At 43.3% G+C, this 576,716-nt stretch overlaps 1 protein-coding gene and 8 long non-coding RNA genes across 15 annotated transcripts in view; 6 read left to right on the top strand and 3 right to left on the bottom strand.

The window, feature by feature from the left end:
- Positions 1-106,929: 106,929 nt before the first annotated feature.
- Positions 106,930-109,458, top strand: LOC307221823. Its single transcript, XR_013841554.1, has 2 exons — positions 106,930-107,009; positions 109,389-109,458. It is a non-coding gene; the product is annotated as an uncharacterized lncRNA (long non-coding RNA).
- Positions 109,459-111,393: 1,935 nt separating this feature from the next.
- Positions 111,394-363,196, top strand: LOC307221758. Its single transcript, XR_013841479.1, has 3 exons — positions 111,394-111,539; positions 362,261-362,613; positions 362,738-363,196. It is a non-coding gene; the product is annotated as an uncharacterized lncRNA (long non-coding RNA).
- On the top strand, positions 188,489-212,763 carry LOC307221768. Of its 2 annotated transcripts, none has more exons than XR_013841491.1 (6): positions 188,489-188,587; positions 205,546-205,733; positions 207,481-207,606; positions 209,180-209,329; positions 210,437-211,003; positions 212,333-212,763. It is a non-coding gene; the product is annotated as an uncharacterized lncRNA (long non-coding RNA). The 2 variants fall into 2 exon arrangements; XR_013841492.1 differs by having other exon boundaries at positions 207,412-207,606.
- On the bottom strand, positions 192,492-207,512 carry LOC307221818. The gene is made up of 3 exons (XR_013841550.1): positions 207,425-207,512; positions 205,486-205,749; positions 192,492-192,506 (listed from the first exon to the last, which is right to left on the bottom strand). It is a non-coding gene; the product is annotated as an uncharacterized lncRNA (long non-coding RNA).
- LOC307221811 lies at positions 305,000-309,743 on the top strand. Its single transcript, XR_013841542.1, has 3 exons — positions 305,000-305,235; positions 307,967-308,092; positions 309,548-309,743. It is a non-coding gene; the product is annotated as an uncharacterized lncRNA (long non-coding RNA).
- On the top strand, positions 351,960-358,346 carry LOC307221791. Of its 2 annotated transcripts, XR_013841519.1 has the most exons (4): positions 351,960-352,030; positions 353,715-353,798; positions 356,159-356,326; positions 358,265-358,346. It is a non-coding gene; the product is annotated as an uncharacterized lncRNA (long non-coding RNA). The 2 variants fall into 2 exon arrangements; XR_013841520.1 differs by lacking the exon at positions 358,265-358,346 and having other exon boundaries at positions 356,159-356,417.
- Positions 363,197-401,671: 38,475 nt separating the features above from the next.
- On the bottom strand, positions 401,672-427,918 carry LOC307221631 (phospholipase A2 inhibitor gamma subunit B-like). Of its 5 annotated transcripts, none has more exons than XM_079986340.1 (8): positions 427,215-427,918; positions 426,441-426,593; positions 424,951-425,085; positions 412,898-413,099; positions 411,326-411,563; positions 406,295-406,448; positions 405,509-405,664; positions 401,672-401,983 (listed from the first exon to the last, which is right to left on the bottom strand). In XM_079986340.1, the coding sequence occupies exons 5-8, from the start codon at positions 411,410-411,412 to the stop codon at positions 401,820-401,822; spliced, it is 561 nt and encodes a 186-aa protein (XP_079842466.1). In that variant the 5' UTR covers positions 411,413-411,563; positions 412,898-413,099; positions 424,951-425,085; positions 426,441-426,593; positions 427,215-427,918; the 3' UTR covers positions 401,672-401,819. The 5 variants fall into 5 exon arrangements, 3 of the variants coding, with proteins under 3 accessions (XP_079842466.1, XP_079842465.1, XP_079842464.1); XM_079986339.1 differs by having other exon boundaries at positions 411,326-411,454; positions 427,215-427,917; XR_013841434.1 differs by lacking the exon at positions 405,509-405,664 and having other exon boundaries at positions 411,326-411,454.
- A 22,003-nt stretch (positions 427,919-449,921) lies between these two features.
- The window catches only part of LOC307221812, a 680,975-nt gene continuing 554,180 nt past the window's right edge, over positions 449,922-576,716 (top strand). The window contains exon 1 of the long non-coding RNA XR_013841543.1: positions 449,922-450,113. This is a non-coding gene — a long non-coding RNA (uncharacterized lncRNA). The remainder of the gene's footprint in view (positions 450,114-576,716) is intronic.
- LOC307221794 lies at positions 565,586-575,751 on the bottom strand. The gene is made up of 4 exons (XR_013841524.1): positions 575,633-575,751; positions 572,046-572,198; positions 567,362-567,517; positions 565,586-565,827 (listed from the first exon to the last, which is right to left on the bottom strand). It is a non-coding gene; the product is annotated as an uncharacterized lncRNA (long non-coding RNA).

Genomic DNA, 576,716 nt, shown 5'->3' with positions numbered 1-576,716 from the left:
AACACGCACGTCGTTTTTAGAGGAGGAAAACAAGAAAAAAAATATTCTAAACGAAATAGTGGATATATGATTTTTGTGGTTCATGCAGTGGCTACAGACATGTGATCTGACAGTGAGTTTGGAGTAGCCCAATGCAAAAATCCTGAGGATCCATGTGGATCCATGCTTTGTAACCATGGAGGAGGGAAGGAAGGGGAACCATGGATCCTCTGTTCACGACTGCAGCAGATCCCCCCCCCCGCCACCCACAGGCATTCGGTCCATAACACGCACAGACATTTCCCCTTACTTTCTAGAAGGAAAAAGTGAGTGTTATGGTGCAAAAAATACGGTAATTCACTCTCACCTCCTTCTCTGTGTCAAATGAAGGAAACCACAAAACCAAATAATAATAACGTTAATGATAATAATAATAATCCATGAAGTAATCTTTTGTTCCTATCCTCAGCATTACCTCTGTACTGCAGACATGAGTTTAACAGTACTGGACTGACATATGTTCGCAGTGTAAAAAAACCTTGTAACTTGCAAGAAGATTCCTGTGTTGCCAGTGTTCTGCGTACAAATATAGGTAAGATTTATCCGATTTTTGTCTTTTGTTTTTGAAATTAATAAGTTAGTGGTAAGGAAGCTGTGTCACATTTGCTGTAGATGAATGAGAACTCCGATCTGCCTCCTCTATCCTGCCACCAGTCAGAGATGATGGGAGATGAAGTCCAGAAACATCTGGAGGATCACAACTTCCCAATCCTGCAGTAAGGAATCGCTAACATTTGAAAATGGGGAATCTAAAATCACCTGATCACAAGCATCAGACTTCCAGCTTGATGTACATGTTCACCCATCCTCCTTCCCTAGAGTGTGTGGTTGCCATTTTGTGGTTCGCCTCAAATGCCAAAATACCTTGGGACTATTCTGGGTGCAATGGTGGTGCTCACTTGACCATCTGTTCCTACATCATTGCTACATACTTGGAGAGAGAGGGGAAATGGGACAGTGAGGTTGGTGCAGTTGAAGTGCCCTGCCAAGTCTTCTTCCTTGGCGATCACTTGTAGCTGAGTAAATTTATCTTCCATAAACATGGTTTTAACAATGAGTCCGTAAGTGACTGTGGAGGCCAATTCTGGATCCACACGTCCTTCCACGGTTTTGGTTTCCAGGCAGGAATTGATCATGGTGTGGATTTGCCAAGCACGCCTTCCTCCTAGCATGTTTTCCATTGCATCCTGAGTTCATGTGTCTTCAAAGCCTATGACACCTTTGGTTAAAGGCTTTTCTCCAACTGGAGTGCTCACAGGCCAGTGTTTCCCAGTTGTCAGTGTTGATACTACATTTTTTTAGATTTGCCATGAGACAGTCTTTAAACCTCTGCCAAGTATCTTGGGTTGGGCAACAGGAGTTCAGAAAAGTATTTTCCCACCCTGTAAACGGTTATGATCAACTAGCAGAGAGAATGCAGAAGTATAGAAGAAGCCATGATTCTTCATGCTGCAGATTGGACCTGAAATGAAGTTCTACATTCATTCCAAATTTAATGCCTTTTACTCTGGTCTATGATCGTAATAAAGCTTTGAAAGCTTCGGTTATATTTTACAAACTACAGTTGCAATCAAAATTATTCACGCCCCATTGCAAATTGGGTTGATTATCAAATTTTACAGACTTCTAGCTGTTTGCATTGAGCAAAGCAAACAATGGACAATGGCTGCTTCAAGTGTTTCCCCGAAATTCAGCTGAGAATGCAACTGATACTGCCAAGAAGAACAACATTATTTATTTCAGTCGAAAGACCTACAAAATCATTTTCAAAAACAAGATAAAAGAGAAATACAATGAAGATTAAAAGGCGGTCACTTTGTTTTATCCACAGTATGTAGGTTTCTATTTCTTATTACTTCTGAGAGAAACTTAGCCAAGGCCAGGGTAGTATCATCTGACTTATATTGGCTTCTCTAGTCTCACTATTATTCAACCCATCCTTGGCAATCATCTTTTAAATACCTGCAGAAAAATTGTGTATTCCACCAGGTTCATACAAGCCATTCAGAATACATCTTTCCATTGGATAATTGATATCTGTTTCTTTACTTTTAATAGCTTTTATTGAATGCTTTAAGTATTATGGCTGGAAGACATTTTGATATTTTTTTCTTTCTATGACATGGTGGTATGTACATATTTTAATTCATAAAACCCATCACTTTATATTGCCAAATTTAATAATACTTTCCATGTTATTTGTTTGAAAAGGTTCTCATTCAGACATTACAGAAAATTGGAACCATTACAATGAACGTGCCTTAGGAGCAATAAAGCTCCATATCTAGTTAATTCTTTCAAATTCTTTTTCATAGTGAAATTCCAAGAGCAACTTTGGAATCAATGCTCGTCATCCAGATACTGTTCCTCAGGCTATTACAGCTTCACTGCAGGGGATGGTAAATTCTTTCAGATGAAGAAGCACTGCTGCAGGACTAAAATGTGTAACAATGCAACTCTCAGCCGTACGTATCTGCATCAATTTAGAATCATTAACATGTTAGGGTTTTGCACTGAATGTGGCCATGGCTTGGATCCTTAGTCAATCAGCAGTACTTAGAGAAACCTGTGCCTCATTCAAATGGGGTGAGACAGCCCCAGCTGGCTACAGGTTGGGTTGAGCAGCTCAGGACTCTTAGGGGCTTTGAAGGGATGGAGAGTCAGGCAGGATGGGGAGGCAGTCATGAGGAGAAACTGTGAAAAAGAGGGACCTAGCTGGAGACACGGGTGGCACTGTGGGTTAAACGACAGAGCCTAGGGTTTGCCAATCAGAAGTTTGGCGGTTCAAATCCCCGCAATGGGGTGAGCTTCCATTGCTCGATCCCTGCTCCTGCCAACCTAGCAGTTCAAAAGCACGAAGTGCAAGTAGATAACTAAGTACTGCTCCAATGGGAAGGTAAACGGCATTTCCGAGCGCTCATCTAGTTCGCCAGAAGTGGCTTAGTCATGCTGCCAGATGACCCAGAAGCTGGTTGCAGACAAACGACAGCTCCCTTGGGCAATAAAGTGAGATGAGCACCACAACCCCAGAGTTGTCCGCGACTGGATCTAATGGTCAGGGGTCCCTTTACCTTTTACTTGGCATATACGTCTGCCAGAGAAGGGATGGGTTGCCTTTCCAACCAGGCCTCTCCTTCTTCCTTCCCCTCAAAGCAGCACCATGCAGAATCAGATCATCCTTCTGATAGGTGGGAGGATCTGATCCTGCACAGTGCCAGTGCCCCTTGTCCCAGCCATATTTTTACTGTATGTTAAGATATGGTTACACATCGCCCCTATATCCAAGTGATGTGAGATTCCATGGGTACTAGGCATGCTGTAACCCAGGCTCTGTTTCCTGTGGGACCATAATGCACTGTGATGTCTTTATGATATATGGTTATGCATAAATATATACAACCTGAGGCCTACAATGAAGACATCCACCAGAATATGTCCTCTCCCTCTCATAGGCACAGCAGCAGCCTTGCCTTGGCAGTTTGTCTTTTTCTGAGAACAGTCACATCCCTCATATTCTAATAAAACCTAATCCTTTTTCTATTACTACACAGGGAGCAGCCTCCATTCCTTTGATGTGCTGCAGTGCTAATCTGCTATTTTAATGACCCACTTCCCCAAAATGGTTACCTCGGAAGTACCGTATTTTTCGCAGTATAGGACACACTTTTCCCCCTCCAAAAATGAAGGGGAAATGTGTGTGCGTCCTATGGGGTGAATGCAGGCTTTCGCTGAAGCCTGGAGAGTGAGAAGGGTCGGTGCACACCAACCCGTCTCGCTCTCCAGGCTTCGCGGACCTCTCCGCAAGCAGCGGGAGCGCTCCCGCTGCTTGCGGAGAGTTGCCTGCATGCCAAAGCCTGCGCGCGCTGAGCTCAACGCGTCCAGGCTTCGCAGACCTCTCCGCAAGCAGCAGGAGCCAGCACTGGGCTCCCACGGCTTGCAGAGAGCTGCCTGTTTGGGGACTGGGGTCGGGGGAAGCACGGGCCTGGGGGAAAATATATAGGGCATCCTATAGGGCAAAAAATACGGTAGATTGCTTCTGACATGAGTCATGTTTATTTCCTACTGTTAGGTCCTGCCTTAGTTCCTTGTAATTCTCAGAGCATCAGAAACGCTTCAAAGAGTCAATTTGACAGCAGTAAAATCAGTTATTTATTTGTCATGAGAAAAAGGTACAGACAGGCTAATGCTCATTGCCTGTCCTGCCAAAAAGAAGAGCCCCCTCTCTGGGCTTGCCAGCCTTTTTATACCCCCTGTGACGGTCTATCATCTGATTTCCCAGAAAACATGTGATTTACAAGAAATGGTATAGAATTAAAACTTTCGTTTTTCCATAAAAGGGGCTAACTTCCTAATTTCACGTATTCTAGTTCCTCCGTCCTCCTGGGCTGCTGGAGTTGGTATAGCAACCCATTATCTTTTGGCTGAGCAATCAGTCATTCCTCATGCTTCTATGGGAAGGGGGGGTCTGTAGGGAGAGGAAGCCCAAAGGGATTCTTGCTTTTATTATTATTATGTAAATAAGATAATATAATTAGCTATATACCTAGGAAAGTTTTTCCATATATAATATGTGTGTATATATATATATAAGTGTATATATATATATATATATATATATATATATATATATATATATGAATATATATATATATATATATATATATATATATATATATATATATCTGTCAGAGCTGCCTCCAGGTCCCAGCTCACAGAGGACCAACGCTAGGCTGTAGTTATGTACAAAAGTCTTTATTGAGATTCAGTTTCCATTTTAAAGCCGCAGCGTGCAGCTCTACGTCCCAACCTTAGACCGGCGAAGTCCCGTCTGCGTCTCCTCCCCTTCCACACCAGTTTAAGACCCTCGCCTTGCTCCACCTCTTCCTAAGTTCCTTTCTCCTCTGGGCCCTCCTGCCCGCTAGGGTCTCATCTTTCCTGGACTCCTCTGACGCTGACCCTGACGATTCTTGCCCCTCCTTCCGGCGGGCTTTAGGACCTGGTTCCCTATCCGGGCTACCTTCTGTGCCGCTCGCCTGTACCTTTGAACTTGGCGCGCGCGCCCAGCCTGCAACTTTCCTCTTGACCGTTAACTCGCTCTCCGATGGAGGCGTGGTCAACCCTGACTCATCTTCTCTCGCTGGTGGTGCATATGTGGGCTCTGACACCTGGAACTCCTCCCCCCCACTGCGCTCTGGTGGGGAAGCTGGTCCTGATTTCCAACTGCTGCTCTGGGAGTCCCCGCTGGCCCCTTGCTTCTGGGGTGTCCCCCTTGGCTCGCCCCTTGCCCTGCCCATCGGCGCCCCCTTCTGTGAATCTTCCGATTCGCTGGAGAGGCTCATGGAATCTCTCGGGCTGCTGTCATATTCTCCTACGCTGCCCTCTGATTGCTCCCCCTCGCTCTCCATCTCTTCTCCTCCCTGCGCTCCCGCTGAGTCCCTGACATCCATCCCCCCTCGAAGCCCCCCCTTCCCCCCTCCCTCTCTTCTGGCGTGGGTTCCGGGTGCTCCAATGCTGTGGGGGTGCATGCCGGATACCGGTCTTTCCCCCTGGCATGCTGCCAGTCCGTGACGGGTACATCGACATCGCTCTCCTCCGCTTCCATCTCGTTGCCGGCGTGCTCGAACCCAGGATCCTCCCCCAACCCGTCCATGCCCCCTTGTTCCCCCATTTCCTCTGGGGAGTCTGCGTGCCAGGGCCCTCTGATCAGTCCCCTGCGCCACTCCTCCTCGGGTTGAGTGTCCCACCAATAAGAGCGTTCCGCACCCAAGTCTGAGACCGACCCCTCCGGCGAGGTAGTCTCTGGAACCGTCTCCTCAGCCGAGGAGAACCCCTGAAACGTACTGGCTGAGAGTGTGGGGGTGAAAAGATATTCGTCAAAATAATCCTCCGGCATGGGCCTGTGTGGGAAGAGTGCGTGGAACTCGTCTTTGAGGTAGTGCTCCTCCACCGCATAGTACGGCACCCAGCTGTTGGCGCTGGCCGGGGCACCTTCCCTTGCGATGAGATATTCGACCCCCTCTTCCCCCCATCTCGAGTCCAAAATCTCCGTCACCTCGTTGAGTGGCCCCGCCCTCGGCGACCCCCCTGTCCTGGGTGCGTCACTAAGCGGACTGGGAGCCATCCCTGGCTCCTGAAACCTGTGAGGTGCCTTGTAGGGCGTTAGCACCGATCTATGAAAGACCGGGTGCATTCTGGAACCCTCCGGTAGTGTCAAACGGAAAGCCACTGGGTTGATCTGTGCCTCGACTAGGTAAGGGCCCAGCTGCTTGTGTCCTAGCTTCTTCTTAGCTAAGGATCTGGCCGGCACTGCCTGGGCCGCTAACCAGACCCAGTCCCCTACCTCTGATTGCTCCCCCTCGCTCTCCATCTCTTCTCCTCCCTGCGCTCCCGCTGAGTCCCTGACATTATCTGAATCCAATAGAGATTTTAGTGTAAGAGATAATATAGGAATATAACATCCATCAAAGAGAGACTACCCCCAGCCCAGCCCTCCCTCTGCTAGAAGAACAGTTCATTGTTTTATGGCTAGGTTTTATGACCTTGGCACATTCCTGCAAGGGGCCCAGGATATTTCAGTCTGTTAAAGAAAGAAGGTTTGTTCTGCCACAGGCAGAAGGAAGAAGAGCAGTGTTGGATATAAAAAAGAAAATAATATACTATAAAATAATAGCCTTATGGCCCTTCAGTAGGATTTAGAAGTGTCTAAAGAAGGGTAAGTTATGTCAGTTTAGGAATTTTGCCTACATTAATTAACCAAGTGGATAAGTAAAAAAATAAAAATGAAAATCGGGGTCAAGAATACAATCTTCAAGATGCCTTTATAACATTCCCTATGCATAATTAGCCGTGAATGATATTTAAAGCAACATAATTGGATACCTAGGTGCATGAACAGCTCATAAACAGGTTATGGTCCCTTTAAGATAACATTCAATTAGATGGTCCAAATATGGGCGTTACAACCCACCCATCTTATCCAGGTGTCCTCCTAAATAACCCTTGAACTGCTTCTGGTCCGTCTTTTAATTGACAAAATAAGCACTGTCTAAGCTGGCAGTTATTATTAATTATTATTATTTATTGAATTTATATACTGCCCTGTACCTGCAGGTCTCAGGGAATTCACAGAAAGTGATGGTTAGTTCATTGCTGAAGTGCATCTTGGAACTTTGAAGTGTCAGGCATAGCTCTAATGGCTTTAGCCCAAACGTAGCAGAGTTTTCCTGCACAGCGAAGAAGCTAGTTGAGGTGGAAATGACTAGTCAGCTAGACTCAGAATAACTATTTACAGGATTTATTAAAAGGAAAAAGAAACCAGCAGAGTTTCTGCATACAAAACAAAGTAAAATAAATCCTTTCTTTCTCTCTCTCTTAACCTTACACAGCACTCCTACTCCTAACACGCCACACCCCAAACGTACTAGCATTCCTAGATAACAGAGTTGAGGACTGGTCATTAACCAATCGGAGTGAGTAGTTTCTAGGTCAAGCAGACCTTGGCTTTCTGCCAAGAGTAAATTGACACTGCCTTGAGTTAATTGTGTGAAGCCAGAATCTGTAAGTTTTCATGAGAATCAATTAACAGAAACTGAACACCCCCTCACAGATTCTGCTGGACAATTAACATCAAATAACACCTATGTAGGAGATTGTTTTTCCAGCAAACCTAAACCCTTGCACATTTGCTTGTTCTTTATCTTTGCCAATGGTTTAGTTAATACATCTGCTACATTTTCTTCACTTGGTACATAAGTACATGTGATTATATTGTCTTATACACAGCAACGTACATTTTGGTATTTTACAGAGATATGTTTGGAACGTGATTTGAAACCCTCTGTTTTACTTAAGGTTATACAAGCCTGATTATCAATGTAAACTCGTACTGGTTCTCCACAATTTACATTTAAATCTGTTAACAAATGCTTGAAATAAATCACCTCGTTGCACAATTCACTCAATGCGGTGTACTCGGATTCCTTTGATGACACACTTACAACGTCTTGCTTGCGTGACCGCCAGCTGATTAAAGCTCCACCGACCATTATGACTAGTCCTGTGACAGATTTTTCTATCTGGCAAATTTCCCCAGTCACTATCACAGTAGCAACTCAACATTTTATCCTCTGAAGAATTTAATTGTAACATATAGCCAATTGTCTGTTTGAGGTATCTCAGAACTTGTTTTACCCCTTTCCAGGCATTTAGTGTGGGTTTTGAGACCAATCTACTCAATATGCCTACTGCATAGCTAATATCAGGTCTGGACCATTGTGCTAGATACAATAAACTTCCAATTGCAGAATTATATATATCAGGATGTTCAAATTCAGGACTCTCATCTATATGAAGTGTTTTTATGAAACCTGGATCCATAGGCACCACTGCCCCTTTTGCAATCCTGCATCCTGTATGTAGTCAGTAGTTGTTTAACTTTGTTCTGCTGACTAATTAGGCAGCTGCCATCTTGGGCCCAGCACACTTCCAACCCTAGATATGTCCTAACCGGGCCTAAGTCCTTCATTTTGAACTTACTGGACAATTGCTTGGCAAACCTTTTAGTTTGTTCATCTGTTTTGCAAGCATACAATACATCATCTACATAAATCAGACAAAACTCTTGATCACTGCCTGTACCACGTACATAAACACAATTGTCAGCTGTACTCTGCTTGAAACCAAATGACACTAAGGCCTCATGGAAACATTTGTTCCAAGATCTTGCCGCCTGTTTGAGACCATATAGAGCTTTGTTTAATTTCAACACTCTATTGGAACCTGTCTCATAACCAGGCGGTTCGGCTAGATACAGGTCTTCTGATATTGATGCATGTAAATATGCAGTCTGGATATCAAAATGGTTTATTTTTTTTTTTCTTGTTACAAAGGAAATGTATTTATTTATTTTTTTATAAATATTTATTAAGATTTTTTAGAATACAAAATGCAAAAATAATAAACAATATAACATAAATCATAACACATTTTTCAGAACTTCTTTGGACTCCCTCACGTCTCCCACTCCCACTTACATCGTTAAAAATTTTTCCTAGCAATTTATCATCTTGTTTATATTCTTAAATTTTGTTCAGTTAATTTAATCTATTCTCCACAAATTTTATATTTCCCTCAATCTCACTTATCATCAATTTCAAATCTAATTCAGTGGTAGGCAATTATTTATGATCTAGCATCCTTCTTAGCCTTCAACCAAATTACAATACTTTTGTAGATAAATCTTGAATTTCTTCCAGTCTTCTTCAACCCTCTCTTCTCCCAGGTCTCGAATTCTGCCAGTCATCTCGGCCAGTTGCATATAGTCCATCAGCTGCATCTGCCACTCTTCCAGTGTGGGTAGATCTTGAGTTTTCCAACTCTTGGCAATGAGTATCCTTGCTGCCGTTGTTGCATACATAAAAAATGTTCGGTCCTTCTTTAACACCTTCTGGCCGACAATGCCCAGAAGGAAGGCCTCTGGTTTCTTGGTAAAGGTATACTTAAATACCTTTTTCAGCTCATTATAAATCATTTCCCAGAAGGCCTTCACTCTAGGGCAAGTCCACCAGAGGTGAAAGAATGTTCCTTCGTGTTCTTTACATTTCCAACATTTATTATCAGACAAATGGTATATTTTGGCAAGTTTAACTGGGGTCATGTACCATCTATATATCATTTTCATTACATTTTCCTTCAAAGCACTACATGCAGTGAAGTTCAGCCCGGTGGTCCACAACCTTTCCCAGTCCTCGAACATAATATTATGCCCAATATCCTGAGCCCACTTTATCATAACCGATTTAACCATTTCGTCTTGTGTATTCCATTTCAGCAGCAAGTTATACATTCTTGATAATACCTTAGTTTTTGGTTCTAGCAATTCTGTTTCCAACTTCGATTTCTCCACCTGGAACCCTACCTTTTTATCATTTTTAAAAACTTCTTTAATCTGAGCGTAATGTAACCAGTCTCGCACTTTATCCTTCATTTTCTCCAAACTCTGCAATTTCCAATTGTCTCCGTCTTTTTCTAATATTTCCCAATATTTTGGCCAGTTGGCCTCCATATTGGGTCTTTTTCGGGCCTTAGCTTCCAGAGGTGAAAGCCACCTCGGAGTTTTATTTTCCAGTAAGTCTTTGTATTTTGTCCAGACTTTAAAAACTGCTTTCCTGACAATATGGTTCTTAAAGACCTTATTAGTCTTAACCTTATCGTACCATAGATATGCATGCCAACCAAAGGCATTGTTAAACCCTTCCAAATCCAATACGTCAGTGTCTTCGAGAAGTAGCCAGTCTTTTAGCCAGCAAAAGGCTGCGGCTTCATAATACAACTTTAGGTCTGGCAGGGCAAAGCCCCCTCTTTCTTTCGCATCAGTTAGTATCTTAAACTTAATTCTGGGCTTTTTGCCCTGCCAGACAAATCTAGATATATCTCTCTGCCACTTCCGGAAGCACTCTGTCTTGTCCACAATCTGCAATGTTTGAAACAAAAACAACATCCTTGGCAATACATTCATCTTAACAGCAGCGATTCGGCCTAACAGAGAAAGCTTCAATTTTGTCCAACTATCCAAATCTCTCTTAATTTCAGACCAACATTTTTCGTAATTATCCTTAAATAGACTCAGATTTTTTGCTGTTATGTTTACCCCTAGGTACTTTACTTTTTTAACCACAGTTAGTTCCGTTTCTCTCTGAAACTGTTCCGACTCTGCATCTGTCAGATTTTTCCCCAACACCTTAGTTTTCTGTTTATTTAGTTTAAATCCTGCCACCCGACCAAAATCTTGGATCAGTTGTAATACTCTTTTTGTACTAGATTCTGGCTCCTGCAGGGTCAAAACTAGGTCATCTGCAAAAGCTTTAAGTTTATATTGTTTCGCTCCGACCTGAATCCCTTCCACCAACCGGTCCCCTCTAATCATATTCAAGAGCACCTCCAGAACTGATATAAATAACAAAGGGGAAATCGGGCAGCCTTGTCGTGTTCCTTTTTCAATTTTAAACTCTTCAGTAACCACATTGTTTACTATCAATTTAGCCTTTTGTTCTGAATATATTGCATCAATCCCATTCTCAAAACCCCGACCCACTCCCATTTCTTTTAAATTTCCCTTCATAAATTTCCAAGAGATATTATCAAAGGCCTTCTCCGCATCTATAAAGATTAACACTGCTTTTGTATTTATATCAGTTTGCAAAAGTTCCAAAATGTCAATAATGTTCCTTGTATTAGCAAACATGTGTCTACCTGGGAGAAAGCCTGCCTGGTCTTTATGAATTACTTCATTTAGAACTTTTTTTAATCTACTTGCCAAAACATCTGCAAAAATTTTGTAATCCACATTTAAAAGGGAGATGGGACGGTAGTTCTTAAGTTGCGTCTTTTCAGCTTCCGATTTTGGTATCAATGTGATAAAAGCTTCCTTCCACGATTCCGGCGCCCTCTTCCCCTCCATAATTTCATTGCTAACCTCCATCAGTGGTTGAATCAAGTGGTCTTTTAATATCTTATAATATTTGGAGGTTAGCCCGTCTGGCCCTGGAGATTTGCCCGGTTTCATATTTTGAATGGCTTGTTCAATTTCTTGACATGTTATTTTACTGTTCAGGAGAGATCTATTTTCTTGTGACAACCTTTTAAGTCTATTTTTCTCCAAAAATTGTTTTATCTCGTCCTCATTCTGCGGCCCTTGGGTATATAATTTTTTGAAATATTTCTGGAAACACTTTCTAATCTCCGTGGGGTTCTGAATATTTCTTCCTTCAATTTCCAAATTTGTAAATGTATTCAATTTTTGTCTCTTCTTCAACTGCCAAGCTAGCAGTTTCCCACATTTGTTTGCCGATTCAAAAGTTTTTTGTTTCATTAATTTAATCTTCCACTCTATTTCCTGGTTTATCAGTTTAGAATACTGTGCTTGATAGAGTTTGATTTCTCTCAAGATCGGCAGGGACTTCGGGTTTGATCTTAACTTCTTCTCTAATTCTTTTATTTTCTCCAAAATCTTATCTTTTCTGTCATTTTGTATCCTCTTCCTTGCCGCATTCTGTTGTATCAAGAACCCCCTCATCACAGCTTTACTTGCATCCCAAATAATTCTTTTTTCCACCGTAGTGTTCATATTTATCTCAAAGTAATCCTTCAATGCTTTCTGGGCCTTCTTAGTAATCTCCTGATCTCTAAACAGATTGTCATTCATCTTCCATCTAAAGGAACCAGTTGGTAATAGTATCATATCCATTTTCAGTGCATTATGGTCGGAGCAGGTTTTTGGGCAGATTTCCACCTTTCTGACCTTCGGTGCCAGACCTCTAGTTATCCATATTTGGTCGATTCTTGTCCAGGTCAGCTGAGCTTCAGAGAAGAATGTTCCTTCTTTTCCCAAGGGATTCTTCGTTCTCCAAATGTCAATCCAGTCCATATTGTCAGTCAGTTCAAAAAAGGTCTTTGGTAGTCTGCCATCTTTAGTGACATTCTGGCTTTGTGACTTATCCATGTTAGTTGATACGACCCCATTCATGTCTCCCATCATGATGATGTTGTCATAATCCAGATATTCCAGCATAGTCTCATGCAACTTCTTGAAAAATTCCGACTTCCCTTCATTTGGTGCATGGATATCAAAATGGTTTAACAGGAGTTTTCTCTTTGCTCCAAGCGTTAGAATCAGCCTTACACTGTCCCCCTTAGCAGTAGGGGAAAAAGTCTCGTCATAATCTTTTCCAGGCCTCTGAGAGTATCCCTGAGCCACTAAATGAGCTTTGTATTTGTACTTTCCTGTCACCAGAGGTTTAAGTTTGTACACCCACCTGCAGCCTACAATCTTTGCCCCCTCAGGCACTGCTACTGGTGTAAAAACCTTGTGCTCATTCAGAGAGGACATCTCTTCTTCCATTGCCTGTTTCCAGAGCTCTGCCTCCTCTTTTGGTAACTTTAACACCTCCTGAAAACTCTTGGGCTCTGCAACACGTCACCCTTATTCTTCATGGGAAAAATCCAAGAGTAACGCGTGGCGTCGTCCACAATTGTTAATGAAAAACGCGATCCACCCCTGCTTACAGCAAATGGACCAATTACGTCCATGTGAACCAGCTGTAGCGGTGACTCACTAACTCTGTCACTTCTGGGGTAAGACACTCTGTGGGTTTTAACCTTTTTACAGACATTACAATCAAGGTACTTGTTACAACTCTTTAAATTACCCCCATCAGCCAATTCAGACATTTTTAGTACACTTTTCCAGCAAGCATGCCCCATTTTCCTATGCAATAAGTGCACACAGTTGTCATGTATAGCTTTGTTATTCACTGCAGGCTGAGATTTACTGACTACTGCTGCAACTTGAGATCCTGCTTTAAGCCAAAACAAGCCTCCCTCTGACTTAGCAGTGCCTAAAATTTCACCAGCCTTCTTAATAATGCAACTGTCTCCTTCAAAATACACTTTAAACCCAGCTTTTAGCAAACAATCTACAGACATCAGATTGCTCCTTAATGAAGGCACACAAAGTACATTTTGCAGGCATTCATGAAAACAAGGAACAAAAACTGCACCCCCCAAAATCACTTCGGAAGTACTTCCGTCTGCTAGGGCCACCTGGCTGCGCTGTGCTGAGTTCTTGGAAACAAACAATTCATCTGAATTTACGATGTGCCGAGACGCTCCCGAATCAACCACCCAGACAGTTTGTTTCTCATCAGCAATCTTGACCTCGGCGGTCACCAGCTGAGCCGACTGTTTTCGTTTGAAGAATTTCTTTTTATGCTGCTGCTGCTGCTGCTGCTGCTGATCTCGTCTCTGCTCTTGCACCGGCCACTGAGACTTGACCAACTCCGGACATTGTCGTTTTAGATGCGCTGAAGACCCACATCGGAAACAACGCCTAACAGCAAACGCTGACTCCTCATCGGTACGCTGCTTTTGCTTCACCTCTGGCACGGCATGAGAACTCCTTCCAAACCGCCCGCCTGTAGAAGCCTCTGCAGCAAATGACCTTTCTTGCCTCTTCTGCCATTCTTCAATCAAACGCCCAGTGATGTAACTGACTGATAAATCACGCTCCTGTATGCCTTCTAGAGACAAAACTAAATTATCCCAGCTTTCCGGGAGAGAACTCAAAATAATGGCCACCTTCTCCTGCTGGTCTAACACACAGTCTCTTTCCTGTAGCGCAGCAAACTTTAACTGTAAACTGTGTAGGTGTTCCTGCATTGTAACCCCAGGCTGTAACATTGCCTTGTACAATGCCTTGCGAATGAACAGCTTGGAAACCGCTGTCTCACGCACATGAAGTTCTTTAAGTGCTAGCCACACACCTCTAGCTGTCTTGATTCCCCTCACATACGGCAACTGGGAATCTTCCAGCCCCAAAACAATTGTGGCCCTTGCTCTTTGGTCTTTATCGAGGTCTTCATCATCAGGCTTCGCAGGAAACTTACTCACCACTTGCCAGAGACGATCCCTCTGCAGCACTGCCTGCATGCGTTCCGACCACAGCAAGTAATTGGAGTCATTCAGATGCTCAAAAGCCATCTGAACTGGTTGTGAGGCCATCTTGAGAGCGATGTCCCTGGAACCCGGAACCAGCTACTCACGACCACCAAGAGAGAGAACAGGAACCACAGCACCCAGCACTCACACACTGCAGCTGTTGTCCTTGTGTCCACTGCATCACCAGCTCACAACAGTCAGGAACCAGCCAGTGTCCATCTGCTGCACCAACAGGAACAACAGCTTCCGGAACTACTGGAACCAACACCGTTGATGCTGACACCACCACAACTCAGGCTGGCAGCACAATACCCATAACCTCTTGGAACTTTGAAGTGTCAGGCATAGCTCTAATGGCTTTAGCCCAAACGTAGCAGAGTTTTCCTGCACAGCGAAGAAGCTAGTTGAGGTGGAAATGACTAGTCAGCTAGACTCAGAATAACTATTTACAGGATTTATTAAAAGGAAAAAGAAACCAGCAGAGTTTCTGCATACAAAACAAAGTAAAATAAATCCTTTCTTTCTCTCTCTCTTAACCTTACACAGCACTCCTACTCCTAACACGCCACACCCCAAACGTACTAGCATTACTAGATAACAGAGTTGAGGGCTGGTCGTTAACCAATCGGAGTGAGTAGTTTCTAGGTCAAGCAGACCTTGGCTTTCTGCCAAGAGTAAATTGACACTGCCTTGAGTTAATTGTGTGAAGCCAGAATCTGTAAGTTTTCATGAGAATCAATTAACAGAAACTGAACAGTGCAAAAGACAGCCAGAAACTCTGTACAAAGATAAGGGACTAAGAGCATATGCTTTCATACAGGCTACACCATAATCAATGGCAGGAAAACCTTCTGAGAGATTGAGAAGGGAAGAAAGTTCACACTCCCCCAGCTCCCTCTATGTAAAGGTCATTCATCTCAGAGAACAATGGTGACTTTGTCCCATGCTCAGTCCTGAACCCAGATTGTGTCTAGATTATATTTTATCCAAGAGTACTTGTAGCTGCCCCACCAAAACTGGAAGGCCCTAGGGTGGATTGCATTAATATAACACAGAGATACAAAAACAGAGAAAAACATCAGCATGCTCACTATACTTTTGATTTTGGCAGTTCCTGATCGCAACATGCTGGCTGAAAATGGTTTGCATTGCCCATCCTGCTTCTCCAAAGGGAAGGAAATGTGTAAAAGTGAGAAGACCATCCACTGCCTAGAGAATGAGACCCAATGTGTTGTTTTTAAAGGAATTATTTTTATAGGTAAGATTGCTACTCAGACAAGGAAAAAAGGCCTAGTAATTCTTGGTCATGCAGACTCTCTCCGTGTCTCCTTCTCTCCCTTCCTCCCTTTCCCTTGCATGTTGCTGGAACAATGAGAGGGATCATATATCTCACTGGCCCCACTCTGCACCCTACTGTATTGTTTTGCCTGCCTGGTCTGTGTCCTTTAACTCTCATAATGCCACTTGATTGTCTGGAAGGAGGATTCAGATTGAGATGTGTATATAAAATACCCTTCTGAACAAAAGTAAAAAAAGTGCATTGATTGCTTCACCCCAGTTGAATCGGGATCTCTCCACAACTAGGATGCAGTCCAGGACAAAATGTGTCCATCTTGCTCAGAAAAATATTTATTATGTAAAAGGAATGTATTACATTTCCTTAAATTCTGTGACAATGAGCAGTATCTGGTTAACTCAGACCATTAGTGCAAGGATTTACAGTTGTGCCAGAGAATTTATTCTCTCTTCTGCATGTATGTGCTCTGTATCCTCCCAAAATCTCCTCCACAGAATTGGGAAAACGCTCAGAATTCATTTAGGGGATACACAGAAAGAGGAAGAGAGGGGGGATATGTTCCCTTCTACAACCTTACATTATTTTGTTGATGTCATGATTTAGCTACATCCGTAAAGATAAAGTGCTTTATATGCATTATAACAATTTGACACCAGATGGCACTTGGGAGTCCCGTCTTTCATTAACAGGATTTCCTATTACCTCTGGTTAATAACTTAATTAATTCCGGAGGTCCGTTCTTAACCTGAAACCATTCTTTCAGCATATTTTTCAGGAATAAGGCTACATTGAGAGGGAATTTGGAATGAATGGGGGAGGGGCATATGGCTGATTTGCCTCAGGAGGACAGAGGCAGATTCCAGGCCCTTTGTGATGCTTCTGCCCTACATTCTTTCTTCTCTTATTTATGCTGCCCTTTACAGCCTTGGCTTTGCTAGTTTCTCTTTTAAGGGTTGAGTAACAATTCTGAGGTGAGTACCTGATTGGCTCTTGGGAGTCGCCTTTTTCACCTGCTTTATGTTTGATGCGTTTAACATGAAAATAGATATGGTAAAATAAAAGGATGATTCTCTGGATACTTAGATCACAGTGGGGCAATGAGGGAGCCTCAGTTGGCACCCAACCATCCTGAGAGACAATGAAGTGCATCTCCAGCTTTTTTTGCTGCTGCATCACCCTGTTGACTTATGGCAGGTTCACACACTCAAGGTTCAGACACCAAGGTGGGAGTGTTGTTTTCAGATATTGCTGTGTGGTTAGCATGTGACTTTTAACATGCCCAGGAGATGGCAGGGATAGAATTCCTCCCATTTTATTGCAAATCACCTGCCCACCAGAATTTGATTTGGTTAATCTTATCAATTAGGCCTGTTTTCAAATTCTCTGATTTCATTATATCTTATACCGTATTTTTCATCCTATAGGGCGCACCGGCCCATAGGACGCACATCGTTTTTTTTTGGGGGGGGGGAATGAATACAAAAAAAATTTCCCCCGCCCCAAGCCTCGCACGCCCGGCGGGAGCTCCTGCCGGGCGCACGAGGCTTGCAGGCACTCGCCCGAAGCACGGGGAGCCCTCCGGAGGACTCCCTGTGCTTCGGGCAACAGGCTGCCACCCCAAGCCTTGCCCGCTCGGCGGGAGCTCCTGCCGGGCGCGCAAGGCTTGCAGGCACTCGCCCAAAGCACGGGAGCCCTCCGGAGGGCTCCGCGTGCTTCGGGCGGAAGGCTGCCTGCAAGCCTCGCGCGCCCGGTGGGACCTCGCTTGCAGGCACTCGCCCGAAGCACCGTGCTTCGGGCAACAGGCTGCCACCCCAAGCTTTGCGCGCTCGGCGGGAGCTCCTGCCGGGCGCGCAAGGCTTGCGGACACTTGCCGGGGCTGCAGGCTGCTGCCCGCAAGCCTTGTGAGCCTGCGGGAACTCCCGCCGGGCTTGCAAGGCTTGCGCACAGCTTCCTGAAGCCTGGAGAGCGAGAGGGGTTGGTGCGCACTGATACCTCTTGCTCTCCAGGCTTCAGCGAAAGCCTGCATTTGCCTCATAGGACGCACACACATTTCCCCTTCATTTTTGGAGGGGAAAAAGTGCGCCCTATGGGGCGAAAAATACGGTAAGTATAACCTGTTTATTAATATTCTTTGTGTCTTGAGAGTCCTTTGGGTATGATACCAATTTTAAATTATATCTTCTAATGCTGAAACTTTTGTATATTCCTGTTCTGAGGAAATTATGATATTTCTCAGATTTCTTAAATATACTCTTTTAAAAACTTATTAAAATTATCATTCACCGTCACAGTCCCTGAGTAAAGGACTAATGTCAACATTTCTCCCCCCCCCCCCCAGATGTAATTCAGCTCCACAATTTCACTTTCCAAGGTTGTGGAACAACAGATTTTTGTGCCATCGGGAAAAATCAAAGACACATAAATGGAGCTGGGGGCTTTGTCCTTTCTGTTACCCAAGAAAGTTGTTACAATGCTTCACGAATCTCACACCAGTCTGAACATGAAGAGTGAATGGGACAGTGTCGACCTCTAAAATCTATGGCAATGAGGGGGAATTGGAGGCCTAGTGTTGAAATTCAGGACTCAGGATCTCTGTTTCTTTCTTTTTTGCTTTTGGTTGAAGTAAAGGGAAGCAAGGGGCAGAGAAAAAGAGGTCAGAATACGGGAATTGTGGATTCTTACTTCACAGAATCCTGTTGTGTATCATTAAAAAACAGTTAAGTTTTCATTATAACGATTACAATGCAAAATAAATGGTTATGGAGAATCAAATGCTGGTTCTCAGATCTGTTTCTTTCAGATACAAATACAATTATGATTTATTGATTAGCCACACAGATTACGAAAGGCGCAATACATAAAACAGAATAAAAACAAAATGAACACATTGCACAACTAAAATTATTATTAGAATCAATGATTCCTTAGATAAGAGGTTTCTCCTTTGAAAGATTTAAATTAGGGCATATTTTAAGGCAGAGTTCATTGGAGCTCAGCTCAGGCACCTCTCAGGTTAGTGCCATTGTCATTCTAAGAGAACAAGGAACAAGTTCGTGGTGAACTCTGGCACTGGCAAATCTAGAAAAATAGCGCTGATCCCTACAAACCTTTCTCCTTATAATCGTAACTGTAAAGGCAAAACAGATCAATTTTTCAGAGGGGTAAGGGGATTTGTCCCTTAATAAATAGTTCAGCATATAACCAATCCATCTCTCAATTGGGAGATTTAAATATTTGAACAAAGCTTCTCTTAAGTCCTCATAGATGGAACAAACCAGTAAGTAGTTGGGTGAATATTCAGGCCGCTTACCTTTACATAGGCAAACGACATAGGGGATCTGGCGAGAGCAGCCTTCAACTATGACAGAGTTGTAAAAGCTTTTTCCCGTTTGGTATTTGTGATGTGCTTACATAGTGAGGGAGCTGAATGGGTAGTTTGGCATACGAAGGTGCAGGACTGTCTCCCCCTCTCCCCCCCCCATGAGGCAAGGTGAGGCAACCATCTTAGGTGGCTGGATCCATAGGGGCAGTGGTAGGGGATGCGTTATCCCATGTTGATGGCCTTTCAGCCGATTCCCTGGTGGCCCGCTGGAATGTGGAGTTAACCAGGGCTATTGACTGTTTGGCTCCGAAGCGCCCTCTCCGATTGCATGGAGCCCGGAGAGCCCCGTGGTTTTCCACGGATCTGAGGGCAATGAAACAATCGTTGAGACGGCTAGAGCGCCGGTGGCGGATAACCCATTCTGAATCTGACCGGACACAGGTTAGAGCTCAACGTCGAGCCTACCAAGTGGCGATAGCGACGGCGAAGAAGACTTTCTTCACCGCCTCTATTGCATCTGCAGAAAACAGCAGCAGGAGACTCTTTCAGGTGGTTCACAATTTAGCGGAACCACCTGTAACATCGGGGCCCAGTACGGGCCACATGTTCTCCTGCAATGATTTTGCAAATTTTTTTGCAGATAAAATCGCTCAGATTCGGGAAGAAGTAGACTCCACCGTGGGAGCAGGGCCGGGGCGGGAGAGTGCTAGAGTCCTGTCTGGTCAAGTTGTGTGGGATCAATTCCAATCTGTTACCTCCAAGGATGTGGACAGGCTGCTTGGACGAGTGAAGCCAACCACCTGTCTCCTGGATCCTTGCCCATCCTGGCTTATAAAAGCTAGCCGGGAAGGACTGGGCGATGGGCTTCGTGGGGTGGTGAATGCTTCCCTCTGTAAGGGAGCCTTCCCAGACCCGCTGAAAGAGGCAGTTATTAAACCGCTTCTTAAAAAAACATCTCTAGATGCGGCCACGATGGCCAATTATCGCCCAGTCTCAAACCTTCCATTCTTGGGCAAGGTGATTGAGCGAGTGGTTGCTGAACAACTCCAGGCACACCTGGAAGAAGCGGACCATTTGGATCCCTTCCAGTCGGGATTCAGGCCTCATCATGGGACTGAAACTGCCTTGGTCGCACTGGTTGATGATCTCCGGCGGGCTAGGGACAAAGGTGAGAGCTGTTTCCTAGTTCTGCTGGATCTCTCAGCTGCGTTTGATACCATCGACCATGACATCCTTCTGGACCGTCTTGAGGGGCTGGGAGCTGGGGGCACTGTCATACAGTGGTTCCGATCCTTCCTCCTGGGCCGTGTTCAGAAAGTGGTGGAGGGGGATGAGTGTTCAGACCCCTGGGCTCTCACTTGTGGGGTGCCTCAGGGTTCTGTCCTCTCCCCCATGCTTTTCAACATCTACATGCAGCCGCTGGGAGGGATCATCAGGAGGTTTGGGCTGGGTGCTCATCAGTATGCAGATGATACCCAGCTCTACCTCTCTTTTAAATCAGAACCAGTGAAGGCGGTAAAGGTCCTGTGTGAGTGTCTGGAAGCGGTTGGAGGATGGATGGCGGCTAACAGATTGAGGTTGAATCCTGACAAGACAGAAGTACTGTTTCTGGGGGACAGGAGGCGGGCAGGTGTGGAGGATTCCCTGGTCCTGAATGGGGTAACTGTGCCCCTGAAGGACCAGGTGCGCAGCCTGGGAGTCATTTTGGACTCACAGCTGTCCATGGAGGCACAGGTCAAATCTGTATCCAGGGCAGCTGTTTACCAGCTCCATCTGGTACGTAGGCTGAGACCCTATCTGCCTGCAGACTATCTCGCCAGAGTGGTACATGCTCTGGTTATCTCCCGCTTGGACTACTGCAATGCGCTCTACATGGGGCTACCTTTGAAGGTGACCCGGAAACTACAACTAATCCAGAATGCGGCAGCTAGACTGGTGACTGGGAGCGGCCGCCGAGACCATATAACACCGGTCTTGAAAGACCTACATTGGCTCCCAGTACGTTTCCAAGCACAATTCAAAGTGTTGGTGCTGACCTTTAAAGCCCTAAATGGCCTCAGTCCAGTATATCTGAAGGAGCGTCTCCTCCCCCATCGGTCTGCCCGGACACTGAGGTCCAGCTCCGAGGGCCTTCTGGTGGTTCCCTCACTGTGAGAGGCCAAGTTGCAGGGAACCAGGCAGAGGGCCTTCTCGGTGGTGGCGCCCGCCCTGTGGAATGCCCTCCCATCGGATGTCAAGGCGATGGACAACTACCTGACATTCAGAAAACATCTGAAGGCAGCCCTGTTCAGGGAAGTTTTTAATATGTGACATTTTAGTGTATTTTTCATCTCTGTTGGAAGCCGCCCAGAGTGGCTGGGGAAACCCAGCCAGATGGGCGGGGTACAAATAATAAATTATTATTATTATTATTATTATTATTATTATTATTATTATCTGGTCTCCAAGGAATTCCTTGCCCCTGCTGCTGGCACAGTGGCAACAGCAGCCGCACTGCGCTTCTTAAAGACCAGATTTGCCCCTCCCTCACAATCAGGTTGCCTCTTCAGTGGCCTCTTTGCCAATAGGAGGCGCTGCTGGTCTCCTCCTATGCTTGTTTCCTGTGAGGATCTTTATTCCTCACCCTTCACATTCTTCCGGATGTCGATCTACACTCATCTCTTCTTCCCTGGAATGGCGAGGCACTATTTTGTGGTTTGCCTCAGCTGCCAACATGCCTTGGGAAAGACTTGCCAAGGAGCACATTTGACCATGCAATTATGCTTCTAAATATGAAATTTCATATGACAAGGTGTCACCTCAATATCTAACACACTCAGAATATCTCAAGGAAGATCATAATCATCAATAATTTGTAGTATTATTTTATTCCAAGATGGAGGCTCTCTATTGTTAAAAATCTGAATCTCCTTGAAACCTCCATCCCATTTTTAAATTTTATCAATACATACCTAAGGGAAAGAATATACACTCTGACCTTCACTGAACAAACACCAGTTTACATAGGAGGCAACTCCAAGGTGGCAAGGGGTATTCACTCCCCCCCCCCCATCCCATAAAATGCCTGACTGAGCCGGTCCCTCCCAAAGTTGATGGGCATGGCAGCTGGTCTGTCTGTCTCTCCTAGTTGCCTTCAGACAGGGTGCTATAGACACTGCCCCCCCCCACAATTCCTCTGATTGAGCATCCTGGCAGGATACTTTGGTCATGCATACAACAGGCATCAGTAGTATTAGTATACTACCTCCTGTCTATTGGTTATGCCCCACCCCTCTAGAGTTTGACTGAAGATGTCATATAACACTGCACGCCAAAAGTCCCATCTCAGATGTCCCACCTCCAAGGGCCATTATAAAATAATTTGGGGGAGATCCACGTAACTGAATCTGTGATGATGGCACACCACTGCCTTCTTCAAGTAGATAGGGACCACCCCCTCTTTCAAGGAGGCATTAATCACTTCCCTGACCCAGTCAGCTGTCCCCTCCCTGCTACTTTTCCTCAGACAAGAGGGGCAAGGGGCAATGTCCCTGAATCTTACTAATTGAAACTCATCCAACACATCAGGGCTAGACAGTGCTCTGGACACCCCTTGAGTTTCATCTGCGGTAACAGCTGAGTCAGGTTCCCAGTGGATGCAAGCAATTTCATCCTCAAAATGCTTTGCAAACAAGTCACAGCACTGACAAGTCACAAGCACATTCCCCGGCTCCCAATGACAGGCCCTCCCCATTTTCACCTTGGATCTTTCCTTTTTCTCACCCAGCCTCTCACCCTGGGAGATGCCCACTTCTCCACCTCTCCACCTGGTTACTGGCACCAGGTTCAGATTTCCCACCACCACCATTTGCAGCACATTAAGCATTTTATTTTGTTTTATTTTTTAAGCCCAGACCATTGTTTCATATCATCATGTGATTGAGATATTTTAGCAGTGCCTTATCTTTGTGTCCCCCCTTTTTTTTAGTCCAAGGGGGTTTCCTAATTAATGAAACATTGAAAATAAATGGAGAGGGAAATTGCCACATTTTCTTAGATGTGATTACACACATATAACTTTACTCCATCCTTTAGAAATTCTGTTAGTATAAGCAAATACAAAAGGCACACCCATAGAAAGGAAACTAGTAGAAGGAGGTTGTGGCGATCACACAGGGTCCCCGGACGTTTCACGGTCTATTGACTCTGTGCCACCACTGCGGTTAGCTTTCTTTGCTGCCACCACCCCACTTCTCACGGGGACACACGGAGTCCAGACAGTTGTTAACATAAACAAATAATCAAGTTTATTTTTAAATGCAGGAACAAGCGCATGGTTACAGTTTATTTCTCTCTTGTCAGTTTCCTAATCTTAGTTCCTAACAACTTCAAACTGAATTGTTCCCAACAATCTAACTCCCTAACAATTCCTCTCACTCTCCCACAATACCACTCGACCAACCCACACCTAAGCCACCTCGAGCTTCTCCAACACCCGAGCCTCAACTCCCAACTCCCAAACCTCAACTCCCAATTCCCAAACCTCAACTGACTTTTCAAAACCTCCCACTCTATCTTTTACTCCCCCCTCGCATTTTCACTGGCCAATCACATCACACCCATATTAACCCTTTCCTTGACGCATCCTAATTAATGAAACATTGAAAATGAATGGAGAGGGGAAATGCCACATTTTCTTAGATGTGATTACACACATATGACTTTACTTCATCCTTTAGAAATTCTGTTAGTATAACCAAATAGAAAAGACACACCCATAGAAAGGAAATGAGTAGAAGGAGGTATATTTAAAATAAAATTAACAGCAATAATGATGGCAATGTTGATGCTGCTAGGATGTATAAAAGCTAGAACATCATAAAAGTAGGAAAGGAAGTAAAAGAAAGAGGGAAATATGAGAAACAGTAAAAAGAGAAAGATTGAAGGAAGGGAGGGAAGAGAAAGAAAAGAGAAAAAAGAGAGGAATGTGTGTGTGTGTGTTTAAAATGGGCATAATAGCTGTTCAGAAGTCAGATCACTGAAAATAGGTTAGAAGAGGAGATGTTATCTACAACCCTTTCAGTCATGTAGCTCCACTATGTCCAACCTGTAGATCGCGATTGACTTTGATCATGAAAAGAATTCTGCTGGATCGCTGTTGCCGAGGCCTCACCCTCCCTATCGTGCTCCCTCTGCCAGAAACAAACCAAGCAGCCTCATCCCAAGCTCCTCTCATGGGAGGGGATGTTCTGATGCTGCACGCGCCCACCCCTGTCCCATCAGGGAAGCAGCCGGTGAGCTCCTCTCACAAGATGGGTTTTTTAAAAACCTGCCCCTGCCCCTTACCGGAGGAAACCTCACTTGTTGGATGCAGCCCCTGCAAAGGACGTGCCTGCCCCACCCTGAGGGAGGACAAGCCCCCACCCCAGCAAGGTTCGGTGTGCAGGGGCCGCAGCAAAAGCAAGTTTCTCTTTGGATGCCATGCTTGCGTTGCTTGCATCATCATCATCATCATCACCACTGATCAATTAATTAAAATTATTACTTGCTATCTTGCCCAGGGCAGCTCAAAGTGACTAACAAACAACACCCCACAAAGAGGGAGGGGGTATTGGTTTGTGAGAAGGAGTCAACCTGGTTTTCATTATGTGCTTTGTGTTTTTCTCTCGTAAACTGCCCTGAAATCAACAGCTGAAGGGCAGTATTCAAATGTTTTAAAAATAAAAATTAAGCAAAGTGTGGGCGGGGGGTGGGAATTACATTAGAAACACCCCACCCACTCCCAGAATATTAGGATGTCAACGCTCTTGCTAACAATTCTTCCCTTCAGGTCCAGGAGACACCTGTGGGTACAAAGGATGTCTGGGCGATTCCAGAAAGCAGGAACTAAATGACCCCTCTCTGTTGCCCAATGTCTCCAGCAAAATATATCACCCAGGATGCCCAAAGAGATCTGAATTATTGGTTTGGATCAAGACTGTATCCAAATATCCACCAAAAGTACAAAATACATATTTATTTCAGAAAAATACAATAACAGTATTTTTTAAAATACTGATAAGCTACAAAACTAACAGTGTAAACTCGAATGGATGCAAGCAGGTTCCAGGTTCACCTGATGTCTTGGAAGAGCATTTGTGTGACATGCTAATTGTTGATTACTTTGTGCCTCATTAGGATTAGTTTGTTTCCAGCTCAGTTTTACCAAAAAGCCTGAGGGAGCAACACATTTATTTAAAGTACCCATTTACTGACAGTGTTGGTGTGGTTGGACTGGAAGAGGCACCTGGCTGAATCCCACAGAGTTCCTTAAAAAGATTGCATCCAATATGAAAAAAGAGATTTGTGTTACAATATAAAAATATAGGATGCACTTCCTATTTCCATCATTTTCTGCTCCTCACTGGACCAGTCCTTCCCAGTTGGAATCCTTGGACACCTATCCTTGGCCCATAATTCCCTCAAGTCAGCTTCTTCTTTCATAGGTTACCTACTTGGCTTTTGATCACTCTGGCATTATGAGGGCCTCCCTGAGGATATATGAGGATTTTCACAGTTGGTTTCAACTAGTGCCGCCCAGGCTTAACAAGACAGAGGTGTGGGAGCAGTGCAATGGTTGGGCAAGCCCCTGATTTCTGGTCTGAAAGGTGCTTCCAGCAGAAGGCGTGAGGACTCTGACAGGGTCCTAGAGTCCAACTGTCTTCTTCCCAAAGCCTTTTAAGGACTAACTAGGCTTTGGGAAAGGAGCCCTCACGTCTCCTTCCCAATGCCGCTTCCACCCCAGGAGGTGCTTCTGTGATCCTTCTCTGCTGGTAGGGAGAAATCAGGACACCCTGGAATCAAGGTACAACCCATGGCAGCTTATTAATGAATACTCTAGCCATTCTGACCAAATCGGGACTGTTGAGGGGTATAAATTCAAATCAGCTTTAAAATAACTTTGTCTCCAAGGTGAATGGACTCTTGAACTGTAAGGAGAATATGAGAACATTTACAAAGCAAAATGGTCAGAGCTGGAGGCCCATAGGATTGGTGTAAAAGGCCAATGCCTTTTGAATATGACTTTTTGTATGTTGTTTTTTAACAAGACTAAGGTACCTGAAGAAACAAAGATCATTAGGCCCAGCCAGTCTCTTTCACCACCTGTTCTAACTCTTTTATCATTTCACTTATTTGAGAGATGTGTCGTCTTGTATTGAGGTTAGATGATATAACCTTGCATTGAAAAACCGTCAAATCTCTGCTTGCCTGCAGATTTACATTTAAAAAAAGGCTTTGATGCTTTATATCAGGAAATACCATACTTCCCCATTCCAAACTATTGATTAGAAGGATACACATCATAGAAGCAAATTTTTATTTTCCGCAATCATTAATATTTATCACAATAGAAATAATGATACACAATACAGCACTCTTTTCTCTGTGTGCTGCATCCCATTTCCCTCCACCAAGAGCAAAAAAGAAAGAGACAGAATTCTTGATTCCAAGCATTGCCATTAGGCATCCAACCCAATCACACAACTGCTGTGAATTCACAAGGAGAAGGTTTATGATGAACCAAAATTACCCATCAGCGTGCGGCTGGTGTGAGATACCGTATATTTCACCCCATAGGATGCACTTTTTCCCCTCCAAAAATGAAGGGGAAATGTGTGTGCGTCCTATGTGGCGAATGCAGGCTTTCGCTGAAGCCTGGAGAGTGAGAGGCATCGGTGCGCACCGACCCCTCTCGCTCTCCAGGCTTCAGGAAGCTATCCGCAAGCCTTGCCAGCTGGGCAGGAGTTCCCGCGGGCTCACAAGGCTTGCGGGCAGCAGCCTGCAGCCCCCGCGAGTGTCCGCAAGCCTTGCGCACCTGGCAGGAGCTCCCGCCGAGCGCGCAAGGCTTGGGGCGGCAGCCTGCTGCCCGAAGCACGCGGAGCCCTCCGGAGGGTTCCCCATGCTTCGGGCGAGTGTCTGCAAGCCTTGCGCGCCCAGTGGGAGGTCCCGCTGGGCACGCGAGGCTTGGGGTGGCTGCCTGCCACCTGAAGCATGGGGAGCCCTCCGGAGGGTGCCCCGTGCTTCGGGCAGGCGTGTGCAAGGCTTGGGGCAGCAGCCGCGGCTGGGGGGGGGAAATAATTTTTTTTATTCATCCCCCCCCAAAAAAGATGTGCATCCTATGGGCCGGTGCGCCCTATAGGACAAAAAAGACGGTATGTGAAGCTATATAATAGTTATTTCAACTGGAAAAGAGTTTGAGGTAGGGGAGATAAAGGGAAGTGCCAGAGAAATCAAAACTCCAAAGTATATTTTGAAGAAGTTGCAATAAAAACTATACAGACTTATCTGGAAGTAAGACCCATTGAAATCAGTGGCACTTACATCTAGGTAGACAGATATAGAATTGCATTGTAATCCCTTTGAAATAAATGGTTACTACTTCCATAAACAGTGCATAGGAGTGTGCTGAAATCCCTACGAGTTTGCTACAGTCCTTCCAGCCAAATATATTTATTGGTGAGGGATGGGGTGGAAAATTGAGAAACATCTTTCGCTATCAAGGAAAGAAGCAAACCTCCTTTGAAACTGGAGGTGGAACATAGATATTGTGGGTTATTTTGCCCCGCTGTGCTCCGGAGTCTTTGAGTGAATGAACCTTGAACGCACCTTGTTTTAGAGGCGGAGAACAAGATTTTTTTGTTTTGTTTTGTTTTCCTGTTCTCCCCCTCCAATGGTTTTGTGCGTCCTATAGAGCGATTACGGTATTATACAGCATGTAGCTTCTGAACTGCACTAATCGTGCTTTATCCCTCCTTTCAACTATCTCAGCTAAAAATATTTGTGATATTATTGGGTTAATCATTAAATAGAATAATTTTCTTTCTTCTTTAACTTACTAAACAGAAGGAAAATAATTAAGAAACATTAGGTTACCTTCTCCAGGACATCAGAAATTCTGCTGAAGCAAAGCATAATATGCATCAGCAAAATTCTAGCATAATTGCCACCGATAGCCTCTTCCATAAATGTGACTAGTCCAATGTTAGGTCTATCCAACTGTGGGTTTCACTGCTGATGTGGGTTTTCTATAGCTCAGCCAGTAGAGCATGAAACTCTCAATCTCATGGTTGAGTCCCATGGGGGGAATTGCAGTAGTTGGACTAGATCACTCTTGAGGTTAATTCGTTCCGGAGGTCCGTACTTAACCTGAAACTGTTCTTAACCTGAACCACCACTTGAGCTAATAGGGCCTCCTGCTGCTGCCACGCCGTGGAAGCCCGATTTCTGTTCTCATCCTGAAACAAAGTTCTTAACCTGAAGCACTATTTCTGGGTTGGTGGAGTCTGTAACCTGAAGCATATGTAACCTGAAGTGTATGTAACCTGAGGTACCACTGGATATCCATCAAACTACCGTAATTAGTTCGATGGATATACTATTTCCAGTTGCTGCAGGAGAACAGGGGGAGTGGGCTACTGCCCTCCTGTTATGATAGTCCTGTACCCATGGATATCTGATCAGCCACTCCAAGAAGGATGCTGCTACACTGCAGGGTTCTTCTTGTCTTCTGAAAATGGAGGGTGGGATTTGAAGCAGGGATAAACAACTAGCTGGATTCACTTCAAGACAATGTGGCTAAGGACAGTCATCACTAAACAGATCAGCTGACTTAAAGTATCCTCTGCCTTTCACAACAATCTGACACAATTAGAACAAGGAGGGGCAAAGTTCAGTAAAATGATTTAATCAGCTCTCAGGAATGATCTTTGAGCCATTGTACTCTATTCAGTGTCTACCAGTGTGTCCCTGGCACCTTTCAACCTTCCTGAGCTATTTCCAGCTTTGCCAGCTGAGCAGTCACCTGAGCAGTACCTTGAGGCTTTCACTGCACTTTGATTAGTGGACTGGAAAAAGAGTAAAAGTATATTACTCCTTCTAGCTCAGTAAGACCCCAAATCTTTTTTTTTTTTTTAATAAATTTTTATTAAGATTTTAAAGGTTACAGAAAAAAAAAAATAAAAAAAATAAAGTATATATATACATAACAATCAAAAAATAGAAAAAAGAAACAATACCTATAAAAGAACATCATCAAAAAACAGAAAAAGGAAAAAAAAATAAGAAACATGTCAAACCTTTAAATCACTTACTTACATTCACTTATTTCCTTGACTTCCTCACGCCTCCCATTTTTGTATTCTAATTCAGTTAAATATTCCAGCAAATCCTTCCAACTTTGTTTTTATCCTAGTAATTTATCTTAACATACTATAATTTTACATTCTCTCTTTCACCAATTCATTTTTACTTAATCCTTTATACCCTTTCTGCTAAGACCACATAATTTTTTCCCCAACATCTTTCTAACATTCCTTAATTTTACAATATTTCTGAAGATAAACTTCAAATTTTTTCCACTCTTCTTCTGCCGACTCTTCTCCATTCTTCACCTTTCAACCTTCCTGAGCTATTTCCAGCTTTGCCAGCTGAGCAGTCACCTGAGCAGTACCTTGAGGCTTTCACTGCACTTTGATCAGTGGACTGGAAAAAGAGAAAAAGTATATTACTCCTTCCAACTCAGTAAGACCCCAAATCAAGTAAAGGCAAAAACAGAGACATTGGCTCGGAATTATTTTTTCTACTTTTAATGATGAGCATAGTCAGATGGCCTCAATTGCCTCTACAGCCTTCTTGGAACAAGTTGCTCATTTGGAGTTGTTTGTGGTCCTGTGGTAACATTACCTTACTTTCTACGTCAGCCTTACTTGCCTGCACCTGAACGGATTGCTTCACTGCCACTGAGTCACCTTCCTTTTTTCTGTGTGGATGCACTAACAGCTTTTGGGGGTAATTTGCAGCTGAACCAACAATGTGTCTTCCTCAAGTGGCCTTTGCACATGGCTTGTTGCCTTCCACTTGACTGGTTGAGAGAATGGCCAAGTTTGTGTAGCTTCTGAATGGAGGAAGCTCCATGGCCATTGTTGGCTCCAGTAGAGACCTTCCCCATAGTTGTTTGTGTGGCTGATTCATACTTGGCACTCTCTCAGTCATTGGATGAGGTGAGAATCTTCAGGTCTAATTTCATCCTTTTGAGCCTCTAGGAAGGATAATCATCTGTAAAACAGGAGGATCAGTTTTACTGGTTGAAGCCTCCATTAAATCCATGTGCGCTGCAATATGAAGTCAACATTTTACCCACAGCTCATTCCATACTTCCCAGCCTTGCTGGATTTTTTTCTCCTTTAGAAGAGGAATTCTTTGATAGAGACTGTATTGAGGTGATTTCTTGTAGGTGGCTTCTGGGCTTAGCCTTTACCTTTTTGCTCTCAGTTCCTTTATTGGGTGCTGTCAGTATTTTAATTGTGAATTAACTGTATAGAGAAAGAAATCTGAAAAGTGCCTATTGACTACTAATGAGACTGTGGAGAAATAATTCAGACAAGTTCAACAGTGAGCTTTTAATTTCATCATTTTCTCTCTGTCTTTATGCCAAAGGGGGAGGGGACTCCTCTTCCTAGAACTCACTGAACATTTGCCCCCAAGTGTTGCCTGCAGCACAAACACGTAGCCTGTAGATCCCTCCAAGTAAGCCTCTATGGGCATCAGTTCTCTTTCTAGAATGATGAAGGCACTTCTGAGCACATGCTTCCTCTTGCCCCTGCTTTCTTCAGGTAAGTGGGAACCAGTAGGATGGGCAACTTTTAATTATATTTAGAGGACAGAGGAATCTGGAGAGCTGAATTTCAGAGAGCTAGTGTGTTGTAGTCATTAGACGGTCAGATAAGGATCCAGGAGACCAGGGTTCAAATCCCCACTCAGCCATGAAGCTCGCTGGGGGATCCTGGACCAGTCACTAAAGCTCAGCTTAACCTACATCACAGGGTTCTTGTGAGGATAAAATGGGGAGCAGAGAACCATGTACACAGCACTGAGCTTCTTGGAGAAAAGTGCAGAAAACATAGAAATCAAAAAATTAGAAACTAAGAGCAACTGAAATGGATAGAATAGTTCATCCCTAGTCCATGATCCTGTTCTCACACCAAAAACCTGAGGACTATGGTATGCATAGGATCAGGACCTCACTGCATCATCATCAGCACTTTCCTCTCTTGTACTTCCAGCAACTGATATTTGAAATATGATAGTAACTGAAGGTACAATGTTTAGTATCCACTGGTAGCCTAATTCTGCATCATTTGTCAAAGCCTTTTGTGAAGTCATTCAATTGGTAGCTTTGTCAGTCTTAAAGGTTCCAACATTTAGCTTCATTGGATAGTCTAAACTCTAGCATTATGAGAGAGGCATCAAAATGTTTGTACTTCCACTTTGTCCATATCATGCAGAACAGTATGTGCTTCCAGCTAGTCCCCTCTTTGTCCCCTCTTAACTGTACTAAAAAAACCAAAAAGTTGTCAACTTTTTTCTTAGGTGAGTTGCCTCAGCATAGCTAGTTGTTGTTGTTGTTGTTTAGTCGTTTAGTCGTGTCCGACTCTTCGTGACCCCATGGACCAGAGCACGCCAGGCACTCCTGTCTTCCACTGCCTCCCGCAGTTTGGTCAGACTCATGTTTGTAGCTTCGAGAACACTGTCCAACCATCTTGTCCTCTGTCGTCCCCTTCTCCTTGTGCCCTCCATCTTTCCCAACATCAGGGTCTTTTCCAGGGAGTCTTCTCTTCTCATGAGGTGGCCAAAGTATTGAAGCCTCAGCTTCACGATCTGTCCTTCCAGTGAGCACTCAGGGCTGATTTCCTTAAGAATGGATACGTTTGATCTTCTTGCGGTCCATGGGACTCTCAAGAGTCTCCTCCAGCACCATAATTCAAAAGCATCAATTCTTCGGCGATCAGCCTTCTTGATGGTCCAGCTCTCACTTCCATACATCACTACTGGGAAAATCATGGCTTTAACTATACGGACCTTTGTTGGCAAGGTGATGTCTCTGCTTTTTAAGACGCTGTCTAGGTTTGCCATCGCCTTTCTCCCAAGGAGCAGGCGTCTTTTAATTTCGTGACTGCTGTCACCATCTGCAGTGATCATGGAGCCCAAGAAAGTAAAATCTCTCACTGCCTCCATTTCTTCCCCTTCTATTTGCCAGGAGGTGATGGGACCAGTGGCCATGATCTTCGTTTTTTTGATGTTGAGCTTCAGACCATATTTTGCGCTCTCCTCTTTCACCCTCATTAAAAGGTTCTTTAATTCCTCCTCACTTTCTGCCATCAAGGTTGTGTCATCTGCATATCTGAGGTTGTTGATATTTCTTCCGGCAATCTTAATTCCGGCTTGGGATTCATCCAGCCCTGCCTTTCGCATGATGAATTCTGCATATAAGTTAAATAAGCAGGGAGACAATATGCAGCCTTGCCGTACTCCTTTCCCAATTTTGAACCAATCAGTTGTTCCATATCCAGTTCTAACTGTAGCTTCTTGTCCCACATAGAGATTTCTCAGGAGACAGATGAGGTGATCAGGCACTCCCATTTCTTTAAGAACTTGCCATAGTTTGCTGTGGTCGATACAGTCAAAGGCTTTTGCATAGTCAATGAAGCAGAAGTAGATGTGTTTCTGGAACTCTCTAGCTTTCTCCATAATCCAGCGCATGTTTGCAATTTGGTCTCTGGTTCCTCTGCCCCTTCGAAATCCAGCTTGCACTTCTGGGAGTTCTCGGTCCGCATACTGCTTAAGCCTGCCTTGTAGAATTTTAAGCATAACCTTGCTAGCGTGTGAAATGAGTGCAATTGTGTGGTAGTTGGAGCATTCTTTGGCACTGCCCTTCTTTGGGATTGGGATGTAGACTGATCTTCTCCAATCTTCTGGCCACTGCTGAGTTTTCCAAACTTGCTGGCATATTGAGTGTAGCACCTTAACAGCATCATCTTTTAAAATTTTAAATAGTTCAGCTGGAATATCATCACTTCCACTGGCCTTGTTATTTGCAGTGCTTTCTAAGGCCCATTTAACTTCACTCTCCAGGATGTCTGGCTCAAGGTCAGCAACCACACTACCTGGGGTGTACGAGCCATCCATATCTTTCTGGTATAATTCCTCTGTGTATTCTTGCCACCTCTTCTTGATGTCTTCTGCTTCTGTTAGGTCCTTACCACTTTTGTCCTTTATTATGGTAATCTTTGTACGAAATGTTCCTTTCATATCTCCAATTTTCTTGAACAGATCTCTGGTTCTTCCCATTCTGTTGTTTTCCTCTATTTCTTTGCATTGCTCGTTTAAGAAGGCCTTCTTGTCTCTCCTTGCTATTTTTTGGAAATCTGCATTCAATTTCCTGTATCTTTCACTATCTCCCTCGCATTTTGCTTGCCTTCTCTCCCCTGCTATTTGTAAGGCCTCGTTGGACAGCCACTTTGCTTTCTTGCATTTCCTTTTCATTGGGATGGTTTTTGTTGCTGCCTCCTGTATAATGTTGTGAGCCTCCACCCATAGTTCTTCAGGCACTCTGTCCAACAAATCTAAATCCTTAAACCTGTTCCTCACTTCCACTGTGTATTCATAAGGGATTTGATTCAGATTGTATCTTACCGGCCCAGTGGTTTTTCCTACTTTCTTCAGTTTAAGCTTGAATTTTGCTATAAGAAGCTGATGATCTGAGCCACAGTCAGCTCCAGGTCTTGTTTTTGCTGACTGTATAGAGCTTCTCCATCTTTGGCTGCAGAGAATATAATCAATCTGATTACGATGCTGCCCATCTGGTGATGTCCACGTGTAGAGTCGTCTCTTGTGTTGTTGGAAAAGCGTGTTTGTGATGACCAGTTTGTTCTCTTGACAGAACTCTATTAGCCTTTGCCCTGCTTCGTTTTGATCTCCAAGGCCAAACTTACCAGTTGTTCCTTTTATCTCTTGATTCCCTACTTTAGCATTCCAATCCCCTATAATGAGAAGAACATCCTTCTTTGGAGTCACTTCTATAAGGTCTTGTAAGTCTTCATAGAATTTGTCAATTTCAGTTTCTTCAGCAGCAGTAGTTGGTGCATAAACTTGGATTACTGTGATGTTAAAAGGTCTGCCTTGGATTCGTATCGAGATCATTCTATCATTTTTGGGATTGCATCCCAGTACAGCTTTCGCCACTCTTTTGTTGACTATGAGGGCCACTCCATTTCTTTTACGGGTTTCTTGCCCACAGTAGTAGATATGATGGTCATCCGAACTGAATTCGCCCATTCCCGTCCATTTTAGTTCACTGATGCCCAGGATGTCAATATTTATTCTTGCCATCTCATTTTTGACCACATCCAACTTACCCAGGTTCATGGTTCTTACATTCCAGGTTCCTATGCAATATTTTTCTTTACAGCATTGGACTTTCCTTTCGCTTCCATGCATATCCGCAACTGAGCGTCCTTTCGGCTTTGGCCCAGCCGCTTCATCAGCTCTGGATCTACTTGTACTTGTCCTCCGCTCTTCCCCAGTAGCATGTTGGACACCTTCCGACCTGAGGGGCTCATCTTCCAGTGTCATAACTTTTATATGCCTGTTGTCTTTGTCCATGGAGTTTTCTTGGCAGGGATACTGGAGTGGCTTGCCGGTTCCTCCTCCAGGTGGATCACGTTTGGTCAAAACTCTCCACTATGACCTGTTCATCTTGGGTGCCCTGCTCGGCATAGTTCATCGCTTCTCTGAGTTATTCAAGCCCCTTCGCCATGGCAAGGCAGTGATCCATGAAGGGGAGCATAGCTAGTAGAACCCTTAAAGTTCAACTCTCTTGAACTGGATCTAACTCTGTTCATTTAACTGTGCTTAAAACTGGTTTAAATGCAAAATCTTCTCCCCAAGAGGTCTAATAAGAGATGGTACAGATTATTCCTGCCTAGGGTTCCCAGTTTCCCCGATGCTTTTTTTATGCCTAAATGATGGGATAAGACCAATTTAGATTTAAAAGTGGACCTGCAGGTGAGGGGGAAAGGATTTGCACACTGTCATAGTTTGCCTTCCTGCTGCTCATCATCTGGCCATTGCTCCTTTGTCTTAGCTCACATCTACGATTGTAATCGAACTGTAGAAGAAAAAAAAGGCATTGAAGTTGATGGGAGGGAAAATGGGCCATGGTAAAGGCAGGGTTTACCTTCAAACCTCTTGGAAAGAATTAAACCAGTGTTCTGGCCAATGGCTTTTACTCATTTAATTTTTTAAAAATATATTATCAACTCGAACCCCATTTTATTTAAAAGATTTAATTCTCTCTCACCTCCTTCTCTGTGTCAAATCAAGCAAACCACAAAACCAAATAATAATAATCCATGAAGTAATCTTTTGTTCCTGTCCTCAGCATTACCTCTGCACTGCAGATATGTGTCTAACAGGACTGGACTGACATATGATGGCTATGTAGAAAACACTTGTAACTTGGAAGACGATTCCTGTGCTTCCAGTGTTCTGCGTACAAATCTAGGTAAGATTTATCTGGCTTTTTGTCTTTTGTTGTTGGAATTACTAAATTAGTGGTAAGGAAGCTGTGGCACATAAGCTGTAGATGAATGAGAACTCCCATCTGCCTCATCTATCCTGGCCACCAGTCAAAGATGATGGGAAATGTAGCCCAGCAACATTTGGAGTATCACAGCTTCCCAATTCTGCAATATCGTCATGAATGAGCCAGCTTCCAGTGAAGGAAGGCGCCAAGATGAGAGAGGGTTAACTAAAAGACAGGAGGATTATAGCGGAGATCCAACTCCCCTGCCCTTAGGAATGCCGACTGATAGCAGGTTTTGGGGAAGTCAGCCGGCAGCCTCCCATTGTGCTAGTGAAGGACAAAATGCAGGGCCTAGAAAAGAAAGCAGCTTAGAGAGCAGGAAAGAACACGGAAGTGCACTCTCAGAGAAAGAGGAAGGGGTTGGAGCTGACTCCCTTAGCTCACGTTTTAGGCGTATGGGGGTGGTCTTCAAGACAGAATACGTCACAAGAGGAATCCAGCTGTTTCTGGTCTAGCCGGAAACGCCCTCCTTAGAAGGGACATCTTTGATTTATGGATGGATGGCTGTGATCGCCACTCTGATGATCTCTGTTTCTTTTGGCAATAAATATTCCTTTTTATTATCTACACTCATTTGTTATCGACTCCCTGACAAGTAAGGAATGGCTTACATTTGAAAATGGGGAATCTAAAATAACCTGATCACAAGCATCAGGTTTCCAGCTTGGCTTGGAGAACCTGTTTTGCATTAACCAGAAATCTCCATTGACCCAAACCAATGACCTCTTATTATTGGTTATCAAACCACGGCAATAATCCCGCAAAGTAAGTTGATAATTCCCCTTGCCATAAATGACATTAAAGTGGAGAGTCCTTTCACAAACTCCATAAAGTCTATTCAAAAGCCAAGCAATCAATGGATGGGAGATGAAGGTACTTCACACTTTCATGGCTCCTTATCACATCACAAGTAATTTTGAAAAAAATATCATAAATTATTTCATAATTCTCTGATGAAATGATGAGGAAGGAACCAACATAAAGGATATATTGCTCTTCCTTGTTCTTGATGTACATATTCACCCACCCTTTTTTCCCCGGAGTGTGTGGTTGCCATTTTGTGGTTTGCCTCAGGTGCCAAAATACCTTGGGGCAATTCTGGGTGGGATGGTGGTGCTCCCTTGACCATCTGTTCCTACATCATTGTTGCATTCTTGGAGGAAGAAGGGAAATTGGACAGTGAGGTTGGTGCAGTTGAAGTGCAATGCCAAGTATCTTGGGTTAGGGAACAGGAGTTTTCAGGGAAATATTTCCTCACTCTGTAAACGGTTATGATCGACTAGCAGAGAGAATGCAGTGTATGTCAGATGTATTGTCAGAAGTACAGAGGGAGCTATGATTCTTCATGCTGCAGATTGGACCTGAAATGAAGTTCTACGTACATTCCAAATTTGATGCATTTTACTCTGGTCTATGATCAAAATATAGCTTTGAAAGCTTCTGGTATATTTTACAAACTACTGTTGCAATCAAAATTATTCAAGCCCCATTGGAAATTGGGTTGATTATCAAAATTTACAAATGGTTTCCCCAAATTCAGCTGAAAATGCTACTTATACTGCCCAGAACAACAACATTATTTATTTCAGTTGAAAGACCACAAAATCATTTTCAAAAGCAAAATATAATGATGATAATGATAATGATGATGATGATGATGATGATGATAATAATAATAATAATAATAATAATAATAATAATAATAATTTATTTGTACTCCGCCACACTGGGTGGCTTCCAACAAAAATTTAAAATACATTAAAATGTCACACATTAAAAACTTTCCTGAACAGGGCTCTCTTCAGATAATAATAATAATAATTTATTATTTGTACCCCGCCCATCTGGCTGGGTTTCCCCAGCCACTCTGGGCGGCTTCCATAAAAACCAAAAATACACTAAAATATCAAAGATTAAAAACTTCCCTGAACAGATGTCTTCAGATGTCTTCTAAATGTCAGGTAGTTGTTTATCTCTTTGACATCTGATGGGAAGGCATACCACAGGGTGGGCGCCACTACCGAGAAGCCCCTCTGCCTGGTTCCCTGTAGCTTTGCTTCTCACAGTGAGGGAACCACCAGAAGGCCCTCGGCGCTGGACCTCAGTGTCCGGGCAGAACGATGGGGGCGGAGATGCTCCTTCAGGTATACTAGGCCAAGGCCGTTCAGGGCTTTAAAGGTCAACACCAACACTTTCAATTGTGCTCGGAAACGTACTGGGAGCCAATGTAGGTCTTTCAGGACAGGTGTTATATGGTTTCAGCGGCCTCCCCCAGTCACCTGTCTAGCTGCCGCATTCTGGATGAGTTGTAGTTTCTGGGTCACCTTCAAAGGTAGCCCCACTGCAATGCGTTGCAGTAGACCGAGCAGGAGATTACCAGAGCATGCAATACTCTGGCGAGACAGTCCGCGGGCAAGTAGGGTCTCAGCCTGCATACCAGATGGAGCTGGTAGACAGCTGCCCTAGTTACAGAATTGACCTGCACCTCCATTGACATCTGTGAGTCCAAGATGACTCCCAGGCTGCACACCTGGTCCTTCAGGGGACCCATTCAGGACCAAGGAGTCCTCCACACCAGCACATCCCCTGTTCCCCAAGAACAGTATTTCTATCTTGTCAGGATTCAACCTCAATCCATTAGCTGCCATCCATCCTCCAATCGCCTCCAGGCACTCACACAGGACCTTCACTGCCTTCACTGGTTCCAATTTAAAAGAGAGGTAGAGCTGGGCATCATCCGCTTATTGATGAACACTCAGCCCAAACCTCCTGATGATCTTTCCCAGCAGCTTCGTGTAGATGTTAAAAAGCATGAGGGAGAGGACAGAACCCTGAGGCACCCCACAAGTGAGGGCACAGGGGTCTGAACACTCATTCCCCCCCCCCCATTTTCTGAACACTGCCTAGGAGGAAGGAGCGGAACCACTGTATAACACTGCCCCCAGCTTCCAGCTCCCCTAGACGGTCCAGAAGGATGTTATGGTTGATTGTATCAAAGGCCGCAGAAAGATCCAGCAGAACTAGGAAACAACTCTCATCTTTGTCCCTAGCCCGCCGGAGATCGTCAACCAGAGCAACCAAGGCAGTTTCCGTCCCATGATGAGGCCTGAATCCCGATTGGAAGGGATCCAACTGGTCCGCATCCTCCAGGCATGCCTGGAGTTGTTCAGCAACCACCTACTCAATCATCTTGCCCAAGAATGGAAGATTTGAGACTGGGCAATAGTTGGCCATACAGGCCAGGTCTAAAGATTTTTTTTTTAAGAAGTAGTTTAATGACCACCTCTTTCAGTGCGTCTGGGAATGCTCGTTTCACAGAGGGAAGCATTCACCACCCCGCAGAGCCCATCGCCCAGCCCTTCCCAGCTTGCTTTTATTAGCCAGGATGGGCAAGGATCAAGGAGACATGTGGTTGGTTTCACACATCCAAGCAGCCTGTCCACATCCTCGGGGGTAATGGATTGAAATTGTTTTCACGCAACTTGACCAGACAGGGGTCTAGCACTCTCCCGCCCCGCCCCTGCTCCCACGGTGGTGTCCACCTCCTTCTGAATATGAGCGACTTCATCTGCAAAAAACTTTGTGAAATCATTGCAGGAGATCTTGGGGTTTTTACAAGGCCCCGATGGTAAAACAGAAATACAGGGAAAGGATTAGGAGGCGGTCGTTTTTTAATTCTAGAGTAGGGTTACTATTTCTTATTAATTCCGAGAGGAAATTAGCCAAGGCTATCTGGCTTATATTGGCTTCTCTAGTCTCACTATTATTCAACTCATACTTGGCAAGCATCTTTTAAATGCCTGCAGAAAAATTGTGTATTGCACCAGGCTCATACAAGCCATTCAGAATACATCTTTCTATTGGTTAATTGATGTCTGTTTCTTTACTTTTAATACAGTTTTTATTGTATGCTTTATGTATTATGGCTGGAATCATTTGATATTTTTCTTTCTATGATATAGTGGTATTAATATATTTTAATTAATAAAGCCCATCACTTTAAATTGCCGAATGTAATAATACTTTTAATTTTGTTTGTTTGAAAAGGTCCTCATTCAGATAATACAGAAAATTGGAACCATTACAATGAATGTGCCTTAGGAGCAATAGAACTCCAGATCTAGATATTTCTTTCAAATTCTTTTTCATAGTGAAATTCCAAGGGCAGCTTTTGAATCAATGCTCGCGATCCAGCATTTGTTATCCAGGCCATTACAGCTTCACTGCAGCGAATGGTGAATTCTTTGAGATGAAGATGCAATGCTGCAACACTGAACTGTGTAATAATGAAACTCTCAGCCGTAAGTTTCTGCATCATTTTAGAATCATTAACATGTTAGGGCTGTGCACTAGATTTGGCCATGGCCTGGATCCTTAGTCAATCAGCAGTATTCAGAGGACCTGTGCCTCATTCAAATGGGTTGAGACAGCCCCAGATGGCTACTGGTTGGGTTGAGCAGCTCAGGACTATTAGGGACTCTAAAGGGGTGGAGAGTCAGGCAAGACAGGGAGCCAGTCATGAGGAGAAACTGTGAAAAAGAGGGACCTACTGGGCAGCTGCGTCTCTGCCAGAGAAGGAATGGGTTGCCTTCCCAACCAGGCCTCTTCTTCTTCTTGCCCCTCAAAGCAGCACCAGGCTCCTTCTGACAGGTGGGAGGATCTGATCCTGCACAGTGCCACTGCCCAGCCATATTTTTATTGTATGTTAAGATATTGTTAGGGACGCGGGTGGCGCTGTAGTCTAAACCACAGAGCCTAGGGCTTGCTGATCAGAAGGTCGGCAGTTTGAATCCCCGCAACAGGGTGAGTTCCCATTGTTCGGTCCAAACTCCTGCCAACCTAGCATTTCGAAAGCATGTCAAAAGTGCAAGTAGATAAACAGGTACCGCTCGGGCGGGAAGGTAAATGGCATTTCCGTGAGCTGCTCTGGTTCACCAGAAGTGGCTTAGTCATGCTGGCCACATGACCCGGAAGCTGTCTGCAGACAAACGCTGGCTGCCTCGGCCTATAGAGCGAGATGAGCGCACAACCTCAGAGTCCGCGACTGGACCTAACAGTCAGGAGTACCTTTACCTTTACCTTTAAGATATTGTTACACATTGTCCCTTTATCCAAGTGATATGAGATTCCAGGGGTACCAGCCGTGGTTTAACCTTTGGGACCATAATACACAGCAGACACTGTAGAGTCTATATGATATATCAGTTATGTATAAATATATACAACCTGAAACCTATGATGAAGGCTTCCACAACAAGAGGTTCTGTCCCTCTCATGGCTGCTTGTCTTTTCCTGAGAATGGTCACATCCCACATATTCTAATAAACCCTAATCCTGGTTTTATTAATAATAATAATAATTTACAACACAGGTAGCAGCCTCCATACCTTTGATGTGCTGCTGTGCTAATCTGCTATTTTAATGACCCACTTCCCCAAAATGGTCACTTCAAAAGTAGATTGCTTTTGAAATAAGTCATGTTAATTTCCTAGGATTTAGAGACACACCATTTAGGAATTTGGCCTAAGTTAATTAACACAGCGGATAAGTAAAAAAATAAAAATCTGGGCCAAGAATACAAACTTCAAGATGCCTATATCACATTCCCTATGCATGATTAGCCTGTGAATGATCTATTTCAAGCAATATAATTGTATACCTAAGGTCATGAACAGTTAACTTTCTTTAAAAATAAAAAATATTGGTTTTTCCATTAACAAAATTTTCCTAACAATTTTCCATATTTCCCCCTACCCTTCCCTCATATTCCCATTTTGTTTTATTTCCATATAACTCACCCTGCGTGTTGTTTCCCAAAATTTCCCCATTCATATAATCTTACTTTTTGTTATATACAATTGTGTTTGTTTATTCAAACCCTGCCAGTGAGTCCAATTCTTTATGTTGCTTCTTCATATATGCTGTAAATGGTTCCCATTCTCTTTTAAAGTCTTTGCTATCCTTTTCATGTAATTTATCTGTTAATTTTGCCAGTTCTGCATATTCCATAAGTTTCCCTTGCCATTGTTCTTTCGTTGGTATTTCTTCTGTCTTCCAAGCTTTTGCTAATATAATTCTTGCCGCTGTTGATGCATACATAAATAATTTCCAATTTCCTTTTTTTAAATCATGATCTAAAATTCCTAAGAGGAATGCTTCTGGTTTCTTAACAAAAGATTTTTAAAGCATTTCCCCCCAATTCATTATATATCATTTCCCAAAAATTTCAAACCCTTTTGCACTCCCACTACATACGATAAAATGTACCATCTTTTTCTTTACATTTCCAACAGGTTTTATATCCCTTTTTATACATTTTTGTCACTTTCTCTGGCATAATATACCATCTATACATCATTTTCATATAATTCTCTTTCAATAAGATACAGTCTGTAAATTTTAAATTCAGCTTCCACATCTTTTCCCAATCTTCCAGTTGTATATTACTACCTAAATCCTGAGCCCACTTTATTCGTGCTGACTTTACCATTTCATCCAGCGTTTCCCCATATAACAGGAGATTATACATTTTTAAAGTAATTTCGTATCACTCTCCATTATATCTTTTTGAAAGTTTGGTACTGTGTAGCTGAAACTTTTATTGTCTTCCTTAAACTGTTCATTCAATTGTCTATGATGCAGCCAACTTTGCAATGCGGTCTTTAGTTCCTCATATTCTTTCAGCTTTAACCCTTTTTCAGTCCCTATTAATAATTCTCTATATGTAAGCCAATTTCCTCTCTTACTAAGAGATTTTAATGCTAATGCTTCCACCAGCGAGAGCCACCGTGGAGTTTTTGGTTCTAAAAAATCTTTATGTTTATTCCATACTTTTATAAGTTTTTCTTATTATATGGTTATGAAAACCTTTGTGTTTTTTATCTTTCCCATACCATAAATATGAAGGCCAAATAAATCTATTATTATGTCCTTCCAAATCTAAAATTTCATCTCTCTCTAATTTAATCCAGTCCTGAATGCACGTGATGCAAGCTGCTTCATAATACAGTTTTAGGTCTGGAAGGGAGAGGCCTCCTCTATCTTAAGTATCTATAAGTATTTTGTATTTTATTCTAGGCTTTCCCCCATTCCAGACAAACTTAGAAATATCTTTTTGCCAGTTTTTCAAGCAGACAAAGTTACTTATTATCGGTACTGACTGAAATAAAAATAACATTCATCTTTATTGCTGCTATCCTTCCCATCAGAGAAAGATTCATTCTGTTCCAGATTTCCAAATCTTTCTTAATCTCATTCCAAACTTTCTCATAATTACCCTTATTTAAATTTAAATTTTTGTTGGTAAGCCAGATTCCTAAATATTTGACTTTTTAAAATAAATTTCTATCTTTGTAATCTTTTGCAATTCCTTTTTCTCTGATTACTTTTTTTGTGTTAATATTTTTGTCTTTTCTTTATTTAATTTAAATCCTGCTACTCGCCCAAACTTGTATTTTTTCTAAAACTTCAGGGAGACATAATTTTGGTTCCTCAACTGTAATTACCAAGTCATCTGCAAATGCTTTCAACTTAAATTCATTTTCCCCCTCCCCCATTCTTATTCCCACAATCTGTTTATCTGCTCTTATATTTCTGTTTAAAACCTGTGGGACCAGGATGAATAGTAAAGGTGACAGTGGACATCCTTGTCTCGTACCTTTTTCTATTTTAAATTGATTCGTTAGCACCTGATTGATAATTAATGTTGCATTCTGTTCTGTATATACAGCTTGTATCCCTTTTACAAACTTTTCTCCATATACCATTTCTTCCATCACTTTCTTAATAAAATCCCAAGATATATTATCAAATGCTTTTTCCGCATCTATAAACATCACTGCTGCTTTTTTCTCACTTCTTACTTCTAGATATTCTATTACATTTAAGATATTTCTTATATTATCTTTCATCTGTCTACCCGGATGGAATCCCACTTGATCTGGATGTGTATAAACATTTAAGACCTTTTTCAATCTATTAGCTAAAATATTAACAAATATCTTGTAATCGTTATTCAAAAATGAAATGGGTCTATAGTTTTTGATCAGAGTCAAATCTGTATCTTGTTTTGGAATTAAAGTAATATAGGCTTCCTTTCATGTCTCTGGAATTTCCCCTTTTGTTAATATTTCCTTAGAATCATAGAATTGTAGAGTTGGAAGGGACCCTGAGGATCATCTAGTCCAACCTCCTGCAATGCAGGAATATGCAGCTGTCCCGCATGGGGATTGAACCTGCAACCTTGGTATGAGTTCTCAGCACCACGCTCTAACCAGCTGAGCTTCATTATGTCTTTCATTGGGTTTGCAAGCTGTTCTTTAAAAGTTCTTCTAATACTTTGCTGATAATCCATCTAGTCCTGGTGATTTACCCACCTTTATTTGACTTACTGCATCGGGAATTTCTTGGTCTGTTATTTGTGTATTTAAGAATACTGTCTCCTCTTGTTTTATCTTTGTCAGATGACTCTTTTTTATATATTTTTGTATGTTGATTATATTTTCATTTCCTCTTTTATACAAATTCTGAAAATATTTATAAAAAGCTTCCCCTATTTCTTTTGTTTCATCCAAAACTTTCCCATTGGAATTAATTTTACCTATGTAGTTCATCTGTTAATTTTTCCTTAGTTGCCATGCTAGCAACTTTCCTGGTTTATTTGTATGCTCAAAAAAATTCTGTTTCTTTTTTTAAATTTTTCCATGCTATTTCATCATTAATTGTAATGGGATGAGGGGGCTGCTTGTGCGTAAACGCTTAAACCCTCAAAGCTTTGCAATCAGTTTCTAAACTCTCCCAGTCCGCGGAGCCATGGGTGCATGACTACCTCAATCGCTGGCAGAATCCGTCAGTGGGCGCTTCCGGAATTTACGCCAACATAAGAGTTCCTTGACGGAAACTCTCCTCCTGGATTCTCTGTGTGACAGTTTCCTGCGCGGAGTAGGCGTCCCCAGCGGAGGTCCTGAGTCCTCCGCGCTGTTCTCACTGGAAGTATCTAGGAGCCATTCCTCCGACTGTGTTTCTGCAGGAACTCTCCCTCTCCCCCTGCTGGTTCCTTCCTCAGCATCCGAGGGTCTCCTAGCCTCCTTGAGCCCTTCCACCACCTGACTCTCCGATGGCAGTTCTCTGACATCCACCTCCCCTCCAGGACCCCCCTCACCCCCCGTTTCCCCCTCTTCTCTGGGTGGCGAGGCTGGGAACCCCCTGAAAGAATCCTCCTCATCTTCGGATGACTCGAAAACTGCTCTCCACCTACTACTGTCCCTTCTTCCCAAATACTCTTCCCCATCTGATTCTTCTTCCTCTTCCTGTCCTGATTCTGGGAACCCCTCGAACTCCTCTCCCTCGTCACTGGTGCCGAAGTGTTTCTCCCAGAACATAGCCAAGGGCTGAGGTTTCCTTGGGAACCGGCGATGAAACGTTCCCACTAAAACCTCATCCTTGACCATCTCTGCCGGTACCCAGGTATTTTCGGACTCCGGTTCCCCTTCCCATGCCACTAAGTACTCCACCTGCTTGCCCTTCCACCGGGAGTTGAGTATTTCTGCCACATGACTGCTGCGCTCCCTCTCTTCTACTTGCGGTGCCGCGGGAACCTCACCTTCACGTCCCCAAAATTCCCGCCCCTCCCGGTATGGTGATAGTAATGGCCTATGGAATACTGGATGCAGTTTCATGTTGTCTGGCAGCCTGAGTCTAAAGGCCACCGGATTAACCTGTTGTATAACCTCGAAGGGTCCCAGTCATTTCAGCCTCAATTTCTTGCATCTGCCCTTGAAGGGTAACCCTTGTGTCGACAACCACACCCGGTCCCCTACCCTTATGGTCTCTCCTTCCCTTCTGCTCCTATCTGCCTGCTTCTTGTATTCTTCCTTGGCCCTATCCAAATTCATTTTGAGCTGTTGATGTATAGCTTCCATTTCTTCCACGAAATGTTCCGCTGCCGGCACGCTCCATCTTTCCCCTCCTTCCCCTGGAAAAGCCCTGGGGTGACACCCATAATTGGCCAAAAATGGACTCATGCTCATGGACACATTTTCCACGTTATAGTAGGCGAATTCGGCCAGGGCTAATTTCTCTGCCCAATCATTCTCTCTGTCATTTACATAACACCTCAAATATTGTTGCAGAATACTGTTTGCCCTTTCCGCCTGCCCATTTGTTTCTGGGTGTCTGGCAGTCGAGAAATTGACCTCCACGTGCAGTAAGCTCATGAGCTTCCTCCAGAACCTGGACGTAAATTGTTTCCCTCTGTCTGAGACCACCCTCAAGGGGGCGCCATGCAACCTAAAAATGTGTTTTACAAACAGCCTGGCGGTTTCTTCTGCCGTTACCGCATGTGAGCAAGCTATAAAGTGGCACATCTTGGTTAACAGGTCTACCACTACCATAACCGCAGTTTTCCCCTTGGATTTTGGTAAATCCGTCATAAAATCTATGGAAACCGCCTCCCATGGCCGTTCGGGTGTGGGTAATGGTTCCAGCAACCCTGCCGGTGCCGCTCTCTCCCCCTTTGTTCGCTGGCAGCGGTCGCAACCCCTTACATACTCTCGTACATCTTCCCTCACCTTTGGCCACCAGAACTGCCTGGTAACTAACCACATGGTCTTGTGCTGCCCAAAGTGCCCCGCGGTGGGGCTGTCGTGCAGTTGTTTAAGTACTCTACCCCTCAATTCCCCTTCTGGTATGTACAAGGCCCCCTTGTAATACAACGCCCCGTTCCTTTCTTCAACCCCCCCGGTGTTCTTCCCAGCTCTCCTGAGCCCCCTGAGCTTATCTTGGGCATATTCATCGTTCTCTGTCCCTTCTACCAGTTCTCTTTGCCCCACCACTGCTGCCCCACACACCCAGTGGTCCTCTGGGATGACATGTCTTTCTTCGGGCACTCCCTCCCCCTCCATATACTCTGGCTTTCGAGAGAGAGCGTCCGCTCTTACGTTCTCTGGCCCCGGTACGTAGCGAATCTCAAAATGGAACTTGGAAAATTCCTGTGCCCATCGCACTTGTCTCTGGTTCAGGACTCGGGCCGTTCTCCAATATTCCAGGTTCTTGTGGTCCGTGCACACTTGGACCTTGTGCTGTGCTCCTATTAGCAGGTGCCGCCATCGTCGAAACGCTTCATAAATGGCGAGCAGTTCCCTGTCGTACACGGTGTAGTTGCTTTCAGATTTATTCAACTTCCGTGAGAAGAAGGCACACGGTCTCCAGTCCGACACAATGTTGAATTTGCAGTGTCCCAAGCACAGCGGAATGATGAGGAGTACGTGCCACATACTCTATATTACTTTATTTACACTTCAAAGCTGGTAGATTACAGAAAAACATCTTGCCTCTGCCGGAGCAGAGAAAGCAACCTCTCTCCTCTGAAGCACGGAGAGAAAACAGAACTGAGAAAAACAGGAAACCAGTGTACGTCACATCCAGTCTTCCTTTTCCGTGGGAAAACCCAACAGCAACTGACTGAGTGTGGAATGTAAACATTGTCTTGTGACAAGCATTTCGCTGCACAGTGAAGAGAGCAGAAACCAACAGTGCTGCGCTCCTATTAGCAGGTGCCGCCATCGTCAAAACGCTTCATAAATGGCGAGCAGTTCCCTGTCGTACACGGTGTAGTTGCTTTCAGATTTATTCAACTTCCGCGAGAAGAAGGCACACGGTCTCCAGTCCGACACATCCTTCCCCGGTTGGAGCAGAACCGCCCCTACCGCTCGATCTGATGCATCCGTCTCCACCCTCATCGGTTTCTGCAGATCCACGTGCAAGAGCTGTTCTTCCGAAGCGAACACTTTCTTTAGCTTTTCAAACGCTCGCTGCGCCTCTTCCGTCCATGCGAATTTCTTCTTACTACTGAGACAATCGGTGATGGGCGCCGTTAAGTGGGAAAAGTTTTTGATGAACTTCCGATAGAAGTTTCCAAACCCCAGGAACCTCTGCACGTCCTTCCTGGTTCTGGGTGTCTTCCATTCCAGTACCGCTTGGACTTTACTTGGATCCATGGACAATCCCTTGTCTGACAAACGGTACCCCAGGAATTCCACCTCTCTGGTATGGAACTGGCACTTCTCCAGTTTTACCCACAGCTGGTTTGCTTGCAGCCTGCTTAGGACCTCCCGGACATCTCAGACATGCTGCTCCTCGTCCTCTGAGTAGACCAGCACATCGTCTAAGAAGGCCACACAGTTCTTATAGAGCAAGGGTCCCAGGACGTGATGCATGAAGGATTGGAAGCATGCTGAGCCCCCCTGTAATCCAAAGGGCATAACGAGATACTCAAAGGCCCCCAAGGGGGTGAACATGGTGGTCTTCCATTCATCCCCCTTCCTCACCCGTATCAGGTTATACGCCCCCCTCAGGTCCAGCTTGGTAAAGATCTTTCCCTTCCTCACCCTGGTCAGAATGTCGTCAATCCTGGGCATGGGAAAGGCTACTGGTTCTGACACCGAATTCACGGCCCGGAAGTCCACGACCAGCCTGGGCTTATTAGAGTCTTTTTTGTCCACAAAAAACACTGGGCTGCCCCCACCGCTCTTGACTCCCTGATGAAACCTCGTTTCAGGTTCTTGTCTATGAACTCCCTTAACTCCTGCATCTTCCTGTCCGACATGGCGTACAGTTTGCCCACTGGTAGCTGGGCTCCCGGGAGAAGGTTAATTTGACAGTCAAAGGGTCTATGCGGGGGCAGTCTATCTGCTTCCTTCTCGCTGAAGACGTCACTCAGGTCGGCGTATTGTCGTGGTATTTCTCCCTCTTTCCCCACCGCCAACCCTGCGAGACTTGCCCTAGCCAACCCCTGAATTTCTCTTCCCTTGCAGTGTTCTAGGCAATGAGCTGACCCAAAAGAGACTGTCCGCTGGTGCCATCCCACTAGCGGGTCATGTAGCGCCAGCCAGCTCATTCCAAATATGATGGGAGGCCCTGCCAGGGTAGCTACATGAAATGCAATGACTTCTGTGTGCCTTCCCACCCTCATTGTCATGGGGACCATCTGTTGGTTTACTTCCCCTCCCAGAAGTTCCCTCCCATCAATCGTTGTCACCTGCAAGGAACGACTTAAGGGCAGTGTCTGTATCTGGTGCTCTGACGCAAATTCCTTACTCATGAAATTGCAGGAGCTGCCTGAGTCTAATAGGGCTTTTATCGTGAGTGGATGTCCGTTGGGTAGCTCTAGCAGCACCTCTACCACAAGAGCCACTCTAGGGGGTTCCGGCTTGGGCACGTTCACTGATCCTTGGCCTGGCTGCTGTGCCCTGTCGCTGGCAGCCAGGCGTTGGCTTTTACCTGCTCCTTAACCCCCTCCTCCTCACTCCCAACAGCCCCCACCATTCCTTGCCATCCCTTCCTTTGCAGGCAGACCCTGGCAAAATGTCCTGGCTGTTGACAGAGGAAACATTTTTTGGCGCTCTTTCCCTCCTTCTTCCACCCTTCGTTGACATTTGAAGTTCTGCGCGCGCGCGCACCCCCAATCTCCATCGGTTCCACTGGCGGGGAAGGTTGCTCCGGCATCTCAGGAATGCGGAAATCATTCCAACGCTCTCCTCTCCCTCCCCGCTTCTCCAGAGCCCTCGCCTCCTGGCGCGCTCCAATCGCAAGCGCCGATTTGGTCAGCTGATCCATGGACTCCAGACGGGGCGCGCGGGAAAGTTCATCTTTCACCGCTGGGGATAGGCCTTCTTCAAACAACATTTGTATCGGGTCCGAAGACAGGTCCCACCCCAATTTATGTATAAGCATGGTAAACTGTGTCCAATACTCTCGGACGGAATGATTTCCCTGTTTGCATGCCATTAACTGTCTGCGTACCACGCCCTGTTCGATCTGGCTGGAAAACATCAAGTCCATCGTGATAAAGAATTTCCTCAAGTCTTTTAAGGCATCATTATTCAATGCCATCAGGGGGCTCACCCATTCTCTAGCCCCCCCCCCCTCGAGGTGCCCAATCACAAAAGCCACTCTCGATTCCTCATCGGCAAAGTCATCAAACTGCAGGTTCAGTGCATACTGCATCTCTGTCTTAAAGGCTTGGTAGTTCCTTGGGTCACCCCCAAATTTCTGTACCAACCCCGGTACCTTCCCTGCGATGGGGGTGGGTTTCCCCTGTGCATCCTGAGCCCTCCTTTCCTCGAGCCTCGCCGTTAGCAGTGCCAGCTGGTGCTCCAACGCTCTATTTCTCTCCTCCAGAGTTGGTCCCGCTCCAGCTCCTCCCGCTCCTCTGGCTCCGTTTGGGTTGCTCATGATGCCTCTCCTTCGCACAAGCAGCGTCAATGACTGACGGATTGCTGTAATGGGATGAGGGGGCTGCTCGTGCATAAACGCTTAAACCCTCAAAGCTTTGCAATCAGTTTCTAAACTCTCCCAGTCCGCGGAACCATGGGTACATGACTACCTCAATCGCTGGCAGAATCCGTCAGTGGGCGCTTCCGGAATTTACGCCAACATAAGAGTTCCTTGACGGAAACTCTCCTCCTGGATTCTCTGTGTGACAGTTTCCTGCGCGGAGTAGGTGTCCCCAGCAGAGGTCCTGAGCCCTCCGCGGTGTTCTCACTGGAAGTATCTGGGAGCCATTCCTCCGACTGTGTTTCTGCAGGAACTCTCCCTCTCCCCCTGCTGGTTCTTTCCTCAGCATCCGAGGGTCTCCTAGCCTCCTTGAGCCCTTCCACGACCTGACTCTCCGATGGCAGTTCCCTGACATTAATTATCACTGAATACTGTGATTGTAATAATAATAATAATAATAATAATAATAATAATAATAATAATAATTTATTATTTGTACCCCGCCCATCTGGCAGGGTTTCCCCAGCCACTCTGGGCGGCTTCCATAGAAACCAAAAATACACTAAAATATCACAGATTAAAAACCTCCCTGAACAGGGCTGCCTTAAGATGTCTTCTGAATCTCAGGTAGTTATTTATCGCTTTGACATCTGATGGGAGGGCATTCCACAGGGCAGATGGTTTTTTAAGAAGCGGTTTAATGACCGCCTCTTTCAGTGGATCTGGGAATGTTCCCTCACAGAGGGAAGCATTCACCACCCCGCAGAGCCCATCGCCCAGCCCTTTCCGGCTTGCTTTTATTAGCCAGGATGGGCAAGGATCAAGGAGACAGGTGGTTGGTTTCATGCGTCCAAGCAGCCTGTCCACATCCTTGGAGGTAACGGATTGAAATTGATTCCATGCAACTTGACCAGACAGAGCTCTAGCACTCTCCTGCCCCAGCCCTGCTCCCACGGTGGTGTCTAGCTCCTTCCGAATATGAGTGATTTTATCTGCAAAAAACTTTGCAAAATCGTTGCAGGAGATCTTGGGGTCTTTACATGCCCCGGTGGTAAAGGTGGTTCCGTTAAATTGCGAACCACCTCAAAGAGTCTCCTGCTACTATTTTCTGCAGATGCAATAGAGGCGGTGAAGAAAGTCTTCTTCGCCGTCGCTATTGCCACTTGGTAGGCTCGACGTTGAGCTCTAACCTGTGTCCAGTCAGATTCGGAGTGAGTTTTTTGCTACCGACGCTCTAGCTGTCTCAGCGATTGTTTCATCGCCCTCAGCTCTGAAGAAAACCACGGGGCTGTCCAGGCTCCATGCAATTGGAGAGGGCGCTTCGGAGCCAGACAGTCAATAACCCTGGTTAACTTCGCATTCCAGCGGGCCACCAGGGAATCAGCTGAAAGGCCATCAACATGGGATAAAGCAACCTCTACCACTCTCTGGAAACCATTTGGATCCATTAAGTGGCGGGGGCGGACCATCCGAATTGGTCCCACCTCCTTGCAGAGGGGAAGGGTTGCGGAGAAGTCCAGTTGCACCAGGAAGTGATCTGACCATGGCACTTCTTTTTTTTCACTTTTACTTAGTGTCAGATCACCCACGTCACTAGAGGTGAACACCAGGTCTAAGGCATGTCCATGACTATGAGTTGGGCCAAACTTATTCAGGGACAGCCCCATGGAGGCCATGCTTTCCACGAAGTCCCGAGCAGCCCTTTGTAAGGTCGTGTCGGCATGGATGTTAAAATCCCCTAGGACAACCTAACTAGGTGTCTCCAGGAGAAAATCCGCCATGACCTGAAGCAGCTCAGACAGGGAATCCTTGGTGCAGCGGGGAGGTTGGTACACCAAAAGGAATCCTGTACTGCCCCTATTGCCCAACTTCCAGAACATGCACTCAGAAAACTGGATCTTCCCAGTAGGACGCCTGGTGCAAGCTAGTGACTTCCTAAAAATCACTGCAACCCCCCCTCCCCGCCCACATGACCTGGGTTGCTGTGCGTAAGAGAAACCTGGTGGACAAGCAGTGGCAAGGACAGGCGCATCTGCTTCCTCCAACCAGGTCTCTGTCACACATGCCAGGTCAAATCCTCCATCCACAATCAGGTCGTGGATGGCAGTGGTTTTATTCATCATTGACCTGGCATTACACAGCAACACCTTCAGGTCATGTAGGTTTCCCCTGTTGATTCCAGTATCCATCCGGTCAAGGCCAGACCCGGAGGCAGGGATAGTCTTCAAACAACGACTAAACCTGCCTCCTCGGTAATGACATGGTCTGGTCTTAGCGTAACTCCGCCTCCTGCACATGATCACCGAGATCGGATGTCCCAGTGCTTCCCCCCCTGTGGAACTTGTCCCAGCCATCGTGTTGGCTGGGGCCCCACTCCCAGGCAGCCCTGATCCCACCCCTTAAAAACAAAACACAAACTATACAGAACCAATAAAACAACAATAACAAAAAAAAGGAACAGAACAATTATACTAAAATTAATACCCAACCAAATATCCATCCCACCCACCCGCAACAAAGGAAAAAAGGGAAAAAAGAAACAAAAATTTAAATTGCCACTAACTGCTTGAGGACATTTTAAAGCACATTAACCACCTGGAACAGGGAAGCAATGGCAGAACACTTCCCACACTTCCCCAAGAGTTTGTTCCAAAAGTTTGTTCCTGGGCCACGCCCCCTGGGCCAGTTGGAAAAGGCCCTGGAAGGGAGCAGGCCCCGCAGTCCTCACCCAGCCGATGGTCCGAGGCCTCACTACAGCAGGAGTCCCTTTATAGCTGGGAGAGAGGGCCTGGGCCACGCCCCCTGGGCCAGTTGGAAAAGGCCCTGGAAGGGAGCAGGCCCTGCAGTCCTCACCCAGCCAATGCTCCGAGGCTTCCCCGCAGCAGGAGTCCCTTTATAATTTTATTGCCTGTTTTATTGATAGTTTCTTTGGATTTTTTCCTAATTCGTTTTCCTTCTTTGATACGGCATCCAAAATTTCCTTTTTCTTTGTTTCCCTGGCTCTTTTTAACAGCATTTTGTTGTATAAAAAACCTCTCATGACCGCTTTACTAGCGTTCCATACAGTTTGGATTTTTGTTTCTTCATTTAAATTCAATTTGAAATATTCTTCTAATCTTTCTTGTGTGTTGTCTACTAGTTCTTGGTCATCCAATAAGTCATCATTAAGTCTCCCACCTATTTTATCCAGGTGTCCTCCTAAATGACCCTTGAGCTGCTTCTGGTCAGTCTTTTAATTGACATAATAAGCACTGTCTAAGCTGGCAGTTATTATTTATTATTATTATTTATTGAATTTATATACCGCACTATAACCAGAGGCCAAAGGGCGGTTCGCAGAAAGTGACAGATGGCTCATTGCTGAAGAGCAGAAAACAGAGAGATTCTCTGTACAAAAATAGGACACTAAGAACGTATAATTTCAGAGAGGCTACACCATAATTGATGGCATGAAAACCTTCAGAGAGAGTGAGAAGGAAAAGAAAGTTCACACTTGCCCATCCCACTTTTGGTAAAGGTCATTCATCTCAGAGACCAATGGTGACTTTGTCACAAGATCAGTCCTGAAGCCAGATTGTGTCTATGTCATATTATATTCAAGATTATTTGCAGTTGCCCCACCAAAACTGTTAAGTTACAGGGTGGATTCCATTAGAGTCATAACCTTGTGTTGCGTTATGTTCATGTTGCGTCTTTTCAGCTTGTGAGCGCGGCAAACCAGGAAGTGTATACTTCCAGGTTTTGTTGTGCGCACATATGCAGAAATGTCCTGTGTACTTTGTGCATGCACGGAAGCGATCTGCGCGCTTCACACATACACAGAAGCGCTCTGTCACGCTCTGCGCTTGCACAGAAGTGTTGCTCTAGTTGCAGACTTTTCGGGGTGCAAATGGCACCGCAGAATGGATCATGTCTGCAACTAGAGGTGCCACTGTAATATAACACACAGATACAAAAACAGACAACTAACAAGCTCACTATACTTTTGATATTGGCAGTTCCTGATCGCAACATGATGGCTGAAAATGGTCTGCAGTGCCCATCCTGCTTCCCCAATGGAACCACAAAGTGTGAAAGTGGGAAGACCATCAACTGCCTTGAGAATGAGACCCAGTGTGTTGATTTCCAAGGATCTCTTAATGGTAACACTGCTACTCAGACAGGAAAAAAAGCCTAGTCATTGGCTGGGTCACACAGACTTCCTCCTGCTCTCCCTCCCTCCCTTTCCCTTAAATGTTGCTGGATAAGAGAGAGGGATCATATCTCTCACTGACCCCAATCTGCACCCTTTCTTTGTGTTTTGCCTTCCTGGGCTGTGTCATTTAACTCTCATAATGCTACTTGCTTGTCCAGAATGAGAGTCAGAGCCCTTCTGTAAAAGTAAAGTGCATTCATTGCTTCACCCCAGTTGCAGTTGGATCTCTCCACCACTGGGATTCAGTCCAGGGCAAAATCTGTCCTTCTTGCTCAAAAAGCATATTTATTATGTAAAAATAATGTAATATTTTTTCTTAAATTCTGTGACAGTGAACAGTATCTGGCTAACTCAGACCATTGGTGCACGGATTTACAGTGTACATCAGAATTTCTGTTCTCTTTCACCTGTTTGTGCTCTGTATCCTCCCAATATATGCTCCACAGAACTGGGAAAACCCCCAGAATGGATTTAGGGGATAGACAGGAGGAGGGAGAAAGGGACGAGATGCTCTTTTTCCACAAGCATACATCATTTGGCTGATGTCAGGATTTAGCTATATGTATATGTATATACACACACTGTGAAACCAGATGGCGTTGCGGAGTCCTGTGTTTCGCCAATGGGTTTTACAACACATTTTTTAATGAATCACTTTTTTGATGTGTCTAAATCTTGCCTTTGAGGAATAATGCTGTTGATTTGGAATGAAGAGGGGAGGGGCATGTGGCTGATCTGCCCCAGGAGGGAAGAGGCAGAGTCCAGGCCATTTGAGCTGCCACTGCTCTCATTTCTTCCTGATCATCCATCTCCTGCCCTTTACAGCTTGGGATTTGCTAGTGTCTCTCTTGAGGGCTGAATAAGAATTCTGATGGGAGTTCCTGATTGGCTCTTGGGATTCCCCCTTTTCACCTACTTCATGTTAGATGTAGTTAACATGAAAATAGAAATGGTAAAATAAAAAGAGGATTCTCTGGATGCTTAGATCACAGTGTGGGGCAATGAGGGAGCCTGAGTTAGCATCCAACTGTTTGAGAGACAATGGAAAAATGAAAGACAACTCCAGCTGTTGGGATCTGCTAATCAGACCTTAATTGTCCCAGGCACTGGTTTTAAAACAGTATCTCTCCCCCCCCCCATCTCCCCCTTTGTCCCGCCTCTAATTCCTATTGGTTTCTTTTGACACCCAGTTCATACCTTACTCCTTGGCATGTTAATATGGGTGTGCCCAGGGTATGCTTTGATATCGATGAGGATCTTTAATGAAGCTCCAGAACATGCCCAGAGCTTTTTTATAACTATCCTAGTCCTTTTAAGTTACCCAGCCCCTGTACCGCAGTGCAAGTAGATAAATAGGTACCACTCTGGCGGGAAGGTAAATGGCATTTCTGTGCACTCCTCTGGTATGCCAGAAGCGGCTTAGTCATGCTGGTCACATGACCTGGAAGCTATCTGCAGACAGACGCCGGCTCCCTCGGCCTATAGAGTGAGATGAGCGCCGCAACTCCAGAGTCGTCCACGACTGGAACTAATGGTCAGGGGTACCTTTAACTTTATAAAACTCTCACCTTTAGGGTCACTCTAAATCCTTATCAGACACAAAATATCTTGTTTACACTATCCTAACAGAAAACACTTCCCTTTGTTTATTGATCCTTTCATATGCAGGACCTGGGCCATTTATCTCTCAGCAGGCAAAGCAATAGTAAATTCAAAGACAGCACTTAATTGGATTACAAGGAGTTTACACTCCTCTACATGATACAAAGCAGGGACAAACTTTCAAAGATACTACAGTGTTAATACACAGCTATTTCAGAAGCACATTGCAAGTATTAAGTTAAAGGAAACGAGGCATTTATAAACATAATTAAATTAACATAATATAATAAAAAGGACACTTTTGCATTACTTTTTGGAACCTCACACAGCTTTTTTAGCTGCTGCATCACACTGTTGACACATGCTAGGTTCACACACTCAAGGCTCACATACCAGAGAGGGAGTGTTGTTTTCAAATTTTGCTGTGTGGCCACAGCATGTGGCTTTTAACATGTCCAGGAGATGGCAGGGATAGAATTCCTCCCATTTTATTGCAACTCACTTGCCCACAAGAATTTGATTTGGTTAATCTAGTTAATTAAGCCTGCTTTCAGATCCTCTAATCTCATTATATTTTATAACTATAACCCGTTTATTAATAATCTTGATGTCTTGAGAGCCCTTTGGGTATGATAGTGATTTTAAATTACATTTGAGTTACTTTTTTATCTGAACTTCTAATGTTCAAAATTTTGTATATTCATGTTCTGATGAAATTATGATATTTTTCAAATTTCTTAAATATACACATTTTAAAACTAACTTATTAAAATTCTCATTCACCATCACAGACACAATCTCCTAGTTCCTGGGCAAAGGACTAATGTCAACATTTCTTTCCTTTTATCCAGTTATCAACAAGCTCTACAATGTCACTTTCCAAGTTTTCCAAGGTTGTGCAACAACAGATTTTTGTGCCATTAAGGGAAAAAGATCTTTTATCGGAACTGGGATATATTTCCTTAAGGTTGTCAAAGAAAGATGCTATAATGCTTCACGAATCTCACACCAGCTTGAAAATGAAGGGTGAATGGGACAGTGTAGACCTCCTCCTTGTGTATTCCAAAATCCATGGCAATGAGGAGGATTGGAGGCCTAGTGGTGAAATCCAGGACTGAGGATCTCTGTTTCTTTCTTTTTTTGCATTTGGAGGAATAAAGGGAAGCAAGGGGCAGAGAAAAAGGGGTCGTGATGTGGGGATTGTGGATTCTACCTGCAAAGAACCTCATAGTGTATCATTAAAAAACAGTTAAGTTTTCATTATGATCATTACAATGGAAAATAAAATGCTGGTTCTCAGATGTTGTAAATAAAATAAGTCTTTTTTTTCCTTATGTGGTATCCAAGAGCCCATATAGAGTCGTTACATAGGTTCCCTACTGGTAGGAGAAAATAACAGAGGCCAACCAGCGAATAATGAGAAGCAAAGCAGCTAGTAAGCCTGATTTTTATTGTTCTGTTGCAGCAGGGTGCTCCCTCACACGCAGGAAAGGAGGAAGACCCAGAACGGAGGTGTGTCCGTCCTTAGATAGACATTTTAAATTGCCCGCCCTGGAGTTCAAGACCACTCCCAGAAACGTCATACATACATCACAGAAGGGGTGTAGCTCAAGACCACCCCCCAGACACATCATACCTACATTACAGAAAGGGCAGTCTACAGCAGAAATCTGAGTGCGTTGTGATTTCAGTGGGTCTCCACCTTCGCCGTGGCGGTCAGACCCTGATTTCCACAGAGCAAATTCCTCCCGATCGGAAAAACTCTGCCATTGCCTGGAGGCGCCAACCCGGAAGTCGCCCCAGAAACGTCATACAAACATCACAGAAGGGGTGTAGCTCAAGACCACCCCCCCCCCAGACACATCATACTTACATTACAGAAAGGGCAGTCAACAGCAGAAATCTGAGTGTGTTGTTTATCTCCTGTCATTGTTTATCTCCTGTCTGGCAGGTTACCTGTTTAATGGTCACTTGATTGGATTGCCTGGGGAGCCTGGCCACTCTTTTGTAATGATAAATACTTAATTCCTGAGCCAGAACACAGGCTCACACCCTATTCATATCTTAAATGTGCCCTCAAGACAGGATTTGTGAGGAAAGAGACAATGGGGAGGTTTCCCAATTTGACTTTGCAGAGAAAGGTCAATTTGTTCAGGACTTTTTTCTGTGGGGTTTCAGACATGTGATTTATATATTTATGTACGTGTTTGCTTGGTACATTTATGAACATATCTAAGATCTTAAAATTCTGATCACACAGATCAGTTTCTTTCAGATACAAATGCAACTATTATTTATTGGTTTAGCTGAAGAGATCACAAAAGATAAAATACCTTTCAGACATGTTACGGGAAAAATCTGGGTGCGAGGCTGCTCAGCCACCCAGCTCGTCAGGCAGAGCCCGTGGATCCCTGTGGAACAAAGAAGGAGTCCAGCCACCAACCGGAGAAAATAGCTGTAGGTCAAAGTTTATTGCGCAACAGGTTCAAAGAGGAATTGAACCCCGAGAATGGGGTGACAAGGACTTTTAAAAGTTCCTATCTTATCCCAGCATACAGTTCACTAAACATCATCATTACATCATTGCTACATCATCACTACATCACCAAAGGGAAGGGTTATATATGATTAGCATAGGAGGAATGTTGGGGTAACATGCAAATACAGGATATGTATTGGGAAGTACATTCTAAGCACAAGAGGACAATAGAACTTTAGTTTGCATAGTCTGGCACCTGGGCAAGTCCGGAGGAGAGCTTTTGGCCTGCGATTGTCACCTAAGAGTATCTTCCTGTGAGTACGTGACCTCCCGCTTGAGGGATTATGGTGGGGACTGAGTGGTTTCCAAGCCCTTGGCCAATGATACAAAACGGCAGTGGAATGAAGAGAATTGGTGAAACCAGTGATTTTCTGTGAATTTTTAAGTGTTTAGGCTATTCTGAATACAGACAGTGTTTTTCGGAAGTGACCTGAATTAGCTTTGTTACATTGTATCCAGTTTTATGATTGGATTACAAGGTAACAAGGTTTTGATGAGCTCAGTCCATTGTTCTCTCAGCAGGAGCTTGTCAGCGCTCATTGAAGTGTGCAAGATAGCTCTCACTGAACTGCTCTTCCAGAGCTAGAGCATTGCCTGGATTGGCTGAAGGGCTACATTCGATGTGATTTGATTGGTTAAGGCACAAATACATTGTTCATTCATAAAATACATCATTCATTCATACTGCTTGTCTGTATATAGCTCCGGAATACGAGGTCAGAAATGACGCTTTATACTTGGGGTTTTGTGTGGTTCTTGGTGCAATGTTGTGATGGGGTGAGGGGAGCCCTAGTATGGCAGGGTTCCCTTAAGGTCATTGCCTCGAGCTCAATGTTGTTTACTTGGGAGTAAGACTCCATTCATATCCCCCCCCCCCCATTCTGTAACAGACATTTTGTTAGATAACAGATTTTTCCTCTGAATAATTAACTTAGGGCATTTTTTCCAGCCAGAATTAACTGGAGCTCGGCTCTGGCACCTCTCAGGTGGGTGCCATTTCCATTTTAAGAGAAGAAAGAAGTTGTTCATGGTGAGCTCTGGCACCTGTGAATTTAGAAAGATAGCACTGATCTCTACAAACTATTCCTCTTATAAAGGTCCTGTCTTTTTATAATTAAGTTTTAGTTTTTCTTCCATTACCGATTGATTAAAATAAAACAAGTCTTTCAGATGAATACTTCAGAGTGGAGAAGCATATATAGCAGACAGGAAGGCTGAAAGTAACAGGACCCTTGGGGCAATCATGGTGGAGATTCAGTATCAGTATCCAGGTTTTCCAGTCCATGGTGTAGCATTCCTGGACTCAACCAGCTCATCTCTCTGGAGTCCTGACATTGATCTACAGGCCAATACATTAGTAATATAAGGATAGTACCTCCTATCAATGTCTTATGCCCCACTGCCCCACCACCAATGGCAACAATGAAATAACCGGGGGAGGGGCATCCACATAACCCTTCTATGATGATAATACACTACTGCCTCCTTCAAGTAGGCAGGGACCACCCTGTATTGCAAGGAGGCATTAATCACCTCCTTGACCCAGTCAGCTGTCCCCTCCCTGCGTGCTTTCCGCAGACAAGAGGGGCAAGGGGCAATGTCCTTGAATCTTACCAACTGATACTCATCCAACACAACAGGGCTAGACAGTGCTCTGGACAACCCTTGAGATTCAACCTCAAAATGCTTTGCAAACAAGTCACAGCACTGAAAAGTAACAAGCACCCTCCCTGGCTCCCAAAGACAGGCCCTCCCCATTTTCACCTTGGAGCTTTCCTTTTCTCATCCTGCCTCTCACCCTGGGAGATGCCCACTTCTCCATCTTTCCACGTGGTTAAAGGCACCAGGTTGAGATTTTCCCACCACCACACCACTTGACAGCACATTAAGCCTTTTATTTAATTTTATTTTTAAAGCTCAGACCAATACTTTAATATCATCATGTGGTTGAGATATCTTAGCATTGCCTCATGGTGAATGGACATGTTCTGCATACTCCCATGATCTTTCTTCCGGTCAATACCCTTCCCACGCAATCAGGTATTGCAACTTCTTTCTTTGCATCCTGGAGTCCAGAATTTGTTCTACTTCATACTCTTCCTCTCATTCTACCAGGTCTAGGTGCCTGGTAAGGGTGTGCAGGCACGACAGGGGACAAGACTGATCTGTGCAAGATGGGGTGAATCTTCATAGACACAGGCAATCAGAGCCAGAAAGTCAGAGAGTTGATCTGGTCCACAACTTCAAACGGGCCCACTCTCTGTGGGTCCAGTTTCCTGCACCTGCCTTTCTGTGGCAAATCAGGTTTTGACAGCCACAACTGACCTTCCACATTAATCTCGGTGCCAGGTTGTCGGTGCGCATTGGCCAATATCTTATAGGCCTCTTTAGCACAGTCCAAACGCTCTTTTAGCAAAGTCTGCATTGTTGGCAGTTCTTCTACAAAGTCTTTTGCTGCCAGAACCGACAGGTTGTCAGTCGGGGTTGGGAAGGTTGCAAGGATGGTATCCATAACTGACAACACCACTTTGTGACCCACAACGAGGATGTGGTAAGCATCAATGCATGTGTATCCCTTTATAGATCTCATTTTCTGCTGTGATCTGCAACAACAGATATTCAGAGGCTTACTAGTTCTCATACTGTAGGGAAAATAGCTATCATAACTATATTAAAAACAAAATACTGATAAGTTACAAAACTGACAGTGCAAACTTGAATGACCCCATGGATACAAGCAGGTTCCAGGTTCATCTGATTTCTGGGAAGAGCATGTGTGTGACATGCTAATTGTTGATTACTTTGTGCCTCATTAGGATTAGTTTGTTTCCAGCTCAGTTTTACCATAAAGCCTGAGGGAAGAACACATTTATTTAAAATACCCATTTACTGACAGTGTAGGTGTGGTTGGACTGGAAGAGGCACCTGGCTGCATCCAAAATGAAAAAAGAGATTTGTGTTACAATATAAAAATATAGGATTTCTGGGAAAGCATGCATTCTCCATTTCCATAATTTCCTGCTCCTCACTGGACCAGTCCTTCCCAGTTGGAATCCTTGGTCACCTTTCCTTGGCCCATGAATCCCTCCAAGTCAACTTCTTCTTCCAGAGGTCACCTGTTGGTTCATTCCTCATTGGCTTCTAATCACTCAGGCATTATGAGGGTCTTCTTGAGTATATGCTTCTTCCATGAAGCGTTGGTTTCGACTACTTCAGGCTAAACAATACAGAGGTGTGGGAGCAGTGCAATGGTTGGGTAAGCCTCTTCCTTCTGGTCTGAAAGAAGCAGCAAAAGGAGGCGCTCCTGGCAGGAGGTGTGAGGACTCTGACAGGATCCTAGAGTCAAATAGCCTTTCCCCCAAAGCCTTTTAAGCACTAACTAGGCTTTGGGAAGCAGCCCTCCTGTATCTTTCCCAATGCCGCTGCCACCCCAGGAGCTACTTCTGTGGCCCTTCTCTGCTGGCAGGGAGAAATCAGGACACCCTGGAATCAAGGCACAACCCAGGACAGCTTAAGGAATTCCGTAGCCATTCCAGCCAAATCAGGACTGCTGAGGCATATGCATTTAAATCAGCTTTAAGATAAATATGCCTCCAAGGTGAATGGACTTTTGAAGTGTAAGGAGAATATGAGAACATTTACAAAGCAAAATGGTCAGAACTGGAGGCCCATAGGATTGGCGTAGGATTCAATGTCTTATGAATATGACTTTTTTGTATGTTGTGTTTTAAAAAGGCTAAGGTACCTGAACATACAAAGATTGTTAGGCCCAGCCAGTCTCTTTCACCACCTGTTCTAATTCATTTGACTTATTTGAGAGATCTGTCCTTTTGCATTGGGGCTAGATGACATAACCACGCATTCAAAAACTGTCAAATCTCTGCTTGCCTGCAGTTTTACATTAAAAACAAAACTTTGATGCTTTATATCAGGAAATACCATACTTCTCCATTCCAAACTATTGATTTGAAGGATACACATTTTAGAACCAACTTTTTATTTCCACAATCATTTATATTTATCACAGTAAGAATAATGATACACAATACAATATTTTTTTTCCTGTGTGCTGCATCCCATTTCCCTCCACCAACAGCAAAAAAAAAAAGGGGGGGGAAGGAAGAGACACGGATCCGGATGCCTGGCTCTCACCACTAGGAATCACCCCCACATTGCTATGAATTATTGAATTCACAAGGAGGAGATTTATGCTGAACCATAATTACCCATCAATGTGAGGCTGGGGTGAGATATGTGAAGCATTATAATAGTTATTTCAACTGGAAAAGTGTTTGAGGCAGGGGAGATAAAGGGAATTGCCAGAGAAACCAAAACTCCAAAGTATATTTTGAAGAAGTTGCAATACAAAACTATACAGATTTATCTGGAAGTAAGACCCATTGAAATCAGTGGCATTTACATCTAGGTAGACAGATATAGAATTGCATTGTAATCCCTTTGAAATAAATGGTTACTACTTCTATAAACAGTGCATAGGAGTGTGCTGAAAACCCTACGAGTTTGCTCCAGTCCTTCCAGTCAAATATATTTATTGGTGAGGGATGGGGTGGAAAATTGAGAAACATCTTTCGCTATCAAGGAAAGAAGCAAACTCCCTTTGAAACTGCAGGTGGAACATAGACATTGTGGATTATTTTGCCCTGCCTGAATTTCTCTAATCCTCTTTTTAAGTCATCTAAGCTGGTGGCCATTACTGCTTCCTATGGAAGTGAGTTCCATGATTGAACTATGAACTGCATAAAATATCATACAGCACATAGCTTCCGAACTGCACTAATCGTGCTTTACCCCTCCTTTCAACTATCTCAGCTAAAATATTTGTGATATTATGTGGTTAATCATTAAATAAAATACTTTTCTTTCTTCTTTAACTTACTAAACACAAGCAAAATAATTAAGAAACATTAGGTTACCTTCTCCAGGACATCATAAATTCTGCTGAAGCGAAGCATAATCTGCATCAGCAAAATTCTTCAGTTTAATCATAGAATTGTAGAGTTGGAAGGGACCTCAAGATTGATCTAGTCCAGCCACTGCAATTCCATGAGATTGAGAGTTTCATGCTCTACTGGCTGAGCTATAGAAAACCCACATCAGCAGTGAAAGCCACAGTTGGATAGACCTAACAGTGGACTAGTCACATTTATGGAAGAGGCTATCAGTGGCAATTAGTTTGATGGATATACAGTGGTACCTCAGGTTACATATGCTTCAGGTTACATACGCTTCAGGTTACAGACTCTGCGAACCCAGAAATAGTGCTTCAGGTTAAGAACTGTGCTTCAGGATGAGAACAGAAATCGGGCTCCAGCGGCGCGGCAGCAGCAGGAGGCCCCATTAGCTAAAGTGGTGCTTCAGGTTAAGAACAGTTTCAGGTTAAGTACGGACCTCCGGAACGAATTTAGTACTTAACCTGAGGTACCACTGTACTATTTCCAATTGCTGGGGGAGAACAGGGAGAGTGGGTTACTGCCCTCCTGTTGTGATAGTCCTGTACCAATGGACATCTGATCAGCCACTCCAAGAAGGATGCTGCTACACTGCAGGGTTCTTCTTGTCTTCTGAAAATGGAGGGTGGGATTTGAAGCAGGGATAAACAACTAGCTGGATTCACTTCAAGACAATGTGGCTAAGGACAGTCATCACTAAACAGATCAGCTGGCTCAAAGTATCCTCTGCCTTTCACAACAATCTGACACAATTAGAACAGGGAGGGGCAAAGTTCAGTAAAATGATTTAATCAGCTCTCAGGAATGATCTTAGAGTCACTGTATTCTATTAAGTGCCTACCAGTGTGTCCCTGGCACCTTTCAACAGCCCTGAGCTATGTCTAGCTTTGCCAGCTGAGCAGTCACCTGAGCAGTACCTTGAGGCTTTCATTGCACTTTGATTAGCATCCTGGAAGAAGAGAAAAAGTATATTGAACAGTTATGGACCACAGGTATGAAGTTTACGGCATGTAATGCCTTAAGAGAGAATCTAATGAAAATGATCTACAGGTGGTATATGACACCAGTCAAGCTTGCAAAAATTTATCATTTGCCAGATAATAAATGTTGGAAATGTAATGAGATTGAAGGTACATTCTTTCACCTTCGGTGGACATGCCCAAGGATTAAGACATTCTGGGAGATGATTTATAACGAATTGAAAAGGTATTTAAATATACCTTCCTGAAGAAACCAGAGGCCTTTCTCCTGGGCATGGTCGGCCAATTGGTGCCAAAGAAGGATAGAACTTTCTTTATGTATGCTACAAGAGCAGCAAAAATACTTATAGCAAAGCACTGGAAGACATAAGATTTACCCACCCAGGAAGAATGGCAGATGAAGTTGATGGACTACATGGAACTGGCGGAAATGACTGGCAGAATCCGAGACCAGGGAGAAGAGTCAGTGGAAGAAGATTGGAAAAAATTTAAAGACTATTTACAGAAACACTGTAAAATTAATGAATGTTAGAAGGATGCTGGAAAGAAGTCATATGGCTTTAGCAGAAATGTTATAAAGAATTAAGTAAAAATATTTTGTTAATGGGCCAAAGGGGGAAAAAGTAAGGTCAGATTGTGTTAAGATAAATTATAGGACAAAAATTGAGAAAGATGGAAAAGATTTGCTGAAATAGCTAACTGAACTAGAACACAAAAAGGGAGGTGTGAGGAGGTCGTTGAAACAAGTAAATGAAAGATAAGATATGGAAATATTGGATGTGTTTTTAATTGTTTCTGTTTTTTGTTTCTGTATTTTTAAGATAAGTAATGTTTTTCTTTGTTTTTTATGTATTGTATTGTATTGCATTGTATTGTATTGCTTTGTTTAACTTTTTTTCTTCTTTTTGTAATCTTTAAACTTTTAATAAATATTACTTTTTAAAAAAGAGAGAAAAAGTATATTGCTCCTTCCAACTCAGTAAGCAAAGGCATAAACAGAGGCATTGTTCTTATCCTGAGGCATGCTTTCACTAATGGGGCCTCCTGCTGTGCACGATTTCCATTCGCATCCTGGGGCAAAGTTCACAACCAGGAGCAGCTACTTCCAGGTACTTCTTTTTTCTGTGTGGATCAGTTTTACTGGTTGAAACCTCCATTGCAGCCACATGCTCTGCAATATGATGTCAACATTTTAACCACAGCTCATCCCATCCTTCGCAGCCTTACTGGGATGGATCTAGTATCCAGGCTTTTCTCTTCTTTAGAAGAGGAATCCTTAGATGGAGACTGTATTGAGGAGGTTTCTTGTAGGTGGCTTCCGGGCTTTGCCATTGCCTTTTATTGTTCTCAGCTCCTTTCTTGGGTGCCGTCAGAATTTAAATTTTAAATTAACTGTATAGAGGAAGAAATTTGAAAAGTGCCTGTTGACAACTAATGAGATTGTGGTGAAATAATTCAGACAGTTTCAACAGTGAGCTTTGAATTTCATTTTCTCTAGGTCTTAATTCTAAAGGTGGTAAAAAACTCCTCTTCCCAGAACTCACTGAATATTTGTCCCCAAGTGTTGCCTGCAGCACAAACACGTAGCCTATAAATCCCTCCAAGTAAGCCTCTACGGGCATCAGTTCTCTTTCTAGAATGATGAAGGCACTTCTGAGCACATGCCTCCTCTTGGCCCTGCTTTCTCCAGGTAAGTAGGAACCAGTAGGATGGGGAACTTTTACAGTAATAATATTTAGAGTACAGAGGAATCCAGAGAGCTGAATTTAAGAGAGCTAGTGTGTTGTAGTCATTAGAGGGTCAGACAAGGATCCAGGAGACCAGGGTTCAAATCCCCACTCAGCCACAAAGCTCACTGGGAGATCCTGGACCAGTTACTATACCTCAGGTTAACCTACCTCATAGGGTCCTTGTGAGAATAAAATGGGGAGCAGAGAACCATGTACACAGCCTTGAGCTGCTTGGAGGCAAGTTTAGAAAACAAAAAAATCAAAAAAATTAGAAGCCAAGAGCAACTTGAAAAATGCTAGTAACTGAAGGTACTATGTTTAGTAGCCACTGGTAGAATAATTCTGCATCATTTGCCTAAACCTTTTGTGAAGCCATTCAGGTTGGTAGCTTTGTCAGTCTTACGAGAGAGGGATCAAAATCTTTGTATTTCCACTTTGTCCATGTCATGCAGAACAGTATGTGATTCCAGGAAGTCCCCTCTTTCTCCCTTCTTAAGTGTCCTAACCCCCCCCCCAACATTGTCAACACTTTTCATATGCGAGTTGCCCTAGCATAGCTAGTAGAACCCTTAAAGACCAACTCTCTTAACCTGGATCTAACCCTATTCATTTATCTCTACTTAAAACTGGTTGAAATGTAAAATCTTCTCCCCAACAGGTCTAGTAAGTGATGGTACAGAGTATTTCTGCAGAGGGTACCCAGTTTCCACAATCCTTTTTTTCATGCCTAAATGATGGGATAAGCCTTCCTGCTGCTCATCTGGCCATTGCTCCTTTATCTAAAGCTCACATCTAAATTTGTGATTGAACAGTAGAAGAAAAAAAGGCATTGAAGTGAAAAATGGGCCATGGGACAGGGAGGGTTTACCTCTTGGAAATAATTAAACCAGTGTTCTGGCCAATGGCTTTTACTCATTTTATTTTATTGAAAGATCTTATTAACTTGAACCCCATTTCATTTAAAGATTTAATTCACTCTCACCTCCTTCTCTGTGTCAAATGAAGGAAACCACAAAACCAAATAATAATAATGTTAATGACAATAACAATCCATGAACTAATCTTTTGCTCCTGTCCTCAGCATTGCCTCTGAGCTGCAGATCCGCGTTTAACAGGACTGGACTGACATATGATGGCTATTTAAGAGAAAATTGTAAATCTGGTCGAGATGACTGTGTTGCCAGTGTTCTGTGAACAAATATAAGTAAGAATTATCAGGTTTTTTGTCTTTTGTTTTTGGAATTGCTAAATTAGTGCTAAGGAAGCTGTGGCACATAAGCTGTAGATGAAAGAGAACTCCCATCTACCTCATCTATCCTGGCCACCAGTCAGAGATGATGGGAGATGTAGTCCAGCAGCATCTGGAGGATCACAGCTTCCCAGTCCTGCAGTAAGGAATCACTAACATTTGAAAATGGGGAAACTAAAATCACCTGATCACAAGCATCAGATTTCCATCTTGATGTACATATTCAACCACCATTTTGCCTCAGGTGCCAAAATACCTTGGGGCTATTCTGGGTGGGATGGTGGTGCTCACTTGGCCATCTGTTCCTACATCATTGCTACATACTTGGAGGGAGAGGGGAAATGGGACAGTGAGGTTGGTGTACATGAAGTGCCCTGCCAAGTCTTCTTCCTTGGCGATCACTTGTAGCTGAGTAAGTTTGTCTTCCATAAACATGGTTTTAACAATGAGTCCGTAAGTGACTGTGGAGGCCAATTCTGGATCCACACGTCCTTCCACCGTGGGGGCATTGTTTTCCAGACACGAGTTGATCAAGGTGTGGATTTGCCAAGCGTGTCTTCCTCCAAGCACGTTTCTCCCTTGCGTCCTGAGTTCAAGTTTTTTCTTTTTTTTAATATAATTTTTTATTAATTTTCCAGCACAATTATACAATTTTATCCAAATTCTAACAAATTACTCTTTTTGGACTTCCTTCAGTTTCTCTGGTAATCATCCATAATTACTCCTCAATACGCATTCCCTTCATTGTATTGCCATTTAACTTTCCCTCCCTTTTCTCTTTCTTTTTAACAATACTTCTTAAACTTTTACAGTGCTTCTTGAAACCCCACTAGCGTTGTTTGCACATCACATACATTTTTCAGATAATCTACAAACTTTCCCCAATCTTCGATGAACTTTTGGTTTCGAACGTATCTTATTTTCCCAGTCAATTTGTCCAGTTCCGCATAGTCCGTCAATTTCATTCTCCATTCTTGAATCATCTGTATTTCCTCTTGTTTCCATTTCTGGGCCAATAAAATTCTTGCTGCCGTAACTGCATACTGAAGTAATTTACAGTCTTTTCTTCTTATTTCTTTTCCTGTAATCCCTAAGAGAAAGACTTCTGGTTTCTTAATAAAGGTATATTTTAACATCTTTTTCAATTCATTATATATCGCTTCCCAGAAACTTTTCACTTTCTTACATTCCCACAACATATGAGTTCAAGTGTTTTCAAAGCCTATGACACCTTTGGTAAAGGCTGTTCTCCAACTGGAGTGCTCGAAGTCCAGTGTTTCCCAGTTGTCAGTGTTGATACTACATTTTTTTAGATTTGCCTTGAGACACCCTTTAAACCTCTGCCAAGTATTTTGGGTTGGGCAACAGGAGTTCAAGGAAGTATTTTCCCACCCTCTAAACGGTTATGTTTTATCCACAGTATGTAGGTTTCTATTTCTTATTACTTCTGAGAGGAACTTAGCCAAGGCCAGGGTCGTATCATCGGACTTATATTGGCTTCTCTAGTCTCACTATTATTCAACCCATCCTTGGCAATCATCTTTTAAATACCTGCAGAAAAATTTGTATTCCACCAGGCTCATACAAGCCATTTAGAATACATCTTTCCACTGGTTAATTGATATCTGTTTCTTTACTTTTAATATAGTTTTTATTGCATGCTTTATGTATTATGAGTGGAATCATTTTGATATTTTTCTTTCAATGATATAGTGGTGTGTGGGTGTGGGTGTGGGTGTGGGTGTATATATATATATATATATATATATATATATATATATATATATATATATATATTAAAGCCCATCACCTTAGATTGCAGAATTTAATAATATTTTGCATGTTGTTTGTATGAAAAGGTTCTCATTCAGACATTACAGAAAATTGGAACCTTTACAATGAATGTGTCGTATCAGCAATAAACCTCCATATCTAGATATTTCTTTCAAATTCTCTTTCATAGTGAAATTCCAAGTGCAACTTTTGAATCAATGCTCGCGATCCAGCTATTGTTCCTCAGGCCATTACAGCTTCACTGCAGGGGATGGTAAATTCTTTGAGATGAAGAAGAACTGCTGCAACACTGATCTGTGTAACAGTGAGATTCTCAGCCGTAAGTTTCTGCATCATTTTAGAATCCTTTTCTTAAAAGAAATAATGTTTTTATTGGGTTTTCTGCAAGTGTAACAAGCATCACATATAAACAAAAGAGAACAAACACTAACAAACACTACATCAAAAAATTAAAGAAGAAAAAGAGAAAAGAAAATCTTTTTAAACTGCATATCCTTTCTACTCCAAATTTGTATTTTAACCTCAAGTTTCCTGTACCGTCTCTAAAATTACAAGTGTTTTTAAAAACCTGCCAATGTATTAAGATGTTTACAATGCTGCAACACTGAACTGTGTAACAATGCAATTCTCAGCCGTAAGTTTCTGCATCAGTTTCGAATCATTAACATGTTAGGGTTTTGCACTGATTTGGCCATGGCCTGGATCCTTAGTCAATCAGCAGTACTTAGAGAATCTGTGCCTCATTCAAATGGGGTGAGACAGCCCCAGGTGGCTACAGGTTGGGTTGAGCAGCTCAGGACTATTAGGGGCTCTCAAGGGATGGAGAGTCAGGCAGGGCAGGGAGGCAGTCATGAGGAGAAACTGTGAAAAAGAGGGACCTAGCTGGAGACACGGGTGGCACTGTGGGTTAAACAACAGAGCCTAGGGCTTGCCAATCAGAAGTTTGGCAGTTCAAATCCCGGCAATGGGGTGAGCTCCCATTGCTCGGTCCCTGCTCCTGCCAACCTAGCAGTTCAAAAGCACGAAGTGCAAGTAGATAAATATGTACTGGTCTGATGGGAAGGTAAACAGCATTTCCGTGTGCTGATGAACACCACAACCCCAGAGTCGTCTGCAACTGGACCTAATGGTCATGGGTCCCTTTACCTTTTACTTGGCAGATACATCTGCCAGAGAAGGGATGGGTTGCATTTCCAACCAGGCCTCTTCTTCTTCCTTCCCCTCAAAGCAGCACTATGCAGGATCAGATCATCCTTCTGTTACGTGGGAGGATCTGATCCTGCACAGTGCCAATGCTCCTTGTCCCAGTCATGTTTTTACTGTATGTTAAGATATGGTTACACATTGCCCCTATATCCAAGTGATGTGAGATTCCATGGGTACCAGGCATGCTGTAACCCAGGCTCTGTGTTTCCTGTGGGGCCATAATGCACTGTGGTGTCTTTATCATATATGGTTATGCATAAATATATACAACCTGAGGCCTACAATGAAGACATCTACCAGAATATGTCCTCTCCCTCTCATAGGCACAGCAGCATCCTTGCCTTGGCAGTTTGTCTTTTTCTGAGAACAGTCACATCCCTCATATTCTAATAAAACCTAATCCTGGTTTTCTTACTACACAGGGAGCAGCCTCCATTCCACTGATGTGCTGCTGTGCTAATCTGCTGTTTTAATGACCCACTTACCCAAAATGGTTACCTCAGAAGTAGATTGCTTCTGACATGAGTCATGTTGATTTCCTAGGATTTAGAAGTGTCTAAAGAAGTGTCAGTTATGTCAGTTTATGAACTTTGCCCACATTGATTAACGAAGAGGATAAGTTTAAAAAAAAAAATGGGGCCAAGAATATAATCTTCAAGATGCCTTTATAACATTCCCTATCCATAATTAGCCATGAATGATATTTCAAGCAATATAATTGGATACCTAGGTGCATGAACAGCTCATAAAAAGGTTATGGTTCCTTTGAGTTAACATTCAATTATATGGTCCTAATATGGGCCTTGGGACGCAGGTGGCGCTGTGGGTTAAAGCCTCAGCACCTAGGACTTGCCGATCGAAAGGTCGGCGGTTCAAATCCCTGCGGCGGGGTGCGCTCCCGCTGCTCGGTCCCAGCGCCTGCCAACCTAGCAGTTCGAAAGCACCTCCGGGTGCAAGTAGATAAATAGGGACCGCTTACCAGCGGGAAGGTAAACGGCGTTTCCATGTGCGGCTCTGGCTCGCCAGAGCAGCGATGTCACGCTGGCCACGTGACCTGGAAGTGTCTCCGGACAGCGCTGGCCCCTGGCCTCTTAAGTGAGATGGGCGCACAACCCCAGAGTCTGTCAAGACTGGCCCGTACGGGCAGGGGTACCTTTACCTTTACCTTTAATATGGGCCTTACAACCCACCTATCTTATCCAGGTGTCCTCCTAAATGACCCTTGAACTGCTTCTGGTCAGTCTTTTAATTGACAAAATAAGTACTGACTAAGCTGGCAGATATTATTAATTATTATTATTTATTGAATTAATATACTGCCCTGTACCTGCAGGTCTCAGGGAATTCACAGAAAGTGACGGTTAGTTCATTGCTGAAGTGCAGAAGACAGACAGAATCTCTGTACAAAGATAAGGGACTAAAAGCGTACGTTTTCATACAGGCTACACCATAATCCATGGCAGGAAAACCTTCTGAGAGATTGAGAAGGGAAGAATGTTCACACTCCCCCAGTTCCCTTTATGTAAAGGTCATTAATCTCAGAGAATAATGGTGACTTTGTCCCATGCTCAGTCCCGAACCCAGATACAATCTAGACACAATTATATTTTATCCAAGAGTACTTGCAGCTGCCCCACCAAAACTGGAAGGCCCTAGGGTGGATTCCATTAATATAACACAGAGATACAAAAACAGAGAAAAACATTAATATGCTCACTATACTTTTGATTTTGGCAGTTCCTGATCGCAACATGCTGGCTGAAAATGGTTTGCAGTGCCCATCCTGCTTTTCCAAAGGAACAATAATGTGTAAAAGTGAGAAGACCATCAACTGCCTTGAGAATGAGACCCAGTGTATTCAATTTAAAGCAGATTTTACCAGTACTCAGACAAGGGGAAAAGGCCTAGTAATTCTTGGTAATGCAGACTCTCTCCTTGTCTCCTTCTCTCCCTTCCTCCTTTTCCCTTGCATGCTGCACGAACAATGAGAGGGATCATATCTCTCACTGACCCGACTCTGCACCCTTCCGTATTGTTTTGCCTGCCTGGTCTGTGTCCTTTAACTCTCATAATGCCACTTGCTTGTCCAGAAGGAGGATTCAGAGTGAGATGTGTATATAAAATACCCTTCTGAACAAAAGTAAAAAAAGGGCATTGATTGCTTCACCCCAGTTGAATCCAGATCTCTCCACCACTGGGATGCAGTCCAGGACAAAATGTGTCCATCTTGCTCAAAACAAATATTTATTATTGTCAGGGGTTCAGGAGCAGAGGCACAGGGAAGAGAGGAGATGGAGAGCGAAGGGGAAGAATCCGAGGGGAGCGTAGGAGAAGAGGACAGTGGACCGAGGGATTCCATGAGCCTCTCCAGCGAATCGGAAGATTCACAGAAGGGGGCGCCAGTGGCCAGGGGTAGGGGGTTCCCAAGGGGAACCCCCCAGGAGCAAGGGGGCAGCGGGGACTCCCAGAGCAGTAGCTGGGAATCAGGACCAGCTTCCCCATGAGAGCAGAGTGGGGGGGAAGAGTCCCAAGGATCGGGGCCAGTACATTCCCCACCAGGGAGAGAAGATAAGGCAGGGCTGACCACACCTCCATCGGAGAGTCAGACAACGGAGGGGAGGTCAGATCCGGTCAGTATCCCGGAAGAGGGAAGCAGTGACAGAAGTAGTGTAACGGTCAGGAGGAAGGTCACTGGGTTGGCGCGAGAGGCAAGTTCAAATGTACAGGAGCGCGGGACAGCAGAGAATGAGGATTGGGAACCGGGTCCTAAAGCCCGCCGGAGGGAGGGGGAGGAGCTAAGCGACTCAGCGTCGGAAGAGTCCAGAAAGGGCAATGCCCCAGCGGGCAGGAGGACCCAGAGGAGGAGAGAGCAGCGTAAAAGGTGGAGCAGGGCTAGGATCTTAAACTGGTGTCATAGGGGAGGAGACTCAGACGGTACTTCGCCGGTCTAGGGTTAAGACGTAGAGCTGCGCGCTGCGGCTTGGAAATGGAAACTGAACATCAATAAAGACTTTTGTACATAACGACAGCCTGGCATTGGTCCTCTGTGAGCTGGGACCTAGGGGCAGCTCTGACAATTATGTAAAAGGAATGTATTACATTTCCTTAAATTCTGCAACAATGAGCAGTATCTGATTAACTCAGACCATTAGTGCAAGGATTTACAGTTGTGCAAGAGAATTTCCTCTCTCTTTTGCAGCTTTGTGCTCTGTATCCTCCCAAAATCTGCTATACAGAATTGGGAAAACCCCCAGAATTCATTTAGGGGATACACAGAAGGAGGAAGAGAGGGGGGATATGTTCCTTTCTACAACCATACATTATTTTGTTGCTGTCATGATTTAGCTACATCCGTAAAGATAAAGCGCTTTATGTGCATTATAACAATTTGACACCAGATGGCGATTTGGAGTCCTGTCTTTCATCAACAGGACTTCCTAGTACCTTTGGTTAAGAACTTAATTCGTTCTGGAGGTCCATTCTTAACCTAAAACCATTCTTAACCTGAGATATCACTTTAGCTAATGGGGCCTCCCACTGCTGCCATACTGTTTTTGTTCTTATTCTGAGGTAAAGTTCTTAACCCGAGGTACTACTTCCAGGTTAGCGGAATACCCAAAGTATTTGTAACCCAAGGTACCACCTCCCTATCAGCATATTTTTCAGGAAAAGGGCTACATTGAGAGGGAATTTGGAATGAATGGGAACTCTGGCACCGGCAAATCTAGAAAAATAGCGCTGATCCCTACAAACCTTTCTCCTTATAATCGTAACTGTAAAGGCAAAACAGATCATTTTTTCAGAGGGGTAAGGGGATTTGTCCCTTAATAAATAGTTCAGCATATAACCAATCCATCTCTCAATTGGGAGATTTAAATATTTGAACAAAGCTTCTCTTAAGTCCTCATAGATGGAACAAACCAGTAAGTAGTTGGGTGAATATTCAGGCCCCTTACCTTTACATAGGCAAACAACATAGGGGATCTGGCGAGAGCAGCCTTCAACTATGACAGAGTTGTAAAAGCTTTTCCCCGTTTGGTATTTGTGATGTGCTTACATAGTGAGGGAGCTGAATGGGTGGTTTGGCATACGAAGGTGCAGGACTGTCTCCTACCCCCCCCCCCCATGAGGCAAGGTGAGGCAACCATCTTAGGTGGCTGGATCCATAGGGGCAGCAGATCTGGCCTAGAAGGAATTCCTTGCCCCTGCTGCTGGCACAGTGGCAACAACAGCCGCACTGCGCTTCTTAAAGACCAGATTTGCCCCTCCCCCACAATCAGGTTGCCTCTTCAGTGGCCTCTTGGCCAATAGGAGGCACTTCTGGTCTCCTATGCTTGTTTCCTGTGGTGATCTTTATTCTTCACCCTTCGCATTGTTCCAGATGTCGATCTGCACTTATCTCTTCTTCCCTGGAATTGCTTCAGCTGCCAACATGTCTTGGAACAGACTTGCCAAGGAGCACATTTGACCATGAAATTATGCTTCTAAATATGATATTTCATATGACAAGGTGTCACCTCAATATCTAACACACTCAGAATATCTCATGGAAGATCATAATCATCAAAAATTTGTAGTATTATCTTATTCCAAGACTGAGGCTCTCTATTGTTAAAAATCTGAATCTCCTTGAAACCTCCATCCCATTTTAACATTTTATCAATAAATACCTAAGGGAAAGTATATGCACTCTGACCTTCACTGAACAAACACCAGTTTACATAGGAGTTAACTCTAAGGTGGCAAGGGGTCTTCACCCCCCCCCCGCCTTATAAAATGCCTGACTGAGCCGGTCCCTCCCAAAGTTGATGGGCATGGCAGCTGATCTGTCTGTCTCTCCTAGTTGCCTTCAGACAGGGTGCCATAGACACTGCCCCCCCCATTCCTCTGATTGAGCATCCTGGCAGGATACTTTGGTCATGCATACAGCAGGCATCAGTAGTATTAGTATACTACCTCCTGTCTATTGGTTATGCCCCACCCCTCTAGAGTTTCATTGAACATGTCATATGACACTGCACCTCAAAAGTCCCATCTCAGATGTCCCACCTCCAAGGGCCACTATGAAATAACTTGGGGGAGATCCACGTAACCCATCTGTGATGATGGCACACCACTGCCTACTTCAAGTAGATAGGGACCACCGCCTCTTTCAAGGAGGCATCAATCACCTCCCTGACCCAGTCAGCTGTCCCCTCCCTGCTACTTTTCCTCAGACAAGAGGGGCAAGGGGCAATGTCCTTGAATCTTACCAATTGAAACTCATCCAACACTTCAGGGCTAGACAGTGCTCTGGACACCGCTTAAGATTCAACCTCAAAATGCTTTGCAAACAAGTCACAGCACTGACAAGTCACAACCACCCTCCCTGGCTCCCAATGACAGGCCCTCCCCATTTTCACCTTGGAGCTTTCCTTTTCTCATCCTGCCTCTCACCCCAGGAGATGCCCACTTTTCCACCTCTCCACCTGGTTATGTGGGATGTGAAACACAGGAGCAGTCAAGTACAACATTCCTAGAGGAACATGTTTACAGATGGGGACGGATGTTTGTCCAGTCAGCAGGTAAACTTCCTGTTTCCTTCTGGGCTGGGACAGACTTCCTCTGCATGTGACTAGAGGTGGGTGTGGCCTCACCTGTGCAGGTAATGACAAAAGCACAGAGCAGGGCCAAGAGAGGACAAAGGAACTATCTTCTTATGAGATAGATTCCAAGTGTATATTATTTCATTAAGCTAAGTCTGCCTTCTGGGATCTGATTGTGAACAGAATGTGAGTAAACTCTTTTTATACTTTTGTAAAATACTGTGTGGTCTCTTATATTTTATGAGGGAATAAGGGGAAATTACCAGAATAGTTAATAAGCATTAGCGAGCCTGAGCAATCACATCCATTGCAAGTTTAAAATTAAGGGGAATGTTACTCTGCTGAAATTGTGGAACTTGTTAACACAAGTTGGATAAGGATATAATCAGACAATATATCCTCTCCTGCATCCCTGAACATTCCCACAGGTTAAAGGCACCAGGTTGAGATTCCCCACCACCACCACTTGACAGCACATTAAGCCTTCTATTTTAGTTTATTTTAAAAGCTCAAACCAATACTTTAATATCATCATGTGGTTGAGATATCTTAGCATTGCCTCATATTTGTGTGCCCCCCTTTTTTTAGTGTGAGGGGGTTTCCTAATTAATGAAACATTGAAAATAAATGGGGAGGGGAAATGCCACATTTTCTTAGATGTGATTACACACATATTACTTTACACCATCCTTTAGAAATTCTGTTAGCATAAGCAAATACAAAAGACACACCGATAGAAAGGAAATGAGTAGAAGGAGGTATATTTAAAATAAAATAAAGAGCAACAACCATGGCAGGTTGCCAAGAAGAGATAACACAATAAAAATTCCTTCTCATCTGTTTTTTATTCAATGTTTACAGGGAGATGCTTGGGAATGCAGCCTCTTGGAATAATGGCATAGTCCTGAGTAAATCTCCACTCCCCTTCTCCCCCACTTCCTCATTCGTCAACAGCACCATCCCCTCTATGGTTGCCTCTTAGGGCCATCTGTCTTTGAGCTCTTTGCTCGCAGGGTTCAGGGAGATGGTGGGTCTGAAATGCTTTCTAGTGATAATGTCTCAGCCAGCTGCTCTGGATCTGCCTCCTCCTACTCTCCCATTATTTCCCAACTTCTCCCCTCATCTTCCTATGAGCTGTGATCTCCCTCAAACCTCTGTTGTAATTCTGAACTGTCTTCTTCTCTGGAAGGGTCAGGTTGGGGAGGCGGTCTCCACCATTCCTTCTCTGCCCAGTCCCTGACATCACTCCCCTCTCCAGAGCCCTCCTCCACCCATCCCAGTAGTTTTGGTCAGTTGGGGTGGCATGTATGCAACACCCTTTGCAAGTATGGTGAATGGACATGTTCTGCATACCCCCATGATCTTTCTTCCGGTCAATACCCCCCCCCCCAACAATCAGGTATTGCAACTTCTTTCTTTGCATCCTGGAGTCTAGAATTTGTTCTACTTCGTACTCTTCCTCTCCTTCTACCATGTGTAGCTGCCTGGTAAGGGTGTGCAGGCACGACGGGTGACAAGACTGATCTGTGCAAGATGGGGTGAATCTTCATAGACACAGGCAATCGGAGCGAGAAAGTCAGAGAGTTGATCTGGTCCACAAGTTCAAACGGGCCCACTCTCTGTGGGTCCAGTTTCCTGCACCTGCCCTTCTGTGGCAATTCAGGTTTTGACAGCCACAACTGACCTTCCACATTAATCTCGGTGCCAGGTTGTCAGTGCACATCAGACAATATCTTATAGGCTTCTTTAGCACAGTCCAAACACTCTTTTAGCGAAGTCTCCATTGCTGACAGTTCTTCTACAATGTCTTTTGCTGCCAGAACCGACAGGGTGTCAGTCGGGGTTGGGAAGGTTGTGAGGATGGTATCCATAATGGACAACACCACTTTGTGACCCACAAAGAGGATGTGGTAACCATCAATGCATGTGTATCCCTTTATAGATCACATTTTCTGCAGTGATCTGCAACAACATATATTCAGAGGCTTACTGGTTCTCATACTGGAGGGAAGATAGCTATTATAAATATATTAAAAACAAAATACTGATAAGTTACAAAACTGACAGTGCAAACTTGAATGACCCCATGGATACAAGCAGGTTCCTTGTTCACCTGATTTCTGGGAAGAGCATGTGTGTGAGATGCTAACTGTTAATTACTTTGTGCCTTATTAGGAATAGGTTGTTTCCAGCTCAGCTGTCATAAAGCCAGAGGGAAGAACACATTTATTAAAAGTACCTACTTATTGAGAGTGTAAATGTGGTTGAACTGGAAGAGGCACCTAGCTGACTCCCACAGAGTTCCTTAAAAAGATTGCATCCAATATGAAAAAAGAGATTTGTGTTACAATATAAAAATATAGGATGCACTCCCTATTTCCATAATTTCCTGCTCCTCACTGGACCAGTGTAGGGATCAGATGGGATTACCATGAGGAATTATAAAATATACATGAAGCCATTGTGTCCACGATGAAGACATTGTGTTGACTGGGTTTGATATATTGATGATAGTTTCTGATTAAATCCCATAAGATTCTGCATTCATGTCCTTTTCATGCCCTTTTGACTCTATTGTCCATTTCTCTCTCTTAATATGTCACGTACATAGCAATACACAGCAGTTGCTTCGCCAGGCAGGCATCACCTGGGCCATAAAGATAGTGGGCAAGTTTCTCTGATGTAGTTTTCTTATATATAATCTTAAGATGTTTATCTTGGAGCCAGGAAACAGATCTCAAATGAAGGTGGTAGTGATCTGGTCTTTCTGGCCATCCTTCTTATCATATTTATTTCTCACCGCTGGGGTTGCCAGATGCACCCCTTTGTAGTTCTCAACTTATTTACCAACCCTTTGTAGTTCTCAAGTTATTTACTATCCCTTTGTAGTTCTCAACATATTTACCCCAAAATATATGCATGCTAATTAGTGTTGTAGTGTAACTTTTTCCCCACCTGGGGTTTGATGAAATGCTCAGAGGAAATATGATTGTTCTTACGAGCACTGTGTAAAAGATTCTTTTGCTAATAAAATGGCCTGGCGAGGGGTGTGGTTTATGCACTTTCTCTGAGAGCCTTGCTGGTCAAAGCCTCGTGTCTTGATTTTTAATCAGGGTCCAATCCTTCCTTTACTTTGAGAATGCAACAGACCAGTCCTTCCCAGTTGGAATCCTTGGACACCTATCCTTGGCCCATAATTCCCTCAAGTCAGCTTCTTCTTTCATAGGTTACCTACTTGGCTTTTGATCACTCTGGCATTATGAGGGCCTCCCTGAGGATATATGAGGATTTTCACAGTTGGTTTTGATTAGCACCCAGGCTGAACAAGACAGAGGTCTGGGAGCAGTGCAATGGTTGGGGAAACCCCTGATTTCTGGTCTGAAAGGTGCTTCCAGCAGGAGGCATAAGGACTCTGACAGGGTCCTGGAGTCCAACTGTCTTCTTCCCAAAGCCTTTTAAGGACTAACTAGGCTTTGGGAAAGGAGCCCTCACGTCTCCTTCCCAGTGCCACTGCCACCCCAGGAGTTGCTTCTGTGACCCTTCTCTGCTGGCAGGTAGAAATCAGGACACCATGCAATCAAGGCACAACCCATGACAGCTTAATGAATTCTCTAGACAGTCCGGCCAAATCGGGACTGTTCAGGGGTATACATTCAAATCAGCTTTAAAATAATTTTATCTCCAAGGTGAATGGACTCTTGAACTGTAAGGAGAATATGAGAACATTTACAAAGCAAAATGGTCAGAGCTGGAGGCCCATAGGATTGGTGTAAAAGCCCAATGCCTTTGAATATGACTTTTTGTATGTTGTTTTTTAACAAAACTAAGGTACCTGAAGTAGAGACATCACCTTGCCAACAAAGGTCCGTATAGTTAAAGCTATGGTTTTCCCAGTAGTGATGTATGGAAGTGAGAGCTGGACCATAAAGAAGGCTGATCGCCGAAGAATTGATGCTTTTGAATTATGGTGCTGGAGGAGACTCTTGAGAGTCCCATGGACTGCAAGAAGATCAAACCTCTCCATTCTGAAGGAAATCAGCCCTGAGTGCTCACTGGAAGGACAGATTGTGAAGCTGAGGCTCCAGTACTTTGGCCACCTCATGAGAAGAGAAGACTCCCTGGAGAAGACCCTGATGTTGGGAAAGATGGAGGGCACAAGGAGAAGGGGGCGACAGAGGACGAGATGGTTGGATAGTGTTTTCGAGGTTACCAGCATGAGTCTGACCAAGCTGCGGGGGGCAGTGGAGGACAGGAGTGCCTGGCGTTCTCTGGTCCATGGGGTCACGAAGAGTCGGACACGACTAAACGACTAAACAACAACAACAACAAGGTACCTGAAGAAACAAAGATCATTAGGCCCAGCCAGTCTCTTTCACCACCTGTTCTAACACTTTTATCATTTCACTTATTTGAGAGATGTGTCATCTATATTGAGGTTAGATGATATAACCATGCATTGAAAAACTGTCAAATCTCTGCTTGCCTGCAGTTTTACATTAAAAACAAAACTTTGATGCTTTATATCAGGAAATACCATACTTCCCCATTCCAAACAATCGATTTGAATGATACACATTTTAGAAGCAACTTTTTTCTTTTCCGCAATCATTAATATTTATCACAATAAGTATAATGATACACAATACAGCACTTTAGCAGTTTGCTCCAATCCTTCCAGCCAAATATATTTATTGGTGAGGGATGGGGTAGAAAACTTTCGCTTTCAAGGAAGGAAGCAAGCTTCCTTTGAATGTGGAGGTGGAACATAGACATTGTGGGTTATTTTGCCCTGCTTGAGTTTGTCTAATCCTCTTTTCAAGTAATCTAAGCTGGTGGCCATCACTGCCTCCTATGGAAGTGAGTTCCATGATTGAACTATGAACTGCATAAAATATTATACAGCACATAGCTTCTGAACTGCACTAATCATGCTTTACCCCTCCTTTCAACTATTTCAGCTAAAATATTTGTGATATTATGGGGTTAATCGTTAAATAGAATACTTTTCTTTCTTCTTTAACTTACTAAACACAAGCAAAATAATTAAGAAACATTAGATTACCTTCTCCTGGACATCAGAAATTCTGCTGAAGTGAAGCATAATCTTATAAATTGATTTTCCTTAGGTCTAATTGGAGATGATTTTTTTTTTTTAAAGTTGTGAATGCATTTATGTATGCCACAATGGCCACAAGGATACTCCTGGCTCAGAAATGAAAATCACAGGAGATTCCAACATTGGAAGAATGGTGGAGTAAGATGGTGGAATACGTTGAGTTAGCAAAGCTGATGAGGAAGATCCGGAATCAGCGCGACAAACTGTTTCAAAAGGACTGGAGCAAATTTATATTGTATATGAAAGAACTAATTTACATTTAATAAGGGGAAATAGAAAAATAAGAGAGAAGGTAAATAAAAGTGGTTATAGAAATGCTAAGAATAAAGTAAATACGTATGGCAATCAGAAGAAGGGGCTGGAGGAGGTCGATGCTCGGATAGAGCAATGTTTCAGCTTATTGAATAATGTATGGATATTGTGATTACAAAAAACTGAAAATGTAATAAAATTATTTTTAAAAAAGAAAAGAAGCGAAGCATAATCTGCATCAGAAAATTATTCAGTTTAATCATAGAATTGTAGAGTCCAACCACTGTAATTCCCCCCATGGGACTCGACCATGAGATTGAGAGTTTCATGCTCTACTGACTGCGCTATAGAAAACCCACATCAGCAGTGAAAGCCACAGTTGGATAGACCTAACAGCAGACTAGTCACATTTACAGAAGAGGCTATCAGTAGCAATTAATTTGATGGATATACCATTTCCAGAAGCTGGGGGAGAACAGGGGGAGTGGGCGACTGCCCTTCTGTTGTGATAGTCCTGTACCCATGGACATCTGATCAGCCACTCCATGAAGGATGCTGCTACACTGCAGGGTTCTTCGTGTCTTCTGGAAATGGAGGGTGGGATTTGAAGCAGGGATAAACAACTAGCTGGATTCAGTTCAAGACAACGTGACCAAAGACAGTCATCACTAAACAAATCAGCTGGCTCAAAGTATCCTCAGCCTTTCACAACAATCTGACACAATTAGAACAAGGAGGGGCAAAGTTCAGTAAAATGATTTAATCAGCTCTCAGTAATGATCTTGGTGTCATTGTATTCTATTCAGTGCCTACCAGTGTGTCCCTGGCACCTTTCAACAGACCTGAGCTATGTCTAGCTTTGCCAGCTGAGCAGTCACCTGAGCAGCACCTTGAGGCTTTCATTGCACTTTGATTAGTGGCCTGGAAGAAGAGAAAAAGTATATTGCTCCTTCCAACTCAGTAAGCAAAGGCAAAAAGCAGAGGCATTGGCTCGGAATTATTTTTTCTACTTTTAAAGATGAGCATAGTCACATGGCCTCAATTGACTTTGCAGCCTTCTTGGAACAAGTTGCTCATTTGGAGCTGTTTGTGGTCCTGCAGTAACATTACCTTACAGTGGTACCTCTGGTTAAGAACTTAATTTGTCCTGGAGTTCCATTCTTAAGCTGAAACCTTTCTTATTCTGAGACGTGCTTTCACTAATGGGGCCTCCTGCTGCGCGCGATTTCCATTCGCATCCTGGGGCAAAGTTTGCAACTAGGAGCAGCTACTTCCAGGTTTGTGGAGTTCGTAACCCGAAGCATTCATAGCCAGAAGCGTTCGTATCCAGAGGTATCACTCTGCTTTCTACCTCAGCCTTACTTGCCTGCACCTGAAGTGATTGCTTCACTGCCACTGAGTCACCCTCCTTTTTTCTGTGTGAATCAGTTCTACTGGTTGAAACCTCCATTGCCGCCACGTGCGCTGCAATATGAAGTCAACATTTTAACCATAGCTCATCCCATCCTTCGCAGTCTTGCTAGGATGGATATAGTACCCAGTCTTTTCTCTTCTTTAGAAGAGGAATCCTCAGATGGAGACTGTATTGAGGAGGTTTCTTGTAGGTGGCTTCTGGACTTTGCCATTGCCTTTTTTTGTTCTCAGCTCCTTCATTGGGTGCTGTCAGAATTTAAATTTTAAATTAATTGTATAGAAGAAGAAATTTGAAAAGTGCCTGTTGACAACTAATTAGATTGTGGTGAAATAATTCAGACAATTTCAACAGTGAGCTTTGAATTTCATCATTTTCTCTCTGTCTTTATGCCAAAGGGAAAAGAAACCCTCCTCTTCCCATAATTCACTGAACATTTGTCCCCAAGTGTTGCCTGCAGCACAAACACGTAGCCTATAAATCCCTCCAAGTAAGCCTCTACGGGCATCAGTTCTCTTTCTAGAATGATGAAGGCACTCCTGAGCACATGCCTCCTCTTGCCCCTGCTTTCTTCAGGTAAGTAGGAACCAGTAGGATGGGCAACTTTTAATTATATTTATTTTTATTTTTTTTAAATTCTTTTTATTAAGTTTCATTTGCAACATACACAAAACGGAGATAAATTAAAAGAAAAATATAGCTACACATAAAACAAGATAAAGGTAAAAAAAAGAAAAAAAAGACTAATACACATAACAAATTTAAATATATAACTTTGATACACAAACTGACTTCCTTCCCTGCTGATTTCGGGTTTCTTAGTTTAAAAACTTCATTTTCTACAGCTGGTATTGATTACTGGTTTATACATCGTAAGTTTTATAACAGACCTGCTATAGTTGGTAAGTTTCTATAGTTTCCTTCAATATAGACCATAAATTTATTCCAATCACCAATTAACTTTGTATTTTTTTTATTTCTAATTTTTTGCGTCATTTTTGCCAATTCAACAGATTCAAATAATTTTGTTTGCCAATCCCTCACCATTGGTATGTTTGTGCTTTTCCAATTTTGTGCGATTAGTATTCTGGCCGCTTCTGTCGAGTATTGAAATAGAATTTTGTCTTCTTTCCTAATTTCTTCTCCAATAATTCCTAATAGGAAGGCCTCTGGTTTTTTAGGGAATGTGTATTTAAATATTTTTTTTAACTCATTATAGATCAAATTCCAGAATTTCTTCACCTCCTCGCATGTCCACCACATATGTATAAAATTACCTTCTTTTATTTTGCATTTCCAGCAGGCCTTATTTCCAGTCTTATACATCTTGCTTAGTTTTACTGGTGTTATATACCACCTATATATCATCTTCTCTAGGTTTTCTCTAATTGCAACACTTGCCGTAAATTTTATTCCGTCGTTCCATAATTTTGACCATTTTTCATATTCTGTGTTGTGCCCCAGATCCATCGCCCATTTTATCATAACCTCCTTGATTTCTTTGTCTTTTGTATCCCATTCTAATAATATATCATACATTTTAGATAGTAACTTGGTTTTGCTTTCAATTATTTCAATCTGGAATTTGGATTTCTTTTCATTCATTCCTACTTTTTTATCTTCCGTCCATATTGCGTTTATTTGATGGTATTGTAACCAGCCTGTTAATTTTCCTTTCAAATCTTCGTATGGTCTTAATTTCCAGCTGCCTTCAGATCTTGTCAGTAAATCTTCATATGTCAGTCTTTGCTCTTCCATATTTACTTTTTTAATTGTTAGGATATCTGTTGGGGACAACCACCAAGGTGTTTTCCATTCTAAAAGTTTTTTATTTTTCTCCCAAACTTCATATAATGGTCCTCTAATGATATGACTTGAAAACCCTTTGTGAACCTTCTCTTTGTTTGACCACAAGTAGGCATGCCAACCGAACCTGTTGTTAGACCCTTCTAAATCTAATAAATCGGTATTTTCTAGGGTTATCCAGCCTTTAACCCAGCATAGGCAGGCGGCCTCGTAATATAATTTTAGGTTTGGGACTGAAAAACCCCCTCTTTCTTTTCGGTCTGTAAGTAGTTTAAATCTGATCCTCGGCCTTCTCCCCTGCCATATGAATTTCGAAAGGGTTTTCTGCCAATCTTTAAATATTTTAGGACCTCTGATCACTGGAATATTTTGGAACAGGAACAACATTCTTGGGAGTACATTCATTTTTATTGCCTCCATCCTACCCATCCACGAGAGTTTAACTCTGTTCCAAGTGTCTAGATCTTTTTTAATTTCCTTCCACGTTGTCGAGTAATTGTCTTGGATTAAATTTATATTTTTTGGTGTGAGCCATATTCCCAAATATTTTATTTTTTTTGCCACCTTGATTCCGTATTGTCTCTCTAATTTTTCTCTTTCATTTTTTCCCAGATTCTTAGTCATCATTTTTGTCTTTGATTTATTCAATTTGAAACCGGATAGCTTGCCATATTCCTCTAATATCTCCAGCGCTTTGCTAATACTTTCTTGCGGCTCTTCCAAGGATAACATCAGGTCGTCTGCATGGGCTTTTAGTTTGTATTCCTTTATTCCTACTTTAATCCCTTGGATCTCTGGTATTGTTCTTATTTTGTTCGCTAACACTTCTAATACCGTGATGAATAAAAGCGGGGAGAGAGGGCATCCCTGTCTTGTTCCTTTTTCGATTTTAAATGTATTCGTAAGGTTATTGTTTATAATCAATTTGGCAGATTGGGTTGAATATATTGCCTCTATTCCTTTCATAAACTCGCCCTCTATCCCTGCTTTCTCCATGGATTTTAGTAGGAACAACCAAGAAACGTTATCAAACTCCTTTTCCGCATCTATAAAGATCAACGCCGCCGGTACTTCATTATTAATTTCCAAATATTCAATTATATTTATAATATGTCTTACGTTATCCTTCAAAAACCTATTTGGGAGGAATCCTGCCTGGTCTTTGTGGATTAAATTTACTAAACACTTTTTCAATCTGTTAACCATAATATCTGCGTAGATTTCATAATCATTATTTAGTAAAGATATCGGCCTATAATTCTTGATATTCAATTTATCCGTGTCCGGTTTAGGGATTATCGTAATATGAGCCTCTCTCCAAGACTCTGGTATTCTTCCTCCTCCTAAGATGTTGTTCATAGTATCACGCAGCGCTGGTATCAATTGGTTTTCTAAAACTTTATAGTATTTGGCAGATAAACCATCCGGTCCCGGGGCCTTTCCCAATTTCATTTTTTTTATCGCATTCTGGATTTCTTCTATTTTTATAGGTTTATTTAGCTGAGCTCTTTCTTCTTCTGCTACGGTCTTCCCTCTGCAGTTCTCTAGATATTTTTCTATTTGGGTTAAATCTTCCTCTTCTTTCTTATATAACTTCTCATAAAATTTGAGAAAAGTTTTTTGTATTCTTTTTGGGTCTTCTATCAATTCTTCCTCTATCTTTATTTTATTTATCACATTTTGTTTTTTTCTTCTTCTCAGTTGCCAGGCTAATAATTTTCCCGTTTTATTCGCTGATTCAAAATATTTTTGCTTCATTAACTTAATTTTCCATTCAATTTCTTGGTTTGTTAACATTGAGTATTGTGTTTGTAGTATTTTTGTTGTTTGTATGTTTTGTTCATCTTTCGGGTTTTCTGTTAATTTTTTCTCGCACTCTCTTAGCTGTCTAAGAATTTCTTCTTTCTTTTGCTGTCTTGTTTTCCTCTTATAGTTGTTTTGTTGAATGAAGAAACCTCTTAGGACAGCCTTACTGGCGTCCCAAACTACTTCTATATTTGTTTCTGCATTGAGGTTCAGATCAAAGTAATCTTTTAGGGTTACTTTAGCTTTTTCAATAACTTCTTTGCTATCTAATAAGTATTCGTTCAACCTCCATCTAAAACCCCCCTGTGATACGCCTTTTATTTCCAATGTTATCGGATTATGGTCGGAGAGGGTTCTCGGTTGAATTTCACATTTTGTAGATCTTAAGGTAAGTTCCCTCGAAATCCAGATTTGGTCTATTCTGTCCCAGCTTTTCTGTACTTCTGAGAAAAAGGTAAACTGCTTTTCTGTTGGATGCTTGTGTCTCCAGATGTCTATTAAATCCATGTTTTCTTCCAAGTCCTCAAATGATTTTGGTAGCTTCCCTTGGTTTCATTTTTTCTTTTCTGTTTGTCTATCAATTTCTGGTGTCGGCACTGCATTGAAGTCTCCCAGTAATATCGTCCTGTTGCTTTCTAATTCTAATAAGACTTGTTCTAATTTCTTAAAAAATTCTAATTTGTTTGAGTTTGGGGCATATATATTTATCACGTTTAGTTTTTCCCCCTGGAAGCTGATTTGCACCCCCAATATCCTTCCTTCCTCATCTTTGTAGATCAGTTTAGGTTCCCATTTTTCATTGACATATGTTACTACTCTTTTTTTCTCTACCGTGGAGTTTATAAATTCTGCTCCTAATTTCTTATTTATCAAGATATGTTTATGCTTTTTGGTCACGTGAGTCTCTTGTATACAAATTACATCCAGTTTTTTCTTTTTCAAGACACTTACAATTTTATTCCTTTTAGTTTTTTCATTCATACCATTTACATTCCATGTTAGAATTTTTAGGTTCATTATTACGTTTGTCTACTAATAGACCAATAAATTACCAATTTAAATTCGGGTAGTTTTGCTTTCTGTTTCTTCTTCTTCCTCTTCCGCTTCTTCTTCCCCTGCTTCCCCTTCTCCTTCCTCCTCCTCCTCTTCTCCCTCCGCTCCCCTCTCCCTCTCCCCTCCCCCCTTCTCTCCTGTGCCTCCTCTCTCCTCTATATCACCGCTTTCCCCTCCATATCTCTCCTCCATCTTCCCGAGATCTTTTTCATATCTACGCAAAAATTTACCCACTTCCTGGCTTTCAGTAATCTTGAATCTTTTTTCCTTGTAGAAAAAGGAGATCCCTTCGGGGAATTCCCATCTATGTTGTATGCCGTTCTTTTTCAGAATATTTACTAACTGTTTGTAACCCTCTCTTTTACGTAGAAGCCTGGTTGGTATTTCTTTGAAGATAATAATTGGTCTACCTTCAATTACTAATTTCTTTTGGTAGCTTTCTCTTAAAATTATATTTCTCATCTCTATCGATTTGAAAATCACTAAACAGTCTCCTGGAACCTTTTTCAGTTTAGTTTGTTTGGACCTTATTTTTATTCTAAAGACATTTTCTGTTGTTTGTGCAACTTCCTCTTCCTTCAAAGCTAACCACTTCGCCAATTCTTTAGTCATTTTTCCTTTAATGTCCTCATTAATTTCTTCCCCTACTCCTCTGAATTTCAAGTTTAGCTGTTTTTGTTTCATTTCCATCATTGCTAAATTGTCCAAAACCTGGTCCTGGCTCCTACTCAGTTCTCCAAAATTCTCTTTTAATTTTTCTGCCTCCTTTCTCTGTTCTTTCATCTCTCTTTGTATTTTTTTGTTTGAGTCTTCTAAGGTCTTTGATCGAGTCGTTAGTTCTTTTATCTTGTTTGACAATTCCCCTACCACACCCTCTATCTTCTTATCAATCGATTCATGCATCTCTCCTAATTTTCTCTCCATATGGATTTCGTTCTGTTTAAATTCCTTCTTTATTTTCAACCATAATATATCTAGATCTTTAATTTCCGCTTGTCGCGATGCTTTCCTATCTGATGGTGTTCCTACTGACTTTTTCCCATTCTTTCCCAACATTTTCCCGGCTTTCACTCTCCCTCACCCTTTATCCTTAATTTTTACACTTGTGTCTCTCCCCTAAGGGGCGCACAATCTTGACCAACTTTAATTTTCTCAAGAGGAATGCACTGACCTTCCCTTAATCAAGTTAAGACGATACTGTCAAATTCAACCATCAGATGTCCCCACCTTTCAAATATTATCCTAGTATATCAAACTATTTTTACACTTTATCTTTAAATCAACCTTACTCAAGTTGAGTCAATATAGTCAAATTCAACAATCAGGTGTCCCCCACCTCTCAAATATTATCCTAATATGTCAAACTATTTTTGCACTTTATCTTTATAAATTTTCCGAGTCTGGAATTTTACCTTCAGATCTCAATTAAGTTCATTAGATTTCATTTACCACCCATATATTTCAAATACATAATCAAACGAAATCAAAACTTGTTAGCAATATAGAGATATGGTGATATAATAAAGCCAGATTAAGGGGTTATTAGTCTTATACGATGAGGAAGGTATAAGAAGAAGAGATGGAGTGATAAAGACGGGGGTAGGGGGTTGTGAGTATGTTGAGGCAATTTATTTCTCCTTCTTTTAATCACTCTTCAGCCACTTGTTTGACTTAATCCATATCAGCGGGGTGTAGGCAGTATTTGGTAATCTATCTGGGTAATACTCCTTCAAAAAATAACTGGCTGGAAAGGGGAGGGAGGAGAAAGGGGGAAAATGGGAAAATGGGGGAAAGGGAGGGGGAAAGGAGGAGCAGGAAATTCCAAAGTTTTCAGAGTTCCAATGTAGTCCAGAGATGGTCCGTAGAGGAAAAAGAATTCCAATAAGGTTCCAGCTTCTTAACTTTCCAGCCTCTCTACTGGAACATTCCAGTTGGGAAGCTATACTGGAAGGAGAGTTCAGGAATCCAGAATTATCTATTGTTCATTCAATGGGGGGGGTGGAAGCTTCTATTCCCACCCCTTTTTAAACTCAGTTCATAGGTAGATCAAATCCAAAAAGTTTTAAATCCAAAAAGTTTAAATCCTTCGGCACGCGGGGTATTTCCAAAAACATAGTTTAATCCTTTATAACAGGGCAAAATAAATAAGGTCCAGCTGGTTGCTATGTTAGAGAAAAGATAGATAGTAATGGGCCATATAAACTCGAGTCCTGCACAATCTCCCTCCAACTATTAGTAAAGGGTAGGGAAGGGCAAAGTCCGAAATAAAAAGAGGAAGCCAAAAAATCCAAATTCTTCTAGCTTATTCTGAGTGGTATAAATTAGAGTCTGTAATCAGCGCTGGTGAGGAGGGGAGATAATTACTTATTCACGCTGTAGCGAGATTTAAACTGGAGAAAATGAAGGGAGAAAATTCCCCTTCAGCGCCATTACAGTCTGTGTATGTTCCGTCTTTCCTTCTCTCCCCTCTCTCTCCCTTGCCCTTCCACTTCTAATTGAAGCTTCCGCTAAGTCCTTTCTTTGTGCCCAGTCACTTTAAATCCTCCTCTTATTCTTTCGTGCTCACCCAATGCGATACAAAGTCTCTAAAGTTTTCTTTCTTTTGGCCACTTTTCTTTTCTTTTGTTTCCTTTGCCTCGCTTAACTACCAGCAAGGACTTTCACTTCTCCGTTTCTACAGCGGGTAAGTGGTAGTTTCTTTGTTTCGCTCTTACGATTTTAGTTCCAGCACCATCTTAGATCCGAAATACAGGTCGGGCTCCTTATTTTAATCCGTTTACATCCAGCGCTTCCTTAGTTTATATCTTTTAATTTTTAGTTCCAGATAAATCTCTCAACACCAAGGGCGTCTGTTCTTAAAGCCATTCCAACGCTGCTGGTTAGCGTTTCCCTCAAGGGCCCCCCCCTTGAGATTTTGGGGTCGCAGTGCCTTTGCATTGCCCCACAAAACCCCGTGCAGTTCGGAGAAGCCCTTCAGCGGCTTCACCGCGCTCCCTTGCTGCTTGCGATCCAAACCGGAAGTCCTGTTGCCAACTTTTAATTATATTTAGAGGACAGAGGAATCCGGAGAGCTGAATTTAAGAAAGCTAGTGTGCTGTAGTCATTAGATGGTCAAGCAAGGATCCAGGAGACCAGGGTTCAAATCTCCACTCAGCCATGGAGCTCACTGTGGGATCCTGGACAAATCACTATACTTCAGGTTAAACTTACCTCACAGGGTTCTTATGAGGATAAAATGGGGAGCGGAGAACCATGTACACAGCCTTGAGCTGCTTGGAGGCAAGTGCAGAAATCAAATAAATAAATAAATAAAAATAGAAACCAAGAGCAACTGAAATGGATAGAGTTTTAAAATGATATTTGAAATATGCTAGTAACTGAAGGTACTATGTTTAGTAGCCACTGGTAGCCTAATTCTGCATCATTTGTGTAAACCTTTTCTGTAGCCATTCAAATTGGTAGCTTTGTCAGTCTTACGAGAAAGGAATCAAAATGTTTGTATTTCCACTTTGTCCATATCATGCAGAACAGTATGTGCTTCCAGGAAGTCCCCTCTTTCTCCCCTCTTAACTGTCCTACCCCCCCTTCAAGTCCAACTCTCTTCACCTACATTTAACAATGTTCATTTAACTCTGCTTAAAACTGGTTGAAATGCAAAATCTTCTCCCCAAGAGGTCTAGTAAGTGATGGTACAGAGTATTCCTACAGAGGGTTCCCAGTTCCCCCAATGCTTTTTTTCATGCCTAAATGATGGGATAAGACCAATTTAGATTTAAAACTGGACCTTCAGGTAAGGGGGAAAGGATCTGTCACAATTTGCCTTCCTCTTGCTCATCGTCTGGCCATTGCTCCTTTAGCTAAGCTCACATCTAAGATTGTAATCAAACTGTAGAAGAACTAAAGGCATTGAAGTGGATGGGAGGAAAAATGGGCCGTGATAAAGGGAGGGTTTACCTTCAAACCGCTTGGAAATAATTAAACCAGTGTTCTGGCCAATGGCTTTTACTCATTTATTTATTTTTTAAAAAAGAACTAATTAACTTTAACTCCATTTCATTTAAAAGATTTACCGTATTTTTCGCTCTATAACACGCACCAGACCATAACACGCACGTCGTTTTTAGAGGAGGAAAACAAGAAAAAAAATATTCTAAACGAAATAGTGGATATATGATTTTTGTGGTTCATGCAGTGGCTACAGACATGTGATCTGACAGTGAGTTTGGAGTAGCCCAATGCAAAAATCCTGAGGATCCATGTGGATCCATGCTTTGTAACCATGGAGGAGGGAAGGAAGGGGAACCATGGATCCTCTGCTCACGACTGCAGCAGATCCCCCCCCCCGCCACCCACAGGCATTCGGTCCATAACACGCACAGACATTTCCCCTTACTTTCTAGGAGGAAAAAGTGAGTGTTATGGTGCAAAAAATACGGTAATTCACTCTCACCTCCTTCTCTGTGTCAAATGAAGGAAACCACAAAACCAAATAATAATAACGTTAATGATAATAATAATAATCCATGAAGTAATCTTTTGTTCCTATCCTCAGCATTACCTCTGTACTGCAGACATGAGTTTAACAGTACTGGACTGACATATGTTCGCAGTGTAAAAAAACCTTGTAACTTGCAAGAAGATTCCTGTGTTGCCAGTGTTCTGCGTACAAATATAGGTAAGATTTATCCGATTTTTGTCTTTTGTTTTTGAAATTAATAAGTTAGTGGTAAGGAAGCTGTGTCACATTTGCTGTAGATGAATGAGAACTCCGATCTGCCTCCTCTATCCTGCCACCAGTCAGAGATGATGGGAGATGAAGTCCAGAAACATCTGGAGGATCACAACTTCCCAATCCTGCAGTAAGGAATCGCTAACATTTGAAAATGGGGAATCTAAAATCACCTGATCACAAGCATCAGACTTCCAGCTTGATGTACATGTTCACCCATCCTCCTTCCCTAGAGTGTGTGGTTGCCATTTTGTGGTTCGCCTCAAATGCCAAAATACCTTGGGACTATTCTGGGTGCAATGGTGGTGCTCACTTGACCATCTGTTCCTACATCATTGCTACATACTTGGAGAGAGAGGGGAAATGGGACAGTGAGGTTGGTGCAGTTGAAGTGCCCTGCCAAGTCTTCTTCCTTGGCGATCACTTGTAGCTGAGTAAATTTATCTTCCATAAACATGGTTTTAACAATGAGTCCGTAAGTGACTGTGGAGGCCAATTCTGGATCCACACGTCCTTCCACGGTTTTGGTTTCCAGGCAGGAATTGATCATGGTGTGGATTTGCCAAGCACGCCTTCCTCCTAGCATGTTTTCCATTGCATCCTGAGTTCATGTGTCTTCAAAGCCTATGACACCTTTGGTTAAAGGCTTTTCTCCAACTGGAGTGCTCACAGGCCAGTGTTTCCCAGTTGTCAGTGTTGATACTACATTTTTTTAGATTTGCCATGAGACAGTCTTTAAACCTCTGCCAAGTATCTTGGGTTGGGCAACAGGAGTTCAGAAAAGTATTTTCCCACCCTGTAAACGGTTATGATCAACTAGCAGAGAGAATGCAGAAGTATAGAAGAAGCCATGATTCTTCATGCTGCAGATTGGACCTGAAATGAAGTTCTACATTCATTCCAAATTTAATGCCTTTTACTCTGGTCTATGATCGTAATAAAGCTTTGAAAGCTTCGGTTATATTTTACAAACTACAGTTGCAATCAAAATTATTCACGCCCCATTGCAAATTGGGTTGATTATCAAATTTTACAGACTTCTAGCTGTTTGCATTGAGCAAATCAAACAATAGACAATGGCTGAGAATGCAACTGATACTGCCAAGAAGAACAACATTATTTATTTCAGTCGAAAGACCTACAAAATCATTTTCAAAAACAAGATAAAAGAGAAATACAATGAAGATTAAAAGGCAGTCATTTTGTTTTATCCGGAGTATGTAGGTTTCTATTTCTTATTACTTCTGAGAGGAACTTAGCCAAGGCCAGGGTAGTATCATCTGACTTATATTGGCTTCTCTAGTCTCACTATTATTCAACCCATCCTTGGCAATCATCTTTTAAATACCTGCAGAAAAATTTGTATTCCACCAGGTTCATACAAGCCATTCAGAATACATCTTTCCATTGGATAATTGATATCTGTTTCTTTACTTTTAATAGCTTTTATTGAATGCTTTAAGTATTATGGCTGGAAGACATTTTGATATTTTTTTCTTTCTATGACATGGTGGTATGTACATATTTTAATTCATAAAACCCATCACTTTATATTGCCAAATTTAATAATACTTTCCATGTTATTTGTTTGAAAAGGTTCTCATTCAGACATTACAGAAAATTGGAACCATTACAATGAACGTGCCTTAGGAGCAATAAAGCTCCATATCTAGTTAATTCTTTCAAATTCTTTTTCATAGTGAAATTCCAAGAGCAACTTTGGAATCAATGCTCGTCATCCAGATACTGTTCCTCAGGCTATTACAGCTTCACTGCAGGGGATGGTAAATTCTTTCAGATGAAGAAGCACTGCTGCAGGACTAAAATGTGTAACAATGCAACTCTCAGCCGTACGTATCTGCATCAATTTAGAATCATTAACATGTTAGGGTTTTGCACTGAATGTGGCCATGGCTTGGATCCTTAGTCAATCAGCAGTACTTAGAGAATCTGTGCCTCATTCAAATGGGGTGAGACAGCCCCAGCTGGCTACAGGTTGGGTTGAGCAGCTCAGGACTCTTAGGGGCTTTGAAGGGATGGAGAGTCAGGCAGGATGGGGAGGCAGTCATGAGGAGAAACTGTGAAAAAGAGGGACCTAGCTGGAGACACGGGTGGCACTGTGGGTTAAACGACAGAGCCTAGGGTTTGCCAATCAGAAGTTTGGCGGTTCAAATCCCCGCAATGGGGTGAGCTTCCATTGCTCGATCCCTGCTCCTGCCAACCTAGCAGTTCAAAAGCACGAAGTGCAAGTAGATAACTAAGTACTGCTCCAATGGGAAGGTAAACGGCATTTCCGAGCGCTCATCTAGTTCGCCAGAAGTGGCTTAGTCATGCTGCCAGATGACCCAGAAGCTGGTTGCAGACAAACGACAGCTCCCTTGGGCAATAAAGTGAGATGAGCACCACAACCCCAGAGTTGTCCGCGACTGGATCTAATGGTCAGGGGTCCCTTTACCTTTTACTTGGCATATACGTCTGCCAGAGAAGGGATGGGTTGCCTTTCCAACCAGGCCTCTCCTTCTTCCTTCCCCTCAAAGCAGCACCATGCAGAATCAGATCATCCTTCTGATAGGTGGGAGGATCTGATCCTGCACAGTGCCAGTGCCCCTTGTCCCAGCCATATTTTTACTGTATGTTAAGATATGGTTACACATCGCCCCTATATCCAAGTGATGTGAGATTCCATGGGTACCAGGCATGCTGTAACCCAGGCTCTGTTTCCTGTGGGACCATAATGCACTGTGATGTCTTTATGATATATGGTTATGCATAAATATATACAACCTGAGGCCTACAATGAAGACATCCACCACAATATGTCCTCTCCCTCTCATAGGCACAGCAGCATCCTTGCCTTGGCAGTTTGTCTTTTTCTGAGAACAGTCACATCCCTCATATTCTAATAAAACCTAATCCTTTTTCTATTACTACACAGGGAGCAGCCTCCATTCCTTTGATGTGCTGCAGTGCTAATCTGCTATTTTAATGACCCACTTCCCCAAAATGGTTACCTCGGAAGTACCGTATTTTTCGCAGTATAGGACGCACTTTTCCCCCTCCAAAAATGAAGGGGAAATGTGTGTGCATCCTATGGGGTGAATGCAGGCTTTCGCTGAAGCCTGGAGAGTGAGAAGGGTCGGTGCACACCAACCCGTCTCGCTCTCCAGGCTTCGCGGACCTCTCCGCAAGCAGCGGGAGCGCTCCCGCTGCTTGCGGAGAGTTGCCTGCATGCCAAAGCCTGCGCGCGCTGAGCTCAACGCGTCCAGGCTTCGCAGACCTCTCCGCAAGCAGCAGGAGCCAGCACTGGGCTCCCACGGCTTGCAGAGAGCTGCCTGTTTGGGGACTGGGGTCGGGGGAAGCACGGGCCTGGGGGAAAATATATAGGGCATCCTATAGGGCAAAAAATACGGTAGATTGCTTCTGACATGAGTCATGTTTATTTCCTACTGTTAGGTCCTGCCTTAGTTCCTTGTAATTCTCAGAGCATCAGAAACGCTTCAAAGAGTCAATTTGACAGCAGTAAAATCAGTTATTTATTTGTCATGAGAAAAAGGTACAGACAGGCTAATGCTCATTGCCTGTCCTGCCAAAAAGAAGAGCCCCCTCTCTGGGCTTGCCAGCCTTTTTATACCCCCTGTGACGGTCTATCATCTGATTTCCCAGAAAACATGTGATTTACAAGAAATGGTATAGAATTAAAACTTTCGTTTATCCATAAAAGGGGCTAACTTCCTAATTTCATGTATTCTAGTTCCTCCGTCCTCCTGGGCTGCTGGAGTTGGTATAGCAACCCATTATCTTTTGGCTGAGCAATCAGTCATTCCTCATGCTTCTATGGGAAGGGGGGGTCTGTAGGGAGAGGAAGCCCAAAGGGATTCTTGCTTTTATTATTATTATGTAAATAAGATAATATAATTAGCTATATACCTAGGAAAGTTTTTCCATATATAATATGTGTGTATATATATATATAAGTGTATATATATATATATATATATATATATGAATATATATATATATATATATATATATATATATATATATATCTGTCAGAGCTGCCTCCAGGTCCCAGCTCACAGAGGACCAACGCTAGGCTGTAGTTATGTACAAAAGTCTTTATTGAGATTCAGTTTCCATTTTAAAGCCGCAGCGTGCAGCTCTACGTCCCAACCTTAGACCGGCGAAGTCCCGTCTGCGTCTCCTCCCCTTCCACACCAGTTTAAGACCCTCGCCTTGCTCCACCTCTTCCTAAGTTCCTTTCTCCTCTGGGCCCTCCTGCCCGCTAGGGTCTCATCTTTCCTGGACTCCTCTGACGCTGACCCTGACGATTCTTGCCCCTCCTTCCGGCGGGCTTTAGGACCTGGTTCCCTATCCGGGCTACCTTCTGTGCCGCTCGCCTGTACCTTTGAACTTGGCGCGCGCGCCCAGCCTGCAACTTTCCTCTTGACCGTTAACTCGCTCTCCGATGGAGGCGTGGTCAACCCTGACTCATCTTCTCTCGCTGGTGGTGCATATGTGGGCTCTGACACCTGGAACTCCTCCCCCCCACTGCGCTCTGGTGGGGAAGCTGGTCCTGATTTCCAACTGCTGCTCTGGGAGTCCCCGCTGGCCCCTTGCTTCTGGGGTGTCCCCCTTGGCTCGCCCCTTGCCCTGCCCATCGGCGCCCCCTTCTGTGAATCTTCCGATTCGCTGGAGAGGCTCATGGAATCTCTCGGGCTGCTGTCATATTCTCCTACGCTGCCCTCTGATTGCTCCCCCTCGCTCTCCATCTCTTCTCCTCCCTGCGCTCCCGCTGAGTCCCTGACATCCATCCCCCCCTCGAAGCCCCCCCTTCCCCCCTCCCTCTCTTCTGGCGTGGGTTCCGGGTGCTCCAATGCTGTGGGGGTGCATGCCGGATACCGGTCTTTCCCCCTGGCATGCTGCCAGTCCGTGACGGGTACATCGACATCGCTCTCCTCCGCTTCCATCTCGTTGCCGGCGTGCTCGAACCCAGGATCCTCCCCCAACCCGTCCATGCCCCCTTGTTCCCCCATTTCCTCTGGGGAGTCTGCGTGCCAGGGCCCTCTGATCAGTCCCCTGCGCCACTCCTCCTCGGGTTGAGTGTCCCACCAATAAGAGCGTTCCGCACCCAAGTCTGAGACCGACCCCTCCGGCGAGGTAGTCTCTGGAACCGTCTCCTCAGCCGAGGAGAACCCCTGAAACGTACTGGCTGAGAGTGTGGGGGTGAAAAGATATTCGTCAAAATAATCCTCCGGCATGGGCCTGTGTGGGAAGAGTGCGTGGAACTCGTCTTTGAGGTAGTGCTCCTCCACCGCATAGTACGGCACCCAGCTGTTGGCGCTGGCCGGGGCACCTTCCCTTGCGATGAGATATTCGACCCCCTCTTCCCCCCATCTCGAGTCCAAAATCTCCGTCACCTCGTTGAGTGGCCCCGCCCTCGGCGACCCCCCTGTCCTGGGTGCGTCACTAAGCGGACTGGGAGCCATCCCTGGCTCCTGAAACCTGTGAGGTGCCTTGTAGGGCGTTAGCACCGATCTATGAAAGACCGGGTGCATTCTGGAACCCTCCGGTAGTGTCAAACGGAAAGCCACTGGGTTGATCTGTGCCTCGACTAGGTAAGGGCCCAGCTGCTTGTGTCCTAGCTTCTTCTTAGCTAAGGATCTGGCCGGCACTGCCTGGGCCGCTAACCAGACCCAGTCCCCTACCTCTGATTGCTCCCCCTCGCTCTCCATCTCTTCTCCTCCCTGCGCTCCCGCTGAGTCCCTGACATTATCTGAATCCAATAGAGATTTTAGTGTAAGAGATAATATAGGAATATAACATCCATCAAAGAGAGACTACCCCCAGCCCAGCCCTCCCTCTGCTAGAAGAACAGTTCATTGTTTTATGGCTAGGTTTTATGACCTTGGCACATTCCTGCAAGGGGCCCAGGATATTTCAGTCTGTTAAAGAAAGAAGGTTTGTTCTGCCACAGGCAGAAGGAAGAAGAGCAGTGTTGGATATAAAAAAGAAAATAATATACTATAAAATAATAGCCTTATGGCCCTTCAGTAGGATTTAGAAGTGTCTAAAGAAGGGTCAGTTATGTCAGTTTAGGAATTTTGCCTACATTAATTAATCAAGTGGATAAGTAAAAAAATAAAAATGAAAATCGGGGTCAAGAATACAATCTTCAAGATGCCTTTATAACATTCCCTATGCATAATTAGCCGTGAATGATATTTAAAGCAACATAATTGGATACCTAGGTGCATGAACAGCTCATAAACAGGTTATGGTCCCTTTAAGATAACATTCAATTAGATGGTCCAAATATGGGCGTTACAACCCACCCATCTTATCCAGGTGTCCTCCTAAATAACCCTTGAACTGCTTCTGGTCCGTCTTTTAATTGACAAAATAAGCACTGTCTAAGCTGGCAGTTATTATTAATTATTATTATTTATTGAATTTATATACTGCCCTGTACCTGCAGGTCTCAGGGAATTCACAGAAAGTGATGGTTAGTTCATTGCTGAAGTGCATCTTGGAACTTTGAAGTGTCAGGCATAGCTCTAATGGCTTTAGCCCAAACGTAGCAGAGTTTTCCTGCACAGCGAAGAAGCTAGTTGAGGTGGAAATGACTAGTCAGCTAGACTCAGAATAACTATTTACAGGATTTATTAAAAGGAAAAAGAAACCAGCAGAGTTTCTGCATACAAAACAAAGTAAAATAAATCCTTTCTTTCTCTCTCTCTTAACCTTACACAGCACTCCTACTCCTAACACGCCACACCCCAAACGTACTAGCATTCCTAGATAACAGAGTTGAGGACTGGTCATTAACCAATCGGAGTGAGTAGTTTCTAGGTCAAGCAGACCTTGGCTTTCTGCCAAGAGTAAATTGACACTGCCTTGAGTTAATTGTGTGAAGCCAGAATCTGTAAGTTTTCATGAGAATCAATTAACAGAAACTGAACACCCCCTCACAGATTCTGCTGGACAATTAACATCAAATAACACCTATGTAGGAGATTGTTTTTCCAGCAAACCTAAACCCTTGCACATTTGCTTGTTCTTTATCTTTGCCAATGGTTTAGTTAATACATCTGCTACATTTTCTTCACTTGGTACATAAGTACATGTGATTATATTGTCTTGTACACAGCAACGTACATTTTGGTATTTTACAGAGATATGTTTGGAACGTGATTTGAAACCCTCTGTTTTACTTAAGGTTATACAAGCCTGATTATCAATGTAAACTCGTACTGGTTCTCCACAATTTACATTTAAATCTGTTAACAAATGCTTGAAATAAATCACCTCGTTGCACAATTCACTCAATGCGGCGTACTCGGATTCCTTTGATGACACACTTACAACGTCTTGCTTGCGTGACCGCCAGCTGATTAAAGCTCCACCGACCATTATGACTAGTCCTGTGACAGATTTTTCTATCTGGCAAATTTCCCCAGTCACTATCACAGTAGCAACTCAACATTTTATCCTCTGAAGAATTTAATTGTAACATATAGCCAATTGTCTGTTTGAGGTATCTCAGAACTTGTTTTACCCCTTTCCAGGCATTTAGTGTGGGTTTTGAGACCAATCTACTCAATATGCCTACTGCATAGCTAATATCAGGTCTGGACCATTGTGCTAGATACAATAAACTTCCAATTGCAGAATTATATATATCAGGATGTTCAAATTCAGGACTCTCATCTATATGAAGTGTTTTTATGAAACCTGGATCCATAGGCACCACTGCCCCTTTTGCAATCCTGCATCCTGTATGTAGTCAGTAGTTGTTTAACTTTGTTCTGCTGACTAATTAGGCAGCTGCCATCTTGGGCCCAGCACACTTCCAACCCTAGATATGTCCTAACCGGGCCTAAGTCCTTCATTTTGAACTTACTGGACAATTGCTTGGCAAACCTTTTAGTTTGTTCATCTGTTTTGCAAGCATACAATACATCATCTACATAAATCAGACAAAACTCTTGATCACTGCCTGTACCACGTACATAAACACAATTGTCAGCTGTACTCTGCTTGAAACCAAATGACACTAAGGCCTCATGGAAACATTTGTTCCAAGATCTTGCCGCCTGTTTGAGACCATATAGAGCTTTGTTTAATTTCAACACTCTATTGGAACCTGTCTCATAACCAGGCGGTTCGGCTAGATACAGGTCTTCTGATATTGATGCATGTAAATATGCAGTCTGGATATCAAAATGGTTTATTTTATTTTTTTTTCTTGTTACAAAGGAAATGTATTTATTTATTTTTTTTATAAATATTTATTAAGATTTTTTAGAATACAAAATGCAAAAATAATAAACAATATAACATAAATCATAACACATTTTTCAGAACTTCTTTGGACTCCCTCACGTCTCCCACTCCCACTTACATCGTTAAAAATTTTTCCTAGCAATTTATCATCTTGTTTATATTCTTAAATTTTGTTCAGTTAATTTAATCTATTCTCCACAAATTTTATATTTCCCTCAATCTCACTTATCATCAATTTCAAATCTAATTCAGTGGTAGGCAATTATTTATGATCTAGCATCCTTCTTAGCCTTCAACCAAATTACAATACTTTTGTAGATAAATCTTGAATTTCTTCCAGTCTTCTTCAACCCTCTCTTCTCCCAGGTCTCGAATTCTGCCAGTCATCTCGGCCAGTTGCATATAGTCCATCAGCTGCATCTGCCACTCTTCCAGTGTGGGTAGATCTTGAGTTTTCCAACTCTTGGCAATGAGTATCCTTGCTGCCGTTGTTGCATACATAAAAAATGTTCGGTCCTTCTTTAACACCTTCTGGCCGACAATGCCCAGAAGGAAGGCCTCTGGTTTCTTGGTAAAGGTATACTTAAATACCTTTTTCAGCTCATTATAAATCATTTCCCAGAAGGCCTTCACTCTAGGGCAAGTCCACCAGAGGTGAAAGAATGTTCCTTCGTGTTCTTTACATTTCCAACATTTATTATCAGACAAATGGTATATTTTGGCAAGTTTAACTGGGGTCATGTACCATCTATATATCATTTTCATTACATTTTCCTTCAAAGCACTACATGCAGTGAAGTTCAGCCCGGTGGTCCACAACCTTTCCCAGTCCTCGAACATAATATTATGCCCAATATCCTGAGCCCACTTTATCATAACCGATTTAACCATTTCGTCTTGTGTATTCCATTTCAGCAGCAAGTTATACATTCTTGATAATACCTTAGTTTTTGGTTCTAGCAATTCTGTTTCCAACTTCGATTTCTCCACCTGGAACCCTACCTTTTTATCATTTTTAAAAACTTCTTTAATCTGAGCGTAATGTAACCAGTCTCGCACTTTATCCTTCATTTTCTCCAAACTCTGCAATTTCCAATTGTCTCCGTCTTTTTCTAATATTTCCCAATATTTTGGCCAGTTGGCCTCCATATTGGGTCTTTTTCGGGCCTTAGCTTCCAGAGGTGAAAGCCACCTCGGAGTTTTATTTTCCAGTAAGTCTTTGTATTTTGTCCAGACTTTAAAAACTGCTTTCCTGACAATATGGTTCTTAAAGACCTTATTAGTCTTAACCTTATCGTACCATAGATATGCATGCCAACCAAAGGCATTGTTAAACCCTTCCAAATCCAATACGTCAGTGTCTTCGAGAAGTAGCCAGTCTTTTAGCCAGCAAAAGGCTGCGGCTTCATAATACAACTTTAGGTCTGGCAGGGCAAAGCCCCCTCTTTCTTTCGCATCAGTTAGTATCTTAAACTTAATTCTGGGCTTTTTGCCCTGCCAGACAAATCTAGATATATCTCTCTGCCACTTCCGGAAGCACTCTGTCTTGTCCACAATCTGCAATGTTTGAAACAAAAACAACATCCTTGGCAATACATTCATCTTAACAGCAGCGATTCGGCCTAACAGAGAAAGCTTCAATTTTGTCCAACTATCCAAATCTCTCTTAATTTCAGACCAACATTTTTCGTAATTATCCTTAAATAGACTCAGATTTTTTGCTGTTATGTTTACCCCTAGGTACTTTACTTTTTTAACCACAGTTAGTTCCGTTTCTCTCTGAAACTGTTCCGACTCTGCATCTGTCAGATTTTTCCCCAACACCTTAGTTTTCTGTTTATTTAGTTTAAATCCTGCCACCCGACCAAAATCTTGGATCAGTTGTAATACTCTTTTTGTACTAGATTCTGGCTCCTGCAGGGTCAAAACTAGGTCATCTGCAAAAGCTTTAAGTTTATATTGTTTCGCTCCGACCTGAATCCCTTCCACCAACCGGTCCCCTCTAATCATATTCAAGAGCACCTCCAGAACTGATATAAATAACAAAGGGGAAATCGGGCAGCCTTGTCGTGTTCCTTTTTCAATTTTAAACTCTTCAGTAACCACATTGTTTACTATCAATTTAGCCTTTTGTTCTGAATATATTGCATCAATCCCATTCTCAAAACCCCGACCCACTCCCATTTCTTTTAAATTTCCCTTCATAAATTTCCAAGAGATATTATCAAAGGCCTTCTCCGCATCTATAAAGATTAACACTGCTTTTGTATTTATATCAGTTTGCAAAAGTTCCAAAATGTCAATAATGTTCCTTGTATTAGCAAACATGTGTCTACCTGGGAGAAAGCCTGCCTGGTCTTTATGAATTACTTCATTTAGAACTTTTTTTAATCTACTTGCCAAAACATCTGCAAAAATTTTGTAATCCACATTTAAAAGGGAGATGGGACGGTAGTTCTTAAGTTGCGTCTTTTCAGCTTCCGATTTTGGTATCAATGTGATAAAAGCTTCCTTCCACGATTCCGGCGCCCTCTTCCCCTCCATAATTTCATTGCTAACCTCCATCAGTGGTTGAATCAAGTGGTCTTTTAATATCTTATAATATTTGGAGGTTAGCCCGTCTGGCCCTGGAGATTTGCCCGGTTTCATATTTTGAATGGCTTGTTCAATTTCTTGACATGTTATTTTACTGTTCAGGAGAGATCTATTTTCTTGTGACAACCTTTTAAGTCTATTTTTCTCCAAAAATTGTTTTATCTCGTCCTCATTCTGCGGCCCTTGGGTATATAATTTTTTGAAATATTTCTGGAAACACTTTCTAATCTCCGTGGGGTTCTGAATATTTCTTCCTTCAATTTCCAAATTTGTAACTGTATTCAATTTTTGTCTCTTCTTCAACTGCCAAGCTAGCAGTTTCCCACATTTGTTTGCCGATTCAAAAGTTTTTTGTTTCATTAATTTAATCTTCCACTCTATTTCCTGGTTTATCAGTTTAGAATACTGTGCTTGATAGAGTTTGATTTCTCTCAAGATCGGCAGGGACTTCGGGTTTGATCTTAACTTCTTCTCTAATTCTTTTATTTTCTCCAAAATCTTATCTTTTCTGTCATTTTGTATCCTCTTCCTTGCCGCATTCTGTTGTATCAAGAACCCCCTCATCACAGCTTTACTTGCATCCCAAATAATTCTTTTTTCCACCGTAGTGTTCATATTTATCTCAAAGTAATCCTTCAATGCTTTCTGGGCCTTCTTAGTAATCTCCTGATCTCTAAACAGATTGTCATTCATCTTCCATCTAAAGGAACCAGTTGGTAATAGTATCATATCCATTTTCAGTGCGTTATGGTCGGAGCAGGTTTTTGGGCAGATTTCCACCTTTCTGACCTTCGGTGCCAGACCTCTAGTTATCCATATTTGGTCGATTCTTGTCCAGGTCAGCTGAGCTTCAGAGAAGAATGTTCCTTCTTTTCCCAAGGGATTCTTCGTTCTCCAAATGTCAATCCAGTCCATATTGTCAGTCAGTTCAAAAAAGGTCTTTGGTAGTCTGCCATCTTTAGTGACATTCTGGCTTTGTGACTTATCCATGTTAGTTGATACGACCCCATTCATGTCTCCCATCATGATGATGTTGTCATAATCTAGATATTCCAGCATAGTCTCATGCAACTTCTTGAAAAATTCCGACTTCCCTTCATTTGGTGCATGGATATCAAAATGGTTTAACAGGAGTTTTCTCTTTGCTCCAAGCGTTAGAATCAGCCTTACACTGTCCCCCTTAGCAGTAGGGGAAAAAGTCTCGTCATAATCTTTTCCAGGCCTCTGAGAGTATCCCTGAGCCACTAAATGAGCTTTGTATTTGTACTTTCCTGTCACCAGAGGTTTAAGTTTGTACACCCACCTGCAGCCTACAATCTTTGCCCCCTCAGGCACTGCTACTGGTGTAAAAACCTTGTGCTCATTCAGAGAGGACATCTCTTCTTCCATTGCCTGTTTCCAGAGCTCTGCCTCCTCTTTTGGTAACTTTAACACCTCCTGAAAACTCTTGGGCTCTGCAACACGTCACCCTTATTCTTCATGGGAAAAATCCAAGAGTAACGCGTGGCGTCGTCCACAATTGTTAATGAAAAACGCGATCCACCCCTGCTTACAGCAAATGGACCAATTACGTCCATGTGAACCAGCTGTAGCGGTGACTCACTAACTCTGTCACTTCTGGGGTAAGAGACTCTGTGGGTTTTAACCTTTTTACAGACATTACAATCAAGGTACTTGTTACAACTCTTTAAATTACCCCCATCAGCCAATTCAGACATTTTTAGTACACTTTTCCAGCAAGCATGCCCCATTTTCCTATGCAATAAGTGCACACAGTTGTCATGTATAGCTTTGTTATTCACTGCAGGCTGAGATTTACTGACTACTGCTGCAACTTGAGATCCTGCTTTAAGCCAAAACAAGCCTCCCTCTGACTTAGCAGTGCCTAAAATTTCACCAGCCTTCTTAATAATGCAACTGTCTCCTTCAAAATACACTTTAAACCCAGCTTTTAGCAAACAATCTACAGACATCAGATTGCTCCTTAATGAAGGCACACAAAGTACATTTTGCAGGCATTCATGAAAACAAGGAACAAAAACTGCACCCCCCGAAATCACTTCGGAAGTACTTCCGTCTGCTAGGGCCACCTGGCTGCGCTGTGCTGAGTTCTTGGAAACAAACAATTCATCTGAATTTACGATGTGCCGAGACGCTCCCGAATCAACCACCCAGACAGTTTGTTTCTCATCAGCAATCTTGACCTCGGCGGTCACCAGCTGAGCCGACTGTTTTCGTTTGAAGAATTTCTTTTTATGCTGCTGCTGCTGCTGCTGCTGCTGATCTCGTCTCTGCTCTTGCACCGGCCACTGAGACTTGACCAACTCCGGACATTGTCGTTTTAGATGCGCTGAAGACCCACATCGGAAACAACGCCTAACAGCAAACGCTGACTCCTCATCGGTACGCTGCTTTTGCTTCACCTCTGGCACGGCATGAGAACTCCTTCCAAACCGCCCGCCTGTAGAAGCCTCTGCAGCAAATGACCTTTCTTGCCTCTTCTGCCATTCTTCAATCAAACGCCCAGTGATGTAACTGACTGATAAATCACGCTCCTGTATGCCTTCTAGAGACAAAACTAAATTATCCCAGCTTTCCGGGAGAGAACTCAAAATAATGGCCACCTTCTCCTGCTGGTCTAACACACAGTCTCTTTCCTGTAGCGCAGCAAACTTTAACTGTAAACTGTGTAGGTGTTCCTGCATTGTAACCCCAGGCTGTAACATTGCCTTGTACAATGCCTTGCGAATGAACAGCTTGGAAACCGCTGTCTCACGCACATGAAGTTCTTTAAGTGCTAGCCACACACCTCTAGCTGTCTTGATTCCCCTCACATACGGCAACTGGGAATCTTCCAGCCCCAAAACAATTGTGGCCCTTGCTCTTTGGTCTTTATCGAGGTCTTCATCATCAGGCTTCGCAGGAAACTTACTCACCACTTGCCAGAGACGATCCCTCTGCAGCACTGCCTGCATGCGTTCCGACCACAGCAAGTAATTGGAGTCATTCAGACGCTCAAAAGCCATCTGAACTGGTTGTGAGGCCATCTTGAGAGCGATGTCCCTGGAACCCGGAACCAGCTACTCACGACCACCAAGAGAGAGAACAGGAACCACAGCACCCAGCACTCACACACTGCAGCTGTTGTCCTTGTGTCCACTGCATCACCAGCTCACAACAGTCAGGAACCAGCCAGTGTCCATCTGCTGCACCAACAGGAACAACAGCTTCCGGAACTACTGGAACCAACACCGTTGATGCTGACACCACCACAACTCAGGCTGGCAGCACAATACCCATAACCTCTTGGAACTTTGAAGTGTCAGGCATAGCTCTAATGGCTTTAGCCCAAACGTAGCAGAGTTTTCCTGCACAGCGAAGAAGCTAGTTGAGGTGGAAATGACTAGTCAGCTAGACTCAGAATAACTATTTACAGGATTTATTAAAAGGAAAAAGAAACCAGCAGAGTTTCTGCATACAAAACAAAGTAAAATAAATCCTTTCTTTCTCTCTCTCTTAACCTTACACAGCACTCCTACTCCTAACACGCCACACCCCAAACGTACTAGCATTACTAGATAACAGAGTTGAGGGCTGGTCGTTAACCAATCGGAGTGAGTAGTTTCTAGGTCAAGCAGACCTTGGCTTTCTGCCAAGAGTAAATTGACACTGCCTTGAGTTAATTGTGTGAAGCCAGAATCTGTAGGTTTTCATGAGAATCAATTAACAGAAACTGAACAGTGCAAAAGACAGCCAGAAACTCTGTACAAAGATAAGGGACTAAGAGCATATGCTTTCATACAGGCTACACCATAATCAATGGCAGGAAAACCTTCTGAGAGATTGAGAAGGGAAGAAAGTTCACACTCCCCCAGCTCCCTCTATGTAAAGGTCATTCATCTCAGAGAACAATGGTGACTTTGTCCCATGCTCAGTCCTGAACCCAGATTGTGTCTAGATTATATTTTATCCAAGAGTACTTGTAGCTGCCCCACCAAAACTGGAAGGCCCTAGGGTGGATTGCATTAATATAACACAGAGATACAAAAACAGAGAAAAACATCAGCATGCTCACTATACTTTTGATTTTGGCAGTTCCTGATCGCAACATGCTGGCTGAAAATGGTTTGCATTGCCCATCCTGCTTCTCCAAAGGGAAGGAAATGTGTAAAAGTGAGAAGACCATCCACTGCCTAGAGAATGAGACCCAATGTGTTGTTTTTAAAGGAATTATTTTTATAGGTAAGATTGCTACTCAGACAAGGAAAAAAGGCCTAGTAATTCTTGGTCATGCAGACTCTCTCCGTGTCCCCTTCTCTCCCTTCCTCCCTTTCCCTTGCATGTTGCTGGAACAATGAGAGGGATCATATATCTCACTGGCCCCACTCTGCACCCTACTGTATTGTTTTGCCTGCCTGGTCTGTGTCCTTTAACTCTCATAATGCCACTTGATTGTCTGGAAGGAGGATTCAGATTGAGATGTGTATATAAAATACCCTTCTGAACAAAAGTAAAAAAAGTGCATTGATTGCTTCACCCCAGTTGAATCGGGATCTCTCCACAACTAGGATGCAGTCCAGGACAAAATGTGTCCATCTTGCTCAGAAAAATATTTATTATGTAAAAGGAATGTATTACATTTCCTTAAATTCTGTGACAATGAGCAGTATCTGGTTAACTCAGACCATTAGTGCAAGGATTTACAGTTGTGCCAGAGAATTTATTCTCTCTTCTGCATGTATGTGCTCTGTATCCTCCCAAAATCTCCTCCACAGAATTGGGAAAACGCTCAGAAATCATTTAGGGGATACACAGAAAGAGGAAGAGAGGGGGGATATGTTCCCTTCTACAACCTTACATTATTTTGTTGATGTCATGATTTAGCTACATCCGTAAAGATAAAGTGCTTTATATGCATTATAACAATTTGACACCAGATGGCACTTGGGAGTCCCGTCTTTCATTAACAGGATTTCCTATTACCTCTGGTTAATAACTTAATTAATTCCGGAGGTCCGTTCTTAACCTGAAACCATTCTTTCAGCATATTTTTCAGGAATAAGGCTACATTGAGAGGGAATTTGGAATGAATGGGGGAGGGGCATATGGCTGATTTGCCTCAGGAGGACAGAGGCAGATTCCAGGCCCTTTGTGATGCTTCTGCCCTACATTCTTTCTTCTCTTATTTATGCTGCCCTTTACAGCCTTGGCTTTGCTAGTTTCTCTTTTAAGGGTTGAGTAACAATTCTGAGGTGAGTACCTGATTGGCTCTTGGGAGTCGCCTTTTTCACCTGCTTTATGTTTGATGCGTTTAACATGAAAATAGATATGGTAAAATAAAAGGATGATTCTCTGGATACTTAGATCACAGTGGGGCAATGAGGGAGCCTCAGTTGGCACCCAACCATCCTGAGAGACAATGAAGTGCATCTCCAGCTTTTTTTGCTGCTGCATCACCCTGTTGACTTATGGCAGGTTCACACACTCAAGGTTCAGACACCAAGGTGGGAGTGTTGTTTTCAGATATTGCTGTGTGGTTAGCATGTGACTTTTAACATGCCCAGGAGATGGCAGGGATAGAATTCCTCCCATTTTATTGCAAATCACCTGCCCACCAGAATTTGATTTGGTTAATCTTATCAATTAGGCCTGTTTTCAAATTCTCTGATTTCATTATATCTTATACCATATTTTTCATCCTATAGGGCGCACCGGCCCATAGGACGCACATCGTTTTTTTTTTTTGGGGGGGGAAATGAATACAAAAAAAATTTCCCCCGCCCCAAGCCTCGCACGCCCGGCGGGAGCTCCTGCCGGGCGCACGAGGCTTGCAGGCACTCGCCCGAAGCACGGGGAGCCCTCCGGAGGGCTCCCTGTGCTTCGGGCAACAGGCTGCCACCCCAAGCCTTGCCCGCTCGGCGGGAGCTCCTGCCGGGCGCGCAAGGCTTGCAGGCACTCGCCCAAAGCACGGGAGCCCTCCGGAGGGCTCCGCGTGCTTCGGGCGGAAGGCTGCCTGCAAGCCTCGCGCGCCCGGTGGGACCTCGCTTGCAGGCACTCGCCCGAAGCACCGTGCTTCGGGCAACAGGCTGCCACCCCAAGCTTTGCACGCTCGGCGGGAGCTCCTGCCGGGCGCGCAAGGCTTGCGGACACTTGCCGGGGCTGCAGGCTGCTGCCCGCAAGCCTTGTGAGCCTGCGGGAACTCCCGCCGGGCTTGCAAGGCTTGCGCACAGCTTCCTGAAGCCTGGAGAGCGAGAGGGGTTGGTGCGCACTGATACCTCTTGCTCTCCAGGCTTCAGCGAAAGCTTGCATTTGCCTCATAGGACGCACACACATTTCCCCTTCATTTTTGGAGGGGAAAAAGTGCGCCCTATGGGGCGAAAAATACGGTAAGTATAACCTGTTTATTAATATTCTTTGTGTCTTGAGAGTCCTTTGGGTATGATACCAATTTTAAATTATATCTTCTAATGCTGAAACTTTTGTATATTCCTGTTCTGAGGAAATTATGATATTTCTCAGATTTCTTAAATATACTCTTTTAAAAACTTATTAAAATTATCATTCACCGTCACAGTCCCTGAGTAAAGGACTAATGTCAACATTTCTCCCCCCCCCCCCCAGATGTAATTCAGCTCCACAATTTCACTTTCCAAGGTTGTGGAACAACAGATTTTTGTGCCATCGGGAAAAATCAAAGACACATAAATGGAGCTGGGGGCTTTGTCCTTTCTGTTACCCAAGAAAGTTGTTACAATGCTTCACGAATCTCACACCAGCCTGAACATGAAGAGTGAATGGGACAGTGTCGACCTCTAAAATCTATGGCAATGAGGGGGAATTGGAGGCCTAGTGTTGAAATTCAGGACTCAGGATCTCTGTTTCTTTCTTTTTTGCTTTTGGTTGAAGTAAAGGGAAGCAAGGGGCAGAGAAAAAGAGGTCAGAATACGGGAATTGTGGATTCTTACTTCACAGAATCCTGTTGTGTATCATTAAAAAACAGTTAAGTTTTCATTATAACGATTACAATGCAAAATAAATGGTTATGGAGAATCAAATGCTGGTTCTCAGATCTGTTTCTTTCAGATACAAATGCAATTATGATTTATTGATTAGCCACACAGATTACGAAAGGCGCAATACATAAAACAGAATAAAAACAAAATGAACACATTGCACAACTAAAATTATTATTAGAATCAATGATTCCTTAGATAAGAGGTTTCTCCTTTGAAAGATTTAAATTAGGGCATATTTTAAGGCAGAGTTCATTGGAGCTCAGCTCAGGCACCTCTCAGGTTAGTGCCATTGTCATTCTAAGAGAACAAGGAACAAGTTCGTGGTGAACTCTGGCACTGGCAAATCTAGAAAAATAGCGCTGATCCCTACAAACCTTTCTCCTTATAATCGTAACTGTAAAGGCAAAACAGATCAATTTTTCAGAGGGGTAAGGGGATTTGTCCCTTAATAAATAGTTCAGCATATAACCAATCCATCTCTCAATTGGGAGATTTAAATATTTGAACAAAGCTTCTCTTAAGTCCTCATAGATGGAACAAACCAGTAAGTAGTTGGGTGAATATTCAGGCCGCTTACCTTTACATAGGCAAACGACATAGGGGATCTGGCGAGAGCAGCCTTTAAGTATGACAGAGTTGTAAAAGCTTTTTCCCGTTTGGTATTTGTGATGTGCTTACATAGTGAGGGAGCTGAATGGGTAGTTTGGCATACGAAGGTGCAGGACTGTCTCCCCCTCTCCCCCCCCCATGAGGCAAGGTGAGGCAACCATCTTAGGTGGCTGGATCCATAGGGGCAGTGGTAGGGGATGCGTTATCCCATGTTGATGGCCTTTCAGCCGATTCCCTGGTGGCCCGCTGGAATGTGGAGTTAACCAGGGCTATTGACTGTTTGGCTCCGAAGCGCCCTCTCCGATTGCATGGAGCCCGGAGAGCCCCGTGGTTTTCCACGGATCTGAGGGCAATGAAACAATCGTTGAGACGGCTAGAGCGCCGGTGGCGGATAACCCATTCTGAATCTGACCGGACACAGGTTAGAGCTCAACGTCGAGCCTACCAAGTGGCGATAGCGACGGCGAAGAAGACTTTCTTCACCGCCTCTATTGCATCTGCAGAAAACAGCAGCAGGAGACTCTTTCAGGTGGTTCACAATTTAGCGGAACCACCTGTAACATCGGGGCCCAGTACGGGCCACATGTTCTCCTGCAATGATTTTGCAAATTTTTTTGCAGATAAAATCGCTCAGATTCGGGAAGAAGTAGACTCCACCGTGGGAGCAGGGCCGGGGCGGGAGAGTGCTAGAGTCCTGTCTGGTCAAGTTGTGTGGGATCAATTCCAATCTGTTACCTCCAAGGATGTGGACAGGCTGCTTGGACGAGTGAAGCCAACCACCTGTCTCCTGGATCCTTGCCCATCCTGGCTTATAAAAGCTAGCCGGGAAGGACTGGGCGATGGGCTTCGTGGGGTGGTGAATGCTTCCCTCTGTAAGGGAGCCTTCCCAGACCCGCTGAAAGAGGCAGTTATTAAACCGCTTCTTAAAAAAAATCTCTAGATGCGGCCACGATGGCCAATTATCGCCCAGTCTCAAACCTTCCATTCTTGGGCAAGGTGATTGAGCGAGTGGTTGCTGAACAACTCCAGGCACGCCTGGAAGAAGCGGACCATTTGGATCCCTTCCAGTCGGGATTCAGGCCTCATCATGGGACTGAAACTGCCTTGGTCGCACTGGTTGATGATCTCCGGCGGGCTAGGGACAAAGGTGAGAGCTGTTTCCTAGTTCTGCTGGATCTCTCAGCTGCGTTTGATACCATCGACCATGACATCCTTCTGGACCGTCTTGAGGGGCTGGGAGCTGGGGGCACTGTCATACAGTGGTTCCGATCCTTCCTCCTGGGCCGTGTTCAGAAAGTGGTGGAGGGGGATGAGTGTTCAGACCCCTGGGCTCTCACTTGTGGGGTGCCTCAGGGTTCTGTCCTCTCCCCCATGCTTTTCAACATCTACATGCAGCCGCTGGGAGGGATCATCAGGAGGTTTGGGCTGGGTGCTCATCAGTATGCAGATGATACCCAGCTCTACCTCTCTTTTAAATCAGAACCAGTGAAGGCGGTAAAGGTCCTGTGTGAGTGTCTGGAAGCGGTTGGAGGATGGATGGCGGCTAACAGATTGAGGTTGAATCCTGACAAGACAGAAGTACTGTTTCTGGGGGACAGGAGGCGGGCAGGTGTGGAGGATTCCCTGGTCCTGAATGGGGTAACTGTGCCCCTGAAGGACCAGGTGCGCAGCCTGGGAGTCATTTTGGACTCACAGCTGTCCATGGAGGCACAGGTCAAATCTGTATCCAGGGCAGCTGTTTACCAGCTCCATCTGGTACGTAGGCTGAGACCCTATCTGCCTGCAGACTATCTCGCCAGAGTGGTACATGCTCTGGTTATCTCCCGCTTGGACTACTGCAATGCGCTCTACATGGGGCTACCTTTGAAGGTGACCCGGAAACTACAACTAATCCAGAATGCGGCAGCTAGACTGGTGACTGGGAGCGGCCGCCAAGACCATATAACACCGGTCTTGAAAGACCTACATTGGCTCCCAGTACGTTTCCAAGCACAATTCAAAGTGTTGGTGCTGACCTTTAAAGACCTAAATGGCCTCAGTCCAGTATATCTGAAGGAGCGTCTCCTCCCCCATCGGTCTGCCCGGACACTGAGGTCCAGCTCCGAGGGCCTTCTGGTGGTTCCCTCACTGTGAGAGGCCAAGTTGCAGGGAACCAGGCAGAGGGCCTTCTCGGTGGTGGCGCCCGCCCTGTGGAATGCCCTCCCATCGGATGTCAAGGCGATGGACAACTACCTGACATTCAGAAAACATCTGAAGGCAGCCCTGTTCAGGGAAGTTTTTAATATGTGACATTTTAGTGTATTTTTCATCTCTGTTGGAAGCCGCCCAGAGTGGCTGGGGAAACCCAGCCAGATGGGCGGGGTACAAATAATAAATTATTATTATTATTATTATTATTATTATTATTATTATTATTATTATTATTTGGTCTCCAAGGAATTCCTTGCCCCTGCTGCTGGCACAGTGGCAACAGCAGCCGCACTGCGCTTCTTAAAGACCAGATTTTCCCCTCCCTCACAATCAGGTTGCCTCTTCAGTGGCCTCTTTGCCAATAGGAGGCGCTGCTGGTCTCCTCCTATGCTTGTTTCCTGTGAGGATCTTTATTCCTCACCCTTCACATTCTTCCGGATGTCGATCTACACTCATCTCTTCTTCCCTGGAATGGCGAGGCACTATTTTGTGGTTTGCCTTAGCTGCCAACATGCCTTGGGAAAGACTTGCCAAGGAGCACATTTGACCATGCAATTATGCTTCTAAATATGAAATTTCATATGACAAGGTGTCACCTCAATATCTAACACACTCAGAATATCTCAAGGAAGATCATAATCATCAATAATTTGTAGTATTATCTTATTCCAAGATGGAGGCTCTCTATTGTTAAAAATCTGAATCTCCTTGAAACCTCCATCCCATTTTTAAATTTTATCAATACATACCTAAGGGAAAGAATATACACTCTGACCTTCACTGAACAAACACCAGTTTACATAGGAGGCAACTCCAAGGTGGCAAGGGGTATTCACTCCCCCCCCCATCCCATAAAATGCCTGACTGAGCCGGTCCCTCCCAAAGTTGATGGGCATGGCAGCTGGTCTGTCTGTCTCTCCTAGTTGCCTTCAGACAGGGTGCTATAGACACTGCCCCCCCCCCACAATTCCTCTGATTGAGCATCCTGGCAGGATACTTTGGTCATGCATACAACAGGCATCAGTAGTATTAGTATACTACCTCCTGTCTATTGGTTATGCCCCACCCCTCTAGAGTTTGACTGAAGATGTCATATAACACTGCACGCCAAAAGTCCCATCTCAGATGTCCCACCTCCAAGGGCCATTATAAAATAATTTGGGGGAGATCCATGTAACTGAATCTGTGATGATGGCACACCACTGCCTTCTTCAAGTAGATAGGGACCACCCCCTCTTTCAAGGAGGCATTAATCACTTCCCTGACCCAGTCAGCTGTCCCCTCCCTGCTACTTTTCCTCAGACAAGAGGGGCAAGGGGCAATGTCCCTGAATCTTACTAATTGAAACTCATCCAACACATCAGGGCTAGACAGTGCTCTGGACACCCCTTGAGTTTCATCTGCGGTAACAGCTGAGTCAGGTTCCCAGTGGATGCAAGCAATTTCATCCTCAAAATGCTTTGCAAACAAGTCACAGCACTGACAAGTCACAAGCACATTCCCCGGCTCCCAATGACAGGCCCTCCCCATTTTCACCTTGGATCTTTCCTTTTTCTCACCCAGCCTCTCACCCTGGGAGATGCCCACTTCTCCACCTCTCCACCTGGTTACTGGCACCAGGTTCAGATTTCCCACCACCACCATTTGCAGCACATTAAGCATTTTATTTTGTTTTATTTTTTAAGCCCAGACCATTGTTTCATATCATCATGTGATTGAGATATTTTAGCAGTGCCTTATCTTTGTGTCCCCCCTTTTTTTTAGTCCAAGGGGGTTTCCTAATTAATGAAACATTGAAAATAAATGGAGAGGGAAATTGCCACATTTTCTTAGATGTGATTACACACATATAACTTTACTCCATCCTTTAGAAATTCTGTTAGTATAAGCAAATACAAAAGGCACACCCATAGAAAGGAAACTAGTAGAAGGAGGTTGTGGCGATCACACAGGGTCCCCGGACGTTTCACGGTCTATTGACTCTGTGCCACCACTGCGGTTAGCTTTCTTTGCTGCCACCACCCCACTTCTCACGGGGACACACGGAGTCCAGACAGTTGTTAACATAAACAAATAATCAAGTTTATTTTTAAATGCAGGAACAAGCGCATGGTTACAGTTTATTTCTCTCTTGTCAGTTTCCTAATCTTAGTTCCTAACAACTTCAAACTGAATTGTTCCCAACAATCTAACTCCCTAACAATTCCTCTCACTCTCCCACAATACCACTCGACCAACCCACACCTAAGCCACCTCGAGCTTCTCCAACACCCGAGCCTCAGCTCCCAACTCCCAAACCTCAACTCCCAATTCCCAAACCTCAACTGACTTTTCAAAACCTCCCACTCTATCTTTTACTCCCCCCTCGCATTTTCACTGGCCAATCACATCACACCCATATTAACCCTTTCCTTGACGCATCCTAATTAATGAAACATTGAAAATGAATGGAGAGGGGAAATGCCACATTTTCTTAGATGTGATTACACACATATGACTTTACTTCATCCTTTAGAAATTCTGTTAGTATAACCAAATAGAAAAGACACACCCATAGAAAGGAAATGAGTAGAAGGAGGTATATTTAAAATAAAATTAACAGCAATAATGATGGCAATGTTGATGCTGCTAGGATGTATAAAAGCTAGAACATCATAAAAGTAGGAAAGGAAGTAAAAGAAAGAGGGAAATATGAGAAACAGTAAAAAGAGAAAGATTGAAGGAGGGGAGGGAAGAGAAAGAAAAGAGAAAAAAGAGAGGAATGTGTGTGTGTGTGTGTGTGTTTAAAATGGGCATAATAGCTGTTCAGAAGTCAGATCACTGAAAACAGGTTAGAAGAGGAGATGTTATCTACAACCCTTTCAGTCATGTAGCTCCACTATGTCCAACCTGTAGATTGCGATTGACTTTGATCATGAAAAGAATTCTGCTGGATCGCTGTTGCCGAGGCCTCACCCTCCCTATCGTGCTCCCTCTGCCAGAAACAAACCAAGCAGCCTCATCCCAAGCTCCTCTCATGGGAGGGGATGTTCTGATGCTGCACGCGCCCACCCCTGTCCCATCAGGGAAGCAGCCGGTGAGCTCCTCTCACAAGATGGGTTTTTTAAAAACCTGCCCCTGCCCCTTACCGGAGGAAACCTCACTTGTTGGATGCAGCCCCTGCAAAGGACGTGCCTGCCCCACCCTGAGGGAGGACAAGCCCCCACCCCAGCAATGTTCGGTGTGCAGGGGCCGCAGCAAAAGCAAGTTTCTCTTTGGATGCCATGCTTGCGTTGCTTGCATCATCATCATCATCATCACTGATCAATTAATTAAAATTATTACTTGCTATCTTGCCCAGGGCAGCTCAAAGTGACTAACAAACAACACCCCACAAAGAGGGAGGGGGTATTGGTTTGTGAGAAGGAGTCAACCTGGTTTTCATTATGTGCTTTGTGTTTTTCTCTCGTAAACTGCCCTGAAATCAACAGCTGAAGGGCAGTATTCAAATGTTTTAAAAATAAAAATAAACCAAAGTGTGGGCGGGGGGTGGGAATTACATTAGAAACACCCCACCCACTCCCAGAATATTAGGATGTCAACGCTCTTGCTAACAATTCTTCCCTTCAGGTCCAGGAGACACCTGTGGGTACAAAGGATGTCTGGGCGATTCCAGAAAGCAGGAGCTAAATGGACCACTCTCTGTTGCCCAATGTCTCCAGCAAAATATATCACCCAGGATGCCCAAAGAGATCTGAATTATTGGTTTGGATCAAGGCTGTATCCAAATATCCACCAAAGGTACAAAATACATATTTATTTCAGAAAAATACAATAACAGTATTTTTTAAAATACTGATAAGCTACAAAACTAACAGTGTAAACTCGAATGGATGCAAGCAGGTTCCAGGTTCACCTGATGTCTTGGAAGAGCATTTGTGTGACATGCTAATTGTTGATTACTTTGTGCCTCATTAGGATTAGTTTGTTTCCAGCTCAGTTTTACCAAAAAGCCTGAGGGAGCAACACATTTATTTAAAGTACCCATTTACTGACAGTGTTGGTGTGGTTGGACTGGAAGAGGCACCTGGCTGAATCCCACAGAGTTCCTTAAAAAGATTGCATCCAATATGAAAAAAGAGATTTGTGTTACAATATAAAAATATAGGATGCACTTCCTATTTCCATCATTTTCTGCTCCTCACTGGACCAGTCCTTCCCAGTTGGAATCCTTGGACACCTATCCTTGGCCCATAATTCCCTCAAGTCAGCTTCTTCTTTCATAGGTTACCTACTTGGCTTTTGATCACTCTGGCATTATGAGGGCCTCCCTGAGGATATATGAGGATTTTCACAGTTGGTTTCAACTAGTGCCGCCCAGGCTTAACAAGACAGAGGTGTGGGAGCAGTGCAATGGTTGGGCAAGCCCCTGATTTCTGGTCTGAAAGGTGCTTCCAGCAGAAGGCGTGAGGACTCTGACAGGGTCCTAGAGTCCAACTGTCTTCTTCCCAAAGCCTTTTAAGGACTAACTAGGCTTTGGGAAAGGAGCCCTCACGTCTCCTTCCCAATGCCGCTTCCACCCCAGGAGGTGCTTCTGTGATCCTTCTCTGCTGGTAGGGAGAAATCAGGACACCCTGGAATCAAGGTACAACCCATGGCAGCTTATTAATGAATACTCTAGCCATTCTGACCAAATCGGGACTGTTGAGGGGTATAAATTCAAATCAGCTTTAAAATAACTTTGTCTCCAAGGTGAATGGACTCTTGAACTGTAAGGAGAATATGAGAACATTTACAAAGCAAAATGGTCAGAGCTGGAGGCCCATAGGATTGGTGTAAAAGGCCAATGCCTTTTGAATATGACTTTTTGTATGTTGTTTTTTAACAAGACTAAGGTACCTGAAGAAACAAAGATCATTAGGCCCAGCCAGTCTCTTTCACCACCTGTTCTAACTCTTTTATCATTTCACTTATTTGAGAGATGTGTCGTCTTGTATTGAGGTTAGATGATATAACCTTGCATTGAAAAACCGTCAAATCTCTGCTTGCCTGCAGATTTACATTTAAAAAAAGGCTTTGATGCTTTATATCAGGAAATACCATACTTCCCCATTCCAAACTATTGATTAGAAGGATACACATCATAGAAGCAAATTTTTATTTTCCGCAATCATTAATATTTATCACAATAGAAATAATGATACACAATACAGCACTCTTTTCTCTGTGTGCTGCATCCCATTTCCCTCCACCAAGAGCAAAAAAGAAAGAGACAGAATTCTTGATTCCAAGCATTGCCATTAGGCATCCAACCCAATCACACAACTGCTGTGAATTCACAAGGAGAAGGTTTATGATGAACCAAAATTACCCATCAGTGTGCGGCTGGTGTGAGATACCGTATATTTCACCCCATAGGATGCACTTTTTCCCCTCCAAAAATGAAGGGGAAATGTGTGTGCGTCCTATGTGGCGAATGCAGGCTTTCGCTGAAGCCTGGAGAGTGAGAGGCATCGGTGCGCACCGACCCCTCTCGCTCTCCAGGCTTCAGGAAGCTATTCGCAAGCCTTGCCAGCCGGGCAGGAGTTCCCGCGGGCTCACAAGGCTTGCGGGCAGCAGCCTGCAGCCCCGGCGAGTGTCCGCAAGCCTTGCGCACCTGGCAGGAGCTCCCGCCGAGTGCGCAAGGCTTGGGGCGGCAGCCTGCTGCCCGAAGCACGCGGAGCCCTCCGGAGGGTTCCCCATGCTTCGGGCGAGTGTCTGCAAGCCTTGCGCGCCCAGTGGGAGGTCCCGCTGGGCACGCGAGGCTTGGGGTGGCAGCCTGCCGCCCAAAGCACGCGGAGCCCTCCGGAGGGTGCCCCGTGCTTCGGGCAGGCGTGTGCAAGGCTTGGGGCAGCAGCCGCGGCTGGGGGGGGAAAATATTTTTTTTTATTCATCCCCCCCCAAAAAAAAGATGTGCATCCTATGGGCCGGTGCGCCCTATAGGACAAAAAAGACGGTTCTTGAAGCTATATAATAGTTATTTCAACTGGAAAAGAGTTTGAGGTAGGGGAGATAAAGGGAAGTGCCAGAGAAATCAAAACTCCAAAGTATATTTTGAAGAAGTTGCAATAAAAACTATACAGACTTATCTGGAAGTAAGACCCATTGAAATCAGTGGCACTTACATCTAGGTAGACAGATATAGAATTGCATTGTAATCCCTTTGAAATAAATGGTTACTACTTCCATAAACAGTGCATAGGAGTGTGCTGAAATCCCTACGAGTTTGCTACAGTCCTTCCAGCCAAATATATTTATTGGTGAGGGATGGGGTGGAAAATTGAGAAACATCTTTCGCTATCAAGGAAAGAAGCAAACCTCCTTTGAAACTGGAGGTGGAACATAGATATTGTGGGTTATTTTGCCCCGCTGTGCTCCGGAGTCTTTGAGTGAATGAACCTTGAACGCACCTTGTTTTAGAGGCGGAGAACAAGATTTTTTTGTTTTGTTTTGTTTTCCTGTTCTCCCCCTCCAATGGTTTTGTGCGTCCTATAGAGCGATTACGGTATTATACAGCACGTAGCTTCTGAACTGCACTAATCGTGCTTTATCCCTCCTTTCAACTATCTCAGCTAAAAATATTTGTGATATTATTGGGTTAATCATTAAATAGAATAATTTTCTTTCTTCTTTAACTTACTAAACAGAAGGAAAATAATTAAGAAACATTAGTGAGGCATCTAGTCATAAGCTTGCATTTTTATTAAAGCTTATATGTTTAATCAGGGCTTGTATTTTAAAAATGAGCTTAAAGATCTTCAAATGTTTTATGCCAGGCAGAAGACCAGTTGCCTAAGAACCTTGGCAAAATGTTTTTACTCCTAGACAAGGGGGCCCCCTGATTTATAGCAGAAAACAATTCTCAAAGTCGTAAAAAGGGAATTACAGGCTGACAGCCAAGGTTACACTGACCCTACAAATTAAGGGTGGATAAATAGTAAAATGAGCCATATCTTCTTCCTAAGGTTAAAAAGGTCAAGAGCAGTGGAAAAGCAACTGGTCTGGCTGGCAGAAACAGAGCATTTTTGGGAAGTCTTTTCTAAAGCTGTTTCTTTCTTAAACTAAGATCCTTTTAAGATTTCTTTTCCTTTTAAAAGGTTATTTATGTATTAAATATATTAGTTTAAATATAATTATGCAAAGGATTTAAGAAATGCTAGATTCTTATTTCATATAGTTGTAAGAGTTGTAACTATCCTGAAATTAAGTCAGCCACCAGCCCCCCTTGTCAGACAGGAGACGCCATTGAGCACTCCTGATATATGGTTGTCAGGCCTTTTGTTTAGAAACCTTCAAATGAAGGAGATCTCTCAATGTTGATGTGAACTCAAAATCCTTGACATATGTTTAAGATAAAAATTCAAGATTAATCATCTGTTTTGGAAGGCAATAGGGCAAGGAGGGCAAGAGGTGAGCTGGTAATTAAGATTCCTTGTTGAGACACATGTAAGATATATTATTACTTATTTGTCATTTATAGGTAGAAGAATATATAGCTTTTTGATTCCCATAAAAGGGCAAGAAGGAAATGGGTGTATCTTTTGTGATTGGTTCTAGCAAACAGCCAATAGGAATTTCAACCAGGCTGATTGGACAGAGGCAGCCACAGGAGGAGCAAGGGGGCTGGATTAAGGAAATATAAGTGCTGGCCAGAATGGCAAGAGGCCAGGCCAGAGCTTGGTAACCATATACCACTGTGCCTCATATTTATTTGTCTGACAAATAAATTACTATTTTAATTTCTCTATTGCTGCGTTGAATATTTCATTCCAGCTAAGCGTTAACCACAAGCAGGGTGCTACATTAGGTTACCTTCTCTAGGACACCAGAAATTCTGCTGAAGCAAAGCATAATATGCATCAGCAAAATTCTAGCATAATTGCCACCGATAGCCTCTTCCATAAATGTGACTAGTCCAATGTTAGGTCTATCCAACTGTGGCTTTCACTGCTGATGTGGGTTTTCTATAGCTCAGCCAGTAGAGCATGAAACTCTCAATCTCATGGTTGAGTCCCATGGGGGGAATTGCAGTAGTTGGACTAGATCACTCTTGAGGTTAATTCGTTCCGGAGGTCCGTACTTAACCTGAAACTGTTCTTAACCTGAACCACCACTTTAGCTAATAGGGCCTCCTGCTGCTGCTGCGCCGTGGAAGCCTGATTTCTGTTCTCATCCTGAAACAAAGTTCTTAACCTGAAGCACTATTTCTGGGTTGGTGGAGTCTGTAACCTGAAGCATATGTAACCTGAAGTGTATGTAACCTGAGGTACCACTGGATATCCATCAAACTACCGTAATTAGTTCGATGGATATACTATTTCCAGTTGCTGCAGGAGAACAGGGGGAGTGGGCTACTGCCCTCCTGTTATGATAGTCCTGTACCCATGGATATCTGATCAGCCACTCCAAGAAGGATGCTGCTACACTGCAGGGTTCTTCTTGTCTTCTGAAAATGGAAGGTGGGATTTGAAGCAGGGATAAACAACTAGCTGGATTCACTTCAAGACAATGTGGCTAAGGACAGTCATCACTAAACAGATCAGCTGACTTAAAGTATCCTCTGCCTTTCACAACAATCTGACACAATTAGAACAAGGAGGGGCAAAGTTCAGTAAAATGATTTAATCAGCTCTCAGGAATGATCTTTGAGCCATTGTACTCTATTCAGTGTCTACCAGTGTGTCCCTGGCACCTTTCAACCTTCCTGAGCTATTTCCAGCTTTGCCAGCTGAGCAGTCACCTGAGCAGTACCTTGAGGCTTTCACTGCACTTTGATTAGTGGACTGGAAAAAGAGTAAAAGTATATTACTCCTTCTAACTCAGTAAGACCCCAAATCTTTTTTTTTTTAATAAATTTTTATTAAGATTTTAAAGGTTACAGAAAAAAAATAAAAAGAAAAAAATTAAAGTATATATATACATAACAATCAAAAAATAGAAAAAAGAAACAATACCTATAAAAGAACATCATCAAAAAACAGAAAAAGGAAAAAAAAAAAGAAACATGTCAAACCTTTAAATCACTTACTTACATTCACTTATTTCCTTGACTTCCTCACGCCTCCCATTTTTGTATTCTAATTCAGTTAAATATTCCAGCAAATCCTTCCAACTTTGTTTTTATCCTAGTAATTTATCTTAACATACTATAATTTTACATTCTCTCTTTCACCAATTCATTTTTACTTAATCCTTTATACCCTTTCTGCTAAGACCACATAATTTTTTCCCCAACATCTTTCTAACATTCCTTAATTTTACAATATTTCTGAAGATAAACTTCAAATTTTTTCCACCCTTCTTCTGCCGACTCTTCTCCATTCTTCACCTTTCAACCTTCCTGAGCTATTTCCAGCTTTTCCAGCTGAGCAGTCACCGGAGCAGTACCTTGAGGCTTTCACTGCACTTTGATCAGTGGACTGGAAAAAGAGAAAAAGTATATTACTCCTTCCAACTCAGTAAGACCCCAAATCAAGTAAAGGCAAAAACAGAGACATTGGCTCGGAATTATTTTTTCTACTTTTAATGATGAGCATAGTCAGATGGCCTCAATTGCCTCTACAGCCTTCTTGGAACAAGTTGCTCATTTGGAGTTGTTTGTGGTCCTGTGGTAACATTACCTTACTTTCTACGTCAGCCTTACTTGCCTGCACCTGAACGGATTGCTTCACTGCCACTGAGTCACCTTCCTTTTTTCTGTGTGGATGCACTAACAGCTTTTGGGGGTAATTTGCAGCTGAACCAACAATGTGTCTTCCTCAAGTGGCCTTTGCACATGGCTTGTTGCCTTCCACTTGACTGGTTGAGAGAATGGCCAAGTTTGTGTAGCTTCTGAATGGAGGAAGCTCCATGGCCATTGTTGGCTCCAGTAGAGACCTTCCCCATAGTTGTTTGTGTGGCTGATTCATACTTGGCACTCTCTCAGTCATTGGATGAGGTGAGAATCTTCAGGTCTAATTTCATCCTTTTGAGCCTCTAGGAAGGATAATCATCTGTAAAACAGGAGGATCAGTTTTACTGGTTGAAGCCTCCATTAAATCCATGTGCGCTGCAATATGAAGTCAACATTTTACCCACAGCTCATTCCATACTTCCCAGCCTTGCTGGATTTTTTTCTCCTTTAGAAGAGGAATTCTTTGATAGAGACTGTATTGAGGTGATTTCTTGTAGGTGGCTTCTGGGCTTAGCCTTTACCTTTTTGCTCTCAGTTCCTTTATTGGGTGCTGTCAGTATTTTAATTGTGAATTAACTGTATAGAGAAAGAAATCTGAAAAGTGCCTATTGACTACTAATGAGACTGTGGAGAAATAATTCAGACAATTTCAACAGTGAGCTTTGAATTTCATCATTTTCTCTCTGTCTTTATGCCAAAGGGGGAGGGGACTCCTCTTCCTAGAACTCACTGAACATTTGCCCCCAAGTGTTGCCTGCAGCACAAACACGTAGCCTGTAGATCCCTCCAAGTAAGCCTCTATGGGCATCAGTTCTCTTTCTAGAATGATGAAGGCACTTCTGAGCACATGCTTCCTCTTGCCCCTGCTTTCTTCAGGTAAGTGGGAACCAGTAGGATGGGCAACTTTTAATTATATTTAGAGGACAGAGGAATCTGGAGAGCTGAATTTCAGAGAGCTAGTGTGTTGTAGTCATTAGACGGTCAGATAAGGATCCAGGAGACCAGGGTTCAAATCCCCACTCAGCCATGAAGCTCGCTGGGGGATCCTGGACCAGTCACTAAAGCTCAGCTTAACCTACATCACAGGGTTCTTGTGAGGATAAAATGGGGAGCAGAGAACCATGTACACAGCACTGAGCTTCTTGGAGAAAAGTGCAGAAAACATAGAAATCAAAAAATTAGAAACTAAGAGCAACTGAAATGGATAGAATAGTTCATCCCTAGTCCATGATCCTGTTCTCACACCAAAAACCTGAGGACTATGGTATGCATAGGATCAGGACCTCACTGCATCATCATCAGCACTTTCCTCTCTTGTACTTCCAGCAACTGATATTTGAAATATGATAGTAACTGAAGGTACAATGTTTAGTATCCACTGGTAGCCTAATTCTGCATCATTTGTCAAAGCCTTTTGTGAAGTCATTCAATTGGTAGCTTTGTCAGTCTTAAAGGTTCCAACATTTAGCTTCATTGGATAGTCTAAACTCTAGCATTATGAGAGAGGCATCAAAATGTTTGTACTTCCACTTTGTCCATATCATGCAGAACAGTATGTGCTTCCAGCTAGTCCCCTCTTTGTCCCCTCTTAACTGTACTAAAAAAACCAAAAAGTTGTCAACTTTTTTCTTAGGTGAGTTGCCTCAGCATAGCTAGTTGTTGTTGTTGTTGTTGTTTAGTCGTTTAGTCGTGTCCGACTCTTCGTGACCCCATGGACCAGAGCACGCCAGGCACTCCTGTCTTCCACTGCCTCCCGCAGTTTGGTCAGACTCATGTTTGTAGCTTCGAGAACACTGTCCAACCATCTTGTCCTCTGTCGTCCCCTTCTCCTTGTGCCCTCCATCTTTCCCAACATCAGGGTCTTTTCCAGGGAGTCTTCTCTTCTCATGAGGTGGCCAAAGTATTGAAGCCTCAGCTTCATGATCTGTCCTTCCAGTGAGCACTCAGGGCTGATTTCCTTAAGAATGGATACGTTTGATCTTCTTGCGGTCCATGGGACTCTCAAGAGTCTCCTCCAGCACCATAATTCAAAAGCATCAATTCTTCGGCGATCAGCCTTCTTGATGGTCCAGCTCTCACTTCCATACATCACTACTGGGAAAATCATGGCTTTAACTATACGGACCTTTGTTGGCAAGGTGATGTCTCTGCTTTTTAAGACGCTGTCTAGGTTTGCCATCGCCTTTCTCCCAAGGAGCAGGCGTCTTTTAATTTCGTGACTGCTGTCACCATCTGCAGTGATCATGGAGCCCAAGAAAGTAAAATCTCTCACTGCCTCCATTTCTTCCCCTTCTATTTGCCAGGAGGTGATGGGACCAGTGGCCATGATCTTCGTTTTTTTGATGTTGAGCTTCAGACCATATTTTGCACTCTCCTCTTTCACCCTCATTAAAAGGTTCTTTAATTCCTCCTCACTTTCTGCCATCAAGGTTGTGTCATCTGCATATCTGAGGTTGTTGATATTTCTTCCGGCAATCTTAATTCCGGCTTGGGATTCATCCAGCCCTGCCTTTCGCATGATGAATTCTGCATATAAGTTAAATAAGCAGGGAGACAATATGCAGCCTTGCCGTACTCCTTTCCCAATTTTGAACCAATCAGTTGTTCCATATCCAGTTCTAACTGTAGCTTCTTGTCCCACATAGAGATTTCTCAGGAGACAGATGAGGTGATCAGGCACTCCCATTTCTTTAAGAACTTGCCATAGTTTGCTGTGGTCGACACAGTCAAAGGCTTTTGCATAGTCAATGAAGCAGAAGTAGATGTGTTTCTGGAACTCTCTAGCTTTCTCCATAATCCAGCGCATGTTTGCAATTTGGTCTCTGGTTCCTCTGCCCCTTCGAAATCCAGCTTGCACTTCTGGGAGTTCTCGGTCCGCATACTGCTTAAGCCTGCCTTGTAGAATTTTAAGCATAACCTTGCTAGCGTGTGAAATGAGTGCAATTGTGCGATAGTTGGAGCATTCTTTGGCACTGCCCTTCTTTGGGATTGGGATGTAGACTGATCTTCTCCAATCTTCTGGCCACTGCTGAGTTTTCCAAACTTGCTGGCATATTGAGTGTAGCACCTTAACAGCATCATCTTTTAAAATTTTAAATAGTTCAGCTGGAATATCATCACTTCCACTGGCCTTGTTATTTGCAGTGCTTTCTAAGGCCCATTTGACTTCACTCTCCAGGATGTCTGGCTCAAGGTCAGCAACCACACTACCTGGGGTGTACGAGCCATCCATATCTTTCTGGTATAATTCCTCTGTGTATTCTTGCCACCTCTTCTTGATGTCTTCTGCTTCTGTTAGGTCCTTACCACTTTTGTCCTTTATTATGGTAATCTTTGTACGAAATGTTCCTTTCATATCTCCAATTTTCTTGAACAGATCTCTGGTTCTTCCCATTCTGTTGTTTTCCTCTATTTCTTTGCATTGCTCGTTTAAGAAGGCCTTCTTGTCTCTCCTTGCTATTTTTTGGAAATCTGCATTCAATTTCCTGTATCTTTCACTATCTCCCTCGCATTTTGCTTGCCTTCTCTCCCCTGCTATTTGTAAGTCCTCGTTGGACAGCCACTTTGCTTTCTTGCATTTCCTTTTCATTGGGATGGTTTTTGTTGCTGCCTCCTGTATAATGTTGCGAGCCTCCACCCATAGTTCTTCAGGCACTCTGTCCAACAAATCTAAATCCTTAAACCTGTTCCTCACTTCCACTGTGTATTCATAAGGGATTTGATTCAGATTGTATCTTACCGGCCCAGTGGTTTTTCCTACTTTCTTCAGTTTAAGCTTGAATTTTGCTATAAGAAGCTGATGATCTGAGCCACAGTCAGCTCCAGGTCTTGTTTTTGCTGACTGTATAGAGCTTCTCCATCTTTGGCTGCAGAGAATATAATCAATCTGATTACGATGCTGCCCATCTGGTGATGTCCACGTGTAGAGTCGTCTCTTGTGTTGTTGGAAAAGCGTGTTTGTGATGACCAGTTTGTTCTCTTGACAGAACTCTATTAGTCTTTGCCCTGCTTCGTTTTGATCTCCAAGGCCAAACTTGCCAGTTGTTCCTTTTATCTCTTGATTCCCTACTTTAGCATTCCAATCCCCTATAATGAGAAGAACATCCTTCTTTGGAGTCACTTCTGTAAGGTCTTGTAAGTCTTCATAGAATTTGTCAATTTCAGTTTCTTCAGCAGCAGTAGTTGGTGCATAAACTTGGATTACTGTGATGTTAAAAGGTCTGCCTTGGATTCGTATCGAGATCATTCTATCATTTTTGGGATTGCATCCCAGTACAGCTTTCGCCACTCTTTTGTTGACTATGAGGGCCACTCCATTTCTTTTACGGGTTTCTTGCCCACAGTAGTAGATATGATGGTCATCCGAACTGAATTCGCCCATTCCCGTCCATTTTAGTTCACTGATGCCCAGAATGTCAATATTTATTCTTGCCATCTCATTTTTGACCACATCCAACTTACCCAGGTTCATGGTTCTTACATTCCAGGTTCCTATGCAATATTTTTCTTTACAGCATTGGACTTTCCTTTCGCTTCCATGCATATCCGCAACTGAGCGTCCTTTCGGCTTTGGCCCAGCCGCTTCATCAGCTCTGGATCTACTTGTACTTGTCCTCTGCTCTTCCCCAGTAGCATGTTGGACACCTTCCGACCTGAGGGGCTCATCTTCCAGCGTCATAACTTTTATATGCCTGTTGTCTTTGTCCATGGAGTTTTCTTGGCAGGGATACTGGAGTGGCTTGCCGGTTCCTCCTCCAGGTGGATCACGTTTGGTCAAAACTCTCCACTATGACCTGTTCATCTTGGGTGCCCTGCTCGGCATAGTTCATAGCTTCTCTGAGTTATTCAAGCCCCTTCGCCACGGCAAGGCAGTGATCCATGAAGGGGAGCATAGCTAGTAGAACCCTTAAAGTTCAACTCTCTTGAACTGGATCTAACTCTGTTCATTTAACTGTGCTTAAAACTGGTTTAAATGCAAAATCTTCTCCCCAAGAGGTCTAATAAGAGATGGTACAGATTATTCCTGCCTAGGGTTCCCAGTTTCCCCGATGCTTTTTTTATGCCTAAATGATGGGATAAGACCAATTTAGATTTAAAAGTGGACCTGCAGGTGAGGGGGAAAGGATTTGCACACTGTCATAGTTTGCCTTCCTGCTGCTCATCATCTGGCCATTGCTCCTTTGTCTTAGCTCACATCTACGATTGTAATCGAACTGTAGAAGAAAAAAAGGCATTGAAGTTGATGGGAGGGAAAATGGGCCATGGTAAAGGCAGGGTTTACCTTCAAACCTCTTGGAAAGAATTAAACCAGTGTTCTGGCCAATGGCTTTTACTCATTTAATTTTTAAAAAATATATTATCAACTCGAACCCCATTTTATTTAAAAGATTTAATTCTCTCTCACCTCCTTCTCTGTGTCAAATCAAGCAAACCACAAAACCAAATAATAATAATCCATGAAGTAATCTTTTGTTCCTGTCCTCAGCATTACCTCTGCACTGCAGATATGTGTCTAACAGGACTGGACTGACATATGATGGCTATGTAGAAAACACTTGTAACTTGGAAGACGATTCCTGTGCTTCCAGTGTTCTGCGTACAAATCTAGGTAAGATTTATCTGGCTTTTTGTCTTTTGTTGCAGGAATTACTAAATTAGTGGTAAGGAAGCTGTGGCACATAAGCTGTAGATGAATGAGAACTCCCATCTGCCTCATCTATCCTGGCCACCAGTCAAAGATGATGGGAAATGTAGCCCAGCAACATTTGGAGTATCACAGCTTCCCAATTCTGCAATATCATCATGAATGAGCCAGCTTCCAGTGAAGGAAGGCGCCAAGATGAGAGAGGGTTAACTAAAAGACAGGAGGATTATAGCGGAGATCCAACTCCCCTGCCCTTAGGAATGCCGACTGATAGCAGGTTTTGGGGAAGTCAGCCGGCAGCCTCCCATTGTGCTAGTGAAGGACAAAATGCAGGGCCTAGAAACGAAAGCAGCTTAGAGAGCAGGAAAGAACACGGAAGTGCACTCTCAGAGAAAGAGGAAGGGGTTGGAGCTGACTCCCTTAGCTCACGTTTTAGGCGTATGGGGGTGGTCTTCAAGACAGAATACGTCACAAGAGGAATCCAGCTGTTTCTGGTCTAGCCGGAAACACCCTCCTTAGAAGGGACATCTTTGATTTATGGATGGATGGCTGTGATCGCCACTCTGATTATCTCTGTTTCTTTTGTTAATAAATATTCCTTTTTATTATCTACACTCATTTGTTATCGACTCCCTGACAAGTAAGGAATGGCTTACATTTGAAAATGGGGAATCTAAAATAACCTGATCACAAGCATCAGGTTTCCAGCTTGGCTTGGAGAACCTGTTTTGCATTAACCAGAAATCTCCATTGACCCAAACCAATGACCTCTTATTATTGGTTATCAAACCACGGCAATAATCCCGCAAAGTAAGTTGATAATTCCCCTTGCCATAAATGACATTAAAGTGGAGAGTCCTTTCACAAACTCCATAAAGTCTATTCAAAAGCCAAGCAATCAATGGATGGGAGATGAAGGTACTTCACACTTTCATGGCTCCTTATCACATCACAAGTAATTTTGAAAAAAATATCATGAATTATTTCATAATTCTCTGATGAAATGATGAGGAAGGAACCAACATAAAGGATATATTGCTCTTCCTTGTTCTTGATGTACATATTCACCCACCCTTTTTTCCCCGGAGTGTGTGGTTGCCATTTTGTGGTTTGCCTCAAGTGCCAAAATACCTTGGGGCAATTCTGGGTGGGATGGTGGTGCTCCCTTGACCATCTGTTCCTACATCATTGTTACATTCTTGGAGGAAGAAGGGAAATTGGACAGTGAGGTTGGTGCAGTTGAAGTGCAATGCCAAGTATCTTGGGTTAGGGAACAGGAGTTTTCAGGGAAATATTTCCTCACTCTGTAAACGGTTATGATCGACTAGCAGAGAGAATGCAGTGTATGTCAGATGTATTGTCAGAAGTACAGAGGGAGCCATGATTCTTCATGCTGCAGATTGGACCTGAAATGAAGTTCTACGTACATTCCAAATTTGATGCATTTTACTCTGGTCTATGATCAAAATATAGCTTTGAAAGCTTCTGGTATATTTTACAAACTACTGTTGCAATCAAAATTATTCAAGCCCCATTGGAAATTGGGTTGATTATCAAAATTTACAAATGGTTTCCCCAAATTCAGCTGAAAATGCTACTTATACTGCCCAGAACAACATTATTTATTTCAGTTGAAAGACCACAAAATCATTTTCAAAAGCAAAATATAATGATGATAATGATAATGATGATGATGATGATGATGATGATGATGATAATAATAATAATAATAATAATAATAATAATAATTTATTTGTACTCCACCACACTGGGTGGCTTCCAACAAAAATTTAAAATACATTAAAATGTCACACATTAAAAACTTCCCTGAACAGGGCTCTCTTCAGATAATAATAATAATAATTTATTATTTGTACCCCGCCCATCTGGCTGGGTTTCCCCAGCCACTCTGGGCGGCTTCCATAAAAACCAAAAATACACTAAAATATCAAAGATTAAAAACTTCCCTGAACAGATGTCTTCAGATGTCTTCTAAATGTCAGGTAGTTGTTTATCTCTTTGACATCTGATGGGAAGGCATACCACAGGGTGGGCGCCACTACCGAGAAGCCCCTCTGCCTGGTTCCCTGTAGCTTTGCTTCTCACAGTGAGGGAACCACCAGAAGGCCCTCGGCGCTGGACCTCAGTGTCCGGGCAGAACGATGGGGGCGGAGATGCTCCTTCAGGTATACTAGGCCAAGGCCGTTCAGGGCTTTAAAGGTCAACACCAACACTTTCAGTTGTGCTCGGAAACGTACTGGGAGCCAATGTAGGTCTTTCAGGTCAGGTGTTATATGGTTTCAGCGGCCTCCCCCAGTCACCTGTCTAGCTGCCGCATTCTGGATGAGTTGTAGTTTCTGGGTCACCTTCAAAGGTAGCCCCACTGCAATGTGTTGCAGTAGACCGAGCAGGAGATTACCAGAGCATGCAATACTGTGGCGAGACAGTCCGCGGGCAAGTAGGGTCTCAGCCTGCATACCAGATGGAGCTGCTAGACAGCTGCCCTAGTTACAGAATTGACCTGCGCCTCCATTGACATCTGTGAGTCCAAGATGACTCCCAGGCTGCGCACCTGGTCCTTCAGGGGACCCATTCAGGACCAAGGAGTCCTCCACACCAGCACATCCCCTGTTCCCCAAGAACAGTATTTCTATCTTGTCAGGATTCAACCTCAATCTGTTAGCCGCCATCCATCCTCCAATCGCCTCCAGGCACTCACACAGGACCTTCACTGCCTTCACTGGTTCCAATTTAAAAGAGAGGTAGAGCTGGGCATCATCCGCTTATTGATGAACACTCAGCCCAAACCTCCTGATGATATTTCCCAGCAGCTTCGTGTAGATGTTAAAAAGCATGAGGGAGAGGACGGAACCCTGAGGCACCCCACAAGTGAGGGCACAGGGGTCTGAACACTCATTCCCCCCCCCATTTTCTGAACACTGCCTAGGAGGAAGGAGCGGAACCACTGTATAACACTGCCCCCAGCTTCCAGCTCCCCTAGACGGTCCAGAAGGATGTTATGGTTGATTGTATCAAAGGCCGCAGAAAGATCCAGCAGAACTAGGAAACAACTCTCACCTTTGTCCCTAGCCCGCCGGAGATCGTCAACCAGAGCAACCAAGGCAGTTTCCGTCCCATGATGAGGCCTGAATCCCGATTGGAAGGGATCCAACTGGTCCGCATCCTCCAGGCATGCCTGGAGTTGTTCAGCAACCACCTACTCAATCATCTTGCCCAAGAATGGAAGATTTGAGACTGGGCAATAGTTGGCCATACAGGCCAGGTCTAAAGATTTTTTTTTAAAGAAGTAGTTTAATGACCACCTCTTTCAGTGCGTCTGGGAATGCTCGTTTCACAGAGGGAAGCATTCACCACCCCACAGAGCCCATCGCCCAGCCCTTCCCGGCTTGCTTTTATTAGCCAGGATGGGCAAGGATCAAGGAGATATGTGGTTGGTTTCACAAATCCAAGCAGCCTGTCCACATCCTCGGGGGTAATGGATTGAAATTGTTTTCACGCAACTTGACCAGACAGGGGTCTAGCACTCTCCCGCCCCGCCCCTGCTCCCACCGTGGTGTCCACCTCCTTCTGAATATGAGCGACTTCATCTGCAAAAAACTTTGCGAAATCATTGCAGGAGATCTTGGGGTTTTTACAAGGCCCCGATGGTAAAACAGAAATACAGGGAAAGGATTAGGAGGCGGTCATTTTTTTAATTCTAGAGTAGGGTTACTATTTCTTATTAATTCCGAGAGGAAATTAGCCAAGGCTATCTGGCTTATATTGGCTTCTCTAGTCTCACTATTATTCAACCCATACTTGGCAAGCATCTTTTAAATGCCTGCAAAAAAAATGTGTATTGCACCAGGCTCATACAAGCCATTCAGAATACATCTTTCTATTGGTTAATTGATGTCTGTTTCTTTACTTTTAATACAGTTTTTATTGTATGCTTTATGTATTATGGCTGGAATCATTTGATATTTTTCTTTCTATGATATAGTGGTATTAATATATTTTAATTAATAAAGCCCATCACTTTAAATTGCCGAATGTAATAATACTTTTAATTTTGTTTGTTTGAAAAGGTCCTCATTCAGATAATACAGAAAATTGGAACCATTACAATGAATGTGCCTTAGGAGCAATAGAACTCCATATCTAGATATTTCTTTCAAATTCTTTTTTATAGTGAAATTCCAAGGGCAGCTTTTGAATCAATGCTCGCGATCCAGCATTTGTTATCCAGGCCATTACAGCTTCACTGCAGCGAATGGTGAATTCTTTGAGATGAAGATGCAATGCTGCAACACTGAACTGTGTAATAATGAAACTCTCAGCCGTAAGTTTCTGCATCATTTTAGAATCATTAACATGTTAGGGCTGTGCACTAGATTTGGCCATGGCCTGGATCCTTAGTCAATCAGCAGTATTCAGAGGACCTGTGCCTCATTCAAATGGGTTGAGACAGCCCCAGATGGCTACTGGTTGGGTTGAGCAGCTCAGGACTATTAGGGACTCTAAAGGGGTGGAGAGTCAGGCAAGACAGGGAGCCAGTCATGAGGAGAAACTGTGAAAAAGAGGGACCTACTGGGCAGCTGCGTCTCTGCCAGAGAAGGAATGGGTTGCCTTCCCAACCAGGCCTCTTCTTCTTCTTGCCCCTCAAAGCAGCACCAGGCTCCTTCTGACAGGTGGGAGGATCTGATCCTGCACAGTGCCACTGCCCAGCCATATTTTTATTGTATGTTAAGATATTGTTAGGGACGCGGGTGGCGCTGTAGTCTAAACCACAGAGCCTAGGGCTTGCTGATCAGAAGGTCGGCAGTTTGAATCCCCACAACAGGGTGAGCTCCCATTGTTCGGTCCAAACTCCTGCCAACCTAGCATTTCGAAAGCATGTCAAAAGTGCAAGTAGATAAACAGGTACCGCTCGGGCGGGAAGGTAAATGGCATTTCCGTGAGCTGCTCTGGTTCACCAGAAGTGGCTTAGTCATGCTGGCCACATGACCCGGAAGCTGTCTGCAGACAAACGCTGGCTGCCTCGGCCTATAGAGCGAGATGAGCGCACAACCTCAGAGTCCACGACTGGACCTAACAGTCAGGAGTACCTTTACCTTTACCTTTAAGATATTGTCCCTTTATCCAAGTGATATGAGATTCCAGGGGTACCAGCCGTGGTTTAACCTTTGGGACCATAATACACAGCAGACACTGTAGAGTCTATATGATATATCAGTTATGTATAAATATATACAACCTGAAACCTATGATGAAGGCTTCCACAACAAGAGGTTCTGTCCCTCTCATGGCTGCTTGTCTTTTCCTGAGAATGGTCACATCCCACATATTCTAATAAACCCTAATCCTGGTTTTATTACAACACAGGTAGCAGCCTCCATACCTTTGATGTGCTGCTGTGCTAATCTGCTATTTTAATGACCCACTTCCCCAAAATGGTCACTTCAAAAGTAGATTGCTTTTGAAATAAGTCATGTTAATTTCCTAGGATTTAGAGACACACCATTTAGGAATTTGGCCTAAGTTAATTAACACAGCGGATAAGTAAAAAAATAAAAATCTGGGCCAAGAATACAAACGTCAAGATGCCTATATCACATTCCCTATGCATGATTAGCCTGTGAATGATCTATTTCAAGCAATATAATTGTATACCTAAGGTCATGAACAGTTAACTTTCTTTAAAAATAAAAAATATTGGTTTTTCCATTAACAAAATTTTCCTAACAATTTTCCATATTTCCATATTTCCCCCTACCCTTCCCTCATATTCCCATTTTGTTTTATTTCCATATAACTCACCCTGCGTGTTGTTTCCCAAAATTTCCCCATTCATATAATCTTACTTTTTGTTATATACAATTGTGTTTGTTTATTCAAACCCTGCCAGTGAGTCCAATTCTTTATGTTGCTTCTTCATATATGCTGTAAATGGTTCCCATTCTCTTTTAAAGTCTTTGCTATCCTTTTCATGTAATTTATCTGTTAATTTTGCCAGTTCTGCATATTCCATAAGTTTCCCTTGCCATTGTTCTTTCGTTGGTATTTCTTCTGTCTTCCCAGCTTTTGCTAATATAATTCTTGCCGCTGTTGATGCATACATAAATAATTTCCAATTTCCTTTTTTTTTAATCATGATCTAAAATTCCTAAGAGGAATGCTTCTGGTTTCTTAACAAAAGATTTTTAAAGCATTTCCCCCCAATTCATTATATATCATTTCCCAAAAATTTCAAACCCTTTTGCACTCCCACTACATACGATAAAATGTACCATCTTTTTCTTTACATTTCCAACAGGTTTTATATCCCTTTTTATACATTTTTGTCACTTTCTCTGGCATAATATACCATCTATACATCATTTTCATATAATTCTCTTTCAATAAGATACAGTCTGTAAATTTTAAATTCAGCTTCCACATCTTTTCCCAATCTTCCAGTTGTATATTACTACCTAAATCCTGAGCCCACTTTATTTGTGCTGACTTTACCATTTCATCCAGCGTTTCCCCATATAACAGGAGATTATACATTTTTAAAGTAATTTCGTATCACTCTCCATTATATCTTTTTGAAAGTTTGGTACTGTGTAGCTGAAACTTTTATTGTCTTCCTTAAACTGTTCATTCAATTGTCTATGATGCAGCCAACTTTGCAATGCGGTCTTTAGTTCCTCATATTCTTTCAGCTTTAACCCTTTTTCAGTCCCTATTAATAATTCTCTATATGTAAGCCAATTTCCTCTCTTACTAAGAGATTTTAAAGCTAATGCTTCCACCAGCGAGAGCCACCGTGGAGTTTTTGGTTCTAAAAAATCTTTATGTTTATTCCATACTTTTATAAGTTTTTCTTATTATATGGTTATGAAAACCTTTGTGTTTTTTATCTTTCCCATACCATAAATATGAAGGCCAAATAAATCTATTATCATGTCCTTCCAAATCTAAAATTTCATCTCTCTCTAATTTAATCCAGTCCTGAATGCACGTGATGCAAGCTGCTTCATAATACAGTTTTAGGTCTGGAAGGGAGAGGCCTCCTCTATCTTAAGTATCTATAAGTATTTTGTATTTTATTCTAGGCTTTCCCCCATTCCAGACAAACTTAGAAATATCTTTTTGCCAGTTTTTCAAGCAGACAAAGTTACTTATTATCGGTACTGACTGAAATAAAAATAACATTCATCTTTATTGCTGCTATCCTTCCCATCAGAGAAAGATTCATTCTGTTCCAGATTTCCAAATCTTTCTTAATCTCATTCCAAACTTTCTCATAATTGTTGTTGTTGTTTAGTCGTTTAGTCGTGTCCGACTCTTCGTGACCCCATGGACCAGAGAACGCCAGGCACTCCTGTCCTCCACTGCCCCCCGCAGCTTGGTCAGACTCATGCTGGTAACCTCGAAAACACTATCCAACCATCTCATCCTCTGTCGCCCCCTTCTCCTTGTGCCCTCCATCTTTCCCAACATCAGGGTCTTCTCCAGGGAGTCTTCTCTTCTCATGAGGTGGCCAAAGTATTGGAGCCTCAGCTTCACAATCTGTCCTTCCAGTGAGCACTCAGGGCTGATTTCCTTCAGAATGGAGAGGTTTGATCTTCTTGCAGTCCATGGGACTCTCAAGAGTCTCCTCCAGCACCATAATTCAAAAGCATCAATTCTTCGGCGATCAGCCTTCTTTATGGTCCAGCTCTCACTTCCATACATCACTACTGGGAAAACCATAGCTTTAACTATACGGACCTTTGTTGGCAAGGTGATGTCTCTACTTCTCAAGATGCTGTCTAGGCCTGTCATTGCCCTTCTCCCAAGAAGCAGGCGTCTTTTAATTTCGTGGCTGCTGTCACCATCTGCAGTGATCATGGAGCCCAAGAAAGTAAAATCTCTCACTGCCTCCATTTCTTCCCCTTCTATTTGCCAGGAGGTGATGGGACCAGTAGCCATGATCTTCGTTTTTTTGATGTTGAGCTTCAGACCATATTTTGCACTCTCCTCTTTCACCCTCAATAAAAGGTTCTTTAATTCCTCCTCACTTTCTGCCATCAAGGTTGTGTCATCTGCATATCTGAGGTTGTTGATATTTCTTCCGGCAATCTTAATTCCGGCTAGGGATTCATCCAGCCCAGCCTTTCGCATGATGAATTCTGCATATAAGTTAAATAAGCAGGGAGACAAAATGCAGCCTTGTCGTACTCCTTTCCCAATTTGGAACCAGTCAGTTGTTCCATATCCAGTTCTAACTGTAGCTTCTTGTCCCACATAGAGATTTCTCAGGAGACAGATGAGGTGATCAGGCACTCCCATTTCTTTAAGAACTTGCCATAGTTTGCCATGGTCGACACAGTCAAAGGCTTTTGCATAGTCAATGAAGCAGAAGTAAATGTCTTTCTGGAACTCTCTAGCTTTCTCCATAATCCAGCGCATGTTTGCAATTTGGTCTCTGGTTCCTCTGCCTCTTCTAAATCCAGCTTGCACTTCTGGGAGTTCTCGGTCCACATACTGCTTGAGCCTTCCTTGTAGAATTTTAAGCATAACCTTGCTAGCGTGAGAAATTAGTGCAATTGTGCGATAGTTGGAGCATTCTTTGGCACTGCCCTTCTTTGGGATTGGGATGTAGACTGATCTTCTCCAATCTTCTGGCCACTGCTGAGTTTTCCAAACTTGCTGGCATATTGAGTGTAGCACCTTAACAGCATCATCTTTTAAAATTTTAAATAGTTCAGCTGGAATACCATCACTTCCACTGGCCTTGTTATTTGCAGTGCTTTCTAAGGCCCATTTGACTTCACTCTCCAGGATGTCTGGCTCAAGGTCAGCAACCACACTACCTGGGGTATATGAGACATCCGTTTCTTTCTGGTATAATTCCTCTGTGTATTCTTGCCACCTCTTCTTGATGTCTTCTGCTTCTGTTAGGTCCTTTCCACTTTTGTCCTTTATTATGGAAATCTTTGTGCGAAATGTTCCTTTCATATCTCCAATTTTCTTGAACAGATCTCTGGTTCTTCCCATTCTATTGCTTTCCTCTATTTCTTTGCATTGCTTGTTTAAGAAGGTCTTCTTGTCTCTCCTTGCTATTCTTTGGAAATCTGCATTCAATTTCCTGTATGTTTCACGATCTCCCTTGCATTTTGCTTGCCTTCTCTCCCCCGCTATTTGTAAGGCCTCATTGGACAGCCACTTTGCTTTCTTGCATTTCCTTTTCATTGGGATGGTTTTCGTTGCTGCCTCCTGTATAATGTTACGAGCCTCCATCCATAGTTCTTCAGGCACTCTGTCCACCAAATCTAAATCCTTAAACCTGTTCCTCACTTCCACTGCGTATTCATAAGGGATTTGACTTAGATTGTATCTTACCGGCCCAGTGGTTTTTCCTACTTTCTTCAGTTTAAGCTTGAATTTTGCTATAAGAAGCTGATGATCTGAGCCACAGTCAGCTCCAGGTCTTGTTTTTGCTGACTGTATAGAGCTTCTCCATCTTTGGCTGCAGAGAATATAATCAATCTGATTTCTATGCTGCCCATCTGGTGATGTCCATGTGTAGAGTCGTCTCTTGTGTTGTTGGAAAAGCGTGTTTGTGATGACCAGCTTGTTCTCTTGACAGAACTCTATTAGCCTTTGCCCTGCTTCGTTTTGATCTCCAAGGCCAAACTTGCCAGTTGTTCCTTTTATCTCTTGACTCCCTACTTTAGCATTCCAATCCCCTATAATGAGAAGAACATCCTTCTTTGGTGTCACTTCTATAAGGTGTTGTAAGTCTTCATAGAATTGGTCAATTTCAGTTTCTTCAGCACCAGTAGTTGGTGCATAAACTTGGATTACTGTGATGTTAAAAGGTCTGCCTTGGATTCGTATCGAGATCATTCTATCATTTTTGAGATTGCAACCCAGTACAGCTTTTGCCACTCTTTTGTTGACTATGAGGGCCACTCCATTTCTTTTACGGGTTTCTTGCCCACAGTAGTAGATATGATGGTCATCCGAACTGAATTCACCCATTCCCGTCCATTTTAGTTCACTGATGCCCAGGATGTCAATATTTATTCTTGCCATCTCATTTTTGACCACCTCCAACTTACCCATGTTCATGGTTCTTACATTCCAGGTTCCTATGCAATATTTTTCTTTACAGCATTGGACTTTCCTTTCGCTTCCAGGCATATCCGCAACTGAGCGTCCTTTCGGCTTTGGCCCAGCCGCTTCATCAGCTCTGGATCTACTTGTACTTGCCCTCCGCTCTTCCCCAGTAGCATGTTGGACGCCTTCCGACCTGAGGGGCTCATCTTCCAGCGTCATAACTTTTATATGCCTGTTGTCTTTGTCCATGGAGTTTTCTTGGCAGGGATACTGGAGTGGCTTGCCGATTCCTCCTCCAGGTGGATCACGTTTGGTCAAAACTCTCCACTATGACCTGTTCATCTTGGGTGCCCTGCTCGGCATAGTTCATAGCTTCTCTGAGTTCTTCAAGCCCCTTCGCCACGGCAAGGCAGTGATCCATGAAGGGGTTCTCATAATTACCCTTATTTAAATTTAAATTTTTGTTGGTAAGCCAGATTCCTAAATATTTGACTTTTTAAAATAAATTTCTATCTTTGTAATCTTTTGCAATTCCTTTTTCTCTGATTACTTTTTTTGTGTTAATATTTTTGTCTTTTCTTTATTTAATTTAAATCCTGCTACTCGCCCAAACTTGTATTTTTTCTAAAACTTCAGGGAGACATAATTTTGGTTCCTCAACTGTAATTACCAAGTCATCTGCAAATGCTTTCAACTTAAATTCATTTTCCCCCTCCCCCATTCTTATTCCCACAATCTGTTTATCTGCTCTTATATTTCTGTTTAAAACCTGTGGGACCAGGATGAATAGTAAAGGTGACAGTGGACATCCTTGTCTCGTACCTTTTTCTATTTTAAATTGATTCGTTAGCACCTGATTGATAATTAATGTTGCATTCTGTTCTGTATATACAGCTTGTATCCCTTTTACAAACTTTTCTCCATATACCATTTCTTCCATCACTTTCTTAATAAAATCCCAAGATATATTATCAAATGCTTTTTCCGCATCTATAAACATCACTGCTGCTTTTTTCTCACTTCTTACTTCTAGATATTCTATTACATTTAAGATATTTCTTATATTATCTTTCATCTGTCTACCCGGATGGAATCCCACTTGATCTGGATGTGTATAAACATTTAAGACCTTTTTCAATCTATTAGCTAAAATATTAACAAATATCTTGTAATCGTTATTCAAAAATGAAATGGGTCTATAGTTTTTGATCAGAGTCAAATCTGTATCTTGTTTTGGAATTAAAGTAATATAGGCTTCCTTTCATGTCTCTGGAATTTCCCCTTTTGTTAATATTTCCTTAGAATCATAGAATTGTAGAGTTGGAAGGGACCCTGAGGATCATCTAGTCCAACCTCCTGCAATGCAGGAATATGCAGCTGTCCCGCATGGGGATTGAACCTGCAACCTTGGTATGAGTTCTCAGCACCACGCTCTAACCAGCTGAGCTTCATTATGTCTTTCATTGGGTTTGCAAGCTGTTCTTTAAAAGTTCTTCTAATACTTTGCTGATAATCCATCTAGTCCTGGTGATTTACCCACCTTTATTTGACTTACTGCATCGGGAATTTCTTGGTCTGTTATTTGTGTATTTAAGAATACTGTCTCCTCTTGTTTTATCTTTGTCAGATGACTCTTTTTTATATATTTTTGTATGTTGATTATATTTTCATTTCCTCTTTTATACAAATTCTGAAAATATTTATAAAAAGCTTCCCCTATTTCTTTTGTTTCATCCAAAACTTTCCCATTGGAATTAATTTTACCTATGTAGTTCATCTGTTAATTTTTCCTTAGTTGCCATGCTAGCAACTTTCCTGGTTTATTTGTATGCTCAAAAAAATTCTGTTTCTTTTTTTAAATTTTTCCATGCTATTTCATCATTAATTGTAATGGGATGAGGGGGCTGCTTGTGCGTAAACGCTTAAACCCTCAAAGCTTTGCAATCAGTTTCTAAACTCTCCCAGTCCGCGGAGCCATGGGTGCATGACTACCTCAATCGCTGGCAGAATCCGTCAGTGGGCGCTTCCGGAATTTACGCCAACATAAGAGTTCCTTGACGGAAACTCTCCTCCTGGATTCTCTGTGTGACAGTTTCCTGCGCGGAGTAGGCGTCCCCAGCGGAGGTCCTGAGTCCTCCGCGCTGTTCTCACTGGAAGTATCTAGGAGCCATTCCTCCGACTGTGTTTCTGCAGGAACTCTCCCTCTCCCCCTGCTGGTTCCTTCCTCAGCATCCGAGGGTCTCCTAGCCTCCTTGAGCCCTTCCACCACCTGACTCTCCGATGGCAGTTCCCTGACATCCACCTCCCCTCCAGGACCCCCCTCACCCCCCGTTTCCCCCTCTTCTCTGGGTGGCGAGGCTGGGAACCCCCTGAAAGAATCCTCCTCATCTTCGGATGACTCGAAAACTGCTCTCCACCTACTACTGTCCCTTCTTCCCAAATACTCTTCCCCATCTGATTCTTCTTCCTCTTCCTGTCCTGATTCTGGGAACCCCTCGAACTCCTCTCCCTCGTCACTGGTGCCGAAGTGTTTCTCCCAGAACATAGCCAAGGGCTGGGGTTTCCTTGGGAACCGGCGATGAAACGTTCCCACTAAAACCTCATCCTTGACCGTCTCTGCCGGTACCCAGGTATTTTCGGACTCCGGTTCCCCTTCCCATGCCACTAAGTACTCCACCTGCTTGCCCTTCCACCGGGAGTTGAGTATTTCTGCCACATGACTGCTGCGCTCCCTCTCTTCTACTTGCGGTGCCGCGGGAACCTCACCTTCACGTCCCCAAAATTCCCGCCCCTCCCGGTATGGTGATAGTAATGGCCTATGGAATACTGGATGCAGTTTCATGTTGTCTGGCAGCCTGAGTCTAAAGGCCACCGGATTAACCTGTTGTATAACCTCGAAGGGTCCCAGTCATTTCAGCCTCAATTTCTTGCATCTGCCCTTGAAGGGTAACCCTTGTGTCGACAACCACACCCGGTCCCCTACCCTTATGGTCTCTCCTTCCCTTCTGCTCCTATCTGCCTGCTTCTTGTATTCTTCCTTGGCCCTATCCAAATTCATTTTGAGCTGTTGATGTATAGCTTCCATTTCTTCCACGAAATGTTCCGCTGCCGGCACGCTCCATCTTTCCCCTCCTTCCCCTGGAAAAGCCCTGGGGTGACACCCATAATTGGCCAAAAATGGACTCATGCTCATGGACACATTTTCCACGTTATTGTAGGCGAATTCGGCCAGGGCTAATTTCTCTACCCAATCATTCTCTCTGTCATTTACATAACACCTCAAATATTGTTGCAGAATACTGTTTGCCCTTTCCGCCTGCCCATTTGTTTCTGGGTGTCTGGCAGTCGAGAAATTGACCTCCACGTGCAGTAAGCTCATGAGCTTCCTCCAGAACCTGGACGTAAATTGTTTCCCTCTGTCTGAGACCACCCTCAAGGGGGCGCCATGCAACCTAAAAATGTGTTTTACAAACAGCCTGGCGGTTTCTTCTGCCGTTACCGCATGTGAGCAAGCTATAAAGTGGCACATCTTGGTTAACAGGTCTACCACTACCATAACCGCAGTTTTCCCCTTGGATTTTGGTAAATCCGTCATAAAATCTATGGAAACCGCCTCCCATGGCCGTTCGGGTGTGGGTAATGGTTCCAGCAACCCTGCCGGTGCCGCTCTCTCCCCCTTTGTTCGCTGGCAGCGGTCGCAACCCCTTACATACTCTCGTACATCTTCCCTCACCTTTGGCCACCAGAACTGCCTGGTAACTAACCACATGGTCTTGTGCTGCCCAAAGTGCCCCGCGGTGGGGCTGTCGCGCAGTTGTTTAAGTACTCTACCCCTCAATTCCCCTTCTGGTATGTACAAGGCCCCCTTGTAATACAACGCCCCGTTCCTTTCTTCAACCCCCCCGGTGTTCTTCCCAGCTCTCCTGAGCCCCCTGAGCTTATCTTGGGCATATTCATCGTTCTCTGTCCCTTCTACCAGTTCTCTTTGCCCCACCACTGCTGCCCCACACACCCAGTGGTCCTCTGGGATGACATGTCTTTCTTCGGGCACTCCCTCCCCCTCCATATACTCTGGCTTTCGAGAGAGAGCGTCCGCTCTTACGTTCTCTGGCCCCGGTACGTAGCGAATCTCAAAATGGAACTTGGAAAATTCCTGTGCCCATCGCACTTGTCTCTGGTTCAGGACTCGGGCCGTTCTCCAATATTCCAGGTTCTTGTGGTCCGTGCACACCTGGACCTTGTGCTGCGCTCCTATTAGCAGGTGCCGCCATCGTCGAAACGCTTCATAAATGGCGAGCAGTTCCCTGTCGTACACGGTGTAGTTGCTTTCAGATTTATTCAACTTCCGTGAGAAGAAGGCACACGGTCTCCAGTCCGACACAATGTTGAATTTGCAGTGTCCCAAGCACAGCGGAATGATGAGGAGTACGTGCCACATACTCTATATTACTTTATTTACACTTCAAAGCTGGTAGATTACAGAAAAACATCTTGCCTCTGCCGGAGCAGAGAAAGCAACCTCTCTCCTCTGAAGCACGGAGAGAAAACAGAACTGAGAAAAACAGGAAACCAGTGTACGTCACATCCAGTCTTCCTTTTCCGTGGGAAAACCCAACAGCAACTGACTGAGTGTGGAATGTAAACATTGTCTTGTGACAAGCATTTCGCTGCACAGTGAAGAGAGCAGAAACCAACAGTGCTGCGCTCCTATTAGCAGGTGCCGCCATCGTCAAAACGCTTCATAAATGGCGAGCAGTTCCCTGTCGTACACGGTGTAGTTGCTTTCAGATTTATTCAACTTCCGCGAGAAGAAGGCACACGGTTTCCAGTCCGACACATCCTTCCCCGGTTGGAGCAGAACCGCCCCTACCGCTCGATCTGATGCATCCGTCTCCACCCTCATCGGTTTCTGCAGATCCACGTGCAAGAGCTGTTCTTCCGAAGTGAACGCTTTCTTTAGCTTTTCAAACGCTCGCTGCGCCTCTTCCGTCCATGCGAATTTCTTCTTACTACTGAGACAATCGGTGATGGGCGCCGTTAAGTGGGAAAAGTTTTTGATGAACTTCCGATAGAAGTTTCCAAACCCCAGGAACCTCTGCACGTCCTTCCTGGTTCTGGGTGTCTTCCATTCCAGTACCGCTTGGACTTTACTTGGATCCATGGACAATCCCTTGTCTGACAAACGGTACCCCAGGAATTCCACCTCTCTGGTATGGAACTGGCACTTCTCCAGTTTTACCCACAGCTGGTTTGCTTGCAGCCTGCTTAGGACCTCCCGGACATCTCAGACATGCTGCTCCTCGTCCTCTGAGTAGACCAGCACATCGTCTAAGAAGGCCACACAGTTCTTATAGAGCAAGGGTCCCAGGACGTGATGCATGAAGGATTGGAAGCATGCTGAGCCCCCCTGTAATCCAAAGGGCATAACGAGATACTCAAAGGCCCCCAAGGGGGTGAACATGGTGGTCTTCCATTCATCCCCCTTCCTCACCCGTATCAGGTTATACGCCCCCCTCAGGTCCAGCTTGGTAAAGATCTTTCCCTTCCTCACCCTGGTCAGAATGTCGTCAATCCTGGGCATGGGAAAGGCTACTGGTTCTGACACCGAATTCACGGCCCGGAAGTCCACGACCAGCCTGGGCTTATTAGAGTCTTTTTTGTCCACAAAAAACACTGGGCTGCCCCCACCGCTCTTGACTCCCTGATGAAACCTCGTTTCAGGTTCTTGTCTATGAACTCCCTTAACTCCTGCATCTTCCTGTCCGACATGGCGTACAGTTTGCCCACTGGTAGCTGGGCTCCCGGGAGTAGGTTAATTTGACAGTCAAAGGGTCTATGCGGGGGCAGTCTATCTGCTTCCTTCTCGCTGAAGACGTCACTCAGGTCGGCGTATTGTCGTGGTATTTCTCCCTCTTTCCCCACCGCCAACCCTGCGAGACTTGCCCTAGCCAACCCCTGAATTTCTCTTCCCTTGCAGTGTTCTAGGCAATGAGCTGACCCAAAAGAGACTGTCCGCTGGTGCCATCCCACTAGCGGGTCATGTAGCGCCAGCCAGCTCATTCCAAATATGATGGGAGGCCCTGCCAGGGTAGCTACATGAAATGCAATGACTTCTGTGTGCCTTCCCACCCTCATTGTCATGGGGACCGTCTGTTGGTTTACTTCCCCTCCCAGAAGTTCCCTCCCATCAATCGTTGTCACCTGCAAGGAACGACTTAAGGGCAGTGTCTGTATCTGGTGCTCTGACGCAAATTCCTTACTCATGAAATTGCAGGAGCTGCCTGAGTCTAATAGGGCTTTTATCGTGAGTGGATGTCCGTTGGGTAGCTCTAGCAGCACCTCTACCACAAGAGCCACTCTAGGGGGTTCCGGCTTGGGCACGTTCACTGATCCTTGGCGTGGCTGCTGTGCCCTGTCGCTGGCAGCCAGGCGTTGGCTTTTACCTGCTCCTTAACCCCCTCCTCCTCACTCCCAACAGCCCCCACCATTCCTTGCCATCCCTTCCTTTGCAGGCAGACCCTGGCAAAATGTCCTGGCTGTTGACAGAGGAAACATTTTTTGGCGCTCTTTCCCTCCTTCTTCCACCCTTCGTTGACATTTGAAGTTCTGTGCGCGCGCGCACCCCCAATCTCCATCGGTTCCACTGGCGGGGAAGGTTGCTCCGGCATCTCAGGAATGCGGAAATCATTCCAATGCTCTCCTCTCCCTTCCCGCTTCTCCAGAGCCCTCGCCTCCTGGCGCGCTCCAATCGCAAGCGCCGATTTGGTCAGCTGATCCATGGACTCCAGACGGGGCACGCGGGAAAGTTCATCTTTCACCGCTGGGGATAGGCCTTCTTCAAACAACATTTGTATCGGGTCCGAAGACAGGTCCCACCCCAATTTATGTATAAGCATGGTAAACTGTGTCCAATACTCTCGGACGGAATGATTTCCCTGTTTGCACGCCATTAACTGTCTGCGTACCACGCCCTGTTCGATCTGGCTGGAAAACATCAAGTCCATCGTGATAAAGAATTTCCTCAAGTCTTTTAAGGCATCATTATTCAATGCCATCAGGGGGCTCACCCATTCTCTAGCCCCCCCCCCTCGAGGTGCCCAATCACAAAAGCCACTCTCGATTCCTCATCGGCAAAGTCATCAAACTGCAGGTTCAGTGCATACTGCATCTCTGTCTTAAAGGCTTGGTAGTTCCTTGGGTCACCCCCAAATTTCTGTACCAACCCCGGTACCTTCCCTGCGATGGGGGTGGGTTTCCCCTGTGCATCCTGAGCCCTCCTTTCCTCGAGCCTCGCCGTTAGCAGTGCCAGCTGGTGCTCCAACGCTCTATTTCTCTCCTCCAGAGTTGGTCCCGCTCCAGCTCCTCCCGCTCCTCTGGCTCCGTTTGGGTTGCTCATGATGCCTCTCCTTCGCACAAGCAGCGTCAATGACTGACGGATTGCTGTAATGGGATGAGGGGGCTGCTCGTGCGTAAACGCTTAAACCCTCAAAGCTTTGCAATCAGTTTCTAAACTCTCCCAGTCCGCGGAACCATGGGTACATGACTACCTCAATCGCTGGCAGAATCCGTCAGTGGGCGCTTCCGGAATATACGCCAACATAAGAGTTCCTTGACGGAAACTCTCCTCCTGGATTCTCTGTGTGACAGTTTCCTGCGCGGAGTAGGTGTCCCCAGCAGAGGTCCTGAGCCCTCCGCGGTGTTCTCACTGGAAGTATCTGGGAGCCATTCCTCCGACTGTGTTTCTGCAGGAACTCTCCCTCTCCCCCTGCTGGTTCTTTCCTCAGCATCCGAGGGTCTCCTAGCCTCCTTGAGCCCTTCCACGACCTGACTCTCCGATGGCAGTTCCCTGACATTAATTATCACTGAATACTGTGATTGTAATAATAATAATAATAATAATAATAATAATAATTTATTATTTGTACCCCGCCCATCTGGCAGGGTTTCCCCAGCCACTCTGGGCGGCTTCCATAGAAACCAAAAATACACTAAAATATCACAGATTAAAAACCTCCCTGAACAGGGCTGCCTTAAGATGTCTTCTGAATCTCAGGTAGTTATTTATCGCTTTGACATCTGATGGGAGGGCATTCCACAGGGCAGATGGTTTTTTAAGAAGCGGTTTAATGACCGCCTCTTTCAGTGGATCTGGGAATGTTCCCTCACAGAGGGAAGCATTCACCACCCCGCAGAGCCCATCGCCCAGCCCTTTCCGGTTTGCTTTTATTAGCCAGGATGGGCAAGGATCAAGGAGACAGGTGGTTGGTTTCATGCGTCCAAGCAGCCTGTCCACATCCTTGGAGGTAACGGATTGAAATTGATTCCATGCAACTTGACCAGACAGAGCTCTAGCACTCTCCTGCCCCAGCCCTGCTCCCACGGTGGTGTCTAGCTCCTTCCGAATATGAGTGATTTTATCTGCAAAAAACTTTGCAAAATCGTTGCAGGAGATCTTGGGGTCTTTACAAGGCCCCGGTGGTAAAGGTGGTTCCGTTAAATTGCGAACCACCTCAAAGAGTCTCCTGCTACTATTTTCTGCAGATGCAATAGAGGCGGTGAAGAAAGTCTTCTTCGCCGTCGCTATTGCCACTTGGTAGGCTCGACATTGAGCTCTAACCTGTGTCCAGTCAGATTCGGAGTGAGTTTTTTGCTACCGATGCTCTAGCTGTCTCAGCAATTGTTTCATCGCCCTCAGCTCTGAAGAAAACCACGGGGCTGTCCAGGCTCCATGCAATCGGAGAGGGCGCTTCGGAGCCAGACAGTCAATAACCCTGGTTAACTTCGCATTCCAACGGGCCACCAGGGAATCAGCTGAAAGGCCATCAACATGGGATAAAGCATCCTCTACCACTCTCTGGAAACCATTTGGATCCATTAAGTGGCGGGGGCGGACCATCCGAATTGGTCCCACCTCCCTGCAGAGGGGAAGGGTTGCGGAGAAGTCCAGTTGCACCAGGAAGTGATCTGACCATGGCACTTCTTTTTTTTCACTTTTACTTAGTGTCAGATCACCCACGTCACTAGAGGTGAACACCAGGTCTAAGGCATGTCCATGACTATGAGTTGGGCCAAACTTATTCAGGGACAGCCCCATGGAGGCCATGCTTTCCACGAAGTCCCGAGCAGCCCCTTGTAAGGTCGTGTCGGCATGGATGTTAAAATCCCCTAGGACAACCTAACTAGGTGTCTCCAGGAGAAAATCCGCCATGACCTGAAGCAGCTCAGACAGGGAATCCTTGGTGCAGCGGGGAGGTTGGTACACCAAAAGGAATCCTGTACTGCCCCTATTGCCCAACTTCCAGAACATGCACTCAGAAAACTGGATCTTCCCAGTAGGACGCCTGGTGCAAGCTAGTGACTTCCTAAAAATCACTGCAACCCCCCCTCCCCGCCCACATGACCTGGGTTGCTGTGCGTAAGAGAAACCTGGTGGACAAGCAGTGGCAAGGACAGGCGCATCTGCTTCCTCCAACCAGGTCTCTGTCACACATGCCAGGTCATATCCTCCATCCACAATCAGGTCGTGGATGGCAGTGGTTTTATTCATCATTGACCTGGCATTACACAGCAACACCTTCAGGTCATGTAGGTTTCCCCTGTTGATTCCAGTATCCATCCGGTCAAGGCCATGCAGCTGCTGGGTGACCTTGGGCCAGTCACACTTCTTTGAAGTCTCTCAGCCTCACTCACCTCACAGAGTGTTTGTTGTGGGGGAGGAAGGGAAAGGAGAATGTTAGCCGCTTTGAGACTCCTTAGGGTAGTGATAAAGCGGGATATCAAATCCAAAATCCAAGGCCAGACCCGGAGGCAGGGATAGTCTTCAAACAACGACTAAACCTGCCTCCTCGGTAATGACATGGTCTGGTCTTAGCGTAACTCCGCCTCCTGCACATGATCACCGAGATCGGATGTCCCAGTGCTTCCCCCCCTGTGGAACTTGTCCCAGCCATCGTGTTGGCTGGGGCCCCACTCCCAGGCAGCCCTGATCCCACCCCTTAAAAACAAAACACAAACTATACAGAACCAATAAAACAACAATAACAAAAAAAAGGAACAGAACAATTATACTAAAATTAATACCCAACCAAATATCCATCCCACCCACCCGCAACAAAGGAAAAAAGGGAAAAAAGAAACAAAAATTTAAATTGCCACTAACTGCTTGAGGACATTTTAAAGCACATTAACCACCTGGAACAGGGAAGCAATGGCAGAACACTTCCCACACTTCCCCAAGAGTTTGTTCCAAAAGTTTGTTCCTGGGCCACGCCCCCTGGGCCAGTTGGAAAAGGCCCTGGAAGGGAGCAGGCCCCGCAGTCCTCACCCAGCCGATGGTCCGAGGCCTCACTACAGCAGGAGTCCCTTTATAGCTGGGAGAGAGGGCCTGGGCCACGCCCCCTGGGCCAGTTGGAAAAGGCCCTGGAAGGGAGCAGGCCCTGCAGTCCTCACCCAGCCAATGCTCCGAGGCTTCCCCGCAGCAGGAGTCCCTTTATAATTTTATTGCCTGTTTTATTGATAGTTTCTTTGGATTTTTTCCTAATTCGTTTTCCTTCTTTGATACGGCATCCAAAATTTCCTTTTTCTTTGTTTCCCTGGCTCTTTTTAACAGCATTTTGTTGTATAAAAAACCTCTCATGACCGCTTTACTAGCGTTCCATACAGTTTGGATTTTTGTTTCTTCATTTAAATTCAATTTGAAATATTCTTCTAATCTTTCTTGTGTGTTGTCTACTAGTTCTTGGTCATCCAATAAGTCATCATTAAGTCTCCCACCTATTTTATCCAGGTGTCCTCCTAAATGACCCTTGAGCTGCTTCTGGTCAGTCTTTTAATTGACATAATAAGCACTGTCTAAGCTGGCAGTTATTATTTATTATTATTATTTATTGAATTTATATACCGCACTATAACCAGAGGCCAAAGGGCGGTTCGCAGAAAGTGACAGATGGCTCATTGCTGAAGAGCAGAAAACAGAGAGATTCTCTGTACAAAAATAGGACACTAAGAACGTATAATTTCAGAGAGGCTACACCATAATTGATGGCATGAAAACCTTCAGAGAGAGTGAGAAGGAAAAGAAAGTTCACACTTGCCCATCCCACTTTTGGTAAAGGTCATTCATCTCAGAGACCAATGGTGACTTTGTCACAAGATCAGTCCTGAAGCCAGATTGTGTCTATGTCATATTATATTCAAGATTATTTGCAGTTGCCCCACCAAAACTGTTAAGTTACAGGGTGGATTCCATTAGAGTCATAACCTTGTGTTGCGTTATGTTCATGTTGCGTCTTTTCAGCTTGTGAGCGCGGCAAACCAGGAAGTGTATACTTCCAGGTTTTGTTGTGCGCACATATGCAGAAATGTCCTGTGTACTTTGTGCATGCACGGAAGCGATCTGCGCGCTTCACACATACACAGAAGCGCTCTGTCACGCTCTGCGCTTGCACAGAAGTGTTGCTCTAGTTGCAGACTTTTCGGGGTGCAAATGGCACCGCAGAATGGATCATGTCTGCAACTAGAGGTGCCACTGTAATATAACACACAGATACAAAAACAGACAACTAACAAGCTCACTATACTTTTGATATTGGCAGTTCCTGATCGCAACATGATGGCTGAAAATGGTCTGCAGTGCCCATCCTGCTTCCCCAATGGAACCACAAAGTGTGAAAGTGGGAAGACCATCAACTGCCTTGAGAATGAGACCCAGTGTGTTGATTTCCAAGGATCTCTTAATGGTAACACTGCTACTCAGACAGGAAAAAAAGCCTAGTCATTGGCTGGGTCACACAGACTTCCTCCTGCTCTCCCTCCCTCCCTTTCCCTTAAATGTTGCTGGATAAGAGAGAGGGATCATATCTCTCACTGACCCCAATCTGCACCCTTTCTTTGTGTTTTGCCTTCCTGGGCTGTGTCATTTAACTCTCATAATGCTACTTGCTTGTCCAGAATGAGAGTCAGAGCCCTTCTGTAAAAGTAAAGTGCTTTCATTGCTTCACCCCAGTTGCAGTTGGATCTCTCCACCACTGGGATTCAGTCCAGGGCAAAATCTGTCCTTCTTGCTCAAAAAGCATATTTATTATGTAAAAATAATGTAATATTTTTTCTTAAATTCTGTGACAGTGAACAGTATCTGGCTAACTCAGACCATTGGTGCACGGATTTACAGTGTACATCAGAATTTCTGTTCTCTTTCACCTGTTTGTGCTCTGTATCCTCCCAATATATGCTCCACAGAACTGGGAAAACCCCCAGAATGGATTTAGGGGATAGACAGGAGGAGGGAGAAAGGGACGAGATGCTCTTTTTCCACAAGCATACATCATTTGGCTGATGTCAGGATTTAGCTATATGTATATGTATATACACACACTGTGAAACCAGATGGCGTTGCGGAGTCCTGTGTTTCGCCAATGGGTTTTACAACACATTTTTTAATGAATCACTTTTTTGATGTGTCTAAATCTTGCCTTTGAGGAATAATGCTGTTGATTTGGAATGAAGAGGGGAGGGGCATGTGGCTGATCTGCCCCAGGAGGGAAGAGGCAGAGTCCAGGCCATTTGAGCTGCCACTGCTCTCATTTCTTCCTGATCATCCATCTCCTGCCCTTTACAGCTTGGGATTTGCTAGTGTCTCTCTTGAGGGCTGAATAAGAATTCTGATGGGAGTTCCTGATTGGCTCTTGGGATTCCCCCTTTTCACCTACTTCATGTTAGATGTAGTTAACATGAAAATAGAAATGGTAAAATAAAAAGAGGATTCTCTGGATGCTTAGATCACAGTGTGGGGCAATGAGGGAGCCTGAGTTAGCATCCAACTGTTTGAGAGACAATGGAAAAATGAAAGACAACTCCAGCTGTTGGGATCTGCTAATCAGACCTTAATTGTCCCAGGCACTGGTTTTAAAACAGTATCTCTCCCCCCCCCATCTCCCCCTTTGTCCCGCCTCTAATTCCTATTGGTTTCTTTTGACACCCAGTTCATACCTTACTCCTTGGCATGTTAATATGGGTGTGCCCAGGGTATGCTTTGATATCGATGAGGATCTTTAATGAAGCTCCAGAACATGCCCAGAGCTTTTTTATAACTATCCTAGTCCTTTTAAGTTACCCAGCCCCTGTACCGCAGTGCAAGTAGATAAATAGGTACCACTCTGGCGGGAAGGTAAATGGCATTTCTGTGCACTCCTCTGGTATGCCAGAAGCGGCTTAGTCATGCTGGTCACATGACCTGGAAGCTATCTGCAGACAGACGCCGGCTCCCTCGGCCTATAGAGTGAGATGAGCGCCGCAACTCCAGAGTCGTCCACGACTGGAACTAATGGTCAGGGGTACCTTTAACTTTATAAAACTCTCACCTTTAGGGTCACTCTAAATCCTTATCAGACACAAAATATCTTGTTTACACTATCCTAACAGAAAACACTTCCCTTTGTTTATTGATCCTTTCATATGCAGGACCTGGGCCATTTATCTCTCAGCAGGCAAAGCAATAGTAAATTCAAAGACAGCACTTAATTGGATTACAAGGAGTTTACACTCCTCTACATGATACAAAGCAGGGACAAACTTTCAAAGATACTACAGTGTTAATACACAGCTATTTCAGAAGCACATTGCAAGTATTAAGTTAAAGGAAACGAGGCATTTATAAACATAATTAAATTAACATAATATAATAAAAAGGACACTTTTGCATTACTTTTTGGAACCTCACACAGCTTTTTTAGCTGCTGCATCACACTGTTGACACATGCTAGGTTCACACACTCAAGGCTCACATACCAGAGAGGGAGTGTTGTTTTCAAATTTTGCTGTGTGGCCACAGCATGTGGCTTTTAACATGTCCAGGAGATGGCAGGGATAGAATTCCTCCCATTTTATTGCAACTCACTTGCCCACAAGAATTTGATTTGGTTAATCTAGTTAATTAAGCCTGCTTTCAGATCCTCTAATCTCATTATATTTTATAACTATAACCCGTTTATTAATAATCTTGATGTCTTGAGAGCCCTTTGGGTATGATAGTGATTTTAAATTACATTTGAGTTACTTTTTTACCTGAACTTCTAATGTTCAAAATTTTGTATATTCATGTTCTGATGAAATTATGATATTTTTCAAATTTCTTAAATATACACATTTTAAAACTAACTTATTAAAATTCTCATTCACCATCACAGACACAATCTCCTAGTTCCTGGGCAAAGGACTAATGTCAACATTTCTTTCCTTTTATCCAGTTATCAACAAGCTCTACAATGTCACTTTCCAAGTTTTCCAAGGTTGTGCAACAACAGATTTTTGTGCCATTAAGGGAAAAAGATCTTTTATCGGAACTGGGATATATTTCCTTAAGGTTGTCAAAGAAAGATGCTATAATGCTTCACGAATCTCACACCAGCTTGAAAATGAAGGGTGAATGGGACAGTGTAGACCTCCTCCTTGTGTATTCCAAAATCCATGGCAATGAGGAGGATTGGAGGCCTAGTGGTGAAATCCAGGACTGAGGATCTCTGTTTCTTTCTTTTTTTGCATTTGGAGGAATAAAGGGAAGCAAGGGGCAGAGAAAAAGGGGTCGTGATGTGGGGATTGTGGATTCTACCTGCAAAGAACCTCATAGTGTATCATTAAAAAACAGTTAAGTTTTCATTATGATCATTACAATGGAAAATAAAATGCTGGTTCTCAGATGTTGTAAATAAAATAAGTCTTTTTTTTCCTTATGTGGTATCCAAGAGCCCATATAGAGTCGTTACATAGGTTCCCTACTGGTAGGAGAAAATAACAGAGGCCAACCAGCGAATAATGAGAAGCAAAGCAGCTAGTAAGCCTGATTTTTATTGTTCTGTTGCAACAGGGTGCTCCCTCACACGCAGGAAAGGAGGAAGACCCAGAACGGAGGTGTGTCCGTCCTTAGATAGACATTTTAAATTGCCCGCCCTGGAGTTCAAGACCACTCCCAGAAACGTCATACATACATCACAGAAGCGGTGTAGCTCAAGACCACCCCCCAGACACATCATACCTACATTACAGAAAGGGCAGTCTACAGCAGAAATCTGAGTGCGTTGTGATTTCAGTGGGTCTCCACCTTCGCCGTGGCGGTCAGACCCTGATTTCCACAGAGCAAATTCCTCCCGATCGGAAAAACTCTGCCATTGCCTGGAGGCGCCAACCCGGAAGTCGCCCCAGAAACGTCATACAAACATCACAGAAGGGGTGTAGCTCAAGACCACCCCCCCAGACACATCATACCTACATTACAGAAAGGGCAGTCAACAGCAGAAATCTGAGTGTGTTGTTTATCTCCTGTCATTGTTTATCTCCTGTCTGGCAGGTTACCTGTTTAATGGTCACTTGATTGGATTGCCTGGGGAGCCTGGCCACTCTTTTGTAATGATAAATACTTAATTCCTGAGCCAGAACACAGGCTCACACCCTATTCATATCTTAAATGTGCCCTCAAGACAGGATTTGTGAGGAAAGAGACAATGGGGAGGTTTCCCAATTTGACTTTGCAGAGAAAGGTCAATTTGTTCAGGACTTTTTTCTGTGGGGTTTCAGACATGTGATTTATATATTTATGTACGTGTTTGCTTGGTACATTTATGAACATATCTAAGATCTTAAAATTCTTATCACACAGATCAGTTTCTTTCAGATACAAATGCAACTATTATTTATTGGTTTAGCTGAAGAGATCACAAAAGATAAAATACCTTTCAGACATGTTACGGGAAAAATCTGGGTGCGAGGCTGCTCAGCCACCCAGCTCGTCAGGCAGAGCCCGTGGATCCCTGTGGAACAAAGAAGGAGTCCAGCCACCAACCGGAGAAAATAGCTGTAGGTCAAAGTTTATTGCGCAACAGGTTCAAAGAGGAATTGAACCCCGAGAATGGGGTGACAAGGACTTTTAAAAGTTCCTATCTTATCCCAGCATACAGTTCACTAAACATCATCATTACATCATTGCTACATCATCACTACATCACCAAAGGGAAGGGTTATATATGATTAGCATAGGAGGAATGTTGGGGTAACATGCAAATACAGGATATGTATTGGGAAGTACATTCTAAGCACAAGAGGACAATAGAACTTTAGTTTGCATAGTCTGGCACCTGGGCAAGTCCGGAGGAGAGCTTTTGGCCAGCGATTGTCACCTAAGAGTATATTCCTGTGAGTACGTGACCTCCCGCTTGAGGGATTATGGTGGGGACTGAGTGGTTTCCAAGCCCTTGGCCAATGATACAAAACAGCAGTGGAATGAAGAGAATTGGTGAAACCAGTGATTTTCTGTGAATTTTTAAGTGTTTAGGCTATTCTGAATACAGACAGTGTTTTTCGGAAGTGACCTGAATTAGCTTTGTTACATTGTATCCAGTTTTATGATTGGATTACAAGGTAACAAGGTTTTGATGAGCTCAGTCCATTGTTCTCTCAGCAGGAGCTTGTCAGCGCTCATTGAAGTGTGCAAGATAGCTCTCACTGAACTGCTCTTCCAGAGCTAGAGCATTGCCTGGATTGGCTGAAGGGCTACATTCGATGTGATTTGATTGGTTAAGGCACAAATACATTGTTCATTCATAAAATACATCATTCATTCATACTGCTTGTCTGTATATAGCTCCGGAATACGAGGTCAGAAATGACGCTTTATACTTGGGGTTTTGTGTGGTTCTTGGTGCAATGTTGTGATGGGGTGAGGGGAGCCCTAGTATGGCAGGGTTCCCTTAAGGTCATTGCCTCGAGCTCAATGTTGTTTACTTGGGAGTAAGACTCCATTCATATCCCCCCCCCCTTTCTGTAACAGACATTTTGTTAGATAACAGATTTTTCCTCTGAATAATTAACTTAGGGCATTTTTTCCAGCCAGAATTAACTGGAGCTCGGCTCTGGCACCTCTCAGGTGGGTGCCATTTCCATTTTAAGAGAAGAAAGAAGTTGTTCATGGTGAGCTCTGGCACCTGTGAATTTAGAAAGATAGCACTGATCTCTACAAACTATTCCTCTTATAAAGGTCCTGTCTTTTTATAATTAAGTTTTAGTTTTTCTTCCATTACCGATTGATTAAAATAAAACAAGTCTTTCAGATGAATACTTCAGAGTGGAGAAGCATATATAGCAGACAGGAAGGCTGAAAGTAACAGGACCCTTGGGGCAATCATGGTGGAGATTCAGTATCAGTATCCAGGTTTTCCAGTCCATGGTGTAGCATTCCTGGACTCAACCAGCTCATCTCTCTGGAGTCCTGACATTGATCTACAGGCCAATACATTAGTAATATAAGGATAGTACCTCCTATCAATGTCTTATGCCCCACTGCCCCACCACCAATGGCAACAATGAAATAACCGGGGGAGGGGCATCCACATAACCCTTCTATGATGATAATACACTACTGCCTCCTTCAAGTAGGCAGGGACCACCCTGTATTGCAAGGAGGCATTAATCACCTCCTTGACCCAGTCAGCTGTCCCCTCCCTGCGTGCTTTCCACAGACAAGAGGGGCAAGGGGCAATGTCCTTGAATCTTACCAACTGATACTCATCCAACACAACAGGGCTAGACAGTGCTCTGGACAACCCTTGAGATTCAACCTCAAAATGCTTTGCAAACAAGTCACAGCACTGAAAAGTAACAAGCACCCTCCCTGGCTCCCAAAGACAGGCCCTCCCCATTTTCACCTTGGAGCTTTCCTTTTCTCATCCTGCCTCTCACCCTGGGAGATGCCCACTTCTCCATCTTTCCACGTGGTTAAAGGCACCAGGTTGAGATTTTCCCACCACCACACCACTTGACAGCACATTAAGCCTTTTATTTAATTTTATTTTTAAAGCTCAGACCAATACTTTAATATCATCATGTGGTTGAGATATCTTAGCATTGCCTCATCTTTGTAAGTATGGTGAATGGACATGTTCTGCATACTCCCATGATCTTTCTTCCGGTCAATACCCTTCCCACGCAATCAGGTATTGCAACTTCTTTCTTTGCATCCTGGAGTCCAGAATTTGTTCTACTTCATACTCTTCCTCTCATTCTACCATGTGTAGCTGCCTGGTAAGGGTGTGCAGGCACGACAGGGGACAAGACTGATCTGTGCAAGATGGGGTGAATCTTCATAGACACAGGCAATCAGAGCCAGAAAGTCAGAGAGTTGATCTGGTCCACAACTTCAAACGGGCCCACTCTCTGTGGGTCCAGTTTCCTGCACCTGCCTTTCTGTGGCAAATCAGGTTTTGACAGCCACAACTGACCTTCCACATTAATCTCGGTGCCAGGTTGTCGGTGCGCATTGGCCAATATCTTATAGGCCTCTTTAGCACAGTCCAAACGCTCTTTTAGCAAAGTCTGCATTGTTGGCAGTTCTTCTACAAAGTCTTTTGCTGCCAGAACCGACAGGTTGTCAGTCGGGGTTGGGAAGGTTGCAAGGATGGTATCCATAACTGACAACACCACTTTGTGACCCACAACGAGGATGTGGTAAGCATCAATGCATGTGTATCCCTTTATAGATCTCATTTTCTGCTGTGATCTGCAACAACAGATATTCAGAGGCTTACTAGTTCTCATACTGTAGGGAAAATAGCTATCATAACTATATTAAAAACAAAATACTGATAAGTTACAAAACTGACAGTGCAAACTTGAATGACCCCATGGATACAAGCAGGTTCCAGGTTCATCTGATTTCTGGGAAGAGCATGTGTGTGACATGCTAATTGTTGATTACTTTGTGCCTCATTAGGATTAGTTTGTTTCCAGCTCAGTTTTACCATAAAGCCTGAGGGAAGAACACATTTATTTAAAATACCCATTTACTGACAGTGTAGGTGTGGTTGGACTGGAAGAGGCACCTGGCTGCATCCAAAATGAAAAAAGAGATTTGTGTTACAATATAAAAATATAGGATTTCTGGGAAAGCATGCATTCTCCATTTCCATAATTTCCTGCTCCTCACTGGACCAGTCCTTCCCAGTTGGAATCCTTGGTCACCTTTCCTTGGCCCATGAATCCCTCCAAGTCAACTTCTTCTTCCAGAGGTCACCTGTTGGTTCATTCCTCATTGGCTTCTAATCACTCAGGCATTATGAGGGTCTTCTTGAGTATATGCTTCTTCCATGAAGAGTTGGTTTCGACTACTTCAGGCTAAACAATACAGAGGTGTGGGAGCAGTGCAATGGTTGGGTAAGCCCCTTCCTTCTGGTCTGAAAGAAGCAGCAAAAGGAGGCGCTTCTGGCAGGAGGTGTGAGGACTCTGACAGGATCCTAGAGTCAAACAGCCTTTTCCCCAAAGCCTTTTAAGCACTAACTAGGCTTTGGGAAGCAGCCCTCCTGTATCTTTCCCAATGCCGCTGCCACCCCAGGAGGTACTTCTGTGGCCCTTCTCTGCTGGCAGGGAGAAATCAGGACATCCTGGAATCAAGGCACAACCAAGGACAGCTTAATGTATTCCGTAGCCATTCCAGCCAAATCAGGACTGCTAAGGGGTATGCATTCAAATCAGCTTTAAAATAAATTTGCCTCCAAGGTGAATGCACTCTTGAAGCGTAAGGAAAATATGAGAACATTTACAAAGCAAAATGGTCAGAGCTGGAGGCCCATAGGATTGGCATAGGATTCATTGTCTTATGAATATGACTTTTTTGTATGTTGTGTTTTAAAAAGGCTAAGGTACCTGAACATACAAAGATTGTTAGGCCCAGCCAGTCTCTTTCACCACCTCTTCTAACTCTTTTATCATTTCACTTATTTGAGAGATCTGTCCTTTTGCATTGGGGTTAGATGACATAACCATGTATTCAAAAACTGTCAAATCTCTGCTTGCCTGCAGTTTTACATTAAAAACAAAACTTTGATGCTTTATATCAGGAAATACCATACTTCCCCATTCCAAACTATTGATTTGAAGGATACACATTTTAGAACCAACTTTTTATTTCCACGATCATTAATATTTATCACAATAGGAATAATGATACACAATACATCACTCTTTCCTCTGTGTGCTGCATCCCGTTTCCCTCCAACAACAGCAAAAGAAAAGAGAGAAAAAAGGAAGAGACACGGATCCCGATGCCTGACTTTCACCACTAAGCATCACCCCCACATTGCTATGAATTATTAAATTCACAAGGAGGAGATTTATGCTGAACCATAATTACCCATCATTGTGAAGTTGGGGTGAGATATGTGAAGCATTATAATAGTTATTTCAATTGGTAAAGAGTTTGAGGCAGTGGAGATAAAGGGAATTGCCAGAGAAACCAAAACTCCAAAGTATATTTTGAAGAAGTTGCAATACAACACTATACAGACTTATCTGGAAGTAAGACCCATTGAAATCAGTGGCACTTACATCTAGGTAGACAGATATAGAATTGCATTGTAATCCCATTGAAATAAATGGTTACTACTTCCATAAACAGTGCATAGGAGTTTGCTGAAATCCGTAGGGGTTTGCTCCAGTCCTTGCAGCCAAATATATTTACTGGTGAGGGATAGGGTGGAAAATTGAGAAACATCTTTCACTATCAAGGAAGGAAGCAAACTTCCTTTGAAACTGGAGGTGGAACATAGATATTGTGGGTTATTTCGCCCTGCCTGAGTTTGTCTAATCCTCTTTTTAAGTAATCTAAACTGGTGGCCATCACTGCCTCCTATGGAAGTGAGTTCCATGATTGAACTATGAACTGCATAAAATATCATACAGCACATAGCTTCTGAACTGCACTAACCATGCTTTACCCCTCCTTTCAACTATCTCAGCTAAGATATTTGTGATATTATGTTAATCATTAAATAGAATAGAATACTTTTCTTTCTTCTTTAACTTACTAAACACAAGGAAAATAATTAAGAAACATTAGATTACGTTCTAACACAATTAGAACAAGGAGGGGCAAAGTTCAGTAAAATGATTTAATCAGCTCGCAGAGTCACTGTATTCTATTCAGTGCCTACCAGTGTGTCCCTATGTCTAGTTTGCCAGCTGAGCAGTCACCTGAGCTGTACTTGAGGCTTTCATTGCACTTTGATTAGTGGCCGGGAAGAAGAGAAAATTATATTGCTCCTTCCTTTTTTAAAAAAAATAATATTTATTAACATTTCCAGTTGTTGTTGTTGTTGTTTAGTCGTTTAGTCGTGTCCGACTCTTCGTGACCCCATGGACCAGAGAACGCCAGGCACTCCTGTCCTCCACTGCCCCCCGCAGCTTGGTCAGACTCATGCTGGTAACCTCGAAAACACTATCCAACCATCTCGTCCTCTGTCGCCCCCTTCTCCTTGTGCCCTCCATCTTTCCCAACATCAGGGTCTTCTCCAGGGAGTCTTCTCTTCTCATGAGGTGGCCAAAGTACTGGAGCCTCAGCTTCACAATCTGTCCTTCCAGTGAGCACTCAGGGCTGATTTCCTTCAGAATGGAGAGGTTTGATCTTCTTGCAGTCCATGGGACTCTCAAGAGTCTCCTCCAGCACCATAATTCAAAAGCATCAATTCTTCGGCGATCAGCCTTCTTTATGGTCCAGCTCTCACTTCCATACATCACTACTGGGAAAACCATAGCTTTAACTATACGGACCTTTGTTGGCAAGGTGATGTCTCTACTTCTCAAGATGCTGTCTAGGCCTGTCATTGCCCTTCTCCCAAGAAGCAGGCGTCTTTTAATTTCGTGGCTGCTGTCACCATCTGCAGTGATCATGGAGCCCAAGAAAGTAAAATCTCTCACTGCCTCCATTTCTTCCCCTTCTATTTGCCAGGAGGTGATGGGACCAGTAGCCATGATCTTCGTTTTTTTGATGTTGAGCTTCAGACCATATTTTGCACTCTCCTCTTTCACCCTCAATAAAAGGTTCTTTAATTCCTCCTCACTTTCTGCCATCAAGGTTGTGTCATCTGCATATCTGAGGTTGTTAATATTTCTTCCGGCAATCTTAATTCCGGCTAGGGATTCATCCAGCCCAGCCTTTCGCATGATGAATTCTGCATATAAGTTAAATAAGCAGGGAGACAAAATGCAGCCTTGTCGTACTCCTTTCCCAATTTGGAACCAGTCAGTTGTTCCATATCCAGTTCTAACTGTAGCTTCTTGTCCCACATAGAGATTTCTCAGGAGACAGATGAGGTGATCAGGCACTCCCATTTCTTTAAGAACTTGCCATAGTTTGCCATGGTCGACACAGTCAAAGGCTTTTGCATAGTCAATGAAGCAGAAGTAAATGTCTTTCTGGAACTCTCTAGCTTTCTCCATAATCCAGCGCATGTTTGCAATTTGGTCTCTGGTTCCTCTGCCTCTTCTAAATCCAGCTTGCACTTCTGGGAGTTCTCGGTCCACATACTGCTTGAGCCTTCCTTGTAGAATTTTAAGCATAACCTTGCTAGCGTGAGAAATTAGTGCAATTGTGCGATAGTTGGAGCATTCTTTGGCACTGCCCTTCTTTGGGATTGGGATGTAGACTGATCTTCTCCAATCTTCTGGCCACTGCTGAGTTTTCCAAACTTGCTGGCATATTGAGTGTAGCACCTTAACAGCATCATCTTTTAAAATTTTAAATAGTTCAGCTGGAATACCATCACTTCCACTGGCCTTGTTATTTGCAGTGCTTTCTAAGGCCCATTTGACTTCACTCTCCAGGATGTCTGGCTCAAGGTCAGCAACCACACTACCTGGGGTATATGAGACATCCGTTTCTTTCTGGTATAATTCCTCTGTGTATTCTTGCCACCTCTTCTTGATGTCTTCTGCTTCTGTTAGGTCCTTTCCACTTTTGTCCTTTATTATGGAAATCTTTGTACGAAATGTTCCTTTCATATCTCCAATTTTCTTGAACAGATCTCTGGTTCTTCCCATTCTATTGCTTTCCTCTATTTCTTTCCATTGCTTGTTTAAGAAGGTCTTCTTGTCTTTCCTTGCTATTCTTTGGAAATCTGCATTCAATTTCCTGTATGTTTCACGATCTCCCTTGCATTTTGCTTGCCTTCTCTCCCCCGCTATTTGTAAGGCCTCATTGGACAGCCACTTTGCTTTCTTGCATTTCCTTTTCATTGGATGGTTTTCGTTGCTGCCTCCTGTATAATGTTACGAGCCTCCATCCATAATTCTTCAGGCACTCTGTCCAGCAGATCTAAATCCTTAAACCTGTTCCTCACTTCCACTGTGTATTCATAAGGGATTTGACTTAGATTGTATCTTACCGGCCCAGTGGTTTTTCCTACTTTCTTCAGTTTAAGCTTGAATTTTGCTATAAGAAGCTGATGATCTGAGCCACAGTCAGCTCCAGGTCTTGTTTTTGCTGACTGTATAGAGCTTCTCCATCTTTGGCTGCAGAGAATATAATCAATCTGATTTCGATGCTGCCCATCTGGTGATGTCCATGTGTAGAGTCGTCTCTTGTGTTGTTGGAAAAGCGTGTTTGTGATGACCAGCTTGTTCTCTTGACAGAACTCTATTAGCCTTTGCCCTGCTTCGTTTTGATCTCCAAGGCCAAACTTGCCAGTTGTTCCTTTTATCTCTTGACTCCCTACTTTAGCATTCCAATCCCCTATAATGAGAAGAACATCCTTCTTTGGTGTCACTTCTATAAGGTGTTGTAAGTCTTCATAGAATTGGTCAATTTCAGTTTCTTCAGCACCAGTAGTTGGTGCATAAACTTGGATTACTGTGATGTTAAAAGATCTGCCTTGGATTCGTATCGAGATCATTCTATCATTTTTGAGATTGCATCCCAGTACAGCTTTTGCCACTCTTTTGTTGACTATGAGGGCCACTCCATTTTTTTTACAGGTTTCTTGCCCACAGTAGTAGATATGATGGTCATCCGAACTGAATTCACCCATTCCCGTCCATTTTAGTTCACTGATACCCAGGATGTCAATATTTATTCTTGCCATCTCATTTTTGACCACCTCCAACTTACCCATGTTCATGGTTCTTACATTCCAGGTTCCTATGCAATATTTTTCTTTACAGCATTGGACTTTCCTTTCGCTTCCAGGCATATCCGCAACTGAGCGTCCTTTCGGCTTTGGCCCAGCTGCTTCATCAGCTCTGGATCTACTTGTACTTGCCCTCCGCTCTTCCCCAGTAGCATGTTGGACGCCTTCCAACCTGAGGGGCTCATCTTCCAGCGTCATAACTTTTATATGCCTGTTGTCTTTGTCCATGGAGTTTTCTTGGCAGGGATACTGGAGTGGCTTGCCGGTTCCTCCTCCAGGTGGATCACGTTTGGTCAAAACTCTCCACTATGACCTGTTCATCTTGGGTGCCCTGCTCGGCATAGTTCATAGCTTCTCTGAGTTCTTCAAGCCCCTTCGCCACGGCAAGGCAGTGATCCATGAAGGGGAACATTTCCAGTAAAAACATACAAATACAAACAACAACAATAAAAACAAAACAAACAAAAAACAGCAAGCATAATTTCAAACCTTAAGTTTCTCAACCTATTTTCCCCGACTTCCTCATACCTCCCCGTTTTGTATTTTTTTTTTTTAAGGTTTCAACAAATTTTATAATAACACAAAAAGCAAAACATCACAACAACAATACAAACAAACAATACAAAACAGAAATCAAACAAAATTAAAAGGTTCAATTCTTGGTTTCATACAGCTTTCTTTCCGGACTTCCTCGCATCTCCCTTTTCTGTTTTCAAATTTCCAATTTAGTTTCAGCAGATTATTCCCCTATTTTAACCAAATTAATATGTCTTAATTTCTTTTAATGTTAAACATTCCTGCTGCTATCCACTCACCCGTTTTGTATTCTAATTTCATTATCCAATCAGCAAATCCATTCCCTTATTTCCCAAAAGTTTTTTACTAATTCCATTCCTTTTCTTGATCAAGATCTCTGAAAACCACATTATTTTTAAACCCCTGTCAATCTAGCATTCATTAATCTTATAGTATTTATTAAGATAGTCTTTAAATTTCTTCCAATCTTCTTCCACTGTCTCCTTCTCCTGGTCCCGGATTCTGCCCGTCATCTCTGCCAGTCCCATGTAGTCTGTCATTTTCATCTGCCATTCTTCCAAAGTGGGTAGATCTGGTGTCTTCCAATACTTTGCAATAAGGATTCTTGCTGCTGTTGTGGCATACAGAAACGAAGTTCTATCCTTCTTTAACACCACATGGCTAACCATACCCAGGAGAAAGGCCTCTGGTTTCTTCAAGAAGGTATATTTAAATACCTTTTTCATTTCATTATATATCATTTCCCAGAAAGCCTTAATCCTTGGGCACGTCCACCAGAGGTGAAAGAATGCACCTTCATTTTCTTTACACTTCCAACATTTATTATCTGATAAGTGGTAAATTTTTGCAAGCTTGACTGGGGTCATGTACCACCTATAAATCATTTTCATAATATTTTCTCTCAAGGCGTTACACGCCGTGAATTTCATACCGGTGGTCCACAACTTTTCCCAGTCAGCAAACATAATATTATGTCCAATATCTTGCGCCCACTTAATCATCGCTGATTTAACCGTTTCATCCTGCGTGTTCCATTTAACAGCAAGTTATACATTTTTGACAAATTCTTAGTATTGGATTCTAACAGTTCTGTTTCCAATTTTGACTTTTCCACCTGGAAACCAATTTTCCTATCCAGCTTGTAAACCTCCATTATTTGATAATAGTGAAGCCAATCTCGCACTTTGTCTTTTAGATTCTCAAAATTCTGCAATTTCCACTTATTACCCTCCTGTTCTAGGATTTCACAATATTTTGGCCATTTAGACTCCATATTAAATTTTTTTAATGCCTTTGCCTCCATTGGTGACAACCACCTTGGAGTTTTATTCTCCAACAAATCTTTATATTTAATCCAAACATTATACAATGCTTTTCTGACAATATGGTTTTTAAAGCCTTTATGAACCTTAACCTTGTCATACCACAAATATGCATGCCACCCAAAAAAGTTATTAAAACCTTCCAAATCTAAGGTGTCTGTGTTCTCAAGAAGCAGCCAATCCTTCAACCAGCAGAAAGCTGCTGATTCATAGTAAAGTTTCAAGTCTGGCAGGGCAAATCCCCCCCTTTCCTTTGCATCAGTTAAAATCTTAAATTTTATTCTGGGTTTTTTGCCCTGCCAGATAAATTTAGAGATATCTCGTTGCCATCTCTTGAAACACTCCATCTTGTCAACAATTTGCAATGTTTGGAACAAAAATAACATTCTAGGCAATACATTCATCTTAATAGCTGCAATTCGACCAGACAAGGAAAGCTTCAAGTTTGACCAAATTTCTAGATCTTTTTTCACTTGATTCCAACATTTCTCATAATTATCTTTAAGTAGATTCATGTTTTTAGCTGTCATATTAATCCCCAAATATTTTACACTCTTAACCACAGTTAAACCTGTTGCTCCTTCCAACTCAGTAAGCAAAGGCAAAAAGCAGAGGCATTGGCTTAGAATTATTTTTTCGCAACCAGGAGCAGCTACTTCCAGGTTAGCGGAGTTCGTAACCCGAAGCATTCATAGCCAGAAGCATTCGTATCCAGAGGTATCACTCTGCTTTCTACCTCAGCCTTACCTGCTTTCACCTGAAGTGATGTCTTTGCTGCCACTGAGTCACCCTCCTTTTTTCTGTGTGGATCAGTTTTACTGGTTGAAACCTCCATTGCAGCCACGTGCGCTGCAATATGAAGTCAACATTTTAACCACAGCTCATCCCATCCTTCCCAGTCTTGCTGGGATGAATCTAGTGTCCAGGCTTTTCTCTTCTTTAGATGAGGAATCTTTAGGTGGAGAATGTATTGAGGGGGTTTCTTGTAGGTGGCTTCTGGGCATTGCCATTGCCTTTTTTGGTTCTCAGCTCCTTCCTTGGGTGCCGTCAGATTTTAAATTTTATATTAACTGTATAGAGGAAGAAATTTGAAAAGTGCCTGTTGACAACTAATAAGATTGAGGAGAAATAATTCAGACAATTTCAACAGTGAGCTTTGAATTTCATCATTTTCTCAATGTCTTTATGTCAAAGTGTTGCCTGCAGAACAAACACGTAGCCTATAGATTCCTCCAAGTAAGCCTCTAAACGCGGCAGCTAAAAAAGCCAATGCAATTCTGGGCTGCATCAATAGAAGTATAGCATCTAGATCAAGGGAAGTAATAGTGCCACTGTATTCTGCTCTGGTCAGACCTCACCTGGAGTACTGTGTCCAGTTCTGGGCACCACAGTTCAAGAAGGACACTGACAAACTGGAACGGGTCCAGAGGAGGGCAAACAAATGGTCAAAGACCTGGAAACGATGCCTTATGAGGAACGGCTAAGGGAGCTGGGCATGTTTAGCCTGGAGAAGAGGAGGTTAAGGGGTGATATGATAGCCATGTTCAAATATATAAAAGGATGTCACATAGAGGAGGGAGAAAGGTTGTTTTCTGCTGCTCCAGAGAAGCGGACACGGAGCAATGGTTCCAAACTACAAGAAAAAAGATTCCACCTAAACATTAGGAAGAACTCCAAATATGGGCCTTACAACCCACCTATCTTATCCAGACCCTTGAACTGCTTCTGGTCCGTCTTTTAATTGACAAAACAAGCACTGTATAAGCTGGCAGTTATTTCTATTATTGTTATTTATTTAATTTATATACTGCCCTGTACCTGGAGGTCTCAGGGAATTCACAGAAAGTGACAGTTAGTTCATTGCTGAAGTGCAGAAGACAGACAGAATCTCTGTACAAAGATAGGGGACTAAGAGCATCCATTTTCATACAGGCTACACCATAATCAATGGCAGGAAAACCTTAAGAGAGATTGAGAAGGGAAGAAAGTTCTCAGAGACCAATGGTGACTTTGTCCCATCCTCAGCTCTGAACCCAGATTGTGTCTAGATTATATTTTATCCAAGAGTACTTGCAGCTGCCCCACCAAAACTGGGAGGCCCTAGGGTGGATTTCATTAATATAACACAGAGATACAAAAACAGAGAAAAACATCAACATGCTCACTATACTTTTGATTTTGGCAGTTCCTGATCGCAACATGCTGGCTGAAAATGGTTTGCAGTGCCCATCCTGCTTCTCCACAGGAAACATAATGTGTAAAAGCAAGAAGCACATCAACTGCACTGAGAATGAGACCCAGTGTACTCAATTTAAAGTACCATATTTTTTGCCCTATAGGACACACTTTTCCCCCTCCAAAAATGAAGGGGAAATGTGTGTGCGTCCTATGGGGTGAATGCAGGCTTTCGCTGAAGCCTGGAGAGCGAGAGGGGTCGCTGTGCACCGCCGGGCTCCCACGGTTTTCGGAGAGCTGCCTGCACCCCGAAGCCTGGGCGTGCTGAGCAGTCGTGCCCGGGCTTCGGGTAGCTCTCTGCAAGCCGTGGGAGGGCTCCCACAGCTTGTGGAGAGCAGCCTGTTCTGGGGGCTGGGGGGGAAATAAATATTGTTTTCTTTATGCCCCCCCCCCAAAAAAACTAGGTGCTCCCTATGGGCTGGTGCGCCCTATGGGGCGAAAAATACGGTAAATTGCTTTATATGCATTATAATACTGTGGTACCAGACGGCGATGTGGAGTCCTATCTTTCTGCATTGGGATTTCACAACACATTTAACCAAATCATTTAACTGTATCACTGTATTCATGTGCCTGGATCCAGCCTTACATGCACCCCCCACCCCTTTCAACAGCGTTTTTGAGGAACAATACTCTTTGGAGAGGAACCAGTTTTACCACACCCTTCCTTCCTGAAAAGAAGACGGGATTGGAAATGAATAGGGGAGGGGTATATGGGCTGGTTTGCCCCAGGAAGGAAGAGGCAGAGTCCAGGCCATTTGAGCTGCCTCTGCCCTACACCCGCCCCCCATCCTTTGCCTGCCCTTTGCTAGTTTCACATTTGAGAGCTGATTAAGAATTCGGATAGGAGTTCCTGATTGGGTTTTGGGACCCCCTTTTCTCCCACTTCATGTTAGATGTGTTTAACATGAAAATAGATATGGCAAAATAAAAGGAGGATTCTCTGGATGGCTAGGTCACAGTTTTTGACAGTGCGGGAGCCTCAGTATGGCATCCAACCATCCTGAGAGACAATGGAGTGCAACTCCAGCTTCTTATGCAGCTGGATCACCTTGTTGACTTGTGTGGCCACAGCATGTGCCTTTTTAACAGGCCCAGGAGATACTGGGATTGAATTCCTGTCATTTTAATGCAAATCACCAGACCACAAGAATTTGATTTTGTTAACATGGTTAATTAGGGCAGTTTTCAGAACCTCTAATTTCATTATATTTTATAAATATAACCTGTTTATTAATAAACTTCATGTCTTGAGACTCCTTTGGGTGCCAATTTTGATTATATCTGAGTAATTTTTTTACCTGAATTCCTAATGCTGAAAATTTTGTACATTCATGTTATGATGAAATTATATTTTTCAGATTTCTTAAATATACCATTTTTAAAACTAACGTGTTAAAATTCTCATTCACCATCACAGGCACCATCTCCTATTCCCTGGGAAAAGGACTAATGTCAACACTTCTTTTGTTTTCCAGATTTCTTCTTTATCACCTTTTTCACATTCAAAGGTTGTGCAACAACAAAATTTTGTGCCGTCCGGAAAAATGGAGGAAGGATTATTGGAGCTGGGAAATTTGCAATTTCAGTTTACGAAGAAAGCTATTATAATGCTTCACGAATCTCACACCAGCCTGAACAGGAAGGGTAAATTGGACAGTGTAGACCTCCTCCTTGTGTATTCTAAAATCCATGGCAATGAGGGGAAATTGGAGGCCTAGTGGTGAAATCCAGGACTCGCGATCTCTGTTTTGTTCTTTCTTGCTTTTGGTGGAGGTAAAGGGAAACAAGAGCAGAGAAAAAGGGGTCAGAATGTAGGGATTGTGGATTCTAAATACAAAGAACTCTGTAGTGTATCATTAAAAAATAGTTAAGCCTTCATTATGATCATTATAATGCAAAATAAATGGTTATGGAAAATAAAATGTCAGATGCTAGTGGTGGTTGCTCGTGAGTAACCAGGCAGGACTCCGGCCTGTCTTTTACAGGTTTTATTGTGCAAACTATTTACAGTGCAGATCTACAAAGTTCATGTCCGTCTTGGTCACTTGCACAATCTGAGAGTGGCCCCTTCTGGCTTCTCCACAAACATAAGAACTTCGGCACCCAAAACTTCCTCCCCCACTTGCATTTCACCTCTCTGTGCAAGTTTGGGCGATGGAAGTGGTGTGTGTCCCTCCTGACAAGCCTGGCGAGGTGAGGCACTGGGGCTCTCAGCAGCATCCTCAAGCCCTTTCCTCGCTTTGCTGGCCCCTTCCCTCTCTTCTCCACTGGAGGTGTGGCTCTTCCCCCCTCCCCCCGCTGGAAGAGGAACTGCTCTTCAGAAGTTTCGGAGGCTCTCTGTATCCCAACAGCTCCCCTGCCTCCCTCCCCTGTTCCAATAGCAGTCCCCTGACATCTACTCCCCCTCACCCCCCATTGGTGGGGTCCAGGGCTGCTTCCCACTCACTGGCATTGGCAGGAGGGGGGGAACCAATGAAGGAATTGTTCTCCTCCTCTGTGGAGTCAAAAAATGCTTCCCCACCCCCGACAATCCTTGCCCGGGTGGGAGGGCCCAGGAAATTTCCTCATCATCAGAGACCTCGGCAACTTCGTCCCCTATTCCCTCCCCCTCCCCACTATGGGTCCAAACACTTCCCCAAAAAACAATGTCGGGGGTTTGTGCTTGTGCCAGAAGAGAGCATGGAACTCCTCTATGAGATACTCCTCAGTCACGCGCCCCACCAGAATCCATGTGTTTTCTGAACTGGGAACCCCCTCCCAGGCAAATAGGTACTCTAGTTGATGTCCATTCCACCTGGAGTCAAGTATCTCCGTCACTTCATTACAGAGTTCCCTTTCTTCTACGCTAGGTGGGGTGGGGCCCCCCTGTTCCCTCCCCCAGAAACTGTGCCCCTCCCTGTAAGGCAACAGCAGAGACCTGTGAAACACCGCATATATCCTCATGTTATCCGGCAACTTCAGCCTGAAAGCTAATGGGTTGACCTGCTATGTCACCTCAAAGGGGCCCACCCACCTAGGCTGCAGTTTCTTGCAACCCCCCCCCCCCGAGGCAGCCCCTGAGATGACAACCACACCTTGTCCCCCACTTGGATAACCTCCCCCGGTCTCCTATGTTTGTCCACCCCCTTCTTGTATGCCTCCTTAGCTCTTTCCAGAGTCATCTTGAGCTGTTGGTGTATGGCCTCCACCTCTTCTGTGAATTGTTCTGTGGCTGGTACACTCAATTCCTCCTCCTCACACTCTGGAAAGACCCTGGGATGACATCCGTAAATGGCAGGAAAAGGACTCATCGTTGTGGTCATGTGTTCAGCATTATTGTATGCAAACTCTGCCTGCGCTAGCTTTTCCACCCTATCATTCTGCCACTGATTTACGTAGCAGCACAAGTACTGCTGCAAAATGGCATTTGGCCTCTCCGCCTGTCCATTTGTCTGTGGGTGCCTGGCTGTGGAAAAGCTCACCTCTACCTGCAACAAACTCATGATCTTGCACCAGAAACGCAAGGTGAGCTGTCTTCCATGGTCAGAAATCACCCTAGAAGGGACCCCATGCAGCCAAAAGATGCGATTCAGGAACAATTTGGCAGTTTCCTCAGCTGACACAGCATGAGAGCATGCCACAAAGTGGCACATCTTGGTCAGTAGGTCCACCACCACCAGGACTGCCGTCTTACCTCGGGCAGGTCCGTCATGAAATCTATGGACACCATCTCCCATGGTCTCCCCAGTGTTGATAAGGGTTCCAGCAGCCCAGCCGGGGCCGCCCTTTCCCTCTTTCCTCTCTGACACATGTCACACCCTCGGACATATTCCCACACAGCCTCCCTTACCTTGGGCCACCAGAAATCCCACTTAACTAACAACATGGTATTGTGTTGCCTAAAGTGCCCAGCTGTAGGGTTGTCATGGAACTGCTCAAGGACTCTGACCCTCAAGGGCTCTCCCGGTAGATACAGTGTCCCTTTGTAGAACAGCCCCTCTTTCTCCTCAAAGCCCCCAGACCCTCCTTGAGCTCCCTAAATTTCCTTTGAGCAAAATCATCCTCTCTGGTGAGTCTAACCAGTCCTGCCTCCCCTGCCAGTGTTCCCCCACAGGCCCATTTGTCCTCCTGGAACATTTGTCTGGCCACTGGGGGCCCTTCATCTTCCATGTACTCAGGCTTCCTGGAAAACGCGTCTGCCCTCACATTCTACTCTCCAGGAACGTATTGGATCTTAAAGTCAAAATGGGCAAAAAACACCGCCCATCGGATCTGCCTCTGACACAGCACATGTGCAGTGTGCCAATATTCCAGGTTCCTGTGGTCTGTCCACATCTGGATCTGCTGCTGCACCCCAAACAGAAAGTGTCTCCTGCTGCGTAACATCCCCCTGAATTTCGCTGGTAAACATTGCATCCATCGCCTCATAAAATTTCCACATGTCCTGGGGTCTCACCCATTCCCAGGCTGCACTTTCTCAGTGGGAAACTATGAATGCCACCCTCTCCTCATCATTGGAAAATTCCTTCTTTTGTAAGTCTAGGGCGTATTTAATCTCAGTCCTAAAGGCAAGGTACTCTTGAGGGTTCCTGCCAAATTTGCTCACCAGTGCGGCATCTTTCGCCCCACCGGAGTTGCCATAATTTGCTGCTCCTGCAATCTGCGCTCCTCCAGCCTCGCTGCGAGGCCATCAATGTGCACTTCCAACTCCACGTTCCTCTGCAACAGAGCCGGTATGTTCCGTGCCGCATCTTCCTCAGCGCCTCTGCCTGCAGCTCTTTGCTCCTCTGGCCTCCCTTTATTCTCTTGACTCATCATGCCGCTCTTCACTGCTACACGCGAGCAACTGCAAAGACTCTTGGATTGCTGTCAGATGCTAATGGTGGTTGCTCGTGAGTAACCAGGCAGGACTCTGACCTGTCTTTTACAGGTTTTATTGTGCAAACTATTTACAGTGCAGATCTATAAAGTTCATGTCCGACTTAGTCACTTGCAGAATCCGGGAATGCCCCCTTCCGGCTTCTCCCCCAACATAAGAACTGCGGCACCTGAAGCCTCCTCCTCCCCTCCTTGTGTTTCACCCCTCTGCACAAGTTGGGCGATGGAGGTGGCGTGTGTCCCTCCTAGCCAGCCTGGCAAGGTGAGGCACTGGGGCTCTCAGCAGCATCCTCAAGCCCTTTCCTCTCTTGGCTGGCCCCTTCCCTCTCTTCTCCACTGGAGGTGTGGCTTTCCCCACCGCTGGAAGAGGAACTGCTCTTCAGGAATTTTGGAGGCTCTCTGTATCCCTACGGTCCCCCTGCCTCCTTCCCCTGTTCTGATGGCAGTCCCCTGATATCAAATGCTGGTTCTCAGATCTGTTTCTTTTGGATAAAAATGCCATTATTATTGATTGCTTTAGCTGAAGAAATTACAAAAATAAAATACATAAAATTGGATAAAAACAAAGCAATATACACTGCACAGCTAAAATCATTATTGTAATCAGACAATTTGTTAGATAAGAGGTTTCTCCTCTGAAGAATTTAACTTAAGGCATTTTTTCTGCCAGAGTTCACTGGAGCTCTGCTCTGGCCCCTCTCATGTGGGTGCCATTGCAATTCTAAGAGAACAAGGAAGACGTTCATGGTGAGCTCCAACAGCTCCTTTTCTAGAAAAACCACTGATGGGCAAAAGATGTGGGACATAATATATAGATGATAGATTGGGAATGATAGTGAAAAATGATATAAAATTTATGGCACTTAAGGAGAATTATATGAAAATGATGTACAGATGGTATTTAACTCCGGTCAAACTATCAAAAATGTACAAAACAAAAGAAAATAAGTGTTGGAAGTGTAAAAAAAGCAGGGGGTACTTTTTACCACATGTGGTGGCAATGTAACATTATAAAAAGTTTTGGGAAATGATCTATAATGAATTCTTTAAAAGTTTAAAATAACATTTGTTTAAAAACTGGAAGCTTTCTTAATAGGTATAACTGGAATAGATACACCAAAAGAATATGCAACAACAGCCGCATGGAAATTGATGGCCCAACAATGGAAAGAAGAACAAGTCGCAACCAAAAAAGATTGGCAACTTATTTTCTTTTCTTTTTTTCTTTTTTATTGATACACCAAGAAAAAAGAAAAAAAACACAAATCTCAAATTACACATAGGAATAACCATAGACACACAATTTTCTTAACAAACAATAAAACATAAATTGGTCTTAACACTAAACACCCAACCTCCCGTCTATTCGATATTTCGATTTCATATTACTTATTGCCAATACACACTTTTATAATAATTATGCTGGAATGGCTAAATTAGCTGGAAAACTAAGAAATCAAGAAGATAACATATATATATATATATATATATATATATATATATATTGCATATTTACAGAAGAACTGTAAGGAAATTAACACAATAACAGGTTCTACAAAAACACACACCACTTGTAATATTAAGGACAATGTTGAAAATTGGGAATAATTAAGGATAAGGAAATTATAGACATGTACAACATAAGATAATACAAAAGAACCAGGGGAAGTGAATGGAGGGAAGTCAAAGGATCTGAGTTATCCCAAAATAAGGTGTGATTGATTATGCAGAGTGAGGCTTTCCAGCCCCCCCACTCTATTTTATTCAAGTTACCAGTGCTGGTTGGGGGGAAAGGACCACGTAACCCATCTGCAAGGAGGAACTAATTATCTTTCTGACCCAGTCAGCTTTCCCCTCCCTGCTGGTTTTCCTCAGCCAAGAGGGGCAAGGGGCAATGTCCTTTAATCTTCCCAACTAAAACGCTTCCAACATGAGAGGGCTAGACAGTGCTCTGGACACCCCGTGATATTCATCTGCTGTAACAGCAGAGTCAAATTCCCAGCAGATGCAAGCAATTTCATCCTCAAAATGCTTTGCAAACAGGTCACAGCATTGACAAGTCACAAGCACATTCCCCAACTCCCAATGAGAGGCCCTCCCCATTTTCAGCTTGGAGCTTTCCTTTTCTCACCCAGCCTCTCACCCCAGGAGGTGTCCACTTCACCTCTCAACCTGGTTACTGGCACCAGTTTGAAATTTCTCACCACCAGCACTTGCAGCACATTAAGCATTTTACTTTTAAAGCTCTGACCAATGTTTCATATCATCATGTGGTTGAGATATCATAAATTCAGAGATACTGATATTCTGTTAGTATAAGCAAATACAAAAGACACGCCAATACAAAGAAAATGAGTAGAAAGAGGAATATTTAAATAAAATTAATAGCAATATTGATGGTGATGGTGATGGTGATGATTTTAGGATTTATGAAAGAGAAAACACCATAAAAGTAAGAAAGGGAAGAGAAAATAAAGTTGGCAATATGAGAAAATGTAAAAAGAAGAAGACAGAAAGGCAGAAAGGCAGAAAGGCAGAAAGGCAGAAAGGCAGAAAGACAGAAAGACAGAAAGACAGACAGAAAGAAAGAAAGAAAGAAAGAAAGAAAGAAAGAAAGAAAAAGATGGGTTACAAGATGAGATGTAGCTTATGAAAAGGATCCATCATTCTAAGGGCTTCTTCTCTTGTAGGCTTTTGATTTCTCTTAAACAAAAGGCCAAACTCCCAGAATATTAGGATGTCAACACTCTTGCTAACAATTCTTCCCTTCCGGTCCAGGAGACACCTGTGAGTACAAAGGACATCTGGGTGATTCCAGAAAGCAGGAGCTGTTGCCCGATGTCTCCAGCAAAATATATCACCCAGGATGCCCAAAGAGTTCTGAGGTACTGGTTTGGATCAAGAGTGTATCCAAATATCCACAAAAAGTAAAGCATACATATTTATTTAAGAAAAATAAAATAATGGTGTAGCTAGAACCCTGTCATCATATAGGAATAAGAGATAATAGAAGAAGGTCACTTAGGGCCATCTGTCTTTGAGCTCTTTGCTCTCCTACTTTGCAGGTTCGCTGGGTTCTGGGAGATGGTGGGACTCGAATGCTTTCTAGTGATAACGTATCAGCCGGCTCTGCCTCTTCCTCTTCTCCCATTATATCCCAGCTTCAAAATATTTTCCCCATAATAATTCATAAAAGATACAATAAAAAACTATATTAAATGTAAATTGTTGTTGTTGTTAATTTCTACCCCACCCCGGTGGAACAGAAAAGTTTTCTGCAGGCATTTAAGAGTTCTGCTCTTTGCCACAAGCAGGGGTCTCTTGCTTCCTCAATCCAAATGACCAGCCTCTGATTTTATGGTTCTGCAGTGACACAATATAAATACATCTGACATACACTGCACTCTCTCTGCTAGTCGATCATAACAGTTTACAGGCTGGGGAAAATGCTTCCCTGAACTCCTGTGTGCCCAACGCAAGACACTTGACAAGAAACTTGTGCTGCACCAACCTCACTGCCCTCTTGCCCCTCTCCCTCCAAAAATGTAGCAGTGATGTTCGGAAATATGGTCAAGTGAGCACCACCATCCCACCCAGGATTGCCCCAAGACATTTTGGTACTCAAGGCGAACTACAAAATGGCATTCCTTACTTCAGGATTGGGAAGCTGTGATCCTCCAGATGTTGTTGGACTACATCTCCCATCATCCCTGACTGGTGGCCAGGATAGCTGAGGCTGATGGGACTTCTAATTCATCTAAAGCTGAAGTACCACAGCTTCCTCATCTCACTTTTTGCATAGGTGAGTTGCCCCACCATCAACTTCTATATGCCACTAGAAAAGGACTCACTACTTGTTAGGTGAACTTTGGGTATCAGGTGAAGGTGATGAAAGCCTCCATTCCATCCATGTGCACCCACAGCCCTTTCCATATGGATCTATTATCCAGGCTTTTCCTGAAGGAGCATCTCCACCCCTGTCATTCAGTCCAGACACTGAGATCCAGCTCTCAGGGCCTTCTGATGGTCCTCTCACTTTGAGAAGTGAGTTCTGAGGGAAGCAGCAGGCAGAGGGCCTTCTTGGTAGTGGTGCCCACAATTTACAATGACCTCCCATCAAATGTCAAGGTGATAAGTAACTATAAAACCTTCAGACGACATCTGAAGGCATTTAATATAGTTTTATTGTATCTTTATGAATTATTACGGAAAAAATATTTTGATATTTTTCCTTTTATGATATAGCCATGCACACAAATTGAAATAAATAAACAGCACCTATCTTTAGAAAGCCAAATTGAATAATACTTTCCATATTGATAGTTGGAAAATGTCCTGATTCAGACGACTCAGAAAATTGGAACCATTACAATTAATGTGGCTTAGGAGCAACGGATCTGCATATTACTTCCAGATCTAGATATTTCTTTCACATTCTTTTTCATAGGGAAACTCCAAGAGCAACTTTTAAATAGATGCTTGTTATCCCACGATTGCTTCTCAGGTCATTACAGCTTCACTGCAGGGAATGGTAAATTCTTTCAGACAAAGAAACACTGCTGCAACACTGCCGTAAGTTTCTGAAGCATTTTAGAATCCTTAGCATGTTAGGGCTTTGCACTGGACTTGGCCAAGGCTTGGATCCTTAATCAATCAGCAGTATGCAGAGGACTTGTGCCTTATTCAAATTGTGTGAGCCAGCCCCAGATGGCTACAGGTTGGGTTAGGGGCAGTACAGCACTATGAGGGTGTCTCAAGGGGTGGAGATGGAGAGGCAAGGATGAGGAGCAACTGTGAAAAAGAGGGACCTACTAGGCAACTACATCTCTCTGACTGAGAAGGGATGGGTTGCCTTTCCAACCAGGCCTCTCCTTCTTCCTGCCCCTTGAAACAGCACAATGGAGGTGCCAGTGCCCCTTGTCCCAGCCATGTTTTTGCTGGATGTTAAGATATTGTTACACACCGTTCCTATATCCAAGTGATTTGAGATTCCAGAGGTACCAGCTGTGCTTTAACCAAGGGTATGTGTTTCCTGTGGGACCATAATGCACAAAGGACACTGTGATATGGGGTATTTATAATATGGGGTATTTATAAATATATACAACCTGAGGCTTACAATGAAGACATCCACCAGAAGATGTCCTGTCTCTCTCATAGACACTGCAGCATCCTCGCCTTGGCAGCTTTCTTTTCTTGAGAACGGTCACATCCCACTTGTTCTAGATTTGCTGACCTAATGCTGGTCTTATTACTACACATGGAGAAGCCCCCATTCCTTTGATGTGTTGCTGTCTTAATCTGTCATTTTAATGACCCACTTTCCCCAAATGGTTTCCTAGGATTAAGAGGTATCTAAGGAGACACAATTTAAGAATTTTGCCCAGATTATTTAACCCAGTGGATAAATAAAAACAACAACAACAAGAACAACAACAAACTGGTCCAAGAATACAAAGTTCAAGACACCTTTATAACACTCCCCATGCACGATTACCCTGTGAACGATCTATTTCAACCAATATAACTGGATATCTAAGGTCACGAACAGCTCATAATTAATTTACGGTCCCTTCAAGTTAACTTTCAATTGAATATTCCAAAAATGAACCTTACAATCCACCTATCTTATTCAGGTGTCCTCCTAAATCACCCTTGAGCTGGTTCTGGTCAGTTTTTTAATTGGGAAAATAAGCACTATCTAAGCTGGGAGTTATGAGAGTACATAAGATAAGTCCCTACCTTACAGTGTTCTCTTAAATTATTATTTTTTATTTATTGAATTTATATACCACCCTATACCTGGGGGTCTCAGGATGGTTCACAGAAAATCTTGGATAGCTCATTGTTAAAGAGCAGGAGAGAGAGAGAATCTCCATACAAAAACAGGGGACTAAGAGCCTATATTTTCAGAGAGGTTACACCGTAATAGATGGCATGAAAACCTTCAGGGAGATTGAGATGGAAAAGAAAGCTCACAATGCCCCACCTCAAATTTCGTAAAGGTCATTCATCTCAGACACCAGTGGTGACTTTGTCCTATGGTCAGCCCTGAATGCAGATTGTGCCTTGATCATATTTATTCAAGAGTACTTGCAGCTCCCCCACCAAAACTGTAAGGCCCTAGGGTTCTTTTCTAAAATATAACATACAGATACAAAGACAAAGTGATTAACATGCTCACTATACTTTGGATTTTGGCAGTTCCTGATCGCAACATGCTGGCTGAAAATGGTCCCTTCCATCCTCTTCCTTTCCCTTTCATGTTGCTGGAAAAGTGAGAGGGATCAATGGCCCCACTCTGTACCCTTCCTCAGTGTTTCATCAGAAGAACTCAGACCATTAGTGCAAGGATATATAGCTGTGCATCAGAATTTCCACTCTCTTCTGCCTGCACCTTCTCTTCCACACCTGTAGCTTTTTTTTTCCCTTTTTTTTTTTTTTGAGGCTGCATCACACTGTGGACTCATGCCAGGTTCACACACTCAAGGCTCACACACCAGAGAGGGAGTGTTGTTTTCAAATCTTGCTGTGTGGCCACAGCATGTGGCTTTAAACATGTCCAGGAGATGGCAGGGATAGAATTCCTCCAATTTTTTTTGCAACTCATCTCCCTACAAGAATTTGATTTGGTTAAACTAGCTAATTAGGCCTATTATCTGATTCTCTAATTTCATTATATTTTATAAATATAACCTGTTTATTAACAATCTTTGTGTCTTGAGACTACTTTGGGTATGATGGCAATGTTGATTTACATTTGAGATTTTTTTTATCTGAACTTCTGATGTTGAAAATTTTGTATATTCATGTTCCAATGAAATTATGATGTTTTTCAGATTTCTTAAATATACACATTTATAACTTATTAAAATTCACATTAGGGATGCGGGTGGCGCTGTGGGTTAAACCTTTTTGTTAAGCAAATAAGCTGTTAAGCAAATAAGCTGTTATTTGTTAAGCAAATAAGCTGTTATAATGATTCACAAATCTCACACCAGCTTGAGCATGAAGGGTGAATAGGACAGTGTAGACCTCCTCCTTGTTTATTCCAAAATCCATAGCAATGAGAGGGAATTGGAGTCCTAGTGGTGAAATCCAGGACTCAGGATCTCTGGTTCTTACTTTTTTTATTTTGGTGGTGGAAAAGGAAAGCAAGTGGCACAGAAAAAGGGGTTAAAATTGCCAGTTTGCATTTCTTGAAGTAGAAAATAGTGATCTGGTGTGTGGACATCTTTCCTATTTTGATTGATTGAAGAGGGCTCTGGAAGTTTATTTGTGTGAAAGAAACAAGCAGAAGGTTCCTTCAGAGAAGTTTAGTACAGCTGAGTTAAACTGGTTTTCTGTTATCTCTTCTTCAAGGTCATACAGACTGTAGTAAGAGGCCAGAAGGAACATGGGTTTCACTTTCTCTTTCTATCTCTCTTCCTTCTGGCGTGGTGTTCTGAATATAGTGTTAAGATTTAGACTTAGTACAGTGGAGGCTTGGGTTGTGAACATGATCCATGCGGGAGGTATGTTCGCTACCTGCAGCGTTTGCAACCTGCAGCGCCGCGTGTGCGCACACGTGAGTTGCGATTCGGCACTTCTACGCATGCGCAAAGTGCGATTTAGCATTTCTTCACATGCGCGTGTGCCGAAACCCGGAAGTAACCCATTCCAGTGCTTCCAGGTTTCGGTGTGTCTGTAACCCCCAAAAAACGCAACCTGAAGCCTCTGTAACCTGAGGTAAGTTCTTTTAAGTTTAAGTTAAGTCTTGATGCAAATGGATTTCTTATGGACAGTGCCAATCCTGAATGTATTGGATTTGTGACTATTATGCTCATTATCCTTCAGTAGCCATAAAGCTCTGCTCGATGAAATGTTAATTTCCTGTGGTCTAATTTTGGGGAATCCTGAAATGTGTTTAAGTTTTTACCCTGCTGACTATACGTTGGGATCTGCTCTGGATCAATATTGAGTAGAATTTCCATGACAGGAATGTGGGGATTGTGGATTCTAACTACGAAGAACCCGGTAGTGTATCATTTAAAAATAGTTGAATTTTATTATGAACATTGCAATAGAAAATAAATGGTTATGGGAAATAAAATGCTGGTTCTCAGATCTGTTTCTTTCACACACAAATGCAATTATTATTTATTTGTTTAGCTGAAGTGATTACAAAAGATAAAATACATAAAACAGGTTGAAAAGAAAACAAAATAAATTGCACTGGTAAATCAAGAAAAATAGCACTGATCCCAAAAAACTTTTCTCCTTATAATCGTCACTGTAAGGGCAAAACAGACCACTTTTTCATAGGTATAAGGGGACTTGTCCATTAATAAAAAGTTAATCATATACCCAATCCATCTCTCAATTGGGAGATTTAAATATTTGGACAAAGATTTGCCCACTGCCACCCTAATCAGGTCGCCTCTTAAGTGACCTCTTAGGCAATAGGAGGTGGTGCTAGTCTCCTTCCATCCTTGTTTCCTGTGGAGGTCTTTATTCCTCACCCCTCGCATTGTTCATGATGTCGATTTTCACTCAACACTTCTTCCCTGGAATGGAGAGGCAGCCTTGTCAAGGAGCACATTTTACCAGACAGGCAGAAGTGTGATGAGCACACAAATCATGCTTTAAGATATGAGATTTCATATGACAAGGTGCCACCTCAATAGCTAACTCACACAGAATGTCCCAAGAAATATCATAATCATCAATAATGCATAGCATTTCCTTATTCCATGATGGAGGCTCCCTATTGCCAAAAATCAGAATCTCCTTGAAACTTCCACCCCTTCTTTAAATTTTAGCCAATACCTAAGGGAAAGGATATACACTCTAGCCTTCACTGAACAAACACCAGCTTCCATAGAAGCCAACTCCTAGGGGACAAGGGGTCTTCACCCCCTCCAATAAAGTATCTGAGGGAGTCAGGCCCTGCCAAAGTTGATAGGCATTAACATTCAAATGGTACATGTGCACCGCATTATGTGATTGATTATACAGGGCAGGGCTTACCTGCCCATCCTCCTTCTTTTATTCAGGTTGGCACTGCTGACAACTTCCAAAAGGAGAAACTTTGAGCAGCTCAAAGATAGTGGAAATATATTTATTCCGTGGTATTTACAGATTCAGTTTTAGAGGAGAACCCCATATTTGTGCATCATAATAGATTTGTGGGATGACTTTGACTTCATAGGTTTTGAGGGCTGGTGGAATTTGTCTACCCCCTTTACTCCAACAGAACCATGATAGAGAGTTCACTGTAGTAATAACCAATGTATTGTATTTACAAAATGCTTATTCCAATTGAAAAAGCATAAACCTAGATATTTAAAGGATTTCATCTGATCAGTGACGTGCTCCTCAAGTTGCCACTTGTGTTTTTAAACCTATTGGCAGAAATCAAAACATTAAGTTTTAGGTTTTTTGCATTATAAAGCCTTCTTTCGAATGCATACTTCAGAATGCGGAAGCTTATAAGGCAGACAGGAGGGCTGAAAGTTACAGGACCATTGGGGCAATCACGGTGAAATTTCAGTATCAGGATTCAGGTTCAGTTTTCCATTCATTGGTGTATCATTCCTGGACTTAGCCATTCATGTCTCCTGACACTGATCTACAGGCCAGGGTCATGGAAACTGGTCGATCTGTTTCTTCTAGTTGCCTTCAGACATGGTGACATACACAGTAACTCCCCCGCCCAAATTCCTCTGACTGAGCAGCCTGGCAGAACACATTGGTCATGCATACAGCAGGCATCAGTAGTATAAGGATACTACCTCCTGTCAATTGCTTATGAACCAGCCCTCCTGACCTTGATTGATGATGTCATATGCCACTCCACACCAAAAGTCCCTTCCCAGAAGTTCCAACTTCAAGGGCCACCATGAAATGACTTGGAGTGGGGGTCCATGTAATCCATTGTGTTGATGGCACACCACTGCCTCCTTCAAGTAGGCAGGGACCACCCTATCTTGCAAGAATGCATTAATCACCTCCCTACATGGTCAACTTTCCCCTCCCTGCTCCTTATGAGGGGAAGTGTGGTGTAGTGGTTAACAGCGGTAGACTCCTAATCTGGGGAACCGGGTTCATGTCTCCGCTCCTCCACATGCAGCTGCTGGGTGACCTTGGGCCAGTCACACTTCTTTGAAGTCTCTCAGCCTCACTTACCTCACAGAGTGTTTGTTGTGGGGGAGGAAGGGAAAGGAGAATGTTAGCCGCTTTGAGACTCCTTAAAGGGAGTGAAAGGTGGGATATCAAATCCAAACTCTTCTTCTTTCCTCAGACAAGAGGGGCAATGGGCAATGTCCTTGAATCTTACTAGCTGAAATGCTTCCAACATGAGAGAACTAGACAGTGCTCGGGACACCCCTTGAGATTCATCTGCTGTACCAGTTCCCAGTGGATGCAAGCAACTTCATCCTCAAAATGCTTTGCAAACAAGTCACAGCATTGACAAGTCACAAGCACATTCCCCAACTCCCAATGACAGGCCCTCCCCATTTTTACCTTGGAGCTTTCCTTTCCTCACCCAGACTCTCGATGCCCACTTCTCCACCTCTCAACCTAGTTACTGGCACCAGGTTCAGATTACCCACCACCACTACTTGCAGCACATTAAACATTTTATTTTATTTTTAAAGCTCAGACCAATGTTTCATATGATCATGTGGTTGAGATATCTTAAATTCTGAGATTTAGAGATATCTATATTCTGTTAGTATAAGCAAATACAATAGACACACCAATACAAAGGAAATGAGTAGAAAGAGGAATATTTAAATAAAATTAATAGCAATATTGAAGGTAAGGGTGATGATTTTAGGGTTTGTGAAAGAGAAAACACCATAAAAGAAAGAAAGGGAAGAGAAGAGAAAATAAAGTTGGCAGTATGGTGCATGGACATGTTCTGTGTACTCCCATGATCCTTCTTCAACTCAATACCCCTTCCACACAATCAGGCATTGCAACTTCTTTCTTCACATTCTGGAGTCTAAAATTTGTTCTAATTCATACTCTTCCTCTCCTTCTACCATGACAAGAGGCAGAGGTGCTTGTCTAGGTGCCTGGTAAGGGTGTGCAGGTACAACCGGTGACAAGACCGATCTGTGGAAGATGGGGTTAATCTTCTTGGATTGCTGGCAATTTTTCTACAAATCAGTAATATCTAAGGCAACACAATGACCAAGTACAACAATGCAATATCAATATAAACTATTTATATAGTCTATACAGAACATTGAACAACATGAGAAACCAAATACAGTCATACCTCGGGTTGAAGCAGCTTCAAGTTAAGTATTTTCAGTTTGCGCTCCGCTGCAACCTGGAAATAATGGAGTGCGGAAGCTGCAAAATGTGACCCGCGCACATGTACGTGCGTCTTATGTTTACTTCAGGATGTGAACTGGGCTCCGGAAAGGATAGTATCCAGAGGTACCACTGTAAGCAGAAATCTTATAAATCTCTGAAAGTCACTAAATGTGCTCTCTTGATGGATTCTCTTGAAAACATAGAACCAACTAAACATAAGTCTTATAAGTCACTGAAAGTCTTTGCAGACTATGCAAGTCTCTGATAGAAGCAATGGGTCAGATTTTTATCTGATGAAAACAAGCTGTAAAGCTTTGTTTTATGATGTCCAACGCTGTCGAAGTGGTCTGCAAACAGAAGTAGTGAACAGTGATTCTGGATATACCCACTGTTTCGTAGAATTCTTCTTCAGCACAGCAGAAGGATACAGAAATGCTTCATAAACTGCAAATGAATTATTGAAACGATGACCTGCATATACATGGTAACTTACAATAACTCAAATTATTACAACTGATATGCATGAACTATAATGACAATTCAATATGAAATAAAACGAAAAGTACATACCTCATCTGTATGGGGTATAATATCTATGGAGCAGTGGTCATAAAGTTATGTAACCACTGCTACTGACTACATGTTGCAAGAAACCTATAAAGCCGACCCCAGGTGGTGCTCATCACCAGGAGATTGACCTTAAAGATACAGTACAGTTTAAGAGCCAGAATATAAAGAATGAAATAAAACAATTGAGATCCAGTTTAGAATTAAGTCCTCAAGGATGAATGGTTTTAAACATAAAGATAAACTGAGATTCTTGCTGTCGTAACCGTCTTTCATAATCTTGTCTAATACTTATGGCTTTCTGATTCACCCACAATACCGTTTATAATAAATTCATGTCAGATTGGTTATGAGAAACAAATGTTCTACGAATGGGTGAACTCTGTATTGCTGACAGTTTTCTATGAAGTCTTCTGCTGCCGGAACCAACAGAGTGTTGGTTGGGGTTGAGAAGGTTGCGAGGATGTTATCCATAACTGACAACACCACAGAGGCTGAATCCCACAGTCAATTGCACCACTATTTTTTTTTTCCATTCAGCAGCCCAACAGACCACAGATAAAAACTTTTTTTTAACCTGTTGGTGCGGCTGACTATAATTTTGTATCTCCTGTCTGAAGGTAGGAGATTAAAGAGGTGCTGGCCCGGTTGTGAGCCATCCCTAAGAATTTTCCTCACTCTCCTGAGGCAGCGGTCTCCCGAGATGTCATTTAGTGAACTCAGGGGACAGCGCACAATGTCATGTGCTGTATTCACCACCCTCTGTAGGGACTTCCTGTCCGTGGCTGTTAAACCAGCTTACCACACTGTAATACAGTATGAAAGGACACTTTCTATTGTGGACCGGTAGAAGGAGATCATCAGTTTTTGTTTGACATTGTTCTTTCACAAGACCCTGAGGAAATGAAGTCTCTGTTGGACCTTCCTAACCACCTGGGTTGTATTGATTTTCCAAGTGAGGTCTTCACTAAGGTAGACTCCCAGGAATTTAAAGGAAGAGACTCTCTCCACACAGCCCCCCTGATCTACAACAAGGCTAGTTCCCTCTTTTCCTCCAAAAGTCCAACACTATCTCCTTTGTCTTACTGATATTTAGGTGCAAGTTGTTCTCTAGGCACCATGTCAGGACTTTTTGAACCTCCTCCCTATACGCTGATTCATCTCCACCTGTAATTAGACCCATTATGGTGGTATCACCTGCAAACTTAATAAACACAGTAGATGGATCGGATGATATACAGTCATATGTATACAACGAGTACAGGCAGGGATTCAGCACGCATCCCTGTGGGGTGCCAATGCCGAGCTTCAGAGAGGAAAATGTAACAGGCCCAATTCTCACTATTTGTGTGTGATCCCTCAGAAAGTCTTTATTCCAATCACAGATGGTAGAAGAAAGGTCCAGGTCCCTCAGCTTTTTAAAAACAATGTCCGGAAGGATGGTATTAAAAGCCAAGCTATAATCATTAAACAGCATTCTGACATAATTCCCTGGTTTCTCCAGATGACTCACTGCAAGGTGAAAAGCTGTGACTATGACATCGTCTGTTGACCTATTTCTCCTGTAAGCGAACTGGTGTTCATCAAAATCTGGTGGAAAACATGTCCTAAGATGTTGAAGGACCAATCTCTCAAAGCATTTCATCATTACAGATGTTAATGCAATGGGTCTGTAGTCATTTAAGCAGTTAATTGCTGTTTTCTTTGGGACTGGAATAATGGTGGCCGCTTTCAAACATGATGGAACACAATCAGTCTGCAGGGAGATGTTTAAAATCCTTGTCAGGACCCCGGTTAGTTGATCAGCACAGTTTTTATTTACCACTATCCTCATCACCCCATCAGGACCAGCAACTTTATTGGGATTCACTGCCTGCAATGCAGCTTTCATTTGATGGTCATATAGAATAAGTGGCTGAGAGTTTGTAGGCTGGCAGGCAGGAGCCGTGATATTTGATCTTTCTACTTCATAGTGGGCAAAGATGTTCAGCTCCTCCGCTAACACATCATCAGCCTTAACCACGTTCCTTTTATTGCCCTTGTAGTTGGTTAGGTGCTGCACTCCCTGCCACACTTGTCTCGTTTTCTTATCGGCTAAGCAATTCTCCATAGAATCATAGAATCATAGAGTTGGAAGAGACCACAAGGGCCATTGAGTCCAACCCCCTGCCAAGCAGGAAACACCATCAGAGCACTCCTGACATATGGTTGTCAAGCCTCTGCTTAAAGACCTCCACTTTAAGCTTATATTGTTGTTTTGCCGCTTTATGCCTTTCCTGACCTTTGTTCTTGCCTCTCTGTATATGTCAATGCTCCCTGCCTTTAAGGCATTATCCCAAACTTTCAAGAGTAAACTTACTTTAGCGGTCATCCAGGGATTACTGTTCCCATAAACTCTAATGCACCTCTCCGTAGTTACATTATCTGTGCACACTTTGATATAGGAAAGTACAGCATCTGTGTATCTCTGCAGATCTTGTTGTTCAAATACACTCTAAACAGTGCTTTCAAAACAGTCCTGGAGCTGACTGAAAGCACCCTCTGGCCAGATTCTGACTGTTTTTATAGCTGACTGAGTTCTTCTCCTTAGGGGAATGTACTTCGGACATAGAAAAATTGAGGAATGGTCTGATGAACCTAAGTGGGGAAGGGAGATTGCCCTGTATGCCTGCTTCAGACTGGAATACACATGATCCAAAATATTCTTCCCTCTAGTGGGGAATTTCACATACTGTTCAAACTTAGGAAAGACTGCCTTCAGGCAGGCCTGATTAAAGTCCCCTGCCACAACAATAGCACCCTCTGGATGGATTTGCTGCTGCCTAGAAATGACGTCATATAACTTAGAAAGTGCCACTCTGATATTAGCATCAGGTGGAATGTAAACAGCTATGATAATTGTCACAGTTACTTCTCTAGGCAGATAAAATGGCCTACATGTAACTGCCACCAATTCCACCAATTCCACATCTGAGGAGCATTATGTATAAACTCCTCTGCTATTGACACACCACCCACCGTGAATATAAATACAGATTCCTCCACCTCTGGCCTTACCAGAATTACTGTCTCTGTCAGTTTTGGACGCTGCAATCTAAAGAGATATTTAGGAACTGGAACATGTGCAAAGAAGGGCTACAAAATTGATTTAGGATCTGGAAACCAAGCCTTATGTGAAATGGATGAGGAAATTGGGTATACTGAGCCTGGAAAGGCGACAACTGAGAGGTCTCCTTTTCAATGCGTTAGCCATTGGACTGTGACAACTGATCTCAGGATTCTGTCCTGCCCTCAGTGCTATTCAACATTTACATGAAACTGTTGGGAGAGGAAATGCCACACCAACTCAGTGAAGGTTGGTTTCTTGGATTGAGTTTAAAATCCAAGTGAGGACAAAATAGATTGCAAATATAATTTCATTCCACAGGAAACGTTGTGTGTGATTGTGTAAGTGAGAGAAGATTCTTAAACAGTGGCTGCTTTTGTAGGATTAAAGAGTGTGAGGCAGGGGAGATAGAGGGAAGCACCAGAGAAACCAAAACTCCTAACAATACCTTGAAGAAGTCACAAGACAGAACTACATACAGTTATCTGGGCGTAGAACCCATCGAAATCAGTGGCACTTACATCTAGGTAGACAGGTATAGAATTGCATTGTAATCCCTTTGAAATAAATGGTTACTACTTCCACCACGGGTGGCGCTGTGGGTTAAATCACAGGGCCTAGGACCTGCCGATCAGAAGGTCGGCGGTTTTAATCCCCTTGATGGGGTGAGCTGCCGTTACCCGCTTCCTGCTCCTGCCAACCTAGCAATTCGAAAGCACATCAAAGCGCAAGTAGGTAAATAGGTACTGCTCCGGTGAAAAGATAAATGGTGTTTCTGTGCGCTGCTCTGGTTCGCCAGAAGTGGCTTAGTCTTGCTGGCCACATGATCCAGAAGCTGTACTCCAGTTCCCTCAGCCAACAAAGGGAGATGAGCGCCGCAACCCCAGAGTCAGTCATGACTGGACCTAATGGTCAGGGGTCCCTTTACCTTTACTTCCACCAACAGTGCATAGGAGTGTGATGAAATACCTAAACTGCCTCCAATCCTTCCAGCCAAATTTATTCATTGGTGAGGGATGGGGTGGAAGTAACCAAACTTCCTTTGAAAGTGGAGGTAGAATATAGACATTGTGCGCTATTTTGCCCTGCCTGAGTTTGTCTAATCCTCTTTTTAAGTAGTCTAAGCCATCACTGCCTCCTGTGGAAGTGAGTTCCATGACTGAACTACAAACTGCATAAAATATTATACAGCACATAGCTTCTGAACTGCACTAAGCATGGTTTTACCCCTCCTTTCAACTTTTTCTGGTAAACTATGAAATTATGGAGTAGTTAAATGGAATACTTTTATGTCTTCTTAAACTTTATTAAACACAAGCAAAATAAATGTCATGGTCCAGTTTACCAGCGGTCAAAGTCCCTGCTGAGGATGTCGGGACTGGGGGCAAGATGGCAGGGTGGGCTCAGGAATGAGAGTCCGGAAGCCAGGAGTCAGGAAGCCAAGGGTCCAGAGGTAAGGAAGCAAGGAAGCAAGGAGTCAAGAAGCCAAATGCAGCAAGGCAGGAAGCATGTTGCTGTGGCAAAGAGCCAAAGGAAAATGCTGACCTTATATGCCTTCCCAAATATTGCCACCAGGTGCTGTGAGTTACCAATTGACCCCACCTGTGCGGCCGCACCTTGCCTCTTCAGAACAAACTTAGGAAAGCCCCAGTCCTGCAAAGCCCTACTGGTCACAGGTCCTCGCTCCTGCATGCACTCCTGACAATAAATAAGATCAATTAGATTATCTTCTCCAGGACAATTCTTCCAGCCAAACATATTTATTGGGATGGATGGGGGGGGCGTGGACACTTGAGAAGCACCTTTGGCTATCAAGGAAAGAGTTGCATTGCTAAGTAGATCTAACATGAAGCAAAGAAAAACACACCCCAAGACAGACAGCTTAGTGCAGAATGTCCTCTGTGACTTCTGTACTGTGCGGCTAAAAAATGCCTTGAGTGGTGGTATGAGCAGGAAATGAGGGTATTGCTCTGTGCCCAAACCAATGGAAAGAGAAGAAGAAGGTAGGTAAAAAGAGAGCACAGCCAGAGCAGTTTCTGACCTGTCAACTGGGGAGAGATGCATGAGGCCACAATGGGAGTGAGCTACTGCCCTCCTGTCATGATAGTCCTGTACCCTTGCACATCTGATCAGCTGCTCCGAGAAGGATGCTGTAGTATTTCACAATTCTTCTCATCTTTTGAAAATGGAGGATGGGATTTGAAGCAGGTATAAACAACTAGCTGGGTTCAATTCAAGACAATGTGGCCAAGGACAGTCGTCACCAAACAGATCAGATGAGTCAAAGTATCACTCCCTGTTCCATCAATCTGACACAATTAGAATAAGGAGGGACGAAGTTCCATAAAATGATTTAATTAGCTCTCAGTGATGATCTTGGAGCCACTGTATTCTACTCAGTGTGTACCAGTGTGTCCCTGGCATCTTTCAACAGTCTTAAGCTATGTCTAGCTTTGCCAGCTGAGCAGTCACCTGAGCAGTACCTTGAGGCTCTCATTGCACTTTGATTAGTGGCATGAAGGATCAGAAAAAGTATATCGCTCCTTCCAACTCAATAAGACTCTACATCAAGGAAGAGCAAAGACAGAGGCACTGGCTCAGAATATACCTTTATCCATCAAGGACCCAGCAACATCCCATATATCTTGGATGTGATAGTATTAGCAATTTGTGCACATGTCTGTAGCAAAGGAGGGCTGCAGGTAGACACTGAAGAATAAGGTTGGCCGTCTTAGCCATTACTGTTAGTTGTTCTGTTTTAATGATTTGCATAGTCAGATGACCTCAACTGACTTGGTAGCTTTCTTTGAACAAGTTGCTCATTTGGTGATGTCCGTAGTTGACACCTTCCCTTGACCGGAGTTGACCAAAAAGTTTTGGTATCTTTAATTTCTAATGCAGTGATAATTTTAGACCATTTGGCTAGTGCAAACTCAGATTTTTTTTCCAGGAGCATGTTCTTAAAAGCATTTTTCATTTCAAAATAAGTCTTCCAGAGACCTTGAAAGTTGGTAATATAGGCTTTTTTTAGACAAGTTCTGAGTTCTTTCTTATAGTTAATACAATCTTTATCAAACCAATTATACTTATTTAAAGATTTATTGCTGGACAGAGGGTCTAAAAAAGAAGAAAATAATTCCTGGATAGTCTTATAGTAACAATCATTATCCTCCAAGGGCATCAAATTTTGGTTAGCCACATATTCAAGAAGAACTGGATTATTTTCAAATACTGCTAATAGATCCTCTCTATTTTTATCACTTATATAAATTCTTTTGGCGTAGTCTTATCAATACTAATAGGAGGTCTAATATCATTATTTCTAGTATTCCTGTACATCTCTAAAACTATTGGGAAATGGTCACTCTCTGAGCGAGGTACAACTGTAAAAGAGGCAATTTCATTTAACATTTCGACGGAAACTAGGGAATAGTCTATTACGCTCCTACCCCTTTTGGAGCTAAAAGTAAAATTTCCTGGAATATCCGGCCACATTGAGCCATTCAGGAATGAGAGATTCAATTCTAAAACCAATTGTAGAAGTTTTCCTCCCGCTTTATTAATAATGATGTCCTTAGAATTCCTCCCTATTCTCAATGGCAGTGGGGCATCTTCAGCTAGATTTGAGCCATAGAGTTTATAGAGAGCTGTATTATCTGATCCAATTCGAGCATTGGTGTCTCCCATTACAATCAGGGGAATATTTGGAAATTTACTACGTATTAAATAGAACTCTTCAGCAACTATATTCCAACCATCATCTGGTCTAATTTCCAACTCTATGGGAGGAAAATATATATTTAGAAGAATAATTTCCCTGTATCCAATGGTAAGTGATAACAGTTGTGCATACTGTCCAATATTTCCGTTATAATTAATTTTAAGGTTAGAAGACTGTTTAATACCACAGATCAAACCGGCTTTAGGGCGACCTTTTGTTGACATTTTAGTAGCGGGTAAATTATAGGTAATAAAATTAGGAATATTTAAAGGTTTAAGAGACCAGGTTTCCTGCAAAAATATTATATCATAAGATTCAAGAAAATTTATAAAATCAAGGTCAGCTAATTTACATGAAAGTCCAGCTACATTCCAGGACATAATAAAAAGAGTTTGGAGAGATCTTTGATTTAAGGGTGCTAGTGAGGTATGCATGGTGCATTCCGGATGTCACACCAAGTTCCTCTGGTTCTTACTGTTATCCCTTTCAGTGGGTTCATATAATTCAGATGCTAGTTCAATGATGTTTAAAGATGTATTCAGAATGCTCAAATTTGAGGAGGGTGGAATGCTAGGGTTGCAACCTGGCGCACCCATGCTGGGGACTTTATTTGGGGAGCCCAATTCAGTCTCATTTAATTCTCTCATTTTATCCCATGCTAATGTAGTGGCCAGGTTTGCCTCTGGGATGGATTGCATACGAGCTGGGTTATAGGAGGGGAGTTTCATCTCCAGGATCTGAGAGGGAGGATTCATCTCCGCAGCAACCACTTGGCCTGGGGTAACGGAGGGTTTCTCGACCCATAAATCCAGCTCGTGACTATCGCCTGATCTGGGACATACTCAGATATGTTTTGATTATGTAGTCCCAGTTGATCCTTTGTCAGATTTGCCAGACAAGAGCGAAGGTTATTCAGTCTATAAAGTATTTTGTTCTGAGTTTCTTGGGGAAGAGCACAGTAGGAGTAGATTAAATTATTTTCAAAACTTTCGAACCCGTTACCTTGGCTCGCCTCATATAAAGTCCTGGGAGAGTCTGGTCTTTGAAGATCGTTAATAAGTAATTCTGGGTGGTTTTTGGAAGTATCATAAGATAAGATGGCGTCGTTAGAGGAAGCATTGATTTGAGCTCCACGTTAGTTGTGCGGTTTTTATCAGTTTGTATTAGCTTTTACTAGTTTTATCAGCTTTTTATTAACTTTTTAATCAGCTTTTTTATTAACTTTTGCGGAAAAGGGTCTCTGCAGCTGCTAGGAAGACATATTAAGAAAAACTGCTCGGAAAGCTCTGTGGGAACTCCAGTTTGTGTGTAGCCGCTCTCTACTTTAATTGTTTTAAGTGATAAGGAAGATTATTAGTTGAAGGAAACTGGCTGTGAACTTTTACTGCAACTGAGTGAGTATAACTCCCTAAAGGAAAAGAGTGTGACTAGAGAGAAATCCGTGGGAGGAGAGAAAAATCGCTTACTGGATAAGGGCCTGAGAAGGCCTTGGAACCTCTCCCTTTATCCAAAACTGCCTTGCGGAGAGCTCTGTGACGGTGCTAATGAGACGAGTTTAGTTTAATTAAATTTTTAACTCAAAGTTTTTAACTCAAAGTTTTAAGGCACTGAGACCCTGAAAGAAGATATATATATATATATATATATATATATATATATATCTCCTTTTAAACTTCCTGATTATTCCGGGGGAGCACCAGAGCCTCTGCGGTATTCATTTTGCAGCAATTGAAGAAGTAAACTCACCTCTGCTTCTCCTCCACGTTGTCTTCCTCCTCTTTTACAAATACCTCATGTCAATTTATCTCAGTCAATGCTTTGTAGCGTGTTTATCACAACATTATAATCGGCAAAAGCGAAGAGATAATTTGCAACTTTGAAGAGACAATGGTGACGACCAGGAGTGGCTGCAAAACTTCAGGCTTTTCTCTGAAGGCTGTAAGACCCACCTTCAAAAGAGCCACTCCAAAGAAAGCACAAACAAAAATCACTCGCTTTTACATGAACAGAGCAAAATGTGGAATAAATGAGGAAACGACTGAAATGAATGAGAACAAGAACAAGAAGGGAAGAGAAAGTCTTCCCTCTCCTACCAATCTCGCTTACAGCCATAGTGAAGGACTGGTTATGCAAAGAAAGGAGTGTACCAAAAGCAATGATAAAAGCCTGAATATATCAGAACCAACACCAAATATCCTCAATACAGCCGATGAAGCAACCCCGAAACTGAAAGCCAAATCCCAAGTTCCCCCCGAACCATCGTTAGATCAAAAAATGGAGGAACTAATGTTAAAACAAATTTCGGAACTGGCCTCGGGAAATATTAAACTTTCGAAAGACTTTTATCCCCATTCCCACGAGGCAAATGAAGAAGGTCTCTCAATCATCAATTGGCTAGTGCTCCTTACTGAGGACATTGAATCCATAATGTCCTACTTGGACATTTGCACAAAAATTATTACCATCATGGCTGACTCCTGTAAAACTCTGTGGAGAAAACCCGTCGGAATGCCTGCAAAATCGGAAAGTAACCATGGACTCACCCTCCACCCTCTGCAGGAGTGGCCCTTTAAGGAAGGGTAAGAAAGTCTGCAGACCTAATGCTTGTAAAAGGAGATCCATAGTTGTAAAAAATGTTTAAAAAAGTAAAAACATAAAAAATCTTAAGACAGTGCATTATAAAAAAATGGTTTTTAAAAAGCTTTTTAACCTACTCGAGAGCACAACAGCCTCTGGGACTAGAGGGAACCTGGTGAAGTCTTCAGCCAAGAAGTCAGTTAATCAGGATTTGCCCCCCAAAATTATTATTATTATTATTATTAAGAGGAAGAAATCTGAGAAGCTTCTATCAACAACTAATGAGATGTTAGAGAAATAATTCAGACAATTCCAAGAGTGAGCTTTTATTTTTCGTATGAATGAATGAATTTATTAATACGGTCACAGACCAGCGTCAACACACACAATATCACAGATCATAAAAAATATCAAAAATACAAGGGACAATGTGAATATAACAAGGATTTAAATATAAAAATTAAAAATTAATTATTAGCGTGCCCCCTGTAATTAACATTTGGGGGTTTGGTCATTATGGGGTACCACTTGCTTCCTGTGATTGACTGCAGACGCACAGAATTTAGCTACATTTAATGTAGTCTTGGGATTCTTGTCCTCTAGCAGTAGTTTTAAACTATGGTATTCCAATTCTTTCCTAGACTTTTGCAAAACAGGTGTAATAAAAGTCAAACGTATATCCTCATAAAAACGACAACGTAATAATACATGTGAAGCAGTTTCAACTTCCAACGAGCCACAAGGACAGACCCGTGCTGTGTATGGTTTACCCTCAAATCTGCCCTGAAGTAAGGCAGAAGGGAGAACATTAAATCTGTCGAGGGTAAAAGACCGTCTGTATTTGGGTACCTGAAGAGCTGACAGATAGTTAGCTGGAGAGAAGCCTCTCCCATGGTCCCTTATTGCTGGATGTTTGATCATTTCACTCATGTGGCATTGTAATTCTACGTCCCAGATACGCTGGTGAATTATAGTCCTGGCTTTCTCAAAGCCAGTCGCTATCAGGGTCTGCTGTGGGATCCCCAAGCCTTTAAGTTTTTCCAGCAGTGTAGCTTTCCATCTGGATTGGTAGGTATCTAATAAGGTATCTAATAAGGTAGGTATCTAATAAGGGACGCAGGTGGCGCTGTGGGTTAAAGCCTCAGCGCCTAGGACTTGCCGATCGAAAGGTCGGCGGTTCGAATCCCTGCGGCGGGGTGCGCTCCCGCTGCTCGGTCCCAGCGCCTGCCAACCTAGCAGTTCGAAAGCACCTCCGGGTGCAAGTAGATAAATAGGGACCGCTTACCAGCGGGAAGGTAAACGGCGTTTCCGTGTGCGGCTCTGGCTCTGGCCAGAGCAGCGATGTCACGCTGGCCACGTGACCCGGAAGTGTCTCCAGACAGCGCTGGCCCCTGGCCTCTTAAGTGAGATGGGCGCACAACCCCAGAGTCTGTCAAGACTGGCCCGTACGGGCAGGGGTACCTTTACCTTTACCTTTAATAAGGTTAAAGGTGCCAGCCCAACCGGGAAGAAAATAAGCTTTAGCCAATAATGGATCTTCAATATCCATATCCGAGTACTGATAGGAATTTGCCCAACCTCCAAACGGACCGCTATGTTGGGTACGCAAGAGGGGATCCCCAGCAGGCAGCGGAAAAACTTAGTTTGGAATGCCTCTAAGAGAGTAAGGTTTTTAAAGCTGCAGATCTGGGATCCGTAAAACAATTGTGATAGTATTTTGGCAGCAATGACCTGGGAGGCTGCCGGTATGTGTTGGCCCCCTTTCCCATAAAAGAACCTTATTAACGCTTTGGTAGATCTTTCTGCATTTGCAACTGTATTATTAATCTGAAAGTGCCAGGAGCCCCTTTACTGGAAGGTTACACCCAGGTATTTAAAGGTTGCTACCTGTTCTATTGGGCGATAGTCAATTCTCCATTTGTGCCTCCTCCTTTTTTTAGAGAACACCATGACTTTGGATTTGTTGTAGTTAATTGTTAGTTGTTCGATGCTGCAGTATTTGGTAAAAGATCTCAAAGGTTTTCTTAGTCCAACACAAGAAAAAGAAATTAAAACTGTGTCATCCGCATATAAGAGGACCGGGAGGGGCGTACCAGCCAATTTGGGGGGATGGGCATTTTCTTTCTCCATATTTCCTACTAGCGAGTTGATATAGAAGTTAAATAAAGTAGGCGCAAGGACACACCCTTGCCTAACCCCCTGATAAATTTGGATTTCCTTGGATAGGTGGCCCTGTCGGTCACACCTTACCTGGAACTGTGTATTTTCATATAGACTGTGGATGAAATACAGTAGGCGTTTGTTTATATTTGCAGCGCTTAGCTTTCCCCAAAGCCTGTCCCTCGGTATTAAATCAAAAGCAGATTTGAATCTATAAAAGCCACATATAGGGAACCTCCTTTTCTTGTTGTATATTTCTCCGCAAGATGTTGAAGAACAAGGCCCTGGTCTAAGGTTGACCGATTTGCCCTAAAACCAGCCTGTGCTTCTGAAAGAATGTGGCTTTGTTCCAACCAGTCCACTAATTTATCACATAGGTGGGCAGCGTACAGTTTGCTAATAATACTTAGGAGGCTAATTGGCCTGTAATTAGCCGGATCTGATCGGCTCCCTTTCTTGAATAAAGGGATGATGATTGCTAATCCCCAGTCCTCAGGGATAATGGCCGATTGATCTATGCTGGTAAATAGGGCAGCTAGCACAGGGGCCCACCATTCAACATTAGCCTTAAGGAGTTTCGGTGTAATGTTGTCTACACCGGGTCTTTTCCAGGTTTAAGGGATTGGATGAGCCTATAGATCTCTTCAGTTGCTACTGGGGGCCATTCGGCACCAATATCACTCAAAGCTGGGGGCATGGCCTGCAGATGTTGATTTGATGTATATAAAGATGGAAAGTAAGCCTCCCAAATCCCAACTGGTATAGTATAATCAATTTCAATCAGGGAGTCTTGCCAACTTTTAGCAACTATTTTCCAAAAAGTGGCTGGGTCTTTCCTTTGAAAGGCCTCTAATAGGCGTTGCCACTCCCCCCCTTTGGGCCTGAAGCTTTTTCTTTTTAGTCAGATCTTTATATTTACGTTTGGCTTCGAACCATTCCGCAGGAAGCAAGGGTAAGTTCGCTGATTTGTAGTTCCTGTACTTATCCAACAAAGAACGTTTCATAACAATACAATCCTGATCAAACCAAGGTTTAGATTTGTTGAGGAATAAAGATTGGTGCGATGTCTTTTTTTGGGTCAGGTGGGGTTGCAAAAGTGAAATCAGATCCTGGAACAAGATTATTCTAGATTCAGAACATGATGAGTTTAAGAGATTATCTCTTCTCATGAGGAATATGTCAGAGTATAGCCTTTCAGATGTTTCAGCATTCAGCTTTTCGGTCCATCTAATACGTGAGTATCTCATCTCCATGTTGGGGGACCTGGGGGCTTCAAGTTTATCGTTACAAAATAAGTCTTTTCTTACATCCAGGAGGAGGTAGAGCGGTAAGTGATCACTATCAACCCTCTCCTCCACTTTGCACTCAAGGGCTCTATTTAGGAGATTAAATGATACCATAACATAGTCAATAGTGGAAGCTCCTGCATTTGATATAAAAGTAAATTCCCCACAAGTCTCCCCATTTTTGCACCCATTTAGTATGACCAGGTCCAACTTGTTGGAAAGACGCAATAGGCACAGACCTGCAAAATTACATCCTTTGTCTTTTGAGAGTCTGGTGGGTATAAGATGGTTTTCTTCCACGATGGGTGGCAAGTCATGGAAGTGTGCATATAGTGCTTCATCAGACTGGCCAATTCTGGCATTAAGATCGCCAGCCACTAGCTGCAGGGGTTTGAGTCATCAAACCATCAATGTATGTTTCCAGCCCATGCCAGGTGTTTTTAATCAGCTGCTTGCCTCTTTGGGGGGGGAAGATATACATTAATCAGTAGCAGGGTGAAGAAGCTACTTTTCACTAGTAAGGCCATAGCCGGGTGTTTCAGTGTCTCTAACTTTACTAAGGACGCCCTCAACCTTGTAGATATTAAAATGCCTAGGCCGCCCTTGACTCTCCCCCCTTTAGTGCTTGGAGATCCTGTGAGGGACATTGAGGAAAAGCTGTTAATTCTAGGTCCCCTGTGAGCCATGTCTCCTGTAAAAATACTATGTCGTAGCCTTGGATAAATTTAGCAAAGGATGGATCAGCTGCCTTTTTTTCCCATCCTGTGATATTCCATGATAAAAAGCTAAGGTTGGCTCTACCAAGATCCACTCCTTGTCAATTATCTTCCAAGGTACTGTTGGAATTTACCATTCTACGTGGCAGCCGACTATCATCCTTACATGGAGAGCTGTCCAGGTGTTCTATGGTGTCAGATGGTAAATGTAGAGTGCTCACATTGGTAGACACTGGGCCTTTGCTATGCACGGCCTCCTCCTGGGGGTACTCTACCTGGTTGTAGCCTAATTCCACTTCATCTAAATATCTCATTTTAGACCAGAAGCCTGGTGAAGTTTCCTTAGGCATGTTTTTTCCTTATAGGGAGCGGTGCATTATTCTCCTCTGTGAGTTGTACTTTCTTGATTGCAGGTAGATTAATCTCTGCTTTTATCTGAAGGTTACATGGACGACGAGCCGTTGAATCAAGTTCTTGTGAGATGATCATTTTAGGAGGACTCTTGCTCTTTCTTTGGACATCCACCTTGGTTTCCTTATGTAACTCTTCCCCGGCCAGCTTATTTCTTAGCGTTTCTAATCTTTCTAGAATTTCAGCTTGTATTAAAGGTGGAAATGACCAGAATTGACTAAAGACTCTCCTCCCTGAAAGAGAGGGGAGTGGTTGTGGGCGGGAGCCTGAACACCGCCCCTAGCAGGGGGCGTGGCCCCCTGCCTCCAGCTCACCTGGCTGGCGCTCACGCCCCCCCGGTGGCCGTCCAACCAGGTGCCGTGGGGGGGGGGGGTGTCCTGCAGCCTTGATGCTGCAGTGTCAGCCTCTCCCCGGCCTCATTTCTACCTGAGGAAGCAGCTCTATATAATTGATTGTGTGCATCTGCCTGAATTGTATATTGACTAACAGATACATAAATTAATAAGGAAGTACGTTCTGAGCATACTATTGCATGGAATTTGCACAGTGTAGTTAATTCAGCTGATGTTAAGAATTTATATAAAAGGTAAAGGTAAAGGTACCCCTGCCCGTACGGGCCAGTCTTGACAGACTCTGGTGTTGTGCGCCCATCTCACTTAAGAGGCCAGGGGCCAGCGCTGTCCGGAGACACTTCCGGGTCACGTGGCCAGCGTGACATCGCTGCTCTGGCCAGAGCCAGAGCCAGAGCCGCACACGGAAACGCCGTTTACCTTCCCGCTGGTAAGCGGTCCCTATTTATCTACTTGCACCCGGAGGTGCTTTCGAACTGCTAGGTTGGCAGGCGCTGGGACCGAGCAGCGGGAGCGCACCCCGCCGCAGGGATTCGAACCGCCGACCTTTCGATCGGCAAGCCCTAGGCGCTGAGGCTTTAACCCACAGCGCCACCTGCATCCAGAATTTATATAGCCAAGCGTTAATAATCAACTCAAGGAAACATTATATAGCCAAGCGTTAATAATCAACTCAAGGAAACATTGTTTTTGGCAGCATTTTCCTTCTGCTGGGCCTCCAGCATTACCTTTTGTTTTGCAAAGTGTTAGTTAAAGGACATTTCCCTGAGAGCGATTTTCTTTGATTCCATTTGATTGCAGTATGGGGGCTGCGTTGCTCTGCTGTTCCTATTGTTTCATCACTACATGCTTGTGAGTTGCTCCTCAGGAGGCAGGTCTAGCCACCTGACCCATTTGTTTGGTGTCAAATAAATTTATAGACATATACAAACAGAACTGTCAAGTGATGAATAATTATTTCATATCATCGTCACTTACGGTAGACAATTGATAGTATCGGTAATTAATTCTACTTACAGTGGTAATTGATTGAACAAATAATTGGATTAGATTCTAGTAAATAAAAATAATAATAAATAATAAGAACAATAAATAAATAAATAATAGATAAATAATAATAGAATGATAATAATAATAATATTAAAATAAAACATTAAAATAAAGAATATTAATAATAATATATAATAAAAAATAAATAAAGAGAATAAGTGGAATGGCATCACATACCAAGATTAAATTGATTAATTAAGTAAGTAAATCTAAAGATAAATATATAAATAGACAAATAAAACTAATAAAAATAAAAATAAAATTAATAATAAATAATTGACATATATTTCGGAACCCTCAGTTGCTTAGATCATGGTGACAATAATGCCAAGGTTGCAGGTTCGATCCCTGTATGGAAAACTGCATATTCCTGCATTCCAAGGGGTTGGACTAAATGACCCATGGGGTCCCACACAATTCTAGAGAGCCTGGATAGCTCAACTGGTTAGAGCATGGGGCTGATAATGCTTGGGGATCATTGTTTATTATAAGTAAAACAATCATTAATTAGTATATTTGTTCCAGAATCAATAACATGTCCCTGTACAACTGCTTGTAAGCGGTAGCTCATGTCTGTGGCAGTAGCTTTAGCATGTTATCCATGGTGCCTAAGAGGAAGCGCTCTACAACGGAATCAGCTCACACCTCAGGCTGCATGGGTGCCAATAGCCGTAATTCATCGGGGGTGCCGCATGGATGGGATAATAACCTATTTCACACTGCCTAAATGCATTTAGATCGTTCATTGATGATTATGAGCAGCTTTTTTCCAATCAATCCCCTAACCCCATGCCCTCCACTGCTACCCCTGATATGCTCTTGGACAGTAACTGCAGCAGTGCAAACTAGGTCTCGGGCTCACTCGGCATCATCTGGTCCTCAGAACTGCATTGGGTCGCCTGCGAGGAGGCCGCCGGCCTGTGTCAATAACCCTGTTGTGTCCAGTTCTTCTAGTCCTTCGCAGAATAAGCAGCCCTGGGTCCAGCTTCCAGAATTGGGCACCTCGTCAGCCGGTGAGGAGGAACAGCAGCTGGAGGGGGAACTTCAGACAGCTGAGGGGGACAAACTGTCAGGCAAAAGATGCACCAAGAAGAAGCACGTTTGTAAGAAGAGCAAGTTGAAAACGGGCAACACGGAAGAAGAGTCAGAACAGCCTATGTGCCTTATGGGGGGGCCGCCACCGTTAGCTATGATAAAAGTTCTGAAGGAAGGCTTCCAGGATCCCGCTAGCACGCTGGGATCAATTTGAAAAGGGCATCTGGTCGGTGGCGGTCATCCTGTATGTTGAGAAGAAACCATTAGATTCTCATCGCATGGGTAAGCCGGACTTAAGAAGGGAGCCAAAGCGCAAGGTGTGTTGGAAATTCAATAAGGGGTCATGCCAAGGCAGTCTGGTAAGTATCCGCACGAATGCGAGAGGTGTGCAGGGGTACACCCAGCTGCAGCGTGTTACAAAGAGAAGCAGCCCTTTCGGGGAGGTCGGGGGTTCCAGCATTCTAGCTCCAGAGGAGCCCCCGTAGCAGGGAACAGACGATAGGGACCCTCCGGGTCTAGCATTTTCACTGATCCAGCTCCCTCCTCTCCGCAACCTCTTGTCTAGCTATCCAGATGGAAGCGCAGCATCCTTTCGTTGGAAGGGTTTTGTCGGAGGGTTTCAGAATACCAGTAACCGACTCTTTAATTGCAAAGGATTTCCCCTAACCAGATGTCAGTAAGGGAAAGGCTTGAGGTTGCAGAAAAAGAAAATAGCTAAGGAAGTGGCCGCAGGGAGGGTGGCTGGTCCATTCGTACACCCCCCTATCCCAAACCTGCATATCTCGCCCCTTGGTATTGTACCCAAAAAGACCCATGGTGAGTTTAGATTAATCCACAACCTTTCTTACCCTAAGGGTCTCGCTCTCAGATGTCTCGCTTCCGGTGGCTTGCACCTGGAGCTCATGGGCTTCAGGTCACGGATATTGGGGCTTTTGCCTAGCGTGCCACCCACCACGGATTACATTCTGCAATACCTTTCCCATCTTGACGATTTGGGACGGGACCCCAAAACTTTAAAGATACACGTAGTCACCATCAGCTTCTTTGTTAGAGCCATGTTTTCCTCTGACCTGTGCAGTGACTTCCTGATCCGCAGAGCTATTGAGGTTTGGGGCAGGCTACAACCCCCCTAGAGCCATAAGCCAATTTCTTACGGGCTGCTATCTCAGATACGCACAAAGCTTAGGTCAATCTGCTGGGCCAAGTTCGAGGCCCGCCTCTTTTCCGCAGCATATGCGATTGCCTTCTTTGGTGCCTTGAGGGTTGGTGAAGTGGTAGCCGAGGTTAACGCAAGTGGGAGGAACTGCAGTTGACCGAAGCTAGCATGACTGTGCACATACGTCAATCCCAAATGGACCAGGAAGGTAGGGGTTCCCTCGTAAAACTTACAGCTTCAGCGCAGCGGGGCCCATGCCCGGTCAAAGACACTAGATGGTACCTTTACCTCAGACTGCCTGGTCCTGGCCCGGTCCTGGTTCACGAGGATGGGTCACCTTTGTTGAGACACCAATTCACAAGGGCACTCCGCAAAGTTATTGATGCCTGTGGTTCATCTTCCCAGGATTATGCAGCACACTCATTTAGGATTGGCGCTGCCTCAACAGCGGCACGCTTGGGCCTGCCAGTGGATAAGATTAAGGAAATGGGCCAGTGGAATCCGACGCTTATAAAGGCTACATTCGTTAGAATGTGCCCTGCTCCTTTACCTCTACTTATCCGTAATTTTCTTTTCTTTTTCTTCTCCTTTATTTTCAGCCATTCTCAGAAGTGTCTGGATTTGTGGCCATGGTATAGTCCATTGGCCCACGTACGGTCAGTTAGCTGTGGCCTCACCCCTAACCTCGGATTGCTACCTGGAGTGCGAGTTTCCTGGTTTTCGTGATGAGGCATTGCTTATGCCATTGCTGAGAGGGGGAGTTGCCACGTTTGGCCCTCCTGATAGCCACCTGGAGTGCGAGTTTCCTGGTTTTTGTGATGAGGCATTGCTTATGCCATTGCTGAGAGGGAGAGTTGCCACGTTTGGCCCTCCTGACAGCCACCTGGAGTGCGAGTTTCCTGGTTTTCATGATGAGGCATTGCTTATGCCACTGCTGAGAGGGAGAGTTGCCACGTTTGGCCCTCCTGACAGCCACCTGGAGTGCGAGTTTCCTGGTTTTCGTGACGAGGCATTGCTTATGCCATTGCTGAGAGGGAGAGTTGCCACGTTTGGCCCTCCTGGCAGCCATCTGGAGTGCGAGTTTCCTGGTTTTCGTGACGAGGCATTGCTTATGCCATTGCTGAGAGGGGGAGTTGCCACGTTTGGCCCTCCTGGCAGCCATCTGGAGTGCGAGTTTCCTGGTTTTCGTGACGAGGCATTGCTTATGCCATTGCTGAGAGGAAGAGTTGCCACGTTTGGCCCTCTTGGCAGCCATCTGGAGTGCGAGTTTCCTGGTTTTCGTGACGAGGCATTGCTTATGCCATTGTTGAGAGGGAGAGTTGCCGCGTTTGGCCCTCCTGACATCCTTATCAGCAGAAGAAGTGTGGACTTGTCATGGCACATAAAGAGAGATTTGGATGAGGTGGCTGCCTTGTGTCCCGGAACAACGGTGTTCTGGTCCTCCTTCCTGAAGCGAATTGTGTGACGCAGTGTGCAGAACTGTATGGCCATTGAAAAATCCAGGAAACTCTTAAATCGTGCAATAGCCCGTTGGGTGCACTTTTTGTATGGCCGAGTCATTTATCATGACCGTATCCAGATCGGCGACCAAGCTTTATACCGGAATGACGGTGTCCACCTATCGGATCTGGGGAATGACAGTTGGTTAGCTAGTGTCAGCAAATGCATCTGGGATTGGTTACAGTTTTGAGGGTATTGGCGGCGAGCCTTTCGGCTCGGGTGGCGGTTAGGCATTGGAATAATGTGCTGTGGTGTGTCGAAGTGCTAGGTGTGGCCATCGCCTATGCCTTCAATGTTTAGGGGTATTCCGTTAAAGGAATCTGGCGGTCGTGTATTCTGTCCGATGCCTGCTTGGCGGGAGGCCATGGCACGACCCTCGGTGACAGCAGGGGTGAGCCTATAGTTGGATTAGCATCAACAAGTGATGAACCCCTGGTGAATAAACCCACTTGTTTCGCGATCCAATGCCTAAGCCAATACCTTTTCATTGCTGTAATCAATAAAGTTGTGGCCTTTTCTAGCCCATTAACCTTATAGCATGTGTCCCTGTGTCTTCTTTTCACGTCGCGGTGGTCGGGTCCTCGAACCACAAAGACTCTCCTCCCTGAAAGAGAGGGGAGTGGTTGTGGGCGGGAGCCTGAACACCGCCCCTAGCAGGGGGCATAGCCCCCTGCCTCCAGCTCACCTGGCTGGCGCTCACGCCCCCCCCGGTGGCCGTCCAACCAGGTGCCGTGGGGGGCGTGTCCTGCAGCCTTGATGCTGCAGCGTCAGCCTCTCCCCGGCCTCATTTCTCTTCGTCATCCTGTGCGAGTCACCCACCCTCCACTCCCATTGAGTTAGGGCTTAGGTCATTGGCCTTGCTATGGACCTTAGGTTGGTCGCCCCGGTTGCACGGGGGGCCTGGTAGGAGTTTTTCCATTTGGCATTAGGCTTTTTGGTTTTTTCGCCTACCTCGTAGCAATCGTCACAACTTTTGTGGTATTGGTGGGTAGGTTAGGCATTGGAATAATGTGCTGTGGTGTGTCGAAGTGCTAGGTGTGGCCATCGCCTATGCCTTCAATGTTTAGGGGTATTCCGTTAAAGGAATCTGGCGGTCGTGTATTCTGTCCGATGCCTGCTTGGCGGGAGGCCATGGCACGATCCTCGGTGACAGCAGGGGTGAGCCTATAGTTGGATTAGCATCAACAGGTGATGAACCCCTGGTGAATAAACCCACTTGTTTCGCGATCCAATGCCTAAGCCAATACCTTTTCATTGCTGTAATCAATAAAGTTGTGGCCTTTTCTAGCCCATTAACCTTATATCATGTGTCCCTGTGTCTTCTTTTCACATCACGGTGGTCGGGTCCTCGAACCACAATTAAGGTATTTTCTTCAAAGGAGAAATTGTGTGTAGGGGTATCCAGTTCGTGGGGCGACTGGTGATTATTCTGATATTCAGCTTTATTGTTTTCCACCACCTTTGAATAGATGTCTTTCTTATTTAATTTGATGAGGTGCGAGGGGGGGGGCAGGCACTTCGAATAGACAAGTCACTGTCAGGCCCACCCTTTGCAGCTTCTCCTTATTAATTAATATTTGTTTTGCGGTCGAGTCATCTTTAAATGTCAGCATCACTCGATTATACTTATTGTCATTTGGGAAAAAATCTGCCATGATAACGTCACCTTGTAGTAGGAGGCCTCTGAGTACTAAGTCAATTTTTTAAAATATATACGTTCTTTGTTGGTCCAGTGAATGTAATTCTGTGCGGTTGTACGTAGGGCAAATAACCAGTCTGCTTCTGTTGAGGATCAGCGTTTGATTGTTCTGAGTTATCTTATTGCAAATGGGGGAGATAGTCTCCACAATAGCAGAGGGGGTTTGCCAGTCTTTATCTAATTGTTCGTTCCGATCTTTCGTTACTTGAGGATTAGGGGGTTGTGATGCGCTAGTCACTTTAAGTTGCTGAATAATGCTCTGTTTTGGGGTCACGGGTTTAGTATTTTTTATATTTGATTCCTTTATTGTGGGATTTTCCAGGAGCTTGAATAACTTAGAAAAATTCAATTTCTTAGTTCGTGTATGACTCTTAATCCGCCTTCCCACTTTTATATTTTTAGACTTCTTCTTGTGAAGTAGGTGTATTCTTTGGTGGCGATGCTTCTTTTTGGGTGAGGAGTGTATGACTCGACTGTTGGTAGACATGGGAGTGGCTCTCTTTGGAACCTTCTCTGAGATACTGGGCTCTGTTGGAATTTCGGCCGCTGGAGTAGGGGTGTGTGAGATTGCTCCCTTCTTGATAAGCTCTGTCAGGCTTACTAGCAATCCCACGCATTCCATAAGAGAGTTCCTGATTGGTCTTAATTCTTTATTTATGTGCATTTGGCATTCCTTCATTATTTCATTGAAAAGCCCAATCAGGACACAGATACTGCTATCTGTGTCCCAGCAGGCTCCTTTTAGCTGGCTTGAATTTCCCTCTGTTCTCGTCGCACTTGGGGATTCCATCCTAGCCTTTTCGCTGGGGCTGGCTGCATTGACTGATCCATCTAGTGTGACTTCCAAGAGTTTCAAATTTCGTTCTTGATCATGTTCTACGAGAGTGTCGGTAGCACTAGATTGGGAGACTATCTGAGCCATCTCCATTGCCAGACTGATCCCCTCTCTCTCCTCACCAATATCAGGTTCCTTCCCATACCATGTTCGGTCAATAGACCAATCATGGAGAAGTGGGGACTCGGAACATATGGGCGTTTTTGTTTCAGGCTTAAAATAATGCAAAATTTTCGTCTGCGAGGTTGCTGGTGGTGGTTCAGCCCTCTGCATTGGGGAGACCCCCAGAACTTTACATTTCTGTCTGGTGAGCACCATCTCCATAGAGTGTATGGAGTTATGTGGAATATGTGGATGTGAAGATAACACCACTTCGTCCCAATTAGACAAGCTGGAATTAACACTCCTCTCATTAAATAGCGCCCTCCCCAGAAGCTCCACGTCCAGTTAATTGATTAGAAGTGGCTGCGTGCCAGACTTAATGACAATTCACAGTCTAGCGGTCAGAGATAGAGGGGAATAGATGGAATAGATGGAATAGATTTTTACAGCGGCATTACTTACAACGACCGTGGCAGACAAAACGTTGAGGGGAGGAGGGGAGGAGGGCGATGAAATCCTATCTGGCTTAAACCGCCATCTTACTTGCCGAAGAAACTATGTAATGATACTTCCCGACGGCGTTGAAAGCCCTCCGGTGAAGCTAACATTAATTCATTGCCCCCACTGTACCCCGCCAGCTGCGTGGAATTCCAAAATGTAAGTAAAGCTCAGTACTCTCTCTTTCTCTCTTCCTCTCTCTTCTGATATAGTTGCACTTGGAAAGATGTTTCGTTGTGGTAGGCAAACCTCCAGCAGCCAAATGCCAATGAGATAGGGAGGCAATAAATCACTCAGGCTGAAGATGGTGAAAGCTAAAGCTTAACAGGCAATAAAACTACTAGCTCTAAAACTGCTATCTCTAAAAAGCTCTAAAAAAGCTCTAAAAAGCACGGCAAGGGCGTTTGAAACGAGCAATATTAAGCTGCAGCTAACTACAACATCAGAGAGCAGCATGGGGCTGCTGCTCCCTAGCCGCCATCTTCCTTTCCCTCCCTTTGAAACTGAATCTTTTTCGTATGTCCCTCTTCATCTTTGTAATGAACAAACAACTCCAATTCACAGACCTCCCTGAACTATTTGTTCCCAAGTGTTACTTGCGACATGAATCCATGGCCATTAAATCTCTCCAGGCAAGCCTCTACCTGCATCAATTCATTTGATGATCCTTCTCTGCTCTGAGTCTCCTATTCTTTCTAGAATGCTGAAGGCACTCCTAAGCGCATGCCTCCTCTTGGCCCCACTTTCTGCAGGTAAGATGGGGAACTTCTGATGATCTTTAGAGGACACCGAAGAGAACTTGCTTCTTGAGAAGGAAGGGGAGTTAGGAGTGTAGATCAACACCACAGAGAGCAATCACTGCTGGGTTACCAAGAGAAAGTAGGGAAGAGTCAAGTCAAGAGATTATTTCTTGTGATGTTATACAGATAAACAATGTCATGTAGAAAAATAATGAAATATCCCACTATAACATGAAAGCTGCATTTCAGCAATACACACAAAATGTGGATCACTCTCTGTGTGACTGTGTGTGATGTGGGGGGGCAGGGACATAGAGGGGGGATTTGCAAAGGCAAGAGATTGCCAGATGAAAATGTTGGGCATGATTTCAAAGTGGAGGGAAAGTGCTAAGAAGGTGAATAAGCTTTTCTTTACTGCGAGAGGTAGAGAAAATATGCCTTAAAAATAGGATAGAACAATAATTCCATTGGAACGGAGAGAAAAAGTTGCTTAGGAAAGGGAAGGGAAGAAGACAATGTATGGCTATAGCAGGAAGAAATTAAATACATTTTACAAAGAAAGACACCTTCAAGTCTACTCCTTGGAACAGAGCACATCAACCCACTGGTAAGGATCCAGATCCACAACTACTACAGTGGTACCTTGAGATGCGAACAGGATCTGTTCCGGAGCCCCGTTCGCATCCTGAAGTGAACGCAACATGCGTCCACGCGTCTGTGCATACGTGGGTCGTATTTTTCCACTTTCGTGTATGCGTATATTGTCATTTTGACCGTCTGTGCCTGTGCCCGCAGCGAAACCCGGGAGTAACGCACACCATTACTTTCGGGTCGCCACAGAGTGCAACCCGAAATACTTAACTTGAAGCACATTTATCCCAAGGTATGACTGTACTCATTGACTGTGGAAATGTGGGGAGCTGAATGTGATTTGAGTGCCAGACAAGGATCCAGAAGGCTAGGGTTTGACCAGGCACTTTCCCTCAGCTTAACCTACCTCACAGGCATCTTCTGAGGATAAAATAGGGAGGGGAAAACCATGTACACTACCTCGAGCTTCTTAGAGGAAGTGGCTGCAGATAAATAAATGAATTCGAAAAATAAGAACTTGACAGCAAGTGAAATTGATAAATTGGTTCATCCCTAGTCTAGGATCCTGTCCTAACACGTGCCAACTCAATGACTATGGGAAGTACACAATCAGGACCACACCACAGCAACACTCTGGCTTACTGTGGGTTCCAGCAACTGTTATTTGAAATATGCTACTTTTGATATTGGAGATAATACATAGCCGTCATGCTTAGTAGCCTTAGGAGTCTTATTCTCCATCAATTTATCTAATCCTCTTTAAAAGTCATTGAAATCGGGGGCATTCAGTGCCTCTTGTAGAAAATGCCATAGTTTAATTGGGCTCAGATCTACGCTTGTGACAAAACAGTGGGAAGAAAATGTATTTAAGTGAGAGTCTGGATGGGAGGAAAAGTTGGCTGTGAGAAAAGGAGGGTACACCTCCCCACATCTTGGAAATAAATAAACCAGTGTTCTGAACAATGGCTACAAGAGTTTTAATTAATGAGTGTTTTACTCATTTCATTTCATCCTCTTCTATTAAAATGCTTATTAAATTGAACACTTTTTAATTTAAAAGTTTAATTCACGAACACCTCCTCCTCTGTACCTCATTAAGCAAACAGCAAAACAAAACAATGATGATGATGATGATGATGATTCATGAATCTTTTCCTCCTGTCCTCAGCCGGACGTCTGGAGTGCAAATATAAGTTTAACAGCACTGGAATAACAGATAACAGCAATGCAAATACACCTTGTAATAATAATGTTATGTATACCTGTTCTGCCAGTGTTCTGCGTACAAATATAGGTAAGATCTGCCTGTCTTTTTGTCTATGGCTGTTGGATTTGACCCAGGTTAAGATATAGGTGAACTTTAAGGGTTCTACTAGCATATAAAAGTCTATGCTGGAACAACTCACCTATGAAAAAAGTGAGGTGAGGAAGCTGTGACACTTCAGCTGTAGATGAATTAGAACTCCCATCAGCCTCAGCTAGCCACCCACCAGTCAGGGATGATGGGAGATGCAGTAGTCCAACAACATCTGAAGTAAGGAATGCATGGCTTGCATATGAAAAGGGGGAATCTAACATCACCTGATCACAAGCAGTGGCTGAATTTGGGTGCTGATCACCAAGCTTGGAGAACTTGATTTGCATCAACCAGAAATCCCTATTGAGCCAAACCAATGAACTCCAGTTTGGTTTTGGTTATCAAACTAGGACAATAAGCCTGGAATATAAGCTGAATATCCCCTTTGCCGTAAATGACATTAAAATTGACAATCCTTTCACAGATGTATAAAAACTATTCAAAAGCTGAGCAACCAGAATGGGAGATGATGGTGCTTCACACTTTTATGGCTCCTTGAGGGGGGCCTCAAGTAATTTTGAAATAATTCTCAGTGATGAAATGATGAGGAAGCAACCAGCATGAAGGAAGTATTCCTGTAGTTCACCTCTTATAAAGGGTTTTAGTTAACCAGCTTGATTCAAAGTGGGTCCCTCCACCTTGATGGTCTTTGGTTCCTACTTCAACCATTGGTTCAGGTTGATTTGATCCCTTTGCTTGTTCCTGATTCACCCACCCCTTCTACCCAGGAGGGAGTGGGTGCCATTTTGTGGTTTATCTCAGTGCCAAAATGCCTTGGGGCAATCCTGGGTGGGATGCTGCTTACTTGACCATCTGTTCCAACATCACTGCTACATTCTTGGAGGGAGAGGGGCAAGGGGGTAGTAAGGTTGGTGCAATGCAAGTGTCTTGCCAAGTGTCTTGTATTGGGCAACAGGAGCTCAGGGAAGCATGCCCCGAACCTGCAAACTGTTCGTACCGACTAGAAGAGAGAGTGCAGTGTATGGCAGATGTATTGTCAGATGTATAGAAAATGGCATGATTCTTCATGCTACAAATTTGACCTAAAATGAAATTCTGAATAAATTTCAAATTTAATGCATTTTGCAAATTAATTGTTAACATAAAAAGAGAGGCTGGTTCTATGGATTATGGAGGCCAGAGACTACTACTTGTGATTGAGAGCTGAACTCTTAAGTGCCTGCAGAAAACCTTTCTTTTCCACCAGACCATTAAGAATACACTAGTTTATTGAAATTTACTTTTAATATTGTATCTTTTATGTATTACAAGTGAAAAACATTTGATATCTCTTTCCTTTTATGATATAGCAGTGTACACAAATTTAAATAAATAAACAGAACCTTACTTTAGATTGCCAAATTGAATAATACTTTCCATATTGTTACTTTGAAAAGGTCCTGATTCCGACAACACAGAAAATTGGAAGCATTATAATGAATGTGCTTTAGGAGCAATAGACCACATTTCCCCCCAGACCCTGATAGTTCTTTAAAATTCTTTTTCACAGATAAACCTGAAGTGCAAATTGAGAATACTTGTTTGTCATCCAGATATTGTTTCTCAGGTGATTACAGCTTCACTGCAGTGGATGGTAAATTCTTTGATATGAAGATGCAATGCTGCAACACTGACCTGTGTAACAATGAAACTCTCAGCCGTAAGTTTCTGCATCATTGTAGAATCATTAACATGTTAGGGCTTGGATCCTTAGTCAATCAACAGTACTCAGAGGGACCTTCTAGGCAGCTTTGTCTCTGCCTGAAAAGGGATGGGTTACCTTTCCAGCCAGGCCTCTCTCTCCTTCTTCCTGTCCCTTGAAGCAGCACCATGAAGGATCAGATATAAAATTGGGTACCTAAGCTCCTGAACAGCTCATAAATAGCTTATGGTCCCTTCAAGTTCACTTTCAACTGGATGTTTCAAATATGGACCTTACAAGCAACCTATCTTATCCAAGTGTCCTCCTGAATCACCCTTGAGCTAGTTCTTCTCTGTCCTTTAATTGACAAGTACTACCTAACTCAGAAAGGATGGGGGTGGCGCTGTGGGTTAAACCACAGAGCCTAGAACTTGCCGATCAGGAGGTCGGTGGTTTGAATCCCTGCAATGGGGTGAGCTCCCATTGCTTGGTCCCTGCTCCTGCCAACCTAGCGGTTTGAAAGCACGTCAAAGTGCAAGTAGATAAATAGGTACTGCAATAATTATAAAATTATAATAATAATTGTAAAATTGAGGAATTTTAAGATGTCAGGGGGTAAGAGGTAAAGAATTGCAGCAGTAATCAAAAAAACTAAAGGAATCTTTATGAAAGGGAATTAAGATAATGGACCTAAGGGTTGCTAAAGAACTACTAAACAAGGATGCAGGGATGGGGAGGTATGGGGAAGTCAAAAGAAAGAAGGGTATGAAATGATGAGATTGAAATTATACTGTTTTGTATTGTTTTTGTTATCTATCTGAAAAATGAATAAAAATTATTAAAAAAAAAAAAAGATAAATAGGTACTGCTCCAGCGGGAAGGTAAACAGCGTTTGCATCCGCTTCTCTGGTTCTCCAGAAATGGCTTAGTCATGCTGGCCACATGACCCGGAAGCTGTACGCCGGCTTCCTCGACAAAAAAAGCGAGATGAGTCGGCCACGACTGGACCTAATGGTCAGGGGTTCCGTTACCTTTTTATCTAACCCATCAGTTATAATTGTGCAAATATAAGACCCTACCTTACAGCATGCTCTGACATTTATTTATTGAATTTATTGAATTTAGGAACCACCCTGTACCTGGGTGTCTTTGGGCGGTTCACAGAAACTCTAGGATAGCTCATTGTTAAGAGCAGAAGAAAGACAGAATCTCTGTACAAAAATGGGGGACTAAGAGCCTATATTTTCAGAGAGGCTACAGCATAATCGATGGCATGAATACATTCCGAGAGATTAAAAGGAAAATAAAGTTGACACTCTCCCACCCCACTTTGGGTAAAGGTCATTCATCTCAGAGACCAATGGTGACTTTGTCCCATGCTCAGCCCTTAACCCAGATTGTTTCTAGATCATGTTTTCATCCAAGAACACTTGCAGCTGCCCCAGCAAAACTGTAAGTTCCTAAGCTAGATTCCATTTACATAAGACAGAGTTATAAAAACAGACAAAGACATGAACATGTTCACTTTACATTTGATATTGAAAGTTCCTGATCGCAACGTGCTGGCTGAAAATGGTCTGCAGTGCCCATCCTGCTTCTCCAAAGGGGAGAAAAAGTGCAAAAGTGAGAAGACCGTCAACTGCCTTGAGAATGAGACCCAATGTGTTGATTTTAGAGGAGCTCTTCATAAAGGTAACATTGCTATTTCATCAGGGGAAAAGGCCTAGTCATCGCCTGGGTCATGCAGACTCTGTCCTGATCTCCTTCTGTCCCTTCCTTCCTCTCTTTTGCATTGCACGTTGCTGGAAAAGTGAGAGGGGTCATATCTCTTAGTGGCTGCACTGCACTCTTCCTTTGTGTTTTGCCTGCCTGGACTTTAAGCTTTAACTTTCATAATGCCACTTGCTTGTCTAGAAGCAGGATTCAGATTCTGCTGTTTATATTAGATACGCTTCTGGACAAAAGGGGAAAGTGCATTCATTGCTCCACCCCAGTTGCTCTTGATCTTTCTACCACTGGGATGCAGTTCAGGACAAAATGTGTGCCTCATTCTCAAAAAGCATATTTATTATGTAAAGAAATGTAACTAAATTTCCTTAAATACTGTGACAATGAGCAGTATCTAGCTAGGTGCTCTGTATCCTCCTAAAAGCTACTCCCGATCAACAGTGTTTCTGAGGAATAATGCTGTTTGGAAAGGGACCAAATTTACCACACACTTCCTTCCTGAAAAGAATAGGGGATCGGGAATGAACAGGGGATTTGAGCTGCCTCTGCCCTACATTTCCCCTCCTCATCCTTATCCTGCCCTTTACAGCCTGGGCTTTGGCTTTTGGAAACCCCCTTTTCCGCCAGTTCATGTTGGATGCGTTTAACATGAAAATACATATGGGAAAATAAAAGGAGGATTCTCTGGATGCTTAGGTCACAGTTTGGGACAATGAGGCAGCCTCAGTTGGCATCCAACCATCATGAGAGACAATGGAGTGCAACTCCAGCTTTTTATGCGGCTGCATCACACTGTTGACTCATGCCAGGACCACACACTCAAGGCTCACAAACAAGGGAGGGAGTGTTGTTTTCCAATATTGTTGTGTGGCCACAGCAGGTGCCTTTTAACAGGGCCAGGAGATGGCAGGGATAGAATTCCTTGCATTTCAATGCAAATCACCTGACCACAAGAATTTGATTTTGTTAACATATTAATTAGGGCACTTTATAAAACCTCTAATTTCATAATATTTTATAAATAGAACCTGTTTATTAATAAACTTCATGTCTTGAGACTCCTTTGAGTATGATGCCAATTTTGATTTACACCTGAGTAATTTTTTTTTACCTGAATTCCTAATGCTGAAAATGTTGTACATTCATGTTATGATGAAATTATGTTATTTCTCAGATTTCTTAAATATACACTTTTAAAAACTAACATATTAAAATTATCATTCACCATCACAGGCACCATCTCCTATTCCCTGGGAAAAGGTCTAAAGTCAATATTTGTTTTCTTTTTTCCAGATACCTTCTTTATCACCTTTTTCACTTTCAAAGGTTGTTCAACAACAAATCTTTGTACCATCCGCAAAAATGGAAGATTTCTTATTGCAACTGGGAGATTTATTCTTACAGTTACCGAAGAAAGCTGTTATAGTGCTTCACGGATCTCACACCAGCCTGAACAGGAAGGGTAAATGGGACAGTGTAGATCTCCTCCTTGTGTATTCCAAAATCTATGGCAATGAAGGGAAATTGGAGGCCTGGTGGTGAAATCCAGGACTTGGGATCTCTGTTTCTTTCTTGCTTGCTTTGGTAAAGGAAAACAAGAGCAGAGAAAAGGGGGTCAGAATGTGGGGATTGTGGATTCTAAATACAAAGAACTCTGTAGTGTATGATAAAAAAAATTCATTATGATCATTATAATGCAAAATAAATGGTTAAGAAAAATAAAATGCTGTTTCTTGGAACTGTTTCTTTCAGATACAAATGCACTTATTGTTTATTGATTTGACCAAGCACATTACTAAATATAAAATACATAAAACAGGATGAAAACAAAATAATATACATTGCGCAGGGGAAAAAAATAATTATTAAATTCAGAGGTTTTGTTATATAAGAGTTTTCTCCTGAAGAATTTAACTTTCGGGTAGGTGCTATTCATGGTGAGCTCTGGCATTTGTAAATCTAGAAAAACAGCACTGATCCCTACAACCCCCCCCCCCCAATCGTCCTGTCTTTTTATAATTATGGTAAGTTTTAGTTTTTCTTACATTACCAAGTCTTCTTTCAGATGAATATTTCAGAATGGGGAAGCATATATAGCAGACAGAAAGCTTAAAAGTTACCGAACCCTTGTGGCAGTCATGGTGGAGCGTCACTATGAGGATTCAAGTTCAGTTTTGCAGTCCATGGTTTATCTTTCCTGGACTCAGCCATCTCATCTCTCTCCTGACACTGAGCTACAGGCCATGGGTATGACAACTGGTCTGTATGTCTCTCCTTGTTGCCTTCAGACAGGGTGCCATAAAAAGTGCCCTCCACCCCCGCAAAAAAAATTCCACTGGCTGAGCATCATGCAAACAATAGGTATCAGTAGTATAAAGCTATTAGGGGTCTTTACTCCCCCACCCCCAATAAAATGTCTGAGGGAGCTGGTCCCTTCCAAACTTGATGGGCATGGTCTATCTGTCTCTCCTAGTTGCCTTCAGGCAGGGTGCCATAGACACTCCCTCCCCCTCAAATCCACTGACTGAGCAGCCTTGCAAGATACATTGGTCTTGCATACAACAGGCATCAGTAGTATTAGAATACTACCTCCTGTCAATTGGTTATGCCCCACTCCTCTAGAGTTTGATTGAAAATGTCATATGACACTCTACCTAAAAGGTCCCATTCCAGAAGTCCCACCTCCAAGCGCCACCATGAAATAACTTGGGGGGGGGGGGGTCCACATAACCCTTCTATCTGTGTTGATGGCTCACCACTGCTGCCTTCAGGTAGGCAGGGACCACCCCCTCTTCTAAGGAGGCATTAATCACCTTCCTGACCCAAGCAATTTCATCCTCAAAATGCAAACAAGTCACAGCATTGACAAGTCACAAGCACCCTCCCCAACCCCCAAAGACAGCCCCTCCCCATTTTCACCTTGGAGCTTTCCTTTTCTCACCCAGCCTCTCACCCTGGTAGATGTCCACTTCTCCACCTCTCCACCTGGTAACTGGCAGCCGGTTGAGTCCCCTCCCCCCACTTGACAGCACATTAAGCCTTTTATTTTATTTTTTAAACTCAGACCAATGCTTTCATATCATGTGTTTGAGATATGTATCGTAATAATGCCAAATTCCCAGAATGTCACCACTCTTGCTAACAATTCTTCCCTTATGGTCCAGGAAACCACTGGGTGATTCAAGAAAGCAAAAGCTTTCGCCTGATGTCTCCAGCAGAACATAAAACCCAGGATACCCAAAAGTCTCTGAGGTACTGGTTTGGATCAAGGCTGTATCCAAATATCTACAAAATATCTACAAAAATACAGAATACATATTTATTTAAGATAAATAAGACAACAGTGCAGTAAGAATCCAGTTACCAAATAGGAAAAAAAAATATTAGAAGAAGGTCACTTAAGAATTTGGGAACATCTGGGAAATATGTACACAGAAAACAACAAATCTGATGTAGTCTAACCTAGTATATTTTAACACCACTTTCTGAACCTCAAAGAGATGTGGCAGCCATCAGTGCGTGCACATCCCTTGTGGGTCACATCTTCTACTCTGATGTGCAACAACTGGTATTAAGAGGCTTAATGGCTCTCATGCTGGAGGGAAGGTAGCTATCATGACTACATTTAAAAAGAAAAATACTGAAAAGCTACAAAACTGACAGTGCTAACTTGAATGGCCCCATGGTTGCGAGCAGGTTCCAGGTTCACCTGATTTCTGATTCTGGGAAGAGCATGTGTGTGACATGCTAATTGTTGATTACTTTGTGCCTCATTAGGATTAGGTTGTTTCCAGCTCAGTTTTATCATAAAGCCCAAGGGAGGAACACATTTATTTAAAGTACTTGTTTACTGACAGTGTAGGTGTGGTTAGACTGGAAGAGGCATCTGGCTGATTCCGACAGAGTTCATTAAAAAGATTGCATCTAATTTTAAAAAAGTGCTTCGTGTTACAATATAAAAATATAGGATTTCTGGGAAAGCATGCACTGTCCATTTCCATAATTTCCTGCTCCTCACTGGATGGCGCCGACCCGGAAGTCCTGAGTCTCCTAATCTTTCTAGAATGATGGAGGCACTCCTGAGCGCATGTCTCCTCTTGGCCCTGATTTCTCCAGGTAAGTTGGGAAACATTTAATGATCTTTAGTGGACAGTGAGCAAAATTTGCTGCTTGGGAGGGGAGAGAAGTTAGGGGTACAGATCAACACCATAGAAAGCAAGGACTGATGGGTTACCAAGAGAAAGTAGCGGAGAATTAAGTCAAGAGTATTTCTTGTGATGTCATACATATAAATGATGCCATACAGATATAGAATGAAATATCCCATTCTAACATGGAAGCTGCATTTCAACAATACACACAAAATAGTGGATCTCTCTCTCCCTCCCTCTCTCTCTCTCTCTCTCTCTCTGTGTGTGTGTGTGTGTGTGTGTGTTTATAGATATGTGTGTGTATGTCCACACAGACACACAGTTTGGCAATTAAAAAAGAGACAGAAACAACGTACTATTACAAAAATTGTATCTGATGGGAAATCTGTGAAAAACCCTGCAGATATAAGAAAATGTTTTCAGAAATATTTCAAGCAGCTATATAAAAAAGTAAGGAAAAAAAAGATAAAATTGAGCAATTTCTTAAAGCAAATGAAATGCAAAAAATTCCCAAGCATAAAAGGTTCCTACTCAATGCTATGATTACAAGACAGGAGGTTGAGATAGCAATAAAATGAGATACAGCTAGGTAAAGCCCCAGGACCAGATGGTCTTTCTGCAAAATATTATAATATTTTGAAAGATTGGTTAATTCAGCCATTAGCAGATGTGTGCAATAAAATTTTAAGAGGGGACAAAGCACCCAAAACCTGGAAAGATAATTTTTTTTTAATAAATATTTTATTAAGGATTTTCTTAATACAATAGAAAAAACAAACAAATATAACATACAATTTTTCAATATCCACATTTTCACTTCTTTGGACTTCCTCACATCTCTCGTTCCTGCGTTCCAAGTTTTCAAGCTTTACCCAGCAATTTATCACCCTGTTTCAATTCTTATATTATAATTTTCCAATATTGTATCCCTAATTTTAGATAGTTTAACCCAAACCTTAAAAGCTTAATTTTAACATAATATTTATCCAAAATTTATCTTTTCTTATATCTTCATTTATCTTCATATTCCTTTTAACTAACTTATTGGTACCATATTGTTGATAATCTTACATCTTTCTTAGCATTCATACAATTTACAATATTTTTGTAAATAATCCTTAAATTTCTTCCAGTCCTCCTCCACAGCCTCTTCTCCCAGGTCTCGGATTCGGCCAGTCATTTCTGCTAGCTCCATATAGTCTATCAGTTGCATCTGCCATTCTTCCAGTGTGGGCAAATCTTGGGTTTTCCAGTGCTTAGCGACAAGTATCCTTGCTGCTGTTGTTGCATACATAAAAAATGTTTGGTCCTTCTTTAACACCCTCTGGCCGACAATGCCCAAAAGAAAGGCCTCTGGTTTCTTAGGGAAGGTATACTTAAATACCTTTTTCAACTCGTTATATATCATTTCCCAGAAAGCCTTAACTCTAGGGCAGGTCCACCAGAGGTGAAAGAACGTTCCTTCAGTTTCTTTACATTTCCAACATTTATTATCAGACAAATGGTATATTTTTGCAAGCTTGACTGGGGTCATGTACCACCTATATATCATTTTCATACCATTTTCTTTCAAGGCATTACATGCCATGAATTTCAAACCGGTGGTCCATAACCTTTCCCAGTCAGCAAACATGATTTTATACCCTATGTCCTGTGCCCATTTTATCATAGCCAATTTAACCGTTTCATCTTGTGTGTTCCATTTTAGCAGCAAATTATACATTCTTGAAAGTACCTTAGTCTTAGGTGCTAACAATTCCGTTTCTAACTTTGATTTTTCCACCTGGAATCCTATCTTTTTATCCAACTTAAAGACTTCTTTAATCTGAGCATAATGTAACCATTCTCGCACTTTATCTTTTAATTTCTCCATACTCTGCAGCCTCCAATTATCTCCATCTTTTTCTATTATTTCCCAATATTTCGGCCATTTGGCCCTGGAAAGATAATTTTATATATATATTTTTTCAAAGATATTTATTAGAATTTTGTATAATAAAACAAGGATCGCAATCAAACGGAAAAAAAACCGACAATAAAAAACATCACAATCAAACAAAACAGAAAAATACAGTAAAAAACATAAAAAGTAAGAAAAGAGCAGAAACAAAAAAAGAAAATCTAGTTTTTTAATTATTTATCTTCATAACCCTTTTACCTGACTTCCTCACATCTCCCTTTTCTGTGTTCCCCTTTACACAATCAAATTCAGCAATTCCTTACCCTCTTTCAAATCTTATTCAATATTGTACGTTTCACCCTATTATGTCTCCGGTTTTTCCTTTCTTTTTAAATCCATTTTTACATGTTCTTTATAACTTAATCCCTTGTATCATTTTGTTTAAATTTGACATAATATTACTCTGGTCTTTTTTTGAGTATATATTGAAAATAAATTCACCGTCCAGTCACGCTTCCTCTGAGCCTTCTCTGCTAGGAAGCTCTGACCTGGTAGGATAGCAGAGTAATGCAGCGGTCCTGAGTCCATGTGAGAAAGGGATAAATTAAGTCCAAAAGACAGATCGGTTCTTATCTTTAGAAGAGTTTATTTACAAGCCATAAATCAGTCTCTCCATCGGAAACCTCCGCCATTCTCCAAAGGCATTCTTCTTTCCGTGCTTCCCAAAAGCACACAGACACAGCCTGTCTGTTTAGCTGTGTCTCTCAGCGTCTCTCGGTAGAACTGAAAGTAACTCTCACAGACAAAGCCTGTGACGTAAAGCTCTGCTTCCGGCCCCTCCCAGATGCAGGGCACCACGGAGTTTTAACCCTGTCTGTTCCAAACTCCACACTTTTCACCCTTTCCGTTTTAAAACATTTTTGCATATTCCTTTTAACTATGTCACTGATGCCATATTATCTTTATATCCAACATCATTTTAACATTCAAACATTTTACAATGTTTTTGGAGATAGTCTTTAAACTTCTTCCAGTCCTCTTCCACCGATTCTTTTCCCAGGTCTCAGATTCTGCCAGTCATTTCTGCCAATTCCATATAGTCTATCACTTGCATCTGCCATTCTTCCAGGGTGGGCAAATCTTGTGTCTTCCAATGCTTTGTGATGAGTATTCTTGCTGCTGTTGTTGCATACATAAAAAAAGTTCTATCTTTCTTTGGCACCAATTGGCCGACCATGCCCAGAAGAAAGGCCTCTGGTTTCTTAAGGAAGGTATATTTAAATACCTTTTTCAGTTCATTATAGATCATTTCCCAGAAAGCCTTGACCTTTGGGCACGTCCACCAAAGGTGAAAGAATGTTCCCTCAGTTTCTTTACATTTCCAGCATTTGTTATCAAGCTTGACTGGGGTCATGTACCACCTGTACATCATTTTCATAATATTTTCTTTTAAGGCATTACATGCCGTAAACTTCATACCGGTGGTCCACAACTTTTCCCAGTTAGCAAACATAATGTTATGACCAATGTCCTGTGCCCATTTAATCATAGCTGATTTAACTGTTTCATCCTGAGTATTCCATTTCAACAGCAAGTTATACATTCTTGAGAGAATCTTAGTTTTAGGTTCTAACAATTCTGTTTCTAATTTCGATTTTTCCACCTGGAAGCCTATTTTTTTATCCAAATTAAAGGCCTCTCTAATTTGATAATAGTGTAACCAATCTCGCACTTTATCTTTTAGTTTCTCAAAACTCTGCAATCTCAATGTATCTCCATTTTGTTCTAATATCTCCCAATATTTCGGCCACTTGGCCTCCATATTGAGTCTTTTCAGAGCTTTAGCCTCCATAGGTGATAACCACCTTGGGGTCTTGCTTTCCAATAAGTCTTTATATCTTGTCCAGACATTAAACACGGCTTTCCTGACAATATGGTTTTTGAATGCTCTATGAGCTTTAGCCTTGTCGTACCACAGATATGCATGCCACCCAAAAGCATTGTTAAACCCTTCCAAATCCAAAACGTCAGTGTTCTCAAGAAGTAGCCAGTCTTTCAACCAGCAGAATGCTGCTGATTCATAGTACAATTTCATGTCTGGCAGGGCAAACCCCCCTCTTTCTTTAGCATCAGTCAATATTTTAAATTTTATTCTGGGCTTTTTGCCCTGCTAGACAAATTTAGAAATATCTCTCTGCCACCTCTTGAAACACTCCATCTTGTCCACAATCTGCAGAGTCTGAAACAAAAACAACATTTTTGGCAATACATAAATCTTTATAACAGCAATTCGACCCAACAAGGAAAGCTTCAATTTTGACCAAATTTCTAAATCTTTTTTAACTTCTGACCAACATTTCTCATAATTATCTTTAAATAAATTCAAATTTTTAGCCGTCATATTAATCCCTAGGTATTTCACTTTCTTGACCACAATTAAATCTGTCTCCTTCTGAAACCTTTCTTTTTCCATCATTGTCAAATTTTTCTCTAAAACCTTAGTTTTTTGCTTGTTTAATTTAAATCCTGCCACATGACCAAATTCTTCTAAAACCATTTTCATACTAGATTCTGGCTCCTGTAATGTCAAAACCAGGTCATCTGCGAAAGGCTTAAGTTTGTATTGTTTGGCTCTGACCTGAATTCCTTTAATCAACCAGTCCCTTCTGATCATATTCAAGAGCACCTCCAGGACCGAAATAAATAGCAATGGAGAGATAGGGCAGCCCTGTCGCATTCCTTTTTCCTGGAAAGATAATTTTATAACCCTGATTTCAAAACCAGATCAAGATAGATCCGATGTAAAAAATTACAGACCGATCTCATTACTTAATGTGGACAATAACTTTTTTGCAAATATATTGGCCAACAGATTGAAAAAGGTTCAAACAGGTTATATTCATAAGGACAAGGCAGGTTTCTTGAAAGATAATATTATATGAAAGATAATATTAGGAATATAATTGATGTATTAGAAAGGTTGGAAGTGAAAAGAAATTGTAAAGCAATGTTAATGCTTATAGAAGCCGAAAAGGCTTTGACAATGTTTCCTGGTTATTTATGAAAAAAAATCTGGAAAGAATAGAAGTTGGACAGGAATTTTTAAACGGTATTAATGTGATCTATTTTGAACAAAAAGCAAAAATTATAGTTAATAATGTGGTATCAGAAGAAATAAGAATTGAGAAAGGAACCAGACAAGGTTGCCCGCTTTCCCCTCTGCTATTTATTTCAGTTCTGGAGGTTCTGCTACATATGTTAAGGAAATAGGAGGTGATATAAGGCATTGTAGTAGGTGTCGGGATCTCCGCTCAGCCAAGCTGATAAAGCTCATCTTCCTCTGAGTCCTTTGGAATCGCCCTCCCGACAAATAATTAATGACCTGAGCCTTTGATGTGGTAGGTAGCAGGATTCAAACTAAATAAGAGCAAAACCAAATGTTTTTTTTTTTGGGGGGGGGGGGATTAGATAATGAGGAAAGAAAAATTCTCTTAAAAAAGATAGGCCTTGCTTTTATGAAAAAAGTTAAGTATATGGATGTGAATTTATCAGTGAAAAGTTTGATTTCATATAAAGATAATTATGAAAAATTATGGAATGAAATTAAGAGAGATATTGAGATATGGTCAAATTTAAAACTTCAGAAAGGTAATCAATTTATTCCTGCGGCCAATCAGATATTTCAAGCAAAAGTGCAATCCCAGATATTCTATGGTATCCCGCTATGGGTCCAAGCATATAACAGTGATATAAAAAAGATTCACTCCAGCTTTTTGAGACGTATTCTTGGACTCCCTCTTATGATCAAATATGAAACAATGTGTGCAGAAATAGGCATACACACAATGGAATACTGGGCATGGTCCACCTCAATAAAGTATTGGTTACGCTGCCATTTTCGCTGCCCTCCATCAAGTCTGCTCGCTGATTTGCTCAAAGACCCTTATAAATCAAGATGGTATCAGCACCTTGAAAAAAAAATTGAATCTTTAGGCATCGAGCTGGAGCTCCTGTACAATTCTAATGAGCAATATATTCTCCATAATATCCTAACTAGACTAAAGGATGTCGAGAGACAAAATATTATGGCAGCTGTAAACAAAATTTGCTCCCCCAGATTCTACGATTTAAATATCTTAGATTGCAGAGCCAATTACGTCTCTAAATTAATAATCCCAGCCCAACGTAGGGCTTTTATGCTGGCCCGTTTGAATGTTTTTCCCTCAGCATTTGTCTGGGGAAGATATCAAAACATTCCCAGAAGCAAGAGATTCTGCAGATGTTCTATGAATGTCCCGGACACTGTAGAGCATATCCTCTTTCATTGCCCATTGTACAGTACGCTCCGTCAACGCGTGCTGTCCCCCCTTTCGGGTGGTCTGGAACCCCAGCAAGCTGAATGTGTGGGACTCTACCTATCCGACGCTGACCAAAGGGTAACGGCGGGGGTAGCCGAGTTTTTGGCAGCAGTCCTCCAAGGAGCAGGTTAACAAGGAAAACCACTGATTCTATATGTATATATTTATATTTGTATGTAGCCAACTCCTGCCTTTTTATATATATCTCAAGGCTTTTATATGTTATTTTCCTTTTATGGTTTTACCTGCATAATGCCTAATAAAGGTTTGATAAGTAGTAGTAAAACTTCCGTTGATGGGCTGAATTTCGGTGGTTAAGATAAATGTTTTTATTCCAAGCTTTACCAATCATTGATAATGTTAATTGTTTTAAAGAATGGCAGAAGGCACTGTCTAAATTTATCTGGCAGGGGGAAAACCAAATGTATAATCTGTTGTTGGAGTGGCATACAAAGGATGAACAAGTTAAATCAGTAATGATTGACTGGGCAAGAGATGTAGGACATAACATAATGTTGGAGGATTGGGAGACATTATGGAAGAAAGGGGTTAAGTTTACTGCATGTACGATGTTAAAAGAAAATATTGTGAAAATGATGTATAGGTGGTACTTAACCCCAGTAAAACTAGCAAAGATTTATCACAACAGTGATAATCTCTGCTGGAACTGTAAAGAAAAATAAGGTATCTTTTTCCATATGAGGTGGACCAGCCCTAAGGTGAAAGATTTCTAGGAGAAGATTTATAATGAATTGGAAAAAAAAGTTGAGATATACATTTATTAAGAAACCAGAGGCCTTTCCTCTTGGGATAACAGGTCTGTAATTGCCCAAGAAAGATGTTAAATTATTTTTGTATGCCATGAGAGCTGCTCGAATTTTACTAGCTAAGAACTGGAAAATACAAGAATTACCAACTGTGGAAGATTGGCAGATGAAGATGATGGATTTCTTGGAGCTAGCTGACCTTACTGGAAGAATCTGCGACCAAAAAGAAGAGGAATACCAAGAAGATTGGAAGAAATTTAAAGACTATTTGAATAAATATTGTAACATAAAAAATTAGAAATCACTTGAAAGTACCAAATAGGCCTAGGATTAAATTAGGATTTATTAAATAAATGGGGTTCAGAAAGAAAAGAAAAATGAATAAGTTAGATTAAAAATTGGAAATATTTTGGTTTAAGAATGATATTGGGAAGCTGTTACATATAGATACGTGGAAATTCAGAAGGGAGGGAATGGAGGAAGTCAACCAATATGTAAATAAGTATGGATCTTTAAAGGATTAAGTTTGCTCTTATTGTTTATTTCTTTTATGGTGGTTGAAAAGATGTCTATTGTATTGTTTTCTTTTTTTGATGCACTTTCTATTTCTTTTTTCTTTCTTTCTTTCTTTTTGTGTTATTTGTTCTGTTATGTGGCATAATTGTGGAAAACTTAATAATGTGTGTGTGTGTGTGTGTGTGTGTGTGTGTGTGTATATATATATATATATATATATATATATATATTAATAATAATAATAACCTACCTCACAGGAATCTTCTGTGGATAAAATTGGGAGGGGAGAACCATGTACACAGCCTTGAGCTTCTTGGAGAAAATGGCTGCAGATAAATAAATAAATTAGAAAAATTAGAAATTGAGAGCAAGAGAAATTGATAGATCAATTCATCTCTACTCTAGGAACCTGTCCTCACACTGGCAACCCTACCTCTTGGAAATAAGTAAGACAGGTTAACCTCCCAACCTCTTGGAAATTATTAAAACAGTGTTCTGGATGATAGCTTCAAGAGTGTCAATTACTTAGTGTTCTGTTTATTTTATTTCATTCAATTAAAATGCTGATTATATCAAACCCCTTATAATTTAAAAGTTTTAATTCACTCACACATCCTCCTCTGTGTCTCCTTAAGCAAGACCAAATAATAATAATGTTAATAATAAAAATAATCCATGAAGTAATATTTTGCTCCTGTCGCCAGCATTACCTCTGAAATGCAGATATAGATTGAACAGGACGGGACTGACACATAAAGGCTATGCTGAAACAACTTGTGAGTCTTTTCAAGATTCCTGTGTTGCCAGTGCTCTGCGAACAAATATAGGTATGATTTGCTTGACTTTTTGTCTTTTGCTGTTGGATGAGATCCAGGTTAAGATAGTTGAACTTTAAGGGCTCTACTGGCATCTAGAAGTTTATGGTGGGGCAACTCACCTTTGAAGAAATTGAGGTGAGGAAGCTGTGGTGCTTCAGCTGTAGATGAATTAGAACTCCCATCAACCTCAGCTAGCCTGGCCACCAGTCAAGGATGATGGGAAATGTAGTCCAACAACATCTGGAGGATCACAGCTTCCCAATCCTGAAGTAAGCAATGGCTGACATATGAAAATGGGGAATCTAACATTCCCTGATCACAACCAGTGGCGGAATTTGGGTACTGATGTCCAAGCTTGGAGAACTTGATTTGCATTAACCAGTAATCCCTGCTGATCCAAATCAATGAACTCTAGTTTAGTTTTGGTTATCAAACTAGAACAATAAACCTGGAATATAACCTGAATATCCCCTTTGCCATAAAGGACATTATAATTGAGATTCCTTTCATATTTATTTATTTAAAAATAATCAAAAGCTGAGCAATCAGGATGGGAGATGATGGTACTTCACACTTTCATGGCTCCCAATCCATCCTCAAGTAATTTTGAAATAATTATCAGTGATGAAATGATGAGGAAGGAACCAATATAAAGGAAGTATTCCTGTAGGTCACCTCTTAAAAAGGATCTCCGTTACCCAGCTTGATTCAGAGTGGGCCCCATTTTGTAGCTCACCTCGAGTACCAAAATGCCTTGGGGCAATCCTGGGTGGGATGGTGGTGCTCACTTGACCATATGTCCCAACATCACTGCTACATTTTTGGAGGGAGGGGAACAAGGGGGCAGTGAGGTTGGTGCAGTGCAAGTTTCTTGTCAAGTGTCTTGCATTGGGCACACAGTAGTTCAGGGAAGCATTTTCCCCAACCTGCAAACTGTTATAATCGACTAGCAGAGAGAGTGCAGTGTTTGTCAGATGTCTTGTCAGATGTACGGAAGAAGGCATGAGCCTTTGTGCTACAAGTTTGACCTGAAATGCAGTTCTGCCCACATTCCAAATTTAATGCAATTTACAAATTAATTGTAAACATTCAAGTTTAAAAAATGAAAAATCTAATTCCAGCACTGATGTTTAAAAGTATTAATTTACCCCTGCAGTCAATTTATATTTTGTCACTGCAGAACCATAAAAACAGAGGCTGGTCATTTGGATGAAGGAGGCAGGAGACCTCTGCTTGTGGAAAGGGGCAGAACTCTTAAATGCCTGCAGAATTTTTTTCTGTTCCACCAGAGCTATGCAGATTGTTAAGAACACATCTTTCCACATGGGTTAATTGATATTTATTTATTTTAGAAGACATCTGAAGGCAGCCCCTTTCATGGAAGTTTTTAATCTTTGAAGTTTTATCCTGTTTTTCATGTTCTGTGGGAAGCCGCCAAGAGTGGCTGGGGAAACCCAGCCAGAAGGGTGGGGTAGAAATTAATAATAATAATAATAATAATAATAATAATAATAATAATAATGTATATTTAATACGGTTTTTATTTTATCTTTTATGAATTATTACTGGAAAATATTTTGATATTTTCCCTTTTATGATATAGCCATGATATAAACAGCACCTAACTTTAGAAAGCGAAACTGAATAATACTTTCCATATTGTTAGTTGGAAAAGGTCCTGATTCAGGCATCAAAGAAAATTGGAACCATTACAATTAATGAGCCTTAGGAGCAACGGATCTGCATATTTCTTCCAGATCTAGATATTTCTTTCACATTCTTTTTTTTTGTATATAATTTTTATTAAAGATTTTTTAAATACAACAAACAAAATAAAACATACAGAAATGTCATGTGTCATAACATATTTTCTGATCCTCCTTGGACTTCCTCACATCTTCCGCTCCTACGTTCCAAATTTATAAAAATTAAACCAGCAATTTCTCACCTTATCCCCACCTTAAAATCCCTTTTTACAATGTTATATCTTAAATTTTAGATATGTTTATTTCCTCTTCAGTGCATTAAGATTAACCCAATAATTATCTAAAAATTTAGTTTTTTCATAAATTTAACTTATCTTCATAATTCACTTCATTTGTTTCCATGGTGCCCAATTGTTTATGATCAAACATCCTGCTTAACATTCATACAATTTACAATACTTTTGCAAATAAATCTTAAATTTTCTCCAATCTTCTTCCACCGTCTCCTTTCCCAGGTCTCGGATTCTGCCCGTCATCTCGGCCAGTTCCATATAGTCCATCAGTTGCATCTGCCATTCTTCCAGTGTGGGTAGATCTTGAGTTTTCCAATGCTTGGCAACGAGTATCCTTGCTGCTGTTGTTGCATACATAAAAAATGTTCGATCCTTCTTTAGTACCCCTTGGCCAACAATACCCAAAAGGAAGGCCTCTGGTTTCTTAAGGAAGGTATACTTAAATACCTTTTTCAGCTCATTATATATCATTTCCCAGAAAGCCTTCACTTTAGGGCAAGTCCACCAAAGGTGAAAGAACGTTCCTTCATTTTCCTTACATTTCCAACACTTATTATCAGACAAGTGGTATATTTTTGCAAGTTTGACTGGGGTCATGTACCATCTGTATATCATTTTCATTACATTTTCTTTCAAAGCATTACATGCAGTGAAATTCAGCCCAGTAGTCCACAATTTTACCCAGTCCTCAAACATAATATTGTACCCAATGTCCTGTGCCCACTTTATCATAGCCGATTTAACCATTTCATCTTGTGTGTTCCATTTTAACAGCAAGTTATACATTCTTGAAAGTACCTTAGTCTTAGGCTCTAACAGTTCCGTTTCTAACTTCGATTTTTCCACCTGGAATCCTAGCTTTTTATCAAGTTTAAAAACTTCTTTAATCTGAGCATAATGTAACCAATCTCGCACTTTGTCTTTCATTTTCTCCTGACTCTGCAATTTCCAGTTGTCTCCATCTTTTTCTAATATTTCCCAATATTTCGGCCATTTGGCCTCCATATTGAGTCTTTTTCGGGCCTTAGCTTCCAATGGTGAAAGCCACCTTGGAGTTTTGTTTTCCAATAAGTCTTTGTATTTTGTCCAGACATTAAACAATGCTTTTCTGACAATATGGTTCTTAAAGGCCTTATTGATCTTAACCTTGTCATACCATAAATATGCATGCCAACCAAACGCATTATCAAAACCTTCCAAATCCAATACATCAGTATTCTCAAGAAGCAGCCAATCTTTTAACCAGCAGAAAGCTGCTGATTCATAATACAGCCTTAAGTCTGGCATCAGTTAATATCTTAAACTTAATTCTGGGCTTTTTGCCCTGCCAGACAAATTTGGAAATATCTCTCTGCCACATCCGGAAACACTCTGTTTTGTCCACAATCTGCAATGTTTGAAATAAAAACAGCATTTTTGGCAATACATTCATCTTTACAGCAGCAATTCGGCCTAACAAGGAAAGTTTCAATCTTGTCCAAGTTTCTAAGTCTCTCTTAATTTCAACCCAACATTTCTCATAATTATCTTTAAATAGACTCAGATTTTTTGCTGTTATGTTCACCCCTAGGTATTTTACTTTTTTGACCACATTTAACTCTGTCTCTTTCTGAAACCGTTCTGACTCTGTAACTGTCAATTTTTTTCCCAACACCTTAGTTTTCTGCTTGTTTAATTTGAATCCCGCTGCCCGACCAAACTCTTGAATCAATTGTAGTACTTTTTTCGTACTAGATTCTGGCTCCTGTAGAGTCAAAACTAGGTCATCTGCAAACGCTTTAAGTTTATATTGTTTCTCTCCGACCTCAATCCCTTTAACCAACCGGTCCCCTCTAATCATGTTCAAGAGCACCTCCAGGACCGAAATAAATAACAATGGGGAAATAGGGCAGCCTTGTCGTGTTCCTTTTTCAATTTTGAACTCTTCTGTAATCACATTGTTTACTATCAGTTTAGCCTTTTGTTCTGAATAAATTGCATCTATCCCATTTCCAAAACCCCGTCCCACTCCCATCCCTTCCAAATTTTCCTTCATAAATTTCCAAGAAATATTATCAAAGGCCTTCTCCACATCGATGAAAATTAACACTGCTTTTGTGTTGATATTTGTTTGCAATAGTTCCAAAATATCAATAATGTTCCTTGTATTAGCAAACAAATGTCTACCTGGGAGAAAGCCTGCCTGGTCCTTGTGAATTACTTGGTTCAAAACTTTCTTAAATCTACTTGCTAAAATGTCTGCAAATATTTTGTAATCCACGTTTAAAAGAGAGATGGGGCGGTAGTTCTTAAGTTGAGTCTTTTCAGTTTCCAATTTTGGTATCAATGTGATAAACGCTTCTTTCCACAATTCCGGCGCCTTCTTCCCCTCCAGAATTTCATTGCAAACCTCCAACAATGGTTGTATCAAATAGTCTTTCAATGTCTTATAGTACTTGGAGGTGAGCCCATCTGGCCCTGGGGATTTGCCCAGTTGCGTGTTCTGAATGGCTTGTTCAATCTCTTGTCGTGTTATTTTAGAGTTCAGGATTACTCTATTTTCCTGTGATAATTTTGATAGTCCATTTTTTTTTTCAAAAATTGTTTTATCTCCATTTCATCTTGCGGCCCTTGAGTATATAATTTTTTAAAATATCTCTGGAAGCATTTTCTGATATCCACAGGGTTCTGAATATTTCTTCCTTCAACCTCTAAATTTGTAACAGTATTTAATTTTTGTCTCTTCTTCAACTGCCATGCTAGCAGTTTTCCACATTTGTTTGCCGATTCAAACGTTCTTTGTTTCATTAATTTAACTTTCCACTCTATTTCCTGATTTATCAATTTGGAATATTGTGCTTGATAGAGTTTAATTTCTCTCAGAATCGGCTGTGACTTCGGATTTAATCTTAACTTCTTCTCAAATTCTTTAATTTTCTTCAGAATCTTATCTTTTTTCTCATTTTGTGACCTTTTCTTTACAGCATTCTGTTGTATCAAGAACCCCCTCATCACAGCCTTACTTGCGTCCCAGATAATTCTTTTTTCCACTGTAGTATTCAAATTTATCTCAAAATAATCCTTCAGGACTTTTTGGGCCTTCTTGGTTATCTCCTGATCTCTGAACAAATTGTCATTCATCTTCCATCTAAAGGAGCCGGTTGGTAGTAGTGTCATAACCATCTTTACAGCATTATGATCGGAGCAGGTCTTTGGGCAGATTTCCACCTTTCTGGTCTTAGGTGCCAGACCTCTAGATATCCATATTTGGTCAATTCTCGTCCATGTCAGTTGGGCTTCAGAAAAGAATGTTCCTTCTCTTCCCAAGGGGTTCTTTGTCCTCCAGATGTCAATCAAGTCCATATTGTCAGTCAGTTCAAAAAAGGTCTTAGGTAGTCTGCCATCTTTTGTAACATTTTGATTATGTGACTTATCCATGTTGGTTGATACCACGCCGTTCATATCTCCCATCATAATGATGTTGTCATAGTCCAGATAGTCCAGGACGCTCTCATGCAACTTCTTGTAAAATTCCGATTTCCCCTCATTTGGTGCGTAAATTCCTAATATCAAAAACTTCTCTCCTTGGTATTGTATCTCGATTGCCAAAATTCTTCCTTGCTCATCTTTGAACAAAAATTTAGGTGACAGGCTCTCTTTTACATAGATCACCACTCCTCTTTTCTTAACTCGATCCGAGGAAATAAATTCTTGGCCTAATCTTTTATTTATTAGCACTTTTCTGTGGAGCCTAGTCACATGTGTTTCTTGCAAACAAATAATGTTCAATTGTTCTTTTTTCAATATATGAAATAGTTTCCTCCTTTTTTCCGGGGAATTGCACCCATTAATATTCCAACTCAACAGTTGCAGAGACATCCTAAACAATTCTGTTATTTCTCTAGGGGTGGTATCTTTTTCTCTGAGTCCCCAGGTTCCAAGGGTAGAAGTACAGCAGATGCTCCAGGCCCAAATGGTGTTTCAGTTCCTTTCTGAAGGTCCTCTCCGTAGGCAGTCAAGAATTTATCTCTGTCTTCAATTGTTTTAATTTTGACTTTCTTCCCTCTGAAGGTAAAAGATAATCCCTGAGGAAATTCCCACCTAAAGATGATTGAGTTGCTTCTTAACAATCTGGTCAATTCAAGATAGGCAGATCTAAGGTCCAGCAGTTGTTTCGGGATATCTTTATAAATTTCAGCTCTTTTATCCAAAATGTCCAATGACTTTTCGTAGTGTTGGCCCAATATCTTGTCCCTTTCCTCCTTCGATCTCAAAGTTATCAAACAGTCTCTGGGCTTATCCTTCTTTGCAAATTTTCCAAGTCTGAAAGCCAACACAATTTTAAAGTCCTTTTCTTCCTGGATAGGCCAGAACGTGGAAAATTCTTTGGTCAGGAACTCAGCTAGGTTTCCTTCTTCAACTTCTGGTATTGACCTTAACCTTAAATTGTTTTCCCGATTCCGCAATTCTATCATAGACAAATACATCTGTTGCTCTCCAACTTGTTTATAGAATGGTTTTACCTCTTATTCTAAATTTTCGACCTTTTGGCTAGTGGCCTCAGCCAATTTACGATTCTCTACAGTGGCCTCAGTTAACTGCCCAATTGTTTGTACGTTCTGTGCCACCTGTCCAGTTATTTTATTTAGACTAGCTGTATTTTGGTCTATTTTAGCTGTTTGTTCATCCGCTTTCTTATCCAGAGATTCTACTTTTTTATCCAGAGACTCCAATTTTTCATAAATTTTCTCTAAAATTGAAGCAGTTGTTCCTGAGGCCATATCTTCCAACTGTAACTGCTCAGTTTCTTCTTCCCCTGCCAACGGCAGAGTAGACACAATTTCTTCTTCCCCCGCTGACGGCAGAGTAGGTACAGATGATCTACGTGTCTGTAAGGCTGAGGTTAAAGTTGTTTGTCTAGTTCTTGCTCCTCTTTTTCTTGTGCCACTCATTCCAATTTTATCTGAGAGCCAAGGTCAAACTGAGTTGTTCCCATGAGAATGTAACAGCCCAAGAGCAAACAGTCAAATAGGAGGAAAGGAAAGAGAAAGTAAAATAGTGTCACTGCTGTAAATCCAAATTCCTCTAGAGGGAGCTTAGAATGTTTTGAGGGAAGAAGTCCATTCAAATAAAATCAATTAAGTCCAGTTTAATGTCCACAGACCTTCAGTAGCTAATGTTTAGCAGAGTTGGTGTTAAAAGCATAACATTGTTTCTGACAAGTGCCAACTGGTGTTTCAAAATAGCAAGTCCAAAGTAACAAGTCCAAATAAGCTCAGATTGTTGCAAATCCAAATACACAATAGCCAAGTCTGCAAGCTGACAGTTCTACTGTTCAGGCAGCCCTATTGCCTGGGCTTCTCAGTTAAGATTTTGTAATTCCCAAAAAAGAAGATTGACACAGTCCACTTAAAAGAATAAGTCCAATAAATAAATTAGATCCTTACTTTACCCAGAAACAGCTTCAGAAAATGCTCAGATCAAAATAACTTAAAAGCCTCTTCAATGGCTCCACGCCTCCAGCTCTTTTGCTTTGAAGTTTAAATAGCAGCGGAAGACAGACTTCCTTTTAACGTCTCTCCGCTTTCAGCAGAATTTCCAATAATTTAGACTCCAATCGTAAAAAATCCCTTCTTACTCACGGGTTGTTGCTTTTCGGTTCCCAGTATTTTAAGGAAGAAAGGTCAGCATTCACCGACAGCAGCTGCGCGGCTTCACTCTCCAGAGTAGCGATCGACTCACAGTGCCGCGACCCCCTCCACGATCCGAGGCTCCTTACGGGGTCTCTTCAACGTTTCCAGGGTCGCTCTTGGCACCCGCCGAGTCCCACGTCCCCAGGCTCTTGCTGCCTGGGGTTTTCCAGCACGGGTCTCCGCTTTGCCGTAGCGGACGACCCGATTCTGGAGAGCTTCCTTCTCACAGCGCGAGAAGGACCGCCATTGTTGTTCGCGCCGCCTCCGGAAGTCTTTTTCATTCTTTTTCATAGGGAAATCCCGAGTGCAACTTTCAAATAGATGCTCGTCATCCCGCTATTGCTTCTCAGGTGATTACAGCTTCACTGCAGGGAATGGTAAATTCTTTCAGACAAAGAAGCACTGCTGCAACACTGACCTGTGCAACAATGCAACTCTCAGCCGTAAGTTTCTGCATCATTTTAGAATCCTTAGCATGTCAGGGTTGTGCACTGGATTTGGACAAGGCTAGTATTCTTAGTCAATTAGCAGTACTCAGAGGCACTGTGCCTTACTCAAATGGGTTGAGACAGCCCCAGATGGCTACAGGTTGGGTTGAGCAGTACAGGACTATTAGGGCCTCTCAACGGGTGGAGACGGAGAGGAAAGCATGAGGAACAACTGTGAAAAAGAGGGACCTACTGGGCAGCTACATCACTCTGCCTGAGAAGGGATGGGTTGCCTTTCCAACTAGGCCTCTCCTTCTTCCTGCCCCTCAAAACAGCACCATGTAGGATCAGATCCTCCTCCTGATAGGTGGGAGGATCTGATCCTGCACAGTGCCAGTGCTCCTTGTCCCAGTCATGTTTTTGCTGGATGTTAAGATATTGTTACACACTGTCCATATATCCAAGCGATTTGAGATTCCAGAGGTACCTGGTGTGCTTTAACCCAGGGTATGTGTTTCCTGTGGGACAATAATGCACAACAGACACTGTGATGTCTTTATGATTTATGGGTTATATATAAATATATACAACATGAGGCTTAAAATGAAGACATCCACCAGACGATGCCCTGTCCCTCTCATAGGCACAGCAGCATCCTCACCTTGGCAGCTTTCACATTCCACTTGTTCTAGATTTGCTAATCTAATTCTGGTCATATTACTACACATGGAGAAGCCTCCATTCCTTTGATGTGTTGCTGTGTTAATCTGTTATTTTAATGACCCACTTTCCCCAAATGGTCACCTCAGAAGTAGATTGGTTCAGAGATAAGTCAGGTTAATTTCCTAGGATTAAGAGGTGTCTAAAGAGACACAATTTAAGAATTTTGCCCAGATTATTTAACCCAGTGGATGAGTAAAAACAACAACAATAACAACAAAACGAAGAATACAAAGTTCAAGACACCTTTATAACACTCCCTATGCACGATTAGCCTGTGAACGATCTATTTCACGCTTGAGCTGGTTCTGGTCAGTTTTTTAATTGGGAAAATAAGCACTGTCTAAGCTGGGAGTTATGAGCGTGCATAAGATAAGTCCCTATCTTACAGTGTTCTCTTAAATTTTTTTGTTTTATTTATTGACTTTATATACCACCCTATACCTGGGGGTCTCAGGATGGTTCACAGAAACTCATGGATAGCTCATTGTTAAAGAGCAGGAGAGAATGAGAATCTCTGTACAAAAAAAGGGGACTAAGAGCCTATATTTTCAGAGAGGTTACACCATAATAGATGGCATGAAAACCTTCAGGGAGATTGAGAAGGAAAAGAAAGTTCACAATGCCCCATCTCAAATTTAGTAAAGGTCATTCATCTCAGACACCAGTGGTGACTTTGTCCTATGGTCAGCCCTGAATGCAGATTATGTCTTGATCATATTTTATTGAAGAGTACTTGCAGCTACGCAACCAAAACTGTAAGGCCCTAGGGTTCTTTTCAAAAATATAACATACAGATACAAAGACAAAGTGATTAACATGCTCACTATACTTTGGATTTTGGCAGTTCCTGATCGCAACATGCTGGCTGAAAATGGTCTGCAGTGCCCAGCCTGCTATTCAAATGGAACCAAAAGATGTAAAAGTGAGAAGACCATCAACTGTATTGAGAATGAGACCCAGTGTGTTGATTTTCAAGGAGCTCTTAATATAGGTAACATTGCTACTCAGACAGGGGAGAAAGGCTGACTCTTTGGCTGGGTCATGCAGATTCCCTCCTGCTCTCCCTTACATCCTCTTCCTTTCCCTTTCATGTTACTGGAAAAGTGAGAGGAATCATATTTCTCAATGGCCCCACTCTGCATCCTTCCTCAGTGTTTTGTTAGAATAACTCAGACCATAACTGCAAGGATATATAGTTGTGCATCAGAATTTCCGCTCTCTTCTGCCTGCACCTTGTCTTCCACACCGCTAGCATTCTTTTGAGGCTGCATCACACTGAGTGTGGCTTTAAACATGTCCAGGAGATTGCAGGGATAGAATTCCTCCCATTTTATTGCAACTCACTTCCCCTCAATAATTTGATTTGCTTAATCTAGTTACAGTGGTGCCCCGCAAGACGAACGCCTCGCAAGACGGAAAACCCGCTAGACGAAAGGGTTTTCCGTTTTGGAGGCGCTTCGCAAAACGAATTTCCCTATGGGCTTGCTTCGCAAGATGAAAATGTCTTGTGAGTTCCTGCGAGTTTTTCCCCCTTCCCCCCCTTTTCCTAAGCCCTAAGCCGCTTATCAGCTGATCCGCTAAAAGCCGCTAAACTGCTAATAGCGCTAATCCGCTAAGTTGTCAATGGGCTTGCTTCGCAAGACGAAAAAACCGCTATACGAAGAGCCTCACGGAACGGATTAATTTCGTCTTGCGAGGCACCACTGTAATTAGGCCTATTCTCTGATCCACTAATTTCATTATATTTTATAAATATAACCTGTTTATTAATAATCTTTGTGTCTTGAGACTCCTTTGGGTATGATGGCAATGTTGATTTACATCTGAGATATTTTTTTACCTGAACTTCTGATGTTGAAACTTTTGTATATTCATATTCTGATGAAATTATGAAATTTTTCTGATTTCTTAAATATATACAGTTTAAAACTAACTTATTAAGATTCTCATTTACCATCACAAGCACAATCTCCAATTCCTGGATAAAGGACTAATGTCAACATTTCTCTCTCCCCCCCCCCCCCCAAGCTCTCTTTCTGCAGCACCATGATTTCACTTTCCAAGGTTGTGGAACAACAGATTTTTGTGCCATCCAGAGAAATGAAAGAAGAATAATCAGAATTGGGAGCTTTATCCTTCTTGTTAAGCAAATAAACTGTTATAATGCTTCACGAATCTCACACCAGCTTGAACATGAAGGGTGAATAGGACAGTGTAGACCTTCTCCTTGTTTATTCCAAAATCCATAGCAATGAGAGGGAAGTGGAGTCCTAGTGGTGAAATCCAGGACTCAGGATCTCTGGTTCTTACTTTTTTCATTTTGGTGGTGGAAAAGGAAAGCAAGTGGCACAGAAAAAGGGGTTAAAATTGCCAGTTTGCATTTCTTGATGTAGAAAATATTGATCTGGTGACATCTTTCCTATTCTGATAAATAAATCCTTGTTTCCTGTGGAGATCTTTATTCCTCACCCCTCGTATTGTTCCTGATTTCAATTTTCACTCAACACTTATTCCCTGGAATGGGGAGGCAGCCTTGCCAAGGAGCACATTTCACCAGACAGACAGAAGTATGACAAGCACACAAATCATGCTTTAACATATGAGATTTCTGTTGTAATCTTCGAGCCTAGTCAGAGGAATGTGCCATACTCCAGGCACCCGGCTCCGATTACTTTGTTGACCTCCCTCTCCAGCGACTCCCGGCAGGAGGCAGGCGAGGTCTCTATTGGCGATTCTCCTCAACCGTGAGAAGAACACACCACTCTCCCTCCTCCCTGTTTTCCCCAGGAGGGGGAAGAGACAGACAGAAATGTATTTACATGCCTTTATTTCTGTCTATGCAGCAGTACAGAGAAACACGTCCGTACTCTTCAAACAACAACAGCAGAGAGAGAAAACTCCACCCCTGTACTTCCAGTACATGTCAGGTGACACACTGAGCTAACATCCGGTGATCAGTACAGTGAATAGGCTGTCCCTTTGCTCCCACGGTACAGCCCCAAACATCAACATCCTGTTTGGCTTTTCCAGCCAGCTGCAGCTCGCTGCTGCATTGCTCCTTTTCGTAACAATTTCATATGACAAGGTGCCACCTCAATAGCTAACTCATACAGAATGTCCCAAGAAATATCATAATCATCAATAATGCATAGCATTTCTTTATCCCATGATGGAGGCTCTCTATTGTTAAAAGTCAGCATCTCCTTGAAACTTCCATCCCCTTTTAAAATTTAGCCAAAACCTAAGGGAAAGGCTATGCACTCTGGCCTTCACTGAACAAACACCAATTTACATAGGAGGCAACTCCTGGGGGCAAGGGTCCTTCACTCCTCCCCATGTCTGAGGGAGCTGGTCCCTACCAAAGTTGATGGGCATTGCCATTAACATGGTATGCATGCACTGCATTCTGTGATTGATTATGCAGGGCCGGACTTACCTTCAGCACCCCATATTTTATTCAAGGGGGCACTACTGCCAACTTCCAAAAGGAGAAGCTTTGAGCAGCTCAAATATAGTGCAAACATATTTATTCCATGGTATTTACAGATTCAGTTTTTTAGGGTATCCCCATATTTGTGCACCATAATAGATTTATGGGATGAGTTTGAGTTCATAAGTTTTGAGGGCTGGGGAAATCTGTCTACCCCCTTTACTCCAGCAGAACCTTGACAGAGAGTTCACTGTAAATACAATGTATGGTATTTACAAAGTGCTAATTCCAATTGAAAAGCATAAACCTAGATAATTAAAGGATTTCACCTGATCAGTGAGGTGCTCCTCAAGTTGCCACTTGTGTTTTTAAGCCTATTGGCAGAAATCAAAACATTAAGTTTTAGTTTTTTGCATTACGAAGCCTTCCTTCAGATGCATACTTCAGAATGTGGAAGCATATAAAGCAGACAGGAAGCCTGAAAGTTACAGGACCCTTGCGGCAATCATGGTGAAACTTCAGTATCAGGATTCAGGTTCAGTTTTCCAGTCACTCATCATCGTCATCATCATCAAACCTTTATTGGCATCACTTACAAACATTCAGAATAAATAGGCCTGTGCAATCTCATCGCTATTTCAACAGTACAGTCATTTGCCAAAGGGAAGAAGAGGCGAGCAATCTATTTCACCTCTGTGGGTCTCCAGCAAGGGCAGGGTCCTGTAGTGTACTTCGGCGGCAAAAAAATCAAATAGAGGAACCTACCTACTGTATTGGTGCCTGGCCTCTTCCCTGTAATAAGAAGCGTATGACCTCTGTCTCTGGTTTCCATATTGGGATACATAGTTGGTCTAAGAAATGTTGGTGGAGATCATCATACATTTTACATTTAAGGACCATGTGAGCTAGTGTTTCCACCAGGTGGACATCACATGGGCAGATCCTATCTCCTTCTGCCATACATGCAAACCTACACCAAAGGAGGTTAGAAGGATTAGAATTGAACCTAGCCAGCAAAAAAAGGCCTTCTTTCTTGCAGGTGAAACAAAAATTGTAGATAATTGAAGTTAAATTCCTGCGCCCAAGAGGTTCGAAAATAAAAAGGGAAACATGTTTTTTCTGCAGCGGAAATTAATTCCTGACAATCTATGTCCCACAGCCTAGTTTTTAACATGGCCTTGGCGATTGGAAAAGCCACAGCACCCAGGAGATCCTCTGAAAGCCCAAGTTGCCGTATTTTTGTGCAAAACAGTTGTAGCCCTGTGGAAGGGAAGGAGTCTGACAGAACTTCTCTGAGTAAAGTATCTTTGTCTGCTGAAAAACAAATGTTTAGCCAGCATAAAAGAAAACTCATCCAGGCAACTGTCTCTAGCTTATGTTGGCCTTCCTCTAGACATAGGGCTGCATAAGGTACACAGCATGGGAACAGCAAAAATCTTAAATAGAAAGGCTGCCTGCACTCGTTCCACTGACTGGGTAAACCCTGACATCCAGATTGAAATTCCTAAGAGCAGTTGAGCTCTAACTTTGGCATTAAAAACCTTAAGGGCAGAAGGGTTGTGTTGGTTACCTCTTGTTGCAAAGAAGCGTATTATGACCTGCATAGACATCTTTCTGGCATTTACCGCCCCTGGTTAGTGCGAAGACCACCAGAGCCTGTGATGGAAAGTGATCCCCAAATAGTTGAATTCGAATATCTGCTGGATGTTTTCCCCACCAAAGTAGTCGATACAGGCATTTAACAAATGATTTAAGCCAATTCTTGTCCATGAGAGCAGAATCAGATCATCTGCATATAGGAGAATGGGGACTTTTGATGCATTGAGTTTTGGGTGGTTAGCATCCACCAGTTTCAGTAATGGGGCAAGGTCATTTAAGAAGAGCTTAAAAGGATAGGGAGCAAGAACACTGCCCTTTTTCACACCTTGATTTATAACAACAGGGTCTGCACCTTGTCCCCTGGGGTTATTCTTATACGACAGATATTATTTGAGTAAAGCTTTTTAATCAGGTAAAGTAACCTAGGATTTAGGCCCAATGACTCCAGTTGGACCATAACAGCCCCCTATTGTCTGAATCAAAAGCAGCCTTAAGATTTAGATAGGCCACATATAGGCCTTCTTTATGGTGCTGTGAGTACTTGGTGGTTAAATAGGACAACACTATACAGTTACGTAAAGTGGATTTCCCTGGCCTAAACCCTGCCTGCTCTGGGCCTATGATGTTGTTCACGTTAAGCCACATCGTTAATTTGGAAAATTCTCTGTGTCCTGCATCCCACATTAGTACTTTACTAGGGCCATGAAGTTTGTGGTTCTGGTGGTGAATAAAAATCTTAATGACTTAATTTTATAAAGTGTATACATTTTTTTTTTAAAAAAAATAGTCTCCTATACTATAACTGATTTCTAGAGTGTCCAGATCAAGGGAACCATTAATACTGCTCGATTCTGACTAGGTCATTCCACACCTGGAATGCTGTGCCCAGTTTTGGACCCTGCAATCTAAGAAGGATATTTACAAGCTGAAATGTGTGCAGAGAAGGCCTACTAAAAAGATAAAGGGTCTGAAAACCAAGCCTTATGTGCAGTGGATGAGGGAGTTGGGTATACTTAGCCTGGAAAGGCGGCAACTGAGAGGACTCCTTTACAAAGCCTTAGCCATTGGACTATGACAATTAATCTCAGGATTCTGTCCTGCCTTAGTGCTAGTCAACATTTACATGAAACTGTTGGGAGAGGAAATGCCACACCAACTCAGTGAAGGTTGGTTTCTTGGATTGAGTTTAAAATCCAAGTGAGGACAAAATAGATTGCAAATATAATTACATTTTGCAGGAAGCTTTGTGTGTGATTGTGCAAGTGAGAGAAGATTTTTAAACAGTGGCTGCATTTGTAGGATTAAAGAGTGTGAGGCAGGGGAGATAGAGGGAAGTGCCAGAGAAACCAAAACTCCTAACAATACTTTGAAGAAGTCACAAGACAAAACTATGCACAGTGATCTGGGCATAGAACCCTTTGAAATCAGTGGCACTTACATCTGGGTAGACAGGTATAAAAATAAATGGTTACTACGTCCACCAACAGTGCACAGGAGTGTGCTGAAATCCATACCCTACAATCCTTCCAGCCAAATTTATTCATTGATGAGGGATGGGGTAGAAACATGAGAAGCATCTTTTGCTATCAATGAAGTAACCAAACTTCCTTTGAAAGTGCAGGTAGAACATAGACATTGTGGGTTTGCCCTGCCAGAGTCTGTCTAATCTTCTTTTTAAGTTATCTAAGCTGGTGGCCATCACTGCCTCCTATGGAAGTGAGTTCCATGATTGAACTATGAACTGCACAAAATATTATACAGCTTCTGAACTGCACTAAGCATGGTTTTACCCCTCCTTTCAACTATCTCGGGAAAATATTTACGATATTATGGAGTAATTAAATAGAATACTTTTCTGTCTTCTTTAACTTTTTTAGACTCAAGCAAAATAAATAAGATAAATTAGACTATCTTCTCCAGGACAATTCTTCCAGCCAAATATATTTTTTGGTGAGAGATGGGGTGGAAACTTGAGAAGCACCTTTGCCTATCAAGGAAGGAGTTGCATTGCTCAGTAGGCCTAATATAAACAATGAAGTGAAGAGAAGAGAAGGACACCCCAAGATAGGCAGCTTCGTGCTGAATGTCCTCTGTGACTTTTGTACTGTGTGGCTAAAAAATGTCTTGAGTTGTGGTATGAGCAGGAAATGAGGGTATTGCTCTGCATTCAAAGCAATGGAAAGAGAAGAAGAAGGTAGGCAAAAAGAGAGAACAGGCAGAGCCGCTTCTAACTTGTTAACTGGGGAAAGAGGCATGAGGCCACAATAGGAGTGAGCTACTGCCCTCCTCACATGATAGTCCTTTACCCTTGAACATCTGATCAGCTGCTCCAAGAAGACTGCTGTAGTATTTCAGGGTTCTTCTTATCTTTTGAAAATGGAGGATGGGATTTGAAGCAGGTATAAACAACTAGCTGGGTTCAGTTCAAGACAATGTGGCTAAGGACAGTCATCACCAAACAGATCAGCTGAGTCAAAGTATCACTCCCTGTCCCATCAATCTGACACAATTAGAATAAGGAGGGACGAAGTTCCATAAAATGATTTAATTAGCTCTCAGTGATGATCTTGGAGTCATTAGATTCTATTCAGTGCCTACCAGTGTGTCCCTGGCACCTTTCAAGAGTCTTGAGTTATGTCTAGCTTTGCCAGCTGAGAAGTCACCTGAGCAATACCTTGAGGCTCTCATTGCACTTTGATTAGTGGCCTGAAAGAACAAAAAAAGTATATCGCTCCTTCCAATTTCGTAAGACCCCATATCAAGTAATAGGAAAGACAGAGGAACGGGCTCAGAATATACCTTTATCCATCAAGGACCAAGCAACTTCCCATCGACCTAGGATGTGATAGTATTAGCAGTTTGTGCACATGTCTGTAGCAGATGAGGGCTACAGTCAGGCACTGAAGAATATGGTTGGCCGTCTTAGTCATTGTGGAAAGAGATTTAGAAATATAATCACAAGAACCACCAAAGCACTAAAGTAGTTGTTCTTTTTTCATGATGAGCATAATCAGATGGCCTCAATTGACTTTGCAGTCTTCTTGGAACAAGTTGCTCATTTGGCACTGTCCGTGGCCCTGCAGTATCCCTACCAGGGGGAGTTGACACCTTCCCTGCTACCCTGCACCAATTCATGCAGTAGCTGCCTCATTTGCTGCCTCACTGTCCAAAACTGTTGGGATTCTTTAAGGAGTTGCTGCTTTAGAATTGCTATGTAGATACAACCTTATAAAACTGAATTGTATGCTTTTAAAATAATAAAAACTTAAAATTTGAGATTACTAAAAAAAACCCTGAAGAGCTGTAGTAGCCTGGCTGCACAAAACAACAAAGTCTCAGAGGAGCACTGTATTAGATTCAATTACAATATCAGATTCAACTAGAGCCACTTTAGTAATTGTTACTGAAAAACTCTGACCAAATGTGCACAGTATTCAAATCATCAGTTAGGCTCCAATATTTTCTGGGCAAGGAGGGAGGAAGGCTAAGTTGATCCTCTGGAGGAACTGGAAACCAAATTTATGCAAATTCAAAAAATGTGGGCAGGTGAGGATTTTGTCTAACTCTTGTATGGAAGCAGCCCTCCCCAAGACAGCGTGTTGTATACTATAACCTCAAAATGGGGCTTCCTGAGAAAGGATGGCGAGAACAGGACTCACTTCTTGTTAGATGAGATTTGGGTATCAGGTGAAGGTGATGGTAAAGGAAAATTACCCCTGGATGGTTCTCTCCAGTTGAATTTGACTTTGGGGTGTGGTACTCATCTCCACTTTCAGGCCAAGGGAGACGGTGTTTGCCTGCAGACAGCTTTATAGGCCACATGGCCATCATGACTAAATGTCTCTTCCTCAAGTGGCCTTTGCACAAGGCCTGGTGCCTGCCACTCGACTGGTTCATGGAAGACATCTGAAGGCAGCCCTGCATAGGGAGGTTTTTAATGTTTGATATTTGATTATGTTTCTGTATATGCTTGAACCTACCCAGAGTAGCCAGGGTGACCTAGTCAGATGGGTGGGGTAAAAAAATTAAAAATTATTATTATTAAGAGGAAGAAATCTCAGAAGTGTTTATCAACAACTAATGAGACCTGAGAGAAAAAAATCAGACAATTCCAACAGCGAGCTTTGAATTTCAGTATGTCCCTCTTTATCTTTCTGGTGAACAAACAACTCCCATTACCAGACCTTCCTGAACTATTTGTTCCCAAGTGTTCCCTGCGATATAAGCCCATTGCCTTTAAATCCCTCCGGGTAAGCCTCTACCTGCATCAATTCCCTTGTTGATCCATCTCTGCTCCGAGTCTCCTACTCTTTTTAGAATGCTGAAGGCACTCCTGAGCTCATGCCTCCTCTTATCCTTGCTTTCTCCAGGTAAGATGGGGAACATTCAATAATCTTTAGAGGACACTGAAGAGAACTTGCTTCTTGGGAGGGAAGGGGAGTTAGGAGTGTAGATCAACATCATAGAGAGCAAGGACTGCTGGGTTACCAAGAGGAAATAGAGGAGAGTCAAGTCATGAGTTTATTTATTGTGATGTCATAGATATGCATACATAGATATATGTAGATTAATTCTAGATATAGATATTCATAGATATACATATATATGGGTGGGTGTAAAATATATGCACACGGACACAAACACACAGAGACTGGTAGGTGTGGAAATGGGGAGGGAGGGAGGATTCCAAAGGCAAGAGATTGCAAGATGAAAATGTTGGGCATGATTTCAAAGTGCAGTGAAAGTGCTAAGAAGGTGAACAATCTTTTCTTTAGAGGGGAGGGGGAGAAAATATGTCTTAGAAAACAGGATAGAATAATAATTGCTTTGGAATGGAGGGTAAAAGTTCCTCTGGAAAGGAAAGGGAAGAAGTCAAAGTATGGCCATAGCACAAAGAAAGTAAATACATTTTACAAAGAAAGACGCCTTCAATTCTATGCCATGGAACAAATCACATAAACCCTCTGGTGATGTTCCATATCCCCTTCTAATACTTGTTGGTTGTGGAAATCTCGGTTGCTGAATTTAAGAGATTTGACTGTTGTGATTTGACTGTCAGACAAGGATCCAGGAGACCAGGGTTCAAATTCCCACTCAGCCATGAAGCTCACTGGACCAGGCAACCAGGCACTGTCCCTCTGCTTAACCTACCTCACAGGAATCTTGTAAGGATGAAATGGGGAGGGGAAAACCATGTGTACAACCTTGAGCTTCTTGGAGGAAGTGGCTGCAGATAAATAATTAAATTAGAAAAATTAGAAATTAAGAGCAAATGAAATTGATAGATTGGTTCATCCGTAGTCCTGGATCCTGTCCTCATAGTGGCCAACACAATGACTATGGGAAGCACGAAATCAGGACCTCAGCACACAGCAACACTCTGGCTTACTGTGGATTCCAGCAACTGATAGAGGAAATATGCTACTTTTGATATTGGATATAGTACATAGCCATATAGTACATAGCCACTGAGGGTCTTATTCTCCATCAATGTGTTGAACCTTCCTTTAAAGCCATTCAGATTGGTGGCCTTCACTACCTCTTATAGAAAATTCCACAGTTTAATTGTGCCCAGATCTACGCTTGTGACCAAGCAGTGGGAAGAAATTGTATTTAAGGGAGAGTCTGGATAGGAGGAAAAGTGGGTCGTGGGAAAGGGAGGGTTCACCTCCCCACCACTTGGAAATGATTAAACCAGTATTCTGGCCAATGGCTTCAAGAGTTTTAATTAATGAGTGTTTTACTCATTTCATTTCAATTTATTCTATTAAAATGCTTCTTAAATTGAACCCATTTTAATTTAAAAGTTTTAAATCACTATCGCTTCCTCCTCTGTGTCTCATTAAGCAAGCAGCATAACCAAATAATAATAATGTTGATTATAATAATGATCCATTTTTTGCTCCTAATCTCAGCATTACCTCTGAAGTGCAGATTTGACTTCAACAAGGCTGGATTGACCTATAATGGCTACGCTAAAACAACTTGTGCGTCTTTTCAAGATTCCTGTGAGGCCAGTGTTCTGCGTACAAATATAAGTAAGATTTGCCTACATTTTTGTCTTTTGCTGTTGGATTTGACCCAGGTTAAGATAGTTGAACTTTATGCATTCTACTAGCCTACAGAAGTCTATGATGTAGCAACTCTCCTATGAAAAAAGTGAGGTGGGGAGACTGTGGTACTTCAGCTGTAGATGAATTAGAACTCAGCTAGCCGGGCCACCAGTCAGGGATGATGGGAGATGCAGTCCAACAACATCTGGAGGATCACAGCTTCCCATCCTGAAGTAAGGAATGGCTGACATATGGAAATGGGGACTATAACATCCCCTGATCACAACCAGTGGCTGAATTTCAGTACTGATCTCCAAGCTTGGAAAACTTGATTTGCTTTAATGAGAAATCCCTGCTTACCCTTCTAAAAGTTTTGACGGTTTTATACAATCTTTCCCATTCTTTATTAAAATTCCGGTCTTCCTAATTGCTGATTCTTCCAGTCACTTTTACCAATTCAGCATAATCCAAACCAATGAACTCCAGTTTAGCATGTCCAACTCTCAAGCGACTGTGATCTACTCCCAGTATAAAAAAACTGGCAGTGATCTACCCATTATCATTGGAGGGAGGAGGAGCGTCCGTGGGGAGTTCTTGAGCTTTTGGGGGGGAGGATTGCACAGAGTTTTTTAGCTTTTCCCCCATAACTTTTTGTACACGATAAGGATCCCGTGATCTACCAGGATCAGCCAGGGATCTACCAGAAGATCGCGATCTTCTGGTTGGACATCCCTGAACTAGGACAATAAGCCTGGAATATAAACTGAATATCCTCTTTGCAAAACATGACATTAAAATTAAGAGTCATTTCACAGAGCTATAAAAACTAATCAAAAGTTCAGCATTCAGGATGGGAAATGAAGGTGCTTCACAATTTCATGGTTCCCTGTCTGCCCTCAAGTAATTTTGAAATAATTATCAGTGATGAAATGATGAGGAAGGAACCAACATAAAGGAGATATTCCTGTAGGCCACTTCTTAAAAAGGATTTCTGTTACCTAGCTTGATTCAGAGTGGGTCCCTCCACCCTGATAGGTTTTGGTTCCTACTTCAATCATTGGTTAAGGCTGATTTGATCCCTTTGCTTGTTCCTGATTCACCCACCCCATCTACCCAGGAGGGTGTGGCTGCCATTTTGTGGTTTGCCTCAGGTGCCAAAATGCCTTGGGGCAATTCTCAGTGGGATGATGGTGCTCACTTGACCATCTGTCCCAACATCACTGCTACATTTTTGGAGGGAGAGGGGAAAGGGGGCAGTGAGGCTGGTGCAATGCAAGTGTCTTGCATTGGGCAGCAGGAGTTCAGGGAAGCTTTTCCCCAACCTGCAAACTGTTAGGAGCGACTAGAAGAGAGAGTGAAGTGTATGGCAGATGTATTGTCAGATGTATAGAAGAAGCCATGATTCTTCATGCTACAAACTTAACCTGAAATGAAGTTCTTCATAGATTCCATCTCCAAATTTAATAATACTTTCCATATTGTTAGTCTGAAAGGGTACTGATTCAGACAACTCAGAAAATTGGAACCATTACAATGAGTGTGCTTTAGGAGCAATAGACCTGCATATTTCCCCCCCTGATCTAGATATTTCTTTTAAATTCTTTTTCACAGTGAAACCCCAAGAGCAACTTTTGAATGGATGCTTGTCATCCAGTGGTTGTTACTCAGGCCATTACAGCTTCACTGCAGCGGATGGTAAATTCTTTGAGATGAAGAAGTACTGCTGCAACACTGAACTGTGTAACAATGCAACAATCAGCCGTAAGTTTCTGCATCATTTTAGAATCCTTAACATGCTATGGCTGTGCATTGGATTTGGCCAATTCTTAGTCAATCAGCAGCTCTCAGAGGACCTGTGCCTTATTCAAATGGGGTGAGACAGCTCCAGATGGCTACTAGTTGGGTTGAGCAGCTGAGGACTATTAGGGGCTCTCAAGGGGTAGAGAGGCAGGCAGGACAAAGAAGCAGGCATGAGGAGAAACTGTGAAAAAGAGGGACTTCTCTGCCTGAGAAGGGATGGGTTCCCTTTCCAACCTGGGCTCTCTCCGGAATCTGTCCCGATGTCAATCCTGAACCCAGATCATCTTTTCAGCCAATAAAACTTGCAGATGCCCCACCAAAAGTTTGAGGCCTTTGGGTGAAATACAATAATATAACACAGAGAAACTGGTAAAACCATTAATATGCTCACGATACTTTTGATTTTGGCAGTTCCTGATCGCAACATGCTGGCTGAAAATGGTCTGCAGTGCCCATCCTGCTTCTCCTTTGGAACCACAAAGTGTAAAAGTGAGACAACCATCAACTGCCTTGCGAATGAAACCCAATGTGTTGATTTTAAAGGAGATCTTAATATAGGTAACATTGCTACTCAGACAGGGGGGAAAGACCTAGTCATCAGATTTGCTGCGTAGACTCCCTCCTCCTCTCCTTCCCTCTCTCTTTCCCTCCCTCCCTCCCTCCCTCCCTCTCACTTTCCCTTTTATGTTGCTGGAAAAGTGAGAGGGTCCATATCTCTCACTCTCCCCACTCTGAACCCTTCCTTAGTGTTTTGCATGCCTGGTCTGTGTCCTTTAACTCTCTTAATGCCATTTGCTTGTCCAGAAGAAGAATTCAGATCGAGATGTGTATATAAAATACGCTTCTGAAGAAAAGTAAAAAAGTTCATTCATGGCTTCAGCCCAGTTGCATCTGGATCTCTCCACCACTGGGATGCAGTCCAGGACAAAATGTGTCCCTCTTGCTCAAAAACCATATTTATTATGTAAAAGGAATGTAATAAAGTTCCTTAAATTCTGTGACAATGAGCAGTATCTGTCTAACTCAGACCATTAGTGCAAGGATTTACAGTTGTGCAAGAGAATTTCTGCTCTCTTCTGCATGTATGTGCCCTGTATCCTCCCAAAATTTGCTCTTCAGAATTGAGGAAAACCCCAGAATGGATTTAGGGGATGAACAGAAGAAGAGAGGGACAATATGCTGCTTTCAACAAGCTTCTGCCCTACATTCTTTCTTCTCATCCTTCTCCTGCCCTTTACAGCTTTGCTCGTTTCTCTTTTGAGGGCTGAGTAAGGATTCCAAGGAGAGCTCCTGGTTGATTGTTGGGATTCCTCCTTTTCACCTACTTCATGTTAGATGTGTTTAATATGAAATTAGATGTGGTAAAGTAAAAGGAAGATTCTCTTGATACTTAGATCACTTTTTGGGCAATGAAGGAGTCTCACTTGGCATCCAACAGTGTTGGAAGACAATGGCGTGCACCTCCAGCTTTTTTTTTTTGATGCTGCATCACACTGTTGGCACATGCCAAGTTCACACACTCAAGGCTCACACACCAGGGATAGATTGTTGTTTCCAAATCTTGCTGTGTGGCCACAGCATGTGGCTTTTAACATGCCCAGGAGATGGCAGGGATAGAATTCCTCTGCTTTTTTTTTTTTAACTGACATGCACATAAGAACATGATTTGGTTAATCTCGTTAATTAGGCCTGTTTTCAGATCCTCTAATTTCATTATATTTTATAAATATAACCTGTTTACTAATAATTTTCATGTCTTGAGACTCCTTTGGGTATGATGGCAATTTTGAATGATATCTGAATTATTTTTTTACCTGAACTTCTGATGTTGAAAATTTTGTATATTCACATCCCAGTGAAATTATGATATTTCTCAGATTTCTGAAGTATACACTTTTAAAAACTAACATTAAAATTCTCATTCACCATCAGAGGCAGAATCTTCTAGTCCCTAGGTAAAGGAATGATGTCAATATTTGTGTCCCCCCCCCCAGGTGTTGTTAAGCACTACAAGTTCGCTTTCCAAGGTTGTGGAACAACAGATTTCTGTACCTTCTGGAATGATGGAGTAAATATACTTGGAACTGGGGGAATTGTCCTTTTCGCTTTCCAAAATAGCTGTTACAATGCTTCACGAATCTCACACCAGCTTGAAGATGAAGGGTGAATGGGACGGTGTAATACTGAGGCATCTAATCATAGCCTGCATTTTTATTAAGGCTTGATCAGGGCCTGTATTTTAAAATGAGCTTAAAGATTTTCAAATGTTCATGCCAGGCAGAAGACCAGCTGCCTAAGAACCTTGGCAAAATGTTTATTCTCCTGGACAAGGGGGCCCCCTGATTTATAGCAGAAAACAATTCTCAAAGTCGTAAAAAGGGAATTACAGGCTGACAGCCAAGGTTACACTGACCCTACATATTACAGAAGATAAAAAAAGAGATAAACATAATTAAGAGGTGATAAATAGTAAAATAAAACCATGTGCCTCCCATTAAACTTGAGCCATATTTTCCTACGGTTGAAAGGTCAAGAGCAGTGGAAAAGGCAACTGGCTTGGCTGGAGAAGATAGGTTTCTTCCTATCTTATTTTGAGGCTGGAAACTGTTCCTTCCTTTTTTACTTTGAAAAGGTTTATTCTTCTAAAAAGCTATCTATGTTATGTATTAAATATATTGGCTTAAATGTAATTATGCAAAGGAATTAGAAGCTAAGAAATGTTAAATCCTTATGCTAGATTCTTATTTCATATAGTTGGAAGAGATCACAGGGGCCATCAGCCATCAGCCCAGCCCCCCTGCCAAGCAGGAAACATCATTAGAGCACACATATGGTTGTCAGGCCTTTGTTTAAAGACCTCCAAGAGAAGGAGATCTTTCAATGATGATGTGAACTCAAGATCCTTGACATCTGTTTAAGATAAAAATTTAAGATTAACCATTTGTTTTGGAGGGCAATAGGGCAAGGAGGGCAAGAGGTGAGCTGGTAATTAAGGTTCCTTGTTGAGACACATGTAAGATATATTACTACTTATTTGTCATTTATAGATAGAAAAATATATAGCTTTTTGTTTCCCATAAAAGGGCAAAAGGAAATGGGTGTATCTTTTGTGATTGGTTCTAGCAAACAGCCAATAGGAATTTCAACCAGGCTGATTGGACAGAGGCAGCCACAGGAGGAGCAAGGGGGCTAGATTAAGGAAATATAAGTGCTGGCCAGAATGGCAGGAGGGCAGGCCAGAGCTTGGTAACCATATACCACTGTGCCTCTCATTTATTTGTCTGACAAATAAATTATTATTTTAATTTCTCTATTGCTGCGTTGAATATTTCATTCCAGCTAAGCGTTAACCACAAGCAGCGTTTATTCCAAAATCCATGACAATGAGGGTGAATTGGAGGCCTAGTGGTGAAATCCAGAACTCAGGATCTCTGGTTATTTCTTTTATGCTTTTGGTGGAGGTGAAGGGAAGTAAGGGACAGAGAAAAAGGGGTCAGAATGTGGGGATTGCGGATTCTATCTACAAATAACCCTATAGTGTATCATTATTAAATAAAGTTTTCCTTATGATCATTACAATACAAAATAAATGGTTTTGTGAAATAAAATTTTGGTTCTCAGTTCTGTTTCAGATACAAATGCAATGATTATTTCTTGGTTTGGCTGAAGTGATTATGAAAGATAAAATACATTAAAGAGGTTAAAAACAGAACAAACATTTCTCCTTATAATAGTCACTTTAAAGGCAGAACAGACCACTTTTTCAGAGGTGTAGGGGTCTTGTCCCTTAATAAAAAGTTAATCATATACCCAATCCATCTCTCAATTGGGAGATTTAAATATATGAACAAAGCTTCTCTTAAGTCCTCATAGATGGAACAAACCAGCAAGTTGTCGGGTAAATATTCAGGCACCTTACCTCCATGTAGGCAATCTTTTTCCACATATGAGATCTGGCAGTTGCATCCTTCAGCCATGACAGAGTTCATACACTGGAGTCACAGAGCTATAAAAGCTTTTCCCCATGTGGTATTTGTGATGCTGGTTACATAGTGAGGGTGAGGGCCTGAATGGGTAGTTTGAGTTTGGCATACCAAGGTGCAGGATGGTTCCACCCATGAGGCAAGGTCAGGCGACTGTCTTAGGTGGCTGGTTCCATAGGATAGCAGATCTGGCCTCCTGTGAATTCCATGCCCATTGTTGGTGCTCACGCTAAACCAGATATAGATAATTTACAATGTAAATGTTGAAGGCACTCAAGAAAGGCGGTGAGAGCAATATAGAAAAGGGCAAAAGCCCAGAAGCCATCTACAAAATAAGATTCCTCTTACCCCCAAAAATCACAGGCGGTGAAGCCTGTGAACAAGGAGACTCGGCGGGCACCTTTGCGCCCCCCCAAAACTGCAAAGGAGCCTTTTTAAAGGCTTCGGGTCAGCAGCGGGTGAACGGCGCGGTGCTGAGAGTTGTTTACCCAGTCCGTGGAGTGAAGCCGCATCGCCATTATCGGAGAGCGCTGATTTCTTCCTGAGAATTGGATTTAAAAGCAACTACTCGTGAGTAGGATTAAAGGATTAATTGGAACCAAACTGTTTAAGAATTTGGGCACCGTCACGGGAAAGGTTTAAAAAGGAAGTCTGCCTTTCCGTTCTGTAGAGAGATTAAAGCAAAGAGACTGCTAAGCTGTAACTTTTGGAGAATCTTTTGTTGGATAAGAGCAAATCCACCGTTAAAAAAGCAGCCCTCCTCCTCCCATTTGCAGGAGCGGTGGGGGAGGAAATAGTACCTGATATACCTGCATGAAAAGGAGAGAATAAAAATACATCCACTGTTTTGAACCCTGGGGACGGACTGCTTTGATAGGGAAGCCGATCTGCGGGCTGTCAGCACGTTAAGGTAAAGAAATTGGAAGTGATTTTTGAACTAACTCTGGAAAAGATACAGTATCTCTGGACTGTCTTTTAACTGCTTTGTACTTAAAAAGGGTTTTAGAATTAATTCAAGAATTTGGTCAAGTAGCAGGATTTAAACTGAACAAGTTAAAAACCAAGGTATTGGAGAAAAATTTAACAGTTATTGAAAAAGAGAGGTTTCAGAATGAGACAGGTTTAACTGTGGTTAAGAATGTGAAATATGTGGGGATTAACATGACAGCTAAAAATGTGAATCTATTTAAAGATAATTATGAGAAATGTTGGACAGAAGTGAAAGAAGACTTTTGGTCAAATTTGGTCAAATTTGAAGCTTTCCTTATCTGGTCGAATTGCGGCTATAAAGATGAATGTTTTGCCAAGAATGTTGTTTTTATTTCAAACATTACAAATTGTGGACAAGATGGACTGTTTCAAGAAGTGGCAGAAAGATATTTCTAAATTTGTCTGGCAGGGCAAGAAACCCAGAATAAAATTTAAGATTTTAACTGATGCAAAGGAAAGGGGGGGATTTGCCCTGCCAGACTTTAAACTTTACTACGAATCAGCAGCTTTCTGCTGGTTGAAAGACTGGCTGCTTCTTGAGAATACAGACATTTTGGATTTAGAAGGTTTTAATAACTTTTTTGGGTGGCATGCATATTTGTGGTATGACAAGGTAAAAGCTCATAAAGCTTTTAAAAACCATATTGTCAGGAAAGCATTGTATAATGTCTGGATTAAATACAAAGATTTGCTGGAAAACAAAACTCCAAGGTGGTTGTCGCCAATGGAGGCAAAGGCTGTGAAAAGGCTTAATATGGAGTCCAAATGGCCGAAATATTGGGAAATTTTGGAACAAGAAGGGGACAAATTGAAATTGCAGAGTTTTGAGAAATTAAAAGATAAAGTGTGAGACTGGCTCCACTATTATCAAATAATGGAGGCTTATAAGTTGGACAGAAAAATTGGCTTCCAGGTGGAAAAATCAAAATTGGAAACAGAATTGTTAGAATCCAAAACTAAGAATTTGTCAAAAATGTATAACTTGCTGTTGAAATGGAATACGCAGGATGAAACAGTTAAATCAGCTATGATTAAGTGGGCACAAGATATTGGTCATAACATTATGATGGCTGACTGGGAAAGGTTGTGGACCACCGATATGAAATTCACGGCATGTAATGCCTTGAGAGAAAATATTATGAAAATGATTTATAGGTGGTACATGACCCCAGTCAAGCTTGCAAAAATTTACCACTTATCAGATAATAAATGTTGGAAATGTAAAGAAAATGAAGGTACATTCTTTCACCTTTGGTGGACATGCCCAAAGATTAAGGCTTTCTGGGAGATGATATATAATGAAATGAAAAAGGTATTTAAATATACCTTCTTGAAGAAACCAGAGGCCTTTCTCTTGGGTATGGTCGGTCAAGTGGTGCCAAAGAAGGATAGAACATTCTTTATGTATGCTACAACAGCAGCAAGAATACTCATCGCAAAGTATTGGAAGACACAAGATCTACCCACCTTGGAAGAATGGCCCATGAAGGTGATAGACTATATGGGACTGGCAGAGATGACTGGCAGAATCTGGGACCAGGGAAGAGAGACGGTGGAAGAAGATTGGAAGAAATTTAAGGACTATCTTAGGAAACATTGCAAAATTAATGAATGTTAGAATGACATGGGTTTCAGAAGTTAAGTGGTTTTCAGCGGTATTGATTAAGTAAAAAGAAAAGAAAGGTTAAAAATTAAATTGAAAATAAGGAAGAGGATTTGCTGATTAGATAATTAGAAATTGGAATACAGAAAGGGGAGGTATGAGGAGGTCGGGAAAGTAAGTTACAAGAAAATAAGGGATTGAAATTATACTTGTTCTTGTTTGTGTTTGTATTGTTGTTTTGTATTATTTGAAATTTTAATAAATATCATTAAAAAAAACCAAAACAATATAAGATTCCTCTTAATAGTAATAATATTTTTATTATTTTTACCCCACCCATCTGACTGGGTCACCCTAGTCACTCTGAGTGCCTTCAAGCATATACAGAAACATAATAAAACATCAAACATTAGAAACCTCCCTATACAGGGCTGCCTTCAGATGTTTTCTAAAGGTTCAATAGTTACTTATCTTCATGACATCTGATGGGATGTTGTTCCACAGTGTGGGCACCACTACCAAGAAGGCCCTCTGCCTTTTTCCCTCTAACCTCATTTCTCAGAGAAGTGATAAGGCCCTCAGAGCTAGATCTCAGTGTCTGGACTGAATGATGGGGGTGGAGATGCTCCTTTAGGAAAACACTGGATACTCGATCCATTCGAGCAAGGCTGGAAAGAATAGAATGGGCTATGGGTACATGTGGATGCAGTGGAGGATTCTCAGCCATGGTTTCCAAAGCGTAAAAGGGACGAAGTGAGACTTCAGGAGTCAAATGTGCCAATGACTGAGCGAGTGCCAGGTATGAATCAGTCACCCACACAACAATGAGGAAGGTCTCAAGTGGAGCCAGCAATGGCCATGGAGCTTCCTCCATTAGAGAGCTGCACAAACATGGTCATTCTCTGAACCAGTCGAGTGGGAGACACCAGGCCATGTGCTTGAGGAAGAGACATTGTTGGTTCAGCTCCAAATTACCCCCAAAAGCTGTTAGTGCATCCACACAGAAAAAGAATGGGGGCATTGAATCAATCCTTTCAGGTGCAGGCAAGTAAGACTAAGGTATAATGTAAGGATATGTATCTGGAAGTGAAGGATATTCTATTTGTGGGTGGCTTTTTTATTTTTGCTCCAGAGAAAATAAGTAAGAACAAAGCTGATGAGAATGACAGCTACAGAAAGTAGAAAGTTGACAGAAATTGGTGCCACTGGCTTCAGCTGCATCTAGCAGGTGAAGAGGATGGCGAGAAAAAGATTAGGCATTCTGTGGCATTCTTGGGTTAAGGGCACACTTCAGGCACTTTGCAGCGCTTAATTCTTTGTGTGGGATGCTGCCCCTTAGATCTGACATGAAAATGTTGGGTAAACACGGAGCAGTGGGACCTAGGTGTGCATGTTGGGTTGATACCCAAAGGAATGCAAGTGGTGCTGTGGCTTAAACCACTGAGCCTCTTTGATTTGCTGATCACAAGGTCTGCAGTTCAAAGCCACACTACGGGGTGAGCCTCTGTTGTTGTCACCCAGCTCCTCCAACCTAACTGATGATTTGAATGCTGTGCACATGTGGTCAGAGCTTTTCAGTAATATCTAGAATCTGATACAGCGCTCCTCTGAGATCTAGAATTTGATACAGCGCTCCTCTGAGACTTTGTTGTTTTGTGCAGCCAGGCTACTGCAGCTCTTCAAAAAATTTTTTTTTGTAATCTGCAGTCTAAAATTATTAGTATTATTTTAAAAGCATATCTGCCATTCAGTTTTATAAGCCTGAATCTACATAGCAATTATAAAGCAGAAACTCCTTAAATAATCCTAAAAGGTTTTGGACAGTGAGGCAGCTGTTGCATGAATTGGTGCAGGGCAGCAGGGAAGATGTAAACTCTCCCTGGTAGGGATACTGCAGGACCACAGACATCTCCAAATGAGCAACATTTCTCAAGCAGGCTACGAAGTCAATTAAGGCCATCTGACTATGTCCAGGGGAAATTGGAGGCCTAGTGGTTAAATCCAGGACTCGCGATCTCTGTTTCTTTCTTGCTTGCTTTTGTTGGAGGTAAAGGGAAACAAGAACAGAGAAAAGGGGGTCAGAATGTGGGGACTGTGGATTCTAAACACAAAGAACTCTGTAGTGTATCATAAAAAAAAATCATTATGATCATTATAATGCAAAATAAATGGTTATGAAAAACAAATGCTGTTTCTAGGAATTGTTTCTTTCAGATACAAATGCAATAATTATTTATGGATTTGGCCAAGGACATTACTAAATATAAAATACATAAAGCAGGATTAAAACCAAATAATATACATTGCACAGAAAAAATCATTATTAAAATCGGAGGTTTTGTTAGATAAGAGGGCATTTTTACAGCCAGAGTTCACTGGAGCTCAGCTCTGGCACCTCTCATGTGGGTGCCATTGACATTCTAAGAGAACAAGGAAGTCGTTCATGGTGAGCTCCAACAGCTCTTTTTCTAGAAAGAAATTACTTATGGGCAAAAGATGTGGGACAAAATATACAGATGACAGATTGATTGATTGATTGATTGATTGATTGATTGATTGATTGAGATTGATTATACAGAGTGAGGCTTTCCTGCCCCCCACTCTATTTTATTCAAGTTACCAATGCTGACAACATCCAAAAGGAGAAGATTTGGAAGTTCAAAGATGGTTCAAATCTATTTATTCTGTTACAGATTCAGCTTTTGAGGAGATCCCCATATTTTTGCACCATAACAGATTTGGGGATTGACTTTGACTTTGTCTATTGCCAGCCTGGTGCATCCACGTCTATATCTCAGCTCCACTTTGCCGTCTTTTGATAGCTTTTAATTTCAAAAAGTCCAATCTCGGAGAAACTCTCAAAAAAAGATCATTCTTCTTTCATCCAGACCTCTGTGTTTAAGAGTCTAACTCAAATTCTGTTTCTTGAACCTTTTAAAGTCTGGATGTTCCAAATGCTCCAATTTCGAATTTAGTCCAGCTCTTTACTTTTTCCTGTTCTGCCGCAGAAACCTTCTAATTCAGAAACTTCTTGTTCTCCACAGAGGCTTTTGTTATTCAGGAACATAAACTTGCGTCAAGTCCCTTCCTTTCTTCAATAGATAAATCCATTGTCTCCTTTAGTATAGAAACCTCTGTAGACAAAATAATGCTTCGTTTTTGCAGCTTTCCCAAGAGATAACAAATCCTGCTCAAATCCATGGTATTTTTCCACTTACTGTTACTGTTGCAATGTCCCAGTCTCCCTCTAGAGGGAATATGGTAACTTAATTTCTTTCCAGATCAGACCCAAAAGTCAAATAACTTGTTGCCTTTATTTCCAATAAATTATGTCCAGATTGTGACAATTCTAGCCAGCAAAGCCATCGTAACAAAGTTCTCTTTTGTTTTCCTGCTTTGACAGCTGCTTTGACAGCTGTCAAAGTTTCTGTGTCTCTTCACCAGTCTTTCATAGCAGATCGTTCCCGGTTCCCGGGGGGGTTGCACTTTAGTTCCCGCAAACCAATCTTCTCCTCCAGCACAATTATTGTAATTTCCCTTCGTGAAGTTAAAAATTTTTTCAAATAAGCAAGTTCATCTCTCGATCTTAGTTGTCAAATCCTTGCGTTAAGCCATCTACAACGGGGGGGGGGGCGGACTTCCTTTTTGCACCCCCCCACTCGCTCCAAATTCGTAAATCAAATTTCCCTTTTAAGTCCAATGAATTTACTCACAGGTTGTTCTTTTTAGTCCAAATCCGAAATTTCCAAGGAAGAAGTCGTTGCTCTCCGCCGAATGGCATGCGGCTTAGCTAGGCAGGGGAAGCAGTGGACTCATAGCACCACACACCCCCGTCACCCGCTCCGCAGCCTTTAAAAAGGCTCCTTCGCGGGTCGGGGGGGCGCAAACGGTGCCCGCCGAGTCACCAAGTCCATGGGCATCTCCGTCCATGGTTTTTGAGGGTCCCCGTGTTGCCGGCGCGGCAGGACCCAACCCCTACCCAGCAGACTCCCTCCGGAGCTCGGAGGGAGTCCGCCATTCGGCGATGGCGCCGACCCGGAAGTCCTGTATTCTTCGTCTCCTTCTACCATGACAGGAGGGATAGGTGCTTAACCAGGTGCTTGGTAGGGTGTACAGGTAAAATCGGTGACAAGGAAGATCTGTGGAGGATGACATTAATCTTCCTGGATACAGGCAATTGGAGTCGGAAAGTCATAGGATTGATCTGGTCCACAACTTAAAATGGGACCAATCTCTGTGGGTCCAGTTTCCTGCATCTGCCCTTCTGGGGCAAATAATGTGTCCACAGCCAAACCTGATCTTCCACATTAATTGGGTGCCACTCTGTCCATATGCATCTGACAACCTGGCACAGACCAAACACTCTTTTAGCAAACTCTGTATTGCTGACAGTTTTCCTACAAAATCTTCTGCTTCTGGAACAGACAGAGTGTCAGTTGGGGTTGAGAAGGTTGCAAGGATTTTATCCATAACTTACAACACCACAGAGGCTGAATCCCACCAAGTTCCTTAAAAAGTTTACATCCAATATATAAAAAGAGCTTTGTCTTACAATATAGAAATATAGGATATCTGGGAAAGCATGCACTCTCTATTTCCATAGGTTCCTGCTCCTCAGTGGACCATTCCCATGCTTCCTTGGCCCATAAATCCCTCCATGTCAGCTTCTTCTTCCAAAGGTCCCCTGCTGGTTCATTCTTCCTGGGCTTTAGATCACTCCGGCATTATAAGGGCCTTCCTGAGGATATGCGTCTTCCATGCACAGATGGCTTTGACTACTGCCCAAAGTGAACAATACAGAGGTGTGGGAGCAGTGTACTGCTTGGGAAAGCCCCTTGTTTCTGGTCTGAAAGAAGCAGCAAAAGGAGGTGCTTCAGGCAGGAGGTGTGAGGACTCTGACAGGTCCGTAGAGTCAAACAGCCTTCTTCCCAAAACCTGGTAAGCGGTAACTAGGTTTTGGGAAGGAGACCTCATGTCCCCAGGAGCTGCTTCTTTGGCCCTTCTCTGCTGGCAGGGAGAAATCAGGACACCTTCAAATCAAGGCATAACTCATGACAGCTTAATGAATTCCATGGCCCTTCTGGCCAAAAAGGGATTGTTGAAGGGTGTGCATTCAAATCATCATCATCAAACTTTATTACAGTCCAGAGACCCAACAAATAGTTACAAAGCAATACACAATTCATACAGCCTACATCCAGGTTAAACAAGCATTTTGTTCAGAATATAGGGATCATTTGTTCTTGCAACCACCGATAAAATCTTTGCCACTGCTAATGTTCTAGCATTTGTCTGGTCTTCCAATAGGAACCTGACATAGTGAGCCTCTGATTTTCCCGGGAAAGGTACCAGCAAGGGTAGTTTCAGTTCAGCCCTGGCTTGCTCATATTTTGCACAGTGCAACAAAATATGTTTTATGGAATCGATGTCTTGAGCACACAAGCAAAGTCTGTCCTGGTAGGGAACTCCTCTCAACCTGCCATCCAACACTGCAGGAGAAAAGACGTTTAGTCTGGCTTTGGTGAAAAGCCTTCGATAGTTTGGTACTGTCAGGTTTTTAATGTAAGATGCTAACTTAAAGACATGCCCATACTGTACTCCTACTGCCAGCGGACTCCAAACTGTGTGTGATTGAGATTGCAAGTCACTGTGTGCATTATCCCATAATTTTTGCTTTAACATCTTTTGGGCGGCTTCATAACCCAGGTAATACAGTTGGGGGGGGGGGTGACAGACCAATAGAGGTGGCTTTTTTAGCCATGGTTTTCTGCTATTTGCTGACAAATTCCTCATTGGTCAGGTGTTGGTACAAACCCTTCCCTAGATCAAACACTGAAATCCTGAGCCAATGTTTTAGGGCAGCCCATCACGCTTTAGTTGAAATTGGGCATTCACCAGCTTCTAACAGAAGTGTGGAGTTGGGGACACAGTTGGGTACCTCCAGCAGAGATCATAGAAATTTTGCCTGAAAGCCATCTAGCTTTGGCAGGTCCCCATTATGCCAGACATTTGCAGCATACAGAAGTTGGGAAACAGGTTTTGCGTTGAAAATTTAAGAATTTTGCCCAGATTATTTAACCCAGTGGATGAGTAAAAACAACAACAATAACAACAAAACGAAGAATACAAAGTTCAAGACACCTTTATAACACTCCCTATGCACGATTAGCCTGTGAACGATCTATTTCACGCTTGAGCTGGTTCTGGTCAGTTTTTTAATTGGGAAAATAAGCACTATCTAAGCTGGGAGTTATGAGCGTGCATAAGATAAGTGCCTATCTTACAGTGTTCTCTTAATTTTTTTTGTTTTATTTATTGACTTTATATACCACCCTATACCTGGGGGTCTCAGGATGGTTCACAGAAACTCATGGATAGCTCATTGTTAAAGAGCAGGAGAGAATGAGAATCTCCGTACAAAAAAAGGGGACTAAGAGCCTATATTTTCAGAGAGGTTACACCGTAATAGATGGCATGAAAACCTTCAGGGAGATTGAGATGGAAAAGAAAGCTCACAATGCCCCACCTCAAATTTAGTAAAGGTCATTCATCTCAGACACCAGTGGTGACTTTGTCCTATGGTCAGCCCTGAATGCAGATTATGTCTTGATCATATTTTATTGAAGAGTACTTGCAGCTACGCAACCAAAACTGTAAGGCCCTAGGGTTCTTTTCAAAAATATAACATACAGATACAAAGACAAAGTGATTAACATGCTCACTATACTTTGGATTTTGGCAGTTCCTGATCGCAACATGCTGGCTGAAAATGGTCTGCAGTGCCCAGCCTGCTATTCAAATGGAACCAAAAGATGTAAAAGTGAGAAGACCATCAACTGTATTGAGAATGAGACCCAGTGTGTTGATTTTCAAGGAGCTCTTAATACAGGTAACATTGCTACTCAGACAGGGGAGAAAGGCTGACTCATTGGCTGGGTCATGCAGATTCCCTCCTGCTCTCCCTTACATCCTCTTCCTTTCCCTTTCATGTTACTGGAAAAGTGAGAGGAATCATATTTCTCAATGGCCCCACTCTGCATCCTTCCTCAGTGTTTTGTTAGAATAACTCAGACCATAACTGCAAGGATATATAGTTGTGCATCAGAATTTCCGCTCTCTTCTGACTGCACCTTGTCTTCCACACCGCTAGCATTCTTTTGAGGCTGCATCACACTGAGTGTGGCTTTAAACATGTCCAGGAGATTGCAGGGATAGAATTCCTCCCATTTTATTGCAACTCACTTCCCCTCAATTATTTGATTTGCTTAATCTAGTTACAGTGGTGCCCCGCAAGACGAACGCCTCGCAAGACGGAAAACCCGCTAGACGAAAGGGTTTTCCGTTTTGGTGGCGCTTCGCAAAACGAATTTCCCTATGGGCTTGCTTCGCAAGATGAAAATGTCTTGTGAGTTCCTGCGAGTTTTTTCCCCCCCTTTTCCTAAGCCCTAAGCCGCTTATCAGCTGATCCGCTAAAAGCCGCTAAACTGCTAATAGCGCTAATCCGCTAAGTTGTCAATGGGCTTGCTTCGCAAGACAAAAAAACCGCTATACGAAGAGCCTCACGGAACGGATTAATTTCGTCTTGCGAGGCACCACTGTAATTAGGCCTATTCTCTGATCCACTAATTTCATTATATTTTATAAATATAACCTGTTTATTAATAATCTTTGTGTCTTGAGACTCCTTTGGGTATGATGGCAATGTTGATTTACATCTGAGATATTTTTTTACCTGAACTTCTGATGTTGAAACTTTTGTATATTCATATTCTGATGAAATTATGAAATTTTTCTGATTTCTTAAATATATACAGTTTAAAACTAACTTATTAAGATTCTCATTTACCATCACAAGCACAATCTCCAATTCCTGGATAAAGGACTAATGTCAACATTTCTCTCTCCCCCCCCCCCCAAGCTCTCTTTTTGCAGCACCATGATTTCACTTTCCAAGGTTGTGGAACAACAGATTTTTGTGCCATCCAGAGAAATGAAAGAAGAATAATCAGAATTGGGAGCTTTATCCTTCTTGTTAAGCAAATAAACTGTTATAATGCTTCACGAATCTCACACCAGCTTGAACATGAAGGGTGAATAGGACAGTGTAGACCTTCTCCTTGTTTATTCCAAAATCCATAGCAATGAGAGGGAAGTGGAGTCCTAGTGGTGAAATCCAGGACTCAGGATCTCTGGTTCTTACTTTTTTGATTTTGGTGGTGGAAAAGGAAAGCAAGTGGCACAGAAAAAGGGGTTAAAATTGCCAGTTTGCATTTCTTGATGTAGAAAATATTGATCTGGTGACATCTTTCCTATTCTGATAAATAAATCCTTGTTTCCTGTGGAGATCTTTATTCCTCACCCCTCGTATTGTTCCTGATTTCAATTTTCACTCAACACTTATTCCCTGGAATGGGGAGGCAGCCTTGCCAAGGAGCACATTTCACCAGACAGACAGAAGTATGACAAGCACACAAATCATGCTTTAACATATGAGATTTCTGTTGTAATCTTCGAGCCTAGTCAGAGGAATGTGCCATACTCCAGGCACCCGGCTCCGATTACTTTGTTGACCTCCCTCTCCAGCGACTCCCGGCAGGAGACAGGCGAGGTCTCTATTGGCGATTCTCCTCAACCGTGAGAAGAACACACCACTCTCCCTCCTCCCTGTTTTCCCCAGGAGGGGGAAGAGACAGACAGAAATGTATTTACATGCCTTTATTTCTGTCTATGCAGCAGTACAGAGAAACACGTCCGTACTCTTCAAACAACAACAGCAGAGAGAGAAAACTCCACCCCTGTACTTCCAGTACATGTCAGGTGACACACTGAGCTAACATCCGGTGATCAGTACAGTGAATAGGCTGTCCCTTTGCTCCCACGGTACAGCCCCAAACATCAACATCCTGTTTGGCTTTTCCAGCCAGCTGCAGCTCGCTGCTGCATTGCTCCTTTTCGTAACAATTTCATATGACAAGGTGCCACCTCAATAGCTAACTCACACAGAATGTCCCAAGAAATATCATAATCATCAATAATGCATAGCATTTCTTTATCCCATGATGGAGGCTCTCTATTGTTAAAAGTCAGCATCTCCTTGAAACTTCCATCCCCTTTTAAAATTTAGCCAAAACCTAAGGGAAAGGCTATGCACACTGGCCTTCACTGAACAAACACCAATTTACAGAGGAGGCAACTCCTGGGGGCAAGGGTCCTTCACTCCTCCCCATAAAATGTCTGAGGGAGCTGGTCCCTCCCAAAGTTGATGGGCATTGCCATTAACATGGTATGCATGCACTGCATTCTGTGATTGATTATGCAGGGCCGGACTTACCTTCAGCACCCCATATTTTATTCAAGGGGGCACTACTGCCAACTTCCAAAAGGAGAAGATTTGAGCAGCTCAAATATAGTGCAAACATATTTATTCCATGGTATTTACAGATTCAGTTTTTTAGGGTATCCCCATATTTGTGCACCATAATAGATTTATGGGATGAGTTTGAGTTCATAAGTTTTGAGGGCTGGGGAAATCTGTCTACCCCCTTTACTCCAGCAGAACCTTGACAGAGAGTTCACTGTAAATACAATGTATGGTATTTACAAAGTGCTAATTCCAATTGAAAAGCATAAACCTAGATAATTAAAGGTCGGCGCCAGCGTTTAATGGCGGTCCGAGCCTCGAGCTCCGAGGCAGGACTGCTTCACTAGTTCGGGTCTTACCCGCTACGGCAAGCGGGGGACCCCTAAAATCACAGGCGCGGAGCCTGTGAACAAAGGAGATTCGGTGGGCACCTTTTGCACCCCCCGGCACTGTGAGGGAGCCTTTTTAAAGGCTTCTGAGCGGCATCGGGGTAAGCACGGTGCTGAGAGTCGTCACCCAGCTAGCGGAGTGAAGCCGCGTCGCCATGAACGGAGAGCGCCGATTCCTTCCTGCAATTGGAATTTGACCACAGCACCCGTGAGTAAGACTGAAAAATTAACGGGACATTAAATAAGAAATTTGGCTGAAAACGGGAAAGGCATAAATTAAGGAAGTCTGCCTTCCCGGAGCTGCATGAGAGACAAAGCAACGAAAATCAAGCTGCATTTGAAGGGAACTTTTCTATTTTTTTTAAGCTGTCAAACTGACATCGGACTTAAACTTCCCCCCCGATAGGCAGGAGAAGGGGGGAAGGGATTGGGACATTGTTAACCTGCTGGAAAATTACTGGAAAATTAAGACCTTCCATTGCCAAACCCCCCCAGGTCGGGCTGCCCAAATAAGACACCGGGATGTGAACTGTCAAACTCTGCAAAGTGGGGGTTTGTTTGTAACAAAGTTACTGGACCTTAGATTTACCCTGTTGCATTTTGGCTACATAGAAGATAGAGACGTTACGGATTGGATATTGGAAACTACTGGCTACTGTTATACTTCCTTGCTTCTTTGTTTTTCTTTTTCCTTGCCATTTGGATACAAATGAATGCTCCCTCTAGAGGGTCTTAAGTGAAACTGTTGCACTTGGAAAAGTAACAGTGGGATTTTCCACTTGGAAATCAACTCTGTGAAAACGACCTTGAGGATATGAGTGCCCCTACAGAAGAGATAGTAACAAGGCAGAAAGCAAAACAATCCCACAAGAAAAGGGGCTCTATATCAGGAACTGTACCAGCTGCACAGGAAAAAACACCAGCTTCTATGGATCCTATGACTCAGGCACTACTTAAGATAAATCAATCCCTGGAAGCACTGACAAAGCTATCGACAGAGAATTCTAAAAAATTAACAGAGTTGACAACAAGACTGGACGTGAATACAGCTAGTGTAAAATCTAACACAGATTCTATAAATAGATTAATCCAGGAGAGTTCAGAAACACGAAAGATTGCAGAAAGTGCAAAAACAACGGCTGAAGAGACAAGGGAAAAGTTTGGGCCTATTATTAAAAAAGTGAATGAGCATGATGCAGCCCTCTCCTTATTGGAACTTCAGCGGAAAGAGAAGAATTTAAAATTTAGATTGGTTCCTGAAGGGGAAGGGGACAACCTTGTGCAATTCCTTACAGAGAACATTGTAGCTTTTTGGCAATAGGAATGGGATGAAGATGATGAATTCGAGATAACAACATCCTTTCGACTGGGCAGAAGGCAGGATAAAAAACCAAGGGATTGTCTAATTACATTGAGATCAAAAGAAGAAAGAGATAAAATATTGAACTTGCACTATCAAAAGGCACTGGTGATCCAAAACTGTCAAATACAGATTTTTAAGGACATTCCCAAATATATTTTAGAGGTGAGAACATATTACAAAAGCCTAGCAGATCTGCTGAAGAAAAACACCATACCATTCAGATGGGAGTTCCCACAAGGACTGTCCTTTAACTTTAAAGGAAGAAAGATCAAAATAAAAACAATTCAGGACAAAGAACAATTTCTGGAGAGATACCTGGAGGATTTGCAGAAAGGAACTGTAGAGGAGAAAGAACCACCTGATATAGCAAATCTATCATTTGGACTTTTACCACCACCATCGGAGGAAGAACAGAAGCTTGGAGCAGTTGGAGGAACAGCTACTTAAATACAAAATGTCTCTGCAACTCCTTAGTTGGAATTGTAACGGCTTGAACCTTCCTCGGAAAAGACGACAAGTTTTTCACATTTTGAAGAGAGAACAATTAGATATAATATGTTTGCAAGAAACCCATATTGCCAGGATACATAGGAAATTACTGATAAATAAGAGACTTGGTCAAGAATTTATCTCATCAGACAAAGTGAAGAAAAGAGGTGTGGTGATCTATGCAAAGGAAAAATTGGCTCCAAAATTGATATTTAAAGATGAACAAGGAAGATACCTGGCAATTGAAATACAAATTCAAGGAGAAAAGATTTTGATTGTTGGAGTATATGCCCCAAATGAGGGGAAGGCCGAATTCTTTAGGAAGTTGCATGAGACATTAGTTGACTTTTTAGACTATAAAATCCTAATGATGGGAGATATGAATGGAGTTGTCTCAACAAACATGGATAAAGCACAGAGACAAGTGATTTCAAAAGAAGGGAGACTACCAAAGACCTTTTTTGAAATGACTGAAACAATGGACTTGATTGATATTTGGAGAACAAGGAATCCTCTAGAGAGAGAGGGAACTTTCTTCTCTGAAGCAAAAAAGACATGGACAAGAATAGACCAAATTTGGATTTCTAGCAGTCTGGCGTTAAGAACAAAAAAAGTAGAAATATGTCCAAAAACGTGCTCCGACCATAATGCGGTGAAGATGGAGATGAAACTAACAACAACTGGATCCTTTAGATGGAGAATGAATGACACCCTATTTAAGGATGAAGAGATCCACAAGAAGGCCCTTAAAACATTAAAAGATTACTTTGAGATCAACAGGAAAACAGATGTGGAAAAAAGAATAATTTGGGACGCAAGCAAAGCCGTGATGCGAGGTTTCCTAATTCAACAGAATTCTATAAAGAGGAAGCAACAAAATGAGAAGAAGGAAAAAATTTTAGAAAAAATAAAAGAAGGAGAGAAGAAGCTGAGGTCCAAACCAAAGTCCCATGAGATTTTGAGAGAAATAAAGTTTTACCAGATGCAGTACATGGAGCTCATGAACCAACAAATAGAATGGAAGATAAAGCAAATGAGACAAAGAACTTTTGAATCAGCGGATAAATGTGGGAAACTTCTGTCATGGCAATTGAAAAAAAGGCAGAGAATGAACACTGTAACAAGTCTAGAAATGGATGGAAAAATTATCCACAAACCCAATGAGATAAACAATTGTTTTCAAAGTTTTTTTAAGAAATTGTATGCACAAGGGCCAATCAATGAACAAGAAATAGAAGAATTCATCAGAAAATACGGTCTACCAAAAATTCCAGAACAAAGTAAAAGGATCTTAAATGAGGAAATAACAGAACAAGAAATAGAGGGTGCCATCCAAAATATGAAATTGGGAAAATCACCAGGACCAGATGGCCTGACGGCCAAATACTACAAAATGCTGAAAGAATGGCTGATACAACCATTGAAGGAAGTTTGCAATGAAATTTTGAAGGGGAAAAAGGCACCTGAATCGTGGAAAGAGGCTTTCATCTCACTTATACCGAAAACAGAGACTGAGAAGAATCAGGTCAAAAACTACCGGCCTATATCTTTACTCAATGTGGATTACAAAATTTTTGCAGACATTTTGGCAAAAAGATTGAAAAGAGTGTTGATAGAAGAGATTCATAAGGACCAAACAGGCTTTCTCCCAGGTAGACATATGTCAGACAATGTGAGGAACATTATAGACATTTTGGAGTTGTTAGATGTTGACATTAACAGGAAAGCAGTTCTGATTTTTGTGGATGCGGAGAAAGCCTTTGACAATATCTGTTGGACTTTTATGAAAAAGAATCTCCAAGGGATGGGGGTAGGTCAAGGTTTTGAAAACGGTATAGGTGCAATATATTCCCAACAAAAGGCCAAGTTAATTGTAAACAATGTGGTAACAGAAGAAATACCCATAGAAAAAGGTACACGGCAGGGATGCCCAATATCCCCCTTGCTTTTTATATCAGTCCTGGAGGTTTTGTTAAACATGATTAGAAAGGACCAGTTGGTTAAAGGAGTTCAGGTCGGAGTTAGACATTACAAATTAAGAGCATTTGCAGACGACCTAGTATTGACCTTGCAACAGCCAGACACTAGTACTAAAAGAGTATTAGAACTAATTGAAATATTTGGTCGAGTAGCAGGTTTTAAATTGAATAAACAAAAAACGAAAGTGTTGGAAAAAAATTTAACAATGGAAGAAAGAGAGAGTTTTCAGAATGAAACAGGCTTGGAAATAACAAAAAGGGTAAAATACCTGGGGGTAAACTTAACATCCAAGAATGTGAACTTATTTAAGGATAATTATGAAAAATGTTGGTCAGATGTTAAAAAGGATCTAGAAATATGGTCAAGGTTGAAACTTTCCTTGTTAGGCCGAATTGCTACTATTAAGATGAATGTATTGCCTAGAATGCTGTTTTTATTCCAGACGTTGCAGATTGTGGACAAGATGGACTGTTTCAAGAAGTGGCAGAAAGACATATCAAAATTTGTCTGGCAGGGCAAAAAGCCCAGAATTAAATTTAAGATTTTAACTGATGCAAAGGATAGAGGGGGGTTTGCCCTGCCGGACTTAAGACTTTATTATGAATCAGCAGCTTTCTGCTGGTTGAAACACTGGCTACTTCTTGAGAACACCGACATTTTGGATCTGGAAGGGTACGACAATAGTTTTGGTTGGCATGCATACTTATGGTACGACAAGGTAAAGGTGTATAAAAGCTTTAAAAACCATATTGTAAGGAAAGCATTGTATAACGTTTGGATTAGATACAAAGATTTGTTGGAAAGTAAAACCCCTAGGTGGGTGTCACCAATGGAAGCTAGGGAAGTAAAAAAGCTTAATATGGATTCTAAATGGCCAAAATATAATGAGATTTTAGAATATGATGGCGAAAGGGTGAAACTTCAGAGTTATGAGAAACTAAAGCCTAAGGTTCGAGATTGGTTGCATTACCATCAGATAAATGAGACGTTTAAACAGGACAGGAAAATAGGATTTCAGAAAGAGAAGTCAAAACTAGAAACAGAATTGTTGGAACCCAATACTAAGAACTTATAAAAAATGTATAACTTGCTGTTAAAATGGAATACACAGGATGAAACGGTGAAATCAGCTATGATTAAATGGGCACAAGATATCGGTCATGATATTATGTTTGCTGACTGGGAACAGTTATGGACCACCGGTATTAAATTTACTGCATGTAATGCCTTAAAAGAAAATATTATGAAAATGATCTACCGGTGGTACATGACCCCAGTCAAGCTTGCAAAAATTTATCATTTGCCTAATAATAAGTGTTGGAAATGTAATGAGACTGAAGGCACTTTCTACCACATTTGGTGGACCTGCCCAAAGGTTAAAGCTTTCTGGGAAATGATCTATAATGAAATTAAGAAGGTCCTTAAGTGGACTTTTCCTAAGAAACCAGAGGCTTTCCTCTTGGGCATGGTGGGCCAAGTGGTGCCAAGGAAGGATAGGACTTTCTTTATGTATGCCACTACAGCAGCAAGAATTCTACTGGCAAAGTATTGGAAGACGCAAGAACTACCTACTCTGGAAGAATGGCAAACAAAGGTGATTGACTTTATGGGACTGGCCGAGATGACGGGCAGAATCCGGGACCAGGGGAAAGAGACAGTGGAAGAGGACTGGAAGAAATTCAAAATATATCTTAAAAATAATTGCAAAATTGAGGAATGTTAAGATGTCAGGGGGTAAGAAGTAAAGAATTGCAGCAGTAAACAAAAAAACTTAAGAAATTTTTATGAAAGGGAATTAAGACAATGGACCTAAGGGTTGCTAAAGAATTATTAAACAAGGATGCAGGGATGGGGAGGTATGGGGGAGTCAAAGAAAGAAGGGTATGAACTGATGAGTTTGAAGTTATACTGTTCTATACTGTTTTTATTATTTGTTTGGAAAATTAATAAAAATTATTATAAAAAAAAAGAGAGTTCACTGTAAATACAATGTATGGTATTTACAAAGTGCTAATTCCAATTGAAAAGCATAAACCTAGATAATTAAAGGATTTCACCTGATCAGTGAGGTGCTCCTCAAGTTGCCACTTGTGTTTTTAAGCCTATTGGCAGAAATCAAAACATTAAGTTTTAGTTTTTTGCATTACGAAGCCTTCCTTCAGATGCATACTTCAGAATGTGGAAGCATATAAAGCAGACAGGAAGCCTGAAAGTTACAGGACCCTTGCGGCAATCATGGTGAAACTTCAGTATCAGGATTCAGGTTCAGTTTTCCAGTCACTCATCATCGTCATCATCATCAAACCTTTATTTGCATCACTTACAAACATTCAGAATAAATAGGCCTGTGCAATCTCATCGCTATTTCAACAGTACAGTCATTTGCCAAAGGGAAGAAGAGGCGAGCAATCTATTTCACCTCTGTGGGTCTCCAGCAAGGGCAGGGTCCTGTAGTGTACTTCGGCGGCAAAAAAATCAAATAGAGGAACCTACCTACTGTATTGGTGCCTGGCCTCTTCCCTGTAATAAGAAGTGTATGACCTCTGTCTGGTTTCCATATTGGGATACATAGTTGGTCTAAGAAATGTTGGTGGAGATCATCATACATTTTACATTTAAGGACCATGTGAGCTAGTGTTTCCACCAGGTGGACATCACATGGGCAGATCCTATCTCCTTCTGCCATACATGCAAACCTACACCAAAGGAGGTTAGAAGGATTAGAATTGAACCTAGCCAGCAAAAAAAGGCCTTCTTTCTTGCAGGTGAAACAAAAACTGTAGATAATTGAAGTTAAATTCCTGCGCCCAAGAGGGTCGAAAATAAAGAGGGAAACATGTTTTTTCTGCAGCGGAAATTAATTCCTGGCAATCTATGTCCCACAGCCTAGTTTTTAACATGGCCTTGGCGATTGGAAAAGCCACAGCACCCAGGAGATCCTCTGAAAGCCCAAGTTGCCGTATTTTTGTGCAAAACAGTTGTAGCCCTGTGGAAGGGAAGGAGTCTGACAGAACTTCTCTGAGTAAAGTATCTTTGTCTGCTGAAAAACAAATGTTTAGCCAGCATAAAAGAAAACTCATCCAGGCAACTGTCTCTAGCTTATGTTGGCCTTCCTCTAGACATAGGGCTGCATAAGGTACACAGCATGGGAACAGCAAAAATCTTAAATAGAAAGGCTGCCTGCACTCGTTCCACTGACTGGGTAAACCCTGACATCCAGATTGAAATTCCTAAGAGCAGTTGAGCTCTAACTTTGGCATTAAAAACCTTAAGGGCAGAAGGGTTGTGTTGGTTACCTCTTGTTGCAAAGAAGCGTATTATGACCTGCATAGACATCTTTCTGGCATTTACCGCCCCTGGTTAGTGCGAAGACCACCAGAGCCTGTGATGGAAAGTGATCCCCAAATAGTTGAATTCGAATATCTGCTGGATGTTTTCCCCACCAAAGTAGTCGATACAGGCATTTAACAAATGATTTAAGCCAATTCTTGTCCATGAGAGCAGAATCAGATCATCTGCATATAGGAGAATGGGGACTTTTGATGCATTGAGTTTTGGGTGGTTAGCATCCACCAGTTTCAGTAATGGGGCAAGGTCATTTAAGAAGAGCTTAAAAGGATAGGGAGCAAGAACACTGCCCTTTTTCACACCTTGATTTATAACAACAGGGTCTGCACCTTGTCCCCTGGGGTTATTCTTATACGACAGATATTATTTGAGTAAAGCTTTTTAATCAGGTAAAGTAACCTAGGATTTAGGCCCAATGACTCCAGTTGGACCATAACAGCCCCCTATTGTCTGAATCAAAAGCAGCCTTAAGATTTAGATAGGCCACATATAGGCCTTCTTTATGGTGCTGTGAGTACTTGGTGGTTAAATAGGACAACACTATACAGTTACGTAAAGTGGATTTCCCTGGCCTAAACCCTGCCTGCTCTGGGCCTATGATGTTGTTCACGTTAAGCCACATAGTTAATTTGGAAAATTCTCTGTGTCCTGCATCCCACATTAGTACTTTACTAGGGCCATGAAGTTTGTGGTTCTGGTGGTGAATAAGAATCTTAATGACTTAATTTTATAAAGTGTATACATTTTTTTTTTTAAAAAAAAAAATAGTCTCCTATACTATAACTGATTTCTAGAGTGTCCAGATCAAGGGAACCATTAATACTGCTCGATTCTGACTAGGTCATTCCACACCTGGAATGCTGTGCCCAGTTTTGGACCCTGCAATCTAAGAAGGATATTTACAAGCTGAAATGTGTGCAGAGAAGGCCTACTAAAAAGATAAAGGGTCTGAAAACCAAGCCTTATGTGCAGTGGATGAGGGAGTTGGGTATACTTAGCCTGGAAAGGCGGCAACTGAGAGGACTCCTTTACAAAGCCTTAGCCATTGGACTATGACAATTAATCTCAGGATTCTGTCCTGCCTTAGTGCTAGTCAACATTTACATGAAACTGTTGGGAGAGGAAATGCCACACCAACTCAGTGAAGGTTGGTTTCTTGGATTGAGTTTAAAATCCAAGTGAGGACAAAATAGATTGCAAATATAATTACATTCTGCAGGAAGCTTTGTGTGTGATTGTGTAAGTGAGAGAAGATTTTTAAACAGTGGCTGCATTTGTAGGATTAAAGAGTGTGAGGCAGGGGAGATAGAGGGAAGTGCCAGAGAAACCAAAACTCCTAACAATACTTTGAAGAAGTCACAAGACAAAACTATGCACAGTGATCTGGGCATAGAACCCTTTGAAATCAGTGGCACTTACATCTGGGTAGACAGGTATAAAAATAAATGGTTACTACGTCCACCAACAGTGCATAGGAGTGTGCTGAAATCCATACCCCACCTACAATCCTTCCAGCCAAATTTATTCATTGATGAGGGATGGGGTAGAAACATGAGAAGCATCTTTTGCTATCAATGAAGTAACCAAACTTCCTTTGAAAGTGCAGGTAGAACATAGACATTGTGGGTTTGCCCTGCCAGAGTCTGTCTAATCTTCTTTTTAAGTTATCTAAGCTGGTGGCCATCACTGCCTCCTATGGAAGTGAGTTCCATGATTGAACTATGAACTGCACAAAATATTATACAGCTTCTGAACTGCACTAAGCATGGTTTTACCCCTCCTTTCAACTATCTCGGGAAAATATTTACGATATTATGGAGTAATTAAATAGAATACTTTTCTGTCTTCTTTAACTTTTTTAGACTCAAGCAAAATAAATAAGATAAATTAGACTATCTTCTCCAGGACAATTCTTCCAGCCAAATATATTTTTTGGTGAGAGATGGGGTGGAAACTTGAGAAGCACCTTTGCCTATCAAGGAAGGAGTTGCATTGCTCAGTAGGCCTAATATAAACAATGAAGTGAAGAGAAGAGAAGGACACCCCAAGATAGGCAGCTTAGTGCTGAATGTCCTCTGTGACTTTTGTACTGTGTGGCTAAAAAATGTCTTGAGTTGTGGTATGAGCAGGAAATGAGGGTATTGCTCTGCATTCAAAGCAATGGAAAGAGAAGAAGAAGGTAGGCAAAAAGAGAGAACAGGCAGAGCCGCTTCTAACTTGTTAACTGGGGAAAGAGGCATGAGGCCACAATGGGAGTGAGCTACTGCCCTCCTCACATGATAGTCCTTTACCCTTGAACATCTGATCAGCTGCTCCAAGAAGACTGCTGTAGTATTTCAGGGTTCTTCTTATCTTTTGAAAATGGAGGATGGGATTTGAAGCAGGTATAAACAACTAGCTGGGTTCAGTTCAAGACAATGTGGCTAAGGACAGTCATCACCAAACAGATCAGCTGAGTCAAAGTATCACTCCCTGTCCCATCAATCTGACACAATTAGAATAAGGAGGGACGAAGTTCCATAAAATGATTTAATTAGCTCTCAGTGAGGATCTTGGAGTCATTAGATTCTATTCAGTGCCTACCAGTGTGTCCCTGGCACCTTTCAAGAGTCTTGAGTTATGTCTAGCTTTGCCAGCTGAGAAGTCACCTGAGCAATACCTTGAGGCTCTCATTGCACTTTGATTAGTGGCCTGAAAGAACAAAAAAAGTATATCGCTCCTTCCAATTTCGTAAGACCCCACATCAAGTAATAGGAAAGACAGAGGAACGGGCTCAGAATATACCTTTATCCATCAAGGACCAAGCAACTTCCCATCGACCTAGGATGTGATAGTATTAGCAGTTTGTGCACATGTCTGTAGCAGATGAGGGCTACAGTCAGGCACTGAAGAATATGGTTGGCCGTCTTAGTCATTGTGGAAAGAGATTTAGAAATATAATCACAAGAACCACCAAAGCACTAAAGTAGTTGTTCTTTTTTCATGATGAGCATAATCAGATGGCCTCAATTGACTTTGCAGTCTTCTTGGAACAAGTTGCTCATTTGGCACTGTCCGTGGCCCTGCAGTATCCCTACCAGGGGGAGTTGACACCTTCCCTGCTACCCTGCACCAATTCATGCAGTAGCTGCCTCATTTGCTGCCTCACTGTCCAAAACTGTTGGGATTCTTTAAGGAGTTGCTGCTTTAGAATTGCTATGTAGATGCAACCTTATAAAACTGAATTGTATGCTTTTAAAATAATAAAAATTTAAAATTTGAGATTACTAAAAAAACCCTGAAGAGCTGTAGTAGCCTGGCTGCACAAAACAACAAAGTCTCAGAGGAGCACTGTATTAGATTCAATTACAATATCAGATTCAACTAGAGCCACTTTAGTAATTGTTACTGAAAAACTCTGACCAAATGTGCACAGTATTCAAATCATCAGTTAGGCTCCAATATTTTCTGGGCAAGGAGGGAGGAAGGCTAAGTTGATCCTCTGGAGGAACTGGAAACCAAATTTATGCAAATTCAAAAAATGTGGGCAGGTGAGGATTTTGTCTAACTCTTGTATGGAAGCAGCCCTCCCCAAGACAGCGTGTTGTATACTATAACCTCAAAATGGGGCTTCCTGAGAAAGGATGGCGAGAACAGGACTCACTTCTTGTTAGATGAGATTTGGGTATCAGGTGAAGGTGATGGTAAAGGAAAATTACCCCTGGATGGTTCTCTCCAGTTGAATTTGACTTTGGGGTGTGGTACTCATCTCCACTTTCAGGCCAAGGGAGACGGTGTTTGCCTGCAGACAGCTTTATAGGCCACATGGCCATCATGACTAAATCTCTTCCGGTGCATAGAGGACCGTGATGAGTGCCTGAGCGCACAGAAACGCTGTTTACCTTCCCGCAGCAGTGGTACCTATTTATCTACTCATACTTGTATGCTTTCAAACTTCTAGGTTTGGAGGATCTGGGACAGAGCAACAGAAGCTCACCTGTAGTGCGGATTTGAACCACAGACTTTGTGATCAGCACACCATTGATGCTCAGTGGTTTAGGCCACAGCATCACCTGCATCCCTTTGGGTATCAACCCAACATGCACCCCTAGGTTCCACTACTTCATGTTTACCCAACATTTTCATGGCAGGTCAACATCCCCTGCAAGGAATTAAGGATTGGCAAATGCCTGAAGTGTGCCCTTAACCCAAGAATGCCACAGAATGTCTAATCCTTTTCTCCCCAGCCTCATCACCTGCCTAGATGCAGCTGAAGCCAGTGGCACCAATTTCTGTCTACTTTTTGTAGCTCACATTCTCATCAGCTTTGTTCTTACTTCTTTCCTCTGGAGCAACAATAAAAAAGCCACTGACAAACAGAATATCCTTCACTCAGTCTTACTCGCCTGCACCTGAAGGGATTGATTCAATGCCCCCATTCTTTTTCTGTGTGGATAAACTAACAGCTTTTGGGGGTAATTTGGAGCTGAAACTAAATGTCTCTTCCTCAAGTGGCCTTTGCACAAGGCCTGGTGCCTGCCACTCGACTGGTTCATAGAAGACATCTGAAGGCAGCCCTGCATAGGGAGGTTTTTAATGTTTGATATTTGATTATGTTTCTGTATATGCTTGAACCTACCCAGAGTAGCCAGGGTGACCTAGTCAGATGGGTGGGGTAAAAAAATTAAAAATTATTATTATTAAGAGGAAGAAATCTCAGAAGTGTTTATCAACAACTAATGAGACCTGAGAGAAAAAAATCAGACAATTCCAACAGCGAGCTTTGAATTTCAGTATGTCCCTCTTTATCTTTCTGGTGAACAAACAACTCCCATTACCAGACCTTCCTGAACTATTTGTTCCCAAGTGTTCCCTGCGATATAAGCCCATTGCCTTTAAATCCCTCCCGGAAAGCCTCTATCTGCATCAATTCCCTTGTTGATCCATCTCTGCTCTGAGTCTCCTACTCTTTTTAGAATGCTGAAGGCACTCCTGAGCTCATGCCTCCTCTTATCCTTGCTTTCTCCAGGTAAGATGGGGAACATTCAATAATCTTTAGAGGACACTGAAGAGAACTTGCTTCTTGGGAGGGAAGGGGAGTTAGGAGTGTAGATCAACATCATAGAGAGCAAGGACTGCTGGGTTACCAAGAGGAAATAGAGGAGAGTCAAGTCATGAGTTTATTTATTGTGATGTCATAGATATGCATACATAGATATATGTAGATTAATTCTAGATATAGATATTCATAGATATACATATATATGGGTGGGTGTAAAATATATGCACACGGACACAAACACACAGAGACTGGTAGGTGTGGAAATGGGGAGGGAGGGAGGATTCCAAAGGCAAGAGATTGCAAGATGAAAATGTTGGGCATGATTTCAAAGTGCAGTGAAAGTGCTAAGAAGGTGAACAATCTTTTCTTTAGAGGGGAGGGGGAGAAAATATGTCTTAGAAAACAGGATATAATAATAATTGCTTTGGAATGGAGGGTAAAAGTTCCTCTGGAAAGGAAAGGGAAGAAGTCAAAGTATGGCCATAGCACGAAGAAATTAAATACATTTTACAAAGAAAGACGCCTTCAATTCTATGCCATGGAACAAATCACATAAACCCTCTGGTGATGTTCCATATCCCCTTCTAATACTTGTTGGTTGTGGAAATCTCGGTTGCTGAATTTAAGAGATTTGACTGTTGTGATTTGACTGTCAGACAAGGATCCAGGAGACCAGGGTTCAAATTCCCACTCAGCCATGAAGCTCACTGGACCAGGCAACCAGGCACTGTCCCTCTGCTTAACCTACCTCACAGGAATCTTGTAAGGATGAAATGGGGAGGGGAAAACCATGTGTACAACCTTGAGCTTCTTGGAGGAAGTGGCTGCAGATAAATAATTAAATTAGAAAAATTAGAAATTAAGAGCAAATGAAATTGATAGATTGGTTCATCCGTAGTCCTGGATCCTGTCCTCATAGTGGCCAACACAATGACTATGGGAAGCACGAAATCAGGACCTCAGCACACAGCAACACTCTGGCTTACTGTGGATTCCAGCAACTGATAGAGAAAATATGCTACTTTTGATATTGGATATAGTACATAGCCATATAGTACATAGCCACTGAGGGTCTTATTCTCCATCAATGTGTTGAACCTTCCTTTAAAGCCATTCAGATTGGTGGCCTTCACTACCTCTTGTAGAAAATTCCACAATTTAATTGTGCCCAGATCTACGCTTGTGACCAAGCAGTGGGAAGAAATTGTATTTAAGGGAGAGTCTGGATAGGAGGAAAAGTGGGTCGTGGGAAAGGGAGGGTTCACCTCCCCACCTCTTGGAAATGATTAAACCAGTATTCTGGCCAATGGCTTCAAGAGTTTTAATTAATGAGTGTTTTACTCATTTCATTTCAATTTATTCTATTAAAATGCTTCTTAAATTGAACCCATTTTAATTTAAAAGTTTTAAATCACTATCGCCTCCTCCTCTGTGTCTCATTAAGCAAGCGGCATAACCAAATAATAATAATGTTGATTGTAATAATGATCCATATTTTGCTCCTAATCTCAGCATTACCTCTGAAGTGCAGATTTGTCTACGACAATACTGGATTGACCTATAATAGCTATGCTATAACAACTTGTGACTTCAAGGAAGATTCCTGTGTTGCCAGTGCTCTGCGAACAAATATAGGTATGGTTTGATTGCCTTTTTGTCTTTTGCTGTTGGATTTGACCCAGGTTAAGATAGTTGAACTTTAAGCATTCTACTAGCCTACAGAAGTCTATGATGTAGCAACTCTCCTATGAAAAAAGTGAGGTGGGGAGGCTGTGGTACTTCAGCTGTAGATGAATTAGAACCCCCATCAGCCTCAGCTAGCCAGGCCACCAGTCAGGGATGATGGGAGATGCAGTCCAACAACAACTGGAGGATCACAGCTTTCCAGTCATGAAGTAAGGAATGGCTGACATATGAAAATAGGGACTTTAACATCCCCTGATCACAACCAGTGGCTGAATTTGAGTGCTAATCTCCAAGCTTGGAAAACTTGATTTGCTTTAATAAGAAATCCCTGCTTACCCTTCTAAAAGTTTTGACGGTTTACAATGGATTTTAGGATACATTATAAATCTTTCCCATTCTTTATTAAAATTCCAGACTTCCTGTTTTCTGATTCTTCCAGTCATTTTTGCCAATTCAGCATAATCCAAACCAATGAACTCCAGTTTAGCATGTCCAACTCCCAAGTGACTGTGATCTACTCCCAGTATAAAAGAAATGGCAGTGATCTACCCATTATCATTGGAGGGAGGAGGAGCGTCCCTGGGGTGGGAGGATTGCCCAAATTGTTGAGCTTTTTTTTTTAGGATGGAAGTGCCCAGAGTTTTTGAGCTTTATAACTTTTGTACACGATAAGGATCAGCTGAGGATCTACCAGGATCAGCTGGGGATCTACCAGAAGATTGTGATCTACTGGTTGGACATCCCTGAAATAGGACAATAAGCCTGGAATATAAACTGAATATCCCCTTTGCAAAAAATGACTTTAAAATTAAGAGTCATTTCACAGAGCTATAAAAACAAATCAAAAGCTCAGAAATCAGGATGGGAAATGAAGGTGCTTCACACTTTCATGGCTCCCTATCTGCCCTCAAGTAATTTTGATATAATTATCAGTGATGAAATGATGAGGAAGGAACCAATATAAAGGAAGTATTCCTGTAGTTCACTTCTTATAAAGGATTTCCGATATCCAGCTTGATTCTGAGCGGGTCCCTCCACCCTGATGGGTTTTGGTTCCTACTTCAACCATTGGTTAAGGTTGATTTTAACCCTTTGCTTGTTCCTGATTCACCCACCCCTTCTACCCAGGAGGGTGTGGGTGCCATTTTGTGGTTCGCCTCAGGTGCCAAAATGCCTTGGGGCAATTCTGGGTGGGATGACGGTGCTCACTTGACCATCTGTTCCAACATCACTGCTACATTTTTGGAGGGAGAGGAGCAAGGGGGCAGTGAGGCTGGTGCAATGCAAGTGTCTTGCGCTGGGCAACAGGAGTTCAGGGAAGCATTTCCCCAACCTGCAAACTCTTATAATTGACTGGCAGAGTGCAGTGTGTGGCAGATGTATTGTCAGATGTATAGAAGAAGCCTGATTCTTCATGCTACAAACTTGACCTACAATGAAGTTCTTCATAGATTACATTTCCAAATTTAATAATACTTTCCATATTGTTAGTCTGAAAAGGTACTGATTCAACTCAGAAAATTGGTACCATTACAATGAATGTGCCTTAGGAGCAATAGACCTGCATATCCCGCACCCCCCCCCCCAATTTAGACATTTCTTTCAAATTCTTTTTCACAGTGAAACTCCAAGAGCAACTTTTGAATAAATGCTCGTCATCCAGTGGTTGTTTCTCAGGCCATTACAGCTTCACTGCAGTGGGTGGTAAATTCTTTGAGATGAAGAAGTACTGCTGCAACACTGGACTGTGTAACAATGCAACACTCAGCCGTAAGTTTCTGCATCATTTTAGAATCCTTAACATGCTATGGCTGTGCATTGGATTTGGCCAATCCTTAGTCATTCAGCAGTTCTCAGAGGACCTGTGCCTCATTCAAATGGGGTGAGACAGCTCCAGATGGCTACTAGTTGGGTTGAGCAGCTCAGGACTATCAGTGGCTCTCAAGGGGTAGAGAGGCAGGCAGGACGAAGAAACAGGCATGAGGAGAAACTGTGAAAAAGAGGGACCTACTGGGCAGCTACGTCTCTGCCTGAGAAGGGATGGGTTCCCTTTCCAACCTGGGCTCTCTCCTGAATCTGTCCCAATGTCAATCCTGAACCCAGATCATCTTTTCAGCCAATAATACTTGCAGATGCCCCACCAAAACTTTAAGGCCTTTGGGTGAAATACAATAATATAACAGAGATACAAAAACAGAAACCGGTAAAACCATTAATATGCTCACGATACTTTTGACTTTGGCAGTTCCTGATCGCAACATGCTGGCTGAAAATGGTCTGCAGTGCCCATCCTGCTTCTCCTTTGGAACCAAAAAGTGTAAAAGTGAAACAACCATCAACTGCCTTGAGAATGAAACCCAGTGTGTTGATTTTAAAGGAGATCTTAGTATAGGTAACATTGCTACTCAGACGGGGGAAAAGACCTAGTCATCGGATTTGCCACATAGACTCCCTCCTTCTCTCCTTCCCTCTCTCCCTCCCTCTTTCCCTTTTATGTTGCTGGAAAAGCGAGAGGGTCCACATCTCTCACTCTCCCCACTCTGAACCCTTCCTTAGTGTTTTGCATGCCTGGTCTGTGTCCTTTTTTTTTTTGCAACTGACATGCAAACAAGAACTTGATTTGGTTAATCTCGTTAATTAGGCCTGTTTTCAGATCCTCTATTATCATTATATTTTATAAATATAACCTGTTTACTAATAATCTTCATGTCTTGAGTCTCCTTTGGGTATGATGGTGTGATGGTTCTAGGGGTTGCTCGTGCGTAAACCGGCGCCACACCTGGCTGGGTTGCCAGAGTGAATCTTTTCTGTCTGGACAGCCACTCACCCGTGGCTGTCTCAATCGCTGGCAGAATCCATCAGTGGGTGTTTCTTGAACTTCTTCCAGCAAAGAAGCTCTTTGACGCCTAGTCTCTGCCTACTCTCCCTGAGCGGAAACCTTCTGAGCAAGGAGGGTGTGGGCAGCGGAGGACCTGTGCTCTCCCCGCTGGTCCCCAGTGAGGAGTCATGGGACCACCTCGTTGATTCCCCCATCTGCCCCCCTTCTCCACTGGTGCTACACTGATTTCCTTCCCCAGAAGATGGGCTGGTTCTCCCCATCCCGGGACGCTCTCCGGAATCCCTCTGGAGCCCTCTCTCTCCCTCTGGCTCCGATGGCAGTTCCCTGACAGATGGCAATTTTGAATGATATCTGAATTATTTTTTTACCTGAACTTCTGATGTTGAAAAATTTGTATATTCACATCCCAATGAAATTATGATATTTCTCAGATTTCTTAAGTATACAAACTAACATTAAAATTCTCATTCACCATCAGAGGCATAATCTTCTAGTCACTGGGTAAAGGAATTATGTCAATATTTGTTTTCTCTCTCCCCCCCCCCCCCCCCAGGTCTTGCTAAGCACTACAATTTCACTTTCCAAGGTTGTGGAACAACAGATTTCTGTACCTTCCAGAACGATGGTGTAAATATACTTGGAACTGGGGGAATTGTCCTTTTTGTTTTCCAAGAAAGGTGTTACAATGCTTCACGAATCTCACACCAGCTTGAACATGAAGGGTAAATGGGACGGTGTAATACTCCTCCTTGTTTATTCCAAAATGCATGGCAATGAGGGTGAATTGGAGGCCTAGTGGTGAAATCCAGAACTCAGGATCTCTGGTTATTTCTTTTATGCTTTTGGTGGAGGTGAAGGGAAGTAAGGGACAGAGAAAAAGGGGTCAGAATGTGGGGGTTGTGGATTCTAACTACAAATAACCCTGTAGTGTATCATTAATAAATAAAGTTTTCCTTATGAGCATTACAATACAAAATAAATGGTTTTGGGAAATAAAATTTTGGTTCTCAGTTCTGTTTCAGATACAAATGCAATGATTATTTCTTGGTTTGGCTGAAGTGATTATGAAAGATAAAATACATTAAAGAGGTTAAAGACAGAACAAACATTTCTCTTTATAATAGTCACTTTAAAGGCAGAACAGACCACTTTTTCAGAGGTGTAGGGGTCTTGTCCCTTAATAAAAAGTTAATCATATACCCAATCCATCTCTCAATTGGGAGATTTAAATATTTGAACAAAGCTTCTCTTAAGTCCTCATAGATAGAACAAACCAGCAAGTAGTCGGGTAAATATTCAGGCACCTTAGCTCCGTGTAGGCAATCTTTTTCCACATATGAGATCCGGCAGTTGCATCCTTCAGCCATGACAGAGTTCATACACTGGAGTCACAGAGCTATAAAAGCTTTCCCCCATGTGGTATTTGTGATGCTGGTTACATAGTGAGGGTGAGGGCCTGAATGGGTAGTTTGAGTTTGGCATACCAAGGTGCAGGATGGTTCCACCCATGAGGCAAGGTCAGGCGACTGTCTTAGGTGGCTGGTTCCATAGGATAGTAGATCTGGCCTCCAGTGAATTCCTTGCCCATTGTTGGTGCTCACGCTAAACCAGATATAGATAATTTACAATGTAAATGTTGAAGGCACTCAAGAAAGGAGGTGAGAGCAAACTAGGAAAGGGCAAAAGTTCAGAAGCCATCTACAAAATAAGATTCCTCATAACAACAACAACAACAACAACAACAACAACAACAACAACAACAACAATTTTATTTATATCCCGCCCTCCCTAGCCAAAGCCGGGCTCAGAGCGGCTAACAACAGTAAAACGATAAAACATTCTAAAATCTAAAATTAATAGTAATAATATTTTTATTATTTTTACCCCACCCATCTGACTGGATCACCCTAGTCACTCTGAGCGCCTTCAAGCATATACAGAAACATAATAAAACATCAAACATTAGAAACCTCCCTATACAGGGCTGCCTTCAGATGTTTTCTAAAGGTTCAATAGTTACTTATCTTCATGACATCTGATGGGAGGTTGTTCCACAGTGTGGGCACCACTACCAAGAAGGCCCTCTGCCTAGTTCCCTCTAACCTCATTTCTCAGAGAAGTGATAAGGCCCTCAGAGCTAGATCTCAGTGTCTGGACTGAATGATGGGGGTGGAGATGCTCCTTTAGGAAAACACTGGATACTAGATCCATTCGAGCAAGGCTGGAAAGAATAGAATGGGCTATGGGTACATGTGGATGCAGTGGAGGATTCTCAGCCATGGTTTTCAAAGCGTAAAAGGGACGAAGTGAGACTTCAGGAGTCAAATGTGCCAATGACTGAGCGAGTGCCAGGTATGAATCAGTCACCCACACAACAATGAGGAAGGTCTCAAGTGGAGCCAGCAATGGCCATGGAGCTTCCTCCATTAGAGAGCTGCACAAACATGGTCATTCTCTGAACCAGTCGAGTGGGAGACACCAGGCCATGTGCTTGAGGAAGAGACATTGTTGGTTCAGCTCCAAATTACCCCCAAAAGCTGTTAGTGCATCCACACAGAAAAAGAATGGGGGCATTGAATCAATCCTTTCAGGTGCAGGCAAGTAAGACTAAGGTATAATGTAAGGATATGTATCTGGAAGTGAAGGATATTCTATTTGTGGGTGGCTTTTTTATTTTTGCTCCAGAGGAAATAAGTAAGAACAAAGCTGATGAGAATGACAGCTACAGAAAGTAGAAAGTTGACAGAAATTGGTGTCACTGGCTTCAGCTGCATCTAGCAGGTGAAGAGGATGGGGAGAAAATGATTAGGCATTCTGTGGCATTCTTGGGTTAAGGGCACATTTCAGGCACTTTGCAGCGCTTAATTCTTTGTGTGGGATGCTGCCCCTTAGATCTGACATGAAAATGTTGGGTAAACACGGAGCAGTGGGACCTAGGTGTGCATGTTGGGTTGATACCCAAAGGAATGCAAGTGGTGCTGTGGCCTAAACCACTGAGCCTCTTTGATTTGCTGATCACAAGGTCTGCAGTTCAAAGCCACACTACGGGGTGAGCCTCTGTTGTTGTCACCCAGCTCCTCCAACCTAACTGATGATTTGAATGCTGTGCACATGTGGTCAGAGCTTTTCAGTAATATCTAGAATCTGATACAGCGCTCCTCTGAGATCTAGAATTTGATACAGTGCTCCTCTGAGACTTTGTTGTTTTGTGCAGCCAGGCTACTGCAGCTCTTCAAAAATATTTTTTTGTAATCTGCAGTCTAAAATTATTAGTATTATTTTAAAAGCATATCTGCCATTCAGTTTTATAAGCTTGAATCTACATAGCAATTCTAAAGCAGAAACTCCTTAAATAATCCTAAAAGGTTTTGGACAGTGAGGCAGCTGTTGCATGAATTGGTGCAGGGCAGCAGGGAAGATGTAAACTCTCCCTGGTAGGGATACTGCAGGACCACAGACATCTCCAAATGAGCAACATTTCTCAAGCAGGCTACGAAGTCAATTAAGGCCATCTGACTATGTCCAGGGGAAATTGGAGGCCTAGTGGTTAAATCCAGGACTCGCGATCTCTGTTTCTTTCTTTCTTGCTTTTGTTGGAGGTAAAGGGAAACAAGAACAGAGAAAAGGGGGTCAGAATGTAGGGACTGTGGATTCTAAACACAAAGAACTCTGTAGTGTATCATAAAAAAATTCATTATGATCATTATAATGCAAAATAAATGGTTAATATATGCATCATTATAATGCAAAATTATAAATGGTTAATATATGATCATTATAATGCAAAATAAATGGTTAAAATATAAAATACATAAAGCAGGATTAAAACCAAATAATATACACTGCACAGAAAAAATCATTATTAAAATTGGAGGTTTTGTTAGATAAGAGGTTTCTCCTCTGAAGATTTTAACTTAGGGCATTTTTACAGCCAGAGTTCACTGGAGCTCAGCTCTGGCACCTCTCATGTGGGTGCCATTGACATTCTAAGAGAACAAGGAAGTCGTTCATGGTGAGCTCCAACAGCTCTTTTTCTAGAAAGAAATTACTTATGGGCAAAAGATGTGGGACAAAATATACAGATGACAGATTGATTGATTGATTGATTGATTGAGATTGATTATACAGAGTGAGGCTTTCCTGCCCCCCACTCTATTTTATTCAAGTTACCAATGCTGACAACTTCCAAAAGGAGAAGCTTTGGAAGTTCAAAGATGGTTCAAATCTATTTATTCTGTTACAGATTCAGCTTTTGAGGAGATCCCCATATTTTTGCACCATAACAGATTTAGGGATTGACTTTGACTTTGTTTTAAACTGCCTTTTAATTGTATTTGTTATTTTTTAAAATTGTTTTAAACTGTTTTTATGTCGGTTGTTTTTTTTTTGGGGGGGGGTGTTACTCTGCTGTTTCTGTCTACTAAGTGTTTTTATATTTTAATTTTATCTTGTGAAACACTCTGAGATGTGTGGGTATAGTGCAGTATATAAATTTAATTTAACAACAACAACAACAACAAAAACAGATTTTGAGGGCTGGGGGAATCAGTGTACTCCCTTTTATTCCAATAGAACCTTGACAGAGAGTTGACTGAATAACCAATGTACTGTATTTACAAAGTGTTTATTCCAACGGAAAAGTATAAACCTAGATATTTAAAGGATTTCACCTGATTAGTGATGTGCTCCTCAAATTGTCACTTTTGTTTTTAAACCTATTGGCAGAAAACAAAACATTAACTTTTAGGTTTTGTTTTATTACAAAGACTTCTTTCAGATGAATACTTCAGAATGCAGAAGTATATATATAGCAGACAGGATGGGTGAAAGTTACATGCCCCTTGGGGCAATCATGGTGAAGCTTCAGTATCAGGATTCAGGTTGAGTTTTCCAGTCAATGGAGTATCATTCCTCGATACAACAAGCTTATCTCACCTGACATTGAAGTGCAGGCCAGGGGCATGGCAACTGGTCTATTGGTCTCTCCTGGTTGCCTTCAGACAGGATGAAATAGACAGAGCCCCCCCCCCCCCAATTCCACTGACTGAGCAGTCTGGCAGGATACATTGGTCATGCATGCAACAGGCATCAGTAGTATAGGGATACTAAAAGGACCCCTGACCATTAAGTCCAGTCGCGGACGACTCAGATTGCGGCGCTCATCTCACTTTACTGGATGAAGGAGCCGGTATTTGTCCACAGACAGCTTCTGGGTCATGTGGCCAGCATGACTAGGCCGCTTCTGCCAAACCAGAGCAGAGCACAGAAATGCGGTTTACCTTCCTGCCAGAGTGGTACCTATTTATCTACTTGCACTTTGACGTGCTTTCGAACTTCTAGGTTGGCAGGAGCAGGGACTGAACAATGGGAGCTCACCCCATCGCGGGGATTCAAACCGCTGACCTTCTGATTGGCAAGCCCTAGGCTCTGTGGTTTACTACAGATACTACAGATACAGAAGGATACTGCTTCCTGGCAATTGCTTACGTCCTGCTCCTCCTGACTTCGATTGATGATGTGATATGACACGCCACCCCAAAACTCCCATCCCAGAAGTGCCAGCTTCAAGGGCCACCATGAAATGCATTGGGGGGAGGAGACCACATAACCCATCTCTGATGAGGGCACACCACTGCCTCCTTAAAGCAGGCAGGGATACCCCCTCTTGCAAGAAGGCATCTATCACCTCCCAGACCCAGTCAGCTTTCCCCTCCCTGCTGGTTTTCCACAGACAAGAGGGGCAAGGGGCAATGTCCTTGAGACTTACCAACTGAAACTCATCCAACACAACAGGGCTTGACAGTGCTCTGGACACCCCTTGAGATTCATCTGCTGTATTGCAACTTCTTTCTTCACATCCTAGATTCTAGAATTCGGTCTACTTCGTATTCTTCGTCTCCTTCTACCATGACAGGAGGGATAGGTGCTTAACCAGGTGCTTGGTAGGTTGTACAGGTAAAATCGGTGACAAGAAAGATCTGTGGAGGATGGCATGAATCTTCCTGGATACAGGCAATTGGAGTCGGAAAGTCATAGGATTGATCTGGTCCACAACTTAAAATGGGACCAATCTCTGTGGGTCCAGTTTCCTGCATCTGCCCTTCTGGGGCAAATAATGTGTCCACAGCCAAACCTGATCTTCCACATTAATTGGGTGCCACTCTGTCCATATGCATCTGACAACCTGGCACAGACCAAACACTCTTTTAGCAAACTCTGTATTGCTGACAGTTTCCCTACAAAATCTTCTGCTTCTGGAACAGACAGAGTGTCAGTTGGGGTTGAGAAGGTTGCAAGGATTTTATCCATAACTTACAACACCACAGAGGCTGAATCCCACCGAGTTCCTTAAAAAGCTTGCATCCAATATATAAAAAGAGCTTTGTCTTACAATATAGAAATATAGGATATCTGGGAAAGCATGCACTCTCTATTTCCATAGGTTCCTGCTCCTCAGTGGACCATTCCCATGCTTCCTTGGCCCATAAATCCCTCCATGTCAGTTTCTTCTTCCAAAGGTCCCCTGCTGGTTCATTCTTCCCGGGCTTTAGATCACTCCGGCATTATAAGGGCCTTCCTGAGGATATGCGTCTTCCATGCACAGATGGCTTTGACTACTGCCCAAAGTGAACAATACAGAGGTGTGGGAGCAGTGTACTGCTTGGGAAAGCCCCTTGTTTCTGGTCTGAAAGAAGCAGCAAAAGGAGGTGCTTCAGGCAGGAGGTGTGAGGACTCTGACAGGTCCGTAGAGTCAAACAGCCTTCTTCCCAAAACCTGGTAAGCGGTAACTAGGTTTTGGGAAGGAGACCTCATGTCCCCAGGAGCTGCTTCTTTGGCCCTTCTCTGCTGGCAGGGAGAAATCAGGACACCTTCAAATCAAGGCATAACTCATGACAGCTTAATGAATTCTATGGCCCTTCTGGCCAAAAAGGGATTGTTGAAGGGTGTGCATTCAAATCATCATCATCAAACTTTATTACAGTCCAGAGACCCAACAAATAGTTACAAAGCAATACACAATTCATACAGCCTACATCCAGGTTAAACAAGCATTTTGTTCAGAATATAGGGATCATTTGTTCTTGCAACCACCGATAAAATCTTTGCCACTGCTAATGTTCTAGCATTTGTCTGGTCTTCCAATAGGAACCTGACATAGTGAGCCTCTGATTTTCCCGGGAAAGGTACCAGCAAGGGTAGTTTCAGTTTAGCCCTGGCTTGCTCATATTTTGCACAGTACAACAAAATATGTTTTATGGAATCGATGTCTTGAGCACACAAGCAAAGTCTGTCCTGGTAGGGAACTCCTTTCAACCTGCCATCCAACACTGCAGGAGGAAAGACGTTTAGTCTGGCTTTGGTGAAAAGCCTTCGATAGTTTGGTACTGTCAGGTTTTTAATGTAAGATGCTAACTTAAAGACATGCCCATACTGTACTCCTACTGCCAGCGGACTCCAGACTGTGTGTGATTGAGATTGCAATTCACTGTGTGCATTATCCCATAATTTTTGCTTTAACATCTTTTGGGCAGCTTCATAACCCAGGTAATACAGTTGAGGGGGGTGACAGACCAATAGAGGTGGCTTTTTTAGCCATGGTTTTCTGCTATTTGCTGACAAATTCCTCATTGGTCAGGTGTTGGTACAAACCCTTCCCTAGATCAAACACTGAAATCCTGAGCCAATGTTTTAGGGCAGCCCACCACGCTTTAGTTGAAATTGGGCATTCACCAGCTTCTAACAGAAGTATGGAGTTGGGGACACAGTTGGGTACCTCCAGCAGAGATCATAGAAATTTTGCCTGAAAGCCATCTAGCTTTGGCAGGTCCCCATTATGCCAGACATTTGCAGCATACAGAAGTCGGGAAACAGGTTTTGCGTTGAAAACCCTTAAGGCTGCTGGAACATATTTGCCGCCCTTTGTGAAAAAAGAATCTGAGTATGGCTAGCTTTGTGACCTCTGCCTTTTGAAGGGAGGTTTGCCAGTGGTGCTTCCAAGAACCTGTATGATGGAATGTGAGCCCTAGATAACTGAAGTATTTGATCTGTTCAAGGTTATGGCCATCCAGCACCCATTTAGACTTGGAGAAGCTTCTTTCGAAAACTAAAATTTTAGATTTTTCATAATTAATGGATAAACCATTTCCAGAACAGTAATCAGAAAATTTCCTCAGCAGATAATTCAAACCCGGTCTGGAACGTGAGATGATGGCCGCATCATCAGCATATAACAACATTCCTATTTTTGGAAGGTGTCCATATGGGTCCATTAAGCTCTCTTACAGGTCATTTAAGAATAGACAAAACAATGTGGGGGCCAAAATGCATCCCTGTCTCACCCCTTTAGTCATCTTGAGGCTGTTCGATAACTGTCCCTGTCGACCACATTGGACCTGCAGTTTGGTTCCATTGTACAGGGCTTTTATAAGAAGTCGTATATTCAGCAAGTATATTATGTTCATTTAGAAAAGTTGTCAGTTTGCTACTGAGGAATCAGGCATACAGCTTCCCAATTATTGAGAGCAGGCTAATTGGCCTATAATTGGAGGGTACATTTGGGTGGCCTCTCTTAAAGATTGGAACTACTATAGCATGTTTCCAGCTATATGGTACCTTACCCGAGTTATTTACTACCGTAAAAAGTGCTGCCAGAAGCGGAGCCTGCCAGTGCTGGTTTGATGTAATCAACTCTGCTGGGATAAAGTCTTTCCCTAGAGCATTTCCGCTCTTCAGATTCCCAATTAATGTATGGACTTTCTCTACAGTAACCAGCCTCCAATAAGGGAGCAGTGACAATTCTGCCCTGTCATCATCCTGGAAGCTGGAAGGGAAGCTTGGATTTTCCATAAATATATTTCTGAAGCGGTTCTCCCAAACCTGAGCTGGAATGGCACAGCTGGGGGCTGATGAATTATTTTTCATTGAGTCGGAGACCAGTTGCCAAAAGAGTTTAGTTTCATTGTTTAGTGAGGCATTCAATAGCAGGGACCAGGAATTTTGTTCGGCCTGCCTTTTTTTTGAGGCCAAAGGGGCTTTATACTCTTTTTAGATTTTGAAATAAGATGGAGGTAAGTAATTTATTGCAGCGTTTCTATAGGCAAAATAAGTGTTCCTTAAGGCTTCCTTCTTTGTGTGGCACTCTTGTCAAACCACTCTTGTGTGGCACTCTTGTCAAACTTGACTTTAAGAAAGCCGACTTCATAAAACTTAGGGAAGTGCTGGGTGAGATCCCATGGACAGTAATACTAAAAGGAAAGGGAGTTCATGATGGCTGGGAGTTTGTTAAGAGGGAGATAGTAAAAGCACAACTTCAGGCAATACCAGTGAGATGGAAACACGGAAGGTGCCTAAAGAAGCCAGGGTGGCTATCTAAAGAACTTTTAACTGAGTTAAGATTAAAAAAGGATGTGTACAAAAAATGGAAAAGGGGGGAAACCACCAAAGAGGAATTCAAACAAATAGCCAGCACGTGTAGACACAAAGTCAGAAAAGCTAAAGCACAGAATGAACTCAGGCTTGCTAGAGAGGTTAAAAGCAACAAAAAAGGCTTTTATGGGTATGTTCGTAGCAAAAGGAAGAACAAAGAAAAAGTGGGGTCACTCAGAGGAGAAGATGGTGAAATGCAAACAGGGGATACAGAAAGGGCTGAACTCCTCAATGCCTTCTTTGCCTCAGTCTTCTCCGATAAAGAAAACAATGCCCGACCTGAAGAATTTGGAGCAAATGATTCAGCAGAGGAAACACAGCCCAGAATAACTAAGGAGATAGTACAAGAATACTTGGCTAGTTTAGATGTATTCAAGTCTCCAGGGCCAGATGAACTGCATCCAAGAGTATTAAAAGAACTGGCAGATGTGATCTCAGAACCACTGGCACTCATCTTTGAGAATTCCTGGAGAACAGGTGAAGTCCCGGCAGACTGGAGGAGGGCAAATGTTGTCCCTATTTTCAAAAAGGGGAAAAGAGAGGACCCAAATAATTACCGCCCAGTCAGTCTGACATCAATACCAGGGAAGATTCTGGAGCAGATCATTAAGCAAACAGTCTGTGAGCACCTAGAAAGGAATACTGTGATCACCAATAGTCAGCATGGATTTCTGAAAAATAAGTCATGTCAGACTAACCTGATCTCGTTTTTTGACAGAATTACAAGCCTGGTAGATGAAGGGAACTCAGTGGATGTAGTCTACCTTGATTTCAGCAAGGCATTTGACAAGGTGCCCCATGATATTCTTGTAAAGAAGCTGGTAAAATGCGGACTTGACTATGCTACCACTCAGTGGATTTGTAACTGACCGAACCCAAAGGGTGCTCATCAATGGTTCCTCTTCATCCTGGAGAAGAGTGACTAGTGGGGTGCCACAGGGTTCTGTCTTGGGCCCGGTCTTATTCAACATCTTTATCAACGACTTGGATGATGGACTCAAGGGTATCCTGATCAAATTTGCAGATGACACCAAACTGGGAGGGGTGGCTAACGCCCCAGAGGACAGGATCACACTTCAAAACGACCTTGACAGATTAGAGAACTGGGCCAAAACAAACAAGATGAATTTTAACAGGGAGAAATGTAAAGTATTGCACTTGGGCAAAAAAAATGAGAGGCACAAATACAAGATGGGTGACACCTGGCTTGAGAGCAGTACATGTGAAAAGGATCTAGGAGTCTTGGTTGACCACAAACTTGACATGAGCCAACAGTGTGATGCGGCAGCTAAAAAAGCCAATGCAATTCTGGGCTGCATCAATAGGAGTATAACATCTAGATCAAGGGAAGTAATAGTGCCACTGTATTCTGCTCTGGTCAGACCTCACCTGGAGTACTGTGTCCAGTTCTGGGCACCACAGTTCAAGAAGGACACTGACAAACTGGAACGTGTCCAGAGGAGGGCAACCAAAATGGTCAAAGGCCTGGAAACGATGCCTTATGAGGAACGGCTAAAGGAGCTGGGCATGTTTAGCCTGGAGAAGAGGAGGTTAAGGGGTGATATGATAGCCATGTTCAAATATATAAAAGGATGTCACATAGAGGAGGGAGAAAGGTTGTTTTCTGCTGCTCCAGAGAAGCGGACACGGAGCAATGGTTCTAAACTACAAGAAAAAAGATTCCACCTAAACATTAGGAAGAACTTCCTGACAGTGAGAGCTGTTCGACAGTGGAATTTGCTGCCAAGGAGTGTGGTGGAGTCTCCTTCTTTGGAGGTCTTTAAGCAGAGGCTTGATGACCATATGTCAGGAGTGCTCTGATGGTGTGACCACAAACTTGACATGAGCCAACAGTGTGATGCGGCAGCTAAAAAAGCCAATGCAATTCTGGGCTGCATCAATAGGAGTATAACATCTAGATCAAGGGAAGTAATAGTGCCACTGTATTCTGCTCTGGTCAGACCTCACCTGGAGTACTGTGTCCAGTTCTGGGCACCACAGTTCAAGAAGGACACTGACAAACTGGAACGTGTCCAGAGGAGGGCAACCAAAATGGTCAAAGGCCTGGAAACGATGCCTTATGAGGAACGGCTAAAGGAGCTGGGCATGTTTAGCCTGGAGAAGAGGAGGTTAAGGGGTGATATGATAGCCATGTTCAAATATATAAAAGGATGTCACATAGAGGAGGGAGAAAGGTTGTTTTCTGCTGCTCCAGAGAAGCGGACACGGAGCAATGGTTCTAAACTACAAGAAAAAAGATTCCACCTAAACATTAGGAAGAACTTCCTGACAGTGAGAGCTGTTCGACAGTGGAATTTGCTGCCAAGGAGTGTGGTGGAGTCTCCTTCTTTGGAGGTCTTTAAGCAGAGGCTTGATGACCATATGTCAGGAGTACTCTGATGGTGTTTCCTGCTTGGCAGGGGGTTGGACTCGATGGCCCTTGTGGTCTCTTCCAACTCTATGATTCTATGATTCTATGAAACCAACAGCGCCCTTTAGCAGTGTGTGGCTTGCCGGCTGAGTTTATGTTGACAGAGACAGAGTCAGAAGCGCTCACGAACTATCCCATGAACTACTATCTGAGGGGGCACTGCTCCATGGAGAAATACTCACGGACCACTGTCTGTTGACTGCAAGAACAGTGGAGGAAATTAACATCAAATTAGAAAAGGTAACGTCTCTCCTGATGGGGTTGGTGCTTCTGGCAGCAAAAATAAATTTTGAATAGATACTGCGTTAAAATTAGGTATTTAAGACCTACATAATAATATTCAAAGTTAGGGACAAAATTTTGGAAATGTATACAATAAGAATTGAAACAAGTTGATAACTTGCTGGCAAAAGTTTTATAAAATTTGGAACGCAGGAGCGAGAGATGTGAGGAAGTCCAAAAGATGAAGGAAAGACAGGCATCACAAGATGCTAAATTTTATGTCTGTTTCTTTTTTGTCTATCTTCTGTTTATTCTGTCTTTTCTCTACTGTATTAATAAAACCTTTAATAAAATAAATAAATAAATAAAAATACCTTGGTTGGTGGTATAGCAGGAAATGAGGATATTACTCTGTGTCCAAGAGCAGTGGAAAGAGAAGAAGGAAATAGGCAAAAGTTGTCCCTCACTCTTTTAAACACAAGGTGAACTTGCTGGATCAGGACAATCACCCATCTAGTCCAGCATCCCAACCGAACCCTGTGGAAAGCCTGCAAGCTGATCAAGACTGTGACAATATTCTGTCCTTCAGCAATTCCCAGCACCAATTATTCACAGGGGGAAAAATTTGACAGTGGAAATAGAACATAGCCATTGTGGGAAAACATGCCCTCTCTGAATTTATCTTTTTAAGTCATCTGAGTTGGTGGCCATCACTGCAGCCTATTAGAGTTGCCATATCTTGAAGAGCAAAATGTGCACAGCCAGAGCTGCTGTTAGCCTGCCAGACAGCGATAGAGGCATAAGGGCCCAGTGGGAGTGGCCTACCACCCTCCTGTCATGATAGTCCTGTACCCATGGACATCTGAACAGCCACTCCAAGAAGGATGCTGCTGTACCTCAGGTCTCTTCTTATCTTTTGAAAATGGAGAATGGGATTTGAAACAGGTATAAACAACTAGCTGGATTCAATTCAAGACAATGTGGCTAAGGACAGTCATCAGCAAACAGATCAGCTGAGTCAAAGTATCTCTGCCTGTCCCAACAATCTGGCACAAACAGAACTAGGAGGAGCAAAGTTCCATAATATGATTTAATTAAAACAAAAAAATTTCCTTCCAGTAGCACCTTAAAGACCAACTAAGTCAGTTCTTGGTATCAGCTTTCGTGTGCATGCACACTTCTTCAGATACCTGAAGAGGTATCTGTTTTGACTATGGCAGACCAACACGGCTACCTATCTGTAACATGATTTAATTAGTTCTCAGTAATTATCTTGGAGTCACTGTATTCCATTCAGTGCCTACCAGTGTGTCCCCTGGCACCTTTCAACAGTCCTGAGCTATGCCTAGTTTTTGTTGGTTTGCAAGCCCCCTCCATAGAGGCTGGCCCCTCTCACTGTCCTCGGAGCTTGCTTACCGGTAACCTCCTCTGGCTGATATCTCGGACAGACCAGGGAGATTTTGATAGGCGACATTTTCCCAAGCGTGGGTAAAATGCACAACCCCTCCCTCCTGTCAGGTAGTCATGCATCAACTGAATGATACCTCTTACTACAGGAAACTTTCCTCTGACCATTCTAAACATATCACTAGATTGATAAATGTCGTGGTTGAAGAAGCTGAAATAATGGGATTCATCAATTCGTCCTTAAAACAGTTTCTTTCTAATAGCAACCAGCGTATACATTTATTTTATATTTTGCCCAAGATCCACAAAGAAGGATTTCTGCCACCTGGTAGACCTATAGTATCAGGAACTAATTCCATGTTGGAACCTCTATCCAAATATCTGGACTCTTTTCTAAATCCTTATGTAGTTAAATTACGGTCCTACTTGCATGACACTAGGGACTTTATTAAAAGTCCCTGTCTGCCCCATTGCTGTGAATTCTTGAATTCACAAGAAGGAGGTTTATCCTGAACCATAATTACCAATCAAAGTGAGGCTGTTGTGAGATTTCTGAAGCATTATAACAGTTATTTCAATTGAGAAAGAGATCCAATTCCAACACTTTCTTGAATGGCACAAAAATCTCTTGTTGCACATCACTTGAAAGTGAAGTCACTCCCACAAACAAAACCTGGAGCAGAAAAAGAAATGTTCACATTAGTCCTTTACTAAAGCCACGGAGTTTCTGGTTCTGGTGGTGAATGAGAATCTTAATGACTTAATTAAAATTAAAATAAGATTAAGATTAAAATAAGTGTATACTTATTTTTCAAAAAAAAATAGTCTGCTGTGCTGTAACAGATTTCTATAATGTCTACGTAGATCAAAGGAATTATTAGTACAGTGGTACCTCGGGTTACATAGGCTTCAGGTTACATGCGCTTCAGGTTACAGACTCTGCTAACCCAGAAATAGTACCTCGGGTTAAGAACTTTGCTTCAGGATGAGAACAGAAATCATGCTCAGGCAGCGCGGCAGCAGCAGGAGGCCCCCTTAGCTAAAGTGGTGCTTCAGTTTAAGAACAGTTTCAGATTAAGAACGGACCTCCAGAGTGAATTAAGCACCTAACCAGAGGTACCACTGTACTGCTCGATTCTGACTTGGTCATTCCACACCTGGAATGCTGTGCCCAGTTTTGGGCCCTGCAACCCAAAGAGATATTTAGAAGCTGGAACATGTGCAAAGAAGGGCTACTAAATAGATAAATGGTCTGGAAACCAAGCCTTATGTGGAGTGGATGAGGAAATTGGGTATACTTAGCCTGGAAAGGCTCCTTTTCAAAGCCTTAGCCATTGGACTGTGACAATTAACCTCAAGATTCTGTCCTGCCCTTATTTGCTACAAATAATTTGCTCCCTTAGTGCTATTCAGGACGCGGGTGGCGCTGTGGGTAAAACCTCAGTGCCTAGGACTTGCCGATCGCATGGTCGGCAGTTCGAATCCCCGCGGCGGGGTGAGCTCCCGTCTTTCGGTCCCAGCTCCTGCCCACCTAGCAGTTCGAATGCACCCCTAAGTGCAAGTAGATAAACAGGTACCGCTTTATAGCGGGAAGGTAAACGGCGTTTCCGTGTGCTGCGCTGGTGCTGGCTCGCCAGAGCAGCTTCGTCACGCTGGCCACGTGACCCGGAAGTGTCTCCGGACAGCGCTGGCCCCCGGCCTCTTAAGTGAGATGGGCGCACAACCCTAGAGTCGGACACGACTGGCCCGTACGGGCAGGGGTACCTTTACCTTTACCTTAGTGCTATTCAACATTTACATGAAACTGTTGGGAGAGGAAATGCCACACCAACTCAGTGAAGGTTGGTTTCTTCGATTGAGTTTAAGATACAGGTGAGGACAAAATAGATTGCAAACATAATTTCATTCCACAGGAAACTTTGTGTGTGATTGTATAAGTGAGAGAAGATTCTTAAACAGTGGCTATATTTGTAGGATTAAAGAGTGTGAGGCACCTAACCAGAGGTACCACTGTACTGCTCGATTCTGACTTGGTCATTCCCCACCTGGAATGCTGTGCCCAGTTTTGGGCCCTGCAACCCAAAGAGATATTTAGAAGCTGGAACATGTGCAAAGAAGGGCTACTAAATAGATAAATGGTGCCCAGTTTTGGACCCTGCAATCTAAGAAGGATATTTACAAGCTGGAATGTGTGCATTGAAGGGCTACTAAATTGATAAAGGATCTGGAAACCAAACCTTATGTGGAATGGATGAGGGAGTTGGGTACACTTAGCCTGGGAAGGAGGCAACTGAGAGGATGTCTTTTCAAAGCCTTAGACATTGGACTGTGACAACTGACCTCAGGATTCTGTCCTGTCCTCAGTGCTATTCAACCTTTACATGAAAATGTTGGGAGAGGAAATGGCACACCAACTCAGTGAAGGTTGGTTTCTTGGATTGAGTTTAAGATAAAGGTGATGACAAAATAGATTGCAAATATAATTTCATTCCGCAGGAAACTTTGTGTGTGAGTGTAAGTGAAAGAAGATTCTTAAACAGTGGCTGTATGTGTAGGATGAAAGAATATGAGGAAGGGGAGATAGAGTGAAGCACCAGAGAAACCAAAACTCCTAACAATACCTTGAAGAAGTCACAAGACAGAACTATACACAGTTATCTGGGCATAAGACCCATTGAAATCATCAAGGAAAACAGATATAGAATTGCATTATAATCCCTTTGAAATAAATGATTACTACTTCCACCAACAGTGCATAGGAGTGTGCTGAAATCTGTACGCCGCCTCCAATCCTTCCAGCCAAATATATGTATTAGTGAGGGACGGGGTGGAAACTTGAGAAGCACCTTTGGCAATGAGGGAGCCTCAGTTGGCACCCAACCAACCTGAGAGACAATGAAGTGCACCTCTAGTTTTTTTTTGTGGGGGAGGGTTTGCTGCTGCACCACCCTGTTGACTTATGGCAGGTTCACATACTCAAGGTTCAGACACCAAGGAGGGAGTGTTGTTTTCAAATCTTGCTGTGTGGCCACAGCATGCGTCTTTTCACATGCTCAGGAGATTGGGGGATAGAATTCCTCCCATTTTATTGCAGCTCACCTGCCCACAAGAATTTGATTTGGTTAATCTTATTAATTAGGCCTGTTTTCAAATCCTCTGATTTTGTTGTATCTTATAAATATAACTTGTTTATTAATATTCTTTGTGTCTTGAGAGTTCTTTGGGTATGATAGCAATTTAAAATTATATCTCAGTTAATTTTTACCTGAACTTCTAATGTTGAAAATTTTGTATATTCATGTTCTGATGAAATTATGATATTTCTCAGATTTCTTAAATATACCCTATTTAAAACTAACTTATTTAAATTCTCATTCACCATTACAGGCACCGTAGATGGTTATGAAAAATAAAATGCTGGCTCTTGGAACTGTTCCTTTCAGATACAAATGCAATTATTATTAATTGATTTGGCCAAGGACATTACTAAATATAAAATATATAAAACGGGATGAAAACAAAATAATATACATTGCGCAGGGAAAAAAATCATTATTAAATTCAGAGGTTTTGTTAGAAAAGAGGTGTCTCCTGAAGAATTTAACTTAGGGCATTTTTTCAGCCAGAGTTCACTGGAGCTCAGCTCTGGCACCTTTCAGGTAGGTGCTATTCATGGGGAACTCTGGCATTTGTAAATCTAGAAAAACAGCACTGATCCCTACAACCCCCCCCCCATCGTTCTGTCTTTTTATCATTACCATATTTTTCACTCCATAAGGCGCACCTAGTTTTTAGAGGAGGAAAACACGAAAAAAAAAATATTCTGAACCATGGCCTTCTGCAGAGGAGGAGGGGAGGGAGCCATCATAGCTCAATGGGGAGAGCATGGAGAAGATCCCAAGTTCAGTCCTTGAAAGCTTCTCCGGGTAGGGCTGAGGGTGTGTCTCCTGAAACCCTGGTGAGCCTCTGCCCATCAGTGAAGACAAAACTGAGCTAAATGGGCTCAGGGGTCCTGACGTGGGACAGGGACGATCCCTCTGTTCCTTTTTAAATTAGCCCTTTCTTCAGAATCATGAGGACTACAATCTTAGTTTGTTTTTAAAGGGAACAGCTGTAACCTCAGTGGCTTTGCATACAGAACACCACACATTCAATCCTGGCTTCTCCAGGCCTGAAACTCTGGCAAACTGCTGCCAGTCAGTGTTGACATTACTAAGCTAGATGGAGTAGTGGGTCCGACTCCTTATAAGGCAGCTTCCTAGGTTCCCATTTATGCTTCAGATCTGAGTGTGAGGCTTGCTGTCACATTTAGTGTTGAGAGGGTGGTTCTTTGCACATCTGGAAGATGACTGTGTCACCTCCCATCACCCTATTGAAGGTGCTTTTACAGCTCAGGGGAAAGGGCAGGTGGCCACAGCATCTGTAGACTGTAGCATCCTGAATTAAGGGAGGGAGGGATTCCCGTTGCAGCCAAAGGATTGTTTGAGGCCACCACGAATGAGATGATCTTAAGCTTGAAACCAGGACTTGCTCTTTAACCATGCTGCTCCTCCAGTTGCCAATGCCATCCATGTAACCTGTGTGAATATCAAGCATGGGTTGTGTCCAGGAACCTGGGAGGATTTCTTTCACTTGTGTGCATGTTTTCATCTTTAAATAAACAGCCCATGCAAGTTTCCAGCTCTTATGGCCATTGAGATTAGCCTGGCCATCTCAGTGGAAATCTGGGGAGGCTGAGGTGGACTTTCCAGTGGTCAAAGAAAGTGTGGTTGTGTCTTCCTGCCTGGCATCTATTTCCTGCCCTCTTCCCCCCCCCCTGCACCCCCGCACCCTGCTTCAAAGCAAGCCACAGAGGAGGGAAGGAAGCGGAGCCATGGATCCTCTGCTCGCAACTGCAGCAGATTCCCTCTGCTTTGAAGCAGGAAAGTGGGAGAGGAGCTGCTTACACGGGTGTAAGCTGCTCCCCTCCCACTATACTGCTTCAAAGGGAGCCTGGGAGGAGGGAATCAGCTGCATGGATCTTCTTCCTTCCCTCCTCCATGCTTGCTTTGAAGCAGGAAAGTGGGAGAGGAGCTGCTTACACGAATGTAAGGGGTTCCCCTCCCACTTTCCTGCTTCAAAGGGAGCCCGGGAGGAGGGAATCCGTTGCAGCTGCGAGCAGCGGAGGATCCATTGTCCCCTTCCTTCCCTCCTCCGTGGTTGCTTTGAAGCAGGAAAGTGGTAGAAGAGCCGCTTACACGAGTGTAAGCGGCTCCGCTCCCACTTTGCTTCTAAAAGCGAGCCACGGAGGAGGGAGGGACAGATGAAATCCCCTCTCCGGCTCAGCTCAGCAGCAGCAGCTCTTCCTGGCTTTACAATGAGCCAGGAGAGCTGTGCAGAGCGTGTCAGCAGCAGCAGCAGCTCTTTCTGGCTTCACTCCATAAGACGCACATACATTTCCCCTTACTTTTTAGGGGAGGAAAAGTGCACCCTATGGAGCGAAAAATACAGTTAAGTTTTAGTTTATCTTGCATTACCAAGTCTTCTTTCAGATGAATATTTCAGAATGGGGAAGCATATATAGCAGACAGGAAGCCTAAAAGTTACAGAACCCTTGTGGCAATCATGGTGGAGCGTCACTATCAGGATTCAAGTTCAGTTTTCCAGTCCATGGTTTATCATTCCTGGACTCAGCCATCTCATCTCTCTCCTGACACTGAACTACAGGCCATGGGTATGACAACTGGTCAGTATGCCTCTCCTAGTTGCCTTCAGACAGGGTGCCATAAACAGTGCCACCCATCCCCGCAAAAAAATTCCACTGAGCATCATGGCAGGATACATTGGTAATGCAACAATGGCCATCAGTAGTAAAAAGCTACTAGGGGTTTTTACTCCCCCACCCCCAATAAAATGTCTGAGAGAGCCGGTCCCTTCCAAATTGATGGGCATAGCAACTAGTCTGTCTGTCTCTCCTAGTTGCCTTCAGGCAGGGTGCCATAGACACTCCCTCCCCCTCAAATCCACTGACTGAGCAGCCTTGCAAGATACATTGGTCTTGCATACAACAGGCATCAGTAGTATTAGAATACTACCTCCTGTAAGTTGGTTATGCCCCACCCCTCTAGAGTTTGATTGAAGATGCCATATGACACTGCACCCAAAAAGACCCATCCCACCTCCAAGGGCCACCATGAAATAACTTGGGGGGGGGGTACACATAACCCATCTGTGTTGATGGCTCACCACTACCGCCTTCAGGTAGGCAGGGACCACACCCTCTTGTAAGGAGGCATGAATCACATTTTGAGCCAGTCAGCTGTCCCCTCCCTGCTCCTTTTCATCAGACAAGAGGGGCAAGGGGCAATATCCTTGAATGTTACCAACTGAAACACTTCCAACACATCAGGGCTGGACTGTTCTCTGGACACCCCTTGAGTTTTGTCCACTGTAAAAGCAGAGTCAGGTTTCCAGCGGATGCAAGCAATTTTATCCTCAAAATGCTTTGCAAACAAGTCACAGCATTGACAAGTCACAAGCACATTCCCCGACTCCCAGTGACAGGCACCCCCCATTTTCACCTTGGACTTTCCCTTTTCTCACCCAGCCTCTCACCCTGGGAGATGCCAACTTCTAAACCTCTCAACCTGGTTACTGGCACCAGGTTGAGTCCCCTCCCCCCACTTGACAGCACATTAAGCCTTTTATTTTATTTTAAAAACTCAGACCAATGCTTTCATATCATGTGTTTGAGATATGTATCTTAGTAATGCCAAATTCCCAGAATAATAGAATGTCACCACTCTTGCTAACAATTCTTCCTTTCAGGTCCAGGAAACCACAGTGGGTACAAAGGACATCTGGGTGATTCCAGAAAGCAAGAGCTTTTGCCAGATGTCTCCAGCAGAACATAACAGCCAGGATTCCCAAAAGGATCTGAGGTACTGGTTTGGATCAAGACTGTATCCAAATATCCACAAAAAGTACAGAATACATATTTATTTAAGAAAAATAAGACAACAGTGCAGTAAGAATCCAGTTACCAAATAGGAATAAAAAAATGTCAGAAGAAGGTCACTTACGAATTTGGGGACATTTGGGGAAATATGTACATAGAAATCAACAAATCTGATGTAGTCTAAGCTAGTATATTTTAACACCACTTTCTGAACCTCAAAGAGATGTGGCAGTCATGTTAAAGTTTGTGGGTCATAAATTCTTTGGCCCACGGAGTCTGCTGCAATGGCACTGCAATAAATTTGATTTATTGACACTCCGACAAACTTCAGTGGTGCCCACACGCTACCACTCGAGCGCTGCCACTCTTCTCTGTTGCCGGATGTTAGCAGAGTTCACACGCAGTGTAAAAAAGCTTTGTCTGTGTCTGCGTGGTGTCCTCAATAACTAAGCTCATCACCAGTGCTTCTATTCTATCACTCTTTATTTAGAAGCATAGAAAAACAGAAAAGAAAAACCTACAGAATCTAGCTGCATACTTGCAGCTTTCTGTATCTAACAAAATGAAACTACCTTGCTCACACTCTCAGACAGACTGCTCTCAGCAGCCCCCAGAGAGCACAGATCAAAGGAAAATGCCTGGGTCATGTGGGCAGTGCACCCAGTTGATAAGAACGCTCCTGGAGTGTTAACTCTTAACTGTCCAGAACCACAACACCCCCCCCCATTCACAATGACCTGGGTGCGAATGTGCAAACAGTTCAACACATGTTTAGCCCCTCACAGAACTCTCTGTGCTTCTGGAAACTTAAGGGCTTGGTAAAACCATCAGCAAGGTTCTCTTCGCTAGGACAATACTTCAGTTTGATCACGTTTGTCCTAACACCCTCACACACGTTTTTGAACCGTATGTCCAAATGCTTGGTCCGGGCATTGAATTGGCCTGTCTCTGCCAGTTTCAGGCAAGCTTGATTGTCCTCCCACACTGTTATGGGTAGCCAACAAACTCCACTATCTCCCAGACCAGACATGTGTAGAATTCCAGCTGTCTACACACTCCTGAAAGAGAGCTGAATTCTGCCTCATTTGATGACAGAGCAATGAGGCTTTGTTTCTTGGACCTCCAGGCAGTTACAGAATCTCTGTACGTTACAACCATTCCGGAGATAGACTTTCTGTCTGAGTTGTTGGCCCAATCTGCATCTGCCCAGCACTGAATCTGTGCATCTCCCTGAGCTGACAGTGTGAGACTATACTCCTTGGTCTCTTGCAGATACCTAAGGACCTTTTTTATGCCATTCCAGGCCACCACACCGGGTTTTGCAGCCTCTCTGCTTAGGAAATTAGCAGCAAAAGCTATATCGGGTCTGCTCCAGTGTAAGAGATATTGCAGGCTCCCCAGAGCAGATTGAAACACCTCCCAGTTCTCGAACTCTGGCTTTACCTCAGACTGGCTGCCTTTCAGAAAACATATTTCCATTGGTGTTCTGACACCTTTGCAGTCTGCCATCTTGAACTTTTGCAGTAATTGCTCTATCTTTCCTCTCTGATTTAGCAAAAAACTGCCATCTTTGCACCTGTGAATCTGCACCCCAAGGTACAAGCTCACAGGACCTGATTCCTTGAGTTTGAAGTGCTGCTTCAGCTTCCTTGCAAACTCCTGCACCTGTTTACCTGTCCTGGCAACAAATACAATGTCATCAACAAAGATAAGAGCCAGTTCCTGTTGCTGGCCTGTCCCCTTCAGGAACAGGCAGATGACTGCCAGACTCTTCTGAAACCCTAACTTCCCCAGAGCTTCGTTGAGACATAAATTCCAATTTTTGGCTGATTGCTTCAAGCCATAAATGGAACGGTGCAGTCTCCATACCGGACCTGGTTTGTCGCCCTCAAACCCTGGTGGAGGTAACATGTAGATCTCCTCCTGCAGCGGTGAGCTTAAATAGGCAATATCGATGTCTAAATGAGCGACCTCAGAACCTCTCTTTGCTGTTATTGCCAAAAACAATTGCATGGTCTCATTTCTGGACGTGGGCGTGTAAACCTGGGAATACTGTAGCCCCAGTCACTGGCTAAAACCTCTTGCCACCAATCTGGCTTTATATTGTGGCTTTCCGCCACCAGTGTGTTTCAACCTGTAGACCCAGAAACAACTCACCGCCTGCTGGTCAGCTGGCAGAGTTGTGAGCATGAAGATTCCTAGAGACTTCATGGAACTAATCTCCTTTTCCATGGCTTGCTGCCACTTGCTGGATTCTGCCTGAGGTAACTTCAGAACCTCAGCAAAGCTTTCTGGTTCACACTGAGCAAAACCAGCCCACACATTCATGACTGTGAAACAGTCAGGTGGATTACCCTTCGTAGTCCGCTTAGACCGTCTTGGCCCCATGCCGGACTCCCCATCTGAACCAGACGTGCTGGACTTTGCTAGGGAGTTCCTAGCGTCTGGTGAACCACCAAGTGACTTGCTGCACCTGCGTTGTGCTCCTGGACTGTGCCTGTCTGTGGGACACAAGGGAGACCTTCCGTGCCTGTGTCAACTAGGCCAAGCCTGCGGAGATGAGGGTACACTCCTGGGTTCTGATTTCACCTTTCTCTTTGGAATTGCCCCCTCTGGCACTGCACCCTGGTGGTGGTCGGCAGCTCGGTCCGGACCGCCAGCAGGTGCATTGCCATCAGCTCCACTAGCAGGTGCAATTGATTGATCATCTGAACCAGGATCTCTAAACCAATCTGTCCAGAACCATAACAAGCCATCAGTGTGTGCACTTCCCTTGTGGGTCACACCTTCCACTGTGATCTGCAACAACTGGTATTAAGAGGCTTAATAGCTCTCATGCTGGAGGGAAGATAGCTATCATGACTAGATTTAAAAAGAAAAATACTGAAAAGCTACAAAACTGACAGTAAAAACTTGAATGGCCCCATGGTTGTGAGCAGGTTCCACGTTCACCTGATTTTTGGGAAGAGCATGTGTGTGACATGCTAATTGTTGATTACTTTGTGCCTCATTAGAATTAGGTTCTTTCAGTCTCAGTTTTATCATAAAGCCCAAGGGAGGAACACATTTATTTAAAGTACCTGTTTACTGACAGTGTAGGTGTGGTTAGACTAGAAGAGGCATCTGGCTGATTTGCACAGAGTTCCTTAAAAAGATTGCATCCAATATGAAAAAAGAGCCTCGTGTTACAATATAAAAATATAGGACTTCTGGGAAACCTACAGAATCTAGCTGCATGCTTGCAGCTTTCTGTCTCTAACAAAACGAAACTACCTTGCTCACATTCTCAGACAGACTGCTCTCAGCAGTCCCCGGAGAGCATAGATCAATGGAAAATGCCCGGATCATGTGCGCAGTGAACCCAGTTGATAAAAACGCTCCTGGAGTGTTAACTCTTTTTAAATATATATATATATATAATTTTTATTAACAGGCCAATCAAATCACATTATTTCCAAATCACATTAGTTCCAAATTATACAGCCAGATTTTTAAATTTTTGTTGGCGGTACCCATACTTCAAACTCCGAAAAGGGGTCCAAACATCACTTATATTGCTGCTTTAATTAAACAGTTCTATCTAGTTCTGTCCAGATAGTCTCTTTGTTACTTTCCTCATCTTCTTGTTGTTATCATATATTCCTTTCTTTGCGATCTCTGATAATCTTCACAAGCGGGTTGAAAACAAACATCCTCCATGTGGGTTTTACACTCTCCAAAAATCATATCACATAAGAACAGATGCCATTCCACACCTCCATAAAGAACTTTCGCTCAGTCTGTCCGTTGATTTGCCCAGGCTTGCCAAACATATCTCAGAGGGCTCTGCCAGGTCTAGATCACTTCCGATAATCATTTGCATTCCGATGACCCTGGTCCTCCCCCCCCCCATCCTTCTTAGGCAAGCCTGTCTTGGCGAGACTCCATTTGAAACTGCATCATAAAACTTTCCTCCGTTCTCCGATGTTTACCAATCCTCTCTTTGATCAATAATTCACTCCACACAGTTCTTAAATTCCTGCTTGTGATTAATAAGTTGCAACGATTCTTCTCTCTGGGGTGGAGAGTTATTAATACTCACATAAGGCAAAAAAGAAAGAAAGGTTTTTTCCTCCACCCCCTTTGCATTTCACTCCAAACATACCAGTCTTTTAATGGTGGTTCATCACTTGATTTATTTGTCCTGCCCATCGCTCCGCTCACAGAGATCCATTAATCAGCAGTCTTAAATCCTGATCTTCGCTTGATGTATGTGCTTCGGCTTTCCAATTATGTATTTCCAAATATATATTTCATTTCGTTTTGTTTTTTTTAAAGATATTTATTAAGATTTTATATACTAAATCGAACATACAACCAAAGAAAAGATACAGCAGAAAGAAAAAATACATCACCAGGAAATAAAAACATGAAGAAAAAGAAAAAGAAAAAAGAAAAAAAGAAAAAAAGAGTTTTTAACTTATCATCTATATAACCTTCTTTCCTGACTTCCTCACATCTCCCTTTTTGTGTTCCCCTTTACACAATCAAATTCAGCAAATTCTAACCCTCTTTCAAACCTCATTTATAATTATATATTTCAACCTATTATGAGTCCAATTTTTCTTCTCTTTTCATTATCAAATTTTAGCTATTCTTTATAACTTTATAACTTAAACCCTTATGCCATTTTGTTTAGTTTTGACATAATTTTGCTCTGGTCTTTTCACCCTTTTCTTTTAAAACATTTTTGCATATTCCTTGCATATTTCAAGCCAAAGCAAACCAGTGCGCTGATTGGAGACAGCGTCAGAAAGAGCCAACTTCACACGAGGGCTTGTGCCAAGTGTCCACACCCCCTTCTTTCGAATCCAGGGGTCATTCCCCATTCCAAACTTTTGATTTGAAAGATGTACATTTTAGAAGCAACTTTTTATTTCACACAATCCTTTATATTTATCATAATAAGTGTAATGACACACTATAATACAGCACACTTTTCTCTGTGTCCTGTATCCCATTCCCCTCCATCAACAGCAAAAAAGGAAGAGACACAGATCCCGAGGCCCTACTTTCACCACTAGGCATCCAACTCCCCAACCGCCCAACTGGACATAAAGAGAGAAGACAAAATCGTATTGTATCAGATTCAACTGGAGCCACTTTATTAATTATTACTGAAAAACTCTGAACCACATAGGTGGGAAAGACCACATATGTATAGTGTGCAAATCATCAGCTAGGCTCCAATTCTTTTTGGGAAGCCTGCCCTGCAGGGAGGACAGGTAAGTGAATCTTCTGGAGGAACTGCAAACAAATTCAGAAAATTCAGGTGAGGATTTTGTCTATCTCTTGTATGGAAGCAGCGCCCCCCCCATCCCGACTGCCAACCTCCAACTGAGGCTTCCTGAGAAAGGATGGGGAGAAAAGGACTGACTTCTTGTTAGGTGAGCTTTGGGTATCCAGTACAGTGGTACCTCGGGTTAAGTACTTAATTTGTTCTGGAGGTCTGTTCTTAACCTGAAACTGTTCTTAACCTGAAGCACCACTTTAGCTAATGGGGCCTGCCGCTGCTGCTGCACTGCCGCTGCACAATTTCTGTTCTCATCCTGAAGCAAAGTTCTTAACCTGAGGTAATTTTTCTGGGTTAGCGGAGTCTGTAACCTGAAGCCTATGTAACCCGAGGTACCACTGTAAAGGTAAAGGTAAATGACCCTGTCACGGCTAAAAATTGGCTGCTGTTTCTTTAATGCTAAAAGAACTAAGTCAGCATGAGTCAGCGGCCTACAATGACTCATGCAACCTTTCACCAAATTGTACCTGCATATATAGAGTGGTCAATGTTAGTGTGGGTGTGGGTTGGTTGGATGGTAGAAAGCTAGTTGCGTTTGGTATGTTTAAAAGCTGTCGGTCATGGTTGGAGAAGGAGACGTTTTAAGAATAAAAGCAGCATTCTGCAAAGTACTCGTTCTTAAGGACTCTTTGTGCCAACTAGGGTCTGAGAACCAGGCAAAGGAGGCAAAGGAGGTCAGAACCATTTTTCTTTTTTACAAACACTGACAGAACCCTGAACGGTTAAGTCCAGTTTAATTTCCTTTGGGGTGTGGCACTCATCTAACTGGGTCACCCCAGTCACTCTTTGCCTATTTGGCTCTTAATTGCTTTCTTGAGTGCCTTCACCATTTAAATTGTAAATTATCTATATCAAAAAAAGTAATCAGAAGCATCTATCAGCAACTAAGGAGATCATAACCAATGAGCTTTGCATTTCAGTATCTCCCTCTTTATCTTTGTAGTGAAAAAACAACTCCCATTCCCGGACCTCCCTGAACTAGTTGTTCCCAAGTGTTCCCTGTGATATGAGCCCATTGCCTTTAAATCCCTCCAAGTAAGCCTCTACCTGCATCAATTCCCTTGTTGATCCATCCCTGCTCTGAGTCTCCTAATCATTCTAGAATGCTGAAGGCACTCCTGAGCGCATGTCTCTTCTTGGCCCTTTTTTGTCCTGGTAAGATTGGGAACATTTAATAATCTAATGATCTTTAGAGAACTTGCTACTTAGGAGGGAAGGGGAGTTAGGAGTGTAGATCAACACCATAGAGAGCAAGGACTGCTGGGTTACCAAGAGAAAGTAGGGGAGAGTCAAGAGATTATTTCTTGTGATGTCATACAGATAAACTATTTGTTGTTGTTGTTTAGTCGTGTCCGACTCTTCATGACCCCATGGACCAGAGCACACCAGGCACTCCTGTCTTCCACTGCCTCCTGCAGTTTGGTCAAACTCATGCTGGTAGCTTTGAGAACACTATCCAACCATCTTGTCCTCTGTTGTCCCTTTCTCCTTGTGCCCTCCATCTTTCCCAACATCAGAGTCTTTTCCAGGGAGTCTTCTCTTCTCATGAGGTGGCCAAAGTATTGGAGTCTCAGCTTCAGGATTTGTCCTTCCAGTGAGCACTCAGGGCTGATTTCCTTAAGAATGGACAGTTTTGATCTTTTTGCAGTCCGTGGGACTCTGAAGAGTCTCCTCCAGCAAAAGCATCAATTCTTCGGCGATCAGCCTTCTTTATGGTCCAGCTCTCACTTCCATACATCACTACTGGAAAACCATTGTTGGCAAGGTGATGTCTCTGCTTTTCAAGATGCTGTCTAGGTTTGTCATTGCCCTTCTCCCAAGTAGCAGGTGTCTTTTAATTTTGTGACTGCTGTCACCATCTTCAGTGATCATGGAGCCCAAGAAAGTAAAATTTCTCACTGCCTCCATTTCTTCCCCTTCTATTTGCCAGGAGGTGATGGGCCCAGTGGCCATGATCTTCATTTTTTTGATGTTGAGCTTCAGACCATATTTTGAGCTCTCCTCTTTCACCCTCATTAAAAGGTTCTTTAATTCCTCCTCACTTTCTGCCATCAAGGTTGTGTCATCTGCATATCTGAGGTTATTGATATTTCTTCCGGCAATCTTAATTCCGGCTAGGGATTCATCCAGCCGAGCCTTTCTCATGATGAATTCTGCAAATAAGTTAAATAAATAGGGAGACAATATACAGCCTTGCCATACTCCTTTCCCAATTTTGAACCAATCAGTTGTTCCATATCCAGTTCTAACTGTAGCTTCTTGTCCCACATAGAGATTTCTCAGGAGACAGATGAGGTGATCAGGCACTCCCATTTCTTTAAGAACTTTCCATAGTTTGCTGTGGTCGACACAATCAAAGGCTTTTGCATAGTCAATGAAGCAGAAGTAGATGTCTTTCTGGAACTCTCTAGCATTCTCCATAATCCAGCGCATGTTTGCAATTGGGTCTCTGGTTCCTCTGCCTCTTCTATAAACGATGCCTCTTCAGATAAACTATGTCATGTAGAAAAATAATGAAATATCCCACTCTAACATGGAAGCTGCATTTCAGCAATACACAAAAAAATGTGGATCTCTATCTCTGTGTGAGTGTGGGTGTGGGTGTGTGAGGGTAGGGAAACAGAGGGGGGATTTGCAAAGGCAAGAGATTGCCAGATGAAAATGTTGGGCATGATTTCAAAGTGCAGGGAAAGTGCTAAGAAGGTGAATAAGCTTTTCTTTAGTGGGAGAGGTGGAGAAAATAAGCCTTAAAAACAGGACAGAATAATAATTCCATTGGAATAGAGAGTAAAAGTTGCTTTGGAAAGGAAAGGGAAGAAGAAAAAGTTTGGCCATAGCAGGAAGAAATTAAATACATTTTACAAAGAAACACAGCTTCAAATCTACTCCTTGGAACAGATCACATCAACCCACTTGTGGGGATCCAGATTCATTACTACTACTTGTTGATTGTGGAATTTTGGGGAGCTGAATGTGATTTGAGTGTCAGACAAGGATCCAGGAGGCTAGGGTTCAAATCTTCAATCTGCCACAAAGCTCACTGGGGGACCCTAGACCAGGCACTTTCCCTTAGCTTAACCTACCTCACAGGAATCTTCTTAGAATAAAATGGGGAGGGGGAAACCATGTACACTACTTTGAGCTTCTTAGAGGAGGTGGCTGCAGATAAATAAATGAATTAGAAAAATAAGAGATTGACAGCAAGTGAATTAAGAGCAAGTGTACATGGTTTTCCCCTCCCCATTTTAAGAGCAAGTGAAATTGATAGATTGGTTCATCCCTAGTCCAGGATCCTGTCCTAACACTGGTCAACCCAATGACTATGGGAAGTACATAATCAGGACCACACCACAGCAACACCCTGGGTTACTGTGGGTTCCAGCAACTGTTATTTCAAATATGCTACTTTTGATATTGGAGGTAATACATAGCCGTCATGCTCAGTAGCCTTATTAGTCTTATTCTCCATCAATTTATCTAATCCTCTTGAAAAGTCATTGAAATTGGTGGCATTCAGTGCCTCTTGTAGAAAATTCCATAGTGTAATTGTGCTCAGATCTAACCTTGTGACCAAACAGTGGTATTTAAGTCAGATTCTGGATGGGGGGGGGGAGTTGGTTGCGGGAAAGGGAGGGTACACCTCCTCACTTCTTGGAAATAATTAAACCAGTGTTCTGAACAATGACTACAAGAGTTTTACTTAATGAGTGTTTTACTCATTTAATTTCATTCTCTTCTATTAAAATGCTTATTAAATTGAACACTTTTTAATTTAAAACGTTAATTCACGATACCTCCTCCTGTGTGTCCCATTAAGCAAACAGCAAAGCAAAATGATGATGATGATGATGATGATAATTCATGAATCTTTTCCTCCTCTCCTCAGCAGTATTTCTGGAGTGCAAACTTAAGTTTAACAGGACTGGAATGACAGATAATAGCAATGCAAAAACATATTGTAATAATAATGTTATGTATACCTGTTCTGCCCGTGTTCTGCGTACAAATATAGGTAAGATTTGCAAATCTTTTTGTCTTTGCTGTTGGATTTGACCCAGGTTAAGATATAGGTGAACTTTAAGGGTTCTACTAGCATATAGAAGTCTATGCTGGAGCAACTCACCTATGAGAAAAGTGAGTTGAGGAAGCTGTGACACTTCAGCTGTAGATGAATTAGAACTCCCATCAGCCTCAGCTAGCCACCCACCAGTCAGGGATGATGGGAGATGCAGTCCAACAACATCTGAAATGAGGAATGAATGGCTTGCATATGAAAATGGGGAATTTAACATCACCTGATCACAAGCAGTGGCTGAATTTGGGTGCTGATTGCCAAGCTTGGAGAAATTGATTTGCATCAACCAGAATTCCCTATTGAGACAAACCAATGAACTCCAGTTTAGTTTTGGTTATCAAACTAGGACAAGAAACCTGGAATATAAGCTGAATATCCCTTTTGCCATAAATGACATTAAAATTGAGAATCCTTTCCCAGATGTATAAAATCTATTCAAAAGCTGAGCAACCAGAATGGGAGATGAAGGTGCTTCACACTTTTATGGCTCCTTGAGTGGGGCCTCAAGTAATTTTGAAATAATTGTCAGTGATCAAATGATGAGGAAGGAACTAACATGAAGGAAGTATTCCTGTAGTTCACCTCTTAAAAAGGGTTTCAGTTACCCAGCTTGATTCAGAGTGGGTCCCTCCACCTGGATGGTCTTTGGTTCCTACTTCAACCATTGGTTAAGGTTGATTTGATCCCTTTGCTTGTTCCTGATTCACCCACCCCTTCTACCCAGGAGGGTGTGGGTGTCATTTTGTGGTGCCAAAATGCCTTGGGGCAATCGTGGTGCTTGCTTGACCATCCCTTCCAACATCACTGCTACATTCTTGGAGGGAGAGTGGTAAGGGGGTAGTAAGATTGGTGCAATGCAAGTGTCTTGCCAAGTGTCTTGTGTTCAACAACAGGAGTTCAGGGAAGCATGTCCTGAACCTGCAAACTGTTAGGATCAACTATAAGAGAGAGTGCAGTGTATGGCAGATGTATTGTCAGATGTATAGAAAAAGGCCTGATTCTTCATGCAACAAAATTTGACCTAAAATGAAGTTCTGCATAAATTCCAAATTTAATGCATTTTGCAAATTATTTGTGAACATACACTGATTTATTGAAATCTAACTATTAAATTTTAATATGGTTCTTATTTTATCTTTTATGTATTATAACTGAGAAACATTTTGATTTATCTTTCCTTTTATGATATAGCAGTGCACACATATTTAAATAAGTAAACAGCACCTCACTTTAGATCGCCAAATTGAATAATATTTTACATATTGTTACTTTTAAAAGGTCCTCATTCAGGCAACACAGAAAATTGGAACCATTATAATGAATGTGCTTTAGGAGCAATAAACCGCATTTCCCCTCCAGATCCTGATAGTTCTTTCAAATTCTTTTTCATAGATAAACCTGAAGTGCAAATTGAGAATACATGTTTGTCATCCAGTCATTGTTACGTGGGCGATTACAGCTTCACTGCAGCGGATGGTAAATTCTTTGAGATGAAGGTGCAATGCTGCAACACTGACCTGTGTAACAATGAAACTCTCAGCCGTAAGTTTTTGCATCATTGTAGAATCATTAACATGTTAGGGCTGTGCACTGGATTTGGCCAAGGCTTGGATCCTTAGTCATTCAGCAGTACTCAAAGGACCTGTGCCTCATTCAAATGGGGTGAGACAGCCCCAGATGGCTGCAGTTTGGGTTGAGCAGCTCAGGACTATTAGGGGCTCTCAACGGGTGGGAATTCAGATTGGACCTCTGACAGAAAGTCAGGCATGAAGAGAAACTGTGAAAAAGAGGGGACTACTAGGCAGCTTTGTCTCTGCCTGAGAAGGAATGGGTTGCCTTTCCAGCCAGGCCTCTCCTTCTTCCTGTCCCTTGAAGCAGCAACATGAAGGATCAGATATATAATTGGATACCTAAGCTCCAGAACAGCTCATAAATAGCTTGTGGTCCCTTCAAGTTCACTTTCAATTGGATGTTTCAAATATGGACCTTACAACCCACCTATCTTACAGCATTCTCTGACTTTATTTATTTATTTATTTATTGGATTTATGTACCACCCTGTACCTGGGTATCTCAGGGCAGTTCACAGAAACTCTTTGATAGCTCATTGCTGAAGAGCAGAAGAGAGACAGAATCTCTGCACAAAAATGGAGGACTAAGAAACTATATTTTCAGAGACGCTGCACCATAATCAATGGCATGAATAGATTCAGAGAGATTAAAGGAAAAGAAAATTTACACTCTCCCACCCCACTTTGGGTAAAGGTCATTTATCTCAGAGACCAATGGTGACTTGGTCAGTCCTGAACCCAGATTGTTTCTAGAGCATGTTTTCATCCAAGAACACTGCCCCAGCAAAAGTGCCCCAGCAAATCTGTAATTTCCTAGGGTGGATTCCATTTATATAACACAGAGATACAAAAACAGACAAACACATTAACACGCTCACCATACTTTTGATCTTTGAAGTTCCTGATCGTAACATGCTGGCTGAAAATGGTCTACGATGCCCATCCTGCTTCTCCAAAGGAAGGGAAAAGTGTAAAAGTGAGAAGACCGTCAACTGTCTAGAGAATGAGACCCAATGTGTTGATTTTAGAGGAGCTCTTATAACAGGTAACAATGCTATTCAGTCAGAGGGAAAGGCCTAGTCATCAGCTCTGTTGCACAGACTCTGTCCTGATCTCCTTTTCTCCCTTCCTTCATCTCTTTTTGCATTGCACATTGTTGGAAAAGTGAGAGGGATCATATCTCTTACTGGCTCCACTCTGCACTCTTCCTTAATGTTTTGCCTGCCTGGACTTTGTCCTTTAACTTTCATAATGCCACTTGCTTGTCTAGAAGCAGGATTCAGATCAGGATGTTTATATTAAATAGCATTCTGAACAAAAGAGGAAAGTGCATTCATTGCTCCACCCCAGTTGCATCTGGATCTTTCCACCACTGGGATGCAGTCCAGGACAAAATGTGTGCCTCTTTCTCAAAAAGCATAATTCTTATGTAAAAGAAATGTAATTAAAGGTAAAGGTAAAGGTAAAGGTACCCCTGCCCGTACGGGCCAGTCTTGACAGACTCTGGGGTTGTGCGCCCATCTCACTTAAGAGGCCAGGGGCCAGCGCTGTCCAGAGACACTTCCGGGTCACGTGGCCAGCGTGACATCGCTGCTCTGGCGAGCCAGAGCCGCACACGGAAATGCCGTTTACCTTCCCGCTGGTAAGCGGTCCCTATTTATCTACTTGCACCCGGAGGTGCTTTCAAACTGCTAGGTTGGCAGGCGCTGGGACCGAGCAGCGGGAGCGCACCCCGCCGCAGGGATTCGAACCACCGACCTTTCGATCGGCAAGTCCTAGGCGCTGAGGCTTTAACCCACAGCGCCACCTGCGTCCCTATGTAATTAAATTTCCTTAAATTCTGTGACCGTGAGCAGTATCTGGCTAACTCAGACCATTAGTGCAAGGATTTATAGTTGTGCAACAGAATTTCCACACTCTTCTGCCTGTAGGTGTTCTTTATCCTCCTAAAAGCTGCTCCTGTCATAATCTAAACTGCTGTCATAATCTAACTGAATTCGTAAAAAGGTAAATCGCTTTATATGCATTACACCACTGTGACAACAGATGGCAATGTGGAGTCCTATCTTTCTGCATGGCTGTTTTCTGAATCGCTGCTTTCATGTGCCTGGATCCAGCCTTACATGCACACCTCCTTATCAACAGAGTTTTTGAGGAATAATGCTCTTTGGATAGGGACCAAATTTACCACACCCTTTCTTCCTGAAAAGAAGAGGGGATTGGGAATAAACGGGGTAGGGGTATATGGGCTAATTTGCCTCTGGAGGGAAGAGGCAGAGTCCAGGCCATTTGAGCTGCCCTACATTCCCCCCTCTCATTCTCCTGCCCTTTGCAGCCTGGGTTTTGCTAGTTTCACTTTTGAGGGCTGAGTAAGAATTTGGATAGCAGTTCCTGATCTGCTCTTGGGATCCCCCCTCTCTCCGACTTCATGTTAGATGTGTTTAACATGAATATATATATGGTAAAATAAAAGGAGGATTCTCTGGATGCTTAGGTCACGTTTGGGACACTGAGGGAGCCTCAGTTGGCATCCAACCATCCTGAGACAATGAAGTGCATCTCCAGCTTTTTATGTAGCTGCATCACCCTGTTCTCATGCCAGGATCACACACTCAAGGCTCACAAACAAGGGAGGGAGTGTTGTTTTCCAATATTATTGTGTGGCCACAGCATGTGCCTTTTAACAGGTCTAGGAGGTGGCAGAGACAGAATTCCTTGCATTTTAATGCAAAGTACCTGACCACAAGAATTTGATTTTGTTAACATAGTTAATCAGGGCAGTTTTCAGAACCTCTAATTTCATTATATTTTATAAATAGAACCTGTTTATTAACAAACTTCATGTCTTGAGACTCTTTTGGGTATGATGCCAATTTTGATTTACATCTGAGTAATTTTTTTACCTGAATTCCTAATGTTGAAAATGTTCTGATGAAATTATATTTTTCAGATTTCTTAAATATACACTATTTAAAACTAACATGTTAAAATTCTCATTCACCATCACAGGCACCATCTCTTATTCCCTGGGAAAAGGACTAAAGTCAACACTTTCCCCCTTTTTTCCAGGTCCTCTTTCCCCCATGTTGTTCACTTTCAAAGGTTGTGCAACAACAAATTTTTGTGCCATCCGGAAAAATGGAAGATCTTTTATTGGAACTAGGATAATTGGTCTTCCAGTTTACGAAGAAAGCTGTTATAATGCTTCACGAATCTCACGCCAGCCTGAACAGGAAGGGTAAATGGGACAGTGTAGAACTCCTCCTTTGTATTCCAAAATCCATGGCAATGAGGGGAAATTGGGGGCTTAGTGGTGAAATCCAGGACTCCGGATCTCTGTTTCTTTCTTTCTTGCTTTTGGTGGAGGTAAAGGGAAATAAGAGCAGAGAAAAGGGGTTCAGAATGTGGGGATTGTGGATTCTAAATACAAAGAACTCTGTAGTGTATCATTCAAAAATAGTTATTTTTTCATTATGATCATTATAATGGAAAATAAATGGTTATGGGAAATAAAATGCTGGTTCTCAGATCTGTTTCTTTCTGATACAAATGCAATTAATATTTAGCTGAAGAGATTACAAGAATAAAATACATAAAATTGGATAAAAACAAAATAATATACATTGCACAGCTAAAATCATTATTGTAATCAGACAATTTGTTAGATAAGAGGCTTCTCCTCTGAAGAATTTAATTTAGGGCATTTTTTCAGCCATAATTCACTGGAGCTCAGCTCTGGTAACTCTCATGTGGGTAAGAGAACAAGGAAGAAGTTCATGGTGAGCTCCAACAGCTCTTTTTCTAGAAAAAAACACCAATGGGCAAAAGATGTGGGACATAATATACAGATGACAGATTGGAAAAGATTATGGAAAAATTATAGAAAATTTATGGCATGTATGGCACTTAAGGAGAATTATATGAATATGATGTACAGATGGTATTTAACTCCGGTTTAAGTATCAAAAATGTACAAAAGAAAATAAGTGTCGGAAGTGTAAAAAAGCAGGCGGTACCTTTTACCATATGTGGTGGCAATGTAAGGTTATAAAAAGTTTTTGGGAAATGATCAATAATGAATTGAAAAAAAGGTTAAAATAACATTTGTTTAAAAACTGGAAGCTTTCTGAATAGGTATAACTGGAATGGATATACCGAAAGAATACAATAATCTGTTTATATCCACAACATCAGCTGCACGGACATTGATAGCCCAACATTGGAAAAAAGAACAAGTCACAACCAAAAAAGACTGGCAAATTAAACTAATGGAATATGCTGAAATGGCTAAATTAACTGTAAAACTAAGAAATCAAGAAGACAACAAATATATATAAAAAAGAGTAAAAATGTTTATTGCATATTTACAAAAGCATTGTAAGGAAATTAACACAATAACAGGTTTTCCAAAAAATAAGAACCACTTGTAATATTAAGGACAATGTTAAAAATTGGGAATAATTAAGGATAAGGAAATTATAGACATGTACAATATAAGATAATACAAAAGAAACAGGGGAGGGAATGGAGGGAAGTCAAAGGATCTGAGTTATCCCCAAATACGGTGTGATTGATTATGCAGAGTGAGGCTTTCCTGCCCCCCCTCAATTTTATTCAAGTTACCAGTGCTGACAACTTCGAAAAGGAGCAGCTTTGGAAGCTCAAAGATAGTGCAAATGTATTTATTCTGTTACAGATTCAGTTTTAGAGGGGATCCCCATATTTGTGAACCATAACAGATTTGTGGGTTGACTTTGACTTTGTTTCTTTTAAACTGCTTTTTAATTGTCTTTGTTATTTTTTAAAATTGTTTTAAACTGTTTTTATGTGGGGGGGTTATTTGGCTGTTTCTGTAGATATAGTGTTTTTCTATTTTAATTTTATCTTGTGAAACACCCTGAGATGTGTGGATATAGTGCAGTATATAAATTGAATTTAACAACAACAACAACAGGTTTTGAGGGCTGGGGGAATCAGTGTACCCCCTTTATTCCAACAGAACCTTGATAGAGAGTTGACTGAATTGATAATCAATATATTGTAACTTACAAAGTGTTTATTCCAACTGAAAAGTATAAACCTAGATATTTAAAGGATTTGACCTGATCAGTAATGTGCTCCTCACATTGCGACTTGTGTTTTTAAACCTATTGGCAGAAATCAAAAGATTAGCTTTTAGGTTTTATTGTATTACAAAGTCTTTTTTTTCAGATGAATACTTCAGAATGCAGAAGAATATATATAGCAGACAGGGTTACAGGACCCTTGGGGCAATCATGGTGAAGCTTCAGTGTCAGGATTCAGGTTCAGTTTTCCAGTCAATGGAGAATCATTCCTCGACACAACCAGCTTATCTCTCCTGACATTGAAGTGCAGGCCAGGGGCATGGCAACTGGTCTATCGGTCTCTCCTTGTTGCCTTCAGACAGGGTGGAATAGACAGAGCCCCCCCCCCCATTCCACTGACTGAGCAGTCTGGCAGGATACATTGGTCATGCATGCAACAGGCATACTAAAAGGACCCCTGACCGTTAAGTGCAGTCATGGAGAACTCTGGGATTGCGGTGCTCATGTAGAAGAAGAAGAAGAAGAAGAAGAAGAAGAAGAAGAGGAGGAGGAGGAGGAGGAGGAGGAGGAGGAGTTTGGATTTGATATCCCACCTTTCACTCCCTTTCAGGAGTCTCAAAGCGGCTAACATTCTCCTTTCCCTTCCTCCCCCACAACAAACAATCTGTGAGGTGAGTAGGGCTGAGAGGCTTCAAAGAAGTGTGAATGGCCCAAGGTCACCCAGCAGCTGCATGTGGAGGAGCGGAGACGCGAACCCGGTTCCCCAGATTATGAGACTACCACTCTTAACCACTACACCACACTGGCTCTCTAGCATTACTGGCCAAGGGATCCGACGTTTGCCCACAGACAGCTTCTGGGTCATGTGGCCAGCAAAACTAGGCCGCTTTTGGCGAACCAGAGCAGCGCACGGAAATGCCATTTACATTCCCACAAGAGCGGTACCTATTTATCTACTTGCACTCTGATGTGCTTTTGAACTTCTAGGTTGACAGGAGCAGGGACCTAACAATGGGAGTTCACCCCATCGCAGGGATTCAAACCGCTGACTTTCTGATTGGCAAGCCCTAAGCTCTGTGGTTTACTACAGTTACTACAGATACAGAAGCATACTATTTCCTGTCAATTGCTTATGCCCTGCTCCTTTTGACTTTGGTTGATGATGTCATATGACATACCACCCCAAAACTTCCATCCCAGAAGTGCCAGCTTCAAGGGCCACCATGAAATGACTTGGTGGGGAGGGGACCATGTAACCCATCTGTGATGAGGGCACACCTCTGCCCTCTTGCAAGGAGGAATTAATCACCTTCCTGACCCAGTCAGCTTTCCCCTCCCTGCTGGTTTTCCTCAGACAAGAGGGGCAATGTCCTTCAATCTTACCAACTAAAACGCTTCCAACATGAGAGGCCTAGACAGTGCTCTGGACACCCCGTGATATTCATCTGCTGTAACAGCAGAGTCAAATTCCCAGTGGATGCAAGCAATTTTATCCTCAAAATGCTTTGCAAACAGGTCACAGCATTGACAAGTCACACATACATTCCCCAACTCCCAATGAGAGGTCCTCCCCATTTTCACCTTGAAGCTTTCCTTTTCTCACCCAGTCTCTCACCCTGGGAGATGCCCACTTCTCCACCTCTCAACCTAGTTACTGGCACCAGGTTCACATTTCCCACAACCACCAGTTGCAACACATTAAGCATTTTATTTTATTTTATTTTATTTTTAAATCTCTGACCAATGTTTCATATCATCATGTGGTTGAGATATCTTAAATTCTGAGATTTAGAGATACTGATATTCTGTTAGTATAAGCAAATACGAAAGACACGCCAATACAAAGAAATTGAGTAGAAAGAGGAATATTTAAATAAAATTAATAGCAATATTGATGGTGATGATGATGATTTTAGGGTTTATGAAAGAGAAAACACCATAAAAGTAAGAAAGGGAAAAGAAAAGAAAGTTGGCAATATGAGAAAATCTAAAAAGATAGATGAGAGAGAGAGAGAGAGAGAGAGAGAGATGGATTACAAGATGAGATGTAGCTTATGAAAAGGATCCATTAACACTCTTGCTAACAATTCTTCCCTTCTGGTCCAGGGGACACCTGTGGGTACAAAGGACATCTGGGAGATTCCAGAAAGCAGGAGCTAAATGGACCACTCTCTGTTGCCTGATGTCTCCAGCAAAATATATCACCCAGGATGCCAAAAGAGTACTGAAGTACTGCTTTGGATCAAGAGTGTATCCAAATATCCACAAAAAGTAAAGAATACATATTTATTTAAGAAAAGTAAAGAATACATATTTATTTAAGAAAAGTAAAGAATACATATTTATTTAAGAAAAGTAAAGAATACATATTTATTTAAGAAAAATAAAATAATGGTGTAGCTAGAACCCTGTTATCATATCATAAGAGATAATAGAAGAAGGTCACTTAGGGCCTCTTTGCTCTCCTACTTTGCAGGTTCGCTGCGTTCTGGGAGATGGTGGGACTTGAATGCTTTCTAGTGATAACGTATCAGTTGGCTGTTCCGGCTCTGCTCTTCTCCCATTATCTCCCCTCATCTTCCTCTGAGCTGTGGCCTCCTCTCAAATCTCTGTTGTATTTCTTTTTGTTTTGTTTTCTTCCTTTTCCCATCACCATCCCTCACCCCTCACCCCACCCTTGTGTTAGACTTCCAGTCTACTCAATTGCAATTTCTTTCCACTTCTATTACTTTCTTTCACACACTTTTAAACCAATTTTCTGCTTCTTTTTCTATTACACATTGTTATCCATCTTATTTAGAATTTCAGCATTTAAAACGGAACTTGTTTATTCTAATAGGAGTTCTGATTTTTCAATATGGCTTTGCAAGTATCCTTTAAACACCTTCCAGTCCTTGTCTATCTTCTCTTTTGAGATCCTTCCAATTTCACCCATTGGTTTGGATATATTGTATTACTCCAATAATTTGGCAAGCCAATCTGTTTTTGTCAGTATAATACCACTTTTCCAATTTTTAAATCTCTGTTGTAATTCTGAACCATCGTCTTCTTCTCTGGAAGGGTCAGGTTGGGGAGATGGTCTCCACCATTCTTCCTCTGTTTAGTCCCAGACATCACCCCCCCCCCCTTTCCACAGTCCTCCTCCACCCACCCTAGTGGTTTTGGTACATTGGGGTAGTGTGTATGAAACACTCTTTGCAAATCTGGTGCATGGACATGTTCTGTGTGCTCCCATGATCTTTCTTCTGGTCAACACCCCTTCCACGCAATCAGGTATTGCAACTTCTTTCTTCAAATCCTGGAGTCTAGAATTTGTTCTAATTCATACTCTTCTTCTCCTTCTACCATGACAGGAGGTGGAGGTGCTTGTCTAGGTGCCTGGTAAGGTTGTGCAGGTACAACCGGTGACAAGACAGATCTGTGGAAGACGTGGTGAATCTTCCTGGATGGCTTTTGATCACTCTGTCATTATGAGGGCCTTCTTGAGTATATGCTTCTTCTTTATATAGTTGCTTTCGACTACTGCCCAGGCTAAGCAATATAGAGGTGTGGGAGCAGTGCAATGGTTGGGCAAGCCCCTTCTTTCTGGACTGAAAGAAGCAGCAAAAGGAGGTCTCCTGGCTGGAGGTGTGAGGACAGGGTCCTAGTGTGAAACGACCTTCTTCCAAAGCCTAGTAAACACAAACTATGCTTTGGGAAGGAGCCCTCATGTCTCTTTCCCAATGCCATTGCCACCCCAGGAGCTGCTTCCGTTGCCCTTCTCTGGTGGCAGGGAGAAATCATGACACCTGGAATCAAGGCACAACCCATGACAGCTTAATGAATTCTGTGGCCATTCTGGCCAAATTGGGACTGTTAAAATAACTTTGCCTCCAAGGTGAAGAATAATTAATAAACATAAATAATTATGATGATAATAATAATAATGATGATAATAATAATGATGATGATGATAATGATGATGATGATGATGATAATAATAATAATAGTAGTAATAATAAACCTTTATTGTCACTACACCACCTGTGTGCAGTGATATTAAATGAGCTCCCCTCCCGTCCCCCATACACTCAGTCTTGTTCACACTCTGTGTGCTTGTCAGAAGTCAATTGCACCACTATTTTTTTTTCCATTCAGCAGCCCAACAGCCCACGGATAAAAACTTTTCTTTAACCTGTTGGTGCAGCTGACTATACTTCTGTATCTCCTGCTCGAAGGTAGGAGATTAAAGAGGTGCTGGCCGGGTTGTGAGTCATCCCTAAGAATTTTCCTCGCTCTCCTGATGCAGTGGTCTCCCGTGATGTCATTTAGTGAACTCAGGGGACAGCGCACGATGTCATGTGCTGTATTCACCACCCTCTGTAGGGACTTCCTGTCCGTGGCTGTCAAACCAGCGTACCACACTGTAATACAGTATGAAAGGACACTTTCTGTTGTGGACCAGTAGAAAGAGATCATCAATTTTTGTTTGACATTGTTCTTTCGCAAAACCCTGAGGAAATGAAGTCTGTGTTGGGCCTTCCTAACCACCTGGGTTGTATTGATTTTCCAAGTGAGGTCTTCACTAAGGTAGACTCCCAGGAATTTAAAGGAAGAAAATCTCTCCACACAGCCCCCCTGATCCACAACGAGGCTAGTTCCCCTCTTTTCCTCCGAAAGTCCAACACTATCTCCTCTGTCTTATTGATATTTAGGTGCAAGTTGTTCTCTAGGCACCATGTCAAGACTTTTTGAACCTCTTCCCTATATGCTGATTAATCTCCACCTGTAATTAGACCCATTTTGGTGGTATCACCTGCAAACTTAATAAACACAGTAGAGGGATCAGATGAGATACAGTCATATGTATACAACGAGTACAGGCAGGGATTCAGCACGCATCCCTGTGGGGTGCCAATGCCGAGCTTCAGAGAGGAAAATGTAACAGGCCCAATTCTCACTATTTGTGTGTGATCCCTCAGAAAGTCTTTAATCCAATCACAGATGGTAGAAAAAAGGTCCAGGTCCCTCAGCTTTTTAATAAGAATGTCTGGAAGGCTGGTATTAAAAGCTGAGCTATAATCAATAAAGAGCATTCTGACATAATTCCCTGGTCTCTCCAGATGACTCGCTGCAAGGTGAAAAGCTGTGGCTATGGCATTGTCTGTTAACCTATTTCTCCTGTAAGCGAACTGGTCTTCATCAAAATCTGGTGGAAAACATGTCCTAAGGTGTTGAAGGACCAATCTCTCAAAGCATTTCATCATTACAGACGTTAATGCAATGGGTCTGTAGTCATTTAGGCAGTTAATTGCTGTTTTCTTTGGGACTGGCATAATGGTGGCCGCTTTCAAACATGATGGAGCACAAGCAGTCTGCAGGGAGATGTTAAAAATCCTTGTCAGGACCCCTGCTAGAATAAGTGGCTGAGAGTTTGTAGGCTGGCAGGCAGGAGCCGTGATACTTGATCTTTCTACCTCATAGCGGGCGATGATGTTCAGCTCCTCTGCTAACACATCATCAGCCTTAACTGTGTTCCTTGTATTGCCCTTGTAGTTTGTTAGGTGTTGTAGTCCCTGCCACACTTGTCTCATTTTATCAGCTATGTAATTCTCCACTTTAAGCTTATATTGTTGTTTTGCTGCCTTAATGCCTTTCCTGAGCCTTGTTCTTGCCTCTCTGTCTTAAAGGCATTAACCCAAGCTTTCAAGAGTAACTTTACTTCAGCAGTCATCCAGAGTTTGTTCTTCCCATAAACTCGAATGCACCTCTCCATAGTTACATTATCTGTGCACACTTTGACATAGGAAAGTACAGCATCTGTGTATCTGTGCAGATCTTGTTGTTCAAACACACTCCAATCAGTGCTTTCATTACAGTTCTGGAGCTCACTGAGAGCACCCTCTGGCCAGATTCTGACTGTTTTTATAGCTGGCTGAGTTCTCCTTAGGGGAATGTACTTCAGATATAGACAAATTGAGGAATGGTCTGATGAACCTAAGTGGGGAAGGGAGATTGCCCTGTATGCCGGCTTCAGATTGGAATACACACGATCCAAAATATTCTTCCCTCCAGTGGGGAATTTCACATACTGTTCAAACTTAGGAAAGATTGCCTTCAGGCAGGCCTGATTAAAGTCCCCTGCCACAACAATAGCACCCTCTGGATGGATTTGCTTTTGCGTAGAAATGATGTCATATAACTTAGAAAGTGCCGCACTGATATTAGCATCAGGTGGAATGTAAACGGCTATGATAATTGTCACAGTTACTTCTCTAGGCAGATAAAAGGCCGTACATGTAACTGCCATCAATTCTACATCTGAGGAGCATTACATATAAACTCCTCTGCTATTGACACATCACCCACCATGTATATAAATACAGATTCTTCCACCTCTGGCCTTACCAGAATTATTGTCAGAGCAATAAATTACTTGGTTTGTCAGCTCCACCGTTGCATCTGGTACGGCTGAATGTAGCCAGGTTTCAGTGATAATTACCACACAACTTTCATGAAGAAGTTTACACGCCGCCATCTGCAGCTCTAGTTCATCAAATTTATAGAGGAGAGATCTGGTGTTTGTCAGGAAGACACTTGGCAGTACTGGTCTGGTGGGTTGTTTTCGAAGCTGAGTCAAGAAACTGGCTCTACACACTCCCCCCCCCCCGCTCCTTTCTCTTTAGTTTCTGTCAGCACTTCCCCCTCCCGCCGACAATCCATGGAGATCCTAGAGGGCTCGCTATACAGTTTGGTATACTGTGGGACTGCTGAAATAATCTCATTATCCTTAAATTCCTTGCAAGACCAATGTTTACCAGCTCTAAGCGTGAGTAGGTGAGCTCAAAGCCGAAGTGTGTGAAAGCGCCGCCATATTGTGGCCACACATGAATGTATTCTTGAAATGTAAGGAGAATATTAGAACATTTACAACTCTAAAGTGTCAGAGCTGGAGGCCCATAGGGTTGGCTTAAAGTCCAATGCCTTTTGAATATGACTTTTTGTATGTTGTTTTTTTGACAAGGCTAAGGTGCCTCTTTTATCATTTCACTTGATTGAGAGAGGTGAACTGTCAAATCTCTGCTTGCCTGTTGTTTTACATTAAAAACAAAACTCTGATGCTTTATGGCTGGGAAGGGCGGGGTATAAATAAATTTTTATTATTATTATTATTATTATATTAGGAAATACCATACTTCCCCATTCCAAACTAAAAGATACACATTTCAGAACTAACTTTTTAATTTGCCACAATCATTTATATTTATCATAATAGGCATAATGATACATAATGATACAACCCTCTTTTCTCTGTGTCCTACATCCCACATTAGTCCTTTACTAGGGCCATGGAGTTTGTGGTTCTGGTGGTGAATAAGAATCTTAATAACTTAACTTTATAAAGTGTACACTTTTTTATTTTTTTATTTTTAAGTCTGCTATGCTATAACTGATTTCTATAGTGTCCAGATCAAGGGAACTATTAGTACCACTCTGATCTGACTTTGTCATTCCACACCTGGAATGCTGTGCCCAGTTTTGGGCCTTTCAACCCAAAGAGATATTTAGAAGCTGGAACATGTGCAAAGAAGGGCTACTGAATAGATAAATGGTCTGGAAACCAAGCCTTATGTGGAGCAGATGAGGAAATTGGGTATACTTAGCCTGGAAAGGCTCCTTTTCAAAGCCTTAGCCATTGGACTGTGACAATTAACCTCAAGATTCTGTCCTGCCCTTATTTGCTCAAAATAATTTGCGCCCTTAGTGCTATTCAACATTTACATGAAACTGTTGGGAGAGGAAATGCCACACCAACTCAGTGAAGGTTGGTTTCTTGGATTGAGTTTATAATCCAAGTGAGGACAAAATAGATTGCAAACATAATTTCATTCCACAGGAAACTTTGTGTGTGATTGTGTAAGTGAGAGAAGATTCTTAAACAGTGGCTATATTTGTAGGATTAAAGAGTGTGAGGCAGGGGAGATAGAGGGAAGCGCCAGAGAAACCAAAACTCCAAAGTACACTTTGAAGCAGTTGCAATACAAAACTATACAAACTTATCTGGGAGTAAGAGCCATTGAAACCAGTGGCACTTACATCTAGGTAGACAGGTACAGAATTGCATTGTAATCCCTTTGAAATAAATGGTTACTACTTCCACCAACTGGGATGCGGGTGGTGCTGTGGGTTAAAGCACAGAGCCTAGGACTTGCCAATCAGAAGGTCGGTGGTTCAAATCCCCATGACGGGGTGAGCTCCCGTTGCTCGGTTCCTGCTCCTGCCAACCTAGCAGTTCAAAAGCACATCAAAGTGCAAGTAGATAAATACGTACCACTCCAGCGGGAAGGTAAACGGTGTTTCTGTGTGCTGCTCTGATTTGCCAGAAGTGGCTTAGTCATGCTAGCCACATTACCCGGAAGCTGTACGCTAGTTCCTTCTGCCAATAAAGCGAGATGAGCACCGCAACCTGAGTCGGTCAAGACTGGACCTAATGGTCAGGGGTCCCTTTACCTTTACTTCCACCAACAGTGCATAGGAGTGTGCTGAAATCCCTATACTGCCTCCAATCCATCCAGCCACACTTATTCATTGATGAGGGATGGGCTGGAAACATGAGAAACATCTTTCGCTTTCAAGGAAGTAACCAAACTTCCTTTGAAAGTGGAGGTAGAACATGCTGTTTTTGTTTCAAACGTTGCAAATTTTGGATAAAATGGATTGTTTCAAGAAGTGGCAGAAAGATATTTCTAGATTTGTCTGGCAGGGCAGGAAGCCCCGAATAAAATTTAAGATATTAACTGATGCTAAAGAAAGAGGTGGATTTGCCCTGCCAGACCTTAAGCTTTATTATGAATCAGCCGCATTTTGTTGGCTGTAGGAATGGCTGCTTCTTGAAAACACTGACGTATTGGATTTGGAAGGGTTCAATAATGTATTTGGTTGGCATGCATATTTGTGGTATGATAAGGTCAAAGCACATAAAGCGTTAAAAAACCATATTGTCAGGAAAGCACTGTTTAATGTCTGGATAAGATATAAGGATTTGCTTGAAAATAAAACTCCAAGGTGGTTGTCCCCAATGGAAGCTAAGGCTCAGAAAAAGCTCATTATGGAGGCCAACTGGCCGAAATATTGGGAAGTATTGGAACAAGAAGGAGACAGATTAAAACTGCAGAGTTTTGAAAAACTAAAAAACGAAGTACGGGATTGGCTTCATTATTACCAAATGAGGCTTATAATTTGGATAATAAAATTGGTTTTCAGGTGGAGAAATCAAAATTGGAAACAGAACTGTTAGATCCTTAAATTAAGAACTTGTCAAGAATGTATAACTTGCTGTTGAAATGGAATACTCAGGATGAAATGGTGAAATCTGCTATGATAAAATGGGCACAAGATGTTGGACATAACATTATGATGGCTGACTGGGAACAGTTATGGACCACAGGTATGAAGTTTACAGCATGTAATGCTTTAAGAGAGAATATAATGAAAATGATATACAGGTGGTACATGACACCAGTCAAGCTTGCCCGATAATAAATGTTGGAAATGTAAAGAGATTGAAGGTACATTCTTTCACCTTTGGTGGATGTGCCCAAGGATTAAGAATTTCTGGGAGATGATCTATAATGAAATGAAAAAGGTATTTAAATATACCTTTCAGAAGAAACCAGAGGCCTTTCTCCTGGGCATGATGTTAAAGAAGGATAGAACTTTTTTTTTATGTATGCCACAACAGCAGCAAGAATACTTATTGCAAAGTATTGGAAGACACAGATGAAAGTGATGGACTATATGGAACTGGCGGAAATGACTGGCAGAATCCGAGACCAAGGTGAAGAGTTGGTCAAAGAAGATTGGAAGAAATTCAAAGTTTATCTACAGAAACATTGCAAAATTAAGGAATGATAGAAGGATGTTGGAATGAAGTAATGTGGTTTTAGCAGAAATGACATAAAGGATTAGGTAAAAATGGATTTGTTAATTGGTGAAAGACGAGAAAGTAAAATTACAGTATATTAAGATAAATTATTAGGATAAAAACAAAGCTCGAAAGGATTTGCTGAAATATCTAATTGAACTTGAATACAAAAAAAGGGAGGTGTGAGGAGGTCAAGGAAATAAGCAAAGGAAAGAAAGTTATGTAAAGGTTTGATCTGGTTGGTTTTTTTAATTGTTTGTATTTTTTCTGGTTTTTTATTTTTATTTTTTTGTTTTTTTGTTTTTTCTCTTTGTAATCTTTAAAATTTGAATAAATATTATTTAATAAAAAAAAGGATAAAAAAAGAAAGTGGAGGTAGAACATAGACATTGTGGGTTATTTTGCCCTGCCTGAGTTTGTCAAATCTTCTTTTCAAGTAGTCTAAGCTGCTGGCCATCACTGTCTCCTGTTGAAGTGAGTTCCATGATTGAACTATGAACTGCATAAAATATTATACAGCACATAGCTTCTGTACTGCACTAAGCATGGTTTTACCCCTACTTTCAACTATCTCTGGTAAAATATTTATGAAATTATGGAGTAATTAAATAGAATACGTTTCTGTCTTCTTTAATTTTATTAAACACAATCAAAATAAATGTCACGGTTCAGTTTACGGGCAGTCGAAGTCCCTGCTGAGTATGTCGGGACTGGGGGCAAGACAGCAGGGTGGGCTCAGGATTGAGAGTCTGGAAGCCAGGAGTCAGGAAGCCAATAGACCAAGAGTCAGAGAGCCGGGAGTCAAGAAGCCAAGGGTCCAAGGGTCAGGAAGCAAGGAATCACAAAGTCAAGGATCTGGAGATCAGGAAGCAAGGAGTCACAAAGCCAAATGCAGCAAGGCAGGAAGCATGTTGCTGTGGCAAAGAGCCAAAGGAAAATGCTGACCTTATATCCCTTCCCGGCTCTTGCCACCAGGTGCTGTGAGTTACCAATTGGCTTCACCTGTGCGGACACACCTAGCCTCTTCAGAAAAAAACTTAGGGAAGCCCCAGTCCTGAGAAGCCCTACCGGTCACAAGCCCTGGCTCCTGAACACACTTCTGCCAATAAATAAGATCAATTAGATTATCTTCTCCAGGACAATCCTGCCAGCTAAATATATTTATTGGGATGGATGGGGTGACGACACTTGAGAAACACCTTTGGCTATCAAGGAAGGAGTTGCATTGCTAAGTGGGTCTAACATGAAATAAAGAAAAGCACCCCAAGATAGACAGCTTAGTGCAGAATGTCCTCTGTGACTTCTGTACTGTGTGGCTAAAAAAAATGCCTTGAGTGGTGGTATGAGCAGGAAATTGCTCTGCATCCAAAGCAATGGAAAAAGAAGAAGAAGACAGGCAAAAAGAGAGCACAGCCAGAGCAGTTTCTGGCCTGTCAACTGGGGAGAGAGGCATGAGGCCACAATGGGAGTGAGCTACTGCCCTCCTCACATGATAGTCCTGTACCCTTGCACATCTGATCAGCTGCTCCAAGAAGGATGCTGTAGTATTTCACAGTTCTTCTCATCTTTTGAAAATGGAGGATGGGATTTGAAGCAGGTATAAACAACTAGCTGGGTTCAATTCAAGACAATGTGGCTAAGGACAGTCATCACCAAACAGATCAGATGAGTCAAAGTATCATTCCCTGTCCCAACAATCTGACACAATTAGAATAAGGAGGGACAAAGTTCCATAAATTGATTTAATTAGCTCTCAGTGATGATCTTGGAGCCATTGTATTCTATTCAGTGTGTACCAGTGTGTCCCTGGCATCTTTCAACAGTCTTGAGCTATGTCTAGCTTTGCCAGCTGAGCAGTCACCTGAGCAGTACCTTGAGGCTCCCATTGCACTTTGATCAGTGACTTTGGGATGCAGCACTCATCTCCACTTTCAGGCCGAGGAAGTCGGTGTTTGCCTGCAGAAAGCTTTATGGGCCATGTGGCCAGCATGACTAAATCGCTTCTGGTGCATAGAGGACAGTGACGAGTGCCTTAGCGCACAGTAACACCATTTACCTTACCTCAGCAGGGGTATCTATTTATCTACTTGCATTGGTATGTGTTTGAACTGCTCATTTGGAGTATCTGGGACAGAGCAACAGGAGCTCACCCCGTAGTGCAGAATCAAACCACAGATCTTCTGATCAGTAAGCCATTGAGGTTCATTGGTTTAGGCCTCAGCACCACCTGCATCCCTTTGGGTATTAACCCAACATGTACACCTAGGTCCCACTGCTCCATGTTTTCCCAACATTTTCATTGCAGGTCAGCATCCCCCGCAAGGAATTAAGGATAGGCAGATGCCTGAAGTGTGCCCTTAACCCCATAAAAGCCATTCAATGCCTAATGTATTTGTCCCCAACCTCATCACCTGCCAATATGCAAATGAAGCCATTAGGACCACTTTCTTTTTTCTGTAGCTCTCCATCTCATCAGCTTTGTTCTTATGTATTTCCTCTGGAGCAAAAATAAAAATACCCTCCCACAAACAGAATTTCCCTCACTTCCAGATATATATCCTTACTTTCTACCTCAGTCTTATTTTTTTGCACCTGAAGGGATTGATTCACCACCCCCACTCTTTTTCTGTGTGGATTCACTAACAGCTTTTGTGGGTAATTTGGAGCTGAACCAAAAATATCTCTTCCTCAAGCAGCCATTGTGCATGGCCTGGTCCCTCCCACTCAACTAGTTCAGAGAATGGCCATGTTTGTGTAGCTCCCTAATAGAGGAAGCTCCATGGCCACCAGCCACTTACACAACTGTGAGGATGGTTCATAGTTTCTGATTCATATCTGGCCTTCTCTCAGTCATTGGCACATTCAACTCCTGAAGTCTCACTTCATCCCTTTTACCCTTTGGAAACCACGGCCGAGACAGCAGGATCAGTTTTACTGCTTAAAGCCCCCATTGAATCCATGTGCACCCACAGCCCTTTCCATATGGATCTATTATCCAGGTTTTCCTGAAGGAGCATCTCCACCCCTGTAATTCAGTCAAGACACTGAGATCTAGCTTTCAGGGCCTTCTGGTGGAGCTCTGAGGGAAGCAGGCAGAGGGCCTTCTTGGTAATGGTGCCCACAATTTACAATGACCTCCCATCAAATGCTAAGTGGATAAGTAACTATAAAACCTTCAGAAGACATCTGAAGGCAGCCCTGCATAATGAGGTTTTTAATGTGTGATTTTTGATTATGTTTCTGTATTGCTTGAAGCCACCCAGAGTAGCTGGGGTGACCTAGTCAGATGGGTGGGGTAAAAAAAGTTAAAAGTAAATATTATTATTATTATTATTATTATTATTATTATTATTATTATTATTGAAGAAATCTGAGAAGTGTCTATCAACAACTACTGAGACCACAGAGAAATAATTAAGACAATTCCAACAGTGAGCTTTGAATTTCAGTATGTCCCTCTTTATCTTTGGTGGTGAAGAAACAACTCCCATTCCCAGACCTCCCTGAACTATTTGTTCCCAAGTGTTCCCTGTGACACGAGTCCATGGCCTATAAATCCCTCCGGGTAAGCCTCTACCTGCATCAATTCCCTTGTTGATCCATCTCTGCTCCGAGTCTCCTAATCTTTCTAGCATGATGAAGGCACCCCTGAGTGCATGCCTCCTCTTGGCCCTGCTTTATCCAGGTAAGGTGCGGAACATTTAATAATATTTAGAGGACACTGAAGAGAACTTGCTGCTTGGGAGGGAAGGGGAGTTAGGAGTGTAGATCAACACCACAGAGAGCAAGGACTGCTGGGTTACCAAGAAAAAGTAGGGGAGAGTCAAGTCAAGAGATTATTTCTTGTGATGTCATAGATATACATATAGATATACATAGATTAATTATAGATATACATATACATATATATGGGTGGGTGTGAAATATGTGTGTGTGTGTGTGTGTGAGAGAGAGAGAGAGAGAGAGAGAGAGATCGTTCAACATTCCAACATTGGACATGTTAAGTGTGCGCATATGCACACAAACACAAACAGACTGGTAGGTGTGGAAATGGGGAGGGAGGGATGATTGCAAAGGCAATAGATTGCCAGATGAAAAATGTTGGGCATGATTTCAAAGTGCAGTGAAAGTGCTAAGAAGGTGAACAATCTTTTCTTTAGAGGGGAGGGGGAGAAAATATGTCTTAGATACCAGGATAGAATAATGATTGCTTTGGAATGGAGGGTAAAAGTTCCTCTGGAATGGAAAGGAAAGAAGACAAAGTATGGCCATAGCACGAAGAAATTATATACATTTTAAAAAGAAAGAAGCCTTCAATTCTACACCTTGGAACAGATCACATAAACCCTCTAGCGATGTTTCGGATTCCCTTCTAATACTCATTGGTTGTGGAAATCTGGGGAGCTGAATTTAAGAGAGTGAGTGTGCTGTTGTGATTTGATTGACAGACAAGGATCCAGGAGACCAGGGTTTGAATCCCCACCCAGCCAAGAAGCTAACTGGACCATGCACTATCCCTTGGCTTAACCTACCTCACAGGAATCTTGTGAGGATGAAATGGGGGAGGGGAGAAGCATGTATACATGTTGAATGGTTTCTTTAAATGTAAAGGTTCATCATTGTTCCACCTAATGTGTATGTCTTTAAGGGGCCAGAGCAAGGGCCAGAGCAAGATAACGAGACCCAGCTTTACAGCTGTGAAACATAGCAGGTGCTGCTGAGTTGCATTGATTAAGGTGTGTCAGCATTTGCATGTAGTATATAAGGAGCAGCACCTAGCTCTCCCATTACCTTGGGGGTTGGGTTGGTGGTTGGGTCTGGTTTGTTGTTGATGTATTTAGTGTATAAGGAGTTTTTGTTTTTTTTTGTAATTAAAACCTTGTTTAAGTTATTTTTGAGTCCCTTTCTTTTTAATGCATGGTCTCCCCAGCAAGCTCTCTGCAGCGCTACCATACTGCAAATAGCCAACATCTTTTGGTTATGGGCCCAGCTGCTGAGTGGATGACTGCATATTTTTGGACTCTGAGAAAGGTTTGAAAACTCTTTCTCCTGTTAGTGTAGTTCTGTGGGTCTGGAAGAGTTCCAGAATGGTTGACCGGGTTCCAGAAGCTGAGAAGGCTCTGGTCTTCCCACAGCTAACAGATGGGAACTATAGTTTATGGTCTTTTCGGGTGGAGGCGCTTTTGACCTCTAGGGAAGTATGGAACTATGTAACTGAAGACCCTCCTGACCCTATAACTAATGCTTGGTCAAAAGGAGATGCAAAAGCCAGGGCGATAATTAATTTGGCAGTCAGCGACCAGCAAGTAGTCTACATAAGGAATAAGAAAACTGCCAAAGAAATGTGGGACAGTCTTGCAGCAGTGCATGTTAGAAAAGAGTCAGCGTCTGCATTGACATTTTTCAAGCAGTTGTACCAGACTAAGTTGCAGCCTGGTGGTGATTTGGCAGCACACTTGAGACGTCTGGAGGCAATACGCGGCGAATTAATTCGAAGGGACATGGACATACCTGATATTCAGTATGTTTTTATCATTCTTTGTTCCCTTAACGAGGACTTTGATGGTATAGCTAGCCAGGTATCTGCCATTCCACCAGCACAATTAACTGTGGAAGGGGTAACGGCAAGATTAATGGGCGAGTTGGATAGAAGGGAGGCTTGTGCCATAAGCACTCCTATTTCCAGAAAGAATGAGGAACGCCATATGCAAACTTGTGGTGATACAACTGCATTTAAAGCTGCCAAGCGTTGTTGGTTCTGCAATAAGCAAGGACATTTTGCAAAGGACTGCAGATCCAAAAGAAAGCATAGTACTCCTAAGCCTGTTTCTGTTCGTCAGTCACGGTTGTCAGCCCAGCAGTCGACATCGTACCGTAAAGACAGAAACGAGCCGCGAGCTTTTCACGCTCGGACTGCAGATCATAAAAGAATTAAAGGTGCCAAGTGGAAGTCTTTTATTGTGGACTCAGGAGCATCTCACCACGTTTGCAACGATCGAAGCTTGTTTATTTCTTTCGAAGAGGAAATTGGTAACGTACATTTAGCCAATTCACAAGTCTTGCAGTCACTTGGCAGGGGTACTGTTAAACTTGACTCTTTAAACATAACAATAGCGAACTGCATTTACTGCCTGTCAGTGGACAATTTATTGTCAGTAAGGTGTTTTGCTCATCAAGGCATAACTGTGCATTTCTTAAATTCAATGTGTGAGTTTTTTGAGGGGAACAAACGTCTATTGTATGCCCGGGACTCTGATGGTTTATATAGACTGTATTTTCGTACCTACTCCCAATCGCCTATAAATTGCAGAGCAGCACAGTCAAGCCAGGGGTTGAGGAATGTAAGGCCTCATTCCGGGTGTGTCCACGAGGTGCACAGAATTCTAGGACACTTGAATTTTGCTGATGTAATTAAGACAAAGAATATTGTTAATGGCCTCAACTTAAAACCATGTAAATTCTTTATGCAATGTCTATCTTGTTGCAAGAATAAGATTAAGGTTGCACGCAAGGGTAGGTGCTCAGATAGGAAAGTAACTGAGCCATTTGAACGTGTACATTGTGATTTAGTTGGGCCACTCCCACCATCATTAGGAGGTTCTAAGTACTGGCTTACCCTGATAGACCAGTATAGTAGATACTGTTGGACTTATGCAATAGCTGAAAAGTCACAAGCATTTGAGAAGTACAAAGTTTTTTGCAACTGGGTAAAAACGCACTTTAACAAACCAATTAAGAACCTGTTTTCTGACCGGGGCGGGGAATTTGTTTCTGAGGATTTTGAGAAATTCCTGGAAGCACAGGGGACTACTCATGAGTTATCTTGCCCCCGAAGTCCCTGGCAAAATGGGCTTGTTGAAGTTGTGCAGCGTGACCTGCAGGCAGGGGTTAAAATGTATCTGCACGATGCTAGTCTGCCCAAAGACTTTTGGGCTGAAGCGCTTAATGCGTTTTGTTATGTCAGAAATCGCAGTTATCATTCTGGTTTAGATGTCACCCCCTATGAGAAGCTGTTTAAAAAACGCCCTAATCTGAAATACCTACGCATTTGGGGTTCAGATGTAAGTATGCATTATCCCGCTAAGCAAGAATTGGGTGAGCGTAGTGTTCAGGGGAAATTAATGGGCTACCAGCAGGGGGCGTACAGAATTTACATACCAGCAACTGGCAAATTTCATATTACCAGAAGCATGATACAAACTGTAAATTGGAATGGAGTTGCTGTTTTCCAAGATACTGACGGTATAGATAGTACTGAGGAAGAAGAGGAAGAAGAAGCAGCAGCAGCAGAAAATGGTGCTTCTGAATTAATGGAAAAAGACAAAAAGCCTGTTGAATCTGATAATTTGTTTGATGATTTAAAGTCACAGGCACCCGAGGGGAGGTTAGATTCTCTTGATTTTTCTGACCGTGAGCTTAGCCTACAGGCACCTCTTCAGTCTGACAATGATGATTTACAACCTGAAACTAGTAGTTCACTTAGTCCCATTATGTCTGAGGAGTCTGACTCTCCTTCTGGACTGAGACGTTCAGATAGAAAGAGGCAGAAGCCACAACGTTTTGCAGATGAACATTTTAATACTGTGTATGCCAATAAGGCGGTTTTTGAGCCAAAAAGCTACAACGATGTTCAGAATTTACCTAAGCACCAAGCTGCAAATTGGTATAAAGCTATGAACTCCGAGATAGCTTCTTTAAAAGAGCATAACACTTGGTCTCTTGTACCACAAACCCCAGATATGAGACTTATTGATTCAAAATGGGTTTATAGAGTTAAAATGAATGACAAAAATGAAGTTGTAAGGTACAAGGCAAGATTAGTTGCTAGGGGTTTTCAACAAATTTCAGGCGAAGATTATGATTTGTGCTATTCACCAAGTGTAAAATATGAAACAGTTAAGCTCTTGTTAAAAGATGCATCACAACGTCAACATTCTGTTTATCACCTAGATATAAAAACTGCATATTTGTTTGCAGATTTAAAAGAACAATTTTTTATGCGTGTCCCTGAAGGCATAGACGCCGCTGAAGGTTTGGTATGCAAATTAAATAAGTCCCTTTATGGTCTGCACCAAAGTGGAAGGAATTGGCACCAGACTTTAGCAAAAGGATTGCTGGATATTGGTTTTTCACAAGGAAAGGCAGACAACTGTGTGTTTATAAAGGAAAGGGCAAACTCTGTAACAAAAATATGTGTGTATGTAGATGACGTGTTAATTTCTACAAAAACTAAACAGGAATATGAAGAGGTAGTTTCACAGTTACAGAAGATATTTGATGTGGTGGAATTAGGCATAGCTAAAAATTACTTATCCATGCAAATTGAGAAAGGCAAAAATGGATCTTTTCTGGTTCATCAAACTGCAAAAATTGATGATCTTGTTGAAATGCTACGTTTAGAAAATGCAAATGGGAAGGAAACACCTATGGTGTGTGGTTTCACCTTTACAGGTGAAGATAAGCCATTTCCTAACAAAACTTTGTATCGTTCTGCTATAGGCAAGCTAAATTTCATTCAAAGAATCTCAAGACCGGATATAACTTATGCTTTTCACTTTCTGGCAAAATTTGTGGAAAAGCCCACTACACAATGTTTCTCTGCTCTTAAGAGAGTGGTAATGTACCTTAAACATACCAAACATTATAGGTTGCAGTTTACGTCAAGTATTGACAAAGGTTTTGAAATTTTCTGCGATGCATCTCATGCAGTGGAACAAAGTAATGGCAGGGGTGTGTCTGGTATGGTGTTTTGTTATAACGGTTGTCCTTTTGAATGGAAGTCCCAGACACAAACCATTGTTTGTCTCTCCACAACCGAGAGTGAATTATGTGCATGCGTTCAGGCCACTCGTGATGTAGAATGGTATCTGCAAGTATTTGCAGACCTACAGATGCAAGTAACACTACCAGTAAAAGTTTACCTTGATTCCCAGAGTGGACTTGCTATCCTATGTTCAGAAACCAATACGCAGCGCACTAGAGTCTTAAGATTACGTTTACAGTTTGTAAAGAAATTAATTGCTGACGAAATGATTGTATTTGAATATGTCCCAGGTGATAATCAAATTGCAGACATTTTTACAAAAGCACTTCCAAAGGTTACATATCAAAAACATGTACAAAGTATGCTTTATGTTTTTGTTCCACAATGATGAACCGCAGGGGAAATGTTGAATGGTTTCTTTAAATGTAAAGGTTCATCATTGTTCCACCTAATGTGTATGTCTTTAAGGGGCCAGAGCAAGGGCCAGAGCAAGATAACGAGACCCAGCTTTACAGCTGTGAAACATAGCAGGTGCTGCTGAGTTGCATTGATTAAGGTGTGTCAGCATTTGCATGTAGTATATAAGGAGCAGCACCTAGCTCTCCCATTACCTTGGGGGTTGGGTTGGTGGTTGGGTCTGGTTTGTTGTTGATGTATTTAGTGTATAAGGAGTTTTTGTTTTTTTGTAATTAAAACCTTGTTTAAGTTATTTTTGAGTCCCTTTCTTTTTAATGCATGGTCTCCCCAGCAAGCTCTCTGCAGTGCTACCATACTGCAAATAGCCAACATCACAACCTTGAGCTTCTTGGAGGAAGTGGCTGCAGATATATAATTAAATTAGAAAAATTAGAAATTAAGAGCAAGTGAAATTGATAGATTGGTTCATCCGTAGTCCTGGATCCTGTCCTCACACTGGCCAACACAATGACTATGGGAAGCACACAATTAAGCAAGCAGCAAAACCAAATAATAATCTTAATGATAATAATAATCCACGAAGTAATAATTTGTTCCTGTCCTCAGCATTACCTCTGAAATGCAGCTATCGTTTGAACAGGGCTGGACTGACAGATAATGGCTATACTGAAACAGCTTGTGAGTCCTTTCAAGATTCCTGTGTTGCCAGTGCTGTGCGAACAAATATAGGTATGATTTGCTTGACTTTTTGTCTTTTGCTGTTGGATTAGATCCAAGTTAAGATAGTTGAACTTTAAGGGCTCTAGTGGCAAATGGAGGTTGATGGTGGGGCAACTCACCTATGAAAAAAGTGAGATGAGGAAGCTGTAGTACTTCAGCTTTAGATGAATTAGAACTCCCATCAGCCTCAGCTAGCCTGGCCACCAGTCAAGGATGATGGGAGATGTAGTCCAACAACATCTGGAGGATCACAGCTTCCCAATCCTGAAGTAAGGAATGGCATTTTGTAGTTCGCCTCGAGTACCAAAATGCCTTGGGGCAATCCTGGGTGGGATGGTGGTGCTCACTTGACCATATGTCCCAACATCACTGCTACATTTTTGGAGGGAGAGGGGCAAGGGGTCAGTGAGGTTGGTGCAGTGCAAGTTTCCTGTCAAGTGTCTTGCACTGGGCACACAGGAGTTCAGAGAAACATTTCCCCCAACCTGTAAACTGCTATGATCGACTAGCAGAGAGAGTGCAGTGTATGTCAGATGTATTGTCAGATGCATAGAAGGCTTGACCCTTTGTGCTACAAATTTGACCTGACATGCAGTTCTGCACACATTCCAAATTTAATGCATTTTACAAATTAATTGTAAGCATTCCAGTTTAAAAAAATGATGTAAGAAAAATTCCAGTGCTGATGTTCAAAAGTATTAATTTACCCCTGCAGTCAATTTATATTTTGTCACTGCAGAACCATAAAAACAGAGGCTGGTCATTTGGATTGAGGAGGCAAGAGACGCCTGCTTGTGGCAAAGAGCAGAACTCTTAAATGCCTGCAGAAAACTTTTCTGTTCCACCAGGGCTATGCAGATCATTAAGAACACATCTTTCCACATGGGTTAATAGATATCTATTAATTTTAGAAGACATCTGAAGGCAGCCCCGTTTATGGAAGTTTTTAATGTTTGAAGTTTTATTCTGTTTTTAATGTTCTGTTGGAAGCCACCCAGAGTGGCTGGGGAAACCCAGCCAGATGGGTGGGGTAGAAATTAACAACAACAATAACAACAACAATTTACATTTACATTTAATATAGTTTTTATTGCATCTTTTATGAATTATTACTGAAAAATAAACAGCACATAACTTTAGAAAGCCAAATTGAATAATACTTTCTATCTTGTTAGTTGGAAAAGGTCCTGATTCAGGCAACACAGAAAATTGGAACCATTACAATTAATGTGCATTAGGAGCAACGGACCTGCATATTTCTTCCAGATCTAGATATTTCTTTCACATTCTTTTCCATAGGGAAATCCCGAGTGCAACTTTCAAATAGATGCTCGTCATCCAGCTATTGCTTCTCAGGTGAATACAGCTTCACTGCAGGGAATGGTAAATTCTTTCAGACGAAGAAAGAATGCTGCAACACTGAACTGTGTAACAATGTACGTTTCTGCAGCATTTTGGAATCCTTAGCATGTTAGGGCTTTGCACTGGACTTGGCCAAGGTTTGGCTCCTTAGTCAATCAGCAGTACTCAGAGGACCTGTGCCTTATTCAAATGGGGTGAGACAGCCCCAGATGGCTACAGGTTGGGTTGAGCAGTACAGGACTATTAGGGCCTCTCACAGGGTGGAGACGGAAAGGAAAGCAACTGTGAAAAAGAGGTACCAGCTGTGCTTTAACCAAGGGTATGTGTTTCATGTGGGACCATAATGCACAACAGACACTGTGATGTCTTTATGATTTATGGGGTATTTATAAATATATACAAGCTGAGGCTTATAATGAAGACATCCACCAGAAGATGTCCTGTCCCTCTCATAGGCACAGCAGCATCCTCGCCTTGGCAGCTTTCTTTTCTTGAGAACGGTCACATCCCACTTGTTCTATATTTGCTGACCTAATGCTGGTCTTATTACTACACATGGAGAAGCCCCCATTCCTTTGATGTGTTGCTGTGTTAATCTGTTATTTTAACGACCCACTTTCCCCAAATGGTCACCTCAGAAGTAGATTGGTTCAGAGATAAGTCATGTTAATTTCCTAGGATTAAGAGGTGTCTAAAGAGACACGAGGGGACGCAGGTGGCGCTGTGGGTAAAAGCCTCAGCGCCTAGGGCTTGCCAATCGAAAGGTCGGCGGTTCGAATCCCTGCGGCGGGGTGCGCTCCCGCTGCTCGGTCCCAGCGCCTGCCAACCTAGCTGTTCGAAAGCACCTCCGGGTGCAAGTAGATAAATAGGGACCGCTTACCAGCGGGAAGGTAAACGGCGTTTCCGTGTGCGGCTCTGGCTCTGGCTCTGGCCAGAGCAGCGATGTCACGCTGGCCACGTGACCCGGAAGTGTCTCCGGACAGCGCTGGCCCCTGGCCTCTTAAGTGAGATGGGCGCACAACCCCAGAGTCTGTCAAGACTGGCCCGTACGGGCAGGGGTACCTTTACCTTTACCTTTAAAGAGACACAATTTAAGAATTTTGCCCAGATTATTTAACCCAGTGGATGAGTAAAAACAACAACAATAGCAACAAAACTGGTCCAAGAATACAAAGTTCAAGACACCTTTATAACACTCCCCATGCACGATTACCCTGTGAACGATCTATTTCAACTAATATAATTGGATATCTAAGGTCATGAACAGCTCATAATTAATTTATGGTCCCTTCAAGTTAACTTTCAATTGAATATTCCAAAAATGAACCTTACAATCCACCTATCTTATTCAGGTGTCCTCCTAAATCACGCTTGAGCTGGTTTGGTCAGTTTTTTAATTGGGAAAATAAGCACTATCTAAGCTGGGAGTTATGAGCGTGCATAAGATAAGTCCCTATCTTACAGTGTTCTCTTAATTTTGTTTTGTTTTGTTTTATTTATTGACTTTATATACCACCCTATACCTGGGGGTCTCAGGATGGTTCACAGAAACTCATGGATAGCTCATTGTTAAAGAGCAGGAGAGAGTGAGAATCTCCGTACAAAAAAAAGGGGACTAAGAGCCTATATTTTCAGAGAGGTTGCACCATAATAGATGGCATGAAAACCTTCAGGGAGATTGAGAAGGAAAAGAAAGTTCACAATGCCCCATCTCAAATTTCGTAAAGGTCATTCATCTCAGACACCAGTGGTGACTTTGTCCTATGGTCAGCCCTGAATGCAGATTGTGCCTTGATCATATTTATTCAAGAGTCCTTGCAGCTCCCCCACCAAAACTGTAAGGCCCTAGGGTTCTTTTCAAAAATATAACATACAGATACAAAGACAAAGTGATCAACATGCTCACTATACTTTGGATTTTGGCAGTTCCTGATCGCAACATGCTGGCTGAAAATGGTCTGCAGTGCCCAGCCAGCTTCTCCAAAGGAGAGGAAAAGTGTGAAAGTGAGAAGACCATCAACTGTCTTGAGAATGAGACCCAGTGTGTTGATTTTCAAGGAGCTCTTAATACAGGTAACATTGCTACTCAGACAGGGGAGAAAGGTTGACTCTTTGGCTGGGTCATGCAGATTCCCTCCTGCTCTCCCTTACATCCTCTTCCTTTCCCTTTCATGTTGCTGGAAAAGTGTTAGGAATCATATCTCTCAATGGCCCCACTCTGCATCCTTCCTCAGTTTTTTTTTAAGAATAACTCAGACCGTAACTGCAAGGATATATAGTTGTGCATCAGAATTTCCGCTCTCTTCTGCCTGCACCTTGTCTTCCACACCGCTAGCATTCTTTTGAGGCTGCATCACACTGAGTGTTGTTTCCAAATCTTGCTGTGTGGCCACAGCATGTGGCTTTAAACATGTCCAGGAGATTGCAGGGATAGAATTCCTCCCATTTTATTGCAACTCACTTCCCCTCAAGAATTTGATTTGCTTAATCTAGTTAATTAGGCCTATTCTCTGATCCACTAATTTCATTATATTTTATAAATATAACCTGTTTATTAATAATCTTTGTGTCTTGAGACTCCTTTGGGTATGATGGCAATGTTGATTTACATCCGATATATTTTTTTACCTGAACTTCTGATGTTGAAAATTTTGTATATTCATATTCTGATGAAATCATGAAATTTTTCTGATTTCTTAAATATATACAGTTTAAAACTAACTTATTAAAATTCTCATTTACCATCACAAGCACAATCTCCAATTCCTGGATAAAGGACTAATGTCAACATTTCTCTCCCCCCCCCCCCAAGCTCTCTTTCTGCAGCACCACGATTTCACTTTCCAAGGTTGTGGAACAACAGATTTTTGTGCCATCCAGAGAAATGAAAGAAGAATACAGTGGTGCCTCGCAAGACGAAAATAATCCGTTCCACGAGTCTCTTTGTCTAGCGATTTTTTCATCTTCCGAAGCACGGCCATTAGCGGCTTAGTGGCTTAGCGCTATTAGCGGCTTAGCGGCTATTAGCGGCTTAGCAACTTATTGACTTAGAAAAAGGGGGGGAAGGGGAAAAAAGTCGGAAAAACTCGCAAGTTGTTTTCATCTTGCGAAGCAAGCCCATAGGGAAATTCGTCTTGCGAAGCACCTCCAAAACGGAAAACCCTTTCGTCTAGTGAGTTTTTTTGTCTTGCAAGGCATTCGTCTTGCGGGGCACCACTGTAATCAGAATTGGGAGCTTTATCCTTCTTGTTAAGCAAATAAACTGTTATAATGCTTCACGAATCTCACACCAGCTTGAACATGAAGGGTGAATAGGACAGTGTAGACCTCCTCCTTGTTTATTCCAAAATCCATAGCAATGAGAGGGAATTGGAGTCCTAGTGGTGAAATCCAGGACTCAGGATCTCTGGTTCTTACTTTTTTTGATTTTGATGGTGGAGAAGGAAAGCAAGTGGCACAGAAAAAGGGGTTAAAATTGCCAGTTTGCATTTATTGATGTAGAAAATATTGATCTGGTGACATCTTTCCTATTCTGATAAATTGAAGAGGGCTCTGGAAGCTTCTTTGTGTGAAAGAAACAAGCAGAAGGTTCCCTCAGAGAAGCTTAGTACAGCTGGGTTAAACTGGTTCTGTTATCTCTTCTTCAAGGTCATACTACTACTAATAATAATAATAAATTTTATTTATATCCCGCCCTCCCCAGCCGAAGCCGGGCTCAGGGCGACTAACAACAATAAAACAGTACAACATTATAAAACATTATAAAAATTAATTAAAATCAAAATTGATGGCAACCATAAAGTTTTGTAAAGATTGCCAAAGGAGGGAGTCAGGCTGCGCCCTGACCAAAGGCCAGGTGGAACAGCTCTGTCTTGCAGGCCCTGCGGAAAGATGTCAAGTCCTGCAGGGCCCTTGTCTCTTGTGACAGAGCATTCCACCAGGTTGGAGCTGCAGCCGAAAAAGCCCTGGCTCTAGTTGAGGCCAGCCTAACCTCTCTGTGGCCTGGGACCTTCAAGGTGTTTTTATTTGAAGACCGTAAGTTCCTCTGTGGGGCATACCAGGAGAGGCGGTCCCGTAGGTACGAGGGCCCTAGGCCGTATAGGGCTTTGAAGGTTAAAACCAGCACCTTAAACCTGATCCTGTACTCCACCGGGAGCCAGTGCAGCTGGTATAGCACCGGATGAATGTGATCTCTAAGCGAAGACCCCGTAAGGAGTCTCGCTGCGGCATTCTGCACCCGCTGGAGTTTCTGGGTCAGTCTCAAGGGCAGCCCCACGTAGAGCGAGTTACAATAATCCAGTCTGGAGGTGACCGTCGCGTGGATCACAGTGGCTAGGTCAGGGCGAGAGAGGTAAGGAGCCAACTGCTTAGCTTGGCGGAGATGAAAAAATGCCGCCTTTGTTATAGCTGCAATCTGCGCCTCCATGGAGAGGGAGGTATCGAAGATTACACCCAAACTCTTCACGAATGGTGCTGGCACTAATTGCACCCCCGCAAGAGATGGGAGTTGCCCCCTCAGTCCCATGTCGTCCCGTCCCAGCCAGAGGACCTCTGTCTTCGAAGGATTTAACTTCAACCGGCTCCCACGTAACCATCCAGCCACAGCCTCCAAGCATCTGATCAGTGTGTCTGGGGCCGAGTCCGGGTGGCCGTCCATCAACAGATAGAGTTGGGTGTCATCAGCATACTGATGGCAGCCCAGCCCAAAACTCCGGACAAGCTGGGCGAGGGGGCGCATAAAGATGTTAAAAAGCATCAGGGAGAGTATTGCACCCTGGGGCACACCACACACCAAGGAGTGGCGGGATGACAATTCCCCCCCAAGGGCCACCCTCTGTCCCCGACCAGAGAGAAACGAGCGCAGCCATTGAAGGACTGTGCCCTGGATCCCCACGTCGGCAAGGCAGTGGTCCAGGAGTTCGTGATCGACCATGTCGAATGCTGCTGACAGGTCTAGAAGAATCAGCAGCCCCGACCCGCCTCGATCCAGCTGCCTGCGGAGATCATCTGTTAGGGCGACCAGAGCCGTCTCGGTCCCATGACCAGTGCGGAAGCCGGACTGGAATGGATCCAGAGCCGATGTTTCATCCAGAAACCTACCAAGCTGTTCAGCAACCGCTCTCTCAATCACCTTACCCAGGAATGGAAGATTCGAAACCGGGCGGTAATTGGATAGATCTAAGGGATCTAATGATGTTTTCTTTAAGAGCGGGCGCACCACTGCCTCCTTCAGTTCCCCTGGGAATGTCCCGGTGCCAAGGGACAGATTGATGATATCCCCCAGGGGGGCCCGCACCTCGTCTGGACACGCTCTAATCAGCCAAGACGGGCATGGGTCGAGAGGACAAGTGGTGGGCTTTCCAGCTCGGAAGAGTCTGTCCACATCGGCTGGGGATATCCAGTCAAAGTGGTCCAATACTGAACCCGAGGACAGTCGAGGGGCCTCCAGTTCCTTTATTGTATCCAAATTGGCAGGGAGGTCATGGCGGAGCAACAAGACCTTCTCCGAAAAAAAGCTCGCAAATGGCTCACAGCTGTGTGTCAAATTGTTATTTAAATTTGGCTGTCCTTCGAGGGACGTTAAAGACCGAATTATACTAAATAATTGCGCCGGGCGAGAGCTAGCGGATGCAATGGAGGCCGAGAAGTAAGACTTCTTAGCGGCCTTCACTGCCATCTCGTAGGTTTTCATAAAAACCCTATAAGATGTTCTTGAAGCTCTTTCACGGGCACCCCGCCATACTCGCTCTAGCCGTCTGAGGTCCCGCTTCATTTTCCGGAGCTCCTCGGTAAACCAGGGAGCCCGGTTTCTGCGGGGTCGCAGAGGGCGCTTAGGTGCGATCTCATTGATGGCTGCCAGGAGCTGGGTATTCCAGGTCTCAACAAGCTCAGTCAATGAGTTGCCAGGGGGAGAAAGGTCCCACAAGGCTTGATGGAATCTATCAGGGTCCATCAGCCTCTGCGGGCGAGCCCAAATTGGCTCGCCACCCAAGCAGGGTGGGGGTGGAACGTCAATCCTGGCTTTCAGAGCATAGTGATCAGACCATGGCACCTTCATCGAAGGAAACATGATCACATCTATACCGACACCAAAGATCAAATCCAGCGTGTGGCCTGCTTGATGTGTGGGGCCCGAAACAAACTGGGAGAGCCCTACTGTCGCCATGGAAGACACCAGGTCCAGAGCCTGTGAGGAGGGAGTGGCATCAGCATGGATGTTGAAGTCCCCCAATACCAATAGGTTAGGGAACTCCAAGGCCCAGCCGGCCACCGCCTCCAGCAGGCCTGACAGGGTGGCTGCTGGTGCGCTAGGTGGCCGGTACACTAGCCAGACAGCCAAGCTCACCTCGGAGCCCCACACTAGGTCAACACATTCAATGCCAGGGATCAATGGCGATGGTAGAGCCCTGAAAGAACAATCTTCCCGGATTAATAACACCACCCCTCCCCCCCGGCCCACAGTCCACGACTGGTGGAGGACGGAGAAACCCGGGGGCGCCATCTCTCGTAAGGTAACAGTATCCCCTTCGCACACCCAGGTCTCAGTCACACATGCCAGGTCAACCCCCTGCGAGGTGAAGAAATCTCGCAGGGTGGCGGTTTTGTTGCCTATAGACCTGGCATTGCACAACACCAGTGATGGAGGTGAGTAATCCTTGCTCACCCTACCCTCGTCTCTCGGGATGGGGCGCAGATTGGAAGGGGTACGAGCATATCCGTATCTCGATCCCCTTCGCCTATGACATCTGCCCCCACCGCCATACCTCCCTCGCCCCTCCGCAGTAGGAATCCCAAGCCTCATACTCGCCTCCATTTACAGAATATAAAAGCAAACAAACAAAAAACAATTACACCAAAACAAACCAATCCCCACCCCACTCAACAACCACCCCACCCCAACCCAAAATAAACCAAAACAAAATAAAAATACATGGATAAAAACCACCACTTACTGACTATAGTAAGAGGCCAGAAGGAACCTGGGTTTCACTTTCACTTTCTATCTCTCTTCCGTATATAGTGTTCGGTATATATCTCAATTTGTACAGATCAACAACTGTACATCCCTTGAACGTTACATGATGAGAGCTAATGTGGGGAGGAGGTTAGAGTGTTGGACTAGTACCTGAGAGAGTAGGGTTCAAATAGCCACTCAGCCATGAAGTTCACTGTGAGACCTTGAGCCAGTCGCTACCCCAGCCTAACCTATATCACTGGGCTATTCTGGGGTTCAAATGAGAAATGGGACAACCATGTACACTGCCTTAAGTTCCTTGGAGAAAAGAGTGGGATACAAATGCAATAACCAAACAAACTGGATAACATTTCAGTGTACTGCTCAACTATTTGTGTACACACGTATAGACATTGTACACTCATTGAATGTAACATGTGAACAGAACCTCTCTAGTTGAAAGCTGAAACAGAATCAAGGAGTGGGATACAATGGAGAGTAAACATCCACACAAATAATGCAGGGATGGGAAAGCTGTATCGCTCCAGCCATTGGCAGTCATTGACCATCAACTATCCTTGCTGGCTGTCTTGGATGGGGGTTTCTCAACAACTGGAAGACACAAGTAGAATCATAGAATCATAGAGTTAAGAGGGATGCTGAGTTCAATCCCCTGCAATGCTGGAATGTGCAGCTATCCCATATGGGGATCGAACCTGCAACCTTGGCATTAGCAGAATGCTCTAACCAACTGAGTACTGGACTCAATGGACACACAGTCTGACCTGGTATATTACAGCTTTCATATAAAGCAAAGGTGACCAATCCAACAATCACTGGCAGGCAAGCATCCTGATAAGCAGCAAGGACTCTCCAGCACTTTTATATAAGTTTATTTACAAGGAAAATACACCCAGAGCACGGTGAACAGGGTGCTCTCATTAACAGTAGTTGTTCAATCTGACTCATTGTCCCCCCCTCTCCCAGAAGGAAGAATTCCAAAGTCTCACCTTTCTCCTCCTTCCCTTCCACTGCTCTCTGAGCTTCTCTAATCTCCTAGTGCGGGGACTGAATTGCTGGCCTGTCTCTTCCCCACTCCCAGAAGACACAGCCCCTGACTCTGGCTTATCTGCTGGTTGCCTGGCAATGCTCTGGCTGACTTCCAACTCTTCCTCTCCCAGGGAGCTGGCAGTGTCTTCCATGGGAAGGAGGGGGGTTGGGCTGTCTTCTCTAAACTCTGACAGACAGCTCTCCTCTGCAGAGTCGGCCCCTTGCTCGCTTAGTTCAATTTCTGGGGCTGACTCTTCTGCTGCATCCTGGGAGGCCACGTTCCTGGCAGCCAGTGTGATCCTCATCATCCCTGACCGCTGGTCATGGTGGCTGGGTTGGATGAGAGTTGAAATCCAACAATATGTGAATAGGCACAGGTTCCCACACTGACCTGCAATGACTGGAATTTCCCATCCCTACCTATAGGTGCCAATGATTAAATCTGCAGCATTTAGATGTGCTCTACCAAGGAGATAAGCCAGGAGCATTTTCCAAGGAAATATCTGGAGTGCCATGGATTTTCCATCCCTGACATAAAGGAACAGATTGGGGGTGCTCCAGGCATCATTTATCCCAGGTCATCAGAAGTTATTGCCCTCTCCTCTCCAGCCTCATTGTTTTTAAGAGTAAGAAACTAGGATTGGAAGGAGGACCCAACATTCCAAAATATGTAACTCCCATTGTTCTGCAATATGGTTAGCAGAATGAAAACAGCTAACCCATCATTTCAACCCAGCACGGCAATATTTCTATATATCCCCCCCCCCCAAAAAAAAAAACCACACTCTACAATAGGCTGAAAAATGCACTTCCTGCAATGATTCCCCAAGGGAGAAGTTTCTAAAGAAATGTCACTCACAGTGATAAAGAAGGAATATCTCAGCTGTGTGTGTGGCGGAGTTGGAGGTGGGGGGGACTACCACTTTCACAAACTACATTTATGTGGGCTCAGCTTTCAAAAAATATATCCACACAGCAGTTAGAATTGCTGCAAAAAAAGAGTCTCACAAAACAGTGCTAGGCACAATATACTCTCCTAAAGTGATGTTGAATATTTTTAAGGGCTGGGTTGAATTTATGTGGGCATATATTTCCAGAGTGAAAAGGGGAGTTTCAGATCCCCAAACATATTGTCATTTTTATACCATTTTGCTCCACTTCACTACAGCTTTTAGCAGTTGCTTTGACACACACACACACTCTCTCTCTATATATATATTTCCAATAGTTAGCTATATGATCCAGCCAATAATGGATCATCTAGCCGCTGTTATGACATCACAGTTTGCAAAGCCAATCAGATCTGTTCAAACTGTAAGACCAAAATTAAAATGAAGGCAGTTCTTCCTGTCCCCTTTTTAAATGAAAAGCAAATAAAAATGGGAGGTTGCCTGTTCTTGATAGGGTTACACATCTTGGGGGTACTCCTGGATCCTTTGCAGTTGCTCAAGGCTCATGTGGCCTCATTGGCTTGGAGTGCCTTCCATCAGCTTTGGCTGGTGTCCCAGTTGCGCCTCCATCTAGACAGAGATAGCCTGATTTATGTTTATGCTCTTGTAATTCTTAGGTTAGATTACTTTGATGTATTATAGATAGGGCTGCCACTAAAGATGGTTCAGAAGCTCCAGCTGGTATAGAATTTGGCAGCCAGCTTACTCACTGGGACATGATGATTTGAGCATATTATACCAGTCCTGGGGTTAATGGTTTATTTTGTTTTTGCTTCAATGCGTACTTTTCATTTTGTATTTTTATGCTGTGAACTGCCCTGTGATCTTTGGCTGAAAGGCGGTATACAAATTTATTAAATAAGTAAATAAACAAGCACTTTTGCAAAGTTAGTGTACAAAATGCATTATATTGGAGAAATTGCACATATTAATTGAAATGCAAACTGATAAGGAAATAGAGAGAACTGAATACTGGGGAAATGAAAAACCCAAAACTAACAGATTCCTCCATCCCTGTCCACACATTGCTGTCTTTTCTTGTTGAGATACCAATTACAATGTATTTTCACCATTGCTTCCTTCTGAGTGCAAGCTCCATATGAGAGCTACCTAAGGAGAAACACCTCTGGAGAAAAGGAAACAAGAGCAGCCAGTGGACTCCTTTGAAGAATGGAGGTTTGCTGGTTTGAATTAAGGTTTATCAGAATTAAGGTTCTGATAAAATCTATTGCACCTCATTGTGATTACCATATTTTCCCGTGTATAAGACTAGGGTTTTTTTTTACAAAAAAAAGTTTAAAATGGGGGCTTGTCTTATACATGGGTAGTGCTGAGGGGTGTTTTCTTAATTTGGAGTCCCCAGAAATAGGGGGTGTTTTATGGGGGGGGGCGTCTTATACATGAAAAAATATGGTATGCCAGATTGAACTACATTAATTGATTTGAACGTTAATGTCAAGCATTGTCTTAACCAAGTTGTCTAACAAATTAGATTAGATTATGTATAGACTCAGGTTTCAATAACAAGCATAAGTCATCTTCAAATACTCTGATATTGCAAACTATTTTGCATTTTACTTTTTAAGAACTGCTTGTTAATCGTCTAAGAGGTAAGTTGTTTGCATTTCCATCCGACATTGTTTAAAATATGTGTGTTGTGGACAGTTTCTGATCCATTCAAGACATTCATCATATTGATGTCCCCATTCAATTTTGGGGGAGGGGAAGATAAATAAGCAAAAGAGAGCTGAAATAATAAATTATCCTGTGGTATAATCTTTAAGCTGCGAAAAGCAATACCTTAAGGCCTGCATGCATTATAATTCATTCTGTGCAACCTGGATGAAATGATCATGATGGAAAGGCGTCATTAACTTGGCTTGACCAAAAATGAAATAATATATTGTTGCAGCAAGTTGGATAGAGCTGTGTTTGATGTTTACAGGTTGCTGTAGACCATTCATTTAAAAGATGCTGTAGAAATGGCACGAAAATAAGGGGTGGAGGGATGAATAAATCAATTTAGCCTGGGAATTGCTAGTGTGAAAGTTCAACCTGTATCCCAATTATTCAAAAAGGTTCTGTGACATTTTAACCATTTCATAGATAATGGCATGTCATAAGCATCATAAGCGTTAACCACAAGCAGGGTGCCACATTTTATGGTGCCTCTGTGACTCGGATAAGTGGTCTGCTGGAACGCAGCCCCTTCGCCTTAGCAGGCAGGGTACAAGAGGGAGGACCACTGACTGCTTACCCAGCGCGCACTGGAACATTTTTCCAGGGGAACGCGGAAGTCTCGTCTGTCAGGTACCCTGCTCTCTTACGGCGACAGACCGGGGGGAACCAACTAAGGGTAAGTGGACAAAGGGATTTGAGGCCCTCCAATTAATTGGGAGGAAGAAAAGTCTTGATCAAACTTCTGCGTCTCAGTAAGGGGGAACTGAGTATGCTAGGTGGTTGGGTACATCAGATGGTGGTCTGGTGGAGGAAAAGGGAAAGGTTGGGAGGTAGAGTGTGGTGAAGTATCCAGCGCATTGTATGTGTGAGAAAGTACAGAGCAATCTGTAGCTGACCTGAGTGTGGAGTGGGTAGTACTTCGGTTCCCAGTAAGGCGACTTCACCTGGGCAAGGAACCTCACGAAGTGAGTGTGTGAGTGACTGAGTGGATACTTCACAGGGCCATACAATGGGAGTTGGGGGTTCAAAGGGGGAAAATACACCTCTTGAATGTATGTTAAATAAGGCAGGGCAGAGCTTTGGTAACCAATACCACTGTGTCTCTCATTTATTTGTCCAACAAATAAATTATTATTTAAATTTCTCTATTGCTGCATTGAATATTTCATTCCAGCTAAGCGTTAACCACAAGCAGGGTGCTACAATGTAAGATGCTTTGCCATGACTAGTAGTCATACTGGTACGATTACTTTTAGTAGTAATTAAGATATATCAGAAAGTGTCAGCATTTGCATTTGTGACTGGAAGAATGTTGTGGCATCAATGTTTGATTTGTAAAGATGATTTTTCAGTCAATAGCCAATAGTACCATCTCTACTGAGATTAGATTAAACTATTGGCTATTGACTGAAAAATCATCATTACAAATCAAATATTGATGCCACAACATTCTTACTGAGAATACAGAATTTATACTGAGATTCGGACACAGGTAGCGCTGTGGTCCAAACCACTGAGCCTCTTGGGCTTGCCAATCGGAGGGTTGGTGGTTCAAATGCATGCAACGGGTGAGCTCCCGTTGCTCTGCCCCAGCTCCTGCCAACCTAGCAGCTTGAAAGCATGCCAGTGCAAGTAGATAAATAGGTACCGCTGTGGCAGGAAGGTAAACGACATTTCTGTGCGCTATGGCACTTATCACAGTGTTCTGTGGTGCCAAAAGTGGTTTAGTCATGCTGGCCACATGACCCGGAAAGCTGTCTGTGGACAAACGTCGGCTCCCTTGGCCTGAAAGTGAGATGAGCGCCACACCCTATAGTTGCTTTTGACTGGGCTTAACTGTCCAAGGGTCCTTTCTTTACCTTTTAACTTACTAAGATTATTATAATGTTATACTGAATTTATTACTATATCTCTATCGGGAATATTTTAGCTGTTAAGTTGCTATAGTTTATTTCACTTAAAAATAAAATTATGACAGTATTGATATGGGTGAAGGTACACCAAAAGATATACACAAAGATCAGACAGTGAGGATATGAGACAAATAGAAACCGAAATAATTCACTAGGTATACCTTGGAGTATGTAGTCAGAAAGGACCACCACTTGTTGCTAGCAGCTGCTGGGGCTACAAGTGGGGAACTTACAGGTTTGAACTCTGCTACTTCCTGTAGTGAGCTACTCAGAGATGCAGATCAAAGGGCTATGTTTTTGGACTGTAATTCCCATAATTTCTGATGGATGGCCATGCTACCTGAGGAGTCCAACAACATTGAGGAAGGATAAAGGTAAAGGTAAAGGTACCCCTGCCCGTACAGGCCAGTCGTGTCCGACTCTAGGGTTGTACACCCATCTCACTTAAGAGGCCGGAGGCCAGCGCTGTCCGAAGACACTTCCGGGTCACGTGGCCAGCATGATGAAGCGGCATCTGGCGAGCCAGCACCAGTGCCGCACACGGAAACGCCGTTTACCTTCCCACTATAAAGCGGTGCCTATTTATCTACTTGCACTTAGGGGTGCTTTTGAACTGCTAGGTGGGCAGGAGACGGGGGCTCACCCCACCACAGGGATTCGAACCGCCAACCATACGATCGGCAACCCCTAGGCACTGAGGTTTTACCCACAGCGCCACCCGCGTCCCTTGAGGAAGGATAGTAAGATATTAATAGAGCATCAGCTTTGCGTGCAGAAGATTCAAACCCTGGCATCTCCAGGTAGAGCTAGGATTGTCCTCTCTTTGAAATCCTGGAGAGCCTCTGCCAATCAGACACAGTATAGACTGAACTTGATGAACCAATGGTCGAATTTGGAATAAGGCAGCTGCTTGGTAGACTCCCTTCAGGCCCTGGTGCCATGGATTCATGCCCTCTGGTATGCATCCTTGCTAGTTTCCTGGGCTGCCAATATTCCTGCATCCCAATTCCAAACAAATGTGTTTCATTGGGGTAAGTTGTCAAAATATTTGTGGGCAAAACAAAAACAAAGAAACACAATGATACATTTACCATCAAGATCACCTGGAGTTTTAAAATGCATTTGTTGGAAACCTGCCACAATGGACTATCGATCTGCTTGCATGAAAAGCATACATAAGCAACTAAGGTTGAACTTTCCTTAGAAAAGGAGGCATGTTTGAGAACATCCATGACATGACGTGATTCCAGTACTTTGTTTTACCAAGCTTCTTGTTAATTTGAGATTGTGTTTAGAGTGTCTGTCACTATAAAGCACAACAACATTTAGGCTGTATGGCCATTTACCCAGGGGAAAGTTAGGGCCCTCAGATAGAGGTTAAGCATGGCAATCCTCTGGAATGCACTCTCCTTTGAAAATTAGCTTGATTTGAGTTGAATCTGTATGCTTTTCATGTACAAAACTCAAAAATCCATTGTTGCAGGGTTTTCAAAGGAGTCCCTTTTTTTTAACAACCTCCCACGGCTGAAGACTAAGCAGGAAACTACAGTACATCATTCATCAAACAATGTGGAACAAATTACACATGCCCTCATTAGCAATTACCTGAGAAACCTTCCTTCAGCCTACTTTACGCAATAATGACAGCTAATAATGGGTTCCATGACATAGCTGACCTATGAATGACTTCACACAAAGCTGTTCAGTAACCTTTAAAAACATAATTATACCTGCCTTTCCAGTGTACACTATTATTTCAGTGAATGTGAAGCACACAGATCTTGCTATGCATGCCACTTGAATTGGTGGTTATCTTGAATTCTGATAAAACCCACAGTATGTCCACTATGCATAGGTTTGAGCCGCAGATCAGTATAAGATGCATAGGCACTTCATACTTTCTAGACCTTGTCCAAAGTACACAAGGATGGGACCTTGTTCAGTTACCTCCCAACATACATTTGTTTAAGCAGCCAAAGGAAAACCTGAAGTCCAACATGATGATCAGTTAAGGAAAATGTAAATGTAACAACTATAATTGAAGTAAGTGTAGCAACTATAATTGAAAATATATATCTGCATTTGACACCAGTAAGCGCAGTAATGACGTACAGTAGAGCAGAAATGGGAGACCCATGTGGCTGCTGGCAGCTCCTATCATCCATGGCCTTTGATAGCACTGGCTGGAGCTGATGAGAGGTGGAGCCCCACATCATCTGATGAAACACATGTTTTTCTACCCATGGTATATAGAGATATGGGGATATCATCAGTGCAAAGGATAAGGAACATAAGAAGATCCCTGGTATCTCAGACCAAAGTCTGCAAAGCCCAGCATTCTTTCTTCAAGCCGATCATGGGAATCTCACATTCAGATGTGTAACTAGGGGTTGGTGAAACTGGACCCCACTGATGGCACAGGCCCAGTGTGTGTGTGTGTGTGTGTGCACTCGCACAAACAAAAATAACCCCACATCTCAGACAATGGAGAGTATGCTCTGCTGCTATCACTGTGAGAGAAGCTTCCCGTCTCGCACCATGGCACAAAAAAAAAAAAAAATGCCCTTCTTTCTTGCCTTGCTTTTACTCCAGATGTTGCAAGTACTTGGGTTGCATAAAATATAGTAGTTTGTAATGTGGCTATTGCAGTAAATATATATATATATATATATATATATATATATATATATATATATATATGTTTTCTGGGTAGAAGCCCAACCAATACAGCTCCCTGTGAAGGGTGCAAGGGACACTAGGTATACCTCTGTCCACATATAGGACATGAGCACAATAGCTCTCTTGTGATCCTTTACAACTGGTATTCAGAGTGACGCTGCCTCTGCTACTGAAGGTAATATAGCCATCATCACTAGTAGCCACTGATGAGCAGGTAAAGTGGTAGAAGTCCAAAATACACTTTAACACATGAGAACACTCCAATGTATTAAATTCCCCTTGCTGGTCCTGGAACACACGACACAAAAATATCAGTTTTGATCAGAGAGTGCAAGTAATCTGATGAGTCTCTTGAATGACTTCAAAGAATGTAATTTCAAAATGTTGTGATGCAGTATCAAAAGAACATGGAATGTGTGCTTCCCCCACCCTTATATTTAGAACCAAACTTCATTTGCTTTTTCAATCAGCCAGCCTGACATTCATTCTCCAGCTAAACCCAGCAGTGTGAGCATATGCCCCAGCTTCCCCCATCCACATGCACACTATTCATTCCTCTTAAAAGTCTTTTAACAAGGCCTACACTTAAATATTCTCTTTTTGGATCCAGTAGGAGCCTTCAAAGCCGATTATCTTGAAAAGGCTATATGAATCTATAGTGAAATATTTATGGTAACTTGTCACCAGCACCTTCATATTGCAATATTTCTTTTTGTTGTCCATCCTTCTTCCTCTGCTTAATGACAGTATTCCAGTGGTAGTGAAGAAGTCCATGATGCTCCACTACCCATGTGATTGGGATATAAGATGGTTCCTGTCATTTTCCTTTCACTCAAAGATGAAGGTGGGTAAAAAGGACTGTCTACTTAAGTATTTATAGGCAGTGTTTATTTTTCCACAACAACAGTGATAACAGCCTGACACATGCCAGGAATATTATTGAAGCAAATTTGCACATTATCTAGAATGGGAAAAAATTATACTGAATAATTAATCTTGCTCTAGCCAGTGGTGTGGCGCTTTGGAGTCATTATTGTGTATAATGACATCACTTATCCTCTCCTTTCTGCAACATTGTCTACTAGTGCAAGGGATCTTGTGCTAGTGATGGGTAAATTTTGATGTTTAAATGTTGCACAACAGAGGAACCAAATACAGTAGTTGCACAAGCAGAAACTTGTTGAGCAACAGATTGCACAATCTATTGTGCAACAAAGTAATCAGCAACCTGCTTATGCATTTGTGTGTGTGTGTGTGTGCATGCGTGCGTGCGTGCAACAATGACGTTCTACTTGTGCAAAACATTTCACTAGCAGGATCATTTTACCACTCTGTGACTTTAACTTAGTGCTTCATTGGATTCCACCTCTGAAATGTAACTTATGTCCTTGTCATTTGCAGTGATTTTAGCACAAACCTTGAGGGAAAAAAAAAACTTCAATAAATGGTGGGCTTTCTGTAGGGTGAAGTGTTGTCATGATTCAATAAATAAATAACAGAAATAGCCATTTGCATTGGTCTGCCTCCACATGGGTGATCTCACTGTGTAGTATGTTGGGATCCTCCTAAGTAAATTATTGTGAAGTCAAACCATTTTCTTACATTATTTCAGCACAGAGTTTGAGCAACTGCACAGGAACAAGTTTGGACTGAGTAAAGTATTTTCTGGGGAACATTTTCAGTGTAGGGTGGGGAAAAGAGTTTTTATGGACTTGGGTGAGGGCAAAGTGTTTCTTCAAAGATAATAAAAAGGGTACACTTTCATGACTGTTCACTAATGTTTACAGCTTTCTCAGCTAAATGCTTCCATACCGTATTTTAAAATTTTAACTTCAGTCCTCTTTGTAGAAACAACGACATTGTCGCATATAATAACTTTTGGCCATGTAAAAAGCAAAGTGAATTGAGAGCAGGGGCAAGAATGATGATGGTTTGAAGTAAATACTGAGTTGGAGTAAACAGAGAATTCCAAAGGAGGTCACAAAATGAGTTCTGGCTATGTGACGATGTCACAGAAGGGGGAAATGAAGGTACATAAGTGTGAAGGCAAAAAGAGTGCCACTTTGAAGGAGCTGGGCAAAAGCTGCCACCAGCTGATTTACAGAGATAATTGCAATAGAGCTCAAAGCAGAGCATGATAGTAAGGTACATGGAAGGTCTTAGTTTTCCTGAACATCTCTTGGGGGCATCTTCTCTTTTCTCTACTCCCCACTGCAACAACCATAAAAAGCTTTTTTTTAAGGTGCTGATTAGGAATATAAAGCCATAATGGAATGGTTATTATTGGACCTCTTAGCACACAATTCTTTCATAATTTCATCTCTTTTACTCAATGATGCCAAAGAGAGAGAGAGAGAGATTGAGAGAGAGAGAGAGAGAGAGAGAGAGAGAGAGAGAGAGAGAGAGACTTAACTCAAAGCTAAATGTATGCTTTTGGGCAGTATCGTGGCTTTGCTGAAACCCACTTTCCCTTATTGTGAACTTGACTAAAACACAATGGTGAGTAACTGTTCTGCTTTTCTTACTAGGTCTAAATTGAGCCGCTTCTGAAATAAGCAATAAGAGAATGTCAAGTCTTAAGTGAAAGCAAGTCCCTGAAGAGTGATTTGAAGGTATAGTCTGCTATTAGAGGAAGCCAGATATTAGACATAATAGTAGAGATACCTTTTGAAAGTCTAGGAATGTCTCAATATTTGTGTGCATGTGTGTTGAAGAAAAGTGGAGTTTTTGAAAAGGTTGCACATAATGGGTTGATCTCAGTGAAAAATGTGGGGGCGGGGGACGATGACACACAGGCTAGAATTACCTGGAGGCCTTTGCAGAATCTGTTTCTTGTCACATCTGCTGTTGAAATTCCCATATCTCCCAGCAAAAAAAAAAAAAAAAAAAAAAAGTTCCATCTGGGTTTCTTCGAGTTTGCCCAGTAGAACCCCAAATCATGTTTTAATCTTTAATCAATAGTGTATCTTGCCTTCTGGGAGTGTGAATCAGATGTGCAAACTGCAAATGCAGCAAGAACAGCTGCTGGGAGGCTTGGCTAGTTTTGGATAAGAGCAGCAAAGAAGTCTTTGCTTCCTTGGAGAAGTTATTTCTCCATTAAAGACTCTCCTCCCTGCAAGAGAGGGGAATGGTTGTGGCCAGGAGATGGACTCCGCCTCAAGCAGGGGGCGTTTGCCCCCAGCCTCCCACTCACCTGGCTGGTGCCCACGCCCTCAACCAGGTGCCTTCAAGGGGACATGTACAGCAGCCTAAGTTGCTGCGGCGCCAGCCTCCAGCCCTCACTTTTCGCCGTCCCGTTGCAAGTCACCCACCCTCCACTCCCTTAGAGTAGGGTTTCCAGTTTTCGTTTGGCCTTGCTATGGACCTTAGGTTGGTCGCCCTGGTTGTCTGGGGGGCCTGGTAGGAATTTTTCCATTTGGCATTTGGCTTTTTGGTTTTTTCGCCTACCTCGTAGCAATCGTCTCAACTTTCGTGGTATTCGTGGGTAGGTTAGGCATTGGAATAATGTGTTGTGGTGTCGAAGGGCTAGGTGTGGCCATTGCCTGTGCCTTCAATTTTTGGGTATTCCGTTAAAGGAATCCGGCGGTCGTGTATTCTGTCTGATGCCTGCTTGCGGGAGGCCATGGCACGACGCTCGGTGACATCAGGGAAGAGCTTATAGTTGATTAGCATCAACAGGCTCCACCTACTGGTGAATAAACCCCCTTTGTTTTTTAGACTCACCCCTCTCCAAGTTAGTGGAGTCAGCTGACGTAATCCAATGCCTAAGCCAATACCTTTTCACTTGCTGTAATCAATAAAGTTGTGGCCTTTTCTTGCCTATTAACCTTATATCACATGTCCTTGTGTTTCATTCCACTGCGCGGGGTTCGGGTCCTCGAACCACAACTGAATGTTACTCAGAGCTTTCATATGCTTGATGGTACCTTTCTGAGTAGGTCCTTCCTTCCTTCCTTCCTTCCTTCCTTCCTTCCTTCCTTCCTTCCTTCTCTCTCACTCTCTCTTTCTTTTTGTGTGCATATGAGAGAGAGAGAGTGCACAGATGGAAATATCTCAGAGGGAGGGGGTATTGTTTGAAGTTTCTTGATTATTTAACTCAAGCGAATGACCACATTTGCCTCTGTTTTAACTGTAGCTCCTGATATTATTTTGGTTTTTAACTAGGGCCACATTCCCTTTCAGGCAATCTTCCAACAGCCACCAAATAAACAAATAAATTTGTGTACCTGTATTCATCTGTAGTTCGCAGGGTGGTTCATAGCATATAAATAAGAGATAAAAACACAAAATAAATGCCTGCACAGTAGTGGGTGGGGCCGAGGCAAAGGGGATGGAACTACTAACATAGATCTTAATGTGTATTGGAGGCTAATTTCTGCACATGCTTACTCACCCTTCTCTATCCTCCATCCAGACATGTAAGAGGCCTAAATCAGACTTCCAGGACACCTTTCAGTCAGGCAAACATACTCAGGAACATATATTCCTTTGATAATGGAATCGCTCCCACAGAACTTACAAGTGAACCTCCACAAATTTGCTTTAGGTACAGTAAGGGGGTGATTTTAGTAACAATTTTAACATACTGTGGAGGAGTCATATGTAGTGGCTGCATTGAAATGAGCACTATTGTGCTCATGTCCAACTTGTGGGCTTCCCATAGGCATCTAGGTGGCCGTTGTTGAAACAGAACGCTGAACCAGATCGGTCTCTAGTCTGATCAGGCAGGGATCTTTTCCTATGTTTTGTAAATCTTCATATTGTTGCTGTCAAAATATAACCAACAATGCACAACCCTGTTATGGAGAAGCATCATTTGAACTCTTTGGGCATCTTTTCTTCATGAGAATAGGGAAACTGTTGTTGGAACTCTCTAAAGTGTGCATTATGTCAGTGTAAAGCAGCCTAACTGGCTTCAGTGGCAGCCCATTGCTTTACTGTGAGCCATGTCTTACCAACAATCTCTTTCCAGTAATTGTGCTTGTCCCCATAAAGTCAAAGAATTCAAGAGAAACAGAGAAGGGGGTGCTGGATACTGACCCCCCCTTGCAGCTTCTGTTGGAAAAGGGGTGTGGTTTAAACAGACTGGTCACCACGCCCCTTCCCATTGTCCCCTGCTCCTTTCCCTGCAAGGGTTCAGGTGAGTGCAAAACGCCTTGGGGTGCAGCAAGCTTTGGGGAGGAGCTGGGGGGAGGATGCAATGCTAGGGATGCAATTCCAAGGGAAAGAAAGTGGCCACGTCTTCAGTTATGGAAAACGTAATAAATATTTAATAAATATTTCATACAAAAATAAATAAATAAAGTAAATACTCAATGACCTGCCTTTCAAGTAAGTGGAAATGAAGCAGCTGGTTGCCATGGTGAAATTATGATGACACTGTCACTCTGTAGTCTCACTGCTGAAGTCATAAGTCAGATTCAAGGGGGGATTTGCCCCCAAGGCCAAGCCTACCAGCTAACAGTGACCTAAAGTTTTCCAGTAAAACATGAAATGGTGCACACGCTACATCTTGTTTGTGCGCTTATCAGTATCAGGCATGTCCAAAGTCCATTTTGGGGGCCTAATTCAGCCCACCAGTCAGTTTAATCTGGTCCCTGTGGCAGTTTATTTCCTGGGGTAAAATCCTAAAAAAACAAACCGTCAACAAATTCAATCCTAAAAAAAGGTTAACAACTTGGGTTGGCTGTTTTGGCGGCCCTCATGGCCCTTCACTTCATCAAATCTGGTCCTCTTTGAAAAAAGATTGGACAGGGTTACAGTCAAAGAGTTCAAGAGAAGCAGAGAAGCGGGTGCTGGATGTCCGGAGTTTCATTCTCTCCCGTGCTGCAGTGTGTGTGAGACTACTGGATCACATACTCTGTGTTGACATTCCATTCTTTGGAAGAGAGAGAACAGAAGGAACTGTGCGCCACTTCCGTTTTCTTTGTTCTGTGTTCTGTTCTGTTCTTCTCTCTTGGAGGGCCCACCCCCCATGGTGCTTCCGTTCTGTTGGAAAAGGGGTGTGGTTTAAGTAGCCCGGTTGCCACACCCTTTCCCATTGTGCCCTGACCCTTTCCCTGCAAGGGTTCAGGTGAGTGCAAAATGCCTACTATAAACGCATGCAGAAAGACAAACGTATTTTACCACCCTACTTCCCATGTTATTCACAACACTATACAACACAATACAATAAAAAATACATTTATTGGCATTTCAAGTTAAGACCTTCCAAAATGGCTTGAGATACAAAGTCTTTCTTCTTTCTGTTTCCTGTTTCCGAGAGATTTGAATTGGGAAATCCTTTCGATTCTTCATGAATAAGAGACAGTGGGGTGAGGGAGGCCAGGGCCACATCCACACCATTTAAAGCGCTATGAAGCCGCTTTAAACACTCATGGCTTAAACACCCCCAAAGACTCTGGGAGCTATAGTTGGAAAAGGGTGCCGAGAGTTGTTAGGGGACCCCCTGTTCCCTGCCAAGAAGGGAACCCTACCCCCACCCCTACCCCTGACGCTAACCCTAACGCTAACCCTTAAGCCTTAACTAGAGCTACAATTCCCAGAGTTCCCTGGCAAGAAGGGAACCCTAACCCTAACCCTGCCCCCTAACTAGAGCTACAATTCCCAGAGTTCCCTGCCAAGGGAACCCCGACCCTACCCCTGCACCTGACGCTAACACTAATTCTAACCCTGAACACTTAACTAGAGCTACAATTCCCAGAGTTCCCTGGCAAGAAGGGACCCCTACCCCTACCCCTACCCCTACCCTACCCTACCCCTAATCCTACCCCTAATCCTAATACTAATACTTAAACACCGTAACAAGTCTCCGTACCCTTAACCACCTACAGTTCCCAGAATACCTGAGGGGAAGCCATGCCTGTTTAAAGTGACTTCATAGCAGTTCCAGTGGTGCACCCAATGTGGCCTAATGTTCCCTCCCTCGTTTTCTTCTCTCTCCCCACTGCCCCATCACTTGCAATGCAGCAGATATCTGCCTGCAGTCTCCCTTCAAAGCTCCTTCTCTCAAGTTTGGCCAAGGCCTTGCCCATTCCTCACTGCCAGTATTTCACGTTCACTTCTCCGATGTAAATAGGGATGTCCTGCGGTTCTCTTGATGTCTTTTAAGACTGGACTTGGGGAAAACCTCACCGGCTCCAGACAGCCCTGTAAGGCAATCCTTTCGATTCTTCATGAATAAGAGACAGTGGGGTGAGGGAGGCCAGGGCCACATCCACACCATTTAAAGCGCTATGAAGCCGCTTTAAACACTTATGGCTTAAACACCCCCAAAGACTCTGGGAGCTATAGTTGGAAAAGGGTGCCGAGAGTTGTTAGGGGACCCCCTGTTCCCTGGCAAGAAGGGAACCCTCCCTCTACCCCTACCCCCACCCCTATTCCTGACGCTAACCCTAACTCTAACCCTAACGCTAACCCTTAAGCCTTAACTAGAGCTACAATTCCCAGAGTTCCCTGGCAAGAAGGGAACCCTAACCCTGCCCCCTAACTACAGCTACAATTCCCAGAGTTCCCTGCTAAGGGAACCCCGACCCTACCCCTGCACCTGACGCTAACACTAATTCTAACCCTGAACACTTAACTAGAGCTACAATTCCCAGAGTTCCCTGGCAAGAAGGGACCCCTACCCCTACCCCTACCCCTACCCCTACCCCTACCCTGCCCTACCCCTAATCCTACCCCTAACCCTAATACTAATACTTAAACACCGTAACAAGTCTCCGTACCCTTAACCACCTACAGTTCCCAGAATAACTGAGGGGAAGCCATGCCTGTTTAAAGTGACTTCATAGCAGTTCCAGTGGTGCACCCAATGTGGCCTAATGTTCCCTCCCTCATTTTCTTCTCTCTCCCCACTGCCCCATCACTTGCAATGCAGCAGATATCTGCCTGCAGTCTCTCTTCAAAGCTCCTCTCAAGTATGGCCATGGCCTTGCCCATTCCTCACTGCCAGTATTTCACGTTCAGTTCTCCGATGTAAATAGGGATGTCCTGCGGTTCTCTTGATGTATTTTAAGACTGGACTTGGGGAAAACCTCACCAGCTCCAGACATCCCTGTAAGGCAAAGGCAAACAGGTGAGTGGGATGGCCAACACCCGACAGCGTCCCCCCAGATTCCTCCTCTGTTTGGCTGCCTGTTAACAAGGCTTCCAAGCCAGTTTGTACCCATCTCAGCCAGCGTAGCCTCGCAACATCCACTAGCCTGAATGCAAATTCTTCCGACAACCATCCACCAGCTGCAACTTCATCAGCTCCATTGCCAGACATCAACCAGCTTCAGAGCTGAGTGTCAGTCACCTTCAAGTAGCGATCCCACCAGCAAGTAATCTTTGTACTTGCCTTCTCCTTGCTCCACAGCATCCCAGCACCGGGTGATTGCCTCCTTCCGCTTTCCAGCTTGCCACCATGGGGCAGGAGACCACCAGGGCCACAGCATCCCAGCACAGGCCATTGCCTCCTTCCGCTTGCCAGCTTGCCGCCACTGGACAGGAGACCACCTGGGCTGAGTGCTACCAAGCTGCCCATTTCTCTCTGGGGAGGGCAACTGCTGAGGCTTGCGTCTTGGCCCACATTTATACCCGCTCAGCAGCCAAATATTTTTGTCGCATCACAATCAACCCACGGACAATGGCAGCAGCTGGAGAGGCATCACCATCACTCCCTCCGCCCTCACAATGGTGAGCACAGCTCAGCAGCCAAAACACACACACACACACACACACACACACACACATTGTGCCAATATCTGTGAAGGCCACACCGGAAACCCAAAGGGGCAGGAGGGGGACATTTTTCAGCCCAGTGGTTACATTTCCCTCCACACAACACTAGTTGGCAAAAAACATCATTTTAACATTCAGAAATTTTACAATGCTTCTGCAAATAGTCTTTGAACTTCTTCCAATCCTCTTCCACCGACTCTTCTCCCAGGTCTTGGATTCTGCTGGTCGTTTCTGCCATCTCCATATAGTCTATCATTTCCCAGAAAGCCTTAATCTTTGGGCACGTCCACCAAAGGTGAAAGAATGTACCCTCAGTTTCTTTACATTTCCAACATTTATTATCAGGCAAATGATTTATAATGAACTGAAAAAGGTATTTAAATATACCTTCCTTAAGAAACCAGAGGCCTTTCTCTTGGGCATTGTCGGCCAATTTGTACCAAAGAAAGACAGAACATTCTTTATGTATGCAACAACAGCAGCAAGAATACTCATCGCAAAGTATTGGAAGACACAAGATTTGCCCACCCTGGAAGAATGGCAGATGCAAGTGATAGACTATATGGAGAATTTCTGAATGTTAAAATGATGTTGGATATAAAGATAACATGGCCTTAGTGACACAGTGAAAAGGAGTATGCAAAAATGATTAAAAAGAAAAGGGGGGAAAGACCAGAGTAAAATTATGTCAAATTTAAACAAAGTGGCACAAGGGATTAAGTTATAAAGAATAGGTAAGAATTGATTTGAAAAGAGAAGAAAGATCGGAGACATAATAGGTTGAAATATATAATTATAAATGAGACTTGAAAGAGGGTAAGGATTTGTTGAACTTGATTGGGTAAAGGGGAACACAAAAAAGGGAGGTGTGAGGAAGTCAAGAAAGAGGGTTATATAATTATGAAGTTAAAAATTGGACTTTTTCTTTTTTATGTTTTTACTGTCTTTTTTTCTTTTTGATGTACTTTTCCTTATTGTATGTGTGTTTTATTTTCTTTTATCTATGTACTTCTTTTGTAAAATCTTAATAAATATCTTTTTTTAAAAAAACAACAATCTTTTTATCGTCCTTCCATAAGGCATTAATTTGATGATACGGCAGCCAACCTGTTAATTTGCTTTTTAACTCTTCATAAGATCTAATTTTCCATCCTCTTTCTGATCTTTCCAGGACGTCTTCATAGGTCAATCTCTCACCTAACATGTTTGTTTTTTTCATAGTTAATATGTTGATAGGGGATAGCCACCAGGGGGTATTTTTTTCCAGTAGTTTTTTATTCTTTTCCCATGCTTCTAACAATGCTCCTCTAATAATGTGGTTTGAGAAGCCTTTATGCACCTTTTCCTTATTCTGCCAGAGATAAGCATGCCAACCAAATTTAAAATCGAAGCCTTCTAAATCTAGCAGATCTGTGTTTTTTAAGATAACCCATTCTCTAAGCCAACAAAGGCACAAGGCTTCATAATACAGTCTCAGATTTGGGACTGAGAATCCTCCTCTGTCTTTTCTGTCCGTTAGCAATTTAAATCTAATTCTCGGTCTTTTACCTTGCCATATAAATTTAGAGAGAACTTTTTGCCAACTAGTGTTGTGTGGAGGGAAATGTAACCACTGAGCTGAAAAATGTCCCCCTCCTGCCCCTTTGGGTTTCCGGTGTGCCCTTCACAGATATTTGCACAACGTGTGTGTGTGTGTGTGTGTGTTTTGGCTGCTGAGCTGTGCTCACCATTGTGAGGGCGGAGGGAGTGATGGTGATGCCTCTCCAGCTGCTGCCATTGTCCGTGGGTTGATTGTGATGTGACAAAAATATTTGGCTGCTGAGCGGGTATAAATGTGGGCCAAGACGCAAGCCTCAGCAGTTGCTCTCCCCAGAGAGAAATGGGCAGCTTGGTGGCACTCAGCCCAGGTGGTCTCCTGTCCCTTGGCGGCAAGCTGGCAAGCGGAAGGAGGCAATGGCCTGTGCTGGGATGCTGTGGCCCTGGTGGTCTCCTGCCCCGTGGTGGCAAGCTGGCAAGCGGAAGGAGGCAATCACCCGGTGCTGGGATGCTGTGGAACAAGGAGAAGGCAAGTACAAAGATTACTTGCTGGTGGGATCGCTACTTGAAGGTGACTGACACTCAGCTCTGAAGCTGGTTGATGTCTGGCAATGGAGCTGATGAAGTTGCAGCTGGTGGATGGTTGTCGGAAGAATTTGCATTCAGGCTAGTGGATGTTGCGAGGCTACGCTGGCTGAGATGGGTGCAAACTGGTTTGGAAGCCTTGTTAACAGGCAGCCAAACAGAGGAGGAATCTGGGGGGACGCTGTCGGGTGTTGGCCATCCCACTCACCTGTTTGCCTTTGCCTTACAGGGATGTCTGGAGCCGGTGAGGTTTTCCCCAAGTCCAGTCTTAAAATACATCAAGAGAACCGCAGGACATCCCTATTTACATCGGAGAACTGAACGTGAAATACTGGCAGTGAGGAATGGGCAAGGCCATGGCCATACTTGAGAGAAGGAGCTTTGAAGAGAGACTGCAGGCAGACATCTGCTGCATTGCAAGTGATGGGGCAGTGGGGAGAGAGAAGAAAACGAGGGAGGGAACATTAGGCCACATTGGGTGCACCACTGGAACTGCTATGAAGTCACTTTAAACAGGCATGGCTTCCCCTCAGGTTTTCTAGGAACTGTAGGTGGTTAAGGGGACGGAGACTTGTTACGGTGGTTAAGTATTAGGATTAGGATTAGGGGTAAGATTAGGGGTAGGGTAGGGTAGGGGTAGGGGTAGGGGTAGGGGTCCCTTCTTGCCAGGGAACTCTGGGAATTGTAGCTCTAGTTAAGTGTTCAGGGTTAGAATTAGTGTTAGCGTCAGGGGCAGGGGTAGGGTTGGGGTTCCCTTGGCAGGGAACTCTGGGAATTGTAGCTCTAGTTAGGGGGCAGGGTTAGGGTTAGGGTTCCCTTTTTGCCAGGGAACTCTGGGAATTGTAGCTGTAGTTAGGGGGCAGGGTTAGGGTTCCCTTCTTGCCAGGGAACTCTGGGAATTGTAGCTCTAGTTAAGGCTTAAGGGTTAGCGTTAGGGTTAGAGTTAGCGTCAGGAATAGGGGTGGGGGTAGGGGTAGAGGGAGGGTTCCCTTCTTGCCAGGGAACAGGGGGTCCCCTAACAACTCTCGGCACCCTTTTCCAACTATAGCTCCAAGAGTCTTTGGGGGTGTTTAAGCCATGAGTGTTTAAAGCGGCTTCATAGCGCTTTAAGTGGTGTGGATGTGGCCCTGGCCTCCCTCACCCCACTGTCTCTTATTCATGAAGAATCGAAAGGATTGCCTTACAGGGATGTCTGGAGCCGGTGAGGTTTTCCCCAAGTCCAGTCTTAAAAGACATCAAGAGAATCGCAGGACATCCCTATTTACATCGGAGAAGTGAACGTGAAATACTGGCAGTGAGGAATGGGCAAGGCCTTGGCCAAACTTGAGAGAAGGAGCTTTGAAGGGAGACTGCAGGCAGATATCTGCTGCATTGCAAGTGATGGGGCAGTGGGGAGAGAGAAGAAAACGAGGGAGGGAACATTAGGCCACATTGGGTGCACCACTGGAACTGCTATGAAGTCACTTTAAACAGGCATGGCTTCCCCTCAGGTATTCTGGGAACTGTAGGTGGTTAAGGGTACGGAGACTTGTTACGGTGTTTAAGTATTAGTATTAGGGTTAGGGATAGGATTAGGGGTAGCGTAGGGTAGGGGTAGGGGTAGGGGTAGGGGTAGGGGTCCCTTCTTGCCAGGGAACTCTGGGAATTGTAGCTCTAGTTAAGGGTTAAGGGTTAGAATTAGTGTTAGCGTCAGGGGCAGGGGTAGGGTTGGGGTTCCCTTGGCAGGGAACTCTGGGAATTGTAGCTCTAGTTAGGGGGCAGGGTTAGGGTTAGGGTTCCCTTCTTGCCAGGGAACTCTGGGAATTGTAGCTCTAGTTAAGGCTTAAGGGTTAGCGTTAGGGTTAGCGTCAGGGGTAGGGGTGGGGGTAGGGTTCCCTTCTTGGCAGGGAACAGGGGGTCCCCTAACAACTCTCGGCACCCTTTTCCAACTATAGCTCCCAGAGTCTTTGGGGGTGTTTAAGCCATGAGTGTTTAAAGCGGCTTCATAGCGCTTTAAATGGTGTGGATGTGGCCCTGGCCTCCCTCACCCCACTGTCTCTTATTCATGAAGAATCGAAAGGATTTCCCAATTCAAATCTCTCGGAAACAGGAAACAGAAAGAAGAAAGACTTTGTATCTCAAGCCATTTTGGAAGGTCTTAACTTGAAATGCCAATAAATGTATTTTTATTGTATTGTGTTGTATAGTGTTGTGAATAACATGGGAAGTAGGGTGGTAAAATACGTTTGTCTTTCTGCATGCGTTTATAGTAGGCATTTTGCACTCACCTGAACCCTTGCAGGGAAAGGGTCAGGGCACAATGGGAAAGGGTGTGGCAACCGGGCTACTTAAACCACACCCCTTTTCCAACGGAACGGAAGCACCATGGGGGGTGGGCCCTCCAAGAGAGAAGAACAGAACAGAACACAGAACAAAGAAGACGGAAGTGGCGCGCAGTTCCTTCTGTTCTCTCTCTTCCAAAGAATGGAATGTCAACACAGAGTATGTGATCCAGTAGTCTCACACACTCTGCAGCACGGGAGAGAATGAAACTCCGGACATCCAGCACCCACTTCTCTGCTTCTCTTGAACTCTTTGACTGTAACCCTGTCCAATCTTTTTTCAAAGAGGACCAGATTTGATGAAGTTAAGGGCCATGAGGGCCGCCGAAACAGCCAACCCAAGTTGTTAACCTTTTTTTTAGGATTGAATTTGTTGACGGTTTGTTTTTTTAGGATTTTACCCCAGGAAATAAACTGCCACAGGGGCCAGATTAAACTGACTGGTGGGCTGGATTAGGCCCCCAAAATGGACTTTGGACATGCCTGATACTGATAAGCGCACAAACAAGATGTAGCGTGTGCACCATTTCATGTTTTACTGGAAAACTTTAGGTCACTGTTAGCTGGTAGGCTTGGCCTTGGGGGCAAATCCCCCCTTGAATCTGACTTATGACTTCAGCAGTGAGACTACAGAGTGACAGTGTCATCATAATTTCACCATGGCAACCAGCTGCTTCATTTCCACTTACTTGAAAGGCAGGTCATTGAGTATTTATTTTATTTATTTATTTTTGTATGAAATATTTATTAAGTTTTCCATAACTGAACACGTGGCCACTTTCTTTCCCTTGAAATTGACTTGATGATCCACAGTTACCAAGCATCTAAGAATATAGAAAAGAGCATCCTGATCAGAGGTCAAGTGGGAACCTTGGCACCTCTTACTTAAGCTTTCAAGAAATATGTCTTTTTATGTCACAGATGGGTGATAGCAACCTCAGTGAGCCTCCCCACGTAAATGTCAATTCTCCAAGCATTAATATAAATGCTGCCTCTCAGAAATAAAGATCTGCTCATGATCAGATCTCAAAACACAATTCCCTTCTTTTCTCTCCTATTTATTCTGGAGTAAGTCACAACTAAGCCCACTAAAGTTAATGACGCTTGACCAAGCTAAATCTTCTGTTAATGTGAAGTGAATTGGGCCATTTATCTTTGTGATTGAAGAAACATGGTGTGAACTTTGATGTGCTCTAGCATTGCACATTTACTCTGGATTCTTCCATTTTTATTTTGTCCTCCAAGTCCCTGTTACGGAAACATCTCTTCTTCTTTTTTGCTCCTTTCTGTGATGAAGGCTCCTTTTCCCATCTTCGCCACTCCGCTTCTTCACTTATGGTGAGATGCAGAGATCATAAAAGGCAAGGTTTTAAGAAAGTGTTTATAATTAAAGTGAACAGGTGGCTCCAACTAGTACGAGCGACCAAGCAAACAAAGCCACTGAGAGCTGGGATTGGTTGAAGCAGATGGTGTATCCTTTGTACCTCTTTTAATGAAGACTGCGCCTGATCTCTCTGTTGGGCTTAGCATGACACATATCCTTCTCATTTGTGTAAGTACATTTAAACTGACATCAAAAGAAAAGCCCCATATTTGTATCTAGATTATAGCAGCAAAAGATGCATACATTCTTAGGAACCCCTTTCAATATCTGTTTCAGAGATCTGGGCACATTAGGCATGGCATAGCAACACAATTCAGAATGGGTACCTAATTCATGCCTGTTATCTACTCCTGTCCACAAGGACTAACCCATCACGTTGTTGATGTGATTGTATTATACAGTTGGGTGATTATATTCTCTCTCCCCCCACCCCACTCCCACTCTCTCTGGACAAAGAACAACAATCTCCAAGCATTGTATATAGTCTCGCAGCATTTATTTTTCCATTGGGAGGAAGGAGGGGATATAAATTTAATAAATAAATTTAAAGCATAATATATTCCTTGTTGCTTCAGGCCATAGACCCATCTAATCCAGTATCCTGTTACCACAGAGGCCAAATAAATAGGGCGTGAGTGGTACCCCCCCCCCATCTTGGCATTCAAAGGCATACATTCAGAAGAGTCATGGTGGGGTGTGCTGTGGGGAGGAGCTGTTTCCTATTATCTGGTGTGCACCCTGGTGAGAATGGCTTTGTTCAATGGATGGCTCTTGAAGTTTTGGCTGGGATTACCAAGGATATCTGTTGACTCCAAACAAGGACTCTGAAGATGTTGTTGGTATGGTCTGAGCTGTTAGAGCAGCACAACTGGAGGGAGGCTGTGCACCATAATAAGTTTATAGGACACAGAATAAGGTAAACAGACTGGTATTCTTTTTTAAGTATTCTGGCCCATGGGGGCACATATATCCCCCATGGTAGAACACTGGGGATCTTACTGTTTTGGGCTGTGACTTTTGTTTTTTTTATATAATTTGCAGAGAACTCAGCTTGTGTCTGAGTGGGTGGAAGTGAATTAGCTGGAGCTGATGGCTTCCTGTGGCATTGAATCCAAGCACATGAGAGAATTTAATATGGATTGCTTATATGCCTAAGGCAGTATTGAGTTAGGGTACTCTTGAGTTGCCTTTCATTGACTTGGCATTGTGGGTGGGTGGGGGAGCCTTGGGGATGCTCCTTAACCTTAACATTCACTGTGCATGTCATGTTCACATGCCAAAGTACATGTAGCAAGGAAGGAGAATTCTTTCCAAGTCCTTGCTGTGAGGCCATAGAATGCAGCTGCCCAGATTACATTGATTTGTCTAATCTGTTTATTTGGTTTCTGAAGATTCTCTAATTTGTTACATTCCAATAAATATAACCTGCTTGTACCATAATTGTTGTGTCTCAAGTCTTCTTTGGGGAAGTAATGACAAAGATATTCATCTAAGCAAGTCTTAGTTGCCTTCAGCATTTTTATCCTGCCGCCCACTTGCTCCTGACGTTGCTCATGCCATTTATTTTGCTTTGGTGTAATTCATCTGGGAGCTTCCAAACAATTAGTCCGGAAGCGTGTACTAAAGGGTAAAGAATTTCAGTGTTGTTGTAATGCAAGATAACTATAGATCACAAACTCTGTCATGAAATAATGCCGCCGAGAACAAAGCAAATTGAAGCTTTGTTTCCAAATGATAAGGAGGCGCTTGGAATGCTTAGCAAGGGTTCTGCATTTCTTTTGCTGTCTACCTAAATGAGGACCCCTGCTTCCATATTTTCAAAGTCATTGGTTAATTATGCTCTAGTGTCATCACATTTTGTGCATTATGGTTTGAATGTGAGCATATGTAAAACTCTGCATCTGAATATGCAAAGCAATGTATTCCAAATTAATTCAGCCTGGTGTGGCACCATATGTTATTCCAGGTAGCCACTTTTCACCGCTTTTCTTTTTTTAATGTATTGCAGCCAAGGTGTTTAGGCTTTGGGCCTCCAGTGTTGTCATATGTTTGCTCCCATCAGCCCATGACTAGGGGTGGTGGAATTTTTATTCCAGCAACATCTGGAAGGTCACATGTTAGCTGCCTCTGTGTTAGCTAGTCTCTGGCAGGGATGCCCACTTAACTTTCTTGCAAGTATGGATACAGTTATTCTTATTTTACAGACAAGAAACAGAGGCAGAAAGATACTGAGGCAGAAAGAAACAGAGGCAGAAAGAGCCTAGGACTTGCCTATCAGAAGGTCGGTGGTTCGAATCCCCATGATGGGGTGAGCTCCCATTGCTCGGTCCCTTCTCCTGCCAACCTAGCAGTTCAAAAGCACGTCAAAATGCAAGTAGATAAATAGGTACCGCTCTGGCGGGAAGGTAAATGGTGTTTCTGTGCGCTGCTCTGGTTTGTCAGAAGTGGCTTAGGCATGCTGGCCACATGACCCGGAAGCTGTACGCCGGCTCCCTCGGCCAATAAAGCGAGATGAGTGCCGCAACCCCAGAGTCAGTCACGACTGGACCTAATGGTCAGGGGTCCCTTTACCTTTACCTTTTTAAGGAACAGTTATCATAACGCATTTGGCTGCATTATGTTTTGCTTGTAACATTAAAATTTGAGTTGTGGTTCGAGGACCCGATCCCCCCCCCCCAAAGTGGAATGAATACACAAGGACACGTGATATAAGGTTAATGGGCAATAAAAGGCCACAACTTTATTGATTACAGCAAGTGAAAAGGTACAGTGGTGCCTTGCAAGACAAAATTAATTCGTTCCAGAAGTTTTTTCTTCTTGCGAGTTTTTCGTCTTGCGAAGCACGGTTTCCCATAGGAATGCATTGAAAATCAATTAATGCGTTCCTATGGAGACCGCTTGCCAGGCTGGCGGTGCGGAGAAGGGCTTTTCTCCCCACCGCAAGCCTTCAGGACAGGTAAGGGAACAGAGGGGAAGGCGCGCAGCGCTTCTCCTCTGTTCCCGGGGCTTGCGGTGGGAGGAGGGTTTTTCCTCCCCACCGCCAACATTCAGAACAGCATTCTGAATGTTGGCGGTGGGAAGGAAAACCCTCCTCCCACCGCAAGTCTTCAGGACAGCCATCCGAAGGCTGGCGCGGGGAGAAGGTCTCTTCGCCCCACCACCAGCCTTCGGAGGAGGTCCAAGGACAGTGGGGAAGACGCGCTGCGCTTCCCCGCTGTCCCGGAGATTTCCCTATGGGTTTTCGTCTTGCGAAGGAAGCCCATAGGGAAATTCGTTTTGCGAAGCGCCTCCAAAACGGAAAACCCTTTCGTCTAGCGGGTTTTTCATCTTGCGAGGCGTTCGTCTTGCGGGGCACCACTGTATTGGCTTAGGCACTGGATTACGTCAGTGGACTCCACCCCCTCAGAGAGGGGTGAGTCTGAAACAAGGAGGGGGTTTATTCAGCAGCAGGCAGAGCCTGTTGATGCAAATCCAACTATAGGCTCTCCCCTGATGTCACCGAGGGTCGTGCCATGGCCTCCCGCCAAGCAGGCATCGGACAGAATACACGACTGCCAGATTCCTTTAACGGAATACCCAAAAATTGAAGGCATAGGAGATGGCCACACCTAGCCCTTCGACACCATGACACATTATTCCAATGCCTAACCTACCCACGAATACCACGAAAGTTGAGACGATTGCTACGAGGTAGGCGAAAAAACCAAAAAGCCAAATGCCAAATGGAAAAATTCCTACCAGGCACCCCGGACAACCAGGGCGACCAACCTAAAGTCCATAGCAAGGCCAAGGGAAACTAAGCCCTAAGCTCAAAGGGAGTGGAGGGTGGGTGAATCACGACGGGACGATGAAGAGTGAGGCTGAGGAGGGGCTGGTGCCACTGTATTAAGGCTGCTATACACGCCCCCTCGGAGGCACCTGGTTGGGTGCCTGCCGATGGGCGCCAGCCAGGTAAGTGGGAGGCAGGGTGCAAACGCCCCCTGCTAGAGGCGGGGCTCGGGTTCCCGCCCACAACTACTCCGCTCCATTCAGGAGGAGAGTCTTTATTAAAATGTGACACCAGAGGGCACTGCAGAGCAACCAGGAACTGGCAGAAAAGGAAGCTGCATTGTTATGGAGGAAACAAGGTAAGGAACATTTTTATTTTACCATTGTGCCCTGTGACATTCTAATAACATTAAAATAGTAAATGTAGATCGATTCTTGGTTTGGGGGTTAAAATGGAACTGCTGTGGTAGATTTTTTAATACTTTTTTTAAAGAAGCAAACATCCCACATGTTGTCCATGACATGCTTACTCTCTCAAGTGATTTGTGACCCTTCCCCATTCCCTTATGTAAGGGTTTGTGAACATTAGAAGGAATATCTAAACAGTAAGAGACCTTTAATAATGGAACCAATTATGTTGGGGCTGATAGGCTCATCCTCTTTGGAGGTCTGCAAGCAGGGGCTGGGCAGCCACTAGAAGAGCAAGCAAAGAGCACAGGGCAGCCAAGAACAAGGTGATGCATTACTCCAACTTCCTTCTCCCAAGCACTGTGTTTGTTCTGGTGAAACCATTCTGTCTGTTTAGAAGCTAGATATGTCCATCAGAAAAGAGTCACCCCCCCCCCCCGTTGTTGTCCTTATATGGTGAGCTTGGATTAGTAATGTTTCAGCTTTTGCAGACACAATGGGTGCTTCCAGACAGGCTGTGTGTGCTAATATTGCAAATGGATGGTTCAGATATTGCAAATGAGTCATTGGCAACATGTTTGTTTGTTATCTTTACTTCTCAAATTTCCCATGTAAAACATAAATATGGATTAGTGGGGGAAATACAAACTGGTATTGTGAGTTGTGCAGACACTGCATTATTTATTTATTTATTTATTTATTTATTTATTTAGCATGTTGGGTGCTGATCCCACAAAAGGGGTGCCCGCTGACTGTAGTTTCTGAAGAAGCCCAAGCCTCTAAATCTGTGCATAGCAGACTCGCTCCCATCCTTGCTTCAGGGTTTGTCCAAATATTTTGCACACCCTTATCCAATGCCTTCTACATTCAAAGCATGCCATTCAGCTTTGGTCAGTTCCCCAAACAAGAAATGTATCTGTGCAGTTGCTCCCTCCATTAAAGTTAGTGGGGACATCCACATATGCATGAGTTCTGTGCACACAAGAAATCATTGTTATCAGGCCAAAAATCTACCTTCCTTCTGCGGCATTTACCTGGCATCAAACAACCCTATTTACTTGTCATTTTTGTAAATATCAGGGTTATGTTTCCCTTAACAAGATACAAGGGGAAATGTGGTGTGGCACAGTGGTTAAGTTGTTTGGTTGAGGAACAAGTTCAAATCTCCACCCAACCACAAAGTCAGTGGTGGCTGGTGCTCATTTGGATGGAAGATAGGGAGCCCAGCAGCAGGTGGAGTCAGTGCCGGTGACAAGCAGAGAGCCAACTATTTCTAGATTTGCTCCCATCCTCCTCCCTGCTGAATTATTCAAGGGCAACATTGAAATTAATGAGAAGCAAGCTGGTAGTCAGTCCCATGCCCTGGACTGTATGTAAGTAAGAAGGCAGGCAGGTTAGGGCAGACTAAGCTTGATGTGGCAGTATCACATCAGCCTTAATGGGCCAGCCTACACTGCACAAAGTCTGTTGGATGTGCTTCAGGCAGCCACTGTCTCTCAGCATAAACTACCCCATAGGGTTGCTGCTGCTGTGATGAGCTCTTTGGTGAAAAGGGTGGAACAAAAATATTAATTATTAATAGTATGTAAATTGGAGGTGAACAGGTGAGGTGCTACATCATGATTATTAATGGAGATTAAGTGGAGTGGGGGGTTAACCTCGTTTATCTTTGTACTGCATTGCAATGTTGTTTCTGATGCATGGGAAACTGTGATGCACAGATGATCTAGCTAAATGAGATAACACGCCCAGGTTTCTCTGTCCTCCATCAATCGCAGACTGTGGGTCGGGGGGGGGAGGAGTAGCATTGTTATTCTGGGAGGATTGCTCTTTCAGAGCTCTGCCATCACCAGCGATCTCCGGCATTGAATGTGTTGGTCTCGTGTGGGGCACCAAGGAGAGCTTGGCTGTCTGGCTGGTGTACCGACCATCCAGCGCACGTGCAGCCACCCTGTCAGACCTGCTGGAGGTGATGGCGGGCTGGGCCTTGGAGTTCCCAAACCTACTGGTTTTGGGAGACTTCAGTGTCCATGCCAATGCTGCTCCCTCCTCACAGGCTCTGGACCTAGTGACTTCCATGGCAACACTAGAGCTCTCCCAGTTTGTTTTGGGCCCCACTCATCAAGCAGCCACATGCTGGATCTGATCTTTGGGGCTGGCATAGATGTGATCATGCTCCCCGCTGTGGAAGTGCCATGGTCTGATCACTACGCTCTGAAAGCCAAGATTGACTTCCCGCTACTCCCCGGCTCGGGTGGTGAACCTATTTGGGCTCATTCGTGAAAACTGATGGATCCTGATAGATTCCGACAAGCCTTGCGGAATCCTGCTCCTCCTGCAGGGTTAGAGATGACCTTGACTAATTAGATGACCTTGTTGAGGACTGGAATAACCGGCTTTGGCAGCCATTGATGAGATCATGCCTAAGCGCCCTCTGCGACCCCGTCGAAACCAGGCCCCTTGGTTTACTGAGGAGCTCCGGAAAATGAAGTGGGATCTCAGACAGCTAGAGTGAGTATGGCGACGGACTCGTGACGGAGCCTCAAGAACATCTTATAGGACGCTTATGAAAGCCTATGAGATGGCTATGAAAGCTGCTAAGAAATCTTACTTTGCAATTTCCATTGCATCTGCTAGCTCTCGCCTGGCACAACTTTTTAGAATTAGGTCAATAACGTCCTTAGGAGGACAACCAAATTTAAGCACAAATTCGACCCACAGCTGTGAGGCATTCACAAGCTTTTTTGCGGAGAAAGTCCTGTTGCTCCGCCGTGCCCTCCCTGCCAATTTAGATACAGTGACTGAACTGGAGGCCCCTCGACTGACTTCAGGTCATGTGTTGGACCATTTCGATCAGATACTCATGTGGGAACCAATGACACTGCAAGCAATAGCCTCCAGAAGATCAAAAGAGACTACGAGGCTCTGGGCAGGAAATTGAAGCAATTAAATGCACAAATTGTCATCTCATCAGTCCTCCCAGTTGAACGACGTGGCCCAGGGAGAGAGGGGAAAATAGTGGAAGTGAACAGCTGGCTTCGCAAAGGGTGTAAACAGGTACGGTTTGGATTCTTAGATCACGGACTGCAGTTTCTTGAAGATGGACTTCTGGCAAGCAATGGGCTACACGTCACAACGGTTGGGAGGGCTTTAAACTGACTAATGTGGGGGAGGGAGACAGTGCTCCTGAAGGTAGGAGTCTATCAATTGATGAAAATGATCATCCAAATGTCATAGAACAAATGGAGCAAACAGCACGCAGACCTAGTGGTGGGAGGAAAAAATCCTTAAATAAGAGACTAGGGGGAATGATTAATGGACTTCAATGTCTGTACACTAATGCGCAAAGCATGGGAAATAAACAAGATGAGCTTGAGCTCTTGGTACAGCAAACTATATTTGACATAATAGGCATCACTGAAACCTGGTGGGATAAGTCACATGATTGGAATGTAATAATGGAGGGATACAATCTATTTCAGAGAAACAGACCAGACAAGAAAGGAGGAGGAGTGGCGTTATATGTCAGGGATGTGTATACCTGTGAAGAGATGCAAGATTTAGAACCTCAAAGCCAAAGTGAGAGCATTTGGGTCAAAATTAAGGGAGAGAAGAATAACAGAGACCTCATTGTGGGAGTTTACTATAGATCCCCAAGCCAAACGGAGGACGTAGATGATGCCTTCCTGGAACAGATGGCCAAGCATGCAAAAGGAAGGGAGCTAGTAGTAATGGGGGACTTCAGTTACCCGGATATTTGTTGGATGTCAAACTCAGCCAAGAGCATAAGGTCAAACAGATTCCTCACTGGCCTTGCAGACAACTTCATTGTCCAGAAAGTGGGAGAAGCAACAAGAGGAACAGCCATTTTAGATCTGGTCCTAACCAATGCTGATGACCTGGTTAATGGGGTAGAAGTGGAAGGATCATTAGGCACGAATGATCATGCTCTTCTGAAGTTTACTATACAGCGGAAAGGAGCAGCCAAGCATACTAGGACTCAATTTCTTGACTTTAAGAAAGCCGACTTCATAAAACTTAGGGAAGTGCTGGGTGAGATCCCATGGACAGTAATACTAAAAGGAAAGGGAGTTCATGATGGCTGGGAGTTTGTTAAGAGGGAGATAGTAAAAGCACAACTTCAGGCAATACCAATGAGACGGAAACATGGAAGGTGCCTAAAGAAGCCAGGGTGGCTATCTAAAGAACTTTTAACTGAGTTAAGATTAAAAAAGGATGTGTACAAAAAATGGAAAAGGGGGGAAACCACCAAAGAGGAATTCAAACAAATAGCCAGCACGTGTAGACACAAAGTCAGAAAAGCTAAAGCACAGAATGAACTCAGGCTTGCTAGAGAGGTTAAAAGCAACAAAAAAGGCTTTTATGGGTATGTTCCTAGCAAAAGGAAGAACAAAGAAACAGTGGGGTCACTCAGAGGAGAAGATGGTGAAATGCAAACGGAGACACAGAAAGGCCTGAACTCCTCAATGCCTTCTTTGCCTCAGTCTTCTCCGATAAAGAGAACAATGCCTGACCTGAAGAATTTGGAGCAAATGATTCAGCAGAGGAAACACAGCCCAGAATAACTAAGGAGATAGTACAAGAATACTTGGCTAGTTTAGATGTATTCAAGTCTCCAGGGCCAGATGAACTGCATCCAAGAGTATTAAAAGAACTGGCAGATATGATCTCAGAACCACTGGCAGTCATCTTTGAGAATTCCTGGAGAACAGGCGAAGTCCCAACAGACTGGAGGAGGGCAAATGTTGTCCCTATTTTCAAAAAGGGGAAAAGAGATTACCCAAATAATTACCACCCAGTCAGTCTGACATCAATACCAGGGAAGATTCTGGAGCAGATCATTAAGCAAACAGTCTGTGAGCACCTAGAAAGGAATACTGTGATCACCAATAGTCAGCATGGATTTCTGAAAAATAAGTCATGTCAGACTAACCTGATCTCGTTTTTTTGACAGAATTACAAGCCTGGTAGATGAAGGGAACGCAGTGGATGTAGTCTACCTTGATTTCAGCAAGGCATTTGACAAGGTGCCCCATGATATTCTTGTAAAGAAGCTGGTAAAATGCGGACTTGACTATGCTACCACTCAGTGGATTTGTAACTGGCTGACTGACCGAACCCAAAGGGTGCTCATCAATGGTTCCTCTTCATCCTGGAGAAGAGTGACTAGTGGGGTGCCACAGGGTTCTGTCTTGGGCCCGGTCTTATTCAACATCTTTATCAACGACTTGGATGATGGACTCAAGGGCATCCTGATCAAATTTGCAGATGACACCAAACTGGGAGGGGTGGCTAACATGCCAGAGGACAGGATCACACTTCAAAACGACCTTGACAGATTAGAGAACTGGGTCAAAACAAACAAAATGAATTTTAACAGGGAGAAATGTAAAGTATTGCACTTGGGCAAAAAAAATGAGAGGCACAAATACAAGATGGGTGACACCTGGCTTGAGAGCAGTACATGTGAAAAGGATCTAGGAGTCTTGGTTGACCACAAACTTGACATGAGCCAACAGTGTGACGCGGCAGCTAAAAAAGCCAATGCAATTCTGGGCTGCATCAGTAGGAGTATAGCATCTAGATCAAGGGAAGTAATAGTGCCACTGTATTCTGCTCTGCTCTGGTCAGACCTCACCTGGAGTACTGTGTCCAATTCTGGGCACCACAGTTCAAGAAGGACACTGACAAACTGGAACGTGTCCAGAGGAGGGCAACCAAAATGGTCAAAGGCCTGGAAACGATGCCTTATGAGGAACGGCTAAGGGAGCTGGGCATGTTTAGCCTGGAGAAGAGGAGGTTAAGGGGTGATATGATAGCCATGTTCAAATATATAAAAGGATGTCACATAGAGGAGGGAGAAAGGTTGTTTTCTGCTGCTCCAGAGAAGCGGACACGGAGCAATGGTTCCAAACTACAAGAAAAAAGATTCCACCTAAACTTTAGGAGGAACTTCCTGACAGTGAGAGCTGTTCGACAGTGGAATTTGCTGCCAAGGAGTGTGGTGGAGTCTCCTTCTTTGGAGGTCTTTAAGCAGAGGCTTGACAACCATATGTCAGGAGTACTCTGATGGTGTTTCCTGCTTGGCAGGGGGTTGGACTCGATGGCCCTTGTGGTCTCTTCCAACTCTATGATTCTGTGATTCTATGAGTTAGATAAGGACTTGATTCAAGGAGTCCAGGCAGCTGAGCAAGAAAAGAAATCTGAGAAATTTGAAGAAGTGGAGAAAGAGATACATGATGATCAGGAGAAGCAGGAAGGAGGGGCTGAAATGCTGCAGATGGCAAAGGAGAGCCAGAGGCCTGTTAAGATGGATACAAAGGAAAATAAGGTCTCGATGACGAAAATTTGGTTTGAATTGAAGAAGGAGGAATGGAAACATTCTCTTTTGTGGAGATCTGAAGATCTATGGATTATAAATCTGATCAAGGTGGAAGTTGGAGCTCTTGGGACATTTGGACTGAAAAGTTTTAAGAAACAAGATCTGAGCTCCACTTTTAAATATGGAGGTCTGGCTGGAAGAAATATGGACATTATTGGGACTGAGCTCCTCCGAGATTCGGGGTTTAATACAAAGGACTATCCAATACACCGGCAAAGAGGAACTGAGAGACATTTAAAAGCCTCGGATGTGAGATCTCCAGGCTGACAGCAGATGGACTGATGGACATTGGTTTTGGGATCGAAACCGGGAAAGGGAGGGCGGGGTTTGGGAATCCAAAGGGTGTATAAATATCTTTTGATTCTTTTTATTTCTATTTTGTTATTAGTATAAAATTGGGGGATTCGTGGAAGGGAATTTGGGTCGACCTTGGAAAAAGGGTTTAAGTATAAGGATTGATCTATATAAATTAAAATTTGATATATAAAATGAATTAAATATAATAATGAAATAAGGTTAAAAATTGGGGATAAGAATTTGTTGAATTAACATTTGGAAATGGAATACAAGAAGGGGAGGCGAGGGGAAGTCGTGGGAAATAAGGTATAAGAAAATAAGGACTGAAATTATACTTGTTTTTGTTTTTTGTTTGTCTGTATTATTTGAAACTTCAATAAATATTATTTTTTTAAAAAAAGATTCTATGATTCTATGATTCTATGATTCTACTCCCTACTGATGTGGATAGATTCCTCCAAGTTGGTAGGCCCACCACCTGCCTCCTTGATCCGTGCCAGTCTTGGCTGATTCGGGAGTGTCCAGATGTTGCGCGGATCCCCCTGGTTGAAATTATCAATTTGTCCCTTGACATGGGGACATTCCCAGGGGAACTGAAGGAAGCAGTGGTGTGTCCACTCTTAAAGAAAACTTCATTAGATCCCTTAGACCTATCCAATTACCGCCCAGTTTCAAATCTTCCATACCCGGGTAAGGTAATTGAGAGAGCGGTTGCTGAACAGCTTGGTAGGTTTCTGGAGGAAACATCGGCATTAGATCCATTTCAGTCCTGTTTCTGTCCTTTTTTTGGGACGGAGACGGCTCTGTTTGCCCTAACAGATGATCTCCGTAGACAACTGGATCGAGGCGGATGAGGACTGCTGATCCTTTTAGATTTGTCAGCAGCCTTTGACATGGTCGATCATGATGTTCTGGACCACTGCCTCGCAGACGTGGGGATACAGGACATAGCCCGTAACTGGTTGTGCTCTTTTATCTCTGGTCGGGGACAGAGGGTGGCACTAGGGAGGGAAATGTCATTGCGCCACTCCTTGGTGTGTGGAGTGCCACAGGGCACGATTCTCTCCCCGATGCTTTTTAACATCTTTATGCACCCCCTTGCCCTGATTATCCGGAGCTTTGGGCTGGGCTGTCACCAATATGCTGATGACACTCAGCTCTGTCTGCTGATGGATGGCCACACCGACTCAGCCCCGAACACACTGACCAGATGCTTGGAAGCTGTGGCTGGATGGTTTTGTGGGAGCCAAGTGCATCATGAGGGAGGTGTTGAGACTGGCTTTCAGCACTTCTATTGGGAATCAACCTTTGTCCTGGGGATTTACCACATACTTGAGAGTTGATGGCATTCTTCAGCTCATTGATAGAGGGACATCCAGCTCTCCCAAGATAAGCAGAGTTGCTAACTGTTCAGTTGAAGTCCATGTTTTCCCATGAATTCAGTTCTTGATAGCACTGTGCCCATCACACCTCCCTACATGTGTAGCTGTCAGCAGCAAGTTGAATGCTCTGACACAGCTTTAGCCAGTAGTCATTGGCACATTGCCTGGCAATCCACTGGGCATTACTCCTTGTCTTTCTCAGTGCAGCAAGCATTTTCTCACAAGACACATGCTTATAGTTCACAAGAGCCTAACCCTTTGCAGTTATAAAAGGTTCCATGTCCTTAATGCCAGCCTCAAACCAGTTGGGGAATTGCTGTTTACTTTTGCCCAAAAGGACATAGCTATGTTGTAGGTTGCTGTTCAATGCAGTTTCTAAAGCAGTCCAGTAGCACTTGTTCGACAGAATCAGAGAAGCATTTATAAAGTTCAGGTATGACTGTTCTGGCAGTGTTGATTTGAGGCCACATTTTCTGCTTTGTCCTATAGGCCCTCTTTGGCTGGAGAAGGATCAACATGGATTCTTTTGTATGGATCTCCCAAGAGAAGAAGTTCCATTACTGGGGCACAGCCACCAAAACAGGTCTCCCCCCTTATAGGAGAGCCACAAGTCTTTCCCACAAGTGAGGAGAGCCACCACTGAAGGGTTTTCAGATTGTGACCACTGCTAAGCAGTTTCATACCCAAATTCTTCTGAATGCATTTCTAAACCTGGTATTTCTGAATTTGTAAGGGAATTAAGTTGTTTCAGTCCACATATTGCTTCAGAAAGCACAAATTAGGTACATAGGCAAACTGAATCAAACTTCTCCCTCATCCTTATTTGTAGCAGAGCTCAAGAGGACTTCCTCAGCATGTTCTGCATTCTCATTGAATTCCTTCCTATAAAGATGAGAACCACCCAAACTGCTCATTTTTTTTCTTTTTAAAGAAGATCTACTCCTGCCTTGCATTTCTGATTCATGACATCACAAATACCCAGCATAAGTCTGCTGCTGAGTGTCCCTGATTTTCATTGGCTCCCTGCCAATAACAATGCTCTTGGAGTGGGGCAGGAAAGTAACTTTTGTGAGCATTAAGAGTAAAAATTGATTAATTATTTTGTCTTGTGTAGGATGTTTTTCTTTTTCTTTTTCTTTTAACCAATGAATTCGCTCCAAAAATTTAATGCATGGTGAAAAAATAATTTGGATTTCCTCTTTGTCAATATTTCATGAATAAAACTAATTAGGGGACAATGTGAGAATGAGTTTGAATATACAATGTCTTCAGCTAATTGGGTTTATTCATGAAATATTGAAGCGCAGAAAATTCAGCTTATTTTTCCAACCATATAAATTTTTGAAATAGTGGATTCAGTGTGTGGCTAAAACAAAGTAAGCAGAAGAATTTTTACATGTGAAAAGTGTACAGTTCAGTTATTGGGAATGGATGATTTGCTTTAACCAACTAAACATGTTTCAGGGACAAAGGAAGCTGCTTTATACCAAATCAGACCATTGGTCCATCTAATTCAGTATTGTCTATGCTGCTTTGCAGCAGCTCTCCAAAGTTTCAGATGGAAAATTTTCAGTCTTTCCTAGAGATACTGGGGGTTGAACCGGGGCCTTTGGCAAGCAGAGTAGATGCTCTACCATGGAGCCACAACCTTTATACCTTAATGACCTAATTTGAGGTGGCAGCCCTGAAGACTAATGCAAAAGGTAACCATGATCCCCTAGATCAGGCATAGGCAAACTCGGCCCTCCAGATGTTTTGGGACTACAACCCCCATCATCCCTGACCACTGGTCCTGTTAGCTAGGGATGATGGGAGTTGTAGTCCCAAAACATCTGGAGGGCCGAGTTTGCCTATGCCTGCCCTAGATGTTGTTCATCTACTATGCTCACTTTATGGGCTGCGAAGGAACATTCCTTCATCCAGCAAGGGTTAAAATTTAAACAAGGATTAAAAATCCTAGAGTAGCTTAGCTACCTTCCTGATGAGGTGATAACCTAGGTAATGGGCCATTAAAGGAAGAAAGGAAGTGGATGTGTGCCAGGTGGCAAAAGGGTGGTCCCTCACTCAGTCACTTGTTGGACAAAGGCTCGAGCTGAGGGTGTGTGGGTGTGTGTAAGCTAGAAAATAGAAGCTTGATAAAGCAGCAGGCTAAAACCTGTGAGGGAGAGACATGCCTGATTTCTCCTACAATCCAAGGCTGTGGCTATGTGAGATAGACCTTCTTGGGGTGTTGATGCTGTGAGCTCCTCCATCATGGGCTGAGGATATATGTAGAAATAAACCATATATAATAAAGATACCACAATCTCCACTGTCCCTCATTCCAAAAGGAGCACGAACTCTGGACAAGTGCTTTGAACCCCTTGAATCTTGCACCGCTTAGAGATTGGGGTGACGTGCAACAATATACATTTTGTGTGAAACGTTGCCTAATCATATACACACCTTTGCAAGTGACCCTGCTTTAATGCATGAAATGCATACCGAAATTTAGACACATTCTGATCTAGTACAGTATATCATTTTTGTAAACTGCACCTGACATTTCAAAATCCTATGAATTTCGAAGGATGGCTGTTTTTCAGTTCGTGTATTGGTTCTAAGAGTTCAAATTATGCAGATTTACCTTCAAGTGTGAAATAAAACAAACCTGGCCCTTATCCCTAGGAATGGATTCATTAAAGGGGCACCAACTATAGGGGTGGAAGGGGCTTCAGCCACCTCAATATTTGTGAGTAGGGGACTGAGCCCCCCCATGCTGAGGGGGCCTCCATCCTCCACAGCCCACTGCTACCAAGCAGTGCTCGTGTGGTGGGCAGGAGCAGGACACAGGGAGGGTGAAGGTCATCCTCCATGTTCCCCATCCCCCACTGCTGCTGCCAGGTGAGCACTCATGTGCCATACAGGGGTAGGAAGGCAGAGGGGTCATGTGAGGCAAGTCGGTGCCCCTGGTTCATTAGATCTCACTCCTCCTACACATGCTGTTGTAAGATTTATCATGGCAGGAAAATCTGGGAGAGAAACAACCCAAGTAGAGGAAATACTCCACTGCTTTCTTCTTCGGTTCTAAGCTTCAGCTTTCATTCCAGATCTCCACTTTTCAACCAAGGTGATCCTCTCAAAGTTAGCTATCAGCTGCAGTTGATACAGAGCTATCATTATATTTGCCTCTCATTTCTTTTTTCATCAACCTGGCACATAGCACACAACCCCAAGACCACAAATAAGGAATATCCAGCCCTCAGGCTGAGTACACAACCCTCCAGTTTTCTCTGTCCACCCTCAGGACCCTTCCCAGTCACACCCACTCTCCCCAGATCACCAGTTTTGTTCCACATCCACAATGAATGATTTTTACTGGCTGAAGTGTGTCTGATAATGTCTCTTGCCATGGATGGAATGAAACTGACTTTAAGGATTTATCCACACTTCTTCTTGTCCTGATGCTTTTCCCCAGGGTCCGAAAGGTTAGCCCAATCCGAATCCACCCACGCGGTCAGCTTGACACCACCCTCAGCTGACATCTTGAGGCAAAAGTCTTTGGTTTCTTGCAGGTAACGTAGCACCCGCTTTATACCATTCCAGGCCTGCACACTAGGACTTGAAGCCTCTCTACTGAGCAGATTGACAGCAAACACTATGTCTGGTCTGCTCCACTGGGACAGATACAACAGACTACCCAGTGCCGACTGAAAGAGTTCAGTGTTTTCGAACACCACGCGTTCTACTTGCTGGCACTCCTTCACGTATCCAGCCTCCATGGGTGATATGGCACCTGCACAATCAGACATCCTGAACTTCTCAAGCAACTGCTCAATCTTACCTTTCTGGCGAAGCAAAAAGCTTCCATCACTTGCTCTTGTGATCTCTACGCCTAGGTAGGACTTGACATCTCCAAGCTGCTTTAGCTTGAACCGCTTTCCAAGCTCCTTAGCAAACTTCTCCACCTGTTTACCTGTCTGTGCCATAATCAAAATGTCATCTACGAACACCTGCACCACTTGCTGTTTCAAGCCTGAATCTTTAATGTAAAGACAACTGTCTGCAAGAGACCTCTTAAAACCTAGCTCTTCTAAAGCTTCATGTAGGCACATATTCCAATTTCTGGCAGATTGGCGTAATCCATAGATGGATTTGTGCAACCGCCACACGACGCCTGGCTCACTGACTTCAAACCCTGGAGGAGGAAGCATGTACAACTCCTCCTGGAGATCTGAGTTCAGGTAGGCGACATCTACATCAAAGTGGTTCACCATCCAACCTCTCTGTGCTGCTATCGCCAAGAACGTTCTCAAAGTTTCTGCTCTCGAGGTCGGCGAATATACCTCTGTGAAGTGGACACCCTTCCTCTGTGTGAATCCACGAGCCACTAATCTCGCTTTATACTGTGGCTCTCCAGCGTCAGTGGGTTTCATGCGATAAACCCATCTGCAGCTGACAGCTTGCTTGTTAGCCGGCAGCTGAGTGAGTGAGAACACACCAAGAGACTCCATTGAGTTCATCTCCTTCTGCATCGCCTCATGCCATTTGCTAGCTTCTTCCTGAGGCAACTTCTGAACATCCTCAAAGGATTCAGGTTCACATCTAGCCACACCAACCCAGACACTAGTGGCTTCATACCTTTCAGGTGGCTTCCCTTTGGTTGATCTTGCTGACCTCCTCAGCGTGAATTCTGGAACTGCGCCTGATTCACCTGGATCAACCCTACTATCCTCTGTGTCAGAAACATCCCCCTCTGACCTGCTGCGCCATTTTGGGCGTACAGCTGGTTCTGCTGGCGAGGATGGTTCACTCCTTAGCTCAGACTTGACAGAGACCTGTGGAGGGGTCCTGGGACTCCCTTTTGGAGAGATACGGAGCCTCTCCCTTGGAGATCCCGGCTCTGGACTCTGCGGCTGTGGACTGTGCACCTCAGCAACAGGTTCAGCCCTGCCCTCCTTTTCCTCATGAGAGTCTAACAGAACAGCCGGGTTTCCGTGAAGACACTTCCACCCACTCTGCTTGCAAAACTCAGCACTGCCGCTAATAAGGAGCTTAGACTGGTTGCCAGTAGGGTATGCGAAACGCCACGCCTTTGAATCCGGCTCATAGCCTACAAAGATCATCTTCCTAGACCTTGGCTCACCCTTTCTGTGCATGGCTTTTGGAATGAGGACCCAAGCCTCAGAACCAAAAATGCGAAAGTAGTGCACTTTCGGCTTCTTCTGATGCAGTAAGAAAAAAGGTGTGTTGCCTACACTGGAATTGTACACTCTATTCTGCAAGAAACATGCTGTCCTATAACTCTCAGCCCAAAAGCGCTGTGGCAAACCCGAGTCTGCCAACATAGCGTTCGTTGCTTCCTGTAGCGTGCGAAACTTTCTCTCTGCAACTCCATTCTGCTGCGGACTGTAGGGGGCGGACAGTTGATGACTGATACCCTTCTGCCTGAAAAACGATTGCAGCACAGAACCTGTGAACTCCCCCCCCCCCTGTGATCAGATCGAAAGGAAATCACCCTGGTAGAGAACTGCAGCTCTATCACTGTGATCCAATCCCTGATCAGCGCAGCTGCTTCTGACTTCTGTCTAAGTGAGAAAACCCAAGAAAATTTGAAAAATCGTCAATCAGAACCAGAACCCATTTAGACCCAGCTAAAGAAGGTGTTGACATGGGCCCTGATAAATCCGCATGCACCAGTTCAAAGGGTTTGCTGGTTCTCCTCTCTGACCTGGGGTATGTGCATGTTGTGACCTTCAATTGCTTACAGGCTTGACAATCTAGGTATTTGTCACATGGTTTGAACCTACACCCAATTGTGTTCTCTGTGGCTTTCTTAACATATGACCACCCAACGTGCCCAAACTTCCTGTGCCACAAGTGCATGCAATCATGGTGTGGTGGGACATTTGCACACTGCACTCGTGCGTCTTTAATGGACTCTCCACTAGCCCCATTTTCCACCAGTCCCATTTTACTACCAACCCCATCTCCAATAGGCATCTGCACCAGAAAGAGCCTGTCCTTTCTCTCAACACTGTAGATCTTCTTCCCATTCCTGTAAAAGGAACACAAATTGTTAGAAAAAAGGACATCAAAACCATCAGCATTTAGTGATGACACGCTTAAAAGAGAATGTGGAAGCTGGGGGCCAACATAAGCTTGCACCTCGTGATGTATAAAAGAACAATACAAAAACCCAGTTTCAGTCAATGGTCTCTGAGACCCATCAGCTAACGTGACATAGTGTCCAGTTTTAACTGTCTTGCAGTTCCTCAGGAACTCTCTAGAATTTACAAGATTGTGAGAAGCGCCAGAATCGATAATGAGAGATAAAATGTCTCTCTGACTGTCCTCCAAGGTTGCCATGGCAACGCTCGCACCCCCACCGGGGCCTCTGCCAGTGTCAGTGTCCTTCCTGGTTGTCATGGTTGCAAGGCTCCTGCTGGTGTTCTCACGCTCTGCCATCTGAGAACCGCCGCTTATCTGTCTTAGCAGGTGGCTGACCTTGCATTCCAGAGCCTCTGTAGAACAATGCCCTTCGCTGTTGGACTTCCCCTCAGAGCACAAACAACTCTTGGAGACTTTGGCTTTCACAGAGCTCTTGGAACATCCTGCACCCCCACTCCTGAGTGCCCAGTTGCCTGAGGAATGGACTGCAACTGCCTTCCTCTTTCCAGCCCTCAGCCTTTCTCCTGGACCATCACACAGACGTGTTGAAGCATAGAAACAGCTTCCCAAAACAGTCCCAGCCCCCTCTGGGCTTGGTACTCTCTCTGGGCATCCTCTAGCCCCCTCTGGTCTGGCTCCCTCTGCGGCTGACTTGCCATCTTCAGTGCCTGCCACGCGACCCAGGGCTTCTTCCCTTGGAGCTTTGGCAACAGCCAAGCCTCAACGCTGGCTCTTTGCTCTCTCTCCAGAGCAGCATCAGCAGCCACGTCTGCCTCACAGGCTTCCACTGCTCCATTCAGTCTTTCGAAGGGGATATTAAAGCCTTCATGGCCCTGCTGTGCTGGGCAGCAGCCATCTCCACCCACCGGGGCTTTAAGCGTACTCACACGTCTGCCAGCAAGCTGGTCTTCTGAAGCAGCCGTCCTTCTTGGCTTTTGGCTCCGCTCTCCAGCATTCCTCACTGCCCATCCTGGCAGGAGCTCTCAGCAACGCAACGCTGGCAGTCTTCCTCCCTTCTCACACTTGTCAGGAAATGCGGAACCCCCCATAACCTTTTGGGTAGTAAACAATTCCTGCGTCCAGTCACGCTTCCCTGCGTGGCTCTCTGCTTGGAAGCTGACCTGGCAGGAGAGCAGAGTAACAGCAGCGGTCCTGCGTCCGTGTGAGATGAGAGAGGGATAAATCAAATCCAAAGACAGATCGGTTCTTATCTCTAGAAGCGTTTATTTACAAGCCATAAATCAGTCTCATTCCATCGGAGCATTCCGACATTTCTCTGTGCTTCCAAAAGCACACTCGCAGCTTCTTCGCAGCGTCTCTCAGTCAAAAGTGAAAGCAACTCTCACAGACTAAGACAGACAAAGCCTGCTTCAGGCTCCTCCCAGATACAGGACACCACAGAGTTTTAACCCTGTCAGTTCCAAACTCCACAAGCCAGCTGTCTCAAAAAACTGCACAAACAGGGCCATACTATCGACCTCTCTCAGTATCTCTCAACCAGTCAAGTGGATAATGCTGGTAATGTGCAAAGTGGCAGTTGAGGAAGACATTGTTGGTCCTGCTGCAGATTAATCCAAAGGTCATTAGTGCAGCCCAGCAATGGGACTAGCCAAAGGCAGTGAAGAATTCAGCTGGGAAGAATTCAGCTGGAAGTAAGGTTGAGGCAGAAAGTAAAACTATGTATGTGAAATTAAAGGATAATGCTGTTCCATAGGGGAAGGCCTCCAGTATGTTGGATGCCATTTATTACTGGCTACCAAAGAGAAATTTAGGAAGGGGGGATTTGTTGTTGCTGTTTTTCCAGAGGTGATAGTTAAGAATAAAGGAGAGATATATATGTACTGAGTCTGGGTACAGGAGGTAGTTGGGGAGAAAAAATATTAGGCACAATTCATTCCTGGTGGGAATTGCAAGTGTATTTTAAGTCTGACATGCACATTTTGGGTAAATGTTGGAGAGTGGGGCCCACATGCTTATGTGGGGTTTATATCCAAGGTTTGGATTTGAAAGGAGAATGAAAGAAGATTTGCAATACCCCATAGGCCTTACTTTTAAGTATGGAGGTTTGGCTGGAAAGAATGTGGATGCTGTTGGGTTGGAGCTTCCCCAAGATTTGGTTTTCAATACTAAGGACTATCAAAAAGACCGGCAGAGGGGACATGAGATAGACTTAAGAGCCTTCGATGTAAGATCTCCGGGCTGATGGCTTCTTGAGATTGATGGACATATGTTGGGGACTGAAACTGGGAAGGGAGTATGGGTGGAATGGAAACTGGGAACTCAAAGGGTATATAATATAATTTGCTTTTTTGTTTTGTATGAGAGTTGGGAAATTCGTGGAAGGGAATCTTTGTCGACCTTAGAGAAACGTCTCAAGAATAAGTATTGATATATAGGTTTGGAGGAGAGTTAAGATTGGATAAAGTAAAAGTGGTTTTTAAAATAAATTAAATTACTTAAATGAAAATAAGGTTGGAAGGATTTGCAGAAATAGCGATTTGAACTAGAATACAAAAATGGGAGGTGTGAGGAGGTCAAGGAAATAAGTAAAGGAAGAAAGTTATGTAAAGGTTTAATCCGCTCTTTTTTCTTTTTTTTTCCCAAGTGAGTGTATTTTCTTTTGTGCTGTTGGTGTATTTTTTCTTTTTTCTTTTTTTGTATTTTGTATTTTTCTTTTTGTTTCTTTTTGTAATTCTTAAATTTTGAATAAATATTATTTAAATATATATATATATATCCAAGGTTCGCCTTAACAAAGTTATATAAAATCGTCACCTGCCTGCAGTTTCTTAATTATGTTTAATTTGGTTTGAAGTTACTTTAGCAGGTAAACATAAGTGCAAGTTAAGGCCAACTTAGTTCCTTGAAAAGTAGACTTGCCCAGTCACAACAGGCTTAGAAACCTTAGACTACATTTTCCACATACTGTATGATTTATTTTCCCCCAAGGTAGTTCATATTCTTAAGTTACAATTTATAAAGTGGCCCTACAAAAACAACAACCCTCATTTGCCTTGCCTCGTTATTTCCTGTCTTCTAATGCAATGGGTATAGTATCATGTACATGCTTAGACTCTGTAAATCCAATTTTACCATACATAGTCTTTTCTCACCTGCTTTCAGACATTATTGTTTACATGCAACTGGGCTACTGCAAGTCTTTCATTTTTATTGGTCTTCTGTATTGTTTTTAATAGATTGTGGCTGTTATTCAGTATATATAAGGCTTGCACTTCATAGCAAGTTTAATGCAGAAATGCCTCCAGGTATCCTATAATGTTTTGGATTGTGAGATTGCAGCAGATTTTCAGCCAGCAAGTGAGTCAGCTGTCTCATGCACTCGTGCTGGGGAAATGGGGTAGGGTGTTTGTGACAGCTCCATGTTAGAATCTTGTTGGGGGGGACCTCCAAGAGATAAAGTAAAAGAATCACAATCTGAGGGGGGGTTAAATACCTACTTCAAATCCCATTTTCAGTACCAACCTCATCCATATGCCATATATTTCTCCATTAATGGAAGCCATCTTTATTTTCTGATAACCAATTCCCTTTTTAACCATGTACACTTTATTGGTTTTTGTAAATGTATTGAAGAAGATTTTACAATCTTCAACCTTAAATCATGAGGGTGGTCCAGCAACACTTCCTTGCATGTATGCTAGCTCCCTTGCATAGCAGAGTCACGATCACATAGCTTAAGCATTGAAAGGATCATGTTCCACATGGCAGATGGCAATAAGACACTCATGGAAGCAGTAAAACTCAGTCAGGCATTGTTTACTTGAAAGGCAATATCAATCTTGACAGTAGAAGACTTACAACTTTACTACCACACAGATAGTAAGGCACATTTCAGTCCTATATGCTGCCTGGGCTCAGTTCAGCAGTCTCTCCTCTGCAGAATTTGTGCAAGTCCACAGGTAAGTGCTCTTTAGCTATTCATAGCTGCTGTAGGCTAACAATATTGCACCTCGATGCTCCAAGAATCTTCTCACAGTTTCTGGAAATAAATGGCTCTTTCTTACTTGTCCTAACATGTATAACAAAAAAAAAAAACCTACACAGCTACACATAATCAAAATATGCCCCCCCCCCCAGCTTGCAAGCAACCATGTAAGTACAGTCATACCTTGGGTTACAGACGCTTCAGGATGCGTTTTTTTTGGGGGGGGGTTGCGGACCGCCAAAACCCGGAAGTACTGGAACGGGTTATTTCCAGGTTTCGGTGGTTGCGCATGCACAGAAGCGCTAAATCGTGCACATGTGCAAAAGCGCCGAATTTCAACCTCTCGTGTGTGCAGACGTGCTGCTGTGGGTTACAGATGCTGTGGGTTGCGAACGTTCATCCCGCATGGATCACGTTCGCAACCCGAGCGTCCACTGTATTCTTCTTTTAGATTTTCTACAAAATTCTCTTGTGTTTTTCCATCAGGGAACATCCATGTAGAGTATGGGAATCTGTTCCACCTAAGGGATCAACATGGTCACAACATCTGAAGAAATTTTGAATAGATTTTTACCCCCCCAAAGTATTTTAGGCAGCCCCCTCCTCAAATGGTGGTATTTCTCCCTATAAATGAAATATCTCCAAGACGCTGACACTATTCCGCAATTAACGTGACACAATTGTCCTGGTGTTCTATGCCACCTATGTATTACCTGACTATCCAAGGTTAACTGAAAGTTGCTAGGTTATTGATGGATTAAGAGGTATATTGACTATAAGCCAGTGCCTCTGTCTTTGCTCTCACTTAGTGTGGAGTCTAACTTTGTTGGGAGGATCTTGCAGCCCCAGAGCAAAGTGCTGGCAACCTAAAAGCGACACGACAGGCTAATAATTTGATTACAACACTTTATATAACTACTAAATTGTATCTTCATTCAGAGTCAAGTGGCATACAATATATACAAGGAAATACCAACTAATGTAACTTCAGAAAAGTAGGGGTTTTTCCGATGGTGTATGAAACATCTGGAGCATGTCATTTATCAGGCAAGAAAAATATCTCTATCTAAGGAACGCCCTTCATTATTGCTCCCCACTGATCGTGCTGGGAAACACATTCAGGAATGTGTTGTGTGTGCCTAGTTTGCAAAACAATCTCCTGAGTATTCCAGACTTGGCAAAAGCAGGCTTTGAAGTAAACTTTGTGGGAGATCAGTGCCAGATAAAGCAAAATGGGGCAGTGTTGGCAAATGCTAACCTTAGAGCTAATATGTATGTACTGCAGTGTGAGTCTAAGGTTGCGAATGTGCAAAATGTCCCGACCCATGATATGTGTATTCATCTCCTGCACAGGCGTCTAGCTCATGCTAGCTATAAGGTGCGAAACAAAACATTGGAGTTGTGTGGGGGGATGAAAAACATAAAAAGTTGTGATAATTACTTAGACTGCAATATCTGCAAGGAGGTTAAAAGCAGGGCTTGCCCAGTAGCAAGAGCAAGCCAGAGAGAAACCAAAAAACCACTGGAGTTGATTCATGCTGATGTAACTGGTCCTTTCCCACCAAGTGTCTCCCATAACAAGTACTGTTTGATCCTAGTGGATGACTATTCTAGATTTGGCGGGGTCTATCCATTAAAGCAAAAGTCTGACGTTGCCCAAACTTTGAAGTTCTGGGTAAGAAGGGTAGAAAGGCAACTTGGCGAAAAGGTGTGCTCTATTCAGACAGACAGGGGAGGAGAGTTTATGGCAAGCTCCCTAAGAAACTGGTTGCGTTCCCAAGAGATTAAACATAGGCTTACCAATGTGGCGATGCCTCAGGAGAACAGAGTAGCAGAGTGTAGGGGAGGTGACTTGCAGACACAAATGAAAGCATTGTTAGAAGATGCAAATCTTCCAATTAAGTACTGGGCTGAGAGTATTAAGACCGCAAATTATATTGGGAATCGCTTGTGGTCAAGGGTACTAGATGACATACCCTATAAGATTCTCTATAACAAAAGTCCCAGTTTGCAACATTTGAGAATCTTTGGGACAAAGGCGTGGGTTGACATACTTGTAAAGAACTGAAGGTGGGAAAAGGGCACAGCAGTTGCTATTTCTTGGGTATGAAAGTGGTACAAAAGCCTACAGGTTTGAGGATGATAAAAATCTTTTGAGTTATAGTCGATCAGCCAGCTTTAATGAGCAAAAAAATTGGCCCAAATTACATGCAAACCTGCTGCCAGAAAAAGTTTTACTGCCAAGCATACCTGATAAGGCAGTTGAAACAAAGCTAAGAATTGGCAGCACTCCCAGAGAAACTGAAAGGGAGGAGGTAAAGGTTGAGCATTTTTCTCCAGCTGCTAGCATGGAGCAGGGGAGAGAAGAAAGTGCAACAGGGACAGGAGGAGGTAAATCTTCAGAATCAATCCACCCCAAAAGCAGTCCTGAAGGTAGCCCAGGGGGTGAGATTAATGAACTAAGGAGGTCTGCAAGAAGTAATAAAGGTCAACCTCCAGACCGTTATGGGTTCCCAACCACCATAAACCAGGTTTGTGTAACTGAGCCAGAAAACTTTGAAGAAGTGCAAGAGTTACCTACTCTAGAGAAAGAGGCATGGTTAAAGGCAATGCAGGAAGAGTATAATTCTCTGCTAAACAACAATGCATTTGTACCTACAGAATTGCCTGAAGGTAGAAAGCCCATAAGCTGTAAGTGGGTTTTTAAAGTGAAAAAGCTGGCTGATGGTAGTTGTCAGAGGAAAGCCAGGTTGGTTGCAAGGGGCTTTACACAAAGAAAAATGATACATTATGATGAAGTGTTTGCCCCAACAGCAAAGGCTGAAACAGTAAAATCAGTTTTAGCAATGGCAAGTCTGAGAGGGTTAAAAGTTAATCATTTTGATGTTGCCTCAGCATATTTAAATGCTCCTATTGACGCCAAGGTGTATTTACAGCAAATACCAAGTTATGAGCTGGAAAAAGACAGCATGGTGTTAAAGCTGCAAAGGGCACTATACAGTTTACACCAAAGTGCACGTCTATGGCATGAATGCATAGACACAACTTTGAAAAAGATGGGATTCAAACAAAGCCTGGCTGATTCCTGTTTATATTCAGCAATGGTGCAAGGAAGTGTTTGTTATTTACTTTTGTATGTTGACGATATCTGTCTAATAACAACTGCACAAAAGCAAGTGTCTTGGTTTATAAACAGCCTAGGTAACAAATACAAACTGAAGTATTTGGGAGAGATTCAAAATTGCCTAGGAGTAGAGGTTGAGAAAAATGAAGAGGGTGTCTACTCTCTGAGTCAGAAGGAAAAAATCGAAAAGTTACTGAAGACATATGGAATGGAGAGGGCAAATGAGGTTGACACTCCCATAACTACCCAGTACAAAAATGAACCAGAAGGGCAAAAATGTGAGAATGCAACAGTGTTTCATTCTCTGTTGGGTTCTCTGTTATATTTAAGTTGTTGGACAAGACCCGACATAACACTGGCAGTGCACATGTTAAGCCAAAGAAGTGCAGACCCGGCTCAGAGAGATTGGGTAGCACTTAAAAGAATCCTAAGGTATCTGAAAGGCACAAAAGATTACAAACTGGTGCTTGATACAGGATATGATCAGCAAGTGTATGCATATGCTGATGCCAGCTGGGGGGGACAGAGAAAATGGAAAGTCTACCACTGGCTATGGCATATATATTGGAAATGCCCTGGTTCAGTGGAAATCCCAGAAACAAACATTTGTTGCCACAAGTACTTGTGAAGCAGAGTACTCAGCCATAAGCAAATGTGTGTCACAAATAGAGTGGTTTGCTTGCCTAACAAAAGAGCTTGGAATACCTTCTGAAATGCCAATACTGTGCTAAGTGACAACATGGCTGCACAACAGCTTGCTAACCAACAGAACTTTAAGAGCAAGAGTAAACATATTGCTATAAGATACGGAAATGTGAAAAATGCTTTGGAAAGAAATGTGTTAAAGGTACAGCACTGTGACACAAAATGTAATGTGGCGGATTTGTATACAAAATGTTTGGATGCTCCCAAATTTTGAGACTTAAGAGAATTATTAGGTCTCAAGCCTTTGACTTAAGAAGGAGTGTTGGGATTCGCAGGATACTGAGTAAGTCTGCAGGCTTCAACAGGATGATGCAATACTCTGTGAAGTGCTGGGTCAGAGTGACTCAGCAGGAGTGTGATTAATGTGATTGGCTATCACCTGTTTTAAAAAGGAAAGCCTGATGATCTAGTACTGACATTACAGGAGCCAGAATCTAGTACAAAAAGGGTATTGGAATTGATTCAAGAATTTGGTCAAGTGGCAGGATTTAAGTTGAATAAATTAAAAACTAAGGTTCTTGAGAAAAAATTAACACCGATGGAGAAAGAGAGGTTTCAGTTTAACATTGGTAAAGAAGGTAAAATATCTGGGGGTTAATATGACTGCTAAGAATGTGAACTTGTTCAAAGATAACTATGAAAAATGTTGGTCAGAAGTGAAAAAGGATCTTGAAATATGGTCAAGTTTGAAGCTTTCCTTGTTTGGTCGAATTGCTGCTATAAGAATGAATGTATTCTTAGATAGTAGATTTATTGCTCAGATAAGCCCTGGTGTCCAGCCCACTTCGGCTGCACAGCTCTGCTGGACTTCAAAGGCCACATTCCAAAGGCTCTGAGCAAAAAAACCGCAGAGTTTACGCAGCAGCAAGAGAAAGCTGCAAAAACTTCTTCAGAGCTTTCTTCAGTGTGCTAAAATAAAGTCCACTCAGGATATTAGCAGCTAGAAGCAGTTTATTTACAGCAGACTATCCATTATCTATCACAGCGAACAGCATCATGAAAACACGTCCTCTCTCCTCAAAAGCGAAAGTAGAGAAAAAGAACAAAGACTGGAGACTCTCGGACATGACGTAGAATCTCCCCCCTCCCAACAGTGGGCAGTGCGTACACTCTGAGCTGTTTTAACCCTGTAAGCTCAGGTTATCCTCACACCCCCTCTCGCCCTGCGCCACTGTGGGGGGAGTAAGTACAGAACTTACCCCCAACTCCAAACCACCACAAAACTCCCCATGACGCTGGAAGCTTAAAGGTTTGGTGAATCCATCGGCCAGGTTACTGTGACTGGCACAATACTTCAGCCGAATCAAACCTGACTGAACACTCTGACACACATTTTGGAAACGTATGTCCAGATGCTTGGTTCTGGCCTTAAATTGCGCAGATTCAGCCAATTTCAAACAAGGTTGATTGTCTTCCCAAACCGTGATGGGCAAGCTACAATCCCCATAGATCTCTTGCACCAAGCATCTATAGAACTCTAGTTCCCGGCACAAATCTGACAGTGCACTGAATTCAGCTTCAGTAGAAGACAGCGCAATGAGACTTTGCTTCCGGGACTTCCACCCAACTAGTGACTTCCCAAACTTTACCACCAACCCAGACACAGACTTGCGGTCCTGCGAATTTGCCCAGTCACTGTCCACATAGCATGTGAGCTTCGCCTCGCCTTCAGCTGGCAGCTTAAGACAGAAGTCTTTGGTATGCTGCAGGTAGCGCAGTACCCGCTTGATACCGTGCCAAGCACTCACACTGGGCTTTGACGCTTCCCTACTTAGCAGATTGGTAGCAAAGGCAATGTCTGGTCTGCTCTATTGGGACAGATACAACAGACTACCTAGAGCTGATTGAAAGAGCTCAGCATTCTCAAACTCGGCACTTTCTGCTTGCTGGCTATCTTTCACGAAGTTCGTCTCCATGGGTGTCCGAACTCCTGCACAATTGGACATTCTGAACTTCTCAAGCAACTGTTCAATCTTGCCTTTCTGACTGAGCAAGAAGCTACCACCCTCAGTTCTCGCTATCTGCACGCCTAGGTAGATCTTTACTGCACCCAGGTTCTTGAGCTGAAACCGCTTCCCAAGCTCTTTGGCAAACTTCTGCACCTGTTTGTCTGTCTTTCCAATGTGGATGATGTCATCAACAAAAAATAACACCAGTTCCTGTGAGTCTCCTGATCCTCTAAGGAACAAGCAACTGTCAGCAAGACTCTTCCTGAAACCTAGCTTCTCCAAAGCTTCATTCAGGCACAAGTTCCAATTCCTGGCCAACTGTTTCAGGCCGTAAATTGACTTGTGAAGTTTCCACACAGTACCTTGCTCATTTCCCTCAAACCCTGGAGGAGGAAGCATGTACAAATCCTCCTGGAGGTCTGAGTTCAAGTAAGCAACGTCCACATCAAAATGATGCACCAGCAACCCTCTTTGTGCAGCTATGGCCAAAAGCAAACGTAGAGATTCACTCCTACAGGTGGGAGCATACGTTTCCGTGTAATGCAACCCCCTGCGCTGCGTGAATCCTCTCGCCACTAATCTGGCCTTATACTGCGGTTCTCCTGTCGCTGTAGGCTTAAGACGGTAAACCCAGCGGCTACCCATGGCTTTTTCGCCCATCGGCAACTTCGTGAGGGAGAACACACCTAGAGACTCCATTGAGTTCATCTCCTTCTGCATCGCCTCATGCCATTTCCTGGCTTCTTCCTGAGGCAGTTTCTGAACATCTTCAAAACTCTCAGGTTCACACTGTGCCATTCCGACCCACACGCTAGTGACAGCAAACCTTTCAGGAGGCTTCCCCTTGGTCGTCCGAGCAGAACAGCGCAGCACCACTTCAGGAACCTCCTCTGACCCACTGGGGCCAGCCAGAACGTCCTTGGCATCAGAGAGCTCCCCCTCTGACTTACTGTGCCTTCTGGACTTCTCAGCCGAACCTGTGGGGGAAGATGGAGCACTGCGTTGCTCAATCTTCACAGCCTTGGGAGAAGTTCTCCCCTCTGCCTGCACTGGGTCTGAACTCTGAGCCTCGGCTGCAGGTTCAACCTCTTCCTCACCTTCATCGGCAGAGTCAAACAGACTCTCTGACAGGATGTCAGGGTTCCCATGTATCCTAGCCCAACCACTCTGCTCACAGAATTCAGCACTGTTGCTGAGCAGAATCCTGGACTGATTCCCTGACGGATAAGCAAACCTCCACCCCTTGGTCCCTGGCTCATACCCACAGAAAATCATCTTTTGGGACCTGGGTTCACCTTTCTTGCGTTTGGCCTTTGGTATGAGGACCCACGCCTCACAACCAAAAACACGAAAGTAGTGCAGTTTCGGTTGCTTTCCGTGCAACAAGAAGTACGGGGTGTCACCTACCACTGAATTGAACGACCTGTTCAGAACAAAGTTGGCCGTTCGCCAAGCCTCCCCCCAAAAGCGCTGTGGGAGCCCGGCATCAAACAAAAGAGCTGCGGACATCTCCCCTAGAGTCCTGTTCCGTCTTTCCGCAATCCCATTCTGTTGGGGAGAGTGCGGAGAGGACAATCTGTGTTGAATCCCCTTTTTGCGGAAGAAACTTTGCAGTGCAGACCCGGTGAACTCCCCACCGCGATTGCTCTGAAAGCTTTGCACCCGTGTGGAAAACTGCAGTTCCACAGCCGCAATCCAGTCTTTGATTAGCGGTGCAGACTCACTTTTGTGTTGGATCGTGAAGGTCCAAGAGTTCCGAGTATGGTCATCAATCAGAACCAGCGCATATTTGGCTCCGCCCATACTGGTCACAGACATGGGACCTGACAAATCTGCATGAATTAATTGAAAAGCCCTAGTGGTCACCCTTTCAGACCTTGGGTATGTGCACGTTTTTACCTTTGCAGACTTGCACACTCTGCAATCTAGAAACTTAGCACAAGGTTTCATTTTGCACCCTTGCGTACACTCTGGGATCTTCTTCACTGACCCCCAGGACACGTGAGCCATGCGTCGGTGCCATAAGTGAGCACACGCATCATGAACTGGAACGTTGGCACACTGTGCTTGAGCCACCTCCGTGTCACCTGTACCTGCAAAAGAAGCATTTTTCCAAACAACCTGTCTTTACATTCAACACTGACTAGGTGCTGTCCATTCTTAGAAATAGAACGCTTATTGTTTTCAAAACACACTTTGTAGTTTTCAGCAAGAAGGGCGCTGACAGACAGCAACGCGCAAGACAGTCCTGGAACAACAAAAGCCTGGATTGAATCCTGTAAGAAAGAACAAAACAGTGAGCCAGTCTGGGTGAGTGGGTGTTTAGTCCCATCTGCTAAACACACAGTCTTTCCAGAAGTTACAGAGGTGCAGTTCTCCAGGAATCCTGCAGATGGCACTAAGTGATGAGACGCTCCTGAGTCTACCACAAAAGTCAGCACAGCATCCTGTTGACAACTCTTGACAGCAGCCATAGAGGCTGCCAAATGTTTACATTCAGTGTCTCTGCCAGCTGCCTTCGGCTTGCCTTTCCCATGCTTTGAAGCAGAGCTCTTTATCTGGTTGCTACGGGAGACGGCCTTCGGCTGTTCCTGTGCCTCGACTGGACAGTCTCTCACCAGATGGGAGGGGGAGCCACAGCGATAACAGCGGTGACGCGTAGCAACAGCTCTCACAGCTCCCTCTTGGGTGTTTGATTTTCGTTGTTGTGTATACTGTGTATATATGGACAATGACAATAAATTTATCTAATCTAATCTAATCTAATCTCTTCAGCCATTCCTTTGTTCCCAGCACCCCCACCTTTGGGTGCACAGCCTGGGCCTGCACGCTCCCCAGCAGTCTGGTTGTAGGCCTCAACATCACACGGCCCCTTGGAGACAAAGCAGCTACTCCCAGCTATAACTTCAGGAACATGGCCAGCAGCCCCCTCTGGGCTCTCCGCTTCCTCCCTGTTCTCAGCTTTTTTAAGGCCCTGGTCTCTTGCTGAGCTTGCACACAGACTCCTCAGCAACTGCCAAGCGGCCTGAGCCGACTCAACACCCTCCAAGTGGGGCAACAGCGAAACATCTACGCTGGCTTTCAACATGCAGAGCTCCCTTTGCATTCTCTGCTGTCTATCCTCCAGCAAAGCAGCCTCATCTTCAGAAGCAAGTGGCATGGGTGGGGCCGGCTCCTTCTGGGCTATGCTCCAGAGCCCTGTGGCCAAAAACCACCCCCTTACTCTTCTTGACCAGACCTCCCAATTTTGCTGATTTAATCTCTCATCAAAGGGGACGTTGAAACTCTCCTGGAGTTCTGCCATCTCCTCCCCCGGTCCCCCCTTGGGGCTGTGGAGTACTCATGCGTACTAAACCGGCTCCGAGGATAGGCTTCTGGCGTCCCTTTGCAGCACACAGCTTGCAGCCAGCCTCCCTGCTTTCTCCCAGGCAGAGCAGGTCTTTTTCTTCCGGCAGCAAAAACAGCAGCGTCTCACTTTTTACAGCCTTTGTAAGCACACAGCATTCCAAACAGGCTCTCCACCGGACATCAAAGCAGCTTCCTCTAATTGCAATTACCGTCCATAACCTCTTAGATAGTAGATTTATTGCTCAGATAAGCCCTGGTGTCCAGCCCACTTTGGCTGCACAGCTCTGCTGGACTTCAAAGGCCACATTCCAAAGGCTCTGAGCAAAAAAACCGCAGAGTTTACGCAGCAGCAAGAGAAAGCTGCAAAAACTTCTTCAGAGCTTTCTTCAGTGTGCTAAAATAAAGTCCACTCAGGATATTAGCAGCTAGAAGCAGTTTATTTACAGCAGACTATCCATTATCTATCACAGCGAACAGCATCGTGAAAACACGTCCTCTCTCCTCAAAAGCGAAAGTAGAGAAAAAGAACAAAGACTGGAGACTCTCGGACATGACGTAGAATCTCCCCCCTCCCAACAGTGGGCAGTGCGTACACTCTGAGCTGTTTTAACCCTGTAAGCTCAGGTTATCCTCACATGTATTGCCAAGAACGTTGTTTTTGTTTCAATCATTGCAATCATTGTCTTTGTTTTTTCCCCCTATTTTTTTGTAGTGTTTGTATTTTTTGTGTTTTCTTTTTATCCTTTTTGTAATTTCTTGTGGAAATTTTAATAAATATTATTTTTAAAAAATAAAATAAAAAGGAAAGCCTGTTCAACAGTAAGTGTGGTGGTTGTGCTGTGCTGTGGTGGAGAGTATTTGTTTGCCTTAAGGAGCAGGTACTCTGTATGGACTGTTTTTGTAAATACCTGTATATAGCTCACATTAAAAAGACTGCACTGGAAAACCCTGGGACTCTGAGCGTTTCTGCTAAAAGCGCTGCGAGGAATTCCCATGGTGGATCAATTTGTTAAGCATAATCATGCTGACACAGACTTACTTTATGGGTCATTTGGGTTACTTTACAGATTTATGGGTCAGCCAGAGGAAACCCGGGATAAGGAGGGGCTTTGTCAAACTGTTACATCAGCAAGAAGCCAAGTTGATTTACCTTTTTAAATCCTTACACCCCAAAGGTTTAAACAATGAACTAGACCTAAATTGTTTTGTGTAATTCCACGTTTGGTTTTGCAGTTGTAAATGTTGCTGCTATCTGTATTCCTGGTGTTGTGTATATATTAGGTGCTGTACCTTTAAATCTGGATGTTATCTAATTCACCAGCTGGAGGTTTTTATAATGCAACTTTGTACTAACTGTGTCAGCTAATTACAATGCATAGTGAAACCTGAACCATTTGTAATCTATGTACCCTCTCGGACCTCTTATTTGGTAACATATTATTGTTATATTTTATAACTGAATGTAGAATGTTTTGGTATATCATCTCATTGATTGTATCTGAATTTACTTTATTCCGCATCATTCTTATTAGCTGAGGAAGAAGGTTTGAAACAAGTTATCCAGGAAGGACTGCCCTGCTACTGCTTCTGGAGCACCAACTTCTTTCAGCGTGTTCACTGCTAAATATATGAATAAGTCATGAATATGACTAGGTTCATCCATGCTGTGGTTGGGTTGTAATTTAGAGATAGTTAAGGTATTGTACACACAACAGGTAGAATCTGCCAGGGGTGTGTTCAAATGGCAGGAGGTTGCACTGCATAAGTGCTAAGGAGCATAGCTGTCAAGTGTCCCTTATTTGAAGGGACAGTCCAGTGCCATGTCCCCCTGCTGTCCCTTATTGAAGGATGTCCCTTAAATGTCCCTTAAATTTCAAAGGAAGCAGCTCCTCTCCCTCCCTCCCTGCCGGCCAGGGAGGAGGAAGGCTCCAACTGTGTTGCTTGGCTGTGTTGCTCACCCAATAAGAAGTCTAAGAACGACTGGGGGGTGGAGCTTGCATGCCTTGTGTGTGGCTAGTTAATGCAAGCTGAGGGGTTTTTTGAATGCTGGACGCCATTTTGTTGCACGTGCTGCTGCAAACTTTGCAGTGCAAAGCCAGGCCAGGGAGCCATCTTAAGTTGAGGCTGCATAGGCCTTGTGGTACATGTGATTCAGATTCTATTCAGTTGAACCTCTGGTTACAAAGTTGGTTGGAATAGTGTTCTCGAAGCTACCCAGCATGAGTTTGACCAGACTGCAGGAGGACAGGAAGACTGGAGTGCCTGGAACAGGTGAGGCTGCAGGTCCCTTATTTTGGCTGCTGGTCCCTTATTTTCAAATCTGTAAGTTGACAGCTATGCTAAGGAGTCAAGTGATGATGCTTTGCTGTCATGCTTAAATGGCTGGACACATGCAACTCTCCCCATCACCTGCTCTAAAGAGAACCCTTTGCAATTAAAAAAAACTGTCACCTGCAATCTGATTGAGTAAGTGTTCTGGCCTGGGCAACACACTGTTCCACATACCATCAGCTGCTGTGTAGAAGTACGAAATATTTCAGACCAACAACATAAAGTGGCACAGATGGGGATAAAAGACACAAATAACCAAACACCAAGCAGACCAACGAAGCCACAGATCGTTGGGCTTCGACTGAAAAAGAAAGATGAAAAGTGTGGCAGTGGTGAGAAAAAGAGTGGCCTCACTGGGGATCAGCAGCACTCCCAAGGTTTCATTGCTGGTCTCATTTATGTATTTATAGTAATAACAGAATGCTTCTTGCAAAGTTTCGGAGATTCCTGGCTGCCCCAGAGGAATAGGGTGGGGTGTCATGATAGATACACCTCTGGAAATTTCCAGCTGTGCACAACGCCATTGTTTACAATGAATACCCAAAGCTGTTCAGGGTTTGAGACAGGTATCTTCAATCTTACCTGGAGCTATCAGGGATTGAAATTGGGGCTTTCTGTATGTACAGTTGATGCTCTACCACTGACCAATCTTATCTAATTTACACTCCTCCCCGCAAAAAAAAGAGACATGCACCAAAATGAAACTTCCCTTGAAAGGAAGACTCGGTTGTTGTTGTTGTTGCTGTTACTGTTTTGTATTGTTTTTTTTAAAAACAACAACAACAACAACAACAACAACACCCCACAAAAACCAAGAAATTAGTTTTAACAAAGTGAAAAAGTGGAGATCCAGGAATTATTTTAATGCGTCCGTATCACACTGATCACCTGTAATTTGGGCCTTTTTTCATTTTCTCTTTGAAGAAGGGTCCACTTTGTGCAGTCACAGTCTCCCATTACAAAGACCTGATTGAAGCCCAGGAACTCCCTGTTATATGAATCCATTCAAATCACATTTCAATCTGGCTCTAAGTGACTGTCAAATTTGGTCATTATAATTATATGTCATATAGTGGAAAGATATGTCTCCCTTTATAGAGGGCAGTGCTATTTTGATGAACTGTCAGAAGACAATCATTTCTTTCAAGGGCTAGATCTAGACACATTAAAAAAGCATTTCAGTTAAACGCACACTAAACTTCATAAAAGGGAATAACATATAAAGCACCTTTTCTTTACGAATGTAGCTGAGTCCAAGGAGTCCTCCATTTGAAAGCTTTCCTGGTCCAGTTCTGGTTTACAGACACAAATCAGTATGCATAAATATTCTGCACACCTGTGACCAGCCTAATGCCTTAGAATCATAGAATTGTAGAGTTGGAAGGGTCATCTAATCCGCTGCAATGGAGGAATCTCAGCTAAAGCATCCATGACTGATGGCCATCCAACCTCTGACTGATAATGAAAATGAGGTAGGAGAGACCACAATCTCCCAAGGGAGACTGTTGCACTTTAGAACAGTGTGGTGTAGTGGTTAAGAGCTGTGGACTCGTAATCTGGTGAACCGGGTTCACGTCTCTGCTCCTCCACATGCAGCTGCTGGGTGACCTTGGGCTAGTCACACTTCTTTGAAGTCTCTCAGCCCCACTCACCTCACAAAGTGTTGGTTGTGGGGGAGGAAGGGAAAGGAGAATGTTAGCTGCTTTGAGACTCCTTCGGGTAGTGATAAAGTGGGATATCAAATCCAAACAGCTCTTAATGTCAGAAAGTTTTTGTGATGTTTAGTCAGAATTTCCTTTATCAACTTGAAGCCATTGGTTTGGGTCCTACCTTTGAGAGCAGGAGAAAACAAATTTGCTCCATTTTTCATGTGACCAGCCTAAAACGTTGACTTTCTACAGCTGGGAGATGGATCTTCCAATCAATACCTGTTATACGACAGAGGAACTTGCATTTGGGTGTTTTTTTGTGGTACTACATAAATTTAGCAATAGAGAGAAGTAGGGTCGAACAAAATACTATGCCAATTCTCATATTTCCTGTCAAATACCCTTTCTCACCATTCTACACATTCTGCAAATAGGAAACATAAAGATACAGAATACAGATTCTATATGCCAGAAGAGTTTATTTTGATCATGAATTTCACCAATTCTGAAAAAGAAAACCCAGGAGACCTGAGTCCCTCTTCTTACCACTAGGCTCACTAGTATCTTCTGCCACTACCACGAATGGTGGAATTAATAAAGAGGAGAGCTTTCCTCTCTCCTGTTTACCCTTTGAGGTCAATCTGTCTTGAAGATTTCTCAGGATCGTAGCATTTTGCTTTAACATTAATTGATCCAATATAGCCAAAGCTAAAGTGTTTTCCATCAAGGGCACACATGTCTTCAGATGCACAGCCTTGGAATTTGAGGTCGAAAATATCGTGGTCAACTAGGAAATAAAAAGCATAAGTTTTGCATTAGTTCTTTAATGGGACCTTGTGGGGTGTAGGAATTACTATGGTTATTAAAGTTCAGTGTGCTTGGAACCAGCATACTGTATGATTAATCCAGCAGACACATATATCACTAGTGCATGCCTTAGGAATCTTACCCTGTGAGTCAAATTAAGCCAAGCAGGTGGCATAATTTGTCCATTTTAACCAAGCAACACCCACTCGCCTTTCACCAACATTGTATTACATCACATTTGTGACGGGTATGTTCACAGCTGCAGAAGAAAAACTAGGAGTCTAGGAAATCTCTCTGAATTGTTGCTTGAGAAGCATGGCTTACAGTCACTGCCAGTCATCTTAATCTCCAGTTGAAAGCAATGTTTTCTACCATTGCCAATCAGCCAAGTGACACTGGCAGTAAGCTGTGCTGGCATTGGGATCAAAAACTGCATATTGCAGTTGATCCCTGCCAAACGTGGAGCCCGAAGGCCTGAAGGCTCCACGTTTGGCAGGGAACTTCCTTTTCAGTTTGGCTTGAGTTGAAGCTATGTTGCAAAAGCAGAATGGAGAGAATTGGGTTGCCTACTGATTCGCTGCCTTGAAGCTGGGTTTCCTGAAAACATAGTGATGCCACTTGGCTGGTAGGCATGCCACACCACACGCTTCTCTCTCTCTCTTTTTTTAAATAATATTTATTAAAGTTTTAAAAGTTACACAGGAAAGAAAAAAAACTCCAAGTTAAACAAAAAACAAAACAATACATCACAATAGAAAAAAGCAAAAAAAATAATAATACAGACAATAAAAAGCGAAAAAAGAAAGAAAAAAAACACACACCAAAAATAAAAAAAACACTTTAAACCTTCACATAACTTATATTTCTTTAGCTTGTTTACTTGACCTCCTCACACCTCCCTTTTTTGTATTCTAGTTCAATTAGATATTTCAGCAAATCCTTCATCTTTGTTTTTATCCTAATAATTTATCTTAATATACTGTAATTTTACATTCTCTTCTTTCACCAATTAACAAACCATTTTTACTTTATTTAATCTTATTTCTCATTCAAACTAATATATTTGAACTTGATCTCTTGCGACATTTCCCCTAGGGTCATAGAAATTTCATTCCATGATTTTCCCATCTCTCATTAAATTCTTTAAAGTCTCCATATATACACTTTAAAATCCCAATCATCTTCCACCGTCTCCTCCCCCTGGTCTTGGCCCCTGCCGTCAGTTCCATCAACCTCCAACAGTCCATCAACCTGGAGATCTTAAATCCGAGGCTCTTAACTCTTCTTCACGTCCCTTCTGCCGATCTTCTTGATAATCTTTGGTACTAAAAAGCAGATCTCAGGGAAGCTCCAACCCAACAGTACTTGTATTCCTTCTTAACAGGTCTGCCAGCTTTCCAGAGTTAAAGCTAGGACCCATAAAGTAATCCAAGCCTTGTTTCACAATTCCTCCAAATCCAAAGGCCCCAAAAGCTCCAATCTCCTCCTGGCTCAGATCTGTATCCCAAAAATCAATTGATCCCTGCATAAGGGGATCTCTCCAACTTTCCTTTTCCAAATTGGGCCAGGCTCCCATCTTCAAAATCTGGCTTTTCCTAATTGCAGTCATATAGGGCCTCAACTTGTAATCCTCCATTTTCCTCTGTGGGGTTGAGGCTCCCCCTTGTATTGCTTTATATTCAACAACAGCAACTTTCTCCTTCTCTGATTCATCAATTTGTTCAGTTAAAATAGATTCCTGTGCCGGGTTCTTGTCAACTTCTGTGCTGATGCCCACTCTTGTTCCCAAAATATCAATATTACTAGCCATAACATCTATCTGTTTATGCAGCTTTCCCAACAGATAAATTGTCCTATTCAGTACAGACGCTACTTCTTTCTCAGCCGACATTCTTGAGATGTTCAAGGTCAGAACTAGTTTCCCAGAATCTTTATCTTTAAAGCCAGTTTCTCCAGCTGCACTCTTGTAACAATGTCCCAAAACTCCCTCTAGAGGAAGACAGTCTCCATTTGTATCAATCCTTCCCAGCACAATTCCAAAAGTAAATTTGTAACAGTTTTCAGTTACCTTTTCTTCTTTTTAAATGCAGAAGCGGACAATAGAAACAATGTCTTTCTTTTAAAGCTAGCTGTCAAATTTGTCCTGTTCACCGTCGATGGACTTTTTGCAAACCGTTCCCAGGTTCAGAGACGTGGTGCTTCAATTTTTAATTCTTCACCTTCTCCTGCAGGTTCGCTTGGTCAAAATCCCCCCCCTTCCCCTTCTTCCAAGGGGGGTAATAGTTTCAATCAGTGGAGTTTTAATCCTTTACATAAGACTTTCCAGGACCTTAGTTAACGACTACTTTGCTTCAGTCTATTTACAGAAAGGGAAGGTGGACTTCCTGTTTGAACCTTCCCCGTTCGGTGCCAAATTAAATTGTTTAAAAGTCCAATTTTCCGTTCAACTCACGGGTTGTTGTTTAAAATCCAATTGTCCACAGGAAAAAAGTCAGCGCTCTCCGACAGCAGCAATGTGGCTTTGCTCCATGAAAGAAGCGGTCGATTCAAAGCACCGCGCCACTCACCCCACTTCGCTCCGGATCCCCAAAACAGGGTTTCCCCACGAGTAGGGGAGGCGTGAATGGTGCCAGCCGAATCCCAAGTTCACAGGCTTCTTCCGCCTGTGATTTCTGTGGGTCTCCGCCTTCGCCATGGCGGTTCAGACCCTACTTTTCACGGAGCAAGTTCCTCCCGATCGGAGGAGCTCCGCCATTGCCGGAGGCGCCAACCCGGAAGTCCTCCACACCACACACTTCTCAAAGTCACTTAGAAAGCCGCCCAATGACATGTGTTGGGAATTAAATATAAGGGTGAGGAGCCATAAGCAGGACAAATCCTACACTAATCCTTGCCAGCAAGGCATTGTAAACATTAAATTACCATCTTCCACCCCTTGTATTTTGCTAGAATAAGGCTGCAGTTCTTCTACACACTTCTAAGGCAGTAAGACTCGATGAACACTGTGCAACTCATTTCTGAGGAATAAGGAACATATTTGTACTGATGGGACCCTTCTTTCTCCCAGCTTCCTTTGCTTTTAAACCTTTGGCCAAGGTGTGTGGCAAAACACAGTCCTCCTGGACCAGCACCCAATGGTTCATACTGCTTTGAGGAGGAGCAGTGATGTGCTGGCTGGTCCTGCACCCTCCCTTGAGTCCCTCTGCTCTGATGCCCCTTGTGCATTAGAAGAAAAGGTGTGCTGTAAGGAGCCTTTTGTACTTTTGTAAGATGCTCACAAAATGTAAAACCCTGCCATGAATGAGTCTGTCCCATCTAGTTCTTATAGAATTCTAACAGGTAGATTGGAATCCAAAACAGGACAAGAGCATCCTCTTTCCCTCAGAGAAAGAAATCAAAGATATAAACATATAAAATGCAAACAAAGTTAAGTCAGTGCTTTTCTGGCAGTAAGAAAGAGACAGAGAGGAGTGGACTTTCTTGGATGATTGGCAATATTACTCACTCATAAGCATACTAAAATAGTCAATGCACTTGGTCTCATAGGCAAGGCAGCTGACATTCCCCTGACTTTGACAATTCTGTGGTGCTCCAGTTCCGACCATGCTGTAGCAGGCTGGGCACTGTAGATCATTGGGGGGAAGATCCTCATGAGGTGGAACTACCAAAGCAAAAACCTACAGTTAGCATATTGATAGACCTCATTCCCCACTCTCTTTATTGTTAACATCACTTCACTTTTTTCATGCCTTCTAGCAACTTAATACCATAGCTGGAATTGAACCTCCACATTGTGTCCTACAACTGCCATCAACTTTGCAGATTAGGATTGTCTCTTGATCATCTCTGAATAATGCATCAGGCAAACTATCTGCTGTTTCTAGACTTCCATATCCGAAGGTACTGACAGCTGCTTTCCCTTGGAGGCAATATCTCTCCCTCCCTCTCTCTGTAAGTGCAAGCAAGTACTGGGCAAGATCAGAACCCAAATTGGGCAGTGCTATACCAAGATTTTCCATATTTCTTTCTACTTTTCTGCCTCCAGCGCCACCTCCTACCTGTATGAAATTTGACTGTTGTAAGTAAGGAGCACTAGATTATTCTGCATCCTAAGAGGAGATCATTTACTCTATCCATTCCAGATTCAAAGATCAACTGTAGATACTCTTGGACCCTTGCACACTATGTCTGAATGGACCAAAAGACATAAATGCTCTACTATGCCTGTAATTAGGTGGCTCTTATATAATGGTTTTACAAGCCTTTAAATTTCATAGATGTAGATACTCACGGTGGGGAGGCTCCAAATTGCACAGTTCCGTTCTGCAGCAGATGACCTTTGTCCAGAGAAATTTACCCTCAGCTGCAGTGACGCTATAATCACCTGAGTGACAAAAATTGGGGGTCCTCACATTGACGGTAAGTTTCCTCTTGATACCATTGAACTGAAAGGAGCAAAAGTAAATAAACCCCAAATCTCCAAAAATTCTAGTTAATTCACTCCAAATGTATTTATTTTTACTCTTCAGTGAGAAATTACGTAATTCACAGTTCTTGAACCAAAGGATGAACGCAAACACCATTATCCTTCAAAATCCCTATATAGAAGATCCCACTGCTTACCACCAATTAATTAAGTAGAGGATTCACCCCCCCTAATTGCCTCCAATTAAATATAGCAGACACACCTCATGGTACGCTAATTAAATGAATGTCTACAATTTACCACAGGCTACCTTGGAAGGGACGCAGGTGGCACTGTGGGTTAAAGCCTCAGTGCCTAGGGCTTGCCGATCGAAAGGTCGGCGGTTTGAATACCTGTGGCGGGGTGCGCTCCCGCTGCTCGGTCCCAGCGCCTGCCAACCTAGCAGTTTGAAAGCACCTCCGGGTGCAAGTAGATAAATAGGGACCGCTTACCAACGGGAAGGTAAACGGCGTTTCCGTGTGCGGCTCTGGCTCTGGCCAGAGCAGCGATGTCACGCTGGCCACGTGACCCGGAAGTGTCTCCGGACAGCGCTGGCCCCTGGCCTCTTAAGTGAGATGGGCGCACAACCCCAGAGTCTGGCAAGACTGGCCCATACGGGCAGGGGTACCTTTACCTTTACCTTTACCTTGGAAGGGGGTGGTCTTGTATAAGGGAAAATTTAGTGATTTAGAGCCTTGGGTAGAAGTTGAACAATCAAGAAAAGTTTTATTTACAAAAAGAATTTGTGAAACAAGGTTGGATCAGGAGATGCATTCTTTCAGGTAGAAGGTAACTTATTACTTAAACTAAATATAAGGATGTCACAGGCCTAAAGACAGTATTATAGGCACAGCTCTTCTTAAACTTCAGTTGCTAAAAATCAGTTGGTTCACTTAAGGTAGATGTTCAGGTTTCTAGTGAAGGTAGTATAATGCTTAATAGTTCCTCTCGTTCCTTTACTTAGATATAACAGGTGTTACAGTTCCTCTTGCCATAGATAGACTCTGTGTGGATGTTCAACTCAAATCAGAACCAGTTCTCCCTCTATCATATAATATTGTATCCTAATCACTATCTCCCATATCAAATCTAGCCCTATCTCTCAACCTGAACCTTATCTAACATCTCAAATCAAGCCCATTCTAACTATCTCCCCCAGAAACAGGGCTGCCATATTTCAAACAGTGAAAATCCAGACAGAAAAGTTGTTGAGCAGTTTTTGGCAAGATCACAAAAAAAAATGATGGTTCTGAGCTATTTTAAGGGGAAATTGGCAAAATCAGCACTTCCGACATGGGCTGCCATACATCCAGATTTACCCAGACATTTAGCCAATTTCCGCCCAGACGCAACTGATGAATGTGTTATTCCATATATGTCCAGGAAGTCCTGGACAAATGGCAACCCTACCAGAAACTGCTCCTTTTATTCTCCCTCCCAAAGTGCTGCTCCACCTCCCTCTGGTTAACTGGTTAACAAAACCAGTCAGAGAGAGGCTCCAGGACTCTGGTGAAATTTCTGAGGGACTGCATCACTAGGCTCTGCTGTCTATCAAACCATAATTTTCTGATTTTTGCTAATCAGTTCTCCAGCAAAACAGTACACAGTACATTCAAAGATGCAAATATTAAGGAAACATGCGTGTAAACAGCAGGTGGTATTCAATGCTAATCCAACTCATTTTGGTTAGTGAGCAAGGCTATTTTAGGGCCATTCATTTCAGTTACAGTGGTACCTCGGGTTACAGACGCTTCAGGTTACAGACTCCGCTAACCCCAAAATAATACCTTGGATTAAGAACTTTGCTTCAGGCTGAGAACAGAAATCAAGTGGTGGTGGCATGGCAGCAGCGGGAGGCCCCATTAGCTAAAGTTGTACCTCAGGTTAAGAACAGTTTCAGGTTAAGAACGGACATCCAGAACGAATTAAGTTCTTAACCTGAGGTACCACTGTATTTACTCAAAACAGTACTTAGCTCAATGCAACTCAGCTATATTAGTTAAAAGAACTGACACACGTATATTGTATTAAGGGGAAATGGTTTACAATCACATTTTTATTAGTCACAACTGCACGAAAATGTTTTATTAGGAGAAAATTGCTCTCAAATGTTGACACATTTTCATGAGTTATTTATTTACTTACTGTGCAAAGCACTATATAAGTTTGGGGAAAATGAGAAAGTAAAAGAAACAAAAATTGACACATTCACCCATTTCTAGTAGAGACTGGAATAAATTTGTCTGTCTGGAAGATACTAGTTGAAAGATGTAGCAGATGAAAAGGGCATCTGATTTCTCAGATGGGGTGAATTTGCACCATTCTGATGATGGAGGAATCATTTGTCTAGGGTGTTACACCGACAGGTTTCCCTCACTTATTGCACAGTTGTCCCAGCCTGCACTTGTTGATCATTGTTGCTGAAGACCCACAAATTGTAGGGGGTCTATAAATTTCTGCTTTTATACCACAGTCTTGTATCTCAGGTTATTATTCCAGGGCATGCAGGCAATGAGAGAAATGGAAGCTGAAACCTAGAGATGCTCAATGTTCAAGGGGCCTTTGTGAAGCCAAGAGGCCATATAGCCCTTCCTTGTGTTCTAAAATTACTGGATACTCAGGATAAAAGGAAGATGTATCTGCTTTTGAGACAACAATCCTATTAATCCCTCCAAAATGCACAGTGGATGAAGATGCATGTCTTAGTATCATTGCACTTTGATTTTACTATCCCCCTGCAACAAACTGAAGGGGACCAGGGTCTCTGAGACTGATGACATCACAACACACATCTTCTTTCAAAGGTTTTTGATGTAAGAGACTGACTAGACAAGGAGTAATGGTGGGAGGCTACAGCCAGGGACCACCCCCCCGAAACATCAGAGGGGGAAGCCTCTGAGCCAGGAGAATGATGGCGCTATTCAAAAGACAGATCAGAGGTAGAAGGTGGGGGCGGGCGGGCAGGCAGACAGGTTGGAGGCAAAGCAAGTAACAGACTTGAGTCAGAGTGAGGCAACTGAGAAGGAAGAAGCTGACACTTTGACAGACACCCAGCAGGCTGACAGTTCCATGGTTTTCCTCTCCCCTCCTCCCCTGTCTCCAAGAACGAGAAGGGTTTTCCATGTAGCAGAACAAAAGGCACAGAGAGCCCCGCCTCAGAGGAGACTGTTGGGAAGACAGCCAGCTGGGGAGGTGCTGTTGACGGCCTGCAAACTCCCAGAACATGGGATTTGATACACATAACTGTGCAGAGAACCAGGCAAAGATAGAAAGGGTCTCTTGGGACTCACTGTAGATAGAGGGAGGGTCCTGACACAGGGGGAATGGAGAGAAGTGGGAGGTGCAAGACAGTCTCAGCAACAGCTTGGTATAGTGTGTATTTTGGTGTCCCTGTGTGTTTTCTGTTCTGATTCTTTAATAAAAGACTAACTGCAAGGTATCTGGTGCTGCCTTCTCTCTCTCTGAGCTGTGGATGAACTGTGCTATGTGTCAGCTCCCTTGATACTTGGAATAATGCAGGAAGGAGAAGTAGGGTTCTAGGACAACCATCTGTTTTCTTTGTACAATCTAATCTGGACCATCTGGTGCAGCAGCAAGAAGAGAAAAAAGCTACAGCTGCCACAAATGATGCCTGTATTGAATTTGTAATAATTTAATTAACTTACTGCCTCACCTTATGATGGAAGTCTAACCAAAATCAAACCAGACTTCATGGCTTCTGGTATAGTGCAGATCGCTGGTTAATGCATGGATGGCTAAACTGTGGCCCTCTAGAATTTACTGAACTATAGCTTCCACCATCTCCATCCATTGGCCATGCTGGCTGAGGTGGATGTGGGTGGTGGTCCAGCAACTTCTAGAGGACCATAGCTTAGCCAGCCCTGGTCTGATGCATGCCAGGATCTCTATGCTGAAACCGAAATGTGATGGAAAGAGACAACCAATGTTGGAGTAAATTCATGAGACAGAGGATGGCTGCTATGTGTCAGGCTAGGACATGAGGTGCCAGGGTTCAAATCTCCACTCAGTCATTAAGCTCACTGGGTGACGTTCAACACTCACTGCCTCTCAGCCTAACCTACCGCACAAGGTTAAATGCATGGGGGAAGTGTTAAGTATAGTGGTTTAATTCACACAGAAATGAAAAAATCTGTATGTATGAAAATGGAAAATGACTAAACATGTATTGGTAACACTAAGCATTTCTAAAGGACTCTGAGCTCCTTGCAGAGTTAATGATTAACTATCTGATTATTGCTCTCGGTTAGCTAACATGTCAGCGTTGTAAACCTGAGGTCATTAGAGAGGTACTGGGTTGAAATCCCCATTTCAAAAAGAGTTGCCTTTGAGTCTTTGCCTCTGTGGTGTGAAGATGCAAATAGAGTCATCTCTCTAAAAGCTACAGACAAAACTATGTATGTAAATGACTCTTCTGAAGGGAGAACAAACAGCCTTTAGACAGAAAAGCAGGCTGGAGAGAGAGAAAGCGACCTTTGCTTATAGGTCAGTTTGGATTATTTCATATTTTATAAGAAGCTGAGCCTGTGCTGGACAGCACAATATATTATATGGATATTTTTGATGTTTTAATTCTGTTTTGAAGAAGGTTCTGCCAGTAAAAGTTTAAACAATATTTCATAAACAACATTTCATTTTCAAAGGAGTCAGTTCTGATTCCAGTCACTTCAAACTGTGCAATATTTGATATCTGTAACAGGAAGAACCATGTACACCATCTTGTGCTTTTTGGAGAAAAGGTGGGATATAAATGCAATAAATAAATAATAAATAATACTAATTTACACATGAAAGTCATTCCTTGGGGTGACCAAGAGTAAGTGAGAAGATTTCACTTACGTATATTGCTCTGCAGAACACCAGAGGAGCAGATTCCATAAGACCTACAGACACGACGTGGATATTTAAAGACATCACAAGCGTCATAGCCACGTGGCAAACAACAATTGGAACATGTCAGAGATGTCACTGCATAAAGGAGACAGAGGTTGCTGCAGGAGATTTCTTGACATGGTAATGGAGTTAGTGGTACATTGGGTTGGGATGAGACAGTCTGGCTATATAAAACACATAAACCCTGTATGCAAATATAAAATATATTTCAGATTTATTCTTTGAAATAGTGAAGTCAAATGCATGTTAATCATCCAACTCCTGTTTTCCTAACTAGTCAAAGTACTATAATGTGGGAAAAGATGTCCTTCTTCCTAAGGAGGTGGCATGCAAGAGGGTAGATGAGTGTTAAACTGGAAGGCTATAACTTTTTTTATTAATGATTGGGTGTCATATTTATCCAAGGCAATTTCCCCTTCTCCAGTAATTAGGAAAAGAGAGATCTCTCTCTTGATGAGTGCCCATGATTTTATGTTTTGAACATACATAGATAAAATTAATAAATTAAATAATATATTAAATAATAAACAAAAAGTGAATAAATTTAGAGCGCCTCTTTTTTTTCTTAATGAGTCCTGAAAAAACTCTTGGAGGTGTACAGTACATATTGTAAATAAGAAAGCCTAGACCAAGAACACAATACACAGAACACTCTCCTGAAAGTGTCAATGAAAGTTAAACACAGAAAATCATAGGGGTACTCAAATTCTCTATGGCATTGAAATCTGAGTCAAACTCCATTAAAGTTTTTGAAACTGTGTAGAATAAAAAAAAGAAGCTATACTCTCTACCATCAAGAATATCAGCAGTTTTTATCCAGGTGGAGCAGAATGTGCTCAATTAAAGTATATATTTTTAAAATTGCTACTATTCCAATGTAGCATTTCCATGCCTTGTGCTATATGGAATTGAATATCAGTATGTTTTAAACTACCTCTAGTTTCTCTGAACTGAGCTCTGCATTGCCCTTGAATAAGTGTCAAGAAAAGGGGATGCAACTAATTAGAAACACCAAAGTTTTCTCTTGATATCCACTCCTAAGAATAGAGTATTCTAGCGCAAGTTATCTGATCAAATGCTTGCCACTTTCCTTAATAAATGCCGCTATTGAACTGCCAATTTCCAAGGGATGCCCAACACAGCCTTCAGTGACTGCTACAACAGACAGACCTTGTAATTGTGATCAGCCTCAGGTAGAAGACATCACTCATTATCTCTTAGCCTGCTCCTTATATAGAGACCCAAGAGACTGCTTTCTGAAACCTTTATTGGCACAAACATGTAGGTATATCAAAGCAGAAATGGTTTGGTCTATTTTGTGAAACAATAATAGCATTGTAACACAGAGAGTGCCACTCTATGCATTGAAGGGGGTTCCTTCCAACTTTAAAATTCTACGATCCCCCCCCCCAATTATTCTCATCTCCTGTCCCCATTCTCATTCCCTCACAAGGAGCAAGGCTTTTCAGTGTCTTCTAAAAAGGATAAAAAGAATCCATTTTACTGGTTCCTACTTACCTGGAGAAAGCAGGGCGAAGAGGAGGCAGGTGCTCAGATGTTCTTTCATCATTTTAGAAAAATAAGGAGACTCAAGAACATGGATGGACCAGTCAAGAGGACTGATGGAGGCAGAGGCTTACTTAGAGATATTTATAGGCCAAGGATTCATACTACAGTCAAAGTGTGGGAAAAATGGTTCAGTGAAGTCTGGCAATGGGACCTGTGTATTTGTCAAGAGAACAAAGAGAGACATGTTGAAATTCAAAACTCAGTGTTGAAATTAATTGAATGATTCATCTTTGAATGATTCATCTTTGATTTAATTAGCTGAATTATTCATCTTTGATTTCATTAGTTGTTTCAAGGCAGTTGACAGAATTATTTTTCTATAAAATTACGTTACAGTTAAAATGGTAACGACACCAAGAAAGAAAGAAAGAAAGAAAGAAAGAAAGAAAGAAAGAAGAATCTGGGAACAAAAATGACAAGTGCAAAGCCTATATGGCAATCTCTCTCTCCTAGTCAAGTGCACCTGGCAATGTGCAAAGAGCAACTGAGGAAGACATTTTTGGTTCCGCTGCAGATTAACCCAAGTCATTAGTGCAGCCAAGCTGTGGGGTGAGCCATTGGCAGTGAAGCAGTCAGCTGGGCTTTAGGGTTGTAAGGTTGAGGTAAAAAGTAAGCCTGTGTAAGTGGAAGTAAAAGACCATGATATTCCATGTGTGATATGTTGTGATATCATTTATTACTGCCTACCAAGGAATTATTATTTTTAAAGCCAATTTTAAAATCCATTAATAGTGTAGCCTCTGCTTTGAGAAACAGAGTCAGGGGGGTTGTGGCAGACACAATGCTTTTGCACCCTGTGCCTTTGCCTACCCTCGCATTCCATGAGGAACAGGTAGGTAGCCGTGTTGGTCTGCCATAGTCAAAAGAAAATAAAAGAGAAAAAAAATTCCTTCCAGTAGCACCTTAAAGACCAACTAAGTTAGTTCTAGGTATGAGCTTTCGTGTGCATGCACACTTCTTCAGATACCCTGAAACAGAAGTCACCAGACCCTTCTATATAGTGAGAAGGTGGGGAGGGGTATTACGCAGAAGGGTGGTGGGAATGGGTGATTGGCAGATAGCTGTGATGAGCCTGTTGACGACTCTTAACGACTGCAATAGGTCTTACAGGAAAAAGCAAGGGGTGAGAAGGTGAAAAATGGCTTTGTCATGTATAATGAGATAAGAATCCAATGTCTTTGTTAAGACCAGGTCTCTCCATGGTTTTAAGTTTGGTAATAAGTTGCAATTCAGCAGCTTCTCTTTCCAGTCTATTTCTGAAATTCCTTTGTAATAGAACAGCTACTTTGAGATCTTGTATAGAATGTCCTGGGAGATTGAAGTGTTCTCCTACTGGTTTCTCTGTCTTGTGATTCCTGATGTCGGATTTATGTCCGTTTATCCTTTGGCGTAAGGTTTGGCCTGTTTGTCCAATATAGAGAGCTGAAGGACACTGTTGGCATTTGATGGCATACACAATGTTAGACGATGAGCAATTAAATAGTCCCGAGATGGTATGTGTGATGTTGTTGGGGCCAGTAATGATGTTGTCCGGGTGTATGTGGCAGCAAAGTTGGCATCTGGGTTTATTGCAGGCTCTGGTGCCAGTGTCCGTGTTAAGTCTGGTAGTAGTATTATTGTGGGTTAGGAGTTCTTAAACAACTCCTAACCCACAATCTTAAACAACTCACACATCACACATACCATCTCGGGACTATTTAATTGCTCATCGTCTATCATTGTGTATGCCATCAAATGCCAACAGTGTCCTTCAGCTCTCTATATTGGACAAACAGGCCAAACCTTACACCAAAGGATAAACGGACATAAATCCGACATCAGGAATCACAAGACAGAGAAACCAGTAGGAGAACACTTCAATCTCCCAGGACATTCTATACAAGATCTCAAAGTAGCTGTTCTATTACAAAGGAATTTCAGAAATAGACTGGAAAGAGAAGCTGCTGAATTGCAACTTATTACCAAACTTAAAACCATGGAGAGACCTGGTCTTAACAAAGACATTGGATTCTTATCTCATTATACATGACAAAGCCATTTTTCAACTTCTCACCCCTTGCTTTTTCCTGTAAGACCTATTGCAGTCGTTAAGAGTCGTCAACAGGCTCATCACAGCTATCTGCCAATCACCCATTCCCACCACCCTTCTGCGTAATACCCCTCCCCACCTTCTCACTATATAGAAGGGTCTGGTGACTTCTGTTTCAGTGTATCTGAAGAAGTGTGCATGCACACGAAAGCTCATACCTAGAACTAACTTAGTTGGTCTTTAAGGTGCTACTGGAAGGATTTTTTTTTCCTTTTTCTTTCTTTATTCCATGAGGAAGTGAGTGCCAGACCTCAGGGCAAACCAAGGATGAAAGACCATTCCTCTCAAGCCCAGAGAGGAATTCAGAGAATGGTTTAACCCCCAACATTCTCATTATCTTTATCTGCTTCTCCGTGCAATGTTGAGGGAGGCATCCATTCCTGCTGCAGAGCAAAAATGGAAGACATCCTTGGACATATCTAGGTAGGCTGCTGTGGATGCAGACCCAATCCAAAAAGAATTGATCCCAATGTCCCTTAGACAGACTCTCTCTATGATAAACTAGCATCACAAATATGTATCACAAATTCTTGGCCTTGCAGCACCACCCAGCACGAAAATTTAAACCACTAACTCCTGCAACTCTCATGAAGTAACCTTGAACACTGCTTGACTGAATCCAACTCTATACTTAGCAAAGTTCATGCTGCACTAGGCCCCTCTGTCTTTTCCTTTCCCAGAGGAACCATCAGTTCCTCTGCCATATCATATCACTAAATTCCTGTGTCAGGTGAGAACACCAGCCTGCCTCAGCAGGGCATATAAAGAGGATGTCATCCAGATAGTAGACCACATCTGCCAAACCTGTCCACTTCTTGACAGTTCAATTAAAAAACAACTGAAGCATTCAAAAGTACGTTTTGGAGCACAATTCAAAGTGTTCGTGCTGACCTTTAAAGCCCCCATCATTCAGCAAGGCTTGGGGCGGCAGCCTGCAGCCCGAAGCACGGGGCGAGCTGCAAAGCCCGCCCCCTGCTTTGGACAGATGTTGGCAAGCCTTGCACGCCCTGCAGGAGGTCCCGCTGGGCGCGCAAGGCTTGGGGCGGCAGCCTGTTCTGGGGGCTGGGGTCGGGGGAAGTTCAGGATTCCCCCGCACCAGCCCCCGCGCCTGGGGGGGAATAAAAATCCCCCCAAAAAACTAGGTGCGTCCTATGGGGTGGTACGTCCTATGGGGTGAAAAATATGGTATTAGCTTTAAGAAACAGAGAAACACAAAACATTGTCAGCTACCCAGATACTGTTGTTGTGTTGTTTAGTCGTTTAGTCGTGTCCGACTCTTCGTGACCCCATGGACCAGAGAACGCCAGGCACTCCTGTCCTCCACTGCCCCCCGCAGCTTGGTCAGACTCATGCTGGTAACCTCGAAAACACTATCCAACCATCTCGTCCTCTGTCGCCCCCTTCTCCTTGTGCCCTCCATCTTTCCCAACATCAGGGTCTTCTCCAGGGAGTCTTCTCTTCTCATGAGGTGGCCAAAGTACTGGAGCCTCAGCTTCACAATCTGTCCTTCCAGTGAGCACTCAGGGCTGATTTCCTTCAGAATGGAGAGGTTTGATCTTCTTGCAGTCCATGGGACTCTCAAGAGTCTCCTCCAGCACCATAATTCAAAAGCATCAATTCTTCGGCGATCAGCCTTCTTTATGGTCCAGCTCTCACTTCCATACATCACTACTGGGAAAACCATAGCTTTAACTATACGGACCTTTGTTGGCAAGGTGATGTCTCTACTTCTCAAGATGCTGTCTAGGCCTGTCATTGCCCTTCTCCCAAGAAGCAGGCGTCTTTTAATTTCGTGGCTGCTGTCACCATCTGCAGTGATCATGGAGCCCAAGAAAGTAAAATCTCTCACTGCCTCCATTTCTTCCCCTTCTATTTGCCAGGAGGTGATGGGACCAGTAGCCATGATCTTTGTTTTTTTGATGTTGAGCTTCAGACCATATTTTGCACTCTCCTCTTTCACCCTCAATAAAAGGTTCTTTAATTCCTCCTCACTTTCTGCCATCAAGGTTGTGTCATCTGCATATCTGAGGTTGTTGATATTTCTTCCGGCAATCTTAATTCTGGCTAGGGATTCATCCAGCCCAGCCTTTCGCATGATGAATTCTGCATGTAAGTTAAATAAGCAGGGAGACAAAATGCAGCCTTGTCGTACTCCTTTCCCAATTTGGAACCAGTCAGTTGTTCCATATCCAGTTCTAACTGTAGCTTCTTGTCCCACATAGAGATTTCTCAGGAGACAGATGAGGTGATCAGGCACTCCCATTTCTTTAAGAACTTGCCATAGTTTGCCATGGTCGACACAGTCAAAGGCTTTTGCATAGTCAATGAAGCAGAAGTAAATGTCTTTCTGGAACTCTCTAGCTTTCTCCATAATCCAGCGCATGTTTGCAATTTGGTCTCTGGTTCCTCTGCCTCTTCTAAATCCAGCTTGCACTTCTGGGAGTTCTCGGTCCACATACTGCTTGAGCCTTCCTTGTAGAATTTTAAGCATAACCTTGCTAGCGTGAGAAATTAGTGCAATTGTGCGATAGTTGGAGCATTCTTTGGCACTGCCCTTCTTTGGGATTGGGATGTAGACTGATCTTCTCCAATCTTCTGGCCACTGCTGAGTTTTCCAAACTTGCTGGCATATTGAGTGTAGCACCTTAACAGCATCATCTTTTAAAATTTTAAATAGTTCAGCTGGAATACCATCACTTCCACTGGCCTTGTTATTTGCAGTGCTTTCTAAGGCCCATTTGACTTCACTCTCCAGGATGTCTGGCTCAAGGTCAGCAACCCCACTACCTGGGGTATATGAGACATCCGTTTCTTTCTGGTATAATTCCTCTGTGTATTCTTGCCACCTCTTCTTAATGTCTTCTGCTTCTGTTAGGTCCTTTCCACTTTTGTCCTTTATTATGGAAATCTTTGTACGAAATGTTCCTTTCATATCTCCAATTTTCTTGAACAGATCTCTGGTTCTTCCCATTCTATTGCTTTCCTCTATTTCTTTGCATTGCTTGTTTAAGAAGGTCTTCTTGTCTCTCCTTGCTATTCTTTGGAAATCTGCATTCAATTTCCTGTATGTTTCACGATCTCCCTTGCATTTTGCTTGCCTTCTCTCCCCCGCTATTTGTAAGGCCTCGTTGGACAGCCACTTTGCTTTCTTGCATTTCCTTTTCATTGGGATGGTTTTCGTTGCTGCCTCCTGTATAATGTTACGAGCCTCCATCCATAGTTCTTCAGGCACTCTGTCCACCAAATCTAAATCCTTAAACCTGTTCCTCACTTCCACTGTGTATTCATAAGGGATTTGACTTAGATTGTATCTTACCGGCCCAGTGGTTTTTCCTACTTTCTTCAGTTTAAGCTTGAATTTTGCTATAAGAAGCTGATGATCTGAGCCACAGTCAGCTCCAGGTCTTGTTTTTGCTGACTGTATAGAGCTTCTCCATCTTTGGCTGCAGAGAATATAATCAATCTGATTTCGATGCTGCCCATCTGGTGATGTCCATGTGTAGAGTCGTCTCTTGTGTTGTTGGAAAAGCGTGTTTGTGATGACCAGCTTGTTCTCTTGACAGAACTCTATTAGCCTTTGCCCTGCTTCGTTTTGATCTCCAAGGCCAAACTTGCCAGTTGTTCCTTTTATCTCTTGACTCCCTACTTTAGCATTCCAATCCCCTATAATGAGAAGAACATCCTTCTTTGGTGTCACTTCTATAAGGTGTTGTAAGTCTTCATAGAATTGGTCAATTTCAGTTTCTTCAGCACCAGTAGTTGGTGCATAAACTTGGATTACTGTGATGTTAAAAGGTCTGCCTTGGATTCGTATCGAGATCATTCTATCATTTTTGAGATTGCATCCCAGTACAGCTTTTGCCACTCTTTTGTTGACTATGAGGGCCACTCCATTTCTTTTACGGGTTTCTTGCCCACAGTAGTAGATATGATGGTCATCCGAACTGAATTCACCCATTCCCGTCCATTTTAGTTCACTGATGCCCAGGATGTCAATATTTATTCTTGCCATCTCATTTTTGACCACCTCCAACTTACCCATGTTCATGGTTCTTACATTCCAGGTTCCTATGCAATATTTTTCTTTACAGCATTGGACTTTCCTTTCGCTTCCAGGCATATCCGCAACTGAGCGTCCTTTCGGCTTTGGCCCAGCCGCTTCATCAGCTCTGGATCTACTTGTACTTGCCCTCCGCTCTTCCCCAGTAGCATGTTGGACGCCTTCCGACCTGAGGGGCTCATCTTCCAGCTATGCCTGTTGTCTTTGTCCATGGAGTTTTCTTGGCAGGGATACTGGAGTGGCTTGCCGGTTCCTCCTCCAGGTGGATCACGTTTGGTCAAAACTCTCCACTATGACCTGTTCATCTTGGGTGCCCTGCTTGGCATAGTTCATAGCTTCTCTGAGTTCTTCAAGCCCCTTCGCCACGGCAAGGCAGTGATCCTCAAATTGAGTTTCTTTATCTATTCCCAAAAAAATTGTAGCAATGTTTTTCCTAAGATCAAGTTAAGAAAAAACAAACAAACCCTTTAACTGCTCGGTTTTCCCCTTGGTCCATCCCAGATACCCAGCAATGCTGTTTTATTTATACATTATTTCCTAAAATTTATACACGGCCTGATTGAAGAAGAAGAAGAAGAAGAAGAAGAAGAAAAAGAAGAAGTTACAAGCGGATAAATATGAGAAAGCATCAGAATATACAAGAGTTCAAATACTAAAACTGATTAAAATTACGACTTTCTAAGCTTCTGAGTATGCTTGTCTAAGCAAATATGTTTTTAGCAAGTGCTGAGCAGAGTACAGTGAGCACCCCTGACTGTTCTCAGTGCTAGAGAAGGTACTGGCAAGACATCCTGCGTAGCAACTGAATTAATTTGCTGAACAACTATTTCCCAAAATTCTGTCACTTAATAGTACTCCAACTAACAATGAAAAAATGGCTCGTAAATTGTTCTAACAACAATCTTGCCCATCTGGATTCCCGTGCCACACCTGGGCAGCAACCCCACTGCACTGTCAAAGGACACACAGTGCACTAAGCACAGGTGCACTTCTTGACTGACCCACATTTTGGAAAGGATCAAAGATGCATGAATCAAAATTTGTTCTATACTGTTTTCAGGACCACAAATAGCAGGGATTTGACCAGGGGGGAGGCATGTGAGGAGTGATGGACCCAGTACTCTACCTGTAGCAACTTCCTTAGTGATCTTTTTTAAAATAATGACCTCCACCTGTTTCACTGATTTAAAGTTTCCGCTAAACTGAGAAACTCTCAGGCTGATATGTGTATATATGATGCAGAAATCCTAAAACCTTTCAAATTGCATGTAATATCATCTAGGTTTGAATAACCCTACAATAATTTCTGTAAAAGTAAAAAAATGATAAAGGTTGATTGTTCCTATAGAACCTTATATATACAATATTATACATTTTCTGAATGTATTTCCACCCACCCCAAAAGTTCTATTCTTGGACAGCCCCACGACAAGTGATGGCATGGCTCCCTGTAACTAAAAGGTCTGCAACTCATTGGCTGAATATTAAATTGTAAAATACAATAAAATTGTTTATGTGTAGCCAGGCTACTGCAAGCCTTTAATTTTTATTAGTATTCTCTAATAAAATCAAAAGGGACACGGGTGGCACTGTGGGTAAAACCTCAGTGCTTAGGACTTGCCGATCGCATGGTCGGCGGTTTGAATCCCCGCGGCGGGGTGAGCTCCCGTCGTTCGGTCCCACCTCCTGCCCACCTAGCAGTTCGAAAGCACCCTTAAGTGCAAGTAGATAAATAGGTACCGCTTTATAGCGGGAAGGTAAACGGCGTTTCCGTGTGCTGCGTTGGTGCAGGCTCGCTAGAGCAGCTTCGTCATGCTGGCCACGTGACCCGGAAGTGTCTTCGGACAGCGCTGGCCCCCGGCCTCTTAAGCAAGATGGGCGCGCAACCCCAGAGTCGGACACGACTGGCCCGTATGGGCAGGGGTAACTTTACCTTTACCTAATAAAATCAAAAAAAGAGTGTGACTTTTATTCAGTATATTTAAGGCTTGCACTTCATAGCAGGTTTAGAGCAGAGATGCCTCAAAGAATCCGATAATGTTTTGGATAGTGAGGGTGTAGTAAAGTTGGTATTATTTAGAAATTATTCTTTGGTCAAGTAAAAGGAGTGAAGCCTTGTGGTAGTTTCAGCAACCACAAGGACCCTGGGAAAGAGGTTGTGTATCTTTAAACTCCAGACTAGCAGGCTCCTTGGCGTGAAAGGTTTATTGGGATGAAGGAAGCCTTGATTTAATGAAAGGGCTGACACCTGGGTCTAAGAGTGTGAATATCCCCCCCCCCCAATGATGTTATCTGTCCTTGAATTGCTTGGGAATGTGTATCTGCAAAGTTTCCGCGGAAGGGAGGAAACCCTTTGATTTGAGTTCTGAATTCTAAATTGACCCAGCTGCCAAGGGGTAGATTGATTGACTAGCAAGCCGGTCATTGGTGAATTCAAAAATTAATTAAGACTTATGATTGGCTTGAGAGTTACGACGCAAAGTGCGAATTATGAATAAAGGATCAGGGAATTGTTTGAGGAGTTGCTCTTTGCCATTGCTCACTGCAATCCGCATGGATGCCCGGCTATCGTCACCTAATAGCCGTCGTTTCGTCTTTTGAAATGGAGATCTTCAAAAGCCTTCAGTCTGCGGATTCTTGAAAAGATTTCAACTATCCTTGTGAGTATGTTAGTTAGCTATACTATGCAACGTCTTTATTTTTTCATCTGTGTCGTTCAAAAGAAGTGCCTGCTGTTTTAGCATGTTCTTTATGTTATTTTAAAATAAAACCTTTTAAAAGAGAAACTGGTTTTAGTTTTGTGTGCCTTCCCGGGGGAATAGCTAAGTCCTAGCCTTACGCTTGGTTACGCTTTACCGTAGAATTTCTGTCTGCAAGTTTGTGGAAACAACTTGTGGAGTGGGGGATAGCCTGGATAACGGGTCACAGCCTTCTCCCTGGGTTGTGATTCTGGGTCCCCTGGAACAGAGGGAGTGGTGGCAGCCCTACTGGGTCGTTTTCGTTCTGTTTTGCAAAAAGTAATGTACCTGCCAACCCTGCCCTAGGAAGCCTGGTCTGGCCGGAGAGCAGAGACAGGCAGGGGAGGGGCAAGTGGTTGGGGGACAACGTTACTACGTCGTGGCAGCGGTGGGATACTGCTGACACCTACGTTACTACAGAGGGTACAGCAGATTTTCAGCCAACAAGCAAGGCCTTGTACTGGTGTTGGGGGTAATGTGGTTGGGTTATTATAGGCACATGGACAGCTCCTACTTAGATTCTTGCTCTGAGAAGGCCTCTAAGTCACTGAATCATAAAATCCTAGAAGAATAGAGTTATAGAGTTGGAAGGTACTCTGAGCACCATTTTGTACAACCCGCTGCAATACAGGATTCTCAACTAAATCTTAAATGACACACGACCATCCAACCTGAGGCCTTCTGATTATTCCCCCCATTTTTTAGTATCTTCTCACAATGCTATGACCACCAACAATGTTCTCAGAGACTGACTGCTGGCCATAATTTGTTACACAAATGTGAACTACTACTGCTGCTACTCAGGTGTCCAATGCCTCATTCTGTCTCTCCCTCCCTTTTTTGTTTTGCCACGAAAGTAAAAAGGAACCTTTTGTTCTTCAAATTCCAATATCAGCACACACACACAGAGAGAGAGAGGGGGGGGGGGTTGGCTTCAAATGACTCTGATGAGCACTGCAGCCCTAATCAGCATCAACAGGGGTTAATAATAAGAGTACATGTCGAGAATGGATGAATTAAGCATTGGCTTTATTTTACTTTGTCCACATCTAACTGATCACAAAGTCTTTACTTTCAGGCACTTTTGTGTTTGAAGAAGGCACCACTTGGTCCAGTGACCTGATTCAAATCTAGGAGCACTTTGTTCTATTAATCCATTCAAATTGTATTTCAATCTGTCTCTAAACATCTGTCAACTTTGTCATTGCAATTATATGTCATATGGGTGAGTCATATGTCTATCTTTGTAGAAGGCAGTCCTGAATTAGATGAACAGTCAGAAGACAACCCTCTCCTTCAAGGCGTCCTTCATTTGAAAGCTTCTCTGGTCCAGTTCTGGTTTAAAGGCCAAGAACAATAAGCAGAGAGAATAGGGCTTTCCATCAGCCACTAGAATTGGGAGGACTAAGTGGGCAGGCAAACAGTTCAAAATTAAGCCTGCACCACTATAGTGAGATGAATTTCTAGATTATGAATTTGAATTTATAGAGAAAAATCAGCAAAGATGACTATGATGCAAACCTGGGATCTCTTCTTTGGAGATACATTTCCCCTGTCTCGTGATGCACAACTGACCAGTCTAATGCTTAGACTGCCTATGACTGGCTGACGGATCTTCCAATACATATCTGTTTTAGGACAGAGGCATTTGTGTGTGAGAGGTTTTGTGCTACCATGTAAATTTAGCAGTAGAAGCAAGTAGGGCTGAATAAAACACAAAGCCAATTCTCATATATCCTGTCAAATACCCTTTCTCATCATTCCACACATTCTGCATATATAAAACATACAGATAAAGAATACAGATATGTCAGAAGAGTTTATTTTGGTCATGAATTTCACAAACAGTGAAAAAGAAAACCCAGTAAGCCTCAGCCCCTCCTCTCAACATAAGCTGTTATTATATTCTGCTGGTACCATGAACAATGGAATTGACAAGGAGGAGAGCTTTCCTCTCTCCTATCTACCCTTCAAGAACGATCTGCTCTGAGGCTTTCTTAGCATCAGAGCATTTGGTTACAATCCGCTCTAAGTGAAGATAGCCATATGTAAATCTTTTTCCATTAAGGGCACACATGTCTTCAGTTGCACAGCCTTTGAGTGTCAGTGGCGGAAGGAAACCATATACATCTGGGAAATAAAAAGTATAAGGTTTGCATGAGTTCTTTATTAGGTCCTAGGGAAGACCATGTTTATAAAAGCTTAGTGTGTTTGGAACCAACACATGGTAGGATTAATCTGTCAGCCAGTCACCACTAGTGCATGCCTTAGGAAACTTAACCAGTGAACCAATGAAGCCCAGCAGGTGGCCAAATGTGTCATTTTACCAAGGCTATACCCACTTGCCTTTTTCCCACCCTCCTTTGCTTTTAAACCTTTGGCCAAGGTGTGTGGTAAGACACAGTCCTCCTGGACCAGCACCCAATGGTTCATACTGCTGTGCAGAGGAGCAGTTATGTGCCGGCTGGTTCTGCACCTTGTATCCCTCTGCCCTGATGCCCCTTGCGCATTAGAGGGAAAGGGTGTGCTGTAAGGAGCCTGCTGTATTTGTTTATGCTCCCCACACAATGCAAAACCCTGCCCCTGTGTGAGTCTGTCTCTAGTTCTTAAGTAATTTTAACAGCGGTAGATTGGAATCCAAAAGAGAATACAAACTTGTCAGCTGGAAATTCTCAGCTTGCACCAGCTTGTATCAGATGTAGAAATTACCATTCTACTTCAGCCCATAGACTATAAATGATTTCTACACATTGAACCAATGCTTTCAAGGCAGAACAGTGCTATCTGGTCCTACACCCCCCCTCGTATCCCTATTTTTTGATGCCCCTTGTCCATTAGAGGACAAAAGTGTGCTGTGAGGAGCCTACTGTACCTTTGTAAACACCCCACACAATGCAAACCCCTGCCCATGAGTGAGCCTGTCCCCTCTAGCTCTTACACAATTGTAACAGGGGTAGATTGGAATACAAAACAGGACTTTCTCCTCAGAGAAAGAAATCAAAGCTACATACACATAACACATATAAAAAGCAAACAAAGATTAGACATTGCTTTTCTGGCAGTGATAAGGAGACAGAGGAGCAGATTTTATTAGCTGATTGGAAATATTACTCACATATAGCCCCGCTAGAATAGTCAATGCACTTGGTCTCATTGCCAAGGCAGCTGACAGTCCCCTGACTTTCGCAGGTTTGGCCGAAGCAGGCTGGGCACCATAGACCATTGGGGGGAAGATCCGCACGAGGTGGAACTACCAAAGTAAATGCCTACAGTCAGTATATTGATAAACATCATTTCCCACCCCCTTCTCATTACTGTTAACTTTATTTCATTTATTTCATGCTTTCTAGTAACTTCTGATCTTACCTGGACTTGCTATCTCCACATTGTGCCCTACTTTGGCCATCAACTTTGCAGAAAAGGCACAACTGCTGAGTGTCTATAAATAAAGATTTTGTTTTTCATCTTTTCTCAGGCATGCTCATTTTCATTCTATTTTCCACAGTTCTCACTTTGTATATGGGTATTCAAAGCTACAGTTTATGGGTATTCAAAGCTTTGTATATGGGTACTCAAAGCTATATGGGTATTTGAAGCTATATGAGTATTTGAAGCTACAGTCAGCTGCATTCTCTTGGAGGTCATTTCTCTTACTATGGGTGCAAGCAAGTAGTCAGCAGACCCAGACCCCAAATTTTTTAGAGCTGTGTCAAGATTTTCCATATTATTTTCTCTTTCTCTGCCTCCAGCCCCAGCCCTTATGCATATAAAGTATGACTGATGAATAAAGAGGACTAAATTATTCTGCGTCCTAAGAGGAAACCATCTACTTCATCCATTCCAGATTCATCACAGAACTGTTGAGCTGGAAGGGACCCTAAGGGTCATCTAGTCCAACCCCCTGTAATGCAGGATACCGAGCTAAAGCCTCCAGGACAGATGGCCATCCAATCTCTGCTTCAAAACCTCCAATAAGGTGATTCCACAATGTCCTGATTGAGAACATTCCACAGTAAAACAACTCTTACTGTGAGAAAGTTTTACCTGAAGTTTAGGTGGAATCTCCTTTCTTGAACGATTCAAAGATCAGTTGTAGATACTTAGAATCATAGAATCATAGAGTTGGAAGAGACCACAAGGGCCATCGAGTCCAACCCCCTGCCAAGCAGGAAACACCATCAGAGCACTCCTGACATATGGTTGTCAAGCCTCTGCTTAAAGACCTCCAAAGAAGGAGACTCTACCACACACCTTGGCAGCAAATTCCACTGTCGAACAGCTCTTACTGTCAGGAAGTTCTTCCTAATGTTTAGGTGGAATCTTTTTTCTTGTAGTTTGGAACCATTGCTCCGTGTCCGCTTCTCTGGAGCAGCAGAAAACAATCTTTCTCCCTCCTCTATGTGACATCCTTTTATATATTTGAACATGGCTATCATATCTCCTCTTCTCCAGGCCCCTTAACCTCCTCTTCTCCAGGCTTATTAGACCCTTGCACCTAGTGTCTGAATGGACTGAAAAACAAAGATGCTATACTTTACCTGTAACTGGGTGGAAGTTATATGATGGGTTAATAAGCCATTAACTTTCAGAGATGCAGAAACTCACCATAGAGAGGTTCCTTATTACACTTGTATGTTCCGCAGCAGAAGACCTTCATCTGGAGGTATTTACCATTGGCTGAAGTTAAACTGTAATCACCTGAGTGGCAACGTTGGGAATGACCACATCCCCGGTAAGTTGCCACTTTATACTGTTGAACTGTGAAGAACAAAAGGAAACAAATCACAAGATCTGCAAGAATTCTGATTAATTCCCTCCAAATGTATTTATTTTTACTGATGGTTCCTATTAACTAAATTCTTTACTCTTCCATGAAAAACTACGTAATGCACAGTTCTTGAATCAATAGATGAACCTAATCACCCTATGCTGAACAAGCAGCGTAATCAGGGTACCTCATTAGAAGGGTCTCGATGGAAGTCTCCGTTCCCAGCGATGGCCTTAGCAAGTCAATCTGGGTAGACTGGCGCCTGGTGAGAGGCCATATTTCATGACATGACCCTGTGGTTTCACCCCTTCAGTAGGCAACTGGAATGGATTTATAATCAAAGCCAGAGCCAAAAGTCTACCTACACCAGTAATCAATAAATTTGTGGCCATTTTTAATCTAGATCATTTTGTGAGTGAGTTCATTCTATCACACCTCACACAGGGGAGGGTGACACTGCGACTGGTACCAAAACCATGTACAGCACATAGTGAGTGCTCTTTGGAAAAAAGTTGGGGTTTAGATGCAAGTAATAATCAATACATTATATTAATTTGCACATGAACAACATTTATTGTGGTGAACAATATAAGTGAAAAGTTCCAGCTCACCTATATTATTATCCAGAACACCAGAGACACAGATTGGATTAGAGCGACAGGTCTCAGATTTTTCACCTTTACATGAAGTTGCATTACTATTACAGGAGGAACAAATCAGAGATGTCGCTGCATAAAGGAGATAGAGGTTATTGCAGCAGATTTCCTGAGATGGTAACAAGCTTAATGGTCTTTTCAGTGTCATTAAATGATGATTAAAAGAATCCAATTCTGCAGGTTGATTCTTACCTGGAGAAAGCAGGGCCAAGAGGAGGCAGGTGCTCAGAAGTGCTTTCTGCATTCTTGAAAGATTTGGTGACTCAGAGCAGAGATGTACCAAGGCAGAGAACTGATGCAGGTAGAGTCTTACGTGGAGATATTTAAAGGCTATAGATTCATGATGTGGGCAACTCTTGGGAACAAATGGTTCAGTAAGGTCTGGGAGTGAGGGCTGTGTGTTTGCCAAGAAGACACAGAGGGACATAGTGAAATTCAAAGCTCCATGCTGAAATTGGCTGATTTATTCATCTTTGATGGCACACATATTTTTGGTATGATAAGGTAAAAGCTCATAAAGGATTTGGGAACCACATATTTTGAAAGTCATTGTATGAGGTGTGAGATAGATATAAGCATTTATTAGAAGGTAAGACACCATGATGACTATCACCTCTTTAGGCAATGAGTGTGAAAAAGATAAATATGAGTAAAAATTGGGCCACCTATGAACAATTAGTGAAGGAGATGGATAACCAATGGAAATCAAAACCTTATGAGGAGGTCAAAGGTTTTGTGAATGACTGGTTCCATTATCTTCAAATTAATGAAATGTTTAAAGATGATAAAAAGAAAAATGAATTTGGATATATAAAATCGAGATTTGAATTAGAATTATTAAATAATAAAGTTAAAATATTATCTAAAATGTATAAATTATTATTGGAATGGCATTTGAAAGATGAAAAAGTCAAATCAGTTATGATACATTGGGCTAAAGATATTGGTCATAATATACAATTAGAGAATTGGAAAAAATTATGGAGAGAGGGAATAAATTTTACTGCCTGCAGTGTTTTAATAGAAAATATAATGAAAATGATGTACAGATGGTATATAACACCAGTGAAATGAGCTAAAATGTATAAAACAAATAATAAATGTCGGAAATGTAAGGAAAAAGAAGGTACTTTTTACCATATGTGGTGGGAATGTAAGAAAGTGAAGGACTTCTGGGAAATGATTTCTAATGAGATTTAAAAGATGTTGAAATACATATATTTTTAAAAAAACCAGAAGCCATTTTACTTGGTATTGTAGGTACAGATATTCAAAAGTTTGATATAAAATGTTTTTATATGCGACAACTGCAGCAAGAATACTATTAGCCCAATGATGGAAGCAGGAAGAATTACCAACAAAAGAAGATTGGCAGGTGAAATTGATGGATTATGCTGAGTTGGCAAAATTAACTGGGAAAATTCGGAACCAGCAAGACCAGACTTTCCTGAAGGACTGGAAGAAATTCATGATATATTTGAAAGACAATTGTAATCAATTGACATCGCTTGTAGGGTTACAATAAGTTTTGTAAGGAGACCTATATGAATTATTGCGAAGGAGGACTAAGAAGGAGTTTATTTAGCATTTGGATTCAATAGCAATAACTATAATAATAAAATGCAAAATTAGAAAGGAAGTAAGAAAACCATCAGTCGAGGTTGATGGAAGTCCTAGGCTGTGATAGCCAAAGGTTTGTTATGTTGTTTAAAATGGGATGTAATGTTGGGAAAACACATGTAAAAACTAATTATATATATATATATATATATATATATATATATATATATATATTCATCTTTGAGTTTCATTAGCTGCTACCAGACACTTCTCAGAATATTTTTCTATATAACTAATTTACAATTTACTCATAACTCGTATTAGCTTTACAGCCAATGCCTGAACTAAAATTCCACCTACACCATTTTTAATCCAGATCATTGTTTGTGTGAGTTCATTCTGTTGCACCCCACAGTACTCACTGCACAGGGGAGGGTGAAACTGCAACTGGTACCACAACCTTAGGTTCCTTGGAGAAAAAGTGAGATATAAATGCAATTAATAAATAATAATAATCTCCACATGAAAGTCATTTCCCAGGGTGACCAAGAATAAGTGCAAAGTTTCAGCTCACCTATATTGTTATCCAGAACACCAGAGGTGCAGGATACATTAGATTTACAACCCTCAGATGTATCACCTTCAAATGGGGTTGCATTACTATGACAGTAGAAGCATTTCAGAGATGTCACTGCCTACAACTGCAGTGTTTCTCAACCTGTGGGTCCCCAGATGTTGTTGGACTACAGCTCCCATCATTCCTAGCCAGCATGACCACTGGTCAGGGATGATGGAAGTTGTAGTCCAACAACATCTGAGGACCCACAGGTTGAGAACCACTGTGATAGAGGTTGATGCAGGAGATTTTGTGAGATGGTTAAGAACTTAATGGTATATTGGGTGGAGATGGAACAGTTAGTCTATATAAAACATGAAACAATTCTCTTTCTGTGTGTGAGCATCCTTTGTTCCAGAAACAGAGAAGACATTTCAAGAAGCAGCAGAAGGCTGATTCTTTTGTCTATGGAAGGACATTTTCTTTGAGAACTGTTCTTTGGATGTGCGCAGTGTGACAGGAGATACTGATAACAATGGTTCTGTATAACTTGTTGTAACTTGTTGTGAGTCTGTTGCTTGTTCCTTGTGGTGAGAGAAGCAGAGAGAGATTCATGGACTCTTACTGGACTCTAAGCCTGCCTTGACCACGGCAGTGGTGAATGTCTGCATCTATTTGCTACCAATATGCTATTATGTCCATCAAGTAATGCCCTAGACTTGACTGAATCTTTAAGGCGGCCATGAGTGTTTATTGCCTACTGTGTGTACCTTCAACCCTGAAGTACCCTGAGCTTGCAGGGCAGCAGCTGAAGAAGGAGGAAAAAGGAGTTTCTTGTGTGTGTGTTTCTTGTGGCTGGTTAGCTGCTCTCCCTGTGCAAAGGTCAGAGGGGGCAGGGTTTCTGTTGAGGCAGGTGATTAGCTGTGGGAGGAGCTTATCAGAGCTTGCAGGGCAGCAGCTGAAGAAGGAGGAAAAAGGTGTTTCTTGTGGCTGATTAGCTGCTCTCCCTGTGCAAAGGTCAGGGGGGGCAGGGTTTCTGTTGAGGCAGGTGATTAGCTGTGGGAGGAGCTTATCAGAGCTTGCAGGGCAGTTTGATCCATCTTTAGATTTAGGGGAGCTAGTCTCAAACGTTTGTTGGGGGAGACCTAGGGTTTTTTTTGGGGGGGGAGTTATTTGTCCTGTCTGCACGCTTCTTATGATGGAGGACTGCTGTAGCCAGCCCCAACGACACGTTCTCAAGATGGAAAGTGAGGGAACAGCTGCAGTCGCCTGCGGTTCCTGCACAATGTTTGCCATCTTGCCAAAGGTTGCAGGCAGCTTTACCTGCAGCAATTGCATGTTGATTGCTCTCTTAAAAGACAAAGTCCAGCAACTGGAGGAACGTGTGGCTACGCTCCAAAGAATTAGAGAGCTGGAGCTCTTCTTGGAAGCAGCAGAGCACACCGTCTCCATCCAGGAGGAGACAGGGGTCTCCCCTGAGAAGGAGGCTAGTTCACCAACACAAGAGCCAGATATATGGAGAAACGTGACGCAAAGAAGTAGGAGGCCCAGGGTTCGCTCTGATTGTTTAGAAATACACAATCACTTTGAGGTCCTCTCCCCTAGCATGGAAGACGAAGAACAGACTCCATTTGAGGATCTCTCCCTCGTTACAGTCGATCAGGTATATGAAGACGAGCAGCAAAGTCAGTCCTCAGGGAATGTGCAGGCGACCTTGGAATGGACAGCTCACAGAAGAACCCCGACCAAACCTAAGAGGAGGCGTGTAGTGGTGATAGGGGATTCCCTACTGAGGGGAACAGAAGCAGTGATCTGTGGGCCTGACAAGATGTCTCGGGAAGTGTGCTGTCTCCCCGGGGCTAAGATCCAAGATGTAACTGAACGACTGCAAGGAATCATAAAACCCACTGACAAATACCCCTTCCTCTTGGTTCATGTGGGAACCAATGACACTGCAAGCAATAGCCTCCAGAAGATCAAAAGAGACTATGAGGCTCTGGGCAGGAAATTGAAGCAATAAATGCACAAATTGTCATCTCATCTGTCCTCCCAGTTGAACGACGTGGCCCAGGGAGAGAGGGAAAAATAGTGGAAGTGAACAGCTGGCTTCGCAAATGGTGTAAACAGGAACGGTTTGGATTCTTAGATCACGGACTGCAGTTTCTTGAAGATGGACTTCTGGCAAGCGATGGGCTGCACCTCACAACGGTTGGGAGGAATGTTTTTGCCAAAAATCTCAGAAACCTCATCAGGAGGGCTTTAAACTGACTAATGTGGGGGAGGGAGACAGTGCTCCTGAAGGTAGGAGTCTATCAATTGATGAAGATGATCATCCAAATGTCATAGACCAAATGGAGCAAACAGCACGCAGACCTAGTGGTGGGAGGAAAAAATCCTTAAATAAGAGACATGGGGGAATGATTAATGGACTTCAATGTCTGTACACTAATGCGCATTTGGGTCAAAATTAAGGGAGAGAAGAATAACAGGGACCTCATTGTAGGAGTTTACTATAGATCCCCAAGCCAAATGGAGGACATAGATGATGCCTTCCTGGAACAGATGGCCAAGCATGCAAAAGGAAGGGAGATAGTAGTAATGGGGGACTTCAATTACCTGGATATTTGCTGGATGTCAAACTCAGCCAAGAGCATAAGGTCAAACAGATTCCTCACTGGCCTTGCAGACAACTTCATTGTCCAGAAAGTGGGAGAAGCAACAAGAGGAACAGCCATTTTAGATCTGGTCCGAACCAATGTTGATGACCTGGTTAGTGGGGTAGAAGTGGAAGGATCATTAGGCGCGAGTGATCATGCTCTTCTGAAGTTTACTATACAGCGGAAAGGAGCAGCCAAGCATACTAGGACTCAATTTCTTGACTTTAAGAAAGCCGACTTCATAAAACTTAGGGAAGTGCTGGGTGAGATCCCATGGACAGTAATACTAAAAGGAAAGGGAGTTCATGATGGCTGGGAGTTTGTTAAGAGGGAGATAGTAAAAGCACAACTTCAGGCAATACCAATGAGACGGAAACATGGAAGGTGCCTAAAGAAGCCAGGGTGGCTATCTAAAGAACTTTTAACTGAGTTAAGGTTAAAAAAGGATGTGTACAAAAAATGGAAAAGGGGGGAAACCACCAAAGAGGAATTCAAACAAATAGCCAGCACGTGTAGACACAAAGTCAGAAAAGCTAAAGCACAGAATGAACTCAGGCTTGCTAGAGAGGTTAAAAGCAACAAAAAAGGCTTTTATGGGTATGTTCGTAGCAAAAGGAAGAACAAAGAAACCGTGGGGTCACTCAGAGGAGAAGATGTGAAATGCAAACAGGGGACACAGAAAGGGCTGAACTCCTCAATGCCTTCTTTGCCTCAGTCTTCTCCGATAAAGAGAACAATGCCCGACCTGAAGAATTTGGAGCAAATGATTCAGCAGAGGAAACACAGCCCAGAATAACTAAGGAGATAGTACAAGAATACTTGGCTAGTTTAGATGTATTCAAGTCTCCAGGGCCAGATGAACTGCATCCAAGAGTATTAAAAGAACTGGCAGATATGATCTCAGAACCACTGGCAGTCATCTTTGAGAATTCCTGGAGAACAGGCGAAGTCCCAACAGACTGGAGGAGGGCAAATGTTGTCCCTATTTTCAAAAAGGGGAAAAGAGATTACCCAAATAATTACCACCCAGTCAGTCTGACATCAATACCAGGGAAGATTCTGGAGCAGATCATTAAGCAAACAGTCTATGAGCACCTAGAAAGGAATACTGTGATCACCAATAGTCAGCATGGATTTCTGAAAAATAAGTCATGTCAGACTAACCTGATCTCGTTTTTTGACAGAATTACAAGCCTGGTAGATGAAGGGAACGCAGTGGATGTAGCCTACCTTGATTTCAGCAAGGCATTTGACAAGGTGCCCCATGATATTCTTGTAAAGAAGCTGGTAAAATGCGGACTTGACTATGCTACCACTCAGTGGATTTGTAACTGGCTGACTGACCAAACCCAAAGGGTGCTCATCAATGGTTCCTCTTCATCCTGGAGAAGAGTGACTAGTGGGGTGCCACAGGGTTCTGTCTTGGGCCCCGTCTTATTCAACATCTTTATCAACGACTTGGATGATGGACTCAAGGGCATCCTGATCAAATTTGCGGATGACACCAAACTGGGAGGGGTGGCTAACACCCCAGAGGACAGGATCACACTTCAAAATGACCTTGACAGATTAGAGAACTGGGCCCAAACAAACAAGATGAATTTTAACAGGGAGAAATGTAAAGTATTGCACTTGGGCAAAAAAAATGAGAGGCACAAATACAAGATGGGTGACACCTGGCTTGAGAGCAGTACATGTGAAAAGGATCTAGGAGTCTTGGTTGACCACAAACTTGACATGAGCCAACAGTGTGACGCGGCAGCTAAAAAAGCCTATGCAATTCTGGGCTGCATCAATAGGAGTATAGCATCTAGATCAAGGGAAGTAATAGTGCCACTGTATGCTGCTCTGGTCAGACCTCACCTGGAGTACTGTGTCCAGTTCTGGGCACCACAGTTCAAGAAGGACACTGACAAACTGGAACGTGTCCAGAGGAGGGCAACCAAAATGGTCAAAGGCCTCGAAACGATGCCTTATGAAGAACGGCTAAGGGAGCTGGGCATGTTTAGCCTGGAGAAGAGGAGGTTAAGGGGTGATATGATAGCCATGTTCAAATATATAAAAGGATGTCACATAGAGGAGGGAGAAAGGTTGTTTTCTGCTGCTCCAGAGAAGCGGACACGGAGCAATGGTTCCAAACTACAAGAAAGAAGATTCCACCTAAACATTAGGAAGAACTTCCTGACAGTAAGAGCTGTTCGACAGTGGAATTTGCTGCCAAGGTGTGTGGTGGAGTCTCCTTCTTTGGAGGTCTTTAAGCAGAGGCTTGACAACCATATGTCAGGAGTGCTCTGATGGTGTTTCCTGCTTGGCAGGGGCTTGGACTCGATGGCCCTTGTGGTCTCTTCCAACTCTATGATTCTATGATTCTATGAAGATGCTTCCAAGGAAGGAGCTGCACTGAGATGTAACTCTGCTGAGTATGGATACACACACAGACACACATCCACACACACACACACACAGGAAAGTGATGCCAGACCCAGTCCTTCTAAATCATCCATTAGAGGTTGATGGATTGATCCAACACTTTCATCATTTTCAAATGATAAGAAGAATCAGAGAGGAGATGGACCAGGAAGGGGAACTGATGCAGGTAGAGACTTACATGGAGATATTAGGCCAAGGATTCATGATGTGGACAACACTTGGGAACAAATGGTTCTATTAGCTGTTCCCATCTTCAGCCTCCTTAGCTTGATATTGCTTGGATGCACTGGAGGCTTCAACGAGTAAAAACGATCCTCGTATCATGGAGGTAGTCAGTTTCCCGGGGGGTAGGGAGTCATGACAAAAGACCTCAGGAGCTGAATGTGTCAATGACTAAGAAATGTACCACGTGAGAACCAAGCACTCAGAGAGCCTGGAGCTATCTGTCTCCACCAACTATGCAAACAAGGTCATACCATCAACCACTCTCTACTAGTCATGCGTAAGGCAGCAGGCAATGTACAAAGGGCAGTTGAAGGAGACATTGTTGGTCCAGCTGAAAATACCCCAAAGGCCATTAATGCAGAACCAATGACAATGAAGCATTCAACTGGGTTACAGGGAAGTAAGGTTGAGGTAGAAAGTAAAATTGCTCGTGCATAAAGGTACCCTGAAGGTCATCTTGTCAAACCCGTTGCAATGCAGCATTTTCAATTAAATTTTAAAAGACAGGTGGCCATCCAACCCAAAACGTTCTGACTATGCCCACCACCAAAATAGAACAACCAATGTCCAAAGCCTAACTGATGTTGCTAAAACACAGTGTCATGCAAGGAGAGAGCCTACCAGAACCCCACCTCACAAAGCAAACTTCCAGGATTGGAAGTGTCTCAGTTCCACAGTTTGGAATTTAGAGATAGTTGAGGTATGCTAAACACAGTAGGTAGAATCTGCCAGGAATGTGTACAAAGGCAAAGTGGCTACATGAGCAAAGTGGTTGCTAATGGTTTACAGCTGCTTCAAACCCCATCTTCAGTACGAACCTCATCCATCTTCCCCAAATAGGAGCTATTCAGAACAGGGTGGACAGTCACCTGCTGGGGATCTGCTTCCTGCATTGGAAGTATTCATCAGGGCCAGCTATCCATGTTGGTCCCACATGAGCTGATAAAAGGGTCAAATAGGCAACTTACAGGGTCCAATAGAGGGGGGTCAAACTGGGCCTGGACCAAAGGCCAGACGGAACAGCTCCATCTTGCAGGCCCTGCGGAAGGATGTTGAGTACAGATTCCTGGCTGTACCAGAGGAATTGGGTTGATTGTCATGAAAGCTACACCTCTGGAAATCTCAGTTTTGCACAACTGTTAAAGGTGAAAAAGGTTGGCCCTGACATTTCTAGATTATGCCTATGTATGAGGGAGAGACGGGGGGAGGGAGGGAGGGAGTAGACAGAGAGTTCTATGTTACTCGAAGCAAGTTAATCCCTTTTGTAGTTGCAGAACGGCTTTCTGTGGGTCTGCTGCAGGGGAAGGGAAGATTCTTCAGTATGGGAAAACATCCCAGGGCTTAGGTAACTGTCTGTCACATCCATAACTAATGTCATGTGAATGGGTTTGAGGGGCTGTGTCTCGTCAGTAGTTGCACCATAATTTTGGAACTGAAACATTTCTGAAATGGGGCATTCCCAGCCTATCTGGTGGTTCTGGGTATCAAACCTGGGGTTTTCTTCATACAAGGCTTCATTGAGCTATCATTTCTCTCAGAAATATTGTTTACTGCAGATTCTTGAATTTGGGCTGAAACCAGCTTCATAGATGTTGTTGTTGTTGTTGTTGTTTAGTCGTTTAGTCGTGTCCGACTCTTCGTGACCCCATGGACCAGAGAACGCCAGGCACTCCTGTCCTCCACTGCCCCCCACAGCTTGGTCAGACTCATGCTGGTAACCTCGAAAACACTATCCAACCATCTCGTCCTCTGTCGCCCCCTTCTCCTTGTGCCCTCCATCTTTCCCAACATCAGGGTCTTCTCCAGGGAGTCTTCTCTTCTCATGAGGTGGCCAAAGTACTGGAGCCTCAGCTTCACAATCTGTCCATCCAGTGAGCACTCAGGGCTGATTTCCTTCAGAATGGAGAGGTTTGATCTTCATGATCCCTTCATGGATCACTGCCTTGCCGTGGCGAAGGGGCTTGAAGAACTCAGAGAAGCTATGAACTATGCCGAGCAGGGCACCCAAGATGAACAGGTCATAGTGGAGAGTTTTGACCAAACGTGATCCACCTGGAGGAGGAACCGGCAAGCCACTCCAGTATCCCTGCCAAGAAAACTCCATGGACAAAGACAACAGGCTTCATAGATACTTTAGTCCAAATACTTTTCCAATGTATTGGGTCAATAATCTTGCCTATAACAGTCTCTCAACAAGATTGTAACCCTGTTATGTCACCTGTTTATTGTCCTATTATCATTGTACTTATCTTGCACTGGGGTTATATGACATAACCATATTCTATTGATTTATCAGCTACATTATAGTTTTTTGGAGCTATCTACATAATTGCTGGGGCGCGGGTGGCACTGTGGGTAAAACCTCAGTGCCTAGGGCTTGCCGATCGCATGGTCGGCGGTTTGAATCCCCGCGGTGGGGTGAGCACCCGTCTTTCAGTCCCAGCTCCTGCCCACCTAGCAGTTCGAAAGCACCCTTAAGTGCAAGTAGATAAATAGGTACCGCTTTATAGCGGGAAGGTAAACGGCGTTTCTGTGTGCTGCGCTGGTGCTGGCTTGCCAGAGCAGCTTCGTCACGCTGGCCACGTGACCCGGAAGTGTCTCCGGACAGCGCTGGTCCCCGGCCTCTTAAGTGAGTTGGGTGCACAACCCTAGAGTCGGACGCGACTGGCCCGTACGTGCAGGGGTACCTTTACCTTACATAATTGCTACCCAACGTCAACATACTGAACCAATTAAAATCATTTTGTCTTCAGATCAGCCCTCATCACAATATCATGCCATTACATATAATCATTTGTCAGTGTCTTTCTTTATTAAGACTTTGACTAATTCTCTTGTTCATTAAAAGTCTTAATTTGAAACCTAGAATTGTAGAGTATAAAGGAGCCCAAAGGGTCTAGTCCAACTCCCTACAATTTAGACATACATTGACACACTAAATGACAGTTCTGAAAGTAAGGGAAACACTGAGCTTCCAAAGTAGCCTGAATGAGGGATACAAGATAAGTCCCAGAGAAGCAGATAGCTGGACAAAGCAGATTGAGTTTTATAACAGCTTGATTTGCACATTTAGAACTTCTTTCAGCTAAACTGTGTTGGGTCTATATTTATCAGCATTTCTGGCTTGGCCTAGTGCTTAAGATACCACAAGGTGCTTGGTTGCTTTTAATTCAACAGACCCACACTGCTACTATTCTGGTAAGAAATACTACATAATACAAACCTAAATAAGAGAGGACTTGACAATAGCACATCCTACCACACTTTACATATCTTAACATACTCCAGCATAGTGATCCTACTTTGTAGAGAACTCTGCGAATCGCAGCTCTAGGAGTTCTCTCAGGACTACAGTTCCCAGAATGCTTTGGGTGAAGCCTTGAATTATTCAGATTAGCATAACACTGTGTCTCCACCCCGGACACTGAGTTCCAGCGCCGAGGGCCTTCTAGCGGTTCCCTCACTGCGAGAAGTGAGGTTACAGGGGACCAGGCAAAGGGCCTTCTCGGTAGTGGCACCCCCCTCCTGTGAAACACCCTCCCACCAGATGTCAAGGAAATAAACAACTATCCTACTTTTATAAGACATCTGAAGCCAGCCCTGTTTAGGGAAGTTTTTTAATATTTAATGCTGTAATGTGTTTTTAATGTTGGATTGGGAGACACCCAGAGTGGCTGGGGAAACCCAGCCAGATGGGTGGGTATAAAGAAATTATTATTATTATTATTATTATTATTATTATTATTATTATTACTGTACTTGAATGCAGTCTAGAGTTGCAACAAATTCCTTCCAGTAGCACCTTAAAGACCAACTAAGTTAGTTCTAGGTATGAGCTTTCGTGTGCATGCACACTTCTTCAGATACACTGAAACAGAAGTCACTAGACCCTTCTATATAGTGAGAAGGTGGGGAGGGGTATTGCTCAGAAGGGTGGTGGGAATGGGTGATTGGCAGATAGCTGTGATGAGCCTGTTGACGACTCTTAATGACTGCAATAGGTCTTACAGGCTTTTTCCTGTAAGACTCTACCAATCTACGATTCTATGAATTCAATCCAGTGGATTTCCTTTTTAAAAACCTGCCTTTTATAGGTTTTATAAATACAAATTGCAGAAAGAAAATTATCTTTCCCCACATAATTAAATAAGCACAACATAGGTTTGGGTTTGAAATTTAATTGGGAACATGTCATAAATAATTGTTATTCCCACCCCCCTCCTTCCAAACAATTACTTTTTTACATGTGCAGCACCACACATGAAACAGTCTCCCCTTTTCCGCTGGCAACTCCAAAATTTATCTTCTCCTATCTTATATATTTCAGTCTCCAGATGCCCACTCTGCCCCTTGTCTAAGGGCTCACCTACCCTTGTCCTATGATTTCTAGGTAGGAGTCTGAGAGACATTTATTTTGTCCCATCCCTTTCCCTGGGAAAACCTACTGTTTACCACTGAATCTGCACAAATGCCAGTCGAGTTTTCTCTGTGGACTGACATATGTTCTGATTCAGCAGTAAGCAGTGGGGAAGTAGTGAGGCAATAGAAAAAAATCTCATGGACCCATGCCTGGAAATCATGGGACAAAATGGAAGAAAACACAGGACAAACAGAAGTGTAGATGACTCCTAACAGTAGTATTTATGTTTCTCTGCATCAATGCAGTTAACTAACATTGTGATCCATTCAGTTCCCTCTCAAGCTTCATTCCTTGCATGTATTTCAATGGAGCCCAGTCATGTTAAATGGCATTTGAGTCCCATTATTTCCTATGGACAATCTTATCATTCATTTTAGTGCATCCCCATCTAGCCTCCAACAACAGTTCATCTATCAATCTTGGCAGGGAGGGAGCAGATGGCTAATGAAAGAATTACCTCTTGCAATCAGTTCAGAGCCAGATCATGAATTCCTCCAAACTTCATCCCCCGTTCCCCCCTTGGTACCTCCATTTAATTTATTCTTTCCCATCCACACACTATCCTAAAAGCAGAGCAATGGGGCTGCATGCGTCCAATGTGCTTGCACAAAGCTTACACAGAGGTAAGATGAAGTCCAGCCTATAGGGAGTGTTTGTTCCAATTTGTTTTGCAGGAAGGTTAGACTTCAATGATAAATCCAAATCCTGGTTTGCATTTGCAACGGTTGGTGATACATCTTCCTCTTTATCAACCATTTGTTCCACATCTTTTCCACCCCACAAAAAGTCCTAAAGAGAGAGCAGATTTGTTGCGACAGAACACTTTAATCCACTTTCACTGGGCAATTTCTGGGATGTGATCGAATCCCTCTTTGCAAAGGACTGATTGCCTGGAGGCAATCCTAGAGGAGGCGAAGAGCAATGAAGAAAAGGGCAGTGGATATCTCCAGCTCGAAGTGGAAAAGAGGCAGAAGAAGATCCTGCAGCCTTCTCTCACATGTGATCCCACCTCTCTCCTTCATGCTCAGACTCTGGAAAGCAAACTCTAAAACACCCAAATGTAATATCCACAGTTGCAACCGCTTCTTGTCCACATCTGTGATTTTTCCAAGCTGCAGCTGCCTCCCTCTCCCTCTCTTCAGCTGGCAATGACTTCCAGACAGGAGGAGGAAGGTCTTTAAGGGAGGGAGGATAGATGGGAAAGAGGGGAGTGGGAATCATAGGGAAGCTAAAGCAGAGGAGGGGGCAGGGAATTCGCTCTCACGCCTGCTGTTTCTGAGGTTGAAATTTCTAAAGCTGATGGAGAGTCTAAGAGAGGAAGCGAACATGGGCTCCACACACAAAAACACTAGAACTCCTCCAGAGAAAGCATGTCTCCCCTTCCCCTTTTTAATAACTTTCCAGAAAGTAGTAAATAACAATTAAAACAACCTTTCCTTTCAAAGAAGGTTTTTTTGCTTGTAGAGGGCTGTTTTATTGCACTGGTTTTTGGCTTTCCTTTGTTTTTTAACCACTTCAGCTTCTTTGGTTTATCCCAGTCACTCTGCTGCAGATGTTTTTTCTTTTCTTTTTCTATCCTGTTGTTTTGCAGCATTTTAATATATCTTTGATTTTGTAAGTGATGCTTGAAGTAGTTAATCTGGGGTTGGATTTTTATGTGGGCCGCTTTCCACTGTTTGTGAGAAAGGGCAAGGTACAAATGTTTTTTAAACAAGGAAGGAACTGAACAGACCTGACAGAACCCAAGGTTGAAACCTGTTCTCTGTCAAAACCTGAAAGCAGCAAAATCTGCAGATCGACTATGGAGACAGGAAGCCTCTTGGATATTTTGTTTGCTGATACTCCAAGCCCCCATTTACTCAGGGTTTATGTTCCAAGGCACTGCACATTTCAGCGAAATCTTGTGTATTTGTGACTTTCTTGTGATCTTTTCAGGTCACTTCCGGGTTTGGTGTGAGGCATGTATGTGCAGTCGCAAACATAATGAATGGACATAGATGGGTTTTTTTTCTGTATAGCACTTATGGAACATTTAACTTACCATTGGAGGGTGATAAGAGGAAGGCAGCTCTGTTTAGGGAAGTTTTTGATGACTGGTGTTTTAATTTTAGGTAGGTAGCCATGTTGGTCTGACACAGTAGAAATATATATATAATTTTTTTTTTAAAAAAATGTCCAGTAGCACTTTAGAGACCAACTAAGTTTATTCTTGGTATGAGCTTGGTATGAGCATGCACACTTCTTCAGTTCTGATCTTCAGGCAGATTGTGGAAGTGTTTGCTCACACGCATTCCTGTTAAACTAATGCTGGGAGTGAGTGGAAGAGGGGTCCAGAAAATCTAGATGAAATGCCCATCAAATTGTATCAATCAAATTTTAATTCCCCTGCTAAATGTGAGGCTTCTAAGAAAGTCACATCTCCATTTGTTTCTCTTCCTATGCTCCACTGAAACAGTTGTTCCTAGGTACTGCCCTGAGGCTCATGTGGCCCTGATGCCAAGTTGGATATGGAAGATATGTTACTTTGTGTTTCTGAAAAACAAATTATCTTATTACAACACTTTTAATATGTATTTAATAACCATGACATGCATAATTCAGGAGCTTAATTGTAGCCATACCACTGAGGCTAAATGTACTTTATAACAGCTTGATTTGCACATTTAGAATTTCTATCAACTAAATTATAATTATTAGCATTTTTGGCTTGGTCTAGTACTTAAGATACCACAAGGTGCTTGGTTGCTTTCAGTTCAACAGACCCACACTGCTACTATTCTGCTAAGAAATACTAAATAATACAAACCTAAATAAGAGAGGACTTGACAACAGGACATTCTACCATATCTTAACATACAGCAATTCACTATTCCTCTGTATTACACTTATGTAGGGAAGTGTTAATTATTAGCTCTAAAAAACAGAGAAACAGAAAACATTGTCAGCTATCCAGATACTAGCATAGTCAAACTGAGCTTCTTTATTTATTCCCAAAATAATTGTAGTAATTTTTTTTCTTTTTTCTTTTTCATGCAAAGAAAAACCAAACAAACCCTTTATCTGCTCGGTTTCCCCTTTGGTCCATCCCAGATACCCACCAATGCTGTATTATTTATATATTGTTTCCTATGATTTATGCATGGCTTGCTTGTAAAAGAAGAAGAAGAAGAAGAAGAAGAAGAAGAAGAAGAAGAAGAAGAAGAAGTAGTTACAAGCAGAGAATTTTGAGAAAACATCAGAATATACAAGAGTTCAGATACTAAAACAGATTAAAATGGCAAACAACCATCTAAGTATCTGAGTAGGCTTGTTTAAACAAGCATGGTTTTAGCAGCTGCTGAGCAGAGTACAGTGAGAGTCCCTGACTGATCTCAGTGCTAGGGAAGGTACTGGCAAGAGATCCTGCATAGCAACTGAATTAATTTACTGAAAGACTATTTCCCAAAATTCAGCCACTTAATAGTACTCAGACTAAAAGTGGAATCATGGCCCTTAAATTGTTCTACAGCAATCTTGCCCATCTGGATTCCCATGCCACACCTGGGCAGCAACCCCACTGCACTGTCAAAGGACACACAGTGCACTAAGCACAGGTGCACTTCATGACTGACCCACATTTTGGGAAGGATAGAAGATGCATTAATCAAAATTTTCAGGACCACAAACAGCAGGGATGTGACCAAGAGGAAGGCATGCAAGGAGTGATGAATGGACCCAGTACTCTACCTGCAGCAACTTCCTTAGCGATCTTTTTAAAAATAATGACCTCCATCTGTTCCACTGATTTCAAGTTTCTGCTAAACTGAGAAACTCTCAGACTGATATGTGCATATATGATACAAGATCCTAAAACCTTTCATCTAAAACTAACAAATTGGTGAGGGTTGATTGTTCCCATACAAGTTATATATACAATATTATACATTTCTGAATGTATTTCCACCGAGCCCAAAAGTTCTATTCCTGAACAGCCCCACCACAAGTGGTGGCATGGCTCCGTCTAAGTAAAAGCTCTACAACACATTGTTGTATTCAGAAGCAATATGGACAATTGCTCTGAACTCTATGCCGTCTATGTATTACCTCAATGTCCAAGGGACTATGGGAAGTTACTCAGTCCTTGATGGACAAAGCAATTGACTGACTATGAACCAGTACTGCTGCCTTTCCTATAACTTGGTGTGGGCTCTAACTTGATTCACAGAAGCATTTGTAAAAAATAATCTCCCATGCCCCGAATCAAAGGACAGCTAAAGACTCAAGGTATGGAACAGGTGACTGCTTAAGTAGCCAAGCTAGATAGAGCTCAAGGGAACTGGACAGTGCTAGGGACATTGTGATATGCACTGAATATTGGACAATGGAGCCAAAGTTATTACTGAGAGAGATTAAAATCATTATTAGACTCGTGAACATTGTTTCTCCTTGTTCCAATTGTATCAGATTGTTGGGAAGGAGACAGAATACTTTGAGTCATCTCATCTGTTTGGTGAGACTGTATTGAATTGCACCTAGCTTGTCATTTACGCCTCCTTCAAATCCCATCTTCAGTGCCAACCTTATCCATATGCCACATCTCTCTAAGGCAGGATTTGGAGAAAGTGGTTGGCTTGTAACTGCAGATAAAATGGAGAATACTCTATTCCAAACGTTTTTAACATAGGGGCATTCCCACCCCACATGGATAAGTTTTCCATAGCTGTTTGAACATAAAGGGGAAAGGGAGGGTTTAACTTTTGCCAAGCAGATTGGCATCCAGTGCCAGTGAAAGATGACCTTGAGTGTGGTTTCCTGTAAGTGAGCAGGGATCATTTAAGGAGGGGAGTGGTCCAGCTCCCTCCCCTTTGTGCTATTCAGTTGTGTGGCCTAATTCTGATTCCCATACAATTTCAAGACCTCTAACATTCCCTGCTTCATGATCTACTAGATTGCTGTGTATTAGGGAAGCAGCATGTCATATGCTAGATTGCTGCATAAGGATTCAAACAAGGTAAGTGTACATAGGTCCTCTCCTCTCTGCTCCAAAGAAAGTGCAAAAGAATGTGCCTGAGCCACCTGAAACTAGGTAATATTGATGGCTTTTAATTTACCTTGCAGTTCCTCTTTGGAGATTGCTTTCCTTCTGGGAAGCACATCATGGAGTGACCCATTCAGTTAATATTTCTGCCAAGTTTGTGTTGCAGATTTTGTTCACAGATTGGTGCCTACTTTGGTCCTTGGTTTTATCTCTGAAGTTATTGAAGTCTCCACCTATTATAGTTTGTCTTCTTTTAAAATTGTTCTACTTCTTTCTTTTTTAAAAAATAATTTTTATTAACCAACCAATCAAATCAAATCATATCACATCACATAAATTCTGAATTACAAAGCCGAATTTTAATTTTTTGTTGGGGGGACCCATATTTCAAGTTCCGAAGGGGGATTCTGATCATCTTCTTGTTGCTGCATTAATATCCACAAATCTGTCCAAATAATGTTCATAATTCTATCTAGTCTTATCTTGCTGTTTCTACATCTCATTTTGTTCGTATATTTTTCTTTTTTTCTTTATGATCTCTTCTGATAATCTCCTTAAGCAGCTAAAGACCAATTATAATCCTGTGTGAATTTTTCCATTCGTCCAATTATCATATCAAGATGGTTTCCGTATATCATCACTTTCATAAATAACAGCACTCTTTCCATCATTAATCTCGCAAATCTGTCGCTCTTTAGTCCCTCTGAGGAGGCACACCCACAATATAAAAACAACTCTGTTCCTCCTCCCAGACTCAAGTCTTCCGACAGAACTTGCCAAAATGGCGACGGTATTTTTTGCTGCGTCATTCCAAAGCTCTTATGCTTTCCACGATCTTCTTGAAACATGCTTTGGTTAGAAAATTATCTCCATACAGTCTTAAATCGACAACTTAAGTCATTTAAACGGCATTTCTGACTTGTGACTTGTGGCGGGGGGATTCTTGGTGAATCACATAGAGAAAAGAAAGGAAAGTTTTTTCCCCTCCCCCATCCAGTCCCGTTGCCGAACATACCGAGCCTTGGTGTGTCTTCTCATGATTTATTCTTGTTCCTCCGACCCGTCTTGTTTATCAGAGATCTCTTCAGTTAGCAGTCTTTACTCCCCCTTCTTCCTTGAAATATGTGCATTAGCTTCCTCCTAATTGTTTCTTTTAAAGTTGCTGCAGCTAGAGGCACGAATCAGAGACAGCGTCCAGGAGCGCTGAGATCCGCACAAGGGCTTTCTGCCTAGTGCCCCCACCCCCACAAATTCGGGGGTGGTGTAGGGCACAGCAGGCAAGGGCAGTCCCCCCCACACGCTTGGGGGGTCAGGGAGTCTGTTTACTCCCATTACAGCCTCTTAATTACCTTGTGTGGGTCGGAGAGATGTTATTGTCAGCCATCTTCCAATGCGCCCCTAGTGCCCCCCCCCCTCAAAATTGTTCTACTTCTGTTAGCATCTTCCAGAGAAAGTCTTGTTGTGCTGAGTTGGGTTCATCTAGACTGGTGATGGTGATTGGATGACTGTCTATGACAGCACACACAAAGAGGTATCTGCCTGTCGGCTCTACCCAACTTTCCTCAGTGCTCAGAGGGCAGTGCTTGCTTATCAGGAAAGCAACTCCCCAAGTTTTCCCAGAGGCAGAAATTTGTAGCTGCTTGCCTATCCAGCTTCCTTTGAGTAAGGCAGCCTTTTGGTTCTTGCATTGATGTGTCTCCTGCAGGAGGTAATGTCTGGGTCAGAGCTTTTTTTCCAGCTGGACCTCACCATAACTCAGTTCTGGCACCTCTCAGGTGGGCATCATTGCCATTCTAAGAGAATGATGGAGGTGTTCACGGTGCATTCCGGCACCTGTTTTCCCAGAAAAATAGCACTGGTCTGGATGCAGTGGCAGAGGAAGGGCGCCCTGTGTGCCATCTCTGTAGGGGTGACAAGAAGGGAACATATCACTGGCTGTACAGTGCTCAAGAAGCACCTTCAGCAAACCTCCTGGCGTCGCATACGCGGTGCCGCTACATACACATACAGCGCACAGGCATGCACCGTACGTAGTGGTGTGTGCATGCACCGTATGTACGGCATGTGCACATGCACCACAGGGCAGTTTGCCCCACCCCCAACACCCCACACTGGGTGTTGGTTCTTCTTCCTTCGCCTCCGTCTGGCTGTTCCCTCTGCAGAACTGCCTCCACTCAGGCTCTTTTGATTGCTGACCCTAGCCCTCTAACATTGAAAAAGAGAAGCTTTATAGTTTTGCTTTGAGGAATTGTAATAATGTTGGTAGATATGTGAATTAATTACTAGGTAAGCTCTATTAAAGATGGTGTTTTTCAAGAAACTCATTTTTTCTGCTGGACTGAAAATCAAGCACCATAAACTGAAAACTATGTACACAAATCCTAGGATGGCCTTCCCTGCTTGCCAGCAGGAACATGGAAGTGGTGGTGATTCCCACTCATGATACCCAGGATCAATTGGGGGGGGCATGTGGGGTCCTCTTTCTTATCTCCACATCTGAGAATGTGAACAGGCTGCTTGGACAAGTGAAACCAACCACCTGTCTCCTTGATCCTTCCCCATCCTGGCTAATAAAAGTGAGCTGGGAAGGGCTTGGCGATGGGCTCGGTGGGGTAGTGGATGCTTCCCTCTGTGAGGGAGCCTTTCCAGACCCACTAAAAGAGGTGGTTATTAAACTGTTTCTTTTTTAAAAAAATCTTTGGACCCAGCCAATATGGACAACTATTGCCCAGTCTCAAATATTCCATTCTTGGGCAAGGTGACAAGCAGGTGGTTGCTGAACAACTCCAGACACAGCTGGAGGATGCGGACCATTTGGATCCCTTCCAATTGGAATTCAAGCATCATCGTGGGACTGATGGTGCCGGGGGTGAGTGTTCGGCTCCCTGGGCTCTCACTTGTGGGGTGCCTCAGGGTTCCGTCCTCTCCCCCATGCTTTTTAACATCTATATGTCTCACCAGAGTGGTGCACGCTCTAATTATCTCCCGCTTAGATTCCTGCAATGCCCTCTATCTGGGGCTACCTTTGAAGATGACACAGAAACTACAGATAATCCAAAATGCGGCAGCTAGACTGGTGACTGGGAGTGGCCACTGAGACCATATAACATTGGTCCTGAAATATCTACACTGGCTCCCGGTATGTTTCTGAGCACAATTCATAGTGTTGGTGCTGACCTTTAAAGCCCTAAAAAGCCTCGGCCCAGTATATTTGAAGGAGCGTCTCCATCCCCATTCTTCAGCCCAGACACTGAGGTCCGGCTCTGAGGTCCTTCTGGCAGTTCCCTCATTGTGAGGTTACAAGGAACCAGGAAGAGGGCCTTCTCGGTAGTGGCACCCGCCCTGTGGAATGCCTTCCCATCAGATGTCAAGGAAGTAAGTGTGATGGCCTGGGATTCCGATTCAGAGGCTGAACCAGAGGAATCCCAGCCTGCACAGGAGACCCCACCTCCAGGGCCGGCTGAACTGGGGCAGGGCCTGGATTCTGAAGCGCCTGCACCTGTGCCGGATCCTCAGGAGCAGGCACCAGGTGATTCCACTCTGGCTTCAGAGGTGGTTGAGGACTCAGTGCCTGCAGGTGAGTCTCCCCCTGGGCCCAGTAACCCTTTAGCCTCTCCTGAACTGCAGAGACTCAGGGCAGAGAGGCGAAGAGAACTGGTTTCTCCCAGGAGGAGTGCTTGCCTTAAGGCCAAGAGAGGCGGGTCTCCTGGGGGCCGGGACCGCCCCTGGCCTCAGAACAGATAAAGGCCAGTCGGCCCGGTCCCAGGTTGTGGGAGCAACGTCGTTGTTGAGTACCTGTTCCTGCCTGGACCCAGACCTGACTCTCCAGTGCTCCTGCCCCTGCCCGGCTTCCTGCTTCGGACCTCGCCCTGCTCCTTCGGAACTGTTTCCAGGCTATTGACCCAGGACCGGACTTTGACTACACCAACGGTAACCTCCCCCCCGGGACCAGCACAGTTTGCTCCCACCAGCCCGCACTCCCCCTTCGTTGGGGTGCGTTCGGGAAGAGCCAGAAGCCATGGCCGACCAAGCAGCTGCGCTGGTGGCATTGGCCCAGGAGAACCAGGCCTTGACTCACACCATGCAACAGCTCAGCGATGCGGTTATGGCACTTCAGCAGCGGTTGGACTCCCTACCGGCTCCTGGGGCCGACGCCCCAGCTCCAGGCAAGTACCCAGTAGCCTTGCCAGAGAAATTTGATGGGGCCCCGGCCAGCTTTCCCATGTTCCTCGCCCAGGCCAAGTTGTATATTCAGGGGCAAGCCTGGAACTTCCCTAACGACTGCACCAAGGTGCACTTTTTGATCAGTTTGTTAAAGGACCAGGCAGCCAAGTGGGCGTTGCCGCTGCTCAGGCAAAACTCCCCCCTGCTGACAGACTATATGGGGTTTTGCAACCATTTGGAGGCCGCGTTTGGCAACCCCCAGAAGGAGAGTCAGGCCAACCAGGCAATTAGGCGTTTGAAACAGGGCAAGTCCACTGCGGCCGCCTACACCATGGAATTTCGGCTGTTGGTGCAAGACCTGTCTTGGAATGACTCTGCACTTCGGGACCAGTATCTTGAGGGGCTTTCGAATGAGATACTGGACCAGCTGGCCATGATGGATCGTCCCACCACGCTGGACGCCCTTATTAAGCTGAGCCTGCAGATAGACGATCGGTTGGAGGACCGTCGCCAGGCCCGGAACCGCCAGCACCCCTGGCTCCTGGCTCCAGTCCTTCCCAGCAGGTCCACGCCCACGGCCGAGTTACCGGGCGAGCCAACGCCGCTCGGGGATGCGCGACCTCGCCTCTCCCCCTCGGAGAAGACGCGGCGTCGGGAGGGGAACCTGTGTCTTTACTGCAGTGGGGGTGGACATTACACCTGAACCTGTCCCGAGAAGACGCCAGTCACAGGAAAACCTCCAACCTCGGTAGCGGAAGGCCCTAGCAACCTGGGGTCCCAAACCATGCCAGAGGGGCCCTCACCAGTGGAATTGCGACATCTCATGGTTCCAGTGCATCTCTACCCTCCAGGTGGGCCTTGGATTCTTACCCACGCTCTGGTAGATTCGGGGGCAACCCGCTCCTATATGGATGCTGCCTTTGCCGCTCATCATCAGGTGCCACTTCAGAACAAGCCAGAACCGGTACAGGTGGAGGCAATTGACGGACGGCTCCTGCGTTCGGGTGCTGTCACTCAGGAGACCCAGCCCTTGGTCCTGTGTCTCCAGCAGCACCGGGAGGTGCGAACTTTTGACATTGCCTCCATGCCCCGGTTCCCCCTGGTGCTCGGGATGGACTGGCTAGAGGCTCACAATGTTCAGATTGACTGGGTCAATCGGACTGTGCACTTCCCAGACCCATGTCCCCATGCTCGGTCCGAGATGCTAGCAGCCACACCCACTGAGGAGGCTGCATCCACGCTGCCCACCGAGTACCGGGACTACCAAGATGTGTTTGAGGAACGGGGGGCAGACCAGCTGCCGCCGCATCGGTCTTTTGACTGCGGCATAGACCTCCAGCCTGGAGCGCCCCTTCCCGTGAGTCGCTTATACTCTCTAACAGAGCCAGAGCGCGAGGTTTTGCAGGACTTCTTGCGCAAGAACCTGGAGCGTGGTTTCATTAGGCCTTCCACCTTGCCCACCGCTGCGCCACTGCTCTTTGTTAAGAAGAAATGTGGGGAGCTCCACCTTTGCCATGATTACCAGGCCCTGAACAAAATTACCATCCCAGACCGGTACCCCTTGCCCCTTATTTTGGAGTTGCTGGAGCGGGTGCAAGGGGCGCAGGTGTTCACGAAGCTAGACCTCCGGGGGGCCTACAATTTAATTCGGATCCGAGCTGGGGATGAGTGGAAGACAGCATTTGGGACCCGGTACGGGCAGTTCGAATACCTGGTTATGCCCTTCGGATTGTGCAACGCGCCTGCTGTGTTCCAACGGTACATCAACCACGTGTTCCAGGACTTGCTAGACAAGTACGTGATGGTATACTTGGATGACATTCTGGTTTTCTCCCGTGACCCAGCTCACCACAAGGGTCATGTCCGGACTGTGCTGCAGTGCTTGCGGGAGCACCGTCTGTATGCAAAGCTCAGCAAGTGCGAGTTCCATCAGTGGTCAGTGGACTTCCTTGGTCACCGACTCTCTCCAGATGGGGTGCAGATGGATCCTGGGAAGGTGGCAGCGGTTCAGGAATGGGCGGCACCTCGGAACCGCAAGGACCTACAGCAATTCCTGGGGTTCGCCAACTATTACCGGTCCTTCATTGCAGATTATGCTCATCGCACCACCCCGTTGACCCGGCTACTGCACCCCAAGATGCTGTTTTCCTGGGACAAGGAGGCAGAGGAGGCATTTCAGGGGTTGAAGGCCTGTTTCCAGAGAGCGCCGATCTTGCAACATCCTGATCCCTCTCGACCCTTTGTGGTAGAGACCGATGCCTCCAGTACGGCTCTCGGTGCCGTCTTGTCTCAGCAGTACGGACCTGATGCGCCACTCTTACCCTGCGCCTCCTATTCCCGCCAGCTCCTTCCAGCGGAGCATAACTATACCGTGTGGGAGCGGGAACTACAGGCCATCAAGGTGGCCTTTGAGGTCTGGTGCCACCATCTTGAGGGGGCACGACACCCGGTGGAGGTGAGAACCAACCACCAGAACCTGGTGTACCTCTAGACCACCCGCAAGCTGAACCAAAGGCAGATCCGGTGGGCGTTGTTCTTTTCCTGGTTCCAGTTCCGGATCCGCTACATCCCTAGCTCCCAAAACCAGAAGGCGGATGCCCTGTCCCGGAAACCTGAAGACAATGCAGACACGGTACAGCAAGCAGTACCCACCACGATCCTACCACCGGCTGCATTCCTGGCCACCCAGGAGGCTGAGCCACTGCATGCTCGGGTACTACAACAGCAGCGGGTCGATGCTTGGGCCCAGGAACGACTCCGGGAACTGGCCGAAGGGTCATGCCCTCAGTATCCAGGGCTGGTCTTGCATCAGGGCCTTCTGCTGCACCACGGTCGCCTATACATCCCGCCAGGGCCACTGCAGGCTGAGGTTCTCCGGATGGCCCATGATGCCCCAGCCGCGGGACACTTTGGGCGGTATCGGACCACCCATCTGGTAAGCCGTGAGTTTTGGTGGCCCCGCCTGAAGGCTGACGTGGCTCGCTACATCACTGGTTGTGATGTCTGCCGGCGGGCCAAGGGCCCTACCGGGTGACCCCCCGGCCTTCTTCAGCCGTTGCCAGTTCCACCACGTCCTTGGCACACGGTTTCTCTGGACTTTGTAGTGGACTTACCCCTGTCTCGTGGCTGCACCTGCCTTCTAGTTTTCTCCAACCATTTCACTAAGATGGTGCACTGTGCCCTCTGCCCATCCGTACCCTCAGCTAAGGAAACCGCTCAGCTGTACCTTCAGCATGTCTTCTGCCTGCATGGCCTACCTGAGCGTGTGGTGTCCGACCGGGGCGTTCAGTTCACATCCCGGTTCTGGCGAGCTTTGCACCAGGCCCTCGGGACAGAGGTCTGTCTCTCATCAGCCTACCACCCACAGACCGATGGCCAGACGGAACGGGCGAATGCGGTGCTGGAGCAGTACCTCCGGTGTTACTGCAGCTACCAGCAGGATGACTGGGTCAACCACCTAGCATTGGCAGAGTTCGCTTACAACAATGCAGTGAATGCGTCCACCCAGCAGACCCCGTTCCAGGCCAGTTACGGTTTTCATCCACGGCTGTTTCCGGATGTGCTGCCGGCATCTGCGGTCCCTGCGGTGACAGAGTGGCTTCAGGAGCTCCAGTCCCAGCAACAGCTATTGATGGAGCAACTGCATCAGGCCAAGGAGGCATACAAGGCCCAGGCCGACCGCCACCACCAGGTGGGGCCGGAACTCCACATCGGTGACCTGGTATGGCTCTCCACTCGCCACCTCCACCCCTCTTGACCCTCGCAGAAGCTGGACGCCCATTTCACCGGCCCGTTTCCTATCGTGGACCAGGTCTCGCCTGTGGCATTCCATCTCTGGTTGCCCGCAACCCTGAAGGTTCACCCGGTATTCCACAGGTCCCTTCTGAGTCCGGTGGCCCCACCCGATGAGTTCCACCCGGACCATCCCCGACTGCAGCCAGTTTTGGTTCAGGGAAAGCCTGAGTACGAGGTGGAACGCATTCTGGACTCCCGAAACCGCAAGGGAAAGCTGCAGTATCTCATAGACTGGAAGGGGTATGGACCGGAGGACCGTTCCTGGGAACCAGCAGCCAACGTCCACACGCCTGCTTGCCTCCGAGATTTCCATGCGGCGTACACCAGCAAGCCGGGTCCAGAGCCTCGATTGAGGGGGGGGCTGGGAGGGGGGATGGTGTGATGGCCTGGGATTCCGATTCAGAGGCTGAACCAGAGGAATCCCAGCCTGCACAGGAGTCCCCACCTCCAGGGCCGGGTGAACTGGGGCAGGGCCTGGATTCTGAAGCGCCTGCACCTGTGCCGGATCCTCAGGAGCAGGCACCAGGTGATTCCACTCTGGCTTCAGAGGTGGTTGAGGACTCAGTGCCTGCAGGTGAGTCTCCCCCTGGGCCCAGTAACCCTTTAGCCTCTCCTGAACTGCAGAGACTCAGGGCAGAGAGGCGAAGGGAACTGGTTTCTCCCAGGAGGAGTGCTCGCCTTAAGGCCAAGAGAGGTGGGTCTCCTGGGGGCCGGGACCGCCCCTGGCCTCAGAACAGATAAAGGCCAATCGGCCCGGTCCCAGGTTGTGGGAGCAACGTCGTTGTTGAGTACCTGTTCCTGCCCGGACCCAGACCTGACTCTCCAGTGCTCCTGCCCCCGCCCGGCTTCCTGCTTCGGACCTCGCCCTGCTCCTTCGGAACTGTTTCCAGGCTATTGACCCAGGACCGGACTTTGACTACGCCAACGGTAACCTCCCCCCCGGGACCAGCACAGTAAGCAACTACCTGACTTTCAGAAGACATCTGAAGGCAGCCATGTTTAGAGAGTTTTTTTAATGTTTGAAGTTTAATTCTGTTTTTAGTGTACTGTTGGAGGCCACCCAGAGTGGGTTGGGCACAAATAATAAAATTATCATCATCATCATCATCATCATCATCATTATCATTATTATTATTTTCTATGCCCTTTCCTCCCACCTCTTCCAATTTACAGTTTTGCTTGATATAGTCCAGATTCTTACAACCTCACAACCTAGGTTCTGCCTTTTTGCTGGATTATCAACTTAAAAAGAAAGTCTCTGTGAAATGCTACGCCAGCTTCTTTTAGTGTCAATGTTTAAGGCCATTTGCTGCCTCAGTGTGGCTAGGCTGATATCCTGGAATATTTCAAAGCCCTCTGTCTATTTCTTCCTGAAGATCTAATCTTGCAGATTTGATTTTACTTCCTCGTATTCCTTGGAATGTCACCATGCTGGGGCTGTATACAACATTTTCTTTAGATGTCAATAGGAACCAGTTTTGTCCTGGGAATATTGGAGACACAGAATTATGGGACCATCTAGCTTTCAAGCTAGATACACCAACGTACCTAAACTTTGTTGACATCTGAGCTCACTGAGAATTTCTCCAAAGAAAGCATCCAGGCAGGATTTCTTAGCATGGTATGAAAAAGAAGTAGAAGAATAACACTTGTTTTGCAAATAGCTGCAGTCTAAGGATAATTAATCTTAGGGTCAAATTGGAACTACCATTCTAATAAATACACTTGATCTTATCTAAAAGGGCAAGAAGCAAGAAGGAGAAAAGCGTGCTTCATTGCAAACAGCATTGGAATGAATTAGAGCAAGCTGCATTTGGGAATGATACAGCTTAGTTCTGGGCCATAATAGCACAAAAATCTGAAAGAGGAAAATAGAGATTTCTGTACACGTTATGGCTGATAAATGGGAAGTGTTTTTTCAATCAAGCTTTTAATTGACAACTGAAGTATATTCTGGCACTCATTTTACTGAACTGAACAAAAGTGATCTGTGGCCAGCTGTGACTCCCTCACATGTTAAATCATTGAGAAATGCACTGAAATATAGCTAAGCACCTGGGGAAGATATGATGCCTCCTGAAATGTTTATTGAGAATTATAATTGGTGGCTCCTGGTGCTAGCAAAATTGAACACATAAATAAATGTGTATGTGAGCTCCGTAAAGGGTGAGATACAAGTATTACAGCGCCAACCTACGAGGAGGGAGATAAAAGGGATCCCTGTAAGAATGGATGAATAAGCCTGCTGGATGTGGCATCTCAGTTGTATGTGAGGTACATACTGACAAAAATGGTGGACTGGGCTGAAACCAATTATATCAAAGCAGAAGAGCAGATAGGATTCAGGTGTGGAAGAAGTACCATTGACTAATGTTATGTCTTAACCGTCTAATAAAAAAGTATGGCATTGGGCCAAAGAAATATTTATATGCACCTTTGTAGATCTTACAGCAGCACTTGACAGGATAATTAGTGAAAGCTTATGGTTAAAATGCTCAAAAACATATATGGTTTCCTTACACTTATTAGGATATTATGCTCTGAAACACGTACTGTATGAGAGTGAGAGAAGGGACAAATGATCAGTTGACAGCTCCAATTCTAAGAGAGAGAGGGGGGGGGGGAGAGAGAGTAGGGTGTTTATTGCCCCCCCCCCCCTGCTGTTTAACATTTATGTAAATGGTGTAATAATGGAACTGCAGTATCCATAGAATATTTTTAATCTACTTTTTGGCTGAAATGACCAGGATGTTCACAGCAACAAATAAACTTGGACTGAACTGAATTGACCACCAAATAGCCTTTCTCTTCACTCCACACATTCTACATTTATAAAACATACAGATGTATTAATGTAGATGTTATGTGCCAAAACAGTTTATTTTGATCATGAATTCCACAAATTGTTAAAAACAAAACCCAGGAGGCCAGAGAATCTACTCTCATCACGAGGCTCCAATATCCTGCTGCTACCATGAATGATGGAATTAAAAATGAAGAGAGCTTTCCTCTCCCCTATCTACCCTTCAGGGTTATTCTGCTTTGAGAATTTCTCAGGATCGTAGCATTTGGCTTCATATGATTTTAATAGAAATCTTTCCTATTTTAAAAGGCAGGCAAGTCTTCAGCTACACAGCCTTAGAATTTCAGTCTCTGTAGGAAGGACAAACCTGGGAAATAGAAAACATAAGGTTTGCATGAGTTTGGATGATGGTGGTTATTTAAACTCAGTATGTTTAGAATCAACACACTGCATGATAAATCTGGCAGCCAGATATCACTGGTGCATGTCTTAGAAATCTTACCCTATGAGCCAAATGAAACCTTGCAGTTGAACTAATTTCACCCTTTTGTGTGACCAGGGGCTACAGCCCCAGCCCTCAGAGATCACAAGAAAGGAATAAAGACTCTGACAACATGTTATAGAATTAAAATTAGGCAACAACTTTATTTAAATTCCTACATTCCCAATGTAGGAAGACCTTGGCATGTATCCCTCCCAGCCCCCCAGCCGGGTAAATGGGATATGGAGGTGCTCAGCAAGACATAAGTGTAGCAGGCAGCTGAGCCCATATCCCAGCACGCAGAGTAATTCACTGACAACCTTTCAGTGTGTGGCCCGTGAGACCCATATATATAACCCCTTTAAGAGGGAACCCTGGAATCGCTGCTGCATGGGGGTGAGTCACCACTTCAACCCCCCCCCCCCCCCAATATAGGGAAGAAAAGACTAAAGACCCAAGGCCATAACCGCCAAAGTTGTGATAAACTGCTATGGAGAAGACAAAACCTGCCAATTCAGGAAAATTTCTTCCCAGTCCTTCAACAGCAACCAGTCAAAGATTGCAACAGTGCCCGCTAAACAGGAAGAAAAAGTTAACCTGCAAACAAGAAAACATTAAATAAAGGGAGGGTGAATCTCCAGAGCCGACTGCCTGGCTGTTGTCGGCTCCACCCCCTATTTATACTGGGGCTGGCCCCACCTCACAGCAATAAACTTGATTACTGAGGCTGGGCATGAACCTCCGAATAATAACACTGAGAAGCAAGCCAGCCCCCTATTTCTAGTAAGTTCCCTGGGAACTGTAGCCCCGTGCGTGATCCCGCAAAAGGCACCCACATATAAAGTGTGAGTGCTCATTACCAATTCCAAACCACTTGTCTTAAACTGATATTCTACTACATCAGACACGTGCCACATAAATTCACTGCCACAGTGAAACAACTGGGATTTTTGAAAACCACTCTGAATTGCTGCTTGAGAAGCAGGGCTTGCAGTCACAGCCAATCAGCTGGACCCCTTGTTGAAAGAAACTTTTGTTCCTCAAAAGTTGGTTATATTGTTTATGTATGCTGCTACTGCAGCCAGAATTTTTTATGCTCAGAAATGGAAAGATGAAGAAGTTCCAATAAAAGCAGAATAGACTTTAAAACTTAATGGAAGTTGTTGGGTTATTGATGGATTACTAGATATATTGACTATGAGCCAGTGCCTCTGTCATTGCTCTCACTTGGTTTGGGGTCTAACTTTGTTGGAAGAACAATGTTAGTCCCCAAGTCTGACTTCCAGTCTCGCAGGGCCCTGGTCAAACTGCAGCTAAAGCCTGAAGGTTGAATTCAGTTGATTTCTGATGTGGTAAAGCTCAGCATAGATCAAGGCTATTGATTGGTGCCAGAGACACAGTGTTGTGCAATAAATATTGTACAATGACCCCAACGTCATTTCTGAGACCTGCTGAAATCATTTTCTGGAACTTAGACCCTCCTTCTTCCAATTGCATCAAATTGTTGGGAAGGAGTGAGGACAGTTTGAGTCATCTGATGTGTTTGGCAATGGCTGCCCTAGGCCAAACTGTTTTGAATAGAACAAAGCTAATGTTCTACATCTGTTTCAAAACCCATCTTCATTATGAACCTCATCTATATGCCCCAAATCTGTAGCTATTCAAGAATAGGCTGGACAGACAGCTGATGGGGATGGTCTAATGTTGGCTTTTCTGCACTGTATTGGGTATTCAAGTAGAGAGCCTACCAGAACCCCACCCCGCACACCAAACTTACATGGTCCTACAGGGCTGAAGGGTAGACATATTGATAAATGTCTTAAGGCAAAGACCAACAACACAAGCATGTGAGAGATATGGCCTAAAATGAAATTACAAAATCAATCAATGTGATATTTCATTTCCACAGTTTACAATTTAGAGATATTGTAGAATCTGCCAGGGATGTGTTCAAATGGCAGGTGGTTGCTTCACATAAAGTCTATGGAGTGGAGTGGTGATGCATTGCTTTCAGGCTTTAATAGCTGGATACATCCATGTCTCTGTCTGTCTGTCTCTGTCTCTGTCTGTCTGTCTCTCTCTCTCTCTCTCTCTCTCTCTCTCTCTCCCCCCCCCCAGCTCTAAAGAGAAGCCTTTGCAATTACAAAACTGTCACCTGCAATCTGATTGAGCAAACGTCCTGGGCTGGGCAGAGGTTGTGTACTGCCTGACATTAAGGAGAATGATACGCACCACACTGTTCCATGTCCCATGCTGTGCAGAAGTACAAAACATCTTAAGCGAACAATCTAAAGCAGAAAAAGAGCAAAGTAAAACAACACCCATGGGTTGTCATGAAAGCTGCACCTCTGAAAATCTCATCTTTGCACCATTGTTCAAGAGGTCAATCCTGCCCTCTCTTGATTATGTTTGTGTATGAGAGGTGGAAAGAACAGACAGAGTTCTATGTTACTTGAAGCAACTTAAGCCCTTTTGTAGTTGCAGTGCAGCTCTCTGTGGCTCTAAGGCCGAGGCAGGGATGCTTCTTCAGTATGGGAAAACACCTCAGGGAGTCTGTGCGCACCGACCCCTCTCGCTCTCCAGGCTTCAGCGAAAGCCTACATTCGCTCCATAGGACGCACACACATTTCCCCTTCATTTTTGGAGGGGAAAATGTGCATCCTATAGAGCGAAAAGTACGGTAATTAGGCGAGAGAAAAGCAGCCTAGTTGCAGTAGAATCCTGACCTCCAAAAACATGGAGACGGAAGGGGGGAGTTCAAGGGGTGTTATGAACTGAGGTTCTCACCCTGGGCCAGCAGGGGGATACTGTAGATACCGTAGTTTCCATTCAGGTCCACATTTGCAAATAAGGAATTGGGGGAAGACACAGACTGACAGTTTAAGCTCAGACTCAGAGGGAGGGCCACCTGAAATAGCACATCCCATGACGCGCAGGTGAGCAAGAATTAATGAGAGGCATGAACAGGAATGGGAGCAAAGGGGGGCTTTAAATGTGATAAGAGGAAGGGGCAGAGCTCAGACTCGGTGACAGCTAATTTGGAAGCAGATGCTGAGTGACTGAGCTCCAGACTGATTTTTGTGTTTTGAGCAATAAACCTGAGTTAATTGCTGCCGGAGTTGTCTCACTTTTGTGGGAAAGACCCAACCATTACATCTGTCTCTAAACATCAGTCAACTTTGTCACTGCAATTATATATGTTAAGAGGGAGAGATATTTCTATCTGTATAGATGGTAGTCCTGCATTTGATGAACTATCAGAAGACAACCCTCTCCTTCAAGGGGTCCTTGATTTGAAAGCTTCTCTGGTCCAGTTCTGTTTCAAAGACTAAGAACAATAAGCAAAGAGAATAGGGCTTTCCATCACCCACTAGAATCGGGAGAAGTCAGTGGGCAGGCACACTGTTCAAAATTAAGCCTGCACCAATATAGAGAGATGAATTTCTAGATGATGAATTTGAATTTATAGAGACAAATCTGCATAGATGAATAGTATGCACATCCGTGAAAAAGAAGAAAATACTTGAAATAAAGGATTGGATTGAGAAAATGAGAAGCAAAGAAGAAATAAGAGAAGCTCTAACAGCAAGTAAAATAGCTTGGTTTAAGTGTAAACAACTGCAGCAATGGACAAAGAAGTGCTTAAGGGAAAACAAGAACAGCAAAGAATATACATTTTTTTTAAAAAAAAATAATTATAAAAATTGGAGATAAAGAAGAAATACAATTATAAAAGGGGAAAACAGTGAAATTTATAAAATATTAGTAGAAATGGAAGGTAAAAAAGATCAGTTAAAAGAGGTGTGGGGAAAGGAGGCAACAAGGCAGATAAATAGTCAAAGCTGGGGGGAAATATGGGAGAATCATATGTTGAAAATGTTGTCTATAAGTATAAAATAAAATTATTTTATATTAGTTTGGATATGGTATTTCACAACAGTCAAATTAATTCAGATAAATGAAGAATATTCAGTGTTGGAGGGAATGCCAGGAAATTGGGACTTATATTCACATGTGGTGGGAGTGTAAATATGTACCTTTTTCTGGCAAAGGGTGTTTAAGAAGATAACAGAAATCACTGGATTAACCCTGACCAAAAATCCAGAGGTAGCATTATCATCAATTTATGATGGGGTGGAAGGTTCGTAGGCTATGAAGGACTTGGTCACAAATTTATTGACAGCTGCACTAATTATTATACCTAGGAAGTGGAAGGGGCAAGCAGAATATAAAATTGGAGAATGGCATAAAGAGTTGTGGGATATAGCTATTAATGATAAATTAACATGTGCCATTAAGGTAAGACGGGGAATACACAGGTGAAATGATTTTGAGGAGATATGGAAGGTGTTTGCAGAATTTGTACTGTTGAAATGGAAAGGGGTCAAACCATCGCAAGAGGTGTTGAAATTTTGGGAGGTTGAATAGTCACAATGGAATGGTCTCGGTGCTGCAGTGCACATTTTTATTCCTATTTATTTATGATTATTACTTTATTAAAAAATACAGAAAAAAACACATATTATATGTGCCATATGTTGCTGGGGTGCACATTTTTATTCTTATTTATTTATGATTAGTACTTTGTGAAAATAAAAAATGAAAACAGAATACAGAAGAGTGCCAGAAAAGTTTATTTTTCATGGTGAATTTCACCAGTTGTGAAAAAGAAATTCCATGAGGCCTGAACTCTCGCTTTCACCACTAGGCTCCCATTTTCTTCTGTTGCTACCATGAATGGTGAAATGAACAAGGAGGAGAGCTTAGCTCTCTCGTCTCTACGCTTCAAGGTTAATCTGCTTTGAGGATTCCTCAGCATTGTAGCACTCAGCTTTAATTTTAAATAAAGGAATATGTTGATAGCTAACATTTTTTCCATTAAGGGCACAAAAGTCTTCAGTCGCACAGCCTTTGAATGTCAGTTTCCTATAGTCGAGAATATCTGGGAAATAAAAGGCATAAGGTTTGAATGAGTTTGCATGATGGTGGCTATGAAAGCTCAGTGTGCTTAGAACCAACACAGTGTATTATTAATCTGGCAGCCAGATATCATCAGTGCATGCCTCTGGAACATTACACTGTGTGCCAAATTAAACCCAGCAGGAGGCCCAATTTGACTATTTTACCAAAGCTACACCCACTTGCCTTAGAACGACATCTTATTACCAGAGGTGTAGCAAGGTAAGGTGATACCCAGTGCAGAATTTTTTTTGTCACCCCCCCCCCCCATGACTTCCAAGCCTACAGCGAGTCGGGGGAGTCACTCACTACAGAGTTTCTGCTTTGGCAAGTCAAACTTCACCCAACACACTGCAATGCCACCCACTTTACAGAATAAATGATTAATCAAGTACACACGACTGGGGGACTCTTTCCCAGCAGTATCATATTCTGCTGGAGCAAAGGAAGCCTAGCTCTATCATGAGGCATGTCTCGATCCTAAGATATGGGAAACATCTTTTTTATGTGATTTAGCAGGAATGGAATCTAGATCTCATTTATAGCTGCTTAAAAAGGTTATGTTAAATCCCAGTTGATGATGATGATGATGAAGATGATGATTTATCTATACCCCGCCCATCGGCCTGGGTTTTCCCAGCCACTCTGGGCATCTCCCAACCAAACACTAAAAACACAACACAGCACTAAACATTTAAAAACTTCCCTAAACAGGGCTGCCTTCACTAATCATCTATCCTCATTTTCTTTAACAACGGCACATGAATGTTGCATTTTTTAAAAAGTAGTGAGACAGTCATGGGACTCTAGGCAACATGGAAGCCGCCCCTCCCAGGAAAACCAATACAAAGTTGGCATTTTATATACAGAAGAGAAATTCTGGAGAAATGTTAAGCAAAATACTGCTAAATGTTTTGTTTTTTGTTTTGTTTTTGGTCATATCATACACTGCTTGAGAAGAGCCACAAACCTAGGGTTAAAAGGGGGGGGGGGGAGAGACAGTGCTGGGCAGGCCATTTTGGGAGACGTGTTGAAAACCTATGTTTAAAGAACCAATTTGCAGAGCCACTCTCCTGCAGAGGAAGGTCCCACGGCCATTATGGTAGTCCCTCCCAGGTCTTGCATGGTCCTTAACCAAATTCTTCTGCTATTTTAAATTCTACTTGAATTTTAAGGTGATCAGAGCATTTAATGCAATAAGAGAATAATGCCAAGGAAAGCAAAATAAATGTAAACCAAATATATTTTGCTTTTTAAGTAGTGTTCTTAAAGCACTACAACATGGTAAACAATGTACTGTAATTTGTAGAAGTCACCTCAAAAGCTAGAATTCTTCTTTAATGAGCTTGTTAAAAAGATGCAGCCTAGTCTAACAGGATAAATATTTTAACCATTTCACTTTGAGTTAATGAAGGCTCTCAAATGAGCAACACTCCTCACTGAGGAAAACAAAAAGCTGTTGCTGACAAAGTGACAACACACACACAAAAACAAAAGAACTGTGTAAGAATAACTACTGTAGATTCAGGTAGGTAGCCATGTTGGTTTGACACAGTTGATTTTTTTTTTAAAAAAATTGTCCAGTAGCACCTTAGAGACCAACTAAGTTTGTTCTGGGTATAAGCTTTAGTGTGCATGATGCACACTTCTTCAGATGGACAATTTTTTACTTTTTAAAACTGTACTGTGTTCCCATACTCTTTTTTTCCAAGTTGCTTTACAATGGGATGATATGAAAATGATCTTGCTGCAAACTTCCCATACACCTTGCAAATACAGTCATACCTTGGGTTACAGCCGCTTCAGGTTGCGTTTTTTCGGGTTGCAGACTGCCAAAACCCGGAAGTACCGGAATGGGTTACTTCTGGGTTTCCGCAGTTTTGCATGCTCAGAAGCACCAAATCGCAACCCTCCATGTGCAGATGCGGGTTGCGAACGCAGCAGGTTGCGAACGTGTATCCCGCATGGATCACGTTCGCCACCCGAGCATCCACTGTACCAGTAAGCCTAGCCTGCTACTCAGCCCAAAAGCTGCTCATGTCTGATCTCTCTCTCTCTCTCTCTCTCTCTCTCTCTCTCTCTCTCTCTCACACACACACACACACACACACACACTTTTAATATCTATCCATAGGTAGGATTTTATCTTAGGTAGGATTTAAAGATAGGTAGGATTTAACTGCCAGTGATAAAAAAAAATCCAGCTCCTTCTCATTTTAACCCCTCAGCCCTCCTGGGAAGAAGAAAAAGAAGAAAGGGGGGCAGGTGAAGAAGGTCATATGCAGATCTTCAGATACATTTTCTCTCCAGCAAAGAGTTGATAGGTGGGGTGCCCTCTGTTTCCTGGCCTTACAAAACTTGATTCCCCCCCCCCAAGAAGTGTGTTCCCAATAACAAATAATATTAAATAATACAAATAAATATCCTGGGGAGGGAGGGAGAGAGGGGGAGAGAGAGAGAGAGAGAGAGAGAGAGAGAGAGAGAAGAGCCGATCTCCATATAAATAAATGCTAGCGGAGAGTTCTAGGAGAAGAGAAAGAAGCAGAAGGGGGAGGCGACCGCTAAATTCATTTCTGCAAACTGAGGTTTGATTGGGACATTTAAAGCAGAAGAATGCTTTTTTGCAGAGCTGAATTGGACAATGCGTTGGGTGAAAATGACCTGGAGGAGGGAGGCAAAGCATGCCTCCCAACACTGATCCGCTTGAGATTTTGTTTGGCGGCTGAAGCTTCTTCCGCGTCTTTTACCCGAGCCTGGTGAGGGGCTGGGAGGCAGGGTTTCATAGCTGTCAACTTACAGATTTGAAAATAAGGGACCAGCAGCCTTGAAAATAAGGGATCAGCAGCCAAAATAAGGGACCTGCAGCCTCACCTGTTCCAAGCACTCTAGTCTTCCTGTCCTCCTGCAGTCTGGTCAAACTCATGCTGGTAGCTTCGAGAACACTGTCCAACCAACTTTGTAACCAGAGGTTCAACTGAATAGAATCTGAATCACATGCACCACAAGGCCTATGCAGCCTCAACTTAAGATGGCTCCCCGGCCTGGCTTTGCACTGCAAAGGTTGCAGCAGCACGTGCAACAAAATGGCATCCAGCATTCAAAAAACCCCTCAGCTTGCATTAACTAGCCACACACAAGCTTCACCCCCCAGTCGTTCTTAGACTTCTTATTGGGTGAGCAACACAGCCAAGCAACACAGTTGAAGCCTCCCTCCTCCCTGGCCGGCAGGAAGGGAGGGAGAGGAGCTGCTTCCTTTGAAATTTAAGGGACATCATTTAAGGGACATTTAAGGGACATCTATCAATAAGGGACAGCAGCGGGACATGGCGCTGGAATAAGGGACTGTCCCTTCAAATAAGGGACACTTGACAGCTATGCAGGGTTTGCCTCTTGGCTCACTCTTTGCCCCACTGGTGAGGGGCTGGGAGGCTCAAGTTTGCCTCTTGGCTCACTGCAGGCGGCTGAGGAAAGGGAGACAGAGACACACAAACAACACCAAAGAAAGAGAAAGACAAGAGGGGAAACCAACTGATGGGTTATCTTCCCTTTTGAAAAGCAAAATAGGAGGTGCCTGCCCCAGTGGCGGATGAAGGGGGCGGGGGAGCCGCTTTGCGGTTTGACAGCGAGCTGGGGAGTGAGGGGGATGCAGCAGCTTTGCTGGTGCTGCTGCTGCAGAGGGGAGAGCCGCTTTGTCGCGAGGGAGGGGGTGGAGGACCTGCTTTACAGTGAGCTGGGGAGGGAGGGAGAGGAGGAGCTTTGCAGGTGCTGCTGCTAGCAAGCCGCTGGCTTGCCGGAGAGTAAGCCAGAAGGAAGGGGGACTGGGGAAGCTGCTTTGCTGTGAAAGGAGGAGCCCCGCCAGGGCTGCAGATTGGCACAGCCACACCATCCGCCCGCCCATTGGGGGTGACAATTGGTGCGGCCACGCAATCCGCCCACCTGCCGGGGCTGCCAAATTGGCGCTCCTGCCTTCTCATTGGCGCAGTCGCCTGCCCGCCAGGGGGGGCTGGCACTTGCAGATGCTTTGCTGCTCGAGTCATTGGCTTAGGAGTTGCGGGGGTGGGTGGGACGTGCCAAATTTCACACCCTCTTCAGGATGGTGCCCAGGGCAGACCTCACCCTCTGCCCCCTTCCTCCCCCACTGTTTATTACATAAATTATGTGACAAATTAGTTGCTGCAGCAGAACCACTCTGAATTGCTGCTGCAGGGCGTGCAATCACAGCCAACATGATAAACCCATCTGCTCCCAGTGTCAATCACCCACATGTCCCTAATAGGAAGCTGTGCTGGCATCAGGATCCAGAACACAATGCAACATATTTCTGAGGAAAGATTAATAGATGTGAACCCTTCTCTCTCCCAGCCTCCTTTATTTTAAATGTTTGGCCAAGGTGGGTGGGTGGACACTGTCCTCCTGGATGAACACCCAATGCAGTATACTGCAATGAGAAGCAGCAATGATGTGCTGGCCGGTCCTCCAGCCACCTTTGTATCCTTATGCTCTGCTGCCACTTGTGATTTAGAGGACAAAGGTGTGCTGTGAGGAACCCGCTGTACATTTGTAGTCCCCACACAATGTTTAAACCCTGACCATAAGTGAGTCTGCCCCCTCTAGTTCTTATGCAATTCATATGGGGGATAGTTTGGAATCCAAAACCAGATTAGAGCACCCACCTTTCCCTGGGAGAAAGAAATCAAAGCTATACACACATAACATACATAAAAAGCAAACAAAGATCAGCCATTGCTTTTCTGGCAGTGAGAAAAGCCAATGGCAATGTTACTCACATCGTAGATTACCAGAAAAGTCAATGCACTTGGTCTCATTGCCAAGGCAGCTGACCATCCCCTGACTTTGGCAAGTGGTAGCTTTTCCAAAAGTACTTTCGAGGAAGCAGGCTGGGCACTGTCGACCATTGGGAGAAAGATCCTTTCTTGTTGGAACTACCAAAGTAAAAAAGCAGTGTCGGCCTTTGAATGCAACACATTCCATCCTCTCTTTCTATTCTTAACTTTACTTCAGTGGTTTTCACACCTTCTAGGAATGTCTGACCATAGATGGACTCGGAAGGTCCACATTGTGTCCTACAATTGTCATCAACTTGGCAGATCAGACATGTCTGCTGTGCTTGCTCTAAATAATGTTTTTGTGTTTCACATTCTGTCATGCATTTTCTTTCTCTGTGGATTTTCAGGAGTTATCACTTGGTATAAGGGCATCAGGCAAGCTATCTACTCTGTTTCTAAAACTCCATATGTGAATGAACAGACAGCTGAATTCACCTGGAGGTAATCCCCTACCCACTCTCTCTCGATAGAAGCAAGGAGTGGGCAGGCCCAGAACCCAAATTGGGCAGAACTAAGCCAACTGTTTCCATATATCTTTCTATTTCATTTCCTCCAGCCCACCCCCCTCCCCACCCAGTTAGAAATTTGACCAGTGTAAGTAAGGTGGACAAAAGTATTCTGCTTCCTATGAGGAGATCACCTACTCTATATATCCCAGATTCAAGGATCAGCTATAGATACTCCTTAGAAAACATGCACCCAGTGTCTGAATGGACCAAATAACATAAATGCTATACTTTGCCTGTAACTAGGTGGCACTTCATGCAATGGCTTTATAAGCCTTTAAACTTCAGAGGTAAATATACTCACTGTGGACAGGTTCCTCATTGCACTGCTTGGTATGACAGCAAAAGACCTTCATCTGGAGGAATTTACCAGTGGCTGAACTGATACTGAAATCTCCTGTGTGGCAAAGTTCAGAAAGGACACAACCCTGGAAAGTTGCCATTTTACGCTTTGGATCTGTAATGAACAAAAGGAAATAAATCACAAAATCTGCAAAGATTCTGGTCAAAAAGGTAAAGGTAAAGGTACCCCTGCCCGTACGGGCCAGTCTTGACAGACTCTGGGGTTGTGCGCCCATCTCACTTAAGAGGCCAGGGGCCAGCGCTGTCCGGAGACACTTCCGGGTCACGTGGCCAGCGTGACAAAGCTGCATCTGGCGAGCCAGAGCCACACTTCCTACCAAATGTATTTATTTTAAATGATATTTCCCATTAAGTAAAATATTTACCCTTCAGTGAAAAAGTAAGCAATTCAAAGCTCTTGAACCAATAAATAAACCGAAACACAAATTTCCTTCGAATTCCACTGTTCTCTGATATTGCTAAGCAGTTCTCCAACCAAACAGTGCATACAAAGATGCAAATATTAACGAATATGTGCATAGAAACAGGTGGCATTCAATGCTAGTCCAACTCACAATAGACCCACAGTGATTAATGAATGTAGCTAACTTGGGGTCATTAATTTCAGTTGCTTTCTCTGAGTAGAACTTAGTTGAATGCAATCCAGCTATATTAGTTTAAAAATTGTATTAAGGGAAAAGGTTTGCCAGTATCTTTATATTAGTCAAAACTGCAGGAGAATGTTGTATTAGGAGAAAATTGCTCTTAAATTCTGGCACATTTTAAAAGTTATTTATTTATCTACTGTGCAGAATTCAATGTAAGTTTGGGAAAAAATGAAAAGGTGAGAGTAAACAATGCTGACAGATTTATCCACCCCATCAGAGACTGTAATAGATCTGTCTGTCTGGAAGATTCTAGGTGACGGGCATAGCAGATGAAAAAGGCATCTCATTTATCAGATGGCATGAATTTTTAGCGTTCTGATGAGGAAGCCTTTGTCTTTTTTAAAAAATATATATATTTATTAAGGTTTTACAGAACAAAAAAGGTTAATAAAGAAAAATAACAAGGAAAATGGGATAAAAGAAATACAAAGATACACAGGAAAAATTTCAAAATACAAAATACAAAAGAAGAAGGAAAAAACACTTAAAAATAAATCCATCTTTTCTTTATCTTATACTTCCTTTACTTATTTCCCTGACTCCCTCACACCTCCCTTTTCTGTATTCCAATTCACATTATTTAGTTCAGCAAATCCTTTCCCTCTTTGTTTTAATCTTAATCCAATATCTTAACACCTTATAACTTTATATTTTCATCTGTTATCAATCTATTTTTACAAATTCATTTTAACCTTATTGCTAAAACTGCTTCGTTTCAGTCCAACATCATTTTAACTTTCAATAATTTTACAATATTTCTGCAGATAATCTTTAAATTTCTTCCAGTCTTCTTCCACCGACTCTTCTCCCTGGTCCCGGATTCTGCCAGTCATTTCTGCCAACTCCATATAGTCTATTACTTTCATCTGCCATTCTTCCAGAGTGGGTTGATCTTGTGTCTTCCAATACTTTGTGATAAGTATTCTTGCTGCTGTTGTGGCGTACATAAAGAAAGTTATATCCTTTTTTAACAGCAATTGGCCGACCATGCCCAGGAGAAAGGCCTCTGGTTTCTTCAGAAAGGTATACTTAAATACCTTTTTCATTTCATTATATATCATTTCCCAGAAAACCTTTGTCAAGGGTATTATACAGACTGGTTTCCCTGACTCAGTGGCATATCGTGGTTTGCCAGCACCTGGGGCCATACAGAGGAAATGTCTAACAGTGTTCACATCACCCACAGAGAAAAGTCAATCCATTGCCTGCAAAGGTCACTTCCTGGTTTACACAGAAAAGCCATTTTCAACAGAGCCCAGCGACGGAAGCACATAGCTGTATTGAGGCAGCACTGGGTGTTGAAATTTTGCACCCCTAACAATTTTATGCCCAGGGCAACAGCCCCTGCATGCTATACAACTGCCTTCACTTTATGCACAGTTGTCATCAGTCTGCATTTGTGTACTTTGTTAATGCTGAAGATTCACAAATTGTAATAAATGATGTCTAACTTTCATACCGCAATCTTGTATCTCAGGTCATTATTCTAGAGTGTGCAGTCAATGAGATAACTGGAAGCTGAAACTGAGAGATAGCCAACATGCCAGGGGCCATTGTGAAGCTGAGGCCATATAGTCCTTCCTTGTATTCTAAAATCAGTGCACACTCAGGATAAAAGGAAGTTGGTTCTGCTTTTAAGACAATAATCCCATGTATCCCTCCAAAATGCAATCTATGAAGATGCATGGCTTAGTGTCATTGCACACTGAGTTTCACAACCATTACAAGAAACTGCAGGGGACCTGGGTCTCTGGGCAGAATGACATAATGGCACACATCGTCTTTCACAGGATGTTAGTTGGAATAATGCAAGAAGGATAAAAAGAATTTCAAAAAAGAAAAATGGCATTTTTTCTTCTTTGTGAAATCTAATCTGAAGCAGCAGGTGTAGTAATGCTGGCACTGGCACATGCCCCCACCTTCCTCACCTGTCCTCCAATCCAGCAGGACCCGGCTGAGAGAGGGTGTGCCAGAGCTTTACTTTTTCAGGACAAAACACAACAGAACGGGTAGATGCTGCCACCACTCCCTTGTCTGGGGATAGCCCAGGAGAATAAGCCAAGGGAGAAGGCTACTCTTCAGTGCTACTGGCTGCCCCACCCTGCATTGCTTTACCGCAAATGCGGGCAGAAATTCAACAGGTTCAGTAGGAGGCTAAGTGGTCAGACTTTGGATTCAGACTTTCCCCACAGAAGGCACACAGAACAAACAAATGAGGTTTGATAGCCCTTATTCACACAGGGACAGCACTTAGATAACCAGGTGTTAAAAAACCCACAAATCAACTGGGAAAGTTTTTCCATCCTGCAGATGCATGAGATAACTTATTCACACTCCCAGAGCCAATTAGTCTGCAGTTTAAAGTAACAAATACACATTTCCCATAAATCCTTTGGCCTTTGGTTCTCCCACAATGCTTTTCCTCAGCTTGACCAAAGTTTGTCTAACTAAGATTTCCTAACTTCACTACAGCAGGGGTAGCAGCAAACTGAGAAACTGCAGCTGCCCCAAATGATGCCTGCATTGAATTTATAATAATTTATTTAACTGAATACCTTGCCTTATGATGGAAGGCTAACCAAAATCAAACTAGAGCTCACTGTTTTTGGTTGAAGCAGGAACGGCTATGCTGTGGCCCTCAATTATTTACTGAACTACAGTTTCAATCATCTTGATTGATTGGCCATGCTGGCTGAGGTGGATGGGTGTGATAGTCCATCAACTTCTAGAGGCCCATAGCTTAGCCAGTCCCAGGATCCATGCCAGGATCTTTATGCTGAAACCTTCATGTGGAATAGCTTCCGGTTTCCGTCGCGAGCAGAAAGGGAGTGCGGAAAAACTCCGGAGGAGTTTTCTGAATAATGCAGTGATCAGGGGGGGTCGCAAAGGCACTGCACCCTCCCAGAAAGCTCAAGGGGGGAATCCCTTGAGGGAAAGAGCCCCAGCCGTGTGGATGCGGACGGCCGCTTTTCGGGTTTTTTTTTTTGTTTGTTTAAGAGCCCGGAGTGACGAGACCGCTAGCACCAAAGGGGAAACAACGATCCTGCATTACGATGCCTCAGACTCCCCCTGAAGAAGGCGACGAACCTCCAAAACCATAAGTGCGGAACCCTTAGTGTGAGTAGCTGCTTTTTACTTCAAAAATTTTGAAAATACACTAAGAGAACGTCAGATGTCAGAAGATTTAACTTTGGGAGTTTATCTCGATCAGAGGCTTAAAATGGCGCTGGCTACAAAGTAGCAAGGAGGTGGCAGGAAGTCTTTTTTCCGCTTGACTGTGTGAGCTATAAAGCCATAAAGCAACTATCTCGTGAGTTATAAAGCAATTATCTTGTGAGCTATAAAGCTATAAAGCAATTATCTTGGGACCTTTTGAGTCACAAAGCAAATATTTTGGACTTCTAGAGTAACGAATATATATATATATATAAAACTGAAGTATTTCACAGCCACGGACTGTCAGCTATTTAGAGGAGCTGCCAAGATTAAAAAAAAAACAAAACAAAACAAAAAAACCAAAAAAACAAAACAGTCTGACATCAAGCTTCTTCAAGACGGCACCTTTGCGGGTTTAAACAGAGAAAAAGAACTGCTTACATGAACTGCCTGTAAAAGCATTTGGGAGAAGGACTTGAAAGAGCTGGTCGGATTTGAAAGAGCTGGTCGGAGCTGGTCGGAGACACTGGTTGGAAACACGGTTTAAACATAAAAAGAATTAGCAACGAAAGGACCTTTAACTTGTGAAGAACCTGTGAAGAACTGTGGACACGGAGAGAGAGGTCTCCTTAAGACCACTACGCTTAGGACAAAACTTTACGAATTTAAAGTACAACTCCCCAGCTCGTAAAACCTTCACCTTCACTATGAATATAATTTAGTGTTTTTCCTCCCTCTGGTTCCCCCCCTTTCATTCCCCCTCTCCATTTTCCCCCCTATTTACCTCCTCCCCCCCCCGTTTTTTTCTTTAATACTTTAATACTTGTCCTTCTTGCCCTTCTTCCCTTTCTTCCCTCTTATTGTAACAATTTAACTTAACTAACCTAACTAAAAATTTATTCAATCGATTTTTACTCTTATTTATATACCTTTAGTTATAGAAGGACTTTAACCTACCTGAACAACATCTGATCCAGGACGCTTCTTTATTTGCTGGTTATAACCTTTTGTTGGTTATAACCTTTTACGTTGAATGATAAGGTGATTAACTACAATTAACTACAGTCTGCCACAACCGGTGCAGAGTGGCTTCGGGGGACATAATAATATCTCTATAGCAGAAAGTGACTTACTGGAACGTGGAATTAGAGTCACCAGAGTGTAAAGACTCAGTACAACTCCTGAAAACTGGATTAAGCCAACAGGTGGCTGAAGATTACAGGTATATAGAAAGACTATACAACCCCTCCTGGATTAAAAAAGAAAGACTCTATATTTGATTTTTGACTACTCCCTCCTATCTTTTTCAACTTTGTCCTGTCTCTAATAACAACCATACTAATATACTAACTCAATTTGAGTATTCAACAATCCAAAGGTTTTTAGAAATGTAAATGGGATTTAACAATTTTGAGTGAATAATTGGAAATAGGCAAACAGAATTAAGATAATGAAAGCTATTATCTAAAACGGGGAAAAACGAAAGAGGATAAAAAGACAGGAAAAAGACAGGAAGACAGGAGAACAATTTACATAGTCTAGAGTGTCTCTGGGGTGGAGAATATATATACATACAAGGGGGAAAAATAAAAATAAAGAATAAAATAAGGATAAGGACAAGTAAGATTGTGAGCCCCTCTGGGGAGAGAGAGACAAATTACAAGATGTCGTGGAAAGATGGTAAAAAAGTCGGAGGGACTCCGGGAGATAGAAAGGCATCCCGGCAAGAAGAGATTAAGGATCTAGACATTCTATGGCTAAAAATCAAAGAGGAATTCAAGCAAAGAGAAATGCATATGGAAAGTAAGCTAGGAGAATTGCAGGAACAAATAGATAGTAAAATAGAAAGTGCTGTAGGCGAACTCACAAAAAAGATACAAGATCTGACAGTCAAATCAAAATCACTTGAAGAATCAAATAAAAGAATGCAGAAAGATTTGAGGGATCAAAAGAAAGAAACAGAAAAGCTAAAGGATGAAGTAAAAAACTTAATTAAAACACAAGATCAACTATGGGACAATTTGGCCATGGCAGAGATGCATCAAAAACATCTTAATTTAAAATTCAGAGGGATTGCCGAAGAAGAAAATGAAAACATAAGGGAAAGAATAGTTAAGGAGCTAGCAAAATGGCTGCAGATGAAAGAGGAACAAGTAGCATACACCATAGAGAACGCATTTAGAATAAGAGGGAAACCACAACAAATCAAATCAAAAAAAATCCTGGGAGACTGCCTAGTAATTTTTAACACCATAGAAATGAAAAATACAATAGTAAGAACGAGCTTTAAAAAAAAGCTGATGATTGGAGAACGTCCAATCGTCATTTTTAAAGAAATTCCAGTCAGGATTCTACGCAAAAGGGAAGGATATACACAGTTGACAAGTGTGCTGAAGAGAAGCACAATTCAGTATAAATGGGAATTCCCAGAAGGGGTTTCCTTCTATTACAAGAACAAAAAATTCAAGTTGACAGATACACATGAAGCAGAAAAGTTCCTGAGAAGGTACGAAAAAGATCTGGGTAGAGAGGAAGCAAGACAGCGAGGAGGTGACCTGGATGCGGGGGGGAGGGAGACGGGGGGGAGTGGAGTTGGGGGCGGGGGGGAACGGAGGAGGAGACGGAAGACACAAAATCGGAGGAAGAAGAGGAAGGAGAAGACAGAGAATCCAACAGAAAGAATAACACCAGATTCTAAACCAGAAATAAGGATAAAGCGCACGCAATAATAACCCAAAATGTCTCTTAAGTTTCTTTCGTGGAATGTGAATGGTTTTAACGATAAGCCCAAGAGAAACAAATTTGAAAAGATTATAAAGAAAAAAAATATTGATGTCATTTGTTGCCAAGAAACTCATGTTGCCAAAAAACATAAGCATATTCTAATAAATAAGAAGTTGGGAATAGAATTCATTAATTCAAACTCAAAGAAAAAAAGAGGGGTAGTAATCTATGCGAAGGAGAAACTAGAACCCAAACAAATTTGCAAGGATGAGGATGGAAGAGTTTTAGGAATTCAAATTAACTTCCAGGGAGAGAAAATAAACGTGGTAACAGTCTATGCCCCAAACTCAAATAGAATGGAGTTCTTTAAAAAACTGGAACAATCTTTATTAGAGCTAGACAACAATAAACTGGTCTTACTTGGAGATTTAAATGCGGTTCCGACGCCAGAACTAGATAGAAGTACAAGAAAAAAGAACATAAATCAAGGGAAACTACCGAAATCGTTTAATGATCTGGAAGAAAATCTGGACCTAATAGATATATGGAGATACAAAAACCCTACAACGAAACAATTTACCCATTTCTCTGAACCACATCAGAGCTGGAGCAGGCTGGATCAGATATGGATCTCAAGAGAATTAATAATAAGAACGGAGAAGTGCGAAATTCTACCCAGAACCTTATCGGATCATAGCCCAATAACATTACAATTAAAGTGGAAGATTCAAGGGCTGTACAGATGGAGAATGAATGACTACCTACTTGAAAAAGAAGAAGTGATCGAAAAAGCTAAAATTACCATTAAAGACTACTTTGACTTAAACATCAACAAAGGGACAGGTATAGACACAGTATGGGATGCTAGCAAGGCTGTGTTAAGAGGCCTCCTGATACAACAAAATACCCAAAGAAAAAAGGCTAAAGAGAAAAAAGAAGAAGAATTAATCCATCAATTGAAAGAATGCGAAAAAAATATGATAAAAAACCCAAATGACGATGGCTATAAGCAACAATATAAAACGCTCCAAACAGAATACTCGATATTAATAAGCCAAGAGGTGGAATGGGGAATAAAGTTAATGAAACAAAGGTCCTTCGAATCAGCAAATAAAATTGGAAAGTTTCTGGCGTGGCAACTGAGAAAAAGAAGAAAATTTAGTACCATCAATAAAATAAAAGTTGAAGAACAAGTCTTGGAAGACCCCAATGAAATAAAAAAGAACTTCCTTAAATTCTATGAGAACTTATACAAAAGAGAAGAAGAAGATTTAACGGGCATCGCAAAATATCTAGAAGAAAATAGTCCCAAAAATATATCAGAAGAGGAAAGAACCGCCTTAAAAAAACCCATAAAAATAGAGGAGATCCGAGAGGCAATCAAGAGGATGAAACTGGGGAAAGCCCCAGGCCCAGACGGGTTATCTGCCAAGTATTACAAGGTCCTACAGGAACACTTAACACCAGTACTATGTGACGTAATCAACGAGATACTAAGAGGAGGAAAAATGCCAGCATCCTGGAAAGAAGCCTATATCACGTTGATTCCGAAACCAGATTCAGACAAACTTAACATCAAGAATTATAGACCGATTTCATTACTAAATAACGACTACAAGATCTTCGCAGATATAATGGCACACAGACTTAAAAAGTGTTTAACTAATCTCATCCATATTGACCAGGCCGGTTTCCTTCCCAACAGACAAATAAAAGATAACATTAGACATACAATAGACATCATTGAATATTTAGAATGTCATAATGAAATTCCCGCTGCTTTAATGTTCGTCGATGCCGAGAAGGCTTTCGACAATGTCTCCTGGGGTTTTCTGATAAAGTGCCTGGAAAGATCAGGGATAGATGGCATATTCCTGCAAGGAGTTAGAGCAATCTACACACAACAAAGAGCTAGATTAATTATTAACAATACCCTGACAGAACAGTTTGAAATAGCAAAAGGCACTCGACAGGGGTGCCCTCTGTCACCGCTGTTGTTTATCATGGTTTTAGAGATAATCACAAACAAGATAAGAAAAACCCCAGAGATCCGTGGCATAAAAATAGGAGCGAAAGAATATAAACTGAAAACATATGCAGACGATCTTATGCTGTCATTGGAAGAACCAAAAGAGAGCGTCGGCAAAGTGTTAAAGCTACTAGAGGAATTTGGAAAATTATCCGGATTTAAATTGAACAGAGCAAAGACTAAAATAATGACCAAAAATATGGAAGAAGAAACCAAAAACGATCTTGAAAGTCAAACTGGAATTAAAATAACTAAAAAAGTACAATACCTTGGAATCTGGTTAACTATGAAAAATATAAATCTGATTGAAAATAATTATAAGAAAACATGGAAAGAAATAATGAAGGACTTGGATACATGGAATAGAATACATCTCTCGTGGTTGGGGAGAATGGCGGCGATTAAAATGACCTTACTACCTAAATTACTCTTCCTATTTCAGAATATACCGATAATTAGAGGAACCTCAATATTCAAAGAATGGCAGAGATTACTTTCTAAATTCATTTGGCAGGGAAAGAGACCAAGAATCAGATTTAAATTGCTCACAGACCAAAGAGATAGGGGTGGCCTTGCGGTTCCAAACTTGAGGTTATATTACGAAGCTGCATGTCTTTGTTGGGTAAAAGACTGGATTGTCATCAAAAACAAAAATTTGTTAGATCTAGAGGGGTTTAATCTAAGATTCGGTTGGCATGCCTATTTATGGCGAGACAAGGGAAGGGTTCATAAAGGTTTTTCTAACCACATTTTCAGAGGGCCACTGCTGGAAGTGTGGGAAAGGAATAAAAAACTGTTGGAGCAGAAAACGCCCTGGTGGTTATCACCAATAGACATTTTAACAATTAAAAAATTAAATATAGAGGGGGAAAGATGGACATATGAAGATTTACTAACCAAAACAGAATCCGGGTGGAGGATTAGACCTTATGAAGAAATAAAAAGCAAGCTGACTGGCTGGATTCAATACCATCAAATTAATTCAATGTGGAGGGAAGATAATAAGATCGGAATAAATGACAAGAAATCTAGATTTCAGATTGAAATAATAGAAAGTAAAACAAAATTATTATCAAAAATGTACAACCAGTTACTTGAGTGGGACACCAAGGACGAGGAAGTAAAGGATGTAATGGTGAAGTGGGCGGTAGACCTAGGGTACAACATAGAGTTTGACAAATGGAAGGCATTGTGGTGTAAAGATATGAATTTTTCAGCATGCACGACACTAAAGGAAAACATGTATAAGATGATGTACAGATGGTACATAACGCCGGTAAAACTACATAAAATGTATAGAACGGGCGATAAACTGTGTTGGAAATGTAAGAGCAAGGAGGGCGAATTCATTCATATGTGGTGGACGTGCGAGATTCTCAAAAAATTTTGGGAATCCATCTATAATGAATTAAAAAAAATTCTTAAATACACGTTTGTTAAAAAACCCGAAGCCTTCCTGCTGGGGATAATTGGTAAGGATATCAAAGAAGAAGATAGAACCTTTTTTCAATATGCAGCGGTGGCCGCCAGAACCCTCATAGCACAGTACTGGAAAACACCAAAAATCCCAACACTAAAGGAGTGGCAACTTAAATTATCTGATTATTTGGAGCTGGCTAAATTGACACAGAAAATAAGAAATCAAAGAAGTGCAAAATTTAACAATGAATGGGATAAATTTAGGATATATATGGAAATAGAGACAAGGGGAAAATTAAAATGTTGATCAGAAACACATATGTACTTATAGAAATCACAGTAGGCATGAGATAACACTTACTACGTAAAAAGTTTTATCAAGGAATAGACACAGCAGATAGATAAACAAGATAATAATTTCCGAAATCGAGATAAAGGGAAGTCGATCAATGTCATCAAAGTTGTATGTATTTCATGTTTTGTTTGTTTGTTTTTTTCTCTTTTTCTGTTTTTTCTTTTTCATTTTGTCTTTTGTATGTTTGTGAAATATATTTATGTCAAAATTTAATAAAAAATTTAAAAAAAAAAAAGAAACCTTCATGTGGAATAAATGTAAGAGACAGAGGATAGCTGCTGTGTGTTGGATTAGAACCTGGGCTGTCAGGATTCAACTCTGCACTCAGCCATGATGCTCACTCAGTGACCTTGGACACTCACTTCAACACACAAGGTTTCATGCATAAGGGAAGAATCATGTACACCACCTTGTGCTCCTTGGAAAAAGATGAAATATAAATACAATTCATAAATAATAAATAAAGCTAATTTACACACAAAAGTCATTCCTTGGGATGACAAAGAGCAAATGAAAAGATTCAGCTCACCTATATTGTTACTCAGAACACAGGAGGAACAGGTTTCATTAGACGTACAGGTGACTTCTGATTTGCTTTCACATGAGGTTGTTCTACTATGACAGGAGGAACATATCAGGGATGTCACTGCAGAAAGGTGATAGAGATGGGTGCAGGAGATTTCTTGAAATGGTAATGAGCCTAATGGTGTATTGTGTGGGGATGGAACTGGAAGTCTATATAACACATGAAAACCTCACATGTAAGTATGTTAAATGTCAAAAGCAACTGAGGGAAAGTGGAACTCCCAGCACAGTTCTCTGCACCACCAAGCTGCTACACTTCTGCAACTGCTGTGAGGGAAAGAGTGAATGTTTATCAGACTTAAATTTCCAGTTGAATGTATGGTGTTGGATGCAGACTAAGATGGTGGAGCATAACTGCTGAGCTGTTTAATGGAAATTGTTGAATTGCACCTTTTAACCATGTTGGTTTATATTTTAAAGGGTTTTTTATTGCATATTTTAACTATGGTGTATATTTTAATCATTCTGGATTTTAACAAAAATACAGATTTGTTCATTTGGGTTTTTTGTAAATGATGTAGAAGCAATTTAGAGATGAATAAATATTTTGATTCATTGATTGACTGATTGATTGATTGATTGATTGATTGATAGTGGTATAATCTAGATAGATTTGCTATACCCAAGTATCCCAGAAACTGTAGCTTTCACTTATTAGGCCTGAGTGTGGTTAATCAGATTCATCCATTGCATAAATACATGTTTGGAACAGACTATACTTGGCTGTCGAGACTTAAGTGCTTAAATTCTTGAGTTTCTATTTCTCCTTGGTAATACAGTGGTGCCCCACAAGACGAATGCCTCGCAAGATTGCAAACCCGCTAGACGAAAGGGTTTTCCGTTTTGGAGGTGCTTCGCAAAACGAATTTCCTATGGGCTTGCTTCACAAGACGAAAACGTCTTACAACGAGATATTTATAGACCAAGGATTCATGCTGTGGGCAACACTTGGGAACAAATGGTTCAGTGAAGTCTGGGAGTGGGGGCTGTGTGTTTGCCAAGAAGACACTAAGGGACATAGTGAAATCTTAAGCTCCATTTCAAAATTGGCTAAATTATTCATTTTTGAGTGCCAGACACTTTTCAGAAGTCATTATCTATACAATTAATTTACAATGTACTCTTACCCCATCTTAGCTTTGGATTGCATAAGCTGAGGATAAACTCAGCCACTTTTACTTTGACTGTGAATAAATATCAACCCAGGGGGGTTACAATGGGGTGGGAGAGGTGAGCCAGAGGTGAGCCTCGGGGGCAATCCATCAGCTGGAATGTGCCTCAAGAGCCTCGCCAGGCTAAACCAAACTATTTCTTTCCCTACACCTAAACCATCACTGAAAGGGGAGAAATCTCTATTTAGTCCCCTTTCCTCACCCATTAGAGGTACTCTTGCAGCCTTCTCTGCAGGTCGGTAGGAAGATGTCATTGCTGACATCCATCAAATGGACTCCATCTGGTCTATACAGTTTCACCCCACCAAACTCAGTGCCTTTATGATAGATTAATTGACCTCCCAGCCTCTGAACTGACAGCCAAACTTCCCTGTTGACTTTTTTTCTTGCCCTATTTATTCACCTGGGATTCCAAGAAACCTTTTGAGCTATTCTTGGCAACATTTTTGACAAATCACATGTAACTGCCAACCAACGTTCCCAGATAACTTTGTGTGTTAAAGTTGGAAGGGATGGCCATCTGACTGGCCCCAAAGCACCATGCTGTGACCGCGGATAAGGACCCTCTATCTCTCCCTCCAGACATAACACATTTCAAACACTAGGGCCCAGCTTAACCCCTAGGGGACATAAGTCAATTTTCAATAGCCTGGAGCGCCACTGCCCCACCATCTGCAACTGTTGATCAGAAAAACCTAGGTGAAAATGTGCACATGCATAAACAAATATTCCAGATCTGGTGTAAGGCCAGAACCTGACATAGCTCACCCACTGTGGAGCCTGCCAACTCAACTCTTGGTCCCATCTCCTATTGATCTGTCTTGGAGTGGGATGAACAGATGGAGGCACACCGAGCCATAAAGCTTACATCCTCTAGTAAGAGAGCCCAGAAAGAAGTGTCCCCCACCCCAGAGGAGACAGTGACGTCACTTATATAAAAAACTCCCCCAAAAGTGTGAGCACTTTGTCATGGAACAAGGCTGCTGTCAAATTCAGGAAATCTGATCCTCACAGCAGGCTGCCAGGGATAAGTAGACAAGTAAAGCTCACCACCTTTTATTCAATATTCACAGTGATAGGCTTAGGACTATCTATGCCGTTCTTTCTTTCCTTTCAGCACTATTACATTACAGATCATTTTCTCAGTTAGTCATTCTTAAGCCTATTTCCCAAACTTTAAATTTCCTTCACATTTGCACAACTGATAATCTCGCTGCACTAAACAAATACATCAGGAGATCTTAAGGGATGTACTAAAAACCTTTAAAGGGTAGGGGGGGAACCCTTTAAGGAGTGAAAAGAAATACAGCTGTTATTTGCTCCCATACATTTTTTTTAAAATTCGGAATATATTTTTAACTCTTCTCCCTCCATTCTAGGGGAACACCACCTCAATGGTGTTTTGTCCCCCTATAAATGAAATACCTTCAACACAATGACCCTATTTCAGTATTAACATGGAAGAATTGCACTGGCATCCTGTGCCACCTACAGTATGTATTATCTGACTATCCATGGTCTATGCGTAGTTCTTGGGTTATTGACGGATTAAGAGATTTATTGACTATGCGCCAGTGCCTCTGTCTTTGTTCTCACATGGTGTGGGGTCTAACTTTGTTGGAAGAACAACATTAGTCCCCAGGTCTGACTTCTGGTTTTGCAAGTTCCTGGTCAAACTGCAACTAAAGCCTAAAGGTACAACTCAGGTGAATCCTGATGTGATAAAGCTAGGCATAGTAAAGGTAAAGGGACCCCTGACCATTAATTCCAGTCATGACCGACTCTGGGGTTGTGGCGCTCATCTCATTTTAGTGGCTGAGGGAGCCAGCTTCTGGAGAACCAGAGCAGCACACGGAAACACCGTATAACTTCCCACCAGAGCGGTACCTATTAATCTACTTGCACTTTGACATGCTTTCCAACTGCTAGGTTGGAAGGAGCAGGGACCGAGCAATGGGAGCTCACCCCGTTGCGGGGATTCGAACCGCTGACCTTCTGATTGGCAAGTCCTATGCTCTGTGGTTTAACCCACAGCGCCACCTGTGCCCCAGAAAAGCTAAGAATAGATTAAGGCAATTGATTGGTGCCAGGGACAGTGTTGTGCCATGCACATTGTACAATGACTCCAAAGTCATTGCTGAGCCCTGATGAAATCATTTTCTGGAACTTTGACCCTCCTTCTTCCAATTGCATCAGATTGTTGGGAAGGAAAGAGAACAATTTGTTTTCCGATGGCCGCCCTAAGCCAAACTGTTTTGAATAGAACAAAGCTAAATTGGGATAAAGCAGATGGTGTAATGCAAGCATGTCCACTTTAGGGTAGGCTGAGATCCAGTATCAAATACTGGCACACTGCCCTGCCCCAGCAGGGTCTGCTCATCCCCCTACACTCCATTCCTATCTGCTCTCTCGCTTGCACTCTCTCTCTCTCTCTATATATATATATATTTCCCACCTCTATGAATAGGAGGAGTCAAAAGGATCAGAGCAGGAGACAAAATCAAAGGCGCCACTATCAGCGCCAGAAAACCAGTATTAAGAGATACTATGAATAGGATCCATGGCCCCCAGAGAAGAGCTCCCGACACATACTCCAGGTCAGGTGCGGGAGGCACCTGAGGAGAGGAGGAGGTGGAGGAGGTGGAGGAGAAGGAGGAGGGAGGGTAGGGTAGGGGGGTGGGTAGGGCAGGCAGTAGGGTGGACTGAGGGAGAGAAGAATGGTGACAAAAATCATAGGGCAGGCTGAGGGGAGCAGTGGTGAATGCGGGGACCCCACAAAAGGGCTGGAAGGCCGTGCGCGTGTGCTGGGGAAAGGGGTTGAAATATATTCGGAGTCCTGTAGTGATTTCATTCTCTTTAATGCAGCTTGTAAAACAGTGATTGATTTGCACCCCAAATCTCAGGCTTTTATATACATTATTTACACAGTGAATCCCGTCCGATTGGCTGATTCTGCTTCCCCTCTGGAGCCTGATTGGTCTTTTCCTGCAGACCAATCAGTTGTTGCATTCTATAATCCTACTAGCCTAATAGGCTGATTAACTTCTTCCTGGAGCCTGATTGGTCTTCTCCTGCAAGCCAATCAGTTGTTGCATTCTAGGATCCTACCTGCCTATTGTTCTAAGATCCAAAGTTGGTACATAATGGGGGGGGGCACCCTCTCTGCCTCATTCTCCCCAGCGCTCCTGCACTCCTCTCACCAGGGTGACCCCTCATCTTTGTCAGGTCTCAGATGTCAAGGATAGAGGGGCAGCAGGAGAAGCAGCCAGTGGGGCACCGGCGGCAGCAGCGGCAGCAGCAGCAAAGGCGCACCATTCTCACCCACGTCTGCTCTTGCTCTAACCAACACTGCCTCAAAGTCACAGACGGAGTAGGGGTGGAGGGGCACACTCCTCCTGCCACACTTTTGGTACATGACAATCATGTAACATGCAAATATAAAGACAGATAAAACAATAACATAGGCTAACTGTACGTTTGATTTTGACACTTCCAGATCACAACGCTCTTACCCTGAATGGTCTGCAGTGCCCAGTATGCTTCACTTACAAATACAAAAATTGTTTGAGTGATGAGATCATCGACTTCCATGGGAATGAAAATCAGTGTGTTGATACTTGAAGTTTATATGTTCAGAAGTAAAATTGTTACTGAGCCAGAAAGCAAATTCTGCAAATTTGATGGCAAAAATATGCCCACCTCTTTCTGTCTCTCCCTCCCTCTTTTATGTTGCCAGAAAAGTAAGAAGCAACCTTTTGTTCTTCTTTGAGTGCCAATATCAACACACACACACACACACACAGAGAGAGAGAGAGAGCGAGAGAGAGAGAGAGAGAGAGAGAGAGAGAGCGAGAGAGAGATGTCCATAGATTCTAATGTGAATGAAAGAGAGAAAGTAGCCCCCTTGCTTCTCTACTGACTGCCACTGTTATTTTGAGAATAGATAGGATGTAGAATAACCTTCTGCCTTGTGGATTCCACAATTTATTGCAATGAGGGGGGGGGAGTTTAAGACCTATTTGTGACAGCACCCCTCTGGCACACACAATGGCACCCCTCTGGCACACACATTGGTTCCAGCTTCATATGACTCTGATGAGCACTGCAGCCCTAGTCAGCATCGACAGGGGTTAATAATGAGAGCACATGTTGAGAATGGAAGAATTGGCTTTCTTTTACTTTGTCCATGTCTAACGGATCATAAAGTCTTTAGTTTGAGGCATTTTTCATTTTCTGTTTCAAGAAGGCACCACTTGGTCCAGTCACAGTCTCCCAACACAAGGACCTGATTCAAACCCAGGGACCCCATGTTCTATTAATCCATTCAAATCATACTTCACTCTGTTGTCAGCTGAATCCCACTGCTGACAGAGGGGGAGAGCTTGGAAAGACAGGAGGAGGTACCGTATTTTTCGCTCTATAACACGCACCCGACCATAACACGCACATAGTTTTTAGAGGAGGAAAATCCGTAGGCATGCCACCCGTAGGCATTCCCTCCATAACACGCACAGACATTTCCCCTTACTTTCTAGGAGGAAAAAAGTGAGTGTTGTGCTGCAAAAAATACGGTAATTAGGTAGGAATGCGTAACGAGGGAGGAGCAGCCTAGATGCAGTAGAAGCATGACCTCCAAGCACTTGGAGAAGGAAGGGGGAGTTCAAGGGGGAAGACACAGACTGACAGTTTAAGCTCAGACTCAGGGGGAGGGCCACCTGAAATAGCCCATCCCATGACGTGCAGGCAAGCAAGAATTAATGAGAGGTGTGAACAGGAATAGAAGCAAAGCGGGGCTTTAAATGTGGGAAGAGGAAGGGGTGGAACTCAGTATGGTTGAACTATGCCAATTCTCATATTTCCCATCAAATACCCTTTCTCATCATTCCACACATTCAGCATATATGAAACATAAAGATACAGAATACAGATTCTTTGTGTCAGAAGAGTTTATTTTGATCATGAATTTCAAAAAAAGAAAACCCAAGAGGCCTCAGCCCCTCTTCTCACCATAAGCTGTCAATATATTCTGCTGGTAGGATGAACGGTAGAATTGGCAAGGAGGAAAGCTTTCCTCTTTTCTATCTACCCTTTGAGGTTGATCTGCTTTGAGGATTTCTCAGCATCAGAGCATTTGACTACAATCTTAGCTAAGCCAAGATGGCCAGATTTAATATTTTTTCCATTAAGGGCACACACGTCTTCAGTTGCATAGCCTTTGAGTTTTAGTTTCTTAACAAAACTAAAAAAATCTGGGAAATAAAAAGCATAAGGTTCACATGAGTTCTTTATTAGGTCCTTGGATATAGTAAAGAGCATGGTTATAAAAGCTCAGGGTGTTTGCAACCAACACATGGTATGATTAATCTGTCAGCCAGCTATCATTAGTGCATGCCTTAAGAACTTTAACCTGTTAGCCAATGACACCCAGCAAGTGGTCAAATTTGTCGATTCTACCAAGGCTATACCCACTTGTCTTACACCAACAACACATTACATATGATATGTGGCAGGTATATCTGTTGCTGCAGCAGAACAACAACGGGGAGCCTTGAAAACCACTTTGAATTGCTGCTTGAGAAGCAGGGCTTGCAGTCACAGTCAATAGGCTGAACTCCTTGTTGAAAGCAACATTTGCTGCCAGTGCGAATTTGCTGTGTGGCACCAACAGGAAGCTGTGCTGGCATCAGGATCCAAGAACTCAATGCAACTAATTTCTGAGGAAAGATGAATAGTTGTGCACTGGAAGGATGTTTCTTTCTTCCAGCCTCCTCTCTTTCAAAAGTTTGGCCAAGGTGTGTGGCAAGACACAATCCTCCTGGACCAGCACCCAATGGTTAATACTGCTGTGTGGAGGAGCAGTCATGTGCTGGCTGGTTCTGCACCTTCCTTGTATACTTCTGCCCTGATGCCCCTTGTGCATTAGAGGAAAAGGGTGTGCTGTAAGGAGCCTGTTTTACTTGTTTATGCTCCCCACACAATGGAAAACCCTGCCCCTGAGTGAGTCTGTCCCCTCTAGTTCTTACGTAATTTTAACAGTGGTAGATTGGAATCCAAAACAGAATAGAAACTTACTTGTCAGCTGGAAATCCCCAGCTTGCACCAGATTGTATCAAGAATAGATATTATCAGGACCTTCTACTTGAACCCATAGACTATAAATGATTTCTACACATTAAACCAATGCTTTCTGTATTTCAAAAATGCAAGGCATGACAGTGCTATCTTGTCCTACACCCTTCCTTGTATCCCTATTTTCTGATGCCCCTTTCAGGAAGGCGGGGTTCCAGTTCCAGAGAAGCCCCCGCAGCAGGGAACAGATGATAGGGACCCTCTGGGTCTAGCATTTTCCCTGATCCAGCCCTCCTCTCTGCATTATTCGATCGAATTCTTCGATCGGGCACTAGGACTTATCCGGAATTTTGGTTACGAGGCACTCTTGGCAAAATGTGACATAGAGTCAGCCTTCTGTCTATTGCCAGTTCATCCATCCCAATGACTCTCATTTGCTGGGATTCAAATTTCAAGGGAAATATTACATTGTCAAGGCTATGCCGATGGGTCATTCGGTAGCCGGCTCGGCCTTTGAGACATTTAGCACTTTTGGGGACTGGGCCTTGCGCTACAGAACCAACTCACCTGGGGTGACACGTTACCTCGGTGACTTTCTACTCGTTGGGAAGCCCAATACTGGTGAATGTGCCTCCCTTCTGGAGGCCTTTTCAGCTTTGGCCCAGGAGCTGGGAGTTCCCCTCACAGCAGATAAGGTGGACCCTCAACGCATCTTACTTGCCTGGGTATTGAGCTTGACACAGCAGCTCAATCCGCCCACCTGCCAGAGGGGAAAATAGTTGCCCTTAAGGAAACAATTCATCAAACGCTTCCCAAAATAATAATAATAATAATAATAATAATAATAATAATAATAAAGTCACTCTTAGACAGGTCCAGTCCTTGCTAGATCATTTCAACTTCGCATGTAGAGTAGTTTCACCAGGCCGCCTATTTTGCTCCCGCTTAGCCAGGTTGTCAGCGGGCCTCAAGCATCCGCACCATAGAGTAAGACTCCCCAAGTCGGTCAAGGTGGATTTTGAGATGTGGATCAGATTTCTGGAACACTACAACGGAGTCTCCCTACGGCAGGAAATCCTTAATTTGGCCTCTGATTTCCAGGTCCACTCCAATGCGGCAGGGTCCCTGGGCTTTGGTCTGTTCTTTAAGGGACGTTGGTGTGCGCAACAATGGCCAGCAGAGTGGCAAGGGGAGGCCATCATGCGGGATCTCACTTTTCTGGAGTTTTTTCTCATAGTTGTGGTGGTTCACATATGGACCGAGGAGTTCTGGAATCGTCGGGTGTGCTTCAGAACTGATAACCAGGCCGTGGTTAACATACTGGCTAGCAGTCATTGCGTTCTGAGAGGGGTCTCACCTACTTCGATCAATTGTGCTCTGATGCCTTGCTTCCGGTCGTTAGCACCTTGGGCTCAGCTGCTGCCAGAACCGTTTCCAGATCACCTACGGAACCTTGGAGACGTGAAGTGATCAAGGGAGTATTGGTGTCTGTTACACCCTCTACCCTCAGGTCTTATAAGAAAGTATGGTGCGACTTCACAGGTTTCAGGTCCAAAGTATCATCCCTTTCCCCTATCGTATGAAACTTAGGTCAATTTGCTGGTCCTAGTTTGAGGCCCGGCTGTTCTCTGCGGCATACGCTATAGCCTTCTTTGGTGCCTTGTGGGTTGGCGAGGTGGTAGCAGAAGCTACCTCAAGTGGAACAACGCGCAGCCTCCTCCTGGAGGACGTGCAGGTGTCCAGTTCAGGCGTGATGGTGCAGGTGCATCAGTCTAAGATGGACCATGGTGGTAAGGGCACCGTAGTACAACTCACGGCCCCCGGTCAGAAGGGCCCATGCCCAGTAAAGGACACCAGGCGATACCTTTACCTCAGACCTCCCGGCCTTGGCCCGCTCTTCATTCATGAGGATGGATCCCGATTGATGAGGCACCAATTCACCAGGGTACTTTTCTTTCCTTTTATTCTCAGCTGTGTTCCGGAGAAGTGTGTGGATTTGCGGCCACAGTGTAGTCCATTGGGCCCGCGTACAGGCGGTCATCTGTGGCCTCACGCCTAATCTTGGTTTGCCACCTGGAGTTCAAGTTTCCTGGTTTTCAAGACGAGGCACGCGTTGGGAAGAGCTTATGCCACTGCTGGTGGAGAAAGTAGCCGCGTTCGGCTCTCCCGACATTCTTGTCATTCAATTAGGGGAAAATGACCTTGTTAACAGAAGTAGTGCAGACTTGTCATAGAACATTAAAAAAGATTTGGATGTGATTGCCGCCTTGTGTCCTGGAACAACGGTGTTCTGGTCCTCCTTCCTGAAGAGAATTGTTTGGCGCGGTGCACAGGACTGTATGGCCATCGAAAAAACCAGGAAACTCGTAAATCGGGCAGTGGCCCGTTGGGTGCGCTTTATGAATGGCCGAGTCATATATCATGACCGTATCTGGATTGGCGACCAGGCCTTATACCGGAATGATGGGGTGCATCTCTCAGACACGGGGAACGACATTTGGCTAGATAGCGTCATCAGCAGTATTTGGGATTGGTTGCAGCTGTGAAGGTATTGGCAGCGAGCCTTTTTTGGCTCGGGTGGCGGTTAGGCATTGGAATAATGTGGTGTGGTGTGTCGAAGAGCTAGGTGTGGCCATCGCCTATGCCTTCAATTTTTGGGTATTCCGTTAAAGGAATCCGGCGGTCGTGTACTCTGTCCGATGCCTGCTTGGCGGGAGGCCATGGCACGACCCTCGGTGACATCAGGGGAGAGCCTATAGTTGGATTAGCATCAACAGGCTCCACCAACTGGTGAATAAACCCCCTTGTTTTAGACATCCAATGCCTAAGCCAATACCTTATCACTGCTGTAATCAATATCATGTGTCCTTGTGTATTCATTCCACATTGCGGGGGTCGGGTCCTCGAACCACAACCAATTTTCTCCAGGACATACTTCACCTCTTCATAGTTCTCCTTCAGTGTACTCAAGTGAGCCAGGGGTATAGAGGCAAACTGGTTGCTGTTGTGTAGCTGAACACATTTCAGTGATCGCTTGCTGCTGTCAATTAACAGTCTCCAATCTTTGGGTTCTTACTGTGGCACCCCAAGCTTGAGCAGAAGCTGCGCAATATCTGCACAGTACACCAAGTCCTTCTCTTCCAAGAAAAAAACGGAGGTTTTATGACTTCAAACTGATCCCTTTTCAACATAATCACCCAGAACTATCGGACCTGAATACTTCTTGTCATTAAAATAATAATTTCCAATCAAAACAATTATTCGACATGGCATTTTACCCCCACCATCTTCTTCTAAAATGCTCCACACAAGCGTACATGTGAACAAAAATGTAAAAAAGAAATGTGGCCATAGCTCAAAAACTTGACCTGATTGAGCAAAACCAATGTGATTTTTGGATTCAGCGCATCAGATTCGTCCTAAATCAACTGAAAAAAATGCAGACAACAAATTTGTTGTTGACCAGTGTTATAATCAATGCACTTGGTCTCATTGAATCATTGAATCACTGAATCATAGAGTTGGAAGAGACCACAAGGGCCATCGAGTCCAACCCCCTGCCAAGCAGGAAACACCATCAGAGCACTCCTGACATATGGTTGTCAAGCCTCTGCTTAAAGACCTCCAAAGAAGGAGACTCCACCACACTCCTTGGCAGCAAATTCCACTGTCGAACAGCTCTTACTGTCAGGAAGTTCTTCCTAATGTTTAGGTGGAATCTTTTTTCTTGTAGTTTGGAACCATTGCTCCATGTCCGCTTCTCTGGAGCAGCAGAAAACAACCTTTCTCCCTCCTCTATGTGACATCCTTTTATATATTTGAACATGGCTATCATACCACCCCTTAACCTCCTCTTCTCCAGGCTAAACATGCCCAGCTCCCTTAGCCGTTCCTCATAAGGCATCGTTTCCAGGCCTTGGACCATTTTGGTTGCCCTCCTCTGGACACGTTCCAGTTTGTCAGTGTCCTTCTTGAACTGTGGTGCCCAGAACTGGACACAGTACTCCAGGTGAGGTCTGACCAGAGCAGAATACAGTGGCACTATTACTTCCCTTGATCTAGATGCTATACTCCTATTGATGCAGCCCAGAATTGCATTGGCTTTTTTAGCTGCCGCATCACACTGTTGGCTCATGTCAAGTTTGTGGTCAACCAAGACTCCTAGATCCTTTTCACATGTACTGCTCTCAAGCCAGGTGTCACCCATCTTGTATTTGTGCCTCTCATTTTTTTTTGCCCAAGTGCAATACTTTACATTTCTCCCTGTTGAAATTCATCTTGTTTGTTTTGGCCCAGTTCTCTAATCTGTCAAGGTCGTTTTGAAGTGTGATCCTGTCCTCTGGGGTGTTAGCCACCCCTCCCAGTTTGGTGTCATCTGCAAATTTGATCAGGATGCCCTTGAGTCCATCATCCAAGTCGTTGCCAACACAGCTGACAGTCCCCTGACTTTTCCAATTGGGAATTACTCCCAAATTGGTGACATTGAAGCAGGCTGGGCCCTGAAGACCATTGGGGGGAAGATTCCCATGAAGTGGAACCACCAAAGTAAAAACCTACACTCAGTATATTGGTACACTTCATTCCCCCTTCTCTTTATTGCTAGCTTTATTTCATTTCATGCTTTCTGGTAACTTCTGACCCTAGCTGGACTTGCTACCTCCACATTGTGCCCTACTTTGGCCATCAGCTTTGCAGAACAGGCACTTTGGCTGAGCGTCTATAAATAAAGATTTTTTTTCATCTTTTGTTAGGCATGCTCATTATCATTCTATTTTCCTGAGTTCTCACTTTGTATATGGGTATCTAGCAGGCTATTTGAAGCTACAGTCAGCTGCATTCTCTTGGATGTTATCTCTCTGTCTATGGGTGCAAGCAAGTATTCAGCAGACACATAAATACATGTTTCCTCCATCACATAAATACATGTTTGGAATATACTATACTTGGCTGTTATGGCTTAAGTGCTTAAACCTTGGAGTTCACTCTCCCCTACTTTCCTTGTAACACAGGTGTCCTTACACTCCATTATGCTCATCTATTTTACTCACTCTCCTTCCATCCCCAGGAGTAAACATTTTCAGTGTCATTGAAAGATGATTAAAAGAATCCAATTCTGCTGGTTCTTACTTACCTGGAGAAAGCAGGGCCAAGAGGAGGCTGGTGCTCAGAAGTGCTTTCTGCATTCTAGAAAGATCTGGAGACTCAGAGCAGAGATGTACCAAGGCAGAGAACTGATGCTGGTAGAGTCTTACATGGAGATATTTACAGGCTATAGATTCATGATGTGGGCTGTTATGTACTGAAGTTCTCACCCTGGGCCAGCAGGGGGATACTGTAGATAGTTATGCAAATAAGGGATCGAAAGTGATGTTCAGTGACTGGATAGTTTTAGAAAATTGTTACAGTTACATTGTACTGGAGCTCTATATAATCAGGTTGACTGAACCCTTCAGCTCAGTTCTGTCCTGGCCTGTGAATAAACAAGAGCTGTTTGAAGAATCGTTTTGTCGTCTGATATGTTCACCCACAACTTAACACTGGCGATGAAGGTGGGATGGATGGACAACAGAGCACAGCCAGATGCAGCCACCCTCTGAGCAGAGCTGAATCACTGAGCTGAAACACCGAGTGAAATCACTGAACAGAACCAATTCAGAGCTGACTGTTCTGGCTAGAGCACTGTGTTACATCCATCGCCTCCACATCGGCATCGGAACCATGGCTTCACTCGTGCCTCTACCGCCGTTTGCGCCAGCCTCTGAATCATGGGACTCCTACCTTGCTCAGTTCAACTGCTACCTCCAAGCCAACAAGCTGACGGAAGTATCACAGGAGAGTAAGCAGGGCCTATTCCTCAGCCTCTGTGGGCCTGAGGTGTTCGTGACGGCCCGAACATTGGTTGCGCCTGTAGCAGTCCAGGCAACACCATGGGACCCGATTCAAGAGAAGCTCCGCAACCACTACGCGCCAAAGCCATCCAAGATTGCTGCCCACCAGTGGCGTAGCGTGGGGGTGCAGGGGGGGCCAGCCGCACCGGGCGCAACATTTGGGGGGGTGCGCTCGCACTCGCAGCTCTCTGCCCCTACCTGGCTCACTCACTCTCTCTCACTGTGCGAATCCGATCTGAGCTGCCGGGTCGCCGCCCACTGTGGAGGGGGAGGGTGCCAGGCGTGCATTGCGGTGCGGAGCAGAGAGAGAGCGAGGGAAGGACTATCTGGGGGAGGGACAGTGCAGCGGCCGCCCAGCGCAGCGCTGAGTGCGGGAGAGAACCACACCCGACCAGCCCAGGCAGCAGCAAGAAGAAGCTGGCAGCGGAGGCAGGTGACACAGGCCAGAGAGATCTTTATGGGGGACCTGCCCTGGCCTGCTCTAAAGGGGGATCTATGGGGACCCTGGCCTGCTCTATAGGGGGATCTATAGGGGACCCTGCTGTAAAGGGGGATCTATAAGGACCCTGCTCTAAAGGGGGATCTATGGGGACCCTGCTCTAAATGGGATCTATGGTATACATTGATAATTGTTTATTTAATTAAAAATGTTTTAATACTGCTTAAATGTTTGTTTACATTTATTTTTAAAAAGTGTGTGTATATATGTTCATATATATATACACACACACGCACGTGTGTTTGAGGTGCACACCCTAATGCCATAGGCTGCGCACACCTATGCACTCTGTCTGACTCTGACATAACAATTCGCTCAGTCAGTTTAACAGCGAGTGAGCAGAGTCAGCAGTCTGGCGCTGTCACAGATTTCGCAAAAAAAATCGCTATTGTCACATGGATCCTCCTCCTAGCCAATCAGGAAGTGGGATCCACTTCCTCATTGGCCGAAAGGCGAATGCATGCAATTGGCTGAGCTGCCGAGCAGGAGGCGGGAGGACTCGAGGAGACGCGGGGAACTGAGTAGAAGCCGCCGCTGCAGGTAAGTCTCTCTGCATTGAAAGGTGGCACGTTGGTCTGTCTGCATTGAAAGGGGGCACACTGGTCATTCTGCATTGAAAGGGGGCACGCTGGACACTTAGCAGGGCATAGGCAGGATCACTAAACTCATCACATGCATTCGACGTGTAGGGCCAAAACCCTCCTCACATTATGTAATGGCTAGATGATTGGGTCAGAGTATCTCCAAAACTGCAGTTCCTTTGGGATGTTCCCAGTCTGCGGGTCAAGACTGGCATGTTGAGCTGACCAGATGGATTGAAGTTTGGTTGGTTCAGCAGTGACGAGACAGATTTCGATCGATATGTAGCTGCTCCAGCTCAACATAAGTTGATGTAAGCCAGTGGGTCTAGCAATCTTTAATTTATTTAATTTATTTTTTTGCTGAAAGAGTAAGGCAATAGGCATGAAGGTGAATAAACATTATGTTAAGAGTAAAGAAATGGTTATACAATGAAGGGGTGCTAAAAGTGCAGCAAGGCAAGAAAGTGATTTTCTTTTTCTTCTTTTTTTTAGAATTTTAGCAGAATACTACACCTATATCATGCCATACAAAAAAGAATCTGGTGCACAAGGCAGGAAAAAGAGAAAGATAGAGACAGAGCAACAAGTTAAGTTAGCTGGAAGCCTTCACCGGTTTTTGGTGGGTACTGCTGAAATTACAGCAGGGCCATCAGCAGCACCACAGGAGACTCATAATCCTGATCCTGTGTCAGTGGACATTCCTGTTCCTGCATTAGAAGCAGAGACAGTTTCACCTAAGGATGTTTATACTCAGCCAAATCTGCCAGAAAATATTGACCAAAAAGTTTTTACTGATATTGGCTATTGGCCTGAAACCATGGATGAAACCTTGAAAACTGAACTCGTCAGGTGAGGGACAGAGGAACTGCAGAATAAGGATGCATGGTTTCCAAGAGACAGTAATGGCAGGTCATTTTGCAAGGATTGGTTCTACATACATTTGGAGAATGGTGAGACTATGTTAAGGACATGGTTGGTGTTTTCTCCTGTAAACAATGCTGCATATTGCTTTACTTGCATGCTTTTTCAGAAGGCTAAAGGGAAAAGTTCATTTGGAAAGGCAAGTGGATTTAATGCATGGAGAAAGTTAAGCCCTAGATTACTAGAGCATGAGCGCAGTTCACATCACTTGAGTGCATTTACTATGTGGAAAGAATTAGAAATGCGTTCCGGGTTAGCGTGATCTGGTTAATGGCGGATTCCCTCCGAGCTCCGGAGGGAATCGGCTCCGCTGGAGAAGGGTTCTACCGCGACGGCGACGCGGGGACCCTCAGAAACCGCAGGCGCTGAAGCCTGCGGACTTGGTGACTCGGCGGGCACCTAAAGCGCCCCCCGACCCACGAAGAGCCTTTTTAAAGGCTGCGGAGAGGGTACGGGGAGCGGCGTGGTGCTGTGAGTGGACCGCTACTGCAGTGGAGCGAAGCCGCGAGCCATGGCCGGAGACCGCTGACTTTCTTCCCTGAAATTCGGACTTTAATTAATCCGTGAGTAGAATGGAATTTGGACTTTAAAATTTCTACCCTTGAATTCGGTACGATCGGGGGATGTGCTAAAGGGAAGTCCGCACCCCCCTGCTTACAGAAGATTTAAAGCAAGGATCGGAGAACTAAGGTGGAGAGTTTTTTCTTTTTGGTGTTTTTTTAAAAGATAATATTTTCATGAATTTGACAGAAGAAGATTTGTGCTGGAGAGTAAAAGTGGAATTTTAGAAGCTTTTGTTTAAACCCCCCCAGACCCGGGAGTGTCCTGTATGTGAGCTGGAGAAAAAGGAACAAGGAGTTTGACAGCTGTCAAAGGAGCTGTCAAACGGACAGTGAAAGTTAAAAATCTTATTATTTAACACCTTTTTGGACTAAATTTGTTATATTTGAATTAAAGTGGTTGGGAACAAAGCAGTGAAATAACAAAGTAACAGACTGTTGGGAAAAGACTATTAAGTAACCAGAATCCCCCTAGGGGAAACATTGAAACACTACAATGGCTGCAGATGGAAAATTACAGGCAGAGATAGAAAGAATGTTTTTTCTCGTGGGAAAGTTGCAGGAGCAGACTACGGCTATGAGTAAACAACTTATAACCTTGAACTCTAAAATAAGTGACTCTGCTGAATGCACAATGGACTTGACCGGGAAAAAATCTGCAGCTGAATTAGAAGAGATAACTTTGGAACAGGAGGAGAGGGAACAAGGGCCAGTACAGTTGGAGAGTACCAACCAGAAGCCTACATTGTCAGAACACAAAGAAGAAGACCTTTGGATTACAAACTTGCGAGAGATGCGAAAGAGGAGGGAGGAAGCCCCTGGAACACTTGGAATATTTGAATTTAAAAGAAATAAGAAATATGATTGGGGCTTCCTCTTTGAGTATGGATTGGCTGACCTTTCGCAGCAGTTGGTGTCAAGTACTTTGGATGGAAGAAAATCTGATGAGACTGAGCTAGAACTCCTTCGAGACCCGAGGATCAACAAAGAGGGCTACCAACAAAATCGGCAAAGAGAGACTGACAGAGATGGCCTCAGATGTGAGGAATCCAGGCTAAAGACTGTTTTTGTGGACATGGGGACATTGGGAAGGGACAGAAACCGGGGCGGGGGGGGGAAAGAATTTTTAAAAATATGTTTATGACCTTTGTGTTTGATTATTATGACCTATTTTTAAGATAAAAGGGAAATTCGTGGAAGGATTTCGAGTCGACCTTAGAAAAGGATTTAATGTTTATAAGAAAATTGGATAAGTAAAATTTGGCCAAGTAATAAGAATTAAGTATTTCTTTAAAAATATATATATAATAATAATAATAATAATATGTAAAGGATGAGAGATATGAACTTGCTGAGCTAATTTAATTGAATTAGGATGTATGAAGGGGGGGTGGGGGGAGGTCAAGAACTGGGGTTATGAAAGTAAGGATATGAAATTTTATATGTGTTGTCTTTGTCTGTGTGTGTGTGTCTGTGTCTATAAAATGCGAAAACTCAATAAAAAATTTATAAAAAAAGGAAAGAATTAGAAATGCGGCTGCATAAACAGGAGACTATTGATGTTGCTGCCCAGCTTGCACAGCAGAGGTCATTTGAAAAATGGAAGGCAATCTTAGTCAGAATACTTGATTGTGTTCTGTATCTAGCAAGGTAAACCTTCCACGTAACTGTGGAAATTTCTTAGAAACTTTCAAGTTACTCGCCAAATATGACCCAGTTGCCAAACAACATCTTCACAGAGTACAACACACAGATGCACTGTGTATCTGAAGAAGTGTGCATGCACACGAAAGCTCATACCAAGAACTAACTTAGTTGGTCTTTAAGGTGCTACTGGAAGGAAATTTTTTATTTTGTTTTGACTATGGCAGACCAACACGGCTACCTATCTGTAACACACAGATGGTTACATTGTGTCCTATCTCTCTCCACAGAGCCAGAATGAGTTTATTAGCCTGCTCGGCAATCACATTCAAGCAGTCATCTTTCAAAATATCATAAAGGTATTTTGCTATAATGTTTGATAGCACTCCTGATATTTCACACACTGACCAAATGTCCCAAGTGATTCGATATGTGCATATTGAAGATTCAGGAGTCCATGTGACAGAGTCTTTCATTGACTTTATTCAGTTATATGGGAAATCAGCTGATGTCATTACAAAACAAATTTGTGACAAGTTGCAAGCTGATGGCCTTAAACTAGAGCATTGCTACGGCCAGGGATACAACAATGCTGCGACTATGGCTGGACACATTAGTGGTGTACAAAAACGTATTTTGGATATGAATCCCAAAGCAATGTTTGTGCCATGTAACAATCACTCGCTCAATCTTGCTGGGATGCATGCAGTTGGTGTTGGGACAAAGTCTGTTACTTTCTTTGGCACTGTGGAAAAGGTGTATGCATTTTTCTCAAGCTCCACCCACAGGTGGGATATCCTTAAGAAACATGTACCAATTAGTGTAAAGCGATCGTGTAACACAAGATGGAGTTCAAAGCATGAAGCTGTATGCGTACTTGCTGAACACACTGAGAAAATAATAGACGCTTTGGAAGCGTTGAGAGATGGGCCGGAAGAAACCTCTGAAGCCAGGGGTGATGCAGGAAGTCTTTTAGTTTGCATAATGACATATGTTTTTTTCTCTTTCTTGCATTTTTGGAACCCAGTACTAACCGAAGTAAATGATACTCAGATCTACCTGCAGCAAGAAGGACTTGCGCTTGATCAATGCATGCAAAACTTAAAAGCATTGGCTTTATTTTGTCATGAAAAATGTGATAGTCTAGTGTCAAAGGCAACAGAAAGCTCTGCAGGTATGCAAAACCTATTGCATACTGTCAGGGAACTGACATCGGAGCGAGAGGTGGAGGCAAGGCTCTCGAGCGATGCAGGAGAGGGGCCCAGCAGAGGGGAAGGAAATCAGCGCAACACCAGTAGAGAAGGGAGGGAGATGGAGGATCCGGAGAGGGGTCTCCAAGACTCTTCGCCCGAAACTAGTGGGGAGAGCACGGGCACACCTCTGCCAACTCCTTTCCTGCGCAGAAGATTTCCACGCAGGGAGAGTAGGAGGAGACTTGGCGTCAAACAGCTTCTTTGCTGGAAGAGGCTCAAGAAACGCCCACTGACGGATTCTGCGAGTGACTGAATGGCCATGGAGTGAAGGGCTGTCAGGCGAGACAAGGTTAACCAGGCAAGCTAGCCAGCAGCAACGGTAACTTACGCACAAGCAACCCCTTATAACCATTACACATACCTACAGAGAGAAGAGTTGGAAGACGCAAGAAGATGGATGTTGAGAACAGTTGCGATGCTGGCTTGACCTTAATACAGGAAACAAGCAGAGAACAACTGGAAGCAATTGATCAGCTTCAGGCAGAAATTAAAAAACGTACTACGCAGATGAATACGCTTCACCAGCGATTTGCTTTTTTGCAAATCCAAACATTGTTGGATACTGGAAAAGATGATTTTATTAAGAAACAAATTCTGCACACGTGTGCTCAGTACACAGAATTGAATGCTGCATCTATGCTCACCGAAATAACTCGACTTCGGCACCACATTATCTTGTATAAGGAGGTCAATCCTGATGAGCAGGTTGCAAACTGGTCAGCTTTAGATTTGCTTCGCTGGGTGTATAAGTGGAAGCTGCAAGAAAGTTTAACTAACTTTGTAGTCACATTAAGAATCTTTCTTACTATCACTGTTTCTACAGCGAGTTGTGAAAGAAGTTTCTCAAAACTTAAACTAATTAAAACATATCAGAGATCTACAATGAGCCAAGAAAGACTGAGTAATCTAGCAATACTGTCCATTGAGAGAGACTTTAATGTAGATTTCAATTCTGTTGTTGAAAAATTTGCGCTAATTAAAAGCAGGCGAATTTAAATTAATCTGTATATACAGATTGATATCTTGCACTTCTATTAAAGAATTACAATTAGAGGTACAGGATTGAGGAAGTTGGCTCCATCTAGTCCAGTCTTGGATCATCTCCAGGGTATGGTTTCATTTTGATGTTTAGTTTTTGTTCTTGATATTTTTTGTCGTTTACGATGGTTGTGAGACGACATATAATAGCATGGCCCATGCTAGGTTACAACATTTGTAGATTTGTATTCATAGACCTGCTGAAAATGTGGAGAATGTGTAATGCATGTTTGCACTCAATAAAGTGTTTGAAAATAAACTTGTATTTAGATGCATTTTACTTTAATTACATCAGTATTTTCATAACAAACAATACATGTGCTTAGGGGGTAAGGGTTTCTTTAACTAATCTAGTGGAAGAGACTCGAGTGCTAAAATCCATGGGTTAGGGGGCGCAAATTATTTGCATTGCCCCGGGTGCTGACAACCCACGCTACGCCACTGCTGCCCACCATGCGTTCTACCACTGGAACCAGGCAGAGGGGGAGTCAATTAACAACTACACCGCTGCCCTCTGACAGACTGCAATGCACTGCGAGTTCCGAGACTTAGACAATGCCCTGATGGATCGAATCGTCTGTGGGGTCCGAGACATCCGTCTGCAATGGAATCTCCTCACCAAGCCAGACCTCACGCTTCAGAAAGTCATTGAGGAGGCCGTGGCCTCGGAAGCTGCCGAACGCTCCGCCCAGGAGATTTGCAAGGCCAGCAGCCCACGTCTTGTGCGACTCTTATCTGGAGGGTATTGTTCTCATGAAGCTTAATCATCAGAAGTAATAACCTTCTGTTAATACCCATATTGGCCAATTTGGCCCAGAGCCTACCCCTGGATACAGAATCAAATGCTGCCTTTAGGTCCACAAAGGCCGCATACAATGACTTTTTCCAATGTTTCACATACTTATAAACAAAATAATCTAACACTAAGCAGTGATCAATGGTGGAACGTACAGGTGTAAATCCTGCTTGTCCAGGTGTAAATCCTTCTCCTGATAGGGAGAAGTGCCAGATTGCTGTTCCCCAGGTGGAGTACCTGGGCTATCTTATCGATGCCTCTGGCCTTCACCCGACCACATCGAAGATCCGCGCTATCCAGCAGGCCCCCATCCCAAAGAACAAGACGGATTTGCAGGCATTCCTGGGACTGCTGAACTTTTATAACATGTTCCTGCCCCAGAAAGCCGCGGTGGCTGAGCCTCTTCACCGACTCTTCAGCATGAAGACACCATGGTCCTAGGGTCATCGGGAGACAGCGGCCTTCAACGTGGTCAAGGCTCTCCTTTCATCGGACAGTGTGCTGGTACAGTACAGTGAAGCCAGTCCACTGGTCCTTGCCTGCGACACCTCACCTTTTGGCATCAGCGCTGTCCTTAGTCACCATTTTCCAGACGGAAGAGAAGCACCGCTCGCCTACTTTTCCAGGATGCTATCTCTGACTGAAGGGAATTACAGCCAGCTTGACAAGCAGGCACTGGCACTTGTGGCTGGAGTGAAGAGGTTCCATGAATAGGTATTCATGGCAGGACTTTTGACCTCATCACCGACCACAAGCCGCTCCTGGGCCTCCTCGCCAGTGATCGACCAACTCCACCGGTCCTCTTGCTGCGCATGCTGTGATGGACTGTTTTCCTGGTTGCCTACCACTACCGGCTCGTCCATCGCCCGGAGAAATTAATGGGCCATGCTGACGCTCTCAGCCATTGCCCTCTTCCAGTGTTTATGGAAGACCCGACTCCTGCTTCATTGCTCCTCCTGATTGAGGATCTTCTGGCAGCGCCTGTATCGGCTGCCACTGTGGCCTCCGCATCTGCCCAGGATCGCACCATCAGCTGTGTGCTCAACTGGGTGTGGAGGGGGTGGCCACAAGGGCCTTTTGCATCAGAGTTCCAGCCGTTCGCAACCAGGCAACATGAACTCTTGGCTCATCGCGGCTGTCTGCTGTTGGGAGACCGCATTGTGATTCCCCAAAGACTCTGTCAATGTGTCCTTGAGGCTCTGCACGTTGGCCACCCAGGAATCATCAGAATGCAGAATGAAGGCGTTGGCTCGGTGTTACATCTGGTGGCCTAACATGGGCGATGCCATCACTACCTGGGTTTCCGCCTGTCAAGCGTGCCAAGAATTGAGGCCTGCGACACTGGCAGGTAAGGGACACACCTGGAAGATGCCCAAGACACCCTGGTCGAGGGTGCACATCGATTTGGCCGGCCCCTTTCACGGCCGGACCTTTATGGTAGTGGTAGACACCTATTCCAAATGGCTGGAGGTGGCCCTGATGCCCTCCACCACTACTGAGGCTGTCATCCGGGTGCTGCGAGGCCTCTTTGTGATGCATGGGTGTCCTGATGTCCTTGTCTCCGACAACGGACCGCAGTTCACATCAGGCACTTTTGAGCGGTACCTTTTGGGACCACCATGCCCTAACTGCACCATTTCATCCATCCAGTGCCACTAACTTAAAGTTAGTGGGCACCACTAACTTAAAGGTATATTGGATGGAGATGGAACAGTAAGTCTATACAAACCATGAAAGCCCCACTTCAAAGTATGTCATATTTCAGATTTATCCTTCAAATTTTAAATTTAAATTTGAGAATATACAAGAGTTAAAATACTAAAACAGATTAAAATTGCAAAAACTTTCTAAGCATTTCAGTAGGCTTGTCTAAACAAGAATGTTTTTAGCAGGTGCTGAGTGGAATATTGGGAGTGCCCCGACTATTCTCAGTCCTAGAGAAAATACTAGCAAGAAATCCTGCGGAGTAACTAAATTCTTTTGCTGAAAGACTATTACCCCAAATTCAGGAACTTAATAGTACTCTGACTAAAAGTGGAAGTTTGGCCCTTAGATTGTTTTAAAACAACCTTGCCCATCTGGGTTCCAGTGCCACACCTGGGCAGCAACCCCACTGCACTGTCAAAGGACACACAGTGAACTAAGCACAGGTGCACATCTTGACTGACCCACATTTTGGGAAGGATCAAAGATGCATGAATCAATTTTGCTCTACACTTTTTTCAGGACCACAAACAGCAGGGATTTGACCAGGGGGAAGGCATGCGAGGAGTGATGAATGGATCTAGTTCTCTACCTTTACCAACTTCCTTAGCAATCTTTTTTAAAATAATGACCTCCATCTGTTTCACTGATTTAAAGCTTAGGCTAAGCTGATAAACTATCAGACTAATATATGAAACAGGATCCTTAAACCTTTCAAATTGTAAGCACTGTTATCTAGGTCTGGATAACCCTTCAACACGTTTAGTAAAACTAACAAATGGATGGGGGTTGATTGTTTCCATACAGCATTATATATACAATATTATACATTTCTGAATGTATTTCCACACACCCCAAACGTTCTCTTCTTGGACAGCCCCACCACAAGTGGTGGCATGGCTCCCTCTAACTAAAAGCTCTGCAACACATTGGTTCTATTCAGAAGAAATAAGGACAATTGCTCTGCAACTGTTTGCTATCTATGTATTATTTCAATGTCCAAGGGACTATGGGAGGTTATTGTGTCCTTGATGGACAAAGCAATATACTGAAAAAGAACCAGTACTGCAGCCTTTCACAGAAGCATTTTTTTAAAAATTCCCCCATGCCTCAAATCATAGGACAGCTAAAGACTCAAGATATGGCACAGGTGACTGCTGAGGTAGCCAAGCTAGATAGAGCTTGAGGGAATTAGTGTTAGGGACATTGTGATGTGCACTGAATATTGGACAATGGAGCCAAAGTTATTACTGAGAACTATTAAAATCACTATTAGAATCGGGTACATAGTTTCTCATTGTTCCAATTGTATCAGATTGTTGGGAAGGAGGACAGTCTGAGTCATCTGACATGTTTGGTGATGACTGCCCTAAGCCAAACTGTTTTGAATAGAACAAAGCTAATGTTTTACAAGTGTTTTCAAAACCCATTTTCATTATGAAACTCATCTACCATATTTTTCGTCCCATAGGACGCACCGGCCCATAGGACGCACCTAGTTTTTTTGGGGGGGAAATAAAGGAAAAATGTTTTTCCTTCATTTCCCCCCCAAAACCAGGTTGGGGAATCCAAACCAGGTCGGGGAACAGCGGGATGGCGGCGCTGCGCCTCCCCGCTGTCCCCTGAGCTTGTGGGGTTGCCCGATGTCTGCCCGAAGCACGGGACACTCTGCTTCAGGGTGCCCCGCACTCCGGGCAAGCAGGCTGCTATCCGCAGCCTAGGGAGCCCTGTGGGAACTCCCGCGGGCTCCCCAGGCTTGCTGATAGCTTCCTGAAGCCTGGAGAGTGAGAGGGGTCGGTGCGGACCGACCCCTCTCGCTCTCCAAGCTTCAGCGAAAGCCTGCATTCGCCCCATAGGACGCACACAGATTTCCCCTTCATTTTTGGAGGGGAAAAATTGCATCCTATAGGGCGAAAAATATGGTATATGCCCCAAATCTGAACTTATTCAAGAACAGGCTGGACACTCAGCTGTTAGTGATACTCTAATGTTGGCTTGTGTGCACTATATTGGGTGTGAGAGTAGAGAGCCTACCAGAACCCCATCTCTCGCACCAAACTTACATGGTCCTACAGTTATGCATTTATAAGTTCTTTCAGCTAAACCATTTTGGGTCTATATTTATCAGCATTTTTGGCCTGGTCTTTCTTTCTTCAGCTGCTAGTGCTTAAGATACCACAAGGTGCTTGGTTGCTTTCAATTCAACAGACCCCCACTGCTACTATTTTGCTAAGAAATACTCAATAATACAAACCCAAATAAGGGAGAATTTGACAATAGCACATCCTACTATACCTTAACATACGACAATTCACTATTCCTCTGTGTTACACTTATGTAGGGAAATATTAATTAAAAATTAAAAAAAACAACAGAGAAAAAGAAAACATTGTCAGCTACCCATATATGAGTATGGTTAAACGGAGCTTCTTTACATACTCCCACAAAATTTATAGTAATGTAATAAGAAAAGGAAAGAAACCTTTATCTGCTCTGTTTTCCCCTTTCTGCATCCCAGATACCCAGCAATGCGGTTTCGTTTATACATTGTTTATTTCCTAAGACTTATAGATGGCTTCATTGTAAAAAGAAGAAGCAGCAGTTACAAGCAGATAAATATGAGAAATCATCTGAATATACAAGCTTTAAATTACTAAAACATATTAAAACAGCAACAACTTTCTAAGCATCTCAGTCGGCTTGTCTAAACAAGAATGTTTTTAGCAGGTGCTGCGCAGAGTACATTGAGTGCCCCTGACTGATCTCAGTGCTAGAGAAGGTACTGGCAAGAGACCCTGTGTAGCAACTGAATTAATTTACTGAAAGACTATTTCCCAAAATTCACCCACTTAATAGTACTTTTTGACCAGGGGGAAGGCATGCAAGGAGTGATGAATGGACCCAGTGCTCTATCTGCAGCAACTTCCTTAGCGATCTTTTTAAAAATACTGACTCCATCTGTTCCACTGTTTTCAAGTGTCCACTAAACTGAGAAACTCTCAGACTGATATGTGATATGTGGAGCCGGGCTACTGCAAGCCTTTCATTTTTATTAGTATTCTCTATTAAAATCAAAAAGGATTGTGGCTTTTATTCAGTATATTTAAGGCTTGCACTTCATACTAGCTTTAGAGCAGAAATGTCTAAAAGAATCCAATAATGTTTTGGATAGTGAGGGTACAGCAGATTTTCAGCCAACAAGTAAGGCAGCTGCCTCTTGTACTGGTGCTGGGGGTAAGGAGCTAGGGTTATTGTAGGAACATGGACAGCTCCTACTTAGATTCTTGCTCTGAGAAGGCCTCTAAGTCATTGAATCATAACATTCTAGAAGAATAGAGTTGTAGAGTTGAAATATATGAAGGTATTCTGAGCACCAACTTGTCAAAGCTGCTGAAATACAGGATTCTCAACTAAATCTTAAATGACACATGGCCATCCAACCTGAGGCCTTCTGAGTATCCCCCACCCCCCATTTTTTAGTATCTTCTCACAATGCTATGACCAGCAACAATGCTCTCAGAGACTGACTGCTGGCCTTAATTTGTTACACAAATGTGAACTAGTACTGCTGCTACTCAGGTGTCCAATGCCTATGGGAAGCTGCTGGGTTTTTCTTGGATAAAGTGAGACAATGCCTCTGTCTTTGCTCTTTTTTGCTGTGTGGAGTCTAACTCAGATGGAAGGTGAATATGATGTTTTTATCATCTTCCATGCCCCAGAAAAAGGACTGCTGAGGTATTACCGGCACAGCTGGGGTCCGGTCGTGTGGGAGGCAGCCATTTCCCACCACCGGAAACAGGAAGCCTCAGCCCTAGTCAGCTTCAACTGGGGTTAATAATGAGAGTACATGTTGAGAATGGAAGTATTAAGCATTGGCTTTACAGTGGTACCTCGGATTAAGAACTTAATTCGTTCCGGAGGTCTGTTCTTAACTTGAAACTGTTCTTAACCTGAAGCACCATTTTAGCTAATGGGGGCCTCCTGCTGCCGCTGCGCCAACGCTGCACAATTTCTGCTCTCATCCTGAAGCAAAGTTCTTAACCCAAGGTAATATTTCTAGGTTAGCAGAGTCTGTAACCTGAAGCATATGTAACTTGCTTCAGGTTACAGACTCCGCTAACCTAGAAGCTTGAAGCATATGTAACCCGAGGTACCACTGTATTTTACTTTGTACTTGTCTCACTGATCATAAAGTCTTTAGTTTCTAAAATGTATGAAAGACAGAACGTAGTCCCCTTGCTTCTACCCTGACTGCCAATGTTATTTTGAGGATAGGATGTAGAATAACCTTCTGTCTTGTGGATTCCACAATTTATTTCAATTGGGTGTGTGTGTTTAATACCTATTTGTGACAGCGAGGCCTCAGTTGCACCCCTCTGGCACAGACATTGGCTCAGGCTTCATATGATTCTGATGAGCACTGCAGCCCTAGTCAGCAATGACAAAGGATTAATAATGAGAGTACATGCTGAGAATGGAAGACAGGACTTCCGGGTTAGTGCCTCTGGCAATGGCAAAGCTCCTCCGATCGGGAGGAACTTGCTCCATGGAAAGCAGGGTCTGAACCGCCACGGCGAAGGCGGAAACCCTTGGAAATCACAGGCGGAAGAACCTGTGAACTTGGGATTCGGCTGACACCTTTTGCACCCCCCTACTTGCGGGGAGACCCAGTATCGGGAATCTGGAGCGACGTGGGGTGAGCAGCGCGGTGCTTTGAATCAACCGCTTCTTTCACAGAGTGAAGCCGCATTGCTGCTGCCGGAGAGCGCTGACTTTTTCCTGTGGACAATTGGATTTTAAACAACAACCCGTGAGTAGAACGGGAAATTGGATTTCTAAATACCTTAATTCGGCATCGAACGGGGAAGGCTCAAAACAGGAAGTCCGCCTCCCCTTTTTGTAAATAGACTGAAGCAAAGTATTCGTAAGCTAAGGTTTTGGAAAGCTTCATGTAAAGGATCAAACTTCAATTGATTGAAACTATAAAACCCCCCTTGGAAGCAGGGGAAGAGGGGGAATATTTTGACCAAGCGTGCCTGCAGGAGAGAGTGGAAAATTAAACTACCATGTCTCTGAACCTGGGAACGGGCTGCAAAAAGAAAAAAAAAGGGAAAAGTCCATTGACAGTGAACAGTACATATTTGACAGCTAGCTACAAGAGAAAGATACTGTTTCCATTGTCCGCTTCTGCGTTTTAAAAGAAGAAAAAGTAACTGAAAATTGATACTATTTTTCACCTTTGGAATTGTGTTGGAAAGGACTGAGTTTTTGAAACTGTTACAAGAGTGGAGTGGAGTCATCCAGCTGTAAGATAAGGACTGTGAGAAACCAGAATTTGACCTTGAACATCCCAAGAATGTCGGTTAGGGAAGATTTAGTGTCTGCATTTTATAAGACAAATTATTTGCTGGAAAAGCTTCATGAACAGATAGATGCTATGGCCACTAATGTTGTCATCTTGGGATCAAAAGTGGGTATCAACACAGAAGTTGTCAAGGATCCGGCACAGGAATTTATCATGACTGAACAAATCGTTGAGAAGGAGAAGGAGAAAATTGCTGTGGTCGAGCCTAGAGTAATACAGGGGGGAGCCTTGACCTTGCAGAAGCAAATTGAGGATTACAAATTGAGGCCCTTTATGACTGAAACTAGAAAAAGCCAGATTTTGAAGATTGGAGCCTGGCCTGGTCTGGAAAAGGAAAGTTGGAGAGATTCCCTAATGCAGGGATCAATTGACTTTTGGGATATGGAGCTGGGTCAGCAGGAGATTGGAGCTTTTGGGACATTTGGATTTGGAGGATTTTTGAAACAAGATTTGGAACTGCGTGGTGCTTGCTGCCTGCTGCCCAGGAGGACTCCCCTGAGTGAGTGCCGAGGGCCCTGCTCCTCTCTGCCACTTACCATCTGGCCTGGGGCGGGGCCTGAAGCCTCATAAGGACTGCGTGGTGCTTGCTGCCTGCTGCCCAGGAGGACTCCCCTGAGTGAGTGCCGAGGGCCCTGCTCCTCTCTGCCACTTACCATCTGGCCTGGGGTGGGGCCTGAAGCCTCACAAGGACTGCGTGGTGCTTGCTGCCTGCTGCCCATGAGGACTCCCCTGAGTGAGTGCTTGAGGGCCCTGCTCTTGCCACTTACCATCTGGCCTGGGGCGGGGCCTGAAGCCTCATAAGGACTGTGTGGTGCTTGCTGCCTGCTGCCCAGGAGGACTCCCCTGAGTGAGTGCCGAGGGCCCTGCTCCTCTCTGCCACTTACCATCTGGCCTGGGGCGGGGCCTGAAGCCTCATAAGGACTGCGTGGTGCTTGCTGCCTGCTGCCCAGGAGGACTCCCCTGAGTGAGTGCCGAGGGCCCTGCTCCTCTCTGCCACTTACCATCTGGCCTGGGGTGGGGCCTGAAGCCTCACAAGGACTGCGTGGTGCTTGCTGCCTGCTGCCCATGAGGACTCCCCTGAGTGAGTGCTTGAGGGCCCTGCTCTTGCCACTTACCATCTGGCCTGGGGCGGGGCCTGAAGCCTCATAAGGACTGCGTGGTGCTTGCTGCCTGCTGCCCAGGAGGACTCCCCTGAGTGAGTGCTGAGGGCCCTGCTCCTCTCTGCCACTTACCATCTGGCCTGGGGTGGGGCCTGAAGCCTCATAAGGACTGCGTGGTGCTTGCTGCCTGCTGCCCAGGAGGACTCCCCTGAGTGAGTGCTTGAGGGCCCTGCTCTTGCCACTTACCATCTGGCCTGGGGCGGGGCCTGAATCCTCATAAGGACTGCATGCTGCTTGCTGCCTGCTGCCCAGGAGGACTCCCCTGAGTGCCTGAGGGCCCTGCTCCTTCCTGCCACTTACCACCTGGTCTGGGGCGGGGCCTGACAGGCCTCACTAGGACAGTTGTTGTTACTGCCGGAGGGGCAGAGTGTTTTTAAAAAAATTTTAAAATTTTTTTTACATGTGGGGGGTGGGGGTGGGATGGATGTTTGGTTGGGTTTGGGGATTATTATTTTTTAATTATTATTTGATGTTTTGTAATTTTTACATTTTTTGTTTGTATTGTTTTATTGGTTTTGTTTGTTTAAGGTGTTATTTTGTTCTTAGGGGGAGGGTTCAGGGCTGCTGTGGAGTGGGCCCCAGCCCACAAAATGGTTGGGGCATGTTCCACAGGGGGGGATGCACTGGGACAACCGATCTCAGTGATCACGGGTAGGAGGAGGAGTTACGCTAAGACCAGACCATGTCATTACAGAGGAGGCAGGTTTAGTCGTTGTCTGAGGACTATTCCTGCCTCCGGGTCTGGTCCTGACCGGATGGATACTAGAATCAGCAAGGGATACCCACATGACCTGAAGGTGCTGCTGTGCAATGCCAGGTCAATGATTCATAAGACTACTGCCATCCATGACTTGATCATGGATGGAGGACTTGACCTGGCATGTGTAACAGAGACTTGGTTGGATGAAGCAGATGGGCCTGTCCTTGCCGCTGCTTGTCCACCAGGTTTCTCTTACGCACAGCAACCCAGGTCATGTGGGCGGGGAGGGGGGGTTGCAGTGATTTTTAGGAAGTCATTAGTTTGCACCAGGCATCCTATTGGGAAGACCCAGTTTTCCGAGTGCATGTTCTGGAAGTTGGGCAATAGGGGCAGTACAGGATTCCTTTTGGTGTACCGACCTCCCCGCTGCACCAAGGATTCCCTGCCCGAACTGCTTCAGGTCGTGGTGGATGTTCTCCTGGAGACACCTAGCTTGGTCGTCCTAGGGGATTTTAACATCCATGCCGACACGACCTTACAAGGGGCTGCTCGGGACTTCGTGGAAAGCATGGCCTTCATGGGGCTGTCCCTGAATAAGTCTGGCCCAACCCATAGTCGCGGACATGCCTTGGACCTGGTGTTTACCTCTATGGATGTTGGTGATCTGACACTAAGTAAAAGCGAAACGAAAGAAGTGCCATGGTCAGATCACTTCCTGGTGCAACTGGACTTCTCTGCGACCCATCCCCTCTGCAGGGAGGTGGGACCAATTCGGATGGTCCGCCCCCGCCACTTAATGGATCCAAATGGTTTCCAGAGAGTGGTAGGGGATGCTTTATCCCATGTTGATGGCCTTTCAGCCGATTCCCTGGTGGCCCGCTGGAATGTGGAGTTAACCAGGGCTATTGACTGTTTGGCTCCGAAGCGCCCTCTCCGATTGCATGGAGCCCGGACAGCCCCGTGGTTTTCCACGGATCTGGTTTTTTTTTTTTTTTTTTTTAAAGATTTTTATTAATTTCCAATTTTTTAACACAAACAAAAAGCAACATAAAAAACAAACAGACAAAAAGACTCATATTTTCTTAACCTTATTTTCATAACCCTCTTTTCCCGGACTTCCCCGTACCTTTCCCTTTTTGCATCCTTAATTTAGGACCATTGTTCAGCAACCTTTCTTGCCCAATTAAATATAAATTCATCCTCTTTTTCTATTCCACCCTAAATTTTAAACCCAATTATCGCTGCAATTCTACGTCTTCTTTTCCCTCAGCATTTTAACACTCCTCAGTTTTATAATAATTCTTAAGATACATCTTAAATTTCTTCCAATCTTCTTCCACAGTCTCTTTCTCTTGGTCGCGGATTCTGCCGGTCATTTCTGCCAGTCCCATAAAGTCAATCACTTTCGCCTGCCATTCCTCCAATGTGGGTAGTTCTTGTGTCTTCCAATACTTTGCTAGAAGAATCCTTGCTGCCGTAGTAGCGTACAAAAAGAAATTCTTATCCTTCTTCGACACCAACTGACCGACCATACCCAAGAGAAATGCCTCTGGTTTCTTGTTAAAGGTGCACTTAAGCACTTTCTTAATTTCATTATAAATCATTTCCCAGAAGGCCTTAATCTTTGGGCAGGTCCACCAAAGGTGGAAAAAGGTACCTTCAGTCTCTTTACATTTCCAACATTTGTTATTGGGCAAATGATAAATCTTCGCAAGCTTGACTGGGGTCATGTACCACCTGTAAATCATTTTCATAATGTTTTCTCGTAAGGCATTACATGCCGTAAATTTAATACCTGTGGTCCATAACTGCTCCCAGTCAGCAAACATAATGTCATGACCTATGTCCTGTGCCCATTTAACCATAGCAGACTTCACTGTCTCATCTATTGTGTTCCACTTCAACAGCAAGTTGTACATTCTTGATAAATTCTTAGTATTGGGTTCTAACAATTCTGTTTCTAATTTCGATTTCTCCACCTGGAAACCAATTTTCCTGTCTTGTTTGTAGGCCTCCATTATTTGAAAATAATGGAGCCAATCTCGTACCTTAGACTTTATTTTCTCATAACTTTGTAATTTAAATTCACCACCTTCTTGTTCTAAAATCTCAGAATATTTCGGCCAATTGGTTCTCATATTAAGTTTCTTTACCTCCTTAGCCTCCATAGGTGAAAGCCACCTGGGAGTTCTGTTTTCCAATAAATCTTTATACCGTATCCATACATTATATAGTGCTTTCCTGACAATGTGATTTTTGAAACCCTTATACACTTTAACCTTGTCATACCAGATATATGCATGCCAACCAAAATTATTATCAAATCCTTCCAAATCTAGAATGTCTGCATTTTCAAGAAGTAGCCAATCTTTTAACCAGCAGAAAGCTGCCGATTCATAGTAAAGTCTTAAGTCCGGCAGGGCAAACCCCCCTCTTTCTTTAGAATCGGTAAGTATCTTAAACTTAATTCTGGGCTTTTTGCCCTGCCAGACAAATTTAGATATGTCTTTCTGCCACTTCTTGAAACAGTCCAGTTTATCAACAATTTGTAATGTCTGAAACAAAAATAACATTCTAGGCAATACATTCATTTTGATCACAGCAATTCGACCTAACAAGGAAAGCTTCAGGTTTGACCATATTTCTAAATCTTTCTTTATCTCAGTCCAGCACTTGTCATAGTTGTCCTTAAATAAGTTCACATTCTTAGATGTCATGTTAATCCCCAGGTATTTTACACTCTTTGCCACCACTAACCCAGTTTCCTCTTGGAATCTATCCCTTTCAACATTTGTTAAGTTTTTTTCCAGTACCTTGGTTTTTTGTTTATTCAACTTAAATCCTGCGACCTGGCCAAATACTTGAATTAATTCCAAAGCTCTTTTGGTACTAGTGTCTGGCTCTTGCAAGGTCAGTACTAAGTCATCTGCAAAAGCCTTTAATTTGTAATGTCTGGCTCCGACCGGTTTTCCACGGATCTGAGGGCAATGAAACAATCGTTGAGACGGCTAGAGCGCCGGTGGCGGATAACTCATTCCGAATCTGACCGGACACAGGTTAGAGCTCAACGTCGAGCCTACCAAGTGGCGATAGCGATGGCGAAGAAGAATTTCTTCACCGCCTCTATTGCATCTGCAGAAAACAGCAGCAGGAGACTTTTTCAGGTGGTTCACAATTTAGTGGAACCACCTGCAACATCGGGGCCCAGTACGGGCCACATGTTCTCCTGCAATGATTTTGCAAAGTTTTTTGCAGATAAAATCGCTCAGATTCGGGAAGAAGTAGACTCCACCGTGGGAGCAGGGCCGGGGCGGGAGAGTGCTAGAGTTCTGTCTAGTCAAGTTGAGTGGGATCAATTCCAATCTGTTACCTCCGAGGATGTGGACAGGCTGCTTGGACGAGTGAAGCCAACCACCTGTCTCCTGGATCCTTGCCCATCCTGGCTTATAAAAGCTAGCCGGGAAGGACTGGGCGATGGGCTTTGTGGGGTGGTGAATGCTTCCCTCTGTGAGGGAGCCTTCCCAGACCCGCTGAAAGAGGCGGTTATTAAACCGCTTCTTAAAAAACCATCTTTAGATGCGGCCACGATGGCCAACTATCGCCCAGTTTCAAATCTTCCATTCTTGGGCAAGGTGATTGAGCGAGCGGTGGCCGAACAACTCCAGGCACGCCTGGAAGAAGCGGACCATTTGGATCCCTTCCAGTCGGGATTCAGGCCTCATCATGGGACTGAAACTGCCTTGGTCGCACTGGTTGATGATCTTCGGCGGGCTAGGGACAAAGGTGAGAGCTGTTTCCTAGTTCTGCTGGATCTCTCAGCGGCGTTTGATACCATTGACCATAACATCCTTCTGGACCGTCTTGAGGGGCTGGGAGCTAGGGGCACTGTCATACAGTGGTTCCGCTCCTTCCTCCTGGGCCGTGTTCAGAAAGTGGTGGTGGGGGATGAGTGTTCAGACCCCTGGGCTCTCACCTGTGGGGTGCCTCAGGGTTCTGTCCTCTCCCCCATGCTTTTCAACATTTACATGCAGCCGCTGGGAGAGATCATCAGGAGGTTTGGGCTGGGTGTTCATCAGTATGCGGATGATACCCAGCTCTACCTCTCTTTTAAATCAGAACCAGTGAAGGCGGTGGAGGTCCTGTGTGAGTGTCTGGAGGCGGTTGGAGGATGGATGGCGGCTAACAGATTGAGGTTGAATCCTGACAAGACAGAAGTGCTGTTTTTGGGGGACAGGAGGCGGGCAGGTGTGGAGAATTCCCTGGTCCTGAATGGGGTAACTGTGCCCCTGAAGGACCAGGTGCGCAGCCTGGGAGTCATTTTGGACTCACAGCTGTCCATGGAGGCACAGATTAAATCTGTGTCCAGGGCAGCTGTTTACCAGCTCCATCTGGTACGTAGGCTGAGACCCTATCTGCCTGTGGACTGTCTCGCCAGAGTGGTGCATGCTCTGGTTATCTCCCGCTTGGACTACTGCAATGCACTCTACGTGGGGCTACCTTTGAAGGTGACTCGGAAACTACAACTAATCCAGAATGCGGCAGCTAGACTGGTGACTGGGGGCGGCCGCCGAGACCATATAACACCGGTCTTGAAAGACCTACATTGGCTCCCAGTACGTTTCCGAGCACAATTCAAAGTGTTGGTGCTGACCTTTAAAGCCCTAAACGGCCTCGGTCCAGTATACCTGAAGGAGCGTCTCCACCCCCATCATTCTGCCCGGACGCTGAGGTCTAGCGCCGAGGGCCTTCTGGCGGTTCCCTCATTGCGAGAAGTAAAGCTACAGGGAACCAGGCAGAGGGCCTTCTCGGTAGTGGCGCCCGCCCTGTGGAACACCCTTCCAGCAGATGTCAAAGCGATTAACAACTACCTGACATTCAGAAGACATCTGAAGGCAGCCCTGTTCAGGGAAGTTTTTAGCGTGTGATATTTTATTGTGTTTTTGCTTTCTATGGAAGCCGCCCAGAGTGGCTGGGGAGGCCCAGCCAGATGGGCGGGGTATAAATAATAAATTATTATTATTATTATTATTATTATTATTATTATTATTATTTATGGATCCTAGCTTTAACTATGGAAATCTGGCTGCCCTGTTAAGAAGGAATAAAGGCATTGTTGGGATGGAGCTCCCCCGAGATCTGCTTTTTAGCACTAAAGATTATGAAGAAGACCGGCAGAAGGGACATGAGAGCCTCGGATATAAGATCTCCAGGTTGATGGACTTTTTGGAGTTGACAGAAGGGACAGCAGAGGCCGAGACCAGGGAGAGGAGACAGTGGAAGAAGATTGGGAATTTAAAGTTTATATTTGGAAATTTTGTAAAATTTAATGAGGGAGAGGAAAATCGTGGAATGAAATTTTTATGACCCTAGTGGAAATGTTTTAAGAGTTTAAGTTCAAATAGATATATTAATTTTAAGGAGAAAAAGAGGGAAAGGATTTGCTGAAATATTTAATTGAATTAGAATACAAAAAAGGGAGGTGGGAGGAGGTCAAGGAAACAAGCAAATGAAGGATATACTATGTGAAGGTTTGATGTGTTTTTTGCTTTTGTTTTTCTTTTTTCTTTAACCTTTTTTTTTGTTTCTCTTTTTTTTCTTATTTGTATGGTATTCTTTTTTTAATGTGATACATTGTTTTGTTTTTTGTTTAATTTGGTGTTTTTCTGTTTTATTTGTAGCCTTCAAAACCTTAATAAATATTATTTTATAATAAGAGAATGGAAGACAGATGTGGCTGACATACCTTCCAGTAAATATCTGATTAGGACAGAGGCACCTGCATTTGGGTTTGTGTGTGTTTCTGTGCTACCATGTAAATATAGCAGTAGAAGGAACTGTCACCAACGACTCTGGGGTTGCGCCACTCATCTCACTTTACTGGACAAGGGAGCCAACATTTGTCCGCAGGCAATCTTTCTGGGTCATGTGGCCAGCATGACTAAACCGCTTCTGGTGAAACCAGAGCAGCGCACGAAAGCGCCACTTACCTTCCCGCCGGAGCAGCACCTATTTATCTACTTGCACTTTGATGTGCTTTTGAACTGCTAGGTTGGCAGGAGCTGGGACCAAGCAATGGGAGCTCACCACGTCGCGGGGATTCGAACCGCCGACCTTCCAATCGGTGAGCCCTAGGCTCAGTGGTTTAGACCACAGCACCACCCGTGCCCCTATAAGGAAGTAGGTTTGAACAAAATACTATGCCAGTTCTCATACTTCCCGTCAAATACCCTTTCTCATCATTCCACACATTCTGCATATACAAAACATACAAATACAGAATACAGATTCTATGTGTCAGAAGAGTTTATTTTGATCATGCGGCAAGATCAGAGGAATTCCGCCATTGCCGATGGCACTAACCCGGAAGTCTGAGATGGTTATTGTCAGGGGTTCAGGAGCAGAGGCACAGGGGAGGGAGGAAGCGGAGAGCGAAAGGGAACAATCCGAGGGCAGCGTAGGAGAGTATGACAGTGGGCCGAGAGATTCCATGAGCTTCTCCAGCGATTCAGAAGATTCCCAGAAGGGGGCACCGATGGCCAGGGCAAGGGGGGTCCCGGGAGGGACGCACCAGAGGCAAGGGGCCCGCGGCGACTCCCAAAGCAGCAGCTGGAGATCGGGACCAGCTTCCCCACCAGGGCGTAGCGGGGCGGAAGAGTCCCATGTGTCAGGGCCGGCTTCCCCTCCAGTGGGGAGAGAAGATGAGGCAGGGCTGACCACGCCCCTATCGCTGAGTGAGGGAACGGAGGGGAAGTCAGATCCAGCTAGCCCCCCGAAGGGGGAAGCAGTGACAGGAGCAGTGTAACGGTCAGGAGGAAGGTTGCCGGCTGGGCGCGCGCGCCAAGTTCAAATGTACAGGAGCGCGGGACAGCAGGGAGGTCGGATTGGGAGCCAGGTCCTAAAGCACGCCGGAAGCAGGGGGAAGAATCCGGGGAATCAGCATCAGAAGAGTCCAGAAAGGGCGACACCCCAGCGGGCAGAAGGACCCAGAGGAGAAAGGAGCAAAGGAGGAGGTGGAGCAAGGCTAGGGTCTTGAACTGGTGTCGAGGGGGAGGAGATTCAGATGGAGCTTCAGCGGTCTAGGGTTGAGACGTAGAGCTGCACGCCGCGGCTTTGAAATGGAAACTGAACCTTAATAAAGACTTTTGTATATAGCAAGAACTGGCGTTGGTCCTTTGTGAGCTGGGACCTTGGGCAGCTCTGACAGTTATGAATTGAAAGGTATATTGGATAGAGATGAAACAGTAAGTCTATATAAAACATGAAAGCCCCACTTGCAATTATGTCAAATATATTTCAGATTTATCCTTCAAATTTTAAATTTAAATTTGAAAAATTCAGAATATACAAGAGTCTTTAGCTGTCCTTTGATTTGAGGCATGGGGGATTTTTTTTAAAAATGCTTCTGTTCAAATATATAAAAGGATGTCACATAGAGGAAGGAGAAAGGTTGTTTTCTGCTGCTCCAGAGAAGCGGACACGGAGCAATGGATCCAAACTACAAGAAAGAAGATTCCACCTAAACATTAGGAAGAACTTCCTGACAGTAAGAGCTGTTCGACAGTGGAATTTGCTGCCAAGGAGTGTGGTGGAGTCTCCTTCTTTGGAAGTCTTTAAGCAGAGGCTTGACAGCCATATGTCAGGAGTGCACTGATGGTGTTTCCTGCTTGGCAGGGGGTTGGACTTGATGGCCCTTGTGGTCTCTTCCAACTCTATGATTCTATGATTCTATGATTCTATGATTCTATGATTCTATGATTCTATGATTCATGCCTGGACAGCCAGGAAACACTCACTTGTCTTGGGAGGTGAAGCTGGAGACCCATACCAGACTCAACAGCCCGTAGGCTGGCCCCATGCACTATGCTGTGCCCACAATCTACGCTTGCAAGTCCAGCGGCACTTTACAGGTGGCAGGTCATTCTCACCCAATTGGATCACAAGTGAAGAAGGCGGTCTCCAAGCCACTGCCTTTGCCTTGACCAATAGCAGGAAGGCACTCCAGTGCATCCTGTGTCTTACACGGCCCTCAAACCAGCCTAGTGAACAATGCTGTGGTTAATGATCCAAATGTTTAAATCCAGGTGGACTTCCGGGTTAGCGCCATCGGCAATGGCAGAATTCCTCTGACTCAGAGGAACCTGCTCCGCAAAAATCGGGTTGTGCCGCCGTGGTGAAGGCGGAGACCCTTTAAAAATCCCAGGCGGAGGAAGCCTGGGAACGTGGGATTCAGCGGACACCAGGAGCGCCCCCTCTATTCACAGGGAAACCCCTTTTCGGGGGTTCCGAAGTGACGCAGGGTGAGTGGCGCGGTGTTTCGAATCGACTGCTATTTTCGCGGAGTGAAGCCGCACAGCCGTTGCCGGAGAGCGCTGACTTTTTTCTGTGGACATTTGGATTTCAAACAACAACCCGTGAGTAGTACGGAAATTGGACTATCAGAAATTTTTTTTGGAAGCAGGGGAGCCTGCAGGAAAAGAACAAGATTTGGGATTTGATGTGCCACCCCCCTGGACCCAGGAGTGGTCTGTGAGAGCCCGTTGATGAGGAATAGGACAATTTGACAGCTGTCAAGCTAGCTGTCAAGATACAAAAAGAGGACTTTGTTTCTATTGTCTATATTTGCTACAAGCTTATGTTTAAAAAGAAGGAAGGACTGTTACAATTTAACGTATGGGACTTTTGGGTCTGTGCTGAAAGGAGTGAAAAGAAACTTAAATCCCCCTAGAGGGAGTTTTGGGATATTGCATTAAGGACCAGCTGAGAAACTGTTTTTTGACCTTGGACTGTTTATGAATGGCGTCCGGGAAGGAAATTCAGTTTGAATTGAATAGGACATTCTTTCTCTTGGGAAAGTTGCAAGGTCAGACAAATGTTTTGACTACAAATGTTACAACTTTGGGCACAAGAGCGAATACTAGCAAAGAATTTAATAAGAACTTGGCACAGGAACTTGATTCAACTGAACAAACAGGAAAATGTGAGAAGGAGAATTATGTTGTCTCTGAAGCGAAGAAAGGGGGAGCCGTAACCCTACAGATGCAAAAGGTGAGCTACAATTTGAGGCCTGACATGATGACAACAAGGAGAAATAAATCTTTGAAGATGGAAGTCTGGCCTGAATTGGAAAATGAAAGATGGAGAGATCTCCTTTTGTGGAGATCAGATGACTTTTGGATTACAAATCTGACTCAGGTGGAAGTTGGAGCTTTGGGGACCTTTGGATTTGAAAGGAGAGTGAAACAAGATTTGGAATATCCTATAGGCCTTACTCTTAAGTATGGAGGTTTGGCTGGAAGGAATGTGGATGCTGTTGGGTTGGAGCCTCCCCGTGATTTGGCCTTCAATACTAAAGACTATCAAAAAGACTGGCAGAGGGGACATGAGAGAGATTTAAGAGCCTCGGATTTAAGATCTCCGGGTTGATGGCTTTTTGAGATTAATGGACTTATGCTGGGGACTGAAACCGGGAAGGGGGTATGGGTGGAATGGAAATTGGGAACTCAAAGTGTATATAATATAATCTGCTTTTTTGTTGTTGTTTTTTATGAGAGTTGGGAAATTCGTGGAAGGGAATCTTTTTCGACCTTAGAGAAACGTCTCAAGAATAAGTATTGATATATACGTTTGGAGGAGAGTTAAGATTGGATAAAGTAAAAGTGGTTTTTAAAAAATATTGTAAAATTAAGGATTTTGTTAGAAAGATGTTTGAAAAAGAAAAATATGTGGTTTTGGTAGAAATGACATAAAGGATTAAGTACAAATGAATTGATGAAAGAGAGAATGTAAAATTACAGTATTTTAAAACAAATTATTAAGATAAAAACAAGGTTGGAAGGATTTGCTGAAACAATTTGAATTAGAATACAAAAATGGGAGGTGTGAGGAGGTCAAGGAAATAAGTAAAGGAAGAAAGTCATGTAAAGGTTTGATTTGCTTTTTTCTCTTTTTAAATGACTATATTTTTTATTTGTCTTTTTTATTTTTCTCTCTCTTTTTTCTTATTGTAACCTTTAAAATTTTGAATAAATATTATTTAAAACAAACAAACAAACAAATGTTTAAATCCAGGAACATGGGAATAAGATGATGAACAGCAAAAAATCAGGCACAGGAAAACTTAACGATGTGATCTGATGCATCCTATATATACCTCTGCTTTCCAGCGTCCCATTTTTAAATTGCTGTTGTTGCTGTTGTTGTTGTTGTTGTTATTCTGTCCTCAGACAGCCCCCAATGAATCGCTGTTGTGGCTGCACCAATCCTAAAAGAATGGGCAGCAAACTCTTCGGCAGGTAGCCTACAGGCCGCAATGGCCTTCCTCAAAATCCTTGTAAATTGCTGTCTAGCTAACAGGGTGCCATCTTGATGAATCAGAAGTGGCCCAACTCCAGGGGATCTTAATTTCAAAATTCTGATCTCCATTTGTATGGACAATATTGAGAGGATCAATGTGACCAGCCTCCGACTGACTGCGCTAGGGGGTTGAAGTCTGCTTCAACCCTCAAAAGCTTTCCTGTTGAACAAGGGTCCCAAGAAAACCACAATTCCCCGAAAAGGATATTGTAGCAGTCTGACTCCAGATTCATTGCTGCATGCCCAATATGTAAAAAATGCACAAAATATGACCTAATTGTAGAAGGGGGACCTGCAGCAACTACTCCCTGAAAGATTAAATGTTACCAAGGTTCCAAGGCAATGTGGAACAACAGCTTAGTCCAAGCTTTTGTAGGACCTCAGGGTGGAGGTGCGATGGAAACTACCACTCACTCTGATAGGACACACTTCCCAGACTCTGTAGATCTTCAAGGTTAGCCGCTACTCCACCGAAATGGCCACCAGAAGCAGGCACAGAGATTACACAGCTGATCAGTTTGTAGATGCACAGCTACTAAAACAGGAAGGAATATCAATAATATTAATTGAGCATAATAGACATTCAATGCCAATCATTGTGTCACAGCTGCGCCAACCAGCGGACCTGACAGCAATGTGACCAAAACCTTATGAGGGTGGGCAAACCATCTCCCAAACAGTTTTCTGCCCAACAGTTGTGCAGCAGGGACAACCATAACTTGAGGCTATCCCCCCAAGCAGCTGTAGTTGCTGTTGTAGTTATTAGTATTATTGTCAGTATTACTCATATTGTTTAATGAGGTATTGGTGTATCTGCCTGCGTGTGAATACTATCTATGAATATTATATACATGTACACACACAAACACACATACACATATGTAAATCTATGTAATTAGGTGTGTACGGCCATGCATGTATGTATGTATGGTCGCAAATCAACTCCTACCTATGATGGTGTGTACAGATAAGCAAACTTAAAGTGACAGCAATGTTCCCCACCAGGCACCTCCACTGCCCTCTCACTTGGCTCAAATATTGTCTGCACAGGCAGGCAGACGCCAGTGCCCATTTTGATCGCAGTATGCTCCCAGGAGTGATGTTGCAGCAAAGCCCAAACAAAGCACTTTACCATACTAGATAAATTGTAAATATAGAACACATATAATGGATTAGAAGGAGATAGAACCACTCCTTCCAACAGACCACAGTAAAGCTCCAAAGCGATGCCCTTAAAGCCTGACAGATTAAAACACATGTTTGTTTGTGTGTGAGTGATAGTGTGTATGTACAAACTATTATTCACCTTTTGAGTTATTTTCATGAATATATTTATCGAAGCTATTATCAGTACTATTTATTATTATTATTTAAATTCCATGTAATGGAAGCAACCAAAACTGATTATGCTAAACACACCTGGTCAGGCCAATGCAATTAAACTAGGTACTAATTGCTATGGTGGGCAAGGATTTTGACCAACAGTGGGATTAAGACTTTGACCAATTCTCTTGTTCCTTAAAATACTTCCAATATCCTCTGTCCACAAAACAATTCAAGATGAATCAGAATTGCCATGCCTAGCTAATTCTCTTTTCATGCGTACAGTGACTACCATAGTTTTTATTACTTTATTCTTTTTCTTTTTCTAGAATGGGCAGAGTAGAGTACCTAAAAGCAGTTAGTTCTGTACTGTAAAAGGCAGGCCCAGGCCTTTTGGGCTTAGGTATGCCGTAGACGCAAATGAAAACGGAATCATGAAAATAAAGTTTTATGAGATTATTATTTTCTGCAACACTATATCAAGGTAGTGTGAGATTTGTGAAGCATTGTAATATTTATTTGCATGGCCCTTGAGAAAATATTTAAGGCAGCTGTTATAATTCCTGGAGGATGGTTTCCTATTTTCCTATAGGCACAGTGATTTGGTGTGACACATCGTGGGAAAGTGGGCAAATCAGGAAAAGGAAAACAAATGTTCACATTAGTCCCTCATCAGAGCATTGGAAAGAGTGGTTGTGTCAGTGAATGAGAATGTTAATAATTTATTTATAAAATGGGTATACTTCTTAAACCCCTAAAATCTCATAAGCCTATCAAAAGCCTGGGACTTGAGTCAACACAATAGTGTAATTATGAAAGTGAACAAATAATACCACTTTGATGTAAAGTGGTTTTCCTTCACATGTAGCAGAAAGGCCAGAATTGTCTGCTATTGGGTGGTTTTAAATTGTTTAGGTGCCAGGCCTCCATTGATGGGTCCAGCGGGAATTGGGGGTCACTGGGGGGTGGATGTATCTGTGGAAAGTGCAGGCAGGCGTTGGTGGTGGGGTGGTTTAAATTTTGGAGGGGTCGGGTCATGTCCCAATTTCCCTCAGTGGGATGTTGGAGGCTATCGAAGTATCTAATCAGCCAAATGTCTTGTTAGATGTATATTGCCTGACACCTAAAGATACATTATGAAGAATCCAGGCAAGCCTCCCTGGGGAGATCATTGCAGAAACAGGAAAATACAGTCTTTAGGCATGATGGGAGGAATTTAGGAGGGTTTAAAAAGATGCAGCTACAAAAGGTCTCCATTTAGCCCCACCTGTCATAAGTGCACGTTGCTCTCTTGGAGTTGTCCATGATCCTGCACACAATGGCCAGAAACAAGCAAGCATCACTGAGCCCTGTGTGCAGTTTCAGAAGAAGAGGAATAGTCAGGAGCTTAGAGAGAAAGTCCAGGGGTGATTATTTTCAGCACCTAACAGCATCAGAACATGGGAAAGCTGTTTCATTCAACATTTATTTATTTATTTATTTACTTACTTACTTACTTACTTACTTACATCACCCACATTTCCTTAAATTTCATTGGATTTTCAGGCTCAGGGGTGAAGTGAACAGCTCTTTTTAAGCTGCTTTAAGACTGAATCCTAGAATTGTGGTGTACGAAGGAGCCCAGAGTGTCAAGTCCAACTCCCTGCAATTAAGACATGCATTGACACACTGAATGACAGTTTTGAAAGTAAGGGAAACAATGAGCTTCCAGAGTAGCCCAAATGTGGGGATACAAGTCCCAAAGAAGTAGACACCTGGAAAAAGAAGATTGTTTGAGTTTTGCACTGATCTTCAGGTGGGCTGTGGTTGTGTTTGCTGACATGCATTCCTATTAAATTAATGCTGGGAGTGAGTGGAAGAGGGGTCCATAAAATTTTCATGGAATGCACATCAAATTGTATCAATCAACTTGGAATTCCAAGGCCAGAACACCAGAGCTGCAGGCTGCATTAGATTTACAGACCTCAGATATATCACCTTGACATGGGGTTGCATTACGATGACAGTAGAAACATTTCAGAGATGTCACTGCGTTGAAGTGATAAAGGCTGATGCATGAGTTTTTGTGAGATGGTTATAAACTTAATGGCATATTGGGTGAACATGGAACAGTAAGCCTATATAAAACATGAAAGGCCCGCATGCAAGTATGTCAAATATATTTCAGATTTATGCTTTTAATTTAAGAAAAATCAGAATATACAAGAGTCAAAACACTAAAACCGTTGAAAATTGCAACAACTTTCTAAGCATCTCGGTAGGCTTGTCGAAACAAGAATGTTTTAACAGGTGCTGAACAGAATACGGTTAGTGCCCATCTGGGTTCTTGTGCCACACCAAGGCAGCAACCCCATTGTACTGGCAAAGACACACAGTGCACTAAGCACACGTACACTTCTTTACTGACCCACATTTTGGGAATGATAAAAGATGCATTAATAAAAAACAGCTAGAAAAAGATTTTTTATTTTTAAAATCAAATCAGAATGCTCACAGATGCCTTTCCCCTGCTCAGTCTACCTGATGAGTCGAGTACCTCTGCTTCTACCATGCTTGCCCAATGGCCCTGCAACCTTGAGCCTGCCTGCCTGCCCAAGGACACCTACAAGCAGAAAAAAACTGGTGCTGGGTCAGAACAACAGGAAGGAATGGGATGAGGGGAGGGTCAGAATGAAAGGCCAGGAATAGGAATGAACTTTGAATTCCCATGTTAAATGTGTGGTTTCTAAGAATTTCAAAACTCTATTTGTATCCATTCCAATGCTCCACTGCAACAGCTGTGCCTAGGTTCCCTGAGTCTCATGTTGCTCTGATGCCAAGTTGGATATGGAAGTACTAGCTGTGAAAATTACTTTGTGATTCTGAAAAAATATATTATCTGATTAAAGGTAAAGGGACCCCTGACCGTTAAGTCCAGTCATGGACAACTCTGGGGTTGCAGCACTCATCTCACTTTAAAGGCCGAGGGAGCTGGTGTTTGTCCGCAGAAAGCTTCTGGGTCATGTGGGCAGCATGACTAAGCTGCTTCTGGTGAACCATAGCAGCGCACAGAAATGCTGTTTACCTTCCCGCCGGAGCGGTACCTATTTATTTACTTGTACTTTGCCGTGCTTTTGAACTGCTAGGTTGGTAGGAGCTGAGACTGAGCAACAGGAGCTTACCCCATCATGGGGATTTGAACTACCAACCTTCTGATTGGCAAAGCCAAAGCTCTGTGGTTTAGACCACAGCACCACCTACATCTGTTTTTATCTGATTAGAACACTGAATATATGTATTTAATAACTACAATGTGCATTATGCAGGAACTTAGATGCAGCTATACCTCTGAGGCTAAGTGCAGTTCCTAAAAGCTTAATCTGCACACTTATCAGTTCTTTCAGCTGAACCATCTTGGGTCAAAATTTATCTGTATTTTGAGACTTGGTCTCTGTTTTCAACTGGTAGTACCACAAGGTGCTTGGTTGCGTTCAGTTCAACAGACCCACAGTGCTACACCTCTGGTAAGAAATACAAAGTAATACAAACCTAAATAAGAGGTCAAATAGAGGGGAAATCAATATATGAATAATAAAGATAAAAGGTGTTATGCACAATTACAGGCAAAAAGTAAGGACTTAGAAAATAAAGATATGGAAAAAGTGCAGAGAGATTTGCTATTCTTGAAAAGATAATTTTTTGAAGATTGTAATAAAAATTCCAAATTGCTGGCTAGAGCTGTACAGTCAAAAAAGTAAAGAATTTAAATAGCCTAAGAGCTGGACCATAAAGAAGGCTGATAGCTGAAGAATTGATGCTTTTGAATAATGGTGCTGGAGGAGACTCTTGAGAGTCCCATGGACTGCAAAAAGATTAAACCTATCCATTCTTAAGGAAATCAGCCCTGAGTGCTCACTGGAAGGACAGATCATGAAGCTGAGGCTCCAATACTTTGGCCACCTCATGAGAAGAGAAGACTCCCTGAAAAAGACCCTGATGTTGGGAAAGATGGAGGGCACAAGGAGAAGGGGACGGCAGAGGACAAGATGGTTGGACAGTGTTCTCGAAGCTACCAGCATGAGTTTGACCAAACTGCGGGAGGCAGTGGAAGACAGGAGTGCCTGGCGTGCTCTGGTCCATGGGGTCATGAAGAGTCGGACACGACTAAATGACTAAACAACAACAACAATGAAAGATAAAACCAATAATATTCACAATTTGATGAAAGATAAGTTGAGAGTATTTCAGGAGTTTTACCAAGAGTTATATTGAGCAGATAAGGCATTTGATTGTGTTGAATGGCCACCTTTAAAAATGATTACCGAAAGCTTAGAATATGGAGAACGATTTAAGGAATTAATAAATCAATTATATTTGAGGAACAAGGCACATATCGTAGTGAATTATGGTATAACGGAACAAATAACACTAGTCTAGTGCACAAGACAAGGATGCTCCTTTTCCTCAATTTTATTTGTATTGGTCATTGAAACTATGACCAATGTAATGGGTGAAGACAGAAATATGAAAAGAATAAGCAATAAAGGAAAAGAGAAAATAAGCTTATTTGCAGATGACATCCTGCTAACAATCAAAAATCCACTGGAAAATATCCGGGTAATAGAGGCACATTTGAGGAAAAATTGGAGAAATAACAGGGTTGCAAATTAACTGGTCCCAATCAGAGATAATGACATTTAACTATGATGAAGATGAAAAATGATTTTTTTTTTAAGGAAATAAAAATAGATATAAAATTAAGAAATGTAATAAAGTACTTGGGAATAAATATAACAAGAAATTTAGAAAATTTAGAACAAGAGAATTTTGACAAATTGAAGAGGGAGATTAAGGAAAAGATGGAGGAATATAAGAAAATTAAGCTTTCATGGTTCAGAAGAATATTAATTAAAATGATTAAAAAATTCTAGAAGCCCCATTAGCTAAAGTGGTACCTCAGGTTAAGAACAATTTCAGGTTAAGAACGGACCTCCAGAACAAATTAAGTTATTAACCTGAGCTACCATTGTACCCAGGAACAGGACAAGCAGAATATAAAATGGAAGAATGGGATGAGGAGGTGTGGGATAGAGCTATTAATGATAAATTAACATGTGCCATTAAGGTAAAACGGGGAATACACAGGTGAAATGATTTTGAGGAGATATGGAAGGTGTTTGTAGAATTTGTACTGTTGAAACAGAAAGGGGTTGTCAGGGAACTGCCATCAGTGCTGGAGGGAGAAAGCAAAAGCCAAATGGATTATAGAGAGACTACAGGGATCGGGAGAAGTAGCTCATCTTCTGGGGAAGAGAATAAACGGAGCTCCAGTGGAGAGGAGGCGCAGGAGTCAGAAATGGCGAGGCGGTCCCAGGACTCCTTGCCTGGGAGAAACGAAGAGGGAAGGGGTCCTCCGCTGCCCACGCCCTCTCTGCGCAGAAGGCATTCGTGCAGAGAGGGACGGTGCAGACTGGGCGTAAAGGAGCTTCTTTGTTGGAGGAAGTTCAAGAAACGCCCACTCACAGATTCTGCCAACGATTGAGTCAGCCACGGGTAAGTGTCGCTCCGGACAGATAAAGTTTACTTTGGCAGCCAAGCGAGGTATTTGCAGCCAGCCAGGGAGATATTTGCCTGCTTGCTCACGAGCAACCCGTTGGAACTGTAACAACAATCCGTGAGTCTCTGACATTACTCGTGAGCCCCCGGGGAAGCCCCTGAGGGTGGAGACGGATGTGTCCGACTGCGCCATTGGAGCAATACTGTTGCAACCCGGGTCCAAGGAGGACTGGCGGCCTTGTGCCTTTTTCTCTAGGAAGCTGAGCAAGTCAGAGCAGAACTACACTGTTTATGACCAAGAATTGCTTGCGATTTACACGGCATTCCGACAACTTTTGATTGGGGCGCAGCACAAGATCCAGGTTCGAACAGACCACAAGAACTTGGAATACTGGAGGACAGCGTGCGTGCTAAACCAGAGACAGGTCAGATGGTCCCAGGAGTTCGCCAAGTTTTTCTTCGAGATACAATACGTGCCGGGGGGGGGGGAATGTTAGAGTGGATGCACTCTCCAGGAAACCAGAATACATGGAGGGGGAAGGGTCTCCTGAGGCCAGGCACGTGTTCCCCAAAGACTGATGGGTGTGTGGGGGGGAGCGTTGGTAGGGAAACAGGAGCTAGCAGGGCCCACCAGGGAAGATGCTTTTGCTCAAACAAAAATCAGGGAGCTCAGAAGCGGAAAGGAAGACACTGGGGGGTTTGAGGAAAAGAAAGGGCTACTGTACTACAAGGGGGTGCTGTATGTGCCAGGAGAGACATTGAGGGGAAAGATACTTAAACAGCTCCATGATAACCCAACAGCTGGGCACTTTGGACAGCACAAGACCATGCTACTAGTCACCAGGCAGTTCTGGTGGCCAAAGGTAAGGGAAGATGTACGAGAATACGTACGAGGGTGCAACAAGTGCCAGAGGGCAAAAGGGGAAAGGAAGGCCCCAGCAGGGTTGCTGGAACCCTTACCCACACCGGAGAGGCCCTGGGAGGTGGTATCCATTGATTTTATGACAGATCTGCCCAAGTCTAGGGGAAAGACAGTGGTAATAGTGGTGGTCGATCTGCTAACTAAAATGTGCCATTTCATGGCTTGCTCCCATGCGGTGTCGGCAGAGGAGACAGCCAGGCTGTTTGTGGACCATATTTTTAGGTTGCATGGGACCCCATTGAGGGTAATCTCTGATCGCAGAAGACAATTTACCTCCTGGTTCTGGCGGAAACTCATGAGTTTGCTGCAGGTTGAGGTGAGCTTCTCGACAGTGAGGCACCCAGAAACCAACGGAAAGGCCGAAAGAGCGAACGGAATACTCCAGCAATACCTATGATGCTATGTCAGTGAGAGGCAGAACGATTGGGTAGAGAAGTTGGCGCTGGCTGAATTTGCATACAATAACGCTGAACACATGTCCACGGGAATGAGTCCCTTCAAGGCCAACTACGGGTGTCACCCCAGGGCCTTCCCAGGACGGGTGGAGGAGGGATGGAGTGTACCTGCAGCTGAGCAATTTGCAGAGGAAATGGAGGCTTTACACCAACAACTCAGGCTAAACTTGAAAAGGGCCAAGGAAGTTTACAAAAGGCAGGCAGACAGGCACCGTCGGGAAGGGGAGGTCATACGGGTGGGAGACCGGGTATGGTTGTTGTCCCAAGGGTTGCCCCTAAAGGGAGGGTGCAAAAAGTTGCAGCCTAGGCGAATGGGGCCCCTTGAGGTAATTCAGCAGGTTAACCCAGTGGTGTTCAAACTCAAGTTGCCCAACAGCATGAAGATACATCCGGTGTTCTATAGGTCCCTACTTTCACATCACAGGGAGAGGCGGTAATTCCCGGGAAGGGAGGGAGGAGTTACCACCCATCCGCAGGTAGAGGAGAGGGAACACTGTAATAAAGCTATGGAAATACTAGATTCCAGGTGGCAAGGTCACCAGGTAGAGTACTTGGTAGCCTGGGAGGGAGAACCCAGGTCTGAAAACACTTGGGTCCCTGCTGAATCAATCACAGAGGGGTATCTGGTGGAAGAATTTCATGGTTTGTTCCCACATAAGCCTAAACCATTAGCTAGATTCTGGGAGGAAGAATTTGGACCCACAGACGACGAAGGGGACTTTGTAGTTTTTTTCCGCCTCTGAAGAGGAGGGAGGGGAGGTGTCAGAGGAAAAAGAATCAGACTGGGAGGTTCAACCAGCTGGAGGGGATCTGAGGGGATGGGAGGCCGGTTTTGAATCCACGGAAGATGATGAAGGGTCTTTCAGAGAAGTCCCCACATCGCTGGTCAGTGAAAGAGAGGAGGATGCATCAAAGGATCTCACCAGGAGTGAGGGGGGTCCTGAGGAGGGGGTGGATGTCAGGGAACTGCCAAATGGATTATAGAGAGACTCCAGGGATTGGGAGAAGTAGCTCACCTTCTGGGGAAGAGAATAAACGCAGCTCCAGTGGAGAGGAGGTGCAGGAGTCGGAAATGGCGAGGTGGTCCCAGGACTCCTTGCCTGGGAGAAACGAGGAGGGAAGGGGTCCTCCGCTGCCCACACCCTCTCTGCGCAGAAGGCATTCGCACAGAGGGACGGCGCAGACTGGGCATAAAGGAGCTTCTTTGTTGGAGGAAGTTCAAGAAACGCCCACTCACGGATTCTGCCAACGATTGAGTCAGCCATGGGTGAGTGGTGCTCGGGACAGATAAAGTTTACTTTGGCAGCCAAGCGAGGTATTCGCAGCCAGCCAGGGAGATATTTGCCTGCTTGCTCACAAGCAACCCCTTGGAACCGTAACAGGGGTCAAACTATCGCAAGTGGTGTTGAAATTTTGGGACATTGGATAGTTACAATGGAATGGTCTCATTGCTGGGGTGCACATTTTTATTCTTATTTATTTATGATTAGTACTATGTCAAAATAAAAAATAAAAACAGAATAAGAGTGCCAGAAAAGTTTGTTTTTCATGATGAATTTCACCAATTTTGAAAAAGAAATTTCATGGGGCCTGAACTCTTCCTTTCACCATTAGGCTCCCAATTTCTTCTGCTGCTACTTTTAGGATTCCTCAGCATCGTAGCACTCGGCTTTAGTCTTAAAGAATGGAAACTGATAACCACTAACAGCTTTTCCATTAAGGGTACAAAAGTCTTCAGTTGCACAGCCTTTGAATTTCAGTTCCCAAATTTGAAAAGGATCTGGGAAATAAAAGGCATAAGGTTTGAATGAGTTTGAATGATGGTGGGTATGAAAGCCCAGTGTGCTGGCAGCCAGATATCATGAGTGCATGCCTCTGGAACCTTACCCTGTGTACCAGATTAAACCCAGCAGGTGGCCAAATCTTACCAACGCTACACCCATTTGCCTTAGAACGACATCTTATTACCAGAGGCGTAGCAAGGTAAGGTGGTACCCAGTGCAGAAATCCCCCCCCCCGCACTTTGCCTTACATATTATGTATGATATGTGGCAGATAAATCTGCTGCTGCAGCAGAACAGCTGGGAGCTTTGAAAACCACTCTGAATTGCTGCTTGAGAAGCAGGGCTTGCAGTCACAGTCAATAGGATCAGGTCCTTCTTGAAAGCAAAATCTGCTCCCAGTGTCAATCACCCACATGTCACTTAGGAAGCTGTGAGGCATCAGGACCCAGAACTAAATGCAACATATTTCTGAGGAAAGATTAACAGATGTGAACTGGTAGTACCCTTCTTTCTCCCAGCCTCCTTTATTTTAAATGTTTGGCCAAGGTGAGTGGGTTGAAACAGTCCTGGTGGAGAAACACCCAATGCTGCATACTTCCTCCACCCTCCCTTGTATCCCTCACCTCTGCTGCCCTTTGTGCATTAGAGGGAAAAGGTGTGCCCTGAGGAGCCTGCTGTAAATTTGTCTGCCCCTCTAGTCCTTATGCAATTCATATGGGGGGATAGTTTGGAATCCAAAAACTGAATAGAGACCCTCCTTTCCCCGGGAGAAAGAAATCAAAAGTATACACACATAACATATATAAAAAGGAAAGAAAGATCAGTCATGGCTTTTCTGGCAGTGAGAAAGGGACAGAGAGACAATTTCCTTGGCTGAATGGCAATATTACTCACGTCCCCCTTGACCGTAGAAGTCAATACACTTGGTCTCATTGGCAATGCAGCTAACATTCCCCTTAATTTGGCAATTAAGTTTCCCTCCAAGAATGACACGACTGTAGCATGCTGGGCACTGTCGACCATTGGGAGAAAGATCCTCACGTTTCACAACTACCAAAGTAAAAATGCAGTGTCGGCCTATGAATGCAACACATTCCCTCCTCTCTTTCTATTCTTAACTTTACTTCAGTAGTTTTCACACCTTCTAGTAATGTCTGACCATAGATGGACTCGGAACGTCCCCATTGTGTCCTACAATTGTCATCAACTTGGCAGATCAGACATGTCTGCTGTGCTTGCTCTAAATAATGTTTTTGTGTTTCACCTTCTGTCATGCATTTTCTTTCTCTGTGGATTTTCCAAAGTTCTCACTCAGTATAAGGGCATCAGGCAAGCTATCTAACCTGTGTTTCTAAAACTCCATGCGTGAATGTACAAATAGCTGAATTCCCCGGGAGGTAATCCCCTACCCACCCCCTTAAAAAAAAAAAATGTTTATTAAGATTTAACAACAAGTTTTAACATAGTCAAAAATTCAAATTACATTTTACATTTTAGATTAGCCCCTCCCCCCTGCGACTTCCCCCAACTTCCCTTTCTGGTTTATAACATATTCGTTTCTTCTGCTTATAATTTTATATGCCTTATATACTAAAATTAAAATTGTACCTTATCGATCTATTCTTAACATTTTAACCTCATATTTATATATTCTGTTTATATTTGTTGATTGTAAGTGTCTTGGTCAAATCCTGCAAGTGAGTCCATTTCATTACATTGTTTCTGTATATACATCATAAAAGGTTCCCAATCTTTTTAAAAGTCATTATTATCCTTGAGTCTTTCTGTCAGCTTCACCGTTTAAGCATATTGCATCAACTTTTCTTGCCATTGTTCTTTCACTGGCATTTCATCACTTTTCCACCTTTGAGCTAATAATATTCTAGCCGCTGTTGTTGCATACATGAATAAGTTCTTCTTGTCTTTTGGCAAATCTTGACCTAAAATACCGAATAAAAAGGCTTCTGGTCTCTTAACAAAAGTCATCTTGAACTTTCTTTTCATTTCATTATAAATCATATCCTAATAATTTTTAATTGTTTACAATCCCACCACATGTGGAAAAAGGTACCTTTCATTTCTTTATATTTCCAAAATTTATTGGACCGTGTTCTAAACATGTTTGCCATTTTCGCAGGTGTGCATCTATACACCATTTCAATTAATTCTCTTTTAACAATATACAATCGGTAAATTCTAAATTAACTTTCCATAACTTTTCCCAGTCCTCCATTTGTATATTATGTCCTATATCTTGTGCCCATTTGATCATTACCAATTTGACCTCCTTATCTTTCGTCTCCCATTCTAACAATAAATTGCAGTCGTACCTCTACTTATGTATCCCTCCGGATACATAAACTTCGGGTTTCAAACGCAGCAAACTCCGAAGTGTATACTTCCAGGTTTTGCTGCGTGCACATGCACAGAAGTGCTCTGCGTACCGTGCGCGTGCGCAGAAGGGGCACCTCTGGATACAGATTTTTCAGATTGCAGGTTTTTCAGCTGCCCTGGAACGGATTAAGTTTGTATCCGGAGGGTCCACTGTATACATTTTAAAAATAATTTATTATTAACCTCTATAATTTCTCTTTGGAATCTAGATATAGTATAACCAAATCCTTTCTTATTATCTTCTTTAAAAATCTCATTTAATTGGTGGTGTTGCAGCCAATCGTGAACAAAATCTCTTATCTCATCATACTCTTTTAGTCTTAATTTCCCTTCTCTTTCTAGCAATAAGTCTCTATATGTCAGCCATTTTGCTTCCATATTTATTCTTTTATTTGACATTGCCCCTGTTGGGGCACCCACTAGGGTGCTTTTTGTTCTAATAAATTTTATGTTTTGCCCATACTTTTATTAATGATTTCCTAATTATATGATTATGAAAACTTTTATGTATGTATCTTTCCTTTACTATACCATAAATATGCATGCAAGCCAAATCTATTATCATGTCCTTCCAAATCTAATAAATCCTTATTTTCTGATTTAATCCAATCCAAGTAATACAGCTCACCTCATAATACAGTTTAAAATCTGGAAGGGAGAATCCTTAATATCTGTTAATATCTGTTAATATTTTATATTTTATCCTCAGTTTCTTCCCTTCCCTGATAAATTTAGACATATCCTTTCCCCATTTCTTGAAGGAGACCATATCACTTATTACCGGTGTTGCCTGAAATAAAAACAACATTTTTTGCAATGCACACATTTTAATCACTGCAATTCTTCCCATTATTGAGAGATTCATTCTTCCACGTATTTCTAGGTTCCTTTATTATCTCATTCCAACATTTTTCATAATTGCCTTTATAAATATTAATATTTCTAGTTGTGAGCCAAATTCTTAAATACTTAACTTTTTTATGGGTTTCTATATCTGTAATTTGGAATAATTCCTTTTTATCTGCTTCTCTTAAATTTTTAACTAATAATTTGGTCTTACTTTTATTTAATTTAAATCCTGCTACTTGCCCAAACTCCTGAATTTTTTCTATTACTTTTGGAAGGGAATCTTTGGGATCTTCTACAGTAATTGCCAGGTCATCTGCATAAGCTTTCGATTTATATGACTTTCCCCCTACTTTAATTCCTTTAATATTTTCATCTGTCCTTATGTTTCTTGTTAGGACTTCTAGGACTAAAATAAATAATAAAGGTGACAATGGACATCCTTGTCTTGTACCTTTTTGTATTCTACATTCCTCTGTTACTACCTAATTAACAATTAATTTTGCTTTTTGGTCTGAATATATGGCCTGAATTCCTCTTCTAAATTTATATCCAAAATTTATTTCTTAAAGATTTTTTTTTTCATAAATTCCCAAGAGACATTGTCAAAGGCTTTTTCAGCATCTATAAACATCAGTGCTGCCCACCCCCCCATTTCTCACTTCCAGGTATTCTATAATATCAATGATATTCCTTATATTATCCTTCATTTGTCTTCCTGGAAGGAAACCTGCCTTATCATGATGTATATAATCTACTGATTTCATTCTATTGGCAAATAACTTATAATAACTTATAATCATTATTTAATAATCAAATCGGTCTATAATTTTTTTTACTGATAACGCATCAGCCTCTTGTTTTGGAATTAAGCTACATATTCCTCTTTCCATGTCTCTGGGACTTTCCCTGAAATTAAAATTTCATTCATGATATCCTGTAATGGTCTTACCAGTTGACTATTTAATTTCTTATAATATTTTGCTGATAATCCATCTGGTCCTGATGGTTTTCCTATTTTTGCCTGCTTAATTACATCTAATATTTCTTGTGTTGTTATATGGGCATGTAAGATTGCTAATTTTTCTTCTGTTATCCTTGACAAATCACTGACTTTCAGATATTTGTCTATTTCTTTCCCCTTTTCACATCCTTTCCTATATAATTATGTGAAATATTTAAGAAAAGCCTTCCTGATTTCTTTTGGGTTACCTATGATTTTTTCATTTCATTTCTAATATTTTTTGGCTCATTTTTATTCAGCTGCCATGCTAATAATTTCCCTAGTTTATTTGCATATTCAAAATGCTTTTGTTTCATTCTTTTAATTTTACACTCTATTTCTTGATTAATAATCATTGAATATTTTGTTTGTAATAATTTTGTTGCTTGCTTTGTAGACTCTTTATTTGGTTTATCTATGAATTCCTTTTCTTTTTTCATCAGTGCCTCTAATATATCCCTTTTCTTTTTTCTCTCTCATCCCATCATGATAGTTTTGCTTGCATCCCATTCTACCTGTGTTTTCATGCCTTTACAGTGTTACCTCAGGTTACAGACGCTTCAGGTTACAGACGCTTCAGGTTACAGACTCCACTAACCCAGAAATAGCACCTCGGATTAAGAACTTTGCTTTAGGATGAGAACAGAAATTGTGTGGTGGTGGCACAGCAGCAGTGGGAGGCCCCATTAGCTAAAGTGGTGCTTCAGGTTAAGAGCAGTTTCAGGTTAAGAACAGACCTCCAGAATGAATTACATTCTTAAGCAGAGGTACCGCTGTATTAAGGTTTAATTCAAAATAATCTCCTAATATTTTTTGTGCCTTTTCTATAAAAAAAAATTGATCCTCTAATAAATTTAATCTCCATCTGAAAGTGGACTGAGTTTCATTTTGCATTTCTAAAAATGCAGGGTTATGATTTGATATTGTTCTTGACATTATTTGTATTCTCCTTACCTTCAATTCTAGTTCTTTAGCCACCCAGCTTGTGTTTATCCTTGTGCTGCTTTTATACACATTTGAATTGAATGTGAATTCCCTTTCTAATAGTTGTTTATTTCTCCAAATATCCATCAAATTTCAATTATCTAACATCTTGCAGAAGGTTTTTGGGAGTCTGCCCTCTTTAGTGAGCTTCTTTCTGATGGTTCTATCCATTTCCAATGACATGACTCCATTCAGGTCACTCATCAAAATCATTTTTTGATTTGCAAAATCCATTAAATCAGTCTCTAATTTCTTATAAAATTCTGTGTTTTTTCCATTAGGGGCATAAATTCCTATTAATAGATACTCTTTTTTTTTTGCCATGCACCACGATCTGTACCACTATGATTCTCCCTTGACCATCCTTAAACATTTGTTTGGGCTTAGATTTTGACTCTATGCTTTTTTTATTTATCTGCTGTTATAAATTCCTTACCTAGCTTTTTATTAATAAGGACATTTTGGTGTTTTTTCGCTATATGTGTTTCTTGGAGGCAGACTATATCTAAGTTTTGCTTGAGAATTATATGATGTAATTTATTTATTTTTGTTTTATTATTTAAGATGTTTATATTCCAACTCAATACCTTTAAGTTTGCCATTTTGTTTTTCTGTTTGTTTTGACCTTGAACCTTTAAACTTGCCAGGTTTCCGTCAGAATTCATGTACTTGATCTTCATTTGCCAATCTATATTTTTGGCCTTTATATTTAAAGAAAATTCCTTCTGGAAATTCCCATCTGAATCTTACGTTGGCTTTATTCAGGCCATTTGTTATGAAATGGAATCTCTGGCATCTTTGTTTTATAATTGGGGGGATTTCCTTGTACATGGCCACCAGACTGCTGTCAATCTGGAGACTGTTTTCATAGCTTTTTTTTTTTTTGCTTTTTTTTTCTTTTTTTTGAAGGATAGCACCTTTAATTTTCTTAGAAGTGAATGTTACCAAACAGTCTCCAGGTTGTTCTCTAGCTCTTTGTCTTTGAGTGAATTTGGTAGCAACTCTATTGATTCCTCCAGATAGTCCTGACTCTCCCCCATCCATTCATGGAGGGCAAGCTGTAATTCAAATTGATCCTGTCCACCTGATAAACCTCTCATATCGGCCTTCCTGCACATCTTGAGTGATTACCCCCCCCCTTTTTGAGTTTTGGTCTCCAGGTTTTTTACCATTATTTCCATGGCATCCAATTTGTCTGCCACTTTTTCCCCACCTCCCCCCTTATATCCTCCCTGACATTATCAAATTGTAATTGCATTTGTGCCAACATTTCCTTTCTAAAATCTCCCAGAATGAACAACACCTCTGATGCAATACTGCCTTCCGTGACTGAATCCCTTTGGCCTATAAGGCCTTTGCATTTGGTTGAAGTTGCCATCCCTTATTTACCTACAGTTTCCTGTCTGTTCTCAAAACACTGGCAAAGCAATAACATCTCAACACCACTCTTATCAGTTGTTCAAGGCCACCTCTGAGACTTTGTTTCAGTTCTCAGCCTGCTAACAAGAGCAAACAGGGTCGGAACATAAATTGCAAAAAGTTCACAAAGACAAAGAATATTCAGTTAAGAAATATGAACAACGTATCTTAAAGCTTATAAAGATTTAAGCCTTAAGGGTTAGGAACAAATAAAGAAAAAATAAAGGCAATATAGTTATTATACTGTTCATGGCTATATATATATAACCAAAAGGAGAAAAAAGAAAAAAAGGAAGAGAAGGGTTACAAGGTTCTTTGTGTTCGTATACTTGCTACTCTTCTTTTCCCTTCAGTCAGGGTCAGTCTTTCTGTAATTCCACTTGAGTCCTGCCACACATGTGTAATTGTAAATCCCAAATAATTGTAAATCTGATTTCATCCAAAATAATTGTAATTAATTGTAAATCCAAAGTAGCTATAAATCCAAGTTAGTGGAAAGGTTCCTTACACTGGTCTTCACCAATCTTCCTATTACATCTTTCAATATATGCCCTCCAGCTAGTTCTAGGCACTCACCCTTCTCAAGTGCCCCCCTCCCCGAGTTGGATGAGTGTTAAGCTGCTTAGCTTTGGGTCAGATTGTGAAGATCCAGGTATTATAAATCCAAAACAGAAACCAGAGAACTAATATTCCTTTATCAAACTCTGAAATAAAATATATCCATCTGATTTGGGACCAATCAGGTGCATGTTCAAAATTCAAAGTCAGGGTCAGTACTCTTAAACTCCAAGTTTAAAGTCAAGGTCAGTGCTATTAAGTTGCCCAAAATATAAAAGAATAAAGATCTCACCAGGATAATATCCAATATTGTTCCTTTAGCCACTTACAAATTTTTCCCTTGCAGTTGGCTGTCTGCCAGAAAATTGAAGTTTCGCTGAATTTTTGAAATTAAATAAAATGAAATTTTGGTTGCTTACTGTTCACTCAGCTCCAAATGTTGTTAGCAAAATCTTCTGCTTTCGGTGGCAGCCTGTGACTTCAGCTGGCAGAGCCATGATTTAGCCAGGAGCGCTCTTGACCGCTCCCCCCCTCGCCTTTCAGCTTGGTTTTTGGGGGGGATAAGCAGGAGAACGGAGGTTCTGCCCGACCTCTTGACACCTCACAAACCTTTGTGAGGCTTTCTGGGTGGATGCCTAGCCCAGGCACTCTCCCCTCTTGCTCTTATCAGCTTTGGACCAGTTGCTTTAATCAGAGCGATCCGATCTGCGCTGCCATTTCCAAGCAGCAGAAGACCAGAAGTCCCCTAATCACTCTCTCTCAATGCAAGCAAGGAGTAGGCAGGCCCAGAACCCAAATTGGGCAGAACTAAGCCAACAGTTCCCATATTTCTTTCTATTCCACTTCCTCCAGAGCCCCTGCCCCCATGAAATTTGACCAGTGTAAGTAAGGCAGACTAAAGTATTCTGCTTCCTAAGAGGAGATCATATACCGGTACTCTATATATCCGAGATTAAAGAATCAACTATAGATACTCCTTAGAACACTTGCACTCAGTGTCTGAATTGACTGAATAACATAAATGCTATACTTCGCCTGTAACTAGGTAGCACTTCATGTAATGGCTTTATAAGACTTTAAACTTCAAAGATAATTATACTCACAGTGGACATTTTCCTCATTGCACTGCTCAGTATGGCAGCAGAATACCTTCATCTGGAGGAATTTACGGTAGGCTGAACTGGCACTGTAATCTCCTGTGTGGCAAAGTTTAGAAAGAACACAACCCATGGCAGCTTTAGGTTTCAAATTTCGATCTGTAAAGAACAAAAGGAAATAAATCACAAGATCTGCAAAGATTCTGGTTAATTCCTACCAAGTGTATTTATGTTTAATGATATTTCCCATTAAGTATTTTTTTTGCCCTTTAATGAGAAACTAAAGCAATTCAAGGGGACGCGGGTGGCGCTGTGGGTAAAACCTCAGTGCCTAGGACTTGCCGATCGAAAGGTCGGCGGTTCGAATCCCTGCGGCGGGGTGCGCTCCCATTGCGCAGTCCCAGCACCTGCCAACCTAGCAGTTCAAAAGCACCCTTGGGTGCAAGTAGATAAATAGGGACCGCTTACTGGTGGGAAGGTAAATGGCGTTTCCGTGTGCTGCGCTGGCTCACCAGATGCAGCTTTTTCACGCTGGCCACGTGACCCAGAAGTGTCTCCGGACAGCGCTGGCCCCCGGCCTTTTAAGTGAGATGGGCGCACAACCCTAGAGTCGGACACGACTGGCCTGTACGGGCAGGAGTACCTTTACCTTTACCTTAAAGCAATTCAAAGTTCTTGAAGCAATAGATAAACTAAAATTCAATTTTCCTTCAAATTCCACTATTTCTGATATTGCTAAGCAGTACTCCAACCAAACAGTGCGTACAAAGATGCAAATATTGAAGAATATGTGCAAAGAAACAGGTGGCATTCCATGCTAGTCCAATACACAATAGACCCACAGCGATTAATGAGTGTAGCTATCTTTGGGTCATTAATTTCAGTTGCTTTCTATGAGCAGGACTTAACTGAATGCAATCCAGCTATATTAGATAAAAAATGGAATTAAGAGAAATGGTTTGCCAATACCTTTATATTATTCAAATCTGCAGGAGAATGTTGTATTAGGAGATAATTGCTCTTAAATGCTGGTACATTTTATGTTATTTATTTATCTACTGTGCAGAATTCAATGTAAGTTTGGAAAAGAATGGAAAGGTGAGAGAAAACAATATTGACCAATTCACCCACCCCTATCAGATAATACACCCCTATGTGTATTAGATCTGTCTGTCTGGAAGGCTCTAGCTGAAAGATATAGCAGATGAAAAAGGCATCTCATTTATCAGATGAGAGTGAATTTGCAGCATTCTGGTGACGGAAGAGGGTTTCCCTGACTCAGTGGCATATCATGGGTTGCCAGCACCTGGGGCCATACAGATGGAATGTCTAACACTGTCCACATCACCCAAGAGATTGCAGCCACAGAGATAAGTCATTCCATTGTCTGCAAAGGTCCCTTCCTGGTTTACATAGAAAAGCTGTTTTCAATGGAGCCAAGCAATGGAAGCTCACTGAGTGTTGAAATTTTGCACCCCTAACAATTTTGTGCCCAGGGCAATCACCCCTGCATGCTAAAAACTGACCTCACTTTATGCACATTTGTCCCAAGTCAGCCTTTGTGTACTTTGTTACTGCTTAAGACTCACAAATTGTGACAAATGATGTCTAACTTTTATACCACAATCTTGTATTATTTGTTATTGTTCCTTATTCCAGGGCCTGCAGGCAATGAGATAAGTGGAAGCTGAATATGAGAGATAGCCAAAATGCCAGGGGCCGTTGTGAAGCTGAGGACACACAACCTTTCTTTGTGTTCAAAAATCACTGCATACTCAAGATAAAAGGAAGTTGGATCTGCTTTTAAGACAATAATCTCATGTGTCCCTCCAAAATGCAATTTATGAAGATACATGACTTAGTATCATTGCACTCTGAGTTTCGCAACCATTGTAAGAAACTGAAGGGGACCTGGGTCTCTGGGCAGAATGGCATCATGGCACACATGAAATGCAAAGAGAGAAGCAATTCTGGAATAAATTTATGAAACAGAGGATAGCTGCTGTGTGTTGGATTAGAACCTAGGCTGCCAGGGTTCAACTCTCCACTCAGCCATGAATCTCACTCAGTGACCTTGGACACTTCCACTCACAAGGTTACATGCAAAGGGGAAGAACCATGTACACCACTTTGTGCTCCATGGAGAAAAGATGGGATATAAATACAATTCATAAATAATAAATAATGTTAATTTGCACACAAAAGTCATTCCTTGGGATGACAAAGAGCAAATGAAAAGATTCAACTCACCCATATTGGTTTGCCTAACACCAGAGAAACAGGTTTGATTAGACTTACAGATACAGGTCAAATTGCTTTTACATGTTGTGGTAAAATTAATATCACAGAGTTTACATCTCAGAGAAGTCACTGCAGAAAGGAGACAAAGGTGGGTGCAGAAGATTTATTGAAATGGTAATGAAATGGGGAAACTTCATATGCAAATATCTCAAATGTCAAAAGCAGCTGGGGGAAAGTGGAACTCTCAACCACAGTTCTCTGCACCTCCAAGCAGCTACACTTCTGTGACTGCTTTGGGGGAAACAGTGAAAGTTTATCAGACTTAAATTCCCAACTGAATGTAAGGGGTTGGATGCAGAGAAAGCTGGTGGAGCATAACTGCTCAGCTTTTTAATGGGAATTGTTGAACTGAACCTTTTAATCATGGTAGCTTATATTTTAAAGGGTTTTTATAGCAGCAACAACAACAACATATTATTATTTATACCCTGCCCATCTGGCTGGGTTTCCCCAGCCACTCTGGGCGGATTCCAACAAAATATTAAAATGCAATAGTCTGTTAAACATTAAAAGCTTCCCTAAACAGGGCTGCCTTCAGATGTCTTCTAAAAGTCTGGTAGTTGTTTTTTTTCTTTGACATCTGGTGGGAGGGTGTTCCACAGGTTGGGTGCCACTACCGAGAAGACCCTCTGCCTGGTTCCCTGTAACTTGGCTTCTCACAGCAGGTGAACCACCAGAAGGCCCTCGGCACTGGACCTCAGTGTCCGGGCAGAATGATGGGGGTGGAGACGCCATTTAGGGCTTTAAAGGTCAGCACCAACACCTGAATTGCGCTCGGAGACGTATTTTAACTATGGTGTATATCTTAATCATTCTGGATTTTAACAAAAATGCAGATTTGTTCATTTGTTTGTTTGTTTTTGTACGTAAATGATGTTGAAGCAATTTAGAGATGAATAATTTATTAATTAATTATGGTATAATCTAGGTAGATTTGCTATACCCAAGTATCCCAAAAACTGTAGCTTTCACTTATTGGGCCTGATTCCTCCATTGCATCAATACATGTTTGGAGCAAGCTATACTTGGCTGTCAAGGCTTAAGTGCTTAAATTATTGAGCTGACTCTCCCCTACTTCTCCTTAGTAACCCAGCAAAATTTGTTCTCTATTATGCTGATCTCCTTTCCTCACTCTCCTTCCCTCCCAAGGAGCAAGTCTTTTCAGTGTCATCTAAAGATGAAAAGATTTCCATTCTACTGGTTCCTACTTACCTGAAGAAAGCAGTGCCAAGAGGAGGCATGCGGTCAGAAGTGATTTCATCATTTTCAAAAGATGAGGAGATTCAGAGCAGAGATGGACCAGGAAAGAGAACAATTGCAGGTAAAGGCTTACAATGAGCTATATATAGACCAAGGATTCATGCTGTTGGGAACACTTGGGAACAAATGCTTCACTGAAGTCCAAGAGTGCTGGAGGGACATAATGAAATCCTAAGCTCCATTTTGAAATTGGCTGAATTAGTCATTTTTGAGTGCCAGATACTTTTCAGAAATCATTTTCTATGTAATTAATTTATGATGCACTCTTAACCCATCTTGGCTTTGTATTGCATGGATGCACTGGAGGCTTCAACTTGTAAAACAGACACATGGCAGACCCATAAGCTGGAGTTGAACTGAGCCACTTTTATTTTGACCTTAAATAAAAATCAACCCAAGGGGTGTACAATGTGGTGGGATATGTGAGACAAGAAGTGAGCCTCGGAAACAATCCATCACCTGAAAAATGCCTAAATATGCTCACCAGGCTAAACCAAACAATTTCTTTTCCTGCATGTAAACCACCACTGAAAGGGGATAAATTTCTGTTTAGTCCCCTTTCCTCACCCATGCAGCTCCCTCTACAGGTCGGTAGGAAGATGTCATAGCTGACATCCATCAAATGGACTCCATCTGGCCTATACAGTTTAACCCCAGATAACCCCAGCAGACCCAGATAATTGCTGCCCAGGTATCAACAAAGGGAGGAAACCAGTCATAACGCATGCCGCAGTGGCCCAGCCACCCAACTGAAATCAACTGGCTCAATCCCAGTTGTGTGGCAAAGTTGGAAGCCTGCAGATAGGCCCCAAAACGCCATGCTGTGACCACAGATAAGGACCCTGTATCTCTCCCTCCAGACATAATGCATTTCAAGCATTAGGTCCCAGCTTGCCCCCTAGGGGACAACAGTAAATTTAAAATAGCCTGCAGTGCTACTGCCCCACCACCTGCAAGTGTTGATCAGAAAAACCTAGGTGAGTCATGGTAGATGCTGCACCAATATGAAAAGAATGAGTCCCAAATCCAAGCCCAAGTTGTACAGTGCCACCTTAATGACTGCCCAAAATGGAAAATGTATTGGTGGTAAAAGATGCACATGCATAAACAAATATGATTTGAGGATAGGGCAGCATTGGAGCATTTTGCTTTAATTCTAGGGAGTGTCAGCTCACCATATTCTAAGCTTCTTCCGTTAAGGGCACAACAGTCTTCAGTTGCACAGCCTTTGAATTTGAGGGTCTCAAATTTCTGAGCACGATTTGTGTAATAAAAAGAATAAACTTTGCATGAGTTCTTTATTGGGTCCTTAGCGACAGGGATTACTGTGGTTATTAAAGCTCAGTTGTTGGGGAGCCACAGTCTGTGGCTGTCTTATGAGCATGGGAGTCTGGGGGAATGCTTCTCTACCAGAACAATATAAAATCTTCAACTGCCTGTAGTTTCTTAATTAAATTAAATTTGGTTTTTAGTTCCTTCAGGAGTGATATTCAGTGAATATTGTAAATTGGTTCCAAAGGGATTACCAAAAGCTGAGGAAATCAGGTTCTGCAGTTTTACTCCTACTTGTTCCAATTGCATCATATTGTTGGGAAAGAGTAAAGATATTTTGAATCATCCAATCTGCTTGTTTTAGCCACGTTGCCTTTAATTGAATCAAGCTTGTTGTTTACACCTGTTTCTCTACCCATCTTCAGTAACAACCCCATCTATATGCATTATATTTCCTGGAAACCTTTCTTTTCTGGAATCTGAACCATTTTTCTACAATATATATTTTATTGGTTTTCTTAAATGAATGTGTGTGGGTGTGGGTGTATACACCACATACCAAACAGCTACACACGATCAAACTATGCCATTCTTTCTGCAATCTCACCAGCTACCACATAAGGATTCATATTTTTCAAACATTTGTTCTTCTTTTAGATTTTCTACGAAACACTCCTATGTTCTTTCATCGGCTTTGTATGGAAGCATCAAGCCAAAGTGTGGTTATCTTCAACTAAAGCATCAAGAAGGTGGCGACATCCAGATTTATGGTGATTCTGCTGATAACACATTGCTTAGATACTTTGATATCAAGTAAATGGCCAGAGAATGGCATTTAATGCATTCATTGTTTATTTCCTTTCAACACTGTTACAATATGGGGTTTTTTTTTCAATTATATCCAATATTAATAATAATAATAATAATAATAATAATAATAATAATAATAATAATAATATATTTCTACCTCGTCCATCTTAGCTGGGTTTCCCCAGCCACTCTGGGTGGCTTCCAACAGAAGGTTAGAAATACATTAAAACATCTGTCATTAAAAACTTCCCTAAATAGGACTGCCTTCAGATGTCTTCTAAATGTCATATTGTTGTTTATTTCTTTGACATCTCATGGGAGGGTGTTCCACAGGGTAGGTGCCATTAACGAGAAGGCCCTCTGCCTGATTCATACATTTTAATAACTTTTGTCTCTACCCCTTTGATCTCTATGCCACCTATGCATTACCTGAATATCCAAGGTCCATGGGAACTAGTTTATTGAGGGATTAAGAGATATGTTGACTATGAACCAGTACCTCCATCTTTGCTCTCACTTGGTGTGGGGTCCAACTTTGTTGGGAGTACAAAGTTAGTTCCCAGGGCAAAGTTTTGGTCTTCAAGGGCCCAGATCAAAATGTAGCTAAAGCCTAAAGGAACAGCTCAGGTAAGTGCTCATGTGGTAAAGCTGGACACAGTTCAGGGGTACTGGAGGATGCCAGGGACACAGTGTTGTGCCATGAATATTGGACAATGACTCCAAAGTTATTACTGAGACCTGATGAAATCATTTTCTAGAACTTTGACCCTCCTTGTTCTGCTGTGCACAACATCTTAAACAGACAAAACAAAGGAGAAGAAAGAGCAGAGAAAACAATAACACCCAAACTCCAGTTACAGATAGGTAGCCGTGTTGGTCTGCCATAGTCAAAACAAAAAAATTCCTTCCAGTAGCACCTTAAAGACCAACTAAGTCAGTTCTTGGTATGAGCTTTCGTGTGCACGCACACTTCTTCAGATACACAGATACACCCAAACTCCAAGCAGTGCAATGAGGACTGAACATGTCAGTAGTCCCAGAATGTTGTGTGTTAGTTGAACTAGAAAGCTGTAAAGTGGGGTAGTGGGGGGAGGGGGGAGAACGCCCTTCCTGAGGAAGAGCAGCACGGCCAATGTTTTGTTGCTGGTCTCATTGGTGTATTTATAGAAGTGACAGCATGGCCTACTGTCTGACTGTTCCATAAATTAATCCAGGAGCATGGATGTGAGGGGCTGGACCTCTTCAGTGGTTACACTATAATTTTGGAATTGGAATGTTTCTGAAATGGGACATTTACAGCCCTATGCAGAGGTTTGGGAATTTATATCTGCAAAGCAGCATTGAACTATCATTTTTCTTAGAAATGCTTTTTAGTGCAAATTCTTGATTTTGGGCTGAGACCATCTTCATAGATAGTTTAGTCTAAATATTCCTCCAATATGTTGGGTCAATAGACTTGCCTATGATAGTCTCTCAACAATATGATATCCCTGTTATGTCACCTGATTCTTCTCTGATTATCATTTTAATTATTTGAAAAACTTGTCTTCCACTGGGTTATATGATGTATCAATTAATTATGTGGTAGGAAGCTTACATTTCTTAAAATATAACAACCCAAGGCAAATACACAAGTAATGAGAGGCCCATGGAAAATCATTCAGAAGTGCCAGCCAGAAGTTTGAAAATGACTGTTCAACTTAGACATTCGTTGACACACTGAATGGCCGTTCTGATAGTAAGAAAAACATTGTCAGTTACCCAGATACTTGCATAGATAAACCAAGCCTCGTTAGTCACTCCCACATTTTTCTTAACTACAGCTCTTTCTCTATTTTATATTCCATCCCAGATATCCAGCATTGTTATTTTATTTACAATTTATTTATTTCATTAAATGTATGCACTGCTTATTTGTGAAAATCATCAAAGGGGTTTACAGAAAGGATAACAATAAGATCGCGAAGAATTCACAACCATACTCTAAAACATACATATATAAAAAGCTGAAACAGATCATAAAAATTTTGCAAGCATCTGAGTAGGCTTGTCTGAACAGGAATGTTTTTAGCAGGGGCCAACAAGAGTACAGTGAGGGCGACTGCCTGATCTTGAGGCTAGGGAAGGGATTGGCAAGTGATCCTGTGTAGCAATTGAATTCATTTCCTGAAATGCTCTTTCTTATAATTCTACCACTTAATGGCACTCCCACTAAAAGTGGAAATATGTTTCTCTAATCTTTTATTTGTTTTGCAACCATCTGGGTTCCTGTGCCAAACCAGGGCACCAAACCCACTTTACTGTGTTCTAAGCACAGTATTCTAAGAACTTACATGGTCCTACAGTGGTGGAATGTGGAGTTATTGATAAATGTTTTAAAGCAAAGTCCCACAACTCAAGCGCATGAGAGAAAGGTTTTAAAATGAAGTCAATCAATATGTGTATCTCAACTTCACAGTTTAGACTTTGGAGACAGTAGAGGTATATAATACATGCACTTGGATATATCTGCTAGGGATGTGTCCATATCAAAGTGCAACACTTTGCTGTCACACTAAAATGGCTGTAGATGTGCAACATCCACTTCCCCCTGCCTAAGGAAAACTCTGAAATTACAAAACTGTCACCTGCAATCTGATTGAGCAAATGTCCTGGGTTGGGGGGTGGTTGCACATGACATGAAGGCAGATGATATGCACCTCAGTATTCCATGTCCCATTAGTTGCTGTGCAGAAGTACAAAACATCTTAAGCAAACAATGAAAAGCCGAAGAAAGAGCAAAGAAAACAACAACAGCAAATTCCAAACAGCCCAATGAGGACTGAGCATGTCAGTAGCCCCAGAATGTTGCGTGTCAGCTGAACTAGAAATATGAAAAGTGGGGCAGTGGGGGGGGGGGGAGAACGCCCTTCATGAGGAAGAGCAGCACTGCCAATGTTTTGTTGCTGGTCTCATTGGTGTATTTATAGATGTGACAGCATGGCTTACTGTCTGACTGTTCCATAAATTAATCTAGGAGCATGGATGTGAGGGGCTAGACCTCTTTAGTGGTTGCACTATAATTTGGGAACTGGAATGTTTCTGAAATGGGACATTTACAGCCCTATACAGAGGTTTGGGGGTTCATATCTGTGTTACCTAAATGTCAAAGGGACTATGGGAAGTTACTAGTTCCTTGATTTATAAAGCAATATACTGACTATGAACCACTACTGCTGCCTTTCCTATAACTCAGTGTGGGCTCTAACTTGGTTCACAGAAGCATTTGTAAAAAAAAAAAAAAAAAAAAAAAATAGTGAGGAATACACTATTCCAAATATTTTTAACATAGGGGCTAAATGCACTTATTAACAAATTGATTTACGCATTTAGAAGTTCTTTCAGCTAAACCATTTTGGGTCTATATCAGCATTTCTGGCTTGTTCTTTCTTAAGTAGCCAAGCTACCTGGATGGTGCTAGGGACATTGTGACATGCATAGAATATTAGACAATGTTGCCAAATTCATTAAGGAGAGCTATTAACATCACTATTAGAATCTGGAACATTGTTTCTGCTTCTTCTAATTGCATCAGATTGTTGGGAAGGAGACAGGATCCTTTGAGTCATCTGATGTGTTTGGTGAGACTGTTTTAAACTGATCCAAGCTTTTCATTTGGGCCGCCTTCAAATCCCATCTTCAGTGCCATCCTTATCCATATGTCACATTTCTCTAAGACAAATTTTGGAGAAAGTGGTTGGCTTTTAATTGCAGATAAAATGAGAATACTCTATTCCCAAAAAAATTAACATAGGGGCATGACCACCACACGTGGATAAATGAACCAAGCTTTCCACAGCTGTTCCAACATGAAGGGGAAAGGGGGGGGGTTAACTTTTGCTAACCAGACTGGCATCCAGTGCCAGTGGAAGGTGAACTTGAGTGTAAGTGAGCAGAGGTCATTTAAGGAGGAGAGTGGTCCAGGTACCCTCTCATTTGTGCTTTTCAGTTGTGTGGCCTAACTCTGATTCCCATACAGTTTGAAGGCCTCTTGCATTCCCCGCTTCATGATTTACTAGATTGCTGTGTATTAGGGAAGTGGCACCCTTCAGGTCATATGCTAGACTGCTGCATAAGGTTTCAAAGAAGGTAAGTGTATGTAGGTCCTCTCCTCTCTGCTCCAATGAAAGTGCAAAAGAATGTGCCTGAGCTACTTGAAACCCGGTACAGTAGTACCTCGATTTGCAGCCGGGATCCATTCCGGAGCACCGGTCACTGGTTGAAAAGGATGCTGGACAAAGCGCTGCATCTGCACATGCACAGAGCGGTTTGTGCTTCTGCACATGTGCGAGCGGTGAACCTGGAAGTAACTTGTTCTGGTACTTCTGGGTTTGCTGCAGGCATTCGATGGAATGGGCACTCGACGACGCGGGTGCTAGACGAGGTACCACTGCATTCTGAATGCCTTTTAATTTACCTTGCACTTCCTCTTTGGAGATTGCTTTCCCTCTGAGAAGCTTGCCATGGAGAGTGTAAATGCCTGCATCTTCCCACAAGATGTTCACCTAGTCCCATTCAGTTAATATTTCTGCCAAAATTGGGTTGCAGATTTTGTTCACCGATTGGTGCCCAATTTGGTCCTTCATTTTATCTCTGCAGTTATTGAAGTCTTCGCCTATTGTAGTTTGTCTTCTTTTAAAATTGTTCTAAATCTGTTAGCGGGCCACACCTTTTGGCACAAAGTTTTTCATCTGACCTCCAAAGTTACCAAACAATATATCTATCCTAATTTGGCACTTGCTTTATTATCATGGAATTTGACCCCAAATTCCAACCTTAAATCTAAAGAACAAATTTTCTTCCTGTTCACAGCAGTTGGACTAATTGTTGCCCAATAATGGAGATTATCCTCTAATACACCATATTCGATGACACATTAGAGTTGAGTAAATACAGTACATCTCAAAGTTAAACTGAGCAAGTCCATCCCTCCTTCAAATCCCTGTGGCCGCCACTACCATCTCCCCCTCTTCCCACTGGCTGAGAATGGGGGGTGAGGTCGGTGTGGGTCTCCCTGGGTGTCATCCCTTAAAGTTACCTTTTGGTGGCATTGGACCACCACAAGCCTTGCAAAGATAAATCCTTCAAGCTCACCATTATGTTGGAAAGGCTGTTGAGTATGACATTCCTACTTTGAAATTTGATATGGGTGTCCTGGAAAGAAACCTCTAGTATACCGTTTTTGATGGCCACTACCACCTCCTCCTCCTTCCCCAACACCACAGGAAAAGTTGCTTAAATAAGGCAAAGTGGCTGCCAGCTTTGGAAGGCAAGGGGTGGGAAAGAATTGTGAGTCACCCACCAGTGCCTTTTAAAGCAATGGAGATCTGCAGCAACCACAACACAACCAAGCAGCAGATTTATACCCATCAGGCTGGCTGGGCCTTGCTCAGAAGTGCCACTGGACATTGCATGTGTGCTGCTCTCTCCCTCTTGCCCCCCCCCCCCCCAACACACACTCCGTTCCCCAAACCCCAAGCCTCCCTCCAGTATGGAAACACTGAGAGAGAGAGAGAGAGAGAGAGAGGGGACTCAGTGTGGGACTCGAGGAAACCCATTCTCCAGGGAAGCTGGAGTCGCTCTACTGGGTTGGAGTTTGGGCAGGCAGGCAGGAGAACTGAGGCTCATTGGTCTTTGCGGCATGCAGGCAGCAGGGTCAAATTGCTTTATGAGCAAATAAAAATAATAAGAGGTTTGATTGATGAGATGGAGAATGAAAGGGGGTCAGAGAAAGATTAAATGGAAAGAGCAGACGGAGACTTTGGAGGACAATATGGATGAAGCATGGCCAGATCAGGAGAGTACAGGTATAGATGGGGGCGGGGACAGGCAAATGGTGGAGTTTTGATGTTGGAGGAATGGAATGAAGTCACGAATAGAGAGGCGAAGATGCATCCTGAGCTGGCAGGGAGAACAAGAAAGGACTCTGCATGCAACTTGGAGTGATTTTAAAGGAAATAGCTATCAAACCTTCCATCTTAGAAAACAGATGGAAGCATAAATGGGAGATTTTTTTTAAAAAAAATTCAAAAGCAAGTTGGAAATCCATGGTAATTGCAACAGGAAATGGGAATGAAAGAGACAGAAGTGGGTGTGAATTAATGAGTACATAATAAGTAAAGAACTATGGGATATTATTTTTATTTTTTATCACAATGGAGAAACAACTGTGGATAAAGATGAAAAGATTTATTATTGTTGAATATGGAGAAATGGTTGTGAGAGTTATTGGAGGTAAAGTTGTTATGTTTGATTAGAGAAAATACTGTATATTGCTGACTAATAATAATGATGATGTGGTGGGATAATGAGCTGCTTGTGCGTTAAAGCTTGATCCCTCAGAGCTCACTCAGTGTAGTGAAGCCCTGCCTTGAGCGGAGCCCTTCGGGGTGGCTCCGTCAGTCGCTGGTAGAATCTGACAGTGGGCGTTTGCGGAAACGTTTCCAACATAAAAGCTGTTTCACGGACATGCGCCTCCTGGATTCCCTGCGTGACAGTTTCCGGCGAGGGGTGGGGGTCCTTAAAGGGTGTCCTGATACCTCCTCACTGTTCTCACTGGAAGTATCCCAGAGCCTCCCCTCCGACTCCCTTTCCTTTGGAGCTCCCGCACTCCCCCTACTGGTTCCCTCTTCTGCTGAAGAAGTGTCTCTCCTATTCTCCTGAAGCCTTCTCACCACCTGTCCTTCCGATGGCAGTTCCCTGACAGATGATGATGATGATGATGAAACCATTTTGGGACTTTTGTGGAAAAAGGAAAAGGAATTGATCTATTTGGGTCAGAAGACTGGGAAAATATTACCTCACAGGAAGTAGAACAGTGAATAATTTCTTCTGACAGACCTAAAATCAGACGTTCTTTTATTTTCTCTCTTTTCTCTTCTCTTTTTTCCTCTACTTTTCTTTTTCTTTTTCTTTTTCTTTTTCCCTTGATGTTTTCTTTTTTCTTTCTTTGTTTTTGTTTTTATTAACTTAATTTCTTTTGTTTTGTCATGAGATTAGGTGTAGGTAAAGTTATTTCTTTGATTACATCCCTGACCTGCCAATCACAATGGACCTCCCCCTGTGTTGTTTGTTGTTGTTTGTTCTTCCTTGTGCTATTACCCTATTGCATTCTTGCTTGTGGTGAGCTTGCCAATGTAGTATCAATTTCAATAGATGCTTGTCTGTATTTTCTTTAATATCTGCATTGTCATTGAAATTTATTATTAATAAAAATTAGATAGCTTCTTTTATAATTTTTGTGTAAAAAAGAAAATGAAATAATTTATTTGGCTCAGGAAATAGATCGGTTTGCCTAATAGAAAGAATATACTGGTAATTTAGGTGGCTCCAGCCATTTGTGTGTTTTTTTGCCTACCTGGTAGCAATTGACAAAACTTTGTAAGGTTAAGCTTTGGGTAAGGCTTCGTTTGGATGGGGTGGCGGTTGTAGCCTTCACCTGCCCCTCCTCACTAAGGGTATCCTGTTAAAAGGATCTGGGGGTGTGGATTCTGTCCAATGCCTGGACATGGGCTGGGGGAATGTCACAACCCCAATGGGGAGCCCACAGGGGTCCCTATTTGATGTAACTCATAGGGCTCCCCCTATTGATGGTTTACCCTGCAGATGGGCAGGAGTCAAGATATAGCCTGGCTTCACTCAATGCCTAAGCCAAACCACCCGCATCTGTAAACAATAAAGCTGTGGCCTATTTGAACGCATAAACCAAAATAATTGTGTCTGTGTAAATATTGTCTGTAAGGGTCACAAGACCTTGGCATGCAAGTGGGGCTGAACAAAATAACATGCAAATTCTCATGTTTTGCTTCAAATGCCCTTTCTCAGCATTCTACACATTCTGCATATATAAAACAAAGAGATACAGAATACAGATTCAATGTGCCAGATGAGTTTATTTTTTTATGATGAATTTCCCCAATTGTGAAAAAGAAAACCCATGAGGCCTGAGGTCTTCCTATCACCACAAGGCTCCCAATTTCTTCTGCAGCTACCATGAATGGTGGAAACAACAAAGAGGAGAGCTTTCCTGTCTTGTATCTACCCTTCAAAGTCAATTTGCTTTGAAGATATCGCAGCATCCGAGCATTTTGTAGCAATGTTAAAGAGACTCAGGTCACCATATACTAAGACTTCTCCATCAAGGGCACAGAAGTCTTCAGTTGCACAGCCTTTGAATCTGAGGAGATTAATATTCCGTTCACGGTCTGTGTGATACAAAGGATACGCTTCGCATGAGTTCTTTATTGGGGCTTTCGGGATAAGGATGACTGTGGTTATTAAAGCTCACTGTGCTTACAAACACACTCTATGATTAATCTGACAGCCAACTATCACTAGTGCATGCCTTGGGAACCTTAGCTTGTGAGCCAAATTAAGCCCACCAGGTGGCCTAATGTGACCATTTTACCCAAGCAACACCCACTTGACTTACACTAACCCTGTATTACATCATATATGTGGCAGGTAATTTCACTGCTGCAGCAGAACAACTGGGAATCTTGGAAACTACTCTGAATCATTTGCTTGAGAGGAGGGGAGGGCTTGCAATCACAGCCAATCAGCTGAAACCCTTGGTCAAAGCAAAGTTTGCTTCAGATGCCAGCAGCTGAGTAGCACTGACAGGAAGCTGTGCAGGCATTAGGATCAATAGCAATTCATCCTGCCAAACATAGAGCCCGCAAACTCCCCTTTTGGCAGGGACCTTCCTTTTCAGTCTGGCTTCAGTTTATGCTGTGCTGCAGAAGAAGAAAGGAGAGAACTGGATTGCCTGCTGATTATATGCATTGTGAGCAGGAAGTTACCCTCTGCCACAGTGCTATTTTTCTAGAAAAAGTGGTACCGGAACTCACCATGAGTGCCTCCCTTGTTCTCTTAGAATGGCAATGGCGCCCACCTGAGAGTTGCTAGAACTGAGTTATGGCTGGAAAAAAAGGTTTGGTCTTCCACCCTATGTATTTTACTTGACTCAGGAAGCAGTTATTTTCTACTCTTGTGATGCAGTAAGATTCAATTAACACAATGCAACTTATTTCTGAGGAAATATGAACAGAGGTGCACTATTAGTTCCTTTCTTTTTCCCAACCTCTTTTACTTCTGAATGTTTGGCCAAAGTGTGTGGCCAGATACAGTCCTCCTGGACAAGCACCCAATGGCGCATACTGCTGTGAGGAGAAGCAATGATGAGCTGGCTGGTCCTGCACCCTCCCCTGTATCTCTCTCCTCTCTTCCTCCTTGTGCATTAGAGGACAAAGGTGTGCTGTAAGGAGTCTGCTGTACTTTGTAGGCTCCCCAGTCTCACACAAGGTAAAACCTTGCACATGAGTGAGCCTTTCTCATCTTGTTTTGATGCAATTCATGTGGGGATAGCTTGGAATCCCAAACAGAACTAGAGCATAGCCCTTTCCCTTAGAGAAATAAATCAAAGCTATACACAAATATTGCTTTTCTGGAAGTGAGAAAGAGACAGAGGCAGGCAATATTACTCACATGTAATAAAACTCCCATAGTCAATGCACTTGGGAAAGTCAGGCAGCTGACATTCCCCTGACTTGGGCAACCTATTTTGCGTAAAGCAGGGGTCTTGCTGAAGCAGGCTGGACACTGTCAACCATTGGGGGAAAGATCTTCACGTGGTGTGACTACAAACAGACAGCTGCATTCTCTTGGATGTAATCTCTCTCTCTGTGTGTGTGTGTGTGTGCAAGCAAGTAGTGGGCAAGCCCAGAATCCACACTGGGGAGAGAGATGCCCATATTTCCCATATTTCTACTTCTCTTTCTTCAGCCCCACTGACTGCTTGTTTGAAATGTCACAGATGTAAGTAAGGATGTGATCATCTTCTCCACCCATTCCAGATTCAAGGATCAACCATAGATACCTCTTACACCCTTGCACTCTGCATCTGAATGGACCAAAAGACAGAATTCTATAATTTTCTTGTAACTAATTGACACATATATTTTGTTCATACAGTGCTTCTTTCTAGAAAAAGGAGGACTGGAACTGTGTTCAGCGCATAAACATTGGGACTAGCCTAGCCATATGTTTAGACAGTCGATGCAAGTTTTAATGTGATTTTTTTCTATTGTAATTTTAACTTTTTGGAATTTTATTTTTATTGTTTTACAATCCAGCAGTATATAAATTTAATTAAAAAAATAAAGTGGTGTGCCAAAGGATTTCCAACACTTCTACATATGTCTGCTAAGAATTTATTCCAAGTGAATGGGCCTTGAGAGGCAGTTGGCACACTTAGGATGGCCACTTCAAGGGTGACAAACTGATTACCAGCCCCGTTGGGAAACCCCTGCCCTTGGTTTCCTGTCCCAAGCACTCTGACATTGAGCCCCTTCTGCTGGAGATACTGACTTTGGGTAGGAGGCAGCAGGGTTCCCAGCTCCTGTCATAGCCAAGTGCCTCCTTCCCCAAGCCCAGGAAGCATTTGCTCAACTTTGGTCAGGAGGCATGATGCTCTGACAGGGTCTGAGAGTGCTCCCATCACCTCCCCAAAGCTCATCTGGATTTGGGTTGGAGGCAGCAGGGTTCCAAGATCCTGTCTCAGACTCATGCCTGCTTTCCCAAGTTTGGGAAGAATTTGATCAGCTTAAGAAAGGAGGTGGTCTGATGGGGTCCCCAAGGCCTCCTGCATCCTTCCCCCAAAAGTTGGCAGAACTATGTCCTAGCATTTTCCGCCAGAAAAAAGCACTGTTTTTATAAGCCCTTGACCTTCAGAGATGCAGATACTCACGGTGGACAGGTTCTTTATTGCACTCCTTTGTTTGGCAGCAGGAGCACTTCAGCTGGAGGAATTTACCTTTAGCTGCACTGAAGCTGTAATCACCTGTGTGGCAAGCTTGGGGAGGCACACATCCCCAGAAAGTTGACACTTTATACTTTGGAACTGAAAAGAACAAAAGGAAATAAATCACAAGATGCGCAAAAATTTTGGTTAATTCCCTCCAAATATAATTATTTTTACTGATACTTTCCTTTAATTACATTCTTTTTCTTCAGTGAGAAACTACATAATGCACAGTTCTTCAACCAAGAAATGAACCAAAACACAATTATCCAATTATCCTTCAAAATCCACAATTCTCCAACCAAACACTGCATACAAATATGCAAATATTAAGGAAAAACAAGCATAGAAACAGTGGGTGGTATTTATTGCTAGTCGAATTCATGGGAGACTCAACATTGTTAATGATTGTAGCTGTCATAGGTTCAATGATTTCAACTGTTTACTCTGAGTAGGATTTAGTTGAATGCCACTCAGCTATATGAGTTCAAACAACCAACAGAGTTACTTTGTATTAGGGGAAATGACCTGATTTCTCAGATGGGCATGCAGACAAAGAGATCTGGAAGCTGAAACCTAGAATGACCAATGTTCCAGGAATCATTGTGAGGCCAAGGGGCCATATAGCCCATTGTTGTGTGCTTAAATCACAGGATGCTCAGGAGAAAATGATGATGTGGCTGCTCTTGAGCCAGCAATCCCATGTATTGCTCCAAAATTCACAGCCAGTACTTCCGGGTTAGTGCCATCGGTGAATGGTGGAGTTCCTCTGACCGGAGGAACTGGCTCCGTGGAAACTGGGTCTTTCTGCTGCGGCGAAGGTGGCGACCCGCTAGAAATCCCAGGTGGAGGAAACCTGGGAACATGGGGTTTGCAGGGCACCAGGAGCGCCTCCCCTACTTGTGGGGAACCCCATTTTGGGGCTCCGGAGTGAAGTGGGGTGAGCGGCGTGGTGCTGCGAACTGATTGCTACTTTCACAGAGGGAAGCCGCATAGCCATTGCCGGAGAGTGCTGACTTTTTCCTGTCAACAATTGGACTCTAAACAAGTACCCGTGAGTAAAAATGGAAAATTGGATCAAGAAACATCCAAATTTGGCACCGAAGCGGGAAGGTTTAAAACAGGAAGTTCGCCTTCTGCTTTTTGTAAATAGACTGAAGCAAAAACCTTGTAAGCTAATAGCCTGGAAAGTCGTTTGTAAAGGTCGAAATTTCCTTCATTTATAACCACTAAAAACCCCTTGGAAGCAGGAGAAAAGGGGGGGGATTTTGACTGTTCAAGCCTGCAGGAGAGGGAGTAAAAGAAAAATAAGTTTCCACCATCTGAAACCTGGGAACGGGGTGTCAGAGACAGAAATTGTCGGAGACGTTCATTGACTGTGAATGGAACATTTTGACAGATAGCTAAAAAAGAGAAACAAACTGATTCCAATGTTGCCTTTTGCATCCTAAAGAAACAAAATACTTGAAAAATGAAAGTAACTTTCCTTTGTTGGATATGCTTTAAAAAGATGGACACAAATAGAAATTGTCTCCTCTAGAGGGAGCTTGTTAAATTGTTGCTGCAGTCTACTAGGAGACTTTACAGCTGCGAGATTAAGATTGTGGGACCAGTCTTCTGACCTTGAATAAAAATGTGTTGGGAGGAAGTCTTGGTGCTTGCTTTTTGTAAGACAAATGCTTTGCTGGAGCAGTTGCATGAGAAGATGGATCTGATGAATGAGAAGTTGGATTTGATGACTGTTGGAGTCAGTAAATGCGGACAAACAGGGAATACTGACACAGAAATCATACAGGGACCAACTCAGGAAACTGGTTCGACTGGGCAAGTGCAAGGGCAGATGATAATGGAGGAGGTGGCGGTTGTACCTCAAGTAATGCAAATGGAGAGATCCGAGGCCCTGCAGGAGCATAAGCCGCTGTTTTTGAAGCTTTAATTTGGAGTGGGCCAGGGGGAACCTGGAGGTGAGGAGGCTCTTAACTTTGGAGGGACTTTGAAATATGCTGTTAATTATTTCTTGGATTACATTGATGACTGCGGGGAGTGGGACTGTGGGGAATGGGCTGGTCTGATGAGGGGAGATGGAGATAACTATCGGCTGGAATCCCCCAGAGACCTACTCCTCAATGAGAAAGGAAAGAAATTAAGAAAGAGACCAACAAAAGACAAGGAAAAGTGCAAGTATAAACAACAAGAAGAAGATCTGCAGAAGGGGCATGGAAGAGATTTAAGAGCCTCGGACATAAGATTACCAGGTTGATGGACTAGATGGAATGGACAGTAAGGACTGACATAACCCGAGACCAGGAAGAAGGGACGTTGGATGAAAAATGGAAGAATGTCTATAAAGAAAAATTCTTATTTTGGGAATTAGTGTAAAATTAATGAATATTAGGGAAAATGTTGGAATGAAACTATCTGGCTTTAGTAGAAATGATATAAGGAGTTATGTATAAATAAGCATTAAGTTTTAAGGTATTTTATGGTAAGATAAGGTTAAACAAATTAAGGCAAATTGAGTAACAGAATATGGTGAAAGATGGGAAGGATTTGCTGAGTTAATTAATAGGTTAGACTGTTAAGATAAATCATTCAATAAAAATTGAGAAAGATGGAAAGAATTTGCTGAAACAACAAATTAAGCTAGAACAAAAAAAGGGAGGTGTGAGGAGGTCAAAGAAATAAGCAAATGAAAGATAAAGATATGTAATATGGGATTTGTATTTTTCTTTTTTTGTTGTTGTGTTGTTGTATTGGTTTTTATGTATTTTTTCTTCTTTTTTATTTCTTTTCCTTCTCTTTTTTTGTACTCTTGAAACTCTTAATAAATATCATTTAAAAACAAAAAACAAAATTCACAGCCAGTGAAAATGCATTACTTAGTCTTAGTGTCATTGCACTCTGAGTTTCCCACCACCCTGCAAGAATTTGAAGGCAACAGGGCATCTCTGAGGCAGGGGCGTACCAACAGGGGTGTGGGGGTGCTGGCCACACTGGATGTCGTCCTGAAGGGGGGTGACATTCGGCACTGCCGCCCCTGCCTGTGACTCCCCCAAGTCCAGTGAGTGGCAAAGCAACATGGCAAAGCAGTTACTGTGGCTCTCCCCCCTCCCCCAGCTTGCTGTAGGGTTGGGAGTCACGGGAGGGGGGCAACGAATGTCACCCCCTTCAGCCTGAAGGGGGGTGAGATTCAGTGCACCCCGCCTTCCACCTCCTAATTCCAGCGACCGGCAAAGCCATGAGCAGGCAAAGCAGTGAGGCAACGGTGCCCCCTGACTCCAAATCCTACAGCAGATAGCACAGGTGTCATCCCAGTGGAGGGGGGTGACATTAATTGTGCTCCCCAGGAGGATCGGGTGTTGCCGATGGCACCACAGGGAGGATTGGCACGTCCTAGTGGGCAGATCCCCTCGCCCAGGTGCACGTTGTGTTTGCCGCTCCGGGTGCCTGAGCGGCTTCCTCCCCCACTGCTCTGAGCATGACAACTTTTTCCTTCACAGGATGTTAGTTGGAGTAATGCAAGAAGGAGCGATAAGGTTGCCAGAAAACCATTTTCCCATTATAATATCTCATCTGGAACAGCTGGCGTAACAGCAAAGAGAGAAAGAACTTGCAGGTGCCCAAAATGGTTTGGCACCTGCACTGAATTTGTAATAATATATTTAACTGAATACCTTGCCTTATGATGGAAGGCAAACCAAAACCAAACCAGAGCTCACTGCTTCTGGTGTAGTGTGGACTGCTAGTTAAGACAGTGTTGGCTAATTTGTGGCCCTAAAGAATTTATTGAACTACAGCTTGCATCATCTCTAGCCATTGACTATGCTGGCTTAGGTGTTAGGGAGTGGTAGTCCAGAAATTTCTAAAGGGTCATAGGTTAGCCAACCCCAAGGTGATGCATGCCAGGTTGTCTCTGATGAAGCCTGCATGTGATGGAAAGAAAAAGGGAATGCCTTTCCACCTTATGTGACTGAGTATGGGTGCTGAGTGTTGGACTGGAATCTGAGATGCCAGGGTTCAAATCCCCACTCAACCATGAAGCTCACTGGGTGACCATGGGGAGTCCCTGCCTCTCAGCTTAATATCCCTCACAAGGTTAAATGAATAAGAGAAGAACCATATATGCCACTTTGTGCTCCTTGGAGAAATGATGGGCTATAAAGGCAAAAAATAATAATAAATAATGGTAATTTACACAAGAAAGTCATTCCTTGGGATGACCAAGAGTGAGAAGATTCAGCTCACCTATGTTGTTACTCAGAGAACCAGAGGAACAAATGTGAGTATCATTGCAGGCTTTGCTCTCGGTATTTTCACATGAGGTACTCATTTTATGACAGTAGTCACATGTAAGAAATGCCGCTGCAGAAAGGAGATAGAGGTTGGTGGAAGAGATTTCTTGAGATGGTAAAGTACTATAATGTGGAAAAAGGTGTCCTTCTTTCTAAGGAGGTGGAATGCAAAAGGGTAGGTGTGTGTTAGCTGTAATGTTCATATGAATTATTGGGTGTCATATTTAGCCAATGCAATCTTCCCTTCCATAGAGTGGCTTCTTAGAGTACCCCTATATGCACCGGCTGAAAAGGAAAAGGAACAGAAATATCTCAATCTTGATGCATGCCAATGGTTCTATATTGTGAATTGCCCTGCTTCATGGTGTGAAAGCCTATGTATAAATAACACAGGTGTTTAAAAGCAAGAAACTACAGTGGTACCTCAGGTTACATATGCTTCAGGTTACATACGCTTCAGGTTACAGACTCCGCTAACCCAGAAATAGTGCTTCAGTTTAAGAATTTTGCTTCAGGATGGGAACAGAAATCATGCTCCATCGGTGCGGCAGCAGCAGGAGACCCCATTTGCTAAAGTGGTGCTTCAGGTTAAGAACAGTTTCAGGTTAAGAATGGACCTCCGGAACGAATTAAGTACTTAACCCAAGGTACCACTGTACACAGGAAATCTGCTCATTTATATACCTATGTATATTAGTTAATGAAACCCTCTATGGGAAGAGTCATATTGAGGCAGTGAAAGTCAAAGCACCAAAAACCAAAGGAGCATTAATGAAATTCTATTACAATAAGGGAGGGCAGCTGAATGAAGCTGTCCTAAAGATAATTTGTAGCAAAGTGCTTACTGAAATGCTCTATGGCACTGAAATCTGGGGGTCTGAGTCAAACTCCATTAAAGTTTTCAAAACTGCTCAGAATAAAGATTATTTTGAAACTACACACCATACCAACAGTAATATCAACAGCTTTTATTTCTACAGAATCTAGGTGGCCAACAATTAAAGCAAGAGTGGAATGTGCTCAGTTAAAGTTTGTGTATGTGTGTGTGTGGGGCGGGGGTTGTGTGTGTTGGTTTGCAAGCCCCCCCATAGAAGCTGGCCCCTCTCACTGTCCTCGGAGCTTGCTTACCGGTAACCTCCTCTGGCTGATATCCAGACAGACCAGGGAGATTTTGATAGGTGACGTTTTCCCAAGCATGGGTAAAATGCACAACCCCTCCTTCCTGCTTCTGCAGGGGAAAGAAAATAAGTCAGAAATCTATTTACATGATGTTTATTTCTGACATTACAGCACTAGAGAAAAACACGTCCTTTCAGTTCAGTTCTTCTAGCACGTCTGACAAACTTCCTGAACATGCGCACACAGAAGGTTTCAAGTTACACTCTTCACAAAGACTTATCCAGCCTGTGAACGTCCTGGGAAATTCTTCTTTCCCACAGATAGGCACATCATGTGATGTCAACAATCTGGGTGTCTGCAGCTTTGATGTTTCCATATACTGAATCCTCCCCCATATGAATCATCGTTAGCTGCAGACAAAACTTGATCCAGAGAAGAAAACAAACAGTTGTTATACATGTAACAATCCCCTGTTGTTTCAGTTCCACCCTTGGAACTACCCGCCACTGGTTTCACCAATGTAACTCTCTGGTTGTCTGACTTCCAAGGAATGAGTGCTTCTGCATTACCTTGGCTAGGAAATGTTGTGTTACGCTTCGCAACACCCTGTTGTGTCTTTGTCTCTGACTTAGACATACCCTTAACCTGGCTTGAGTTGTCAACAATAGTAATACATGCAACAGCTGAACTAGCAAACTCTTGAAAATACCTCTTTGGTGGTACGCCCTTTGTGATTCTCTCAGACCTGCGTATGAGGTACTGATCCTCCTTGCTGACTGGTTCAGTCTCAGGACTTTTCGGAGAACCAGTTCCAATAGTAATCAGTGGTTCATCCTTAACCTGTGAAGATTTAGCTTTTGTGTGTGAACCTTTCTCAATAACTGTGTCAACAGAAGTCTCTGAGCTTTCTGTGTCACTTTCAGTATCACTATAATCAGAATAATCAAATTCATCATCTAATCATCAGCAGTGGGAAATGTGTGAAAAATTACTCTCTCCTGTCCAGGAGCACTCTCTAGAAATTTTGTGAGAATCACCTGACCAGATTCAGACAAAATCACTCTGTAGAGACCCTTTTCATAACCCACAAAAATGCCTCTGGCATTCTTCACCCCATTTGGAGTTTCTGTCTGCACATGAGATCCAAAAACCCTAAAATGCGAGACAGAAGGTTTTCTTTGGAATAGCTTCTCAAAAGGAGAACATTCCATACCTTTTGAAACCTTTCTTACCCAAGTGTAACAAAAACATGATAAAGATTCAGCCCAATACTCATGTGGCAAGTGTGAACTCAGCAATTCTGCCTTCATGCCATTTTGCAACACTCTGTTCACTTTTACACACACAGTTTTGTTCCATGCAGCTTCTGAAACAGCAACCTGTATCCCTTGCTTCTCAAGGAAATCCTGAAAATCCTGTGAAAGAAAAATTGGCTTTTCATCTGTGAAAGGAAAATCAATTTTAGCATCATGAACATTCTTAACCTTGTCACAAAACTCCTTAAACCTTTCTAAGGTTTCTCTGGGACTCTGCAACATGTAAATCCATACATATTGAGAAAAATGGTCAACAAATACAAGTTAGTATTTTGCATTGCCTCTAGATGGTGCTAAAGGACCAATTATATCAGCATACACTGTTAATCTTTGTTCCCTTTCCTCTCGTGTCTTCTTTCGAGATACCTGCAAGAGAAAGCATTTGAGATTCACATGCTGTGCACATTTTATAATCTTTTTTATCAAAAGTTAATAGATACATTCCGTCTTTCTCTCTGGCAGAAAGATACAGCTCTCCATCTTTGTAGATTTTGCAGCTTTCCTCATCATAGGATAACACCTGTTTCTTCTTAGTGATTTGAGAAACACTCAACAGATTGTACTTTAAATCAGGAACAAAATAAACATTGTTTATAGTCAAGTTCAGGCTTTCTAGATACACAGTTCCAATCCCGGTTGCTTCCATTTCCTGACCGTTGGCCAGTTTCACAGTGAAGCATTGCTTCTCAAACGTAGAAAACAGTTCTCGGCCTGATGTCATGTGTTGCATCGCTCCTGTGTCTACAATAAATGAGTTCTCCATGGATGATGTGGCTTTTAGGGACATCAAAGCCATATCTGGTTTTGCCTGGGACTGGATACGACCTTTGTTTGAAGCCTCAGGCTTTAAAGAGCTCCCTCTAGCTCCTTTTTCCTGACGTGGTGTCTCCTGACGAACAGCGTTCTGAGCTACAGCTTTCTCCTCTGTAGCAATAGTAGTGGGGGTGCTTCACTCCCCCCATCAGCAACAGCCATTGCAGCAGTGCTAGGATCATCAACAGCAACAGCAGCAACAGTCTCTCCACTTCCCTGTTGTGGCTTAAAGCTCCTCCCAGCTTTTGATGAGCTCTCAAGAATTTGGCTAGCTTCATCTTGGCTCTCCCCCTTTGGTGCAACCAATTCTCGGTCCTTGCTTCCCACCCCAGCTTCACAAGCTTTGCGGAGTGACTCCCAAGCGACCCTTGGTTCTTGTGCACCATTTAGGACTGGCTCAAGATAAGCGTCCACATTTTCTGCCAAAATTCTCATTACACGCTGCTTCAATTCACTTTGAACTGCAGCCTTCTCCCCCTGTGCTTGTACAGCAACAGGCTGTGGGGTTTGTACTAAGTCCCATAATTGCTATCCCACCAGTAAGAATTCCATTGCAAATGACCATTCTAGCCAGTTTTGGCTATTCAGTTTCTGAGAGAACAGAGCCATCTTAATCCCAAACTGCAGCTTTCTAGCAGCAAGCTGGAAAATCCAATAGTCTATATCCTGTTTACTAGCTGCTTGCACTTGGCAGTCAGCCCAGCTGCCTGGAATTTTCCCTTCCACAGAGAATCTGTAAACAATAAGCCTTTGCTGCAATCCAACAGCTATCAGCAAGCTGTGCTTTTCTTGGAAAGTCCCCTTTCCAACAGTTTGTTTACAACAAACGTCGCTGAAAAACACCCAGCCTTGCTTTCGTTTTTGAAGCTTCTTTTCTCTCTATGCTCTTTAAGCTAACCAGCCCATAAATTTAGCTCAAAAAGTACTCACGACCTGTCGCTTAGCAATGGAAGTTCTTATCAGCTCTGGAATGCCAAGTATTTGGCCTCTCTCCGCTCTGTTTTATCCAAAACAGGAGCCTTTTTCTCAGGGAACCGAAGACTTTTCAATTCGCGTTCACCATCCAGCCATAAATCAGCATAGCAGAGGTACGTGGATCGCTGCTTATCAGCAAAAAAAAGTCTCCCACCTGGTGCTCAGCCATCTTGATGTTGCAACCATTGGGCTCTGCTACCACTTGTTGGTTTGCAAGACCCCTCCATAGAGGCTGGCCCCTCTCACTGTCCTCGGAGCTTGCTTACCGGTAACCTCCTCTGGCTGATATCCATACAGACCAGGGAGATTTTGATAGGCGACGTTTTCCCAAGCGTGGGTAAAATGCACAACCCCTCCTTCCTGCTTCTGCAGGGGAAAGAAAATAAGTCAGAAATCTATTTACATGATGTTTATTTCTGACATTACAGCACTAGAGAAAAACACGTCCTTTCAGTTCAGTTCTTCTATCACGTCTGACAAACTTCCTGAACATGCGCACACAGAAGGTTTCAAGTTACACTCTTCACAAAGACTTATCCAGCCTGTGAACGTCCTGGGAAATTCTTCTTTCCCACAGATAGGCACATCATGTGATGTCAACAATCTGGGTGTCTGCAGCTTTGATGTTTCCATATACTAACATCGTGTGTGTTTAAATTGCTTCTATGCCAATGCAACATTTTCCTGTGTTGTACTATATGGAATTGGTGGCCAAGTTGGTTTTGGTGATTGTTAGGTTTAATCTGAAATCAAGCTAGAATTTAGTTTGTTGGTGTCTCTGGTATCTTCTCTCTCTTACATCATGGGAGTTAGCTTATATTATGGATGTCTGCTCTGTATTCTTTTATTAATACCATTGCTCCAAGTTTGTTATGGCCTTTGGCTTGTTCAATAAAGTTATGAACTATACGTGAAATGCTCATTGCTGCTCTAGTACTTGAGATTTCGTCCCACTCCATCTCTCACTCACACACTGTTTCCCTATTAGTTGACTTTTGTCTTGGAAGAGAGCCTGGCTTAGGGAATACTTACTAAGGACAAGGATGTTAGAGAAGCAGGTAATGGTCGGTGTGAATGTAACAGAGAGAGAGGGGGGATTACCTTTTAATCAAGGTAGTTTATATGTTAAGGTTTTTTTATTGGCTATTTTAACTATAGTGTATATTTTAATCATTCTGGATTTTAAAAAAGATGCAGATTTCTTTTGTTGCTATTGTTTTCTAAATAGCACAGAAGCCATTTGGGAATGAAGCAATATATATATTAATGAATAAATAATATATTCTAGATTGAATGGCTATCCTAAGTATCCTAGAAACTGTGGCCTTCACTTATTAGTATGGTTAATCAGATTCCTCCATCACAGAAATACATGTTTGCAACTGACTATACTTGGTCACCAAGGCTTAAGTGCTTAAACTTGAGTTTACTCTCCTTGGTAAGCCAGCAGTCCTGACTCTCTATTATGTTGCTATCCTGTCCTCACTCACATTCTTGTCAAAGGAGCAAACATTTTTGCAGTCATCTAAAGATGATAATTTGATCAAACTGCGGGAGGCAGTGGAAGACAGGAGTGCCTGGTGTGCTCTTGTCCATGGGGTCACGAAGAGTCAGACACGACTAAACGACTAAACAACAACAAAGATGATAAAATGAATCCCATTGCACTGGTTCCTACTCAACTGGAGAAAGCAGGCCCAAGAGGAAGCATGTGCTCAGAAGTGTTGTCATCATTTTTGAAAGATCAGGAAACTCAGAGATGGACCAGCTAAGAGAACTGATGCAGGAAGAGGTTTTACTTTCAGATATTTATAGACCAAGGATTCATGCTGTGGGCAACACATGGGAACAAATGGTTCATTGAGGTCTGGGGCTCAATTGCTGGTGTCAATGACTCAGTCAATGACTTTCGAGTCAATGACTCGAAACCTCACACAGCATGGAGCCTGCTGTCTCCACAAACAACATAGAATCATAGAATCATAGAGTTGGAAGAGACCACAAGGGCCATCGAGTCCAACTCCCTGCCAAGCAGGAAACACCATCAGAGCACTCCTGACATATGGTTGTCAAGCCTCTGCTTAAAGATCCTTAAACAGGATCATTCTCTCAATCACTCTTCGTCACTCTAAACAGTCAAGTCGAAGGTACCAGTCAATGTGCAAAGATGCAGTTGAGGAAGCCCTTGTTGGTTCAGCTGCAGATTAACTCAAAGGCCATTACTGCAGCCCAGCAGTGGGATGAGCCAATGGCAGTGCAGCCGTCAAATGCGGTGTAGGGATGTAAGGTTGAGGTAGAAAGTAAAAGTGTGTATGTGGAAGTAAAAGACAATGATCATCCTTATGAGGAGGCCTCCACTATGTTGTGATACCATTTATTATAGCAAGATATAGGAAGAAGAAAGTGGACAGAAATTGGTGTAGCTACCTTGCATTGAGTGTAGGCAAGGGAAGCAGTTGGAGAGAAGAAAACCTTAGACACACTACAGAATTATTGGGTTTAGGATGCCTTTCAGGGATCAGCCTGGTGGGACTTAGGGATACACTTGAGGTCTCACATCCATATTTTGGGTGAATGCTGGGGAGTGGGACCACAGTGCCTTTGCTGGGTTTACAGCCAAAGCTGACCCAGAAGTTGGTTCTTCTACTTCCATTGTTGGGGAGCCAGTGATGGAGGAAGCCTCTTAGGTACCTGGGGCAGCACGCCCAGAGGCAGGGTGAACCACCCATAGGGGTGGGTCAAACCATCCATTGGGATGGACGGTACAGGGCACGTGGCACCCATAGGGATGGATGGGATGGGGCGCATGGCACCCATGGGGACAGGACAGGGTGCACTGTGCCCATGTGCAGCCCCCTCCATTGTTTGCTCACCTGCCTCCTTCTAGTCTTCTCCCCTGCCTGCCTGCCTCCTCCAGCCTGGAGCATAGGGTAACTGTGCGCAGCCTGCCTGCTACTCCTGAACCAGGAGGCAGGATGATCACGCCCAGCTGGGGGGGAGGTGATCTGGTGTGGTGGTCAGGCTTGGGGGTATGATCCAGCGTGGTGGCCAGGCCGTCTGGTGCAATCCAGCGTTGCTGTGATTGAGCCCGGGCGGGATTTTGTCAGCCTCCCCTCAGGGATGACACCTGGGGCGGGACGCTCCACCACACCCACCTTGCTCCGCCTCTGTGGGGAGCCACAGTCCAATAAAACACTAAAATACAATAACCTATTAAACATTAAAAGCTTCCCTAAACAGGGCTGCCTTCAGATGCCTTCTAAAAGTTTGGTAGTTATTTTTCTCTTTGATATCTGGTGGGAGGGCATTCCACAGGGGGGTGCCACTACCGAGAAGGCCCTCTGCCGGGTTCCCTGTAAAGCCACTTCCGAGCTGGAGAGGAGGTGGGGTTGCGGGCTTCACCCCACCCTCACATGCACGGGGGCTGGTTCACAGCCCCCGCGAGACTGAAGGGAATCCTCAGCCGTGTCATCTCCCCTGCCAGCCAATTGGCTGGCTCGGGAGGCGTGGCCCGCCCTATTTAGGGCCGGCGCGGCCGAGGCTCGTCCTCTTTTCACCGCTCCAGCTGTTCCGGTTTCCCATCCCTCCCACCCTTTAGGCAGGCTCGCTGACATTGCTATGGACTTCAGTTGGTCGCAGTCATGGGGCTTGGTAGGAATTTTTCCACTTGGCAAATTGGCTCCAGCCATTTGGTTTTTTCACCTACCGAGTAGCAACTCATCACAAGTATGCAGTATTGGCGGTTAGGCATTGGGAAGGAGCATTGTTAAGCAAATGAGAGGGGGGAGGAAGCGCCATCACCTCCCCCACATAGAAGGGTAGTCAAATAAAGGATTCTGGGGGGCGTGGCCCTGTCCGAAGCATATGGAGGTTTGGACCTAAGGCACGCCCCCGAGCGGTGACCCCGGGGGAGCTCCTAGTTGACGTGCATCAGCAGGACTCCCTCTTCTGGTGGTTAACCCTTTCCAGTCTTCATGCAATCGGGCTGAAGCCGGATAGTCGATAGGACCAATGCCTAAGCCAATACTGCTCATTATTTCTTTATTTATAACTTTTAGGGAATGTGGAAAAATCATGGAAGGGAAATTTGGGCCGACTTTAGGAAAACGGTTTAAGATTAAGTTAAAATTGGGTTTGTTTGTTTTTTAATTTAAATAGATATAAGGTTTTAAAAATAAATTGAGGAATGAAAGAAAGAAGAAAAGGAAAATAATAGCATGACATAACAAATTGTTAAGTTTAGGTTGAGAAATAAGATAAGAACTTGTTGAGTGGATAGTAATGAAATTATAATACAGAAGAGGGAGGTGTGAGGAGGTCGAGGAAATAAGGTTTAAGAGAAAAAAAGGATTGAAATTATACTTGTATTTTGTCTGTTTGTGTTTGTGTATTTTTGTGTTTTAATGGAAACTTCAATAAATATCATTTTAAAAAAAAGAAATGTACTGGGAGCCAGTGTAGAATGGATGGAGAGATGGAGATATCCTGAGCTGGCAAAGATAGAGTGGGGAGAGAAAAGACTCTGTAAAATTTGAAGTGAATTTAGAGGGGAAAGTAAAGGTAAAGTTATTCCTTTGATTACATCCTTGACCTGCCAGTTACAATGAAACTCTTCCTCTGGCTTCTCCCCAGGCTGCTGATTGCTCTCTATTGTGTTATTACCCCATCCTATCATTCCTGCTTGTGGTAAGCTTGCAAGTATAATATCAGTTGTAGTAGATGCTTGTCTGTACTGTGTTTAATATGTGGATTACCAAGATGGGGCAGAACAAATCACCACCTCTGTTTTGACACAAGCCACCTACTTTATTTTGGGAAAGCCCCAAATCCATCTCAGACACTTTGGCTCAGCGTAAAAATATGACTCTGATGAACTCTTCAGACCTCTAGTTACAATTAGCAGAGGTTTATAATGAGAGTACTTGTTGATAAATGAGGAATTATTTTAATGTGCCCGTGTCTAACTGATCACATTGTATTTTGTTAGGAGCTTTTTTCATTTTCTCTTTGAAGAGGGCTCCACTTGCTTCTGTCACCGTCTCCCATTACAAGGACATGGTTCAAACCCAGGAACCCCTGATTATGGGAATCCATTCAAATCCTATTTCAATTTGTCTCCCAGTGTCTGTCAAATTTGTCCCTCAGGGATATCGTAGCCTCCGCTACGACCGAGCTACTACTCCTCTGGTCGAGGCCTTCATTCTCTCCTTTGACAATAATTAACGATCTGAGCCTTTGATGAGGCTCCAGGCACATTCCCAAAATGCAGAGTATCCAGCACGCAGGGAAGGAGCTGAGATAGTATGAGCTACATGGCTAAGAGTTTTATTCCTAACTACGCAGACAGTAAGAATTTATATCCTCTCTCTGTGGAAGGCAGAGAGCAACTGAAAAACAAAGGAACAGGAAACCAGTAAACATCACATCTGTCTCCCGTTCTTATATTTTACTTCAAATGCCCTTTCTCAGCATTCTACTCATTCTGCATATATAAAACAAAGAGATACAGAATACAGATTCAATGTGCCAGATGAGTTTATTTTTTTATGATGAATTTCACCAATTGTGAAAAAGAAAACCCATGAGGCCTGAGCTCCTCTTCTCACCACTAGGCTCCCGATTTCTTCTGCAGCTACCATGAATGGTGGAATTAACAAGGAGGAGAGCTTTGCTGTCTTGTATCTACCCTTCAAGATCAATTTGCTTTGATGATATTGCAGCATTCCAGCATTTTGCTTTAATTCCGTAGACTAGCAGGTGACCATATTCAAAGTGTTTTCTATCAAGCGCACACAAGTCTTCAGTTGCACAGCCTTTGAATTGGAGTCTATAAGGTGTCGTACTATGATCTGTATAATAAAAAGGAGAAGCTTTGCATGAGTTCTGGGGCCTTGGGGATAAGGATGACTGTGATTATTAAAGCTCAGTATGTTTACAACCCTGTAGGATTAATCTGACAGCCAACTATCACTAGTCTTACCTTGTGAGCCAAATTAAGCCCACCAGGTGGCCTAATGTGACCATTCTACCCTAGCAACATCCACTTGACTTACACTAACACTGTATTACATGAGATATGTGGCAGGTAAATTCACTGCAGCAGCAGAACAACTGGGAATCTTGGAAACTACTCTGAATCATTTGCTTGAGAGGAGGGCTTGCAGTCACAGCCAATCAGCTGAACCCCTTGTCAGTGGCGTAGCGTGGGGGGTGCAGGGGGGGGCGGCCGCACCGGGCGCAACATCTGGGGGTTAGGGAAACCCACGGGTTAGGGGGCGCAAGTCCACGGGTTAGGGGGTGCAAATCCATGGGTTAGGGGGCGCAAATTACTTGCCTTGCCCCAGGTGCTGATAACCCACGCTACGCCACTGCCCCTTGTTCAAAGCAAAGTTTGCTTCCAATGTTCAGCAGCTAAGTGGCACCAACAGGAAGTTGTGCTGGCATTGGGATCAAGTTCTCAATATTACAGTTGATCCCTGCCAAACACAGAGCCTGCAAGCTCCACTTTTGGCAGGGACCTTCCTTTTCAGTCTGTCTCGAGTTTATGCTGTGCTGTAAAAGAAGAAAGGAGAGAATTGGATTGCCTGCTGATTATTTGCTTTGAATTTGAGTTTCTTGGCTAACACCATGGTGATGCATTGTGAACAGGAAGTCACCCTCTGCCATAGTGCTATTTTTCTAGAAAAAGAGGTGCTGGAACTCAACATGAGTGCCTCCCTTGTTCTCTTAGAATGGCAATGGGGCCTACCTGAGAGTTGCTGGAAATGAGTTTTGGCTGAAAAAAAGCCCTGGTCTCCCACCCCATGTATTTTGCTATACTAAGGCTGCAGTTCTTTTGCACACTTGTGATGCAGTAAGATTCAATAAACACAATGCAACTTATTTATGAAGATAGATGAAGAGAGATGCACTAGTAGTGCCCTCCTTTCTCCCAGCCTCCTTTACTTTTGAATGTTAGGCCAAGGTGGGTGGGTACTCCTGGACCAGCACCCAATGGTGCATACTGTTGTGAGGAGAAGCAGTGATGTGCTGGCTGCTCCTGCACCCTCCCTTGTACCCCTCTGCTCTGATGCACCTTGTGCATTTGAGGACAAAGGTGTGCTGTAAGGAGTGTGCTGTACTTTTGTAGGTTTCCCAGTCTCACACAAGGTAAAACCCTACCCTTGAGTGAGCCTGTCCCCCCAGTTCTTATGCAATTCATATGCAGATAGTATGGAATCCAGAACAGGACTAGAGTATTGCCCTTTCCCTCAGAGAAAGAAATCAAAGCTATACACACCTATCATAAATAAAATGCAAAATAATATCAGTCATTACTTTTCTTGAAGTGAGAAAGAGACAGAGAGGAGCTGAGTTTCTTGCCCCATTGGCAATATTACTCACATAACATCCTACTAGAATAGTTAATGCACTTGGTCTCATTGGCAAGGCAGCTGACAGTCCCCTCACGTGGGCAACCTGTTTCGCCGGAAAAATCGGTCTTTCTGAAGCAGGCTGGGCACTGTCGACCATTGGGGGAAAGATCTTCACGTGGTGTAACTACCAAAATAAAAACCTACAGTCAGCATATGGATACACCTCATTCCCCAGTCTCTTTATTTTGATTTTTTTTCATGCCTTTTAGTAACTTCTGACCCTAGCTGGACATGTTACCTCCACATAGTGTCCTACATTTGCCATCAACTTTGCAGAACAGGGACCTCTGCTGAGCATCTATAAAAAATGTTTTTGTCTTTCACCTTTTGTCATGCACACTATTTTTTGTGTATTTTCTGGAGTAGAAATGTATCAGGCTAGCTATCTGCTCTCTGATTCTAACTCTCTGTATCTGAAGGTACAGACAGCTGCATTCTCTTGGATGTAATCTCTCTCTCTCTCTCTCTCTCTCTCTCTCTCTCTCTCTCCCTCCCTCCCTCCCTCTCTCTCTCTCTCTCTCTCTCTGTGTGTATGTGCAAGCAAGTAGTGGGCAGGCCCAGAATCCACACTGGGGAGAGCAATGCCCATATTTCCCATATTTCTACTTCTCTTCCTTCAGCCCCACTGACTGCTTGTTTGAAATGTGATAGATGTATGTAAGGAACATCTATCTACTCCACTCATTCCAGATTCAAGGATCAACCATAGATACTTCTTAGTCCCTTGCACCCCGCATCTGAATGGACCAAAAGACAGAATTCTATACTTTTCTTGTAACTAATTGACATACTGTATATCATTGGTTCATACAGTGCTTTTTTTCTAGAAACAAAAGTGGGTGCCTGCTATAATAATAATAATAATAATAATAATAATAATAATAAATTATTTATATCCCGCCCTTCCCAGCCGAAGCCGGGCTCAGGGCAGCTAACAACAATAAAACAGTACAAAAGTACAGCACAAACAACACTCTAAAATCATTCATTATAAAATTAATTAAATACAAGCCACTGGCCACCATTGGGCCAGAGCTCCGCGAAGGTTGCCAAGGGAGGGAGTCAGGCTGTGCCCTGGCCAAAGGCCTGGCGGAACAGCTCTGTCTTGCAGGCCCTGTGGAAAGATGTCAAGTCCCGCAGGGCCCTAGTCTCTTGTGACAGAGTGTTCCACCAGGTCGGAGCCACAGCCGAAAAAGCCCTGGCTCTAGTTGAGGCCAGCCTAACTTCTCTGTGGCCTGGGACCTTCAAGATGTTTTTATTTGAAGACCGTAAGTTTCTCTGTGGGGCATACCAGGAGAGGCGGTCCCGTAGGTACGAGGGCCCTAGGCCGTATAGGGCTTTAAAGGTTAAAACCAGCACCTTAAACCTGATCCTGTACTCCACCGGGAGCCAGTGCAGCTGGTATAGCACCGGGTGAATGTGATCTCGCAGCAAAGACCCCGTAAGGAGTCTCGCTGCAGCATTCTGCACCCGCGGGAGTTTCTGGGTCAGTCTCAAGGGCAGCCCCACGTAGAGCGAGTTACAATAATCCAGTCTGGAGGTGACCGTCGCGTGGATCACAGTGGCTAGGTCAGGGCAAGAGAGGTAAGGAGCCAACTTCTTAGCTTGGTGGAGATGGAAAAATGCCTCCTTTGTTATAGCTGCAATCTGCGCCTCCATGGAAAGGGAGGTGTTGAAGATTACACCCAAACTCTTAACGGATGGTGCTGGCACTAATTGCGCCCCTGCAAGAGATGGGAGTTGCCCCTCCAATCCCATATCGTCCTGTCCCAGCCAGAGGACCTCTGTCTTCGAAGGATTTAGCTTCAACCGGCTCCCACATAACCATCCAGCCACAGCTTCCAAGCATCTGGTCAGTGTGTCTGGGGCCGAGTCAGGATGGCCATCCATCAACAGATAGAGTTGGGTGTCATCGGCATACTGATGGCAACCCAGCCCAAAACTCCGGACAAGCTGGGCGAGGGGGCGCATAAAGATGTTGAATAGTATCGGGGAGAGTATCACACCCTGAGGTACTCCACACACCAAGGAGTGGCGCGATGACAATTCCCCCCCCAAGCGCCACCCTCTGTTCCCGACCAGAGAGAAACGAGCGCAGCCATTGAAGGACTGTGCCCTGGATCCCCACATCGGCAAGGCGGTGGTCCAGAAGTTCATGATCGACCATGTCGAAAGCTGCTGACAGATCTAGAAGAATCAGTAGCCCCGACCCGCCTCGATCCAGCTGTCTACGAAGATCATCTGTTAGGGCAACCAGAGCCGTCTCGGTCCCATGACCAGCGCAGAAGCCGGACTGGAATGGATCCAGAGCCGATGTTTCATCCAGAAACCCACCAAGCTGTTCAGCAACCGCTCTCTCAATCACCTTACCCGGGAACGGAAGATTCGAAACCGGGCGGTAATTGGATAGATCTAAAGGATCTAATGATGTTTTCTTTAAGAGAGGGCGCACCACTGCCTCCTTCAGTTCCCCTGGGAATGTCCCTGTGCCAAGGGACAAATTGATGATATCCCCCAGGAGGGCCCGCACCTCGTCTGGACACACTCTAATCAGCCAAGACGGGCATGGGTCGAGAGGACAGGTGGTGGGCTTTCCAGCTCGAAGGAGTCTGTTCACATCGGCTGGGGATATCCGGTCGAAGTGGTCCAATACTGGACCCGAGGACAGTCGAGGAGCCTCCAGTTCCTTTATTGTATCCAAATTGGCAGGGAGGTCATGGCAGAGCAACAAGACCTTCTCTGCAAAAAAACTCGCAAATGCCTCACAGCTGTGTGTCAAATTGTTATTTAAATTTGGCTGTCCCTCAAGGGACGTTAAAGACCTGATTATACTAAATAATTGCGCCGGGCGAGAGCTAGTGGATGCAATGGAGGCCGAGAAGTAAGACTTCTTAGCAGCCTTCACCGCCATCTCGTAGGTTTTCATAAAAGCCCTATAAGATGTTCTTGAGGCTCTGTCACGGGCACCCCACCATATTCGCTCTAGCCGTCTGAGGTCCCGCTTCATTTTCCGGAGCTCCTCGGTAAACCAGGGAGCCCAGTTTCTGCGGGGTCGCAGAGGGCGCTTTGGTGCGATCTCATCGATGGCTGCCAGGAGCTGGATATTCCAGCCCTCGACAATCTCAGTCAATGAGTCGCCAGGGGGAGCAAGGTCCCGCAAGGCTTGCCGGAACCTATCAGGGTCCATCAGCCTCTGCGGGCGAGCCCAAATCAGCTCGCCACCTAAGCAGGGTGGGGGTGGAAAGCCAATCCTGGCTTTCAGAGCGTAGTGATCAGACCATGGCACCTTGATCGAAGGAGACATGATCACATCTATACCTACACCAAAGATCAAATCCAGCATGTGGCCTGCTTGATGTGAGGGGCCCGAAACAAACTGGGAGAGCCCTAGTGTCACCATGGAAGACACCAGGTCCAGAGCCTGTGAGGAGGGAGTGGCATCAGCATGGATGTTGAAGTCCCCCAATACCAATAGGTTAGGGAACTCCAAGGCCCAGCTGGCCACTGCCTCCAATAGGCCTGACAGGGTGGCTGCTGGTGCACTAGGTGGCCGGTACACCAGCTAGACAGCCAAGCTCTCCTCGGAGCCCCACACTAGGCCAACACATTCAATGCCGGGGACCGATGGCGATGGTGGAGCCCTGAAAGGACAATCTTCCCAGATTAATAATGCCAACCCTCCCCCCCGGCCCACAGTCCGGGACTGGTGGAGGACGGAGAAACCCAGGGGCACCATCTCTCATAAGGTAACTGTTGCCCCTTCGTGCACCCAGGTCTCCGTCACACGAGCCAGGTCGACCCCCTGCGAGGTGAAGAAATCTCGCAGGGTGGCGGTTTTGTTGCCTATAGACCTGGCATTGCACAGCACCAGTGACGGAGGTGAGTAATCCTTGCTCACCCTACCCTCGTCCCTTGGGATGAGGCACAGATTGGAAGGGGTACGAGCCTATCCATGTTTATACAATAGATGCAAGTTTTAATATGCTTTTATTTTATTGTTATTTTAACTTTTTTGGATTTTTATTTTTATTTTTTTTACGATCAAGCAGTGTATTTGATTTAATTAAATAAAGTGATGTGTCAAAGGATTTCTAACACTTCTACAAATGTCTACTCAGAAGATACTCCAAGTGAATGGGCCTTGAATGGTAGTTGGCACACTTACAATGCCTCAAGGGTGGCAAACTGATTACCAGCTCCACAGGGAAGCCCCTGTCCTTGACTTACTGGCCTGAGCACTCTGACACCGAGCCCCCTCTACCGGAGATGGGTGGCTTTGGGTAGGAGAAAGCAAGGTCCCTGGCCACTGTCATAGCCTAGTGCCTCCCTCCCTAAGTCTGGGAAGCATTGCTCAGCTTAAGTAAGTTGGTGTGATGCTCTGATGAGGCCAAGAGTGCTCCCACCACCTTCCCAAAGCCCATCTGGATTTGGGAAGGAGGCAGCAGGTTCCAGGATCCTGTCTAAGACTCATGCCTGCTTTCCCAAGCATGGGGAGAATTTGCCCAGCTTAAGAAAGGAGGTGATCTGATGGGGTCCCAGAGCCCTCCTGCATCCTTCCCCCCAAAAGGTGGCAGAATTGTGTTCCATCATGTTCTGCCAGAAAAAAGCACTGTTTTTATAAGCCCTTAACCTTCAGAGATGCAGATACTCACGGTGGACAGGTTCCTTGTTGCACTCATTTGTTTTGCAGCAGTAGACCTTCAGCTGGAGGAATTTACCTTGAGATGCACTGAAGCTGTAATCACCTGAGTGGCATAAATTGGAATAAATACATCCCTGGAAAGTTGACACTTCATACTCTGGAACTGAAAAGAACAAAAGGAAATAAATCACAAGATCTGCAAAAACTCTGGTTAATTCCCTCTAAATGTATATATTTTCAATGATACTTCCCTTTTACTACATTTTATTCTTCAGTGAGAAACTACATAATGCACAGTTTTTGAACCAAGAAAATGAACCAAAACACGATTATCCTTCTAAATCCACAAGTCTCTTATGTTTCTTAAGCCTTGCTGACCCCTGACTTAGTTGAATGCCACCCAGCTACATGAGTTAAAACAACCAACAAAGTTACTTTGTATTAGGCAAAATGGTTTGCAACTGCATGAAAATATTTTTGAGGAGAAAATTGTTCTTAAATGGTGGTACATTTTAATGAGTTATTTATTCATTTACTTATTTACTGTGCAGAAATTGAAGTTTGGGGAGAATGAGAAAGTGAGAGTAACAAAAATTGACAAATTCACCTACCCTTAGCAGAGACTGGAATAGATCTGTCTGTCTGGAAGATTCTAGTTGAAAGATGTAGCAGATGAAAAAGTCACCTGATTTCTCAGATGGGCATGCAAGCAAGGTGAGAACTGAAAGCTGAAACCTAGAAATGACCAATGTCCCAGGAACTATTATGAAGCCAAAGGACCATATGGCCCTTCATTGCATTCTTAAATCACAAGACGCTCAAGATAAAATGAAGATGTGGCTGCTCTTGAGCCAACAATCCCATGAATTGCTCCAAAATTCAGACAGTGAAGATGCATGGCTTAGTCTTAGTGTCATTGAACAGTGAGTGTCCCACCACCCTGCAAAAATTTGAAGGCGGCGGGGTCTCTGAGGATGACATCATATCACACTTCTTCTTTCAAAGGATGTTAGTAGGAGTAATGCAAGAAGGAGAGATAGGGTAGCTAGAAAACCTTTCCCCCCATTGTAATATCTCATCTGGAACAGCTGGCGTGAAAGCAAAGAGAGAAAGAACTTGTAGGTGCCCAAAATGATCCTTGCATTGAATTTGTAATAATATATTAAACTTAATACCTTGCCTTATGATGGAAGGCAAACCAAAACCAAACCAGAGTTCACTGCTTCTGGTGTAGTGTGGACTGCTAGTAAATGCAGTGATGGCTAATTCGGGGATTATTATTATTATTATTATTATTATTATTATTATTATTATTTTGTATTGCAGCCTCCCTGGCCAAAGTCGGGCTCAAAGTGGCTAACAACACGTAAAAATAGCACAGTGCACATAAAATAGCACAGTCAATTAATTAAAATACATTGTAGAATCAGTTCAGAATCAAATTAATGGCAACCATCGAGTTAGAGTTCTATGAAGATTACAGAAGGGGGGGGGTCAGACTGTGCCTTGGTCAAAGGCCTGGTGGAACAGCTCTGTCTTGCAGGCCTGCGGAAAGATGTCAAGTCCCTAATTTCTTGTGGTAGAGTGTTCCACCAGATCAGGGCCAGTCTAACCTCCCTGTGGCCCGGAATCTCCCCCCCCCCAAATTTATTTGAATACTGTAAGGTCCTCTGTGGGACATACCAGGAGAGGTGGTCACGTAGGTACAAGGGTCCTAGGCCATATATGGCTTTAAAGGTTAAAACCAGCACCTTAAACCTGATCCTGTACTCCACCGGGAGCGAGTGCAGCTGGTATAGCACTGGGTGAATGTGATCTCGTTTTTTGACAGAATTACAACCCTGGTAGATGAAGGGAACACAGGGGATGTAGCCTACCTTGATTTCAGCAAGGCATTCGACAAGGTGCTCCATGATATTCTTGTAAAGAAGCTGGTAAAATGCAGTCTTGACTATGCTACCACTCAGTGGATTTGTAACTGGCTGACTGACCGAGCCCAAAGGGTGCTCATCAATGGTTCCTCTTCATCCTGGAGAAGAGTGACTAGTGGGGTGCCACAGGGTTCTGTCTTGGGCCCGGTCTTATTCAACATCTTTATCAATGACTTGGATGATGGACTCAAGGGCATCCTGATCAAATTTGCAGATGACACCAAACTGGGAGGGGTGGCTAACACCCCAGAGGACAGGATCACACTTCAAAACGACCTTGACAGATTAGAGAACTGGGCCAAAACAAACAAGATGAATTTTAACAGGGAGAAATGTAAAGTATTGCACTTGGGCAAAAAAAAATGAGAGGCACAAATACAAGATGGGTGACACCTGGCTTGAGAGCAGTACATGTGAAAAGGATCTAGGAGTCTTGGTTGACCACAAACTTGACATGAGCCAACAGTGTGACACGGCAGCTAAAAAAGCCAATGCAATTCTGGGCTGCATCAATAGGAGTATAGCATCTAGATCAAGGGAAGTAATAGTGCCACTGTATTCTGCTCTGGTCAGACCTCACCTGGAGTACTGTGTCCAGTTCTGGGCACCACAGTTCAAGAAGGACACTGACAAACTGGAACGTGTCCAGAGGAGGGCAACCAAAATGGTCAAAGGCCTGGAAATGATGCCTTATGAGGAACGGCTAAGGGAGCTGGGCATGTTTAGCCTGGAGAAGAGGAGGTTAAGGGGTGATATGATAGCCATGTTCAAATATATAAAAGGATGTCACATAGAGGAGGGAGAAAGGTTGTTTTCTGCTGCTCCAGAGAAGCGGACACGGAGCAATGGATCCAAACTACAAGAAAGAAGATTCCACCTAAACATTAGGAAGAACTTCCTGACAGTAAGAGCTGTTCGACAGTGGAATTTGCTGCCAAGGAGTGTGGTGGAGTCTCCTTATTTTGAGGTCTTTAAGCAGAGGCTTGACAACCATATGTCAGGAGTGCTCTGATGGTGTTTCCTGCTTGGCAGGGGGTTGGACTCGCCCTTGTGGTCTCTTCCAATTCTATGATTCTATGATTCTATGATCCCGCGGCGAGGACCCCGTAAGGAGTCTCGCCGCTGCATTCTGCACTCGCTGGAGTTTCTGGGTCAGTCTCAAGGGCAGCCCCACGTAGAGTGAGTTACAATAAGCAAATAATTTACTGAACTACAGCTTGCACCATCTCTATCAATTGACCACGCTGGCTGAGGTGGATGGGAGCAGTAGTTCAGAAATTTCTATAGGGCCAAAACCCCAGCCTGATGCATGCTAGGTTCTCTCTGATGAAGCCTGCATGTGATGGAAAAAGAAAAGGAAGGCTGGACTAAGATTATGTGGCTGAGTATTGATGCTGAGTGTTGGACTAGACTAGAATCTGAGATGCCAGGGTTCAAATCCCCACTTAGCCATGAAGCTCACTGAGTGACCTTGGGAAGACCCTGCCTCTCAGCTTAATATCCCTCACAAGGTGAAATGCATAAGAGAAGAACCATATACGCCACCTTGTGCTCCTTGGAGAAAAGTTGGGATATAAAGGCAATAAATAAATAATAAATAATGCTAATTTACACAAGAAACTCATTCCTTGAAGTGACCAAAAGTAAGTGAGAAGATTCAACTCACCTATGTTGTTATGCAGAGCACCAGAGGAACAGGTTTGATCTTCACGGCAGCCATGACTTGCTGGAGCTTCACATGAGGTACTATTTTCATGACAGTGGGTACATGTCAGAGATGTTGCTGCACAAAGGAGATAGAGGTTGGTGCAAGAGATTTCTTCAGATGGTAAAGTAGTACAATGTGTTCTTCTTCTTAAGGAGGTGTCATGCAAAAGGGTAGATATGTGTTAGCTTTAATGTTCATATTAATTATTTGGTAGCTTCTTAGAGTACCCCTCTATGCACCGGCTGAAAAATAAAAAGGAAAAGGAGCAGAAATATCTCAATCTTGATGCATGCCAATGATTCTATATTGTGAACTGCCCTGCGTCATGGTGTGAAAGCCTATCTATAAACAACACAGACCACAGTCAAAAGTAAAAAAAAAAAAGATGTTTAGAGCAAGAAGCTATAGAAGAAACCTGCTCATTTATATACCTGGGTTTAAAGGTAAGGGAAGGGAAGGGAAGGGAAAGTCCAGTCAAAGGTGACTATGGAGTTGTGGCGCTCATCTCACTTTTAGGATGAGGAAACCAGCGTTTGTCCACAGACAGCTTTCGGGATCATGTGGCCAGCATGACTAAGCCACTTCTGGTGCAACAAAACACCATGACAGAAGCCAGAGTGCACTGAAACACTGTTTACCTTCCTGCCGCAGCAGTACCTATTTATATACTGTACTTGCACTGGCGTGCTTTCGAAATGCTAGGTTGGCAGGAGCTGGGAGAGAGCAATGGGAGCTCATCCCGTCGCAGGGATTCAAACCACCGACCTTCTGATCAGCAAGCCCAAGAGGCTCAGTGGTTTAGACCACAGTGCCACCCATATCCCTTGGTGTACTCTTTAGTAAAACATTCTCTGGGAAGAGTAATATTGAGCCGTGAAAGTCAAAGCACTGAAAACCAAAGGAGCATTAATGAAATTCTATTACAATAAGGGAGGGCAGCTAAATGAACCTGCCCTAAAGATACTTGGTAGCATAGTGCTTACTGAAATGCTATTTGACACTGAAATCTGGGGGGCAGAGTCAAACTCCATTAAAGTTTTAG

The sequence above is a fragment of the Podarcis cretensis genome (genome assembly GCF_951804945.1).
Source record: "Podarcis cretensis genome assembly, chromosome: 8".
Lineage (NCBI taxonomy): Eukaryota > Metazoa > Chordata > Lepidosauria > Squamata > Lacertidae > Podarcis > Podarcis cretensis.
The sequence above is the reverse complement of the archived record's forward strand: the minus strand, read 5'-3'. Positions and strand labels throughout refer to the sequence as shown.

Bases quoted from the DNA above. Each gene is read 5' to 3' on its own strand.
- LOC307221631 (XM_079986338.1), bottom strand. From the start codon at position 427,686: ATGTCCCTCTGTGTCTTCTTGGCAAACACACAGCCCTCACTCCCAGAC. The intron at 427,332-427,451 runs GTAAGAATCAAC...TCCTTTATGCAG, and splicing joins CTTGGCCCTGCTTTCTCCAG to CGACATCTCTGATTTGTTCC. The intron at 401,984-405,508 runs GTGAGTAATATT...TTTATTTCCTAG, and splicing joins CTATTTTAGTATGCTTATGA to TTGACCACGATATTTTCGAC.